Below are 576716 nucleotides of genomic sequence, written 5' to 3'. Positions count from 1 at the left end.
ACTTCATTCCAAAAGTGATACCACTCTTGATTCAACTACTGTGCAGCAGACTTCTCACGGCGTAGGAATAATTAGCTAACACAGATTAGATTAGATTAGATCAAACGTTTCAGCAGATCATCAATGTGTTTCTTCCAATTTAATCTCTCGTCAATGGACACACCTAAAAATTTGGAATATTCTACCTTAGCTATATGCTTCTGATTAAGGTCTATATTTATTAATGGCGTCATACCATTCCCTGTACGGAACTGTATGTACTGTGTCTTATCAAAATTCAGTGAGAGTCCGTTTACAAGGAACCACTTAGTAATTTTCTGAAAGACAGTATTGACAATTTCATCAGTTAATTCTTTGGGTGCCAGGAGAGTCTACCTTTCAGGAAGTCCACCGACATTGGTGTTTTGAGGCTGTTGTACAGTATGGTACATCCTTTCCAGCCGGGATGATGGAAGTTTTTGCTGTGCAGTCTCTGTCTCCTGTTTTGAAAGACGGGAGTTAAACATTCGTGAAACATGCTTCCTTTTCTCGTGCTGTTAGGTACTGCATCAGAGAAGCAACTCAATTAAAGTGGATAATGTTTGTTTATATTTTCCTTGTTGTTGCCTCTTGGCGCTTGGTTACTTTATTTGGGTTTATGTTCTGCAGTTTCATTCTTTATTCAGTTTTACATATTTGAGCTAGAAACGTCTCTGCAACTGATAAATGTGTTAAGTTTATGGTTAGAGATATTAAAAAAGAGAAAACTTAGAGTCTTCGACGAGAGATTGGAAATCCTACTGAGCAGAAGCCATGTCTGTCGTTGGACGAGATAATCACCTATTGGCAGTTCGGTATTCGTTGCTGAGCAGTCAGTGATGCCAGACAGCTATAGTCTGATTAAAATTAAATGATAGTTGACGTCTGTCATTTTCCGCTATGGTCTTGCTACATCGTCTGCCGGCTACCGCTCGGTTATAAGTGCCACAAACAAGGCCGATCACTTCTCAAATGCTGTTAATGTGTAACGAGGAGCAGCGTTGGAAGCGGCCGCAACGAGGTATGACAGAAGTTCTGTGGACAGCTGATTTTAAGTGTCCAATAACTGAACTGAAGCAACCGACGCGTTTTGTAGCTCTGAATTTAAACTCCTGTCCTGACCTAACCATATCCTCGTGACGTGCAATGTGTCCGAAGAAACAGCGACAGAATTAAAATCACGATAGCTTTGTTCACGGCGATTAAAGCTAACCTCTGAGAGCAAACTCAAGGCGAAAATTTCAGTTTTAGCGCTAAAAAACAAACTGCAATTTCTCGATATCATTCATTGGTTACCTGAAATTATCCTTACACTGGTTACACAAACTGCCGCTTTACCAACTGATGAGTAGTCCTAGTTGGTACTTTGTCATAGATTACAGACGATACTGGCAGATTCCAGATGAAAAAAGAACAAGAAGAAAATAAGAGCAAATAAAAAAGTCATTACCATAATTTAACAACAAAGTATTAGAAATTAAGAAATACATTTAAATCAATTAGTTGAATAAAAATAATGACTAGGGTTTTGAGCATATTTAGAAATAAACATTATTTTCGCTGTATTTCTTGATATTAGAAGCTCCTGCATGACAAGTTAACACGGTAACCACCACGCTACGACACTAAGTTACATAATAATGTTATTTATGCCCACGATATCGTGTGTGTGTGTGTGTGTGTGTGTGTGTGTGTGTGGGGGGGGGGGGGGGTTATCACGTGTGATGAAATACGAAATAAAAGCGCCTGATCCAGGATTGGGGCTCCAAACCCAACAAGAATGAACGCCAGACAAGGTGGACTGGCCAACTGTTGTGGCAGTTTCACAACGGAACGGTTCGGGGTGACATTGAGCGCTCTGCTTGTAGGAAACCAGCTTCAGCACGTTAAGTGCCAACTATCAAGTAATGATAATCTGGCATTAATAGTATGCTCTGACAGCAGATCGCAGGCTGCTGGTTCTGAAAATTTGTTTTTAAGTTGTGTATCGGATTGTTTTTAAGTTGTGTATCGGACTGACTTTGCAAAACCAGTTTCTTGGAAGTATCGACAGGTTAACCCATTGTCTGCATTTCTGATGATTTCCTAGGGATTTGGTTTGAACGAGAGGGTATCGCCTAAGGCGATGACTGCATATCTACGCTCCGCTAGCTACGTTATAGTGTGTGGCGGAGGATACTTTTTGTACTCTTCTCACTTCCCCATTCTTGTTTTAGCGACGAATGGACTGTGGGAAGTAAGATTGTTGGTGAGCCTCCGATTGAGCCCTAATCTCTCCAACTTTACCTTCGTGGTATCTTTACGAGATATACGTAGGAGTAAGTAGCGTATTGTTTGACCCTTATACGAATACACGACCTTTAAGTGAACAGTACCATGCTGCACAACGCCTCTACCTTGCAGCGTCTGCCAGTGCAGTTGGCCAATCATTTCCATGATACTTTCATGCTACTCTTCGTTGCATATTCTCTACTTCCTCTGCCAAACCCTTCTGGTACGGATCCCAAACTGGAAAGAACTCAAGGGTTTTCGTAAGATATCACATTCATAGATTGACTACGCTTCCTGAGGATTCTTCCAAAGAAACTCACAAGGAACTCGTTGAGTGCGAGGTAGCTAAAGGCCAAAGATGTTTACGGTATTCGACGCCCCACACATTGTCTATCACGCAACCACAATATTGGCAACAGGTGGCTGGACTGTAGATATTCAAAGGCGAACACAGCATGAAGCTACGGAGTGTAGTTGAACTGCTTAATCGACGAGTAACTCACAACAGCGCTACAGTGCTATAGGTATTGATACAAGGCAGAGAAATGGGAACGATAAACAAAAACATTGCATTATATGTAAAACAACAGTTGCCAAAGTTGACACCTCGTCAGAAAGAAACCCAAGGAATTTCGCAGTGTGAGAAACAAGTGGCAGGTAAAATAATAGCAATCATGCACGACGAGTCAGTGGAATTTGTAGTGCCGTATACGGTCGAACGTCCTGACAATGTACTTTAGGAGTGCAATAACGACGATAAATGCTTAACAAGTGAAAGTGATACTGAAACAGGTGGTGAGCCATGTAGTTCATCATCCTTGTTGGACAGGGAGCTAGAAATCCCATCTCCAGTGAAGTAGTAAAGGGCTGTCTTTGTCTAAGGAGCAGATGTTGTTTGTAGTGGTCTTCAGTCCAGAGACTGGTTTGATGCATCTCTCCATGCTACTCTATTCTCTGCAAGCTGCTTCATCTCCCAGTACCTACCGCAACCTACATCCGTCTGTATCTGTTTAGTGTGTTCATCTCTTGGTCTCCCTCTACGATTTTTACCTTCCACGCTGCCCTCCAATGCTAAATTTGTTATCCCTTGATGCCTCAGAACATGTCCTACCAACCGGTCCCTTCTTCTTGTCAAGTTGTGCCACAAACTCCTCTTCTCTCCAATTCTATTCAATACCTCATAATTAGTTATGTGTTCTACCCATCTAATCTTCAGCATTCTTCTGTAGCACCACACTTCGAAAGCTTCTATTCTCTTCTTGTCCAAACTCTCTATCGTCCATGTTTCACTTCCATACATGGCTACACTCCATACAAATACTTTCAGAAACGACTTCCTGACACTTAAATCTATACTCGATGTTAACAAATTTCTCTTCTTCAGAAACGCTTTCCTTGCCATTGCCAGTCTACATTTTATATCCTCTCTACTTCGACCATCATCAGTTACTTTGCTCCCCAAATAGCAAAACTCATTTACTACTTTAAGTGTCTTCTTTACTAATCTAATTCCCTCAGCATCAACCGATTTAATTCGACTACATTCCAGTATCCTCGTTTTTTTGCTTTTGTTGATGTTCATCTTATATCCTCCTTTCAAGACACTGTCCATTTCGTTCAACTGCTCTTCCAAGTCCTTTGCTGTCTCTGACAGAATTACAATGTCATCAGCGAACCTCAAAGTTTCTTCTCCATGGATTTTAATACCTACTCCGAATTTTTCTTTTGTTTCGGATACTAAACATAATCAGGTACATGGAAGATAATCCGCAGCATAGTGAAAAACACAATTATGAACGGATTTCGAATAAGTCCACAGCAATATGACCGTGTAGTGCCTAAGAAAAACTATGGGTATGCAAGGGCGGACAAGCCGCACTTGTCACAAAAACTGGAGTCAGCGACTTTCACGGATGCTCGATACACAGGATGTGCATGATAGTAATCTACTACGTTATGAACACCAAACTGCGCGAGACAGATTACCGTGATTTCACGAGATGCAGTGGATGGTTGCACAACTTCAAACAGTACTATAGAATTGGAACACGTGAGCTAAAGAACAAACAAAGCGCCAACTTGACGATGCACAGCAAACTGCGGAATCGGTGTGAAAATTTGTGGATAGGAGACAAACTTATCCCGTCGTTCAGCAAGGAATTTATTTTCAACTCCGACCATCCGGAATTTGAAGAGGAAATGCATATGAAAGGAAACCTGGAAATTGGAGGCACCAAGAGCATTGCATCAAGATCAACTAACATCAATGCCTTATCGCATTTGTATACAATTATGTCGACTGTTAAGCTTGATGGTAAGTTGGCTGGAAAGTTACAGCGCTGCGAGAAGTTGGAAACGCACTGCCCCCTACGATTCTTTCTTCTGTGCGTGATCTTGCAAGGGCAGTAGGGAATATTTACGTCACAACAAGCGGGAGTGGGGAAATGGGCGTGAGAGAACTACTGCTATGGTATGAGCACTGCTTTTGGCCAACAGCTGGTCAAAAAACTTCCTTTTGCTTGATTCCTGGTCTGCACACGACAATCACACTTCTTTAGAGCAAACTCACTCTCCCAAAAAGTGACATTGCAGTTCGTACCACCTGGAAGCCTCTGGATGTTCGTTTTCTCCGTGCCTATAAAGTGTATGATCGCACTATCTGCAGCAACGCCATGAAGGATACGCAATTTGACAATAAGTTCCAACACAAGACTATCGCATTCGGTTGCATGCATCATATTCCATTAGTTATCACCTCGTTACACATATACGCATCCCTTAACAATGCTGAACCTTCTGTAAGTTTCTTAACTCCCACTGAGTTCGCCTTTAATCTTGATGGTGTGAAACTTTGTCATGACTGTGGCGCCCCACTTTCATTCGGTGTTCATGGTGCAAGTTAATGGTTAGTTTTGAGCATTTCTTGAATGTCGACGATGTCCATTTTGTGAAGCGTAATACATAAATCACACAGAAGATTAATCTCTGCAACTCTCGGACACTCATTTTCTGTCGTCCTCCTGATACATATGGTGATTCATAAGCAGCTAATATTTTCTGCAGCAACGTCACTGAGACGTAGGTCCGCAGGTTCGATCCCAACCACTGCTCGGGTTTTGAATAAAAATTCTTAACTATGGTGGTCGAAGACCTCCATAATAAGTAATCCCCCTTATTATGTCAACCGATGAAAGTATAAAATTCTACGAGTTGAAGCGTGGACTGTTATAAGCCTAAATGTGGAAAAAGGGAAATGTGAAGACTGTATGTAGATGCGGTAAGAGTGAAGTGAAAGGAAGAAAATAAGTATATAGTCAGGGAATATATGGTAATATCAGTAACATCAGCAAACTGTATAACGTAAGTATGATCCGTTACTAATAAGATGGCGGGGGAAAAGATTGAGTTACTGTGAACAGTCCAGTGACAGGTTTATTCTCATCAGCATCAACTCCAAATAATACCAAAAACTATAGTTCTAGTAAACATGATGCCGTCACATCAGAAGATGACGAGACACATTAAATGAGGGAAATGAACGGGTAATCTTTATGCCACAAAAGGAGATGAAAATATCACTGGGGTATGGAACGCTGCACCACTGGAAGGAATAGAGTGTATAGTTACGGGAAGCTATGGCTTCTCTAGTAAGAAAAAGGAAGGAGACAAGACTCCTTGAGCTCTGGAATAAATTTCAACTACGAAATACGAACACGACATTCGAAAACCACAAGAGGAGTGAAAATGGATCAGAGACACGGGAAGATACCAGATGGGTTGCCCCATGGTGCGACAGATTTCCTACTTCCCAACCTGTACATTAGAGTGGTTCTTATTAGGTACGTTTCGTCTTTTAAGGGGAGGTTTACTATCTTTGGCCCGAAAAAAGCATGTTCTTTGAGAATTTTTTTCTCGGGATGTGTTATAGATATCAAAATCAAATTTGATCAAAATGTTTGATATTTCCTCTACAAACTGGAATTTTTTGGACCGGAAATGTCGACCAGCAAAGGCGGAAGTGCCGTCGGAACGAAACTACATTTCGATGTAGACCTCCACGCGCGATATGTCACAGGTCAGCCGGCTCGTCTGAAATCAAAACTGAGTTGACGTTAGCGAAGTATATAAGATTCTTTAGGAGTTGTACCTCGCGTAAGTTATTTGGACCATAGGAAACAAAATGACGGCCATTTCAAGAAAAATAGGTTTCTTTTTCAAAGATTTTTGGACTTCGTCGCCCAATTAAAAATATTTATTGTTCATGGATCGAAATAAAAGTGGTACAACTCCTAGGCAATGTAGTTAGCTTCGTAGGAAACAAAGATTCATGCCAGTCGGTTCAGTAGATTTGAAGTTACCATACCGCGCGATAAAAAAAAAAAAAAAAAAAAAAAAAACCATTTCGAGAAAAACGCGTTTGAAGTTTTGACTACATATAAATGCAATATTATGCAACGTACGTTCAATCTGCTATTCCGGATCCATAAAATAGCCCATCCTCTTCCTCAGAGGGCGTTCTGCTCGATATGGGCCATCCTGCGCTGCTCCAGAGCCGCTCGTACGGCCGGTGAAAAGCCGTTTTCGGTCGCTTTAATCCGGTGGTCGTCCAAATGCTTGGCGAACTGCGTCGAATGGAGTCCCAGAGTGACGTCCATCGTTGCCATGGTCTTCAGAATTGCTGAATACCCTTCGTTGGAGCTGCTCACTGCCAGGAAAGTGGCAATCTCCACAGTCTTCGTACCTGAATGCAAATGCTTGGGGGGCTAACTTCAAAACACACGCGTTCGAACGTTCATTTGAATTTTGTGTGTTTCCTACCACCCACCGGTACAATAACTCGTCCTCCGAAAGAAAAAAAACTGGTGCGTGAAAAAGGCTGGTTTCAGGCAGGTGCATTTTTTTTGTTCAACAGCGAATAACAAACATTTCAGTTCCGCATTCGGGAAACCCGTTTCAGGGGTTGATTATAAACAGTTATGGATCCAAAAATGCAATTTTTAAAAAATCGATTTTTTGCAGCAAAAGATAGTAAACCTCCCCTTAATGCTGGAAACCTCGTCGGAAACTATAACGATTTCCTAATGCCCTTAAAACAAATATCACTAAACAAGAAATACCATTATTGTCTGATTAAACTGCCATCTTTCTAACAAACAAAGGGTTTCTTCTAAAATTTTAGAGTGTGCAAATTGTGTGTCCAGGTGATATACCAGTTGTGCAAGAAATAACAGTTCATTGGGGAAAGAGCACGAATTCAGATACAGGAGCTGGAAATTGTGCACCAATATTAGAAGTTTCCTATCAACAATGGAGGCAACTAAAGAAACGTATTGGAATGTCATCTGACGTTGATTAGCGAAAATAAATGAATTTCGTTCGAAAACTGAATGACATTATTTACGTCCGAAAGAACAGACACCACCCATAAACAGAGGGATCTAGAAAAATGTAGATAGTCTTTGATAGTCAATATTAATGGAACAGCCTTATATACTGTTACAATTCTTGCACGGGGGGGGGGGGGGGTATTTTTGTACGTTCAAAATGGACCGTCATTAGCAACTAAACAGCGTCGATTCCGCTGAACTACGCCTGTCGGTGTGAGAGCTGCACAGGGCGCCTCGATGATTTCTCACATCTCGTTCAGTGTAGCTGGCTTCTTTTGATAACGTTCATTTTTCAAGATCCCAATAACTAGAAGTAAAGAGTTGTAAAGTCTGGAGACCGTAGTGGATTCTCAACAGCTCCTCTTTGGCTAATCCACCGTCCAGGTAGATTAAGATTTTCCTCCAAGTAGGCTCTGATATATCTCTGATAGTGAGGCGGAGCGCCATATTAAGATACATCTCACCAGTTACGGTACCTTCAAGAAGAATGGGGCAATCAAACCGCGCGATGAGAGATCACATCACACATTAAAACCCGGAGAGACCGGAATATATTTGACAAATATTTGAAGATACTGGATGGAAGTGCTATTTTGAGCTGAAGAGGTTGGCACAAGAGAGGAAGCTGTTGGTAGGTCGCATTAAATCAGCCAAAAGTTCGATAGGAAAAAGCAACCTTACGACGCCCCAAGAGGCCTGTACGTAAACAGCACACACAGTTTAGATTTAGAGGAGTTTCCCTTTGGATATGAACGACTCTATCATCGTGGGACGTTATTCTGCTGCGGTTCTGACAGAGCACATACTATGTAGCGTACGACGAGCTGTTCTTACGGACTGTGTGAGGTGAGTGTATGCTACGATCTAATATTCAGTGCAAATCGATGGATTGGTCTGGTTTTATTTTGCTTTGTTTTGTTTTAGGGGCATAAAGTGGTAAGGTGCGGGCGGAGGGAGAAAGGTGAAAACGAATGGTGGAAACAGAGGGCAAGGTTTCGTAAGTGGGTCTTCGTGCCACATCTACCCAAAGGTTTGTTATATTCTAAGAGCAGTACGATGGCGAAATCGCTTGTTGAAACTGTCACGTCACTGATCGACGGAATAGTGGGCTCCACAGAAGAGCATTTGGTGTGAAAATAGGGTTGTTCGTCTCATCATTCAATTTACGTATTGCATTATTCAAAGTACAACCACGAAGTCTTTCGGGACGGATCTGTTGCATAAAACTGAGAATAGTTTCGAGACGTTTCCATACTACAGGGAACACAGAGAAGGGACTGCAGCCAAGTGATTAGTTTCCCATGTTTGTGGATCACGTTGACTTGAGCTTCCGCTAACTAAAAGCCAACAGGCCGCACTTTGAACACTTAACTGAACCATAGCTCAACATTGTCACTACGTTATATGCAGCCCATCTTCCGAAAGACGGAAACCCGATTTCGGAAACTGGTTTACGCTGTAGTGTTTACATATTAACGTCTGAAGCGGATTTACTAGCCCAGTTAAACATTGTGTCTGTAATTCAGCTGTTCCCGTTTCTGAGTTACCAAAATTGCTACATCTGTTCACTTAAATGTTAGAGGTAGACGGCTTCATTCTGTCTAATGTTTCCACTGCTTCTTCATTGCACAATTAGTCACTCCATATCAGTCGAGTATTTTGAAAACAAGACGCAATCTGACGGCTGAAGCACGTTTCAGAAAGGCGTTCTGCCTTTGCGTGTCATTTAAAATCGATTGGCGAAGTGGGAAACCGGCAGCTAGAAGCGGATTTCCAGAAGCGACTTTGGAATGTTTACATTACCAACCAGAAGCGGTATTGGTGAATTTGTTTACGAAATCCGGTGTTGGGAGCGCACGTAAACATAGTGACTGAGGTACAGTCGCGACACTTCAGCTCATGTTTTGTTTTTATATACAGTGCACACAACTGTTTATAACTAATACAGTTCACGTCATATGATAACAGTTAAAATGCGGAGAGCATGTTTCCCTGCGCGAATTGCGTCACGGCATGCCTCAGTCCACCAAGGCACCGGGACACGGTTTGGTAAAGAAGTAGTGCGGGGTATGGAACATTATGCAGTGGTAAGGATAACGTTCATAAGGTACTCTGCCTGGTCATCACAACTAAGGAAACGATGTTCGTCGAAGGCTGCCAGGGAAAGCCTCCAGTCGGCCTTAGAAACCTGCCATTTGGGTTTATACATAGATGAGGTAGTAGTCAGCCATTGGATGGCACATGGGAAACGGACACTCGAGTATGTGTTGGAGAGAACAGACCACACTAGAGGTCGGGCAAGCTGGGCAGTGCAGAATGAGAGGTCCAAATGGAAACAGGTGTGTGTGGAGTCTGAAAGTAAGGTGAGTGCTCCAGTGTTAAGGCAGATGAGGTTTAGTCGCATGAGAAGGCCAGCCACGAAGCTACCTCTCTGACAGATTCTGGAAAAGCCCCGAAGGGGATTCTGTGCATTTATGTCACTGGGCAGCAAAGAGGGGTGAGAGTTGACAAATAAGCTGGAGGAAGCCTGTCCAAATGACACCAAATGATGTGGGGGATGTAGACATTACAAAGAGAAAAGTTTAAGTGAGGAAGGAAAATACGGACTGCAACAGCTTGCTGCTGTGTTTTCATGGAGATGGTTTGACTATAATCATCATCTTGGATTAGCAGCAGGACCCCGCATGAGATGGAATGCTGTCGTCAGGGGGAAGGTCAAAGCGGCCAGAAAGAAATGAGAGAGATTAAAGCAGTTATGAGAATGCAATTTTGTTCCCTGAAGGCAGAAAACAAGGACTCAGATTCCAAGAGCAGCCGCAATTTCTCCTTGTTGGACCAAATGCTACGAAATTCCACTGAAGGGGAGTCATGACGGGGAATAGGAAGGTGGGGAAAAAATGAAAAGTTGTCACCTCGGCAGCTGCCGACTGCCTGCCTTAAAAGACTCACTGCTATAGGGCACAGAGGCTGGAGGATCCTGATCCACGAGATCCACTAAGGCGTCAGCAGTCTCTCTGGGTCGTCTGCAGCTTGTAGGTCAGCAAAACTGTTGACGATATGCACCGGCGAAACAGAGGTCGGTCAGGTGAGGGTATCACGTGTGGACACCATGGAAGAGGATCTCCATGTTGGCGAAGGAAAAGACCGTTTATCTTTGATTAAGTTCTTAGAGCCTTTGCGGTTGGCGGATTAAGATTCTGATGTTGGCTGGAGGAGCATAAGAAGTCTTCACAAGCATATTCCTTCTGTCTTTTCCAGCCTGACTTGTGTAGCAGGTTATTTTGCTGCCAGAGGCGAAGATTTGGTAGCTTCTTGTACAGCTGGATGAGGAGGAGGAGGAGGCGGGGATGCTACCATGACAAAGGGCGATTTGAGAACTGCATTGCTGAATTTGATGTCACAAGGTTACATGACCATGTCCTCCATAGAGCGAGGAGTAGGAAGAATGGTACTGTAAGTGCCAGGTGGTAAACCACAGGGCTTCCGACTAGTCAACGACTTGTGAGCAACAGAGTAAGGCACTTTCTGCTTCACCCCCACCTCCTGGATGGTCTGCTCACCGAGATACACAGGACATTCTTAGGATGAGGCTGCATGATCGCCATTGTAACCGATACAGCAAGGAGAAGGAGGTGGGCAATCGCATTAGCATCCTTGCTAGAAGAAATACACCTGGCTGTGTTTCAACAGGACATTTGGAGGTAGTTGTAGCATTGACACTGGTAACGGCCCATTGGGTTTGGAATGTATGGTCACACCATGATGACAAGATAGCCAACTTTGATCTCTGACTGAAGCACTACTTTATCAAATGAGAGGAAGAGAGAGTGTGTAAGCACTAACGTTGCATCAACCTTTTTCTTTATCCAATAGACTGCAGTGACGCCCTGATCGGAAGGGTTAGTTAGAATTTCTCCCTCAGTTAGACCATCAAGCTGTGTAAATAACACCATACGAAGACTTCAGCATTCGATGTGCCTTGGCACTAAGAGAATGGCTGTGGAGGAGTAAAACTTCAAGCAGTTCTTGGGCATGAAAATCACAATTGGCCTCCAAAGCAAAGTGCCATTATGTAAATGTTTGCAGGCTTTTGCAGGGCCTGCAATTGCATCAACACCTTCCTGAATAATATATGGATTAACTGCAGCAAAGAACTGACCTTCAGTATGTAATACCATGAGGAGCCAAGGTGCAGCTGGGTGATGCTTGGAATCTTTAGCCTCATTCCGTTAACATTTAGTAGACATAGTCCAAGATGATGACTGGCTTATTGCAAGAAACCCGCCCCCCCCCCCCCCCACACACACACAATTGCCAGCATCTCCAGTGGCACACGCCTTCCACCTTAGGTGATTTGTCACACCTCCAGAACTCCTGACAGAGGGACCAACTAGCAATTGTTGAAGGTAACAGCTCTGGCAATCATCCCTCCCTGGATCAGGCCTGTAGCAGGGGTACGTGTGAACCAGGGACTTGGAATTATGCGCTGCCCAGTCACCTGTTATGTGCCAGATGCATGGGCTGGCCTTCAGGAGCACACACAGAGGAAGAAGAAAGAAAGGATAACCTCAAACACTGAAGTGGAGGCAGGATAGAACAAAGAAAGAGAAAACAGTGGAAGGATGTTCTTAATGTAAGGCTACTGGAACTTCAGAATACATTCCCAGAAACATTCGAGGCATGTTTTCCAAAAGGAGGGGAAAAAAGAATAGAAGGATAGACATGCAGCACAAAAAGGAAAAAGGTGCTGCAAGCACGAATTCACGAAAGAGTAGTGAGCTCGTGTGTGTGTGTGTGTGTGTGTGTGTGTGTGGGGGGGGGATTACTGATCCTGATACCCGCAATCGAAAAGAAAGGAAGTGGGACAGGGTCATAGCCTACCCCCCATGATACTAGATCTGTAATTAAGAATGGCAAAATATGAACAGTATCCAGGTTCAAGTGAATGTAGGTTGTATTATTTACACAGAGATGAAGGAACTTGCACATATGATAAACTAGCAGGTAGATCTGCATCAACACAAGTTTTCAGACTGAACAGTCACCACCATAACAAAGTGATGAAAGACAATGTCACTCTAACTACTATATTTCATATTTAAACTCTCCAAAAATATCCATAGTCTTCCTATGATTCCGTACATGATGTGGGCTAATACATGGTTTCACACACCTGGACAACAGCCTGTTATGTAGCCAACTTAACACTCTTATATAGAAAGCTTTAAAAGCATTTAATATTAGTTCCATCATAATTAAAGCAAATAAGAACCTTTATGGAAACACTATATCAATAATAAAAGTGAAAACTTAGCTCTCACCTGGATTTAAAGTTACAAAAGGATTATGTGAAGGATGCAGTCTGTCACCAACACTTTACAAAATATATACAGAAAAAGCATTGGTAAACTGGAAAAAATGTAAAAACATCGGGGTCCCAGTAAATGATATTACATTATATTCATTACAGTCTGCTGAAGAGCGACTAATGTTAGCACAAGATAAAGAAGACAGCACATTACAGTGAAATTAATAGGGAGTATAAAAAATGGGGTCTTCAGGTCCACACAAATGAAACAAAATATGTGGCAACAGGAGAGAGAAATCAAGATCTGACACTGGAAGAAGGGATGGGAACTATTAAGCACTCTGAAGAGTACAAATACGTAGGAGTCAATACCACACAAGATGGAAAACAAAACAAGGAAATTAATTCAAGAATAAATACTGGGATGTTTACTATTGGAACAGTAAATAGTATTTTATGGGACCAACAGATTAGAAAGGAAACAGAAAGAAAAATCTTCGTCACAATTATCAGAAGCTTTATGACATATGGATCAGAAGTATGGACAGTTACACCGCAAATAGTAGAAAGATTGATGGCAATGGATATGGACTTTTGGAGGAGGTCTGTAGGGATATCTAGGCAAAAAAGAATCAGAAATGAAGTCATCAGGAAGAAAATAGACGTTACAATTTCAATTGCAGATTTTATAGAAGAAAAACAACTGTTATGATATGGACGTACAAAAAGGTTGTTGAAGGAGAGATTATGGAATGGGAGCCACCAGAGAGAAAGAAAAGAGGGAGACCGCCGATCATATGAATTCAAGGAACTGAGGCCTCTATTAGAAGAACCTTGAAGAAAAATTATGGACAGATAGAAGTGGAGGATGAGAATCAAATTTGCTGTGTAATCTTGGGGTACTGGAAAATGTAAAATGCTACATTGTGAAACCAGATGATGGTGGTGATGATATAGAAATACAGCTCAGAATCTCAGGATCTCTGTGCCTCTACAGCTACACTCTGCAAACCACCGTGAGGTGCAAGGCAGAGGGTATGCCCCACTGTATCAATTATTACGTTTTCTTCGCATTCCATTCACATACAGAGTGTGGGACACACAACTAATTGAATCCCTCTGTGCATGCAGTAATAATTCTAATCTCATCCTCATGATCCTTTTGTGAGCAATACAGAGGAGGTTGTAGTATATTCCTAGCATTTGAAGCCAGTCCTTCAAACGCCGTTAGTAGACTTTCTCAGGATAGTTTATGCCTATCTACAAAAGTCTGCCAGTTCCTTCAGTATCTCCATGACACTTTCCCATAGATCAAACAAACCTGTGCCCATTTATGCTGCCCTTCTCTGCGTATGTTCCACACCCCCTGTCAGTCTTATCTGGTACATGTCACACATGCTTGACCAATACTCTAGAAGAGGTTGCATCAGTTATTTGTAAGCAATCTCTTTTGTAGACTGATTGCACTTCCCCAGTATTCTACCAATAAACTGAAGTCTACCACCTGCTTCACCCCACAACAGAAACTATGCGGTCATTCCATTTCCTTTGAGGGTATTTGACTGAATATTTCATACCTTCACAAAGAACTGAGTGCAAGTGACACAGAATTGGGACTGACTGCCTTACGATGAGATACTGAAACAGCTGCTCGGAACTTTCTGCATTTAGATTTAAGCCTGGGGATCTGAGTTTTGTGTTATTTCTATACACATGTGTTAATAATAGGAATGCGCATGCACTTGAATGGAGAGAAGGTGAGTGGAAATAATGCAGACCAGTTTGAGTCTTGTGACAGCTGCGGTTACCGCACACTGCTAGGATAAAATGGCTGCTCTGGTATTGTCTCCCGTCAATAGAGAGGTTCGTGCAACTACCTGATTTTTGCACTCAGAAACGATCTCCAGCAGAGTTCCATCCTCGTACCTCTACATAAATGAATGCAATAAGTATTAGTGTCAGTGGTGTTGAGAAATTGAGAAACAGCTGAAATCATTAAAATTGAACATAGGACCAGGCCCCGATGGTATCCCTATCAGATTCTGTACTGAATTTGCAGCTGAGTTACCCCATCTTCTGACTGTAACATATCTTAGATCCCTCAAACAAAAAACTGTGCCCAGTTCTTGGAAAAACTGGCACAGGTCTCATACGTCAACAAGAAGGGTAGTAGAAGTGATCCACGAAACTACCATCCAATATAACACTGATTTGTTGTATAATCTTAGAACATATTCTGAGCTGAAACATAGTGATATGTCTTGAACAGATGACCTTCTCAATGCCTACCAGCACATAATTTGAAAACATGCATTGTGTGAAACCCAACTCACTTTCTTCAAGTGACATACTGAAATCTCTGTATCGAGGCAACCCGGTAGATGCAGCATTTCTTCATTTTCGAACAGTATTTGACTCATTACCGCACCTACGTTTATCGTCAAAAGTACAATTGTATGGGGTCAGACGAAGTAATTTCGGGCGTGCCCAAGGGAAGTGTGTTGGGACCACTGCTGTTCATATTTTATATTAATGGCCTTAAGAGAATATTAATAGTAAAATTAGCCTTTCTGCAGATGGAGTTAAATATAATGAAGTACTATCTGAAAGTAGCTGCAAAAATATTCAGTCAGATCTTGATAAGATTTCCACATGGTGTAAAGGTTGGAAACTTGCTCTAAATGTTCAGAAATGTAAAATTGCACACTTCACAAAACGAAAAAATGTGGTATCCTATGACTATAATGTCAATGCTGACTGCTGGAATCGGCCAACTGAAATAAACACCTGGGTGTAACACTTTGTAGTGAAACGAAATGGTATGATCACATAGGTTTAATCGGGGGTAAAACAGGTGGTAGACTTCAGTTTATTGGTAGAATACTGGGGCGTGCAATAAGTCTACAAAGGAGATTGCTTACAAATCACTTGTGCGACCGGTACTGGAATATTGCCGAAGTGTGCGAGTGTGTGGGACCGTGCCAAATAGGGCTAACAGGGGATATTGACGGCATAAGAGAAGGGCAGCACAAATAGTCACAAGTTTGTTTAATCCGTGAGAGAGAGTCACAGAGATAACGACGGAACTGAATTGGAAGACTCTTGAAGATAGGTATAAACTATCCTGATAAGTCTTAATGTCTCGCGAACCGGCTTTAAATGATTACTCTAGAAATATACTGAAAGCCCCTGCGTATCGCTCACATCGGGATCGTGACTATAAGATTAGAATAATCACTGGACGCACAGAGGCATTTAAACAATCAGTTCTCCTGCGCTCCATACGTGAATGGAACAGGAAAAAACCCTAATAACTGGTAAAAAGGGACGTACCCTCTGCCATGCACCTCACTGAGTTGCAAAGTGTAGATGTAGCTGTAGAATTTTGCCACGAATATGTACACGAAAGTATTGTCAGACGACGGTGCAGCCAATTCTCTGGCGAATGAACCAATATTCACGACGAAAACCATAGTCCCTGGTGACACCAGTACTGATGGAAAGCGTGTTGCACACAATTTTGCAAAACCAGCGCTTCCGTTCCATAACACTCATCAATCCCCCTGCCGTCTCGTTCGCCGTTGCACGAAATTGTCTCCCGCTGGCTTGATTTTCATAAAATACGTGCATGGTGGGTGCCAAGGCAACTGACAGATGAGCACAAAACCAAATGTCTGCCAGCAGTATTGATAGAGAAAAGTCAAGAGTTTCTCGACCATGTCACTGGGCATGAAACATGCTAAACCAGAAACAAAACAACTATCCATGGATTGGCGGCATAGTGGTTCACCTGAAGGCAGTCTGTAAAATAAATCATGTGCGCAATCTTCTGGGATCGACGTGGTGTCCTGTGCGTATTTTTACCGCGGAGGGAGACGCTAGATACTGATCGGTATTGTCAGACATTGAAAACTCTGAGGAGGGCGATCCAGAACTAAATACGTGGGATGTTGCAAAGACATATTACGCTTGTGCACGACAATGCAACACGTCATACGAAATGGGTAATGGCTTCTTCTCCTCCAAGAGCACTGACAGTTTAACACAGACACCAGCCACAGTCAGTGTTTAGTACCAAACAAACTGAGAGATACGAGATTAATTGTTTAAATGGCTACTCAATTCTTGATGTTGCTAATCATAACTTACAGTTATTCATTACTTTCATCCATGACCATTCTTAATTTTAGTCGCTCACAGCCCTGCACCATTAACAAGACTTGTTTGTATTTCACAATGGAACATCATTCGCTAACATTTTATATGTCAAATATTTAAGCGGAACGAAGAAATTACGCAATGGATTTTTATCGTTTTCTGAGCATAACTTGAAGAAAAAAAACTACAGAAAATATCGGTTAAATGTTTTGTGAAATGATTGTCTGAAAGTAAGAAATAAAATATATCAGCGAAACATTTGAGGCGACTATACATGATTTCAGGACACACAAAAGCACACTGAACTTTATTTTCATAGTATTCCACACACATCTTTTTAATACCCTAAAATTGTACAAAGTTAAGCACTGAACTTAAAATTCTCAATCGGCACCTCACCTCATTGCTGTATTTTATTTCTAGCATCAATCAAAGGCCGCAAAAATGTTTATTTTAATTCTTACTTTTTGACAAATAATTTCACAAAATATTTGACGGAATTTTTTTCTTTAATACTTGCAGCACAACACAAATTGTTCATTCCCCCTTACCTCAGAGCTCTGCTGCCATTCACCGTATCATTGCTCGTATCTTTCTGTACATAACATCTCAGTAACAGAAGAAAATTTTTTAACACAGTGGCCAGTCTTCGAATAATACCCCACGGTGTGTTGAATTAACACACACACACCGTTTATCAGAAACATTTGTCTCATTAAAAACTTAATTTGTCACTTCAATAATTATGCCAACTTACAATCTACAAGCTAATAATCTGAAAACACACTTTTTGGTGTCACTTGATCGAAGAGAGTTGCTTGTCAACAGAGGGTGGAGGGGTGGGACTTGAAAAGCAGCTGAATGTGAGGATCAGCTGTATTCGCTTGTTATACAATATTACTAAACAAAGAGTTTCATAGCTTGCTGATACTGGAAGGTAAATATTGGCAGTTGTCAAGTCATTAAAATTACAACACACCTTTAGGTTTATGCAGTCAAGGACTTAGCATACCCGATTTATGCAGTCAAGGACTTAGCATACTGAACCATTTTTTCAATCATACAGTTTGCAAGTTCGATAACATACGGTAATGCGGGCTAACTGTCTCTTTCATTGTCTTCTACCGCACATATAGCTGATTATTTATAATTAAAAAGTCGCACTGGACCTGTCCATTAAGCAATGGGACAAATAAAAACAAAGTCAACTGTCGCGCTGCATTTTTTCTAGAACGTATGGCATTTGGGACAAAGGTGAGGCTTAAACCACTGGATAAATGTAAAAATGTCAGCTGTCAATAATTCTAAACAAGGCCAATATGGACTGAGGCAGAGAAGTTACCACAAAGTATATATCACGGTCATAGAACGGGAAGCATAAGCCAGCCGGGAATACAGTGGTCGGTAATGTTCCAAGTTTTCTACCATTTAATTATCAGAGGGCAAGATAGTCATGACAAGAAAATACCTTTGCTGACAATGGGGCAACCGAAATATGAATGACAAAGCAACAAAATTGCAATAATACCGACAATATGGGCTATTGTTTTTGTTTCAACTAATTTAAACTTAAGATAAAAACAAAGTAAATGTAAATGTCAGAACAAGCTCTGGCGGTCAGTACTGTTTGCTTCTATCTCCACCAAACGCATGCATTTACAAATAATCTCAGATATCCTTTCTTCTGGAAATATATGCCATCTGCAACACTTACATTTCCAAGTCGCCCATCGTAGTGTTGTCGAAGTTAATTGACTCCATCTTCTTCTCCAGTGCTAACCCATACTATCAAAACAAGCGTTCACCGTAACAGCGTTCAAAATAACTGCCAGAATTCAACGTCTGCGCATTGAGCATCCCCACTACGCAAAGCATTTCAGTTCGCAGACGTCAAACAACGAAAATATACTTGGTGTTCTATGACTATCTTTGTGAGCTTTAATGTGACGCTGTGGTTTGAAAAGTGGCGTGTCAGAAATTGTTAGTAAAACAGTTTGAAAGTGATACACGTTCGCATGTGTAGAGCACGGAGCTCAGTGATTAGTAAATAAATGTGTTCGTTTTTTTTTTTTAAAAAAAAGCAATGTGAAGAGGTGCAGATAGTGAAAGTGGGCTTGAAAAAGGAAGTGTAATATTCGTGTGTTCGATGTGGTTGAAAACATTTCACGTGAAGTTGTGTTCATTGAGTTTTTTTGAAAATGCCAGATATTAAAATTACCCCACTTGGTGCTGGTCAGGATGTTGGCCGTAGTTGCATTCTACTGTCAATGGGAGGCAAAAATATTATGCTTGATTGTGGCATGCACATGGGTTACAACGACGAAAGGAGATTTCCAGACTTCACTTACATAGCACAAGAAGGCCCTCTCACAAGCTATATAGATTGTGTTATAATTTCCCATTTTCATTTAGATCATTGCGGGGCTTTACCATATTTCACTGAAATGGTTGGGTATACAGGACCTATCTACATGACACATCCAACGAAAGCTATAGCTCCCATTCTTTTAGAAGATATGAGAAAAGTCGCTGTAGAACGTAAAGGAGAAAGTAATTTTTTTACGTCACAAAATATTAAAGACTGTATGAAGAAAGTAGTGGCTGTTACTTTACACCAGTCCTTAATGGTAGATTCTCAGCTGGAAATCAAAGCCTATTATGCTGGGCATGTCCTAGGTGCCGCAATGTTCTGGATACGCGTGGGTTCTCAATCTGTAGTGTACACAGGCGATTATAATATGACACCTGACCGACATCTGGGTGCTGCTTGGATTGATAAATGTAGACCTGACCTCTTAATAACAGAATCAACTTATGCAACAACCATAAGGGATTCAAAACGGTGCAGAGAGCGTGATTTTCTAAAAAAAGTACACGAGTGTGTAGACCGTGGTGGTAAAGTTCTTATACCAGTATTCGCCTTGGGTAGAGCTCAAGAGCTTTGTATTTTGCTGGAAACTTATTGGGAACGAATGAATCTTAAAGTGCCAGTGTATTTTGCAGTTGGACTTACAGAGAAAGCCAATAACTATTATAAAATGTTTATAACTTGGACAAATCAAAAGATACGCAAGACCTTTGTACAGAGGAACATGTTTGATTTTAAACATATAAAACCCTTTGATAAAGCTTATATTGACAATCCAGGAGCCATGGTAGTGTTTGCCACTCCTGGGATGTTACATGCTGGTTTATCCCTTCAAATATTCAAAAAATGGGCACCATGTGAAAATAACATGGTTATAATGCCTGGATTTTGTGTTGTGGGAACAGTTGGTCATAAAATACTAAATGGTGCTAAAAAAATCGAATTCGAAAATCGTCATATAGTTGAAGTGAAAATGGCAGTGGAGTACATGTCATTTTCCGCTCATGCTGATGCAAAAGGTATTATGCAACTTATACAGTACTGTGAACCAAAAAATGTGCTATTAGTGCATGGAGAGGCAACAAAGATGGAGTTTTTAAAGGAAAAAATTAAAAAAGAATTTGATATTGAGTGCTTTACACCAGCAAATGGAGAAACATGTGTCATAAACACTAATGTTAAAATACCAATTGACGTTTCTTTAAGCTTGCTCAAAGCTGAAGCCATCAAACACAATGCACAGCCTCCTGATCCAAAAAGACCTCGTGTAATGCATGGTGTTCTTGTAGTGAAAGACAATGCTATGTGCCTAATGGATGTTGAAGAAGCTTGCAAGGAAGCAGGAATAAATAGACACTTTGTGAGGTTTACTTCTACACTGAGAATGGAAGATCCTGGTCCAGCGAGCAAAACAGCAGAAAAATTACTGCAGTTAATTAAGTCCCGCTTAAAAGACTGGAATGTTCAGCTGACAGAAGCCTCCAACATTTCAGTTGAATCTGTACTAGTTAAGGTTGAAGGCTCTGATGATGAACAGAAGAGTGTTTATGTGTCATGGGACAATCAAGATGAGGAGCTTGGAAATTACATTTTAGGTCTACTACAAACAATGGGCCATCAGAATGTTGTGTGAAACACTATTTGATGCTTTACTGCTACACAACTTAGTGTTTGGCTGAAACTGATTAATTAAAATATTGTATTTATTTGACACTGTGAAAAAAAACTCTCAATTTTTGTGCATATCACACAAACATATTCATTCCAGTTAGGTGTGAATAGATTAAGAAGATAATAACTGAGACACCATTCATGTTTCTATGTATTTTATGCTGTTTTCCAAAGCTTTACATAATGAAGAAAATTTAATTTTTGTGTGTGATCTTTCTTTCAATTTCAAAGAAGCTACTTTTTACAGGTTTCTTCATTAATCGGTACATTTAAATTGTAATGCACCTGAAATTCCAAAATCATAATTTTTGTAAGGGCTCTGCATTACATGTCTGATCATTGATTCTGTAATATCACTTCTAGGCCTAATGATAAAAGGGAAGACTGAGTAACACGTATTGTAATGGGTGCCAGCAGTCATTCCTCCAATGGAAAATTGTGTAAAGACTGAGAGAAGAGTAAAATGGAAGTACTGTTCAGTCTGGAGGAAGCTAACTTTCTTTTGAAACTGCATTTCGTTTTTTGTGGTTGATATACTGATTCACCATACTTTTCTATTATTTTATTGCAAGCTGTTGCAGCATTCTTTTGATATTACCTATTCGATATTTATGAAACCTCTGTAAGTTGTGTCTTGGAATACATAATTCGTGAAGACTACAAGAAATGTTTTGGCCTAATGAGGGGGGAGAGAGTTTACCTTCCTTTCCAAGTGTTCAACATGTTAACATTCATAGCATTTTTATGTTCTTTTCTTTTACTGCATACTTTTATTCTATCTGAATGCCATTATGGTGATTTATTATGAAGCTGCAGTTTTATCTAACTTAAGGAAAATGCATATTGCACACATCTCCTGAAGGTAGTAAAGGTTACCTAATAAATGTATAGAAGTGCCTATATTATCCAAGGAGATCGTACCATTATAATCTACACTAGATAACACACAGAAACCCAGATTTTGTAATTACAGAGTAAAGGTGAGCAAACACAAAAAGTGGATGTGCACTAAGACAACTCAATAATCTTATAGCCTGAAGTACTGTGGATGTAATGATAGAAGTGCCATGGTGCTGACGTATTTGTTGTATGTATCACAATTTGTGTACAAAACAACAAAGTTTTGGTTTTCATCTTTTCTGCAACTATACCTTACCCTGTATACTTATGTTGACCTGAGCTGATAAAATAGGAGGGGGAAAATACTGGATATAGTTTGTGTTCATACTTGTAGCTGTCTTAGAATTTAAAGCTTTGTACTCTGCATATGGTACTTTATTTCTTAGGTTGTTTGGAACATTTGGTACAATGTATGCTCTTTGATCTGTATGTTTGAAATTGACTTATTCCACATAGAGTGTGTTTAACATATGAAGCAAGTGCTGTGTCCATCATTGCGAAAGAACTGACATGAAGGACTCTGGTAATGCTGTAGCTCATTTCTTGAGCTCTAGTAAGTGGTGTATCAATTTTAGCTGAACTAGACAAGTCAGGAGTAAGTGTCAGCAAATCATAACATTATGCCACTTAGAACTTCAGACTGGTGTGCAGTTAGTATTAGCTGACATAACTGTAGACAGACTCAAACTGATAACTTCTGATAGGTATGTGCACAATATACTGTAACCTTTTTTCAAAAGTTAGTTTCTGTTGTCAAAAACACCTTGTAATGCTATCACAAATACTATGGCGTGTGCTCTTGTGTTGTCCTGCATTAAGTAACCATAGGCCTTTTTATTAGTTGTTAGTTCTCAGAAAACAAGGTTGCAGTACATTGGTCATACAGGGGTCAGAAATTATGGTTGGTGGAAGAAGATTGGCACAGTTATTCACGTTTCAGTATTTGCACACTACACTTTCACTGTCACATCATGTAGTGATTCTTGATTTAACTAATGAGGATTTTCAAAACAATGTTAATTGCCTTTGATTTAATGTATCCTGATAAATGCAGCCATGCTGGGAAGAAAAATAATAAATAAATTTGAATCAACATTTCAAAAATGCACAAGCAGCAATAGCCACTTGCAGCACATATATGAGCGACAGTACCAGAGTTGGTTAGTCAGTGTATTGCTGCTACTTTGTAAGGTTTTATTTTACACACTGCTCTGTGAACAAATGTTACTGACATACCAGTCTAAAGTGTTAAAAAGTGAAACAATTTACTGGGACTTGCTCCCAAAGAAGCTGCCAACTCACCTTGTGTGGCCAAAATCAACATGCTACCTGCCAGAGGCTGATGTACAGAGCTGCCTGCCAGAAGAGGCCAAGGTACAGAGTCTGCACCCTTGGTATTGGTCCCTACTCTACATTCGACACATCATTTGCAGTTTGAAACACTGTATTGTGCTCTATCTGAAGGAGATGCTTCTCATTTTATTGTTGTTAGAAAACATTTTGAAATTACATTTCTGTCCCGTATATAATGCCCGTCTCCCAGAAGCATTTCAAATTCAAGTTTACTGGCATACTACGTGCTTTGCAGCCCAAGACGGGTCCTGGTACTGAGACTGCGAACAGTTCAATAATTTTCTCCTTATCTTTTTTTCTAAAGACAAAAAAGAGAAAAGCATTTCAGGTGAACTTTTAAATGAAGGAAGCGTGAATTTCCAGAGTTGGGTATTTTATTTAGCACGTCCATGTGTCCTAAATATGATTATAACTTCCCATTTATCTTTTGCTCCTTTGAACTCTTTTTGCTGCATTGTCTCCCATTAATTCATTATAGATACACCATATTTGCTCTTTGTTGTCTCACCCAAGAATAACACCCCAAGTCTTCTCCCCTGCATTCTTTTTAATACAAGCAATTACCAGCAGATGAATAACGAATACTGCATAGACATACTTAAAGATCCACAAATTCCACTAACTTTTCAGTGTTTGCTCTTTTTGTAGTTTTAATACAAACCCTCACACTTGTACCAAAACTAGAAAATAAGCTTGAAGCTTAGCTGTAAGCCACGCATTTGTTGGTTTTGCGTTTTCTATTCTGCAGTTCTCAGTATCTTAGCAAAAGTAATAAGATGGTGTTGTTCAATGGTAAATTTAGAGATAAGCTTTGTTGGTTTCATAATGTAAACACATTTGATTATTCTTGGGATTTTGAATAGAGATTGAATAGTTAATGTATCAGAGCATATGCTGCTGCGTACATGTAGTTAATTCTTTAGAGTGTGTGTGGTTTTCTTATTTCTTCACCTCCTTTCTTGGCTCTGAGGCAGCTGTCGTATTATTTAGTCTGCTTCTGAAGTGAGAAAAAGTAATTTGATATAAGGTATCTTTTGGTTACGACTGAAGCATTCAATCTTCACAACCATGTACTCATGGTAAAATGTGGCTTGATAATAAAGAAACAATAGTTTGGCGACTTCACGACTATTGCTTATGAGTTTTTACTTTATTATTTTTGTATCCAGGCCCATGTAAGGAAGAGGTGGGGCCGAAAATTATGGGAACCTATATTACTCACTCTTTGTGGCAGTCTCATGTGTTACTACAATCTACTTCAGCATCCATTTGTGTTAAAATTGCCTACTGACCTCTTCACAAATTTCTTCACTCTTTAAAGACTTCCCAGTGCCTTTCTACATTATTGGCTCATATATGCCCAATTTGTGCCTTATTTGTTCCACTATCCAGCTTCTGTCCTCCCATCCCCAAATACTCCATTCTTCATGTCACCTCCTCCTGCTTTCCAAGAAGCATAATCATAGATGAAACGAAGATACTAAGCTGATGCAGCTTTGTAAGTCTAAACTCCCTAAACTGTACAACATCCCTTTTATTCTCAGAGCTTGAAAGCTGTCTAAGGTTCTTAAAACAAAATAAACTTTGTTGTGATCCACACATTGTTTTCCTTTGAGGTGGCATTCACACTAGTGTAATACATATTTGACACAGAGATTAATAAACACATGTATATTACAATCCGATCACATTCAGCAAAGTTAAAAGTGAGAAAACTTGTTAGCAAGAAGATTTGACATGCAAGTAAAGCATTTATGTGATGTTCAAAATTTAGTAAATCGTCTTAACACAAATTGCCACAGTCAGTTGGAATATTGATTATGTGCATAAATTAGGAAGACAGATTCAAAAAATCTATCATGAGAATAGATTCAAAGAAACAGAGAAAACATAAAATATTTCCAGCTATTCTGTAGAGGCAAGTCCCCCAAATGTCTGCAAATTTGAAGCATCATAAAAGACATCTTATTGACGTGCTTAGGAAGGCTGTTGTAAGTATCTTAATCTTCAGTTTAATGGTTATTTTTATAAAAGTACATAAAGGCCGATTAGACCCGTATTAAGTTGCCTTGTAAAGGTAAAGATATATTCAAATTTGTTACAAACTAACCACATCATTGTTGGTTTAATGGTCATGTTATCTGTAACAGTGCAATAACAGTAGTTACAAGTTAAGAACATTCTATTTTCTGGATGAACTGCACCTTCACATATGGATAGCCACATATGCATGGTAAAAATTTAAGGATTTTGATATTATTTTTATTTAATAAAATTGCAGCCAAATAGCCATATACAGTTACTTTGCTTAACAATTTACATTTTTGCATATTTTATCGATTTCACTCTTTTTTACTGCACAGTTCTATGTGATATTGTAGACAGGGTTCGTTACACGGTTCACATACACATGTTGTGGTTGGGTTGTGATAAGTTTTGTTTTTGAAAATTAGATGATGAAAGCCGTGAATAGAAAGTCTAGTTACGACATGTCGCAGCTCGAAGTTTGGTGCTGTCCATGAGCGGTTCGTCATTGCTTCGGTGCCATATTTTTTTCTCATTTGTCCTCCATGATCTTCAGTTGCTTTCTGGAAGCCCTGGTGTGTGGCATCATATATCGAAGTTTGATGTCTTCAATTATGAATGTCTCTCTCGCTAGCAGGTACACTAGTCTAGACCTTGTTGTCTTTGAGAGACCCAGTGCTCTTTTTAGATAAGTCGATTTTACCTTATCTAGCGTTTCTAGATTTTTTTCTGTCAGGTGGCCCCATATAACCTCCATCCCATAGGCCAGGATTGACAAGATTTTTGCGTTGAATAATTTCATGTCTATCTCTAGACTGAGTAGGCGGATGTTTTTGATGTCCTGTATTGCTATTATTGCTTGGGCTGCAGATTCTGTTGTATGTTTTGTGAAGCATTTGGCTGTTGGTTGCAATGTCGTCCTTAGGTATTTAAAGACTGATGAGATTTTTATTTTTTGTCCTCTGATGTTAATTTCTGCATTCTTGGGTGTTCTGCCTCCTTTTCTGAAAATTACCATTTCTGTCTTTGTTATGTTTATGTGTAGTTTGTGCTCACTGCACCATTTGTCTATTTTCTCAGTGATCTTCTGCACTTTCTGTAAGTCTGTTGAACATACGGCTATGTCGTCAGTGTATGCATATACATATACATCATCTTCATTTTCTCCAATTCGGAGTACTTCTTCAGTGGCAAGAATGTACAGCAAAGGGTGGTCCCATATAACCTCCATCCCATAGGCCAGGATTGGCAAGATTTTTGCGTTGAATAATTTCATGTCTATCTCTAGACTGAGTAGGCGGATGTTTTTGATGTCCTGTATTGCCATTATTGCTTGGGCTGCAGATTCTGTTGTATGTTTTGTGAAGCATTTGGCTGTTGGTTGCAATGTCGTCCTTAGGTATTTAAAGACTGATGAGATTTTTATTTTTTGTCCTCTGATGTTAATTTCTGCATTCTTGGGTGTTCTGCCTCCTTTTCTGAAAATTACCATTTCTGTCTTTGTTATGTTTATGTGTAGTTTGTGCTCACTGCACCATTTGTCTATTTTCTCAGTGATTTTCTGCACTTTCTGTACGTCTGTTGAACATACGGCTATGTCGTCAGTGTATGCATATACATATACATCATCTTCATTTTCTCCAATTCGGAGTACTTCTTCAGTGGCAAGAATGTACAGCAAAGGGCTCATTGGGTCACCCTGTAAGACTCCGTTTGATTGCAGAATGAGGATTTGATATTATAAGACTTGCAATGCACACATGATTAAAAGATGTTCAGGTTGAACTAAAGGCCAGAAATTGCAACACCCTGCCCCCTTCCTCCTCCAGACGGCAAAAGTATTATTGTGGAGTTTTAGTTCACTGCAGTCACTTGGGATACTGAAACAGATACAGTTATTAGTACATGAAAGTATTCTAACAACAGCATGTGAAACAATGGTCCAAAGTAGATTGCCTCCAGGGGAAGAGAAATAAAGTATGTTTGATTAAATTAACCACATTACAGTACAGAGGGAATGCTTAAGAGAAAAGGTTATATGGTACAAATTTTATTTACAGTGCTTGTCCCACTTTGTTATCCAGTGTAGAAAGCAGTCTGTCCACTGGTGATGAAATGTTAGTTGCCAGTTGGGGCAGGACTGTGATACAAGATCTTCAGTAGAGGACTGCACAGCTTTTCTATTTGAGTATGATGGATTTGATGTGTAATTCGACAAAGTGGACTCGATGCATAATTCAACAAAGCATGGGAAATGTCACTGTAACAGCTCCTGAATTTCCTCAGTTGTTTTGCTTCAATAGCAGGTGTGATGGGGCTCATTAGGATTCTCTATGGAAATGTCAGAGATGAACTATGGAACAGTATGCCTGAATGGTAAAACATGTATTTTCTGGCAGAGCATATACAATGGTAGAACATTTAAGCTGTGTAACAACTCATGAGGTATGCAGCTTTCAGTATGTAAAACTCACTGCAGAGGAAAGTATTTAAACATGTTCTGCAAATGGGGAAACAAATTTTCACTTGTCTGTGGAATGTAGAAATATCCATGTCTTGCCCTAATTAACAGTAGGTCAAATAAAAATCTAAACATTTCCACTAACCGTTATTCTGAAGACAGTATCAGTACTGCCGAGAAATAATTACGTATCCCCTCCCCTATCACTATAACAACACTGCCCACTAATCTATGTAATTGGATAAGAAAGAAAATATGTGGTCAACACATTGACTGCTGCATACTTAGCGATGGATATTTCACACCAGGCACAAGGTATGAAGTTCCTGTTGTGGTCACAGGTGACCATACAGCAGTAAGTGTTTTAACCACTTTATTGTGACCTTGAAAAGAAGTACATTAGCATTACATCACCATCAGATGCTGGAGAGCCATAATACATACTTTCCTGTGCAGATACCACACAGCAAGTGTGTTCAACATTCTTAAGAATTCTATGCCATTTGGACTTCGGAAGTATTTAGCCAACAACAGTTCAGATCTGCACTGCTTGTGGAGTCATTTTTCTATGTTGTGGCCTTCAGTCCAGAGACTGGTTTGATGCAGCTCTCCATGCTACTCTCTCCTGTGCAAGCTTCTTCATCTCCCAGTACCTACTGCAACGTACATCCTTCTGAATCTGCTTAGTGTATTCATCTCTTGTTCTCCCTCTGCGGTTTTTACCCTCCACGCTGCCCTCCAATACTAAATTGGTCATCCCTTGATGCCTCAGAACATGTCCTACCAACCAATCCCTTCTTCTAGTCAAGTACCCCCTCATTAGTTATGTGATCTACCCATCTAATCTTCAGCATTCTTCTGTTGCACTACATTTTGAAAGCTTGTATTCTCTTCTTGTCTAAACTATTTATCGTACATGTTTCACTTCCACACATGGCTACACTCCATACAAATACTTTCAGAAACGACTTCCTGACACTTAAATCTATACTCACTATTAACAAATTTCTCTTCTTCAGAAGCTCTTTCCTTGCCACTGCCAGTCCACATTTTATATCCGCCCTACTTCGGCCATCATCAGTTATTTTGCTCCCCAAATAGCAAAACTCATGTACTACTTTCAGTGTCTCATTTCCTTAATCTAATTCCCTCAGCATCACCCCATTTAATTCAACTACATTCCATTATCATTGTTTTGCTTTTGTTAATGTTCATCTTATATCCTCCTTTCAAGACACTGTCCATTTCGTTCAACTGCTCTTCCAGGTCCTTTGCTGTCTCTGACAGAATTACAATATCATCAGCAAACCACAAAGTTTTTATTTCTTCTTTATGGACTTTAATTCTTACTCCAAATTTTACTTTTATTTCCTCTATATTAAGCTGATAACTACTTCCAAATCTATTCCTTTCCATGTTCAACACAAGTCAGAATAAAGTATGCAGTATTCCTTTTACCCGCGTTACAATACTATCTGATTCCAGGTAAGTTAGAATAACTACAAAATTGAGCTGCTTTACCTGGTTTTTATTTGCGGGTTAAAGGCGAGATTTCAAACTAGTTTCCTCTATAAAAAATTGCAGGACAACCGCATGACAGCATCTAAATTGTAGCTCAATGTATATGGCTTTAAGATATTTGCTTTGAACGCAGAAACATTTTCAAAGACTTATTGGCAATAGCCACACAAGTACACACACTGAGGCAACAAAAGTCGTGTGTGACTTCCTTGTGCCCAGTCTAGTGCAGTAACTTGACGTGGCACAGACTCAACAAGTCATTGGAAGTCCCTTGCAGAAATATTTTATTTGCAAAATTGTTGCCGGTGCAAGATGTTGTGCACAAACTGACTTCTCGATTACACCCCATAAATTTTTGATGGGAATCAATGTCGCGCAATCTAGATGGCCAAATCATTTGCTCAAATTGCCTAGTATGTTCTTCAAGCTAATTGTGGCCCAGCGGCAGGGCACACAGTCATCCATAAAAATGGCTGCAAATGGTCTGCAGTTAGCCTAACAACCATTTTCTTTCAGTCAATGTAAACATTGCCCACACGATTATGGAGCCAACATCAGCTTACACAGTGCCTTGTTGTCAACTTGGATTCGCAGTTTCTGTGCTGCACTCAGAACCCTACCATCAGTTCTTACCAACTGAAACTGGGACCCATCTGACCAGGCCAAAGTTGCCTAGGGTCCAACTGATATGGTCCCGACCCCTAGAGAGGTACTGCAGGCGATGTCACATGTCAGCTGCCATAGCCATTAATGCCAAATTTCACCACACTGTCTTAACAGATACATTTGTCGGACGTCCCACATTGATTTCTGCTTGTCCATTAGCACGGATAATTCTACACAAATGCCGCTGCTCTTGGTAGAAAAGTGGAGACTGCCACTGTGTTGTCCACAGTGAGAGGTACTGCCTTAAATTTGGTGGTCTCGGCACACTCTTTACACTTGGATCTCAGAATATTGAAGTCCCTAATGATTTCCAAAATGGAATGTCCCAAGCAGGTAGCTTCAACTTCTATTCCACATTCAAAGTCTGTTAATTCCTGTCGTGCAGCCATAATTAAATCGGAGACCTTTTCACATTATCACCCCGAGTACACGTGGCAGCTCTGCCAATGCAGTAGCCTTTTATACATAGTGTACACAATACTACCACCATCTGTATATGTGCATATTGCTATCCCACACCACGACTTTTGTCACCTCAGTGTAATATTTTCACATTGAGTTTACAGTGTGACAAATACAGAGTTTGTCATCACCTTGCTTGGCTGATGCACATTCCTTATATAAAATTGCGTTGGTAGTTTCCGTGGTTTTGAAAGATGGGTAAAGATACTTTCAGGATCATGATCAGCAGTGCTGCACCCCTTTTGGAACTACAAACTCCCCTCAATAGATATGTCTTTGCAATGTAGAAATGGGCAGTTTAGTTCATCTTTGGAAACTAGTTAACTGAGGAATGGTTCTTTTTGGGATGCTTTTATTTTTACTTGTTCATCAATTCTTCTTTTTACCTAATAATGTGATACAGTATGGATTTCAAAAAGTCAGAATATAAAACTAGAAGTCCTGTACTCAATAACATGAAAATACCAAGAATCTGCAGGGATAACTCACTTTAGTTTTTCTGTGAATGATGGGTAGTTTTCAGATTTTATAACAAATGGTTCTCAAGTACACTTATACATTTTGCCTTGCTTTCGGCCAAATGACCTGTTTTAGTTGCGTGCGTACGCACGCGCCCACACACACACTAACTCACGGCCACTGTTGCTTTAGAAGAAAGCCTTTTGTCAGAGAGCTCAGATGCATAGCTGTTTTTGTTGTACCTGTCTACAGCTCAGTGCCTCCTTAATATGGTGAATAGCATCTATCTTTTTCATGATATTAGATTGAAAGCTCTTTCTTTGAAGGCAGAATGTACAAGTGTTCCGAGTACGGTTTATTGTGAGATCTGAAAGCTCTCTACCATTCGCCCCAAAACTATGATGAGTTACCCTGCAGATTCCGGGTATGGTCATGTTATTGGGCTGTCCCTCTTTGATTTTCTTCACACTAATAGAATATGAAACTCAATATACAGGGTGTCTTACATAAGTTGTCAGGCACATTTTCTCTAGTGTTGCAACAAATATTTGGAACTTCATTTTTACATTATGAAGCTGGAGTCAGCCCAAATAAATAGTGCTCATCAAGTCTTTCATGTGATGCACAGTGTCTGTGGAAAGCAGAATTTTATGTGCCCATTCGAAAGAGTGGTCCTAGATTAGCCTAGTCTGATATTCATTTCATTGATATATAAGGGACAAGAACAACCAGTACCCCAGCAGACAGCACTGCCCTGGACCGCATTGTTTTACTGTCCCTGTTAATATATACTGATTTGTGCAGCTGATGAGTCATAGGAGATACACCTTTTTGTGTGTGTGTGTGTGTGTGTGTGTGTGTGTGTGTGTGTGTGTGTGTGAGAGAGAGAGAGAGAGAGAGAGAGAGAGAGAGAGAGAATCAATCATCTTTGAAGATTCCCTGTTAAATGCAATATATTTTCACCTCATCAACATAGCCGGAGGTAGATGATCACATGAAAACGTGAGTATTCACAATAAATTAAAATTTGGTACAAAAAAATAAAATTCTTAAACATAAAATACGGTTTTTTCAGTAATACTGATGTAACAATATAATTCAATACTTGTTAATAACTATAGAGTCTAAAATAGCGAATTAACTTTTACCAAAATTTCTGCACTACAATGTGTTAACTGTAGGACGGCAGAGTTGTGAGGGGAGAGGAGGAAGCAAGCACTGGTTGGCGAGGGGCGAGGAGCCGTTGGGGGGAACACGGCACGCCTACCAGTTGCAGTGCTGGCACTACAAATTGTGCGTCATGCTTACACGAAAGGAGACGAAAGGCTTGGAAGAAAAACTCACTTTAAATGTTGTTCATAAACGAAACTGAAATCGTCATGTACATTAAAATCTATATATATATGTTTGTCTGTATTTTGCGAGCATCGCTACGTAATACTGGTTTCCTTCTAACCGTAGGCCTACTGGTAGGGGTTGTTGGCGACTCCCGAGATGGGCCAGCAACTGCCTCTTCACTCATTTTGATAATGTTTTGCACAATAGAAACACGCAGAAGAGTACAGCGCAAAACAATAACGAAGTAGACGACAATGGCTACCTTGTACAACACAGTCAGCTACATAATGTTGGCAGCAGTCGAAACTGCGTGCCAACCGAAGCCTCCCGCCACCCGACTTCTACCGATTCAGGACTAGGGAGAGGTCTGCCATCTAAAAGTTTACGCACTTGGCTACCAGTGATGAAGTTGAAGTTGATGGAATGGAATTGTTTTATATAACACAGCTCCATAATCTTCAAATGAGAATTTTACAAGTTATAAAAGCCATGTACAGCATTCCAAAAGAACTAAAAAGGATTTCGGTGGGTGGGGTGGGGGGGGAAGTACGAACACAATAAATGAAAGGAACTACAACTGACTGAAGAACGGTGCAGCTGGAACAAGAGACTACCTGGGTGGCAGTGGTGGTTGTGGGGATGGGGAAGGGAGGTGACTGACCTAAGGAGACCAATGAAATGAGTCTGGGGTGGAAATTAGGAACGGCTGAACAGATACAAGACCAAACGGAAAGGAATAAAGAACTACTGTTCCTTAATCCTTCCTTTTGGTTTGCTGAACCATTCCTTCGTGATAGACCCACATATGTTGCTATGTTAGAGGACTGTGCATCTCTCTGTGGCCCTGATGTTCCATTACTATATACATTGTGTAATTCTAAGTGGCAAATCATGCCTTTGTTGTCATCGCCCCCCCCCCCCTCTCTCTCTCTGATAGCCTGTACCTTTTGTAGAATATTGCAACAGTCATCATCTCCCTATCCTGTGAAACATAACACACACCATTATTTTTGTATTCATATATCCACGGAATTACTTACGATGGGATAAATGGAACAGATGAAAGATCAGACCATTTAGAATAAAACAAGCAAAAACATCTTGAAACTACAAAATTCAGTTCAGCGGAAAAAGCTATTCAGTCCACAACAGTCAATCAAATTTAATTTAGTTGCACATGTGAGATATTAAGTGTCTCATACAAGGAAAATACCATTTTTATGTTAACCATATGTGCACTTTTTGAAACAATTTTGTTATTACATGAGTGCCTACACTTATAACTACATTGCAAGAATTTTCACAAACATTTAGTCACTTATTATAATGTACAACCAACATCTGAATGTCATTGTCATAAAAGTCTACTGCCTGATAAACTAAATGGCTGTTTACAGTAATAATCATAGTACTAACCACCTGAATACTTTTCAAGTGCAGATACATTTGGTTATTACTAGGTGGAGAGTTATATGGAGGGTAATCAAGATGTCCCCAGCCATATGAGGACCCCGCTAGTAAGGAAACCCCACCCAACACACAGTGCACATAATTTTTTACGCAACTTTCTGCAGTCATGTGGAATGCCTCTAACTTAAAGCACTGTTCGTTTGTATCTGGCACACCATAAGCTACCCATGTTTATTTCTAGTGACAATTTGGCTGAAAAATTAGTGACTGTATCATTAAAAACTCAAAACACTGATTATTTTATTGGTTTTAGTACTTCAGTCAGCATTTGCAGTATCCTGTCTCAGTACAACTTCTGCTAGTACTGTACAAGTTTTGTAAACATTTCTTCAAGCCAGAGGGAATTAATTAGATAAGGCCAAAATTGTTAAGTGTCTGTTTTCTTAAACTTTTTCATCAGCTTTCTTCAATGATGACAGACAATTGCCCAGTTCATTGACATTAGGACAACCATCTTTAATTGCACATAACCCATTTACTTACCATTTCATTGTTTGTAGTGTTTCCTCCATAAACTTCACCACCAAACTGCCAATGAACTTCAATTGCTTTTATACACCAAAAACAAATCACAGTGCATATTTCCAACAAAGCAGGATTTTCAGACTTTTTTAAATAAGCACAAACAAATGTAAACACAGTTGAATTCTTCCATTATGGCATATGTGGGTAGCCAATATATACAGTACTCAGTATGGATTGCTGATAGTACCTGCTGTATTTAAAAATTACATGCCTCATATTAGCTCCTTGCGCACTGATGAGCCAAAACATGATGACCACCTGCTTAATAGTTTATTTGTCCATCTTTGGAATGAAATACATCACTGATTCTGCATATAAGGGATTCAACAGTTTGTTGGTAGGTTTGAGAAGGTATGTGGCATTAGATGTCTACGCACAGGTAATGTAATTCATGTAAATAACAGGCAGCAGCCGACTTAGCATACATGGGGATGACACCCAATAGCAACCCAGATGGGTTCCATAGGATTTACATCAGGTGAACTTGGCCACCGAGACAGCAATGTCAGTTCACTAAAATGCTCTTCAAACCACTGAAGCACGATTCTGGTTCCAAGACATGGACAATTATACACAAAAGAAGAAGGAAGAGTGGTTTTAATCTCCCATCGACACCAAGGTCATTAAAGACGGGGCACAAGCTTGGATTGTGTCAAGGATGGGAAAGGAAAACAACTGTGCCCTATCAAAGGAACCATTTCAGCATTCACTTGAAGCAATTTTGGGAAATCATAGAATACCTAAATCTGGATGATCGGACATAGGTTTGAATCATCGTCCTCCTGAATGCGAGTCTAGTGCATCAGGGAAAACATCCAGTATGAAGGGAAACAAGTAGTTTGCAGCTGTCAGCATGTCTTTGATTACTAGCACAGGTCCCATACAAGCACAGAAGAATGTCTCTCACAGCATGATACTTTTCCCATCAGCCTGCATCCATGGTACACTGCACATTTCGAGCCGCCATTCACCTCAATGACCTCATTTGTGGAGATGACAATTGACCTTGTGTAGCAAAAATGAGAATCACCCAAGGAGACAATACTTTTCCACTGATTGACGGTTGAATCCCAATGGTTCTGTGCCCACTGCAATCTTACTGACAACGTTGTTGGGTCAACTGGTGAACACGTAGGGGTAATTTGCTGCAGATCTCCATGTCGAACACTGTACAATGAACAGTGTGCTCTGAAACACTTGTGTGTGCACCAGCATTTTACTCTTTCCGTAGAGATGCCACAAATCACCATCTATCCTACTTTACAGAGCAGACAAGCCTCCAAACCCCGTGTTCTGTGAAGAGTTTTGACGTCTAACCATTTAGCGCCTAGTGGTAGTTTCAACGCCCTCCTACCTCTTTCCATAGGTGCTCATAACAGTAGCACGTGAACATTTGACCAGTTTCGCCATTTTCGAGATACTCATTCACAGGCTCTGAGTAATAATCAATCTGCCCTTTGTCAAAGTTGCTTATGTCAATGGATTTCCCCATTTGCAGCCCATATCTTAGCTAGGGTGATCCCACATCTGTGTCTGCTCCACTTAAATACTTCTGCTACCATGTCACGTCCCCGCAATGCCACCAGGCAGCATCCAACGTCACGGTGGTCAGTGGTCATAATGTTTTGACTTATCAGTGTATCATGCAATACTGTCGTTTCCTGTATTTTCTCTGCACCCTCGTTCTCCAACCACCCGTTCAGCACACACAATACATTGTCAAATGGGGCATAATTGGTTAATACAGTGGAATGGAGGGAGCAGCATTTGAATCTGTCCAGTAATATGGATTTATTTGGCCATGGTTTACCTAAACTGATAAAGGTGATTACTGGGTTGGATCCTTTGGAAGAGGTACTGACAACATGCAGTCCTCATCCTTGCCCTAGCCAAGCTTTTGCTGTCTCAGGTTCTCATAACCACTTTCAAACCTAATCCTCCTTCCTTCTTACGATGAACTTATACAGAATGACACTTGTTTGGGGGGGAAAAACCATTTTGGCCAGAATAAACTTAAAAGATTAAAGAACATAAACAATAAAATAACTTCATCTTGGAACTTTTCTCCCACCATTCTTTTCTTAACAAAGATAGCAGTAACTAATTTATTTCAGCACCAAGTACAAAACAATGTACAAAAATATATCATCATTTGAACAGTCGCACTTCTGGTATGGATGTTCTTTAAAAGTAGAGAAAATGTTTAAAAAACTTCTATTACACAATACTCGGTTCCAGTGGTCACTGCATTTGATTAAGTACGTGATAAAATGGGTTTCTTCCACTGTTCACTACACATGAAATAAATACACAACAAATTTCATTAATTTAATATACAAAAACTTCAACAAGACATTTACTTAAAACTGCCACTTGGGCTATCACTTGAAAAATAACTGTAAAAAGTGTACAAAACAAAATGTCTGATTTTCTCCTCATGAGATGAATAAAAACACCTTCTAAATGGTGCTGTGTGCAGCACAGGTTTTTATGTGTAGCAGCACATTTTATCATCAATTTAGTTGCTGAACTTCATAAAATTCACTCCTGAAAATGAAAATACATTTGGATGAAAGTCAATTTTGTAAATATTAAATTATTGTGCAACATAACATTGATAATAAATGTGATGGACTGTAACTATGATAATACAATTACCTCATTCCGCCTTCGCTGGAACAATGTAATATTCTCACTTGTCACTGTTTTTATGTATTGGTCTTTAAGTTTAGTTAAACTTTCAAATGCTTCTTGAAGTCTTTGATTTCCATCCATTTCTAACAAAAGCACATCTATCAGATGAATAGGAACATATGTTGGAAATGGAGCATCACGAAGTGTGTGCTTCATGCCAAATCTGTGGTGGCTGACACCCATAGCTGTCTGCAAATATTTTTCAGCCAAAGCAGCAGCATTCTCAAACTGACCATAACGTAAAAGTAGTCGAAGGTATTCCGTGGGGTTATACTGACAGTAGTAATCCTGAATCCAGTGAGGTATTTGCATATCAAGTAGCAATAATCTTTCAGCAATAGCCTGAAAATAAAATTATCAACTTAAAAAGCACACAGAGAGAATAACATGGGGCAAGAAAGAGAAATGGAAAAATAATCACTCAGCTACTTAAAAATTACAGAGTTGGACGAATATTTCACAAAGAGAGCAAAGACATACAAGTTACTCAGTGATATAATTTCTTTATTAAATGGTTGTAATTACTAGATAAAATTGTCCCGTTCTTGGGGCCTGAGTAATCTCCCTTTTTATCGTCCACAATCCAATTCTTTTCCCTCCCTAACAAAGGGACTAAGGTTCAAAAGCCAAGATACTGTCAGACTTTTATGCATCAATCAGCAGTGCTACATATTTCACCTCCTGAAGGTAAGTACTAACCAGCCATTCCATCTCATTGTGACATATTGATTAATTAAGGGAAAATTATACTGCTCAATAATTTCATACAGTGGAAGAATTTTGAGTGTCAGTTGACACGATTTGTGTGGTAATACACCACTGTCGGTTTGTGTGACCAGCTCTGTCTTCAATAAATCTACCATCCAGAGATTTTAATCTCAACGCAAAGTATCAAAAAACAATCAGAGCCAACTTATAAGAAAGATGCCAGGGCTTGTTCAGTTGTTTTTCTTTTGGTGACCATGTCACAACAATGCTGGTTTCTAACTGTTAATTTAAGTTTCCCCTAATTTTAATTAAACTGCCACCAACTGAGTAAGGAAAATGATAACAGAAAAGAGTTGAAGCTGTTATATCTGTTTTAGCTGCAAAAATGAGCACCTACTTAATACATCATATGATTCTGGAGGTTAAAAACAGTACTCCAAACAGTAATAATTTAAAATGTCCCTTTGGTGTTTAGTACAGGTTATATCGCAATATGCCTAATTCTGGATCCTGGTCTTAACATTATTGTAATGGAAAACCTCAAAGAACATACACATACTTTTTCATCACAACTGCAAGTATTTTAAAAACTCAAGGAAGTACTCAGTTTGTTAATTAGACTAGTAAAATCATTATTTTCATATGTCGTAGGTCAATACATTTTGTCCATTTTTTCCACTGAGACGATCCAAACCTGTAATTTTTTTGTTGCGAAACATGAAGGAGCAGACTTACAAACAATCTTGACTAAACTCTAGAGGAATCCCTTTCAGCAATAAACTGCCCTAAACAAAGACTTATTTTTGCACTGATTATCAATTTGAAAGCAACACAACCCTTCTGTTACAAAAGGCCATACGACAGACTAAACTAATATTTACATTATGTGATTGCACAACATTAGTCAAACATAACTACAAAATTTCAATGCTATGGTGACCTGTGTTTTCACCATACCATCATATGTAGGTTGCTAAAAAAGTGTTCCATGTTTTGACAAGTGGTAGTATGGATCAAAAATTTTTTAAAAAAGTCTTAAAAAGTGGACTCTAAAATGCATACCTTAAGAGCTTTGAGCACTTCTTCATCTTCACTACTGTGAAACACATCTCTTCTACTGAACAAGCACTCATAGCTCTTACTATATGCATTTTGGGGCCCATGTTTACTGCACATACCATCTCTTCAAATACGGAATACTTTTTAACAGCCTGTTTTTTTTATATTAAAGGAAAGCGCTGTATGGAAAATTTACGATTCCCAAGATGCATCGCATAATGGAACTGATCAAAAGCAAACCTTTCACTATGCATAGTACTTGTCAATACATTAAAAGAAATGGCTTATTCAACACAAAGGAAATGGATTATTCAATCCACATCATAAATTTACTGTAGGACACAGACAAGTTCGAAATTATAATTTTGCATTCTTTACAGATTTAACGATACCAATAAAGTAATGTAGAACACTTATATAAATACTGTGTGAAAGGCTATTAATGTTGCTGTTTTTCAAAGAACTTAATTATTCCTCATTACTGGATTAACCTCCATTTGAAGTGATCATGATTAAAATTGTTAATTATGTACTTAAAAAACACAAAAATACATTATCAATAAGAAACTCATTATGATAAAGAACTTCAGTGATAGACACACTATCTCTTTTGTTCTCAGTTAGTTATGACAAGCTGCTGGTGTATGTAGTTGGCAGGAGTTCTGAGTTTCAGACATACCTGAATATTGGAATTGTGATGTCTCACAATGAAGAGAATTGAACAATGTGAGAAAAATAAAATGCCTGCATCAATTTGTTTCAAGGTGCACATTTCAGACCAAACCCTGAGTATAAACAGAAACATTTTTCTACTCGATCCAACAAGGACATCAAAGTACATTGAATAAAGACAATAAATTAGGTAATGAAAATTACTACATTAATTTCTATTATAATCTTCATTTTGCAAATAATTCAACCCCAAGCCATGTTTGTTTTCAGTGGCAGAACATATCATGCAAACAAATGCAAAGAAGTAATTTGCAAAGTTTGTTATAAAATTAAATGTTGTTGTTGTTGTTGTTGTTGTCTTCAGTCCTGAGACTGGTTTGATGCAGCTCTCCATGCTACTCTATCCTGTGCAAGCTGCTTCATCTCTCAGTATGTACTGCAGCCTACATCCTTCTGAATCTGCTTAGTGTATTCATCTCTAGGTCTCCCTCTACGATTTTTACCCTCCACACTGCCTTCCAATGCTAAATTTGTGATCCCTTGATGCCTCAGAACATGTCCTACCAACCGATCCCTTCTTCTAGTCAAGTTATGCCACAAACTCCTCCTCTCCCCAATTCTATTCAATACATCCTCATTATTTATGTGATCTACCCATCTAATCTTCAGCATTCTTCTGTAGCACCACATTTCGAAAGCTTCTATTCTCTTCTTGTCCAAACTATTTACCATCCATGTTTCACTTCCATACATGGCTACACTCCATACAAATACTTTCAAAAACGACTTCCTGACACTTAAATCTATACTCGATGTTAACAAATTTCTCTTCTTCAGAAATGCTTTTCTTGCCATTGCCAGTCTACATTTTATATCCTCTCTACTTCGACCATCATCAGTTAGTTTGCTCCCCAAATAGCAAAACTCCTTTACTACTTTAAGTGTCTCATTTCCTAATCGAATTCCCTCAGCATCACCTGATTTAATTCAACTACATCCCATTATCCTCGTTTTGCTTTTGTTGATGTTCATCTTATACCCTCCTTTCAAGGCACTGTCCATTCCGTTCAACTGCTCTTCCAAGTCCTTTGCTGCCTCTGACAGAATTACAATGTCATCGGCGAACCTCAAAGTTTTTATTTGTTCTCCATGGATTGTAATACCTACTCCGAATTTGTCTTTTGTTTCCTTTCCTGCTTGCTCAATATACAGATTGAATAACATTGGGGAGAGGCTACAACCCTGTCTCACTCCCTTCCCAACTACTGCTTCCCTTTCGTGGCCCTCGACTCTTATAACCGCCGTCTGGTTTCTGTACAAATTGTAAATAGCCTTTCCCTCCCTGTATTTTACCCCTGCCACCTTCAGAATTTGAAAGAGAGTATTCCAGTCAACATTGTCAAAAGCTTTCTCTAAGTTTGCAAATGCTATAAACATAGGTTTGCCTTTTCTTAATCTAGCCCCCCCCCCCCCCCCCCCCCAATGAACCATAGACCTTGCCGTTGGTGGGGAGGCTTGTGTGCCTCAGTGATACACATTGCCGTACTGTAGGTGCAACCACAACAGAGGTGGTATCTGTTGAGAGGCCAGACAAACGTGTGGTTCCTGAAGAGGGGCAGCAGCCTTTTCAGTAGTTGCAGGGGCAACAGTCTGGATGATTGACTGATCTGGCCTTGTAATACTAACCAAAAGGGCCTTGCTCTGCTGGTACTGCGAACGGCTGAAAGCAAGGGGAAACTACAGCCGTAATTTTTCCTGAGGGCATGCAGCTTTACTGTATGATTAAATGATGATGGCGTCCTCTTGGGTAAAATATTCCGGAGGTAAAATAGTCCCCCATTCGGATCTCCGGGCGGGGACTACTCAAGAGGATGTCGTTATCAGGAGAAAGAAAACTGGCATTCTACGGATCAGTGTGTGGAATGTCAGATCCCTTAATCGGGCAGGTAGGTTAGAAAATTTAAAAAGAGAAATGGATAGGATACAGTTAGATATAGTGGGAATTAGCAAAGTTCAGTGGCAGGAGGAACAAGGCTTTTGGTCAGGTGAATACAGGGTTATAAACACAAAATCAAATAGGGGTAATGCAGGAGTAGGTTTAATAATGAATAAAAAAAATAGGAGTGTGGGTAGCTACTACAAACAGCATAGTGAACGCATTATTGTGGCCAAGATAGACACGAAGCCCACGCCTACTACAGTAGTAAAAGTTTATATGCCAAATAGCTTTGCAGGTGACGAAGAAATGGAAGAAATGTATGATGAGATAAAAGAAATTATTCAGATAGTGAAGGGAGACGAAAATTTAATAGTCGTGGGTGACTGGAATTCGATAGTAGGAAAAGGAAGAGAAGGAAATGTAGTAGGCGAATATGAATTGGGGGTAAGAAATGAAAGAGGAAGCCGCCTGGTAGAATTTTGCAAAGAGCATAACATAGTCATAGCTAACACTTGGTTCAAGAATCATAAAAGAAGATTTTATACATGGAAGAAGCCTGGAGATACTGACAGGTTTCAGATAGATTATATAATTGTAAGACAGAGATTTATAAACCAGGTTTTAAATTGTAAGACATTTCCAGGGGCAGATGTGGACTCTGACCACAATCTATTGGTTATGAACTGTAGATTAAAACTGAAGAAACTGCAAGAAGGTGGGAATTTAAGGAGATGAGACCTGGATAAACTGACTAAACCAGAGGTTGTACAGAGTTTCAGGGAGAGCATAAGGGAACAATTGACAAGAATGGACAGTAGAAGAAGAATAGGTAGCTTTGAGGGATGAAGTAGTGAAGGCAGCAGAGGATCAAGTAGGTAAAAAGACGAGGGCTAGTAGAAATCCTTGGGTGACAGAAGAAATATTGAATTTAATTGATGAAAGAAGAAAATATAAAAATGCAGTAAATGAAGCAGGCAAAAAGGAATACAAACATAAAATTAAATACCACAATGAAAAATGCTCCTGCCATATCACACAAATATGTCCTTGTCAGAGTTAGGGATGTAAAAGAAGTATTTTGCTAACGTGGCTGCTTCAAAGACATTTAAATCAAAACATCTTGAGATATTCCCACTTTGTTACTTGTCAGTGTTACTACCCATGTCACACAATATACTGTATCATGTCAAGTAAAGTAACATGACATGTCGTATTATGTAACACATGCCATCACGTCATCCAACATGGTATTTGTCATGTCATGCATATGATACAATGTGTCAATAAAGTTTAGGATGCATGCATCACCACTCTAGGATATTTCCTATTGTAGATGCATCCCACTCTCTGAAAGCACATAATTTTTGTTTTGTTTGTTGTTACACTTCTCACCATACATGTAACAGTGGATGGGTTTGGGGGAGAAATGGTGCCCCACGGGGAAAAAAATCAAAACCCTCCCCCACCCAGAAATAAAAAAAAAAAGGTCTTTACATCTCCCCGGGAACAAATCCACCCCCACAAATATTTTTTTAGCTATTACATGTATGGTCTTCAGCCATATGATATTATATATTGTTTACTATGATTGGCAAATCATCTGATTTTTGACACAGGATCAGGGACTTCAAGCTTATAGACTGCCAGATGCTGGTGTGCCAAACCTTGCAGCTAAGAGAGCCCACTCTGCTGGGGAAGTAGAGTGTACAGGATGGCAGCCAGTTAAGTAATATTTTAGGGAACTAGTTTAAGAAATTTATTTCAAAGGCCCAGTGGAATCTTTACAAGTTTTCTCCCAGAGTAATTCATGCCGTGTCTACGTGACACAAGTCACTTGCCTTTCAAAACTGAAGCAGTTCTGTCCAGTTAAAGCTGCTGACAGGTGACGCCCTGAGCCCTCTGCTGAAACGGCTCGCGAATTCACGCCATTGGTTTTAGCCAACAGCGTGCGTGGGATACCGATCATGTGAGTGGACACTGGAGTGGTTTGCGGCACAGAACACAGTTGCCCCTCTCTCTTGTAATCCAGACCTCGAGCAGAACAGACGTATTTTTGGAAGGCAGAGCCTCTGGCATGCTTTTCACGACCGGCCACCAACGTGATTTAACATGAACCGCTTCCCCTTCTGTTGCCCATTTTAATTGTTCGACCTCCTAGACTGGCCCAAACCTGCTAACTTCCGACCCTAGGCGTGCCATTTGTACTCCGCATATTGAAATATATACTCTTTATTGTACTTAATTTCCTGTTTTGTCATTTAAAGGCAGCCCTGAATGCCCACTATCAAAGCCTGACCACTTGACCTCTGGCACACTGCTGTCACAAGGCAGATTTAACAACCTTCTTCCCCCTTCCCTGTCATTTTATACATTAACATTGGTGTCAGAAGTTTCTCTCCCCATCCCCAAACCATGTACTCTTCCACAATTTGTGTCAGAAGTGGGATGTAACAATTATATACCCCCCTTCCCGACACGAACTCTATTACAAGGGGTTAACTCATGAAAATGTGCAAATATGTCAATAAGTTTTGATTGAAATGTTTTTGAAGCTGGCAGATAAGTCGAAAAGCTAGTTCCATTCTTAACTCTGCCCAGGACGTATTCACCTTTTTTGTGATACGATAGGAGCATTTTTCATTTTGGTTCCCAACTTTTACTCTATCATAATGTTGAAATCAGACAGCCACAGCTTGGCAACTGATGTAGATATTGTTGTGGATTGGCAAGACAGCCAACCCACTATGAGAGGAAGCCGAAAGGCACGCGTTTTAGCTCACGCAGGCTGGTGTGAGGTCTGGAACAGGTCAAGGAAATGAGACTAACAAAAAACGTACGTAGCTGCTGGAATACTTAACTTTAATCCATAAGTGGTGAACATCGCTCTTGATGGTACATGTTTTACAGCATCAATAGTAACTGGTAATGGCGCTTTGCTAGGTCGTAGCAAATGACGTAGCTGAAGGCTATGCTAACTATAGTCTCGGCAAATGAGAGTGTAATTTGTCAGTGGACCATCGCTAGCAAAGTCGGCTGTACAACTGGGGCGAGTGCCAGGAAGTCTCTCTAGACCTGCCGTGTGGCGGCGCTCGGTCTGCAATCACTGACAGTGGCAACACGCGGGTCCGACGTATACTACCGGACCGCGGCCGATTTAAAGGCTACCATCTAGCAAGTGTGGTGTCTGGCGGTGACACCACAGATATTTGACGACTTGTGTTATGACTGATCCTGTATAGGTTTTTTTATGTCTAAATCAAACAATGGAAATATCAACAATGCAGGAAAAGACAGACTGTTACTTATCACAAAGAAAAGTTAAGTTGCAGACATGCACAATTATTGTCTTTCAAACCACGTCACTTATGACGTGGCAAGAGATAAAGCTTTCACAAAACAACAGGACACTTCTTGCACAAGTTTTAAATCCAAAGTGGCATGGGTATGTGATTTCTGCACATAAAATTTGAATGAAGCTAGATTTTTGGAAGCAAGTTTTCAATTTTTTACATATTTGGTTCAGTTTAAACTGCCTCCATGCATTCAATTCATGCAAGATTGAATTTTACATGTTTCATTTAGCTAGACTTTTAAAATTAATCAATTTGCACAATTTGTCGAGGTTCCAACTCTGGTTCGTCGTTCAAAAATTGTTTAATTCTCTGTAACATAGTTACAGTAAGACTGATGTTTGAATGGCTAAACAAATGGCCACTGGTCCAGGCTTAACCAAAAACTTTTTCTTCCTTGTTCCTAGCTTAAACGGAAACCAAGGACCCTTACCCCCCCCCCCCCCCCTTTCCAACTACGATTCTGTGCATGGCCTTTTCAGTCATATTTGTTACAGTACTTCTATGCAGTAATGACTGGATATGAGAAGTTTTATAGGGTTGTTTGGGGGAAGAGACCAAACAGTGAGGTCATCGGATTAGGGAAGGACGGGGAATGAAGTCGGCCGCACCCTTTCAAAGGAACCATCCCGGCGTATGCCTGGAGCGATTTAGGGAAATCACAGAAAACCTAAATCAGGGTGGCCGACGTGGGATTGAACCGTCATCCTCCTGAATGCAAGTCCAGTGTGCTAACCACGAGAAGTCTGAATCATCACTTGACTTTCATGAGAAGTCTCCTGTGTCAGGAAGGCACCTACAATGTTAAGGAGATTTGACTACAAAACTGTTCAGTAAATATTTTTCAGCAGAGGAAAAATTTGTCCTTTCTCTCTGTCTTTCTAATACAAACACATACTGAAGTTTTTCCATGGTACCTTACCGAAAGTGTAAATTTAATAGTGTGGCTCAGAACCTGGTGGAGTCGTTCCTCATTGACACAATTCAGGTGGCCTGAGTGCCAATTTTCTTAGCTGTAATTGTTCTTATATCTTAGGGGTGTGTGTGTGTGTGTGTGTGTGTGTGTGTGTGTATGTGTGTGTGTGTGTGTGTGTGTGTGTGTGTGCGCGCGCGCGCGTGTGTGTGGTGATTGTTCTTGATGAGAAAATGGAAAGGGTGAAACCCAGTTGTGCCACACAGCCAAATCTCTTTGAAGCACTAAGGTGGACCACTGAGCTTAATGTCACCATGAGACAAACAACTCTCCACTAACACGTGAAATACAGGAAGGCACCACTAACACGTGAAATACAGGAGAGGCAACTCCTCACCGAAGAAAACTGGTACATGGCATAAACATGTAACAGAAAACAGTTAACACTAGTTTTCAAGATCTTGCTCTTTATCTAGTGAGGGTACACACATTCAAACACGCAAATACTAACATGTACACACCCGTGGTAGAAGCAAAACTGATTACTGAATATAAATTATTGAAAGCAGCTGCCTGGTTAGATGGAGGTGGGAAGGACATAGAAAATGGTGTCTGAGGCAAGATGGGGGCAGCAGGGTAGTGAGACGCAAATCTTCTGCCAGATGACACAGCAGCTGCACAAGATGAAAGGAGTTCAGAGAGTAGAGCACAAAAGGGATTAAGAGAGAGGAGGAAAGGAGACAAAGGCAGTCATGAAAAGGGAGACAGAGAGGGGGAAGAGTAAGGGAGAGGGATGGAAAAAATGGGAAGGGGTAGGGGAGGAAGAGGGGGAGGGGGAAAGGTAAGGGAGAGAGCCCAGATTGACCCGTTTTGTTTTGCTTTAGGGTACAAAAACAACTAGGGTCATACACGTCCTTGTCAAAAGTACAGAACATAAAGACAGGAGTTAAAAACAATTACACGTTAATCTATATCAACAGAAGAGAAGACCACTAAAATGAGGGACATGGAGTTAGGTCTATAAATTACACCATGGAAAAACGGAGGTCCTAAACAAAAGATTAAAAGCCATTCGCCATATTGCTACCAGGGATAAAAAGTAAAACGCAGTCAACAGCCCCCGCGTCGTTCACTAATACGGCCAATAACTCAGATGGCAAACACAAATGAGAATGTAAGTTGTTAAAAAAAGGGCATACCATTAAAGGTTGAGGGCAATGAGCACAAAGTGGTGGGGGAGCAACATTTTAACAAATGGTGATTGCTAAGACAGTGCCCAATATGCAACCCATCTAAAATGATCTCCTCATGGGGAGAGCCTGAGACGAGGTTGACCAAGCCACTGGGAGAGGCTTGATCCCATGAAGGGAGGACCAATGGCGATGCCAAAGTGACATCACCTGCTGACAGACGGCAACACAGAGATCATCAGAGGCAATGTAAGAACTAGCAGGTTGCAGTATGAGGACTGCAGCCTTAGCAGCAGCGTCAGCGGCCTCATTTCCTGTCAGACCGACATGACCAGGAACCCGTATAAACATCACAGTGGCTCCATGAAGAGTGAGCAAGTGACACCTTTCCTGGACCCATTGCACTAAGGGAGTGACGGTGTACAGCACACAGAGGCTTTGGAGGGCACTGAGTCGGAGCAGATGACGCAATTGAAAAGCTTGCTTCGCTGGATGTACTGCATGGCCTGATACAGGGTGAAGAGGTCTGCTGCAAATACTGAGACGATACCGAACAATGATGGTGCCAATGACAAAGGCACACCCAACACCATGGTCAGTCAGAGAAGCATCAGTGAACATAAAGGGTACTATCACAAAGTTGCATACGAAGTTAGTCAAAATGAAGGCAATAGATCAAGATTGGAGAAATGTCCTTAGGAAGCAAATGGAGGCCAAGGTGAACACCAGCAGCTGCATGAAGCCAAGGTGGTGAAGGGTTCACACTCATTGGGAAAGTGGCATGTACTTACCACAGTCAAGAGCAGAAAGCGAATTCCAAGAGGTAACAGAGAAGAGGAATGCTCCCCTACTGGCAATCAGAGGAGTCAACAAAGAAGGAGACATAGGATGGGTGGCAATGCATGGCAGACAAATGGCATGTACACTACTGGCCATTAAAATTGCTACACCAAGAAGAAATGCAGGTGATAAACAGGTATTCATTGGACAAATATATTATACTTGAACTGACATGTGATTACATTTTCATGCAATTTGGATGCATAGATCCTGAGAAATCAGTACCCAGAACAATCACCTCTGGCTGTAATAACGGCCTTGATATGCCTGGGCACTGAGTCAAACAGAGCTTGGATGACGTGTACAGGTACAGCTGCCCATGCAGCTTCAACATGATACCACAGTTCATCAGTAGTGACTCGCGTATTGTGACGAGCCAGTTGCTTGGCCACCATTGACCAGACGTTTTCAATTGGTGAGAGATCTGGAGAATGTGCTGGCCAGGGCAGCAGTTGAACATTTTCTGTATCCAGAAAGGCCTGTACAGGACCTGCAACCTGCGATTGTGCATTATCCTGCTGAAATGTAGGATTTTGCAGGGATCGAATGAAGGGTAGAGCCACGGGTCGTAACACATCTGAAATGTAATGTCCACTGTTCAAAGTGCCGTCAATGCGGACAAGAGGTGACCGAGACGTGTAACCAATGGCACCCCATACCATCACACTGGGTGATACGCCAGTATGGCGATGACGAATACACGCTTCCAATGTGCGTTCACCGCGATGTTGCCAAACACAGATGCAAGCATGATGATGCTGTAAACAGAACCTGGATTCATCTGAAAAAATGATGTTTTGCCATTCATGCACCCAGGTTCATTGCCGAGTACACCATCGCAGGCGCTCCTGTCTGTGATGCAGCGTCAAGGGTAACCGCAGCCATGGTCTCCGAGCTGATAGTCCATACTGCTGCAAACGTCATCGAACTGTTCGTGCAGATGGATGTTGTCTTGCAAACATCCCCATGTGTTGACTCAGGGATCGAGACGTGGCTGCACGATCCGTTACATCCATGCGGATAAGATACCTGTCGTCTTGACTGCTAGTGATACGAGGCCGTTGGGATCCAGCATGGCGTACCCCCCTCAACCCACCGATTCCATATTCCGCTAACAGTCATTGAATCTCGACCAGCGCGAGCAGCAATGTCACAATAACGATAAACCACAATCGCGATAGGCTAAATCTGACCTTTATCATAGTCGGAAACATGATGGTACGCATTTCTCCTCCTTACATGAGGCATCACAACAACGTTTCACCAGGCAACGCTGGTCAACTGCTGTTTGTGTATGAGAAATCGGTTGGAAACTTTCCTCATGATAGCATGTTGTAGGTGTCGCCACCGGCGCCAACCTTGTGTGAATGCTCTGAAAAGCTAATCATTTGCATATCACAGCATCTTCTTCCTGTCGGTTAAATTTCGCACCTGTAGCATGTCATCTTCGTGGTGTAGCAATTTTAATGGTCAGTAGTGTATATCTGTTGAGGACAAAGTCATGGCGGTAGTTTTCCAGCTTTTGCATACAGATTCACAACCAGGCTAATGCAAAAGGTGCCAGCGGCCAAACAGATGCCTCGATGGTGGATACTATTTTGACGGCGTAAGAGGGATGGACATGCATATGTATAAATGAAACACCCACAGTCAAATTTTGAATGGACAAGAGACCGGTACAAACAGAGAAGGGTGGTCCAATCTGCTCCCCAGAAAGAACCACTGAGGACACTGAGGGACTACACATAGTGGGCCAGCAGATAAGAGACATGGGACGACCAAGGAAGTTTCGTATCCAGCATGGGCCCCAGGAACAATCCTAACAGCAACAGGTATAAGATGTAAAGGCAGTGGAAGAAACCAACTGCGCAACCAGAAATTCATACAAACGGCTTTGTCAGTAGAAAAACGAAAGCCATTGCCGATGCTCCATGAGTAAAGACGATTGATACATCGGTGAAGACACCTCTCAATGAGACCGATTCATGGAGGACTGCAATAGATGACAAAATCGCCAATGAAAGGGGCGCGAGAGATGCCCATTGGAGACAAGCTATCATAGGGTTAATGGCAATTCCAAAGAGGACGTTTTCCTGGATAAAGGTGTCCAACAATCAGAACTCACACATACCTTGAAAACTGTTTTTAAAAATTCCTGAAGGAAATGAGGCATGCGGCCACGAAAGCATCACCTATAGATAGTACGGAGGGTACCAGTCCTCCAGCAGGTGTTGTCGGCTTTCTCCACATCGAAAAAAACAGCCACAATCTGGGATTTCTACAGAAAACCATTCACAACGTGGGTGGACAAAGTGATGAGATGGTCCACTGCAGAACAGCGTGCTCGAAATCCACACTATGCAGTGGTTTCTAAATTGCGAGTCTCAAGCTCCCATACCAGCCGGGCACAAATCATATGTTCCATCACCTTGCAAACACAGCTGGTGAGAGAAATGGGGTGGTAGTTAGAAGGAAGGTGTTTGTCCTTACTGGGCTTAGGTATGGGTATGACAGCAGCTTCATGCCAGCATATGGGAAATGTGGCCTCTGCCCAGATGCAGTTGTACGTAGGACAGAGAAAGTGCTTGCCCACAAAAGAAACGTGCTGTAACATCTGGATGTGAACATCTGGGGCAGAGGATCGGGATGAAGTGAGAGCATGATTTAGCTCCCTCATGGTAAAGATGGCATTGTAGCACTAACAATTCGGGGAAGAGATGGGTATACCTGAGCCTCCTCCACATGTTTCAATGGGAGGAAGGCAGGATTATAGTGGGAGGATCTCGAAATCTTTGCAAAATGGAGGCCTAGGGTGTTGGAAATAGCAATAGGGTCCACTATGACATCATCTGCTACTGTCAGGCCGGAAATAGTGGAATAGACTTTGGTCCTAGTGAGTCATCAGAGGTTGGCCCACATTATGGAAGAGCGAGTGCAACTGTTAAAAGAACTAGTGAATGAAATACAGCTACCTTTTTTGATATCCTGAAGAACACAATGACACTGTGTATGCAACTGTTTATAATGTATGCAATATGCCATCATAGGGACAGTTAAAAATGTGGAGAGCAAGTTTCCGCATGCAAATGGCATTGCGGCATGCCTCAATCTACCACAGGACTGGAACACAACACTGTAAAACAGATGCGTGAAGATGGAACTTTTTGCAGCAGCAAGGATAACATTTGTAAGATATTCCACCTGGTCATCACAACTGGGGACATTTTCATCGTCAAAGTCCGCTAGGGAGGAGTAAAGCCTCCAGTCGATCTGAGAAAGCTGTCATTAAGGTGTGCACATAGGTGGGACATGAGTCAGCAATCTGATGGCACAAAGGAAATGGTCACTCGTGTACCTGTCAGCGGGAATGGACCTCTCGAGATGATGGGCAAGCTAGGCAGTGCAGAAGGAGATGTCCAAATGGAAATAGATGTGAGTGGAGTCTGAAAAGAATGTGGGGGCAGATGACGTTAAGGTGACTGAGAAGGTTAGCCAAGAGGGCACCTCTCTGACAGGTTACGGGTGAGCCCCAAAGGGGATGGTGCACATAAAAGTTGGTTGGTTGGATTAAAAGTGGGGGAAAGGGACCAAACTACAAGATCATCAGTTGTTCCAAATAAAACAATGCCACAAGTGTGAGAATAAAATAAATGAGACTGACAACTCAAAACGGAATGAAAAGCAAAATCACACGAACGATGAAGGGCAACAAACATGTAAATGGACAAAATTGGACAAGAAAACCACAGAAACGCAAGAAACGGGATGAAGAGATTGAAACAACAAAGCAGATTACCATGGCTGGCTGATCACGAAAATAAAAAAAGGAGAAATCAGCCACTTTTCAACACATTAAAACCTCCACCCTCGAAGCACTAGGGTGGAGGACACAAAGGGACAAAGGACATGCGATAAAACTTAGATCAAATGATAAAACCCACCCTCATGAATAAAATGTAAAACTAAATCAGCCGATGAGGTGTTGTCAGATAAAATTAGCGGCAACGAGTCCAGTAACCCAAGATTTCGTCGCTGGGCAGTCAAAGTGGGACAGAGCACCAGAATATGGGCCACTGTCAACTGGGCGCCGCACCGACACTCAGGCGGGTCTTCACGGCGCAAGAGGTAACTGTGGGTCGCCCAAACATGGCCGTTGCGGAGCCGGCAGAAGACAACTGATTCCCTGCGAGAGGCCCGCATGGAAGTCTTCCACACATTCGTAGTCTCCTTAATGACACGCAATTTGTTGTGTGTCCTGTTATGCCATTCCATCTCCCAAATCCGAAAAACCCTATGGCGTAAGTCAGAACGCAGGTCAGGTTCAGAGATGCCTATCACCAGAAGCGGTTTCCACATAGCTTGTTTGGCCAGCCTGTCAGCAAGTTCGTTGCCTGGGATGCTGACGTGTCCTGGGGTCCACACAAACACCACTGAATGATGAGACCAGTCCAGGGCATAGATGACCTACTGGATGGATACTACCAAAGGATGGCGAGGGTAGCACTGGTTGATAGCTTGTAGGCTTCTCACAGAGTCAGTACACAGAAGAAACAATTCCCGGGGCATGAACGGATATACTGAAGTGCTCCACCAGCTCTGCAGTGAATACACTGCAGCCATCGGGCAAGGAATGCTGTTCAAAATGGCCTCTGTGGATGTAGGCGAAGCCAACATGACCATCAGCCATCGGTATAAACCACTTCAGAGCCCCAGAACACGTCAAGAATCAAGAAGTGACAGCAGAGAGCGGCAGGAGTAACTGAGTCCTTACGGTCATGCGAAAGGTCCAGACGTATCTGTGGCCCAGGTGTACACCATGGAGGGTATGCAGATGGCACTGCATGGGAGGTGGTAAAGGGAAGGACTCCAGTTCAGACAAAAGGGATCGCACGCGAACTGCAATCATTAGCCCTGACCTGGGCTGTCGATATGGGAGATGAACTGCTGTGGGTGGAAAAAGGATACTGTAATTCAGATGCTCAGGAGAATTACGAATGTGTGCAACTTAACTAATGAGCAGTTGCACACGTCGGATCCGCAATGGAGGGACTCCAGCCTCCACCAGGCCACTGGTAACTGGACTCGTTCATTTGTAGAGCTGCAGCAGAGTAGAGCGATCTGCACCACAGTTGCTGTTTGGATGGCAGACTAGAGGGACACAAGATTATCAGTTGTAGAGCGCCCCTGGCAGAAGCTGCCCTCACATGGAGCCAGTAGGCCACTTGACTCCAGGACCCAACCCTACCGCCGACACACCATACGTTCCAGCAGCTTACAAACAACATTTGTGAGGCTGGTGGGCCAATAGCTATCCACAGCAAGCGTGTTTTTACCAGGTTTGAGTACTAGAACGATGGTGCTCTCCCGCCATTGCGATGGAAAGACACCATCACACCAGATCTGGTTGAAGATGATGATGAGATGGCGCTTGTAGTCAGACGAGAGATGTTTAATCATCTGACTGTGGATCCGATCTGGCCCAGGAGCTGTGTCGGGGCGATGTGCAAGAGCACGGAAGGGATCCCACTCCGTAAATGGGGCGTTATAGGGTTCACTGTGGTGTGTAGTAAACGAGCGGACTTCCCTTTCCATCCGCCATCTGAGGGTGCGGAAGGCCGGGGGGTATTTCTCCGATGCAGGGGCTCGAGCATAGTGCTCAGCAAAGTGCTCGGCAATTGCGCTTGCCTCAGTAAATAGTACACCATTGATGGTATCGCCAGGGACACCTGTTGGGGGTCTGGTACCCAAAACGACAACTGATCTTTGTTCAGACTTGGGAACGTAACATGTGGCACCCAATGGTCGACACATACCTCTCCCAACACTCCTGTTTCCGTCATTTTATAAGATGGCATACATGGGCACAGAGCCACTTAAAGGTTATCAGATGCTCTAGGGAAGGATGTCGCTGTAGAGCTCACCGACGCTCTGTAATTGCCTCAGCGACTTCCAGCAGCCACCATGGGACTGTCTATCGACGGGGGCACCCTAAAGAGCGAGGGATCGCGTTTTCTGCCCCCGAAATAACTGTGGTAGTCACCTGCCCAACGATCACACTGATGTTACCATGTGGGGGAGAGTCAATGGTGACATCAGAGGTGAAAGTTTCCCTGTCCACCTTGTTTAAAGCCCATCTGGACAGGCGTCCGTGGGCCTGATGCCAAGACAGTGACAGGCAGATGGGGAAATGGTCACTACCCACAGGTCGTCATGTGCTCTCCAGTGGATAGATGGGAGAAGTCCTCGGCTGCAAATCGATAAATCAATGGCTGAGCAACTACCTCGAGACACACTGAAATGTGCGTATTTAAGATACAGAGGTCAAACTGAGACAGTAAAGTTTTGACCTCTCTGCCTCGGCCATTAAGCACAGTGTCACCCCACAAGCGGTAATGGGTGTTAAAATCTCCCAGAAGTAGGAAAGAATTAGGGAGTTGATCAATCTGTGCAGCTAATACATTCAGGGGTACTGCACCATCTGGAGGAAGATATAGACTGCAGACAGTTATTTCCTATGTTGCCCGTATTCTGACAGCAACAGCTTAAAGAGGGGTTTGAAGGGGCACAGTTTCACTACAGACTGAGTTTAGGACATAAACGCAAACTCCACCTGACACTTGATTATAGTCGCTATGGTTCCTGTAATATCCCTAATAGCCGCGGAGGGCAGTGGTCCGCTTTGCCGGGAACCAGTATTCCTGGAGAGCAATGCAGAAAGCAGGTGTAAAGCTTAACAGTTGCAGTTGCTCAGCCAGGCGATGGAAAAAACTGCCGCAATTCCACTGAAGGGTGATGTCATCGTGAGACTGGGAAGGCATGAAACATTCAATGAGGAAGTTCACGCCTCAGGGTCACCTGCTGCCACCAACTTTTAGCCTTAGCAGTCTATATCCATTGTGTCTGAGAGTCCAGAGAGCAGCGGACGCCAGAATCTCCACCCAATCCTCAGACACAGAGCTTTTAGTTAGCGGTGGTGTGGGTGCCACCACAAGTTCCTTGTTCTTGGGGGGGTCTCTTTTTTCGATTTCTTGCGCTGTTCCTTGCGTTTCCCTGGCTGGGAGGACTTCACTGAATCAGTCTCCGGGACTGAGGATGAGCTTGAAGCCCTAAGACCAGCTGCTTTTGGGCTCTTCAGCCACTGGCAGATGTCATCTTTCCCACTAGCAGAAACCTGAGAAGAGAGTGACCCAAGGGATCCCTTCCTGGCGAGAGGAGCCGAAGAAGCCTTACGCTTCTCTGGCTCAGAAGTGAGGATTGAAATCCCCTACGGTTGGGGGATGTTGCTCCTGAAGTAGGTCGTGCGCGAGCAACGGGGAGGTAAGTGCCCCCCACCATCAACAGGGCAGATGTAGTCTCCCATTTCTGAGAGGCGACAGGAATTCGAGGAACTAATAGGGCAACAACTGTTCTCATAGCGGCGGCATATGAGGAGGTTATAGCCACACGATGTAGGCGCTCAAATTTCCTCTTTTAACCTCAGTGTAGGTCAGTCCATCCAGGGTTTTATATTCCATGATGCTCTCCGCAGTTGACACAGATGGGAGGCAGGGCACATGGAGTATTGGGATGCGATGGACGTTCACAATCTCGACTGGTGGGGCCGGAAGTAGAGCACTTAAAGCACCGCATTGGGGGAGGGATATATGGCTTGACATCACAGCGGAAGACCATCATCTTGACCTTCTCGGGCAATGTGTCATCCTCGAAGGCCAAGATGAAGGCACTGGCGGCAACCTGATTATCCCTCGGACCCCAATGGACGTGCCAGACAAAATAAACACCTCACAACTCTAAATTGGCGCGCAACTCGTCGTCGGACTGCAAAAGAAGGTCCCTGTGGAATATAATACCCTGGACCATATTTAAGCTCTTATGATGCGTGACGGTAACACAAACATCCCCCAACTTGCCACAAGAAAGTAATGCCCGTGACTGAGCAGAGGATGCTGTTTTTATCAAAACTGACATGGAGCGCATTTTGGACCATCCCTCCACCTCCCTAAACTTGTCCTCCAAACGCTCCACAAAAAACTGAGGCTTCATGGACATGAAAGATTCCCCATCAACTCTCATACATATGAGGTACCGAGACAAATAAGATTCACTGCCATCCCTAGCCTGGGTTTCCTCCCATGGTGTGGCCAGGGAGGGGAATGACTTGGGGTCATATTTCTTAGCACTGAAGTTAGACTTTGCCTGCTTAGAGACTGCTAGCGGCGGACCACCAGCAAAAGGTGACGTACTACGCTTCATGGCGTGTCATCCGCCCTGATGCCACCCGTTCCAACCAGGGGCCCTCCCCCCAGCAAAGGCCACCCGGCAGGATGGCCATTGCCAGGAGTCTCGATGCCTCAGGTTGATGGGCATCTACTCCTTGGCATACATGGGGAGTTAACGGCACAGGCATCTGCAGAGCGATCCCTGTGTTGTCAGAGGGCTGTAACCAACAGGGTACATGGCGGCCCCACCACAATGGACTGACTACCGTGCTGAATATCAGGTCCAAAGAAGTCCATGGTCATCGTCAGCACAGAAAGTGACACTGCATAGTGCGTGTGGAAAACACACCTAGGAAGGTGCCCTTGTGCAAGAGATGGAGAATGGGCGGGACTGCAATGTGACGACGTGAAAGTGGGCTAAAGATCTCAATGCACGATGGCCACGATGTACCACGTAAGGCACCCTTCCATAATTGGCTCGCTCTTCAGGCAAATTTTGAAAAATGGAGGTCAAACCCTACAGGGGACCATCACATAAAGGCCGAAACTTGTGAGACCTTTTAGTTGTATCTTACGACAGGCAGGAATACCTCGGGCATATTATAACCCCCGGACCCGCGTGCGGGGGAGAGGGGGGGGGGGGGGGAGGGGGTGTTTGCACATTAAAGTCATCAAGCAGCAGGTAGGGGTGAGAAGTTGCCCAATAAGCTGGAGAAAGTTTGCCGTAGCGACACCGAATGAAGGAGGGATGGTTGGTTGGTTTGTGGGATTAAAGGGACCAGACTGCAACGGTCTTCGGTCCCTTGTTCCAAAACTTAAAAACTACCACACAGAGTAAAAAACGGATAACAGAGACAACATACAACACAGGGCAAGAAAAACTCAGACAAAGAACAGACATAACAAATTAAAATCACACGGAGTGTGGCGGTGGTTGGCCGACCATAGAATAAAAATGGAAAAGCCAACCACCGACAACACATTAAAAACTCAGTTTAAAACCGTAGGCCAAAGGCCAGAATCGAACACAAAACAATAAAATAAAACATAAACACTCATATGATAAAAACCCCCTGCCCGAATAAAACGTAAAACTAAGCCAGCCATAGCAGGGTCATCAGTTAAAAGGGCAGGGAGCGTATCAGTCAGCGCAAATGTCTGCCTGACCACAGCTAAAAGGGGGCAGGCCAACAAAATGTGGGCCACTGTCAAAGCCGCCCCGCAGCGACACAGAGGAGGGTCCTCCCGACACAGTAAGTAACTTTGTGTCAGCCGGGAGTGGCCAATGTGGAGCCGACAAAGGACGACTGAGTCCCTGCGGTTGGCTCGCATGGATGACCGCCACACAGTCGTCGTCTCCTTAATGGCACGGAGGTTATTAGGCGTGATCCGATCGCGCCATTCAGCGTCCCAAAGTGCAAAAACTTGTCGGCGGAGGACCGCACGCAAATCAATCTCTGGGAGGCCAATGTCCATAGATGATTTACTGATGGCCTCTTTCGCCAGGCGGTCAACATGTTCATTGCCCGGGATACCGACATGACCGGGGGTCCACACAAAGACCACAGAGCGGCCGCAACAGGCAAGAGTATGCAGGGACTCATGGATAGCCATCACCAGACAAGAACGAGGGAAACACTGGTCGAGAGCTCGTAAACTGCTCAGGAAATCGCTACAGATAACGAAGGACTCACCTGAGCAGGAGCGGATATACTCTAGGGCACGAAAGATGGCGACCAGCTCAGCAGTGTAAACGCTGCAGCCATCCGGCAAGGAACGTTGTTCGGAATGGTCCCCTAGCGTTAGCGCATAACCGACACGACCAGCAACCATCGAACCGTTAGTGTATACAACGCCAGAGCCCTGATACGTGGCCAGTTTGGAATAAAAGCGGCGGCGGAAGGCCTCTGGAGGGACTGAGTCCTTCGGGCCCTGTGCCAAGTCGAGCCGAAGGCAAGGGCGAGGAACACACCATGGGGGTGTACGCAAAGTGGCCCAGAAAGGAGGTGGAACAATGAAAACCCTAAGCCCGGAGAGAAGTTCTTTGACGTGGACCGCGATCGTACAACCTGACCGGGGCCGATGTTCTGGCAGATGTACGACCGATTGCGGGAACAGGAGACGATAGTTTGGATGCCCGGGCAAGCTGAAAACATGGGGAGCATAAGCGGCCAGCAAAAGTTGGCGCACTAACCGCAGTGGAGGGACACCCGCCTCCACAAGTATGCTGTCCACTGGGCTGGTACGGAAAGCACTAGTGGCAAGGCGTATCCCGCTGTGGAGGATTGGGTCCAGCACCCGCAACGCAGATGGGGATGCTGAGCCATAAGCCAGGCTCCCATAATCCAGGCGGGACTGGATTAACACCTGGTAGAGCCGTAACAGGGTAGATCGATCGACGCCCCAGCGGGTGTGGCTCAAGCATCTCAGAGCATTTAGATGCCGCCAACACACCTGCTTAAGCTGCCGAAGATGAGGCAGCCAAGTCAACCAGGCATCAAAAACTACACCCAAAAACCTGTGGGTCTCCACCACAGCAAGGAGTTCGTCGGCAAGATAAAGCCGCGGCTCAGGATGGACTGTTCGGCACCGGCAGAAATGCATAATGCGGGTCTTGGCAGCCGAAAACTGAAAACCATGCGCTACAGCCCAAGACTGCGCCTTGTGGATAGCGCCCTGTAGCTGACGTTCAACAGCTGCAATGCCAGTAGAGCTGTAGTAAAGGCAGAAGTCGTCAGCATACAGGGAAGCGGAGACAGAATTTCCCACCGCTGCAGCGAGACCGTTTATTGCGATTAAAAAGAGGCAGACACTGAGGACAGATCCCTGTGGTACCCCGTTCTCCTAGACTCGGGAGGAACTATGAGAGGCCGCGACTTGCACACGGAAGGTGCGATACGACAGAAAATTTTGGATAAAGATCGGCAGAGAGCCCCGAAGACCCCCATCCATGAAGCATAGAAAGTATGTGATGACGACATGTCGTATCTTACGCCTTCCGCATGTCGAAAAAGACAGCGACCAGGTGCTGACGGCAGGCAAGGGCGAGGAACACACCATGGGGGTGTACGCAAAGTGGCCCAGAAAGGAGGTGGAACAATGAAAACCCTAAGCCCGGAGAGAAGTTCTTTGACGTGGACCGCGATCGTACAACCTGACCGGGGCCGATGTTCTGGCAGATGTACGACCGATTGCGGGAACAGGAGACGATAGTTTGGATGCCCGGGCAAGCTGAAAACATGGGGAGCATAAGCGGCCAGCAAAAGTTGGCGCACTAACCGCAGTGGAGGGACACCCGCCTCCACAAGTATGCTGTCCACTGGGCTGGTACGGAAAGCACTAGTGGCAAGGCGTATCCCGCTGTGGAGGATTGGGTCCAGCACCCGCAACGCAGATGGGGATGCTGAGCCATAAGCCAGGCTCCCATAATCCAGGCGGGACTGGATTAACACCTGGTAGAGCCGTAACAGGGTAGATCGATCGACGCCCCAGCGGGTGTGGCTCAAGCATCTCAGAGCATTTAGATGCCGCCAACACACCTGCTTAAGCTGCCGAAGATGAGGCAGCCAAGTCAACCAGGCATCAAAAACTACACCCAAAAACCTGTGGGTCTCCACCACAGCAAGGAGTTCGTCGGCAAGATAAAGCCGCGGCTCAGGATGGACTGTTCGGCACCGGCAGAAATGCATAATGCGGGTCTTGGCAGCCGAAAACTGAAAACCATGCGCTACAGCCCAAGACTGCGCCTTGTGGATAGCGCCCTGTAGCTGACGTTCAACAGCTGCAATGCCAGTAGAGCTGTAGTAAAGGCAGAAGTCGTCAGCATACAGGGAAGCGGAGACAGAATTTCCCACCGCTGCAGCGAGACCGTTTATTGCGATTAAAAAGAGGCAGACACTGAGGACAGATCCCTGTGGTACCCCGTTCTCCTAGACTCGGGAGGAACTATGAGAGGCCGCGACTTGCACACGGAAGGTGCGATACGACAGAAAATTTTGGATAAAGATCGGCAGAGAGCCCCGAAGACCCCCATCCATGAAGCATAGAAAGTATGTGATGACGACATGTCGTATCTTACGCCTTCCGCATGTCGAAAAAGACAGCGACCAGGTGCTGACGGCAGGCAAAGGCAGTACGGATGGCCGACTCCAGACTCACCAGATTGTCGGTGGCGGAGCGGCCTTTACGGAACCCACCCTGAGACGGAGCCAGAAGGCCCCGGAAGGAGGGATGTAAACGGTACAAAGGGAAAAGGGAAGAAAAATGAGCCAGGAAGATGGGTTGACTATGAACATCATCCCAGATGAGCCGCATGATTCCCCCACGAGGTCGAATGTCATTCTTCGCGGAAAAATCAAAGTGGACAGGAAAGAAATGCGAAAGCTCAAAGCGGTCATAAGAACACAATTTTGTTTCCTGGAGGAAACAAGTGTATGATGCGCTTCTAAGAGCAGCTGTAAGTCCTCTATGTTAGATCGAAGGCCGCGGACATTCCAGTGGAAGAGAGTCACAACGAGGAAAAAATGAAGGGGGTGCCAGCTTTCAAAGACTTGCTGCTACAGGAAACAGAGGCAGGGGGATCCTGCTCAGTGAGGTCTACAGAGGTGTAGGCATTCTCCTTCTGTCAGTCTGCAGAGTACAGGGCAGAAAATGGTTGGTGGTGTGCATCGACGACAAGGAGATCGGCTGGTGAGGGTATCACGTGGCGGCACCATCGAAGAGGATCTCTGAGTTGGTGACAGAAAAGATGGTTTCACTTTGTTTGACTACTTCGAGTCTTTGCAGTTCACAGAGGAAGACTCTGATGCTTGATGGCTGGATGGATGAAGGAAGTCTTCACGAGTGTATTCCTTCTGTCCTTTCCGGCCTGGCAGTTGTGTAGCAGGTGACTTCAGCCCGAGAGGCAAGAGGTTAGTGGCTTCTTGCACAACTGGACGATGATATGGGACACTACCACGAAGCTCCATGATTTCACGATCGCAGTACTAAATTTGAGGTCGTATGTCTGTGTGGCCACGACCTTAGTGGAGCAAGATGCAGCAAGAACAATACTGTAGGTGCCAGATGGTAGAACATGAGGTTTCTGATTAGCCAAAAACTTGCAAGTGAACCGGGTAAGGCATTTTTCCTTCACCTGGATTTCCTGGACAGTTCGTTCATCAAGATACATGGGAGAAGGCTGTATTGTTGCCATTGCAGTTGATACAGTGTGGAGGAGGAGGCAAACAATCGCCCTCATGAGCATCCCTACACTTTACACATTTGGCCGGGTGTCGACAGGACTCTCGAGTGAGTATGTAACGATGATACTGGTAGCGGCACATCAGGTTCAGAATACACGGTCATACTGTGATAACTTCATAGTCTGCTTGGATCTTTGATGGAAGCACCATTCTATCAAAAGTGAGAAAATATGTGTGTGTGGGCACTAGGGATGCATCTACTTTTTTCATCACCTAATGGACTTCAGTGACACCTTGATCAGAGAGGTATGTTTGGATTTCTGCCTCAGTCAGACCACTGAGCAGCCTATTGTAAATAACACCAAGGGAAGAATTCAGCGTTCAATGGGCCTCGATATGAGCAGGACAGCTGTGGAGGAGCAAAGCTGCAAGCAGTTGTTGTGTTTGAGAACCAGAAGTGGTCTCCGAAAGCAATGCGCCATTTCGTAAACGAGAACAGGATTTCACAGGGCTAGCAATTGCATCAACACCTTTCTGAATAACAAATGGATTTAATGTAGCAAAGGACTGACCGTCTTTAGTACATGATACCACAAGGAACCGTGGTGCAGTTGGGAGGGTCTTTGAAGAATTAGCCTTTTTCCGTTTATGTTTGGTAGATGTTGCAGGGTGTATACGTGGACGAGGAAAAGAAATTCCCAGATTTCCCGGCTAAAAATACACTTTTTCCGTGTTAAGTAACAGCATACTTTTCCTCGGAACTGTAAAACTTATCACTCCTTTCAATGGTTGTGGTTTTATACACCAGCATAGAATTTCTTGGCACTTTAGAAAACGAAACTCGGGGGAAAAAATATGTTTTTGGAAAGATGTCTGATGTGGAGCAACACGTACACTGCATATTTTCGTATTACCAAAATATAAATTCGAATTCCACCAAACACCGCATGTTACTTTCCAAAGAACTGAAATCGAGATCTCGCTAGCCGATGACAGCGGATATTCAGAGTGTAGGACACGTGATGTAGTCAGCCAATAGCAACATCAGTGTTAAGTAGTGCGAACACACAAATAGGAAAAGGTACAGTTTAAATTAATATACATAGTGTTGCTACAAGAAAAGAAAAGCTTTTACGTATAATATTGGTCTCTAAGATTAATAAGCTGCAGGAGAAGCTAAGCTTTTACACATAATGTTGATCTTTTTTGCACGTGTTACACTTTAAGATACATAACACAAATGTGCCAGTAAATTTTTTAACAACGACATAAATGTCTGATCTTCTGGGCTCGAAAATATTCTAAATGGTCGTCATCAAAGATTTGATTTTTGAATGGGAGTCAAACGCCCTGTGATTTAAAAAGTTCATCGGACATTCGCGCACAGAGTTCATCTTGCGTAAAAAGAAATTTACTTTGAAAGTAACGCTTCCCAACAACCATTCTGAATATTTTCTCGTGACCTGCTAGAAATAGATTAGTTTCAGCAGTTGCGAGAGAGCACCAGGCAGCACCGCGCTTGCACAGCTACGATTACGCACAAAGCCTGTACGTTCGTACGTGTAAAACATTCAAAGATCTTACATTATGTCATAAAAGAAACAAGACATTCGAGGACACTCCATGAGCATGGGAATTTTGTGGACCAAGGCGATTAATGCTTGACTGTCAGAAAGGTGGAAACAAAATCTGAAACTAATAATGTATTTTAGCCTTCCGCAATTATGTGAATGTATTTTAATTCACTTGATAGCTCCCGGCCACAGAAATCTGATTTGTTTTCATTTAACGTAAGAGAAATAAACGAAGAGGAAACAGCAAAATCACTTAATGTAAACACAGGTCACGTGTAAGACACGTTATTTGGTCTTAAGTGTGCCAATGTGCAGTGCCACGCCTCTTCACACAGCATTCTTCCATCGCACGTCTCTGTATTTCACTCTGTGGAATTCAAACATGCAATATTTTGTAATGGGTGCCATCAAACTATATTCATGCCAGTGTAAATTAAAATGTCCTGTGGTACCTCTCCTGCCCCCAATCGGCCGGTTTGACATCCTGCAGTCTTTACTGCCTATTAGCTAATAACTTCCTATTTTGTGCGACATAAAATTAAATATAAGATACATAAAACGAGTAAAGACAAGAGACAAGCAAGACAGTATAACACATTTCTTCAATCCTCGAGTCCTAGCTTTTTTTCTCTCTAATCTTGCCTCAGATTTATATGGCGTACTTTCCTTTCTGGGAAAGAATCTATTACCCCAACAAAGTTCGTCAACGTTTTGCTACATGAAAAAACGAAATGTCGTCGTCTAATACTAGAAAAGCTGTCGATACAAATAGTACCCAAGACTGGTGTGGTTTCTCGATCTGATTACATGTATTTTGTCACTGTCTGCTAGATAAAATGAAATACGCCTGCCTAATATTGCAGTAATTGTTACACACATCAAATAAATGAAACTGTTTTGGCACAAATGGTCATGTTTATAACACCACGGAATATAATTCACAAAGTACCAATATCAAATGCCTATTAGGTCTACTACAAGCAAAAAGTTTCATGTTAGGAAATAGTTTCACATTTCATTCATACACTCTAGCTTCTGAAGCATGAGATCGAAAAGTAGTAGTACGAAATTTTTATATGAATTTGGAATTGTCATTTTCTTCCGTGATTTGTTTCTAACAAACAATCTTGTCATCACTAATTCTGTAACTATTCCTGCCAGTGTCAAAAATTATTCTTCTGTTAACTTCACTAACCCTGCCACAATCACCGGTTTAGTTACTCGCATTTATTCTCCGGTTAGGTGTTATTACGTGTTCGTACAACGCGTTTTCCGCGCTACTCCCAGAATAGAACTTTAATGGCTGCAAGCCTGGGACTGTATTACTGGCCCTTAGTAATGTAGTGGTCTTACCAAAAATTTTCTGTCAAAATTAAATTTTCTTGGATACACGGAGGAGGCAATACGCAATATTTGTTGCCTGTTATTCCCGTTAGTAGTTTATTTCCACTCTGGAAGTCTGAATCTAGTTAGTAGTTATAACAACGCTGATCATTTGCAAACGCAGTTGACCACATAAAAAGCGATTGGCATTCGGTAGACCACCGTGCACTGGTTGTTAGGCGCTTTGTGAAATAAGGTCCTTTTCCTCAATAATATTAATTCCCCCCCCCCCCCTCCACGAAACTGCCACCTGGGGCAGGGTTTGTCCCCACCCCCTAGTTCCAGGCCTGTTGCGCATGCGTGAATCAGGCAGCGTAGGCGCACCAGTAAAATTTTTCCGGATTGCATCTGGCTGCCTGCTGCTATTGCTTATACAGCTAACTGCCACACTTTTGTAATCAGAAACAGGAGAAGGTACTACTCATACGCGACTCAACTGCACATGCGCATAAGCTCGCTCATAACTGCTCAAACGAATCTAATGTGAACAGTTGTGACGTCACACTCATCAGAGGCAATTTGTTGTTATGAAACATTGCATAGTCTTCCTAAAGCCTTTGACACATTTTGCTGTAGGCAGACGCTTGTATGAACACTGTGTTTTGTTATTGCGTATGGTGCATTTCCTTTGCGACTTCAGGTTTATTTTCGTTTTTTTTTTCTCTTGTTCGTTTTTTATTGCTGCAGTATTATTAAGCAATAGCGAGATACAGAATTATTCTATGTTAGAGTATTGGTTCTTACCAGTCAAAGTTACAAAAATTTAACCTGAAAACTAAAACAATGAAAAATTACTAGAATTCTAAAAAATTCCCGGGTTTTTCCCGGTTTTCTCCCGGATGAAAAAATTCCCGGGTTTTCCCTGGATCTTCCAGCTGTCCCGGGCCGTATACACCCTGTGTTGATGGTGAAAAAGATGACTGGCTCACTGTGAGATAATCCCCCATGACTATCAATGTCTCCGATGGCGCGCTCTTTCAAACTGGGGGCCCCCTCAGAAGGGGGCGCAACCGCCTTAGGTGACTGTTCACACCTCACGTCACTCCTCCCAAACACCTGACAGAGAGACCAATCGGCAATTTGGGATGGTAGCAGCTCCAGCAATCACCCCTCCATGGGCCTGACCTTTATCAGGGGTACATGCAAATCCTACCTGTCAACCTGGGGCTGGGTATTATGCGTTACCCAGTCACCTGTTACGCGTCATATGCATGGGTTGGCCTTTAGGAGTGCACAGGAAGCAAGAAGAAAAAGATGAACCTCAAACACCGAAGCAGAGGAAGGATAGAAGAAGGGGAACAAAAAAAAAAGAAATGAAAGAGAATGGAGAAACTGCTCTGATATCGGCGACTGAATATGCAGAACACATTTTCAAAAACATCCCAGACTTGTTCCCCAAGGGAGGGAGGAAAGAATGGCAAGAGGGTAGCCATGCAGCACGAAAGGGAAAAGATGCTGCACAGGCTTGGGCCTCATGGTAGCCAAGCATAAACCCATCAAAGAGCAGTGTGTGCCTTGCGGGGGGATTAACATAACCTGCGAACCCACTCCGCATGCTCATACCTTCGTTAACAGACAGCATTGGGGTACTGTGCCAAAACTTTTTTCCATACCTGGGAATATAGAATCTGCCTGTTGCCTATCATCCGTGGCTCGATAAAGATATCGTGTGAGAAAATGGCAAGCTGATTTTCACATGAGCAACGCTTTGTATATCAGTGCTCATTTGTGGGCAAAAGCTTTTCCGTCTCAAGGAAATTTATTATATTTGAACTGAGAATATGTTCACGGCTCCTGTAGCAGGAGAATGATCAATAGAGGATACTATCTGAAAGTTCAATGCCGTTTGCATGGAAGAAATAGTTATGATATCCCAGCCCCCGTATACAGCAGTAACCACTAAAGATTAAGTTACAGATTAAGTTACAGAAATAAACAGGTGTGAACCACGTTCAGGATTGGAAAATGCAAGTGACCAGTATCTAATTCTAATGGAGACTATTTTGAAGAATAACACTGATCTACATGAATAAAAAAAAATGAATTATTTCTTAATCACACCTTGCATATCTGAGGAGAATAAGAGCAGTATTGTGGTTTACGCTAGAAGTTAAACTGCAGTGGTTTATTATGCACTATGTTCTTCAGAGAACACAAGTTTCAAGCCTCACTGACTTGTAGGTGGCCTAAGATACTTCACGGCCACACTGCTGGAAGTAAAACGGTAAAAGATGTGAAAGTTCATCACTGATGAAGCTTAACATCCCCTCTCCTCCTTTTTGCCAAAGTGCTTGCCACTATTTCCATGTGGTCTGACACCACTTCAGCAACACCACCTACCAAAATGTCCTTTTAGAGGATAAACCACTCTGCTCCTGAAGACAGCAGCCCAGACATACACAGTTAACTTATGTCCAGTCAAGTTCTGCTTTCTTCAAGCCCAAACAGGTTCCTGAGGCTTGTAATGGCTCTGTCATTTGAATGAGCATCCATGCAGCTTCACTTGGGTTAGTATGTTACAGGACAGTTACATTGCTGATATTGTGTGATTCTTGACATGTCATGCTATTATGGATGTGACAATGGCATTCCACTCAGAAAACCACAGTTCCTTTAGAATGATACAAGGTAAACTCCTGATCGCAACCCCCTCAGATGTAGTGGTAAGATGGCTCAGTGGGCAACCTGTCAAAAACCGAACAAGGATCAAGCAGGGAAACAGGAAGAAAGTGTACTGAACTGTGAAAAGAAAGCAAAAAAGTGGTCACGGTGTTGGAATGCAAAGCAGACAAGCCATGTTCCAAACTCCCTTGTGCCATTTACTCCCCCCCCCTTCACAAAATTATGTTATGAAAAGTGAGAGCAGGCAAGATACCACATACACATGTCAAGGTAATGAAAAGAATAAATAAACAGGCGTGAACCATGTTACAACAAAGGAATTCAACAGCCGAACTTCCAAAACAGAATGCAACACAAAAAGTGTTAAAAACGTGTTCTGGTAGAGCACAGGGAAGTGTAATTGTGAAACTGTTGCTTTTATTTGTTGCAACTTATGTGATACACTACTGTGTTTTCATTATTTCCTTGGGAGTTATCACATTCATACAAACCACCTAAACCGGGCAAGGAGGCATCTCTCACTCATTCATCAGGTGCGCAAGTTAGATGCATCAATAAGAGATTCCTATCGTATGACACACATATTGTCACTAATGCTGTGTATGACACACCAGATGTGGTTTCCAGTGGAGGATTCGGTTTACTTGTCACCTTGTCATCAAAAATTTGCAATTCGCATTCGAAAGCCACTTCCTTTCGGCTGCTAATAGAGTAGATGTGCAAAATCAGCTTTCATTATACGTCCATTCCTTATCCCTCGATGTTGAAAATGGAGGTTACACCATGACACAAACACAAATTTGAATACAGTGAACAGCGTTGGTATTAGGGATCTTTGAACATGGCTCGCCTGCTTTGCAGATTAATACTGTGACCACTTAACCACGACGCCATAGTTGTTCCACACTGCTCTCAGTTGCTCTTGATGTGCTTGGACTGTCCACTGTTTCTATTGTCGTCCCCCCCCACCCCCACCCCCAACACACACACACACACACACACACACACACACACACACACAGACACAGAGGTCAAAACACCTTCCACCTGGTTTCATGCTTGATCTGTATTCAGTTTTTGACGGGCTGACCACTGAGCCCTTGTACCACTAAATCTGAGAGGGGTGCGATGGGAATTTCCTTGTCAGGTCCAAAGTCTATGGTTAAGTTCCTAGACTAAGTGGGGAGTGCTACAGGACTTACACAACTGCAACTGCACTGGTTGGGGAGTTTTTGAGTGTTATATACTTATCACAGATTTATTTCGTTTTCCCAACCTTTCGAATATTAAGATATAAATGACTGTTAACTAGGCTTGCTTCTGATATAGGTAGATGAACAATGGGTGGAATTGTTATACAGCTGATTTAATAATTGATCTGTCTGCAGAAATACCAGCAGGCCAACTTTTCAGCCTTTCACCATCTGGCCAAGGAACAGCAAAGAATTTCCCCCACTCCCCGCTTGGTAATGATACATTTGTTGGTTGGTTTAATGATTAAAAGGACCAGACTACAAGGTCTCAGTCCCTCCTACCTGAAACAGTCACGCCAACAAAACTACGCACCAAAGAAGAGCCTAGTGTGCCAAACCACATGAAAGAAAATCCTGAAATTTACTTACGCCCAACAAAAAGCCTAGAGAAATGAACACAGAAGAAGAAAAGGGAGGAAAGGAAGAAAGGCAGGCAAGGTGCCCCATCCAGGGAGCTGCCGAAAGCCCTCAAAAGCAGAAAGTGAACTGAGGGACCCCACACCACTTACCTGGGCGTATCCCACTCATCAATACCCAGGAAAGACTAGCAACATGGACAGGATGAATGAAGCACAGGGAAAGAAAGGAAGAACACCAAGTTAAACAGAACACACAAGAACAGAGAAGAAGAGCAAAAGAGAGGGTAGAACAAGCCGCTGTCCACTCAGGGCACTGGAGGCAACAGGACATCCTGCCAAACCCTCAATGGGCTGACGTGCCTTCCTTCAGAGAAAGTGGAAAAAACCCACTTCATGAATAAACTGTAGAACCAGGTCAGCTGCTAAGTCACTGTCTGCTTACACCAGGGGTAGCGAGTCATGAAGATTAAGTCCACAGCAGGGCACAGCAGGCCACAAGGAGGGGCCAGAAGTACTGAGCTTAGCATGGTTCAGGTGCAGAGCATCCACCTTGGTACCACCCACTTCGATTAAGGGCTCACCCCATGGGCGCCCCCAGCCGGGCCAAGGGCTGCATGGCACGGCCCCAAAAAAATGAGCAACCAGTAATAGGTATACACAAGGCAATGACAGCTCATATATCACAAGTGAGAGCCCTGTGTTGTCAGTGTGCTCAGCCAGATGGGCACATAACATCCCCACCAAATGGAGTGACTACATATGCTGGTGACCTAGCAGGAGATTGGGGAGGGGGGGGGGGGGGAGAGGAGGGAGGCAGCAGGGGGAGCTATGGTGGGGAAGGAAAGGGGGGGGGGGGAGAGGAACGTGTGCCAGAGATGCTAGGGAGGGAGTTTTTCACCAAATGCCTCACACTATGGAAACAGAATTTAGAAAGGGAGGTCATCCCCTATAGGGAAAAAAAAGGGGGGGGGGGTGAGTGAGTGGAAACATGGGATATGAGAACGAAAAGAAATATCAAAACCGAGAGAATAGCTGGGTCGTCATAAAGGGAAACACTGAGGGAGAAAGTGTGGAAGAGGGCAGGAGGAGGAGGAGTGATGATGGGAAGGAGTGAGCATGGGGAAGGGAAAACAGACCAAGAAAGAAAAAAGGCTGCAATAGCTTGGGGTCATGCATAAGAGCTGTGGGACCTCTGGGAGTTGGCCATGATAGAGAAATGAAGGTGGACAACTTGCTTCTGTTACATGTTGTGAATACTCCCACACCAGTACTGTATAGGAGGAACCAGTTCTTCACAGTGAATGATATGCATGTTCAATCTACAAGGTACGCAGCTTCAGTAGCTTATTCACAAACTACAACACTGAACTTCATGTGCTCTAGGATGTTACTTTCCCCAGCCTCCACAATTGCTTCACTGTCAATCATGCGATTGTGTCATCTGAAACGGGTAGCAGACCTTACAGATCTAGTCTCATCTTTTAAGAAATCTGTGATCGGCAGATGCTGCCTATGAGATGTCCACGGAAAACAGTAAATGTCACTGATGCTCCATCACCCTTACACCTCATGTGACCAACAACATGATAATTTTCATTCTGTATGATCTACTGCCTACTTTATGATTTGGATAATAAGTTTAAAAGTCATGGGCATGCAAATGTTTGCATGGTATTGTATTACTTTTTCCATTAGTGCACTGCTTTAGTATTTGATAACACATTAATGAACCAATCTACTGATGCAGGATACTTTGTGTAACCAGGAACACTCCATTCTAAACAAAACAAAACTTTTGACTTGGAAATTAGATATCATTACACATATACTATATTCTGCATTTACAGCTACTCACTCACTGTTATGTAAGTAACAAATTTCAGGTTGTCGCAATAAATCACAAAAAGAAAGAACATAAAATACTTTGAAATCAGTATTACAAAAAGAATGAACTATGAAATACAAAAGCCAGAATGATTACAATACCTTTCATCATGAAAAAAATATCTGATGTTTAGCTGCAGTGGGGCACTGAGTTAACTCAACGGCAACAGATGAAAATTTGTGCTGGACCAGGAGTCAAACCCAAACTTCTTGCTTTATGTGAGCGGTCAAACAGCCTCAGCTATCCAAGCGTGCCCAGTCCAACCAAAACCCCCAAAAGTCACTCACTACATAGCAGCACCTCCTATCGATTAATCCACTTGCTTGCAGCCTAACCACACTCTCTCAAGGGTTCACATACTGGTGTGCATCCACATTGAAATATTGTAATACCCCACTGCAGCTAAATGTTGGATATTTATTTCGGCATGTACTGAATACACCTGCTGACTGAGTCAATGGTGTTTATTCTTTTGGATTTGCATGTCTGAAAAAACAGACACCATCCGTACAGAACTCTACATCTGAGTTTACTGTTACAAAACACTACCAGCCTTAAGGAATAATTTCAATAGGAAGAATTAAAAAATAAAATAAAAGGAATGTGACAAACCTTGTGTAGCTGTGTGTCATCTTGTCCTTCATATTTTTCACACAAAGTTTCCAATAGGCCCCAAGCAAGATTTACTATATTGTGCTCACTGACCACAATGTTTGACACACCATTTTCATGTAACCACTGCCAAGCATAATCCAAGTCCTCAGTGGTGTAACGCCGCAATGTTGACAGTGAAATACAGGTCATGGTGAGTGCCTCAAATACTGACTGCATGGAGAGAGAAAAAGTATCACACAGTTCAAGTGCTAATTCATATAACCCAACACTAGTTAGCACTGCCACAAAGTCATTTACTCCCAAACCAGGCGCCATGTTGGAGTATTCTCTGGGACAGAATTTCATCAGTCTTATTTTTGCCATAACTACCTTATATTCCTTACGCACTTCATTAACAGTTAACAGCTGTACTTTATCTTTCCTTTCACATTTTAACATTTCCTCATCTTTCATCTCTTCCTCGACACCTTTTTCCAGTTCTTCTTCAAGTTCTCTCTCAAATTCCTCCATAACAGCTAGAGCTCTCCTGCACCTCTCCTCCTTGGTAAGCCTTTCTTTTACTTCTCCCACAATTTCCACATCTTTGTCATTTTCCTGTTCTTGTTGAGGCACCTCATTTACCTTCCTCTGCTGATCACACACATCTTCCTGCAGTTTCACCTCAATGGCATCATCTATAGTTTCTTCTTTCAATTCTTCATGTGACTCTTCGAGTTGTACTTCATGTTCCTGTTCTTCACCAAGTGCCTCTTCTAGTTCATCTAATTCTGTGTCCAATAATCCATTTCCCATTGGGACTTTTTCAATAGGCTTCACAACCCACGCCACATCTTCATCAAGAAGTGAGAGGATATTAATTGCAGCTAAATAGCAGTGACTTTGTGTTTCTATAGTTGAGAGAGTTCCATCTCCTTCACGTCCTAGGCGAAATCCTTGTTCATACATTACTTTGGCTGCATCCCATAGCTGTCCCCTTTTGATGAAGAAGGAATACATGAAGTTGTAGTATGGAGAATCCTGTAAATCCATAGTTCGTGCTCTTGATAAGAGAATACTCTCAAATTCTGAGTACATATCCTGGCAAGGAAACTCCAGAAGATAATCAAAATGATTTCTTTCTGTCAAAGTGACGATAGCTTGTCGCATACAATCATGACGACATACAGAAACTGGCATTTGTGGAAGTATATAAAATGCTTCAACATAATGTCCCAGTTTCATGTGTTGTAAAAATATTATAGACTGAAATGTACATATGTCTTCATTTGTTTTAGCTTTGCTAAGACCAATTGTAGCTAAGTTTATTACACTATCCCAATGCTTTTCCATCTCAAACTTCTTAATCAGATTTAAGTAGTACTGCACCTGTGGAAAAAAAGAACAGTAAGAAATTAGTATGTTCATTACAGAAAAAAGAAACTCCTAAACAAACCCTTCTCCCTACAGACACACTTTTGTGAGTCTACTCCTGCTAGTGTAAACAGAGTGTACAATCAAACAAAAGTATTACCATAGAGGCACAAGGTGCATATAATATGACATTATCAAGAAATAAAGGCAAAAGGAAGCATTTTACTTATCAGACAACGAACAGAATCAGAGGGCCCTTGCCAAGTGGATGTGATCATCTGATGTGTTATTAAGATCTGCAACCCATGTTGCTAATACGGAGTCTTATGATTGATTAAAAAATCTGTCTGTTCTTGTCACCCCAGGCTTAGGAGATCCCTCAATTTATTCAAGGACTTCCGGAATATAAAAGGGAGATAATTTGCCTTTTTTCCTTCTCCTTTGTGATAATAAGCATAAAAAATTTTTACACACTAATTATTACGTATTACTCGGTAGTTTCTGTGTAGACAAAACTTCAATGGTTTGTGTGTGAGTTTAAACCAGTGGTCCATTTTCGGAAAATTAAACTGGAATGCAGCTGGAGCTCCAGAGAGTGCAAGTTATTAACTGTTCTGCATCAACTGACAACCAACTCATCAGTACACTGCTCACTGTATAGTTAAGGCCAATTTTACAGAAGTTTTCACCATCCTTCAGATCCAGGTTTAGCAAGATGCATTCCCATTCTGCAAGATACAGCATATTCCACCATAGTAACCAACAGAGGTCACTAAGCTTATAGAAACAGACAAGCAGTGCGGACTAAATCCCTGTATAGGAAGCCTAACTTCAACAGATCTACTGCCCCTGTTGGCTAACTGAGCTCCTCAATAGACTCACCCATCAACATGTGTAGCTTACTGAAAAATACAACTTTCAGAACTAATCTTTCTTCCTCATGGAGGCAGTGGAATAGGCTGAGAAAGGTTACAAAGGAAGAGCAGGATGATAGGGACCTACACAATGAGAACATGACGTGAGACAAAGATCTTTGTCTCCTATCTTCCTAGGTCTGACAAGAGAACATTCTGAAGTGTCAATAAACAATCTTAATGAAACTTGGCATATGTGTGAAGAGGGATCAAAATAATCCAATACATATTTCTTTCTTTCTTTCTTTCTTGTGCCCAATATCACTTTTCAGAGTTAAAACACATCCTGAAAGGTAATATGGAATTTTAGGTTTGGAGGAAACATCTTCAAAACGATGAAATATAAAAAATGTTTCTCATATAAAATATGATACATAATTAACATTCTTAAAAATTGTATAATCAAATTTTGTAATAATTAGATGTTTTGCAAAATTTCCAACCACCATTAATTAATTCTGAAAAACGAACACTTTTGTTACAACATAAATTAAAGAATTTTTCAAGTTACATACACCCATATGCAATAAAGTTGGGTTTCTGAACTAGCATTTTTGGAAAATACACTGTACACAATGTGTTGTCAGTGTATTTTCAACATACATTGGAGACTCAATTATACGGACCTCAGCTTCGTGATTATCTGGATCATCACCCAAAAGCAAATATCTTTGGCACTATCCGCTCAAATAATCTCTGTCTCTATGTTTCACTATTGTTTGAGTTAGATGATGCAGGTTACATTATTGTTTGGGTTAGACAGTTGCCAATTGTTACACTGCTGCGCTGTTTCACATCTGTCCTTAAAAATGTCAAAGAGCAAGAGAGTGGTGTTACTGCTTAAAAATAAAATGGTATGAAAGGGTAGCTTAGTCATGGTGGTAAAGACGACAGTTTCAGATCATATTGAATGATGGTATTGTTGCAAATGTACTGCAGGCAAATGAACAGCAGGTAATGCAAAAAGATGAGACAGTAGAAAATGTAGATCCAGAAAATGATGTAGGACCATCTCATCATCTCATCTCATGTGGAAGCATTTCAAGCCCTGGAAACAGCTTTCAAATGCTTAAAAAAAAAAAAAAAAAAAAAAAAAAAAAAAAAAAAAAAAAAAAAAAAAAAAAAAAAAAAACCAGTGTGAATGTACTACAATTAACCTGAGTTTGTGGTGTAGCAGGAATGAATATAAAAAAATGTTTATGTCTACTAACAGTTGCCAAATATATTAAACAAAATTAAACTACAGAGACTGTCCTATGTGACTTCTGTTAAGTATTTCATTATTATATGGTTGCGGTATTTTAGTAATTTTAAGATGATACGTAAGTACATACGAAAATCTCTCTCTTAACTTATTGATGAACAATGATTTTTGATTGATTTTAATAAGTTTAATTTGTTTTTGTTGTTGCAAATAAACACCTGACATTATGTTCAAAAATGTGTTCAAATGTGTGAGAAATCTTATGGGACTTAACAGCTAAGGTCATCAGTCCCTAAGCTTACACACTACTTAACCTAAATTATCCTAAGGACAAACACACACACACCCATGCCCGAGGGAGGACTCGACCTCCACCGAGACCAGTCGCGCAGTCCATGACTGCAGCACCTAAGACTACTCGGCTAAATCCCTAACATTATGTATTAACCCTACAAGGATAACCATATGACAACACGCGCACCTAAAATATTGCCATACACAAGTGAAATCAAAACATTCATTACTATTCTAGTTATTTATTTTATTTCTGTTTGTTTCATGAGCTGCAGCCATTAGTGTACAATCAATTCTCTTTGTGAACACTAACTGATGTAGTGAAATATGCCTCATACAAATCATGACATTTTAAGGCTCACCAGTGGCAATTTGAAATCTTGCTGAATTTAGATTTATATTGTCTTCTCCATCATGTATATTACATGAAGAAATTTTGTTAATTTTATGCACATGGTGTTAAAAAACACTATGTTTTATGCAGCTCCTAACATGTTATCATTATTGCAATTATTTTATATCATAATAATGAGTTATTTATAATTTGCAATTATAAAATACACATATTTAAATGGTAAACAAAAAAAATCCATGAATGTAAAAAAAAAAAAAAAACATTTAAAATGTAAAACAAACATAGATAAAAGAAATAATTGGAATTATAATGACTCTTTCAATATTTTAATTTGGTATGTTGAAAATATTTTGGTAGCACATTGTGTATAGCATATTATCCAAAAATGGTATTTAAGAAATCGGCTTCAATACACAGGGATGTATGTGGCTTGAAAGCTTCATTAATTTATGTTGTAATAGAGTTTTTCATCTTTCAAAATTAATGAATGGTGGTGGGGTACTTTGCAAAATTGTAAATTTTTACACAGGCTGATTATACAGTTTTCAAGAATGTTAATTATATACCATCTTTTATAAGAGAAACATTTTTTATATAACATCGTTTTGAAGATATTCCCTCTAAACCTATAATGCCAAATTATCTTTCAGGATGTGTTTTACCCCTGAAAAGTGACACGGGGGTGGGGGAGGGGGGGGCGTGAGGGGGGTGGGGGGGCATTGCATTATTTTGGCCCATCTACGCACCTGCCAAGTTTCATCAAGATCGTTCATTGACACTTGGAAATGTTCCCTTGTAATTAATCATCAACGCAGTCATGTAGATGCAATATGTCTTTACTTCTGAAAAGCATTTGGCTCAGTACAACAACACTTTTTAATGGAAGTACGATCATATGGATATATAGCTAAATTTGGTATTGGACTGAGGATTTCCTGGTATGAAGGACACACCATGTTATCTTGGACGCAAAGTCATAGCAGATGTAGTAGTAACTTTGGGTGTGTCCTAGGGAAGTATGTTGGGACCCTCACTGTTTATGTTGAATATTAATGACCTTGCAGACAATATTAATACTAATGCTGAACTTTTGCAAATGAAGTAGCTATCTATAATGAAGCACTGTCTGGAAAAACAAATTGCACAAATATTCAGTCAAATTTTGATATGATTTCAAAAGTGGGGTAAATTGCATTAAATGTACAGTAATGTGAAACTGTATACTTGACTAAAAAAAAAGAGAAGAAGAAAAGCATAGTATATTATGACAACAACATTGGTCAACTCGCACAAACACTGCAGTATAACCATCCGTAGGGATATAAATTATTACACAGTCTCATGTCAAATGCAAAGCAAGTGGCAGATTTTGGTTCATTGGCAAGATGCTGTGGAAAATGCAGTAAAAGAAAAAAAAAAGTCCATCATGCGTCCAGCTTAATGTACTGGTGAAGTGCACAGGGCCTATACCAAATATAACAAACAGGGGATATCTAACATGTATAAAGAAGGGCAGCACATGTGAACACTGATTTGTTTGACCCATGGGAAATGAATCCAAAGACACAACAAAAACCCGTCAACTGACAACACTTAAAGTCATATCACTTATACTGTGAAAACCAACTTAGAGGGTTTCACAAACCATTATTAAGTGAGGACTCTAGAAACATATTACAGCCCCACCTGTACTGCTTTCATATAGACTACAAAGACAAGACTAATTAATGGGCCCACAAAGGCATTCTGGCAATCATTCTTACTGCACTTCATATGTGAATGGAATGGGAAAAAGCACTAATAACTAATGCCGTGGGAAGTACCCTTTGCTATGTGCTCCACAGTTGTTTGCTGAATAAAGATGAAGAAGTGATTAAAAGTACAGCATAATTTTGCATCTTCATAGTCCCTTTTATACACTGGTACAGGTTTATCGTGTGTCACCAGTTGAATAGCAGTAATATGCGAAAGAGGGAAAATTTTCATGACTCTTTACAGTAGATGTGTACACCTTCTGCGAGAAAGAGAGAGAGAGAGAGAGAGAGAGAGAGAGAGAGAGGGGGGGGGGGAGGGGGAGGGGGGGAGAGAGAGAGAGAGAGAGAGAGAGAGAGAGAGAGAGAGAGAGAGAGAGAGAGAGAGAGAGAGAGGGGGGGGGGGGGAGAGAGAGAGAGAGAGAGAGAGAGAGATGTGGTTATCCGTCAGTAAACAAAGTAATGCACACCCCTTTGCAACGCTTCAGCTACTTGGGCCATAGTTAGACTAAATACTTCAGAACAGATCCATACAGCATGGCAGATCATATTTGTAATGTCACTCTCACATTCCTGGATACTAATTCAACATTAAACAACAACCAGAAGGCTAATACAGCAACCAATTCATGTTAGTAAGTACCCACATTTACAGCTTTCTTTGGAGGCCAAATTTGTCATGGTTATTATGGTAAGTATAAATTGAAGGGAACAGTATGTTTCTGGGCTCTTTATTACAATGTGAGCCCTTGGAAGTTAGAGAGTAAGGCTACTCCTTTCCCCCGTACAATATCTCACAGCATATCTTTATGGAATGTACTGGGTGTTTTTGAGAAGCTTTTGCACTGATTAAACAAATATCCATGATTGACAGCTTGGCATTTCTTAAAATTCTCTCTCCCCCCTCCTGCCCCTCCCTTTATTCTTCTTCTTCTTCTTCCAACAAATATCAGTAAGACAACTGGCATGGCTGGTTGGTTGGTTGGTGAACAGGTACTCTGTCCAGCCAGGGACCAGGGAGGAGCTGGGGACCATCAAAGGCAGAAATTGTGATGAGCAGGACATCCCCCATCACTCACCAGAGGTTCCCCACCCGACAATATGCAGTAAACACTAGTAACATGGACAGGGCAAGAGAAGCACAGGAAAATAGAGGAAGAACACCAAGTCAGACAGGACACACAAGAAAGGGAAGAAGAGCAAAAGAACAGGTAGGGCAAGTACTGGGGCAGACTGCCAAGCCCCAATAGCCGCTGCTTGGTCAGGGCAGCAGAGGCAACAGGATGTCCTGCGAACTCTTAAATGGACCGACAAGATTGAGACACCCTCCCTTAGAGAGAGTGATAAAAACCTCTTTTACGAATAAACCGTAAAAACAGGTCAACTGCTGAGGCATCATCTGCTAACACGAGGGGTATCGAGTTAGGAAGTCCACTGCATGCTAATGGGCACCACAGTGACAATGGGGCAGATCCTCGTGACGGAGGAGATGAACATGACTCAGCCAAGTATGGCTGATATGGAGCAGGCAAAGGACAATGGAGCCCTTATGATAAGACTCACATGGAGGACCCCCACAAATTTGTGGTCTCCATTATCATCCGTAGTTTGTTCAGCAACATCAAACTACGCCATTTCGTACTCCAAATTCTTAGAACATGACAGCATAACACCGACTGAAGGTCCGGTGTCGGAATAACAATCTCAAGAGGCAGCTTGCTGGTAGCTAGCTTGGCCAACATGTCAGCGAATCATTCTCCAGGATCCCAACGTGACCTCGGGTCCAGACAAAAACTACCAAGCATCCACATCACTCGAGGGCAAAAAGGGAATTCTGGATAATCAGAAACAAGGGATGGCGAGGTTCATACAGGTCAAGACTCGTAAATTGCTCAAGCAGTCACTACGGATCACGGCAGACTCACTGATGTAGAAACGGATATGTTCAAGAGCACAAGAAGTGGCTACAAACTCTGCAGTGAAAACACTGCCAGCATTCAGGAAGGAGAGGGGTTCATTACATCCCGTACAAACATAAGAAAAGCCAGTGTGACCAGCAACCATTGAGCCATCAGTATGGACTACTTCTGAACACCCAAACACGCCAAGAATGGAGAATAATTGATGGCAGAGAGCCTCATGATAAGCAAAGTCTTTTGGACCTTGTAATAGGCAAAGACACAGCTGTGGACAGGGGATGCACCACAGAGGTGCAGGCCCAGAGAAGAGGTGGGAGAGGGGAAATCTGGAGTTCTGAAAAAAAGGGACTGTATGTGAATCTTAATCCCAGACCTGGGTCGTCATTTTGGGAAGCAGATCTCTGTATCTGGAAAGAGGAGATGGTGCTCCACAGAGCAGGGTATGCATAACACATAAGCAATCAGCTATTGTTGGTGCAGAACCTGCAGCGGTGGGACCCCTGACTCCACTAGGAGGCTGATCTCAGGGCTAGCCCAGAAGGTGTCAGATGCCCGCCATACCCCACAATGGGAAGATGATCCCGAGCCATATGTGAGACTCCCATAATCTAGATAGACTGGACCAATGCTTTGTAGAGCAGTAGCAGAGTAGAGCAGTCGGTGCACCTGTTGATATTGCTGAGGCACAGAAGAGCGTTGTGACTGAAAGGTCTGCTTTAGTCGATGAAGATGGGAAAGCCACGTCAACTGGGCATCAAAACACCAGTCCCAAAATAGCGATAGGAGTCCACCATATTGAGTGGTTTGCCATCAAGGTACAGATACGAATGTCGATGCACTGCACAGCAACAACAAAAATGAGCAACACAGGTATTGGCAGTCGAAAATTGGAAGCCACGACAGGGTGTATACGTGGACAAGGAAAAAAAATTCCCAGATTTCCTGGAAAAAATTAATTTTCTCCCATCTGAAAATACACCTTTTCCATGTTAAGTGGCAGTATACTTTCCCACGGAACTGTAAAAGTTATAAATCCTTTGAATGGCTATGGTTTTGTACACCGGCATTGAATTTCTCAGCACTATAGAAAACGAAACTCAGGAGGGGGCAAAAAAACCCGTTTTGGAAAGATCTTTGATGTGTACCAACATGTACACTGCATATTTTCGTACTACGAAAGTATAAATGCGCATTTCACCAAACACCACATGTTAATTTCCGAAGCATTGAAATCGAGATTGCGATGCACTTTTGTAAGCCAGTCACAGCTCATGTTACGTGATCTTGCCACCCGATGACAGCGGATATTCAGAGCATAGGACACGTGATGTAGTCAGCCAACAGGAACTTCGCTTTTAAGTGGCGCGAACACACAAATAGGAAAAGTTAATGGTTTAAATTAATATACACAGTGTTGCTACATGAAAAGCAAAGAAATGATAATTAAATCATGACCTTATGCTGTGGGAGGCATTGATATACAACATTGGGGACAATTGAAAATGTGTGCCCCGACCAGGACTCGAACCCAGGATCTCCTGCTTACATGGCAGATGCTCTATCCATATGAGCCACCGAAGGCACAGAGGACGCTCCCCGTGAGACCCACATTCCCAACATGTTCGAAATAACAGATACCATCTCCATATACATAGTCAGGGCTAACCAGCCACTGACCTCCTCCTCCTGTGCTGATGCACACACATTGCCCAAACTCTTACGGGACTCTGTCAGATTGTCTACCACGAGTAATGAGTGTAGTGGGAAGGGTCACTATGAATGTAGTGTGTGGACATCAAGTTCGGAATGTGGGTCTCACGACGAGCACGCAAGGCATAAATCCCTGCAGTCGTACTATCCTCTGTGCCATTGGTGGCTAAGATGGATAGAGCATCTGCCATGTAAGCAGGAGATCCAGGGTTTGAGTCCCGGTCGGGACACACATTTTCAACTGTCCCCGTTAATGTATATCAACGCCTGCTGACAGCGTAGGGTCTTGATTTACTTATCATTTCCTTCTATAGTGCTGCATGGTCACCAATGGTATCTGTTCTTTCGGACATGTCCGAAAGAACAGATACCATCTCCATTTATAATGAAAAGCAAAGTTTTCATGTATAATATTGGTCTCTTAAGATTTGTGGGGATGTAGAACCACTGGCTCATCCCACAATAATATTGCTACCCTACTGCAGTGAGAACAACTGTATCTTTACCAGATCAGTTCTCTGTAGTACATGCTCTATGCTACACGCATTGTGTATATGCTGCGAGGATAAAAGTATTCATAGTATGTGATGGGAGTGCGAGTTATTATTTATCATCGTAATTACTACACCGGCTCTCCACTGTCTGTAGATTAAGAAGCTCCAAGAGACGCTAAGCTTTCACACATAATGTTGATCTCTTTTGCAGGGCTCGAAATTCTTCTTAATAGCTTGTCCTCAAAGAGTTGATTTTTAAATGAGAGTCAAACGCTCTGTGATTTAAGAAATCAGTTTCAGTAGTTGCCAGAGAGAGCCGGATAACAGGCGTCATGGTTCTTGCACAGCTACGATGACGTAGGAAGCCCGTATGTTTGTACGTGTAAGACATTTAAAGATCTTACATTGTGCCATAAAAGAAACAAGACATCAGAGGATACTCCAAGAGCATTGGAATTTCGTGAACCATATTACAACGCATAATTCGGTTTATAGTGCACATTTGCATGTCCAGATTTCCAATGAAGTAAGCCTTGACCTGACATTAAGCTTTCAGTGCAAGTTTTCTTGGACTAATAGTACTGTATTATCTCATGTTTGTTCTTTATTATGGCATAATGCCATACATGCTAGAACACGAAAACGTGCACATGAAATGCAGCGAACAGTTGAAACTAGCCAGTAGCATGGAAATAAACACTTCGTTTCAAATAAATTGACTGCCTCATCAGAAAAGATTAATAAAAGCCAAATCTCCTTAGCAAACAGACAAAAATAACTTCATTGTTCTGAAAGACGATTAATGCTTGACTGTCAGGAATGTGCAAATAAAATAAGACCTGAAACTAATAATATTTTAGCCCTCCGTAATTATGTGAATGTATTTTAATTCACTCGAAACGGCAAAATCATGGGTCATGTGGAGACTACCCACCTCCCCACTACAACTCAGACTGCTCCGCGCATCTGCCCCGGATCTACGATATTTCTGAACCCCCGACCCAAGCGGTTGAGATAGAATGCCAAAAATTTTAAAAATCAACTTTTCAAAAATGTTCATATTGTAACGCACATCTTTCTGAACAAACTCATACATAAAACACACATGTTTGAGGAAATGTAAGACGTGATATTTGGCCTTCAGCATGCCAAAGTGCAGTGCCACGCCTCTTCACACAGCGTTCTTCTATTGCCTGTCACTGCATTTCGCTCTGTGGAATTCAAACATGTATATTTTGTAATGGATGTCATCAAACTATATTCATGACAATGGGAATTAAAATATCCTGTGGTGCCTCTCCTGCTCCCAGTCGGCCTGTCACTCTTAAAAAAGGAAAAGGAAATACAAATAGTACGCAAGACTGGTGTAATTTCTAGATCTGATTATGTCTATTTTGTCACTGTCTGCTAGATGAAACAAAATAAGCCTGTCTAATATTGCAACAGCTGTAACACACACCAAATAAATGAGACTATTTGGCACATTTTTATAGCCTGACAGAATGTAATTCACGAAGTACCAATATCAGATGCCTATTAGACATACTAATATCAAAAAGCTTTATGTTAGGAAATAGTTTCACATTTCATTCATAAGCTCCAGCTTCTCAGGCACAAGATTGAAAAACAGTAGTACAAAATTTTTGTGTAAATTTGGAATCGTCATATCCTTCCATAATTTGTGTGATGTCCCTGTTTCTTCTCTTTCCTCATTCCAATGAACAATTCTGTCACCACTAATTCTGTAACTATTCCTACCAGTGTTAAGACTCGTTCTCTGGTTAGCTTCACTCACCCTGCCACAATCAGCAGTTTAGTTATCCTGAATTTATTCTCTGCTTAGGCATTATTACATGTCCGTACAACATGTTTTACGCGCTACTCCCAGAATTGAACTTAAGTGGCTGCTAGCTGGGGACTGTACACTAGTTAAGTGTAGTGATCTGGCCAAAACTTTTCTGTCAAAATTTCATTTTCTTGGACACACCGAGTAGATAATGTGTAATCTTTCTTAACTGTTATTCCTGTTCGTCGTTTATTTGCACTCTGGTAGTCTTAAATCTACGGATTTCGCTAGTAATTATAACAAAGCTGATCATTCGTAAACCTCGTCAACCACATAACAAACAGTGATTGGCATTCGCCTGTTTGGCTTTATTCCACTCAGCTCGTATAGCCCTGTCCCGTTTTGCCTGCAGGAAAGTTTATTTCTAGATGCAACAGAGATTCCTCTGGCAGAAACATCACATACACTACGCATGCATTCAAAAATCCATTTATTATTCATTCAGAAATCAACTTGGAATACATTCAAAAATGTTAAGAAATCAACAGCGATACGTTTCAAAATCATATGAATAATCCATAGACCAACGCGCGCTGGATGCTACATGCTTTGTGAAACAAGGTTTTTTTCCCTTAAGAATGTGAATTTGTCCCCCCCCCCCCCCCCTTCCCCAAAATTGCCCCTTGGGGCAGACATCCCGGTTTGCCCCCGCCCCCCCCCCACCCCCACCCCAAGGCCCCTAGATCCGGGCTTGGTGCGCGTGAGTGAATCTGGCAGCTTGGGTGTGCCAGTAAAATTTTTACGGGTGGTATCTGGCTGCTTGCTGCTACTGCTTATACAGCTAACAGACACACTTCAGTAGTCAGAAGCGGGTGAAGGTACTACTCATACACGACTCGACTGCGCATGCGCATGAGCCCGCTCGCAACTGCTCAAACAAATGTAATGTAAACAATAATGCTGTTGTTATAAAGCATTGCATAGTCTTCCTAAAGCCTTTGACACATTTTGTTGGTGGCAGACGCTTGTATGAGCACTGTGTTTTGTTGTTGTATGTGGCGCATTTCCTTTGCAACTGAAGTTTTACTTTCGTAATTTCTCTCGTTCATGCTATATTGCCACAGTATTATTCTGTAGTAACGGGGTACAGTAATATCCTTTGTTAGAGTATTTAAGCGTTAGTTTCTTACTGTGATTAAGCGTTAGTTTATTTTCTACAAGCCATGAACTTAACTTTTGTCATGAGCTGCACTGTTTGAAACTGAGCCAGTGTTGCACTCAGCATCCTTTACTATCAAGCTAGTATCATCAGCAAACACAAATATTTTAGAATTACCCGTACTACTAGAGGGCATATCATTTATATAAATAAGGAACAGGAGTTGTCCCAATACTGGTCCTTGGGGCACCCTCCAATTTGACCGTACCCCACTCAGATCCCAAATCATAGCCGCTCTCAACACTGTGAATAATGACCTTTTGCTGTCTGTTGTTAAAGTAAAAGGTGAACCAATTGTGAGCTACTCCCCGTATTCCATAATGGCCCAACTTCCGGCGTAATATTTTGTGATCAACACAATCAAACGCCTTAGTTAAATAAAAAAAAAATATTCGTAGCCTTCAAAACTTTGTTTAATTCATCCAGTACCTCATACAGAAGAGAGAATATAACATTTTCAGTTGTTAAACGACTTCTAAAGCCGAGCTGTACTTTTGATAGCATATTGTGTGATATAAAATGATCAATTATCCTTTCATACACAGCCTTTTCAATCACTTTAGCAAATACTGATGGCATAAAAATTGTCTGCATTATTCCTTTCTCCCTTTTACAACTGAGTACTTCAGATGTTCAGGAAACTGACCTTTCTTAAAGGAAAAATTACAAATATGGCTAAGTACCACACTAACATGTGCAGCACAGTACTTTAATATTCTGCTAGGCACTCTATCATATCCATGAGAGTCCTTAGTCTTCAATGATTTAATTACTGACTCAGTCTCCACCTTGTCAGTATCACAGAGGAGTATGTCAGACATCAATATTGGAAAGGCATTTGCCAAGAGTGTTGTATGATTCCCTGTGGAAACTAAATTTTTATTTAATTTACCAGCAATTCTCAGAAAATAATTGTTAAATACTTTACATATATCTGACTTATCAGTAACAGAAATATTTTTACTACAAAGTGATTTTATAATGTCAGCTTTGTGCTGCTGACCAGACAATTCCTACACAACCGGCCATTATTGTTTTAGTTTTATCCTGTGAATTAGCTATTTTATTTGCATACCATATACTCTTTGCCTTCCTAATAAGCTACTGTAGCTTGATTGTCACTACTTGTAACATTTTCTACTTGTAACGTTTTGATACAATTCCCACTTTGTTCTACATGATATCCTTATCCTGCTAGGCAGCTACCCAGGCTGCCTTTTACTGTTAGTACCCTGTTTAGAAATTTCTATTGGAAGGCAACTCTCAAAGAGCATGAGAAATGTTTTAATTCTGTTCAATCCATGCTGATCTCTCTCCTCCCACTTTCATACAGGTCACACTTCCATGTTATATTTCCCTTTTTCTCCAAATAATCTGTTTTGCTACTCCTCTTTTCTCCAGGGCTTTCCACGCTTGGCTTCTACATACACTATCATACGCTTTTTCAATGTCCAGGAAGGTCATTAGTAGATCTATTCCATATTCATAGTGCTGTTCCTGCAGTTGTCTTAGAGCAAAAATTAGATCCACCACAGACCTTCCTGTTCTGAAGCCATGTTTCTCTTCTCTCATTCTTCCTTCTAATTTTGCCCGATTTCGTACTTCCATAATTTTGTCAAAAATCTTTGCACAATGACTCTGTCAATGTTATCCCCTGATAGTTCTTGTGCTCTTTTCTATTTCCCTTCTTAAAGATAGGGACAATTATTCCCTTCTTCCAGTCTTCTGGAATCATCTGTCTCCACACAATTTTCATTACTCAATATAACCACTGTATCCCCACCTCTCCTGCTGCTTTCACCATCTCTACTCTTAGCTCATCCAGACCTGGTGACTTCCCTCCGTTCATCTTGCCCAATGCCTCTTCCACTTCTCCCCATGTAAGGTTTTTTTCTATTTGCTGTTCCTCCTCTTTTTTCTTCTCGGCTTGTTCCTCCTCATACAGGTCTCCATTCGCGTTCAGGAGCTCTTGAAACTACTCCTTCCAAATTTTCTTGAGTACCTCCTTATTCTCTACATCTTGTACACTGTTGTTCAACATAGAGCATAATCTATGGTACCATTCTTCCTCTTACTTTTAATCATCCCATATAACACCTTTTCTGAACCTTCACTATCCTCCTCCATCATTCTGGTCCACTCTTCCACCCACTTTCTTCTTTCCTTTGTCACCACTCTTTTTGCTTCTTTTTTTCTTGCCGGATACTCTTCTCTTGTCTTGTCTCTACTGTTCTCTTCTGGAACCATACCCTAAAGGTTCTATTCTTCCCCTGTACTATATCCTTTGTTTTATCATTCCACCAGGGTGTTTCTTTCCATCTCTTTTTGTTGCTTGTCTTCCCATATATTGCTTCAGCCACACTAAGTAACATTCCCTTGAATCTACCCACTCCTCTTCTACCTTTTTTGGTTCATCCTTTGGGATGCTTTCCTTTACTACTTGTAGGTATTGTGGCCTGCTTTCTTCCTCCTTCAACTTCCATACCCTTGTATGTCTTTCCTGGTTTTCTGTTCCTTTATTATCCTTAGGCCCTCTCAGGTTCATGACCCGCAAACGGTGGTCGCTATCCAAGGCCTCTGATGGTATTACCTTAATATCAATGACGTTCCTATTAATCTCACAATCTTACAGGAAGTAGTCAACTATCGACTTTCTCTTTAAGTCTTGACTGCACCAGGTAATCTTGTGGCTCTCCCTTTTCCTGAACCAAGAGTTCCCAACCAGCAAGCCATTCCTTTGACAGAACTCCAACAGTCTTTCACCTTCCAGATTTTGGCAGCCCCAACCCTCTGGTCCAAGCACACTTTTGCAGCCTTGTATTTCTCTTCCAACATTGGAAGTAGATGTGTAAATAAATAAAATAAAAGCGAAGGCAAAAGTTAAAGGTAACAGGTGGAGGCAGTCGAATTTCTGTCGGGCCTCAGAGTAGGATAGATAGTCAAGAGTTTTGAATTTCTGAATTTTCCTTTCATTTTTATAGTTCAGCCAATCTGGTGAGTGAGGAGAATGTGGGCCAGAACAGTTCACATACTTGGGCAGTGTGGTGCAAGGGCTCCCCACATGGAGATGACGGCCGCAGTCACCAGAAATAGGAGTCATCTCACATCGCAAAGACATGTGACCAAAACAGAAACAGCACATGGGAGATGGGATATAGGGCTTCACATCACAAGGTAAACCATAACTTTTACTTTTTCCAGAAGGGTGTCGCCCTCAAAAGACAGGGTGAAAGTGCCAGTATTGACACAATCATCCTTTAAACTTCTATGGACTCACCAGATGAAATGAACACCATGGCATGCCAGATTAGTCCTGAGTTCCCCATTAAAGTGAAAAAGAAGGTCTATGTAGCAAATAATGCCCTGTGTCATATTTGAGGGCTGGTGAGGACCAATGATCACCAGAATGTCTCCTGGCATTCACAAGCACAAAGGGAAGCTGATTAACTGGCAGACGAGGTTTTAATCAGTAGCGAACCTGATCGCATCTTACTAAGGGAATCAGCTTCAGCAAAATTATCTTCAGTGTGTTCTCCAAAAAAAAAGAGAAGTTTGGTAAGTGGTGGAGGCTCCACGTCTATCCTGGAACAACCAATTAACAGAGAAAGGGTTTCGTCCCAAGGAGTTGGGCCTACCCCTCCTCCCAGGGAGGAAGCAAAATAGGAGCACAGAGAGAACTGTTCCTATCTGAAGAGACAGCTACAAAAGAGTGGCCAGAAGTGTGGAGCTTAGCACTGGTACCACCCATTCCGATCAGGGGCTCACCTTATGGGCACCACTCAGCTGCATCAAGAGCCACCTGTCATGGCATTCACTGCTGTAAGTCCCAATGTCTCAAAAAGATGAGCAACCATTCCCAGGCACACACAAGGCAGTGACAGGTACGAGAAATATGGTCTCTGTACTGCCATAGGGGCTAAGCCAATGAGTACACCACAAGGACTGGCTATTGTGCTGGTGAGCTTGTGGAGTATGTGCACACACACTCGTGTGTGTGTGTGTGTGTGTGTGTGTGTGTGTGTGTGTGTGTGTGTTTTTTTGTGGAGGCTATGGCAATGAAGGAATTGGGGGGGGGGGGGGGGGGACAAAAGAGGTGTGGGAGACCCATTCCCCAAGATACTAGAGAGGGAGCTATTGTCCAATGGCTCACACTACGGGAACAATTTAGAAAGGGGGGTCAACTCCCAACTCCAAGGAGGGCCAAACCATTTAATAACATAAAAAAAAAAGAAAAACAGAGTGGGAATGCGACACAAGACCACACAGGAATAGCAGAACCGAGGCAATAGCAGGGTTGTTGTACAGGGAAACACTGAGGGAGGCAAAAGGGGTAGGAGCTAGGATGGGAATGAGTGGATGTGATGAAGAGAATGGAGGCTAGGACAGAAGAGATGCTGCAATAGCTCGGGGCCCCATATGTGCCACACACACATCCCACAAAAGAGCTGTGGGCTTCCTGGAGGGCTGACAACAAATATACCTACAGCTAGATTTGTAGGATCATTTCACATTCAATTAGGCTGGAACATATTCTTAAACATATGACATTCTAACTGATTCTAGTGACTGATCACCAATCACAGTCAAACTATACTGAGTTTCCATCATCAATTTATGTGCATTACATTACTTTATGAACACCGAGTATTTTGTAGCTAATCCTCTTCAAGTCTTTCTTAAGATTGTTACAAAGTCATGAGAATGCGTTATCCCTGTACTTCACTGCATTGTCTGAAAACAGCCTCAATGAGCTAAAAACATTGTATGTCAAGTTGTTGTTGTAACAAGACTATCACACCTTTTTGAAGTATACAACAGGCAGCATTTGCTTTTGAGAATTCCTCCCCTGAAGAACAACACACTGTGTCTTGTTGTTATGAAGTTTTCAATTGCATGACAAACATGTCCTAATATTTAGTATGCTTTTGGAGAAGTGAATTTAATCCACAGACTAAGTTCATGTAGGACCAAAACTTCGTAGAGTTTTTGTGAACTTGACAGGTAAAAAATTTCTATCAAATTTAGAGCTACCTTTGTAATTGTAGTACCATTCTGACATTATTATTGATCCTTGGTGGGTCCTGCCTATTCCTCATTATACTGTACAGCAATATCTTACCTAGAAGAAAACCAACAATACTTCTGAATTTGATGTCATAGATAATTTACTTTCTCCTCCCCAGAGCTAATTTTCTTGTCTCCTTGCTAGACAGAAATACTGTGTTATTTTCATAATTTTTTGTTCCATCTGAGCATCCAGTGATGCTACAGTAGCCTTGCAGTTGCTGAATCTTATCGCTACATTCACTGAAGTGATATGTTCAAGCATTGTTGCCAGCTGTTTTAACACATTTTCCTGACTACTGGGATGTCTCACCAAATGCTCAAAAGGGTTTTTGGAAAGTACAGTGAATGTAATATCGACATCATCTTCCCTCCACATGGTTTTAAACAAGTTTGTCACCCAGGGATTGAAATCTTTCTTAATCACTTAAGCATGATCAGAGACTTTATGTACAACATTTTTCATGGTTTCTCTTTATGTGATCCTAGAACTTCAATACCAGAAGGTGTGGCCAGTAGAAACACCAATTATTATTTTTTGCATCATCTTTGATTCTTTCCTCAACCCAGATTATCTTGCATTCTGACAATACTTATCTCATTACACACTGTTGTGTGCCTCAGGGCAATAAATATGCCACTACCATTCATGTCCAGACAATCTTTTAGTACATATTCCATTCAGAGTTTTAAGATTTCATTTCCTTCAATTACGGTTTTCACACGGCTTTCTGTGTCAAATTCCAGGACCTAAACTAGAAATTTTCTGCAGCTCTTACACTGAGGTGAAAAAAGTCATGGGATACCTCCTAACATCCTGTGAGACCTCTTTTGCCCAACATAGTGCAGCAATTCAACGGGGCACAGATTCAACAAGTCGTTGGAAGTATCCTGCAGCAATGTTGAGCCATTCTGCTGCCAAAACCATCCGCAACTGTGAAAGTATAGCCAGTGCAGTATTTTGTGCACGGACTGACCCCTCGATTATGTCTCAAACGTTTGATGGGATCCATGCCGTGTGATATGGATGTTTCGGTTTTGTTTTGCTTTGCTTTAGGGTGCAAAAAACAACTGGGGGTCATATGCACCCAAGTCAAAACTGTAGAACACAAAGGCAGAGAAGAGTTAAAAAACGACTATACGTCAGTCCCAATGCTACTCGCCATGTGGCGGGGGTGCTGGGTCACAGATGGGCACAACGGGGAGACTGTCACAAATGAAGCTTTCAGTCAGTGTGGCCTTTGTCAAGGGTGGATGACTGACGGACGGATGCACGCACATGTATGCCCACTCACACTCACGCGCACACCCACTGGCGCGCTTGTGGGCACTCGCACAGGTGTGGCCCACACACACGACCGTGTGCGTGTGTGTGATGCATTTGTGTGTGTGTGTCACTGACAAAGGCCTTACTGGCCGAAAGCTTTATTTATTTGTCACAGTCTCTCCGCTATATGGGGAATGGAAACTTCCCTTTTCATAATGTTGAAGGACAATATATTATTGATGACGAGAGTCTCTCTTATGTGTATCTGTCATTAAACTTATGGAAAAATGCTACAAACTTCTGCCGCAACCTAATATTTTTCCAAGAATGACTTAAGCAGCCATTGGACGTTAGGCCATTCCAAGCAGTGATTCCCACATATCAATGGTTGTTATTTATTCCAGCTACTTATCATCATTCATTTAATCTAACAACAATAGTCACATCCCTGTACTATATTTTGATTCTCTGAATGACTACTTACATTTCATTATGTCTCTATATTGGGGGGTAAGAGTAATTTGTCTGTATGCAAGACATTCAGTGGCGTGCCCATTCACAGGAAGATAGCGACTAGCTCATTTATAGTCAAGTGAGCAACAATACAATTGGATAATGAGTGAGCGAGTGAATGAATGTTTTTCTCTCAGATTTACCACACTAAATTTCCAGAATTATACTTGCTGCACATATACCAGAAAGGAAAGCTGTACCGAGTAATATCATAGCGGCATTGTAAGATGTTGACAGTTTTGCGCTGTTAGGTTTGCAGTACAGGATGCTTTAATTTGGTTGGGCATACAAAAATTCAACATTTAGTTACTGGCTGCGGGAATTCCACAGGCAGATGGTAGATGTACTGCAACCACATGCACAGCTCTACCGAGGTGCAGTCTATCCATGCTTCATGAATGATAACTGTCCACTTTGAGCCAAACTGATGGATAATTTTCTCACAAGCAGCATATTCACCAATTGGATTGCCCAGTAGAGTCTGTAGGTGTGTATCCTGTAGGGTATACACATGATACATCAAGAAGCTATCAAGCTAGTTCACTGTGACGTAGGACTGTTACAGGCGGCACAGTTGTTTCTTCAGAATGAAATCTGTACCAAATAGAACTTTTGAACCATTCAGAGCATTTTTCCATCTGTAAGTTTTATTGTGGAAAATATTTTCTAATTGTTATCCTTTTTTCCTCTAACAAGAAGTTTCAATTACAGAACATTTATTGTTGGATATTTCGAACAGTGTTACATGGAAAATATCTTGTAATTAAGCTCTACTTCATTCCACAACTGTTCTGGTATCCCACTCACAAAATTTCTTCATCGTTGTTGTTGTTGTTGCGGTCTTCAGTCCTGAGACTGGTTTGATGCAGCTCTCCATGCTACTCTATCCTGTGCAAGTTTCTTCATCTCCCAGTACCTACTGCAACCTACATCCTTCTGAATCTGTTTAGTGTATTGATCTCTTGGTCTCCCTCTACGATTTTTACCCTCCACGCTGCCCTCCAATGCTAAATTTGTGATCCCTTGATGCCTCAAAACATGTCCTACCGATCCCTTCTTCTAGTCAAGTTGTGCCACAAACTTCTCTTCTCCCCAATCCTATTCAATACCTCCTCATTAGTTACGTGAGCTACCCACCTTATCTTCAGCATTATTCTGTAGCACCACATTTCGAAAGCTTCTATTCTCTTCTTGTCCAAACTGGTTATCGTCCATGTTTCACTTCCATACATGGCTACATTCCATACAAATACTTTCAGAAACGACTTCCTGACACTTAAATCTATACTCAATGTTAACAAATTTCTCTTCTTCAGAAACGATTTCCTTGCCATTGCCAGTCTACATTTTATATCCTCTCTACTTCGACCATCATCAGTTATTTTACTCCCTAAATAGCAAAACTCCTTTACTACTTTAAGTGTCTCATTTCCTAATCTAATCCCCTCAGCATCACCCGATTTAATTTGACTACATTCCATTATCCTCGTTTTGCTTTTGTTGATGTTCATCTTATATCCTCCTTTCAAGACACTGTCCATTCCATTCAACTGCTCTTCCAAGTCCTTTGCTGTCTCTGACAGAATAACAATGTCATCGGCGAACCTCAAAGTTTTTATTTGTTCTCCATGGATTTTAATACCTACTCCGACTTTTTCTTTTGTTTCCTTTACTGCTTGCTCAATATACAGATTGAATAACATCGGGGAGAGGCTACAACCCTGTCTCACTCCTTTCCCAACCACTGCTTCCCTTTCATGCCCCTCGACTCTTATAACTGCCATCTGGTTTCTGTACAAATTGTAAATAGCCTTTCGCTCCCTGTATTTTACCCCTGCCACCTTCAGAATTTCAAAGAGAGTATTCCAGTTAACGTTGTCAAAAGCTTTCTCTAAGTCTACAAATGCTAGAAACGTAGGTTTGCCTTTTCTTAATGTTTCTTCTAAGATAAGTCGTAAGGTTAGTATTGCCTCACGTGTTCCAACATTTCTACGGAATCCAAACTGATCTTCCCCGAGGTCGGCTTCTACCAGTTTTTCCATTCGTCTGTAAAGAATTCGCGTTAGTATTTTGCAGCTGTGACTTATTAAACTTATAGTTCGGTAATTTTTCACATCTGTCAACACCTGCTTTTTTTGGGATTGGAATTATTATATTCTTCTTGAAGTCTGTGGGTATTTCACCTGTCTCATACATCTTGCTCACCAGATGGTAGAGTTTTGTCATGACTGGCTCTCCCAAGGCCGTCAGTAGTTCTATTGGAATGTTGTCTACTCCTGGGGCCTCGTATCGACTCAGGTCTTTCAGTGCTCTGTCAAACTCTTCACACAGTATCGTATCTCCCATTTCATCTTCATCTACATTCTCTTCCCTTTCTATAACATTGCCCTCCAGTACATCACCCTTGTATAGTCCCTCTATATACTGCTTCCACCTTTCTGCCTTCCCTTCTTTGCTTAGAACTGGGTTTCCATCTGAGCTCTTGATATTCATACAAGTGGTTCTCTTTTCTCCAACGGTCTCTTTAATTTTCCTGTAGGCAGTATCTATCTTACCCCTAGTGAGATAAGCCTCTACATCCTTACATTTGTCCTCTAGCCATCCCTGCTTAGCCATTTTGCACTTCCTGTCAATCTCATTTTTGAGACGTTTGTATTCCTTTTTGCCTGCTTCATTTACCGCATTTTTATATTTTCTCCTTTCATCAATTAAATTCAATATTTCTTCTGTTACCCAAGGATTTCTATTAGCCCTCGTCTTTTTACCTACTTGATCCTCTGCTGCCTTTACTACTTCGTCCCTCAGAGCTACCCATTCTTCTTCTACTGTATTTCTTTCCCCCATTCCTGTCAATTGTTCCCTTATGCTCTCCCTGAAACTCTGTACAACCTCTGGTTCTTTCAGTTTATCCAGGTCCCATCTCCTTAAATTCCCGCCTTTTTGCAGTTTCTTCAGTTTCAATCTGCAGTTCATAACCAATAGATTGTGGTCAGAATCCACATCTGCCCCTGGAAATGTCTTACAATTTAAAACCTGGTTCCTAAATCTCTGTCTTACCATTATGTAATCTATCTGATACCTTTTAGTATCTCCAGGATTCTTCCAGGTATACAACCTTCTTTCATGATTCTTGAACCAAGTGTTAGCTATGATTAAGTTGTGCTCTGTGCAAAATTCTACAAGGCAGCTTCCTCTTTCATTTCTTCCCCCCAATCCATATTCACCTACTATGTTTCCTACTCTCCCGTTTCCTACTGACGAATTCCAGTCACCCATGACTATTAAATTTTCGTCTCCCTTCACTACCTGAATAATTTCTTTTATCTCGTCATACATTTCATCAATTTCTTCATCATCTGCAGAGCTAGTTGGCATATAAACTTGTACTACTGTAGTAGGCATGGGCTTTGTGTCTATCTTCATTATGCAGAAGTTATGGACAATGTTGCTGTAAATCAGTTATAGGAAGAAGCTAACATCAAGTTGAGGGCAGAGTGAAATGATTATTCCTTGTGAAAAAAATGGTGAAAACAATTTAATAAAGTCAGGGATCAACAAGACAAGTGATGCAAGCCTTCTGGAGCAACTGCAGAAAAAAATAATAATATGAGAATAGGGAAGGTTGCAAAATGGGAAAAATATAACCTTTCATCACAATACTGTGCTGGTTCTTTGCCAGGGTGTGTGTGTGTGTGTGTGTGTGTGTGGGGGGGGGGGGGGGGGGGATTTTAATTATAAGTTTTTAGACCATGCGTTCTGTTCACCAGGTCTGGTGATCGCTGATTTCCTTTTATTCTTTCACTGTGTTATGGCACTGTTGTTATTAGTTTTTACCCAACACTAGTATTATACACTGATTACCATTTGTCGACTTTGAACATCCCCAAGATGTTGATACAAATTTGTTGGAATGATGCTGCTGTAGGTGGAACTGGTAGCAGATGCTCCCAAGTTAATCACAGCATGTGCTTCTGTCCTTGGCATTTCTTACAGTGGCTCGTATAGTATCTAAAGGATCAGCAGACCTGGCCAATGATATCCGCGTCTGATTTGTTCTTTTTGAATTCCAGATGACCACATGTTGGAGCATCATGGAAATATTTCAGGATAGCTGGCTGCAGATGATCTGGCATGACAAGCTACCACTTTCGCCCCATTAGATCATAGTTCCTTTTATACGACTAACGAAAGTCATGCCAACCGAGAAATGTCACACCAAAAGCCACAAGAAATGATGCACATTGCACTGCTAAGCAAAATGTCACCCTGAAAAATGTCACCCTGTTCTGAGCAGTTCTGATATGGACTGAGCGGAGTTGAGATGTACTGTGACAGGCCGAACCTTTGACACACAATACGTTGCACAAATGTGTGGCTTTGCACGCTGTGCCTGACTTTGCTGTAGGGTATACGGGACTATTACAGTTGCATGTAACGCGACTCTTTTTGAGATGCAGCCAGCACTGAGTCGATCACAGATTCAGGAAGGATGGAAGCATACTAATGCAAATGGCATTACTTTGAACAAATTCTTTCAAAAGCTAATATGACTGCACATACAAAGATACCACTGATTTTTAATGTGCAATATTTAGTTTTATTTGTTTAATGTGAAACCCTAATATAAGGGGCAGTCAAAAAGTTGACGTTTGAAGGCACTGCTGCAGCATATATGCACCACAGCATTACTCCAGCATGGATATATAAATTACCGACATGAAGGAAAAGGACTGGTGTGGCCTTTGTGCCTATCCAACATGCATGTGGTAAATGCAGAAGCGTGAACTATGGCAACCTTATTACCAAATGCATCCAAACAGGACTGAGATGCTGTTATTCCTTTCCTTGCTGCCGAAGAGCAAACACTGGTAGACACCCAACGGCGAATGAATAATGTGTATCGGGCAACATGTCTGTCAAAAATCCACCATTGCAAAATGGTGTGCCAAGGGGTGCTACTGTTTCACAACACACATCCCCACATTGCAAATGTCTTAACGCAGTCAGTTCATGTTGGGACACTGGAGCACCCGCCCTACAGTCCTGATCTCTCCCCATAGAATTATCAACTCTTCAGTGTCTTGAAAAAGGTCTTGAAGGGTCGATGAGTACTGTTGCATGAGGATGTGCAGCAGGCAGTTATGGACTTTTTCACGCAGCAGAACATGGTGTTTTACCAAACAGGTACCTTTAATATGGTGCATTAGTGGAATGACTACCTCAATGCTAACGGTGATTTTCCCCGGTTGACATGCCGATTCTCGATTGTACGGCATTTGAGTGGAAACTTTTTGATCATGCCTTATAATTGTGTCTTAACATCATTTTTTCCATGGATACTTGATCGTAACATGAAACACTAAAAACAGTAAAGCTGTTGTCAATCAGAAGGTTGGTTTGAATGTCTCAATGCTTTACTAGACATGGTACACTGTTGCCTTCCTCCTACCTTTGAGGTGACTTAGCCAGTCAGTTATAGGGGGACCTACAGTTTACCAAAGACTTTGGAACCATGTAGTAACTCAGCATTTTTCACATCAACATACACTGTCAGAGATGAAAGACATGATAAATGACACACAAAAATCCTATTATTCACCCTGGATTGAACCCCCAGACCTTTGGATTCGTTGTCTAGCACTGTACCACTAAGCCACCCTATCTGTAACACTATAGGAAATAGAAAAGTTGACTGACACTCTGGATGGCTGTTCTTGACAGTACTACAATTTTCTTAAGTTCCACATTCCTTTGTTAGAAAAATTAATCAAAAACTTAGAAGAATAACACCCACACATAACTTCAAATCGTATGTGCAAGGATGCATATTTCTATCGATAGTGGCATAAGAATTTAAATCCCAATTCACTACAGGAACAGAAAAATTCCAATGATAAATGTGTTTATACTCAAAATTCTAATTAAATAATTATTTCACAACTTCTGTCAGCTGAGAACTGTGATTCTTGTGTTTCTCAAAAAAAGCATAGTTTACTTTTGAAAAACAAAACTGATACCCTGTGGTTAATAAAGCTGTGAAAAAAACGGGTTTTATGGGCTCCTTACGACTATTTATTTATATAAAAACAGTTTATCAGTCTCTTTAATGTGTGGACAAGGAACAATTTTCAAGCTTAATTTTTTTTTTTTAGTTATTGAAAATTACTGCCAATAAACTCTGAAATTGATATATAAAATTGCAATGTTTGTCCACAGTAAGTTTAATCTATTACTAGGCACAATTCTAAGCACAGTACAATGGGGACATATTAGGATTCGCTGGCACATACAGGGCCAATTTTGGAAAATCTGTCTTCATAATCTGTCTTACGGGAACATGTGCTGTAATTTTGTAATCAGTGAGATGGGACAGCGACACTGGTTATGATGAGGAGATCCAAAATTAATGAAAGATTCATCAGGATAAATACCAAAACCCAAAAAGGTACAAAAGACAGATACATTTAGCACTTTTTTCCCCATATGAAGGAAAGCCTCCAAGTAGAATACAATCTCTTTCCACAGGATATGCTACATTACTTTCAGGCACATGGATTTTACCTTCATACATCAACACAATAGGATTAATAACGAAAACTGCAGAGAACTTTGGACAGTGGCCTACACTATGCGGCACTCAACTCATTCAGACCAAAAGTGAAGTGCTTGGAATGAACATAAAAAACACTTATAACAGTAACTGGCAAGAACCAAGTTGAATAAATGGCCAGAAAGGAATGTCACAAGGACTGAAAGATTATAAACAAATGGGCAGAACCAATTTGAATCAATGGTCAGAAAGTTATATGAGAAGGACTGAAGGAACATAAACAAATGGACAGAACGGTGATGAGAGCCTCCAACTAGTGAGCTCACTGCTGCACTGATCTCCAATTCACAGCTATTTCCCCAGCATACTCCAAAAGGAACCTAATCAGTAAACAATCTACACAAAAGACTTCCACTTATTACATGGCCATATGTTGCTTCACTTCACTGAGGCTATCTACTTCCTAATTACTCATGTTGGCAGGTGTTCTTGTTTTGAATTTTGGAATATTTCTCACATCCTGTTTGGCGAAGAGATTTTGGAAAACTGTGCTTAGTAACTCCGCTTAGAGTGGCTGCCCAAACTTGGAAAAAATAAATTCCCTGAGAATTCCAGGTGTGAGGTAGAAGATGGTGTCAGAAGCTCCTGATAAATTAATAGTGAGCGAGGTGGAAGACGGGTGGGTGGGGTGGGGGTAGGGGAGGAGCAGTATACCACAATAATGACTTTTCTTTCCTCTCAGCTCAGCTATGTACCACCCATAGGTCATAATTTAATCACAGTTTTTAGATATGATAATTTATATGGAAAACATATGAAGCATTTTAAAATTTGTTATTTATAAAACTCTATAAAATTCAATTTCAATGCTAGATTAAAAATGCAGCATTCCCTGATATTTTATGAAATGCCTTCAGATTTCCCGATTTTTCCAGGTAAAATATAATTCCCTGAGAATTTCAGGTTTTCCACAAGTGTCACCACCCTGACGCTTTAATGGTGATGTCGTCAGTCACTTTAACATTACTATCACATAGTGGAGGTATGATGGTGTCTTGAAGCTGGTGTACTTTACACAAAATCATAATCTCTGTGGATTTTCTGCCTGATCTCGAGACATAATTTCACTGTGGAAACTATAAAAAGTATATGGCACTAAAGTCTGTATTACATTTTAAGCACCTGTATAAAGGAAAAAATGTAGTGAAGCAAAATAAGTATGGATCTAACAAACACAACAGAAATGTGACAAAAAGAGGTTGGGAATATATCAGATTTGGTCTCTTCAGCCTGGTCTGAGTCTTCTAGTTTTCAATAAATCTACCCTTGTTATCAAGGGTGAAAAATACAATCCTGTTATCAAATGTTGGACATTAATGATGCAGTTAGAAACTTTAAACACTATTTAATAAAATTAAGTACTACTTGATGGAAGTGTATACAGTTAATAATTTTTGAGGTATGTAATGAAGCATAAAATTTCAATTTAAATGAAACAGAAAGGAAACCTTGAAAGAACAATAATATGCACTAGTAGATAACTCAAAATGCAGCCCCCAATAACAATGAAAGTAAAGACAGTCACTATCATTGTTAAGCAGCTAATTACATGAGTGCACACAATATTTTACAGCAGGAGGTGAAAACGGAAGAAAATACTATTGATATACCTCTGACAACACACCACAACACACAAAAAATTAAAATAATAAACATTCATGTATAAACAATATACCATTTTTGTACTCAGCAGATATATCAACAACAGTACTGCAGCATAAATGAATAGTCCTTTTCGCATTTATGCAGACCTGGTGTCTCGAGTAGTGCCGTGTTTGTATTATTAAAGCTTCTTGAGAGAACTGAAAAATCTGTGAGACAGAATTGCTGGCAAATACATACCTTCATGAGTCTCACTTAAACTCCAGGACGAGAGGGCCCCACCCACTGTGAAGATAGAGTGAATGCAAACTTCTTTGCCTTCCCCCACCCTGGGGTCTCAGTGACTTGACCTCTCTCATCCCCAAGGAGGGAAATATAGTTCCAAAACGTAGGACAGTGAGTGTACTCTCATGTCTGTCTCTCAGCATTACTACACATTTCAACTCTTGAATGAACTATCTGCCAGCAATTCTTGGGCATAAACTACTTTATTATATCTCACATTACTGAGTGTTACTTGCTGCATTCTAAAAAGGTAGGTCCATATACCAGGTTTTAATATTCACTGATGGCATGGTCATGAGAGACAAAGCTCAAGTACAGAATGAACAATGACAGCAAAGAAAAATGGCATTCTTTTTTTGGAGGGGGGGGGGGGGGGGGGGGGAAGGAGGGGGAACATCCTAGCACTTGCTTCAGACACTTTAAAGGACATTACATTAAGTGTGGCATTGGGTTTGAGTCCACACTCCATTCAACTTTGTTACGTCTCTATGCCACATCTTGCATAATGATGTGATAACTAAAGTAAATAATGATAAGACAGTGTGATGACTAGTAATTTATACTCGATAATGTATGTGTACCTGACCATTTTCATACTGTACAATGAAGTGAAATAATGCACAGAAGAGTGTACTTGGGGTAAAAACATTGGGAGTCAGCATTGCAATGTTTCTTGCTAGAGAGGCATATGGATGAGGTCACTGACTGATGCAGGAAATGGCACTGGTAGCCCTATTTATTATGAAGGGTGGAGCACCAAATGCAGATCTTGTCCTCTCCTGAAGATTCTATAAAGTCAGCCCACAGATACTTCCAGTGAACTGTTATAATATGGCATAGTTTATATTGTAAAAAACCCTCTGGGTACAAGAATAGAACTGTCCATTTAGCCGAGTACAAAGAAGACACGAAAACACGTGTATGCACCTTGATGCATGTGGAAAACCCATATCTGCATCCTTGCTAATAAAACAGAAATCACCAAGCTCATAATTGCTGGTCATGAAAGCCTGCATTATCTATATAACTAGCAACTATCACAGAACCTGGCAGCAGTTGTAGGTTGCCTATCTAATGGCTTCCGTGGGCAACAAAAATTTAATTTTCAGTATTTCATGTAGTTACTGACTGAATTTAAAAACTGAAACTGCTGCCACAATCTACTAATTAAGAGGTACAATCTTATGTTAAAAGTTTAACAGACCAAAACATGTAATTAAGTTAGAAACTGTGCATTTTTCCCGTAGAAGTTTAACTAACGGCATGTAACTACACTGATTTCGTTATTCCAGTAATTGAGAATGCGAGTGCTTACAGAGTTTACGTTTAATTTTAAATCTTGAAGAAACTTTTATCACTGAAACCCTCCACAAAATAATGAGAGGAAAAAAGTTTACCACTTACTACATTTTCGCTGTTCATGCAGCAAAACAGCCAAATCAAGTTTGAAGTTTTAATTTATTACTTTTTTACTATCGACTCTCTTCACATCACAGTTTCCAGACAGTATTCACATATACTGAATATATCTGCAAAATTATATTGTTGTATGACCCACAGTTCAGAACATCATAAACATTTTAGATGCGTGAAACACTAGCTTCTGCTTAAAATGGTACGGAGTAAAACTTCTAACCATGTGTGATGCTTTAATCGATTACTAACTCTACCTGCAACACACTTTGCAGACAGTACCTACATATCTCACTGAAAATTCCTGCACAATTATATCACTGCACAACACAGTTCTGGAGACATGGCATCATACACTGAAATACCTGATAAACTAGCATTTGCTTGAAATGGAGCTTAAATCATCCACACTACATTCATCCAGTGTTTCACAATTAGAGCATAGGTTCCAACAAACTACAAGCATAGTTTCAAAAGCTTTTTCAAACTTTCTCTTGCTTACATGCATAACATCAAATATTTTAGCAAGATGTTTGAAGCTGTTTTGTACATGGGAGTTCGATTCTTTGAAGAATCGGGGCTAGTGGTATGATTTAAATACGGATGTCTGCTCTCCCCCCTCTCCAATGTGAGTATGTTGGTTTGAGGTACCTCATTTGAATGCTGCACTTAGGTTAATTTTCAGTTAATGTTATGTGTCTCATGGGGCAAGATCCTTGCTAAGTTTCCAATCCAGTTCTTTCAAGAATTTACTCATTCATCTCTCCCTCTCTTATCTTCAAACCTATCCTGAATTCTGCCTCTTCTAAAATAGTCTGAAACTGAAATTTTCACTACTTGGTGTGAAAAAACAAAATGTAGATGGAATACCAACTTTGTGACAATGAGTAAAAATGAAATGGTGACAAATGTTCAACAATCACTTATCCGAGACCTCAGCTACATTGATCACATATCAATTTAAATTAAAGAATGAGTACAAACTTGTCTGGAAAGACTCCTTAAGTAACCAGCTGAGGGGGGGAGGGGGGGGGACTCAAAATGGTATTCTGCTTACTCACATATTTGCATACTTTTGAAGTTTTTTATGGCATTATAAAAAAGACCTATAAGAAGTTTATTAAGAATCCTATCCTGAATAGCTCAGATTATGAATGACAGATACTCTTATCCGATGTAGTTATGAATTATCTTTTAACTCAACATCTATACTCTGCAAACAACTGGAGTGTAAGGTAAAGGGTACTTCCCATTGTACCATTAAGGATTCTTTCCATTTCACTCATGCATGGCTCATGGAAAGAATGACTATGTAACTGCAATTCAATTTTTTCAGCATCTCCATGATCCTCTCCAACTGTCAAACAAACCCGTGGCCGTTCATGCTGCCGTTTCTTTTCTGTGTACATGTTACACACTTCAGAAATATTTTAAGAGGGGTCACACAAGGGATTTGTATGCAGCCTCGTTTGTCAACTGACTACCAATAAACCTAAGTCTACGATCTGCTTTACCTACGACAGAGCCTATGCAATCATTCCACTTCATATGTCTACAAATTGTCAGACCAAGGTATCTGTACCAGTTGACCAACCCCAACTGTAATGAGTGATATTGTAGTCACAGGGTACTATCTTTTTTAGTGCACAATTTTAATTTCCTGAACATTTAAAGCAAGTTGCCAACCTTTCCATCACTTTGAAATCTTATTCAGATTTGACTGGATATTAGTGCAATTTTTTCAAGCAGTACTTCATTATACTTACGGGCATCTTGGGTTATGCAAGTCAAATCACTCACCATCTCATCTCAGATTTACGTGTAACTTTGTATAACATACCAACGTCCGGAAATTCTTTTCGATCTTAAATTTTTTTAATACCGAATTTTCTATATAATGATGTCCTGATAATTTGGCTCTGCAAGAAAGTCCATGGAAAATGTTACTTATCCACAGAATTACTCATAACTCCAGTGTATACGAAGTTTTTGATTTGGGATTTTTTTTTTTCCTTCAGAAGTTAAGAGAAGCATATAGTCAACAAGAAGACCTTTATTTAAGTCTTAATTTAATAAAAAGAAAGTTACAAAAAAATATTAGTGAAGTTCACTTACAAATTTCTAGAAAAATTCCAAGGATGTTGAAGAACACTCATACCACATTTCTCCAACCTGCTGGGAATCTAGTTTTGGTCTTAAATAATTGTAGGCTCTCTAATTACATAAAAACATTAATGGGTTTTCTGTGAGTGGACACCAGGGTTGTCACAAGTTTCCCCAAGTGATATTCCTTGATATTTCCCCGAGTTCCAGGCAAATTTAAGCATTTTTCCCTGACAAATTTAAGCATTTTTCCCTAACAAATTTTGAGATCTCAAAGGTAAGTGAAGACATAAATTGACAAAAAAATGTAAAGACTTCTGTATTATTTCCCCATGTGAGCAAAAATCTTAAGTACTAACATCAACATCTTTCGTAATGAACTGTTTTTACAGGCGAAATCAAGCTGAATGGTACGTGTTTTTCAGTAAGGCTACTATTATTATTTTATTTAAATAAAATGAAACCTATCTGGTGAGAAGAATATGCATTTCCTTTGAGTCGCAAGACGGATTTAAAATACCTTCACTAATTTCAGAAATAACCTCAGAAAAAAAGTAGGCTTCTTGAAAAAAGTGTATAAGGCAGGGAAGAGTTGTGTAGACCAACACTATAAGTGTCCGCCAATAAAATGTTGATCCTACAATGTTTGTTATTGTCAGTTATTACCCACTGCACCATATCTATTGTTTTACAGGTATTGTCTGCTTGTGTCTGTGTATGTGCAGATGGATATGGGTGTGTGTGCGAGTGTATACCTGTCCTTTTTTCCCCCTAAGCCAAGTCTTTCCGCTCCCGGGATTGGAATGACTCCTTACCCTCTCCCTTAAAACCCACATCCTTTCGTCTTTCCCTCTCCTTCCCTCTTTCCTGATGAAGCAACTGTTGGTTGCGAAAGCTTGAATTTTGTGTGTATGTGTGTGTCTATCGACCTGCTAGCGCTTTCGTTTGGTAAGTCACATCATCTTTGTTTTTAGATATGTTTTACAGGTATGATTTTTTTTTTCTTTCAAGAAATATATGAATATATAGTGTACAAACTGCCAACAACAGCCACAATTTCCTTCTTCTTGTTGTCCACATTTTGTAACATATAAACTACTTTCGAAATGCTCAAATGTACTACAATAAATAAAAGTCTATAAAACGGCACACTGTACAATGTACTTACGGTGAGACAGTCACAATTAAATCCATTGGCTACAGCCTCTGCCCTGCCGAGGAGCACCCGGTCCTAGGTCCAGATAAACCATGAAAATCCACTGCATTAAGCCACACACAAACAGACCTGGCCTGCGGGCAGATTGGTGAGACTAGATCCAACGGGCGTGGCCTGAACATTAGTGGGAAACGATGGGCTTCAGACTGTCACGTGCAATTCATTAGAGATACCTGCATAAACGGCCTGCAGTTTTGGCCTGTTGCGGGAATCCACTTGTGTGGCCAGCCATTCACGTGTCACAGACAGCATGTTGATAAAATGAGACAGCAATGATCAATCCATGCAACAAATAACTTGTGCAAATACTCTGAGAATCAATACTATTGAGGATAGGTAGCAACTCACCATAAAGATGATTGCCGAGCTGCAGACAGGCATGTAGAAAAGACAATCACACTCTCACAACTAATTTTTCGGCCATAGGCTTTCATACAATCCTTAGACACAACTCACGCACACATGACTGCCACCTCGGGCCATTCATGCCTCCCTGCTTCTTGTTGGCAGCTACTAGGATAGCAGCAAGAAGTCAAGGCAGCACTGACTCCAAACTGAGGGTAGTGGTAAGAAGGAGAGAAGCAACAAGAATGAGGGAGTAGGAAATGGCACATGGCCTGCTGCACGTTGCCAGTGACGATGCATGACATCTCAATAAACAAATCATTTCATCTACTGAGACAAATGAGAGATTTTTCTAGTGTTTTTCTCAAATTTCCTGACATTTCCCTGATTTCTCCAACACATTCGAAACTCCCTGATTTCCAGAACTTGTGGCAGTCCTGGGACATACATATAAATCGGAAATCAAAACACCTTTTACTGTGATGAAAAAAGGGTAATTCCTAGTAAGTTCATCTGGGCCTGACACCTACTTGTCTAATATTTTCATGAATTTTTTTACTTGTTCCGTTTGCAACAACAATAACTAGTTTAAATTCCTTCCACATACTTCACACAGTTTTTCAAGGAAAACATAGTGAAGTTTTCAAAATGCTTAAACTGTGTCTGAAACTTTGGCAGAGAGGGTAGGGCACACAGAACTTATCAACAAATCACCATCATCTTTTCCACATACCAGAAGAAGAATGTATCTTTATGGGAAAAGGTAATAAGTCCACGCAACTTCTGGTAATACAGAAAATCAACTTAAACTGTCATGACCAAAACAATGATTTCTTAAATATTGAAAATACTTTTAGACAAGAGTTGTTATCAGGCCAGTTTTTTTATTGAAACTAAGTATTATGTGATTTTTAAAAAGGAAAAAAAAAGTACGTGGTTTTGACAGACATAGGATGATTTTCATTTATATATTAAAATACTTGTAACAGTGTTCAGACGGTATTTTAAAGTACATTACATAGACTGCTAAGATTTTGTACATGTTTTGTTAAAATAATAAAAGTACAGAGTCAAAAGTTCTAATTTTAATTGAAATATTTTCATTATTAATATTAAATTTATTTAGAGGTATCAAATGAGCATATATCAATGAGAATTATTCAATGCAGAAAAATGTTTAAATTTAAAACTACATGTTCAGCAGTGAATATACTTATAATTCTCAAGTAAAAGTTTTCTGTCTTGAATCCACTGTGAGAAATCAGATTCTGTTACCTTAATATTGTTTTCATTAAAGTGATACATTCTTCCGAACATGCTTGCTTCAGGCACACCAACAGAACATAAAATATTTTCCAAAGGTACAAAACAAGTCTTCCTTCTCAGGCCAATTGAATAACACTGACAGTCCAGGTTGGTGGAGAAGAAGTAGGTGAGCATCTCAGTCTTCATCAGGTACATTCTTGATGTAAGCAAAGTACCACCTGTCATTGTATGTGGCCGCCACAAAAGAGTTTTGTTGAGGACGGGAATGTGTCCATTGCGGGGCACATTCACTGAATGAGAAAATCAAAGGAGGCTTTTCAGAACAAGTTACTTTTCTAACTTTTAATGAATGGAAGCGGTTTGTAATTGTGAAAAATACTGATACTAGATATTGTCCGGGTTGTCAAATCTCTTCTTGAGTTTCTACTGTAGGAAATCTACATTGATTTTCTCTAAGAAATGGAAAAATATATTTGCCTATATTAACCTTGCATGTGCAGTTGTTATTTGCACATCCTCTAGTAGAAGACTAGCTTTTCTCAACACGTTTTACAGTTCCTCTCAACCCATAACACACAATTTTGCTGTGGCTAGTAGCAAAAAAGGAATGTTCCACGTCAATTGAAAAATCACTTTTTTAAAGCTTTTTCTATTTTTATATTGAGCAGCATGTCCATCAGTGAAACAATGCAGTTGCTTGACGCATGTGCAGTGTTCAGCCAACCACTTAACAATTTCTTTCTGAACAGCATTTACAAATCCTATATCATGATCCATATCACTTATAAAGCAGTGCTTTGGCATTGTCGATTTATTTTCCTAATTTATCACATAAACAGAAATGGAGTGGATTGTACAGTGCTTCTTATCCAGTAGTAACTCTAGATTTCATTCTGAGTTACAAAGCTGCAGTTTTCTGCAAAATCCATTAACACAATTGCTTTTCTCAGGGTTAAATTTCCTTTCAAGTTTTTATAGGCCCTTGCCCGACACTTAGATATAAGTGAGTGTGGTTTTCAAGTGCCTGTACCTTTGTTGCCAACAAATCAGTGTATTCTCTAACAGTTGCAGATTGCTGTAGCAATTCAATACGATGGTGTGTGTTAATCCACTGACTGTACTCAATTTCATCGTCAATATTTTTGTAAGATAATTTTTGTTTCAAAAATTCTAACAATTTGTCATCACTGGGACAATCATCATAGTGATTAAGCATGTGGTCATAGTTCTCTCAGTTACTTATAAGAAGCTTTATAAGTTTTTTATATGTTTACAAAATGTGTTCCACATGCAAAAGCAGTTTTACATTTTGGTGGCTACCACAGACATGCAGTGAATGAGTGCCTGCAGCAGAAGCTAAGATACACCCCTTTGCTCTTGGTGAACAAATTTACAAAAACCAATATTAATGTTTGGGATCTGCCATTTAAAACAATAATTTAGTTCCCTTAGGTTGCAGAGGATAAGTCTTTTTTACATATAAACATTCTTTTGAATGCAAACTTTGTGTTCTGCTGCTGGTACCATTCAAATATATTCATTGTTTTGCTAAAAATCAGTGACAACCTTACAACTTCATCAGTGATCATTTTATCTCTTTTGGCTTACAAACTTATAAAAAAACTCACTTGTCTTTACAGGTGCCCTGCCCACTGAACTACGTATCCACTAACACTGAATCCCAACATTTGTTTCTTTTGAGCAAGAGGGAGGAGCTAAAATTAAAACGTGAATTCTTTCATATCTCCTTACACCAACCACTTCTCCTTTTATTAACAATATCATGGCAGCAAAATCTTTGGCTTTCTTCACAATTTCATCCTCCCTTTTACCTTGCCTATTGTCGGAAGTTTCAACACTGCAATCCAAAGCCTGGTACTCAATTTCTTCCAAGATGTGCTTCACTTTTTCTAGCTTCCGTTTGTCATATGATGCCTTGCTGTAATTTGGAATGGAATGAAGTTTTAAGGGAGAGCACTCCAAATCATCTAAAGTTTTATTTGCATCCTTGATACTTTCACTATTTAGTACTGACTCATGACATGTCGCCTCCGAGTCACTGGCATCATTTTCATTTCCATAACTGATTTCAGTTTTTTGTCCCCAAATGTGTCCACAAATCTCACACCATGTTGTACAAAGTTTTCTGCCTGGTTTGAAATCAATTCTCTAGGCACTTAATGATTTAGAAAACTTAAAAATGTTAAAGAGCTTTTACTGAGGTGGAGGTTGTCAAATGACATAGCATTGTTAAGTAACTTTCCAACACTAAATGAATTCATATTTTCCACTGTAAGTATCTGAACACTACTTCAGTTAAACACACACTACATTACGAATAGAATAATAAATGGCTGCTGCATAAACAAATATGACCTATCTCACAGAAAGGTAAAGAGCAACTGAGACCAAATGGACAGATTGTTGCATGTAAGTGTTGCTCAACAATACATGGCAGTGACTTTTGCAGTGTTTTCATTTATGTTCAGGTTTCAAGCAAGCTACTGCAGACACACAGAACACTATCACAGTGAGCTGGTAGTTAGCTGCACAGATAAATGCAATATATTGTAGTCTTTCAAAAATCACTTAATTAATAAAATCAAATAAATTTTTCACACTTAAAATTAACTTGTCTGCCTAGAATAACTGATATTTAAGTTGCTAATTTGGGACCCCTGGATCCGAGGCTGCGGGCATCAAACCTGGCTGAACTTACTTGGAATAACTCTTTTTTTTTTTTTTTTTTTTTTCATCACAGTAAAAATTTTTTTATTCTCAATTTAGTTGTGTCCATTCACACAAAACCCATTAATATTTTTATTTTACTAGAACGCTTACAATCTTAGGCATTTTTTAAGACCAAAACTAGGTTCCCAGCAAGCTGGCAAAATCTAGTATAAGTGTTTTTCAACATTTTAGTAATTTTTCCAAAAATTGTGATATACATTATACTTTTTTTGTAATTTTTATGTTAAGTACCACTTTGCACGGACATTCTCACAAAGCCAAATTAGTTATCACTATAATGAAAATTCAATATAAAAAAAGGTTTAGCCTGAGACTACAAAGAATTTGCAGAAGTTCCTTATAGGAATATGCAAATATACAAAGTTTCAAAAATTTGAAGTGGGGGGGGGGGGGGCCTCCAAGTCTTAGAATTATTGTCATTTCACATGGAATGACCCTCTTCCTTTCCTTGCAGCTTTTGTACTGCACTAACTAAATTTGTCCAACTCCTTTCTAAATTATCTACACTGAAGATACAAAGAAACCGGTATACCCGGCTAATATCGTGTAGGGGCCCCAAAAGCACACAGAAGTGCCACAACACGATGTGGCATGGACTTGACTAATGTTTAAAGTAATGCTGGAGGGAATTGACATCATAAATCGAGCAGTGCTGTCCATAAATCTGTAAGTGTATGAGGGGGTGGAGATCTCTTCTGAACAGCATGTTGCAAGGCACTCCAGATATGCTCAATAATGTTCATGTCTGGGGAATTTGGTGGCCAGCAGAAGTGTTTAAACTCAGGAGATTGTTCCTGCAGCCACTCTGTAGCTATTCTGGATGTGTGGGGTGTCACATTGTCCTGCTGGAATTGCCCAAATCCGTCGGAATCCACAATGCACATGAATATATGCAAGTGATCAGACAGGATGCTTACGTACGTGTCACCTGTCAGAGTCGTATCTAGGCGTAACAGTGGTCCCATATCACTCCACCTGTACATGCCCGACACCATTACAGAGCCTCCACCAGCAAGAACAGTCCCCTGCTCACATGCGTGGTCCATGGATTCATGAGGTTGTCTCCATACCCGTACAGGTACATCCACTTGATACAATTTGAAACGAGACTCATCCGACCAGGCAACATGTTTCCAGTCATCAACAGTCCAATGTCGGTGTTGATGGGCCCAGGGGAGAGACAAAGCTTTGTGCTGTGCAGTCATCAAGGGTACACAGGTGGGCCTTTGGATCCAAAAGCTGATATTGAAGATGTTTCGCTGAATGGTTCACACTCTGACACTTGTTGATGGCCCCGAATTGAAATCTGCTGCAATTTGCAGAAGGGTTGCACTTCTGTCACATTGAACAATTTTCTTCAGTTGTCATTGGTCCCATTCTTGCAGGATCTTTTTCTGGCCACAGCAATGTCAGAGATTTGATGTTTTACCAGATTCCTGATACTCACGTACACTCCTGGAATGGTCGTACGGAAAAATCCCCACTTCATCGCTACCTTGGAGATGCTGTGTCCCACCCCTCATGCGCCTTAACTATAATACTACATTCAAATTCACTTAAATCTTGATAACCTACCAACGTAGCAGCAGTAACCGATGCAACAACTGTGCCCAACACTTGTTGTCTTATATAGGCGTTGCCATCTGCAGTGCCATATTCTGCCCGTTTACATATCTTTGTATTTGAATACATGTCTTTATCAGTTTCTTTGGCACTTCAGTGTGTAACAGATCATAATGTGTACAGGACTTGGACAAAAATATGGATGAGCAAAAAAAACACATGAAGAATATGGCATAGGCAATCTGTCAGTCAAAACAGCTTCCAGTTAGTTTGGAATGGATAAATGCAGGTTCTACATGCTTTTAAAGTGAATCTTATACCATTTTTCCTGCAAAACAGTGGACGAGGATAGTGACCACGCACCCTTCTTTCCAAAGAAGACCACAAAGGCTCAATAATATTGAGATCTGGTGACTGTAGTTAGTGGAGATGCAACAATTTGTCCTTGTGCTCCCAAAACCAGTCCTGTGTGACCAGTGACACTGCCATCTAGGAAAACAGCATCACCACTGGGAAACAAACAATATACCACGGGATGGACCGAAGTGGTCACATAAACCTTGGTAGTAAAGCAACTTTACAGAGTACCATTAGCCCATGGAAAATCATCACATAACCACTAACACGTTTCACTCATGGGATATAAACTAACTCAGCCAGAAGTTGTAAACGACGCGAAACAAGGGTATCTGACCAAATAACTTTCATCAATTGCTCCATAGTCAAGGTTTTATGGATTTGGCATCTTTTTTTTCCTGTTACAGTTATTTGCATCACTGATGAGTAGTATCGGTAATTGAACAACTTTGCCATCTTAAGTGCATGTATCTGTTACATTAACATTTGCACTCCCATATGTGGCTGTGTTTCATTTACATGCCTACTCTACATTTATGAAATAAACTCAACAGCAATACGAACACTAGCTAACAACTGCCTAGTTCAATTGCTAGCCACTGCACATCATCACAACCGTTGCACAATTTTTTCCTTCAGCCTGTGAAAGGTAAGTGTTTAGTTTGTCAATATTTTCTTCTGCTGGGGAAATTATATTAGTCTCTGACAGACTCACCAAACACTGTACTGAAATACACATTAATCCAGGCTCAACACTTTCATATTAATTATGGTATGGACAGAGCAACATAATTCAAGGAAAAAATGATTATATTAATGCTGCACAGACATAAAAAACAATGTCATCCACAATTAAAGACTTACATGCTACGCAGTTTGAGGTTGGTGGCTTAGCTGCAGCCAAGTTCATTTTACAGTTGTTGACACAAGTAGCTGACAAGAAGTGTAGAACTCTTAATCACAACTCTGAAAAGTAAATGCTGCAAGGGCAAGGATGCACTGTCCATGTCTGATAATTAATAATAATTGTTGCTTGTAAGGTGGGAGAGACGGGGGAGAGGGAAGGGGAGGGATGAGAGATACAGAGGAAGAGGGGGCATGGGGAGGCGAGAGGGGGTGGGGGGGGAGGGTGGGGGGGTGGGGGGGGGGGGGAAGGGAGAAATATTTACCTGTAGTCGTTCTGGATCTGCATTCTGGCAGTCAATCAACTCCAAGAAGACAGCATCTTCCATGCCAGCAGATGCCTGCACGAGGCAATCAAGTGCCTTGTGATGATGACCAAGCTGTAATAATGCCAGTCCATGCAGATATTTCCGAGAACTTGCATAAGATTCACACCAGCTGTCCAGAAGTCGCATGTACTGTTGTACCAGTGTACACTGTCCCACTGATAACAGGAAGTTTGGAAGATCAAAGTTATTCCACACTGGCCATAACTGCTGACACAATAACGTTGTATATGCTAGCATTGAACTGTGCCACATGGAAAAGTCTTCAATTGCCCAGTAATCCAACCACGTTCTTGCTGGCACTGTATTGTTCCACTGCTGCAAATATGCTTCCAGCACCGTGACAGTTCTCTGGTACGAAGAGGAACGGGACAGAGAGGTGCTTGCTTCAGATGTAAAATAACTGTCATGAGCTGACGATGGAGGGCCTCCAAACATAATAGTCGTAGTACATGCCCACAGCAGAACAAAATATGACTGTGCAGCCAACACCACACTGGGGACCAAGGAATTATGCAAGACATCTGCATATTGTGAATCCACTATTTTGAACAGCAATTTCTTGTGGTAACACAGTAATAACTGCTGGAGCAAAAGAAGGCTCCTGCAAATTGAATACCTGACAGTAACAAATTGGTGCAAGCTCATTGCTATTGCAGGCACTGCCAGACTGCTGCTGTACACATATTTGAGAGATGGCCCCAAATCTCTAAATGCCTCCTTCGTATTCTCATATGCTTCCCCTCTCAAAGAACATTGTTTCAGTGTGAGAGTATCAATGAGCAACACAAGTGTGGAATACAAATTTTTTATCCCATTCAATTTCTTTCCAATATTTATTAAGAAGTCATTGTCATACACAGCTCGTTCTGCAGTGAGTTCGTGTAACATAGCTTCTGCCACCTGGTCTGGACTCTTTTGTTGCTGCATTTGCTCCATGAAATGCTCTTTCATATCTTCAGGTAGCCTCTCTTCTAATGCGATCAATACTGACATCAAAAGAATCAAGTCCTGCATGACATCATATTGTTTTCGCTCTGGAGGAAGAAGGTGAAACGTCTGTTTGGCTATTAATTCCGATCCTGCCAGTAACATGTATTCTAATGTTTCCATTGGTCTCAATAGGGAATATTCCTGTTTCTTGACTAGCACTATTCCAGAACTATGTAAAGGTAACAAACCAAGTGGACGAGTATGTGCCTCATATAGCTGAACACAGCAAGAATAAAAACGTAGCCACGTCTGGTACACCAAGTCCAATTTATCAATGTCATTGAGCTCCTTGTTCAGTGGATCTTTATCAATTTCAGCCTCAATTGCTAATATAACAATCTGTTTCAGCCGCCTCAGTGACAAAGAATAAGAAGCAGTAACTGTGCTACGGCGAAAAATGGTCACAGCTTTTGTAATGACAGACAGAGGAAATCTTCCCGGATAAAATATGTAATTCAGACACTCTTCCGCAATATCCATGCCAGCAGATACACACGCTTCAATACTCGGCAATTTTTCTAATAAAGAAAATTGCCAGCCATGATCTTTGTAGTTCAGTACGATGCTCGATACAAGTGTGTTACCTTCTGTTGTACGCCACAGAGCCCATATGCGCTGTGATCCTATGGAAAGATCAATTAAATCATGTGGCAGAGCATCAATAACAAATACATTTTCAAAGACAAATGTCCCTTCTCGGTTTACCAGCTTTATTAAATGCACTTCAGAGAACTGAGAAAAGTTAAGGTAAACACAAAGTGTACAGACACCTTCATCTATGCCAGAAGTCTTCTTCATAATATGAGGCTGCACACCTTCTGTGGGTCGCACACCATTAACTGTTTTATTAGAAGCAATATCAATTTCTGCAAGACAGTCCGAGCTGTTGCACGACCACATTCGGAGAACACCATCTCGATGAAGGCTAAATAGGCCATAGTCAACATCAAATGCGTGTAGTACCATACTCACAGCCATTTCGTAGGCAGTTTTACCACGCAGAATTCCCTTCAAAAATCGAGGAAAAATTGAAGTCTCTTTTATTTCTTTTAAATCTACTTCACCGTTTTTGTCCATATCAACCAGCGTGATAGTCCCCGTTGAATAAGCTAACGCAAATAAACATGATTTGTTCATTGTAAACAGAGACGCAGCACAGTGGGGCAATGGTGAATTTGTTGTTGTATGATCAATAACATAAAATGTACTGGGATCTTTTGCTGCACTCAGTGAGGCATCATGGAAAATGGACTTAAGTGATAAATCAGGATGATGTTTAGTAATATAATCCACACTATACATCTCATTTGGATGTGGGAAAGATAGCTTATGCACACTAGAGACTGTTGTCACTAATATAACAACACGTGATTTTGTCTCAAAAATGGAAATTCCTTCCAGTATTGGAGAATTTTGAAACTTGTAACGCACACTGTCGCCAGCTAAATTAAAATCCAAACTATTTTCTGCAATTTCAAGGACATCATGACAGATGCGCCAGTATATAAATCTATTTCTCGTAAATGTACCATTAACGTCTTTATATGAGTAGCCCCCCGACTTCTCTGGTACTTTTATGTCCCTCAAAGTGCTTTGTGAACTTCCTACATTTACTGTGATCTCTTTCCACTTTTCAGCTGTTGTTCTGTGGGGTAGCACTTCTCTGAAACTCAAGTTGTAGGTACCAACAGTGCTGAGGCTCTCCATGTTGAATATCCTGTCCAAATAAATCTGTGTAATGTGTGTCCTTTATGGCAGCTTCAGTAGCTGAAACAGACAGAACAGAATTCCTGTAGTTTTTGTACATGAAAGCCACTAGTAATAAAACTAAACAATACTTGTAAGTAATAATGGTGAATGGACTGAGTGAATAACTGTAAAAAATACATAAATAAATAAAAAATAAAATAAAAAAGTGCACTTATAGATTGAGAATCTGGCACAGAAATGATACAACAAATTATTACTTGTGTTTTCAGCGGCATACACTCACCAGATATTAATGTCTGATGAGTAGCAACTTACTTGTTAATGTTCAAAAGATTTCATGAGGAAAATAAGTTTCGGTAAAACAAAGATATCTGCAAGACTAGTTAATAATAATAATAATAATAATAATAATAATAATAATAACATTCCTTGTACATGCAAATGTGTACCCACCACTAATTTTCTACATTATTGCTATGGCAATAGTTCTTAGACACCTTTAATCAAAGAAACTTGTAATCTATGACAATAAGTTGATGACCTTATTTTTGCTCTCTTTGTTTCACCATTTGTCATCATTATGTAAACACTACTCAGCACAAAATCACTTGAGATGCTGAAAGACGTGATTAGCAATGACAGTTGAAGGAAGGAAACTGTTATTAGTCAGGAGCAGAGATATCACTGCCTGTGCCAAACAGATACACCTTAAACAAAATGTGTCCAAACTGCCGTTGTACCTGTTCTAAACTTTAGGCTTCAACTGGTGCCCAGAAATTGACGCCTAATGACTTGTTTTGCCTGATCCGTGCTTGAGAGTAGTACTCTCGTCAGGTCTTGGGCAGTTAAGCCAAGATCCCTGTGTCCTGCATCACATCCTGTCCCCCTATAATGCTTATGCTTAACAGGCACATTATGATTACAGAGGACTGGTGCCACAGGCCAGTCCACAGCTTGGGTACCATGAGCTCGTAGTGCCTGCACACCAAAGTGTTCCAGTATGATAATGCATAAGAATCCATTACAAATAAAAATCATAAGTGCGCAAAATAGAATTAAAGAAAATCATTTGCATGGATATGATTTCTGTGCACAAGAAACTTTGTCTGCAAGTTACAACTGCTCTATGCTGCTCCTGCTTTCCTCCTGACACAGTCTGACAGTGAAATGGGATTTTCTATATGGCTTCGGTTGGAGCTAAAGATGCTCTCTCCACACCTTCCTTTATGTGTCATATTAATAATGGTTGAATAACACTAACTACTCAATAAAAAAGAAATAAATAATGTGTATACTCAACAGATAGTTATGTAGTAAATCTGCATTATAAAACAACTCAGAATGCTGTGGTTCCTTTTGTATCAAATCAATTAGATTACACCTAGTTTTGACTGGAAGGATAGTCTGCAATGTTGTTAGCTCTCTCATATAGACTAATTGGGAAAGGATGATGAAGACATACTAATCATGAAATAATTCTGATGTGCTTGCAGCGGATAATTAAATGAAGGCAACAGGGAGTTATTCAGAAATAAATGCCACAGGTGTTCTCAGCTGTGTTCCATATCAGATTTATAAGGAGGCTACTAGATTTCAACCACAAATACTAATAGAATTAAAAAAAGGCCTTTTAGAAGAAACCATGCACTTGTAGGTCAGAAATCAAATCCACATACGCTTAGAGACATTTATTTTCCTTCGATTAACGTCGGAAATAAAACGCTAAACAAAAAACGAAAAACAAACAATAAACATCACATCAGAGAAATCAGTTACTCGTTCAAAGAACAAACAACACACTTCACTGGTCAATCTCTTTTCCCCACACAGCCCCCCCCCCCCCCCTTTAAAGTACGGAGCACCTGGAATGTAGGAGTACTTGAATTTGACTTGTCGTCCAGCTCTTTTACAGATGACCTGTTGATGTGAGCACAGGTGTGACTGGTTGCTCTATAGTCCTCTTGCATCTTGGTGTTGTCTCTTCAGTTCGAATGGGTGTAGGCTCGCCTGACCCTTGATAATCCTGAACTGGAAGAGTGTTTTAATGCATTGGCGATGGTAAGGTCCATGCTGGTTTCACTCTTTCAATGGAAAACGCGACCACTTTTTCAATTTTGCGAGATGTCTATAGTATGGGCATTATGTCACAGTATTTGAAAGGGCCCAGTATAAGGAGGTTGTAGGGTAGCCCGTAAGGCGTCTGTGAGCAATACGACGTGCGCACAATCCGTAGAGGCTTTGTGCATGAAAACCAGATGTTCACCATGGCGGGATGCTGGTGGCCCTCTCATTCTTGCTACAAGGTCGCGAATGCACTGTACCAGCAGTGGTAGCTCCATTTGTGGTTGTAGTGGTGCCACTGTGAGATAGTCTGCAAGAATTCTCAGTGGTTCTCCATAAACCATCTCCATCACTGATGCGCCTATATCACGCAGTCCATAAACCTAGAAGTACTAGTGGTAGTACCTCCGTCCAGCTTGAGGACCGCCTTCAGTGTTCTGTGCCACCTTTCCGCCATTCCATTGCTTGTTGGGTGATAACTGGTTGTGTGAATCCACACAGTCTTGCTAATTCATTGTACAGATTAGACCTGAATTGTCGGCAAGATGCGGCGGCACAATTCAGCATCAGCTCCACCAAAAACTGTGATGCATGTTTGTCACCTTCTGTTGTGTCACTCATATTAGTAGCTGCTACACATGTCATAGTGGTTGATTCCAATGAGGCATATGCTCTATCAGTTACTTGCAGGAATTTATTCAATAGTTGTCCTTCATATGCTATTAATGTCAACTGTAATTGAGTCGGAAACTATTGTCGCCAGATATGTAGCAGCAACTCAGATATTATGCTACAGTCCGCTATCGCTCACAAATGTCTCCAAAACTCCAAAGGGACTTCTGTCTCCACGTTTCTCCTGGTAAAGCACTTGTGAAAGCCTCTGCTCGGGTAGCTTCATGCGGTAGCGAAGTCTTCAGGGCGAGGTATGCTTGTTGATGGGGTGGGTATAGAAACACATTGGAAACTATTGTCGTCACTGTCTGGTGCAAACTGCTAATTACCAGTGTAAATTGTTCACGGTCCTCTGTGATCCATTGTTGTGCGAAAAAGCTTTCCAAAATCGCAAACCATACGTCTGGTTGTGATGGTGTAAATGGAGCTCCCTGCAATTGTAGGCATGGCGCAGTTGGCATGAACAAAAATGTATACAGAAAATTTTCGGCACGTGTGTGCACTCACGGCGCTGTCGTTATTGCCGAGTTTGTGATATCGTCGCGTCCGTCTTGCTGTCATCTCTCAGCGTCGACTGCTCTTAAACTTCAATCTCTTTTTGCAGCTGCAGGATCTCGTCATTGACGGTTTGCAAAAAATTATTTGTGCCTTCCATGTTTAACGGATGTAATCAAAAAATGTTGTTGCAACTTACACTGGTCTTGTTTTCAGGGTCACCAATTATGTAGATCAAAAATCAGATCCACATACACTTAGAGACATTTATTTTACTTGGATTAACATCAGAAGTAAAACTCTACACAAAGAACAAAGAATAAACTTCAAACCAGAGAAATCAGCTACTCGTCCAAAGAACAAACAATGCACTTCGCTGGTCAGTCTCTCTTTCCTATAAGCTATATGGTGGGGCAGTCAATGTGTAGATGCAGAAGGTAATGTCATTTCTCCCACCCATCACACAGCCATATTTTGTTACAACTCATGAGAAGGCTTCATCACAGCTGTGAACAAATGAATGCTGTTGTCACAAATCTACTCCTATTGTGGTCATCATACATGTAGAAGTATAAAAAACCAATGACTATTAAACATCAGTAAAAGTTAGCTATTGGATGCCCCTTGCATTTTTCAATATGGTGTGGATGTAAACATTAGGCTTCGCTACCAGTGAATTTGTTGTCACAACCAAATTTTCTGCCCATCACATTTGTTGATTTCCCAATTCACAACCAGTTTGTCACCTGCCAACCTAACTTACATCTAGAGCATGTAGATCAGTCTGGCACCACTACCAAGATTTTGGGAGGGGGGGGGGGGCAGGGGGGGGGGGGAGGATGAAATCCATAAGTTTAGGCATATGTGTCAATATTGTTCCAAGTTCACTATGAAATTGCATTCTACAAGGCTCACTCAGGGTCAACAACACAGCAGTGCTATATTACTGTTGTATCATATTTGAAATTGGAAACGATCTAAAATAAGAGATGTTTCAGAAGGAATAGTACATAAATATATAACATGCATCCTATTTTTATTGGTTACAGAGAAATAACAGTTAGAATGCAACCCAAACATTCACAGGAATAACTGAAGGCAAATCGTAATATTATAATTCGATTTTCATAAATTTCACCTTCGACTTCAATGCGATCCTGAATTCTCTTGACAACACCACATGAAGCTCTTCTAATGTCATCCTTTAATTCTTCTACATGAGCAGCACTATTAATTACCCAAACAATCTATTAGTCTCTTATGTTTACTTTTCCCATTTCAACCACCGCTACAGTCAAAAACCTAAAGGGGTAAGGTCCAGGGACCCTGGTTGACTATTTCTAGGAGTGCATAGTTTCACAGGGATATGACTATCTATACTGTCATACCATAAAGGCATTAGGGTTTTTGTCAGACCACTGATACGAGTTACAAGTGTTACTGATACTGTCACGAATTGCTTCCATCAGTAAACAATACTGATAGGATTACTTGGCGATTTGGAATTAGGCTGTCAAAAAATTTCAAGTGTCTGCCTTCATCTCTTTCTCAAAAGTGTAAGATGCACTGCAGATGATAAGGCTAGAGGGGCTGTTCAAGTATACATCCACAACATACTTGGTGTGGAAAACTGATACAGTGCCTGTAAAAATTCTGAAGGATTATGTTCTACCAATAACAGAGGGTGAGTCAAAAAGGACTTTGCTTCTTTGGATGAATGTAGAAATTTATTGAGATAACTTACAGAATCAGTAGAGGCTTCATTTTGTACAAAACAACATCAAGTTGCACATAATAGTGACAAGTGTCATTTCAGTTCACTATGACTAACACCTGTGATGTGGCAAGCATTCCACCAGCAACCAATTTCTTCCCACAATCATTGCAGGAAATCGGACGTAACTTGTGCAATCGTCTCAACAAAGTTCTTGTGCCAAGAGCAAATTTTACACCTACTTTGAGGCTCTTTAGCATATTTGGAAAATTGTGAAATTCATGCCAAACAGTTGTTTCAGAACTTGTTTAAAACACTTGAATCTGGTTTTAGGAAGTAGTTTACAGTATTCTATACTGGCAGCCGCAGTACTTCCATTACAAAATTCGCACACAAATATAACACCAGCACACTCAACATATGTAAATACATGCGGCACTTTTAAATAATGTAGTAGACTTGGTCAACAAATCACAATCACAGTTGAAAACTCAGTTGTGTAAACTCAAGCAATGCTCCATGTCTTGAACTTCAAAACAGAAATGACAATCAATAAATAAGTCCCTAGAGCGAAAACTTATCACTGTAACAACTAAAAATGTTTTATTCTAATTAATCTTTACACCCATCTCCTATAATACATACTATTCCTTCTGAAATACCCTGCATACTATTTGCCCAAGTGTTTCCAATTTCTGCTGACCAGGCACGTAACCGATATCCGTACTGAGGAGGAAGAAAGAAAAAAGCTAAGGGACATACAACTTTCACTTCTACTTTCGTTCACCAATTTTCCTGCTCCCAAGTACAGTGCTCCAATTATAAAATCAAAAGTGAATATGCAGTAGCATAGTTTGTCTGTTACAGGTATAATATGTATATAGGCTTTGCCCATGCAAAGAACTGCATTGACGTAATTGTTGTTTTCAGATTGTAAGTGGTTATTGATGACAAATTTCTTAAGGAAGTGGATCAATGCTGTACACACTTCCGAGTGAAACAAAAGGCCCACACTACCATTACAATTAAAATGCATGTTTTACATTGTAATAGACCCTATTGTTTACAGAGTTATCCATCTGCATGTGTAACTGATGAAGGAAGTGTCAAGAAGTTTTACTTCATTACAATTTTAGCTTAGAGATTTTCATCTAATTTCGTCAACAAAGCTCTAAAGAGAGCCTGTCAAAACAGACTGTTGCGTCTCTATTTATAAAAACAAACACCAAAATACACATAACAGCCATTAAAGGGACATCATCATTGCGTGTGCGTGTGTGTGTGTGTGTGTGTGAGAGAGAGAGGTATTAGGGATGGGGGTATTACAGAAGCGTCCAATTCCACCCATCTGCTTTGACCAGTGACGTCATCAATACGCGGGAAACGGACGTTCTAAGCATCTCCAATATGGTGACTATGTTGTCACTACATACACATGGCAACAATCACGAAAGGACATATAAAGAAGACAATAACATCTTCCTCTAAAAATAAAATCATACCAATGGGACAGCCACGGCAATTTGGAAGTTTTATGGTGGGGGGAAAAAAAAACAAAGATGATCTGACTTACCAAACAAAAGCGCTGGCACGTCGATAGACACACAAAAACAAACATACACACAAAATACTAGCTTTCGCAACCAACGGTTGCTTCGTCAGGAAAGATGAAGCAACCTGACGAAGCAACCGTTGGTTGCGAAAGCTAGTATTTTGTGTGTCTATCGACGTGCCAGTGCTTTCGTTTGGTAAGTCACATCATCTTTGTATATGTATATATAAATATAATAGAGGGAAACATTCCACGTGGGAAAAATATATTTAAAAACAAAGATGATGTGACTTACCACACGAAAGCGCTGCCAGGCCGATACAAACACATACATACACACAAAATTCTAGCTTTCGCAACCAACAGTTGCCTCGTCAGGAAAGAGGGAAGGAGAGGGAAAGACGAAAGGATTTGGGTTTTAAGGGAGAGGGTAAGGAGTCATTCCAATCCCGGGAGCGGAAAGACTTACCTTAGGGGGAAAAAAGGACGGGTATACACTCGCACACACACACATATCCATCCACACATATACAGACACAAGCAGACATATGCAGAGGCAAAGAGTTTGGGCAGAGATGTCAGTCGAGGCGGAAGTGCAGAGGCAAAGATGTTGTTGAATGACAGGTGAGGTATGAGTGGCGGCAACTTGAAATTAGCAGAGATTGAGGCCTGGTGGATAACGGGAAGAGAGGATATATTGAAGAGCAAGTTCCCATCTCCGGAGTTCGGATAGGTTGGTGTTAGTGGGAAGTATCCAGATAACCCGGACGGTGTAACACTGTGCCAAGATGTGGTGGCCGTGCACTAAGGCATGTTTAGCCACAGGGTGATCCTCATTACCAACAAACACTGTCTGCCTGTGTCCATTCATGCGAATAGACAGTTTGTTGCTGGTCATTCCCACATAGAATGCGTCACAGTGTTGGCAGGTCAGTTGGTAGATCACGTGGGTACTTTCACACGTTGCTCTGCCTTTGATCGTGTACACTTTCCGGGTTACAGGACTGGAGTAGGTGGTGGTGGGAGGGTGCATGGGACAGCTTTTACACCGGGGGCGGTTACAAGGGTAGGAGCCAGAGGGTAGGGAAGGTGGTTTGGGGATTTCATAGGGATGAATTAAGAGGTTACGAAGGTTAGGTGGACGGCGGAAAGACACTCTTGGTGGAGTGGGGAGGATTTCATGAAGGATGGCTCTCAATTCAGGGCAGGATTTGAGGAAGTCGTATCCCTGCTGGAGAGCCACATTCAGAGTCTGATCCTGTCCCAGAAAGTATCCTGTCACAAGTGGGGCACTTTTGGGGTTCTTCCGTGGGAGGTTCTGGGTTTGAGAGGATGAGGAAGTGGCTCTGGTTATTTGCTTCTATACCAGGTCGGGAGGGTAGTTGCGGGATGCGAAAGCTGTTGTCAGGTCGTTGGTGTAATGGTTCAGGGATTCCGGACTGGAGCAGATTCATTTGCCACAAAGACCTAGGCTGTAGGGAAGGGACCGTTTGATGTGGAATGGGTGGCAGCTGTCATAATGGAGGTACTGTTGCTTGTTGGTGGGTTTGATGTGGACGGACGTGTGAAGTGGCCATTGGACAGGTGGAGGTCAACATCAAGGAAAGTGGCATGGGATTTGGAGTAGGACCAGGTGAATCTGATGGAACCAAAGGAGTTGAGGTTGGAGAGGAAATTCTGGAGTTCTTCTTCACTGTGAGTCCAGATCATGAAGATGTCATCAATAAATCTGTACCAAACTTTGGGTTGTCAGGCCTGGGTAACCAAGAAGGCTTCCTCTAAGCGACCCATGAATAGGTTGGCTTACGAAGGGGCCATCCTGGTACCCATGGCTGTTCCCTTTAATTGTTGGTATGTCTGGTCTTCAAAAGTGAAGAAATTGTGGGTCAGGATGAAGCTGGCGGTCGCATATAACAATATCTTCTGTAAGTTATAAATTATCAATCATCAACATAAAACATAATATGGAAATAAACTTATTGGATAAATTATGAATGTAAAAAACGATGTGCAGGCAACACCAGATGTTGATGGATAACATGAGCAAAACTGTGGCGCATTCAGCCTATTAATGCCGGACATTGGCTCTGACCAATGATGAGAGAGTGGTGTGGCATGTGATCCATATGTGCGCAACAGAAATAGAAAACACCAATGACAATTTTGGAAATGCCACATATTTCACCCCCCTTGCATTTTTCAACCTGGCAAAAGCATAAACATTAGGTTTCACTAACAATCAATTTGTTACCACAACAAGACTTTTAGCTTTCACGTTGTTTGGCTTTGCTAATTCACAACTAGGCTAGGTTTTCATCTTCCAATCCAACATAGTTCATGGGTTGTAATGCAGATTAGTCTGCCGCCACAAGGAAGATTTTAGGGGGATCCAATACTTTCTATTATGTTTTGGGATAGTGACAGACTATTCATAGCATACCGAGGTCTAAGTTAAGGTGGAGCGTGGCTGTCTGTTCACAAAATCAATGAATTTGAACACAAAATCTGAATTGTGGTGATACATTTAATCTGTGTTGTAGACTGATGCCTAAATTAGCTTCAGAGGTGACACATTTATTGCGAACTGCCAATGTCAAGAGATGTGATGCCATGAGAATAACTAATTCTTGTTACGCATATAACATTTCAGTGAATGGTTTATGTCCACCAATTTGATGATGCCAAGGGTCGCAGCATAATGGCGGTATTGGCAGTTTCAGTATTTCCAGAAATAATTTAGGTACAGTGATGACAAAGTGAATTCTCATTTAAAAAGTAAGCTAGCCCGTATAATTTCATCATACATTCTATTTAGTAAAATATTCAAGACATGAGTAAAGTCTTAAACGACAATACGTTACTGGATAGTAAATAAAATGGCTTTTGAACAGCTGTAGCCTATGGATTGAAAAAAATTACTTAGGCCCACTCAGAAGAATTCAACTTTTGATACTTCAAGTTATGGAATTCTTTTTGTTTAACATGAGGCACGTTAAATTCATATATGAAGTAGACTATTGCACGATTATGTTTAAAAAATGAAAATACGTCCCGAAACCAACATTCGGATTGGTGTTTGATGCAAAAATGTTGAAGTGGATATGACTGTCAAATAAAGGCATTGGTAACAGACTGAACTGTTGCATAGCCAAATGTTTAGTTCACGCCATATCATAAAACACGATTTTTTATTTTTAAAGCTGTAAAAACTAACAGACATTACATTTGCTTCGAGTGTTACGAGTTGATGTTCACCCTGCCGACGTTTGAAATGACTTAAACCTACTTATCAATACAATCAACAGTAAGGATTCCATTTGAGCCCCGTGTAAACAATCTACTGATGGTGTTAAAACGTAAACTGTTAACATTTAAACGAACTATACAATGCAACTACTGAATTTAATCAAAATACATGCTCACAAAGCATCTGCCATGCTTGATTCATACTTACAAAGTTCACATGATTTTCAGTTGATGCTCAGACGGTCAATCCATGCACAAAATCCCCATCAATAACACAACAAGGCAGATAATCACACAGCATAACGTGTTGAGATCTCACACGAAAACTTATGGTTCCTGACAAAAACTTTTAAGACTGAAACGATGGACCTACACAGGTTAAAACAAATCACACACTCTACAGTTAGTGGTTCTTACAGTACCGCCAGTCCACATTACACAATACTCCTTATCGTATGGATATTTTATTGAATCGATAAAATGCATTCTACACATCCCAAAAATACAAAAGCAAAAATGTACATTCTAATTTTGTAACACACTCAACGTCGCGCCATAACCAAAGCTCTCCCACACACATCTTATCTTTGAGAAGCAACAGTGTAGTGGTGGGGGAGGTGTGCAGACAATAACAAGAATGTGAAGTCGAGTAAAGGAAGAATTTCATTTTTATTTGCACCTGGTGAACAACAAAGTGTGTAAAAAATTATTTCTACTTTACGATGTATCAAACTGTACATCTTATGTACATGCTTCTGCTGGTGTAACAGGGACTCCATAAAGATAATATATACTGCATGTGAAATTCAAAATTAACTACAATACTGTCAGTCCAGTCCCAGAAGCACCGTTGTATTTGGAGGTGATTTAGATTTAAAACAAAGTACATACGGTACTGAAAAAATAAAGTTATTTCTAATTTATTAGACTCTGAAATGTACAAGATGAGCCCTAAACCTAGCAACAAGGATCCATAAGATGATAAGCGTTCTACACATGTAGGCTAGTATCGTTGAAATTGTGTGGTAATATGATGTGATACAAAACCGTATGGTAAAACAGAAGCACAAACTTGGAAGATAAAGATGAAAGTCAGAGCATTTACTTGCAAGCAAAAGAAAGAAACGCAGCTTTTGCTTCAGATTGTATAGTGTGTTAATTGCAAGTTGGTAGATTTTCTGAAGGGAGTAGCGGGGAACTGAGGAAACAACCCGGACCACACACTGATCGCGACAGTGAGGCAGCGCTGACAAACGTAGAATCTGCAACGTACATGTACGATAATTTAAGACGGTGCACGAACATGCGATTCACCTTTCCGATCACACGTCTCTTGTATGATTTTTCGAAACGCGCGTTATTTTTAACATTTCACCTTTTTTATTATTTTAATTTTTGACAATTTATTTCACAAACACGTTTGGAGTAGCCTACATGTCTGTCCAGCTGTGGGATTCCCCAGTTTCATCACACAGCAGCTGCATAAGTAAACTTAGATTATTCCCTGGGATGAATACCCTGAGGAATTCACCATACTGACTGCTTTGCATCTTGCACAGTGCTCATACATAAGGCAAAATGATTACAGTTAACTTGTGATTCTTGAGTTTCTCCCGGCGTATTTGATAATCAAAATATCCATGGGTATGCTGCCGGTCTATAGTGTCCAACGGGCACAATATTTCGGCGATCATACATGTCGCCATCATCAGGTGAACTGACGGACTGAGCTCCTGCGAACGTGCCGGCGAGAGTCACTAGAATTAATTAGTCAGAAGTTTGACGAGAAGACCACTGAACTTTTTAGGCATGTCTTGACTTCCACGTATTTTCTTTTTAATGGAGAATACTACGAACAAACGGAGGGAGTCGCCATGGGTAGCCCACTCTCACTGGTGGTAGCGAATTTGTACATGGAGAACTTCGAGGAGGAAGCCCTGTCGTCATCCGTGTGGAAACCTACTTGCTTTTTCCGTTACGTGGACGACACGTTCGTCATCTGGCCACATGGTATGGATAAACTCCTTGACTTCCTTACACATCTAAACTCCATACACCCCAACATCAAATTCACTATGGAGACTGAATCGGAGGGTAAATTACCTTTCCTTGACGTCTTGGTAAAGAGAAGGGCTGACGGCACCCTAGGTCATGGGGTGCATCGGAAGACTACGCACACTGATCTGTATTTGCACGCAGACAGCTGCCACCACCCTTCACAGAGGAATGGGGTACTTAAAACTCTAGTACATAGGGCGCGCACTATCTCTGACGCAGAGAGTCTACCCCAGGAATTGGAACATCTGAGAACTGTATTTCGAAAAAATGGGTACTCAGAGTGGCAGATTAAACGTGCTCTCCGCCCAACCACTGCAGCACAACCTGTTGAGATGGATGAAGTCACGAGGGAGGAGGTAGGCACTGCATTTATTCCACACACAGGCGCACTCTCGGGGAAAATCGCCCGCATTCTGAAGAAACACCGGGTCGGAACTGTGTTTTGTCCTCCAAATAAAACTCGTGCACTGGTGGGGAGCGCCAAAGATGACCTCGGTTTGAAGAAGGCCGGCGTGTACCAGATTCCGTGTCAATGTGGCAAGTCGTATATTGGTCAGACGATGCGTACCGTCGAGGATCGATGCCGTGAACACCAGAGGCACACTCGACTGATGTATCCGAGCAAGTCGGCGGTCGCTGAACATTGTTTGTCGGAAAATCACGCCATGGAGTATGACCGCACGAGGATTCTGGTACAGACGTCGAGATACTGGGACAGCGTTGTTAGAGAGGCCATCGAAATTCGCACCAATGACGACCTCATAAACCGTGACTGTGGCTATAATCTTAGCAAGGCTTGGGAACCAGCGATCGGGTTAATCAAGAGTAAATCGAGCAAACATATAGTTGTGACGACCACGGCGGACAGAGCCATCACACCGACGTCATCTCAGACGCCGTCGCAATGTGTTCCACCGCGTGACCGTGGCGCGGGGCGTGGTCGGCGGAGGGTGCGCGCCGCGGGCGGAGGGTATTTAAATCGGCCGCCGCCGCGACCGAACCCAGTTCCCTCTGAGCAGCCATACCGTACGGATCTCCGTCCCGGCACGTTCACAGGAGCTCAGTCTGTCAGTTCACCTGATGATGGCGACATGTATGATCGCCGAAATATTGTGCTCGTTGGACACTATAGACTGGCAGCATACCCGTGGATATTTTGATTATTACAGTTAACTTGTTTGCTCAGGTGAGGACAATGAGCGATTTATAGAGTGTTACGTAGCGCAACATTGTGTCAATGAAAACAGAAGACATTGGTAGTGTTCTAGTGCTCCCAAGAAATCTACAACTGGGGTGTTTAAATGCAAGAGGCGAAAACAAAAACACGGAAAAGTCTGGGAAACTAATCCTGATATTAAAGGTTGGCTATGCACCGATGAACCGAACTCTGATACGGCAGGATGTAGAATCTATTACATAAATTTTGCGTCTGAGTTGGGATATGTTGAAAAACATTCGAAAAGTGATAATCGTGTCAAGAAAGTGAATGCAGTGTCATCTAAGCCCCAGACAATTTTGAGTACATTTGTGAAATCAGCTGAAACTGATGCATATTTAAATAATCAAGCTCACACTACTGCAATGAAATTGGTAGGATTCGTGGCCAAACACAATATTCCTTTCAGTGTTGTAGATCACCTGCAGGGTATACTTACAATTTCCTTTCCTGGTTGTAAAATCGCCAATACAATATATTTGATTCACAGTAAATGTTTTCAGATCGTAAAGAAATTGATAGGAGAGAGCCATAAGCACAAACTTGCAGAAAATCGAAACATACTAAATTCAGTGTTCGTACTGTTCAGTTGACAGATGTAAGATAAGGGCGTTTGCTATGGTTAGATATTTTGATAAACACACAAATATAATTGAAAGTAAATTCTGCAATCTTTGTGAAATTTTTAAGCCAGGTGAATTTGTTGTTGTTGTGGTCTTCAGTCCAGAGACTGGTTTGATGCAGCTCTCAATGCTACTCTACCCTGTGCAAGCATCTTCATCTTCCAGTATCTACTGCAACCTACATCCTTCTGAATCTGTTTAGTGTATTCATCTCTTGGTTTCCCTCTACTGTTTTACCCTGCACACTGCCCTCCAATACTAAACTGGTGATCCCTTGATGCCTCAGAACATGTCCTACCAATCGATCCCTTCTTCTACTCAATTTGTGCCACAAATTTATCTTCTCCCCGATTCTACTCAGTACATCCTCATTATTTATGTGATGTACCCATCTAATCTTCAGCATCCTTCTGTAGCACCACATTTCGGAAGCTCCTATTCTCTTTTTGTCTAAATTATTTATCGTCCATGTTTCACTTCCATACATGGCTACACTCCATACAAATACTTTCAGAAATGACTTCCTGACACTTAAATCTATACTCCATGTTAACAAATTTCTCTTCTTTAGAAATGCTTTCGTTGCCATTGCCAGTCTACATTTTATATCCTTTCTACTTCGACCATCACCAGTTATTTTGCTCCCCAAATAGCAAAACTCGTTTACTACTTTAAGCGTCTCATTTCCTAATCTAATACCCTCAGCATCACCCGATTTAATTCGACTTCATTCCATTATCCTCGTTTTGCTTTTGTTGATGTTCATCTAATATCCTCCTTTCAAGACACTGTCCATTCTGTTCAGGTGCTCTTCCAGGTCCTTTTCTGTATCTGACAGAATTACAATGTCATCAGTGAACCTCAAAGTTTTTATTTCTTCTCCATGAATTTTAATACCTACTCCGAATTTTTCTTTTGTTTCCTTTACTGCTTGCTCAATATACAGATTGAATAACATCGGGGTTAGGCTACAACACTGTCTCACTCCCTTCCCAACCACTGCTTCTCTTTCATGTCCCTCGACTCTTATAACTGCCATCTGGCTTCTGTACAAATTGTAAATGGCCTTTTGCTCTCTATATTTTACCCCTGCCACCTTCAGAATTTGAAAGGGAGTATTCCAGTCAACATTGTCAAAAGCTTTCTCTAAGTCTACAAATACTAGAAACGTAGGTTTGCCTCTCCTTAATCTATTTTCTAAGATAAGTCGTAGGGTCAGTATTGCCTCTTGTGTTCCAACATTTCTACGGAATCCAAATTGATCTTCCCCGAGATCAGCTTCTACCAGTTTTTCCATTCGCTTGTAAAGAATTCGTGTTAGTATTTTGCAGCTGTGGCTTATTAAACTGATTGTTCGGTAATTTTCACATCTGTCAACCCCTGCTTTCTTATGAATTGGAATTATTATATTCTTCTTGAAGTCTGAGAGTATTTCGCCTGTCTCATACATCTTACTCACCAGATGCTACAGTTTTGGCAGGGCTGGCTCTCACAAGGCTATCAGTAGTTCTAATGGAATGTTGTCTACTCCCAGGGCCTTGTTTCGACTTAGGTCTTTCAGTGCTCTGCTCTTACAAACGCTTCATGCAGTACCATATCTCCCATTTCATCTTCATCTACATTCTCCTCCATTTCCATAATAGAGTCCTCAAGAACATTGCCCTGTATAGACCCTCTATATACTCCTTCCAACTTTCTGCTTTCCCTTCTTTACTTAGAACTTTGTTTCCATCAGAGCTCTTGATATTCATGCAAGTGGTTCTCTTTTCTCCAAAGGTCTCTTTAATTTTCCTGTAGGCAGTATCTATCTTACCCCTCTTGAGATACGCCTCTACATCCTTACATTTGTCCTCTAGCCATCCCTGCTTAGCCATTTTGCACTTCCTGTCGATCTCATTTTTGAGACATTTCTGTTGCTTTTTGCCTGCTTCATTTGCTGCATTTTGGTATTTTTTCCTTTCATCAACTAAATTCAATATCTGTTCTGTTACCCAAGGATTTCTATTAGCCCTCGTCTTTTTGCCTACTTGATACTCTGCTGCCGTCACTATTTCATCTCTCAAAGCTACCCATCTTTTTCTACTGTATTTCTTTCCCCTATTCTTGTCAGTCGTTCCCTAATGCTCTCCCTGAAACTCTCTACAACCTCTGGTTCTGTTAGTTTATCCAGGTCCCATCTCCTTAAATTTCCACCTTTCTGCAGTTTCTTCAGTTTTAATCTACAGTTCATAACCAATAGATTGTGGTCAGAGTCCACATCTGCCCCTGGAAATGTCTTACAATATAAAACCTAGTTCCTAAATATCTGTCTTACCATTACATAATCTATCTGAAACCTGTCAGTATCTCCAGGCTTCTTCCATGTATACAACCTTCTTCCATGATTCTTGAACCTAGTGTTAGCTATGATTAAGTTATGCTCTGCGCAAAATTCTACCAGGTGGCTTCCGCTTTCAATTCTTAGCCCAATCCATATTCACCTACTATGTTTCCTTCTCTCCCTTTTCCTACTCTCGAATTCCAGTCACCCATGACTATTAAAGTAGTTTCCCCTTGCCTTCAGCTGTTTTCAGTACCAGCACAGCAAGGCCATTTTGGTTACTGTTACAAGGCCAGAACAGTCAATTATCCAGACTGTTGCCCCTGCAACTACTGAAAAGGCTGCTGCCCCTCTTCAGGAGAATATGATAAGGCAAACGAAGACGCAACAACTAAAAACCTTTATTCTGCAGGTGGCGACTATTGGGAGGCATGGCAGATGGAAGGTGTCAGGAGGCACTCTCCAGTTCGCCACTTGCCAGTTCCACAGGGAAGAGGTGTTGTGGCGTAACAAGACAGCTACGCCACACTGAAGTAGCCGAAAGGCACGCGTAATCTTAAGTAGGCTTGATAGAGGTCTGAAACAGGATACTTATTAATGTTATAAAGAAAAGTATGTAGCTACTAGAACACTTAACTTTTATATCTTCATTGGTTTACAACGTTCTTGGTGATACAAGTGAGACTCTATCTTGAGGTACATGCAATGTTACAAATGGCGCCTTGCTAGGTCGTAGCCATGGACTTAGCTGAAGGCTATTCTAACTGTCTGCTCGGCTAATGAGCGATGCATGCTAACTATCTGCTCGGCTAATGAGCGATGCATGCTAACTATCTGCTCGGCTAATGAGCGATGCATGCTAACTATCTGCTCGGCTAATGAGCGATGCTTCGTCCGTGTAGTCGCTAGCAATGTCGTCCGTACTACTGGGGCGAGTGCTATATCGTATCTCGAGACCTGCCTTGTGGTGGCGCTCGGTCTGCGATCACACAGTGGCGACACGCGGGTCCGACATGTACTAAATGGACCGCGGCCGATTTAAGCTACCACCTAGCAAGTGTGGTGTCTGGCGGTGACACCACAAGAGGAATTGGTTTAAACTGTGTACGCCGGTGGGTGCAGTAAAAGAAGAGTGACTTTCAACCATTTATTTCTGCAAATATGAGTGGCGTTCAAAAGGAAACGAACTGGAGGCATAATTATAGAAACCAGTACCTGTATGCTAGAAGTATTGACCCTGGCTATTGAGACACTTGTTCCACTGTGACACACGGCGGTGAATGGCTGTCTTATAAAATTTCCAGAGCTGCCATGTTAACCAATTCCGCACATCGTCGTCCAGCATGAATCGTTTGCCCCTCAGAGCCATTTTAAAGGGACCAAAAATGGCGCAATCACAGGGAGAGAGGTCCTGACTGTGTGGTGGGTGGCAGAGAACCTCCCATTTGAATTACTGGTCGTTTTGATTTGATCGCATGGTGAAGGGTGATTAAGGTTTGCAAGTAACGCTGGGCACTCACTGTTGTCCTGTGCTGCAGGAAGTGAATCAGAAGGGGGACATCTTGGTCAAAAAAGAACGTCAGCATAGCCTTTGCTGCACTCGTGTGGATGGCTGTGGCTTTTTTTGGTGGAGATGAGCCTGGATGCTTCCACTAGGGACTTAGTCGTTTTGATTCTGGTTCGAAGTGATGACATCATGACTTATCTCCAGCCACCACTCGCGCCAGGAACGCATTCCCTTCTCGAGCATAGAACTGCAGATGAGCAAGACAGTGGGCTATTGGACATGCTTTCTGGTGTGGTTGAAGACTGTGGGGCACCCATTGGGCACACACTTTGCACATGTGCCGTCGTTCATGATGGTGGGAACACTTCTGACATTCAATCCAACCACAGCAGCTATGGCTTTCACTGCCACTCGGCGGTTCCACCAACTGGACGATGTCATCAGTAATGCAGTGCAGCTCTCCAGACCATGCAACATCGGCTAAGAACACTCGTCCTTCCCTGAAACGCTTGTGCCACACCTTGACCCTTCTGAGGGACATCCAATGTTTGCTGTAAATTGTGACATTCGTCGATCAATGTCCATTCCTCCTACTCCTTCTGCTGTCACAAAACGAACAACACCTATCTGCTCTTCTGTTAATGCTTCCATGTCACTGTTTGCAATGCGACTGGCAGCGTTGGACGATTGATTGGTGCTGCTGCTAGCTCTGTGTAGTCATGTGACATGCACACATGCCCTCTAGCGAAGGGCTGTGAACTTCCAGGCTCTGGCTGGAACCACACCTTGTTACACACACCACGATATTACTCTTCTGTCACCGATTTGTGTATTGCAGACTCCGGCTCGTTTCTTTTTGAACGCCCCTTATACATCTCTCCTGTAGCGATGCTACAGCAGTCCTCAACCACTGCTTGTCCAGATGCACCACAAGCACGTAGCAGCTACTCAGGAAGTGGATGCTGTGCATCTACCCTTCACACTCGAAGAAGGTGGCGTGTGCATATGTGGTTTACACACGCTGGCCTAGGAGGTCCTCGATTTCCTCCTGTATCTGTGGCTCAGATCTGCTTTCTGAACCGCAATGACGGTCGTCGTGTGGTCAAGAAGTGCGCCGACCCTGACCTGCCGTGCAGGTTGGCCTCATGGCTCTGCTGAAGTGTCAGTGGCTCAAGTCGACATGGAAGATCCCCAGGTCTCCCCATCTGCATTGGAGGCTGTCAGCAGCTCCGAACTCGTGATTAGTGCTTTCGGAGAGAAGGACATCTCTTGGGTGGCTGATGGCGGTGTTGTGTACGAGCAGGAAATCTACAACAGACTTATACTCTGCGTTAATACCGTGCCAGGGAATCGAGTACGCGTGTCCTATACACCATCGACCCTTCTGACCAACCCCCTTCTGAACTCGAACGGTGGGGTATTTATAGTGCGAAATATCAGCTGGTCTTGACCTATCGTCACTCGTAATGACCGCATAGGCTTTCCTAACACGAATGTATCAGCGATTCATATCGCGCCCTATTTGTTTAACACATTTGTTGTACCAACAGACTGGTCCGTAGCAATATTCAGTATGCCTTCTTGCTATAGTGATGCAATTTCTTACTTCATGTAAGAAAGTGACGTGATACTTCTCCGTCGTATTGCTTTACTAAGTTCTTGCTGACGCTAGCTACCCAGTTCGCACAAAGCGTTGATATCCTGCTTTCCGCCTGACCTGCTAACATGATGAAACGCTATCGTTTTGTGTCGCGCTTGTTGACACTCCCACAAGGAACAAAAAGTGAACGAAGTCTCGCAATTATGAAACTCTGCGGCTAGCTGCCTAATATAGGCATTTAGAAAAATTCTACCCGAATTTTAAGAATCAAATGGCTCTGAGCACTATGGGACTTAACATCTTAGGTCATCAGTCCCCTAGAACGTAGAACTACTTAAACCTAACTAACCTAAGGACGTCACACACATCCATGCCCGAGGCAGGATTCGAACCTGCGACCGTAGCAGTCCCGCGGTTCCGGACTGCAGCGCCTAGAACCGCACGGCCACCGCGGCCGGCTTTTAAGAATTACACAAGAATTCTCACTCCTATGAACAATGGCACTATTTATAAAATCTTTACTAATTTTACCTTTATACCTCACAGTCTATCCTGTCTGGTGTAAACCATTCCAGAGGAATTTCGTGTGTAGGTTTACATTCTGCTTGCGTCATTCTATGCCTCAGGACAAGAAAAATTGCACAAATGATCGCTAGTATTGCGGTTATAATAGTGGCTGTTGCACTAATGGTAATTGTACTTTGCTTCCATTTACGATGAAACTGCTGTACATATCTTAACATCTGATCCATGGCAACTTGTTCATTCCCATCGTCAATCAATTCATCTAAACTGTACAAAACTGTAGTGTTAAGTGTATAATTTACGAAAGAAATATTCTGACTAGATAAAGCGCTAATTGAATTCTCCGGCCAATAAAACATTGGTTGATCACTATTGATTACTCTAGCACCTGCGGTGGTTGCTGCCAGATGAAAGTCTTCCCCTGCTATGTTGCAATTCATTCCATTAACCAATAATCCACTAAGATGTAATTTTATTTTCGTCATTCCCGGAAAAGCTTTGTTCTAATAACAGTTCATCACTATCGTTTGCGGTTTACACACAGAATAAATCCAATGATTGCCAACTAGCTGAAAATACGTTTGTGGCTTCATAATAACCTTTTTACAATCTGATGTATTCTGTTCCCCAAAAATAATTGTAATTCACATGACTGCTTGTCCGTCCATGCCACCCTTGTAGGACAAATTGTAATCGCCTCACTTATACATTCATAAAGATCTCTTACTGCCATAACCATCTGTCTCTCTCGCTGTTCCACTGCCAGTAACACTTCTGTTACAGAAAATTTAACCCATTTATCACTAAGACTCCTCCTAATAGGATATGCATGAACAGCATAACAATTAAATCATGACTTAAAACTAGTTACTGGAAATTGTACATTGATAAACACCCGTGTTTTGTCAGAATAAACTTTTACAATGGGAACATGATATTAAATGCTATGTTATTCTTTGTTACTGGAACAATATACTGAAGACCTACTGGAAATTCTTTTTCTGCTTGTCATAAGCCCAGCAAAAATGCTTCTGGTGTTAGTAGCGTAGTGCTTAATTGCCTATGAGTAGCATGGTGGATAGCTTCCTGAATCCTTTCTGCCTCTACCCTCGCGTCATTCAAGCTGTTTGCTAGCTCTCGCATTAACCTAGCTATATATATCCTACTCTCCAGTGTATTCAGATGATTTTGCATGATACCCAAATTCATGGTAATCATGGTATCACTAACATACTGCTGCAACTCAACTGTTACTCTACGCACAACCTTAGTTATATTTACCAACCCCTGTTCCATACCAGCAATTTGTGTTTTTGCCAATCCACTACTGTAGCTGTTTGTCTTTCCATCTCCTGCACTTGATTTATAGTGCTATTCAAACTCAAAATATCATCGCTACCTGCTGTGCCAAACACAATTTTCAACAATTTATCTCCTGCATTTAACCATCTTCTCTTCCTTATCATAATTTCATCCCCATTGACACGCAAGTCGCCGAAGTGGCGTCAACTCAAAAGACTTTCACCAGGCGAACCGTCTAGCCGACGGGAAGCCCTAGCCACATGGCATTTCCATTTACCCTTCAAATGCTTCACCTTCTCTCGCAACACAGACAAATCGACAGTTCGTTCTGTTTCATTCTGAAACCCATAATCCTCCATATCCTCATCATCATATTCTGACGTGGCTTCAAGCAACCCCTTTGAGAAAATAACTTCATATTTCCCAAAATTATCTGGGCTTATTCGCACCATAACTCGACCTCTAATGTCTTTTTTAATACACCTATGTACAAAACAATGTTGCTCGTCCAACACATCATTACTTGATAGTGGTTGTGGCAAACACACTACATCTTGCGGAATGCCAATATCAACTGGTATCCAGATTAGTTTTCCTGTACCTGCTGGTACTCTGTCATGCAAATCAATGTTTAATGCACTTATACACAGTTTATGTGACGCTACCTTTCCGATAGGAACATCTTGTGATACAGAAACATTTGCAACTTTAGTCCTCAAAGGAAATAGCTTACCACCGAGTTCAATCGTTCATTGCCAAAGATCGATTCTAGCACGATGCCTAACGAGAAAATCTAACACCAGCATCGCGGGAACACCTTTTCCCACAATCAGCAACACCTGCAATTGCTCATGAAACCTTACATTTCCTATCTTAAACCCGAGCCGTTTTGTCCCAATTGCATCTACTACATTGCCGCCCACTGCCTGCAATGTATAACGTGGTTCCCATAGTCTGCTCTTATACACGAGATCCAGACACAGAACTGATATATGTGCCCTGTGTCCACCAAAAATTCACTCTGTTTCCCATTTACGCGAGCCACTAATGAACAATCTGTCCCTATGTGCGGTTTACATGCACTTCTCTTTACTGATAATGCTTTCCGATTGTCAGAAGACTCCGTTGCCGTTTAACGGTTTCTTTTCCCCTTTATAGTCATTCCACTTCCTCGACCCACACTCACGTGCTCTATGCCCAAACCGGTGACAAAACATTACGGTTGACTACATTGAGTTTTTACATGACCCGTCCACCCACAGCGGTGGCATACTTCATTTTACGTAAACAGTCTCTGCTCATTCCTAGGCCTAGTAGTGCTATCTACCTCTAGCAGATGTGTAGCTATTACCAGTGCCCCAGCGACATCCTGTGGATTATCCACCCTTACCCTGTGTGAAAATTCTGGAGAAATCCCCCTTAGGAATATATCTAGTGCCCTGTCCTCCGCTTCTTTCAATAATACCGTGTCCGCATTCAGTTTTCTGTCAACTCATAAGTTTGCCCGTTCAACTTGGTATTCTATCCAAAAACGCTTCCACTGTCTCATTTGACATGTGCCTCAAATTACTCAATAATTCACGAAATAACCGCGCACTATTCTGTTTACTGTATCAATGTTTTAACTCATCTGCTAATTCTGTAAACGTAGTAACCTACCCGAAAACCTTGTGGTACATAACATACATCTTAGTCTCACCCAAGAAGCGAAATCTGGCCATCTGCAATGATGTCTGCTCAGACCTGTTGCACAAGGTAGCTGTGGATAACACAACACGTATAAAAATGGTGACATCTTCCGATGACGCTAGGTATCAAGTTTACCATTAAACTACGCAATTCTTGAGCCACCTGCTCATTCTGCTCCTGTAATAACTTAACCTGCTCCATTAGAGCGGAAAATGTATTTGCGGTAGAAGCTGCTCGCGTTTGCACCATGTTTGTGCAATTTCCTTCTAAAAATAAGCTCATGACCACACAAAACATACGAAAACTTACTTATTACTCCGTCTCATTGGCAACCAACGACACTTATTACAGTCTTCTTTGCATGACCATAATTCCCGCATGTGGAACACGTGACTGGAACGTATCTATCACAAGGCACATTATGGCCAGACAAGTTACACTATTGGCCATTAAAATTGCTACACCAAGAAGAAATGTAGACGATAAGCGGGTATTCATTGGACAATATATATTATACTAGAACTGACATGTGATTACATTTTCACGCAATTTGGGTGCATAGATCCTGAGAAATCAGTACCCAGAACAACCACGTCTGGCCGTAATAACGGCCTTGATACGCCTGGGCATTGAGTCAAACAGAGCTTGGATGGCGTGTACAGGTACAGCTGCCCATGCAGCTTCAACACGATACCACAATTCATCAAGAGTAGTGACTGGCGTATTGTGACGAGCCAGTTGCTCGGCCACCATTGACCAAACGTTTTCAATTGGTGAGAGATCTGGAGAATGTGCTGGCCAGGGCCCCAGTCGAACATTTTCTTTATCCAGAAAGGCCCATACAGGACCTGCAACGTGCGGTCGTGCATTATCCTGCTGAAATGTAGGGTTTCGCAGGGATCGAATGAAGGGTAGAGCCACGGGTCGTAACACGTCTGAAATGTAACGTCCACTGTTCAAAGTGCCGTCAATGCGGACAAGAGGTGACCGAGACGTGTAACCAATGGCACCCCATACTATCACACCGGGTGATACGCCAGTATGGCGATGACGAATACATGCTTCCAACGTGCGTCAACAGCGATGTCGCCAAACACAGATGCAACCATGATGATGCTGTAAACAGAACCTGGATTCATCCGAAAAAATGACGTTTTGCCATTCGTGCACCCAGGTTCGTCGTTGAGTACACCATCGCAGGCGCTCATGTCTGTGACGCAGTGTCAAGGGTAACTGCAGCCGTGGTCTCCGAGCTGATAGTCCATTCTGCTGCAAACGTCGTCGAACTGTTCGTGCAGATGGTTGTTGTCTTGCAAACGTCCCCATCTGTTGACTCAGGGATCTGTCGTTAACTGGCTGCACGATCCGTTACAGCGATGCGGAAAAGATGCCTGCCATCTCGACTGCTAGTGATACGAGGCCGTTGGGATCCAGCACGGCGTTCTGTATTAACCTCTTGAACCCACCGATTCCATATTTTGCTAACAGTCATTGGATCTTGACCAACGCGAGCAGCAATGTCGCGATACGATAAACCGCAATCACGATAAGCTAACTCCGACCTTTATCAAAGTCGGAAAGGTGATGGTAAGAATTTCTCCTCCTTACACGAGGCATCACAACAACGTTTCACCAGGCAACGCCGGTCAACTGCTGGTTGTGTATGAGAAATCGGTTGAAAACTTTCCTCATGTCAGCACGTTGTAGGTGTCGCCACCAGTGCCAACCTTGTCTGAATGCTCTGAAAAGGTAATCATTTGCATATCGCAGCATCTTCTTCCTGTAGGTTAAATTTCGCGCCTGTAGCACGTCATCTTCGTGGTGTAGCAATTTTAATGGCCAGCAATGTACACATTTTACACACCACTGATGCTAAATACACTTCCCTACAATTCCCCTTAAACTCAGACACGATAGCCTGTTCACTATGTTTCACCAAATTACTTTCAGATGACTGCGTCCTAATCCAGACATGATCACAACCAAAACAAATATTTGTGTAAGCAAGAAAGTTGTTCAGCAACTCACCCCAAGAAACACTTCTGACATCACTTTTGCAGGGGCGACTATTGGGAGACGTGGCAGATAGATGGTGAGTCAGAAGGCACTCTCCCAGTTCGCCACTTGCCGGTTCCTCGGGGAAGAAGGTGTGGTTGTAATCTGTGTACGCCGGTAGGTGCAGTAAAAGAAGAGTGATTTTTAACCATTTATTTCTGCAACCACATCTCTCCTGTAGGAATGCTATGGTGGTCCTCTGTCGCTGTCTTCTCAGGAAGTGGATGCTGGGCCTCCACCCTCCACACTCAAAGAAGGTGGCGCTTGGGTATGTGGATTACGCACACTGGCCTAGGAGGTCCTCGATTCTCTCCCGTAAGTGGGGAAGTTAAAGAGGTACTATGGTGCATAAAAGGGTAGGATTTCGAGAATGAGAAAATTAGGATGTATTTTTTGTTTAACCTATAACTATGTGCACAGCCAACTGAGTATACAATTTATAAGTTATAAGGTGTTTGGAATTTAACATGTGCTATCTGTCCATGAAGGAATAAGGTAAAAATGAGAAACTTGTGGTACTGCAAAAAAAAAAAAATAAATAAATAAATTATCGAGATGTGTTATATGTAAGTTTGTTATCCGATTGATGTGAAATGTATTAGCAGAGAATGTCAGCATTTTTAAAAGATTTTAGAGCTACTTCATGAAATAAGTGTCTATTTTCCATGTTTAGCAATGGGATCACAAATGAGTTGATTTGCTAGTAATGATTTGCGGCGACATGCAGGTGTGTCGTCCAGGTATGAATTGTCTTCATTCAGAGAAACGAGAGTTCACTAGGTGGCCTGCTCCATGTGGCTAAGCGAGAGCGCAACGTTATTTGAATATGGAAGTGTTGTATTTATGTCTGTTCAGAGAAATGGTTCAAATGGCTCTGAGCACTATGGGACTTAACTTCTGAGGTCAGCAGTCCCCTAGACTTAGAACTGCTTAAACCTAACTAACCTGAGGACATCACACACATCCATGCCCGAGGCAGGATTCGAACCTGCGTCCGTAGTGGTCGTGCGGTTCCAGACTGTAGCGCCTAGAACCGCTCGGCCATCCCAGCCGGCTTCTGTTCAGAGAGACAGAAGAATTGTGTACATGGTGGTCAGTTCCGTGGAATACCATATGAATGCACCAAAATGTTGTTTGAGTGCTATAGCATCATGAGATGGACTTGTAATAACGGATATCGACACGTAAAAATTAATATAAGCATGCACGAAATGCTACACGTTCAAAGCACATGACATTGTGGGTAACATATAAGGGCATGACAGTTGTGTTGATGAGCAGTGATTTTATATAATGTACAAAAATCTTTTTGTTTGTAGATACCACTAGTAAAATAAAATGTAACTTTAGTAACATAAAAGGAAGAGTTAACGACAGATAAAGGTAATAGCAGCAGCTCCGGAATAAGGACAGCGACAGAGAAGGTATTACTGTGTAAAAACATGAAAGAAGGTACATGACAGTGTGAGTAAAGAAGCTATCTGTAATTTTGTACTAAACTTGCTATGTAGTTTTTGATTGTCCACAGGAAGCAAGCCGAAGCATGAAATGAAGAAGAGACCCACAGCACGCCTATTCAAATGGGGCTACCTGAAGACCTCGGGCAGCAGGCGGCGACTGAGCAGGTAGTATGCAGCAATCTGCGGCAGATCTTCTGGGTCGGATCAAGATGGGTGTTTAAATGGCCACTAATGACTTGTCTCCACTGTTGTGCTACACGATAGAGACGAGATAAGTAAATTGCAGACATGATGCAGTCAGTTAATCCTACAGCGCAACTGCTAATAGCTGTACGGAACTGTGAACTCTATTTGCTAGTCCTTCTGCTGTTCTCTGTCAGACAGAGACTGATAAATATCATAATCTGTAGCAGTCAGCCGCCAGGCACTAACTTTTGAGGAATCTGAGTCACACACAGTAATTCAAGTTCCCTGTATAGTGTCACCAGACACATAACCTACATGTCCACAATTACTGATATCCTTATCCAAAATACGATATTGATATCAACAGTAAGAATCGGCATGAAGAACAGAAAAGTAGGAACACAAACATAGTAAAAAGAAGAAACATGAAGAACTGCAAACAAGATACCATTACACTTCTCTTAGCCGACACAGAAGAATTTTAGGTGACCTATAAAGATCCTACCTGACTATACCTCCCTCATACTGTGCGCAAATTCGACAAAAACTTGGCTGTTTCAAAACATACACCCACTTACCTTGTTGTATATTCCCAAGATCCTTCCACATCACCAGCTCTGCGAGAGACATGAAACCTGACAGGATCAACAATGGGCTAAGGGTCCAAACACTGACTTGCAAAGCCACCATGACCGATCTCAAACAAGTTGTTGAACCAATTCTCACTTTCTACACAAATGAAGGTGAAAGTGTGTTGTGAAATCCGAATCAGTGTGTGACTCTTGATAAAAAAGCATATAATTTGATGATTACTGGACAGTTACACCATCAAACTAACAGTTTACGATGTATTCATCGTTTTTGTAAACACCTTGTACTTATTTTCAGGGTAGTCTTAAGAAAATATTCGTGTATTTTTTCGTGTAAAATTATTGTTTGTCATTTTCGTGTTAATGATGCTATGTGTTCCAACGTTTTTAAATGATAGTGTATTTGTTTATGTAAAATTATTGTTTGTCATTTTCTTTGATAATGATGCTATGAGTTTTAACATTTTACTGTATTTAATTTTTATACACTGTAAGCAAGAAAATTAATTAAAATTGGTGGTCGATCCTAACTCTTATTACAAAAATTAGTTGTCACAGTAAATTTAAATGCCATCTGTCAAAGAACGCTTTAGAACATAAGATTTGTGAAATGTTTAAACAGTACACACGTTAGGGAAACACTAGACTCTGTGAAACGATTTTTTTAATGCAAGCCAAGAGCATAAATGTGACAATGTAAAATTTATGCAGGAGTTTTCACAACATTTTATATAATTGTATAATGACCAATAGATAACCTCTAGAATAATCGATGCAACTACTTGGTTTGCATATTAATGGGTAAGTGGAGCTCATGTAATTTATTGGATGACCACCTTGAAAAGATTAGGATACTTCAACATTTCTTGCCTCATCATATGTCTTACGGATGGATGAATGACAGCGAGCATGAACCTCAACTCTAAAGAAAGACGGGAACTGCCATTTTTGAAAGAGCATAAAAATTTATTTTGTAATATTAGTTAAATTCGTTTTGATAACATGGGTTAACACATGTGTTATTGTATATTCCAAACGTTATGTCTCGAAAAATTGTTCCAAACATAAGGAGCAGAAAGATTAAAATAAACATGTAGTAAATAAATTTATGCCAGTAAGCCCATGAACGCAGAATGACTGTAGAAGAACATATCATGATTCAATTGTTCCTCTACCCTCATATGCTTATTAGTTCGCTTGTACTGACACTCGATGGTTATATTATTTTGTACTGGATGAGATAATACTATACGAATTACCCCATCCTAGTACAAAATAGTTCATTAAGTGGAGGTATTGTAAGGCAGCTGTAATTTCCCGCCTTACAAGCACTCATCTACATACTTTGCCATGATTTACAACTGGATTTAGGTATCATTTGTACATTGTGTATATGAATATTTAAAGAAGACTGACATTGTCAAGTACACCTTGTAAGTAGTTGTTAATGCTTATTGCATGAAAGATGACAGAGTGTCTTTATTATCAAAATGGTGTAATGAATGATTGCCTATACTAGTAGAGGTTGGAATGCCAGTGAAAATGAAGTGCCAGGCGAAACTCAAGCCCTGGGTGGAAAACCCCACACAGGTGTGTTGGTCCTGCTTAACACAGGAAGTAGCTAAGATGGATGGTCGAGTCACCTGAGCACTGAAGCACAATACAGCGGTGGCTGGCCAGTGTTGTAGCGGGACCAGAAGGGTAACCGGATAATATTTCAGAAACTTTGAAAATCTTGGACGCAGCAGAGAGGAACCAGGAAACGTTACCTCTGAAATCACGCAGGCTGGGTTATTTCTGAAGATTTTTACTCTGAGAAGCGTAACATTGTATGTATTCCTAATTAATTTGGATAGGTATTTCCTCACAAACGTTCTGCGCTGGATGACAGAAGACTAAAATACGGTTGGTTGGCGTTCGGAAGAATCTGTAGAGAGAGTGAATATTCCGTGGTTTCGAGAATATATTCGCTTTCTGCAGTTACGAGGGAGGGGAGCCAAGCTTTGCTGGGAAGCCCGTGGTGGAGAGAATGAGGTCTTCCTTTTTTGGGCACCCGTGTTTGATGGTCGCTTAGTATCAGCTTTTGTTGGTACAGATCGACTTGCTGCTATTTGCTCTCAGAAGATTTTATAGTTACAACAGTTAGGCACTGTACTATTGCAAACTTGTATGATTCTGGACTTCGCCTCCGGGTAGGGAGTCGTCGTTGAGTATGCAACATTCAGTGATTGAGAGCACTTCCTCTGTCTATACTCTCTTAGATACGTTATCTGAATTCCGTCCTTGTGGCTGGGAGTTCGCGTTTCTTGTCTGAAGAAAACAGCGAGGAGAAGACAGTAATAGATCATACTAGTCAGAGGACCGCCTTCTACCATCCTAGTGTTTGAAAGAGTTTTTATTTTTGTGGCTGGAGTTCTTCCATCGTCGCAGATGTATACGAGAACCATCACTCCGATGCACTAGGCGCATTACATACGGTGATATTGCTAATTGCTTTGGCTTATTGGGGTTATAAAGCTAAACAGCTGTCATCATGTAGGTTTTATTTCCACTGAGGTTGCACACCACTATACATCATCTTTGAAAGTATTGTCTTCTAGTGTTTGGTATGTAGATGATGTCAGTCATCTCGCATTATTTATATATATTTATATATATATGTCACATAGACATAAAAAGGGGCAGATTTGGGCAATTGATCAGTAATATAAGTTAGGAAATTCGTTTGTGTCTCTTTATGTCCATTGGACATTGAGTTATAATCATTTCTAATATATAAAAGAGGTTTTAATCTACAATAAATGTATAAGCAGAATGAACATATATCATTTTGTAGTTACTAGTTCTGGTAATCATTCATTTTTGTAATTTATGTGTTATAGAGCAACAAGGAGGAAATAATATCACTATTAAGAGATCCTAAGATCCGCTTGAGAGGGTAGTCAGACATGTCCAAATCTTCATTTTCCCATTCAGTATTTTCCAATGCGCACATTCATTTTTACACCTGCCTTGAGCAGCATCTTGGATAGACCAGGAACTATGTATTGGGGAACACATCCTGGATGTACTTATGGCCTCCAGTATGTGTTGTCATTGTGAAGGAGAGGCAACTTGTCAGCGCTGGGTGGGCTGGTGCGTCTATATGAGCTCATGCTTCAGGTTTGGGTGTGAGCAGGGCTCTCAACAGTTGAGAGAAACATCGCTAAAACACGCAGAGTGCCAGCAGTGGGGACGTTGCAGGGCGACAGAGTCAGTGGTCCAGTGCTGTCAGGTTGGTGGCCGACCAGCATCTGTGTCCAGCATGCGCAGTACTGCCGCTGTGGAGCATATAAGGCCGTGCTTGGTATCTTGTCGTCAGTCTTGTGACTCACTCTGAGGATGGCTGGATGATTTGTGGACAAAATATCAGTCGAGGAAATTTTGTTTGCGTGGCTGTATGCCCGAAATTTAATGGACTGTTCATTACGCCGTGAGAAGTTGAAACTGCAAATGTAAGCAACTTAATTTGCATAAAACTGTGGATTATTATTTTCGTAGATTATCATATACACCAGCTGACTATTGTGTTTAAGCTTGTTGACACATCTGTGATTACTCAATTTATAAATATGCAAATTTTGTACATAAATTTTAAAAATTTCAGCTTCTTTTTTTGATATGGAAATTACAGAGTATAAAACAGAAACTTTGATAAATAGAGCACCAGTCCCTTTTGATATAATACAGGTTCATTCATAAAAGTGGCATTTTTTTCATTATAGACTAGACTGCTCAAACTGGACAGCCTTACATCTTGTAAAATTGTTTTATCATCTTCATCAATATGTTTGAAAGCCTTGTTACAGTTTCAGGTAGGATGAACATCCCATCTGAAATATTATAGACTGAACATAATTGTCTTTTACATTGCTGTAGGTATCTACATTTTTAGAAATCTCAAAATCTACAATATTTAAAGTGGCTAAATACTTAATCTGGTAAAAATCTACAACCTTATAGGAAAGTACATTTTAAATCTCATGTTAATTGTGGATGTAATAACTCTACTAAATAATTAACTGAAAAACTAGAATGTTTTACTATTATGTAAATTTATTTATTATCTCATTAAATTTTCTATTTAAACAGAAACAATTAAAACTGAAATGTGTAAAACTTTTGAAATTGAGAAATCAGTTGTTAACTTTCATTCACACAAATATGCAAAGGATAAGTATTTACATATGTGTAAAGAATGTGTTGTAACTGCCAAAAATAGGAATGATGTGAATAATAAAGTGCATTAGATATATGTGTATAATGTTTCAGTCCATATTACAAGAAACATTTAAAAGTAGTTTTGAATGTATAACACTTTAAACTATTGTTATCCATGAAAAATTAGGAACAAACTGAGCCTGATAAAAAACAAGAAGGTTATCAGTTGTCAAGAAATTAAAGATTTTGATTGTTTTCAATCAAATCTTTCATCTAAGGATAATCACTCGGGCAACTACATGACTTACCTTGAGAAATATTGGAAAAGTAGGAAATGTGTTAAAATGATGTGTAAATGTGAGAAATAAGTAATTAAAATTAATCTCAAAAGACATTTACCTTCAGCTAACCACAAAAAATTAGCAGAAAAACCAAGAAAGTGACGCTTAATTAATTTTTATTTGAGTAAGCGGTTAGTACATAACTACATTTTCAATTTCACCAAATTAAAGCTATATTCCTTTTCTATATATTAAATGCCATTTCTGTCAATTTCCTAGTTTTAAATATATTCTCCTATATTTTCATCAACTATATTATAATTTAACTATATTATAATTTAAATTTCTAAATCCAACAAATCGAAAGGAAAATGGAGCATTTTGTGATTGCTCAAGTTCATGAATATTGTATTTAAATTGAGGTGGAGATAGGAAGAATGGAAAGGAAAGAGGAGGAATTACTGATGATGGCTGCATTGCAACATTATGTGGAATCAGCAGCAATGAGTGAAAAAGTTTACCAAACCAGAATTCGAACCCAGGATCTTACTAGCCAAGTGTTTTAACCACTGCACCATTCAGGACACGTAGTTGTCACAACTGCATGGACTATCTTGGCATACCTCAATGCCAATCCACACTCCCATCGAGTGCAACCTATCTGCAGTCCCTGTTCATGTCCACCATGGTCAATACTCTGAGATATCAGTCAGACACATGTGTGCAGTTGCACCAAAGAATGTGAATCCATTGTCCATCTAGGCGTATTTCATGGTGTCTGTTCTTTTGGATATGTCACTAATCCCTTACCTTCACCACCAATTTACATATAATGTATCACAGCTGCAGATTCTGCATGTCCGAAAGAACAGACACCACAGGTTCATATAATTCAATTATATTGTGGAAGAAATAATTTAACTGGATATAGCAAATGAAGAACACAAAATCTAGTTGCATCTCACAGCTTGGGAAATGTGACACGAAAATAGCTGTTGAGCCATTCTAACATTTTGACGTGCATGTCCACTCACATTCATGTGAGCTTCCTGATATGTGATAGATGATCGAAAGATCACTTGTCTGCAGAAGATCTATTACAGTCTTTGTAAATACAGTACTGTCAGGCTAGGCGATTCTGTCATCAACAAAATGATTTCTTAATAATTTTAGCAAATGCAGTACATGGGAAAAAAGACCAGATTCTCCTTGTATTGTCCACAGTGTTCTTAGTTGTGGATAGACCAAGTTGCTTCAACACTTTTGAATTTTTCGTTCCAGTATCGCATGTAACTACTAAAACATGGACACTAACTCCTGTGAAGACCAGGATAAATTTGGTCCAAATGTATTCCTAAAAATTTAACACAATCTGATTCAGTCAGTTCCTGGTTTCTGCAGATAATATGAATTTCATTTATCTTAGAGGTTTTACTTTGAAACTGTACTAAATGTGTTTTCCCAATATTCAGTTTTAACCCATTTAGCTGGAACCAGTTTTCCAAACTATCTAGTAGATTTGTGACAGTTGAAGGAATTAGTTCTGAGTTATTGATTTCGATGAGGGCAGATGTATCATCAGGGAATAAAACTGAGTGTGAATTTATGTTTAGTGGCAAGTCATTTATGTAATGTAAGAATAAAATTGGACCCAGAATTGAGCCTTGTGGAATGCCGTGTGAAATAATCATCCATTTAGAGAAGAAATTTCCCTTGCTTGATGATGTAACTACTCTTTGTTTTCTCTTTGTGAAGTATGGCCTGAACTAGTCTAAAACACGACCTCCAATTCCGTATTTTTCCCTTTTATACAGGAGCAATTAATGGTTTATACAATCAAATGCTTAAGTGAGGTCACAGAACAATCCTGCGACTTTGCTAAACTTGTCTAAGGCAGAACAAATTTTTTTCACAAATTCATTTACGGCCTCTATTGTGTTTTTGCCTTTCTGAAAGCCGTATTGATTATCTGACAGAATGTTTGATTGTTTTATAATTTTTTTGATTTTCATTACTACCACCTTTTCAAATATTTTTTAGAGAATTGGGATTATAGAGATTGGGCAGTAGTTCCCCATATCTTCTATTGAGCCTTTATTGAACAAACGTTTTACCTCTGCAAGGTTCAGGACGTCTAAAAAGTGGCCTTCTTCGAGTGATTTACTAATTATTGACCAAAGGGGGTGAGCTATTATCCTGGAAGCTGATTTAACTTCTTTAGTAGGTATGCCATCCCACCCTGCGGAATTTTTCTTTTTGAGCTGTAATATAGAGTTCTCTACATCTTTGGTTGAAATTCTTCCGCCTTTTGACCTAATTGTACGTTTTTGGTATAACCTTCTACATCTGCAACTGATTTTTATACATTTATAAAAAAATTGTTAAAAGATTCTGAAATGACAGCTGGATTTGTTATAGTTTTATTTCCGACCTTAACTGTGAAGATAACTTTGCTGTTAGTTCTCATCCCCAGTTCTGATTTTACGACAGACCAGACTGCCTTTGATTTGTTTTCATGAGCCCAGATGTATTTATTATTTACCATTTCTTTTGCAGCTTTCACTACCCTTTTAAATAAGCCTTTATATCATTTGACATAATTTATAAAAGCAGGGTCTTTGTTGTATTTCAACTCCTTGTGCAGTTGTCTTTTCTTCCAACTGGATATTTTTATTCCAGTGGTGATTCAAGTTACCTTATTTGACACCTTTGTATGGAATACTCTAAATGCAAATATTTCATTAAAAACATGTAAGAAACTTTCTAGAAACCTGTTAAATTGTACAGAAATTGGAGTATCATCTTCAACTTGCCACTCCACCTACTTTAGAGCAAAACTGTTTTAAATTTTCAGCAGTAAAATGTCTTTTGCTATAAGTATTTTTAGTGCTTGGTTCATTTGCATTTTCTATTTCAATGAACAGAGCATAGTGGTCCGAGAATCCTAATTCCACACGTAACTTCTTTGCATCATCAAATCTATAATTTGTCAAAATGTTATCAATACAGTTTCCTGTAGTTTCGTTTTCTCTTTTGATTTCTATGAAGTTTACCTTGAAACCAAATTTTTGGATTAAGGTCATAAACTTTATTGAGTCATTTGTTTGATTTAACAAATTTATATTGAAATCAGCTGCTATTAATACCTTTTACTTTATCTCTTTGATGACTTTCTGTAAAAGATTTTTTAATTTTGGTAAAAGTAATTTTGTTATCTCTACACCTGGGATTGTGTATATAGAAACACTAATAATATTTTGTGTTTCTAATTGAATTGAGCAGCTTTCAAGTACTACTTCTTCAGTAAGGAAATTGAAATCGTCTTTTACTTTATACTCTACAGAGTTATTTGCAAGTATGCACAAGCGCTAATGAGTACTACTTGTTCTACAAAAACTAGAGGCTACATTGAAATTTTTTAAGTTATTTAAACTTATGATACTATCTTTTGTAAGCCAATGCTCGTTTAAACAAACAATTCTAATATTTTTACATTCTGAGAGCAAATTTATAGTTCATCAGTTTCATTCATTCCTTCATTTTGATGGGTTGTAACCATGCCATTTACGTTCAAGTGCATTAAAAAAGTGCTGTTTTTTGCCTATGGTTTCAAGCATAGCTTTTTTTATAGGATTTTTCTCTTCCTAGATTCTTTTTCCATGTTTACAGTTTTTGTTGGAAATGTTTGGGAACCAATACAATCATGAATAAAAACATTTCTTAGCTTTGTATTTGCCTTAGGCTCACTAGCGCTAAAAAAATCCTTTAAGTGCAATGGCTATTCGATTTTTCTATTTGGGAGTCGAGTGGTTGTTGCTGTCGTACTGGCTGTTGGTGGTGGATTGATTTCTGCTGCTGGGCTGGCTGTAGATGGTGGGATGGTTTCACCTGTGGTATCAGTACATAATATGTCTTCAAGTTGGTGAGAGTGATCTGCTTCTGCTAAAGAGATTATAGTTTTTTGTTTAAACCAATCCGTAATTCGTGTTTTTCTGGCGATTTTTAATCTTGGTGTATGTGTCCTCATGACACAGGTACTGGTAAATAGTTTTTTTTGATAAAAGTTATTTTCCTATGAGCTATGAAAAACCTTCGACCTAAGCCATGTATGTCAATAACTTCTACATTCTGAAAGTCAGAACATATTTCAGAGATTTGTTTGTTAGCAGCACAAATTTCACGTTTAACACACGACCAGATAGGCAAGTCAAAACGAATAGTGGTGTGTATTAATTTGTTTGAACAGTTCTTCGGTTCTTTTATTAACTTGTACGTTTCATTACGATAAACATCGTTTGAGCCACCTCAAATTACTACAAAATCATCTTTATGGACATCTGAGCAGAATTTGTTTGTTCTGTTATCTCACGAAACGGTGCTCTTGGTTTGACAAAGCCTGATACCTTTAAATTACATTTTTCTGTCAACAGTGCAGAAATTCAATGTCCATGGCTATCATCTAAAACACAAAGATATTTTTTTCTTTTTTTTTGCATTCGATGTTAGAGAAACATGAGTAGCTTATTATCAAAGATGGACATCTATCCTTTTCAAAGAACTGATATATATGTCATTTTTTACTATGAAATGTGGAACTGTTATATTTCCATGCTGCTTGGTGCACAATTAACTTTAATACTGCAGAAATCATTCTGCAAAGTACTCAACATCAATTTAATTAGATAAACCAGTTAAAATTAACTTTGAAAACACAGACGTCCATCCTTGAAACAAAAAAATATGGAGATGTCCAGTTTTGATGTGAACATACTTGCAGGTGTGTAGGAAATGGCTTCATAATGCTGTGAATCTTTTACAAGGGTATCTGCTGTGAAATTGTAGGAATTTGGGCATAATGAGAAAGAAATTAAGTTTTAAACCATACTATTTTATTGAATAAAATAAAAAAATACAATAATTGTAATAATCTTTTAAGTTAACACACAAAATAAGGTGTAACTTTTAGTGATGTTTTATTTGTTATGCTCATTTACAGGATTTTGAGTAGTAATGAACCATGTTTTATTTGCAAGTTCTTACATTAAGAGGAAATTGCCACAGAAAGTTAAAATTTTTAATTTACATTTAGGCATATAATTTCAAATAGGCTTGAATCTGATCTCAAATAGCCATCAAAACGAGGTCATTGCCAAAATCGTTCTGCCTTCTTAGATATTATTACACATCGTCCACTGTTGTTTACACTGGTAGGTTTTGGCCGTTATTTTCACTCTGAAGTGCGAGTGGTTTTTTTACGCACTTTTGACTATTATTTCCCACTGATCCATTGTAACCAGTTGTGCACATGATTTTTCGATCTACTTCAGTTTTCTGTATCCCGTTTATACCTGATAATTTGCTTCGGATGTTACTTGGAGCTGCTGCTTGTAGCTCGCGGTTTTCGTCTCGAAAATTACTGATATCTCGCTACAGAATATCAACGACTAGCTGAAGGCTTTGTAATTGTTCCTTCAGCGTCTCAATTTCACTATTACAGTTATTACAAACTCGGTTTTTTACAGTAAAACTATAACTTTTAGTCAAATTCACATCACTTGCTTCTTTACTTGACGCCATCTTGTCTACGTCTCCAGCACAGCACAACACGACGTGTTTTTGCTCATTTCACTCAGAAAATACCATGAACAACTCATAAGATCACGAAAGATATCATTTCGTACCGGAATCGCTACAGATCACAAACTTCACTCAAGGGAGTGAAAAAGCATCACTACCAACAATGGTGTAAGTATCGAGGACACTGCGCAATAGCTGCCAGGGTAGCTGCCCACTGACGTCACGCCAAGGGTCTGGCAAGCGGCAAACACGCGGAATGTAACACTGGTCGGGCCGACAGATCAATTCGTCTGTAGAGGATCAGCGGACATATGGTGCGAGGTGGCTATTAGTGGCCATTGAGTGTTGTATATAAAGTATAGATGTGGCTACCCGGTGGTAGTACTCGTCAAATTGTTAACCTTGTTACACAAAATACGTAGCATAGGCTACAAATTAAATTACAAGCAATAGGTTACAACTTGGTTTGTTCACTGTTATCTTTACAATGAAAAATCATATCTTTCTTATTGTTTAAAAAGGTATTTTTGTTATAGAATGCTTCACTGTCAACCACGACCCTACCACCGTTTCAAATGTATTTTCATGCAATTCCATAATGTTCAGCCTTTTACTTAATCCAAGGAACATGTAGCATTTTCCTTTTTCTGGTTACATATTAGGCTACTTCAGATTTAATTTCGTATGTGTGTACATTCTGTTTGGCATGCAGTCTTTCGAGAAGGACTACCCGGACGAACTGAGTGGTAACCAAATATTTTTTGTGCTCAACGAAATATTGTTTACAAGAAGTAAAGTTACTTACACTAAAAATAATCTTTCTTTTGCAAGAGGAGGACTTCCGTTTACTCGAGCAGAGTTTCCGCACAGAAGTATCACGTATTATATGTCCGAGGACGGGTGTGTAATAAGCAGGTACATCTTTAGTATAAACTTGTAAGGTACTAAGGCCTCGCTTCCTGTCAAGCGGGCTTGCAGGACCCCCACACACATCCTGACAAACAGGGAAACATGGTGATAAGTGATAAATGTGACAAATGATACCGGTAATATAAATGTTCAAAACATTGTGAAATCTAACCGACACTGTTTCTCCCAATTTAAACAATGTTTTTAAAATCTGATATAAATAAAAGTTGGTTTACAGCTGGTATAAAAATCGCCCTCGCAAGGAAAATATTTGTATAACCGAATAAAAAACAGAAACCTCACTAAATAGGCTACGCAAAACTACTATTCTATACGTCTAGTAGTAAGTAACAGTTCATTCGCACTGTTAACTCGGAAGCACATTCTAAACCGGAAACAATGCCCGGGAGAATCTTCACTAGTATACCTAAAAATATTTTCTTTATAATCTGTTATAGGGATCGTGTTGATAGAATTTAAAATGTTCACATTAACTTTTGCGCTGCAAGCTGTTGGCTTCTCACGAGGTCAGTAATCCTGGTTGCCCCGTTCTCTGTAAAATAAACTTGAAATCGCACGAAGGTTTTTTAGGCGAAAGAAGGATAGTCGTTGACGTAAAATAGATGCAACTTTGAAAACGTTGTTACTTGCTGCGCTTTTTAAATCTTTTTATACATGCGACCCATGTAAGATGTCAATTCCTTTGCAAGAATGAAATTATTCAAGTGCTTGTTTATGTTTACTCTTTTTCATAATAGTTGCAGTTTTAACACTTCTGTGCCCATCAGATGAGAATTTTCTTCTTCGGTGGTGTAATTTACTCTACATGGAAACTCGGCGTAATTTTGTTTACAGTTTTCGTTTCCCGCAAACTCAAAAGAGAGTTTAGCGCTGAAGGTAATCACTGGATCCCTTTGAATCACGTAAACTGCTGTAGTATAACGCGATTTAGTTACCCGATGTTTCCTTTTTCTTTATTTATGTATTATTCAACCTTAGAAAATGAGTATTATTGTACTGATGTCCTCAATGAATGCACATGTATTTCTTATAAAATGTACACAAGTAAGAACACAAATACCAATGCATACTATGTCGGGAAAGTTCAAAACAGCACAAATAACATTGTTCTCAGCAAATGTTACATGTTTGAATAACATAAACCTGTTTTTCCCTTCTGTTGTAAATGTTTCGACGATAGAAATGAAACATTCATAAAGAACATTTGTATCCACGTCCATACAGTGTAAACTATATGAATTACACAGCAAGGGCTACTTGCCATTGCCCAACATATTATGATTTCCTCCTATTCTGTTTGCATGTGAAGAGCATAAGTGCCTCTATGTGCACGTCGGTTTAACTGTTTTATGGTCTCTATGGGAACAATTTGTAGGAAGCTACAGTACATTCCTACATTTGTCATTTAATGAGGAACTAGGACGTAGCACAATTGCAGGATGGAGGCAGTAATTGCAGATGAGACCAATGCTTACTGCCCTTGGAGAGGGGAGGGGGGGGGGGGGGAAGGGCTCGTCTGGTGTTTACCAAGAGAGGTGGCACCGCATTCGGCCTTCCAGGTTTAGGTTTTCCATGATTTCCCAGAATCATTCCAACCACATGCTGGAATGGATTTTTTGAGAGGGCAAAAAGGATTTCATTCCCCACCCTGTGTTCCCCGTCCCATGCAACTGAAACAGGATACCATCTAATACTCTGAATCTGTGGTGCCGTGAGAAGTATGTTTTAAAGCTTGCCTCTGATCCTTACTGCAGGAGCTCCAGCTATCTATGCCAAACAGATAACCTTACTTGTTGAAGTACTGACTCCCAGTCCATAAATGTAGCCACTATGTGAACAGTGATAGTGTGTTATTATTCTTAAGTATCACGCATTTTGTTGTCAGTTTAAAAGCAAGTTTGCTGCATGTCTGTCAAACTTGTTGTCAAGTTTCATAGGTAGGCAGCAGAGGATATGGTTGGGACGTAGACTTCATCTTTGATGGAATGTTAAACCCTAATTTTCCTTCCTTTTTCTTACTTCATATAACTTTGAAAATCGGCTGTACACTTGATACCCCAAAAATCACATGAGTCATTATAAGTGAGATGGAAAGTGATAAAGGATCTCTTGTCAAAAATTATGGATTTTTTGCATTCAGCATTAAATTCTGAACAATTTGGAAAACAAGAAAAGGAAAAAAAGAAACAAAAAGATTTCTGTTGCTAAAATTGGGTGAGTTATGACAAGGTGAATATCTGTGATGGAAAAGAGATGTTTTGAGATAATTAATTTTAATCTTTCACTTTATTACCATGGTTTAATTGGACATATTTAAGAAACAAATTGTGCATATAATGTTCCTTGCTAAATGATGTAGTGTTTGTTTATGTTTAACACTATGTGTTATGTTGTTAGCCCACTTAAGATCTATAGCACATTGCAGTGTACATAAATTTAAAATCGACTGAATTGGCCCTAAGTTGAGAGAAATTAGTGAACTCCATGTTTTTTGCAAAGTATTGGTATTTTTAGTCAATGTTATGACCAACTGCAAATTGGCAACATCTGTAGCCATTTCTAACTATTATAAAAAGAGCCCACATATCTTGTTCATCATTTTTGTAATTACAGAATTTTCTTTTTTCATACAAAACTACTCTGAGCTCCTTAAAATGCCTCTCAAATGTAGTAAATGATATTTTGTGAAGCATTGCCTACAAAGTTGCAAAATTTTCTTGTAAGGTCTATGTTATTTCCACATAACAACAATAAGTCTGTTTCTAGAAGACTGACATTGATTGCTTTTAATGATATTATTGCCCCCTGCTGGTTTAAAACAATTTTCAGACCAAATCAGGTCTGTAAAGAAAGAAGTAAGTTATTATAATTTACAAAAAAATGAAAATGGTTCTTTTAGAGCATATCGAACATTTTTGTCTGTACTGAAAATTTTACTTCTGCAACAAAAGGTCCCTTTTTGCTTTCTGTCTCACATATGTGTTTGTTCCAAACTGCATATTTAGGATTACCATTTTTTTTCACTGGTTGCGGGAATTGTAAATATGCATTACTGAAATGAATTTTTAAGAAACACTGGCAACTTGGCTTGGCTAATTTGGTTTGTAATTCTCCTAGACAAGGCATCGGATATGCACCTGTACTGTAGGTGAAGTTTGTAGTGGCTTTTAAATCATCACAAATTCTTATTGCACTGCCTGAGATTTAAATTATAAACATAGACATTCCCCAACAGTCTGGATAGACAGGCTATGTAACCCCTACATCTCATAGTCTGTGCAACTCTGATTCAACTGCCTCCCATCACCTCACAGAATCCAGAACCTAAACAGACCCACAAAACAGTCATGAACCTTTCCTCCAGAAGCCTTAGCCCCACAGAAATGTCAGTCCTTTCCAAAGGCCTCAGCTTTTGCCCCACTCCCAAATTCAATCATACAGGACTTGTTAAAGACCTTCTCTCCTTTTCCCGGTCCCTACAGTGGAAACACTTTTTCGCAACCAACTCTTCCAATCAGACTCAACCAAAGACCAATATTGAACCTTGCCTAACTCAGTTCACACCTCCATCCAACTGTGATCCACCCCCACTGCCCCCAAACCACCCCCTGGTAACTTTCCAGAATTCTTAACCTCAAACCTTGTCACACCATCATTCCCTAAATCCCTCAACTTGCAAACTAAGCTTTATCTCCTCAGAAAGAACTGCAGTCCACCACTGACATGGTGGACCACAAGCTGCTGCTTATGAAGCTCCAGAAGTATGGGATTAGAGGTGTAGCCCACAATTGGTTCCATAGCTACCTTAGTCAAAGAAAGCAATATGTAGAAATAAGAAAATCAGAGACATTCAGGCACTGTAGGTCAGATATACTACATACAACAAATGGCGTCCCTCAGGGATCTGTCCTTGGCCCTATTCTTTTCATATTGTTCGTAAATGATCTCCCAGAACACATACCAAATGCCAGCTCCTTTCTGTATGCGGACGACACAAATATCCTGATAACCAGTAGAGGTGACACATTGCAAGATGCAGTTAATGAAACTACTTGTCATTTACAAATGTGGTTTGAAGCAAAGAGACTACTCATAAATACTAAAAAAACTATGAATTTCCATACTAGACAAAATCTAACCCTCTTCAATGCAGTTATAGTTATCGGCAAAGATGACATTACGAACAGGAAGGACACCGAATTTCTTGGACTTACCATCAGTAACACACTAAATTGGAAACCACATATTGAGGCATTGTCACAAAAGATTAGAAAAACCATCTATCTGTTACGACCATTAAAAGACATAGCTAGTGTAGATACCTTGAAGCTGGTGTACCTTGCCCTGTTTGAGTATGTCTTGAGCTATGGCCTAATCTTCTGGGGAAAGAGCTCTGATTCTCTCATAACTTTCATGTTACAAAAACAAGTAGTAGTAGTTGTTGTTGTGGTCTTCAGTCCTGAGACTGGTTTGATGCAGCTCTCCATCCTACTCTATCCTGTGCAAGCTTCTTCATCTCCCAGTACCTACTGCAACCTACATCCTTCTGAATCTGCTTGGTGTATTCATCTCTTGGTCTCCCTCTACGATTTTTTCCCTCCACGCTGCCCTCCAATGCTAAATTGGTGATCCCTTGATGCCTCAGAACATGTCCTACCAACCGATCCCTTCTTCTAGTCAAGTTGTGCCACAAACTCCTCTTCTCCTCAATCCTATTCAGTACCTCCTCATTAGTTATGTGATCTACCCATCTAATCTTCAGCATTCTTCTGTAGCACCACATTTCGAAAGCTTCTATTCTCTTCTTGTCCAAGCTATTTATCGTCCATGTTTCACTTCCATACATGGCTACACTCCATACAAATACTTTCAGAAACGACTTCCTGACACTTAAATCTATACTCGATGTTAAAAAATTTCTCTTCTTCAGAAACGCTTTCCTTCCCATTGCCAGTCTACATTTTATATCCTCTCTACTTCGACGATCATCAGTTATTTTGCTCCCCAAATAGCAAAACTCCTTTACTACTTTAAGTGCCTCATTTCCTAATCTAATTCCCTCAGCATCACCCGACTTAATTCTACTACATTCCATTATCCTCGTTTTGCTTTTGTTGATGTTCATCTTATATCCTCCTTTCAAGACACTATCCATTCCATTCAACTGCTCTTCCAAGTCCTTCACCGTCTCTGACAGAATCACAATGTCATCGGCGAACCTCAAAGTTTTTACTTCTTCTCCATGGATTTTAATACCTACTACGAATTTTTCTTTTGTTCCCTTCACTGCTTGCTCGATATACAGATTGAATAACATCGGGGAGAGGCTACAACCCTGTCACACTCCCTTCCCAACCACTGCTTCCCTTCCATGCCCCTCAACTCTTATAACTACCATTTGGTTTCTATACAAATTGTAAATAGCCTTTCGCTCCCTATATCTTACCCCTGCCACCTTCAGAATTTGAAAGAGAGTATTCCAGTCAACATTGTCAAAAGCTTTCTCTAGGTCAACAAATGCCAGAAACGTAGGTTTGCCTTTCCTTAATCTAGCTTCTAAGATAAGTCGTAGGGTCAGTATTGGCTCACGTGTTCCAGTATTTCTACGGAATCCAAACTGGTCCTCCCCTAGGTCGGCTTCTACTAGTTTTTCCATTCGTCTGTAAAGAATTTGCGTTAGTATTTTGCAGGCGTGACTAATTAAACTGATAGTTCGGTAATTTTCACATCTGTCAACACCTGCTTTCTTTGGGATTGGAATTATTATATTCTTCTTGAAGTCTGAGGGTATTTCGCCTGTCTCATACATCTTGCTCGCCAGATGGTAGAGTTTTGTGAGGACTGGCTCTCCCAAGGTCGTCAGTAGTTCTAATGGAATGTTGTCTACTCCCGGGGCCTTGTTTCGACTCAGGTCTTTCAGTGCTCTGTCAAACTCTTCACGCAGTATCATATCTCCCATTTCATCTTCATCTACATCCTCTTCCATTTCCATAATATTGTCCTCAACTACATCGCCCTTGTATAGATCCTCTATATACTCCTTCCACCTTTCTGCCTTCCCTTCTTTGCTTTGAACTGGGTTTCCATCTGTAAGTAGTATGAATAATGAAATGTAAAAAAAGAACTGAACACTGTAAACCACTATTTCAACAGCTAAAAATCCTGCCACTGCCATGCTTCTATATATTGGAACTAGCTTGTTTTACAGTACAGCACTTGGACGCCCTCAACAGAAATGCAGACCACCACACACATGACACCAGAAACAAAACACAGTTATAAATTAGAGCCCACAAAACAAAATTATATGCGAATGGGGTTAAATGTATGGGCATTAAAATATACAACCACCTCCCAATAGACATAGAAATAAGCAAAAGCCCAAAAATAATGAGAATTAAATTGAAGGAATTGCTACTAATTTCTTGAAACAAAATTGTAATTACTTGCAATAAGCTGTTTATTCAGTTGTAGATGTTTCTACTTAGTAAGATAATTTAATTATTGTTTGTTACTCATATTCTCTCTGTATCTCTTATGTGTATTCTGCTATGTGCAGTATGCACCACCGTCATCTCTCATCACACACCACCTTTTTTATATTTTGTCTATATAACCTATATGTATTCTGCTATGTGAGTTATGTGCCACTACTGTCATCACTCACCATATATCATCTGAACATAATTTTTCAAATTGACTTGTCCTATATCATGATGTGCTTGGCTGTACAAATTGTATGATCTACAGGACCAATAACAAATCAAATCAAATCTAAAAACTGATCCTGACCTTATAAACCTACCTGTGGACAAAGGATCCACCACTGTTGTTTTGAACTGCAAGGATTATGTGGCGGAAGGACTCTGCCAGCTGTCAGATACTTCCGCTTACAAACCTTGCCACAGTGACCCCATTCCAGTAATCCAGGAGGATTTCCAGTCACCACTCAAATTCTTAGACTCATCCCAGAACCTCTCCCCGGAGTCGATCTCTCTACTTACCCCTACTATCCCCTGCACTCCCACATTCAACATGCCTCCTAAAGTCCATAAACCTAACCACCCAGAATGCCCCCTTGTGGCCCGTTACTGTGCCCCCACTGAGAGAATCTTTGCTCTCGTAGACCAACACCTTCAACCTATTACCCGGAACCTACCCGCCTATATAAAAGATACCAACTATTTCCTCCACTGACTCTCCACAGTTCCTGTCCCTTTACCACATGGTGCCCTGCTCGTCACTATTGATGCCACTTCCCTTTACACTAAAGCTCCTAGTGTCCATGGTCTTACCACTACTGAACACTATCTTCTCCAATGCCTGACAGTTCCGAAACCAAAAATCTCCTTCCTAGTCGCCATAACCAACTATATCCTCACCCTCACTTACTTCTCCTTTGAAGACATTACCTACAAACAAAACTGGGGTACAACTATGGGCACCTGCATGGCACCATCCAATGCCAACCTATTCATGGGCCATCTGGAGGAATCCATCCTAAAACTCCAGAATCCTAAATCGCTCACCTGGTTCAGACTCATTGATGACATCTTTGCTATCTGGATCAAACCCTACCCATGTTTCTCCAGAACCTCAGGAACTTCCCCCCCATTTGCTTTACCCGGTCCTACTCTGCCCAACAAGTCACCTTCCTAGACATTGACCTCCACCCTGAAGATGGCTACATCAGTACCTCTGCCCATATCAAACCTACTAACCACCAGCAATACCTCCACTTTGACAGTTGCCACATCTTCCACACCAGGAAGTCCCTTCTGTACAACCTAGTCACCCACAGTCATTGCATCTGCAGTGATAAGCAGTCCCTCTCGAAATATACTGAGGGTCTCACTGAAGCCTTCACTGACTGTAGTTATCCTCCCAACTTTGTACAAAAACAAATCTTCCCTGCGTTATCTTTCCAGTCTCCCACCACCTCCCAGAGTCCCACCGTCCAGCCACAGAGGAGCATTCCCCTCATAACTCAGTACCACACACCACTGGAGCATCTGAATTATATTCTCCGTCAGGGTTTTGATTACCTCTCGTCATGCTCTGAAATGAGAAATGTCCTGCCCACCATCCTTCCCACCTGTCCCACAGTGGTATTCCGCTGTCCACCGAACCTATACAATATACTCATCCCTCCTTACACAACGCCTGCTCCCAATCCCTTGCATCATGGTTTATACCCTGTAATAGACCTAGATGCAAGACCTGTCCCATACATCCTCCCACCACCACCTACACCTGTCCGGTCACCAACATCACCTATCCTGTCAAAGGCAGGGCTACCTGTGAAACAAGTCATGTGGTCTACAAGCTAAGCTGCAACCACTATGCTGCATTCTATGTGCGCATGACAACCAACAAGCTGTCTGCCCACATGAATGACCACTGACAAACTGTGGCTAAGAAACAAGTGGACTACCCGGTTCCTGAACACATTGCCAAACATGATATCCTTCATTTCAATGACTGCTTCACAGGCTGTGCCATATGGATCCTTCCCACCAACACCAGCTTTTCTGAATTGTGCAGGTGGTAACTTTCCCTGCAATACCTCTTACATTCCCCTAACCCTACTGGCCTCAACCTACATTAGTCACTGTCCTCAACCATCCAGCTCCTTCCCTGTTCCCATTCCAGTGCTATGCAGCCATCATTCCACCACCACATCCAGTCTTTTTATTTCTCTCCTTTTCTGCTACTTACTCGCCCCTCCCCCTCCCCTTCTCTCCCCTGCCCTCTGTCTAACCTGCAGCACTTCACCGTCCACCAGCCTCACCATACTATCCCTCCCCCTCCCCACCCCAGCCTCCTTATCCCAACCCAGTCACCACTCCCATCATGCACTGGTGCTGCTGCTCGCAATGTGGTTTCACCTGGCTCAGACTGCTGTCGGGAGTGCGAGTTGCATTTTTGTGAGGGTGTGTGCATGTGCATATGTGTGTCTATTGTTGAGGAAGGCCTTACTGGCCGAAAGCTATAGCTGTGAGAGTCTTTTGGGTGTGCCTATCTGCGACTCAGCATCTCCGCTGAGGATATGGTGAGTAGCAGCTTTCCTTCTCATAATATTGTTACACTATAAGCAGTATTAGAGCACATGCAACAGTACCAAATTAGGGATTAACCATCTAAAACCTAGTGACTGAAGAGTGCCATTTTTTTCAAAATCCATTTGCCATGCTATTGTGTTCTTGCTACTCTGTTGCATGTCCCTAGAGTTGTTTCAAGTGTGAAATTGTGGAGAAAATGTTTCAAACATACATTAGTAGATGGCACATGGTCTTTGTGCTAGACAGTGCTTTCCTCTGGAGTTCCAAATGCCACGAGTCAAAGTCTCCTGCATTTAGTTGATGCACAGATTGGGTGGTAAGCAGAGTGAATGTAAGCCTTTGTTTTTTTATCAATAAAACCTTTGTCTAATGGAAGAAAATAATCTGGATTTCAAAAATAGCAAATAGTTGGAGAAGTGAACAGACAAAAACCTGTTGGGAAAATGTTATAAAAAACCATTTCTTTCTCAGCATCACAGGGAGTTATTTAATAAACTTTGCAACACCTGAGCTGAAGAATGGCATTGTGTTAGAAATATAAAATGGTTTTTGTTGCGATTGGTCCTATAGTTTATACATTACTGCTGTATTTTTGTACTTTTATTAAAACAAATAAAATGTAGTACCTCAGTTTTAATGGCATTTCAAACAAATCTTTCTGGTTGACACTTTAATAAATCACTTAGTTTCTAATTTGCAGTGATGAGATAAGCTGCATATTTTTGTGGTGTCGGCACATCTGCTAAATTTTTGGATACGAATAAATTTTGTACAAAAAGAGAGACACTGCCTCTTGGCTCTCCTGGAAAATGTGAGATTCGGCAGTTAAAAAGTTTGACATTTACATTCATCATTCGTGAATGAAGGTAACCAATAGGACTACTACCTTTCACCTACTCTTCTTAACATGTCTGTAGATGATACCGTTTGAAAATGGAAAACACTTGTTCAAACCCAAAGTAATAAAAATTGACAACAGCAGGACATTACACGCAAATTTGCTAAAGATCTGTTAGTTGTAGATGACACAGAAGACAAGCTACAACTCAGTAATCATAAATTGAATCAGATCTCCTGTGACTACAATTTACTGATTTCAAAGAATAAAACAAAAGCAATGGTATTCATAATAACATAGCCATGTAGATAAAAATAACATTGATGGTATGCCTGTTGAATAAGTTTCTCATTTCACTATCTAGGCTGTGAAGCTGGTTATAACTATGACAACAATAAACATATAAAACTCAACAGATTTTAAGCAATGTATGGTACAACAAAATGCTATCTGAAAGGAAAAAAGAATGGAAACACAACTCAGGTTTTATAAATTTATGGCTATTGCAGTGTTTTTATATATTCATTTGGAATATATTCATTTATCTTCAACAGCCATGCTGCAGTGGATATGCCAGTTCCCGTCATATCACCAGACTTAAGTACTGTCGCGCATAGTTGACACTTGGGTGGGTGAGCATCCAGGTCGCCCTGTTCTGTTGACCTATCAGAGTGCTCCCAGCCTCGTGTGAGACCCAGACTTATTTTACATTTGACTAATTTTAAGAAAGATAGTACACCAGATTTTACATTCCAATCTCAGTTTTTTAACATTTTAGATGCGCATCACGGTTTTACCGTCGTTTACACTGGTGGCTTCAAACAGGAGAATTTCCTTGGCTGTTCTCTAGTGTTCCCTGATCATGTTACCCGGATTCGCCTCCCTGATGAATATACCGTTTTTGCAGTGGAGCTCCACATCATCCTGAAGGCACTGGAGCGGATGGATTGTGTTCGGGGCAATTGATTTCTCCTCTGCTCCAATTCTCTTAGTGCTTTACAATCATTTCAGAATCTGTACCCAACTGAGGAGATGGTCCAGCTGATATATGACCAACTGTACTTGCTCCAACGGCGGGGTGAGGAGGTGTCGTGCTGGTTGCCTGGTCTTGTAGGAATATGGGGCAATGATCAGGCTGCCAAGGAGGCCTGCAGAGAGCAGGATGTGGTCCAGTGTCCTATTCCCTTGCAGTCTGTCATTTCTGCCCTCCACAAGAAGTGCATGGAGTTGTGGGAGGAAGAATGGCTGGCGGTGACGGCCAATAAACTGTGGTAGGTGAAGTCAACAACTCGGCTGTGGCGTTCCTCCTGCCGGTTGCTCAGGCGGGAAGAAGTGACCCTCACACGTCTTCAGATTGGGCACTGTCCTCTCACAAATAGCTTTCTATTACGGGTGAAGAATCCCCAATTTTGTGATGCTTGTGGTGTGCACATCTCTGTCTGCCACATTTTAACTGACTGCATTTTATACCGTGACGCAAGGGCAGAAGCACAAGTTGATGGGGATCTGCCCTGTGTTTTAGCTAATGATGAGACGTGTGTGTCTAGGGTTTTAAAGTTTTGTGATGTGTCTGGACCCTGGTCTAAACTTTTAGACTGGAGGTTTTAGTGTATTGCACAGTGGCTGGCTCCTCCCTTTTCCCTTGCGGTCAGCCAGCCACTTCCATCTGCTTTATTGTTTTAGCTCCCTCTACCACTTTCTTCCTGTGTTGTCCATGTTTTATCTGTTACTGAGCGGGCGCTGAAGACCTTGCCGTCGTGCGCCCATACAACCCTCTCCATCCATCCATCATCCAGCCTCGTGATACCAATTGCGGAGCTATGTGATGGTGTAATAGTGACTACAGATCACTAAAACTGACAAAGGGGGAAAGGGGGGAGGGATGGTGCCTGACCCCATGTGCCCTTCCATATCCATATCCAATGATGCCAGTTGGCTGAGGATGACACAGTGGTCAGTCGGTACCGAGAGGTCTTCCGAGGCCCGTTCAGAGTTTTACGTATTTTTTATGTGGCATTGTTATGAATCACATTAATGACCAAAACTAAAAGTAACATTATACGCTATCTATATAGTTAACTGAGCTATCAGTTGTAGTAGATTAGATTAGATTAGATTAATTATTCATTCCATAGACCCATAGAAGAGGTAATCCTCCTGGGTGTGGAACATGTCGGGAAGTCTTCAAATTGTTCTGTATATGCTCATAGATAATGTGCATGCCATGTGCTATATGCTGAATGTTCTCCCTTTCTGCTCCACTGTTTAGCTTCGGATACATGTGTAGTTTTTATTTATACAATGAGTCAAAACATTAGCCATGGTTCTAATTAATTTTAGAATTACCCAGGATTTTCTTAGGACGTCAGAGCCTGTTGATTTTTCAAAGCTACATTAGAATTTCTTGAGATCCACAATTACATTATCATCCCAGGCTTTCTCCCAGTGTAGCACAATATCAAAGTTGTTTTTCCCCTAAGCATATAGCTTCTGCAAATTGTGATTTTTTTAAAGTGGAGTTTTTGAATATTTATGTAATTAGAGGAGGAATGGAAAGGATGTTGTTGACTGTTTTGAATTTTTCAGAATGCTGCTAAAAGTGCTTGTTGTCTTCCCACTTGTGGTGGAGGTATATGACTTAGAACTGATAGCCACAAGATGGAAGTAACCTACTTGTAGTTGTGCCTGAAATAATTCACATTGTGTGATTTAATTTGATGTCTATTTTCTTGGTGTGGGGGCTATGAATCCAGATGGGGCAGTAGTATTCTGCTACTAAATAAACCAGTGTTAAAGCTTTTGTTTATAGCATAGATGCCAAAGAGACCCTTGTGATGCCACATGGCTTTTGTACAACATTATTCCTTGTATGGAGTTTTCTACATCTACATCTACATCCATACTCCGCAAGCCACCTGACGGTGTATGGCGGAGGGTACCTTGAGTACCTCTGTCAGTTCTCCCTTCTATTCCAGTCTCGTATTGCTTGTGGAAGGAAGGATTGTCGGTATGCTTCTGTGTGGGCTCTAATCTCTCTGATTTTATCCTCATGGTCTCTTCGCGAGATATACGTAGGAAGGAGCAATATACTGCTTGACTCTTCAGTGAAGGTATGTTCTCGAAACTTTAACAAAAGCCCGTACCGAGCTACTGAGCGTCTCTCCTGCAGTGTCTTTCACTGGAGTTTACCTATCATCTCCGTAATGCTTTCGCAATTACTAAATGATCCTGTAACAAAGCGCGCTGCTCTCCGTTGGATCTTCTCTATCTCTTCTATCAACCCTATCTGGTACGGATCCCACACTGCTGAGCAGTATTCAAGCAGTGGGCAAACAAGCATACTGTGACCTACTTCCTTTGTTTTCGGACTGCATTTCCTTAGGATTCTTCCAATGAATCTCAGTCTGGCATCTGCTTTACCGACAATCAACTTTATATAATCATTCCATTTTAAATCACTCCTAATGCGTACTCCCAGATAATTTATGGAATTAACTGCTTCCAGTTGCTGAGCAGCTATTTTGTAGCTAAATGATAAGGGATCTATCTTTCTATGTATTCACAGCACATTACACTTGTCTACATTGCGATTCAATTGCCATTTCCTGCACCGTGCGTCAATTCACTGCAGATCCTCCTGCATTTCACTACAATTTTCCATTGTTACAACCTCTCGATGTACCACAGCATCATCCGCAAAAAGCCTCAGTGAACTTCTGATGTCATCCACAAGGTCATTTATGTATATTGTGAATAGCAATGGTCCCACGACACTCCCCTGTGGCACACCTGAAATCACTCTTACTTCGGAAGACTTCTCTCCATTGAGAATGACATGCTGCGTTCTGTTATCTAGGAACTCTTCAATCCAATCACACAATTGGTCTGATAGTCCATATGCTCTTACTTTGTTCATTAAACGACTGTGGGGAACTGTATCGAACACCTTGGGGAAGTCAAGAAACATGGCATCTACCTGTGAACCCGTGTCTATGGCCCTCTGAGTCTCGTGGACGAATAGCGCGAGCTGGGTTTCACACGAGCGTCTTTTACGAAACCCATGCTGATTCCTACAGAGTAGATTTCCAGTCTCCAGAAAAGTCATTATACTCGAACATAATACGTGTTCCAAAATTATACAACTGATCGACGTTAGAGACATAGGTCTATAGTTCTGCACATCCGTTCGATGTCCCTTCTTGAAAACAGGGATGACCTGTGCCCTTTTCCAATCCTTTGGAACTCTACGCTCTTCTGGAGACCTACGGTACACCGCTGAAGAAGGGGGGCAAGTTCCTTCGCGTACTCTGTTTAAAATCGAACTGGTATCCTATCAGGTCCAGCGGCCTTTCCTCTTTTGAGCGATTTTAATTGTTTCTCTATCCCTCTGTCATCTATTTCGATATCTACCATTTTGTCATCTGTGCGACAATCTAGAGAAGGAACTATAGTGCAGTCTTCCTCTGTGAAACAGCTTTGGAAAAAGACATTTAGTATTTCGGCCTTTAGTCTGTTATCCTCTGTTTCAGTACCATTTTGGTCACAGAGTGTCTGGACATTTTGTTTTGATCCACCTACCTCCTTGACATAAGACCAAAATTTCTTAGGATTTTCTGCCAAGTCAGTACATAGAATTTTCCTTTCGAATTCATTGAATGCCTCTCGCATAGCCCTCCTCACACTACATTTCGCTTTGTGTAATTTTTGCTTGTCTGCAAGGCTTTGGTTATGTTTATGTTTGCTGTGAGTTCCCTTTGCTTCCGCAGCAGTTTTCTAACTCGGTTGTTGTACCACGGTGGCTCTTTTCCGTCTCTTACGATCTTTCTTGGCACATACTCATCTAACGCATATTGTATGATGGTTTTGAACTTTGTCCACTGATCTTCAACACTATCTGTACTTGAGACAAAACTTTTGTGTTGAGCCGTCAGGTACTCTGTAATCTGCTTTTTGTCACTTTTGCTAAACAGAAAAATCTTCCTACCTTTCTTAATATTTCTATTTACGGCTGAAATCATCGATGCAGTAACCGCTTTACGATCGCTGATTCCCTGTTCTGCATTAACTGTTTCAGATAGTTCGGGTCTGTTTGTCACCAGAAGGTCTAATATGTTATCGCCACGAGTTGGTTCTCTGTTTAACTGCTCAAGGTAGTTTTCAGATAAAGCACTTAAAAGAATTTCACTGGATTCTTTGTCCCTGCCACCTGTTATGAACGTTTAAGTCTCCCTGTCTACATCCGGCAAATTAAAATCTCCTCCCAGAACTATAACATGGTGGGGAAATCTACTCGAAATATTTTCCAAATTATCCTTCAGGTGCTCAGCCACAACAGCTGCTGAATGTGGGGGCCTATAGAGACATCCAATCACCATGTCTGAGCCTGCTTTAACCGTGACCTTCACCCAAATTATTTCACATTTCGGATCTCTATCAATTTCCTTCGATACTATTGCACTTCTTATCGCTATAAACACGCCTCCCCCTTCACTGTCCAGCTTGTCTCTGCGGTATACATTCCAATCTTAGTTTTGCAGCTGTTTTGTCAAGTGTTCCTTGTAGCTTAACATTCTGTCTAAAATAACTCCTACATAAATTTCACAAAATCAAGCAGAAAAGCTTGGACCATTGTGCAAAAACTTGGGGAAACTAGCAAGTTGCTTCAAGACAATGTACCCATCTCTCATAATGTGGCTGCTACCCACATAGTTAATACTGCAAGAGCCCCACGGGAAAAAAAAGGGTAATAACCAAAAAGGATGAAAGCTGTGTACATGTATCTATATCGACTTACATGCTGTACAAGCCACCATACAGTGTGTGGTGGTGGGTACCTTTACCACCACTAATCATTTCCCTTCCTCTCCCACTTGCAAATAGATTGAGGGAAAAATGACTGTCTATATGGCTCTGTACAAGCCCTAATTTCTTGTATCTTATGTTTGTCATCCTGATACAAAATTTATGTTGGTGTGTGTAGGATCATCTGCAGTCAGCTTGTTTCCAGTTCTCTAAATTTTCTCAATAGCGTTTCTCAAAAAGAATGTTGCATTCCATACAAGGATTCCCATTTGAGTTCCTGAAGCATCTCCAGAATACTTGGCGTGTTGATTGAATCTACCAGTAACAAATCTAGTAGCCTGCCTCGGAACTGCTTTGATGTCTTCCTTTAACCTGATCTTTTGGGGATACCAAACACCCGAGAAGTATTCAAGAGTGAACTGCACTAGTGTTCTATGTGCTGTATCCTGTACAGATGAACCACACTTTCCTAAAACTCTCCCAATAAAGAGAGATGGAATTCCTTAGCTCAACAAAGTGGTGTACATGACTGTGTAAGATAGGGAACAATGTAGTCAGAGAACGGCTTAAAGTTTTTAATGTCAATGAAAAAATAAAAGACATAGGAGGAAGTATGAGGAGCATTTAAGTGGAATGAGAAACAGTTGAAGATAAAAAACAGTTTACATTTACAAGCCAGTGGTTCAAAGAAGCACTGTAAGATCTAGAAAGAGGGGGGATTGACAGGAGTCGGAATGTACCATATGGCCTAATATTCTTTGAAAGGGAAGAAGAGAAGACTAAATAGTATTAGCATTACTATAAAACTGATGTTATTATGACACCCAGTGAGGTAACTTTTATCATAAAAATGCATGTTTATCTTAGTATACATGTCTTTCTGTATCAAAAATTAAGTGATATAAGTTTGAAATATGATGTACACTGAAACTTCCTGGCAGATTAAAACTGTGTGCCGGACCGAGACTCTAACTCAGGACCTTTCCCTTTCGCAAGCAAGTGCTCTACCATCTGAGCTACCCAAGCATGACTCATTCCCCATCCTCACAGCTTTACTTCTGCCAGTACCTTGTCTCCTACCTTCCAAATTTCACAGAAGCTCACCTGCGTGAGTCGTGCTTGGGTAGCTCAGATGGTAGAGCATTTGCCTGTGAAAGGCAAAGATCCCGAGTTCAAGTCTCGGTCCGGCACACAGTTTTAATCTGTCAGGAAGTTTCATATCAGTGCACACTCTGCTGCAAAGTGAAAATCTCATTATGATGTGCACTGTTTCCAGATGCAGTCAAAGTCAGCCTATACAGCAGCGAAAGCTCAGTCAAAGACCAACGACCCGTCAAGACAGTCTATCAAGCATGCACGCCAAGCAGATGCAGGAGAAGTGGTAAAAACTGTCTTTAATTTTGTACATCACTAGTTTAATCACAAAATGTTACTGTTATACTTTATATTTCATTAATGAATACTGAAAACCTGAGGCAGAAAATAATATTAAATGTTGTTAATTATGGAACGTGTGTAGTAAATTGAAAACATTTCACATTTAAACATAGTTTTCATTGGAATCTATGCAAGTATGCTGAGATTTTACTAATGCCTGGGTTTATATAAAAAAATTCAGCAGACTCACATAATTACCACTTGTGTGCAGCCTCTTTTGGTTTGACATTTCCTTGAATTTTCTTGTGGCAGATCGCCTCGTTGAGTGGTCAAAATGTATAATGCTTACTTACTGCTAGACAACACGAATATTCAGGTTACAGTAAACATTGAGTGAAAATAGTATCATGATTTTGTATTGTTAACAGGGCTGTATGAGCTGGCCATATGGCTGAGTGTTTCTAGGTGCTTCTGTCCAGAACTGCCTGCTGCTGTGGTCGCAGGTTCGAATCCGTCTGAGGCATGGATGTGTATGATGATGTCCTTAGGTTAGTTAGGTTTAAGTAGCTTTATGTCTGTGGGACTGATGACCTCAGATGTTAAGTTCCATAGTGCTTGGAGCCATTTGAGTCAGGATTGTATGAGACCTTGCACACTCCAACTGCAGTAATACACCTGTACTCTGTAGACTGCAATGTTTTGATCTGCCTGTAGGTTTTAAAAGTTGTCAAGTAGATTGTGGCATGACTTGTTGTTATGTTGCATTCTCTTTGCACATAATGTCCCAGAAATACACCTTATAATGCCAAAAGAGTGTTGTATCTATTTTTCAGCTGTTTAAAAATTTCTTGAGTTTAAACACAGATGAATGTGACTGCACTTTGCTTGTTCATTTAATTTTTGGTGCAGAGAAATGTCCTCAGCTTTCAGATGAATCTTTTATCAGCTAGAGAGAGTACTGCGCTCAAATGGGGGAGAAAGGAGACAGAGAACTCGTGGGAAGTTTGAGGAGGGGTGGCTGATGGTTGGTAGGTGAGGCAGCAGAACACAGGGTAGGATCATGGCGCTGATGAACTTATTCTCTCTGCAAGTGTGGCTAGTTGTGTGCAGCACACAGTAATGAATAAAGTTATGGGGCAGGAATCAAGGTGGGTGTAGGGAGAGTCTACTAGAGACTGAGAAGAGGAGGATTATAGAATGTCGTTAATGCAGCATTTCCCACAGCTTACAGTACCTGATGTTTCTGATCATAGCTCATTGTTCTGATTATTTTGCTCTTCTGCAATGGCCAAGGTATTTAAATTAGTAGTACAGTCTGCAAAGCACCAGCCCACAGTGCTGATGATGTGAGTGGGTGGAGTATGGGGTTTGGAATAATGACATGTTGTGGCAAAATTTTTTCCTGGTGTACCCGTTGGACTTCTTGAGATAGTGGGTTCTGACCAACAGCTCATCTGCTGCTGACATAGCTCAACTTCACATGGTTTTGCACGTTTCGCTGCCTTCATGCATAGTTTTATGATATAGAATTCTTGTCATTAACATTTTACCAAGTCTCTCTTGCTGTTAATGTTCATATTTTTCATGGAATCTCCATACTTCTCATTGATGCTACCAACCTGACACCCGAAGACTATGTCTACTGTAAATCATGTTCTGAGTTAATATTGACACTATCCACAGTCATTTGTAATTTATCTCAGCACAACTTTTGGCAATATATCTAATGCCCATAATATCTTATAATGCCACTAATCTTGTTTTCTTGCTCCATGTCTTTTAATTGTGAGTCAGATAACAAGTGGCAAAACAGACATTTTCAAGGGGGAGATGATCTATGAGAGCACATACTTTCATTGAAACCATATGTATCATTTCAAACAAGAATATTAAGTATGTATCCTTGGAGTCTTTCATAAAGCCAAGCTTCAATAAAATCTTCTCAGTTGACCAGCCAAGTCACTTCAATTAAAACACTCGAGATTTCAGTAACTGTCTCCACTATCACCATCATCAGGAGCTACAGTCGTTGATTGCCAGGGCTGGCACTATGTCCCACTTCCTATATTGGTGCAATAGCAGCATCTGGAACCTTCCAGAGAGGGCCAAAATGATGCATGCGTGGTAGGTGAACTTGACAGCTCATAGCAACTCTAGCATACCATTGGTCTGAGTGATATCAAGTAGCAAAGGAGGCTTGCGTCACAGTGAAGCTGTTGTTTTAGCCTCCCTACAATTGTCAAGCATCCATCTTTGCTTTTACTTGATATTGAAAACTCACCACCATACCCTACTAAGTGTGTATCTGCACTACTAAGTCTGTACCCACAGTCTTTGTTAAAATTGTTGCTGTTTATTCTAATTTTAGATGCCTACCTGCTTCATGATAGAATCCCTATATGATGATGTATGAGCCAAGACTCTCATCTTTTCAAATAGGATTTTATGTCCATTTCCTAGGCAGTGTTCATCTATGGTCTACTTCTCAATTTCTTTCTGCTAAAAACGTTGTGAGTGCAGAGCACATTGCTAAGCAACAGTGCAAATAGTTTGCCCTGTATAAATGCTAGTGCATTTGTGGTTGACACCATATGTGCCAGGAACTCAAAGGCAGGAATACAGCTGTGTTGCCCTCTTCTGCCGATTCATGAGGGGTCTTTCTTCGGTGGTGCCTGAGAGCTTTTGCAGTCTCTTTTTCTGTAATCGTTTTCCCTGAATTTGCATCTCCAATGCTGACCCAGACTGTAGATGATCGACATCAGTACTGTGTGCTAATGTGATCAGTAGTGCTTTCTTATGTGAAAAATATTGGTGTTGTAGTTATCAATGTTTGTAGATTTCCTGTACACTGAATTACCAAGCCGCATCCTGCCTTCTGGACAACTAAAGCATCCAAGAATGGAAGCTTGCCATCCCTCTCCAACTTTACAGTAAATTTAATTTTGGTATTGACACTGTTCATGGGGTCAGTGAATTGTTACAGTGCATTTTCACCATGGTGTCATATTAGGAAGGCATCATCAATGTACCAGGGAAGCAAGATGGATCCAACCTCACAGAGTTCAGATCTTTCTCCTCAAAGTGCTCCATGAAGACATTTGCAGTGGCCAGGGACAGTGGGGATCCCATCTGTGTGTCATTTGTCATCTTGTAAAATTCATTGCAGTGCAGGATGTATGTTCTCATTGAACAGCTCAATGATCCGAGGTGAAAACTGTTGGGCCAAAAGATACAGTGTGTCTTGTATTGGACTCTTGTGCCACCTGGTGTCACTCAATCCCACAGCAGGCCAGAGCTGTTATGAACTGCCCAACTCGCCTTTCACGCATAGTGTAATAAAACTAGTTATGGTGAGGTAAATGTACTAACTGATCTTGAAATGACCGATTCCCTTGTCCTTGGGCAGTTAGTAGTATGAGTTTGAAGTGCGAGGATGGAGTACAAATTATGTGTTTTGTGTGAGCACAGTAGTTGATGTTGACTGGTATTGTGAAGTGAAATGACTGAAAATATATCTGTTCGGCAACAGAAAGTCCATCAGTGTTCATATATATATAACAGATTGAAGCTGAGTATCCTCTAGACCAGTATACAAAGCTGCATTTCAGAATGGACTACGAGCTCACAACTTACAACAAAGAAGAAGAATAAAAGACGAGCATTATGAAAACTGTTTACTCAGATGCTACTGTTGCTACATCTTTCTGCAGTGTGTCAGTATCTCAGTGTGCCAAGTGCTGTGAAGAAGTGACCAGCCATCCAGATTATTAACTTACTTTAAAATTAATAATTCAACTTTGGGCTACAAGAGGGTGGGGAGAATCAGAATATCTCATTGCAGCCCCCTTTGGAATGTTCCAGCCACTACTATCACACCTATGCTAGTGGGGCACTGCCATTCCTGACAATTAGTGTTTATAACTTCTGAAGACAATGGCAGAGACAGCTATTGAAAGTTCAAGTGTTTTATTGGAAGTGAGGTGGCTTGTAAACCAAGGAGATACTGTCAGAAACTAATGATGATGTACTATGCATTATCAATTAGCTGTAACTAACCTACTAAATTCTATATATGTGATTGCTCAAGCTAAAGTGAAATTAACAAGGCAAGCTAAAAAAAAGAAAAAAATAGAGATGAAGGCTGCTTACTCAGTCACATCTGCCACCAGAGAGCTTCACAGATGCTGAACAAAACATGCAGGCTTATTACTGGGTGTTTTGTGGCCTATAACACTTGCCAAGGTATATGAGATGCTAACTGTTGCTGCCTCAGACATCCACCATCATGAGATTGCTGCCAGTTTTATTTTATTTGCTTACTTATTTGTCCACATAAATTTCTTTTTCACTACATATATCATATACAGGACATTGGACAGAAAACCTTTTTATCTATTGGTTTTTCAAACATCAAACATACATTATTTAATTTTTTTTAACAAATTGGATCTATATGGTCAATAATTACAATTTTTAAAATACTGTATATTTGTAATTTATTTCTACAATTAAAGATACAAAGTACATTCTTTCTTGCATGTGATAGTGTGAGATTGAATAGGAGCAGTTTTTCAGAAGGTAGGCTGTCACAGACTTTTTAAAGCCGTGTTAGTTCAGGAAGAGATTTGATATGTCTTGGCAATCTGTTGTATAATTTTGTTCCTGCATGATATACGCCTTTTTGGCATAGTGTGGTGTTACAATGATTAACATGTATGTCACTGTCTGACCTGGTACTGTAATCATGGACGCTTTTGTTTTGAGGAAAAAGGTTTCCTTTTCTCAGTATACTCTTTTGACATGCATGACTACTTCCAGTATATAAGTGCAGGGAAGGGGTAAGATCTTTAGATCTTTAAAGAAAGGTTTGCATGGTTTTCTGCTGCTCACTTGTTTCATTATTCTTATAGTTGCCTTTTGTTTCCTGAAAGCTATTATGGCCTGATGTTCATTTCCCAAGAAAATGATACCATACTTCAGTATTGAATGTATACGAGCAAAGTATACAGCCCTAATCATTTCTGCACTAGTATTGTTGCAAAGAATTCTTACTACATGGCTCATTTTTGGTAGTTTTGAATTTAGGGATGTGATATGAGTGCTCCATTTAAAATTTTCCTTGATATGAATATCAAGAAATTTAGTTTCATTGACAGCACTAATGATTTGGTTATCTATACATATTATGGGGTGTGCCACATTTTTATTCTTGATCTGTGTGGAAATTCATGAGTACTGTTTTTTGGGGATTAACTATTAGCCTGTTTCTGGTAAACCATTCAGTCACTTCTTTTGTAAGATCTTCTGCAGATGTAGTGAGATTTTCTCCTTTATTTCCTTCAACCAATAGATTAGTCTCATATTTGAACAGTACAGGTTCAGAATCCCTAACATGTGATGGGAAATCATTAATGTATACAAAAAAAAGGGGGGGACCTAAAATAGAGCCCTGTAATTTAGAGACTGAGGCCCACAAAAAACTTTAGGAAAACCAGCAACATCTTGGAAATGACTCCACCCAATGCAAGAGTCAAAAAGTGGAAAGTGCGAGCTGTAAACGGTCCTCATTGGCCTCAAACATCTGAAAACCTCACTGGATACCAAGGTGCAGTCACTAAGTGGTGTGCTCTCAACTGACTATGCTCTGGAGTCAGAAGATACAGATGTAATCTCCAAAACTTGGGATTTCAAGTTGTCTATGTAAATTATGGAGAAGCACAAACAGTGGCCCACTTGATGTGCTGCCAGGTCAGTCATGCATTGTACACTGAGCAAGATCTGCTTCAGACAGCCCCAAATGATTGTGAGGATGCCTGCATTTGGTGATCCATGGGGTAATCGTACATGCACTTACCATGGGTATGTTTACTGTATGTAGCTTACTTCATGTGTTCTGTAATAATGTTTGCTGCTTAGTATTTATGCTTGTCAGATAAATAATAAAAAAATCCAATCATGTCTTTTCCATGGTATAGAGACATTGTAGGATAAGCCCTTGCTGAACTCGCTTTTTAAAGGTTTCTCCAGTCAACATTTTTTATTCATTTTGTAGTGAATTATGAAACTTTGCTTCTCTGACATCATTTGTTGTCAATGCCAATCTACAGATGACTATGTGAAAATCTGATCTGTGCTGTACCAGATATATTGTGGTTATGAATTCAGAAATTGGTACTTGGTATTTCAGTATCTTCTTTCTCTGAAAACTTTACAAGGGGGAAAAATGGAAGTATTGTGCTTATCACACAAGTATCTACACAGCAATAGTGGGAAATAGTTTTCTGGTCAAAATATGGCTCACAGTTGTTGATTTATGGTGTAGTATGTTACACATAACATGCGTAAGCTTCTGAAACATTTACCTTTAATCATAGAAATATGCACGTGATATTAAGGGAGAACAGTTCTCTAAATGAGGATATTTATGTGAAAGTAAACAATTCATCTTGATATACACAGTGAGTCAGTGAAAGATAATGGGAAAATGACATGAACAGTAAAATATTAGAAATGAGAGTTTCAAAGCAGGCCTATCTAATAAACACACTTCCATAGAAAGGGAAATCCTGAAGTTGCCTTATATATGTAAGTAAATTGCAAAATGAACAGATTTTGTTGCTAGGTGAATTGGTGAAACCCTCTATAGCAGCGCACTAAATATGAACACTATAATATCAGTTTATCTCACTGAAAATAGTAAAAATCATGTAGCACCATGTCTTCATCTTGAGGCAGTTGTCAATACATTGCATCTATCTCCTCAGATGATGCTCAGATTGAAAAAAAAATGTGTGATGTAATAAAAGAAGTAATTTTTAGTGTATTAAGGATGATGTAAATTAAAGTAAGATAAGTGAATATAATTCAGTAGTAGGAGAAAGAAGGGGAGGACAAATAGTATGAGAACAAGGACTGAAGGAAATGAGTGAAAGGGGCAGTTGCTTGATAGATTTATGCACAGAGCACAGTTTCATCATTGCAGGCATAAAAGAAAGTTCTTTATGTGGAAGAGAGGCACAACAAAAAGACTGCTATACATGAGGCTTTGGCCAAATGGCCTTCTTGTAAAGTAGAAAACACACTCTGTCACACAAGCACAATTCACACCACATGACCACTGTCTGTGGCGACTATATTGGTAGGATTTAGAGACCAGGTTAATGTGAGCTCTGCAGGCACCTGAACTGCATCCAACCATTAGGAAGTTAACCCAGAGTCTAAGTTCAATCACAAGATTAAGAGGTTCTGACAGCATCTACAAATACAAGTCAAAGTGAGAGTGGTCACTGGTGAGCTGTGGAGGTACCTGGTGATGGATGAGCAGCTCGAAGAACGTAGGGTAGGCAGGATGTGGCAAGAACATGGTTGGCTGTGAGTAGCTGCACTCAATGACTGTGTAGCGGCTCGTAGAGTGTACATAGAAGCTGAATCTAACAAGGCTGTGGCGCATGGTAAGCAGTGACCACACGGGCATTGGTGGGGCGACTCTGGAAGTGTGCTCTAGGCAGAATTCTGTGAGGCTGTGATCAGTGGTGCTGGTTGTGTCCAGTGATGTCTTGACTGATCATGGAGATGGCCTGTGTCCAAGGCTGGAGCTCAGCCGTAACAGGCCAGTTATGGACCGGGTGGCTGGTTATGTAACTGTCTGGCAGAAGCTAACAGGATTGGATTCCATGCAGCACGTGACGAGTGTAGGACAATAGTTTTGTGCTTGTGGTGTCACCTGAGGTGACATTGGCACCTTAGTGTTGTGCGGAGCTCCCTCTGAGCTTGTTAGTAAACATGTTTATGTTTACTGGATGTGGACATGGAGTCTTACATTGATCCAGTGTTTTTCATTGGCTGCCAAATTTTGCAAGACCAGTGCTGACAATCTGATCATATTGGGATACAACCAAGTTTTCTGGGAATCTCTTAGTGGTTAATATCCTGCCAAATTTTTTAAGGGCATTGCTGCAGCATATGTGCAATCCCACATGACTCTGATACAGGTATACAAGCATCAACATGTATTCAAAGGATTAATGCGGCATTCGTGTCTTTCCGAAGCAAATGCGGAAACATGAACTATGGGGTGTTATAACCAAATGCTTCCAAACAGAACTAATGGGCTGTTATTCTTTTGTGGCTGCTGAAGGACAAGCATTGAAAAATGCATATATGAAAACAATTGCTACGGAATGGTGTGCCAAGTTACATGCTGGTTGTGATTTCACAAGATGCCAATTGATCTGGGAGGCCAGTCTCATCTATTACAGACGTCAAGTGTGTGGTTGATGATGCAACTGGGGCAGACCGGCTCATAACCATTCTTGCAGTATCAGAGGATTGGGACATCAGCTTCAGGTAGCATGCAACACGTTATCCGTCAGGATTTATGCCACCGTAAGGTCTGCAATGAGTGTATACCCTGGCTGATGGATGCCAAACAAGAAGCAAACCGAATAACTGTTTGCCTGAAGCAGCTATGTGTTTCAGTGTTTAAGGCAATACGTTTCTTGTGCGCACTGCTGCGGGCGATGAAAGCTGGTGCTGTCACAGGGAGCTGGAGTTGAAAGTGTTGATGATGCAGTGTGTCATCCATCAACCCCTCGTCCCAAGAAGTTCAGGAGCCTGTCATCTGTTGAAAAGGTGATGCTTACTCTGTTCTTTGATTACAGGTGCCCGTTGCATATTGATTTCAAGGAACCTCACTGGTTAGTGATACTGCACAACACTGGAGGAACTGTGGCATGCAATTAAGGCAAAACATCTGGGAAAACTGTGACAGTGGCTGCCGCCTGTTTATGATATCATACATCCCCAAATCACTACTGTCGTAATGCAGACGTTTGGCCAACTCAATGGGATACACTAGAGCACCCATCCTGTAGCCCTGATCTCTCGTTGCAGGATTATCACACCTTTTGTCCCTTAGAAAAGGCCTTGAAGGGTCAATGATTCCTGTGGGACAAGGGTGTGCTGCAGGCAGTTGTGGACTTCTTCATGCAGCTGGACATGATGTTGTACCGAATGATTAACCTGTTGTGTCAGTGGGATGATTGCCTCAATGCTCATTGTGATTTTGCTTAAAAGTTTTGATTAGGGGAACACACACATTCTTCTGTTCTCTGTTGGTGCCTTTAACATACTGCCAGTCACTGTTGGTCTATCATACAGCTGTAGTCTGGTAAAATCTCTCTGTTACTGATCACAACTACTCATGTTTTCACTTTCTAAACACTTGAGTGCACAAGGAATCTGCAGTGGTGATTGCCCCAACCATTTGGGATAGCTGTAGCATGTAACAGGAACTTGTTGAAATAATGATACTTGAAATATTTATTCGACTATTCCAGATTAACTTGAGCACTGAGTTTGACACCTTCAGCTATAACACTAAAAGATGACTCTCAGTATCTTGTATGAAGTTAAGCCCAACTGACATTAGAACAAGAGGCAGTAGATATTATGTTCGTAAATTACTAACTATTGTCCACTATAAAAAATTTCAAATAATTACTTGTGTCTCAGTATTAGTTTAGAAAGTTGAAGTGGCAGAGTTAATTAATCAAATAATAACCAAGGCAGTTAATAGTGAAGCACTAATTTAGTTATTCAGTCACTTTGCTGGTCACAATTCTGTTGTGGCATGATATTACTTTGACTGAAACAACATCTTAGCACCTTGTTGAGTGAGCCGACTACAGCACTTTGTGTACCTGTTCATTAGTTGCTTCCACCTCAGTTTTGAGGAAGAAAATTTGGAAAAGAATGGAATCAGTGATTTCAGCATTGATACTGCTGTACATTATAGTGCTATGTAGTTTGTGCAAAATCCAGTGTGTTTGGCGTAAATCCTAAGATACTGAAGTGAACAATAAAGCATTGCTACACAGCTATGAGCTATTAAAACTAGCATCCTGAAATTAAAGTTTTTGCATCCACATGTGCAGTTTTGATGATGGTGGCAGAGTCCTTCTTCTATACAGTTGTGCAAATGGCAGATATTACTACTCCAGAGTCTAACACCAGACCCAGATAATATGAGCTTGAAACACTTTTAGTTTTAGCTCGAGTCTCATGGAAGACAGCCTGTCATATCACTGCCTGCATTCTACTGGGATGTCCCACTGCTCCGTGTCTTGTGCTCTTACTGGCACCATACCACATCCTGACAACAGTTTCACTGTGGCCACACTAGGAAATGTTGTGATTGGTGGCTCTCCACTGTTACTTTTCCCTTGTTAAATGTTCTTACAAAAATTTATTATGTTACTTCTTCTTTATATAAATAAATCATTATGGGTTATCTGTTTCTGTTGAACAATAGTTCAGATGTTTAACATGAGATTGGAGGCCTCACAGTTATGAATTTGTCTTGTAACATTTCTGTCAATGTCCAGATTCACTGAGGCTTCAGCAACAATAATGTGATATTCATCCCCAGTAAGTATCAGTTATTTACTACGTAACAAGGAGAGCATGATTACACAACCTTAGATTTTAATACAGCTCATATTCATAAAGCACATTTATTAGCAAAGAAAATAGTGAAATATTATGTAAATTGAAGGTGGAGCTGGAGAAAGGAAAGGAAGAGGAAGGAACTGATGATATCAATGGCACTGGGATGTTATGCAGAAATAGTGAAATAACTAAGTACATAAATATATGGACAACTCACTGTATGGCAGTATGCAGTCTTACTTTATTGTGCAAAATGAGAACGAGGTTTTGGGCACAAAACATTTCGCAGAAACAACTTGTAGTACGCGCCTGTTACAGACATCCCCTGGGGCACCCTATTTGTTGCTATGACTATTCGTGTCATACACAAAAATAATAATGAGTTTCACCGTTGATTGTTGGTGGTGGAATTTTTTTGGGTGTGGAGAGTTGGGAATTTTTCCATTGCGACACCTGCGATGTCAGTTCTTACCCAAAATGTGATATCCAGCTTTCATCAAGTGCAACAATCCGTTTCAGAAACTGTTTTCCTTATATTTGCTAATGTTGAAGCAATTCTTCTGTGATTCTTTTGCAGCCTGCTTTCTTCTCTTCACTCAGATCATATGGAACTCATCTGGCTGTAGCTTACCCCAAATTTTATTTTCAATTATGATTCTGTATGCTGAAATGACAGACATTCTGGCCTCATATGCAATTTCCTCATTATTTTTCATCAGTCCTCTCTCAAAGTATCATTAACAATAACCTGAGAGGTGTGGTATGGTGCAGTCGAGATGGCTTTCCACTTCTTGGGTTGTCCTCAGTGCTTACCTGATGTTCACAGAAAGGAGCAGGCAACCGTGATACGCAATGCCTACACACCTCTCTAAAAGCATTGAAAATTGCCGTTGGGTTCTTTCCAGGTAGGGATCCAATTTTGATGTAGCTATTCTGGTCACTACATGTGATCTGATCTGACTCGGTTTCAGCTTCTATTTTAAAACTGAATTACTGACAACACTGCCATGTAAGCCAGCTAAACACAAATATGACCATCAAGTCTAAAGTCTCACTTGCAATTGATATGAATTGCAACTTGATCACACTGCCATAACGATTGCACATGTGCAGTGTACAAGACTTTTGAAACGACCTTCTTACATTGAATAATTAATCTGTAGTGCAAGTAGAGCAATTTTCAGGCAGTAACAAGTGCAGAAAGTGCAGACTAAATGCTTGAGCTGAGCAACAAAATCACAAAAAACATGCAGTGATAATCACAAAGATGAACAACTGCGCACAAATCTTTAAACTTTAACAAATTTTGCTTTGGTCAAAATTATCCAAATGCTGATAACCAGCATGTGATTCTGTTTTCACCAGCATTTAGAGTCCCTATATTATTCTAAGTCCTGAAATTGTGGTCACTGAAATATTTGTACAATACTTAAACCCAAATGGTTCTGTGGCTGCAAAGTTTCTTCTGAACACCTTAGCAGTTCAACCACACACCAGCAAAAGATCCCTAGGCTCTGTCTTGCATTTAATTTTAAAACTTTGGTCGCATGACCAATACTGAGTCAGCCTAGTGTCTTTCAGCCTGACCACTATTCATGAAATCAGATGTCTTATGGTATCATCACAACTTTAAATATTCACAGTAAGCACTCTTGAATGAACTTTATGATTTCATTTTATAATATTCTCTCTGTATTTGGCATTAACAATGAGCTTTATTTATTTTTCTCTGCCATACCTGGAGCTGCAGCTGACACTAGTCAATACAAATCTTTGGACACATTGACAACACAGTCCTACATTAGTCAAATGTCCATATTATACAGAGTGAGTTTTTTATCTTGAGACAGCAAAAAATCACAAAAACTACACATTGGCTTAAAAAATGGAAACATATGTATTCAATATTTTAAAAAATCCTATCTGGCGATACTCTCCCTGACCGCCCCATGGAAGGGTGGGGGTGGGGGGTGAAACATTGAAACCTTAAATAAGAACAAGGGAAAAAATTTATAACTTTTGTATATAAAACCTTTTTTGTTGAGTGAAATTCCCAAAAAACAAATCGTATGATCTCAAGAAAAATCCATTGAGTAAAAAAAAAAAAGCTTTTCAGTAATTTTGAAGAAAGTTTGAGGTGTGTCCTCTCACCTCTCACCAACAGAGTACTCATTTGAGGTATGTCCTTCGTCCCATGAACAGGGAGCTTGTTTGAGTTGGGTAAGAATTTCACAGTAAGTGCTAAAAAATGTTACCACCCCCTTTGATGCAGTTAATTATCTGCACATGGAATGATTCATCAGAACTGAGAAGTGTTTCTGATATAATCTTCTGATATGCATTCGCGATGCACTGAATCATGTTACTGTGTGTTGTTGGCATATCATTATAAACTTCACTCTTCGTGTAACTCCACAAACAAGTCAGGTGAAGCGAGATGATGGAAGAAAATATGAAACAGATGATATTTTCTACATTTCAAAATTTGACAAATGGGTGTCTGACAAACTGCCAAGTTATATTTGTGGGTTATGATTCACTGCAACTGATATTGCAATTTCATTATTCTCTCCAACAACTGGTCTTTCACTGCTTCTTTTCCATGGTTGCACAGTTCCATTGGTGAAGAATTGTTGAATAACCTGACAAAAAGAAGTGCATATTGCATCCTGTTTGAAATGCATACCTTAAGAGCCGTGGACACTTGTTCAGTAGAAGAAACGTGTTTCGCAGTGTCAGAGATGAACAAGTGCTCATAGCTCTTAAGATATCAATTATAGAACCCATGTTTACTAGACGTTTTTCCTTGTTTTGCTCCATACTACCATCTGAATGTTTCCTACCCTACAATCTTAGCATCAATATATGTATTCCACTGTATATCATACCAGTATATATATTTCACAGTCAGAGATATCAGAACGATTTTCAGTTGTAACTTGAGAGGCAATTGTTTCCAGACTAGGGTCTCTTAGATCAAATTGATACATTTACACTGTCTGTTTACTGCTTGCATAAGTTGGTGAAGAATGTGTATAGGAAAAATAATTTGTGCATCACGACAGTGCTTTTTTGCGAATAGCACTGCTAACAACTGAGTACCTGGATGCCCTAAAGATTGGCACCATGAATCCCCCACCATACAGTCCAGACCTAGCATCTTGTGATTTCTTTTTGTTTCAAAAATTAAAGATAAGATTTATGGAATCACTTTTTTGTCATCATATGAAGCACTGGAAAATTACAAAAACCTGTCTTCCAAAGTCCACAGGAGGAATGGCAGCATGGCTTTAAGGATTGGTTTTATTGAATGCAAAAATGTATTGATATCAAAGGGGAATATTTTGAAAAACAATAAAATTGTTTATAATTTTTTTTAAACTAATTCTGTTCGATTTTCTAAAGATTTTCAGTATCACCTTCAAAGTCTTATGACCATGCACATAGAGTCATTTAAGCAGTCATTCTTCCTATGGTTCATGTACTAGTGGAAAAGGAATATGTATATTTAAAAACAAAAATGATGTGACTTACCATACGAAAGCACTGGCAGGTCGATAGAAACACAAACAGACACATACATACACACAAAATTCAAGCTTTTGCAACAAACTGTTGCCTCATCAGGAAAGAGGGAAGGAGAGGGAAAGACGAAAGGAAGTGGGTTTTAAGGGAGAGGGTAAGGAGTCATTCCAATCCCGGGAGCGGAAAGACTTACCTTAGGGGGAAAAAAGGACGGGTATACACTCGCACACACACACATACCCATCCACACATATACAGACACAAGCAGACATATTTAAAGACAAAGAGTTTGGGCAGAGATGTCAGTCGAGGCGGAAGTGCAGAGGCAAAGATGATGTTGAATGACAGGTGAGATGTGAGTGGTGGCAACTTGAAATTAGCGGAGATTGAGGCCTGGTGGGTAACGGGAAGAGAGGATATATTGAAGAGCAAGTTCCCATCTCCGGAGTTCGGATAGGTTGGTGTTGGTGGGAAGTATCCAGATAACCCGGACGGTGTAACACTGTGCCAAGATGTGCTGGCCGTGGACCAAGGCATGTTTAGCCACAGGGTGATCCTCATTACCAACAAACACTGTCTGCCTGTGTCCATTCATGCAAATGGACAGTTTGTTGCTGGTCATTCCCACATAGAATGCATCACAGTGTAGGCAGGTCAGTTGGTAAATCACGTGGGTGCTTTCACATGTGGCTCTGCCTTTGATCGTGTACACCTTCCGGGTTACAGGACTGGAGTAGGTGGTGGTAGGAGGGTGCATGGGACAGGTTTTACACCGGGGGCGGTTACAAGGATAGGAGCTAGAGGGTAGGGAAGGTGGTTTGGGGATTTCATAGGGAAGAACTAACAGGTTACGAAGGTTAGGTGGACGGAGGAAAGACACTCTTGGTGGAGTGGGGAGGATTTCATGAAGGATGGATCTCATTTCAGGGCAGGATTTGAGGAAGTCGTATCCCTGCTGGAGAGCCACATTCAGAGTCTGATCCAGTCCCGGAAAGTATCCTGTCACAAGTGGGGCACTTTTGGGGTTCTTCTGTGGGAGGTTCTGGGTTTGAGGGGATGAGGAAGTGGCTCTGGTTATTTGCTTCTGTACCAGGTCGGAAGGGTAGTTGCAGGATGCGAAAGCTGTTGTTAGGTTGTTGTGTAATGGTTCAAGGATTCCGGACTGAAGCAGATTCGTTTGCCACGAAGACCTAGGCTGTAGGGAAGGGACCGTTTGATGTGGAATGGGTGGCAGCTGCCATAATGGAGGTACTGTTGCTTGTTGGTGGGTTTGATGTGGACAGACATGTGAAGCTGGCCATTGGACAGATAGAGGTCAACGTCAAGGAAAGTGGCATGGGATTTGGAGTAGGACCAGGTGAATCTGATGGAACCAAAGGAGTTGAGGTTGGAGAGGAAATTCTGGAGTTCTTCTTCACTGTGAGTCCAGATCATGAAGATGTCATCAATAAATCTGTACCAAACTTTGGGTTGGCAGGCCTGGGTAACCAAGAAGGCTTCCTCTAAGCGACCCATGAATAGGTTGGCGTACGAGGGGGCCATCCTGGTACCCATGGCTGTTCCCTTTAATTGTTGGTATGTCTGGCCTTCAAAAGTGAAGAAGTTGTGGGTCAGGATGAAGCTGGCCAAGGTGATGAGGAAAGAGGTTTTAGGTAGGGTGGCAGGTGATCGGCGTGAAAGGAAATGCTCCATCGCGGCGAGGCCCTGGACGTGCGGAAATTTGTGTATAAGGAAGTGGCATCAATGGTTACAAGGATGGTTTCCGGGGGTAACACATTGGGTAAGGATTCCAGGCGTTCGAGAAAGTGTCTTTGATGAAGGAAGGGAGACTGCATGTAATGGGTTGAAGGTGTTGATCTACGTAGGCAGAGATACGTTCTGTAGGGGCTTGGTAACCAGCTACAATGGGGCGGCCGGGATGATTGGGTTTGTGGATTTTAGGAAGAAGGTAGAATGTAGGGGTGCGGGGGTGTCGGTGGGGTCAGGAGGTTGATGGAGTCAGGTGAAAGGTTTTGCAGGGGGCCTAAGGTTCTGAGGATTCCTTGAAGCTCTGCCTGGACATCGGAAATGGGGTTACCTTGGCAAACTTTGTATGTGGTGTTGTCTGAAAGCTGACGCAGTCCCTCAGCCACATACTCCCGTCGATCAAGTACCACGGTCGTGGAACCCTTGTCTGCCGGAAGAATGACGATGGATCGGTCAGCCTTCAGATCACGGATAGCCTGGGCTTCAGCAGGTGTGATGTTGGGAGTAGGATTAAGGTTTTTTAAGAAGGATTGAGATGCAAGGCTGGAAGTCAGAAATTCCTGGAAGGTTTGGAGAGGGTGATTTTGAGGAAGAGGAGGTGGGTCCTGCTGCGACCGAGGACGGAACTGTTCCAGGCAGGGTTCAATTTGGATAGTGTCTTGGGGAGTTGGATCATTAGGAGTAGGATTAGGATCATTTTTCTTCGTGGCAAAGTGATATTTCCAGCAGAGAGTACGAGTGTAGGACAGTAAATCTTTGACGAGGGCTGTTTGGTTGAATCTGGGAGTGGGGCTGAAGGTGAGGCCTTTGGATAGGACAGAGGTTTCGGATTGGGAGAGAGGTTTGGAGGAAAGGTTAACTACTGAATTAGGGTGTTGTGGTTCCAGATTGTGTTGATTGGAATTTTGAGGTTTTGGAGGGAGTGGAGCTGGAAGTGGGAGATTGAGTAGATGGGAGAGACTGGGTTTGTGTGCAATGAGAGGAGGTTGAGGTTTGCTGGAAAGGTTGTGAAGGGTGAGTGAGTTGCCTTTCCGGAGGTGGAAAACCAGGAGATTGGATAGTTTTTTGAGGTGGAGGGTGGCATGCTGTTCTAATTTATGGTTGGCCTGTAGGAGGATGCTCTGAACAGCCGGTGTGGATGTGGGAGAGGAAAGATTAAGGACTTTTATTAAGGGTAGGAGTTGACGGGTGTGTTCATTGGCTGAGTTGATGTGTAGGTGAAGGATTAGGTGGGTGAGGGCAATGGATTGTTCAGTTTGGAACTGGTGTAGGAGCTGATGGAAAGAAGGGTTGCAGCCAGAGATGGGAACTTTAAGTGTGAGGCCTTTGGGGGTAATGCCAAATGTCAGACAAGCCTGAGAAAATAGAATATGGGAGCGTAATCTGGCTAGGGCGAAGGCATGTTTGCAGAGGGAATGTAAATAAAACTTAATGGGGTCGTTGTGGGGGTCTTTTTGATTCATCTCTTGAACTATACAAGCATTTAAAAAAGTCTTGGAATACTTGTACAATTTTCTCTACAGTGTCATCTGCAACTGGTAGTACATAGTGCCTATGCAACATTTATTTTTGTTTTCTTTCCTTCATAATTTTATTTTTTAATATTACTTAAACTTCTGCATTAGTAATATCAATCATTATAGCAAAGATCAATTGACAGAATGTGAAGGTGAATTTACACAACACAATGTTCTCTTAAATGTACTTTTTCTGTAATTGTGTATATTTTTGATTCCTATTTTCACCTGCATTTGCTTCAAGCATTAGAAGTTTTGACCTGCTGGGAACTTCATATTTCGTTCATTGCTGGTATTTCCCTCTGTTCTTTGGACTGACAAGTTTGTGGATGCCCCTAGGCTGAAACATATGTAGTGACCTTGTGAAACATGCATTTTATGTGCGCCCATTTTGTGCGATTATTATGTCTTCCTCTGTTTATGTATATATTCTGATACATGGCAAAAATTGGATTATGTCTAATACACTTGTATATTCTGCAGAGTGCACGTAAATCACGCCCAGCTATTGTACCTGGTGGGAGGCGTCATGGAAACTCAGGAGTGGCTGTTGGTGCAAAACTGCTGCTGAAACCTGATGATCAGCTGGAACTCACAGACGAGGTAATGTTAGATTTTGTTGAATTTGATACAGTATTAAGTAAAAGTAAGTAGGGGAAATGCAGTACCAGACATCATTGTTAAAGACATCTTTCACAACTGATGATAAAGTTATGGCATGTAAGAATTTATTGAAAACCTTCTCTTTGTTTAATGACAACTTGTGTACTTGAAGTTTTGTTTCCTATATATATTTTTGGTGTTGTAGTAATAAGAACACAGAGCATTGCTATAGTTTCCAGAACTGCTCCAGGGCAGAATGTTCGTCTAGGCTGGTTTCTGGCAGAAGGAATGCCAAATATTTAACATTTAGATGAAGAAAAATATAGGCTCATCTGATACTGACCACCATTCCATATCCACAATTTCTCTAACTGGCAGCAAAATAAGTGAAAAAAATGGAAAAATCCATCATGCGTTCCACCTGTCACTCAGTGGCAATAAAATAATTGGATGTCAATGCATCCAGGGAAGAGACACATTCAGAGATGCTGGCTATTGAGTATAACTGTTAAAAACAAGTATTTCAGTTTTGTGAAGTGGCTGTGTTGCAGACCTCCAGAGTGGCATGCGTTGGAAGCTTTGGGATGGGCCCTCCAGTACCATGGTGAATGCAGAGTCAAGAATGCTTATTCGACAACAAAACTATTTGACGCTTTTGTTATAACGTCAAGTTGAACACATTTATTTCAAAACGGCACAACACATATAAGTCACTGAGCAAATGGACAAAGCAAGACGTGAACACGGTAGCATTCGAAAGAGCACTGAGTCCAAGTCTAGTGGCCGCTGGTTGGCTGGCCGCTTAGGTGGCGCAGCTGCTGCATGGCTGGCAGACAGCGCTGCATTTAGAGGACGCGTGTAATTGCGCGGCGGGACTTTGAATGATCGGCGAGTCACAACAGCTTCCATCCAGGAGGTTGAGGTGCCAGCTACAGCAGTTAGTAGTAGTGAGTGGCATATGCTGAGGCAATGGAATGCTTTGGCATTTTATCAGCGGTTGACGACAATGGTGCCCTAGCAGATGCGTCGGGAGTAAGCTCCACAGTGCAGAGAGAGAGTTTGCTGCTGGTGTAGCATGCTACTGCAGGTGGCCTGAGCTGGCAGGCAGGCGTCTGCCCCAAGTTGAACCCAGGACACTCAGAAACTGGCTTGATTGTCAGGTGATGGCACCTACTGGGCAGGCGTGCCTCAGTGCAATCAGTTCAAAGCCCGGAAGTGGGGCCAGCTGACAGCTCATAGTTCGGGTGGCTTGCGGAGTATGGATGTAGATGTAGATGATGCTGATCTATGCAGCTGTAATAGCTTATCTGAACATTCAACTGATGGTTGGTGTGGAGACAGTGCCAGTTGAAAACACAAAGCTGATGGAATGATCCTAACGTTTGAGCTGGTAGCATGTATGAGGGAAAAGCTTCTGACCCACAGGAGGTTTGTCTAGAGAGTAATGCATTGCTGTTTTTTATTTGTTTTAATTATTGCTCAGATAGGTTCAACAACTTAAAATTCTGTGAAGTATGACACTTGTGCATCAATACATTTTTGCCAGTGTGATTTCCATGCATTGTAAGATTTCTGGAACTCCTCAGTCAGAAATGCTCTCCAGGGAAGCCGTTGAAGTATCTTCCACATTGTCCACTGACTTGAAATGCTTTCCTTTGATGTCTGTTTTCAGCTGAGGAAACAAGAAAAAGTCCATCAGGACCAGATCAGGACTGTGGGATGGCTGTGGCATTGTGTTCACACTGATATGGGGCAGGTAGCCATGAAGAAGAGGCAGTGTGAGCCAGTGCGTTGTCCTGGTGTAGTTACCATGATGCACGGAACTCCTTTTGGATGCGGATGACCCTGTGATTCAGTGCCTGGAGCACTGCCTTGTAAAATAGAGTTTACTAGAAGAGCTGATGCAGATGACGATTATTTTCACATGGGATTTCCTGACTAATGTCTTTCGGGAAAATTCAGCCACTATGTATTTAGAGGTCCTGATGATGAAGTGTATTGTCAAAACTGGTTCCCAGTAAGTTGATGGTAATGTTGAAAATTGTAATAAGTTGTGATGTCCAAGGGAAAATTTTTATAGAATTGTGACTAATAAAAAGGCAACGGACCACAGCCCACATAGAATGGGAGCAATTTTCTACAATGCACTATCCTGTAAACTCAAGAAAGCAATCTAAATATGCTAAATAGTAGACTGGAGCAATTATTAATAGAGAAGTGTTGTTACTCTATAGATGACTTCAAGTTGTAGTGCCATCTTGGAAAACAGTGCAGACATTTGTCTGACAAATGTCTGCATGTGTCTGTGTATGTGCGGATGGATATGTGTGTGTGTGTGCGAGTGTATACCTGTCCTTTTTTTCCCCTAAGGTAAGTCTTTCTGCTCCCGGGATTGGAATGACTCCTTACCCTCTCCCTTAAAACCCATATCCTTTCGTCTTTCCCTCTCCTTCCCTCTTTCCTGGCGAAGCAACCATTGGTTGCGAAAGCTAGAATTTTGTGTGTATGTATGTGTTTGTTTATGTTTCTATCGACTTGCCAGCGCTTTCGTATGGTAAGTCACATCATCATTGTTTTTAAATATATTTTTCCCGCGTGAAATGTTTCCCTCTATTATATTCATAATGTAAATATTTTACTGTATATGTGTAATGTAAGCTAAATTTTCCTGACAATGTCCAAAAACTTTTTGTTATATGGACAGAAAATAAATAATAAATGAATAAATAAAAGGATATTCTCTTACTCTCTGCTCCTTAGAAATAGTTCCATTTTGTATGTCCCCACAAGAGTTTGGATCACCCTGCAAGGGCATGCTATAACCTGTTCCCTCTTGCATTGGCACAGTTCTTTTTCAGCCATTGATGTATGAGTCTTCCTATCTAGCATAAATGGCAGATATTACTTTGTTCTGAAATTTAAAAATGTCCCCAAGTCTCCCATTTCATTGACTAGGAGTGCATTGCATAGCTTTCTCTCTTCTCTGTGTCTGTCTGTTGATATTAGCATGTATGGCAAAGTATGTGCAGACTGCACAGGAGTTATTTGCTCACTTTGGCTTGTAACTTTTCTGTTCTTACCCCTCTGCTGGTAATGGTGGTAAAGCCCTGGCACACTCTGGAAGGGTCGAATATGCGCAATGTGAACGACTGTTGTTTGATTAGGGTGCTGTAACTTCACACTTACTGGTGGGGTCATTGCAACCACTTAGTAATCATCTTGTACTTCGTGCCATACTGTCTATGAGGTTTATGCAAGATTCCCCACTGATACACGGTTTTCCCTCACTCTGTGTTTCGCCATTTCACCTCGTACTTTGATAGACTTATATACTCATGAATTTTTGAGTTGTATGCAGCCACTACATAAGGTAATGGCATATCCCAGTCATTGTGATGACTGTTGACATAGTGATTCAACATCTTCCCTATCATGATATGAACATGTTCTGCGCATCGGGCACAGTCCCTTAACGCATGGTTTTTTACTCTGGTGGGAGGACCCCCCAATCTGCAGTGCTTGTGGCACCCAGATTACTGTCTGCCACATTTTACTTGACTGTCCTTTATTCTCCGACCAGAGGGCGGTGGTTTCCTTGCCACCAGATTTGCCCTCTATTTTGCAAGATGACGCAACAACTGTGGTTAAGGTCTTCCGGTTTTGTGTCCTGTCCAATTTGTTGCCTCGGATTTTAGGGAGAGGATTTTAATGTGCTGCTGGGTGACTGGCTAACCCAGGTTTTAGGTAAGAGGTCCACCAGTCACGATTACCTACTTGTTTCACTTTGATTTCTGTTCTCTTTTCCTTGTGTTCCCTTTCCTTTTTTAGTGCGTTTCTTTTCCTCTTGTTTTGCCTCTGTATGTGAGGATTTGGAACTGCGTCAGGCCTGTGCCTTTTAGCCATTCTCCTTGTTCGCTGTCCGTCTTCGTCCCTTCACCACATGTGTTCCTGTTTCTATGTGTCTGGGCGCTGATGACCACGCTGTTTAGCGCCCGAAAACCTCAAACCACACACACACACAACATGTTCTGTTTTGCTATTTTTGTGTGGGTGTAATGTACTTGCTTTTATTTTATGAATTTGCAACAGATAACAAAGCTGCTTTACCAGTTCTGAGTTGAAGTTTATACCTTGATCTGTACTCAGTGCCTCTGGAGTGATAAACATTAATAGGCAATTTATTAACCACGACACATGCCACTGTGTCAGCTTGTTAATTAAAATAGCTATCATTTCTTGGAAGTACGAAAAGTGATCATTACTGTAAACACATAGAGGTTCCCAGCTGGTGTCTGTCTAAAAGGGCCTAAGATGTCCAGATTGAACATCACAAATGCTTTGCTGATGCTGATAATCTCTGCAGTAGAACACATTGAAGACTTAATTTGGTTCATTGTGTACTTGGTATTTAGTTCATTACAAAGTATTACATGTCCTGCTTACGTTATCACTGCTGATATTGTTCAGATACATATAGTTCTGTTGTTTTACAATTCCTATGCCGTGTTAATACCTAGTCATCTATCTGTTTTAACGTTTCATTTTGCAACACAGCTTTTATCACAATACAAGGTCTGGGTTTTGTTTGTTTGTGTAACACACTGTTGTGCACTTTGAGTTGTCAGTTTATTCAGTATATCAGTGAGCAGCCTTGCTGCTTCTGCAAATTTTGGTACAGACTTTCAGTAATAATTTGCCAGGCATGAAAGACTGCAACTCTTTTTCCATACACACTAGTAGAAAATCGTGTACTGCTTTTATTACCCTTGGGGTCCATTTGGACTCCCTTGTGACTAATTACATGTCATAAATACCGTACTTCTTCCAGATAACATACATTTTAAACTGATTGTTAAATGCACCTTTCTGCAACTGCTTGAACACTTTCCTTGGCCACAGTACATGCTGTTCCATGTTATTTGCAAAGGCTATTATGTAATCTAAATACACCATGCAATGTCTGGCTTTCAATCTTCACAACAGTCTATTAAGAGGCATTGAAATGTGACAAGTGCAAATGGCGTATGCCAGAACTATCCTAACAGGAATGTAAGCGCAGTCGTTGGCTGATCCTATTATCCATATTAGAAAAATATCTACAGTGCCCCAGATTATCCAAGGTTTCCATTACATTCAGGACTGATAAGCATCTCTAATCATACACTTGTTAAAATACCAATAGTCACAGCAAAAGTGTATGTCTTTGTTCCATCCATGGGCATCTGGAGATATTTTTCCAAGAGAAGACAAAATTCTGAATCTGCCCATTTCTTACCTGTTCTGCCTCCATAGCTTTGTGCCCTCTTGCGGGGCACCTGGACTAAGTTCCCAGTACTACCTTGGATTTTTCCTTGGTGTGAGGACTGGATTGGGGTGCACTCAATCTCATGATGCCAATTGAAGAGCTGCCACACAGAGATAGTGGCTTCAAGGTTGGAACATCGACAGGGGTCAGGTGTGCTGACCCCATGCCCCTCAATCGTGCATCCAATGATGCATGACTGAGCAGGACACTGTGGTTGGTTGACTACCGCATATTCCTTAGGGTCTGATTGCAGGTTTCCTTTCTTTTCCCCATTTTTTTTGTGTAAATGATTCGTTGAGTTTGAAAATGTATTGGCTCCCATGAACTAAATTTGACAAAAAGTACACAAAATTTGTTGCACTTAAAATGGTTGTTAGTGATCCAGTCACTATTTTTAACATGAATTACTTTGATATCCAGCCAGTAAGTCTATTCAACTGAATATGCAAAGTACATCTTTTTATGTTATAAATATGAGTGTTACCGTTTTGATTCACTGATCTAAAATTTTATCCTCATATTATTAAATCCAGTGTAATCAGTCAGCTATGAAATAAAGCGAGGAAATATTTATTTTATTTTTATTTATTTATTCCATGTGATCTGACGGTACACAGTGTGTTGCAGATGTCGGAAAATATCATTTAACATTGTTAACATATATTAACGTAGGCCTATAGTATCCTAATGTATTATATTGCTCAATGTTTTCAATTTAACACAAACAGCAAGATTACTGTTCTAAGTTCTCATTTACAGAGTAAAAACAGTGACACAACAAATATGACTTCACGGCTTTGCTAAATTTTATGTTGTCTCGATGGACTTAATACTAGTTGGAAGATTGTTGAGCTGTTGGAGGCCCATGTGGAAAACTCCCTTTTTATACAGTTGAGTGTTTGTACGTATAACATGCAGGTTTGCATTTTTCCTGGTGTTGTGTTCATGTATTTCATTATTTTTTACAACTCTGGGGTCAGTTGGCACTATGTGTTTTCTGAAAAATTTTAGAGTCTCAAGAATGTAAAGGCAAGGCAGTGTAAGGATTTCCAACTTTCTGAAGATGGGTTTGCAGGAGTCTCTGGATTTGCTCCCAGTAATAATCCTCATTGCTCTCTTCTGGATTCTGAATGTGCTCAGAGCAGTTGGAGAATTTCCCCAGAATATTACACCATATTTTAGGTGGGCTTGTATGTAAGAGTAGTATGCACAGGTTAATGTTTTCAGGTTAGCACATGTTTTCAGTACACTCAATGCATAACAGACAGTACAAATCCTGGCATTTACCTTTCCTGTATATGTGTATTCCATTTCAGGTTATCTTGAACCCACAGACTTAGGAACTTGAAAACAGTGTTGGTATCTATTGACTGGTTATTTATAGTGACAAATGGCTGAGAGGAATTTGCATTTTGTGTTGTGTGGAAGTTCATGGAAGCTGTCTTTTTGGTGTTGATAGTTAATCTGTCGATTTTTGCCCAGTTGCTGAGTTGATCAGTAGGCAGTTCACAGCTTTTTGCACAGTCTCTGTATTCTCCCCTTTGAGGAGTACAGTTGTGTCATCAGCAAATATTATTGTTTTGTGTGCATCAACATTCAGGCTCAAGTCATTAATATACAGGAGGAAAAGTAGGAGTCCCAATACTGAGCCCTGTGGAACACCTTGCTTTACAGTTTTATTACTTGATAGTATTTCGGTTATTGAGTTGCTTTGTCTATTAGTATATTTCATGCTGACTCTCTGCATCCGATTGGTTAGGAATGTAGCAATCCAGTTGTTTACAATTCCTCTGATACCGTAGTGTTCTAATTTTTCCAGTAATATTTTGTGGTCAAAAGCCTTTGACAGATCCAGAAATATGCCTGTTATGGGTTGTTTTCTGTCTAACAGTTCTAAAAGCGTGTTTATGCAATCATATACTGCAGTTTCAGTAGATTTGTTGCTTCTGAACCCATGTTGAGCTAAACTTAGTAAATATTTTTTTTCAATGAAGTCCATCATTTTTTTGGACATTATTTTTTCAAAACCTTTAGAAAACCAGGATGAGATTGAGATAGGCCTGTAGTTATTCATATCTTTATTATCACCTTTTTTGAAGACAGGAATTACTTTAGAAAGTTTCAGAGCTTCAGGGAAGATACCTGCCTGGAGAGAACAGTCACAGAGGTGAGTAAATGGTTCAGCAATTGTGTGTTCACAATTTTTGATTACAGCTGCTGGGATACCATCAATTCCAGCTGAATATGAATTTTTTAACTGTCTGAGGGCTTTTGCAACATCATTTTCAGTGACTTTGGTAATGAAAATTGACTCCGCACATGTGTGATATTTTTGGCTTGCTGGTTGGTAATTTGTGTTAGGATTATTTTGGACCAGTTTTTCAGCTATGCTTGTAAAGAAATTGTTGAAAGAGTTCACCACAACTTCGGGATTAGATATAGATTCATTGTTGAGTTTGATTTCTAAGTTCATGTGTGAAGCTTTCATTTCCCCTCTTTCCCTTTTTATGATATTCCACATTGCTTTTACTTTATTGCTGCATTTGTCAATGTACTCATCATTCTGCATCCTTTTTGCTTGTCTTATCACTCTTCTTAGGATACATGTGTAGTTTTTATAGTATTCTGTTAGTTGGGGGAGTCACTACTTTGTTTACATAACATGTGGAGTATTCTTTTATGTTTGCAAGAGATTTTTATAGCTGGTGTAATCCAACTCTTGTTTCTATTGTTATTATTTATTCTTACTGGTTTTTGCAGAAAGGCCTCTTCAAAGTGGTGGATCATTTTGTCAAGAAATATGTTGAATTTCATGTTGACATCATTGGCTGTGTACATCTCTGTCCACTTTTCTTTACTAAGGAGGGCATTTAGCTTGTTCAAGTTCTCTTGGGTGAAAAACCTTCGTAAAGTTTTTGGTGGGACTGGGTTTGAGGTATCTTTGCTAACATCGACCTTTAGAATGACAGCTTGGTGGTCGCTGAATCCTGCATTGTATACTTCTAGAGTTGTGTTAAGTTTATTTCTATTTGCAAAAATTTGACCTAGAGCTGTCTTGGATGTGGGTGTTATTCTAGTGGGCTCGTTTACAAGGCCATGCAGATTATAAGTTTTTGCAATGTTAATCAATGTTTCCCTGTTTCTGTTGTGGGTGAGAAAGTCTATATTAAAGTCACCACATATAATCACATCCTGTTTCCACTGACTTATTTTGGATAAAAACAAGGCCATTTGTAACAGAAAATCATTAATACTACTGGAGGGTGGATGGTAAATTGTAGCTAAAATTAGATTTAGATCAGTAAGCTTTATGGGTGCACATTCAAAAATCTTATCTGTTCCTATTTCCTTTAGGGTAGGAAGTGGGCTATATTCAATGTGTTGTTTGATGAAGATGGCAACCCCACCATGTCCATCATTTTATCTGGATTAGTGTTCACACAATTTCAAGTTGGGTAGTGAGATTAGTTTAACCACATCAGTGCAGAGCCAGTGCTCTGCTAGGCATACTACTGAGATATCACTGAGTTCACTGGTCAGCAAAATGCTTAAGTCATCAGTTTTGTTGCTCAAGGATTGGAAATTGTGATAATAGATTTTCAGGTCTGAGTGGGGTTTACTCAGGGGGCTCGAAGTCATATTTACTGTGTCACTGACCTTTAGTTTAAATTGTGCTGTATTCCAGGTATGTTGACTTCTGAGCAGTTGTGCTGGTTCTGTTGGTCGTCCTTGGCAGCCATCTCATCTTCCAGGTGGGCCTGAAAAGTATCCACATGCACTTCACATTGTTGAGGCATCACATTGACTTTTTGGAGGGATGTCTCGATAATGTTCACCATCACATTATTGATCCTTTCAGGGGACAGGGGGTTTGTGTTTCGTCTCTGTGACTTTGTGACCCATTTGTCTAGTGTAGTTTGCACAGTATGGCCACTATTACTCTTTTTTATTTCCCTTCTTATTTGTCTTTATCCAATTGCTTATTAGCGTATGTTTATGGTTTCTGACTTTTGGTTTCTTATTGTCTGCCATAGTTGTCAGGAAAGCCAGTCTATTGCAGATAATCTCCTTGCCACATTTGTTTAGGTGTAAGCCATGTGTTGTGAAGTGGTTTCTGGCTAGTCTCTCTATTTCAAAGTTCACAGCAATTCTTTCTTTGTATGCATGTTTAGCTAAATTCAGAGCCAGTATCAGGTGGAGGTTTGCAGTATTAATTTTACTATTTAAATTCTGAACATCATATCTCCTGGGTATAGGATGGATAATGATATTCATTTTGTGACTTAGAGTGTGTATTGGTTCCAATGGTTCTACCACATGCTTCAACATTAGATCGAGAGGTTTGTCTATGTCGTTAGAACCCCCTATTACAATCAAAGTATCACGTGTACTGAGGCTTCTTGTCAAATTTTCTGCATTTTTTATCACTTCTTTTAGTGGGGCGCCAGGTTTTACTGTGCATTTTACCTGGTAAGAGGGCCCTAGTTTGTCTTGCAGTATTTGAGCACAGTCTCTTCCATGACTGTCACTTAATATTAGTACTTTCATTTTTTCCGAGATTTTCTTGCTATGTAACGTTCTGGAATTTCTTTCGTTTTTGTCCTGCACATATATTGGTGCTTGAGAGATTATGTTCGTCGGCGGATTATTCATACACTTTGTGGCGGATTGTTCACTTTGGGTTAATTTTTGCGTAAGATATTGTGCAAAGTTAGGCTGTAAATTGACCTTGCTAGCATCTTGCACCCGGTGGTTATCAGTAGTTACACTTTTAAAATCACTTTCTGATCCATTTCACTTAGGCATACCCCCACATTAGCTTTGTTTTCCGTTGCAGTTTGTTTACATGCAGATTTTACAGGGCTACTATCACACGTGGCGCTAGACAGCACACGATTTCTGAGCATTGCATTCTGAGCACGATTTATGGCTTGACTATTTCTCGTAGTACGTTGTCCCGTCAAACGCCAGTTTTTGTTACCGATATTTACGTTCGGTGTGCGGATAACGAGTTCATTGTTCGTGGTTTTATTGGTTACTGCCAGTTCAAGTTCATTACACTTCACTAATAGTTCATGATACTTCACCAGTAGGCTTTCAAGCTTCAGGTTGAGGTCCATTATTTCTTGTTTCAATGACGTTATTATGTGATCCTGCGTTTTTAGAGTATTGTTTACTTTGGATTCAGTTGCTTGTATGATGCACTGGCGGCATGTCCACTGTTCTTCACTGTTAAAGTATTTCAGGTTAACTTTGACGCATTTTTCGTGGTACCAGTAATTACAGTTAATACACAGAATACCTCGTATAACTCTTTTTGAACATATTTTGCACTAAAATATATTTGTAGGTCCATGATGGAAATGAAAATTAAACACCTGAAACAGAAAAAAGCGAGAACAATAGAGAAAATCCTGTTGAATGTTAACAAAAATAGACAACATTAATACTTCTCAAAGTGGGGTAACAGGTGTAAACTTTGAAAGAAGACAGATTTTGTATCATCTACTTCATTCTCTCAGCTTACAAAACAAATCTCATCACACTGGGGGACTTATTTCATCACTGTCATGCTTCGCATTTTTTGTATTGACTGGCATAACTAAAATTGAACAAAAAGTGTGTATAAAACTACATTTTTTGGCTTGGTGAGGTAAAGTGTAGACTAGGGCCTATAACTGATTATTTCAACATGAGATATCTTCCAAAACCAAATCTCAAATTGGCCAGCAGAATTGACTTTTTTAACAGTCTAGGATTGAACCAAGTAAATCTTTACATCTCCAGGTTGTCAGACAATTGTGCAGTCATACCAATTGAATAGCACAATTGGTAGCTCTGTGACTGCAAATAGTGCTGTGTTATACCCTGTAGGATGAAGGAGGCTTCAGTTCCTCATGAGGATATCTTTTCAACCTTGAAATTGTACATTTTTTCTTTTTCTTCTAGTGTATAAATAGGATTTTCTGTTTTGATTGAAGCATTTGGACCTATATGTAAAGCACAAGCAACTGTGTTCTTCAGATCCTACTGCAGTAGTTCTGTGAAAAACTGAATATAGGATTTGCAAGCCCATCATGGGTCTTCTTTGTCCATTGATGAACAATAAACTATTACTGCGATTCCACTGGACAACCCGAGGAGAGGGGGTGTTCTTGAAGAAGCTGATGATGGATGATGGATCGGTTTGTGCTGCTGCTGTGTTTATGTTGTGCTAGGAACCTGCACAACAGGAGTTGGACTGGTCCCTTCTTGCTCCTCAGTATGGGCTGTGCAAGGGAGAGGCAAAGAGAAGATTGAAAACACTATTTAACCACTTTGCTGTAAAAAATTGCATCCATTGTGACTGCAAAATAGTGCCGAAACTGGTACCGCACCAGCAGAAATCCCATACATATAGTCATAGCTAAAGTCATGGTACTTCCCATTGTGCCAGGAAATGTTAATCTGCGAATTAGTAACATCGAAGATGATAGAAATTTTAGGGAATTTTGGAAAGAATAAAAAGCCCATGCCTAGATTCCAGGAGAGGGCAAGTGACTCCCCCCCCCCCCCCCCCCCCTCCCCTCCTCCTCTCCTGTGGTTCTGTTCCATCTACACTTGGGATGATTATCACTGGCACTCCCCAGGGACTGGTACTTTCCTCAATAATACCTGCTTGTGGGTGTTGTTTGATAAGTTGTTCTGTCACTGGTTCCAGGTGATGTGGTTTACTGTACAGTTTATTATACACAGTCAGTTCATTGCCAGTTGGAACTCTCTCACTGGGGTCACTGGCAATGACCCACGAGGATTAAAAAGATCCTCATCATCTAGCAATAACTGCTCTGTCACTATTTTCTGTGCTCCTTCCAAGTCCACTACCTTCTTCCATAAACTGACAGCTTACTTAAGCTTAGGACCTGAATTTGTTCTGTCTAAGTGATCCTCCTGAAAGATCTCAGAATTGGGGACCATGTCTATGGTCCAAAAATTATCTAACCTGACAGGAGCTACCTGTTCACCATCTGAGTGCTGTATGTGAACAACACTTCTGTATTTGAAACATCATGCTTAATGTATTTTTTTATTAATGTCTATGGTCCCAAAATTATCTAACCTGACAGGAGCTACCTGTTCACCATCTAAGTGCTGTATGTGAACAACACTTCTGTATTTGAAACATCATGCTTAATGTATTTTTTATTAATTTCTTCTACTGGATCCACTACATACATTCTGGGGACTCTAAATACATAACATGAAGGTGTTTAGAATGCAAAAAAGAGCTCTAAGAATAGTTTGTGGATTTAAAGAGATGGAGTCCTGTAAATCTCATTTTACTGAGTTTGGTGTTCTGAATGTTCCCAGCTTGTTCATCTATGAAACTATCTTGCTCACTAGAATCTACCTCTTGAAAACAGGCAAACTACTACAAAACAAAAATGTACACAACTGTTGTATCAGAGGGAAATCATTCACCAATAATATCACAGAACTACATCATAACAGAGAAGCATAATTAACATTGGTGTAATAATACACAATAAGATACCAGAGGAAATAAAAATCGCTATGTATCCAAAATTTAAAACTGAACTGAAGGCATTTCTAACAAAGCATTGTTCCTGTTCCATAAAAGAATTTCTGAATATATAACAAAAAAAGTTACTTAAAAGTTAAATTGTAAGAATATGTACCTAATTTTAATTTGCTACTATTTGCTAAGGGTATGTATTACTTCAACTTTTCATTGACTTGTCCAATATCAATTGTACAATTTGTGCTGTATGATATAACTGGACCAATAAAAAAATCAGTCAATACAATACTTTTACTGGCAGATTGGTTCCTACAGTGACCCACAGCAGTTTTCTGGTACATTGCAGTACATTAGCACACAAACATTGCGCCAGGGATGTATCTCGCGATGGCATGGCACTGTCAGTGGTTTACCCCAGATTGAGTGATGTCCCATTAAGTTCTACCATGTACTGATCAAGGTCAATTTTATATGGTGTTCAAGCAAGAAATGTAACCCTAAGATCGAGCAGTAACCATTGCCTACTTTAGGCATAACTTCCATTGAACCCCAGAATTTTTTTTGCCCAACTCAAAACCTCAGTACTGGTGAACCAGCAAACACACATCATTTTCACCCACTCCACTCAATCTATATTGTGGTGGGCCCAACTGTCTTTTCCCCATGGGGACCAAATTTGTCATGGATACCTGCGTTCTCTTGTCCAACAAAAATGTATGCTTCCTGCCATCCAGGAAGCTATCTAAACAACATTTTCCTGTGTTTATATTCACTGGGAGCACTGTGTGGCCTCTCTAGAGACCGCATTGCGAATGTGTGGGAAGCTGTGGGATGTGTTCTCTGGTACTGAAAATGGGTCCAGAATCGAGAATGCTTACTCAACAACACCATTCTTTTCTGCAGACTAGGTGCTGACCATAGCGGCTAGTAGCAGCTGTTGATATAGTGGGATGCTATGGCAGCATAATAATGGTTAACAATGGTGGTGCCATACCTGATGCAGTGAGGCTGTGCAGTTGAGCCAGTGTACACTGCACACAGCCCAAGATGATTGACCGAAAACTGCAGATGCGTGAAGTTAAAACCAGGACCCTCAGAGACTAGTCAGAATGTCAGGTGATGGCACCCTTTCGGTGAGCGCACCTCGTTGGATCCATTTCATAGCCCAGAACTGTGAGGGTCAGGTGATGGCTGATAGTCTAGAGGCCTCATGTAGCTGGTGATGCTGCTTGATCTAGCTGTAATAGCTTAGCTGCTCATTCAATTGATGACTGAAATGGAGACTGTGCCAGTTGAATTTACAGAGCTGATGGAATGGTGCTAATGGCTGAGCTGGTAGCATATCTACTCGTTTCAGTGAGGGATGTTGTGTTAGGAGCTAGGTTCCTGTCACATAGTTGGCTGTGGAAACTCTGCTTTGTGCTATAACATGCTAACGATAGAATGCCACATTGCAAAATTATGTCAGTGGCTGAACCCACAAATTCATTTGTCATTTGTGATGATCTGCCTGCAGTCAGTGCCTTCTCTGCATGATAATAATGGGAATATTATCGATGACATTGCTGTTACAGCAGAGTTGCTAAACACAGCCTTTCGAAATTCCTTCACCCAAAAGACGAAGCAAATATTCCACAATTTTAATCAAGAATGGCAGCCAACATCAGTAAGTTAGAAGTAGATATGCTCAGAGTGGCAAAGCAACTTAAATCATTTAATAAAAGCAAGTCTTCTAGTCCAGATGGTGTGCCAATTAGGTTCCTTTCATAGTATGCTGAAGCAATAGCTCTGTACTTAATAGTCATATACAAATGCTCACTCAATGAAAAATCCATACCCAAAGACTGGGAAGTTGCATATGTCACACCAATATTCAAGCAAGGCAATAGGAGTAATCCACCAGATTACTAGCCCTTATCATTAACTTTGATATGCAGGAGGATTTTAGAACATATATTGTGCCTGAACATTATGAATTACCTTGAAGAGGACGATCTATTGGCACATAGTCAACAGGGATTTAGAAAACATTGTTGTTGTGAAACACAACTGGCTCTTTGCTCACACAAAGTGTTGAGTGCTTTTTATAAAGGATTTCAAATTGGTTCCCTGTTTCTAGCTTTTCAGAAGGTTTTTGACTCCATACCTCACAAGCAGCTTCTAATCAAATTGTGTGCCTATGGAATACCATCTCAGTTATGCAACTGGATTCATGATTTCTTTCCAGAAAGGTCACAGTTCATAGCAATGGAAGGAAGGTCATCGAGTAACACAGAAGTGATTCCTGGTGTTCCCCAAGGTAGTGTTCTAGGCTCTCTGTTGTTCCTTACCTATATAAATGATTTAGGAGACAATATAAGCAGCTGTCTTATGTTGTTTGCAGATGATGCTCTCGTTTATCATCTGGTAAAGTTATCAGATGATCAAAACGAATTGCAAAATGATTTAGATAAGGTACCTGGATGGTGCAAAAATTGACAATTGACGCTAAATAACAAACAGTATGAGGTCATCCATATTAGTGCTAAAAGGAATCTGTTAAACTTTGGTTACATGTTAAATCAGTCAAATCTGAAGGCCATAAATTCAACTAAATACCTAGAAATTACAATTACGAACAACTTAAACTGGAAAGAGCACATAGAAAATGTTATGGGGAAGCCAAACCAAAGACTGCATTTTATTGGCAGAATACTTAGAAGATGCAACAGACCTGCTAAAGAGACTGCCTACACTATGCTTGTCCATCCTGTTTTGGAGTACTGTTGTGCATTGTGGAATACATACTATATAGGATTAATGGAGTACTTCAAGAAAATTCAAAGAAGGGCAGCTTATTTTGTATTATTGAGAAATGGGGAAAGAGTGTAATGGAGATGAGACAAGATTTTGGGTGGAATCAACTTTCTTCTCCAAATGCGAAAATATTTTGTTGATACCAACCTACATAGGGAGAAATGGTCATCATAATAAAGTACGGGAAATCAGTTCTTGCACTGAAAGACATAAGTATTCATTTTTGCCACACGTTGTTCAAGAGTGGAATACCAAAGAATTATTGTGAAGTCTGGCTGTTACAAAGTGCTCTGATATTTCACACTTGCCCATTCTGCAATACATTACGGTGTCTGATGGCATCACAGCTGAGTGCTATTCCAAACTGTCACATTGCTGTCTCTCCAAAATAGTAGATAGCTGAGATTCAATTGCACAGAGTGTATTGTGTTCCACCATGTCTGTTTCTCATTTATTGTATCAACTTATTTTTCTTACCAGGAACTCAAAGATGAGGTGACCCGTGTTCTAACATCAAATCATGCACAAATTGTGACAGACCTTGTGGAATACAGCTACAAAGAAGGCCGCTATGTTGTACTTCCTTCTACAGGAGCAACCTTCATTATATTCAGAACTGAAGGCACAATTTTACACAAAGATTCAGACGAAGCCCGCCAACAACTGTTTGGAGAAGGTGGTGGGTTTGGTAAGCTATCTTTGCTAAATTATATGTAATAAATGGAAAATGTTTTATAAAAAGCAAACAGTTAGTTATATGGTAGTGTAGATTCCACATCCTCTAACTGCATTGCCGTATGGTGTCAGAATATTTTCTTGTATCTGCCTTTGAAGAGGGTGACATTGTCAAACAGCATTAACTGGCTATAAAATCTATTTATTCCTGTCAATCTCTTCTGTGAGTATGTCATTTTTCTCATAGAATACAATCATATTTGTCCTTAAATTCAAGTTACCACATTCATGTTTTCTATTCATAGTACTGCTTTACTCATTACATGTAGAACTAAGTGAGCAGACATACAAATACCTGAGATAGAGATCAGCTATATACTAAATAAAACTCACTGTAAAATTTCTAGTCATCCAGATGAATAACAAACTGAGATGGCACCTCACTGTAGCTAAGTCCACACACACATGACCACCATCTCCGGCAGCACAAACTGCAACTGGACTGCCAACGGACACAGCAGGGCATCAGGAGGCTTTGGGGTAGGGAGATGGAGAGGGAAGAAGGGGGGTGGGATCACAGCACAAAAAAGGGGAGGAGCAGGGAAAGGTGTGTGGGTGCAGTGGCAGAGGTAGGCACATGAAGATGGTGGGAGACAAGGATAGGGAGAAGTTGACAGGACAGAGAGGGTGAAAACTGTTTTTTACAGTAAGTAGCAAGCTATCTTTTCCCTACATTGTTTGTATTCTAACCTGGATTTTCCGTTATTTGATTGTACTAGCAGTTCGTGACAGTATGACTCGAACCTATATTTCTTGCCTTTCATGAGCTGTTGCTTTAACCGTTAGGCTATCCACACATGCATCTCTGACTGACCCAAACTTCCATATGTCACAACTAGACCTTGGTCATCCACTCCCACACCAGTGAGAAAGAGACAATGAGGAATCGAGACCTATGATGTTATCATCTCTCGCCCACCCCAGTGTGTAGTATTTACTTGCATGTTTGGATGAACAGACATTGTTGATGCTAGTCAACCACCCAAAATTACTTTGAAATAAAGTTGCTGAAAGCAAATAACTTGGCTTCAGCTATTTTAGGTATTAATGTACTATCTATTGGTGGCATGAAAATTTGGGCCAGATTGCGACTTGGACCCATATTTCCCTCTTATTGTGAGTGGTCACCTTAACCTTTAGGCTATTCATTTACATTTCCAGGACCAACCCAAACTCCCATATGTCACACTGTTTACATTTTTATACCATAGTCTACATTTACCACTAAATGCTTGCAGCTGTTGCACCATTCCTCATTAGTCTCATCCTCAAGGTAAGTGTGGGAACACAAAGTAAAATTGCGAGTATTCAGTGATGAATGTAGGCAGCCATGGTCTAAGGATGTAGATGTGTGACATACAGAAGTTTGGTTCGTTGTGGGCAGCATGCATGGGTAGCCTAATGGTTAAGACGACTGCTCACTATAGGCGGGAAATCTGGGTTTGAGTTCTGATCCTGCACAAATTTTCATATATCATCAATAGGTAGTACATCTATATCTAATATAGATGGAGCAAAGTCAGTCACATATTCAGTGCATTTATTTTTAAGTAATTTTGGATGGCTATCATCAACAATGTCTGTTCATCCAGACATACAAGAAAGCAAGAAATGTTTGTTTTACACAAATGTGCACTGAAAGTATTATGTAACGTTGATAACTGCACATCTTACAAAAGCCTCTTCAGGAATCTTTGTATTTTTACACTTATTTGGCACTCCCTAGTGATGTGTGTTGTTAACAACAATAGGAATTTGAATGAAATATAAAATGAAGAACCAGAGTACTAGAAATAAAAAATAACTTTTGTAGAGACAGTGCATCCCTTTTTAAGGGAAATAGTAATTTTCCAAATATTCAGAACTAAAGTAAAAGAGTATTGTTATTAGGCAGTCACATAATGTGTCAAATATTTTGAATATGGAACATAAATACCACTTAAAACAATTTTCGTTGAAGTTCTGAAGCTTCAGCTCTACTGACATATGGATAACATATGGTTTTCCTTGTAAAATGTCATGAGTACTGGTACATAGTTTGAAGTATTAGACAGTCAGTGGTTCAGATAGTCAATGGCTGATCTGGACCTGATTGTAAAATGTTAATAAAATAAGCTAACCATTTATGTAAAGTTCGCAGAAAAAAAAGTATTATTTCATAGAATCATAAACACCCACTCGGTTTAGAGAGAAATTATGGGAAGAATGCTTGTGAAAAATTTATAAAGCAGATAAAATAGATGGAAAACTTAATTCTTCCTCAAACATTTCATTTAATCACTTTTAGTCACGTTTTCCTCTAAAATTGAACATAATCAAGGTGAAAAGCCAGATAACTCATGGGATTAAAAGTATCTCATGCTAGGAAAAGAAGATTCTACCTAATTCAGAGAACAAGCTGTAATCACAAACTCTATTGTTATAAGTATTGTAAGATCCTTCAATCAGTTATTAAAAAAGCACTATGCTTTAAACATAAAACACTCCAAGAATAAGGGAAAAGCAGTTAGGAACATTATTAAACAAAGAAAACAGCTATTCAAGTGAAACTGAGCTCCCTGAAAATAGGTGTGTCAGGAGTGGTGACACATTTAAATCATTGGATATCAAATTCAATGATTATTTCATCTGAATGGCAGCAAATGTTGCATCCACCAATAAACAAAAGCATTAGGTTTGCTTATATAGGAACTTAGTTTGCTCGCAACATAGGTGTACATTGGTGTGCGAAACTTAAGGACAAAAGTAGCTTTCGGATGGTGTGTCACTGCCAAATAACATAGCTCAATGAAACTTGGACCATACATGAAAGAACTGCTGCAGTACAGTACAGTACGGAAGGTAACTGAAAGAAATATGAGATGAACAGATTTGACACTTTTACTCAAACAGATTTGGCACTTTTACGCAAAGACAATAATTACTCTGAAGTCACCATGATTCGTGTGGTTGTATTGTATTGTATTTATTTATTTATTTATCCTGTGGATCACATATTGTACAAAGTACACATGATATAGGACAAGTCATTTTTCTTAACAAATATGTAGTTTGGAGAAAAAAAAAAGGCAATGGACTGCCATTTAAAAAAATGTACACAAAATTGTTCATTGATGAATATAGTAGCTTCACATACAGAGAATACAAACAATTTACATGGGGAACTAAGAAACATGTAGGCAATGTAGTGCTACTTTAAATTTACGCAAATAATCACTGAGATTACAGAATAGTGAAAATGACAACTGGAAACACAACAGAAACATGTAGGCAATGTAGTGCTACTTTGATTCGTGTGGTTCCCTGGACATTACGAAAGGCAGAATATGATTCTTAATATGGTGTGTGATTACCATGACAGCAAGACTGCTACATAATGTGCTTTCTTGTTGGCCAGAAAGTTGGTAAAGCATTCTTGTGGCAGAGTGTTTCATTCCTCCATCAATGAAATTGATAACTGCTGAATCATCGCTCGTGCATTTGGACGTGCTGCAGTATGTGCCTCCAACGCATCCCACATGTGATCAGAGGGATTTAAGTCAGGAAATAGGCACTCCATTTGCTGAACATTTTCTCATTCCAAGAGCTCTTCCACATGCACTGTTCGAATGTAGTTGCGCACTGTCATCTGGAAAAGTGGAGTAATTGCCAAAAGCACCTCTGAAAAGAGGCATACGAGGAAGAAGTACAGTGTCATAATAATATTGAACAGTGAGTGTTCTGTGTTCTTAGATTTGGGGGTCAGTACACCCTTGCAACATTGTGGCTCTCCACATCATAGCACTTTGGCTACCAAAATGATCATGTTCAACAATGTTCCTTGGTTCATTATGTGTTCACACTTCTCACCATATGGGGTACGTATGGCATTGTCGAACATGATTGTTTTGGTGTTTTGCGTATTATGGTGCGGGGAAGCATAATGTTGCTTTCAGAATTATTGTGACACTGTACTTCTTCCTGAAGTGCACCTTTTCAGGGGTGTGTTCGACCCTGACTTCTTTTTTATGGGTGAAACTGTGCCATTGCATTGAACAGCACAGATGGAGAAGCTCTTGGAATGAGTGGATATTCAGCAAATGGACTGACCTGCCCATTCCTCAGACTCGCACTGATCAGCCATAAAATTATGACCATCACCCTATTATTGATATAAACCCATCCAAGCGGCAGCAGCAGCACCTGGCGAGGATTGATTGCTAGTCAGACACACCCACATTACATGTAGTATCAGTGAGTGTGTTGTCCGTATGTAGATTGTGGGAGACATGCAATCTGTCTGAGTTTGACCGAGGACAGGTTTTGATGGCCCGGAAAATTGGCAGAGGCATTTCGGAAACTGCACGGCTTGTCAGGTGACAGGAGTGCTGTGGAAAATGTCGCCAACACATGGTGAAACCATTTTCAGATGTCATGGGGTTGGGCGGCCACCACTCATTGCAGATGTTGGATGTCGTAGGCTGGGCAGACCGGTAAAACAGGCGTAACAGGCGTAACTAACATCAGGCCTTAATGGCTGGGCAGAGTAAAAGTATGTCTGAACACACTGTGCACTAAATGCTCCTAACAGTGGGCCTCTGCAGCCAGTGACCCATGCATGTGACAATGTTAACACCATGAGATCGGCAACTACAACTGAAATGGGCACATGACCATGGGCACTGGATGTTGGCACTGTGGATGAATCCTGATAATTCCAATGGGAGGACATGGATCCATCATCTTCTAGGGGAACAGTCCCTTGACATGTGTACTGTAGGATGGAGACAAGCTAGTGGCAGCTCCATTATGCTCTGGGGAACATTTATGTGGGTATCCATGGATACATAAGAGCTCATGCAAGGCACCATGATGTCTAAAGATTATCGTATACTGGTTGCAGGCCAGGTACACCCCTTGATGATGATTCCTAAAAGGTAAATCAACTAGCACTGCAGCTGCTCAACTAATTGAAGAGGTGTTACGGGGTATCAAAAGCAAGGAATATGTGGCAGGTGTATACCTAGACCTGGAAGAAGCCGTTGTGTGAACGTTGACATCCTGTTAGACAAGCTATGGAACATGGGAATTAGAGGCGCTGCTTATGACGTAATAAAGTGTTATATGAGTAGTAGAAAACAGTTTGTTCTACTTAAAACGGAAAGTGGTGTCTACAAATCAGAGATCACTTGCGTAAAATATGGCGTGCCCCAGGGCTCGGTGTTGGCCCCCCTTCTGTTCTTGATCTATGTAAATGATATTAAATACTGTACTATAAATTCCAAAATTGTTCTGTATGCTGATGACACACCCATTGTATGTAAAAAGGAATCATGTATTGAACTAGAGGCCGAGTGTAATAATGTGACAAAAGAAGTTGTTCAGTTTTTTAATGAAAGCCACTTAAATGTAAGCACCAGTAAAACATGTTTGATGGAGTTTAACAAAAGTGGTTTGAATAATGAAATTAAATTATACATGGGCAACGAATTGGTAAAGAAAGAGTCTAGTGTAAAATTCCTTGGCTTAACAATCCAAAGCAACCTGAAATGGGACACACATATTGACTCTCTAGAAACTAAGTTGTCAAAAAATATATTTGCAATCAGTACTATTTGCAAGTTCTGTAGAGACACTGTAGTCCTAAAGACTGCATACCATGCTCTTTTCTCCTCTCACTTGAACTATGGTATTGAAATTTGGGGGCAACAACCAAAGATAATCTAGATAATCTACTCATTCTTCAAAAAAGGGGTGTGAGAATAATCTGTGGAACAAAATATAGGGAATCTTGTTACAACTTGTTTCCAAAAACAGAGGTGTTAACTGTTATAAACACATACATTCTAAAAGCCATATTGCTTGTGAAAATACTGCACCCAAACACTTATTCAGATTTCCACCAGTACAATACTAGAAATAAAGAAAGATTTTACATTCACAGCCACAGAACAGCACTTTACGAAAAGGGGCCTCAGTACGCAGGTATAAAATTAGCTAATGCACTGCCAAGTGCAGTCATGGCTCTTCCTACAATTAAACTGAAACATCAGCTTAAGAAATTTTTAGTAAAACACCCTTTCTACACATTAGAATAGTACCATACTTATATGAAAAACAACAAATGCTTTGTGAAATTATGTGAATAGAAATCAGTAAACATCTTATTGTAATTTTGTTGTAAATTAATGACGTATTCAGAAGAATGTGCCTTGTGTATTGTACAAATAACTTTAATCATTACTGTTTCTTTGTACACGTGCAGTGTACCATTCGATGTTGAATAAAGCTATTATTATTATTATTATTATTATTATTATTATTATCTTGTTTCCCATGGCAGTGACATCTTTCAGCAACATAACACGCCATGTTACAAGGCCAGGAGTGCGTTGGAGTGGTTAAATGAACATTGTGGCGAGTTCCAAATGATGTGCTGGTTCCCAACTTGCCAGATCTGAACCCCATTGAATGCATCCTGGATGTGGTTGGACATGGTGTCAGAGCTCATTGCCCCTCTTAACAGAATTTACCGGAATTAGGTGACTTGTGTGTGCAGATGTGGTGATAACTCCCTCCAGCAAGCTACCATGACCTCGTTCATTTCATGCCATGACGTGTCGCCACTGTTATCCATGCCAAAGGTGGACATTCCGGCTATTACCTAAGCGGTCATAAGGACCTGGCTGATCAGTGAAAATCATATCAAGTGTGTGTGTGTGTGTGTGTGTGTTGCAAATTGTGAAGATACCACTACAGAATGATGTACATTTTTTCCCCTTTTTACTGTCTTTTCTTTTACTTCTTTCCTGTTTTATGTGCATCATACTTTGAAAAGCTTATTTCAGAATGAGCTTTGTAAATTTAATTCTCGGTGTAATTATATTTCTGTTTACATACTGCAGTTGTTATGAATGTAGTTGCCATTTTCAATTATTCTGGCGGTGTATACTTTCTTATTTGTTAGCATGTTATTTGAATTCATTTTCTATGGGCAGAGAATATGAAATTGTGATTTTGTATAAATTAGACAATGATGTAATAAGAATTTTTGAAAGTGTTATGTGGAGTGAGGTATTTGAGTGATGTAGAATCATATTGAGAGGTCGAAAGAGAAGGCATCAACAAAGCATCGGGAATGAGAAGAAGAAGAGAGTGGAGGTGATAGTCGTGCTGTGCATATGTACTGCTACACATTTTGCTTGTGGCCAGTGAAAAATATCAGTGTTTGGTCAGTACTTCATTTATGATCTTGGTGTGTACTGTGATTAAAGACCTATTGACTTCATGCATCGTGTTGGCCATTTGCCGGAACTGTGTTTTCACTCATTAAACATAAAACTTTGATTTGCAGACCGGTAAGCTATGTGCACGCCATAAAGATACTGTTTTCAATTGTAGATAGCACTGTTAAGTGCATACTGTGGACTGTGGAACGAAACGGAAAACATTACAAATTTTTGTGTCATATATTGATATGGAGAACTTTACCTGTGAATGGATGACATGATGATTGCCACATAATTGAAGTGATTGCATAGACAATTACAGTATTTATTGTTCTGTTTAAACATCAGACTAATGATTTACAGAACAATTGACTTAATCTTTTCATAGTGTGGATGGATATACTGCAAAAAGCACTTCGCTACGACCATAAATTATAAATCTGAAAACTGTGGATTATGTTTGCAATAAACTATATGAGGTTAGGTTACATCATGCATTAATGGAAAGAACTGTGTGTTATGTTCATTGCTGCATGCAGATACACAAATTGGAATTAATTGTGCAGACGTTGAGTGTTCCTGTTAGATTTTTAACAGGCACCCCCAATCTAGGAGCTCAGCAAGACAATGCCAGTTACTGGATTACACGGTCAATGATCATGGACTAACAAGGTGGACGTCGACAACTTGTCGACAGCATCAGCTGTGTGGAAACTGTTTCCAAGGAACATTGACTCAGAGACACCACTAACTTTGTTGTTCTGATCAGTGATGTAGAAACTTAATATGCATAAGCAAGAGTAACTTGTCATGGTGACTAATTTTGCATAATTGTAAACTGTCATATTGCAGTGCTGTTTTGATTTCTGTTCAGTAATGATGTACAGAATAATAGTTAAAACTTGGCTTCAACCATTAAATTATTTCTTTCAATAATTATAATAATTTTGCAAACTCATTAACTTACGGCGTAATCTGTGTTATTGCAAACAATTGCTATTGATACTAATGATGTAAAAGTTATACGGTTTTATTCCCTTTCATTTGCTTTTAATTGCCAATGCTTCTTTGTTTATGTATTTTGTAGATTTTATCTGCATTTGCATGTTTTATTTTTTTGCATTTGATCTCATAGGAATTATTGTGCTCTGCCAAGGGATTTTGTGTGCCATACATTATCTACCATTGCATTATTAAAGAGAAACATGTCACAAGTTGTTCAGTTTATTTAGGAGAATATTTTATCAGTGGTAATCTGTATGATTTGGGCTAATGGGTGGCATTCATAATATTATAGTTGATGGGTAATTACTTGCATGTGTGAATGTAATGTTCAGCCTGAATGAAGAAAAGTAGAGTACTCTGGTTCGAGTTAAGTGAAAATTTCTGGGCACGGTAAATTTAAGGGAGGCGGATCAGTCCGAGTAATGGAACATGGTCAGTCCTAGCTCAGTCAAGGTCTGATAGGTGCTGTTTCGGAGAATACAGTTACATTTTGTGATACCCTTTGATCTGCTATTGCAACATATGTCGACTGTGTAGTGACAGGACAGTGTAATTTTAGTGCTGTCCTGACAGAACCTGTTAATTTTTCGATCGAAGTCTGAAATTTAGTAGAAAGAGTAATTTGTTTTGATCTGTCTGTATTCATTGAGTATACAAAATTATGATTATAGAGGCTGAAAGGGTAGCTAGTTTCCAAACATGGCGAAGTGAACGAAGGGTAGATATAGATCAGGAAGAGTTACAGAAAATGTAGAAAAAGGATTAGCGATTAAATTGGTGCCAAATGTCAAAAGAGAAGTAGATGAGAAGGGAGGAGTAGAAATTATGTTTGAATTGCTGATAGCAAAAATGAAAGAGGGGCAGGAAGGACTGAGTGGGCAGATAAGAAGATTACATGAGAAAATGGAAGAAAGGCAGATAGAATTGAAGGAACAGTGAAGTGGCAAATAGAAACTATCACCAGAATGATGAATAAGTTGAAAAAGGAGCTAGGTAAACCGATAGATCAGACACGTAAAGAAGTTAATGTTTACAAAACAAGATGAGTCAGAGAGTATCAGAAATGAAGAGGTAGAATGCTTGGATACAAGCAGTGAAGCCCAAACTGTTGGCGATGAACAAGAGAAAGCTTAAATAGAGTGTGACTGTGATCAGATTTTCAGGGAATATAGTAGGAAGAATGAAGCAGAAGTGGAAAAGATTAAAGAAACCATTTCTGAAAATGAGAATGAAGCAGGTGATTTAGAAGAGAGCATTGGGTATAAAAATATATTGGGGTCATCTTTAGTAATGCAGGTACAGAGTGGTAACAACACTGACAGCATAACTGTTGATCTCAGTGTAGAAGTAAATTCAACTTCTGTTATTGGGATGCAAGTTAGAGTTGACAGCTCAGAAAAGAATATGTTGAGAACAGGTTGTGTGAGCTTAAAAAGGAAAAGATTGAAATGTGGTGGTGGGGGGCATGTGCTCAAGAGAAGTACAAATATTTTAAGGAATGTACCACGGAATTCCTGGATGTGTAGTGGTCCAATGATAGGCAGACTGATGTAATGAAAGTTTGTGAGACATATCCAGACTATGATAGTTCCAAGGAAATTGTGAATGGATACGGTAAGAAATGATTAGTAAACTAAAACATTTAGACATTACATGGACAAGAAGTAATATTGTTGAAGTGTTGGTAGAGAATTTGCATTATCAAAATTTGCATTATCTTGCACAGAGTGATGGATATTGGTAAATAGCAATCTAACTGTTCTCTGAAGAGAAGGGAAACTCTGATAAAGACAATGGATAGCGGAGCACAGAAGGAATTGTAGAGAAGTTATCAATTGTACAAGCATCAAAAGAAGTTTTGTATCACCTTGGTTCCAAGAGTTCGGGAAGCTGTACAGAAAATTGGAATAGAGATCAACATAAACATCATTTCCACCCTTTTTATTGCTCATGAAAACCACACATTGTGTGTTGTACCACCATAAAGTGAGACCTTCAGAGGTGGTTGTCCAGATTGCTGTACACACCAGTACCTCTAATACCCAGAAGTGCGTCCTCTTGCATTGATGCATGCTTCTGTTCATCGTGGCATACTATCCACAAGTTAATCAAAGCACTGTTGGTCCAGATTGTCTCACTCTTCAACAGCGATTTGGCATAGATCCCTCAGAATGGTTGGTGGGTCACATTGTCCATGAACAGCCCTTTTCAATCTGTCCCAGGCATGTTTGACAGGATTTGTGTCTGGAGAACATGCTGGCCACTCTAGTTGTTATCATGAAGGAAGTCATTCACAAGATGTGCACAATGGGTGCACGAATTGTCGTCCATGAAGATGAATGCCTCGCCAGTATGCTGCCGATATGGTTGCATTATCAGTTGGAGGATGGTATTCATGTATTGTACAGCCGTTCTGGAACCTTCCATGACCACCAGTGGCATACGTCGGCCCCACAAAATGACACCCCAAAACAGCAGGGAACCTACGCCTTGCTGCACTCGCTGGACAGTGTGTCTAAGGCGTCCAGCCTGACTGGGTTGCTGATGATTGTCTGGTTGAAGGCACATGCGACACTCATTGGTGAAGAGAACGTGGTACCAATCCTGAGCAGTTCATTCGGCATGTTGTTGGGCTCATCTGTACCATGCTGCATGGTGTCGTGGTTGCAAAGATGGACCTTGCCGTGGACGTTGGGAGTGAATTTGTGCACCATGCAGCCCATTGTGCACAGTTTGAGCCATAACATGACATCCTGCAGCTTCACGAAAAGCATTATTCAACATGGTGGCATTGCTGACAGGGTTCCTCTGAACCATAATCCGTAGGTAGCGGTCATCAACTGCAGTAGTAGCCCTTGGGTGGCCTGAGCGAGGCATGTCATTGACAGTTTCTGTCTCTCTCTGTATCTCCTCCATGTCTGAACAACATTGCTTTGGTTCACTTCAAGACACCTGGATAGTTCCCTTGTTGAGAGCACTTTCTGGCACAAAGTATAAATGCAGACACTATTGAACTGTGGTACTGACTGGCAAGACATGGTTGAACTACAGACAACATGAGCCATGTACCTCCTTCCTGATGTAATGACTGGAAATAATCGGCTGTTGGACCCCCTCCGTGTAATAGGCACTGCTCATGCATGTTTGTTTACATCTTTGTGCAGGTTTAGTGACATCTCTGAACAGTCAAAGGGGCTGTGTCTGTGATACAATATCTGCAGTCAACATCTATCTTCAGGAGTTCTGGGAACCGGGGTGATGCAAAACTTTTTTTGATGTGTATATATGGAGTAAGGACTGAGTAGATATAACTGTTTATGATAATATTCCTCAAAATGAGATATAATCCCTGATGATGATGAATGGATAAATTATTGATGAGTTAAAACAATTAGAATAAATTAAATGCTTGTGAACAAAAATCAAACAATGGAAACTCCAGGTAGGAATATCAACAATGTAGGAAAAGATAGATTGCTATGTATCATAAAGAAGACATGCCAGGTTGCAGACAGGCACGATTAAAAGACACCTACATATAGCTTTCGGCCGCAGCCTTCATCAGTTAAAAAGAGATAAACACACAACATTCACACACACACACAAGCAAGCACACGTCACAAACACACGACCGCCAACTCCAGTATCTCGGGACGACTTTACTGCCCAGCATGCTGGAGTTGCCGGTTATATGTGCTTGTTTGTGAACAGCTTTGCACAGGAAATTTGAGAGTACTGGTAAAAGGCAAGACTGACATAATAGTGTGGAAATAATTGAACAGCTAAATTTGGTTTGTTATTTGTAATTTGAACAAGATAGTGACGAATTTTGAGTATTTTGTTGCTGTGTATTATAGGAAGAATTTATTGAGGTCTGATAGGTATGTGGAGGAGAGTAGTTGAGGAGAGTGATTCCTTTACTGGTAAATATGAATGAAAGAATAAGAAGTGATTGCTGGATGAAGTCATGAATTTTGATGGGCAATGATAAGGAAAAATGTTTAGATAATTAGTAAAAGGAATAAGGAGTAAATGAAAATAATAGTTAATGAGGAAATATGGAATGTAAGATGAGAAATAGTGGTGCTAGGAATGTGAGATAGAGAGAAAGAAAAAAAAAAAAAAGGAGATAAAATAAGAGGAAAAGTAAGGAACATCACAAGTGGAGTTGTTATTAGGGCCTTGCCATTATGTAGTCAGGAGAAATGTCTGAACTCAGTAAAAATCAAACAATGGAAACTCCAGATAAGAATATCACTAATGTAGAAAAAGATTGATTGATACTTACTATGCAGATGGGAGTTATCCTTACAACACATTCTCCGCTCCTGTAATTAGCCCAGTCTCAACCTATGGTAACATACTGTCTCCACAACCTCCCCCAAACAGTTTCCACGCCCTCTGTCCTGTCATCTTCTTCCCATTCTCATCTCCCATCCAGTTTATTTGCAGCCTTCTGCCAATGAATCTGCCCATCTTTCCCCACTCCTCTCCTTTTTTGTTCCTTTTTCTCCCACCACCCTGCCCCTCAAGCTCCTGACGCTGCACCTGCTGGCATTCTAGTCCTTGCACACTCCACTAGACAGCGACTGTCTCTCTCTCTCTCCACCTGTACACTACTATCCCTTCCCCTTCCCTTTCCTCACCCCCTCCAGATTGTTGTTTGCATCCCACATGATGTTGCATTCTGGCCTCAGATGCTGGAGTTGGTGGTAGTGTGTGCTTGTGGTGTGTTTGCTTATTTGTGTGTGTGTGTGTGTGTGTGTGTGTGTGTGTGTGTAAGTAGCAGTCTATCTTTTCCTACATTGTAATATTCAGTTAAAAAGTGGAATAAATGTGAAATATGTTTTGTGGGTTGAGCAAACAATGTGGAAAGTAATGATTAATGTAGTGCTGTGCATCATGAGAAACTGAAGAAGAAGTAATTAAGATGGAACATGGAAAGTATGCACAGCAAAAACAACAACAACAACAGCAATAATAATAGTAGTAGTAGTAGTAGTAGTAGTAGTAATAAAAAGCAACATAATAATAACCTGAGAATCTAAATAAGACAGTGTTTTGTAATGTTACCTATAAGTAAATTTGTCCACTATCTGTGTCCAGAGGGAATGAGGTGACACTGAGAGCGTTATTTTCCTTTTAAAGACAAAGAATGTGAATTTGGTGAATGTGGTAGTTAAAGAATGTAGTAGTAGTGATCCAGAAGGTGGAGCCATTTCCGATATTGGTGACTTAATTGAGGGAGCTGATGGAAAGGAAACTGGAGAAGAGAAAGAGAAGACACGATGAGAAGGTAAAGAAAGTTGACATTAAAATAGGAGATTGTTATTAGTTAAAATGTATGAAAAATCTAGAGAGATAAATAATGAGATATTAGTTTTTTTTATGTATGCGAAGGTCTGCTTGAGGTAATGAGTATGTCATACTCGAATGCATTCTATTTAGTTTACCCAAACTCAAAGTAGAAGTCTCATCTTAAGAACATAGTGTATTTGAAACTGTGTTAGATTAGAATAACACAAAAACAATGTATTGATGCAATAAATTGAGATCCAGGAGGAGAAATGAATGGAGGTAAAGGGAGAGCATAATTTTGTTTTTTGAAGTTTAAAAGTGAAAATTTTAATTTTCCTTTTAAGTTTGCAAGGCCAATTGAGAGAGAGAATATTTCATACCATGATGACTGTTAATTTAATAGTAGTTTAATGTTTCTAAATTTGTTTTACAACTTGCAAATGGAGAAATAATACTAGGAAAAGTAGCAATAGACAAGAGTTACATCAAATTATAAATAGAATTGGAGTTCGTAAAAGTACGTAATTTTTGGTAGATTACATAGGGCAGTAATAATAAATAGATTGAAAGACTACTTGTGTCATGAAACAAAGTAGCAACAGTGAGTTTCATAACCCTTGTAGCTAAAGGAATAAGTGTATAGAAATGATGACTTCATATGTGAGGAGTTAAGAAATGAAAACTTACATAAAAGGACTAAAAACAATAAAAACTAAGAAGGGCATTATTTGGGATTGCATGTAAATCATTAATTATATTATGTCTTGTTGTATGCCAATGAGGACAGATGAAGCTAGTTCTTTTTCAGACTGTGTCATATTACTTCTATTATTGGTAGGATAATTTAGGAGCAATGAAAAAGTTATTTTTAAGCTCAAAATATGACACTAGAATTTTACGTGAAATTGGCTTACATGAATACAAAAACACATACAACATAATGCATCTTTGTTGAATATATTTTATCATGAGAAGTTCAAAAGACCATCACATGATAAAATCGAGGGGCACATGTGAAGATACAGGCTGATCACATTTTTTCCTCTTTTTACTATACTTTCTTTTACTTCTTTTCTGCTTTATTTTTGTCGTACAATGAAAAGGTTAGTTCAAGATGAGATACATAAATTTAATTCTTGGCATCATTATGTTTCTGTTTACTTAAACCTTTATGATCTGAATTTTTTATGGAGGAAGGAAAATTTTTCTTAGGGTAATGCTGTGGTGCATTTGTAATGTTTTTAGATGCAAGATTGATCCAAAATATGTACCTGTTTTCAAAACATACTTTGTATACTTGGATTCATTTTATGGACTAAAATAACTAATAACAAAATATTATCTATTGTAATAAATTGTAAAATGATCATTCAATGATTACCATGCAAAATAATGATAATAATATTCAATTATACTGTAGAATATAGTGAACCAACCACATCCTTGTATTCTGGTGGTCATGAGCTGCTGCACAGTGCTACATTAACTAGCTGATATTTTCATAGTGATGTACAACAGTTGACAGCACTTGCACATAATGCAAATGTTGAATATTCACAAATACGTACCTCAGGTTTCCATTGGGGAAAATACGAGGTGCATTCAAGTTCTAAGGCCTCCGATTTTTTTTCTCCGGACTGGAAAGAGATAGAAACATGCGCATTGTTTTAAAATGTGGCTGCATTCATTGTCAATACGTCCCAGAGATGGCACCACCGTATGGCAGATGGAATTTTACCGCCAGCAGTGAGAATGAGAACTGTTTTAAATACTTAAAATGGCGACGTTTTCCTTACTTGAACAGCATGCAATCATTCGTTTTCTGACTTTGCGTGGTGTGAAACCAATTGAAATTCATCGACAGTTGAAGGAGACATGTGGTGATGGAGTTATGGATGTGTCGAAAGTGCGTTTGTGGGTGTGACAGTTTAATGAAGGCAGAACATTGTGTGACAACAAACCGAAACAACCTCGGGCTCGCACAAGCCGGTCTGATGACATGATTGAGAAAGTGGAGAGAATTGTTTTGGGGGATTGCCGAATGACTGTTGAACAGATCACCTCCAGAGTTGGCATTTCTGTGGGTTCTGTGCACACAATCCTGCATGACGACCTGAAAATGCGAAAAGTGTCATCCAGGTGGGTGCCACGAATGCTGACGGACGACCACATGGCTGCCCGTGTGGCATGTTGCCAAGCAATGTTGACGCGCAACGACAGCATGAATGGGACTTTCTTTTCGTCGGTTGTGACAATGGATGAGACGTGGATGCCATTTTTCAATCCAGAAACAAAGCGCCAGTCAGCTCAATGGAAGCACACAGATTCACCGCCACCAAAAAAATTTCGGGTAACCGCCAGTGCTAAAAAATGATGGTGTCCATGTTCTGGGACAGCGAGGGCGTAATCCTTACCCTTTGCATTCCAAAGGGCACTACGGTAAAAGGTGCATCCTACGAAAATGTTTTGATGAACAAATTCCTTCCTGCACTGCAACAAAAACGTCCGGGAAGGGCTGCGCGTGTGCTGTTTCACCAAGACAACGCACCCGCCCATCGAGCTAACGTTACGCAACAGTTTCTTCATGATAACAACTTTGAAGTGATTCCTCATGCTCCCTACTCACCTGACCTGGCTCCTAGTGACTTTTGGCTTTTTCCAACAATGAAAGACACTCTCCGTGACCGCACATTCACCAGCCGTGCTACTATTGTCTCAGCAATTTTCCAGTGGTCAAAACAGACTCCTAAAGAAGCCTTTGCCGCTGCCATGGAATCGTGGCATCAGTGTTGTGAAAAATGTGTACGTCTGCAGGGCGATTACGTCGAGAAGTAACGCCAGTTTCATCGATTTCGGGTGAGTAGTTAATTAGAAAAAAAATCAGAGGCCTTAGAACTTGAATGCACCTCGTACTTCTGCTGCAGCTAAGACACAGTAAAAATTAATGTACACAATTGTAGCCAGAGGGTCTGAAAGAGTTAATGTAATTGTTATGAACGTAGTTGTCATTTTCAATTATTCTGGTGTTTTATACCTTGTTATTTGTGAACAAATTTTTTGAATTCGTCTTCTATGGACAGAGTAATATGAAATTGTGTTTTTTTATAAATTAGAAAATGATGTATTCAGGTTTTGAAAGTGTTATGGGGAGTGAGGTTTTTGAGTGATGTAGAATCATATCAGTAGGTTGAGAGAGAATAATAATAATAATAATAATAATAATGTTTATTTGTCCATGATAACTTTACAGTCTTGGACATCGTCATTTTTTGTAGAATTATATCAATATCATGTCATTCCAGGAATGAATATATACATCAAGTAGCACGTTGTATATCATTCCATGCAATTATGTTATAAACACATTAGCACATTATATATCACTCCATACATATAATGATTATATACATCAATTAGCCAATTATGACAATACCACCACTAATATACTGCAGTTTGTAAAAGAAGAAATTAACAGTACTGCAGCTCAGAATTCTTTTAATGAGTATAAAAATCTTTCTATTAACCAATTTTTCAACTTGCTCTTGAAAAGATTGCCTTGGAGTTGCTTTATATTTTTTGGCAACTTATTATAGAATTGTCTCCCAGTTACATATGGACTGTGGTCTGCAGTTTTCTTGTTAGTCCATATCCTATGATAGTCACTTTTGGCTCGAGTATTGTAATTATGGATGTCACTGTTCTTTACACTATTTTCCTCATTATCTTTTACAAACATTATGGTCTTAAATACATGCAATGAGTAAACAGTCAGTAATTTATAATTTTTGAAATAGTCCCTACAGGACTGGCGTTTGCTTATATTAGCAATTATCCTAACTGCTCTCTTTTGAAGCCTGAAAATGCGATCCAAATAGACAGTGGGTGCCCCACCCTGGACCTCAATCCCATATTGCAGATGTGAGTGTATTAACCCACAATACACTTGTTTAAGGACAAGGGGAGCTACTATATTTGCAAGATGTTTTAGTAAGTAAGACATCAACAAAGCATCAGGAGTGAGAAAAAGAAGAGAGTGGAGGTGATTGTCGTGCTGCGCATATGTACTGCAACACGTTGTGTTTTTAGCCTGTGAAAAATATCAGTATTTGGTCAGTACTAAATTTATGATCTTGGTGTGTACTGTGATTAAAGACCTATTGACTTCATGCATCATGTTGCCCATTTGCTGGAACTGTGTTTTTACTCATTAAACATGAAACTTTGATTTGCTAACCTGTATGCTGTGTGCATGCCATAAAGGTACTGTTTTCAATTGTTGACAGCACAAACTGTTCAGTGCATACCATGGACTGTGGAACGAAATGGAAAACATTACAAATTTTCGTGTCATATATTGATATGGAGATCATTAACTGTGAATGTATGATTTGCTGATTGCCACATAATTGAAGTGATTGCATAGACAATTACAGTATTTATTGTTCTGTTTAAACATCAGACTAATGATATACAGAACAATTGGCTTGATTTATATTCGTAGTGTGGATGGATATACTGCAAAAAGCACTGAACCACGATCATGAACCATAAGTCTGAGAACTGTAGTGTATGTGTGCAATAAACTGTATGAAGTTAGCTTACGCCATGTGTTATGGAAAGAAGCGTGTTGTTTTATGTCCATTGCTGCATGCAGATACACAAGTTGGAATTAATTGTGTGTTCCTGTTAGATTTTTAACAGGCACCCACAATCAAGGAGCTCAGCAAGACAATGCCAGTTACTGGATTACACGGTCAAGGAAGATGGACTAACGAGGCAGACGTCGACAAGTTGTCAACAGCATCAGTTGTGTGGAAACTGTTTCCAAGGAACATTGACTAAGAGACACCACTAGTTATGTTCTTCTAATCAGTGATGTAGAAGCTTAATATGCATAAGCAAGAGTAATTTTTCATGGTTATTAACTGTACATAATTGTAAACTATCATATTGCAATGCTATTTTGATTTCATTTCAGTAATAAGGTACAGAATAATAGTTAAAACTTGGTTTCATCCATTAACTTATTTCTTTCAATAATTATAATAATTTTGCAAACTTATTGACTTATGACATAGTCTGTATTATTGCAAACAATTGCTATCAATACTAATGAGGTGAAAGTTATACAGTTTTATCCTGTTTCATTTGCTTTTAATTGCCAATGCTTCTTTGTTTATATATTTTGTAAGTGTTTGCACGTTTTATGGTTACACATTATTACTGTGCTGTGCTGAGGGATTTTGCATGTTACGCATTATCTGCCATTGCATTGTTAGATAAAAACACATCACGAGTTGTTCAGTTTGCGTGGGAGATTATTTTATCAGTGGTAATGTGTTTTATTTGGGCTGATGAGTGATCATTCATAATATTATAGTTGTTGGGTAATTATTTGAATGTAATGTTCAGCCACATTGAAGAAAAGTAGAGTATTCCTGGTTCCAGTTAAGTTAAAATTTCCAAATGTGTTAAATTTAGGGAAGACAGATTGGAGTACTGTAAGTCTGAGTAATGGAATATGGTCAGTTCCTAGTTCAGGAAAGATTCAAGAGGCACTGTTTTGAATGATACAGTTACATTTTTTCATGCCCTCTGATCTGTTATTGCCACAGTTCCAAAAGCAGCAATGACTATCCAGCAGTTGTCAACCATGCTGGCAGAGAAACTGATTGCTCTACGACAAGATTTCCTTACCAGCATTGTGGACAGCATGGGAGCATGTTGCAGAGCATGCACTGTGCCTGTAGTGCTCATGCAACCTATTAAGAACCAGGTCTCACTTTTGTAATATCCAGAGGATCATCATGAGTCATAATTACTTCATTGTCATTATTGTTTGTAAGTGAAAGTGTCATTTTTGTTTGTCACACTGCATATCTTTTACAGTTGTCTTCTGTACTATACTGTAGCACGTCTTACTATTTGTGGTCCAAGTTTTGTTGAGCTGTGTTACTTGGCAGTGACACGTTATGCAAAAGTTACTTTAGTCCTTAAGTTTAGAACACCACTGCACATCAGTTTCAAATATACAACCTTTAATGTCATGTCCACACAGAATGCATTGTGGACATGCATGGATGAGTGGTGCAAAACTGCTTAGAGTGGCACAGGTGAGGGCACACTTGCATACAGTGGAGCAAAGCATTTCTACATCTACATCTACATCCATACTCCGCAAGCCACCTGACGGTGTGTGGCGGAGGGTACCCTGAGTACCTCTATCGGTTCTCCCTTCTATTCCAGTCTTGTATTGTTCGTGGAAAGAAGGATTGTTGGTATGCTTCTGTGCGGGCTCTAATCTCTCTGATTTTATCCTCATGGTCTCTTCGCGAGATATACGTAGGAGGGAGCAATATACTGCTTGACTCTTCGGTGAAGGTATGTTCTTCAAACTTTAACAAAAGCCCGTACCGAGCTACTGATCATCTCTCCTGCAGAGTCTTCCACTGGAGTTTATCTATCATCTTCGTAACGCTTTCGCGATTACTAAATGATCCTGTAACGAAGCGCGCTGCTCTCCGTTGGATCTTCTCTATCTCTTCTATCAACCCTATCTGGTATGGATCCCACACTGCTGAGCAGTATTCAAGCAGTGGGCGAACAAGCGTACTGTAACCTACTTCCTTTGTTTTTGGATTGCATTTCCTTAGGATTCTTCCAATGAATCTCAGTCTGGCATCTGCTTTACCGACGATCAACTTTATATAATCATTCCATTTTAAATCACTCCTAATGCGTACTCTCAGATAATTTATGGAATTAACTGCTTCCAGTTGCTGAGCAGCTATTTTGTAGCTAAATGATAAGGGATCTATCTTTCTATGTATTCACAGCACATTACACTTGTCTACATTGCGATTCAATTGCCATTTCCTGCACCGTGCGTCAATTCACTGCAGATCCTCCTGCATTTCACTACAATTTTCCATTGTTACAACCTCTCGATGTACCACAGCATCATCCGCAAAAAGCCTCAGTGAACTTCTGATGTCATCCACAAGGTCATTTATGTATATTGTGAATAGCAATGGTCCCACGACACTCCCCTGTGGCACACCTGAAATCACTCTTACTTCGGAAGACTTCTCTCCATTGAGAATGACATGCTGCGTTCTGTTATCTAGGAACTCTTCAATCCAATCACACAATTGGTCTGATAGTCCATATGCTCTTACTTTGTTCATTAAACGACTGTGGGGAACTGTATCGAACACCTTGCGGAAGTCAAGAAACATGGCATCTACCTGTGAACCCGTGTCTATGGCCCTCTGAGTCTCGTGGACGAATAGCGCGAGCTGGGTTTCACACGAGCGTCTTTTACGAAACCCATGCTGATTCCTACAGAGTAGATTTCCAGTCTCCAGAAAAGTCATTATACTCGAACATAATACGTGTTCCAAAATTATACAACTGATCGACGTTAGAGACATAGGTCTATAGTTCTGCACATCCGTTCGATGTCCCTTCTTGAAAACAGGGATGACCTGTGCCCTTTTCCAATCCTTTGGAACTCTACGCTCTTCTGGAGACCTACGGTACACCGCTGAAGAAGGGGGGCAAGTTCCTTCGCGTACTCTGTTTAAAATCGAACTGGTATCCTATCAGGTCCAGCGGCCTTTCCTCTTTTGAGCGATTTTAATTGTTTCTCTATCCCTCTGTCATCTATTTCGATATCTACCATTTTGTCATCTGTGCGACAATCTAGAGAAGGAACTATAGTGCAGTCTTCCTCTGTGAAACAGCTTTGGAAAAAGACATTTAGTATTTCGGCCTTTAGTCTGTTATCCTCTGTTTCAGTACCATTTTGGTCACAGAGTGTCTGGACATTTTGTTTTGATCCACCTACCGCTTTGACATAAGACCAAAATTTCTCAGGATTTTCTGCCAAGTCAGTACACAAAACTTTACTTTCGAATTCATTGAACGCCTCTCGCATAGCCCTCCTCACACTATATTTCGCTTCGCGTAATTTTTGTTTGTCTGCAAGGCTTTGGCTATGTTTATGTTTGCTGTGAAGTTCCCTTTGCTTCTGCAGCAGTTTTCTAACTCGGTTGTTGTACCATGATGGCTCTTTTCCATCTCTTACGATCTTGCTTGGCACATACTCATCTAATGCATATTGTACGATGGTTTTGAACTTTGTCCACTGATCCTCAACACTATCTGTACTTGAGACAAAACTTTTGTGTTGAGCAGTCAGGTACTGCGTAATCTGCTTTTTGTCACTTTTGCTAATCAGAAAAATCTTCCTACCTTTTTTAATATTTCTATTTACGGCTGAAATCATCGATGCCGTAACCGCTTTATGATCGCTGATTCCCTGTTCTGCGTTAATTGTTTCAAATAGTTCGGGTCTGTTTGTCACCAGAAGGTCTAATATGTTATCGCCACAATTCGGTTCTCTGTTTAACTGCTCAAGGTAGTTTTCAGATAAAGCACTTAAAAAAATTTCACTGGATTCTTTGTCCCTGCCGCCCGTTATGAACGTTTGAGTCTCCCAGTCTATATCCGGCAAATTAAAATCTCCACCCAGAACTTTAACATGGTGGGGAAATCTAATCAAAATATTTTCTAAATTATCCTTCAGGTGCTCAGTCACAACAGCTGCTGAGCCAGGGGGCCTATAGAGACATCCAATTACCATGTCTGAGCCTGCTTTAACCATGACCTTCACCCAAATCATTGCACATTTAGGATCTCCGTCAATTTCCTTCGATACTATTGCACTTCTTATCGCTATAAACACGTCTCCCCCTTCACTGTCCAGCCTGTCTCTGCGGTATTCATTCCAATCTGAGTTTAGGATTTCATTACTGTTTACGTCTGGTTTCAGCCAACTTTCTGTCCCTAGTACTGTTGTGGTTGGCAGGAGAGCCAACACCGTGTTACTAGAGGAAGCCGAAAGGCACGCGTTTCAGCTCACGCAGGCTGGCGTGAGGTCTGGAACAGTACAAGGAAATTAGAATTTAGAAAAAACGGACGTAGCTGGTGGAATACTTAACTTTAATCCATTAATGGTGAACGTCGCTCTTGACGGTAAAGTATTCACAGTATCAATAGTAACTGGTAATGGCGCCTTGCTAGGTCGTAGCAAATGACGTAGCTGAAGGCTATGCTAACTATCGTCTCGGCAAATGAGAGCGTATTTTGTCAGTGAACCATTGCTGGCAAAGTCGGTTGCACAACTGGGGCGAGTGCTAGGAAGTCTCTCTAGATCTGCGCATGTGGCGGCGCTCGGTCTGCAATCACTGATAGTGGTGACACGCGGGTCCGACGTATACTAACGGACCGCAGCCGATTTAAAGGCTACCACCTAGCAAGTGTGGTGTCTGGCGGTGACACCACATTCCTCCCCCGCAAATCGGCGTACGGTTGTGGTATAAGGCTTCCGCCCGCCGTGGGGAGGACCCCATGTTGATGTATGCGACGAGGTGGGGAGCCTAACAACAGGCGAGGCTGAGCCACCCGCACCCTGCCATTCGGACTGCGGGGAGCTAGGAAATGCCTGAAAACCTGCTCCAGGGTGCATGCCAACATGCGGTGTATGCGCCTGCAGAGAGACAGGAGGGGCCGAAGGGTTGACCTCCATCGGGCCGGGGCACCCGTCGGGCGAAGACGACATATGGTCCAGAGCGGGCAAGAGTTCCATGTCGGAGGACAACTGGTCACGGGAGGCGATCGGTGGCGCGTGACCCAGGGAGGCGCCCGGTGGTTGCAGCATCGTGTTCACTGCGGGCGTCGCTGGCGGGAAAAGAGGCGGCGGCGGCAGCAGCGGCGGCGCCGCGTCGCCATGGGGCAAAATGGAAGGTAGCGTCGGTAACACCTGGGGCCGAGGCGAGCCAGTAGATGGGTCCCCAGGGAGCTGACTGGATGGCACCGTCGCTGAAAGCAGACGGGGAGCAGCAGATTCCATGCGATGACAGAGGCGCAGCTGATTGAGATGCCGACACACCTCACCAGAATCCCCCAAAACCAGATACATAGCGCAGCCAAGGCAGCGAAGAATGCGCCCTTCGAGCCAACGCCGTGAACCTCGGTAGTGGCGGTAGTAGACAACGTCGCCTGGGGCAAAAGCAGGTGTCTGCCGCTGCACAGGAACCTGATGCGGCGGATGAAGCAAAGACATCAAGGTTCGATGAGGGCGACTGTGGAGCAACTCAGCCGGTGAGCTACCATCTCGGGGCTGAGAGCGATACGGGGACAAAAAGAGCAATAACGCGTCCTCCTGAGAATGCGACTCTTTCAACTTCAACATCTGTGACTTGAAAGTCCTGACCAATCACTCAGCGGCACCGTTTGACTGTGGCGAAAACGGCGCAGACGTCAGATGTTGAACACCATTGGCCTTGCAGAATGACTGAAATTCTGCGGACATGAATTGTGGGCCATTGTTGGAAACAATAGTCTGTGGAAGACCTTCAATGCAAAAGATAGCAGATAACACTTGGATGGTGGCAGACGACATCGTGGAAGACATCCGGACAACAAAAGGAAAATTACTGAATGAATCTACCACAAGCAACCATCGAGCGTTCCAGAATGGACCAGCAAAATCGATGTGTAAGCATTGCCAAGGGGAAGTGGCTTTCGGCCATGCAAAGAATTTCTGCGGTGGTGCTGATTGTTGTTCGGCACACACCATGCAAGAAGAGCATATATTCGTAATCGCGGCATCGATTCCGAACCAAGTACAGTGCTGACGAGCAAGTTGTTCCGTTCTCACTATACCCCAATGTCCTTGGTGGAGAAGCTGTAAGACAGAGGACTGTAACGAACGTGGGACCACGACCGTGGACTGATCATTATCAGAACACAACAGCAAAACACCACGTCGTACAAAAAGTCTCTCCTGGTGAGCAAAAAATAGGCGAACCAACGGATCCCTGATCCGTGACTTTGACAAGGGCCATTGCATAGCAACAAAATGCAGAACGGTAGCAAGGACAGGGTCGGCAGCTGTGGCTGTAGCTACACAACGAAAATCAATTGGAAACGATTCGACCACGTCATCGGTTTCCGCACCAATGAACATGCAAGCAAGTTTGGAGGAATCGAATGCTCTATCCTGAGCAACAGGCAAACGGGACAATGCATCGGCGTTTCCATACTTAGCAGTGGACCAATACAAGATATCGTAGCGGTACTGTGAGAGGAAAATAGACCAGCGAATGAATTTCTGCGCTGTACGTGGAGGTACGGGCTTGGTCAGATGAAAAAGCGATGTCAAAGGTTTGTGGTCTGTGACGATGGTAAAGCGACGACCATACAAGAAATCATGAAACTTTGTAACACCGAATACGAGAGCCAATGCTTCTTTCTCGATCTGTGAATAATTTCTTTGCGCAGGCGAGAGCAATTTGGACGCAAAGGCAATAGGGCGATCGTGCGATCCATCTTTGTGCGCAAGTACAGCACCGATCCCGAAACCCGATGCATCCACCATCAACAAAAGGGGCTTCTGGGGCTCGAATGACGTAAGGCAAGTATTGGAAAGCAACGCCGATTTCAACTGGTGAAAGGCGCGTTCGCATGCCGCCGTCCAGACGAACGGAACACCTTTACGGCGTAAGCGATGAAGCAGAGCTGAAATGGAAGAGGCATGCGGCACGTATCGGTGATAATAGTTAATTTTTCCCAGCACACTCTGTAGCTGCTTCAAATTCTGCGGCAAAGGCAAGTCTTGTATGGCACGGAGGTACTCGGGACTGGGATGTATGCCTTGGGCATTGAGTACATGTCCCAGGTAGGGCAAGTCACAAGGAAAAAACACACATTTGTCCTTCCGCAAGTGAAGACCATTTTGTCGCAAGACCTGAAATAATGTTGTGAGATTGGCTAAATGTTCTTCTTCCGTCTTTCCAGAGATCACAATATCGTCCAGATAGTTTGCTGCAGTAGGGTCCGACACACAAACAGTTTGTAGATATTGCTGAAACAGTGCAGGGGCGGATGCACACCCGAATGGCAGTTGTTTGAATCGATACAAACCAAGATGCGTGTTAACCACCAAAATGCGCTGGGATTCTTCGTCCACCGGTATTTGCAAGTACGCATCCGCTAGGTCCAGCTTCAAAAAATATGTACCCGGGCACAGTTTGTCAAAAAGATCTTCCGGGCGGGGTAAAGGAAAAGTTGCAGTCACTAGTTGTGGATTCACTGTTGCTTTGAAGTCCACACAGAGTCTCAATTTTCCAAAAGGTTTTGGCAAAATTACTAAGGGTGATGTCCAGAGAGAAGCCTGCACACGTTCAATTACACCTTGTTATTCCAAATTGTGTAATGTTTTTGCGACCACATCACGCAATGCGTGGGGAACATTGCGCGCTCTGAAAAATTTCGGCTGCGCGTTTACTTTCAGTTCCAAATGTGTTTTATAGTTCTTAGCGCAACCGAGGCCCGGTGCAAAAATGTCTGCAAATTCTTCACATGGACGAGAAACACTGTCGGAAGGCACAGTCTGGTTCACTGATAGGACCTGATTTACTATAGACAAGTTAAACAACTGAAATAAATCAAAACCAAACAAGTTCACTGCAGAAGAAGAATGAAGGACGTAAAATGACAGAAGTTTTGTTTGTCCGTTGTATGTTGCAAGAAGGCTGCACTGTCCTAACACAGGGATCTTTTGACCTGAATAGCTAGTTAACTTAACAGTTGCGGCACGCAACGGAGGTGTGCCCAGCAGTTTGTAAGTGTATTGATTGATCAGTGAAACTGCAGCCCCGGTATTGAGCTGGAATGGTATCACTTTGCCGTTAATGTCAAAGTCCACAAAAAGTTTATTGCCCTGCTGACGACAAGAGCGACTGTCTCATGCAACGTGAACTGACACTGGTACAAAATCACTTGTGACTTGATGGGAGTTCCGGCGATGTCGACGCACACTATTTGTGGGACGAACACAGTCACTGTTAGAGAGAGTGGCACTGGGCGGAGTGGAATGGACTGTATGAATTTCCGTGGGTGAAGTTTCGCGAGCCTGAGTATCCTTGGTACGATTCCAATTCTGGTGCGAAGCAAAGGGCCTGGAATGATTTGGGTTTCCGATCTGAGCTTTTTCTGGCAAACACTTTGAACATGTCCTTTTTTATTACAGTAAAAGCAAATAGCTTGGCGTGACGGGCAATTCTCACACGAATGTCTAGTAGCACACTGCGGGCATGATTTTAGCACTGCATTTGCTTGCCTGCGTGGCACACGTGGCTGAGAGCCTGGTGGCAGCGGCGCGGCCGGGTGCGAGGGCTGTTTACTGCTCCGTGCAGCTCGCCCGGCGGGCCGGTTAACCTGACACACGGCTGGCGAAGTTTCAAATGATTCCTGAGCAAAGTCAAGTGTGTCCTGCTGATCCAATATGTCCATCACTTGTTGAAGGGAGGGATTGACTAGTTTCAAAATCTGTTCCCTTATACGAACATCAGAAACGTTCTGTGCAATTGCATCACGCACCATAGTATCTGAATAAGGGAGTCCACATTGACACTCAAAAGCACAATCCCTAGTAAGGCCTTGCAAGGTTGCAACCCACTCCCGATTAGTCTGACCTGCCGTATGTTTTGTACGAAAGAAGGTATACCGTTTGGCAACTACATTGACTGAGTCTTTGAAATATGCATATAATGCAGACAAAATTTCGTCGTAGGACAGAGTTGGTACATCGCGTCGGGGAAATAATATGGCTATCACACGGTACGTTTGTACGCCGACTGAAGACAACAAAAACGGCTGCCGCTCATTACCTTGAATTCTGTAGGCGGCGAGATGGAATCCAACTTGGCGTGACCACTGCGTCCAGCTTTCCAGTGCAGCATCGAAAGGACGAAAAGTTGGTGCAACTGCGTGTTGTGGCTGCATTAGTGGTGGAGCGGTGGCTGCCGCGTTGTTTTGCATTGCACATTGACCCTGGATGAGCTGTCCAAGGGCATACAGTAATGCCTGCGTCTGCTGAGTCTGGAAGCGATAAAATTCGGAAAGTACATCTGGAGATGGTGGCAAAGCCATTACACAAGTAATTCAGGGCAGTATAGTTAAGAACGCAGTATTGCCTCGTCGCCAATGTTGTGGTTGGCAGGAGAGCCAACACCGTGTTACTAGAGGAAGCCGAAAGGCACGCGTTTTAGCTCACGCAGGCTGGCGTGAGGTCTGGAACAGGACAAGGAAATTAGAATTTAGAAAAAACGGACGTAGCTGGTGGAATACTTAACTTTAATCCATTAATGGTGAACGTCGCTCTTGACGGTACAGGATTCACAGTATCAATAGTAACTGGTAATGGCGTCTTGCTAGGTCATAGCAAATGACGTAGCTGAAGGCTATGCTAACTATGGTCTCGGCAAATGAGAGCGTATTTTGTCAGTGAACCATTGCTAGCAAAGTCGGTTGTACAACTGGGGCGAGTGCTAGGAAGTCTCTCTAGACCTGTGCGTGTGGCGGTGCTTGGTCTGCAATCACTGATAGTGGTGACATGCAGGTCCGACGTATACTAACGGACTGCGGCCGATTTAAAGGCTACCACCTAGCAAGTGTGGTGTCTGGCGGTGACACCACAAGTACTATATGGGCGTTGTGACCGTTTATTAATGAGAGCAGTTCTGGGACCTTTCTATAGACGCTCCTGCAGTTTACTATTAGCACATTAATATTGTTATTACCTGTTGCATTTTGACTACTCCTACCTTGTCGCATCTCAGGAGGCATCTTGTCAGGCCTAGAGAGGGAATTCTCTAACCTAAAAAACCCCCATGTGCACTCCACACGTACTCCGGTACCCTTGTAGCCGCTTCCGGCATGTAGTGCACACCTGACCTATTCAGGGGGATCCTACATTTCTCCACCCGATAGCGGAGGTCGAGAAAGTTGCACCCCAGATCTCTGCAGAATCGTCTGAGCCTCTGGTTTAAGGCTTCCACTGGGCTTCAAACCAGAGGACCGCGATCGATTCTGGGAATGATACTACAAATAGTTCTGATTCCACCCCGCGAGCGAGGCTTTCCACCTTTACCAATTCCGCCAACCGCCTGTACGAACTGAGGATGACCTCTGAACCCAGACGGCAGGAGTCATTGGTGCCGACATGAGCAACAATTTGCAGTCGGGTGCACCCAGTGCTCTCTATCGCTGCCGGCAGGGCCGCCTCCACGTCTCGGATGAGACCCCCCAGCAAGCAGACAGAGTGAACACTGGCCTTCTTCCCCGACCTTTCCGCTATTTCCCTAAGGGGCTCCATCACCCGCCTAACGTTGGAACTCCCAATAACTAATAAACCCCTCCCCCCATGTACCTGCTCGGACCTTGCTGAAGGAGCAGCCACATGTCCACTCACAGGCAGAGCGGGCGATGCCACACGGCCAGCCTCCACATTTACCCTCCGCCTCGTGTGCCACGAACGCCGCTGAACCCGCCACTCCCCTTGGGGAGAGGGTGGCCCAACCGTGCCCGGTACCCCCGAAGATGTCTCGACAGCAGGGACAGTGGGTGAAGCATGTAACACCTGGGGTGTACCATGCGACGCACCAGACTCCCCACTGCCGCTACACTCCGAGGTAGCAGCCTGAACATGGCTGACCGTGGCCGTCAACACGCTCAGCTGTTCGCGAACAGGTGCCAGCTCCTCCTGCGTCTATACACAGCAGTCACACATCCTATCCATCCTAAGGAATCAATTTACTTTAGAGAGTTAATCAACTTTTAACTAGACTGCTAATTCACTAAAGGCGGCTGATTGTTGACTAAACTGTGATTGCTAGCCACTTCTTGTAGAAAACAATGAAAATAGCACTACCTGTTTCTGGACTGTATTGAAAACAAACACTAGCACTACTGGCACTATGGTTGACTAAAGGGACTCTCTCTAACTGTATTCAAAACAAACACGAAATCTATGGAACACTATTACTAGCACTCGACAATTAAAGCTTCCTAAAAGCAAAAACACATGGAAGAAGAAGTGACAAGTAAGAAAAATACAGTTAATACTTAAATTAAGGTAGCTCGCTGCACAGCAGACGTGAAGCAGACGGCAGTTACGACTTTGTTGGTCCACAGCAGTGTTCAAGTGTGCACATCAGTAAAGATGGAAAAAAAGAAATGCCATCCAGACGGAGCACACATGAGTGAACCATTCGCCTTGATGTACCAACACAGTGTAGAACTTGTTCATTGTTGTGCAGAACACAATGTTAATTTGGATTTGGCATTGTTAATGGTTGAGCCTGCCCAGATGCCCTTCCTATCGCCAGCCCTTTCTACCAGGTGCAGAATTTGTGTGCACCATCTGTCTGCGTCTAGAGTTAACACATGCCAGAGTGTGAGAACATTTTCAAAATGTTTAGCAATTGTGGAACTGAGGCAGGATGTGTGTACCAGCCTGGTTTTCACCTTCTGCCCAAAAATCACATTCAGGCTGAACAGCACAACGGCCCTAATCGTTAATCTACCTGGTGGATTCAATCCTGTGCCAGTGTGCCTCCTCAATTCCCACTAGTGGCTGTCCACAGGTTTTCGTTCACTCTTGCTATTGATCATGACTACCATCAGAGAATGAGGCCCCTGAAGAGGCTTCTGGAAGATGTTCAGTAGTCAACTTTACACAAGGTTTTTGTCATATCCTTCTCTGTCACAATTTTTTTTTTTTGTATTAACTATATTACCGAATAAGATTATGCCATAGGACAGTAATGAGTGAAAATGTGCAAAATATTTTAGCAATTCTGTTCATAGGTTAACACAATGAGACAGATTTCTAAGTGGAAAGCAGTCCGAGCTGAGATTTTTGGTTAATTACCTATGTGCTCACACTACCTCACTTTATTATCCATTTGGATGCCCAAGAACTTTGCTCATGGAGCCGCATTCAGCGTGTATCCATTGATCTCTTCAGCTAGCACTTGTAAGTCATTTTGATTTGTATGCAGTGCATGAAATTGGTTTTTGTAAGGTAAGGGTAAATTTGTTGCCTGTGAACTAGTTGTAAGCTAGCTCCACTGTTCTCTTGACTGTGTCTGACACTGATGTGTTTGGTCCCAATATCAATACACTTGTGTCACCAGGAGATCCTGACACGACCAGGGGCTTGGTGAGATTTGGTGGCTCACATGTTTCTACGATACAGACTGTAGATGAAACCACATCTGAGGTGTATCTTGTAGGATGAAAGGTGTATCTTGGAGGGGCCAGAGTAACATATGTTTCCTGAACAGGTGTCACACCCTTTCCAGTAGTGGATTTTATCTTATTTGATTTAACAGAGAGACAAAACAACAGTGATCTTAGCCTGATGTTACCTGCACCAAAACTGAATTATTGTTTGGTTTGTGTCCCCGTCACTCTAGTGAAGTCAGCTCACTCTACTAGGTCTTTGTCTGTGTCTTTTGGCCCCAACCACTTCTCATTTGAAGCTTAAATATGATGCAGTTTAGGCCTCCTCACCATGTAATCTACATTTAGAGGCTTCTTACTCTGTACTAATCTTGTGCAGGTGCCTCGTGAAGTTTCCTTTTTTTCCCAATCTTATCTTAGTCCAGTAGTCTACATGCTGCCTCCTTATCCAGCTATGTAGTTTTGATTTTACCATTGTTTCAGAGACTGTTAAGACAGGTTCTTGTCTGACAAATGGAATCATTGCTCTTGTCCTGGCTAATCTATCAGGTTGTAGTTTACCACTAATTCCTGAGTGACTAGGTATCCACAGAAGGTTTACCCTATTGTTTTCCCTGAGCCTCACAAGGAATTCATGGCATTCTGAAACAAATTTGATCTCGGTGCTGGGCGTTTCAGGGTGAAAGACTCAGATACCCTGGTGAGTTTTGACATCATTTCATTATTCACCAGGGTACCTCTACAAGAGTCACTAGGGCTTATTGGTCAGAAATTTGAGGAGAAGACCACCGACCTTTACATCCATGTCCTGACTTCTATGTATTTTCTGTTTAATGGAAAATACTACAGACAACTGGAAGGAGTTTCAGTGGGCAGCCCACTCTAACTTATGGTCACAAATTTGTATATGGAGTGCTTTGAGGAGGAAGCCCTGGCATCATCTGAAGGGAAACCCACATTTTTTTTTCCGATATGTGGATGACATGTTCATCATCTGGCCCCATGGAAGGGACAAACTCCTTGACTTCCTTATACATTTGAATTCCATACATCCCAACATCAAATTCACTATGGAGACCAAAGCAGAAGGAAGATAACCATTCCTGGACATCATGGTCAAGAGAATAGCTGATGGCACCCTGGCCAGCATCTGTATTGGAAGAAAATGCACACTGAATTGTATTTGCAAGCGGAGAGCTGCCACCACCCTTCGCAGATGAATGGTGTACTAAAAACATTAGTACACAAAGCATGCACCATTTCAGATGCAGAGAGCCTGCCCCAGGAAGTGGAACACATCAGAACTGTATTCTGAAAACTGGATACTCAGTATAGCAGATTAGATGCATGCTACATCTGCATCTACATCTACATCTACTCCACAAGACCACCATACAGCTCATGGCAGAGGGTACCCTGTACCACTACTAGTTATTTCCTTTTATGTTCCATTCACAAATAGAGTGATGGAAAAATAATTGCCTATATGCCCCATATGAACCCTGATTTCTTGTATCTTATCTTTATGGTCCTTGTGCACAATATATCATGGCAGCAGTAGAATCATTCAGCAGTCAGCTTCAAATGTCGGTTCTCTAAATTTTCTCAATAGAGTTTCTCAGAAAGAACATTGCCTTCTCCCCAGGGATTCCCATTTGAGTTCCTGAAGCATCTCCATAACACTTACGTATTGTTAGAACCTACCTCTGAATTGCTCCAATCTCTTCCTTCAATCTGACATGGTAAGTATCCCAAACACTCAAGCAGCACTCAACGACTTTGTGCTAGGTGAGAGATTCACGATAAATGCAAGCTAGGTAAGGGGCCAATGTCGTAGAGTACGCTTTGTAAAATCAAACAGGGATTCCATCCTGACCTGGTCATTTATTTGTTTTCAAATCTTTAAGTTGCTTCTCTACGCCAGGTATGTGTATTTCTATGTCGTCCATACTGGAGTCTGTCCTATGGTCAAATGACGATACATCTGTGCAGTTCTCCTGCGTGAACGATTTCTTGAACATCAAATTTAAAACTTAGGCTTTTGTTTTTTTATCTTCAACTGCCACACCAGACTATTCAACAAGGGACTGTATGAAATTGTGTTAAGGTGTAAGGTGGTAGTTGTGTGCTTCATGCATAGATATTTTCAGAGATGCACAAATCTCTACTAACCTTCACTTGTCATCATTTTGCACATTCCGTTTTGAACTGAGAGCCTCTGCTTCCTCAGCATCCTCCGAATTTCATTCTTAAACCATGGTGGGTCTTTTTCATCGTTTATCCACTTACTAGGCACATAACTCTCGAGACCACAATTTACAATCCGCTTAAGCTTTGACCATAATTCCTCTACATCCATCTTACTGGAACTAAGTGTTGCCAGTTTGCTTTCTAAGCGAGATACTAAAACTGCTTATCTGCTTTATCTAGCAGGAACACTCTCCCAGCCTTCTTGACTGATGTAGTAACTTTTGTAATTGTAGGTGCTATTGTTTTCTATGAGGAATTAGAAATGGTTTTAGATAATGTACCAAGTGAACATACCAAAATTATCCTTGGAGATTTTAATGTGAAAATAGGGAAAGAAGCAGCCTTCATTGGGACCATTGGAAAGCACAGTTTACATGATGTGAGCAGTGATAATGGCACTAGCCTGGTTTGATTTGTGACTGCGAAAGGCTTGTTTATAAGTAGTACTGATTTCGACAGGAAGCGGATATATAAAGGAACCTGGGTGTATCCGGATGGAAAGACAGTGAATCAAATTGACCACCTAATTGTAGAGATGAGAATAAAGAAGTGGATACAAAATGTCAAAACGGCAAGAGGTGCGGAATGTGGATCAGACCACTTCCTTGTCAGGGGAAGGATGAATGCAATATGGAGAGCCAGGAAGTACAAAAGAATGCAAAGAGTCACTCGATATGACCAGGAGACTCTTATTAAAGATAATATAAGAAGAACTTTCAAGATAGCACTGACAAACCATTTTGAGGCTTTGAATGAAGAGGGAGGAGATACTGTGGTAGATCAGGACTGGAAGGCGATCACAGAGATCATTAAAGAAACAGCCCTAAGAAATAATCCTAAAGCAAACTAAGGGAAAAAGAGGGTTCAATGAGGAGTGTGAGGAAGCTATCAGTGAGATACAATAGGCCAAACTACTGTGGGTACAAAGTAATATGCAGGAGGAAGAAAACTGAAAGTTCAAAGAAATACGATGGCAGACACAAGCCACATTGAGGAAAGCAGAGAGAAAATATGTAAAGAGCATCATGGAGGAAACTCACCAAGACTTTCATGGAAATAGATATAAAAAAACTTTATAGAAAAGTGAAAAGTTGTAAAGGAGGGACATACCATCAACACAAATTCATAAAAGATGCCAATGGTAGAATGTTAACAGAAGATCAAAAAATTGGGAGAAGATGGGTGGAGTACATCAGAGAATTACTAAACTCTGATGAACCAACTTAACTACTTGAGTTTGATGACCCAGTAACAGTAGACCCAGAATATCCTTCACCCACCATTGAAGAGATAAGGAACCAGATAAAAACCTTAAGAATGGTAAAAGTCCAGAAGAGGGCAGAATTCCCACTGAACTTCTCAAGGCTGGAGATGAAATCCTCTGTTTAAAAATCCATAAGCTAATTCAGCAAATTTGGGCAAAATATGAAATACTAGAGGAATGGAAGGTAGCTGTGATATGCCCCATATATAAAAAGAAAGACAAATCAGTATGTGACAACTATAGGGGCATAGCGCTACTCAACATCTATTATAAGATCTTCTCCAATTGCCTATTAGAACGAATAAAATCTCTAGCAACAGACATAATTGGAGAATACCAGGGAGGTTTTCAAGCAGGATGACCAAACACAGACCAAATTTTTGTCCTAAAACAGGTCTGTGAAAAAAATGTACGAATATGGCCGAGAGATACATCTACTGTTTTTAGACTTCAAGAAGGCTTATGACAGTATACATAGACCTAGCCTGATTGGACCTATGACAGAGTTTGGTATGCTAAAGAAATTGGTCAGACTGGTAGAGTTATGCCCAAATGACACAAAACTTAAGTTTAAGGTAGCCAATAAAATAACAGAACGCTTCCAAGTTGTAACAAAATTATGCCAAGGAGATGGGCTATCACCTGTCCTCTACAACCTGGCACTTGAGAAGGTAATGCTGGATTTCAACACAGAAAACTTCCAGGGCATTCAAATTGGCAGTGAACACATTACATATCTGGCCTATGCAGATGACATTGCTCCATTATCTTGTACACAAGATGATCTGAAAAGAAGTGTCCAGACCCTTGAGTTATTGGCAGATAAGATCGGTCTACAAATTAGTTCTGAGAAAACTGGGTATCTGAACATAGGATGAAAGATCCAAAACACTCAAGATTTAATTGTGAGCCACACCAGGTATATACATGTGAAAGAGTTCAATTATCTTGGATCAATTTTTACAGAAGTAACATCAACTGAAGCAGAGATAGAAGCATGATTTCAGGTGGGAAACAGATGCTATCACACTTTAGGCCCTATATTAAAATGTAGAAGTGTCTCTCAGCAACTAAAGCTATGATTGTATAAGACATTAATAATTCCAATAGTACTTCATGGTTCTCAAACCTGAAGCACTCGAAAACAAAACCTTAACTGACTATTTGCATTTGAAAGGAAGGTCCTCAGGAAAATATTTGGACCAGTCCAAGATCAGGCTACTGGATAATGGAGAAGACAACATAACACAGAATTATAAGAGCTGTACAAGGAGTGATGAGAAACAAAAGACTGCAATGGGCTGGACATATAGTTAGAATTGAGGGAACAAGGTGGCTCAAAATTGCAATGGACTGGATCCCGTCAGGCAGCAGAGCAGTAGGAATCCCTAGAAAGAGGGAGATCGATGGAGTGAGAGAAGACTTGTTGGAGCTGGGAGTCATGGAAAACTAGAGACAGGTAGAAGAAGACAGAGACAGATGGAGAGCTCTAACTGTGGTGGTGCACGGTCCACTGGGCCTGATCGCATGAATGAATGAATGAATGGATGAATCATAGGTGCTATAATGACATCATGATTGCTAATCCCCATTTCTATATTGATATCATCGATAAGATCCAGCCTATTTGTAGCTACAAAGTCTATGATATTTCCATTGCCTGTGGGCTGCTGAGCTAGCTGCTCAAGAAAATTCTCAGAAAATGCGTTCAAAAGCATTTTGCATGTCTGTCTGTCTGTATTCACCCGCAGTGAGTACATAGACATCCCAGTGTATACTTGGTAGGTTAAAGTCACCTCCAACTAGTATTGCGTGATCTGGATATTTATGTGCTATTGACCTTAGACTTTCTGTGAGTGACACTAGAACTGTCACAGCAGAATTGAGTGGCTGGTAAAAACATCCAACAATTAACTTGTTTTCACTTACACCTGGTATACATGACCAGATAACTTCAGTGACACACCCAACATTAACCTCACTAGAGAAAATGTTTTTATCAACTATAGTGAACATTCCCTCTCCTATGGTCTCTAATCTGTCTTTCCAATATACATTCCATGACTCACTTAACATCTCAGAGCTTTCCACTTTGGATTTCAGCCAGCTCTCATTCCCAAGAATAATCTGAGCGCCAGAACCCACCTGGAGGGCAGTAAATTTGTGAACTTTATTATCGATACTTTGACAGTTTACTGATCAAATTATGACTGTTGAAGTGTCTTTATTCTGAATGCTGTATGACTTCCCTTGCTACATATCGACTGGCAAGTGTTCATCAGAGCACTTCAAACTACTGCTTAGCCTGAAAAACCCTCATGTGCACTCCACAAGTACTCTGCTACCCGAATTGCTGCTTCCTTTGTCTAGTGCACCCCTGACCTATCAAGGGGAGTTATACAAATCCCCACCTAGGTCTAGAAATCTGCAACGAAGACCATCACAGTGTCAGCAAAGCCTTTGGTTCAGCCCCTCCACTCGATTCCAAACCAAAGGACCCTGATCATCTCCAGGAACAATGCTGCAAATTGCGAGCTCTGCTTTGCACCATGCATGGGAGGCCAGCAATCTTAACAACCTCCGCCAGCCACCTGCAAAAACTGAGGATTACCTCAGAACCCATGAAAAAGGCATCGTTGGTGCTGACGTGAGCCACAACTTACAGACAACTGCACCCTCAATGCTCGATAGGTGCAGGCAAGGCCACCTCCACCTCTTGGATGAGGTCCCCCGGCAGACGTATCGAGTGCACATTGACTTTTTTTCCACCCCTGAATGCTATCTGCCCAAGGGGCTCCATAATTCGCCTAACATTGGAGCTGCCAATAACTAGTAAAACCCTCTCCCTGTGTGCTTGCTCGCCTGCTGCTGAAGGACTGGCCACCTTTCCACTCACAGGGTGCATGGGTAAGGCCAGGTGACCAGTCTCTGCATTGGCCCTCCACCTCGAGTGATGGGAACACACTACCACCCACCACTCACCCTACTATGAGGGCGAATCCACTGTATCGGGTGTACTAGGAGGTGCCTTGGAAGCAGAGCCTGTGGGCAAAACACGTGACACCGGCAGTGTCCTTTGCGATGGGCCAGATTCTCCGCCACTGCTACTTCTTGAGGGAGCAACCTAGAACTTAACTACAAAAGCAGAAAGAATTGAAGCTATATAACTTGCTACTCTCTTGATGTGTCACCAATGGACGCTGATGCGTTAATGAGCTACATAGCTGGCTGTTCAGTGAGCAACTACTACACTACAGACTGAATGAATTTACACTTAGAAAAAGGTGAGATTAAATCCCTGAAACAGAAAAACACACACAAAAGTTGATAAATATATTACAATGAAAACAGAAAAAGATAGACACTTAACTTGCCACTCTCTGTCATATATCAGCTGAGAGCTGGCACCTGACTCTCAGCCCCACTACAACACTGCAGTCTGTGGAGACAGAAGAAGCCACAGCCATTAACCTATACACTGGCGCACTATCAGGAAATATTGGATGCATGTTAAAGAAGCATTGAGTAAAAACTGTCTTTTGCCCACCCAATAAAACATGAGCATTATTGGGAGGTGTCACAGATGATCTCAGTTTGCGGAAGGTCAGTGTATACCAGATTCCATGTCAATGTGGGTTGGGTTGGGTTGCTTTGGGGGAGGAGACCAGACAGCGAGGTCATCGGTCTCATCGGATTAGGGAAGGAAGGGGAAGGAAGTCGGCCGTGTCCTTTCAAAGGCACTATCCTGGCATTTACCTGGAGCGATTTAGGGAAATCACGGAAAACCTAAATCAGGATGGCCAGACGCGGGATTGAACTGTCGTCAATGTGGGAAGACATATATCGGACAGACAATGCTCACAACGGAAGATCATTATAAAAAAAACAAGAGGCACACTCGACTGATGTACCTCAACAAGTCAGTGGTTGCAGTGTATTGTTTGTCTGAGAATTACATGATGGAGTATGAACATATCAGGATCTCAGTGCAGACTTCCAAATACTGAAACAACATTGTTAGATGGGCCATAGAAATTCATACCAGGGATGATCTCATCAACTAAAATTGTGGCTATAATCTTAGCAAGTCTTGGGAACCAGCACTGAGTTTAATTAAGAATACTGTTAACAAACAAAACAATGTGTCAACCAGGGCAGACAGAGAACTTATATCAATGCCATCACAGATGCAGATGCTAGCATCTCTGCGACTGCCGATGTGTGGCCATGGAAACAGATCGAGATGGAGAAGCTCACGGGGACAGGCGATGTTAGTCAGCTATGCACCTTCAGGAGTTCAGTTCGTTAGTGCACCTGATGATGGCGACGTGTGATCACTGAAATATTGTGCCCATTGGACACTATGGACAAGCAGTACATCCACGGAGTGTTTGAAGAGCTGGAAGCTGTGTTGGTCATGGTCCACAGGCTTCAGGCTTGGTCTACAGGCTTCAGGCTTGCAGTGACATAGGGGCACCTTGAATGAATGCTTTAAAATCTCTAGAGCACATAGTGTCATGTGGGATCCTTGATGCCACTGTGCCTTCCAATTTACATGTCCTGGCTGGTCGACACTTACCTCATGGTCATCTCATGCTTCTGCTCCCAGAAGCACATCTGAGCCAGCGAAGGATGCCTCATCTGTTGGCACTGCTGCCAATCTTCCTCAGAGATCTGGACAAGTGCAGAGGATGAGATTGCTTGTCATTAACAGCTCCAGTGTTAGGCTGATGATGGAAACTGTAGTAACCAAGTAATACACCAAACTGATACAAGTAACACAAATATGGCTTTATTCATAAACCTCTGAACAATAACAGAAATAAACCTCCGTGACTCCACACCTAACAAGACAAAAGAGTCATACAGAAGGTGCAACAATGAGCGATACACAGAACAACTGACGTGAATGGTACAAACTGAAAGAACGTTTTGAGAGTGAGTCAGGACTGCTCTGCATGTATATAGATGTGAGTCCCCTGCAGGTGATGCAGTGGAGACTCTGTAGTGTGCACACCTCCTACAGGCAGCCTCTAGTGACCAGCCCATGCTCATACAGTTGGCGGTTGATTTAAGTACACACGTGGTGCCACTACTTTAGGCACACTCAAAATCACACGCACTACTAGCAGGATACATCACATCTCTCCCTCATGCAAAGAGGATGCCCAGGTGATGGAAGAGACACCAGCAGCATGACAAGAGACAATCCACCAGATCTGGAGTGATGGCAACTGGTACCAACGATGGGGGCGAGACAATGTGCTGAGTGGGCAGCGGAGCATTGGGCCGGAATGTTTGGAGATGCTTCTGCTCCTGGAAGCACATCTGAACCAGCATGGGCTGCCTCACTGTTGGGACTGTTGCCAATCTTCCTCAGAGATCTGTGCAAGTTCAGAGGGTGAGTTTGCTTGTCATTAACAGCTCTGGTGTTAGTTCGATGATGGAGACTGTAATAACCAAGTAATACATGAAGCTGATCCGGGCAACACAAATATGGCTCGTACCAAAGGGTGGCTGGGCTATGCAGCATCCAACAACAGCTCCAGGGAGAAGAATGCCATCACCATCTCTGCATCGTCATCAGCAGGTAGGTCCCAGTGCGGAGGAAATGGGGCTGGACCCATTGGCGATGATGGGTGAAGCAATGATGGTGAGGGGGCTGGTGGAGGTGGCTGGACCAGAACAGCAGGCTGTGGTAATGGACCCAAGGTTGCAGATGGACCAGTGCCTGGTGCTGGGAAGCTGGAACCCCGGGGTGCCACACTTACAGAAGGCACTCAGTGGGAGAGGGATGCCCTTACAGCAGGCGACAATGGGCTCAAGGCAGAGAGCGGTGGGGTGAGCTGCAGTGACAGGGACCACACCTACGAACTGGTAGCTTCTGGCAGTGAGTGGGGCCACTGATGAAAGTGGCGCACTACCAGCTCATTGGCTGTACAGAAGTCACAAAGATGGTGTTCCTGGCAGCGGCAACAGTGGCGGGTATCCACTTGGGCTGTCGACCAAACCCTCATGGTTACATGAAGCAGTTGGACGAACCTGACTGTGGCACATGTGGTACAGGCCGCAGATTGTGCAGGCACGTGCGTGGCTGCCAGCTGTGAAGCAACTCAGCCAGGCTCCGCTCCCTCATAGGCGTGAAGCAATAGGTGCTCCGAAAACAGAGAAAAGCATCATCTTGCAAAGAATCCACAACAAACTTTTTCATTTGGGTCTTGAATGTATGCACTAGTCGTTCCACCTCGCCATTTGATTGTAGGTGGAATGGCAGAGCTGAAACATGATGAATGCTGTAATGGGAACGAAACAGTCAAAAAGTGTGAGAAACAAACTGGGGCCTATTATTGGAAACGAAGGTACAAGACAACAGACAACCTCTCAATAGAAAAAAAAAAGCAAAAGAATATGAATTGTGGCCTCACTCAACATTGATGCACATCAGAGAATGTAAGGAAACTGGAAAAATGCACACACAACTAAGAGCCAATAGCAATTCAGGAAGGGATCTGCATAGTCTACATGAATGCATTCCATTGCTGGTGTGGAGCAGGCCAAGATACAGAGATGCTCAGGGAGCTGCCTGTTGCTGGGCGCATGCTTACATTCCATGACAAAAGTTAACAGTTTAGTACATGAAACTCCCCAATGGCCCTGATGGAGAATGCGTAGAACCTCACACCGTAACATGGCGGGATGACAACTCTGGAAGAGAGGTATTCTGTGCACAACAGCTAAATGCCATCAAAAACAGGGAGGCAATGCTGTAAGGAAAACTAGTTGTGCAGGAGGTCTGAGGCCTGACCCAGCTGTTTATCTGGTCAGCCCTGTTGAACAAACCGAACCAACTGGCGGAGAATTGGTTTGGCGGCAATGGCAGCTTCTATTTGCGAACTCATAATTGAGAAACCCTCAAGTGTGGCCTATGTTTCAGTATTAAGAGAGAAGCAAAGCAGTTCATCATGATCAAAGTCAGAACCAGGAGCCACAGGAAGGCAGGACAAGGTGTCCATATTGGCATGTTTACTTGTAGGTCGAGTATGCATTTTGTAATTGTAACAAGACCAGAACAGTGCCCAGCATTGTAGGAAATGTGCTGCTTTGGCAGGCAAGGAAGTATGAGGGTTCAACAAGGAAACCAAGGGTTTATAATCAGTAATGAGGTGAAAATTGGAACCATACAAAAAAGTATGAAATTTCTGGAGAGCATGGACTATGGCAAGAGCTTTATTTTCTACTTGAGAGCAACACTGCTGGGGCAGGGTGAGAGATTTAGAGGTGAAATCAACGGGTTGTTCAGAGCTGTCTGCATATCAATGTGTTATGACCACAGTCCATATCCTGTGCAACCTATGGGAAATGACACATGGAGGCGATGTGGCCTTTTTTCTGGCAAGCGTTACAAATAGCTCAGCTCTTGGGGCATGCAGAATGTTCATGCTGGACGAAACAGAAAGGATAAGATGGAAACAGAGAATGCTGGTGCTGGCACTGTGGTGGTCGCAGCTGCTTGGGCCAGCCTTGGTCTGCTCAACACTGGGCCTGCACATTTACTGCCACCACTGCCACTTCCTCGTGCAAGCTATCTGTTTTTGCAGTGAACACATCTTGTGACACTACTACCACATTGCTCCATGCTTCAGTTTGATCTCCTGCTGCCTGAGAAACTTCAAAAGATTGTTCTATTTGCAATACTTCCGCCAACAGGGGTTTTGACAGAGTAAATAAAGCCTTGTGGCTGGGGTGACCATACGTCCCGATTAATCGGGATTGTCCCGTTTTTTGAAGCTCAAAAATTTGTCCCAACTTTTTTTTAAAACAAGCAACTTGTCCCGATTTTCAACGATTATTTTCAGACATTTACAAAGTGGTTAAAATATTTTCTGAGTGTCGATTTTGTAAACTATAAATTGAAACTGACATTCCGTATGTTGGTACCCCCTGATAATGTACAGCTTAAGCACTATAACTGTTGCGTACTCTTATTTTCTTTGCTTTTGCTTGCTATTGTTGTCAGCACTCAGTATCAGTTTCATGAAGTGCTAGCATGTCATGGCGATGCCAAAACGAAAATCAAAGTTTTCGGAAGAGCTTCAGAGGAAATTTCCTTGCTTTACTGCTACAGACAATGACTGTTCAGCAAAATGTGACGTATGTAACTGTGCTGTATCCATGTCTCAAGGTGGTGCTGCAGATCTTAAGCATCATATGGAATCAGAGAAACACAGGAAGAATCTTCGATCGGCAGGTTCCTCGCAAAAAATGACGAGATATTTTGTAACTTCAGATACACAGGAACAGAAAAACGTAGCTGCAGCAGAAGGAACCCTGTCATTCCATGTTGTTAAACAACACCAAAGCTATCGTTCTAATGACTGCAGTGTTCAACTAAACAAAAAAAAAAATTCCTGGTTCTAAGATTGCAGAAAATGTTTCATGTGGAAGAACGAAGTGTGAAGCAATTATCAACAATGTTATAGCTCCGCGTTCCCAGAAACAGGTAATAGCTGCTGTAAACAGTGCAAAATACTTTTCAATATCTACTGATGCTAGCAACCTTGGGCATCAGAAAATTTTTCCTGTGATAGTTCAGTGTTTTTCTGTAAGTGAGGGTGGACTGCAGACGAAATTGCTTGATCTTGATGAATTGCAGAACGAAAAGTCCGAAACAATTTCCAATTATCTTTCTCATGTTATACAGTCATTCAGTATCATCTCAAAGTGTGTTGCATTTGGTGCAGACAATACTAACTGTAATTTTGGGGAGTTAATGAAGAAAGAGGGTAATAATGTTTTCACACATCTGAAAGAAAAATTAAAAAACTCTAACATTGTTGGCATAGGTTGTCCAGCACATGTTGTTCATAACACACTTCAAAGTGCTTGTGATGTTTTACCAGTTGACACTGGCTGCATTGTCATGAAGTTGTACAACCATTTTCATATTTTTTCTATTCGTGTTTTAGAACTCACTGAATTCTTTGAATTTGTTGGTGTCACTTACAAAAATTTACTTTCCTTTTCCAAAACAAGGTGGCTTTGATTGTTGCCGGCCATAGAAAGGATCTTGAAAATGTATGAACCTTTGAAATCTTACTTTTTGTCACAGTGTAACTCAAAGTGCCCTGCAATCTTAAAGAGTTTTTCAGTGATCCTATAAATGAATGTTATTTACTTTTTGTACATTCACAAATGAGTGTTTTCCAACAATCCATCCTCAGCATTGAGAAACAGAGTAATTCCATATGTGAAGTATTAGCAGTCTTAAATAAAGCTTTGACAAGTCTAAATTCAAGGAAACATGAACATTTTGTACCACTAAGTGTAGAAAAACTGCTGAATGATTGTGATGACCAGTCTGTTAAGAAATTTGATATAGCAGTATCAACATTTTATGATGCTTCAGTAGACTATTTATCCTCATGGTTACAGGGAATAGCTGAGTTTTCTGTATTCTCATGGATGATGCTCACAGAACCACCAGAATGGTCAGTAGTTGAAAATACTTTAATGTGGCTAAATGAAAAGGGCATTCTAGTAAATGACAGCCTCTTATGTGATAAAATAGTTCATATACAGTCATTTGTGAAACAACAAGTGGAAACAGACAGTGAACAATGGAATCAGTTGATGGCACATGAAAAATGATGTAGGTTTTTCAGATCTTGCCAGTTTAATGAACAGTTCAGAGAATCGCTTAATATAGTGCAGTACTTCTTTTCACTCCCTGCCCACAATGCAAATGTTGAAAGAGTTTTCAGCTTACTATCGTCACAGTGGACAGATGAGAGGAATAGATTTACGGTTAGGAGCGTTAAGTGTATTTTACTGACCTGTTTAAACTTCATTAAATACAGTTGCACCGACTTCTATTCATATCTATTAGGCAAACCTGAGTTGCTGAATGAAATTTCATCTTCAAAGAAATATGATTGCAGTGTGGAATCCACAAAGCCATAAAGGCTATATTTGCAGAGGAAGAAGAAATGTTAACATTAAAAGTGATATTTAACGAGAAATAAAAATTCTCCCACTTTTTGGCCAAGAAAATTTATGAAAGTCCCACTTTTGTCCGAAGAAAATATGGTCACCCTACGTGTGGCCCAATTCGTCATCTGGAGCTAAACAGATGATGGGTCATGCACCATAGAGTCTGCATAAGAGTTGTTATGAGCATCAGTTATGAACTGACACTTATGGCTAAGGCTGTGAATTTCGGCTGCCAGGCCCATATGATTGGTCTGGTTTCTTGCAACATCAGTAGAATCCAACTGATGCTACTGTGACGTGTTCATTTGCAATGGTAATTGCACAATAAACTGTACATGTGATCAAAAGTAAGAGCTGCCAGTTCTGGTAAAGGGGCAAGCTGACACAGTAAGTGATACACCTTAGGTGGAATCCAGTAGAGGAATAATGCTTCCCACAAATCTGAGTCTGCCACACCAAAAGTCAAAAAATGCTGTCTGAGTCTTTTTTTGTAAGCTTCCCAATCCTCAGCTGAATCATCATAGGGAGATTAAAGTAGGAGGACAGACAGTCTGTTAACGGAAGCTTGACAAACTGGTCACTGCTGAAGTAAGCTGTACAATCAGGAGCAGCAGCATGCCATCCATAATGACTAAACTTTGATGAAGCTGCTCTTAAAGACAGCACACACGGAAACCATTCCAACTTTTCACCAGTCATGTAATAACCAAGTAATACACAAAACTGATACAAGGAACAGAAATATGGCTTTATCCATTAACGTCTGAACAATGACAGAAATAAGCCTCTTGTGACTCCACACGTAACAAGACGAAAGAATCATACAGAAGGTGTAACGTAAGTGATACCCAGTACAACTGATGCGAGCGGTACAAACTAAAAGAACACAGTGATGGTGAGTCAGCACTGCTCCATGTGTATACAGGCATGAATCACCAGTAGACGGCATGGCAGAGACCTTGCTGTGTGCACGCTTCCTACAGGTGGCCTCTAGTGGCTGCCTCCCCCCCCCCTCCCCCCCTCGCCCCCTCCCCCTCTCCTTTCCCACCTCCACTGGTACAGTTGGTGGTCGATTTAAGTATGCAGACACGGTGACACTACATTTGATGCACTCACATTCACGTGCACTAGTAGTGGGATATAGCAGAGATCCTCAGGAAAGTAGCAGGTTTGTTGGGAAATAAGGCCAATGTCCTCTCTGATTGTTGTGGGGCTCATCCAAGATGTGGATCCATACTGCAAATGATGCCTGTTACCTGCGTTCAAAAGCCATCCTCTGTTGCTACAAGTGACTGGTTGATTTGGTGCAGACAGCTAGCCTCACTCATGGGGTGGAAGCGGAGCTATCATTTTGTAGTATCATTCCCAGAACTAATTACAGTCCCTTAGTTTGGAGCTGAGTGGAAGGCTTAAACGAGGGGCTCAGATAATTCTGTGGCAGTATTGGATGTGGACTTCTTGACCTCCATTATTAGGCGGAGAAACATAGGTCCCCTTGGAGGGCAGGTCATGCATTACACACAGGAATTGGCTATGAGGGTAGTGGAGTACATGTGGCATGCACATGTGAGATATTTTAGGATGGTAAAATCCTTCCATCCTGAAAAATGTGTTCTGAGTCCAGAAAGTGTATGATTCATCATAGGAAATCAGAGAAAGAAAATGTTAATATAGTATTAATTAACTAAAGAGCATCTGTGGAAAGGTCCCGGAACTAGTTTCGCTTGTAAGCAGTAACGATGCCCACATAGTACTACGGACAAAAAGTGGTTGAAATGTAATGTTGAAAGCAATGAAATTCTAAACTCCTGCTGCAGTGTATATTGCAAAGATAAGTTGAACACTGGTGACTGAGATGTGTTTGTAGGAATAAAACATAGAATAATATCTAATGAAATTAGCACAGATTCAGAATGTGAAATAATTTGGGTTGAATGTTAAATGTGGATCAAACATAGTCATCAGATGCTTTTATAGACTCCCTGCCTCAGCAGCAACAGGGGTGGAACAACTGACTGGAAACGCAGATAATATTTCACATAAATTTCCTGGTTGTGTTGTAGTTTAGATGCAGATTTCAACTTACCAGCTATAGACTGGAAGAAGAGATTAGGACAGGAAGTAGAGACAGAGAATTGTATGAAATTGTCCGAAGTGCATTCTTTGAAAACTATCTTGAGCATTTAACCAGAGAACCAGCTCATGAAGGTAACATCCTACACCTGCTGGCAACAAACAGACCTGAACTTTCTAACTCGGTGTAGGAGAGAGAATCAGTGACCATAAAGCCTTACAGCATCACAGAATATGGCTGTTTATGAAGCAAAAGAAGAAACAGATTTCAGATTATGTAACCGGTCAACATGAAAATCTCATCTCCAACACTGACACTGTCGAGTATCAATGGACGAAGTTCAAGACGATTGTACAATATGCTTTAGACTGGTATGTACTGAGCAAAGTTGTGAGGAATGGAAAACACCCACTGTGGTTTGACAACTGTGTCAGAAAGCTGCTACAGAAGCAAAGAGAACTGGACTGCAAATTTAAATATAGCCAAAGCTTCACAGAGAAACAAGAACGAACGAAGCCAAAATTAGCTAAGAAGACCATGCAAGATGCTTCAGTGAATTCAAAAATAAAATTCTATCTACCATATCAAGAGCTCAGATGGAAACCCAGTTCTAAGCAAAGAAGGTGGAAGGAGTATATAGAGGGTCTATACAAGGGCGATGTTCTTGAGGACAATATTATGTAAATGGGAGGGGATGTAGATGAAGATGAAATGGGAGATATGATACTGCGTGAAGAGTTTGACAGAGCACTGAAAGACCTGAGTCGCAACAAAGCTCTGGGAGTAGACAACATTCCATTAGAACTACTGACGGCCTTGGGAGAGCCAGTCCTCACAAAACTCTACCATATGGTGAGCAAGATGTATGAGACAGGTGAAATACCCTCAGACTTCAAGAAGAATATATTAATTCCAATCCCAAAGAAAGCAGGTGTTGACAGATGTGAAAATTACCGAACAATCAGTTTAATAAACCACAGCTGCAAAATACTAACATGAATTCTTTACAGACGAATGGAAAAACTAGTAGAAGCCGACATAGGGGAAGATCAGTTTGGATTCTGTAGAAATATTGGAACATATGAGGCAATACTGACCCTACGACTTATCTTAGAAGCTAGATTAAGGAAAGGCAAACCTACGTTCCTAGCATTTGTAGACTTAGAGAAAGCTTTTGACAATGTTGACTGGAATACTCTCTTTGAAATTCTGAAGGTGGCAGGGGTAAAATACAGGGAGCGAATGGCTATTTACAATTTGTACAGAAACCAGATGGCAGTTATAAGAGTCGAGGGACATCAAAGGGGAGCAGTGGTTGGGAAGGGAGTGAGACAGGGTTGTAGCCTCTCCCCGATGTTATTCAATCTGTATATTGAGCAAGCAGTAAAGGAAACAAAAGAAAAATTCGGAGTAGGTATTAAAATCCACGGAGAACAAATAAAAACTTTGAGGTTCGCCGATGACATTGTAATTCTGTCAGAGACAGCAAAGGACTTGGAAGAGCAGTTGAACGGAATGGACAGTGTCTTGAAAGGAGGATATAAGATGAACATCAACAAAAGCAAAATGAGGATAATGGAATGTAGTCAAATTAAATCAGGTGATGCTGAGGGAATTAGATTAGGAAATGAGACACTTAAAGTAGTAAAGGAGTTTTGCTATTTAGGAAGTAAAATAACTGATGATGGTCGAAGTAGAGAGGATATAAAATGTAGACTGTCAATGGCAAGGAAAGCATTTCTAAAGAAGAGAAATTTGTTAACATCGACTATAGGTTTAAGTGCCAGGAAGTCGTTTCTGAAAGTATTTGTATGGAGTGTAGCCATGTACGGAAGTGAAACATTGATGATAAATAGTTTGGACAAGAAGAGAATAGAATCTTTCGAAATGTGGTGCTACAGAAAAATGCTGAAGATTAGAAGGGTAGATCACATAACTAATGAGGAAGTATTGAATAGGGTTGGGGAGAAGAGAAGTTTGTGGCACAACTTGACTAGAGGAAGGGATCGGTTGGTAGGACATGTTCTGAGGCATCAAGGGATCACCAGTTTAGTATTGGAGGGCAGTGTGGAGGGTAAAAATCGTAGAGGGATACCAAGAGATGAATACACTAAGCAGATTCAGAAGGATGTAGGTTGCAGTAGGTACTGGGAGATGAAGAAGCTTGCACAGGATAGAGTAGCATGGAGAGCTGCATCAAACCAGTCTCAGGACTGAAGATCACAACAACATTTACCATGCTGTGTCACGAATGAGTGCAGGCATGGATTTGGGGAATTCTTGTAAATCTCATACAGCTATGGCTGGAAGGCAGTAATTAAGGGACTGATTGGCACATCAAATGGCAGACACAGGCCTTGTTGATATTTTGCAAATGATTATGCCAGGCAGGTTTACAACAATGCTCACAGGCTAGAAGGCGCGACCCGGTGGGCACTATATACAAATTTGAAGTAATCAGAGTAGAACAGGGCAACAATGTGCTGTGAAGAACACATACATTGCAGTTACAACAGCACCTAGTTACGTATGGGTAGAGGCCAAAGTAGGCTGAGGAGAGCTGATGGTGTAATTATCAAAGAGCACTCCACGTGTCCCATCCAGGGGAACTTCATCAGAGGCATAAGGAAAAGATGTATAAATAAGTGAGCCTGGAAGCTCAAAGCAGTTAGTCGTGTCGCCATGTGTCCACATCTAGAACCAGAGAGAATGACAATTATTTAAGTTATAGGCCAACCATGTCGACTTTTGGTGACAGATATCAGCAGTCAACCAGCCCACTGAAGCAACCCCCAACTTCCACTGCATGGACACGTCATTGCCAAGCATTGCACCTTGGAGCTACACCAGTGTGATGAGTGAGAGGGCTGTTAGCCTCTGCTCTCTAAGTGACATCATCCGGTGGACTGCAAGCTGCTGTCCACAGGGGCAGGGCCAGTTCATGAACTTGCTGCCTCCTGGGTGCAGAGCAGTCTGCAGACATTGAACAAGCAGCCCTGGCTGGATGACCAGAGCTGCGAAGGCTCACTACAATGATGGCAGCTGGCTGCTTCCCTTTGACGCTCTACTAGGAGTCTGTGAGTTGCACTTGAGGAGCAGAAAGTCATGTTCCAAGCCATGGGCACAGTTAATACACACAGCTGCCACTTAGTCATGGCACAAGTAGAATTGCTATGTCTGCAAGGCTGGGTAACCAGATGCCGTTGCTGAAGATTCCACAATTGGCATTGGCGCTGACCCAGGCATGCTGCGTGGTGCCATTGCTGAGTTCAGTGCAGGGCTGGCTGTGTACCTTCGATGTAATAAAGTCAATGATACACTTGCCTGAGTTTCTCTGCACCCTTCAGAGTGAGTCATCCTTCTCTCTCAAACCATACCTCTCGATCCTTCTGACACATTTCAACCCCTGAGTTTGGGGAGTTGTAACGGTAAGCTGCTACAAAAACAAAGAGCATTGCACTGCAAATTTAAATGTAGCCGAAGCCTCACAGAGAAACAAGAACTCAACAAAGTCAAAATTAGCTAAGGAAAACCATGTATCATGCTTTCAGTGAATTCAAAAGTAAAATTGTATCTACCGACATGACTGAAAATCCTAAGTTTTGGTCTTATGTTAAGTCAGTAAAGTAAGTCTGTTCAGTTGCCAGAGTAGGTGGTCACGTGCGCTTGCTTGTGTGTATGAGTGGTGTGTGTTTCTCTAATGCTGATGAAGGCTGTACCTGGAAGCTTTATGTAAGTTTCTTTTAATTGTGCCTGTCTGCAACTTAACATGTCTTCTTTATGGTAAGTAGCAATCCGTTGTTTCCTACATTGTTATAGTTCAGATACTGTGTAACAATAATGGATTTCAAATGGAGGATGATACAGAAAAGGCTGAGATACTAAATGCCTTTTCCCAAAACTTTTTCACAGAGGAAGACTGAACTGTAGGTCCTCCTTTAAATTGTCACACAAATGACAAAATGACAAATATTGAAATAAATGGTCAAGGGACAGAAAAGCAACTGAAATTGCTCAATAGAGGAAATGTCACTGGACCTGATTGGATACCAGTTCAATTTTATATAGAGTATACAAAAGAACTTTTCCCTCTTTTAGCAGCCAGTAAGTCTCCAGCGGAGGAAAGTGTTCCTTGGAAAAAAGCGCAGGTCATTACTGTTTTCGAGAAAGGTCATCAAACAAATGCAAAAAACTCTGTTGTCATTCTGTTGTAGAATTTTGGAACAAGTTTTATGCTTGTGTACTATGACATTTTTGGAGACCGAAAATCTCTGTATAAATAAACATGGGTTTGAAAAACTCATGTGAAGCCCATCTTGCTCTATTTATCCACAAGACCCAGAAAGCATTAGATACTGACACCAGTGGATGCCAGGCTCATTGACTTATGGAAGGCTTTTGACACACTGCTGCCAAATGAAGAGTACACAATATCAGGCCAATTGTGTGATTGGACTGAAGAGATTCTAGCAAATAGAATATTGCATGCCATTCTCAATGCAAATAAGTCTTCAGATGTAAAAGTAACTTTGGGTGTGCCCCAAGGAATTTTGGGTGTGACCCAAGAGGATGTTATATGACTATTACTTTCCACAGTGTATGTAAATGACCGTGTAGATAACTCTGGAAATTCCATGAGGGCTTTTGGAGATGATGCTGTTGTATAGAGAGAAGTTGCAATGTTAGAAAATTGTAGCAAAATGCAGTAAGACCTGCAGGAGATCAACGCTCAGTATAGGGTGTGGCAGTTGACTCTCAAAAGAAATGGATTGCAAATATCTAGATGCAAAGATCCTTTATTGTGTGATCCACGATTGCAAAACAATCCCTGGAAATAGGTACTCCCATAAAATATCTAGTAGTATGTGCATAGATTGATTATAAGTGGAACAATCGCTTAACATTAATATCCAGTAAGGCAGATGCCAGACTGAGATTCCTTGGAAGAAACCTTAGGAAATGTAAACTACTCATCTACATATTATTTCAAAAGTTTTAGGCCTAATTCAGTGAGATACAATTTTCTGGTGTTTGCTTTCCCTTCATTCGACTTAGACACATTCGTCGTGCACAGTGTGTATGAGTTTATTGTAGCTCAGTAGGTTATAGAACATTGACAATGCCCATCTCCTCATACCTCTTTTTGTGGAGTATGTCCTAGCCTTTTAATCTGTGGCACCGACTAGTCCCTTAGTGCAATTATGTTACAGGTTTATATTGGTTTTCTTTTTTGAAGTAGCAACTTCTACTCCTGCATCATGATGTTGTGTAGACATCATCAACAGATTTTTCTTTGGTTTTCCTTCATGATGTAAGAGACAACTGTTTCTAGAGGCTACTTAGTATATGGATCTGTGAATGCAAATGTTGGGAATACAGCTCTCTGTCTGCTGTCATCATAAGTTTTTGTGGTATGTGTTCTCTGTTGGATTTGAGTCTCCCAACCAAGGGAAGATTGTTATCTTCATAGAGCATTTCCGCCAATTCCACACAAGTGTAGAAAAGGTCAGGTAATACTTCATTCACAGGCATGTCTACTGCCTTGTCATCATATGCTTCCATTTTATCAACTGCACTACGAGAATTCTAAGTATATCATATATCCCCCGCTTGTCTTTGAGGAAAACTTCAAATGGACAATCACCTCTGAAAAGACATAGCATTTCCCCACTTATACTGTGAGTTCAACTTCTGAACTGCTTTGGGAATATTCCATTTAATTCTTCAAATACTTCGCTATGGTCACAGGTTCGAATCCTGCCTCGGGCATGGATGTGTGTGATGTCCTTAGGTTAGTTAGGTTTAAGTAGTTCTAAGTTCTAGTGGACTGATGACCACAGATGTTAAGTCCCATAGTGCTCAGAGCCATTTGAACCATTTTTTTCTTCAAATACTTCATGTAGCAGTGCAGATTTGTCACTTACACTTCTATCTGTCATGGTAAACTCCTGTTAGAATTAAGAATTCCCATCTAAGCATATACTTCAGAATCACTAGTAGGAGATGTCTTTTTCTTTCAGCTTCTTTGTTTGCATGATCAACAATTTTCCTTACTATATCAGGAGTGAAAAACTTCATGAATGATTCACATATATTTATTACGGTCCCAACAATAGTTATTCCCTGAGGTTTGTCGACTGTGTTGGCAAAATCCCTTTTACAATACCATGGAGCTTCTGCAAGATACACTCTACCAGAACTTGTAATGTTTTTATTTGAAGTGTTACCTGTGAGGTTTATTTCTTCATTGCAATGAACTCTGATAATTCGTCATGTATGGAAAGTTTAGCAAGAATTTCTACCTCGTTGAAGCTTCTGTAACTCACTTTAGAAAATCTTCCTTACAAGAAAGATATTCACTCTGCTGCAACCAACTGCTAATAATAATGATTAGTCTATAAATTAACAATGAAATGTAACTCAATAAAAAGACTCACAAGAAGGCCCTGTAAAATAAAATGCATGGGCAATTTTTGTCAGTGCTTGGTGATTTTGGGGAAGACAATAAGTATTATGTTCGCCTGTAGTACCAACACAGGGCAAAATAAGCCCTTGAGCATAAAAACTATGGTTTTTATTAAAAATTTTTAAAATTTTCACTGTAGAAATAGCCAGTATAGTACTTTATTAGGTGAAAAACAAACAGAAGAAAGCGAATAAATATAGAAGGGTATTTGCTTGATTTTTTAATAAAATGAAAATGTAAGGGCGATTTTCGTCCTTGTGTAGTGGATGTATAGTTAATAAGCACATGCAGCTCGACATCAGTGTCTTGTGACTTAGCCAGTTGCATGAAGTCAATGCCCACTGAAACCAAATTTATTGTAGAGAAATAATCAGCCACAACACTACCTGCCCCTTATAAATGATAGTCAATGCCCACAGAATCCAAGTTTATTGTAGAGAAATAATCAGCCACAACACTACCTGCCCCTTATAAATGATATATATCAGTAATAAACTGCCCAATAAATTCCAACTGGCAGAATGATCTTGGTGAGAAAGAGTCATGGGAGGTGCTCAAAGCTATTGAAACTGGTTTGTGATAGGTAAAAACTGTGAAATGACATGCTGTACATTCAGTCTAAAATGTTTAATGGCTCCATAGACTGCCAAAAGTTGTCTGTTGTAGATGCTCCATTTTGTTTGCAAGTCCAGTTGTTTTCTGGGGGAAAAAAAAAAAAAAAAAAAAAAAAAAAAAAAAAAAAAAAAAAAAAAAAAAAAAACCAGCAGCTGCCACATACCACTCACTTGCTATTGCAGGGCCACTCGTATCACTGTATGGCTAGCATTAACTACAATAGCTAGAAGCACAGAGGGAACACTGTGTCCCTTCTACATCTACATGTATATCCTACAAACCACCGTGAAGTCCATGGCAGAAGGTATGTCCCATTGTACCTGTTTTCAGGGTTTCTTCCCATTCCATTCATGTATGAAGCATGGGAAGAATGATTGGTTGAATGCCTCTGCGCATGCTAAAACTATTCTAATCTTATCTTCATGATCTATATGTGAGCGATATGTACGGGGTTATAATATATTTCTAGAGTCATCATTTATACCCAGTTCTTGAAACTTTATTAGTAGACTTTCTCAGTATAGTTTGAGTTTATCTTAAAGAGTCGGCCAATTCAGTTTCTCTGTGACACTCTCCCACAGGGCAAGCAAACCTGTGACAATTCATGCTGCCCTTCTCTGTATACTTTCAATATCCCCTATTAATCCTATTTGGTACGAGTTTCACACACTTGAGCAATATTCTAGAACTGGTCACACAAGTGATCTGTAAGCAATCTCCTTTGGAGACTGATTGCACTTCTACAGTATTCTACCAATAAACTGAAGTCTACCACCTGTGTTATTCATGACTGAGCCTATGTGATCATTCCATTTCATATCCCTACAAAGTGTTACACACAGGTATTCATATGATTTGTCCGATTATAGTAGTGACTCATTGATGTTATAGTCATAAGATACTGCATTTTCTTGTTTTGTGAAGTGTACAGTTTAACATTAGTGAACATTTAAAGAAATTGCCAATCTTTGCAATATTTTGAAATCTTGTCAAGAGCTGACTGAATATAGCTAACTGCATCATCTGCAAAAACTCTGAGGTTACTATTAATATTAACTACAATGTCATTAATATGCAACATGAACAGCAGCACATTACCTTGGAACACACCCAAAGTTACTACTACATCTGATGGTTACTCTCTGTCCAAGGTAACATGCCCCATTCTCCCTACCAAAAATCCTCAATCCCATGTGATTATACTTTTGACAGGAAGCATAGATGTAGTATTGGGTTTTACATGATCTGTGTTTTTGGAATCCATGCTGGTTGGCATGGATTCATTCTGTTCAAGATACCTCATTATGTATCAGCTCAGAATATGTCCTGAGATTCCGTAGCAAATCAGTGTCAACGATATTGGACAGTAGTTTTGTAGATCACTTCCACTGCCCTTATAGAGAGATGTGACCTGTTCTTTTTTCCAAGACCTGGACACAGTTTTTTGTTCGAGGATTCTACAGTAGATTATAGTTAGAAGGGGACCCAACTCAGCTGCAGATTCATTATAGAATCTGATAGGGAGTCCATCAGGCCCTGGAGCCTTGTTCAATTTTAAGAATTTCAACTGTTTATTGACACCATTGACACTAATATTTACTTCACTCATCTCTTCAGTGGTATGAGTATTAAACTGGAGCATTTATCCTGGTTTTTCCTTTGTAAAGGAACATTTGGAAATGGAGTTAAGCATTTCAGCTTTTGCTTTGTTACCCTCAGTTTCAGTTCCTGTGCATTTGCTGGGGCTAGACACTAGCATTGTTATCACTAACAGCCTTTACATACGATCAAAATTTCTTTGGGTTTTGCTAAAGATCGTTTGACAATATTCTACTACAGTAGTCACTGAAGGCTACTTGCAATGATCTCTTGACAGGCAAACATACTTCATTCAGCATATATCTACCTATAGCCCTAAACTTTGTTTTACACCTGTTATGCAGTAGTCTCTGTTTCTTTAGAAGTTTCTTTACAGTGACTGTACCACAAGGAGGTTCCCTTCTGTTATGAACTGTTCTACCAGGTTCATCTCTATCCAATGCATGGTCAAATGATCAAGTATTCTTTTAAACTTGAGCCATAGTTTGTCTGATGCTCCCTTAAACTGGACTTGACATTTTCTGAATGCTGCTAATATCTCTGGTGTCTATGTGGCAGAGTATTGTTCTCTTGAAGTTGGGCTTTATCATGTGGTAGTGTGGTGTGCTTATAGGATTGCAGCATGGTGAAGATGGTACCTGCAGAAATTTGCAAAACAGAGAAACTGGCATAAATGTTGGGAGTTATTTCGGAGAGGCTTAGGCTGCACCAGGTCAACCTTATTTTGTAAAGGTCAAATGCTGGAGGGGATTATGAAGCGTTCCAAAAAGACCGCATCCTTCTGCCTGAGCACACATTTGTCTTTTTTGATTTACAACCTGTAATTTGAAAGTCTGTTTTGTTACCATAGGTTGAGGCCAGGATAACAATGAGAGAGGAGAGTGTGTTATAAGGATAACTCCCATCTAAGCAGTTCAGAAATGGTAAATGGTAATGGTGCAGAAAAGGTCCAGATGGCTTGGGTAGTGAAGCCACCCTTGAAATCAAATGTGTTATGTTCAGCTGCAAGTTGTGCCACAGGGTGGTCTACTTTTGAACTTGGCCACAGTTTTTCATCGTGGTGGACAGCTGGTTGGTTGTCATACCAATATAAAAAGCTGTGCAATGATTGCAGCAGAGCTGATAAATGACAAGGCTGCTTTCACAGGTGGCCCAGCCCCTGATGGGGAGGATAAACCTATAACACGACTGGAATAGAAGTGCTGGATCGGTGGACTGGCCAGGTTTTTCACCTGTGTCTTCCACATGGATATGATCCTTGTGGCAAGGGGTTGGGATTGGGAGTGGCATAGGGATGGCCTAGGATGTTGTGGAGGTTGGGTGAGTGATGAAAAACCACTTTAGAATGGGTGTGAAGTACCTCAGCTAGGCTGTCTTATCGTTTCAGGGCATGATGTTAGGTAAGCCCTTGTGAAGAATGTGGCTCATATATTCCAGTCTGGGGTGGTACTTGGTGATGAAGGGAACTCTCCTTTGTGTCTCATTTTTCAGGATGGAGCATAAGGGTTGTGAGCAGAAATGGCACAGAAGATCTGTTTGCAGACTAGGTCTGTGGGATAGTGCCTGTCTGTGAATGCATGGTGAGACCCTCAGCATACTGAGCAAGGGAGTTTCTGTCACTGCAGATATGCTGTTCCTGGGTGGCCACACTGTATAGGAGAAATTTTCTGGTGTGAAAAGGATTACAGCTGTCAAAATGCAGGTACTGTTGGTGGTTGGTGGGTTTAATGTGGACAGAGGTGTGAATGGAATCATCAGAGAGGAGGAGGTCAACATCTTGGAAGGTGGCATGCTGGGGTGAGGAGGACCACGTAAAGCAGATGGGAGAGAAGGTGTTGAGGTTGTGAAGGAATGAAGATAGGGTGTCTTGGCCCTGTCTTCAGATCATGAAGATAACATCAGTGAACCTGAATCAGACTAGGGGTTTGGCGTTTTGGGAGGCTAGGAAGGTCTCTTCCAGATGGCCCATGGAAAGATCAGCATAGGAGGGCGTCATATGGGTACACATGGCTGTGTCACAGTTTTGTTTATATACCTTCCCTTCAAATGAGAAGTAATAATGGGTAGGGATAAAGTTAGTAAGGTGTATGGGGAATGAGGTAGTGAGTTTGGAATCTGAAGGACGTTGGGAAAGGTAGTCTTCAGTAGTGGTAAGGCCATGGGCATGAGGGATGTTGTTGTATAGGGAGGTGGTGTCAATAGTGACGAACAGGGATCCAGGAGGTAAAGTGGTGGGAATGGTGGAGAGTTGGTGAAGGAAGTGGTTGGTGTTTTTGACGTGGGATGCTAGATTATGGGCAATTGGCTGGAGGTATTGGTCAACTAGGGAGTTAAATTCTTTCAGTGGGGACACAATAACCAGCCGGAATGGGGTGTACAGGATTGTTGTGTTTGTGGATTTTGGGGAGCTTGTAGAAGGTGGAAGTGCAGGGTGTCATAAGGGTGAGAAGGGAAATGGATTCAGGGGAGATGTTCTGAGGAGGGCCTAAGGCTTTAAGCAGGGATTGGAGTTTGTGTTGGACTTCTTGAATGGGGTCACTCTGGCAGAGATTTTAGGTGGAGAAGTCAGATAATTGGCAGAGGCCTTCTGCCAGGCAGTCACTACAGTTCAAAACAACAGTGGTGGAACCTTTGTCTGCAGGTAGGATGATTAGGTCAGGATTTGTTTTGGGGATGTGTATGGCTGTTCTTTCTTCTACTGAAAGGTTGGTGTTCTGATGAAGGGACCCGGGGAAGGGTGGCGAGGCTTAGTTGGAGGTAAGGAATTTCTGGAAGGTGACCTGCGAGTGGTTAGGTGTTGGGATCACAATTGGATGGTGGTATGGACTGGAAGAGATGGGTCCAGTGTTAGAATTAGGGTCGTTTTGGTTTCAGAGAAGTGCAATTGGTGGCAAAGAAGTGCTTCCATTGCAGGGATCGGGAGAAGGAGAGTAGGTCTTTGACAAGTCCAGCTTGGTTAAATTTGGGTGTAGGGTTAAAGATGAGACCTTTGGATAGGACTGAAACTTCTGTGGAGCTGAGGGTTTTGGTAGAAAGGTTAACAACAGCGTTGTGGGAATGTTTTAACTCTAGGTTTGGTGGAGAGTTGGTAGGTAGTTTTGGGGGATGTGGCAAGTTGAAAAGCTCAGCTAGGCAGGGTTAGCCAGTATTAGGGGTCAACAAGGAGGAACTCTGTGGGTACGATAGGGTTTGGATAGTGGTGCCCCATGGTGGCAGTAAGATGTCAGCAGTTTGGGTTTATTTATGGAGGTGGTCCTCCTCAATCCAGCAAGCCGCCTTCCTAGATATTAACCTTTCACTTTCTGATGGCTCCATACGTACATCTGTCCACCCTAAACTCACCAATCACCAATGGTACCTGCATTTTGGCAGTTGTCATCCATTTCACATAAAGAAAATCCCTCCCATACAGCCTGGCCACCCAGGGATGGCTTACGTATGATAAATGATGAAAACTCCCTTGCCCAGTATGGTGAGGGTCCCACCAAGGCCTTCACAGACTGTCCCACAGACCTAATCTGGAAACAGATCTTCCATGCCATTCCCCCCCTCCCCCCCCCCTGTGTCCCCCCCCCCCCAAAATCCTCTCACCACCCACAGAACCAGCCACAAAGGAGTGTCCTCTTCATCATTCAGTACCACCTTGGACTGAAACTACTGAACAACATCCCTCACCAGAGCTTTGATTACCTTTTGTTATGCCCTGAAATCAGGGACATCCTAAGTGAGATACTTCCCACCCTTCCTAAAGTGGTGTCGGTCGCCCACTGAATCTCTACAACATCTTAGTCCATCCCTATGCCATCCCAATCCCAACCCCTTGCCACAATGATCACATCGCTGTCCAATCCACCCACCCAGCACTTCTATTCCAGTCAGGTTTATCCTACCGCATCTGGGGCCCAGCCACCAGTGAAAGGAGCCACGCCATACAGCTTTTTATATTGGAATGACTACCAATCAACTGTCCACCAGGATGACAGGCCACCACCACACTGTGGTCAAGAGCAATATAGACCACCTTTCCCTCCACCACCAGCTTTTCTGAACTGTGCAGATGGGGGTTATCCTTGCAACGCATTGTCTGCTCACATAACTATCCTGGCCTCAACCTACAGTAAAATACTGTCCCCATACCCCAAACCCAACAGGTTCTGCCCCATCTGTCCATCTTCTCCCCATTCTCATCTCTGACCCTGTTTATTTGCAGTCCTCTGATAATGCATCTGCTTCTTTCCCCACTCTTTCTTTTTGCTCCTTTTTTCCCCACCTCACTGCCCCACAACCTTCTGATGCTGAGCTTGTTGGCAGTCTATCCCTGCACACTCTGCCATACATTGTTTGCCTCTCTCCCCACCCATACACTACTGTCCCTTCCCCTTCCCTGCCGACCCCCCCTCCCCACCTCAGATTGCGGCCTGAGATGCTGGAGCTGGCGGTCATGTGTTACTGATGAAGGCTGTGGCCGAAAGCTTTATGTAAATGTCTTTCAATTGCGCCTGTCTGCAACTTGATGTTGTTTCTTTTCTTACTGTGTTGTTGAAGATAATCTATGGATGTTTATCATGTCCTGCCACAGAATTTGAGAAATCCAACACATTGTCTAGATATGTGAAACCAAAGGGCAGACTGTGAAGCACTTTGTCAATGAAACGCTGCCATGTTTGAATTGTGGTCTTTCTTAAGACCAAATTGTATTCTGATGTATTTGAGAGGGATAATGTGTGAACAGTGTTGCCTTCAGTATATGTGAACACTGCTGTCTTCAGTATATCTGTCAGTGACACTGAAATCTGATGAAATGCATTTGGGAAACTAATAATGCTGAATAGCTGAGTTCCAGTTCAGTATATCTGTCAGTGCCACTGAAATCTGATGAAATGCATTTGGGAAACTAATAATGCTGAATAGCTGAGTTCCAGGTATAAAATCCTGGAAGTGTAGAACTGGGGAACAGTTGGGAAGCTGAACGCCTTTTAGCATAGTTATAAAATCCTGGAAGTGTGGAACTGGGAAACACTCAGGAGTCATCTGTGTGTTTAAAGCATGATAGTCCCTGTGTGGATGGCATAAACCATATTTCTTCTTTACTGAAGGAGGCATGACACCCATGGGCTGCTTTAACATTGAATAATCCCTGTGGCTGATGAGTCTTCAAATTCTTTCTTTACTGCAGCATACTTTTCAGACACCAACCTGTGGGTTTTGCAAGCAATTGGTGCTCTTGGCATAGTAGGAATGTGAATAGTCACTGTTGTGCAGCATTGTTGGAAGGGTGTAGTATCACAGGAAGGGGGATCAGATAGTTGTATTGTGTCGATCAAGGTCACCCAGGAGTGACATCATCTTGTAACATTTGTAATTTAACCTGAGCCATCCAGACGGCTGCAGTGCGTTAGTTAATTCGAGCACACAACACACCATTATCAACAAAAATGCATGTTTTCTCTTCCTCCAAGGTCGCTACTTTCCATTTAAGTCACTGCTAATATTTGCTATAGAAACAAGTTCTTTTAACAGTGATGCTTCTGTGTTGATAGGTGAATATATGGGCTTCCCCTTGTGTGCTGCTGTACCTGAAATTGCCATGTTTTTTAGTTTGTGAGTAATATGTGAACAGCTAGTATGCTTGTAAACTGTCTCAGCATTCATATGGGGTTGGGCACTCGGTATGGACATGTCATAGTGTAAATGGTCCAGAAAATCAGCTCCAAGAATAGGTTCAGTGACATCAGCAGTCAGAAATGTCGATCTTTAAGTTATGCCTTTAGAACAATGACATCCAATTCCGTGTCAGTTAAATAATTTTGTGCATAACAGGTGTTTTGGGCGTACAGGCAGTGTTATGTGATAAAACAATTAATAGTGGAATGTCAGCTATACATGCCTGGTAGAGTCACTTTCCCTACAGTAGGGAGAAATCTGCCTTCTTGGGACTGAGTGTTCTAGCTGACATTGGCCCAAAGGAAATGAAAATTCTTGTAGTCGTGGGATGTAGACACTTGACATTAGAACATTTGGTCATGCCTATACCCAGTCACTGTTCTCCTTTGGATAGCTGCATGGAGGGATGCATTTTCTAGTCATCTGCACAAATCAGGAATGATACCAACACTGTTGTAAGTGCTTGCTGACGTCACGGTGAGAACAGCATCATCTGGCAGGCTGAGGGCTGTTGGGGCTCACTGGAGCTTTCTGGAATTGCTGTTGGAGGGCATTGTAGTGATGCTGAAAAGAACTAAATAATTATGCTAGTGGAAGCTGCTCCTCACTTGTGGCATCCCCTGTAACTGCACTTATAACAGTTTTTGGGGCACCTGTTGAGATATTACTCGAAACCATACCACTTTTGACCACAAAAGGCAACTGATTAACTTACACTTTTTTCAGAGATGCTTCCAACAGATTCAGACACTTCTGGCTGGAGGTCACATCAGGATACAGAAGGTTCCTTAAGGTAGCTTATTTGCACACCTTTAGTGTGTCATGCATGATATCAGACATTGTCAACAAGATTTGAGAGTCTAATGCTCCGGCTCTCAAAATGAATTCAAGGTTATCATCAGTGATGCTATACACACCAAATGAAAGTTCTAGGAGCTGAAACCAAAGATCTGGTTGTTACAGCAATTATGGTTGGGCACCAAATTTTCCTCATGGTATGCAATTCATGATGCAGCTTATCAGTGAACTGTACTAGAGCTGCAAGTCACTTGATGTGCCCAGCACTTGTCTCAAATTTATCACTGTAGTTACTTCCTGTGAGGTATGCAACAGCTGTCTTCATGAGGCAGTATTGGTCTTAATGTTCAACTACTCGTGTCACCACATGGCTATGAAATGCAGAATAAAACTGAAGAAACAGGAGCAAGATAGGAAGTTAATTAGATGGTATCTGGATAAACTGAAAGAACCAGAGGTGCTTGAGAGTTTCAAAGGGGGCAGAAGGCAAAAATTGATGGAAACAGTGGAAAGGAATATAACAGAAGCAGGCAGTTTTGAGAGATGGAATAGTGAAGACAGCAGAGGATGAAAGAGGCAAAAGACAAGGCCCAATCAAAATCCATGGATAACAAGATACTGAATTTAAATGACAAAAGGAGAAGGTATAGAAATGTAGCAATTGAATCAGACAAAAGTGAATAAAGAAGTCTGAAAAAGGAGAGTATCAGGAAGTGTAAAATCGCAAAGCAGGAAGGGGTAGAGGACACTAGCAAGATTGTAGAAGCTTGGATCAATGTGGGAAAGATACGAGTGTGTGGTGAAAATTGATGCCTCTGAATTTTTTGTGTGAGAGCTCTTAAAACTTTTTAAATAAAATGAACTATATTAACACTCTACATCTTTATTCTTCATGTCTACATGTTTTTTTCCCAACTGTCACCTTGTGATGAATGTATCTGCTCCAGTGAGAGACCAGTTTGTTGATACTGTCACTGTGGAATGTTTGACTTTGTTGATGGAGCCACAACTCACCTCTGCTTGCACCACCTCATCACTATCAAAGTGCAGTCCTCGAAGGTAGAAGGAGTAGAAGTAGAAGTTTATTGTCTCGTAACATACAATTTCAAGCCATTGACTTAAAGTACAGGAGACTCGTCAAAACACAGAAACTGGTTTACAATTTTCCTTATAATACCAGTAACATAATATACAGCACTGAATAATTATTTAATTAAGCAATTAATAATTTTCCTTCAGAAGTAACTAACTTTTAAGATTAACATTTGTAAGTACTTGCTCTCTCCTGGTCAAATTTTCAGGTTGTCATTTATGAAATATTCCACTGAATAGTAACATTTCTGCACTAGTTTCTCACATATGAATTTTTTCAGTGTTTCTAAATTTATGTTGAGCAATTCTCTTCCTTTCACTTTTTCTTACCCATGTAATGTGGAGTTTGACCATAAAGTTTTAAATGGTGGGTGGGCAGCATAAAATTGTTTTGATTTCTGGTGTTGTAATCATGTTGAAAATGATTTGCTACAAATAAATCAGGGTTACTGTGTACAAAGATAATCAGCTCATATATGTATAGTGAGGGAACACTTCGTATACTTAGATTTTTTAGGAGTGGGTGACATGATTTTCTTCTCCCTAAATTGTGCATATTTTTAATGATGGTTTTCTGAAGTTTTAGTATTCGACACAAATGGTTTGAGTTACCCCAAAATACAATTCCATTCCTTATTACTGACTCAAAGTAGCTGTGATATATTGTTTTTCTTATGCCATACTGGTAGCATTGTACAATATTCTCATTGCCAATGCTAGGCTATTTAATTTATTTGCAAGGTACTGTATACATGATCCCCGTGACAGATTTTTATCCAGTTGCATTCCTGGGAATTTCACACAGCTAGCTTCCTGCAAATCCTGGTTTCTGTGACTGACCTGAATATCATTTAATTTTGCTTGTTTTGTTTTAAACTGCATTAACTGAGTCTTCTCCATGTTTAATTTTAACCCATTTAAATCAAAACAGATACCTAATTTTTCTAAAGTATTTAATACAGTTTTGGAATTTGATCTGTACTGTTACTCTCAATGATTAAAGATATGTCATCTTCTAATAAAACTGAGTGACACTCAATATTAAGTAGCAGATCATTTATGTAAAACAAAAACAGTATGGGACCTAAGACAAAACCTTGGGTCACTCCATGTGAAATGGTTTTCCATTTTGAAGTATAAGTTCCTCTCTCTGATGTTATATCCACTCTTTGTCTTGGGTTGGTTAGATAGGATTTAAACCATTCTAATACCGTGCCCCTAATTCCATACTTTTCCAGTTTACAGAGTAGCAAGGAGTGATTCACACTATCGAAGGCCTTTAGTAGGTCACAAAAAATTCCTGTGGTATGCAGTGAGTTGTCTAGAGATGAGCTAATTTTACCAACAAAATTATTTATAGCAGATATTGTGGTTTTGTCTTTTTGAAATCGTTACTGATTTTTTGAGATTATTTTAAATTTTTCTATGAAATTTTGAATTTGTATGGTGACTACCTTTTCAAATATTTTTGATAGTGATGGAAGCAGAGAGACTGGACGATAGTTTCCCATATATTCTTTTGAATAGTGGCTGAACTACTACATACTTCAGTGTGTCTGTTAAATAGCCTTCTTGAAGGGACTGTTTAACTGTTGTAGTTAGTGGCTGCACAATTATTTTAGAGACTGTTTTTATCGCTTTTGTTGGTATCCCACACTATTCTGCTGATGTTTTACCTTTTAGTGACAATATCACATTTTCTATATCTTTTACAGTAGTTTTGGTAAAGGTACTGAAAAATTCACCGTCAAGTTGCGCACTGTTGAAGAAATATACCTTGTCTGCGTACTCTGCTACATTGACATTTGTTTACATTTATAAAGAATTCACTAAGCAATTCAGAGATTTGAGGAGGATTTACAATAGTTTTATCCTCTATCTTGATTTCAGAAATATCATGGCACCTGTTTCAGCTTTGATCACTGACCATAATGCCTTTGGCTGCCTTTATAACATTTTTAAAAATATTTTTGTAATCTTTTACATAGGTAACAAAACCAGGACTTTTGTTATGTGTTAGTTCCCTATGTAGCTGTCTTTTTCTTGCACTCAAGATTTTTATTCCTTCAGTAATCCACTTTACTTTATTTCCTACTTTTTTATGATGTACAGTAAGGGGGAAAGTTTCATTAAAAACTTGCAGGAATTTTTCTAAGAAAGTAGCAAATTTTCAGAGCATGAAATACTATGATCTATAGCCCATTCCACCTTATTTAATCTATGATAGAATAAATTCATATTTTCTTTGCCCTTTAAGGTTTGGATACAGATGAAAATCGGATGGGGCAAGTCGGGTGTGTATGGAGGATGACTGACGACAGTGAACCAAAGGCATTGGATCATTGTAAATATTGCAGCAGTCATGTGTGATCTGGCATTGTCATGCTGTATGAGAGGATGTTCCATGGGTGGACAAACTCTTCAAATTTGTGTTTTCAATTTTCAGAGGATCTCACAGTACCTTGCAGGGTTTAAGGAGGTGCCTTTAGGCATGACTTTGCCTGCTGATTGGTGATTCTTTGTGGTGGAACCCCAGTGACACTCTCTTGTTTTCAGGATCAAAATTGTGAATGCAGCTTTCATCATCTGTCACAATGTTGTTAAGGGTCCCATCACCCTCATGCTCAAAACACAAAAGAAGTCATTGACAGATGTCCAGTCTCCTCTGTTTCATGTCAAGAGTGAGTAGTTGAGGTGCCCACCGTGCACACAATTTTCTATATTGCAGTTCTGCAATCATGGCCTGTAAATGCTCTTAGGATATGCCACACTTACCTGAGAGCTGTGTCTAGTGTTGCCCAACGTTTTTCTGTGATGAGTTCATCAACCCAGTTCCGATGGGTCTCATCAGATGCCGTATGTGGTTGTCCTCTCCGAGCACTGTTATACACTTTGAGGTTAGCATCTCCATTTCCTTCATTACGAGCATGAACAATTTGACACTGCACATTACTGATGTCAGTACAGTCATCACTGTACACAACATTCATACTTCTATGGCTATCAGTGGGAGGCGTGTTTTCTGCAGTTAGAAACTCAGTTCAGAACACTATTTCTCATGCTCCAACATAGTTAGATTACACATTGCCATGTTGCACGATACAATTCGTAGCCCTATAGCAGTAAAAGATTCCAACTTGCATCAGCAAAGTGGGAAAGTTGACTGAATAATATGCATGACATGGTATACATCAACCGGTATTGAGAACAGAATAAAAAATTTGGAGGCATTACTTTTCAGCACACCCTTATATATGCCACCTACAAGAAAAGTAAAGCACAGTGGTGATCATTTGCTAATGTGTTACAGCACTTAAATTATACTACTTCTCTTCAAATGCAAGCCAGAAATTGGATTAAAAGCGTGCCATTTCTCTTTGAATGCATGTGGTATGCAAATATACAGATGAAAACATGTTTTGTAGCTCTCTCTCCTTGATAACAAGAAATGAGTGTCAAGTGATGAAATGATGGTCAGCTGTGCTATAAGTCATAGAAGGGACGAAGCTGACTGTTTTCAACTGTGCAACTCTGATCTGACCTCATCCCTCTGGACTTAAGAATACTATGTTGTTCACAGTACCAGGTCCGTATTATTCTTTGAAAGTGCATGTAAGGTATTGTGCAAGTATCGAGTGTGAGGGATTTTGGAGGAGCAGTCGACATGTTGGTGCCATGACCCAGTGGTCAAGCACACCAAACACCAAGCCATCCACTTCCATCGACCTGCCAGTGGTCTTCGCTGCGCCACCCGTAGTTGCATCAGCCATAGTATCCAATGTTTGGTGAGTTACACCACAAAAATGACAATGTTCAACTATCATAGAACCCTAGAGAATTTACAAGGCCTACAACCTACAAAGTCTACAAGTGGTTTCTTGATAACCTCAGAGTTGATGAAAGTGAAATCAGCGGTTACATTTCTCTGTGACAGTCTCTTTCTGAAACTGACTACTGACATTTGCACCAAAACCCTGGTCACCAAACGTGGCAGAAACAGGAAATTTAAACACAAGGGCAGTTGAGAAAGCAAAATAAAATTTACCTTCACTGGGTAGTGTGTGAGGAACATCAAAGTGCGTAATTTGCCTGTTGAGATCCCTAACAAGGAAGTGGTATGCTGCTTGAAACTCCACAGAGAAGTAATATCCTCTGAGAGAGATTTCTCGAGTTCCAGATACATTTACAAAGTGGATTCTGAAGTCAGAAATGTAAGAATCATCTTAAAAAAGCATGTTCCCTCATTCCTGACTATAAGGGATCACAGAGGCACCATTTCGTAAGTGGGCAGCCCCAAAGTTGTCCAAAAAATAAATGCCCAAATGACTCTTGCCTGCCGTACAGCCGACAACCAGGAGTGGTAGTTTGGGTTGCCATTTATTTTCATAGCAGGACCCCTTTGGTTGTCCTCTGTGGCACCCATATGACACAGTGGTAAGGCAGTGATATTCTATGACCCCTTTTGTTGCCCTTGAAGGCAAGCCATCCTGGGCTTACATTTCAGCAAGAAAATATCTGTCTGCAGATGGCAAGAGTTTTTATTGCTTGTCTTCATGCTTGCCAAACCCTGCCTGAGCCAGTACGGTCGTCGGATCTCTCCCCAGTGGAGAACGTTTGTGTCATTATGAGCATAGCCCTCCAACCAGCGTGGGATTTTGATGATCTAACACACTAATTGGACAAATTTGCCACAATATCCTTCAGGAGAACATCCAACAACTCTGTCGAACAAGCCAAACAACTTCTTGCATAAGGGATAGATATGAACCAACACATTATTGACTTGCTCAGTTTGTGAAGCTCTTTCTCATAGATCATCCAGTTTTTCTAAAACTGTAATTATTTGTTTGTCTGTATATGTTCATCACACCTACTGTCTGTCCCATCTGGGTAATTCCTTCATGCTTTTTTCTTCGTGAAGGGGAGCCCAGAGGAAAAAAGTCTGAGAACCATTGATTTGTATGGACTGTTAGCTCTTCCTTGGGAAGCTATAACTTCTGTTTTATGCAATATCTTTCCTTCAGTTACTATGAACTGTGACCTTTCTGACAGGGAATCGTGAATCCAGTCGCACAACTATGATGACATGCCATGAACAGACAGCTTGATTAAATGTTTGAAATGTATCTTACCTGTGATTTTGTGTTTGCACTTGGTAGGTTGTCATCTGATGTCCATTGTATTACTGAAATTTAGTTTTAAGGTGAATTCTCAAATCATATACTCAACACAGTATTTACTTAATACTCCTTATGATAACGTACAGCAACATGATGATCAGCGTCATATCTCACATAGAATGTTAATCACAGCAGACACTTTCAATAAATTACGTTATACAACAAAAAAACTTTTTTTCATGTACAGAGTTAAAACATGGTGGGCCTAACTAATTTGGACCTGCTGAGTTTGAAAATGCAGTTAGATTTTCGCCATCACCCTCCAGTTTTTTGTACTGGAGGTTTTTAAATACCTATATCTAAAAACAGAGACTAAGGTGGTCTACACTAAGTTTAGACAATATACTAGGGTCATCCACAAAGTAAGTTCCGTTTCTATTTCTATCCGTGGCAGCGCTATGATCGCAGTTCTGAGCATGCATCGCAGTTACTCTGACTCAAGGAGAAGACATGTACGCCATTTTCAGATTGCTGCTGCCGACGAGTGCTTTGTAGTGTGCTTTGTAGTGTAGTCAGCCATAATTGAAAATGTTGCTGCATGTGAAATCAGATCTGTGATTCGTTTTCTAAATTCAAAGAAAGTTAAACTGAAGGAAATTCATTAGCAAATCTGCGATGTTTACGGACAAAATGCTATGAGTGATTCAGTGGTTAGAAGATGGGTCAGACTGTTCAATGAAGGACGTGATCAAGTGCATAATGAAGAATGAAGTGGATGCCTATGTGTGGTTACTGATGAACTGGTTCACACATTTGCAGAGAAGATTGAGCACAACTGTAAGTTAAAACTTAGTGCCCATGCTATGGGAGTTCCACAAATCTCACAATCACTAATACATGAAATTGTTACTGAAAAACTGAAATTTAGAAAACTTTGCTCATGTTGGATACCCAAATTTCTTACTGAGCAACACAAAAAACAATGGATGGGCAGTGCACTTCAGTTTTTGACACGCTACAATGAAGAAGGCAATGGTTTTCTTTCTCAGATAGTCACGGAGGATGAAACTTGGGTATCGTACGACACCCGTGAAACAAAACGGCAATTAATGGAATGAAGGCACAATTCATCCCCGACAAAGGTTAAGCCTAAGCAAATCTTGACACCTCGAAAAGTCATGTGCACTGTTTTGGGACAGAAAAGGCATTTTACTGATTGATTTCTTACCACGAGACCAAACAATCAATGCATATGGTTACTCCAAGACCATTAAGAAATTGCGCCGTGCAATACAGAACAAGCACCGATGCTTACTGTCAAAAGGTGTTGTTTTTTTCCACGATAATGCCCGATCTCATATGGTGAATGTGACCAAACAACTCTTACGGGAATATCACTGGGACGCGTTTGATCATCTTCCGTACAGCCCGGACCTTGCTCCTAGTGACTTTCATCTCTTCTTACACCTAAAATCTGTCCTTGCGGTCAACACTTCAACGATGATGATGAGCTGAAAGAACATCTTACCACATGGTTGAATACACAGGAGCTAACCTTCTATGAAGAAGGTATACAAAAACTTGTGCCATGCTATGACAAGTGCCTACAAAATTTCAGAAGCTATGTAGGAAAGTAGTTTCACAGTTGTAGATTTTTGTATAATAAATATTTTTTCTGTATGTGTACATGTTTGTTTTATATAACCAAATGGAACTTACTTTGTGGACATACATCATATAACATACTAACTGTCATAAAACTATCTTACTCTAGTGTACTGGGCCTAATATACATTTTTACAAGAAAAATTGCAACATTCATTTGCTTGATGTTGATGTTGATGGTGGAGGGTTGAGTCTTTTTGATGCCAACTTCCTTCTGTGGCATATATATTCTTCACGCTTCAAAAACCAACAGTAGTCTCTTAACATTGAAGGGTTCCATCTACCTTTATAGTGGCTTTCCATTCACAAAAAGTCCTGATGGAACCTTTCTCCGTGTTCATCACTAACTGCTCCCAAATTGGTAGGGAAGAAATCTAAATAAGAATGAAGGAAGTGCCTTTTTAGTGACATTCTACATCCAAGATTTTTGTACTTCTCTAAAAATAATTCCCACTAATATGTCACTGTTTTCTGCTCTTTTATTCCCTAGGAAACCTTTAACGACATCCTTAAAAGAACGCCAGGCTGCAAGTTCTAACTGACTTAATTTTTCTTTGAAGTTCTTATCATGCATTAATTTCCTAATTTGTGCCCCAATAAAAATTCCCTCTTTGTTTGGTGTCACTTAATACAGGGAACACTTCACGTCGATACATGAAACCATTAGCATTTGCGTCCATTCCCTTGACAAAATTCTTCATAAGGCCAAGCTTAATATGCAGTGGGGGAAAGAAAACATTTTGAGAATCCACCAAAGGTACATATTTTACATTTTCTCTCCCTGGAGCCAATTTCTCTCGTGGTGGCTGCTGTTTAACTGTATAATGTTTATCTGTTGCACGGCTGTTCCAAAGACAAAGGGAACAGCAATACTTTGTGAAACCACTTTGGAGACTAGTTTGTAAACCAATCACCTTAAGATCACCACATATTTTCCAATTTTCTTCCTTATACTTAATAGCTTCAAGTATCTCTGACAAATTTACATAGTTCTCTTTCATAATCATAGAGTAGATGGAAATGTATGACCATTATGCAGTAGTACAGCCTTCAGTCTTGTCTTGGAAGCGTCGATAAACAAGCATCACTCAGCATCATTGTATGGTATTTTTAACTGTTTCATTAATCCTACTACATCACTACAAGCACAAACGTTGCTCACCATATGGTAATATGTCATCAGATATTTATTATGTTGCCTAAAGTGAGTAATTATTGTTTCTTAATGAAGTAAGTTCCATTCCTTAAGGTGCGAAGATAAAATTTCTACATGCTCTTGGGATAAGTGTAAATCATGAACTAGGTCATTCAAGTCTGCTTGTGTAATTAAATGTGGTCCTTGTTCTGGAAAGTGCTCCTCTTCACTTGATTGACATTGTGCTTCCTCAGTGTTTGTAGATTCATGATCAGCATTAGGAACTTCTTCCCACACTAGTGGAGGAGTTGGAACTGGCAGGTCTTCACCGTGGGGAACAGGTCTAATTGCTGAAGACATGTTAGGGTACTTAATATTCTTCTTATTCTTTGATGAAAAGCCAGTTACATTACTAAAACAGAAGTAGCAATCATCAACATGATTTTGAGGCAGTCGCCAGATCATTGATATGCCAAATGGTAAGTGCTCTTTTTTTTCCTTTCAGCCATTGTGTTAGTTTAGAATTGCACCTAGTGCAAGTTATGTGACATGCCCAATCTTTATCGTGATCTCCCAGTTGGCATTTGAAGTATAAATGATACGACGTCTCCAGTAAGTTAGAAATTAGTTGTCTTTGTTTCCTTGTCGTGAATTCACCACATATATAACAAAATGAATCGGGATAGTTTGTACATCCACGTTTTGATTTCTTCACGTTGTATTTTCAACGCCTACAAAACACTTTTCTGTTGAATGAACTTAGCGAGATCAATTCCTGAAAAAGAAAAGAAAAATTCAAAGAGTTGAGATAATATAGAAGAAAGAGTAAGCAAATGTGTGTGACTGGAGGGTTTAAATACACAATATAAAATACACTAATGTTACATATTACATTTAAAAAGTAATTCACATTAAAGTTATGAACAAAAAAGGTCACTGCACTAACTTTTATCACACTCCTTTCAAACACAAAGCACTTAAAAATTATACAGTTAATCCAGGTATGTTTTATAACTTGCAGGTCATAACTTTTAATCCTGACATGATGGACACTTTCTGATTTCACATTTTATGTCACATTTCAGTATAGAATTAAGTTTTGTATGTACCTTGTCTATACCAAAACCATTGTTGACTAGTGTTATGAAACAATACGACAGTGGCAAAATATTTACAGTGTACTTTTACATACTAATTCTAATGGCCAAGTATCACAAGGTTGAATTTTGCTTCCACAGTCAATGAATACGATAAACTTTCTCATAACTGATAGAAATACACGTATGTCCATGTTGTTAATATGAAAATACAGCAATAATGGGCGTTTCTCACAGACTGATTTTTACCATAGTTCTCAAAGATACATGTGCTTTAATCAATAAGTGACACAGAGATGTTAGTGTGGTGTTTGCTATACTTGGACTTCTTACATAGACCTTACTCGTGTGGTGACCAAGTTAGACTCCACAAAGAAATATCAAATAACAACACGAGTTGCTGTGAGGTGTTATGATGTTAACAGCCAAGCCCAGACTGAGAATTTTTGGAAGGGATGGTAGTATTAATTAGAGACTGGCATACTGATATTTTTGCAACCTCGGATATTATTTACTAGTTTATAAAAGTGCAAGGTGAAATTGCACTGGTATAGATGATCTGTAAGCTCCAACAGTGGTTTACATTATCTAAACAATAGCTGACTTGCAGATAGTACTTCATTATAGAGAACTGCATCTTCAGCAAAAAGTCTGAGGTTACGATTAATATTGTTTACAAGTCCTTAATATACAGCATAAATAGCAAGGGTCCCGACACACTTCCCTGGGGCCAACTGAAGTTCGTTCTACATCTGACAATGAGTCTCCATCCAAGGTAACGCTGTGCCCTCCCTACCTAAAAGTCATCAATCCAGTCACAAATTCTACTTAATATCCTGTAGGATCATACTTTCGGCAAGTGCTGAGTCAAATGCTTTTTGGAAATCAAGAAATACTGCAACTATCTGACTGCCTTGATCCAAAGCTTCCAGTATGCCATGTGAGAAAAGTGTGAGTTGGGTTTCAGATGGTTGATGTTTCGGAATTCATGCTGGTTGACACTGAGGAGGTCATTCTGTACAAGATACCTCATTATGTTTGAGCTCAAAAATAGTTCTAAGATTATACAACAAAGCAGTGTTAAAGATATTGGATGGTAGTTTATGGATTTGTTATACTACCCTTCATGTTTGAGTGATCTATGATAGATTATAGTTAGAAGAGGAGCTAACTCAGCCGCAAACTCAATATAGAATTTGACAGGGATTCCATTGGATCCTGAAGCTTTGTTCGATTTTAATGATTTCAGCTGTTTCTCAGCACCACTGACACTAATACTTATTTCATTCATCTATTCAGTGGTACAGGGATTAAATTGTGGCCATTCTCCTGGGTTTCACTTTGTCAAGGAACATTTGAAAATGGAGTCAAGCATTTCAGATTTTGTTTTGCTGCCCTCAATTTCAATTCCTATCTCATTTGCTAGGGACTGGACACTGGCATTGGTACCACTAACAGCCGTTAGAAGAAATTCTGGTCGTCCAGAATTTCTTTGGGTTTTATAATTACAGTAGTCATTGAAGGCATCACACATTGCTCTCTTGACAGCCAAATGCATTTCATTCATTATCTCTCTATCTATAGTGTATGCTTTGTTTTACAACTATTATGCAGTAATCTCTGTTTGTTTAGAAGTTTTTTTACGGTGACTGTGTACCATGGAGGTTCCCTCCCATTATGAATTGTTCTACTGGTTATGTATCTATCCAGTGTATGGTCAACTATTCTTTTAAACTTGAGCCATAGTTCCTCTACACGTCCTGCAAATTCCTCACTGAGATATGACAAAACTGATTTTTTATCTAGTTTACTTAACATATATATCTTTCTGCTTGTTTTAGTTGTCCTTTGTATTTTGATAATCACTGTTGCCACAACCATGTCATGGTCACTGATACCAGTTTTAATGTGGATATCCTCAAAGAGGTCAGGTCTATTTGTTGCCATTAGATCCAATATATTTACATCATGAGTGGTGTTCCTATCTGTTCTAGGCAGTTTTCAGAGAAGGCATTTATTAATGTTTCGCAGGATGTCTTATCATGTCCACCACTAACAAAACTATAATTTTCCTAATTAACTGTTGGATGATTAAAGTCTTCACTGATGATTACAGCATGATTGGGGAACTTACATACAAGTGAACTGAGGTATTCTCTAAAGTTTTCGGGGCATGAGTCTGGTGGGTGATAGAGGGAGCCAGTTATCATTTTTTGCCCACCCCTGATGTTGAGTCTTGCTCAAGCAATCTCACATGCTACTTTAATTTCTGCCTCAGTGAATTGAGTTTCTTGTCTGCTGTGACAAATAGACCACCTCCATTTCCCATTTGCCTACACATAAATTTTCCCCAAAAATCTCACTGCTATCAATTTTGGGTTGCAACCAGCTTTCTGCACCTAGTATTACCTGAGCTCCACTGCTTTTTGTGAGCACTTCAAGCTCTGGTATTTTGTTGCAAATGCTTCAGCAGTTTATCATTAGCATTTTAATACTATCACCTATCATTTCTTTTGGTCTTACACTGATAATTTTGGGTTTCCTACAGCTGTCGTTATCTGGATTGGACAGAGTCGTCTAATCTAAAAATCCCTTGTGTGCACCTCACACACATTTAGCTACCTGAGTAGCAATGTCTGATGTATAGTGCACACCTAACCCATATAGGAGGACCCTATAGTTCCAACCCTGTGTTGCAAGTCCAGGAAGTCCTAGTCTAGCTTGTCATTGAACCTTTGAAGTCTCTGATTCAGTCCTTCCACTCGACTCAGAACCAAAAGGCCACGATCAGTTCTGGGGACAATGCTGCAAATTGTGAGCTTCGTTGAAACTCTATGAGCAAGGTTTGTCTTCTCAACCTTCTCTGCATGTTGCTGGAATGACCCAAGTATGACCTCATAGCCCAGATGACAGGCATCATTTGTTCCAATATGCACCACAATCTACAGTTGTATGCATCTTGTTCTCTCAATGGTTGCTGGAATAGTATCTTCACCGTGTTGAATAAGGCCCTCAGGCATACACACTGAGTCCACCTGGTGTCCTTTCCTGTCCCTTGTTGCCATTTCCCTAAGGAGTACCATCATTCACCATACATTTGAATTGCTGACAATTAATAGACTCCTACCTTTCGTGTTTGCCTCCTCTTGACACCGGGAAAAACAGGTTTCCCCAGAACAGTTGAAGTGAGTTCCTCTGGCTCAGCTTCAGCTTCAGTGAAAGACAGCACCTCGAACTTGTTGGTTAGAGGGGTGGGTATAACACCCTGAGTCCTGCCTGGTCCCCGTCATCCTTGGATGGGACACCTTGACCTACCTTTGACCACCCAAAGTGAAATGGGTGAGTACTGTTGGGAGCTCTTCCAGCACACCAATTCGCAGTAGCTGCCAATCATTCGACTGTAATCAGGGTGATTTCCACCTGCTTACAAACGTCAACCAACTCATCCTATGTTTGAGAACAGTGTTCACAGAAGGGCTGAATTTTGGCTGGTGCAATGTATTACAAGGCAGTCAACAAACAACTTTATGTCTGCTGATTATCTTTTAATCTGTTGAGCTGAAAAATTGCTAATTCCTTATATGAATTGAAGCGAATATGCAGAATAATATTTCCATTAAGGCAACACAAAAACCTGTGGTAAAAATAACTAATTTTGTAAAACATTTTGAGGCCATTTGCAGTTGTTAACAAACTCAAAAACAGAGTTAATTTACGATAAATTCAGATAACGTATAGGGCCTCTCCTCTTTTAGAAAAAAAACTGGATGTAACACAATATATTAGTTAGAATATCTGCTATGGTAACTAAATGACAAATGCTGATTTACTACAAATTGTTTAAAGGTTTTGCAAAGGACAAAGGTAGCTTCCAAAAATTCTCAAAAACACATGTTTATTTGTATTCTTTCACAGAACCACAAACACTGATTTGCTGCTAAATAAGTTACATATCCAAACACCCGTACCATAAACTTATGAAAATATGGTTTGTAAGTGTCCAGAAATTCTCAAAAATAACCTATTCCTCATGTAATTGTACAATGAAATTAGAGAACAATTGCTTTGAATGAGAATAAGCCTCCTTTTCTCAAAAACTTTAAAAGAGAACCGTTAAGTTTAAGTCTAAAATTGAGAATAACAGTACAAGTTTATCTTGGATTCGCAAATGTTCAGAATTTCACAATACATCACAGTACAAACAGGTATTGATAAAATCAATGAAAGATTATGCCGAAGGAACCGAACAGTAAAATATGTTAATCTAGAACTTCAAATAGACACACGAATACACTTAGTCTCACATAAAGGAAAGTCACAAAGTTGGCTTTTATTCATAAATAAACGTCCATATTGCATGGATTTTTCACTTAGCTGTTGCTGTGCATATTCTACATCTGTGTTTATTGCAGGGATATGAGCCATGAGACAGGTGGGAAATCTCCCTACAAAATAGTCTTCATTCCTGCAAGCACCCTGGCCTCAACCTTTGCCAGTTCCTGTCTTCCTCCTTCCTGTCCTCTTCTCAGCTCCCACTCCAGTACAAACACACTTCGTATCCTGCCAATGTACCTACAAGTCCCTCCCTCTCAACTGCTTGTCTCCTCTCTTTACCCCCTCCCCATATAGTGTCATCACCGCATCCCTGCATCCATTCCCACAGGCAGCACTAGCAGCTTCCGCCATCCCTAGCTTGCTTTCCTTCCCCCTACTTGCCTCATGTTGTCTCCTTACCTCACATCCCACTCCAGCTAGATTGCTGCATTCATCTCACTCTGTCTCAGGCAGACCTTAGTGCCTGGTGATAGTGGCCATGTGTGTGTGAGTTCTTGTTGTTGTTGTTGTTGTGTGAATGTGTGAGAGTTCTATTTCTGAAGAAAGACTTTGTCGAAAAGGTGAAAATGTTTCTAGTGTTTTTCTTATTGTGCCTGTAGACGACTTAATGCCTTCATCCTTTTCAGATTGTTGTTATTCCATCTTGGCCTTTCCATAGTCTGATTTTACATACAATTGACATCGTCATATAAAGTTTATGTATGTCTATTAAACTGTCTGCACCTGATAAAAAGCCAATGTTGTCATGAGCGCAGCACTGTACAGACAGCAAGAATGTAAGCCAGAGAGTCAATGTCCAAACCAGGGTTGAAAGCTGAATAGCATCTAGGTGATACTTAACAGACTCAAGTGGCGTACTATACTAGACTGGGCCTTCACTGTTCATCTACAACTGAGCTGCTATTGATGAGACTGTGTGATCTGGCTGTCATACCTCTAATGGCAGCTGATTGAGTCTAACTGTAGTGCCATCACTCCACTATCACTCACGTCCACTGATGGGGCTACTAAATCCCTCTTCTGTCAAATTGGCACGTAGTGTCAGCTGGTGGTGGGGGCAGGCGAGTGTACATGTAGCACACTCGGCCAGCAGGCCTAAGACTATTAGCTTGGCCCCGATCACAGTAGGCACACGACCAATGGCTGTGGGGATGTGGTAGCATCAGTGCATCCGCAGCTCAAGATTGTTCCCGTGCGACCAGGTTGAAGGATGGTTGGGATGGAGATAGTGGTTATGTCTTCATAGATTTCCAAACTGTGATCCCCTCACCCACCTGATGTGGCACGGTATGTGTAGGGAAAGCATAAGAGACTCAGCCGGAGGAGACTTCGTGTCTGGTCCACGGGTCAGAGTCAGAGGCAACGGCAGGGCCATTGTGACTGTGGTCATGGCCAGAGCTGGTTTCAATGGTGGATCAGGCCAATGTACACAGCCTTGAAACTCAACAACTGATGGTCCCTGTGGCCCAGAACGATACCTTCGGTCCACTCCAGATGCAGGTCGAATGTTGGAGCTCAGACACAGGCATCCACGCAAGTGCGCACAGGATGTGTGTGCTGCACAGAACACTGTTGGTCAAACAGGGTGCAATGCCTGTGTGCCCGTGCAGGATTTCCACTGGACTAACCACTCTGATGTGGGAGGAGCGATATGTCTTGAGGAAGCAGTGCAAGGCATTGTTGATCGACATTTGTAAGGCCATATGCATTGATCAGATAGTCGATGTCACTGCAGTGACAGAAGGCATTCATGCGTTCAATTGAGTTGATGTAAATTGTAGCCCATTATCTGACAATGGGTTGCAAGGTGCCCCTGCAATAGTGAAAATCCTCCCAAGGTGACGGATGATAGCAGGAGTGGTAGTGGATAGTGTGCACACCACAAAATGAAAGTTGGAGATGGTGTTCACCACTGGCAGTCACATAGCACTCTGAAATAGCACCCACGAAATTTACGTGTACCCTCTCCCAAGGGTGTCAGTGGCTGCGGGTAGGCCACAGTGAAAAACATTGAGTTGGGGACATTTAACTGAGAGAGAAGGAATGGTAGGAGCAGAATGTGTGTTCAGTGTTGGCACTGATGCCATCCCAGTAAACTTGCTGCCTGGTGAACACCTTCGTGTATGTCATCCTCAAATGGGATGCGTGAAGAGATGGAGGAGGTGGGGCCAGCGAGGGTTTTGGAATGATGATCCAGCAGTCAGAGTCTTCTGTGGCCATTGCTAAGATGTGAGGCATTGGGCCTGTAGTACAATGTGAAATAATTGTGAAAAACTGGATTGGTCTGGTGGGAAACATGCTTGGACTACCACTTCTGGATTGTGAAAAAATGTTGCACACAACTGGGTCACAAGACATTACAAGGCAAACCAAGCACTTTCATTGGGAATCTGACTAAGATTGTTTGCAGCTGTTTATCCAGGGCAAAACAAACAGTTTCCTGGCATACAAATTCAACAAAAAAGGTGGCGGGACATGATCTCTGTGTTGGCGATGTTGTGGATGGCTGTCAGGTGGTGCTGTATTACAACTCGGCGAGAACGTTCCAAATGATTTATTTGCTTCCACTGAAGTGCTCCGTTCACCTTGGTCTGTGTCACAGGCCCCACAATGCAGAGGAAGCACCCCAGCAGCCTGTGCAATGCAACACTGTGTCGTGCCGGTCTTGTACGCCAGCTGCAGAGTTAGGATTACGTCAGGATGGCTGCGCCAACAGCCGACTCAGCATTGCTCGGTGTGAGCCATGCTGCTCTGCTGGGAGCTGTAGGCTGGCCCCGCTGCTGCTTCTTCCTTGCTGGCATAACTGTTAACGCGGCAGCAACGACCGCCTGCGATCCAGTGTCCGAATGTGTGGCCCTCGCCTTGGAAGTCTCCGGTGTGTGTCAGGAGCCGATATGACAGTCCGTGGTAGCGAGCTGAAGAGTAGCCTGCCGCTGGCTGGCTGCGGACCCTGCGTCGACCTGAGAGTGTCCACTGCCATGGACTGGAACACTGTCGTCCCCTCTGTTGCTGTGTGTAGCCCAGCGATATGACACAGCCCGCCGTCCAGGAGATCTGCCACACTGGGAAGAATCTCGTTAGAAAATAGCACCTATTTATACTCAACTGTGTGCGTCTATTTTGCCAAGCGTGCCAGTTCGTGTCACGTACATGTAACACTTAGGTTGGCCAGTGGCCCTCTTCTGCCTGTGACTTGCACTATGGAAACTGCTGTGTGTGCCCTCTCCAGCAGTTCTACACCCCTGTAGCCTCTACTTGCCTTTGCAACTGCTGGTATGCGTAACTTACTGCAATCTGGCCTGCACCTGGCTGCACTTGTGCTCTGAATATCACACAAAACTAACCCTCCCTATTCTTAACAGTGGTGCCACTACATTATTCCCCTCTTCGGAAAGACCCGGTCCCCAGGTCACCCTTTAACTAATTCTTAAACTTGTTTGGATTGACACTTATGACATACTTACTTACTCTACTGGGACTTGGACTACCCTCTGATCCCTCTGGGAATTGGCTCTCTGCTTGATCAGAAAGAAAACAACACATAATTTAGTGAAGGCTGCAATGACACTTGGCACAGAGGTGCTCAAAATGATCGTTATTTGCCGTTGCCTTTCCCTATACTGAGCGACATTCTGAACAAGCTGTTTGGCTGATGTGTGCCCCTCCTGCTGTAAAATGAACTGGTTTACAGATCTCAACAGACCTGGTTCCAGAGTTTGATTTAACAAGGTCAGATTCTGCCTTGGCAAAACTCTAAAGTGGTTTCTGGCCAGTACAGCTGTGGCTGTGTAACATTCAATTGCATGACTTCTGAAATTGACGCTGGCAAATGGAAGATTGGTTCTAGTATGTTACACTTAGTTCCATTGATTAACATTCTGCTTCCTTCGAGCTCTATACATTTCACATCTGCAAATACTCCTTGATCAAAACAACTTGCTACTACTACCAAATTCTTGTAGGTGGAGAAGATCCAATGTATCTCAACCCGTTGCAAGCTCAATTTTGGCTCCATGATGTCGCTTGGACAGTCTATTGCTTTCCCCGAGCTAAAAATATCTGCACCGTGCATGTGTCCCATCTTTGTAGCTTCACAGATTTTCCTCCAACATTCACTATTTTTGATCCAAACTCATCCTTAAATTTACATCATATGAACTCATGCAATAAACACGACTTTCCTGACCCAGCTCTGTCGACAACTAAAAATTTAAAGAAGAAATCGTATGACTCTGACATCGTTCACACATATTTATTATGGCTTTGCTGCAAAATTTACTCCGGCGCATTTACTTCTTCAGAACTGCGTTTGATTTCTCCTCCAACAACACTCCACATACGTCAGACGCTACACTTCCCTTTTCAGTGACCTGAGGACAGGGATCACCATTACCCTTCCTCCCTCTTCAAAAAGACTGCTGCCCCTAGCAGGCTCATAATACTCGAAAATACATATAAAATACAATGCCTAATTACTCTATGCAAACCCAATGATACGTCACATGAAAAGAAAAAAAAACTACAAATACTCTACTACTTTGTAGATTGCAAAGCATATTGTACTTCATGCTGTACTCTATCTTCCTGGTTTTCTCCGTGCTTAGCATCTCTCTTCACTCTTTCTTTCTTTCTCTTTCCTTCCTGTGACACGCCTGGAATCACATCCGGGCAATGGTTAAATAGCTGTAACTGCCCAATGTGTACTATCGTCGTTCTAGTTGACAGCTGAAGCTTAACATTAACAGGAGATTTGGTTTCAATAACTTGATATGGCCCTTGATATCTCGTAAGGAATTTCTTCATTTTCCCTTTTTGCATATAGGGGCCAGACAGCATTACCCATTGCCACACTTTATACTGTGGTAAACTTCCTTTCCGCTTTACTGTGTCTTCCTGCCTTTCCAAAGCCTTTGTATTTGCCTTTTGTACCAGTTTCCAAACATCCCGAATTGTCTTTGCAAACTGTCGTACAGATTCACCAGTCCTTCCTTTCTGTAGCTTGACTAAATCAAATGGTGATGGCATTTTTTGCCCGTACATTACCTCATATGAAGACAAACCGGTGTTTGTATGGACTTTGCATTGTATGCGCATACAATACACCTCAAATACTCGTCACCACTGATGGTGATGAGAATCCCGTTCTGTCCTTCCATTGGCCTGTGGATGCAACACGCTTGGCCTCAACTTCTTTACGTTCAACAATTTACACAGCTCCTTCATTAAATCCAACACGAAGTTGCTTCCTTGGTCCGTAATTACTGTCTCTGGTACACCAAACTTCAAAATCCAGTTATTTACTAACGCTTCTGTGACTATTGATGCCTGTTGATTTGGCATAGCCACCATCTCCACATACTTCAAAAAATGGTCTATTATTGTCAGAAAAAATCTGTTCCCTGGTGGTGTTCACCTAAAAGGTCCTAAGACATCAATCACCAGAAAAGAAAATGGACATGTTGCTTCTGGTAATTGTTGTAGTTGTATCTGTTTCTGACTCAAATCTGCTCTCTGTGCTCATGGTATGCAATTCTTGACATACTGATCCACATCTCCTTTCCTACCTCTCCACCAATACCTCTCCACCATTCTCCTGTTCATCGCCCTATCCCCTCCATGACCAGATAACACGTGATCATGAGCTTCCTTTAAAACCTCATCTCTGAGCTTCGCTGACACTACTGCCCTTGGCCCTAACTTCATTTCCTTGCACAGAGGACCATCGTACATATTAAATTGTGGCTGTGTCTGATACAATTTACAATTGTTGTCAGTATCCTGTAATTTTTGCCATACTGCTAGGTCATAACCTATGACGTCTACTTTTGCCACCTTTCTACTTAGTGCATCCGCATTACCGTGCTTCTTCCCAGGCTTGTGCACCACCTCGTAGTCGAAATCACTAAGCTTCACAGCCCATCTAGTGAGTGTAGTGGATGGATCCTTCAACCCCAACAACCACTTCAATGCAGCATGATCTGTCACTACCCAAAATCTTCTCCCATATAAATAATATTTAAAATATGTGATTCCATAGACCACACTGAGCATCTCCCTCTCAGTTGTTGAGTAATTCTTCTCTGCTGCATTCAACTGCCTTGACTCATAGGCTACAGGATGTTCTTTCCCATCAGTTTCCTGACTAAGAACACATCCTAATGCTTGATTTGATGCATCACATGCTAGTATAAACTCCTTTTCAAAATCTAGAAACACAAGAACCGGACTTGATTTTAACACTTCTTTCAGTTTGTCAAACACTTTTTGACACTCTTCTGTCCATTCAAATTTCACACCCTTCCATAAAAATTGCGTCAATGGTTGTGCTAAATCTGAAAAACCCTTCATGAACTTTCAATAGACATTGCAAATTCCGATAAATGACTACACTTCCTTAACTGTTTTCGGTTCCCAAAAATCCCTTACAGCCTGTACCAACCTCGGATCTGTTTGCACTCCGTCCTTACTGATAATATGACCCAAATATTTTACTTCTTCTAATGCAAAATGACACTTCTCCAGGCTCAACATCAAACGAGCTGCTCTTAACCTCATAAAGACTTCCCTTAACCACTGTCTATGTTGCTCCATACTACCTGAAAACACTATAATGTCATCCAAATAGACAAGACACTGCCATGGTTTCAAACCCCTCAAGACACTGTCTAGCAACCTCTGAAACATTGTTGGAGTGTTTTTCAAACCGAATGGGATTCCAATGTACTGGTAATAGCCTCCAGGTGTAGAGAAAACAGTTTCTGGATGATCCTTTGGAGCCACCTCTGGCTGATGATAACCACTTGTCAAATCCATCGTAGAAAAGTACTGGCACTGTCCTAAATGATCCAAAGTCTCTGAGATGTTTGGAATGGGGTATGCATCCATTACTGTCTTATTATTGAGGTATAGGTAGTCACAACAGAACCTGTATTTCTTAGTTCCATCTGCAGAATTTTTAGGCACAATGACTATGCCCACTCCCCAGCAACTATTGCTATGCTCTATAATACTGTCCGCAAGCTGCTGATCAATGAAATCCTCCACAATTGGCTGCAAATACCTCAGTATTCTGTATGTTTTATGGTAAACAGGTGCTTCATTCCCTGTTGGTATCCTATGTTGAACTAATGGAGTTGCAGGTAACGGCCCTTGTGGACAAAACAAATCCTTAAATTCCCCCAATAATTCTTCCATATGCTCTCTTTCTTCTCATTTCAAATGCTTAATTTTGTCATGCAATGCAGTTCTATCGGCAGTTAGTGGTTGATCGCTTCGCCTACCTCTCGAACACCAGTCTTCGTCATCTGGCACATCCAAATTTGCTACTAAAACTCCTTTCCTCAAATTCGCATCTACAGCGCTAAAATTATCCATGTTCACAGGAACTACTTGCCATCGTTCCCTTCCTGTATGTGTACAACAATATGTTTCACAAAACAACCCAGCGAACCCAATGCTTCATTATCCTCCAATGGTTCAATAACACATACTGTGCAGACTGGTAGATTAGACTCCACTCTTACCCAAAGCAACTTCCAGGTGCCACTAGACACACACTCATGCAAAATAAGCCTTAATGCTAATGTAGGCAGTTCAATTAGTTTGTTCATTATGTTGAACATCCCTCGCGACAGCTCTGCATTGACAACAGTTTCCCCTAGCAGAAATAACATTCTACCAAGTTCCACAGTTCGTTGTCCAAGGTCAATTTTGGCATGATGTTGATTCAAGAAATCTACTCCTAGGATCATGTTGTAGCCCTCTCTCACCCACGGTACTACCTCCATGCATGCATTAAATCAGACTTTCCCTATGCGAAAGTCAACTGTCACCAACCCCAAAGGCACGACCTCCACGCAACCTACAACATGGCGTGTCTAACTTCCTTCATCCCATAATATTCTTAGTAGCCACTGACACTTGCGCCTCTGTGTCCAACAAAATTTAAACTTTTTAGTTCCTACGGATCCTACCACTGAACATTCCATCTCTGCATACATATTCATTGCATTGAAATTAAACTGAAACTCCCTTAGACGGGTCTTGGGCTCCCTCTGCCATTTAACGATTGTCCACCTCTCCTATCTCCACTTCTCCATCCTCCACGCTGCTGATTTCCACCCCTTCCTCTATTCCTTGGTGACTGGGTACATTGACTCCGCACATGTCCCGTATGACCACACTTATAACATTTTATACCCGCTGCAAGTACTGTTTGGCTCTCACGTATTCCGGTTGCCACAGCTATTTCCTCACATTGAACTGCCAGCTGAATGACCGAATACAAATCTTTCGGATTTCCTTCACACACTTCCCGTGACATGCGCGCCAGTAACCCTCTCAAAAATCCATCAAGTGCCCTTTGCTCGGCCCCCTGCAACAGAACACTATTCGCTTCTTCACTCTGACCCAACTCGTAAGTATACTCATTAATTTCCCTTATCCTGTTTGCAAATTTCTCCATCGACTCCCCCTGTCTATTTGTCATTGTACTTAACCTCTCCATAAAGTACCGAGTGCTATTCTGTTTCTTGTACCTTTGTAAAAGCCCTTCCTTTAACTGCTTAGACTGTCCTGCCTTCCTTAAGGCCTCAGAACACCTTACACATGTTTTTGCTTCACTCGTTAATCTAATCTTGGCTACACGTAACAACTGTTCATCAGATCAACCACTCACTGCAGCTGAAATTTCCAAGTCCTACACAAACGAATGCACATCCTCTGATGCCTTGCCAGAAAACAGAATAATCAGACTCACGGCAGTTGGACCAATCTCCTGCACCCTAGGCAACAATGACTGATCAGATGCGGCTTCCTACTCACTTCTAGATGTTAATTCATTTCTCTACTATGTATTGTCCGCTGTCAATTGTACTATCTTTTCCATCAATATCTGCACCGCTTCTGGTTCCGACACACCTTGCGTCCTTGTCTTTGCCATTGTGTTGCTTTCATTCTCAGTTAGTCTTTTTGTTTCGGGATTAAGTACAAGAATAATCTGACTTCCTACAGCTCCGTATCGGCATACTCAGTATCATCATAAACCAATACAAAAGTAATAAAATGCCACGGAAAAAAAAATATAAATCTTACTCCCCAAATACATTGACATTCACTCTGACAACAAAAAATACTATGCCTATGCAAAACATCTACAATGTGGCTTTTGACACTTCATACTCAAAACACAAACAAAAAAGAAAGAAAATGACCAACACTCAAAAGAACAATTTTGACAGCACTCACTATATCTTGTGACTGTACTGCAGGCGGTGGGCTAGAACGTCATACTGGACAGGTGATGTCCGCTATTCTGACACCAAATGTTGTGGTATCAGACGCCAAATGTGGTGTATTGAAACTTGGCGAGAACTTTCCAAATGATTTATTTGCTTTCACTACAGTGTTCCATTCACATTGGTCTGCATCACAGGCCCTGCAATGCTGAGGAAGCACCCCAGTTGCCTGCGTAAAGCAACACTGTGTCGTGCCAGCCTTGTACGCCATCTGCAGAGTTCTGATTACGTCAGGATGACTGTGCCAGCAGCTGACACAGCGCTGCTTGGTGTGAGCTGCGTTTCTCTGCTGGGAGCTGTAGGCTGGCCCCGCTGCTGCTTCTTCCTTGCTGGCATAGCTGTGAAAGCGGCGGCAACGACCGCCCGCGATCCGGCGTCCGAATGTGCGGCCCTTGCTTCGGAAGTCTCCTGCGTGTGTCAGGAACCGAGACGACTACCCGTGGTAGCGAGTTGAAGAGTGGCCTGCCACTGGCTATCTGTGAACCCCACGACGGCCTCAGAGGGTCGAACCAACGACCCGCCGCGGACTGGGACGCTGTCGCCCCATCTGTTGCTGCGTGTAGCCCAAGCATGTGACATGTCCTGCCATCCAGGAGAGCTGCCACACTTGAATGAATCTTGTTAGAAAATGGCACCTATTTATACTCAGTTGTGCGTCTCTATTTTGGCAAGCGCGCCGGTTCGCGTCACATACGTGTGACACTTAGGTTGGCCAGTGGCCTTCTTCTGCCTGTGACTTGCACTATGGACACTGCTGTGTGCGCCCTCTGGTAGTTCTACGCCCCTGTGGCCTCTATTTGCCTTTGCAACTGCTGATATGCATAACTTACTGCAATCCAACCCACACCTGGCTGTAACTCATGCTCCGAATATCGCACAAAACTAACTCTCCCTATCCTAAATGGTGGTGCCGATATAGCATATTGAGTGGTAGAGCGAAAATGTATTCCATAATGATACTCATTTACAAGCAATGCACAGCACTGCAGATATTGCACAGTCTTATGTGGGAGCTTAGACTGATGCCTGAACAAGGAAATTCAGGATTTGTGGTTAGTCAGAATATGAAATTTGCTGCTGTTCAAATATACAATACACAAAACGTTTGGATTACAAATGATTGCCAAAACGTTCTTCTCAGTTTGAGAGTAAATGGGCTGCACAGCTTTTAACTTTTTGCAGGGGAAGACAGTAGGGCACCTTTAACCATCTGTGGTAACTTGTGGAGAAGACCGCTTTGATACCGTACTCTGACAGATCTGTCACCAGTGTTAATGGCAGACCAAACACATATGGCATCAAACACAGAGTGGTCTTGAGACAGTGCATAAGGCACTGAAATACCTGTTTATGAGCAGCTTGTCTCACAAATTTGACGCTCTTTTTGTGTAGCCATTGAAAGGGTGCACATCTGCCCCACTTGAGAAATAAACGTGGCATACTACGTGATTTTCCCCAGAAAGGATTGTAACTGTTTAAGGTTAGTGGAAGCAGGCATGTCAATAAATAGTGTCAACATGGCTGCATGTGTGCATGATACACTTGTGATTAAGAATGTAACCCAGGTATTTGATGACTGGCAAACTGAGTGCATTTTTCCAAATGACAGTGCAAACAATTCTTCTGGAGGCTTTGAAGAAGGAATTCAAGATTCTTGTAATGTTGTCCATGTGCTGGCTCCGTACTGATAATATAATCAAAATAAATACTTTTGGAAAATGGTGGGTGCACTCGCAACTCCAAATGAAAATGGTGGGTGCACTTGCAACCCCAAATTATGAGCAATTGTACATGAATAAGCCAAATGGCATATTTAAAATTATCAACTAACTGGAAGCATCATAAAAAGGCAGTTGGAGATACACATCCTTTAAATCTATCTTTGCATAATACTTGTCCCTAGCTGGTTTATACAACAATTCCTGAGACTGTTGCAGAGGCTAAAGATCAGTGTTAGGGTGTGAATTAATAGTAGACTTAAAATCCCCACAAAGACACAACAACCTGTTTCATTTTAAAGAGCGGCTTAGGCAATGCGCATTGATTGGTGGGAACTTCGGGAATAACGCCTTGATCCCAGAGCCATGTAAGTTCTGCTTGAACCGCTTCGTGAACCGCAAATGGATGTGGTGGAGCTTGGCAAAATTTAGGCATCCCAGTAGACTTCAGAGAAATATTAGTTGCAAGTGCACCAGGGTGATGATCTGCACAGTACATCAAGATCAGAAGAAGGCACTTTGGTTGACACTAAGTTAACTTGGTTCTCTAGTGTGAACCCAAAACTGGTAAATGCATCTAAACTGAAAATGTTAACAGCAATTGCGAAGTGGACCATTAAGAAGGTTAGTACATGGTCAACATTTTTTTACATAGCCTCCCTGACAGTTCTCTGAGGAGATGAATGACTCACCAGCAAAAAAAAGACATGGTTCCGATACCACTCCAGTGGAGTGAATCGAGTTATATGTGTCCCATTCATAGAAGATACTGCATTGACAGCATCCAGGTGGAACTCTGTAGACTTGATAAGCAGCACCAATTTGAAAGTGAACTTTCGTGAATGCTTTGGAAGTGCCTGAGCTGCAGCGTTGAAGATGTGGACCTCCATGTGTAGTTCTCATGTTGTGGCCAAACACGCTGTTGGAGAGCCACTTCTTGACACGACAGGAAAATGACCATGCTTTCTGTAGGCCCAGCAGTCAGCTGCATGATGAGAGCATTGGCTTCTGTTATGTCCACTGCCCCAATCAGGACAGAACAGGAGTTTCTTTGACATGTGTGGCTGATGACACAATGCCGAGGAGGGAGAGCATTTCTGACCCACTCAGTTAACAAACAAAAGAGGGTACTTGACAAGGGGGGGAGGAGGGGGGAGGCAGAACGATATCCCTCACGAGATACTGGTAGTCCCGATGCCCATGAACTTGGTGAAGCATAGAGGCATAATTAGAGGACAGTGAGTCAGAATCATCAGGTGACTGCTATTTGTGATAGCGACTAACTCCCTGAAAACTTGAATTTCATTTGTAAAAGCATGCTGAACTGCTGGAGCAACTTTGGAAGATTTAGCAAGATTAGGATCAGATATGGCCAAGGCTTCAGTTTTGCCCTCCCTGTCAGGGGCAAGGCACACAGCCACATCTAAAATCAATGATTTCATGTATAAAGCTTTACAGTTCTGGCATGTGAAACTGGACTTGTTTCATATTGCTTATGATACTGATTAAACTGGAGCCTAAAAAGAAACAAGGAGACTTTGCTGACAATGGTATTTGGTTTATAGAGAACAGAGATCAGTGAAAGACAGTTCACAAGGGTCTGAGAGTAGCAGTTTCTGCACCACTTCATATAAGTGACTGATAGAAGACTGCCTACCAGAAAAGTTACAAACAAAACAGTATAGTTCAGAATGATGGGCGAGTAGACTTCCCAGCTCTCTGACAATTTGTTGAATGCAGCAAACAGCAGTGGGGGCAAGGTCGTGATTACGGATGGATTTGTTTGTTGCTGCCATGACACAAGCTGCAGGAGAATGACCTTTTTTCCTTTTTGCTGTTGCTTTTGAGCTGTAAACTGTTGCTGTTGGAATGATAGCTGTTGCTGCCAAAATTCCATAAACGTGTGGTGCATGACATAGGAGCCATAGGTGAACGTGTCACCATACACATGGTACAATAAGAACACGTTGCCATGAAACTGTCTGCACCTGATACGAATGCATGCTCCATTAAAAAAGCCTAGGTTGTCAGGAATGGATCACTGTACAAACACCAAGAGCATAAGTCAGAAAGTCAATGTCCAAAGCAGGGCTGAAATCCAAGTAGGAGCTAGGCAAGCCCTATAGAGATTATTCAGTATACTATAACAGACTAGGATGTGGCCACTCGCATAGATTGCTAGTGTCCGAGGCCGTGTGTGCAGGTGGTCATGCCTCTTGTGGCACTTGTCCAAGTCTTAACTTTCATGCTTCTGCTCTGCTAACTCTCATGTCCACTGGCAGGGATATTAAATCTGCAGTTACAAAATTGCAGTATTTTTATATGGAATTAGGTTATAATTATGTTACATGGAGGCATTAATCTAGGTTTCTATTTTAGTTAATCACATTCTCATATAAGCTGACCTTTGTATGCAAATCTCATACACTATGCCACAATGAACCCATGTATTACATTAACAACTTTATAAAACATTATAATATCTTATCTTTTACACCCTTGTTTCAAAACCCCGAGACATGTATTACAAGTTCTTGAAATTCTTTCATTGTATAAAATGCTTTACATTTCACTCATATTATTATTATTTTTTTGACCTTCTTCAAAGGCATTGAGTTGACATTTCTAGTTAGTTTGTTAAAATATGTGATATTAATATACTTATAACTGCTATGGATGTTTACAGTGATATTATAAAAAGAATTGATTGCCACTCACCATATAGAGGGAGTGCTGAGTCACAGAGAGGCACAGTGAAAAAACTGCTAAATATTGAAGCTTGTGGCCAAAAGGCCTTCTTTGGAAACAGGGAACACACACACACACACACACACACACACACACACACACACACACAAAACCACTGTCTCTAGCTGCTATGGCCGGACTGTTGACTGCAACTGCATCAGATGGGAGCAGCAATGTGGGTGGGTGTTGGTGGTAAAGAGGAGGAATGGTGCAGGAAGGGGGAGGCATAGCAAGGTAGGAGTGGGGCGAGGTTTTGTGGTGCTTTTAGGAGTATGCTGAGACATAGTGGGGATATAGTAGGGAAAGGATAGGGCTGTTAAGTGCTGAGCTGGAGGCTGTAGAGGGGGAGGGGGGAGGGGGGGGGGGGAGGAGCTAGGAAAGGAGAGAAGGAGAAAAGACTAGTCAGTACATTGGCGAGGTAGAAGGCATGTATGAATTGGATTGGAAGCAGGTAAGGGGGTAGCCTCAGTTTTCACTAACAGCCCTATCCTGTCCCCACCACAACCCCACCACATCCGTGGATGCTTCTACAAGCAGCACAACACCTCCCTACATCCATATCCTACACCCTACTATCCCTCCCTTTCCTATGCCATGCCTCCTCTTAACCCTTGATGTGACTTACCAAACGAAAGCGCTGGCAGGTCGATAGACACACAAACAAACACACAAAATTCAAGCTTTCGCATCCAACAGTTGCTTCATCAGGAAAGAGGGAAGGAGAGGGAAAGACGAAAGGATGTGGGCTCCAAGGGAGAGGGCAAGGAGCCACTCCAGACTTACCTTAGGGGGAAAAAAGGACAGGTATACACTCGCACACACACACATATCCATCCGCACATACACAGACACAAGCAGACATTTTCTGCAACAAACAGCAACAAACTGTCCACTCACATGAATGGACACAGGCAGACAGTGTTTGTTGGTAATGAGGATCACCCTGTGGCTAAACATGCCTTGGTGCATGGCCAGCACATCCTGGCACAGTGTTACACCGTCCGGGTTATCTGGATACTTCCCACTAACACCAACCTGTCAGAACTCCAGAGATGGGAGCTTGCCCTTCAGTATATCCTCTCTTCTCATTATCCGCCAGGCCTCAACCTCCGCTAATTTCAAGTTGCTGCCGCTCATACCTCACCTGTCTTTCAACAACATCTTTGCCTCTGTACTTCTGCCTCGACTGACATCTCTGCTGAACCTCTTTGCCTTTACAAATAATTGCTTGTGTCTGTGTATGTGCGGTTGGATATGGGTGTGTGTGCGAGTGTATACCTGTCCTTTTTTCCCCCTAAGGTAAGTCTTTCCGCTCCCGGGATTCGAATGACACCTTACCCTCTCCCTTAAAACCCACATCCTTTCGTCTTTCCCTCTCCTTCCCTCTTTCCTGGCGGAGCAACCATTGGTTGCGAAAGCTTGAATTTTGTGTGTATGTTTGTGTTTGTTTGTGTGTCTATCAACCTGCCAGCACTTTCGTTTGGTAAGTCACATCTTCTATGTTTTTAGATATATTTTTCCCACGTAGAATGTTTCCCTCTATTATATTCATATCATTAATTTGAACCCAACAATCATGTTTGTTATTGTCACTGTTGTATTTCGAAATCTTTTCTGTCATCTTATTTTCTCTTTCTGTTTTTGCAAGTAGTTTCACTTTGTATTCACCTTCTCCTTTTTACCGTAATGTACCATACAATTTTATCCCGCCTATAAATACTCAATAATACGTAACCCACTTCCAAACCATAACCAAAAAATATTATTTTCCCCGTTCGACACTACTGCTGCTATAGAATCCACCGTTTCTAGTTCACAAACGGTTCCTTTCACCTATTAAACAACCATTTCGGCTAGTTCTAATAACTTTCGCTTTATTTCCATTTCCCACATCACTGATCATTTTTAGCCGCTTCCCACAGATTTTAACGTCATTATTTCTTCGTCAGACAATTGTTAACCTCATTTTCATAATCTGCCACTGCAAAACCACTCCTTTTAATACATTTGAACGCAGTGTTTTTGAAATTTTCCCGAATTTCTCCACCCTTTAACGTGTTTTGGCGGCAACATAACCACCTAACCTTTGTGCACATCGTTGTTTACCAACCCAAGGTCACCACAGAATCAACATAGTTCAGCTTTTACCAACACTTCTTCGCCTTTTTTCACACCAGATCTCCAGTTGCTTTCTAGTTTACCTTTATCTCTCCCCATGTATTTTTATTTTCATTTTCATTTCAACCTCATGTCACACTTTCCACCTTTTAATACCATGTCACCCTCACAACAACCCCACAACGACCCCATTAAGCTTTATTTACATACTCTCCGCAAATATGCCTTCGCCCTAGCCAGATTACGCTCCCATATTTTATTTTCCCAGGCTTGTCTCACATTTGGCATTACCCCCAAAGGCTTCACACTTAAAGTTCCCATCTCTGGCTGTAACCCTTCTTTCCATCAGTCCCTATACCAATTCCAAACTGAACAATCCATTGCCCTCACCCACCTAATCCTTCACCTACACATCAACTCAGCCAATGAACACACCCGTCAACTCCTATCCTTAATAAAAGTCCTCAAACTTTCCTCTCCAGCATCCACACCGGCTGTTCAGAGCATCCTCCTACAGGCCAACCGCAAATTAGAACAGCATGCCACCCTCCACCTCAAAAAACTATCCAATCTCTTGGTTTCCCTCCTCCAGAAAGGCAACTCACTCACCCTTCACAACCTTTCCAGCAAACCTCAACCTCCTCTCATTGCACACAGACCCAGTCTCTCCCATCTACTCAATCTCCCACTTCCAGCTCCACTCCCCCCCAAAGCCTCAAAATTTGAATCAACACAATCTGGAACCACAACACCCTAAATCAGTAGTTAACCTTTCCTCCAAACCTCTCTCCCAATCCGAAACCTCTGTCCTATCCAAAGGCCTCACCTTCAGCCCCACTCCCAGATTCAACCAAACAGCCCTTGTCAAAGATTTACTGTCCTACACTCGTACTCTCTGCTGGAAATGTCACTTTGCCACAAAGAAAAATGATCCTAATCCTACTCCTAATGATCCAATTCCCCAAGACACTATCCAAATTGAACCCTGCTTGGAACAGTTCCGTCCTCCGTCACAGCGGGACCCACCTCCTCTTCCTCAAAATCACCCTCTCCAAACCTTCCAGGAATTTCTGACTTCCAGCCTTGGCTCTCAATCCTTCTTAAAAAACCTACTCCCAACATCACCACTGCTGAAGCCCAGGCTATCCGTGATCTGAAGGCTGACCGATCCATCATCATTCTTCCGGTGGACAAGGGTTCCATGACCGTGGTACTTGATCGTCGGGAGTGTGTGGCTGAGGGACTGCGTCAGCTTTCAGACGACACTACATACAAAGTTTGCCAAGGTAATCCCATTCCTGATGTCCAGGTGGAGCTTCAAGGAATCCTCAGAACCTTAGGCCCCCTACAAAACCTTTCACCTGACTCCATCAACCTCCTGACCCCACCAACACCCCGCACCCCTACCTTCTACCTTCTTCCTAAAATTCACAAACCCAATCATCCCGGCCGCCCCATTGTAGCTGGTTACCAAGCCCCCACAGATCGTATCTCTGCCTACGTAGATCAACACCTTCAACCCATTACATGCAGTCTCCCATCCTTCATCAAAGACACCAACCACTTTCTCGAACGCCTGGAATCCTTACCCAGTCTGTTACCCCCGGACACCATCCTTGTAACCATTGATGCCACTTCCTTATACACAAATATTCCGCACGTCCAGGGCCTCGCTGCGATGGAGCACTTCCTTTCACGCCGATCACCTGCCACCCTACCTAAAACCTCTTTCCTCATTACCTTAGCCAGCTTCATCCTGACCCACAACTTCTTCACTTTCGAAGGCCAGACATTCCAACAATTAAAGGGAACAGCCATGGGTACCAGGATGGCCCCCTCGTACACCAACCTATTCATGGGTCGCGTAGAGGAAGCCTTCTTGGTTACCCAGGCCTACCAACCCAAAGTTTGGTACAGACTTATTGATGACATCTTCATGATCTGGACTCACAGTGAAGAAGAACTCCAGAATTTCCTCTCCAACCTCAACTCCTTTGGTTCCATCAGATTCACCTGGTCCTACTCCAAATCCCATGCCACTTTCCTTGATGTTGACCTCCATCTGTCCAATGGCCAGCTTCACATGTCTGTCCACATCAAACCCACCAACAAGCAACAGTACCTCCATTATGACAGCTGCCACCCATTCCACATCAAACGGTCCCTTCCCTACAGCCTAGGTCTTCGTGGCAAACGAATCTGCTCCAGTCCAGAATCCCTGAACCATTACACCAACAACCTGACAACAGCTTTCGCATCCCGCAACTACCCTCCCGACCTGGTACAGAAGCAAATAACCAGAACCACTTCCTCATCCCCTCAAACCCAGAACCTCCCACAGAAGAACCCCAAAAGTGCCCCACTTGTGACAGGATACTTTCCGGGACTGGATCAGACTCTGAATGTGGCTCTCCAGCAGGGATACGACTTCCTCAAATCCTGCCCTGAAATGAGATCCATCCTTCATGAAATTCTCCCCACTCCACCAAGAGTGTCTTTCTACCGTCCACCTAACCTTCGTAACCTCTTAGTTCATCCCTATGAAATCCCCAAACCGCCTCCCCTACCCTCTGACTCCTACCCTTGTAACCGTCCCCGGTGTAAAACCTGTCCCATGCACCCTCCCACCACCACCTACTCCAGTCCTGTATCCCGGAAGGTGTACACGATCAAAGGCAGAGCCACGTGGGAAAGCACCCACGTGATCTACCAACTGACCTGCCTACACTGTGAAGCTTTCTATGTGGGAATGACCAGCGACAAACTGTCCATTGGCATGAATGGACACAGGCAGACAGTGTTTGTTGGTAATGAGGATCACCCTATGGCTAAACATGCCTTGGTGCACAGCCAGCACATCTTGGCACAGTGTTACACCGTCCGGGTTATCTGGATACTTCCCACTAACACCAACCTGTCAGAACTGCGGAGATGGTAACTTGCCCTTCAGTATATCCTCTCTTCTCGTTACCCACCAGGCCTCAACCTCCGCTAATTTCAAGTCCTTTTTTCCTCCTAAGGTAAGTCTTTCCGCTCCCGGGATTGGAATGACTCCTTACTCTCTCCCTTGAAACCCACATCCTTTCGTCTTTCCCTCTCCTTCCCTCTTTCCTGGCGGAGCAACCATTGGTTGCGAAAGCTTGAATTTTGTATGTATGTTTGTGTTTGTTTGTGTGTCTATCAACCTGCCAGCACTTTCGTTTGGTAAGTCACATCTTCTTTGTTTTTATATATATATATATATATATATATATATATATATATATATATATATATATATCTGTGTGTGTGTGTGTGTGTGTGTGTGTGTGTGTGTGTGTATGTAGGTCATGCATTTGTGAATGCATGTGTGTTCTATGTTTCTGAAGAAGGCCTTTTGGCTGAAAGCTTAAATGTTTAGCAATATCTTGATTGTGCCTCTCTGTGACTCAACTCCTCCTCTGTATGATGAGTAGCAATCTGTACTTTTCACGTTATTGTTATTATTTCAGCTTGGTCTTTCCAGTGTATGCTGTGGACATTTGCTAGTCTGGCATACGGATTGTCAACTGCATGCCAGTTTTTTGTATTGTGTTGATATATTTACATTCCAAGGTCAATACTGTTCAGATTTTCTATAGTTCACACCAGGCAACTATTGACTTACAAACTAAAGATTATAACTATATTCAGTTCCTTGAAGTAGTTTCTACATGGTCCTCTTGGTGTGATTCCCACTTTTTTTGCTGTATTTGATGCATGTGGGTTTCTGTAAGGCAGACTTCTGTATTTGAAATGATAACTGAACAAATTAAAATGATTATACTGCAAAAGCATTTTGCATTTCGCCGACACAGTCTCTCAGCTTATGCAGCAGATAAATCACATTGAGAATCTGCTGCATAATTTATCTGTGTGTACACCCCAGCTAAGAATTTGGTCACTCTGGAAGCCAAGAACTTTCACTGATGTAGTTTCCTGTTCGGGGCATTTAAATTAAATACTGTGTTTCCTGTCTTGCTATTATTCCAGCACAATACATTAGCCTAAAATCAGGAGGTACACTTATCTTTTGCTGCTGGTATGTTCTATTGTAGCTCATCCAAATTGGTATTCTTAGTAATTAGAGTGGTGTACACAGTTGGAGTTGCGCATGCGCTGCTTGAGAACATGCAGTTGTGCTGCAAGTCTGTTTATTGTGCTGTGTGCCCTCCATAGTGAAAGCTCGTCTCATCAATCTCAAATTGATTTTATTTGAATGATAAAATCATACAACAATCCTGGCTACACAGAGCATTAAGTTTCTCTGTGAGAGAATTTAACTCGGAGCCACTGTCTCAATTGATAAAAGACTTGCACAGTTGTATTTCCACTAATTGTCAAACCCCAAAAGTTTGATGTATGGGTCACAAGTTTTTTTTTCATTGGATTTAATCAAATGCTCAGTAGAATTCAGTATTTGGTGATAGTGTACTTATTGGCTTGAAGGAGGTTAGTATGGTGCTGATGTTTTACATTGCGATCCTGCACGGCACACATCATTTGCTCTGTGATTTGATGCATTTGCATGGAATCCTATACCTACATTTCTTGCATAGCTTGTAAGTCAGTTTTGACAGATCTCAAAAGTGACGAGGAAGATGAAAACTTTGTGTCTTCTTAATATTCTGCGTATATTCCCTGAAACATTTCCAATATCTGGTAGGTAAGTAGCCATTTTGCAAGTCTTACCCTTGAGAAGTACTTGGACTCTTTCCTTAAACTCATTGTAGGCAAGTTCCCACACTGTATAAGAAATTCTAGAGATTTTTTATCAGCCGACATCTGTCGCTTAAGCTCGTCGGTGAGTATCGATGTGGTGCTTCTCACAAGTGTGCCGCACATCTCTTCTGCAATAGGTTTGAGGCTGATGTTGCAGCAGTGTTCGTGCTCATTCTTTCCTCAATCTACATGTCTATTTAACAATGAATTTTTTGCACAATCTAATGGTGTCACGATGGCGAGTCCTTTGTCTTCTAGAGCAGCCGACCCTTTTATGGAAGACTTTGAGGAGCGACCATTCCCCTCAGCTGTTTTAAAACCAATAGTATTTTGGTTGTACACTGCTAACATTTTTATAGTCTGCGAGAGTTCCTTCAACATCTGAACTCCATACATGAAAACAAAATTTGCTATGGAGATGGAAAAAGATGGTTGTTTGCCATTTTCAGACACCTTGGTGCTACATAAGAGCAGTCACACACTTGGGCAATTGGTCATACCGGGTGATCAAAAAGTCAGTGTAAATTTCAAAACAGAATAAATCACGGAATAATGTAGATAGAGAGGTACAAATTGACACAAATGCTTGGAATGACGTGGGGTTTTGTTAGAACCAAAAAAATACAAAAGTTCAAAAAATGTCCGACAGATGGCGCTTCATCTGATCAGAATAGCAATAATCAGCATAACAAAGTAAGACAAAGAAAAGATGGATGTTCTTTGCAGGAAATGCTCAATATGTCCACCATCATTCCTCAACAAAAGCTGTAGTTGAGGAATAATATTGTGAACAACACTGTAAAGCATGTCCGGAGTTACGGTGAGGCATTGGCGTCGGATGTTGTCTTTCAGCATCCCTAGAGATGTCGGTCGATCATGATACACTTGCGACTTCAGGTAACCCCCAAAGCCAATAATCACACGGACTGAGGTCTGGGGACCTGGGAGGCCAATCATGACGAAAGTGGCGGCTGAGCACACAATCATCACCAAACGACATGCGCAAGAGATCTTTCATGCTTCTAGCAACATGAGGTGGAGCACCATCCTGCATAAACATCGTACATTCCAGCAGGTGTTTATCAGCCAGGCTGCGGATGATGAGATTCTGTAACATATTGGCATACCTCTCACCCGTCATGGTAGCAGTTACAAAACCAGAATCACGCATTTCCTCAAAGAAAAAAGGCCCGATAACGGCAGATGCGTTAAATCCAACACATAGCGTGACTTTCTCGTCGTGGAGTGAAGTTTCCACGACAGTTCTAGGATTTTCAGTAGCCCAAATTCTGCAGTTGCGGGCATTGACAGACCCTCGGAGTGTGAAATGAGCTTTGTTGGTCCACAACACATTACTCAACCAATCGTCATCTTCCGCCATCTTTTGAAACGCCTACGCCGCAAACGCCCTCCACTTCACTAAATCACCAGGTAATAGTTCATGATGCCAATGGATTTTGTATGGATAGCATCGGAGTGTACACCTAAGTGCCAACCAAACAGTAGTGTATGGAATGCTAGTGCGACGTGTGACTGCACGATTGCTGACTTCCCCATGCAAAGACGAGCCTGCTACAGTCTCCATTTCTTCCTGAACTGTCTCGCAGCATTACGCCTTGTGCTCAGTCAGCCACTACGGGGTCTATCGTCTAAACAACCTGTGGCTTCGAAGTTCGAAATCATTCTCGCCACAGCTGCATTTGTCAATGGACCTCTACCCCGTTCGAATCCCCTTCCTATGGTGATAGGATCGTAACGCTGAACTAGCACATTCCCCATTCTGATAATACACCTTCACTAAAAGTGCCTTTTCAGATAATGGCAACATGCTGGCACATCTGATTCTCTCTCTCATTACAGCTCCTTTTATACAAGATGGTCATGCGCAGTCACTGACATTTTGTTGTCCAGTGCCATCTGTCGGACATTTTGTGAACTTTGTTTTTTTTTGGTTCTAATAAAACCCCATGTCATTTCAAGCATGTGTGTCAACTTTTACCTCTCTATCTACATTATTCTGTGGTTTATTAAGTTTTCAAATTTATACTGACTTTTTGATCACCCGGTACAATGTAGGCTTTCATCATACAATCAGTGTTTCGAAAGCCCACCCATACAGACCTGTACTTACAGGCTGATTGTTGCCACCATCCATTAAAAATGATGAGCATTTTGAAGACCTTAATCAACTGAGCTCAAACCATCTCAGATGCTGATAATCTGCAAAACGGAACTGGAACACCTGCAAACTGTGTTCCTGAATAGTGGGTATTTATCCAAGCAAATATGGAGAGTAGTACAGATGTACAAGCCATTGAACAAGGGAGAGGGTGAAGTTTTCAAAAAGACTGCAGGGAGAGGGTGAAGTTTTCAAAAAGACTGCTTATCAAACACAAATTGAAAATTTTTCAACAAAAGTGGCCATAATATTAAGCAGATGCAAATTTAAATTAATCTTTTGTCCTCCCAAAATTACAGTGCTTTTGAGATCTGTCAAAGACAACTTAAGGGCTGTGCAAAACAGATATTTACAGGATTTTGTGCGAATGCAGCAAATCCTGTATAGGGCAAATGATGCGCTCTGTGCAGGATCACATTACATACTCACCTCCTCCTAGCCTATAATCCCACTATCACCAAATACTGTAATCTACTGGAAATGTGATGAAATAGCTGTTAGGCCTGGCTAGCACTTGGATGGGTGACTGTCAAGGTATGCCAAATGCTGTTGGTAAGTGGGGAGTACTCAGCTGCTTTTGAGGCCAGTTGAGGAGCTACTTGTGTGAAAAGTATCAGCTCCAGTCACAAAAACAGACAATGGCCACAAGAGCGGTGTGCTGACGACATGCTCCTCCATATCTGCTTTCAGTGACACCTATTGGCTGAGGATGATGTGGCAGTTGGTCAGTACTGTTGGGTCTTCCAGGGCCTCTTTGAATAGAGCATTTGATGAAATAAAAATTGTAGCCCATACATCAAGTGTTTGGAGTTCCATCGGTAAGGAATCTGTGGAAATATAACTGTCTGAGTCCCTTATCAGTCAAGACAGTGGCTTCTAATTAAATTCTGCATGGAATCCTGTCATAGAGAAACTTCATACTCTGTGTATCCAGTGTTGTTGCATGACTTTACCATGCAAAGACAGTCAGTTTGATGTCAATGAGGCGAGCTTCCACCTTGGAGGGTGCATGGTGCAATGCACAGACTTGCAGTAGAAGTGCATGTGCTCAAGCAGTGCACACGTAATGTCAACTGTGTACACCATGCATGCAGCAGTGGGATCTAAAATATGGGAGCTCAGTGCTTTTCATCAGAGTTCACATGGGGATGGCAAAAGACTTTGCACCAAAGCGTCATGGCAGAAAGTTGGATACATCCAGCAGTTTGCCCAAAGTGTTATGGAACAGTCTATTCCTCTAGTCACAGTAAATGTCATTGCAATCTGCCACAAGTACAATGTAGTTTTGAGCACTCATTCCCATTGTTTGTTGTTCGGTATTGTTTGTAAACACATCAAGTAGAGCACTAGGATGAAACTCACCTTTATCAGAGAAATTGTCACACCGATTTTCATTAATAACACTGGGATTCCTCTTCCATAGCTGTCAGCGTACACAGGTATTTTGTTCCTTTTCTGGGAGTTATTCTTGTTGATTTTCTCTGCATGCATTGTCCTTTTATGCTGAAGTATCTCAGAGGAAGGTGAGTAATTGAGAGCAGGTGTGTACAAAGTTTGATGTAGCATACATCCAACAGCACTGACACTGCAGTAGCGGTACTTACAAAGTGGTATGTGGATTTATGCAAAAATTACTCTGGTTTGAGCAGAATGATTGAAAGATGTTGATTCACAAAGGGCAGTATAAAGGAAAACAATAGAGGAAAGACTGATCAATTTTTTGTGACAAATATTGTACATTGTATGACTTAACAGGAAATTCAATGTGGCAGTTGGATCTCCAAATCTAGTCTGGTCCACCAGCCAATGGGGACCTCCACTCAGTATTGTTATTTAGCTGACATTTTTGTCACATAAATTACATTTAGTCAAGAGCGTGTCAGACTTCCAGTCACTACATTGTCTGCAACGTGGGTTGGTGAGCAACTCACAAATATTTTTTCTCTGTTGAATGATTAATCAAGATTGTTATCTTATTGATAATGAAATCTGCCTACTGTTAACATATGGATTGGACATTGGGACCTACCCTGGCAGGTCTTAATTCTTACTAATTCAAAAACCTGTCATCCATCCTGGTTTGAATTTTTCTGTGATTTCCCTAAATAGCTTAAGGCAAATGCTGGGTTTGTTTCCTCTGAAAGGACATTGCCAGTTTCCCTTTCTTCAATCTATTGGTAATATCCCACTGCTGATGGGACTTAGGGAAAACTGAGGAGTCCCCCTCTTAAAAGAAGCTGTCTGTGCGTTGTATGTGCATGTCTGTTAGGTACAATGTTTGAGGAAAGAAGCAGGTGACCCACAGACTCTTTTTTTTCTTTTTTCAAACATTTTATTGTTTTCTGTGGTAAAACAGCTTTCTCCTATCGGTTAATGAGCCTCTCAGACAGTTCTAATTACTATTTGTTTTACAGAGTTTTCTGAAATCATCATAGCGTATGTTTCAACTCAATGAATATGCTAAGTATTTATAATTTGACTATAATATGTAAATGAGGATAATCACTGTGCAGGGTGCCACTGAGCAGTGGACAGGCATGGAGGGAAGAGGAAAAACTGCCTCACACACACACACACACACACACACACACACACACACACAGGCACAGCGTATATAATAGTAGTGAAGGAGGAATTTGTTTGAAAACAAATTAACTTTCCATCTTCCCTACTTGCCTGTTCATTCCTCAGCATCTTATCTATGCAGTGAGTAGTGGATACATCCTCATTTATATATTATAGTGCCTCCTAGACTCTGCTTTTTATTTGAACTGCAAATTCATAATACTTTTTGAATATTTTGATTTCTGTTTTCCTAATATTATCTGTTTGGTCATTACAATATCAGTAATTATACCAGTCCTAGATTTTGTCCATAGAACTGTAACTCGTCTGTTGTAGTCAGATGTTTTGTCAGTTAGCACTGGTTGATCCCAATTCAGTAGATGATATTTTGTTTACATAGCAGGAGGACAAGTATATTTATAATATAATGTATCATTTCCCAATAATCTGTGGTTAATATTCAACTTTGGTATGTTAAATCTGTAATGTGTTATGTCGGCCCGGTACATGGCTTCTGAAAGTTTGCACAAGATGGTCATTGTGCAGTGTTGGGATAGCTGACTGTTTTATTCACTGAGTTTTTTCAACCGAATGAAACAGCTGCATAAAACTAGTCTCTGTTGCTGAGTCAGCTGTATGAGGTCAGAATGGTTTGACTTGTGTGAGACAATTCAATGACAAAAGTCTTTGAGGGTTAAGTTTCACATGTGAATGTTTTTACTCAGTCTCTGGGTTTGAATGATTTCACCTACATATTTTCTCAGCCGTTTTCCACCTGGGGGTGGGGTGTCCTTGGATCCAGGCACATCTAAATCTACATCTACATATATATTCTACAAATCACTGTGAAATGCATAGCAGAGGGTATTTCCCATTGTGCCATTTCATAGTGTTTCTTCTTGTTCCATTGATGTGTGAAGTGTGGGAAGAATGATTGTTTAAATGCTTTTGTGTATGCTGTAATTAACCAAATCTTGTCCTCACAATCCCTTTGTGAGTGATAGGTTGGGGGTTGTAGTATATTCCTGTAGTCATCATTTAAAGCCAGTTAGTGAAACTTTGTAAGTAGGTTTTCTCAGGATTGTTTACATCTTATCTTCAAGAGTCTGCCAATTCAGTTTCTTCAGTATCTCTGTGACACTCTTCCTTGGGTCAAACAAACCTGTGACCATTCATGCTGCCCTTATTGTTGTATGTTCAATATCATCTGTTAGTCTTATTTTGGTACAGGTCCCACACATTTGATCAGTCTTCTAAACTAGGTCACGCAAGTGATTTTTAAGCAATCTCCTTTGTAGAATGATTGTATTTCTCTAGTATTCTACCAATAAACCAAAGTCTGTGACATGCCTTATCCACAACTGACCTATGTGATCATCCCATTTCATATCCCAACAAAGTGTTACACCCAAGTATATGTGTGAGTTTGCTGATGCCAGCTCTTGCACATTGATATTATAGTCATAGAATACTGTGTTTTCTTGCTTTGTGAAGTGGAGAGTTTTACTTTTCTGTGCATTTAAAGCAAGTTGCCAACCTTTGCACCACTTTGAAGTCTTATCAAGATCTGACTGAATATTTATGCAACTTCTTTCAGTCAGTGCCTCATTATAGGTAACTGTATCATCTGTGAACAGTCTGAGGTTACTATAATGGTGTCACCACCAGCAGTCTCTGGCAGGCAGGACTGCAATTTATGTGAGGAAGGAGTTTGGCTGCTGGCGCAGTAGCAGGCCAATTCCTTGCACTGGCTGTGTGTCAGTCACCAGCAGGAGGCTGACGTGGATCATGTGGCATGTATGTGCAGTATGAGAGGGCTTTATATTCAAATGATCCTTAATTAATTAGTGGACATTGTCACACATTTTCAGTAAGATGGAACATTTGCTAAAATTTGACACTGTTCTTTTCTTCTTCATGACCCATAAGGGAACTTTTATCTAAACTTTTTGACTGAATTTTCTCATTTTTAGAAGACAGCTGGAGTGATCTGTTTTATTTACTAAAAACGCTCTAAAGCCAAGATCGCATTATATGATCTTGGCTTAAGATTGTTTTTAGCAAGCTAAACCTTTTCTATCCTCAACAATAATCAGCTGCATTAGTTATGTGTTAATTGCATCTGGGACAAATTAATATGCAGCAATATATTGATCAGTTTTAAATGATGAAATGAAGAATTAGGCTATTGAATACATTATCAAATGAATTTATATATTATGACTTTGGCATTCCCACTGACGTGTCTTCACTCAACCCTGGTGGTAGGTCTAGCATCTGAGGACATTTGTACTTCAGTTCCACAAATTAAAGTTTAAAAGACTGATTTCACATAGATGTATAAAGGGATGGCTCAGTCAACTAAAGCACTAAAGAGTGGTTTTAGCTGTTGGATCGAATACATGGTTCGACTGACAAAAAAAAGATCTACAAACTGGCTTCACTTGAAAATGAAGACTGAATAATCAGTCAGTATGTAAAACTGTGTTTACCTTTTTCATTTGGTTACTCCCATGAACTGGTTTCACTTGAAAGAAATGAATTAATAATAATCCAGTGATACGTAAAATTATAAAACTCATACAATCTACTGAATTAATTTTTTTCCATTTGGTTGCTCCTCAGACTGGTTTCTCTCAAAATAATGAATGAAGAATTCACCCAATACATGAAACTACATCCAAATGCCAAATAAGTATACTGTTTTCCAACAGCTGACTGGATCAATTGTTTTCATTTGGTTGCACCTGACCATCACTACTATTATGTGTTCAGCTGAGTGACCTGCTCACTTCAATTTCCTGTACCTGTCAGTATTTGGCCTCTTCAGAATGTGCTTCTGTCAGCTATTTGCCCTCAGTCACTCTGTCTTGATAGCCATGATGAATGCCTGATTCTCAGGATACAAAATACCATCCAGCAGCCAATACAAGCGAGCTCTTCAGTCATGGTTGTTCTAGGAAGTGGGGGTGAGAATGACTTTAGGGTTTCCTGCAGAATCTTTTCTGCGTTGTTTCTTTCTCTAATTATTATTATTATTAATATTATTATTATATGAATGAATAATTCACCCAATACATGCAACTACATCCAAATACCAAATAAGTATACTGTTTTCCAACAGCTGACTGGATCAATTGTTCTCATTAGGTTGCACCCGACCATCACTAGTATTATGTGTTCAGCTGATTGACCTGCTCACTTCGATTTCCTGTACCTATCAGTATTTGGGCTCTTCAGAGTGTGCTTCTGTCAGCTATTTGCCCTCAATCACTCTGTCTTGATAGCCATGATGAATTCCTGATTCTCAAGATACAAAATACCATCCAGCAGCCAATACAAGCGAGCTCTTCAGTCCTGGTTGTTCTAGGAAGTTGGGGTGAAAATGACTTTAGAGTTTCCTGCAGAATCTTTTCTGTGTTGTTTCTTTCTCTAATTATTATTATTATTATTATTATTATTATTATTATTATTATTATTATTATATGAATGAATAATTCACCCAATACATGAAACTACAACCAAATGCCAAATAAGTTTATTGTTTTCCAACAGCTGACTGGATCAGTTGTTTTCATTTGCTTGCACCCATCGCTAGTATTATGTGTTCAGCTGATTGACCTGTTCACTTCGATTTCCTGTACCTGTCAGTATTTGGGCTCTTCAGAATGTGCTTCTGACTGCTATTTGCTCTGAATCACTCCATCTTGATGGCCATGATGAATTCCTGATTCTCAGGATACAAATTACCATCCAGCAGCGAATACAAACAAGCACTTCAGTTGTTATTGTTCTAGAAAGTGGGGGTGAGAATGACTTTAGTGATTCATGCGGAATGTTTTCTGTGTTGTTTCTTTCTCTAATTATTATTATGATTATTACTGTATTATTATTATTATTATTATTATTAATATTATTATTACTGTTATTGTTACTTGTACCAAAATTAGTGTTATTGTCACTCTGCCTGAGTTGAAGCATAGTTAAATGTTTCAGAGGGCACACCATCACAGGCTGTATTGGAGGGGGAAGCACCAGAAGAAGAGGCTGCTGAAAAAGTCCCAGAAGAGGAAGCCCCTGTTGAACCAGAAGAAGGGGCTGAGGAGGAAAAAGCTGAAGGAGAAGAAAAGGAAGGTGAAGCTGAAGCTGAGCCGAAGGCAGAAGCAGAGGCAGAAGGGGAAGGGGAGGAGGAAGGAGAGAAAAAAGAAGGCGATGAAGGAGGAGGCCCTAAGAAAAATACTAATCAATTTAACTTTTGTGAGCGTTCTGCACTCACATATGATAACCCTTCTAGAGTGAGTATAATGACCAAATATGTACATAAAACATAGTGTTACTGTACCTAAATTTGTTTCTGAATATGTTAAGCACCAGGAAGTATATGTGGACAATGTTCTTACTGTAAGAAATTTTTATTCTGGGCAACAAATATAACTGAGAAAGCTGTAGCTACTATCACAAACTTAACAGGAATGTTGATACAATGCTTATGAATTCAGTATGACACTCTGACCTCTGGTTGACAAGATAACCTGAGTCTAAGCACATTGAGATGAAATAGTGTATAAGCACATGCCACTTTTGGAAAAAAAAGACATGTAACTCTAATAAACTACTTTAAAAACTATTTATGTGCAGAGCTATTATTAATGCTTACAGAGATATTTAAACCTGTGTTTGCTTGGATTACTGCTAAATTCAGATTTTTCACTTGGTAAACAATGCTGGTATTTTTGTTTTAAGTTTCGTAAAGTTGGTCACTAGTATGAGGATGCGCAGAACCACAGTCTCTAGTTGCACACTTAGATAGACATGTATTTACTTTCTAGCATAGAATGCGAGCTCCAAACAGTAGTTTCTCAAGTCCACAACCCTATGAATATACTTATCGTGTTGTTATTGTTGTGTTCAGCATCGCAAATCCATGGCTTTACATAATGTAGCCCCCATACTGCAACCAGCACTTTAGCATGTGCTGGCTGCCTCCAGCTACTGTGGCTGAACTGGTAGTTTCTGCAGTACTACGCAAAAAATAGTGGCGGCTTTACATAAAATAGCATTTTTTACTTTCTTCATGGAAGCTTTTGACAATTTTATAAGATATTCATAATTTCCAAGGCCAAAGGGATTTATTTTGTGGTTTTAATGTATTATTTTGACATCAGACTTTGCTACACTTGTAAATAATACATTGAAGTACTATGATATTTGAAGTGGACTTACAATAGTGTTTCCTTCAAAGTTAATTTGAAATTTCTTAGTTACAGTCTGTATCCCTTAATTATGATTTAGTGACTGATCACGTGACCTTTGCTTTAATTTATGGTTTATAATTATCCTGTTCTTTGCTGCTAGGTCTTCTGTCTTGACAACTCTTTTAAACATAATTTTATATAGTCAATAATATAAGTATTTCTATTATATGTTAGTTCTCAGTGCAGCCTGCTTTTCCTCATACTGGAAGTTTTTGTGGGTGATGAACTTTGATTTATTTGTCACTTTATTACCCTGGCTCTAGGTGGAAATGTTTAATTAAAAACATCGAAAAACCTATTAAGGAATTTTTCAAAATCTGCGTTGGTTGGGATACAGTGACAGTGATCAAAAGGTCATTTTGTTTCTTTTAGTTTATTACCACATATGAACAAGTTTTTTTCTCAAGTCCCTTCTCATTTGAATTTTCATACCTGAAATATTCCTCTCTCTCTACGGCAGCCCACTGAACAATGCACAATGATTTGAGATACCTAAATCTACATGACATTTATACACATCTTCATATACCTAATTGATTAAAACATTATCCAAGTACATTGCTGACTGGCTGTTTTCTCTGGCAGATTCAGAGAAATACACTTTTAAACCATGTTTCTTTTCTAAGCCAGTGAATGTTGAAGCATAATTGCTTTCATTTGTGATACTAATCTAAAAATCAACAAATATTACAAACTTTTCTTTCTTATCTTCATAGCTCTTTACTGGATAATGCATCATTTTTACACAAAGTATTCATTTACATAATTAAAATAATTTTTAATAATTAATTAAAGAAAGTTCACCTTTTTGCAGGTACACAAATTATTGTGTTGCTTGAGGCTTTCCCGACGTACATGTTGTATATAGGTTCTCGGGCGAGACGTCGGATGTCATAGTGAAAACTCCACAATATTTCATCAGCGCAACTGGCCGACATCTTCAGGTGTGATGAACACACTGCTAAGGCAAGACTAGAGCCCCCTATTTATGCCAGTCTTAGGCAGGAAGTGTGCATGCATGGAGGCACCAAATTCGATGGTCAATAGCGACAATATCAACCGATAGCTGGAAGGACAGCAACACCACCTGCAAGATGAAGAACCAAAGACTTTGGCGCTTGCGCGGAGGTTGCCGCTGCTGCTCTGCGCGGCCATCGGATGCCCCAGCAACCTCTGTCGGAAGCCGCAAGCAAAGATGCGCATCCGCGTAGGCGCGTGACTATCCTCCTGTTGTCAACAGAATATTTATTTTGCTGGTGAATTGTCGTCCGTCGTATGACCAATAGTACTCCTCTCTGCTCGATGTGACTTCAATGTGACCACTGCTGGATCCCAAGCTGTACTGAGCTGAAAGCCAGTGTCTCTGTTTAGAAGATTCGTCGAGCTACCTATTTCCACTGCTTCCTTAATAACACTGTCCCAGTACAAACTCATCGCCGTGAGAATTTTGGTGTGTTGATAATTCATAGAAAGGCCTGTACTGAGACAATTCTCGGCCACAGCAGACTTCTCTGGTTGCTCCAGACGAGCGTAGTGTCATTGTTCAGCACGAGAAGTTTGTCCAATCTACGACATGCCGCAGCTACAAGGAATCTCGTAAACACTGGGTCTTCTTAGGCCAAGGCTGTCCTTAGATGAGCCCAAGAGAGCTCTGAGTTTTGCCAGTGGACGAAAGACACATTTAACTTTATGCCTCTTCAATAATCCTCCTATTTTTGAAGAGACACCGCCGATGTATGGCAAGATGACCATTCCCCTTTGTTCTTTGCCTTCTTCCAGTTCCTCATGTTGGGTAACCCGCTTTAGGTGTAAGGCACAGCAAATCTCCCATTCGCAATATCCATTTTGTTGGAAAGTGGTACGCAGATGGAATAGATCATTGGATAAGCTGTCTGAGTCTGATACGGCTCGTGCTCTGTGAACCAACGTCCTAAGTATGCCACTTTGTTGCAAAGGATGGTGACAGCTGGTGGCCTGTAAGTATAAATCCATGTGTGTTGGTTTACAGTACACTGCGTGATCTAATGTGCCATCTTCTTTTCTCCGTACCAACACATCCAGGAATGGAAGTTCCCCGTTTTTCTCCATCTCCATAGTGAACTTGATGTTGGGATGAAACGAGTTAAGATGCTCAAGAAATACATTCAGCTATGCAGTGCTGTGAGGTCAGATAACAAAGGTGTCATCCATATATTGCCAAAAACACATAGGTTTCAAATCCGATGACTGGAGTGCTCTCTCCTCGAAGTCTTCCATTAAAAAGATTAGCCACAGTGGGCGACAAGGGACTACCCATTGCGACGCCGTCAGTCTGTTCAAAATATTGTCCATTGAATAAAAAATACATCAAGGTGAGCACGTGTTGGAATAAGTCTAAAAGTTCCCCATCCAGCTTCTCACTAATGTGCAACAACGATTCTTGCAATGGTACTCAAGTGAAGAGCGAGACTACGTCAAAATTTATGAGTATATCTGATGGTGCGAGTCGTAAGTTCTTGAGCCGACGAATAAAGTCTTGTGAGTTACAGATATGGTGCTCACAGTTTCCTACTAAAGGGCTCATCTGCACTGCCAGATGTTTTGCGAGATTATATGTTGGTGCCCCAATGTTACTCACAATAGGCCGCAGTGGCACATTATCCTTGTGAATTTTGGGCAATCCATATAGCCTGTGGGTACGGGCGCCTGTGTACATAGTCTCTTAGCAACCAGATCAGAGATCGTGCTGTTCTTGAGGAGCTCCAAAGTTTTTCGCTGAATTTTGGCTGTGGGGTCCTTGTTTAGTATGCGATATGCAGAGTCGTCCAAAAGCTGGTGCATCTTGCTCAGATACATTGACGTGGAGAGAATAACAGTTGAATTTCCCCTATCTGCTGGTAATACCACAATATCAGCATTTCTCATAGGGATCGAACCACTGACCTCTCTGCAGATGCGGAGGGAAAACTCTTCTTCATCAACATAACCATTGCTTCTGATTCTGTGCTTTCAATGTTTTCAGAATCTATTTTAAAGTGTCACTCAGATCACTTCCTTCAAGAATTTCGTTTTGGGTTTTATATGGGTTACCATGTTGCGCTACTGATGATATTAAATAGTGACAAACTTTTGTTGTAATATTTAGATGCAGTAGAGAATCTCTGGTCAATTTAAAGGTGGGTATAGCTGCTGCCATATGTTAATATGCTGCCTGAACTAAAAATAGAACCATCAGAAATGTAGTACTTGCCGAAGCACTACTCAACAAAGCAACTGCATGGTGATGGCTGTCCCCATCATTGTACATCAGTGCAAGCGAGTGTGATGACCAGTGCTCATTTAGACTCTTAATATTTGCACATTGTGGCAGAATTATTTCCAATTTGCCCATTTTAGAGCTGTTGTTATTTGATGCAGCAGTACTTAAGCCATTTATATACCAATGCATAACATAAATACTCTGACTCTTACTTATGGGCTTTGGCATTTTTATTTCTGGGTAATGGTTTGGCTTTGTCTTTCTTATTGGCCCACATGTTGTATCACACCCATTATTACTGATCAGTTTCCCTCATTTTTTTATAACTTGACAGCTATCTGCACACATCTTGCTAAGTATTTTTGAGCCTATAATGTCTTTGGCAAGACACTCTGTACATGTAAATTTGTTGGGATCAATGAATACCACTCATAGTTTATTGTGTTGTTGTTTAAAAGTGCCTTTTATTCTCTGCACAAAGCTGTCACTCGCTATTCACTTGTATACAGTGCCATTGATTACTAGTCTGGAACTTAAGTAGAGGCATCTAGTGTATGGAATTAGGTTTCTTGTGTGACTGAAAATTTCCTCTTTCGTGCTGCCTGAAAGGGAATTCTGTACTGTTCCCATGAGGATAAAAACACTGGTGAGATTCCTCCTACCCTTATACGTTGCACTTATGTAAAATGTAGAAATGTTTATGTAATTTTTGTGTCCTTTTTCATGGTTAAATATCAATATTGGAGTTAGGCACAATTATGTTTTTAACAAGGAGTCACCTACAATGAAAAATCCACTTTCTATCTTACTACAACACTTCTTTTCATCTTCAGCATAGGTTACCCTGATCTACTTACATTTGTTTTGTACCTTTGTACAGCGACCTTTCCTTCCATAATGGTGACTTGAGTTGTTTCATGATTGATCATTTATATCTCTTTGTGTATTTATTGGTTTACGTTCAATGAAACTGGAGATTTCTTACAAGCACAGTGTTTTCATTATTTCATTGCAGTACCCCTCAGAAGCTCAAAAAATGCTTGGTGACCCTAGGGTTCCTGAGCTGATGACTGGTAAGCACCATCAGTCCTCTGTCACTGTAAACTCTGGGCATACTTCAGCGATAAACTCTGGGCATACTTCAGCGAGCACTGTACGGTGTGGCAGTGGAACGTTGTGTGCCCTGGGGAATGAGGATCGTGGCCTGACTGCCCCTGATCACGAGGTTGATAAAAACCTCTAGAAAAAAACCCTCCATCTCAAGGTGTGCTGTGTGCTGATGAGATGCATGGATGCTGAGGTGGAACAGATGTTAGCGGACAACATCTGGGGAAGTTGCCTCACTTCAGTTGTATAAGGCTTAGCTCGGCATGCAAGGCTCTGTCTGAGTGGACTCTTACTTCTCTAGATGCTCATGAGACTGAGATGGAACCCTCAAAATTCACTCCCCCGTCCCTCCCCCCTTCTAGTGGATTAGGTGGGCCGCTGGTCGGTACCAACACACAATCTAACAAGATACCTTGTGTAGCCAGTCCTCCTGACTCAAGAATTTTTCAGAAGTTTTGTGTTTATAGTAACAGAACCCATGCTGCAAGTCAGACTGTGTTTCTAATAGTTGAAAGGACAGAGGGCAGCTTTGAGAAAGTTTTGGCAGTCTATCTTCAAAAAGGTTTAGAGGGCATAGCTAGCACTTTAAAATCTGTCAAGTGATTGCACAGTGGGACACTCTTGGTAGAAACCTCCGGTTCCCAACAAGTAAAGAACCTCCAGAAAGCTAAATGCCTCAGGGAATGTGCAATCAAAATAGAGTTACACAACACATTGAACTACAGTAAAAATGTTGCATCATGTAGAGATCTTGTCAAAATTACAAAAGGAGAATTGAGAGATGGGTGGGCTCTGGAAGGTATTGCGGATGTGCAAAATATCATGAAGAGAGTGTATGGTTATCTGGTAAAATCCAACTCCTTTATCATTACCTTCAATGGCATGAAACTCCCGGAACATGTTAAGGCAGGCCAACACACCGTTTTAAATGCCAGCACTTTGGGCACAGCGCTCTTGGATGTGAGGGAGAAACAACTTGTGTCAAATGTGATAAGGCCGCTGCAGTGTTACGTGGCTTTATGCTTAATTACAGACTTACTATTTTATCAGTTGATTTGTTCTCATCATGTAACGCCGCTGTTTACGTCCTTCTTTGTTGCTGAGCAATGTATCACTTTTCATTCTGACACCACAACTCTTCCTTTCCTGTATCTTTACTACTTTTTATCTATATAAATGATGAACTATTGGTTTTGCCATTTAACAACTTTTTAATAACTGTGGAAGTATTACAGGCATTGGGTCCCACCTAGTGTGTCACCTGCCTATACATTTTACATGAACCTTTCAAGACTCGATTGATCTGTTTGCAAAGAGAAAGCAGAATATCTCTTCCTTTGACGTTGTCCAACAATGACCTAGGAAGCTCGACGCCTGCGCAGGCCAGGCTCTTCCATGGCTCGCGGTAGTTTGCAGCATTCGTTTTATTCCTTGCCCACTTGCCGCTACGTCGAACTTTCGTGGTGATTGTTGGGCAACGTCTTCCACGTTATCTGCAACATAAATAAACTTTCTTCCACAGTATTTCTGAAAACCCAAAAACAAACTTAAAGAACGTAATAATAATAACTGTTCTTACAATTATTCGTATAAGTCTTGGTCGATTTACTGAGCGGTGGGACAGGCCTAAGCCTTGTGGCACCATACCACCCACGAAGAAATCTGTTGTTCATCTGATCTGCTCTGACGTGTGTAAATTGCTCTGGGGATCACCCTGCCTGTAGCAGAGACTGCAGTATCTTCCTTGAGGAAAGGAAGATACGGGAGATTAAAATAACAAATCACATCACATATGGTTAGGCCAAGAAGGTCTATAAGGCCATGTAGCTCCCTCCCTCTCCCCCTCCTCCTGCCCCCCCCCCTCCACATTTGTAACCTTTGTTTCAGTTCTTAAAAAGCCAATTTAGAAACCAGTGCTGCTGCACAAACAGAGCTTGCCAGCATCAGCACTAGTGCTTCTGCGGTTTTTTTGAAGCCCATACCTGTTTCCAGAACAACAGAAAAAGCCATGGTTGCTGACATTGTGAAGCTCCCTGGCCTTCCAAAGGTTCAGTCTGATCCACTGTCCAGCACTGCCACTACCACTGCCATGGTTGTGGGTCTGAATCCTCCACAGGCCAAAACCTCAAATGCAAAGCATCAACCACTGACAAAGATGGTTACTAAGCCATCCAATGATGTTGACGACACTCTCTGACATCTCTCATGATTCATCTTCAGAGCCAATGGACCTCGATGCTATCTCGTGGCCCCAAGACCGAGCCTCCACCCATTGTTGGCTCCCCTTCCTGGTGAAGAGACAGGATGAAAGTGCTACCCCCGTGATAAATGGCTCACATACCACATTGGAATATTATGGGTTCAGGACACATGTGCTGGAACTGAAGCTCCTAGCACAAGGAAGCCCCCTGTGCTTGTGTTTCAAGCAAATGTATTTTAAAGCATCTAGTGCCCCTGTACCATGGGGCTGTACTTTCCATTGCAAAGATGACCTTACTGGGGAAAGAATCAAGGGAGGAGTTGCTGTATTTGCCACTAGTGCACACCCTTCCTGTGCTCTCCCCCTGGCTACTGACATGCAAGCACTTGCAGTTGAAATTCTTGTGTGTCAGAGAATCACTTTTTGTTCTGTGTATTTACCTCTGCATGATGCAATAGACTCTGAGGCTCTCACAGATCTTATAGAACAACTCCCCCAACCATTTCTCCTACTGGTAGACTTCAATGCCCATTATGTATTGTGAGGCTCCATTCTACTTGCCCTTGGAGGTCAGGTTCTTGGAGCCTCATTAAGTATCATGAGCTATGTGCCCTCAACATAGGCAATCCCATTCATCCTCAGCGATTGACCCCTCTTTCTGCTCTCCAGTCCTTGTGGACTCAGTTTAGTGGGAAGTCATTCTGGTGACAACTTCCCGCTTCAGATACATCTACTGGATGGAGCTCTCACAGAAAGGATGCAGTCACAATGAATAATCAGCATAGCCAACTGGATGCTGTTCAGCCAACTGGCTGTGTTGAAGTGCCGCGGCAGTGTCCAGCAGTGGGTGGACCACATTGCACGAGTGATACACCATGCTGCTGACTTCTCCATCCCATAGTCCTCAGGTCATCTTTGGAGGCATCTGACCCTTGGTGGAATGATGAGTGCTGTTTAGTAATTCAGATCAGGCATGTTGCTGTGTGGTTTAAGGCTGCAAAATGGGGAAAACTTCACAGCCTTTCAAATGGTAAGGGCAGAGGCTTGGCGCATCATTCAGGGGAACAAGAAAAGGTCATGGCAAGCGTTTCTGGACTCTATCAAGTATTCAACTTGTTCCACAACCATATGGGAAGCTATCAGGAAGATTTCTGATGAAGGCAGTCAGTTACCTGTAGAAGTGTTGTTAAAACAGAGGTGTCTCTAAACAATACCTGGAGACATCATGCAGACAATGCCAGAGCATTTTTCACTGACTTGTGCCACTGTCAATTAGTATTCAGTGTTTTGTCATTACTGTGGCACCTTGGCGAAGATAGAGTTGGACTTCGGGTCCACCAATTCTGAGTCCTCCAGCCACCCATTCTCCATGTGGGAGCTGGATTCAGCACTATCTGACACTCATGATACAGCTCTTGGTCATGACCAAATCTGGTACAACACACTGCAGCCCTTGCAAATGGTATCAAAGGAAATCCTCTTATGATACTTTAATTTGGTGTGGTTGACAGGCCCATTTCCAAGCTTGTGGCACGAGGCAATTTTGATACTTCTCCTCAAACCAAGAAAGGGCTGCATGTGTTCCAGTAGTTACCAGAGCATGGCCTTAACCCTAGAGTGCTTTGTCACCCATCATCTGTTTTGGATTTAGAGACCAGGTAGGTCCTTAACCACTCTCATTGTGCATTCAGGAGATGTCAGTCAACTGTTGACAATCTGACCTGCTAGAGACAGGAATCCAGCAGGCTCTTCTATGTAAAAGATGTTGTCTGGAGGTATTTTCTGACATCAGTACACCATATGGCACTACTTTGAGACAAAATATTCTCCATCAGCTACACCAGTAGGGGTTTTGTGGCCACCATCCCATCTTCATTCAGTCATTCCTCTCAAGACACCTTCTTAGGTACAGACTCAATGATTTGCTATCAAATAGTTTTGTGCAGGAGAATGGTGTTCCCCAGGGCAGTATTTTAAGACACACCCTTTTTTTCTCCAGCCATTATCAGTATAACATCCACAGTAAGGAGTCCTGTCCAATGCTTCTTATTTGTGGACGATTTTGCAATCTTCTGCTCTTCCTCCAATACTGTAGCAGCAAGTCATCAGTTGAAACTCACAGTGAAGAGGTTGAAGGAATGGGCTACAAAGATGTGTTTTACATTTTCTGCAGAGAAGTGTGTGTGTGTGTTCATTTTAATTGTTTTTGTCATATTTTTAATTTATCTGAACCGCCTATGGGGGTCACTAGTCTCCCATTTGAAGACTTTGTGAGGTTCCTATTGTGGTTACCACATCTAAAGGACCTGCAGGTGAAGGCCCAAAAGGCACCAGACATCTTGAAGTGTCTTAGCCACAGGTATTGGGGAGTGGACAGGGCACATCTGCTCCTGTTTTATGTGGCCTCAATGTGGCCACTATTGGCCTATGGGTGCACAGTATACAGGTCAGCAAAGTCTTCTTACCTGAAGAACATGATGCTCTATACCATGAGGAGATCATGCTGGCTATGGGCACTTACAGGACAAGGCCCATACCCAGTCTCTCTGCTGCAGCTGGTGAACTGCCACTTACTAACTGGCAGCAACTCCTCATGCCACATCAGCCGTTTATGTTCCTTGCTACACCCACTTCTTCAGTATACCATACCATTGCTCGTTTTGCTATGGAATGCCTCTTTACCAATCCTCCATGGACAAGGAAGCTGTTTGGGATCTGCATGAAGTGTGTGCTGGAGTCCATTGGTGGGGCACATACACACTCATATTCAGGGTTTTAACTGACTGCCACCCTGGTTATTGCAGAGGCCCAAGCTAATTTTAGATTTACAGGAGAGATTGCACTTCTGTTTATGTTTTTAACATGATATTTTAAATGATTACTGCAATTAACATGGATGGGTGTAAAAAGGGAGAGTCTGTTGGCTGCTCTGGTGTTTTCCCTGTTAATGTTCTCAAGATTCAGTTGCCTCCAGACTTCAGTGTCTACAATGCTGAATTATCTGTGATCTAGAGGGCACTGGTGCAGATGAACTGTGATGTGCCTGCTCAGTGCTTCATTTGTTTTGACTCCCTGAGTGTCCTTTAGTCTCTGCAATACTTATATCTTGCTGATAAAATAGTCCAGGACATCCATGACACTCTTCTCCACTTACAAAGGTTGGGGAAGGAGGTGGCTTTCTGCTTGGTTCCAGGGAAGATGGGTATTGTGGGGAATGAAAGGCCAAATATAGTGGTGTAGGAGGCATGTAGTGACACTCAGTTAGTTGGGGGTACCATCCCTGTGTTTGCTATCACTTTGCTGTTGAGGTACAGTGTCATTCGTCAATAGGAAGAAAAGTGGTAGGAAGTGACAGATTACAAGCTGCGTCCACTCAAGTCCACAACGTGGCTGTGGCATACCTACTTCCAGCCATGCAGTTGGGATGAGATCCTCCTTAATCATCTTCAGATAGGTCACATCCTAATGGTCCATGGCTTCTTGCTCTGACAAGAGGGCCCTCTAATGGGTGGTGCTGGTGGCATACTGCTCACTGTGCACCACATTTTACTAGACTGTGTTTTGTTTTCAGACTAGACGGGATTAGCAGATCTGCCAACAGATCTGATCTCTGCTTTAAGTTGCATTGAGATGAATGTGATTACAGTTTTAAGGTTTTTGATATATTCAACATGTCTCCTAAAATTTTAGGGAGTTCTTCTTAACGTGTTAATGGGGTGACTGGATTACCCATAATTTTTTTTGTAGTGGTCAGCCAGTCACATCTCTATGCCTCTACTTTAGCACATCTCTCATATTTCTTGTTTTACGTTCAGTTGTAGCAGCTTCAAGGTATTTTACGGACTGGCTTACCCTGGTTTTTGTAAGTGATCTGCCAGTCACATTTCCCTGTGTTGTTCTTTTAGCTCCTCCATCATTTTCTTTATGTTTTAATCCCATGTATAGCGCCTTTCGCCTAATTTTCCATTGTCTTATGGCAGCTGAGATAGAGTAATTGTATGAGTCAATGTGAGTGAGTGTCATTTTATAAGTTTACTTGTCATGGCATGACAACATTTTTAGCCCTTTTATCCACATTCATTTCTTTTAATATCTGTAAGGGTACTGGTAACCTTACTGTTAAGCGTCTCTAAACTAAATGTGCACACACATACACACCCTGACACCCCCCCCCCCCTCCTCTCACACACAAAACGCAATATTTTTGTAAAAACTTCCTGGCAGATTAAAACTGTGTTGTGCCGGACTGAGACTCGAACTCGGGACCTTTGCCTTTCGCAGGCAAGTGCTCTACCATCTGAGCTACCCAAGCATGACTCACGTCCCATCCTCACAGCTTCACTTCAGCCAGTATCTCGTCTCCTACCTTCCAAACTTTACAGAAGCTCTTCTCCGGCACACAGTTTTAATCTGCCAGGAAGTTTCATAACAGCGCACACTCTGCTGCAGAGTGAAAATCTCATCCTGGAAACATCCCCCAGGCTGTGGCTAAGCCATGTCTCCGCAATATCCTTTCTTTCAGGAGTGCTAGTTCTGCAAGGTTTGCAGGAGAGCTTCTGTAAATTTTGGAAGGTAGGAGACGAGATACTGGCAGAAGTGAAGCTGTGAGGACGGGGCTTAATTTGTGCTTGGGTAGCTCAGATGGTAGAGCACTTACCCGCGAAAGGTAAAGATCCCGAGTTCGAGTCTCGGTCTGGCACACAGTTTTAATCTGCCACGAAGTTTCATATCAGTGCACACTCCGCTGCAGAGTGAAAATTTCATTCTGCAATATTTTTGTACTTTAACAACAACAGTTCTGCTTTAAGAGTGTTAGTATGACTTCGAAAGATATGAATAATTTTGCCTTTAGGTCTCAATGTAGGAGTCAATCACACATTTTTCTCAATTATACAGTCAAGGCATGACTGCCAAATATTGTATTCAAGAAAACTATAAAATTTTGCAGAAAGTATTCAGTTGTCTCTTTACTTCATATTCTGTAAAACAAAATGACAATAACATTTAGATGCACTTACTCTACACTGTAGCCTTCAAATTTCTTCATGTAAATAGTCAAAATTATTTCTTACTTTATAATTTATAAAGGAATGAACAAGCGTGCTCCTATGATTTGCATTTTCTGCAGTAACTGATAGTTGCCTTGAAAAATGTTGTATATCAACCTTATAACTGCTGTTATTTGAGAAGTCAGCATTTAGACCATGAACATTATAGTGCACAGTATACAGGGTATCCCAGTAGGAATGGCCAGTATTCAGGGATATGACAGGAATGATCATTTGAAGCAAAGAAGTCTAGTAAACATGGGCTATAGAATGCATACCATAACAGATTTTTTCCCAGAAATAAAAACTGTGAAAATATACAGTATTTTGTCATCAGTTTCAGTTTAAAATAATTGAAATAGTATTATAAGTACTAAAAACTATTACTATGTATTTGATTTGCACTACACATAATGTTGCAATGGGTCAATGTTGGGAGTTTCCTGGTTAAAAGTGACATTTAGTAGTAAGTATGTGTCAGGACACCCCACTGTGGGAGATATTATTAGGATGTATGCAGATGGGAGAGCAGCTTGAACCCATCACTTATATAATACGAGATGGTGAGTGAGCATCTCCACGTGCTGTGTGGGACTGCTTGTTCCTTGGCATCAGGCTTGGAAGATATTTAGAAGACAAGGCAAAAAAGAGGGAGGGTCATGGCTACAATGGCTGCTGTGACAAATGCCTGTCAAAATGGCTTATGTGAAACTTACTTCTTGTCTTGCTGTTGCACAAGTACACCAGACTGTGTTGCTGTAAAAGAAAATGTGAATACCAGTAACAGCACTATTTAAATAAATAAATAAATGACCTTTTAAAAAGTGGCTGGTTGCTGTTGTCTTCTCTATAAGACACAATCTATATTGTCAAGTAGTTATCAGAAATATGATAAGATTTTCAGGATCATGAACAACTTCCAACAAGTTTGTTACAAACTTTCACATAAACTCAGGTTTTCATTAGTCTTTCCTGAAGCTTCACCACTAGGGTCAAACTGATGCACATAGCCTCCAGCTGAGACTATACACCACAGCTTGAGTCCAGACCTTACTTGTTATGTTTGTTTATTATATTTTAAATCTGAGACTTTACACCACAGCTTGAATCCAGACCTTACTGGTTTTGTTTGTTTATTTTATTTTAAATGTCATGTTCTGTAGGACCAAATTGAGGAGCAAAGTTCTATGGTCATGAAGTGGGTTAGTACACATGAAATTATAACAGAAGAATAAGAATAGATAAAATGAAACATATATGATTCCTATTCAGATGACAAGCCATAAGTTTAAATGAGCATAATCAACAATGTAACACAGGAATAGCTAATTTTTTTTAATTTTCCGTAGTTCCTCAACAGAATAAAAGCAGTGAACCATAAGAAAACTCTTCAGTTTAGACTTGGGAGTGTATGGATTACTGCTAAAATTTTTGAATTCTTGTGGCAGATTATTGAAAATGAATGCAGCGGAATACTCCACACCTTTCTGCACAAGAGTGAAGGAGGCATGTTTCAAATGCAGATTAGATTTCTGCTCAGTATTAACTGAACGAAAGCTGCAAAGTCTTGGGAATAAGCTGATATTATTGACAACAAATAACAATAAAGAAAATATGTATTGAGAGGCTGATGTCAGAGTTCTCAGACTGCTGTACAAGGGTCGACAAGAGGTTTGCAAACATACACCACATATTGCTTGAATCGCTCATTTCTGAGCCAAAAATACCCTTTTTGAATCAGAAGAGCTACCCCATAAAGTAATGCCATATGCCATAAGCAAATGAAAATAAGCAAAATAGATTACTTTTCATGTTGAAGTGTAACTTATTTCAGATAATGTTCTAATGGTAAATAAAGCAGTATTTAGTTTTTGAACAAGATCCTGAATATGGGCTTTCCAAGGCAGCTTACTATCTATGTGAATGCTTAGGAATTTGAACTGTGCAGTCTCAGTATTCATATGCCCACTCTGTGTAATCAGAATGTCACATTTTGTTTAATTGCATGTTAGAAACTGTGAAAACTGAATCGTACCGTGATTTAACATCAATTTATTTTCTACACTCTGTGAACTTATGTCTTGATCTGCATCATTTGGTACTGCATCAGTATTGCACACAACATCCTTCACTACCAAGCTGGTATCATCAGCAAAGACAAATATTTTAGAATCATCTGTAACACTAGAAGACACGTTGTTTATATAAATAAGAAACAGTATCATGTCAACCACTGTCCCCTGGGGCACCCCCACTTAATTGTGCCCCAGTTGGACTTTCATGTTGTAGCCCTTCTTAATACTCTGGATGATGATCTTTTGCTGTCTGTTCAAGTAAGAAGTGAACCAGTTGTGAGCTACTCCCCTTATCCCATAATGATCAACTTCTGCAGTAATATTTTGTGATCAACACATGCCTAGCATTCACAACCTTTTATTTAATCCAACCAGAGCCTCAAGCACAAAATAGAACATAGTATTTTCAGTTGTAAAACAATTTCAATAACCAAACTGTACATTTGACAGCAAATTATGTGAATTGAAATGATCAATTACTCTTGTATATACAGCCTTTTCAATAACAACGATAGCATAGAAATAGGTCTAATACTGTATACATTATCCCTTTCTTATTATACATTATCCCTTTTCCTTTTTTATGAAGTGGCTTCACTATTGAGTACTTTAATTGGTCAGGAAATTTACCATTCAAAAGGAAAAGCTACTGGTATGGCTAAGAACTGGGCTAACATATGCAGAACAGTAGTATCCTGCTAGATACCCCATCATATCCAAGTGAGTTTTTAGTCTTTAATGATTTAATTATTGATTCAATCTCTCCCTTTTCAGTATCGTGGAAGAGTATTTTAGATAACAGTGTTAGAAAGCTAATTTGTAAGCTAGTTATATGAATCACTGTAGAAACTGAGCTACTATTTAGCTCACCTGGTATATTCATAAAGTGATTGTTAAATACTGTACATATATCTGACTTATCAATAACTGAAACATTTCTACTCTGTACTGACTTTCCCCCATATGAACATCTTAGCAGAATGATGTCTAAAATGTGGCCCCATCTCTTCATCAATCAGTATCTGATGAGAAAATACACCTAACTGCATGTACCATTTATTTGGCATCAAACATTCAAGTTCTAATTTTTGATTGCACTGGTCATGACTTGTCACAGAATAAACTTGAACTAGGCAACTCCCAATGTTGCATCAGAGCAATGGTTATTTAAATCATTCACTGCTGTGTCATAGGTCTAATATTTTCAAGGGAAGAGATCCATGTGTATCCCACATACATAGCACTCAGGAATATGCATGTAAAAGTTGAACTAAATATGTTTTAGCACTTGAACTATTATTGAAAAATATTGAAGAAAAGTTGTCAGTAATTTGTTTTTATTCTGAAGTTTAGACCAATTTTGATATATAAACATATGAACAGAGAGCTTGTGAATGCCTCATGCATGATGAGTTTTGTATTATAAGTTCATTTTGACTGCATTTTGTGAAGTTAAACTTCATGTTGCATGTATACAACACTGGTAATTAATTGGTTAATAGCTATGAGCACTTGTTCAGCAGAAGAGATTAACAGAGATGTGTTCCACAATAGCGAAGATGAGTAAGTGCTCATTGCTCTTAATGCATGCGCTTTATCTCCCATGTTGACTGGACATTTTTTTCTTGTTTTGATCTGTACTACCACATCTTAAAATATGGAAAACAAGAAGCTTGCAGTAGAAGAGATTTGTTTCACAACATCAAAGATGAAGAAGTACTTACAGCTCTTAATGATAAGCATTTTAGAGGCCGTGTTTACTAGACTTTCTTCTTTCGAATGATCATTCCTGTCATATCTGTGAATATTGACCATTTCTTTTGAGACACGCTTTGTATACCAGGTTTAAATTTTCATTATAATTCGAAGCACACTTCGTTTGACAGATGTTTTAGTCTTATATTTTTTTTTTCATTTATTGTTTTGCTAAACATTTTCAATGCTAATCTGTTTAGATGGAAACCATCTTTACCTACACATTTTTTATGTGAAAACTTACTAGGATCTATGAATACTGCTCCTAACTTACTACAATTCTCTCTAATATTAGAAGTTAACCTCTCTATATACATGGCATTTACTGATAATCTCTATATTATTCTAGTAATTACAAGTCTAGAAGCTATGTTTAAGTTTAGTTTTTGGCAGTTTGAATAATATTTCTTGTTTCACTGACAAGTTATTTTTCACTGTTGCTATAGAGAGCACTGTCCCTGTATGTGGGATTTATCTCAAGGTCCTTCATTTGAGCTTAGAATAATTTTTAAATGTTTATTCATTTAATGTGACCTAACTCCAGTATGAATGTCAATTTTTTGCATTAGTAAATCAAGATCCACTTATGATATGAAATTACTGTTTCTCATTATCAGTTTTGCTACTTTGTCATCAATTTTCACTTACGTTGTATGTTAGCCTTGTCCATTGGTATTTATTTCCGGGCTTAGAATTCCAGCTTATTCTTGTTTGGTAATTGCTGCAGATGCACTGAAGACCTGAGTTTCAATATATCATGGGTTCTTGAGGGTATGTTCATTAGTATCAGTGCACAGGGCATTGAGGTTACATTTGCCTACTTGAATCTTTCCACAAAAATATCTTTTACAACCCTTCAGTTCATTATTTTCTTCCCTTGACAATGATAGTTCATATTTCAGTATTTCAACATCACTTTGCAACACAATAATTCCATCTTTTATGTTCACTCCTGATTTGGAGGTTCCTGATTTGGAGGTACACTTTTATCATATAAACAATCACTGAAAACTGTCACTGATAAATTGTAGATGTGTTTTGGTGCACTTCTCATGCAAGAAAAAGTTGCAGAGGGTATTGTGCCACTGCATTGTTCTAAAGGGATCATTAAAACTGTAAAAACTTGTTTATCATCATTCTAAACAACTTTGTCTTTTCTCATAACTACTTTGCGTTTGAGGAGCTGATCTACAATGCAGAATCCTATGAGAATGAGGACAGTTTCTTCCTGTGGCATTTTTCCAAGAGCTGACTGCAAGAGGCATTCCTTGAGATTCAGAACCTAAACCACCTGGCAAGGTACAGATGACATCTTCATTGTCTGGATGCACGGTGGAGAACTTCGCCATTTGTAGTAATAAATTAACTCGTTTTTCCTAGTCAAATTCACTTGATCTTTTCCGAGATCTAAAGTCATCTTCCTTGAAGTTGACCTCTGTCTCACCGAAGCTCACTTTTAATCTGCAGTCTATACATAACCGTCCAGTAAGCAGCAATACCTCCACTTTGACAGCTGCCACCCTTCCACATCAGACACTCACTTCCCAACTGAGGCATCTGTGATAAATATTTTCTTCATCACTGATTCTCCCAATATGCATACCAACAAATTTTCACAGCAGCTCTCCCACAACTATGCAATTTTCCACAAGATCTCTTCCAAAAATGAATATCCCATCTAGATGCATTCTCCTGCACCTACTTCCATAAAACTGAGAAACCCCCCCCCCCCTTTCCCTTTGTCACCAATCAGTACCCAGTTCTTGAATGCCTGAATACATTAGTCTGTCAAGGCTGTGACTTTCTCAAATCAAGCCCTGAAATGAGATGAACTCTCCATTATACTCATCCCATGTGACTCATTGTCATTTTCTGTTGCCCTCCTATCCTCCTTGTCAAGTTATATGACATTCCCAGATCATTATCCACACACAAAGGTTCCTACCTCTGCAATTGTTTCTAATATAAAACTTGCCTGATGCACCCACCCACTGCAATTTACTCTCCCGGGCTTGGTGGTCTAATGTTAAAGCACATGCCTGGAAACTGTAAGTTCACGGGATCAAATCCTAGTCATATCATGGAATTTTCTCTCTATTTTGAAGCTAGCTTTCAGCTCTCAGTGATGTAAAGATTTGCCAGGAAAGACAAGTGGTTTGGATTTTACATTAAAATGTAGATCCCCTTCCCCAGTACGATTAATGGAGTTGGTTGGGGCTGGTTAGGAACACACAAATTGCCAAATTGCTATACAATTGAAGGACTTGCATGATGCCTTTGAGCCATGTGAAATTATTATTCTTTCCTTTCTCAGATGTTATGACTGGTTAAAAATGGAAAGTGACGCAGACCTTGATCAAGCCTGACTTCCTTTTAACTGTATGGTATATGTTACATTGCATTTAGGAACTTTCGGCTAATTGAACATGCATCAATAATTACGGATTTCTGTAGTTGTATATATACGTTTGGATGTAGCTGTATTGCGTTGATGTACTGGTGGATATTGTGTGGTATGACTCCTGTAGTTGATAGTATAATTGGTATAATGTCAACTTTCTCCTGATGCCACATGTCCTTGACTTCCTCAGCCAGTTGGATGTATTTTTCAATTTTTTCTCCTGTGTTATTCTGTACATTTGTTGTATTGGGTATGGATATTTCGATTAGTTGTGTTAATTTATTCTTTTTATTGGTGAGTATGATGTCAGGTTTGTTATGTGGTGTTGTTTTATCTGTTATACTGGAACAGTTCCAGTATAATTTGTATTCATCATTCTCCAGTACATTTTGTGGTGCATACTTGTATGTGGGAACGTGTTGTTTTATTAATTTATGTTGTATGGCAAGTTGTTGATGTATTATTTTTGCTACATTGTCATGTCTTCTGGTGTATTCTGTATTTGCTAGTATTGTACATTCACTTGTGATGTGATCTACTGTTTCTATTTGTTGCTTGCAAAGTCTGCATTTATCTGTTGTGGTATTGGGATCTTTAATAATGTGCTTGCTGTAATATCTGGTGTTTATTGTTTGATCATGTATTGCAATCATGAATTCTTCTGTCTCACTGTATATATTGCCTTTTCTTATCCATGTGTTGGATGCATCTTGATCGATGTGTGGCTGTGTTAGATGATACGGGTGCTTGCCATGTAGTGTTTTCTTTTCCCAATTTACTTTCTTCATATCTGTTGATGTTATGTAATCTAAAGGGTTGTAGAAGTGGTTATGAAATTGCAGTGGTGTAGCCGATGTATTTATATGAGTGATTGCTTTGTATATTTTGCTAGTTTCTGCTCGTTCTATAAAGAATTTTCTTAAATTGTCTACCTGTCCATAATGTAGTCAATATAATGGAAGGAAACATTCCACGTGGGAAAAATTATATATAAAAACAAAGATGAGGTGACTTACCGAACAAAAGCGCTGGCAGGTCGATAGACACACAAACAAACACAAACATACACACAAAATTCAAGCTTTCGCAACAAACTGTTGCCTCATCAGGAAAGAGGGAAGGAGAGGGGAAGACGAAAGGAAGTGGGTTTTAAGGGAGAGGGTAAGGAGTCATTCCAATCCCGGGAGCGGAAAGACTTACCGTATAAAAACAAAGATGAGGTGACTTACCGAACAAAAGCGCTGGCAGGTCGATAGACACACAAACAAACACAAACATACACACAAAATTCAAGCTTTTGCAACAAACTGTTGCCTCATCAGGAAAGAGGGAAGGAGAGGGGAAGACGAAAGGAAGTGGGTTTTAAGGGAGAGGGTAAGGAGTCATTCCAATCCCGGAATGACTCCTTACCCTCTCCCTTAAAACCCACTTCCTTTCGTCTTCCCCTCTCCTTCCCTCTTTCCTGATGAGGCAACAGTTTGTTGCGAAAGCTTGAATTTTGTGTGTATGTTTGTGTTTGTTTGTGTGTCTATCGACCTGCCAGCGCTTTTGTTCGGTAAGTCACCTCATCTTTGTTTTTATATGGTCTTTAAATATGTCTGCTTGTGTCTGTATGTGTGGATGGATATGTGCGTGTGTGCGAGTGTATACCTGTCCTTTTTCCCCCTAAGGTAAGTCTTTCCGCACCCGGGATTGGAATGACTCCTTACCCTCTCCCTTAAAACCCACTTCCTTTCGTCTTCCCCTCTCCTTCCCTCTTTCCTGATGAGGCAACAGTTTGTTGCGAAAGCTTGAATTTTGTGTGTATTTTTGTGTTTGTTTGTGTGTCTATCGACCTGCCAGCGCTTTTGTTCGGTAAGTCACCTCATCTTTGTTTTTATATATAATTTGTCCATAATGTAGGTTTTTTATGTCGATAAATCCCCTTCCTCCTTCCTTTCTGCTTAATGTGAAACTTTCTGTTGCTGAATGTATGTGATGTATTTGTGGCATTGTGATCGTGTAAGTGTATTGAGTGATTCTAGGTCTGTGTTACTCCATTTCACTACTCCAAATGAGTAGGTCAATATTGGTATAGCATAAGTATTTATAGCTTTTGTCTTGTTTCTTGCTGTCAATTCCGTTTTCAGTGTTTTTGTTAGTTTTTGTCTATATTTTTCTTTTAGTTCTTCTTTAATATTTATATTATGTATTCCTATTTTTTGTCTGTATCCTAGATATTTATAGGCATATGCTTTTTCCATCGCTTCTATGCAGTCGCTGTGGTTATCCAATATGTAATCTTCTTGTTTATTATTTGTTATTATTACTATTATTATTACATTGTTACCATTTATTCCAGCATTACAACTGGTAAATTTTGCTACACAAAGACAATCAGTATGTGGTAGGATACATGTTGTTTACTGACTACCATTTGTTCACACTGTGACATTTTATATGGGAATGACTATCAGTAAACTGGCTGAGCTCATGAATGGGCATATTAAACTATAGAACTTGAGGACACCCAGTACCCAGGTGCTGAGCATGCTCTACAGCATGATTTAAGAGAAATGAGTGCTCACAATACCCAATCAGCCATTTGGACCCTCTCAGCTGAACCCTGGAGGAAGGATCTTGCTGTCCAGTATACCCTCTTTATCCTGTCTGCTAGCAAAATAAAATTCTGTTAACATTCTTTGCCCACTTTTCTCCTGTTTTCCTTTTTCATTTTTTTGGTAGTACATTTTTAATTAATTTACTCAGTAATTTAATGTATCACTTTTTATTTTTTCTTCTTCATGTTTCCCTCTCTCTGACACTTTCATATTTCCTGTGCTCCTTTTCCACTTCCCTCCTGGTTCTTAATTGCACTATTAATTTTATTTCTTGTTTCTCTTCGCCCTTACTTTCATTGCGTTCATTTATCATCTATGGACTGGCTTTTAGTGTACTATCTTCGACCTCCTACTGTTCCTCATGTCTGCCACTTCATTTTTGTCTCCCTTCATCACAACAACAGATGGGTCCCTCTCAACCTGTGATCTCAACAACTTGCCTCCCATTTTTAACATTTCCCAACTTATCCTACTTTAATCCCTGAAGAGAGAACTTATGCTACTAACAAATAAGAAAGCTGTTTTAAATTTCTTCCAAAATTTTTATCTATTGGCAGTATTGTATCAAAATTGGACTAATAATCTAGATCCAAAAATTTTACCTAAAATTTAAACATGCTTTTCATGCTGATGGTATGGAACCTCATGCATGTGACATGATATATTTACATATCTTTGACTGAAAAGTGCCACAGGAGTGTATCTCAGACAGTTGCATCAGTTGTAACCTACATTCTGCTACGTACAATTTTGCCATTAGTATCTGATAGCCTTGGGACAGCCACTCATGACAAAACTCCTCCATTTGGCGTGCAAGATGTTTGAGACACAATTTGGATTCTGGAGAAATGTAGTAACATGCGAAGCAGTACTGACCCTACACCTTATTTTAGAAGATAGATTAAGAAAAAGCAAAGCTGCATTTATAGCATTTGTAGACTTAGAGAAAGCTTTTGACAGAGTTGACTGGAATACTTTCTTTGAAATTCTGATAATAGCAAGAGCAAAATGCAGTGAGTGAAAGGCTATTTACAACTTTTACAGAAACCAGACAACAATTATAAGAGTTTAGGGGTCTGAAAGTGAAGTGGTGGTTGAGAAGGAAGTGAGACAAAGGAAGTGAGACAGGATAGTAGCCTATCTATGATGTTATTGAAACTGTACATTGAGAAATCAGTACGGGAAACAAAAGAAAAATTGGGAGTTTAATTAAAGTTCAGGGTGAACAGCAACAAAACAAAAACAAGGAAATAGAATGTAATCTAATTAGATCAGGCAATTCAGATGGAATTAGATTAGGAAATGAGACTCTTAAAGTATGAGCTGAGTTTTGTTACTTGGACAGAAAAATAACTGATGATGGCTGAAGTAGAGAGGACATAAAATGTAGACTGGTGGTAGCTAGAAATGTGTTTCTAAATAAGAAAAATTTGTTAACATTGAATACAGATTTAAGTGTTAGGAAGTCTTTCTTGAAAGTATTTTTATGGAGTGTTGTCATGTATGGAAGTGAGATATGGATGGTAAACAGTTTAGACAAGAAGAGAATAGAAGCTTTTAAAATGTATTGCTACAGAAGAATGATAAAGATTAGATGGGTAGACCATGTAACTAATGATGAGGTACTGAATAGAATTGGGAAGAAGAGAAATTTGTGGCACAATCTGACTACTGGAAGAGACTGGTTGCTAGGACACATTCTGAGACATCAAAGGATCACCAGTTCATTGTTGGAATGAAGCATGGGGAAAAAATTGTAGTGGGAGATGAAGAGGTGAGTAGGCCTACAGTAAGCAGATTTAGAAGGTTGCAAGTTGCTGTAGTTAGCTGGAGATGAAGAGGCATAGCTGGAGATGAAGAGGCATGCACAGGATAGAGTAGCATGGAGAGCTACATCAAGCCAGTCTTAGGACTGAAGATTACAACATTTCTGTTCAGTCATTCTCCCTAGTTTCATTGTATATCTACATGAATAAACAAATCTTCTTGTGAATCTTTGAAAGTAAGTTTACAGGTGTCATCCATAACTTATTTTGTAGTAATATAATAGAGGGAAACATTCCACGTGGGAAAAATATATATGCTGTGACTTACCAAACAAGAAAGCACTGGTAGATAGACACAATAAAAAACACACAAACATTGAAATTTGTTTGTGTGTGTTCGTGTGGTTTTTATTGTGTCTATCTACCAGCGCTTTCTCGTTTAGTAAGTCACAGCATATTTATTTTGTAGTAAGGTTGATTGTTGCAAATCACAGTTGTTCCTTCAACAAATCTTAGAAGCAGTATCTGGTTTGCATAAAAACTTCTTAGTTCACACAAATTTGGATAAAATCTCAGCCATTTGTGTGACTGCCTCCATTGTAATCATCACATGCTAAATGTGACAGTCATGAAACTGGCGACGTTCCCACTTCTGTGTCCAGAGGATGGCATTTAGTGGGCTATATTGTGTCATGATCATAATTTAGCGATGATGCATGCTGATGTGACATCCTCTTTGACCACAGATGTGCTCACTGTCCAGTCTCAACTTGCTGTGCCACCATTCGTATTAGGCAGTAAACTTAGTGAAGTATTCCTCTCTGACCTTTGCAGACTTCCATGCCTTGCTAGGTGCACAGCCAATGTTTCTATTGAAGTTGTTATTACATGCTCTAATTTCCACAGCTTCCCTAATCACAGACTCCCAACAGTTCAGTGTGCAAGTCACAGTCTTCATCTGTTCAAACAGCTCTTCTGTTTTTTTATTAGAATTGCTTGGTCACTTCTGATTTCTCAAAATTTATGTTCTTCATGGGATGCTGATGTTCATCACAGTGACTGGCAATAGTCCATAAATAGAGTCCCATGTAACTGCCGCCACACTCCCAAGGAATATTAAAAATACCGGTCCAAGACTATAAGCATGTATCAACATTTCTTTAGCTGTTAGAGTGCTTGGGTATGAAAGGTAAAGGTCTCAGGTTTGAGTCCCAGTCTGCATATAGTTTTAATCTCTTGGGAAGTTTCATGTGAATGCACACTTCACTGGAGAGTGAAAATTCATTCTGGAAGCTACTTTCAGGCTCTGGCTGGTCCATATCTCCGCAATATCCTTTCCTCCAGAGTGCTAGTCCCACAAGTTTCATGGAAGAACTTCTGTGAAGTTTGGAATTTAGGAGATGAGATACTGGTGGAAGTGGAGCTGTGAGCATGGGTCATGATTCATGCTCAGGTATCTCAGTTGATAGAGCACTTACTTGGGAAAGGCGAAGGTCCTGGTGTTGAGTCCCATTCCAGCTCACAGTTTTAACATGCCAGGAGCAAAATTCGTTCAGGAAACATTTCTTTAGTATTCATGGGTGGCCACTGTGATTCCTTGTCTATTTAAGACTACCTACCCTACTCATCGTTGGATTGCAGAATATAAGCTGTGGTATGTGGTGGTCCTCATAGCTTCTTTGAACAACATCATGTCTTGGTTTCCTCCACAGAGTTGAACTAATATCATCGATAGCATATCCTTTCCCTCTGAACACTGTCATCAGATAATTGATCTCAGAGATCTCTTTATCTGAAATAGTTCCTTGCTCATTATATTAGGATGTTAAGCATAACTCTCTTCTGAGCTGGATGAGGAAAGCTGTGATCATTGAGGTACAGGTCTGTATGTGTTGGTTTTCAGTATACAGAATGGCTGCTTTCAGTTTGACAAACACATCTAAGAAATTTAACATCTCATCTTTCTCCACCTCCACTGTAAATTTTATGTTTGGATGTATGCTGTTCATACGGTCAGTGAGCTGCTGCGATGCATCACTAGCGACTAGCATGTGGACAGTTTAAAAATGTATTGTCAATGTATCTAAAGAAGCAGGATGGATAGAGGGGGGGAGGCAGTGTTCAATGCTTGTTCTTTGGAAATCCTCCATTAAAAGGTTGGTTGCAGCTGGTGAGAGTGGCAAACACATGGCTATTCAGTCAGTCATTTCATAACATTTCTCACCACGCACATAATAGTGCACCACACAGAACTCAACTGCCTGTGGCCGAATGAGCTCACTGGTGCCATATTTTTGTTCTGTACACTTGCTGCCTCTCCTTCCAAGCTTTCAAAAGCTCATCCCTCCAACACTACCCCATACTCCCTTCTTCCTTTTCTTCCTTTTCCCCCTCACCTACTCCACCCAACGTAACTTGCCACAGACAAGCTACAGTGCTGGTACTATGTAGTTGGGTGGAAAAACTCGTGTGTGTGTGTGTGTGTGTGTGTGTGTGTGTGTGTGTGTGTGTGTGTTGCCTATGAAGAAAGATTTGTTTGAAAGCTTTGGAATATTCTATAAGTCTCGTTTATGTGCCTATCAATGACTCAAAACGTCAGACGTGTGGTGAGTTGTTACCTCCAGTCTTTCTGTTATCAACCTAAACATATGTTGTTATCAGGATATTCATGCAATGTTTTAATCATGGACGTTAAGGCAAAGAAAAGCAGTCACAATCTTCTGTAGCTGATATGAGTGTGGCAGCAATTTATTTAACAAAGATATTTACTTATTTTTCTTCATTATTTGTATGTATTAAGTCAATCAATATCTGTTTTACTAATTCTTTGTCTATGGTTATGGGACTCAGGACACAGGTGTTTTCTGTTCTACTGTAGTGTGGGGTATGTTGTCAGCAACATGTAGTCAATTATGAGACAACTTAAGGTCCAAATCCTTGAAATTGAGATCAGTTGCAGATGACAAAGTGCAAGTTTTATAGGTGCTTTAAAGTATCTTATATTTCCCTTTTTCAATGAAATAGTGCTAAAACCAACACTCATTTTGTTATCAGGATGCGACAACACAAACGATTCCTCCTCCTCGTAGTCGATACTCCGCACTGGTATCACCATCTATGATCTTTGACATATATCAAGAGGATTATGCTCTGCAGCAGCAAAGCAAGGAAATTCCAGAGGAAATAGTTTCTGTAAGTTTATTCAAGAAACCTGAACCTAAGCAAAGTGATGTACGTGCGGCAAAACTCATCAGTCGACAACAGATATGTGCTAAGAAGCTTGAAAGGCTGGTCAATCAGAATGAAAATGATGAAATAGCTCAAGGTAAAACTAATTACTTAATTATAAAATCTGTAACATAATGTCATACAGCTTTATTTATTAGTTTACATGCAGAATCCTACATTAAGGAAGATCTCTTGAAATAAAGAACATTACCTTCTCTATCTTGGGACATATTTTAGATATTCAATTGTTCTAACCCTATCAAAGAAAATAAGTTTTAAGAGCTGACGTCTTTTTATTTTTCAACACATACCTTGTAAATCAAGAAAGTCGAAAGACTTTTAACAACCACAGCAAAATAATAACTTTTACAGCTACAGGTATGTGGAGGTAAGTATCTGCCTCATCTTCCACTTCAGTATGGTACATTAATATTCTTTCACTCGTCATTTCTTTAAGCCACTGGGGCCAAAATCCAATTAATTTGTTGAATGTGAAAGGATTTCAGTATGAAGGTGAGATTATTTTGTAAGATTGCTGTGATATGTTTGAGGGTACACAATTGATATGTAAGGGAGCTTTCTTCTTTACAAGATCTTGATATTTAGCCTGAATAACGTTTTTCATTTTGTGCACAAATGAAGTGTTACACTCCTTATTATTCATTCTTCCTTTTTGAAGGTAATTTTTCAGCACAACACTATAAGAATCTTGTAATTAACTAAACTAACTAACCACAACAGTTGTCATGAATTTTCCTGCAGTGGATCCCAGAAGATTTCTTGGTGATCAACTCCTTCTACTCCACTGATCAGTTTCATTGTAGAACCAACTGATGTTTATGTTTATTATGATTTCCAGTGACATGAATGTTAATGTGAAATCTGACATTAGCCAATCTTCTGTGAAGTAATGTGATCATTGTAAATAAATGTAGACTACTTTCAGTTTGATGATTCATTGATACAATAGCCTGGAACTTACACTGACAGCTATTAAAATTGCAAAACATGCAGGCAGCATGCTACAAATGTCAAATTGGCATGAAGCATACTATTCGCTTGCATGTTCAAATATAGGAGTAATTCCAGCTACATTCTGTATGTGCGGTAAGACTACTTAGCAGGTTTCTCCTTCAGAACTTGTATTTGAATATGGGTTGTTTGTGGGAAGATCATGTTATGCCTCGTGTAAGGAGGAGAAGCGTCTACCAGTATGTGTCGGGGTTTGGCAGCAGCAGGACTGTGCCATATTGAGCTTATCATTCAGCAATATTGGTGCTTGTATTGGTCAGGATCCCATGATTCCCATGTGAATATTGAAGCATTGGGTTTCAGAGAACCATACTCAATGCCGTACAGGTTTTCAGCTCTTAACTGGCATTTGAGAGGATAGATACATTATGTGATCAAAAGTATCCGGACACTTGGTTGAAAATGACTTACAAGTTTGTGGCACCCTCCATCGGTATTGCTGGAATTCAATATGGTGTTGGCCCATTCTTAGCCTTGATGATGGCTTCCACTCTCACAGGCATATGTTCAATCAGGTGCTGGAAGGTTTCTTGGGGAATGGCAGCCCATTCTTCATGGAGTGCTGCACTGAGGAGAGGTATCGATGTCGGTCAGTGACGCCTGGCATGAAGTCGGCATTCCAAAACATCCCAAAGGTGTTCTATAGGATTCAGATCAGTACTCTTTGCAGGCCAGTCCATTACAGGGATATTATTGTCATGTAACCACTCCACCACAGGCCGTGCGTTATGAACAGGTGCTCGATCGTGTTAAAAGATGCAATCGCCATCCCCAAATTGTTCTTCAACAGTGGGAAGCAAGAAGGTGTTTACAACATCAATGTAGGCATGTGCTGTGATAGTTCAATGCAAAACAACAAGGGGTGCAAGCTCCCTCCATGAAAAATGCGACCACACCATAACACCACCGCCTCCAAGTTGTACTGTTGGCACTACACACACTTGTGGATGACGTTCACCAGGCATTCGCCATACCCACACCCTGCCATCAGATTGCCACATTGTGTACTGTGATTCGTCACTACACACAACATTTTTTCACTGTTCAGTTATCCAATATTTAGGCTCCTTACACCAAGCGAGGCATCGTTTGTCATTTACTGGTGTGATGTGTGGCTTATGAGCAGCCACTTGACCATGAGATCCAAATTTTCTCACCTCCCACCTAACTGTCATGGTACTTGCTGTGGGTTATGATGCAGTTTGGAATTCTTGTGTGATAGTATGGATAGATGTCTGCCTATTACACATTACGACCCTCTTCATCTGTTGGTGGTCTCTGTCAGTCAACAGATGAGGTCGACGTGCACGCTTTTGTGCTGTACATGACCCTTCACATTTCCATTTCACTATCACATCAGAAACAGTGGACCTAGGGATGTTTAGGAGTGTGGAAATCTTGTGTACAGACGTATGACACAAGTGACACCCAATCATCTGACCACATTCGAAGTCTGTGAGTTCAATGGAGCACCACATTCTGCTCACTCAAGATGTTTAATGACTACTGAGGTCACTGATATGGAGAACTTGGCAGTAGGTGGCACCACAATGAACCTAATTTGAAAAACATATGTTTTTGGGGGTGTCCAAATACTTTTGATCACATAGTGTGTATTGTTTACATGGTTGTAAGGAATGTACAGTTGTCATATACCTTGAGTCAAGAACTGGGCTCATTTGCAGCTAGGCAGGTGTCCACACGTGATGACACTGGGAGTACCATAGACTGTCAGCACAATGACTATTGTTTTGTCTTCTCTCAATGTGGCAGCAGAGACGTGCCAACAGTGGTGCACCCAACTAAGCCTTGGATGGAGGAGTGTCACAATGTCACCTTTTCAAATGAGTCCTGGTTTCTCATACATTTACGTCTGTGTCCAGAGGCTCCAAGTACAATGAATGTTGCCACATTGTATTCATTATCATCATATGGCATCAGCATCTCGTGTGATAGTACAGAGTGCCGTTGCACATGTAACACTACCAACACTGTTCACATAGCAGGTAATTTGGAGAGCAGGTGTTACATTTCTGATGTGTAAAATCTGGTGGTAGTGCTCTATCTTTGAGGTCTCTCTGACATTATCTATCAACAACAACAGTGCAAGACTGCATGTTGTCCATGCTGTCAATGACTGTGTCAATACCAAGGTTGTTCGGCTGTTGCTGTAACAGTCACATTCACCAAATCTATCACCCATTGGAAACAACTGATTACAGATTGCCAAGAGACTTGTGTCACCACTCACCAGCCACTGTGATTGGTAGCCTCTGATACAGGGTTGAAGCAGCATGGAAAGATTACCCACATGTCTCATTCAAGCTCAGTGAGACTCAGTGCCCAGATGGAATAGAAATGTGATGCTGTCATAGGTGGGCAGCTCTGCCCACTAAATTTAGTCCCCCATATATACTCAAGTCACCTAAAACTTTAAGAATTGTGTATTCTTTCCAGTGCATTGTCCACATGCAATTAGAAAATTATGTGATTTGCTATATTTCCTGATTTGCAATTTTAATGGTTGGCAATGCATCTCAATGTATATGCTGTGTAACTGGATAGATAAAAAAATCTATTCATTAAGTGGTAACAGGAGAATACACACATCTAAAAGTTAAGAAAATTTGCAAGCTCTCTGAGCCAGTGGCTCCTTTTTTTGGTTAAGGGGAAAGAAGAGGAGTGAAGAGAAAGGACTGGCAAGATTTAGGAAATAGGGAGACCTTGGAAAAGTTGCCCAGAACCTCTAATTAGGGGAGGATGATTAAGAATGAGAAGGAAAGACTGTTTGTTGGAGACTGCACTAGATGAGTTGCTTGAAAACCTGAGAGCTTAGAGATGGAAGGCAGGGTAATAAGCAAGATATAGACCACTGATAAAACATCATGCAAGAGTTAATAAGAGTGGAAAGCTAAGTGCATTTTATGTGGTAGAAGTGGAGGGGCAGGGAAAAATAGACAGATCAGAAAATAAAATATATGGAAAACTAAAAGGATCTGAGTGAAGGAATAGTTACTGCAAAGAAATGATGAGACTGAAGAAATTAACATAAATTAAGGAAGGTCAGTGGCAAGAGCCAAGGACATGTTTTAATGCCTGTTCCCACCTGCAGTGTTCTGAGAAGCCAGTGTCTGGGGGAAGAATTCCATCTCTGGAGGAAGAATCCAGATGGCACATGTGGTGAAACAGACATTAAGGTTACAACTGTCATGTTGTGTAGCATGTTCTGCAACAGAATATTGTTTGTTGCCAGTGTACACCCTCTGTCTGTGCCCATTCATTCCAACCGATAACTTGGTGGTAGTCATACCAGTGTAAATGACTGACATGTACCATTTCACAAGTGGCTCTCCCCTCAATAGTGTATGTTTTGCCAGTTACAGGGCTGGTATAAGTGTTGGTAGGAGGGTGCATTGGGCAAGTCTTACAGTGGGGATGATCACAAGGGTAAGGAAACAGGTGCAGATGGAGCATAGAATCTGGCCAGGATATTGTGGATGCTGGGCAAGGGGGAGGTGTGTGTGTGTGTGTGTGTGTGTGTGTGTGTGTGTGTGTGTGTTTGTTTGCGTGTGTGTGTGTGTGTGTGTGTGTGTGTGTGAGAGAGTGTGTGTGAGGTGGATAGAAAGCCATAGAAGGCATATAGGGCTTCATACCCCACCCAAACCGTGCACCACAATCATTTACCTTCCCCCTAAGATCCACAAACCCAATAACCCTGGCTGTCCTATAGCTGCTGTCTTCAAAGCACCCACTGAACGTATATCTGTCTTAGTTGAATAATACCTGCAACCTAGGTTTACCATCTTGTGGAACCTGAAAATGAACACACTCTCAACAGGACTGATCTGCACACTTTTATGATGGTTCTAGTACAGATCTTGATAAGAGGATAGACTAAGGTTATCATTGCTCTCATATCATATGTAGCTGTGCTGTAATGTTTGTTTTTTGTTTTAAGTAAAAAGTTTGATTACCATACTCCTTATCTGCAATGTAGCCCATGTAGTCAGAACTAGGTTGGGATGTCTTTTGGTTTCAAATAGGAAAGTACAATTGCTGTAAAACGGGGACTGTCATGATCTGGAATACTCCCCTTGGGACCACCAAATGAAACACTATTATTTCAATTTTATGTTGTCAGATGGCTATATTACAAATGAAACAAACAAAATAAAAAATATTACATACGTAACTGCATTACCTTAGAGCCTAGTTTCCATATGTATTTCTCACTGAGCTGATTCTCTCTTAATAATTACTTTTGTTGACACAAATATTTAAAAAGGGTTTAGCAGTTCAAGTGTCTGAAATTAAATCTTACCATTGCAATCCCTTTTACAATTTCAACTGCCAGTCTGTTTCTCATCTTTGTCCAACGTTCCTGTGTTAAGGATGTTTTATGGGATAAGAAATATGTGATTTAAAGAAGATACAGCTGGTAGAGTACACTAGTTCTTAAAAAAAAAATGTGTTCCACAAAACAAAAATGTTAAGTGAAAACTGGAGGGAAGAGGCAGTGTCATAGCCGAGGAATGTAGATGTCACACCTATATCTAAGCTAAAAAGATTGACACATCAATTTTAAGTAATATAAATCAATATTTCAGTTTTACTGGCATAACAGTTCAATTGTAAGTGAATAACAGGTGGTATAATTCAATAAATGTAGTAAAACATATGTAAATTGTAGATGATACAAGATGAAAATGGAAATCAGAAGATCTTAATTCCTCGAACTAAGAAATGTGAACATCAGTGGAAACTGCAAAAATGTGTGTGCATGCTATATTAAACACCAAAAATGCAGACTTGTCCACATAAATGCAGACATATGGTAACCATATTGCAATCTATTGTACAAAAGACTTCCCTCCTACATTAGAGACACCATCAGTTTCACAGACCGTCTAAAATCTATGCCTGTCCAACTTCCATCACACATCTTGCTTGTGACCATTGGTGCCAGCTCCCTCCATACCAACATCCCCCCAAGTACATAGTCTGTCTGGTGCTGACATTACCTCAACCAGCTCCCACCTGATTCTGAATGTCTGATATTCTTCCTGCTCACTGTAATCAACTTTGTGCTTACCAATAATTACTTTTCTTCTGAGGGGCAGACAAAAAAACGCGGCCATGGGAACAAAGGTGGCTCCTCCCTATGCCAACCTTTTCATGGTTCACTTGGAGGGGGCGCTTCTGGGATCTGTAAGCACAGCCCCTGGTTTAGTTTATATAGATTGATGACATATTTGTCATATGGATTCATGGTGAGTTAAATCAGTTAAAATTTTTGGAATCTCTAAATACATTCTAACAATTAAATCTGACATGATCCTATTCCAAAGCCCATGCCACTTTCCTTAATGTTGATCTGATCCTCACTGACGGTCACCTACACACATCCGTTCACATTAAACCAACTAACAAACAACAGTACATACATTTTGACAGTCTCCATCCATTCTTACATTCCCTCCTATACCCCCTTGGCATTCAAGGCAAAATTACTTGTTCAGACACATATTCTGTACAGCATTCTCACCTCAACCTTTACTAGTCATAATTACCTCACCAGCCTAGTTCAAAAGCTGATTTCCTAGGCAATCACATCCAATCATGGTACTGATGATCCTCACAAAAACGACTTAGGAAAATACTTCTTGTCACTCAGTATTATCCTGGTCTTGAATGTATTAAACAGCTACTTTGACAAGGCAATGACTTCCTAAAGTCAGGCCCTGAAATTTGCTCCATTTTGCTTGACTTGCCCACTACACCTACAATAACTTTTCATCCCCCCCCCCCCCCCTCTCCACTAAACCTGCACAATATCGGCCATATCCTATGCTCCTTCTGCACCCATTTCCTTCCTTACCCTGTGGTTCCTGCCCTTGTGATCATCCCCACTGTAAGAATTTCCCTATGCACCCTCCTACCATCACTTATACCAACCCTGTAACAGGCAGAATATACACTATCAAAGAGAGAGCCACCTGTGAAATGCACATGTCATGTACCAGCTTTTATGTAAACACTGTTCAGCCATTTACATTGGTATGACTACCAACAAGTTTTCGGTTGGGATGAATGAGCATAGACAGAGTGTATACATTGGTAACAACAATATCCTGTTGCAGAGCATGCTTTACAAGATGACAGTCATGACCTTCAAGCCTGTTTCACCACACCTGCCATCTCAATTTTTCCCCCAGACACTTGTTTCTTCCCATAGACACTAGCTTCTCAGAACTCTGCCGGTGGAAACTGGCATTATAACAAGTCCTTGGTTCTTGCCACTGTCCTGCCCTTAATTTTCATTAATTTCTTCAGTCTCATTATTTATTCTAGTTTTCTATATCTTTTATTATCTGAATTGTCTATTTTTCGCCAGATGGTGTGGTTGAGCGGTTCTAGGTGCTTCAGTCTGGAACTGCGCAACCACTATGGTTGCAGGTTCGAATCCTGCTCGGGCATGGATGTGTGTGATGTCCTTAGGTTAGTTAGGTTTAAGTAGTTCTAAGTTGTAGGGGACTAATGACTTCAGATGTTGAGTCCGATAGTGCTCAGAGCCATTTGAACCATTTTGTCTATTTTTCCCTGCCCATCCACCTCTACCACATAAAATGCATGTAGCTTTCTGCTCTTATTAACTCTTTCATGATGTTTTGTCAACAATCTCTGCCTTGATTATTACCCTATGTTCCACCTCTAAGCTCTCTGGTTTTCAAATCTTTTCTGGTGCAGTTCCCAACAAACAGTCTTTCCTTCTCATTCTGTCCAGACAGTCTCTCCTGACCCATGGTTCTGATTAACTTTTCCAAGCTCTCCCCGTTTTTCCATTTTTCTAAACCTCACCATTCCTTTTTCTTTATCCCTCTTCCTTCCCCTTCTTTTAGAAGAAGGAGCCACTGGCTCTGTAAGTCTGCAGATTTTCTTAACCTTTATATGTCTCTGTCCTCCTGCTGCTTGGTGAGTTGTTTTTTTAATGCATCTAGTTACATTACATTTTCAGAACTTCATTATTTCAGTGTGCATATATATTTACATGGGTGTGATGAATTTGGTATTACCTCTTAACTGAAAAATGTTTTAGATCTTTTACTATTTTCTCATCTGTGAGGGCCATTCCACTAAGAATCTATGGAAAGAAACATAAGATATCTCCTTTTTTGTCAAATGTGCAGTATATATTCTTGTTTTGTAATGTGCTCTACATCTTTGAGGACCTTTTCACTAAAGAAGGATTTTGAACTGCCTGCAATAAAAGTTACCAGGTCAAATCTCATAACTGTCACTGTCTTTCATTTCCCAATGGACAACTTCAAGCTGTCCAAGAACAGATCTATGCTCTTCCTGAACAAAATACCTAAATGTAAACATGACATAATAAGCTGTGGAGCTTTCAACATTGGTTACTTAACTTTTAAAAATCATAAAACCGTGTTGCATATGTAACCAGGTAAACACTCCCGCTAGAATAACATCTAATTCAGGACTAGCCTTGGACAAGATAATTGTTAATGAGATTAAATGTAACCCATGATTGCAGTTGTTTGAGCAAGATGTCCAACTAGGAAAAGTGCTCATAGATTCTTCAGTGAGGAAAATATTAACTCATACTGTATTACTGAGTGGAGACAAACTGACACAGATCTGTGAAAAAGATGATGTAAATGAAAAATGTAGCATTGTCATAGAGACTTCATCTCACCACATCCAGAATGTGTTTCCATTGAAAACTGTTGGGTTGGGTTGTTTGGGGGAGGAGACCAGACAGTGAGGTCATCGGTCTCATCAGATTAGGGAAGGACCGGGAAGGAAGTGTGCCCTTTCAAAGGAACCATCCCAGCATTTGCCTGTAGGGATTTAGGGAAATCACAGAAAACCTAAATCAGGATGGCCAGACGTGGGATTGAACTGTTTTCCTCCCGAATGCGAGTCCAGTGTGCTAGCCACTGTGCCACCTCGCTTGCTGTTGAAAACTGTGACTAGGAAAATGGTGCCAGCATAAAAGGACCACTGCAGTGCCAGCATAAAGGGATCACTGCAGGTATAAGACCCTTCTACCAGAAAAAACACTGCTCTTCAAAATGTTTAAACAATCTACAGCATCATCTGAGCTACATACTTATTTCAAAACATGCACTAACGTTCTGTATGAAGTAATATGGAAATGGAAATGAAGTCCCATGCTTCTTTACAGAGCGTAGGTGAACGATGCGGGAGACCCGCACCGCCTTACTAGGCAAGGTCCTAATGGAGGTGGTTTGCCATTGCCTTCCTCCGACCGTAATGGGGATGAATGATGATGATGAAGACGACACAACAACGCCCAGTCATCTCGAGGCAGGAAAAATCCCTGACCTTGCCGGGAATCGAACCCGGGACCCAGTGCTCGGGAAGCGAGAACGCTACCGCGAGACCACGAGGGGCGGACATGAAGTAATAAGACTTTCTAAAAGAATGCACAAAAGTGATACATGAATAATTCAACAATTAAAGTAAAAGCCATGGCCAATGGGGTAAATAGTAACACTTGTACAGATGTTACATTAATTTGTAACAATAGTAAGATAACAATATGAATTAAGATAGCTTGCTACTCATGACATAGAGAAGGCATTGAGTAGCAGATAGGTACATTTAAGAATAGGCTGAAGGATAAGCTATTGGACTAAGTTGTTTGTCACACACACACAGAGAGAGAGAAAGAGAGAGCCACTGTTGCCTCTGGGCAGTGAGGTCCAGCTAAGGTGAGCAGCGAGCTTAGTTAGGGTGTGTTGTTGGTGTACAGAAGAGGCATGGGTCATGAGTTGGAAAGGGGGAAGGATAGCTGGGTTTATGTGTGTGGTGTTAAAACTGTAGTCCTCTTTGTGAGGGTGTACAGGGATGGGATGATGGTGGGCTGTTAGGTGCAGCATTGAAAGTTAAGAGGCTGTGCTTGGGGGGGAGATGGGTGGGAGGAGCCAACAATAGAGAAGGAGGAACGACTATGCAGCTGTGAGAGGGAGCAGGGGAGGGAAAAAATAAGATAAACAAGTCTTCAACAGCCGTGTCCCTATTTAATAACCTCTTTATCAGAATTGTAGAAAATATGGTTGAACAGAACCTGCATTATCACATCTAAAACAAATTTGTGTTTATTAGAATGCTTATTAATACTGTCACCACAAGAATTGAGATTACAAAAGCAGAAAAAGTGTTAATAAGCTCATACTCAGCAAGTACATTAAGTATACTCTTTTCTTTTTTTAAATAGTCCAAAAGGGGTGGAAATTTGTTGACGTGTTGTACATGTACAGAAAAACAAATGATTACAATTTCAGAAAAACTTGATGATGTGTTCAAGAGAAAGAGCTTCACAAATTAAGGAAGTCAATAATGCATTGGTCCACTTCTGGCTCTTATGCAAGCAGTTATTCAGCTTGGCTTTGACCGACAGAGTTGTTGAATGTCCTCCTGAGGGATATCGTGCCAAATTCCATCCAGTAGATGCATTAGATCAACAAACTTCCAAGCTGGTTGGACGTCCTTGCTCTAATGCTCCAAATGTTCTCAATTGGGGAAAGATCTGGTGATCTTGCTGGCCAATGTAGGATTTTACAAGTACAAAGACAAGCAGTACAAATTCTTGCCATGTGCTAGTGGACATTATCTTGCTGAAATTTAAACCCAGGGTGGCTTGTGATCAAGAGAAATAAAATGGGGCATAGAATACTGTCAACATATTTTTTTTTGCTGTAAGGGTGCCGTGGAAGGCAAGCAGAAGCGTCCTGCTATGGAAACAAATGTTGTTGGTTGTCGGGCCATATGGGGGGCGACTGTCAGGTTGGTATCCCATCAAAGTTCAGAGTGTCTCCAGACATGTCTTCAGCCTGGAGTAGAAATGTCTTCTGTGATGATGTCCACTTTGAAATGAGCACTGATGACCAGCAAAGTCTTCTTTGGAGACACCCAGGACACCAGTATGACACCCCCCCTCCCCCTTACGGCCCGACCACCAGAAATGATGGTCTGGGTGCCATTTCTTTTCATAACCAGACCTCTTTTGTTGTTATCCACAGCACTCTTATAGTAAAGCGGTAGGTTGAAGGTGTTCTATGCACTGTTTTGTTGCAATTTATGCCAAGCCATTCTAGGCTTCTATATTCATTTGTTAGTCTGTACATGTCCATCACATCTACCAATTTCTGCTCCATTCAGATAATTCCTTGTTATGTGTAGTGTTGTGTTGTCTTTTTTTTGTCTTACAGTGTATTAGTGACATTCCTGCAATAACTTTAAAGAAGTGTGCCCAGAGTGTAATAACATCTCTAGCACGCTTGTACAACTCACATCAACAATCTGTCACTTTTATTGATTGTTTGAAAACAGCTGAAGTTATCCTAGTGTTCAAAAAGCGTTCAAAAGATGTCATGAATGGCTGTGTATTGAAGTTATAGAGAAAAAAATGCATGAAATAAATCTGATATCTAGAAGCGCTGTGGCCCAAATAAGACCCGAGGACAGCTGTGCCTGTGTGTGTGTGTGCCTGTGTGTGTGTGTGAGTGTGTGTGTGTGTGTGTGTGTGTGTGTGTGTGTGTGTGTGTGTGTGTGTGTGTGATTTATCTGTGAATGAATGAATGTCTGTGTATGTTTCCTACATCTGGGGAATGGACATAGTGTAATTGTTCAGCTTAGTTTTAAATGTATCCTGTCTGCCATTCAGTGCCTCCTCTATGTAGTAAGTTGCACTCTTTTACTTGGCCACTGAGTGGTGAATGCTGGGAGCAGAAGCTTGCTATCAACTCACAGTGCATTGGCTGCTGTAGTGCATTGGCTGCTGAGACAATCCCTGTCCCTTCCTCCCAGAGCAGTGAGCTTGTTGTTGTTGTGGTCTTCATTCCAAAGACGGGTGTGATGCAGCTACTCTACACTCTATACCCCCCCTCCCCCCCCTCCCCCGCACTTCCCTCCAGTACTAAATTGGTGATCCCTTGATGCCACAGAACATGTTCTACCAACTAATTCCTTCTTCTAGTTAGGTTGTACCAGAAATTTCTCTTCTCCCCAATTTTATTCAGCAACTCCTCATTAATTACGTGATGCACCCATCTAATCTTCAACATTCTTCTGTAGCACCATATCTCGAAAGCTTCTTGTCTAAACTGTTTATCGTCTATGTTTCACTTCCATACATGGCTGCATTCCATAAAAATACTCTCAAAAGTACTTCCTGACACTTAAATCTATACTCAATGTTAACAAATCTCTCTTCTTCATAAATGCTTTCCTTGTCATTGCCAGTCTACATTTTGTATCCTCCCATCATCAGTTATTTTGCTTCACAAATAGCAAAACTCATGTACTACTTTGAGTGTCTCATTTCCAATCTAATTCCCTCAACACCACCTGATTTAATTCGACTACATTTCATTGTCCTCACTTTGCTTTGTTGATGTTCATTTTGTATACTCCTTTCAAGACACTGTCCATTCCATTCAACTGCTCTTCCAAGTCCTTTGTTGTCTCTGACAGAATTTCAGTGTCATCGGCAAACCTCAAAGTTTTTATTTCTTATCCTTGGACTTTAATTCCTACTTCAAATTTTTCTTTTGTTTTCTTCACTGCTTGCTCAATATACAGATTGAATAACATCAGGGATCGGCTACAACCTTGTCTAACTCACTTCTCAACCACTGCTTCCCTTTCGTGCCTCTCAACTCTTATAACTGCTATCTGGTGCCTGTTCAAGTTGTAAATAGCCTTTCACTTCCTGTATTTTGCCCCTGCCATTTTCAGAATTTGGAAAAGTATTACCGTCAACATTGTTGAAAGCTGTCTCTAAGTCTACAAATGCTATAATCATAGGTTTATCTATCCTCTATGAGAAGTAGGGTCGGTATTGCCTTGCATGGTCCTACATTTCTCCAGAATCCAAATTGATCTTCCCTGAGGTTGACTTCTATCAGTTTTTCCTTTCTTCTATAAAGGATTTGTGTTTGTATTTTTCAGCCGTTACTTATTAAATTGATAGTTCGGTAATTTTCACACCTGTCAGCACCTGCTTTCTTTGGAATTGGAATTACTATTTTCTTCTTGATGTCTGCGGGTATTTCAACCTGTCTTATACATCTTAATCGCCAGATGGAAGAGTCTTGTCATGGCTGGCTCTCCCAAGACTGTCTACTCCCGTGGCCTTGTTTCAACTTAAGTCTTTCAGTGATTTGTCAAATTCTTCACACAGTATCGTATCCCCCTTCTCATCTTCATCTATCTATGTCCTCTTCCAGTTGTATAATATTGCCCTCAAGTACATCTCCCTTTTATGGACCCTCTACATACTCCTTCCACCTTTCCGCTTTCCCTTCTTTGCTTACGACTGATATTCATGCAAGTGGTCTCTTTTCTCCAAAGGTTTCTTTAATTTTTCTGTATGCAGTATCTATTTTATGAATAGTGATACATGTTTCTACATCCTCAAACTTGTCCTCTAGACATTCCTGCTTAGCCATTTTGCACTTCCTGTTGATCTCATTTTTTAGACGTTTGTATTCTCTTTCACCTCCTCATTTATTGCATTTTTATATTTTCTCCTTTCATAGATTATTTCAGTACCTCTTGTTACTCAAGGATTTCTTGTAGCCTTCGCCTCTGCTGCTTCACTATGTCATATCTCATATTACCCATTCTTCTTCTACTGTATTCCTTTCCCCTGTGCTTGTCAGTTGTTCCATAATGCTCTCTCTGAAACTCCTAAAACCTCTGATTCTTTCAGTTTATTTAGGTCCCATCTCCTTAAATTCCCACCTTTTTGCAGTTTCTTCAGTTTTAATCTGCAGTTCATAATCAATAAATTGTGGTCAGAGTCCACATCTGGACCTGGAAATGTCTTACAATTTAAAACCTGGTTCACAGTGAGCTTATAAAAGAAAAGAAGATGTAATGGTTTACTGCATCACAGAAGTGACACAAAAGTTGATGGTGAGTCGCTGGAAGGGCATCTACAGCTAGATCGCTCATTTTTCTAATAGGGTTTATATGCCCCAGGACAACCAGGAAATCCAGGGAAAACATGTGAATTTTTTCATATGCAAAAAATTGGGGAGAAACATGGGTATCTATTAGAATTCCAGAATTTTTCTTTGTTTTAGTATACAGTTAAATTTTTGTAATTGTGGCTGGCGAGAACTGGTACTCTCACAAAGAATTTTACTGTAGACTGCTACTGCAGAATAGCACTGCAGCAATAAGATGTAAATGAGAGAATAACGCCAAAATAAAACTTTACTCCTGTAGAAAATGCACCATTTACATCGGAAGAAAGTGCACACAAGTGACTGCCGACAGCAAAATGTGTCAAAGGCTTTAGGATGAAGACCATGTAGTACTTCATAACAACAAAGTGCATTTGGTGAGCATAACGTCACAAGTGTTTACATTGAGTCTCATGGGCTTCATGTTTGTGTTTCTAAAGTCACCCTCACAGTGAAGCGAATAAGAGTGAATCCAAGTGAATGCACACTCGCAAGCAATGTGCAGGAGGCTTGCTTGCACACACCATCATTGACTTGTACCTGTGAATAAGCATTTGCACTAGAGCAAACAGAAGGATAAAGTATATGATGTGGTTTGCTTTTTGTTGCTAAAAATTGTAATGGTAAAGCTGTTTAACCTGTATTAGTACATTGTGGTGGAGAAAAGAATCATGCAACTTGATTTATTTTGTGTAGCAACCACCCGGTTGGTTATGAAAGCAAAAAGGCATGAATGCAGAAAAATGTATAATGTATGTGTGTGAATGAGGAGGGGGGGAGGAGGGGGGGGAATCTGAATTTTTGTGTGGGTGAGAAATAGTGATGGTTTGTGGTTTGGCTCTGATTAGTGATTCGCAGCTGCAGCCATCGTTTCATCGTTTGCTTGATTCCAAAACTACATCCGCATGTCGATGGACAATCTTTGCCTTCTTCTAGCTACTATTGAATGGACGATTTCAAAGCGAGACACTAATTATTAACAGTTCATAAAAGCAGAAGAGAGCCTAGCACTAGTGCTGCAATTCTTAGCAACAAATGAGGCAAAGTTTAACACAGAAAAAATGTACTTTCACTTGGGATGTAGTGCACATTCAATCAGGATAAAGCGTCTTTTCACCTGGGAGAAAATGTATTTTCACCCAAGAAAAAGCGTATTTTCACCTGGAGAAACTTTTTTTTTTTAAATCTGAGAAAAATGTATTTTTGACTGGGAAATCCAGTAAAAACCCAGGAACTTTTTTTTCTGGTCCATATATACACCCTGTGTAAATAGTATTAACAATCACTATGCACAACTCCGACCATGGCTCAGCACTGTAATATTCACAGTGGCCAGTTTTTATTACAGCACACAATACTGTTACGTAGATAAAGTTGAAAACGAGTGTAAGTATTCAGGAGTTGCACGAATTCCACCAACCTCCTAGCCACAGAGTGCCCAAGATACGGGTGCAACCAGTAGTATTCTGTCATATTTCATTGGAAGTGACATTGAGGAATACAAATCAGAATTTGAAAGTAGCCTGTGAAATACTATCAAGTGAGGTTATGAGGAACATTCTGCAATTAAATTTCATCATTGCATTTCACACAAAAACTTTGTTGCCAAAAATAAATACACCGTGGCACCATGAAGTATACGTCTTGCACTGAGATTGAGACATTTGTTGTAGCTTGCAGTCAGTTTGAAGAAACCACTCTGGTAAACCTTGGTGCTCTGTGATGCAAGGAATTGTTGCACAGCCTGCTCCACCTCAGCACTGCTTTGGAAGTGACACCCTGAGAGTGCGGCTTTCAGTGCAGGGCACAGATGAAAGTCTGATAGGGCAAGATCGAGGCTATAGGCCAGGTGATCCAATCTCTCCCATCCAAAGTAACAAATCTGTTCTTGAGTGAGCTTGCTGTCCAGTTTTCTGTCATTGTCCAAGAGCACAATATCTTCACTCGAGAGCCCTGGTCTCTTTTGTCAAATGGTTGACCCGAGTTTCATGAGGATGTTGCTGTAGCGTGCTGTATTGATAGTTCTTTGATGGAGAAAATTAAGGAGAGTCACATCTTTCTTGTCCCAGAGCCCTGTTGATGTAACACAAGGACAACACTTCAAATTTTTTTCTTCACTGGTGAATTAGGATGCTTCCGCGTCACTCATGTAGCCTTGGATTCTGAGGTAAAGTGCTGCACCCATGTCTCATCACCTGTGGTTCTGAACAGGAACTTACTTCCCTCTCACACATACTGCATCAAGTGATTGAGGCTGATTCCCATTCTTGCACTTTGTGATCTGGGGTTTTGCTGACACTTTGCAGTAACCCAATACATTACGAAGCATGTGATGGGCCTGAGCACATGAAATACATAATGTGGATGCCACATCTCACACAGTTACATGCCTGTCTCCTAGCATCGTGTCCAATACTCAAGCAGTGTCCTTTCCATTTGTGGATGTGGAGGAACACCTACTTCAACCTTCATTCTTCACACTATGCTTTTCTTCTCTGAACTTGCAACACCAGTGCCAGTCTTCTGACAAGACATGACCTCTTCACCATACATGGTCTGTAGGTATTCATAGATAATGGACACACTACTCCCATGTGTCCAGCCATACCAGACAACAGCAAAAAGTTCCATTGGTGACTACCATTTCTCTTCTGCTGACATCCCTTCCATCATTGAATGAGTAACGGGTGTGGGCTCATGTGGTGTTTGTTTGTATCACTTGTGAACCATCTTCTCTTTCAAAAACAGTGATGAAACTTATTTTTGGAACATCCGTTGGACATTTAAATGTGTGGTGTGCTGGGGTTGGTTGTGGGAGTCCTAAAAAAAATTATTCCATATTTTGAGAGGTAGTAGTATGGCTCAGAACAAGACAAATGTGTCTAGTAAACATGGGGTTTAAAATGCTTGCCTTAAGAACTATGAGCACTTGCTTATCTTCCCTACTGTGAAACCTATGTCTTCTACTGCAAGCTCTTTAGTATTATGAAGAACCTTCAGAATGCAGTTAACAAATGAGGACACATTCCTCTGTTATTGTCCATGGATAAAGTTGCAGTAAACATGTTTTAGTGTTGTCACTGGAGACCTATTCACAGTTATGGGCAACTGCAGCATATACTTTAGTTCTAATGGAACCATTGTGTGTTTGATAAGTTTGTGAAATGCTTGTATGTTGTAGTCTTAGCTTTGCACTTACCAACATAATGAAAGCCTATTATTCCACACATGGTATTCTGTTATAATCTGTCAAATGGAAGCAACCATGCAGCATTGTATGTAACATCAAGTAGATTGCATTAGAAGCACATAACAGAACAATATGTTCTCATTTGTTTATTCATTTGCTTGCTGTATTCTGGAGATTGTCCATAATAGGAAGAGCTTGCAGTAGACAAGATGTGTCTGACAGTAGTGTAGATGAACTAGTATTATGACTAGTATCCAGTTTCAGTAAGTAACAGTCTTACGAGTATAAAGTTAACAAACCCAGTAATGTTGGGCACTGAGAGCGGGAGGAGCTGCATGTTGGTGAACCGTGACCGCAGGTATGCCAGCGGGTGCAGCAGACAGTGCGGCTTGCAGTGCATCAGGGCAGAGTAGCAGAGGAAGCGGCAGTGATGGAGGCAGGAACACCACAGCCTGGCATGGCACCAGTCTTTGCTATGTACTTTTCTGTGTTCTTTAGGGATTGAATCATTGATGAGTGTGGTAAGGACCTTTGCATTTTATCAAATAGCCAAAAGATACAGCAGATAAATTCTTGTTGATTTCAAAAGGGTCCCATGTCCAGGAATTAGGACACTTTTGCTGAATATCAGTTTGAGAATATTGTTAAAATGATGGTGATTGTACATGTGCAACAGGTTGACATGTTATCTACTCATATTACTTACTATTTTTCTTGTAGAATAACTTTTTCTTTGAACAAGCCTTCAAAACACATTGGGCAGATGTGCCCACTTCTGCCCTTCTCTTTCTCTCCTTCAATACCTTGCAAATAGCTGGGCTCTGGTTGTCACTCTGCAGCACAGTGCTTCGCGCTTGCCATTAGACAGCTGCAGTGGGGCGGAGCGAGTGGCAAACAACAGGTGTGTGCAGAATTTAAAAGCTGTACTATACACTTTATGATCCACATTTTCACACTAAATGGACTGTGGGGCTGACATCTTGTTCCATTTTCTCCTTAAAATATGAAATCAAGTTGGTAATGTTTCCTTGTCAGAATTTTTAGAATGCAGAGGAGAACAATTGGAATAATGAATGGAAATCAAATCAAGGAATTTTTTGGATTGTGAATTTTGGTTTATTAGTCTCATAATGTACGTAATCCAAACCATTTGATTCAGGTACAGGAGACATGTCAACACTCTGATAAAATTTCACACAGCTGATGTTAAACAATAATAAAATCTGACTCTTAATTACCCCTTGCTCAAATTATCATTTCATTTTCTGTTGATTCTTTGACTGAATAGTGGAATTTCTTCCACAGAATCTGCTGTAGCCTTGTTTTTAGAATCTCTGACTTCATATTAAATATGCTTTTGCCCATTAACTTGTTATATATTGTCATACTGTGGAGTCCATATGTATAATTTAAGTTGGTCATTGGCAGCATAAACTTACTTTTTTTTCTAGGTTATATGTGTGGTTAAAATGATTTTCCTCAAATAATTTTTGTGCATTGTGTAGGGAGATTATAATTTCATGAATGTATATGGAGGGACAGTTAGGATTCACATTTTCCAAAATAACGGGTGGCAAGGAATCACATAAATCCACTTTCACGCCTCTGAATATACTTTCTCTTCCATGTCTATATATCAGAGAAGCATTCCTATTCTTTAAAGTACATTTAATTAACACAAAGACAAAAAGACTGCAAAAAATGTGATATTCACAAACAATATACCAGGCTAAACAGAGGTCACCTCATAACTGACACCAATACTGTACCTTGCCAGATGGACACATTTCATGTGGTTTTGATGCAATGAGAACATAAATAACGTCAAGGATGTAAAACTCTGTATAAAATAACTTACAGTCACGTTTAGTGCCATTTCTTTTACTCAAACTGTGAATATATGGACTCATAAAGTACTGTAACACATTCAATTTCCTACTCACGTATATGTCAGTTAAATGAATAAGTTAAGTTTGAATAGTAGCTTTACAATTGTAATTGTTCAGTTCATTGTCCATGAAACATTGGTGCATTGTACACTCACCAGTGAAGGTATATAAATTACTATGACCATTTTAAAATAGGTAGCACATGAATCATTGCAACAATGAAACTTTGATGAATCATGTGCTGCATGCCCAGGAAGGCTTCTGAATTAGTACACCAAGTTTATAATAGGGGGCATGCAAATCACTTCAACAAATGTGTGTATTTCACATAGTTTAGCAGCATGTGTTCTGGTGTAGGAATGTTCACACGCAACATACCTGGTTTGAATCAAATGCAAACAGCAACATTTCTACATACATTATAGTATTATCCAATGTTAGCACTGCAACTTTAATGGTTTTAATATACATTTGGCACAAGAAGCACCAATAGACCATGAAGACGACTGATATAGTGGCCATGTTGTATTATACTGCAATTAACAAAGTCCATTATGCAACTTCCTGCAGAACTGTGACTACAAACCTAAATATTTTTTAACTGTGCAGTTTCAAATTGTATGAAATCATTAAGAATCAAGCTTATTATATTGTGCTCCTTCATTTTTCGGGACAGAAACAGAACTTCTAGTGCTGATTTCATGACAGGCGTAATGCTACATGCGAATACCTGCTGAGAGTTCTAGAGAGGCCACGGACAGTATGTATTTTTTCAGGTTTCTGCAAAGGTATACTGGCAAAAGCTATTGATCTGTATTCAATATTCCCATCACTTGCCATTTCTTGAAATAAATAGGCTCCCAAGTCTGTGTCACTGCTGTCTGTCATAAGGCAGAAAGTACTGATGAATCCGGTTTGTGGAAAATTATACTCTCACAAAGTTGTGTTTTATTCTCTGCAATGGTCTCTTGCTAACTGTTTTTCCAAATCCAGATAGTCTTTTTTTAACAAAAGACTTAAACTGTTTTTTTTTGTTTTTGGAAAATAAATTTTGTAGTGGTCCCAAGTTAAATTTTGTCAGACAAACTTCCACCCTCTGAATTGCTGTACTCCCGAAATTTAAGCTGCTTCACAGCAAATTTATATTTTTCTCATTTTAAAGACATGCCGCCATCACTTAGCTCATCACATACTTCCCTTCTTAATTCAAAATGGTCATCCCAGTTTTACCAGTTGTTAAAATATCATCAATATAAAGAATTAGTTCTCTTATCAAGTATTTCTCCAGAACCAAGTGCAAAGCATATATGAATTATTCAGCAACAGAAATGTTAAGTCTAAAAGACACAACACAATTTTAGTAACATGCACCACCAATACAAAAGCATTGTATTTTAAGAACTGTGTGCAAATGGAATTTGTTGAAACTCAGAGGTAAACTAGTCTTGAATTTAATATGTTCATATTTATGAAACAATTCATCAATATTTTCAGGATGATTAGTTTCTCTCTCTCTTAAAAATATATTCACGTGTCTAGGATCAAGAACAAGTCTTACTCCTCTATCTTCTTATGAGATAACAACAAGAGTGTTGTATTCACCACTGCTCCTCTCTATTATCCCCAAGGTTTCTGTCTTTTGTATGTCTTTTTTTACTGCTTCTCCCTTTGAAAAATGAACATTCATGGTTTGACAAAAATTACTGGAATGGTGTTCTGTGTCCACAGTGATTTCGGTCCACAGTGGTGTTCTGGGTCCACTGTGGTTTCGGTACACAGTACCATCCTTGGGCCATCCCTTGGCCTACAGTCATCATGTTTGTTTCCCAAGTGGGTGTGTATTTGACATACCTACCTGGGAGCAAACATGACAACTGCGTGCAAGGGAATGGCACCAAGATGATACAGTGCACCAAAACCTGTAGCTAGTTGGCAAAGTAAATAAATTGTGACTGAAGACACAAACATATATTTTTTCAGTTGTGTATTGGGCACTCTTCTTCCAATAGTATGTCAGACATATGGTGACAAAAAGTGGTTGATGTGACTTCAGCTTCAATCTACTAAACATTTCTAACCTTTCCTCTCTTTTTTCTGAATAAATCATAATATTCTCATAATTACTCCCTCAGTTTTACCCTCTGCTTGAACTTAAACTTTTAGCCTCATCTAACTTTAGACTCCACTATGTTATAATGATGTTAATCAAATATCTATTCCCAATCAACGATCCCCATTGATTAACGTACATCCAGCCCCCCCCCTCCCCCCCCCCCCCCCCCAATCTGAATGTTGCTGTTTGCGCAATTTTAAATGATTATCTTTGCTTTTGAGGAAATTTTGTTTATAGGATAAGTAAACATGAATCTTCATTAAACAAATAAAAGCCTACCCCAGTCTTCACAATCCAATCAATCCCCAAGACAATGGGATGGATGGAATATCCGCAAAAGTAATCAAACACTGTTCACAGTATCTAGTTAAGCCTCCAACATTCCTATTGAACTTGGTAATGGAGAAGGGAATGTTCCTCATTTATATGAAAAAAAGAGTAAAATAGTGCCAGTTTACAAATGTGGTGACAAAGGGAGATTCTGGAAACTACAGACCTATTACAATTACATCCACTTTATCAAAAATTGTAGAAATAGCTATTAAAACAGAGTTATAAAATTCATAGAAAAACAAAATAGCCTTCAATTGTGTATGCCGTAGTACTCTGTTAGATGAACTGCATAGATATTTTATCAGGGGGAATGCAGCCAATCTAGTAAAACAATTTTTAGAAAACAGAGAACAAAGTTTATTATTAAGATCCAATGTAAACAACAAGATGGAACCTTTTACTCTGATTTTCAAGTGGTAAAGTGTGGGAGAATGCAATCCTTGGTCCACTAATATTTATATTGTATACAAATGACATTATCAGAAGAAAGAAAACTGGCGTTCTACGGATCGGAGCGTGGAATGTCAGATCCCTTAATCGGGCAGGTAGGTTAGAAAATTTAAAAAGGGAAATGGATAGATTGAAGTTAGATATAGTGGGAATTAGTGAAGTTCAGTGGCAGGAGAAACAAGACTTCTGGTCAGGTGACTACAGGGTTATAAACACAAAATCAAATAGGGGTAATGCAGGAGTAGGTTTAATAATGAATAGGAAAATAGGAATGCGGGTAAGCTACTACAAACAGCATAGTGAATGCATTATTGTGGCCAAGATAGATATGAAGCCCACACCTACTACAGTAGTACAAGTTTATATGCCAACTAGCTCTGCAGATGATGAACAAATTGAAGAAATGTATGATGAAATAAAAGAAATTATTCAGATTGTGAAGGGAGACGAAAATTTAATAGTCATGGGTGACTGGAATTCGAGTGTAGGAAAAGGGAGAGAAGGAAACATAGTAGGTGAATATGGATTGGGGCTAAGATATGAAAGAGGTAGCCGCCTGGTAGAATTTAGCACAGAGCACAACATAATCATAGGTAACACTTGGTTTAAGAATCATGAAAGAAGGTTGTATACATGGAAGAACCCTGGAGATACTAAAAGGTATCAGATAGATTATATAATGGTAAGACAGAGATTTAGGAACCAGGTTTTAAATTTTAAGACATTTCCAGGGGCAGATGTGGACTCTGACCACAATCTATTAATTATGAACTGTAGATTAAAACTGAGAAAACTGCAAAAAGGTGGGAATTTAAGGAGATGGTACCTGGATAAACTGAAAGAACCAGAGGTTGTACAGAGTTTCAGGGAGAGCATAAGGGAACAATTGACAGGAATGGGGGAAAGAAATACAGTAGAAGAAGAATGGGCAGCTTTGAGGGATGAAGTAGCAAAGGCAGCAGAGGATCAAGTAGGTAAAAAGACGAGGGCTAGTAGAAATCCTTGGGTAACACAAGAAATATTGAATTTAATTGATGAAAGGAAAAAATATAAAAATCCAGTAAATGAAGCAGCCAAAAAATACAAATGTCTCAAAAATGAGATCGACAGGAAGTGCAAAATGGCTAAGCAGGGATGGCTAGAGGCCAAATGTAAGGATGTAGAGGCCTATCTCACTAGGGGTAAGATAGATACTGCCTACAGGAAAATTAAAGAGACCTTTGGAGAGAAGAGAATGACTTGTATGAATATCAAGAGCTCAGATGGAAACCCAGTTCTAAGCAAAGAAGGGAAAGCAGAAAGGTGGAAGGAGTATATAGAGGGTCTATACAAGGGTGATGTACTTGAGGACAATATTATGGAAATGGAAGAGGATGTAGATGAAGATGAAATGGGAGATATGATACTGCGTGAAGAGTTTGACAGAGCACTGAAAGACCTGATTCGAAACAAGGCCCCCAGAGTAGACAACATTCCATTGGAATTACTGACGGCCTTGGGAGAGCCAGTCCTGACAAAACTGTACCATCTGGTGAGCAAGATGTATGAAACAGGCAAAATGCCCTCAGGCTTCAAGAAGAATATAATAATTCCAATCCCAAAGAAAGCAGGTGTTGACAGATGTGAAAATTACCGAACTATCAGTTTAAGAAGTCACAGCTGCAAAATACTAACACGAATTCTTTACAGACGAATGGAAAAACTAGTAGATGCCAACCTCGGGGAAGATAAGTTTGGATTCCGTAGAAACACTGGAACACGTGAGGCAATACTGATCTTACGACTTATCTTAGAAGAAAGATTAAGGAAAGGCAAACCTACGTTTCTAGCATTTGTAGACTTAGAGAAAGCTTTTGACAATGTTGACTGGAATACTCTCTTTCAAATTCTAAAGGTGGCAGGGGTAAAATACAGGGAGCAAAAGGCTATTTACAATTTGTACAGAAACCAGATGGCAGTTATAAGAGTCGAGGGACATGAAAGGGAAGCAGTGGTTGGGAAGGGAGTAAGACAGGGTTGTAGCCTCTCCCCGATGTTGTTCAATCTGTATATTGAGCAAGCAGTAAAGGAAACAAAAGAAAAATTCGGAGTAGGTATTAAAATTCATGGAGAAGAAATAAAAACTTTCAGGTTTGCCGATGACATTGTCATTCTGTCAGAGACAGCAAAGGACTTGGAAGAGCAGTTGAATGGAATGGACAGTGTCTTGAAAGGAGGATATAAGATGAACATCAACAAAAGCAAAACAAGGATAATGGAATGTAGTCTAATTAAGTCGGGTGATGCTGAGGGAATTAGATTAGGAAATGAGACACTTAAAGTAGTAAAGGAGTTTTGCTATTTGGGGAGCAAAATAACTGATGATGGTCGAAGTAGAGAGGATATAAAATGTAGGCTGGCAATGGCAAGGAAAGCGTTTCTGAAGAAGAGAAATTTGTTAACATCCAGTATTGATTTAAGTGTCAGGAAGTCATTTCTGAAAGTATTCGTATGGAGTGTAGCCATGTATGGAAGTGAAACATGGATGATAAATAGTTTGGACAAGAAGAGAATAGAAGCTTTCGAAATGTGGTGCTACAGAAGAATGCTGAAGATTAGATGGGTAGATCACATAACTAATGAGGAAGTATTGAATAGGATTGGGGAGAAGAGAAGTTTGTGGCACAACTTGACCAGACGAAGGAATCGGTTGGTAGGACATGTTCTGAGGCATCAAGGGATCACCAATTTAGTATTGGAGGGCAGCGTGGAGGGTAAAAATCATAGAGGGAGACCAAGAGATGAATACACTAAGCAGATTCAGAAGGATGTAGGTTGCAGTAGGTACTGGGAGATGAAAAAGCTTGCATGGAGAGCTGCATCAAACCAGTCTCAGGACTGAAGACCACAACAACAACAACAAATGACATGACAGCATCAGTAAAAGAAAATATAATCATGTTTGCAGATGATACATTCCTCATTGTAAGTAGTAGCCCAATAAATGATTCAGAAACAAGAACTGTCAAGGTCATAGACAAGGCAAATGAATATTTGAGTGAAAACAATATACACTCCTGGAAATTGAAATAAGAACACCGTGAATTCATTGTGCCAGGAAGGGGAAACTTTATTGACACATTCCTGGGGTCAGATACATCACATGATCACACTGACAGAACCACAGGCACATAGACACAGGCAACAGAGCATGCACAATGTCGGCACTAGTACAGTGTATATCCACCTTTCGCAGCAATGCAGGCTGCTATTCTCCCATGGAGACGATCGTAGAGATGCTGGATGTAGTCCTGTGGAACGGCTTGCCATGCCATTTCCACCTGGCGCCTCAGTTGGACCAGCGTTCGTGCTGGACGTGCAGACCGCGTGAGACGACGCTTCATCCAGTCCCAAACATGCACAATGGGGGACAGATCCGGAGATCTTGCTGGCCAGGGTAGTTGACTTACACCTTCTAGAGCACGTTGGGTGGCACGAGATACATGCGGACGTGCATTGTCCTGTTGGAACAGCAAGTTCCCTTGCCGGTCTAGGAATGGTAGAACGATGGGTTCGATGACGGTTTGGATGTACCGTGCACTATTCAGTGTCCCCTCGACGATCACCAGTGGTGTACGGCCAGTGGAGGAGATCGCTCCCCACACCATGATGCCGGGTGTTGGCCCTGTGTGCCTCGGTCGTATGCAGTCCTGATTGTGGCGCTCACCTGCACGGCGCCAAACACGCATACGACCATCATTGGCACCAAGGCAGAAGCGACTCTCATCGCTGAAGACGACACGTCTCCATTCGTCCCTCCATTCACGCCTGTCGCGACACCACTCGAGCCGGGCTGCACGATGTTGGGGCGTGAGCGGAAGACGGCCTAACGGTGTGCGGGACCGTAGCCCAGCTTCATGGAGACAGCTGCGAATGGTCCTCGCCGATACCCCAAGAGCAACAGTGTCCCTAATTTGCTGGGAAGTGGCGGTGCGGTCCCCTACGGCACTGCGTAGGCTCCTACGGTCTTGGCGTGCATCCGTGCGTCGCTGCGGTCCGGTCCCATGTCAACGGGCACGTGCACCTTCCGCCGACCACTGGCGACAACATCGATGTACTGTGGAGACCTCACGCCCCACGTGTTGAGCAATTCGGCGGTACGTCCACCCGGCCTCCCGCATGCCCACTATACGCCCTCGCTCAAAGTCCGTCAACTGCACATACGGTTCACGTCCACGCTGTCGCGGCATGCTACCAGTGTTAAAGACTGCGATGGAGCTCCGTATGCCACGACAAACTGGCTGACACTGACGGCGGCGGTGCACAAATGCTCCGCAGCTAGCGCCATTCGACGGCCAACACCGCGGTTCCTGGTGTGTCCGCTGTGCCGTGCGTGTGATCATTGCTTGTACAGCCCTCTCGCAGTGTCTGGAGCAAGTATGGTGGGTCTGACACACCGGTGTCAATGTGTTCTTTTTTCCATTTCCAGGAGTGTATTTGTAAATGAAAAAATTACGACTTACATGGAAATACTTGCAAAGAGAACAACAAATGAAAAGAAACTAAATATAAGACTTAGGGGCACATTGCTAACAGAAGTTGACAGTGCAAGTTCATGGGATTGACAATAGACAGACTTATGACTTAGAAAATGGTGTAGAGAAGATCAGCTCAAAAATAAGTAGCAGTGTATTTTTAATGAAGAAAATGTTCCAGACAGTTGATATACGTACACTGTTAAATATGTACAATGGACTATTTCATCACCATTTATCATACTGTTTAATAATATGGGGTAGGGCAGCAAAAGTCTGTATTAACATACTGCTGGGAAAAGAAGGGGAGGAGGGGGGATCAAATGTGTTGGGAAGCTGTCACCAACTCAGTTGCATTTGCACGAATATGTGTGTGTATGTGGTCTATTTCTGACGAAGACCTTGTTGGCTGAAAGCTCACTGTCTGACAGTCTTTTCATTGTGCCTATCTGTGACTCAGCATCTCCACTATATAGAGAGTAGCAACAATCCTTTTTGTAATATTTTTACAATTTATAATCTTTGTTTTTCCCACAATTTTCATTTCAACACACAACATTTCTCTCTTCACCACCTGCTAATTTGTACTGGCAGAATGTGATCTTCATGTAAATTCCTCCCAGTGACTTGACTTTTCCTATCTTCTTTATCACCACATTCTAAATCACTGTCTTCTATTGCTTCTTCTTTAATATCCACGTAAATCATCCCATTTTTTTCATCATCACCAACCCCATCAGTACCATCATTATTCTCATTAAAGTCAGAATGATCTGAAATATTACCACTACATGCAAAAATTCTTCACCTCCACCCCTCTCTCTCCCACCACATGTGGCTGCCACATCCATCTGTTACCAGTTAAGACTCAGCAGGGCTACATCGTGCCTCTATTTCATCAGCACTCAAATTTATTAATCCCAAATTTATGATAACTACTACAGGGCTATTACAAATGATTGAAGCGATTTCATAAATTCACTGTAGCTCCATTCATTGACATATGGTCACGACACACTACAGATACATAGAAAAACTCATAAAGTTTTGTTCGGCTGAAGCCGCACTTCAGGTTTCTGCCGCCAGAGCGCTCGAGAGCGCAGTGAGACAAAATGGCGACAGGAGCCGAGAAAGCGTATGTCGTGCTTGAAATGCACTCACATCAGTCAGTCATAACAGTGCAACGACACTTCAGGACGAAGTTCAACAAAGATCCACCAACTGCTAACTCCATTCGGCGATGGTATGCGCAGTTTAAAGCTTCTGGATGCCTCTGTAAGGGGAAATCAACGGGTCGGCCTGCAGTGAGCGAAGAAACGGTTGAACGCGTGCGGGCAAGTTTCACGCGTAGCCCGCGGTAGTCGACGAATAAAGCAAGCAGGGAGCTAAACGTACCATAGGATGGTGCTCCACCGCACTTCCATCATGATGTTCGGCATTTCTTAAACAGGAGATTGGAAAACCGATGGATCGGTTGTGGTGGAGATCATGATCAGCAATTCATGTCATGGCCTCCACGCTCTCCCGACTTAACCCATGGGATTTCTTTCTGTGGGGTTATGTGAAAGATTCAGTGTTTAAACCTCCTCTACCAAGAAACGTGCCATAACTGCGAGCTCGCATCAACGATGCTTTCGAACTCATTGATGGGGACATGCTGCGCCGAGTGTGGGAGGAACTTGATTATCGGCTTGATGTCTGCCGAATCACTAAAGGGGCACATATCGAACATTTGTGAATGCCTAAAAAAACTTTTTGAGTTTTTGTATGTGTGTGCAAAGCATTGTGAAAATATCTCAAATAATAAAGTTATTGTAGAGCTGTGAAATCGCTTCAATCATTTGTAATAACCCTGTACTTGTCATCACTCCTCCCCTTAAGGTCTAATTTTCTGCATAACTATTAAAATTTGTAAATACCTCAGTATCCATCCCAAATTTTTTATTATATGCCTAATTATTGTTGTCTTTCATACTATCATTCATTGCTTTCCAAAATTCTTTATCAAAATACAGTCTGTTCAACTGATATATCTCCCTTTTACTCTACCCGTAAAATCTTTTTTTTTCTTCTCCCTTTAAATCTTTTTCCAAACTTATTAGCTTGTTTTTGGTTTTCACTCCTTGTCCCAAACTGACAAGCTTCCATCACTTACCTTGAATATTCCCTAACTGTCTAATCTCCTACTGTCTTGTAATCTATTATTTTCCTCTCATGACTTGCATATGCTTTCAATTTCTATGTTTATGTTCCTATTATTTTTGTTCTAATTAAGATTTCCTATATTTACAGCCCCTTAGTAGTCACTACTATAATTGCCAGCATACCATCCCTCCTAATTTCCCCCATTATGATTCTGGTTCCATACCCCGTACTGATAACCAATATGATTAAAATTTTGTCTATCATTCTTCTCTAAAGCTCAGCCCAGCTTTTGAACATATTTTAAAAATGGTTCAGTCAAGTCATCCTGACCACATACCAAACCCCATGGTACTTTCCCTGGTAATCTTTTCAGTAAGGTCATCAAAAGGTTCACATAAGTGAACTAGTCTCTGTGCTGTTTTTCGCAATATTGTTTCATGCTGCCACTTCCCTTTGTGATTTCTCCCATTTAAAAATCCCCTTTGATCCATTTTTGTTGTGACTAAAATGAAAATTTACTTAAAAATTCCTTCCCAAATCCACTATATGACAATTCTGAACTTGGATGTTGATTAGCCCATGGTAGTGCTTCACCACCCAAAAAATGTTTACAAATTTAATATTAAGCCTGAAGTGGGCATGCTGTTTTTATAACACAAGTTAGCATAGGGTGTACTTGTACACATCTAAAGAACAGCTGTATTTATGTTACCAAGGTAAACATGTATGAAAAAAATCACAGTGTAAGCTTACTTTAATTAAACAACAATAAAATAAACTTACATTATATGAACTAAATCACTGTTTAATTAAACAATAATAAAATAAACTTTTATTAGATCACTTTATTGCCATGTACAAGTGTTACCCCACAGTAATGACTCTCTTGAAGCATTAAACAGTGCAGGTACATTAGATCTCAGCCAACTTCTTATTTGATTGCTAATTATCTCATAGACAAATGCCTCATTATGGGATTGTTGCCACTAGCTTGTAATATCATTGTTTTCTTGCAGGTACTGTAAATTTTTCCTCACCTAGCTCTTTGTTTATTGTATATTATTAAAGCTCAGTTGGGTGTATGAGAGCACAAGTTAGCACAATGTTGGCTGAAGCAGTAATGAAGGAATCGGTATGGGCTAGCAACTGTAAGACAATAATGGAGTGGTACAAAACAATGTTATTTGTGGGTGGTGCAGTTTATATGTAGGCCTGCCCACTTGAGGGTTAAGCATGTCAGTCATTTCAAGAACAAAATTATCGTGGCAGTGTTGTATAAAATCTGCAGGAAGTAGCTAATTTTCACCAGGAAAATTTCTTATGGGAATATTTGCCCCCGTGCCATCACAGTTGTTAACGAGACTTTTTGTAGCTAACTCTTTTTGTAATTCTACAAGGTTGTTGTGCATGTTAACAGAGATGGACAACTAGCAAGTGTAAAACTAGGAGAGCACCAATTAGAGTGTGTGGACAGTTTTCCTTACCTTGGAAGTGTACTCTCCAATGATAATTTTGTCAGAAATCAAATCACCAACAGAGCCCAAAAAGGATCTGAATTCTACCAACAAGTAAGATCACTTTTATGGGATGAGTTGATTCCAAAGCCGGCCAAACTGATGATGTTTAATAGCTATTTCATACCAGTATTGACCTATAGTATTCAAACATGTACCCTCACAAAAAGAGAATCATCAAGGCTGCAAGCACAAGAGATAAATTTCTTAAATCTACCATCCAGAAGACCAAGATGGACAAGTTAAGGAATGAGGAGATGAGAAAAGAAGCTGGAATAAAGATATCCCTATTAGATCGAACTGACGCATTTAGACTTTGATAGTACGGGCAAATGATGAGAATGGAGCCAACTAGAACAGCCAAAATAAATTTGGAAAGACAGGTAGATAGGAAAAGACCTCAAGGAAGACCTCGAACCCGATGGATGGATTTGATTAAGGCTGAAGTGACCAGAGGATGGACAGTGAATTATGTTCTCCGTGAACAGTTGTATTTGGACAGGACAAACTGGAAGAGGCTCATTACCAGTACCCAGGAAACAGGAACTGTTAAATGATGAAGATGCTGATGATGATGTTGTGCATGTTAAGTAGATTTCCTTCCAATGTAAGGACATTGCTTTTACACTTTACAGTATTCTACATTGCGTGCGATTTATTTCTGTAGTATCACAACCTTCACATTGATTACAGAAATTTTATCATCAGTATAACATTCAATCAATTCTACCTTATTTTCTAAATTTTCTGTTACATCAACAATTTTTTATTTTAATTTACTATTTTCTCTTTTAATTGCATTATTAACAATCTGAAAATTCTTTGAGGTCTTTTCTATTTCTTTAGACAAGTTTAACTCTAGATTTTGAATTTTAGATTCAACTACATATCTCGTCATCACCACATTGTTATTTTGTAGCTTGTTTTTAATTAACTCATCATTTGTGAAATTCATGTGTTTCACCTACCTGACGTATTGATTCACTTTTTCATTTGTCAGTTTTGAAATGTTTGACTACTCAGTTCATTTCTCAGTTCACTCATTTTTTATCTGAGTTCTCAATGTTAATATTTATGTCCCTCAGTATTTATTCAAACATTGAATACCGTTCCAAAATTTTGATCAAAACCTGAATCTTACCCTCCTATCATTTCTATGTCTGGCTAAAAAACTGGACATGAAATATCTCTTAACAGTTTGAGTTTCATATAGTCCAAAATAAAATAAAATTTAATTACCTTTTGGCTTCACATAGAGCAGGATACAAACAGGCCTACATGCTTTGACAGTGACACATTAATTCAAACTACTGTTTCTCAGGTATTTTCGTAATTAATTTATTTACATTTCCTCTTGCTGTCTGAATATCAAAACAACTGCATTACAACCACCAGCTCCAAATTTATGATCACAGCTCCAAACAGCATTTGTAACACCACTTTGCCTTTAATTCAAATTAAATATGCATTTAAATTGCATGAAATTCAACATAATCATGAAACAAGGTGCAATTTCAGTGAGTTGTGAAAGGAAAATGTCACAGTTCTAGTATTGATACTTAGCTTGAATATAATTATATATAATACGGTACCTATGGTCTAGGACGGTACTGAAGATGAACAGATAGAGAAAGTGTATGAGGATATTGAAAGGGTAATGCAGTATGTATAGGGGGACGAAAATCTAATAGTCATGGGCGACTGGAATGCAGTTGTAGGGGAAGGAGTAGAAGAAAAGGTTACAGGAGAATATGGGCTTGGGACAAGGAATGAAAGAGGAGAAAGACTAATTGAGTTCTGTAACAAGTTTCAGCTAGTAATAGCGAATACCCTGTTCAAGAATCACAAGAGGAGGAGGTATACTTGGAAAAGGCTGGGAGATACGGAAAGATTTCAATTAGATTACATCATGGTCAGACAGAGATTCCGAAATCAGATACTGGATTGTAAGGCATACCCAGGAGCAGATATAGACTCAGATCACAATATAGTAGTGATGAAGAGTAGGCTGAAGTTCAAGACATTAGTCAGGAAGAATCAATACGCAAAGAAGTGGGATACGGAAGTACTAAGGAATGACGAGATACGTTTGAAGTTCTCTAACGCTATAGATACAGCAATAAGGAATAGCGCAGTAGGCAGTACAGTTGAAGAGGAATGGACATCTCTAAAAAGGGCCATCACAGAAGTTGGGAAGGAAAACATAGGTACAAAGAAGGTAGCTGCTAAGAAACCATGGGTAACAGAAGAAATACTTCAGTTGATTGATGAAAGGAGGAAGTTCAAACATGTTCCGGGAAAATCAGGAATACAGAAATACGAGTCGCTGAGAAATGAAATAAATAGGAAGTGCAGGGAAGCTAAGACGAAATGGCTGCAGGAAAAATGTGAAGACATCAAAAAAGATATGATTGTCGGAAGGACACACTCAGCATACAGGAAAGTCAAAACAACCTTTGGTGACACTAAAAGCAACGGTGGTAACATTAAGAGTGCAATGGGAATTCCACTGTTAAATGCAGAGGAGGGAGCAGATAGGTGGAAAAAATACATTGAAAGCCTCTATGAGGGTGAAGATTTGTCTGATGTGATAGAAGAAGAAACAGGAGTAGATTTAGAGGAGATATGGGATCCAGTATTAGGATCGGAATTTAAAAGAGCTTTGGAGGACTTACGGTCAAATAAGGCAGAAGGGATAGATAACATTCCATCAGAATTTCTAAAATCATTGGGGGAAGTGGCAACAAAACGACTATTCATGTTGGTGTGTAGAATATATGAGTCTGGTGATATACCATCTGACTTTCGAAAAAGCATCATCCACACAATTCCGAAGACGGCAAGAGCTGACAAGTGCGAGAATTATCGCACAATGAGCTTAACAGCTCATGCATCGAAGCTGCTTACAAGAATAATATACAGAAGAATGGAAAAGAAAATTGAGAATGCGCTAGGTGACGATCAGTTTGGCTTTAGGAAAAGTAAAGGGACGAGAGAGGCAATTCTGACGTTACGGCTAATAATGGAAGCAAGGCTAAAGAAAAATCAAGACACTTTCATAGGAATTGTCGACTTGGAAAAAGTGTTCGACAATATAAAATGGTGCAAGCTGTTCGAGATTCTGAAAAAAGTAGGGGTAAGCTATAGGGAGAGACGGGTCATATACAATATGTACAACAACCAAGAGGGAATAATAAGAGTGGACGATCAAGAACAAAGTGCTCGTATTAAGAAGGGTGTAAGACAAGGCTGTAGCCTTTCGCCCCTACTCTTCAATCTGTACATTGAGGAGGCAATGATGGAAATAAAAGAAAGGTTCAGGAGTGGAATTGAAATTCGAGGTGAAAGGATATCAATGATACGATTCGCTGATGACATTGCTATCCTGAGTGAAAGTGAAGAAGAATTAAATGATCTGCTGAACGGAATGAACAGTCTAATGAGTACACAGTATGGTTTGAGAGTAAATCGGAGAAAGACGAAGGTAATGAGAAGTAGTAGAAATGAGAACAGCGAGAAACTTAACATCAGGATTGATGGTCACGAAGTCAATGAATTTAAGGAATTCTGCTACCTAGGCAGTAAAATAACCAATGACGGACGGAGCAAGGAGGACATCAAAAGCAGACTAGCTATGGCAATAAAGGCATTTCTGGCCAAGAGAAGTCTACTAATATCAAATACTGGCCTTAATTTGAGGAATAAATTTCTGAGGATGTACGTCTGGAGTACAGCATTGTATGGTAGTGAAACATGGACTGTGGGAAAACTGGAACAGAAGAGAATCAAAGCATTTGAGATGTGGTGCTATAGCCGAATGTTGAAAATTAGGTGGACTGATAAGGTAAGGAATGAGGAGGTTCTACGCAGAAACGGAGAGGAAAGGAATATGTGGAAAACACTGATAAGGAGAAGGGACAGGATGATAGGACATCTGCTAAGACATGAGGGAATGACTTCCATGGTACTAGAGGTAGCTGTAGAGGGCAAAAACTGTAGAGGAAGACAGAGATTGGAATACGTCAAGCAAATAATTGAGGACGTAGGTTGCAAGTGCTACTCTGAGATGAAGAGGTTAGCACAGGAAAGGAATTCGTGGCGGGCCGCATCAAACCAGTCAGTAGACTGATGATCAAAAAAAATAACCCCATCGCTAAAATAGTGTATAACATAGTCATGTTATTTGGTAAGGTTGGCATTAGAAACAAAACATGTATGCATTAAATACATACACATGCTCCATTAATGAGTTTTAAAACCTTTTTTGGCTGAATTTTCACAAAACAAGACCAAGTCTGACGTCACAAGAGCATATTAAATGGATCTCAGGCATACATATGAAGTAAACTCATACTGGTTGGGGGGTGCCAGTGTTGTTAGGAAGTCAATGCAAGTGATTCATACAACCCACTACAATATTATCAATCTACCACTGAAAATATCATACATCTTCATTTTTCAATCTCTCCCACCTACTACCATCTCAGGCTATGCTTCCAGTATCAATTGGCCTATGACCCACAGTTACAAAAAAACATTAAAACTGTTGTAGTTGTGGTCTTCAGTCCTGAGACTGGTTTGATGCAGCTCTCCATGCTACTCTATCCTGTGCCAGCTTCTTCATCTCCCAGTACTTACTGCAACCTACGTCCTTCTGAATCTGCTTAGTGTATCTGTCTCTTGGTCTCCCTCTATGATTTTTACCCTCCACACTACCCTCCAATGCTAAATTTGTGACCCCTTGATGCCTCAGAACATGTCCTACCAACCGGTCCCTTCTTCTTGTCAAGTAATGCCACAAACTCCTCCTCTCCCCAATTCTATTCAATACCTCCTCATTAGTTATGTGATCTACCCATCTAATCTTCAGCATTCTTCTGTAGCACCACATTTCGAAAGCTTCTATTCTCTTCTTGTCCAAACTATTTATCGTCCATGTTTCACTTCCATACATGGCTACACTCCATACAAATACTTTCAGAAACGACTTCCTGACACTTAAAACTATACTCGATGTTAACAAATTTCTCTTCTTCAGAAATGCTTTTCTTGCCATTGCCAGTCTACATTTTATATCCTCTCTACTTCGACCATCATCAGTTATTTTGCTCCCCAAATAGCAAAACTCCTTTACTACTTTAAGTGTCTCATTTCCTAATCTAATTCCCTCAGCATCACCCCACTTAAGTCGACTACATTCCATTATCCTTGTTTTACTTTTGTTGATGTTCATCTTATATCCTCCTTTCAAGACACTGTCCATTCCATTCAACTGCTCTTCCAAGTCCTTTGCTGTCTCTGACAGAATTACAATGTCATAGGTGAACCTCAAAGTTTTTATTTCTTCTCCATGGATTTTAATACCTACTACGAATTTTTCTTTTGTTTCCTTTCCTGCTTGCTCAATATACAGATTGAATAACATCGGGGAGAGGCTACAACCCTGTCTCACTCCCTTCCCAACCACTGCTTCCCTTTCATGTCCCTCAACTCTTATAACTGCCATCTGGTTTCTGTACAAATTGTAAATAGCCTTTCACTCGCTGTATTTTACCCCTGCCACCTTTAGAATTTGAAAGAGAGTATTCCAGTCAACATTGCCAAAAGCTTTCTCTGAGTCTACAAATGCTAGAAATGTAGGTTTGCCTTTCCTTAATCTTTCTTCTAAGATAAGTCGTAAGGTCAGTATTGCCTCACGTGTTCCAATATTTCTACAGAATCCAAATTGATCTTCCCCAAGGTTGGCTTCTACTAGTTTTTCCATTCATCTGTAAAGAATTCACGTTAGTATTTTGCAGCTGTGGCTTATTAAACTGGTTGTTCGGTAATTTTCACATCTGTCAACACCTGCTTTCTTTGGGATTGGAATTATTATATTCTTCTTGAAGTCTGAGGGTATTTCGCCTGTCTCATACATCTTGCTCACCAGATGGTAGAGTTTTGTCAGGACTGGCTCTCCCAAGGCCGTCAGTAGTTCTAATGGAATGTTGCCTACTCCCGGGCCTTGTTTCGACTCAGGTCTTTCAGTGCTCTGTCAAACTCTTCACGCAGTATTGTATCTCCCATTTCGTCTTCATCTACATTCTCTTCCATTTCCATAATATTGTCCTCAAGTACATCACCCTTGTATAGACCCTCTATATACTCCTTCCATCTTTCTGCTTTCCCTTCTTTGCTTAGAACTGGGTTTCCATCTGAGCTCTTGATATTCATACAAGTGATTCTCTTTTCTCCAAAGGTCTCTTTAATTTTCCTGTAGGCAGTATCTATCTTACCCCTAGTGAGATAAGCCTCTACATCCTTACATATGTCCTCTAGCCATCCCTGCTTAGCCATTTTGCACTTCCTGTCGATCTCATTTTTGAGACATTTGTATTTTTTGGCTGCTTCATTTACTGCATTTTTATATTTTCTCCTTTCATCAATTAAATTCAATATTTCTTCTGTTACACAAGGATTTCTTCTATCCCTCATTTTTTTACCTACTTGATCCTCTGCTGCCTTCACTACTTCATCCCTCAGAGCTACCCATTCTTCTTCTACTGTATTTCTTTCCCCCATTTGTGACAATTGTTCCCTTATGCTCTCGCTGAAACTCTGTACAACCTCTGGTTTAGTCAGTTTGCTCAGATCCCATCTCCTTAAATTGCCACCTTTTTGCAGTTTCTTCAGTTTTAATCTACAGCTCATAACCAATAGATTATGGTCAGAGTCCACATCTGCCCCTGGAAATGTCTTACAATTTAATACCTGGTTCCTAAATCTCTGTCTTACCATTATATAATCTATCTGATACCTTCTAGTATTTCTAGGATTCTTCCATGTGTACAACCTTCTTTTATTATTCTTGAACCAAGTGTTAGCTATGATTAAGTTATGCTCTGTGCAAAATTCTACCAGACGGCTTCCTCTTTCATTTCTTTCCCCCAATTCATATTCACCTACTATGTTTCCTTCCCTCCCTTTTCCTACTCTCGAATTCCAGTCACCCATGACTATTAAATTTTCGTCTCCCTTCACTACCTGAATAATTTCTTTTATCTCATCATAAATTTCATCAAATTCTTCATCATCTGCAGAGCTTGTTGGCATACAAACTTGTACTATTGTAGTAGGTGTGGTCTTCGTGTCTATCTTGGCCACAATAATGCGTTCACTATGCTGTTTGTAGTGGCTTACCCACACTCCTATTTTTTTATTCATTATTAAACCTACTCCTGCATTATCCCTATTTGATTTTGTATTTATAACCCTGTATTCACCTGACCAAAAGTCTTGTTCCTCCTGCCACCGAACTTCACTAATTCCCACTATATCTAACTTTAACCTATCCATTTCCCTTTTTAAGTTTTCTAACCTACCTGCCTGATTAAGGGCTCTGACATTCCATTCTCCGATCTGCAGAATGCCAGTTTTCTTTCTCCTGATAACAACGTCCTCTTGAGTAGTCCCCACCTGGAGATCCGAATGGGGGACTATTTTACCTCCGGAATATTCTACCCAAGAGGACGCCATCATCATTTAACCATACAGTAAAGCTGCATGCCCTCGGGAAAAATTACGGCTGTAGTTTCCCCTTGCTTTCATCCGTTCGCAGTACCAGCACAGCAAGGCCATTTTGGTTAGGGTTACAAGGCGAGATCAGTCAATCATCCAGACTGTTGCCCCTGCAACTACTGAAAAGGCTACTACCCCTCTTCAGGAACCACACGTTTGTCTGGCCTCTCAACAGATACCCCTCCGTTGTGGTTGCACCTACGGTACGGCCATCTGTATCGCTGAGGCACGCAAGCCTCCCCACCATCGGCAAGGTCCTTGGTTCATGGGGGGGACATTAAAACTATCTAACAAAATAAAAAAAATAAAAAATAAACAGTAAAACTATCTAACAAAATAAAAAAAAAAAATAAACAGTCACTGCTAGAACTGTATACTCTTGTCTTTTCATGGTTACTGACTTCAATATAATCGCCTGATATATGTGGAAACGTATCAACTTCTTCCACATCCTACAATGGGAAATGATGACCAGTGGTCATTCCTTCAATCATAGAATTGCCGACTTTGTTTGGAAGGCAGTGCAGCAGCTGCCAGACCATTTGACACCCTGTGATACAAGGAGAGTTCCACTCACCATAGATATAGACAGCCAGTTTCTCAACTTGGTTTTCATTCTGAATATCTTGCTGAAGACAAAAATTTAAAAGAAAAGTAATTCAAAAAAGTTATATTGGAAATTTGAAATTGGAATGTCTCATCACTTTTCCTCATTCATTAACTAATCTCACTAGCTGCCAATAAGGATGGTAGCAGTAACAACCAAACAGCTTACAGTCTTGTGGCAGTAATGATTTTTGTCTTACCTGAATACTCACTTGCATTCTGCTGTGGAATGCAGAAGTGGTAATAGTTCCATGGTGACAGCTTATAGTCTTGTAGCAGTAATGATTTTTGTCTTACCTGAGTACTCACTCGCATTCTGCTGTGGCACGCAGAAGTGGAAATATGCCATGGCAAAGTTTGCTGAAGCACCATACAATGCACACTGTCATCAAACGAGATTTGTCCAACATGAAAACATATATGCGTTGTCCTTTGATTAAGCCTGTATTTATATACATTTAAAGCTTGGCGTAACATTTTTCCCTTCATACATGAATTTAAAATAAAATTATTTTAAAAGTTCATATGCAGCATATTATAATGAAAAGCTCAATGTACTTTGTGCCAAAATTTATCAGGTTCAGAGTGTGAGGAAATATCTGCTTGAAGCACATCCAAGGGAAAAGAATACCATTTATCATCTGCTTTTGCAGTTCAGGTGATTTGACTCATCATACAAGATCTGCTTGTGTTGTTAAAGCAGGTGTCCTTCTTTCTCTGTACAAGACCAAGGCTCTTATTGGAGGTAATACAGATAAATGTTCCAGCAGAGGTTCATTAAATTTGATCCACAGTTGAATTCCTTTAATCCCTAAATTCCCTTATGAGGTGAAGCCTGGCAAAAAACTTCATTGCTTCCAGAAGTTCTACACCTCAATACAAGTTGTTAATGTCCAAAAACTGTCTCTTTTCTGCATCTCTACAATGATTGTATCCAGAGATTCTTTTTGAACATATCCTGTTTCATGTAGGATAGCAAAATGTATTTAAAATGTTTTTACATTTGTTTCTTTAAGTTAAGCACTAAAACATTTGAAGAATGGAAGTAAGCATTAATTATATTAAATTTGTCCAAAATCCACCTTAGAAACTGGAAATACAGTTTAATAAATGGATCACACAGTAATTTTAGGATCTCTTTGGACTTATTAACCTTTTCTGTAATCTACTGATCAGCAAAAAGGAAAATTAATGCATCCCACTGCCCCAACATTTGAAAGCCAACTTGTCTGCACTTTAAGCTGCATACATTTTTGGAACTGAGCTAGCTGACATCGCCATTTTCAACTTATTTTTAGTAATTATGTACATCTCTTGCAAGTTCTTCACAATGACTAGCAAGTGCCTTGCAACCATCATTAGCACACAATGGAAGTGAATGACAAGCGGATTTTGTTAATATGATTACAGGAACAAGCATTTTTAGCCAACTGGATACAGAATTGTGCTCTCCAATCATATCATTTGCCCTATCGGAGCCAAGATCAATGACATTTTCTAATGGAATATTATGTTGTTCAAATACTTGAGTGAGTTTCTCATACAAGTTAACCCCAGTTGCCCCAATTACAGACACTGTCATTATTAAAGTCAAACTGTAGAGTTTGCTAAATATTTCATTCCATCATAATACACACACAACAATGCAAGCAGAACTGACTGAAGCAATTTTGTTACTTTCATCTGCCAAAATGGAGAATTTTATGTTTGAAGCATGAAAATATGATCCGTTTTATGAGAACATGCAATAGCATTTCTTATCATAGCTGTGCTTTTGTTCCATTTCATAACAACATTTTGTGCTGTCTTAGAAACAGGGAACACACTTTTAAAATAGCTTTCGAATGACTAGTTGTATTAAAATGAATGTCTTGAGCTGCTAGGAACGTGGCAATTTTAAGCTCTGCTTCCACAGTTTGTTTGTCGAGCATTTTTGTACCTTTAGACAAAGACTTTAAAAAGTTGTGTATGATTTTTCAGTGATACCACTCATTTTATTAATATACTTGTTTGATTGCACGTGTTTCTTTAGCACAGTTAGGGCAGCTACTGTAGAATTATTACAGTGTTTGCATTTTGCCCTATAGCAATTATTAGGACTCTTTGCTATCAATGAACAAAATACTGAATCATTCTCCCATACATTTCAATATTTTGAAACCTCTGCTGCACTTTTTTGCAGCTGACTTCTTTTCATCTGCTTTATCTTAGGCATATAAACACTGCACATCTCTTCATCACTACTTTACATTACACCTGCTTAATATCTTACACAAATTATCGCTAACTGTTAAAGTTACTTATTGTTTAATAACGCTTCAATGTACTGAACTAGAGAATGAAGAGCTGAAAATAATTGTTAAACAGCTCACAGCACAGCTGCCAGTATAACCACTTGTAATGAGGAACCAGACTCTGCAGGAAGCACCTAGCCAAAATCCATTGTTAGTGAAGTATTTAAGTATTAAGCCAAACTGTAATGAAACTCAGCACTAAAATGGATCTTACTGCACAACAAGGTTTCTGCAAGGTGCATATATTGGAAGACGTTTGTACATGCTACCATAGAATCTTAACATGAGTGTAGTTCATTGTTTTGCATGTGCTTTGTAATCACTTGATAATAAGCTAATACTGTATGGAAAATTGATTTGTTTTGCAATGATTTCGCTCCCAAAAAGTAAAAACCTCAAAATTATCATATTTTCGCATATAATCCTTCACTTAGTATCATGCATCATATAGACTTAAAATTATGGTATGCATTTGATCTTTGTCACACGCCTAACAACCCTGGGGGCATGCAGTCACTCAGTGTCCTAGGCCATGGAGATGAACCCTACCCCCCCCCCCCCCCTCTCTCTCTCCCCCTCTGTGTGGTGTGTGTATGTGTGTGTGTGTGTGTGTGTGTGTGTGTGTGTGTGTGTGTGTGTGTGTGTGTTTATGAGAGAGAAAGAGAGAAAGAGAGAGAGAGAGAGAGAGAGAGAGAGATCCTTATGTTGAAGATGATTGCCATAAATATTTGTATATTGTTTTATTACAAGATACTTGCATTCTCACGACATGTGGGCTGCTCTCATACTAGAGTCTGAATGGCCTGGCCTGTCCTTCCTTTTCAATCTTCACCAACCTATCCCTTTTTTCTCTGCAAGGAGAGATCTAACAGTTCCTGAAGCTAAGATAGTACTGGACATTCCATAATGTGAAATGAAGTGAAATGATCATATGGCATTAATGGCTGGGAGTCCCCACCTGGGGAAGTTTGGCCACTGAGTTGCAATTCTTTTTAGTTGGTACTACATTGTGTGACTTGCATGTCAATGATGATGAGACAACGCAACCCACAGACCCTCAACCCGGATGAGAATCGAACCTGAGACCACTGTATGGCAGTCAGATGCACTACCCACTCAGCTAATAACAACAAACACAGAAAAACTAAGGACAGCCATCTTCAACATGTAAATCCTGGGTGCCACATGGGCATACATAAGGATCAATTAAAGCTAGGGTAATGTATGTACTTTCATATATGTTTATCAACAATACAAAAAATCTTGTCTTCTGAAGGCGATTGAGTGTTACCAATGTCTAAAATATAAATCCTATAAATATAACTTAGTCTTTCTTAATTCTATCTTCTAATATAATTCATAGGATTAGAATTGCCTTATGTGCTTCTAGATATCTCCAGAAAACGAAACTGATTTTCCCCGAGGCTGCCTTTTCAGTTCTTCTGTAAATAATTTGTGTTAGTATTTTGCAACCATGACTTATTGAACAATTGGTTTCATACTATTCACACCCGCCTGTTTTGGAATTGGGATTAGTATGCTCTTATTGAAGTATGTGGGTATTGTGCACATATCATACATTTTGTACAAGAAATGGAATTGTTTTTTCCCGGCTAGCTTTCCCAAGGAGCTTTTGAGGGAATTCTGTCTACTTCAGTTTCCTTATTTTGACTTGTGCCTTACAGTGCTCTGTCAAATGCTCCTTGCAATACCACATTTCCCATCTCATCTTCATCTGCTTTCTCTTCCCTTTCCAAAATACTATTTTTGTGTCTCATTCCTTGTATCCCCATCTACATATTTCTTCAACCTTTCATTGTTCTCTTCTTTGTTTAATACTGGCTTGGCATCTGAGTTTTTGATACTCATATAGCTGCATTCAAATACCCATGCATGCTTCTGCAACTTTATGTTGATCCTCAAACCATTACTGCTTTGTCATTTAACACTTCCATCAATCTCATTTTTTATGTGTTTGTATGGCTTTTTGTTCAATTCATTTTAGGCAATTGTATATTCATTTCCTTCTATTAATTAAATTCAACATTGTTTGTGCTATCCAAAGATTTCTACTGGGTGCTCTATTTTTGTCTATTTGATCCTCTGCTGTGTACACAATTTCATCTCTCAGAGTTACCAAATTAATTTGTAACATAATTTTTCGCACATATCAGCTAGTCACTTGCAGATGGTCCCTTGCTCTGGTTCCTTCAGCTTGTCAGATTCCATCTCCTTAATGTCCTTATTTTCTGCTATTTCTTCAGTTTCGTAATGCAGTTCATAACCAATAAATTTTGGATGGAGTCCATTGATGCTCCTAGAAATGTTATGCCATTTAATTTTTTATTGTTTTCTAAAGCTATATCTTGTTATTATATAATCTATCTGAAACATTCCAATGTCTCCAAGTCTCTTTCACTTACACAACTTCTCATCATAATTCTTAAACCAAGTGTTTGCAATGATTGAACTGTACTCTGTAAAAAATTCTACCTGGCAGCTTCTTCTTTCATTCCTTTCCGCAGCCAGTATTCACGTATACAACTATTATTTTTCCTTCCATTCCTTTTTCTACTACTGAATTCCAGTCACCCATCACAATCAAGTTTTTATCTCCCTCAATTAATGGAATAATTTCTTTTATCTCATCAGACATTCTTTCAATTTCTTCATCTGTGGAGCTAGTATGCACATACACTTGTACAACTGTGATGGTTCTTGGCTTTTTGTATCTTCACTACAACAGTGTGTTCACTATGCTGTTCATTGTTACAGCTGCATTCATATTTTCTTATTCATTATTGGAACTACTCCTGCATTGATGTCATTTGATTTTGTATAGATAATCCTTTTCTTATCCGATCATAAATACTGTTCATCCTGCCGCAGCTCTTCACTGATTTTCATTATATGTAACGTCAACCTATCCATTACTCATTTCAAGTCCTCTTCATTACCAACATGATTTACGGATCGAACAATACATGCTACATGCCCGAGGGTGCTAGATTGTTTTTTTTTTCTGTTCACAACATCCTCCTGAGTAGCCCCACCAAAAGGTCTAAACAGGGGACTATTCTACCTCCAAAATATTATAGACAAAAAGATGCTATCATCATTACACTGTACAGTAGAACTACATGTCCCTAGGATATATAATGGCTATAGTTCTCATTTTATTCAGCCACTTGCAAAATCATCATAGAAGACTGTGTTGGCTATTATTTCAGGGCAAATCATTCTGACTGTTGTCACTAGAACTACTGAAATGATTGCAGCTCTTCATCAGGAACCATATGCTAGTGTGGCTTTTTAACAGATATGTATCTAATGTGATCGCACCTATGGTATGCTTATCTGTATCACAGACACACACAAGATACCTCACTGCATGATTACATAAAATATACATTTATATTGTGTCTTTTGGCAAAGTAATAGTTTGTCGAATTGATTTCTATTTTTTATATTATAAGCATGCTGTATAAATTTGTGATAAAATTATGTAAGATTTTGACATGTTCTGTAAGAAGAAATTCTACATTACATTCGTAAAATATATTCCGTGTGCATCAGATTTCAGGTATTGGGAGGACCCATCAGATCAGTATAAAGAAGTGGAAGGAAATTTACTGCCACTGTGGAAATTTGTTTATGAAAATACAAAGAAAAATCATGTAACAGGTGTCTGTTGGAACCCACAGTACTATGATTTCTTTGCGGTGTCCTTTGGTTATTGTGAGTTATCAGTGATACTATTGTATAAATTCTGTTATGATATTCTGCTTGGAAGTTGAAAAGCATAAGATAAAAATCTATGGTATGTAGCTGATAACATAGTGTAATAGCGTGATAGTATTTACAAACATGTCTCATTTTCCAAATAGCATTTGTTATGCTACCACCAAAATACATATTCATGTACCTGTGCCTTCAGCAGTGGACAAACACTTAGATTTTTTCCTAGAAACTGAAAAATAACGACGTGAGGCATGAATAAAATGAACACTAAGCTAAGTCAGTTTCAGGTCATGCATGTAGTCAGAGCATAATTTTACCCAGGTATGGCTTACTGTTAAAAATGTTGTTTTGTGATGAGTAAATTTAATACCACCCAGATTACATTTAATCTGTAAGCTTTTTTCTCAGCATTCTGCTCTCTAGTTTTGTTTTACTAGAAACTAGAAGGCTGTAGTTGACTATGTATTACCATTGACCACTGGCGATGTTAGCAATAAAACAATACTATATGAAAAAACATAGATTGCTACTCACCATGCAGAGGAGGTGTTGAGTAGCAGGCAGCCACAATGAAAAATGACTGCTAACTGTCAGACTAAGGTGTTGATGGCCTGGAGGAATGTGGATAGGCTGTCCTCACACTCAGTCCAGATCATAAAGAAGTCATTCATGAAAGTGAACCAGGTGAGAAATGTGGTGTCACCGCCAGACACCACACTTGCTAGGTGGTAGCTTTAAATCGGCTGCGGTCCATTAGTACATGTCGGACCCGCGTGTCGCCACTGTCAGGGATCGCAGACCGAGCGCCACCACAAGGCAGGTCTCGAGAGACTGACTAGCACTTGCCCCAGTTGTACGGACGACTTTGCTAGCGACTACATGGACGAAGCATTGCTCATTAGCCGAGCCAATAGTTAGAATAGCCTTCAGCTAAGTCAATGGCTACGACCTAGCAAGGCGCCACTAGTAGTTTATTGCCTGAATCTAAAGAGTCTCACTTGTATCGCCACAATCTCCAGATGTACCAAAAGGATGGATTAAAGTTAAGTATTCCAGAAGCTACGTACTTTTCTTTATAGCATTCATTACGTATCCTGTTTCAGACCTCACGCCATCCTGCTTTAGCTTAGCGCGTGCCTTTCGGCTTCCTCTCATTGTGTCTAGGCTGTCTTGTCTAGACACAACAAGAAGTATGGTATTTTGGGTAGCTAGGTAGGATTACTGTAGATGGCTCATGAATAGGTTGGAGTAGGATGATGCTGTGGAGATGCTCATTGCTTTAACACAGATTTGTTTGTAGGTGATGCCTTCAAAAGAGGAGTGGCATACATTTGTTTTACATTTACTCTCAGCACTAGTGGAAACAATTATAATTTTATTGACACACAATATCAAATACATAATATATACACACACACACACACACACACACACACACACACACAAAAAAAAAAAAAAAAAAAAAAAAAAAAAAACAGTCAACTAACACACAGAAGGCCGTTATCATCTTCAGATTCTCCAGGTATGATAGAATACAGTTAATAACAGAAAAGTTGAACAGGTCATCTATTGATTTTACATACAACTTTATACCATAGCATGTGGGCAACTAACCAGACATATAATGTTTCTTTGAATGCTTGTTCAGTAAGATCTTGTACAGCTTGTGAGTGTTTATTAAATGATTAATGTCCTATGACCTTGGAGCTGTTAACTGATTTTGAAGATCTGTGCTATGATCTATAAATGTGTCTTTTGCTTCTTCCATTGCAGCAGTGTGTGTTGCTGTTGTGGTCTTCGGTCCAGAGACTGGTTTGATGCAGCTCTCCGTGCTACTCTATCCTGTGCAAGTCTCTTCATCTCCGAATAAATACTGCAACCTACATCCTTCTGAATCTGCTTATTCATCTCTTGGTCTCCCTCTACGATTTTTACCCTCCATGCTGCCCCCTACTACTAAACTGGTGATCCTGTGATGCCTCAGAATGTGTGATACCAATCGATACCTCCTGGCTCCTCATTAGTTACATGATCTACCAATCTAGTCTTCAGCATTCTTCTGTAACACCACATTTCGAAAGCTTCTTTTCTCTTCTTGTCTAAACTAGTTATCATCCATGTTTCACTTCCGTACTTGGCTACACTCCATGCAAATACTTTCAGAAAAGACTTCCTGATGTTTAAATCTGTACTTGATGTTAATAAATTTATCTTCTTCGGAAATGCTTTCCTTGCCATCATCAGTCTACATTTCATATCCTCCTACACGTAGACGTAGATGTACTTCGACAATCATCAGCTATTTTGCTTCCCAGATAGCAAAAGTCATTTTCTACTTTAAGTGTCTCATTTCCTAATCTAATTACCACAGCATCATCTGATTTAATATGTCTGTATTCCATTATCCTCATTTTTCTTTTGTTGATGGTCATCTTACATCCTCCTTTCAAGACACTGTCCATTTCATTCAGCTGCTCTTCCAGGTCCTTTGCTGTCTCTGACAGAATTACAATGTCATACCCATTTCACTACTGACATCATTTTCTAAAATTTTTGGAGAAGATTTTATATTCTAGAATAGTATCCCACCTAAGCAGCAGTAATGTCATCAGTAAATGGGAGTTTTGATTTCATAAGAGTTACTCAACTGACAATGTCATTTACACATTTACTCACCAAGTTTTAAAAGCATTAAATAACACAATAAAAAAGTTGGTATTTTTGGTGACCAAGAGTTACTGTGTGAATCGCAGTATTTTCCTGTATAAACTGAAGTTTTACAGAATTGAGATACAGGCAAGTAGTGGAGATGCCATATCTAACCAAAAGATGCAGAAAGCTGTACCTGACAATTTAGTGAATGTAAGCAGCAGGGGAGATATATTTGAATGGGGGGGGGGGGGGGGGGGGGGTATTGTTTCACTCATATGTGCATGCTGTTCTATCTAATATATAACAAACAGATTCTTTTGCAAATGACATGAGGACTGTAATCAATCCAAACATACATACATATTTAAAAACAAAGATGATGTGACTTACCAAATGAAAGTGCTGGCAGATCGACAGACACACAAACGAACACAAACATACACACAAAATTCAAGCTTTTGCAACAAACTGTTGCCTCATCAGGAAAGAGGGAAGGAGAGGGAAAGACGAAAGGATGTGGGTTTTAAGGGAGAGGGTAAGGAGTCATTCCAATCCCGGGAGCGGAAAGACTTACCTTGGGGGAAAAAAGGACGGGTATACACTCGCACACACACACATATCCATCCACACATATACAGACACAAGCAGACATTCTTTAAATCTATTAACCACAACCTACCCTCTTATATAAAAGATACCACCCATTTCTTCCATCGACTCTCCACAGTTCCTGTCCCTTTACCACACGGTGCCCTGCTCGTCACTATATGCCACCTCCCTAAACACTAATATTAGTTACTGTGCCCCCACTGAGAGAATCTCTGCTCTCATAGACCTACACCCTCAATCTATTAACCACAACCTACCCTCTTATATAAAAGATACCACCCATTTCTTCCATCGACTCTCCACAGTTCCTGTCCCTTTACCACACGGTGCCCTGCTCGTCACTATATGCCACCTCCCTAAACACTAATATCCCTAATTCCCATGGCCTTACCACTGTTGAACACTACATTTCCCAACACCTGACATACTCCAAACCGACAACCTCATTCCTAGTCACCATAACCAACTATATCCTTACCCACAATTACTTCTCCTTTGAAGGCATTACCTACAAACAAATTTGGGGTATGGCTATGGGCACATGCATGGCACCATCCTACGCCAACCTATTCATGAGCCATCTAGAGGCCTTTCTGAACATCCAGAATCCTAAAACCCTCATCTGGTTAAGATTCATCGATGACATCTTTGTGATCTGGATTGAGGGTGAGGACACCTTATTCACATTCCTCCAGAACTTCAACTTCCCCATTTGCTTCACCTGGTCCTACTCAACTAACAAGCCACCTTCCTAGATGTTGACTTCCACATCAAAGATGGCTACATCAGTACCTCCATCCATATCAAACCTACTAACCACCAGCAATACCTTCACTTCGACAGCTGCCACTCGTTCCATAGCAAGAAGTCCCTTCCATACAGCCTAGCCATCTGTGGTCATCGCATCTGCAGTGACAAGTGGTCCCTCTCGAAATATACCAGAGGTCTCACTGAAGCCTTCACTGACCCCAGTTATCCTCCCAACCTTGAACAAAAACAAATCTCCTGTGCCTCCTCTTTCCAGTCTCCCACCATCTCCCAAAGTCCCACCATCTGGCCACAGTGGAGCATTCCCCTGTTAACTCATTACCACCCAGGACTGAAGGAACTGAATTACATTCTCTGCCTGGGTTTCGACTACCTCTTGTCGTGCCCTGAAATGAGAAGTGTCCTGCCCACTATCCTTCCACACCCCTCCCACAGTGGTATTCCACTGTCCACCGAACCTACACAATATGCTTGTCCATCGCTGCACAACCCCTTATCTCATGGCTCATAACCCCATAATAGACATAGATGCAAGATCTGTCCCATATATCCTCCCACCACCACCTACCCCAGTCCAGTGGCAAACATCACCTATCCCATCAAAGGCAAGACTACCTGTGAAACCAGTCATGTGATCTACAAGCTAAACTGCAACTACTGTGCTGTATTCCTTGTGGACATGTTGACCAACAAGTTGTCTGTCCACATGAATGGCCACCGACAAACTGGAGCCAAGAAACAAGTGGCCCACCCTGTTGCTGAGCATTGTGCCAAACATGACATTCTTTGTTTCAGTGACTGCTTCACAGCCTGTGCCATATGTATTCTTTCCACCAACACCAACTTTTCTGGATTGCGCAGGCGGGAACTTTCCCTGCAATACTTCCTACATTCCCTTAACCCTCCTGGCCTCAACCTTCATTAGTCACTGTCCTCACCCATCCAGCCCCTTCCCTGTTCACATTCCAGCACTACACAACCCTCATTCCATCATCACACCCAGTCTGTTTACTTCTCTCCTTTTCCACTAATCCCCACCCTCTCCCTCCACACCTCTCCCCTGCCCTCTGTCGAACCTGCAGCACTTTACTGTCTGCCACCCCTACCCTACTATCCCTCCCCCTCCCCGCCCCAGCCTCCTCCGTACCCCTACCAAGTTGCCTCTCCCATCATGCACTGGTGCTGCCGCTTGCGGTGTGGCTCCAGTTGCCTGAGACTGCAGTCATGTGTGAGTTGTGTTTGTGTGAGTGTGTGTATGTCTGTCATCTGTTTTTGACGAACGCCTTACTGGTCAAAAGGTTTATTTGTGACAGTCTTTTTGTTGTGCCTATCTGCCACTCACCATCTCTGCTATACGGTGATTAACAACTTTCCTTTTCATAATATTGATACTCTAAAAGGAAGCACTTGTTTAAGTCAAATGTGTAAACATTTTATGCAGCATCAAAATGACCCCTTTCCTCTGTTTTAGGAAGTCAGAAACTCTGTCAGTCTAGCATTAAATGGCAGAAGGCTCATTTAAAATTAGACTGTTGAAAAATATCAGCTTTCTGACAAAGTCCTTCATCATATGAGACGTGAAATGCACACACACACACACACACACACACACACACACACACACACACACAAAACTAACAGACATACATGGCCATGTGTTTGAGAGCTGTATGTGTGTTTGTCTTTCATCTGATGAAGACCTTTGAACACTGACGCTTGTCTGCCACTCAATGCAGCCGCTATGCAGTGAGTAGCAATCTATCCAATTCCTATCGATATTCTGTTCCGGATAGTTCACTGTTCATATACTTAGTATGTGCTTTGTATTTATTACATAACTACATACAGACTGCTAGTGCTGTCACTGATCAATGTTTAGAAAGTCAGTCGTGAAAAATCGGCATCAAGACTTGAGTATGGACAATTTAATACTGCCACTTGTTGATGGAAGTTAGACATATTGAAGGCCATGTGGTTTATTGATCTGTCTTATTACAAGTGTGAACTATAATATCTTATGATCATCATTAAGATAATAAACACACATAAATTTTAAAATCTAATTTGATGGTTTTGTGAAAAGTCATTTAAAATTTACTCATAGCACCGAGCAATAAATAACTGGATACAAAAGAAGAAGACAACTTTGGAGGCACCATTCTGATAGGTCAGTAAAGTTACAAGATACACACACCATCAGTGTATTGTAGTGCTTCAAACGTTTTAAGGAATATACTACATATGTTTGTTATGTAAGTGTTAAAAAGGAGGAATTTAAAAGCTGAACCTTGGATCAACCCCTTACTCCCAGATCAGATAAAGATAAACTGACATCTGGGAATGAAAACATGAAGTGTATACAATTTTAATTAAACCAGTGACTATGTTTCATCTAAATTTCAAGGGCAAAATTTCTTCAAAAAAGGGAAGAAATGTAGTGGGATAGGGCTGTGGGGGAATTTGGAGCAGAAGTCAGAGCCCATAACTATTATAAGGCCACTGCGGGTGCTGATCATTGAACTGCACAATCGGTGCTCATGTCATCACACAATCAGCCCACTGGACAGTGCTCCTGCTGACACTGTAATTCAGCAGATGCTGTCACTTCTGCATCACAGTGCCCATGCGCTAATAACCTGAGAGAGGAACTGCGTTCAGGAAGCTTTAGCACTTTGACTGGCTGCAGCAGTAACAACAGCTGGTCCCCCATCATTGGTATCTGATCCAGAAGTTTCCTGGCAAACAGAAATGTTGCCTCTTGCACAATCTCAGTGCTGGGCCACAGAAAACCATCCCCCGATCCATGGACAGCTGTTCCCTACTATGATGTGCAGGCCTTGCCAGTCATCAATGTACTTAGGACACTGCTACATTTGCTGTCTCTGGGCCATGAAGCAGTGACCATCAGCACCACTACATGAGCCTGTGGCTGCCAACACCTGCCATTATCTTTGTGATTTAGGCCAACCTGTGAGTTCCAGACAGCCCAGCAATGACACTGCCAGATGCCACCCTCCACTCATCAGCTCTATGTTCATTGGTCAGGAAGTCCTGATAGGCTCACTTCCCTAGCACTGGCTACCATCTGGCTTGTCATTGCTTGCTGTCTAGTGTCTGCCTGCTGTCTTCTCGCTGCCTGCTGCAGATACACTGATCTACATTCATGTATGATTGTACACCCCTGCAGAGGTGTAACCAGGATTGGAAGTAGTTTGTTCTTGTAATTAATACATGGTGCTTAGGTTTATAAAAAGAAACCATATTGATTTATTTGCTGATGAGGATTACAGGCCAAGGATTGCCAGCAGGATGAGACAAGATTTCTCAGGTTTAGAAAAAGAAATCGTATAGGTTTATTTGCTCATGAGGATAACATGTCAAGGATTGCCAGGAGGATAAGAGAAGATAACTACGGTAGCCCCAAACCCATCTCAAGGGAGAAGTAAAAATTCAAAGATTAAGGGGCTAAGCCATTTAGCATCTGCTTGAGGCAGCAGCTTGGAACAGAAAGGAGAGTTATTTTTCCATCATGTCTCCGAGAGCTCTCAATCTCACCAGTCAGGTGATTTGGTGAATGATTTAATTGGCATGGTGGCTTTGAAAGGTGGAAGTCTATGATTCTGCTGTGTGCGTATACAAGCTCAGAGTCTGAGATATTATTATAATTATAATTATTATTATTATCATTGCATGAAATAGCGAGTGAACAGTTGTCGAGGGGAATTGGAAGTGGTCAGATGCAGCTTGCGGTGGAGAGATGCTGCGTGACATGAGAGGTGACAGCTTGCCATGATCGTGCTAGTAGCACCAGAGGGTACTTTGGTATTAACTGAGGATTTTTGGTAATTTGCCTTTTCACTGCACGTAGTTGTTGGTTGGTTGTGCACTGGAGGCGTTTTGTCAGATTTGTGTATGCATACATTGAGAGTAATATTTGTATCTTTGTTGTGGCCAGAAACATGTTTATTGAGTATGGACATTGTGGAAGAATTAAAAGTCTGTGTAAAGTTTGCAGTGTTTAAATAATATATTGCAAATATAATAGACTATAGAGTTTATTGGCTTCTTTCATATGTTACTCTGTTTAAGGCTAGTTGACCAAACCCCTCCTGATAATTCAGTTTCTATGTATGAAAATATGGCAGTAGTTGTTGCAATTAGTCCATGCATTGCACTTTGCATGAATCACAGTATTGCTTTTGGAATGTCTTAGCATGCTGCTGATCACGCAGAGGTAAGTTGTCTGTTGCATACAGGTGCATTGCAGAGCAGTTGTAAGGAGACGTTAGAGGATATTGTAAACCTCCCAGTCAGATTGCTGAAGACTGATTTCCTTACAATTTGTTGGAGGAGTAATTAATTTTCTGTTCCTATTTTTGTTTCTTTTTGTTCTCATTCAGAATTCCATTATTGTCAGAGATGGAAAACGCAAGTTTCCATTTGTTGTACAAATAATTACCAATTAGGGTATCAACTTTACTGATCATGATCTGTCCTATTCCAGCATGAACAGATTGACTGTTGTCACATCAGCTGAGAGATGATGGATGAAACAGGTGGACTCTTTGTAAAATTTAAGTAATAAAAATTACATTCAGGGCCTGGGGGCACATTGTACATCTTCTCCCCTAAATTTAACAGTTCAAATCTTGGAATGTGAGTAATTGTTACATCACCGTGTGACAACTACAGATGTCGATACAGGACTGTGATGGTGGCAGTGTTACAAAGATAGCTGAGCTGGTTTCAGAGACATCTTTGAGGAGTACAAGCAATTTAAATACTCACGTGAGGAGGATTAGGATATAAAATAAAAATAATCAGTACATATTTATAAGTCAGGGATTCTTTATTTATTTATTTACACACAGAGAAACTGAATGATTTTTTTCTAGTGTTATTAGAGGTGGCAATGGACCCAGTGTAGTTTGTAATAAAATAGGAGCTGCATGATGTTGAAAGGCCTCCTCATCACACTGCAGTCCGTGTGTTTTAGAATGATGTGAGTACACAGTGCCCAACATTCTTATGGTGACTGGGTAACCACCAGGGTGGCACAGGCAGATTGAAATCACAGAACAGAATTTTGAAACATAACAGTTTGTTTCAACTGTTATCAGGAAGGGTGGAAGCATTTTAAGTAAAATTTATTTTGAGCTCATTATCACCAACAATTGCATGCTCTAAGTAATGTTAACATGAGGAAGGCACCAAGTCAATTACCTGACTAAATCCTTATGATGATCAATCATAATGATATAAGAAATTAAACAGGTTTGACAAAAAAAAAAGAAGAACGTATTAAATGCCAGCTGCATAACATGGGGGTTCTCATTGTATTGAAGCATCTTATAAGTCACCATACATTTTGCACTGGAACTTGGCCATGGCATTTCATCAGCTGGAGTAGCTGGAGTGTTCTGCTGCATAAATTGCATGTGAAACATTAGCATATAGTGATGCTCAATATTAGAATAGCAAGCAGGGTCAGAGTCACTGTGGGAACAGTTTCAGCAAAGAAAATATGGGAAAATGCTGTAATATGGGTGGCAGCTTGATCTATGAAGTTTATTGGTGCTCCTGTGCCATCAACTAATTCAAGGAGTTCCACAATTCAGTGCTGTTAGCATGTGGAAGAATTACTAAGGTAGGTCGAGCACTGAAAGAGAAGTTAAATTCTGGGCTAAGTAACAGGAATGGTTTGATAGTGGCAGTCAAAGTTGCTTCCAACTGTGCATAAAACCAAGATATAACAATGGAATGCTCTGGATAGAAGTCCACTAATATGCAGCATTACTTCCTATATGTGGGAAGCGAAATTCTGATTGGAACTCACAGGTGCAACCACAATGGGATATGGGACAGCGTTGCAACTAGCTGATTCTGATGCCATGGAACAGAGGTTGTGTTAATTCGACCATCAGGCATGGACCGGTTGAATTTCTGACATATTAGACAAATTGTCTTCAGCATTATCCAAGAAAGAGTAGAGTCCACAAAAGATGTTGAATTCCATTGCCAGTGGCTGCTCAGAGACCAGGCACATGGAGTGGTTCTGGGCTGTGCTTATTAATTGGTGGTTGAAGAATAGGCATTTTGCTTCAGTGGAGAGTGGGATCTTATTTCTGCTGATTTCTTGAAAACAACATTCCAGCCTTCATCACAATGATGGCTTGTGGGCTGCACATTTGTAAACAAAATTTTCAAATTCCATTAACTTTGAACATAACTTCACCATACTAGACAACCATTAAAATTATGTAGCAGCAATGTCTGTGCATAGTGAAATAACACATACATATGACAAAATCGTTAAATAATAGAGGCAAATAATATACAGAGGGATAAGTAAAAGAGCAAAACAAGGTTGTAAAGGGCATACCAATTAATTTTGGGATAACAGAGAGTGTGTAACATACAAATGTAACAGTAGTGACACATTAGTAGCACAGGGCCTGCTAGTCATGTGGAATCTAGGAACAACCACCTTAGAACTCACAGTGGTGCACAGCAGACAGAAGGCATCAACTATGTGGCTGGCATTGTTTGATAAAGTCCAGATGTCCATTAAGGCCAGGCTGTTGTGGGAAAGAAGTGTTGTACAGGCTATAGTGATAACAAAGTAACATGTTTAAAAAATTATAAGTCACAGAGGCAACTCTGTAAGAACAGAAAAAAAATCTAGCAATCATCACCTGATAGAGGCAAAAACACAACAGAATCATCAACATGGCTAAACAATATATTGACACAGAAAGTACTAACCATACTCCCACCTAAGGGGGACAGTAAAATTCATTCTGTATCCCCAGACTGTAAATTGTATGGAGGGGCAAAACATAAATAATAGCAATGTGAACTTATTGGTTGCTGTGTGACAGTGTCAGTGTGCACTGGCATTTGTGCCAAACAATTCTTTCTGAGTTTTGATGAACCCTCTAGAGCTGACAGTATGTTGCTACCTTTATACCTGGTAAAGCGATCAAAATGTAGTACAAATTTCCAATCAGGCAATTATAATTTGATATTGACAGGCAACATGAAATGCAATATCTGATATGGTCCAGCCCAGGGACATGTAAATTCCTTAGTTCTGCCTAGTTTCATGACAGTTTGTCATAACATTACATAATCTCCTACTTGGTGTAGTGTTGTTTTGACTACAGAGCTGTTACCTCCATGTCATGGCTGCAGTGTTCTGGTGAACTCTCTTGCAAATAAACTGTCTTTTAACCAGGTGCTTCACTTTGTTGGAATTTATTCCAGGTGGCAACTTCTCTATCTCAAACAGAGCATTAATTTTGTGGCTGTAAACCAACTCAAAGGGACTTCAACTTCCCTGTTGTTTCATATATCCTGATGGTGTATGATGAAATTACATTTGACAATATCCTATCAAAATCTGAGAGTGAGCTGTTCACATAATAAGATAATATTTTTACAACTGTTTAATAATTCGTTCAACTCTGTCATTACTTTTAGGATTCTTTATCAGCACACCTGTACCATAAGATTGGACATAAAGTTTGCTCCTTTGTCTTTTATAATAGCCTCTGGATTTCCAAATCATAGTACTAAATGACTGACAAATGCTTTCACGACTGTTTCGGCAGATATGTCTTTAATTGGTATCATAGTAAGATATTGAGAGATAGATAAAACATCTCTGTTGTTTTGAGCCACAATGGGAATAGTCTGACTAAGTCAAGAGACAGGATATGAAAATGCCCTACTGCATCAGGCAAAGTATGAAGAGGTATTTTTTGTCTTCATGTTTGTGTTCTCCTACCACACAGGAGACTATTTTGAACATATTTTTTGAAATCTTTCTTTCACTGTGGCTACTAATAATGACCTGCAACAAACACTTGCACAGAGATCTTCCCATTATGACATGCCTGTATGCTATCATGACATTGTAGCAGTATGGATTTACAGGTAGCCTTTGACTCTCTACCTGTTCTCCAAGTGGTATTTTCTTATGTAAAATGTTGTCTCTTGTAACAAAAATCTAGTGAGGTAGCCAACTTCTTACACTTAAAATCAATTATTTTGACCTTTCTAATTCCTCAATAAGCACCTCGCCAACCTAATTTTTCTACTCAAGGCATCTGCATTTTGATTTAACTTGCCAAACCAGTGTTTGACAATCTAGTCATACCCACTAAATTTTAAGGCCCATCTATCTGGTCTGTTACTGGGATCATTTAAACTTAAAATCCCTTGTAAAGCTGCATGATCTATAATTACTATTAACTGTCACCCATAGAAATCATGCTAAAAGCAATTGGTGCCAAAAACAAGTGCGAAAGTTTTTTTTTTTTTTCTTTTCAGTGGTACTGGAGTTTTGTTCAGCTTGATTCAGCTGGTGTGATGCATTACCATTTGGTTTCTCTTCATCATCCAGTATTTGACTAAAAATGCAGCCAACAGCATTGCTAACATCACACAACTAGATAAAAGTTTACACAAAATCTGGATAAGCCAAAATAGGTGAACTTGTAAGAATTAACATGACGTTTTCACAGTCTGATGTCCAAACAAAAGGAGTTCCCCTGTCTAGTAATTGTGTGAGTGGTTCTATGGTGGCTGCATAGTTTTCTATGAAACGATGATAGTATTTTGTTAATGTGAAAAATGTTTGCAATTCCTTATTACTCAGCACTGGGAAATCATTCACTTTATCCATTAAGGGAAGTTGGAACACCCTATTCCGCCAATGTTAAATTTGGTGACTTGGCTACCCTGTATTTCAGGAGCCACTGTAGACATTGACATGAAACTTTTATTGGACATTAAACTGTATGTTTTGAGTCTACTGAAGGAAAATAATTGCATTTCAGCCACTACTTTTGGAAATAAAATTTTTCTATTACATGGTTAAATTTTTGTGCACTTTTTTTGTACATTATCCCAAATAATTTTAATTATACTAAACATTATATTCTTCTTTTAGTTCAGTAGACTCAGGATATGTATGTTATTACTCCCTGAAAATTTGAATACTCCACTCAAAGTGGTTTCTGAGATTTAGGAGAAAATGCATACAGAAAATTTAAATTTTGAGAAATGGCTTCTAAAGCTTCAAAAGACTTAATATATGCTTAATTTTTTTTAATTTTTGGTTGCTCTGAAGCACTCTGCAGTATCCTCTTGATCGTTTTCCAAGTTTTTTCTTCTTTCTGGACTCCTTAGTGGCCAACTGTGCTGCATACTCTGCTTTATCAATGTGAACCTTGTTCATCCGTTCAAGTTCTCTGATGCAGTTTGCTCTAGGATTAATTCCCATATGCTGTACCACTTTCACTCTACCAATGTTGCCATCATTAAAAGCAATAGCAGCGTCACTGACCCCCCTCCCCCCCCCCCCTGCCCACTGCACTGTAGTGTCTTCATTCCAACAAAAACATTTTTTGGTAAGTAGGTCCATATAAAATTACTGAACAACTAATTGGGATTTTGAATCTGACCATACAGACACTTCTTCAGTATTTCAGGATTTACCAGGTCTCTATAAATAGGTTTTATGATATCCATGACTGCTGCTGTAGTTCATCAATCTTTTTGTCTGTCAGCCTGCTTCTTATGGTTTTACCATCAGAAAGATTCTTGTCTCTCAAACTTTATTTCAACTTCCTCAATCCACAGCCTCCTATATAAAAAATTACAGATTTTATTAGATCTAGAAGTAATGCATATAAAAATTTTAACATTTTCAACTGGTGTAGATAATATTAAAAAAAAAAATACTTCCCATGTGAATTTATAAGTGATATATCATTTTATTCAGAAAATTGTAAATTTTATAATGAGATAAAAATCCGAAAATATGAGAAAAAAAGTTCCATTATAACTCCCCTTAACTGCAGATCTAGTCACATACCATCTGCCGTGATTATGTGGCCTAGGTAGCGCACTTGTGACTGCATGAAACTGCACTTTTCGATTTTCAAATTTACATTAGTGTCACTAATGTGAGTTAGCACATTTCTCAATCATTTTGTATGTTCTCTCATTGTACTTGAAAAGGCAGTTATGTCATTGAGGTATATTAAGACACATGGGTTGCTTTAAATCACATAAACATTGAAGTGTAGCAAAAGTGTTTCAGCCACCAAAGGGCATCCATAGGTTCCCATAATGCCTGGAGGGCACAGCAAAAGCTGGCTTTTCCTGATCTTTCACAGCTATAGGAATTTGATAGTAGCCAGGATGCATATCTAAGATGGTGAAGAATTTGCATTTGCCAAGGTCATCAACAGTGTCATAAATCCTTGCAAGGGGATATGTATCTGGTCTTGTGACTTTCTTGGTCACTCACAAAAAGACTGTCGGAGAGTTAGCTTTTGGCCAACAAAGCCTTTGTCAAAAATAGATGTTAAATGGAATGGCTAGTGAGTTTACGCAGATAGAATACATTTTATAACCCCATTTGTTTCCGACAGTGTGAAATGATGTAGCTGATAATGGAACTCAGAAAGTGAGTTGAGGTTAAGAGTGTGGAAATGAAGACATGGAGACTCAGGTGTGAGCCAAGTGCATGCATGGTCAGTAAGAAAAAGAATTTTAAATAGTGATAAAGATTAACAGACACCAAGGATGGAAACATGAAGTATATATAATTATAATTAAATCAGTGTCTGTGTTTCAGCCTGAATTTGAGGATAAATTTTCTTTGATGAAGGGAAGAAATGTAACAGGATACAACTATAGGAGAACTTGGAGCAAGAGTCAAAGCCTGGAGCTGTAAAGAGGTCACAGCCAGACAAAAGGCTCTGGTCATTGAAGTGCAAGATCAACCCTTGTGTCATCAGGCTACATGTGTGGGAAACAGCTGCAGTCAGCCCGCTGGACAATGCCCGTGCTGGTACTGCGATTCAGCTGGCACTGACAGTTTTGTTCCTCCACTCCTGCATGCCAATGACTTGGTCCCAATGACTTGGGAGTAAAACAGCCAGGAAGCTTTGTCAGTTTGACTGACTACCACATTAACAACAGCTGGTTGGCCTCCACTCCAAAAGTTTTCCAAGGACATAGAAACATTGGCTCTTGTGCAAATTCAGTTCTGGGCCATGGTAATCAGCAAAGGTGGGATCTGCAATGACTTACAGCCTGTGCCAGTTGCCAACATACTTATGATGCCACTATGTTTGCCATCTCCAGACTGTGAAGCAACAACTGCTACTGCCAACTGAGCCCAGGGCAGGCCGCACCTGCCAATGTCTCCATGGTTCAGACCCAGCTGAGAGTTCTGTACAGTACAGCAATAATGTCTCCTCCCTCCACCAACTGAGGTGGCGCAATGGTTAGCACAATGGACTTGCATTTGGGAGGATAACTGTTCAAACCCATGTCCTGATTTAGTAGGTTTTCCTTAAATCGCCGAAGCCATGTGCTCAGATGGTTCCTTTCAAAGAGCATGGCCCATTTCCTTCCCCATCCTTGGATCTACCCAAGCTTCTGCTCCATCACTAATGACCCCTGTGTCAACAGGATGTTAAATCTCAGTCTTCCTTCCTTCTTCCCTCCTCTCCCATGCCCCTCCCTGCCCTTTCCCTTCCCACTTTCTGCTACTGCCCACTGGCCAGGCTAACCTGCCTAGCCCTGACTACGAGCTGGAATGTCACTGCCTATGATCTACTCTCTGCTTGCTGTAAATGCACTGAGCTGCATTCATACATGATTGTAAATCAAGGAGTTTGACAACAGTTTGGCTGCCTACATCATTGGCACCTCCATCTACCTCCAGCAGGGAACTGCTCACCCACATCTTCCCAATAATAACAATCCTTTACAATATTGTGCTTCCATTCATGACAGGAGTAAAGGAGGTCACTCACTAGAAAGATGAAATCCTTTCTCGGGATAGGGCACACACACACACACACACACTCACACACACACACGTCTGTGCCCCAACATAGTGCCATCTGGATGCACAATGCCAGGACTGCAGTTCAGCAGATGGGTGAGGAGAGGTGGGGTTTGTGTCAGGTGAGGTGGGTAAGGGGGGGGGGCAGAGGCTGGAGGCAGGAAGAGGGCTTGGAGGTGGGTAGTTAGCAGCACAAAGGGAGGCAACTCGTTTGTTGGGCATGTGGGGACAGGTGTCAGAACCAGTGGGATGTGAGCACAATAAAGATGTAGTGGAGACATGAACTGGGAGAAGGAGATAGGACAGAGGAAGAGGAAACTGTTGGGTAGAGGGTGTGGTGACAGTGATTTAACAGAGACTGAGGGCAGGAGGGATTTACGAGTGAAGGTATGTGTGCGCACATGCAATTGTGTGTGTGCGTATTGTGTGTGTAACTCGAGAAAGGATTTATTCTGAAAGATAGCAAGATTTCTTTTTTTTGTGTGTCCCTGTCAATGACTGAATGCTTCTGCTTTCCAGTGAGTGGCTTCCTTTACTCTTAAAGCATTTACCTTCTACTAGAACATTCATACTACTGTTATGGGAAGAAGTAGTCAATCAAAAACTAGGCAACAAGCATTCCAGAAAAATTTGATGTTCTTAATGTTAGTTTATTTTCATGATGACCATTGGAAGCTCAATGTTATCATATGCATAGCCTGTATCCAGAATCACTGTTAGATTGCAAGTGTTTCTGCTGAAGTTTTGATCTATGTAGCTCACTATATGGATGAGGACATCTTCAGTAACTGCTGATATTACGAAAATGCATCTGATTACTAGGGGAAAGGTCATGATAGTCAAACTAAAATCACAAAAAGTACTTGAGAAATTGCTTCATGACCTTGTAAGAGTGTTGTAACAGTGTTTCCGCTGAGTATGAAGCCATTGAATCAGGTTTCTTTTCTACCTCTTCTCAGAAGCTTATAATGTTCAGTTCATATTCTATTATAAATACACACTACATATTGTCTGTGACGTGACAAAAATGAAAACATAGATTTTTCTGGGCCAGAAACAGTACCTTTACGAAAGTTTCATCTCTAACATCAAGAGTAGCTTAAAAGTGGAAGACTGTTGTCTGTGCTTGCTGGAGCTATGACTTTATGTTGTGTAAGTTCAAAATTCCCGGACGGTGATCGGTAAACTGTAGCAATAACCAGGTACAGTTTACTGATCACCGTCCGGGAATTTTGAACTTTTCTTAAACAAAATGGAGTCATTGCTAAATAAAGTAAATAAAATGGATTGCGAATTGATAATCTGTGGTGACTTCAATATTGACTTCCTCACGAATAGTGGAAATAGGGAGACCATTTTGAACCTTGCAACGTCCTACAATTTAAAGGCTGAAGTAAAAGAAATTGTCCTATAGTGACCAGTCTTTCTGTATAGCAAGAAACCACTTTAATATATGTGTATCATGATCCAATTTAAATAAACTTCTTCAAATTACTTATGGTTTTTATATTTATTTATTTCTGTATATAACAATGCATTGCCTTCAAGCCAGTATACTTGAGAGTTTTTTGTTTACTTCTTGTATATCTACATAGTTTCTTAGCTTTTACTCTTTCTCACATTATCGGCTGAGGAGATGCTTGTCAGATATACACCTACTATTCACTCTCTAGAGTCAAATCTCAGTACAGGCCCTAATCAACAAGTGTGGAACATTCCTGCCCTGACCATTTTCACCTCTAGTAGCAGGTAAGTCTATTCGATTATAGAACTTTCATATCATGACAATCAGTCATTATACAGCTTCATACTTATGTATTCACTGCAAGGGCAGTCACTGTGTCAGTCCTCCATACCATGATAGATGTGGATGTACCTCCCACGGATTCACCTGACCAATGTATAGACCATTCCTCCCATGGATCCACCTAGCCTTTTCCTCTCTACACTCATCTGCTATTTGGGTATGGCCCATCTTAACTTCATCATAAACACAGTTACTAGGTCCCTTTTTCTGTCTTTGATCACTCTAAACAATAAGTTTCTCCCATAATTGCCTTCTGTGACATTACCTGACTGCTCTCTATCTAAATAAATTAACTCCTCTCTTTTAAGATCTTCCTTTTTTTTTTGACACATACATCACTATGTACACATACTTCTCACACTTATGTATCTTGCATCTACTTATTGATACATATAGCTTATCCTTTACTTTCTTATAATTGCTAATTCAGAAAATACAAAAGACTCCATTCCAGATATTTCTTGTGAATACACTAAAATAATGTTAGCACTTCATCCCCTTTACTAAAATTTGTTCCTCATGGGCCTACTCCTTGTTCAATACTAATTATCAAACCTTCTTGTTCTCTTGTTAGCTTTTAAGAAGATCTTGATTCTTATTCAGCTACACATGTTAGCAAGGCATCAGTTCATCTTTCCTTCCATCCCCTGCCTGGATTCTTCTTCCCTGCAATGTGTGGCACGACTATCATGTGTCACTTACTTAACCCTAAAAAAAAATACTATTGTCACTGTCATATGTGAAATACCAGCCAGTGCAATCCTACTGTTGTATGTTCTAAATTCTACTTATAGACTGTAAAAAAAAGAAATCCTGCAATAGGAACTTTGCATGTGGACAGAGGGAAGATAGATTTGGCACTCCTAATGGAGAAATGAGAAAAGGAAACAGAGAGACAGATATGTTAGGATCAGAGAATAAAAGAAGACAGTACTTCATAGATGGATTCCCTTGCCATCCCCAACCCGGTGACCCCATTGCTGACATACTTCACCATGGCACCACAGGGAGAAGTTGTTCGGCATTCCCTACAGAACATACTTGCCATGGCTTCATGATTGAAGACACCCTGAAAACTGATCCTAATGAGCCCCTGTGAAATTTAATGGAATATGCAAGTATATTCACATAAGTCATTGTCAATGGTCAGTATAATTTCTGTGGTCGGTCTATTCATCGGTCAGTACTCGATAGATGTGATATCACTACCCATCGTTAAACTTCCCTAACAAAAGTTCTAATACAAGCCCAAACATTTTATTCTTCTTCCTCTATGTTAAAAAAATGTATGAAACCAATAATTTCTTATTTTAAATTCCAGGATGTTCAGTTTACAACTGTCATAGCTTATGCAAAGACCTTGTGAATTAAAGCATTTCTCTGCAAGTGTATTAGTGCTATAGCACTGTACATCTTCAAAATTGTCCTTGAAATGTGAACTTGTAGTTTAATTGTGGGCAATTATCAGTTAATAAACATCATGGTTTAGTCACATCTTGAAAATACTGCTGCAAACAATGCATTACTGTATCATTATTTGCTTGTTAAGTGGGATAAAGTTAACATACTTTGACCAACACGAATATGTAATTTACTCCTCCCCTACCTGGGGGTATGGCCAAAGAAATCTGCTGCTGTTAAATCAGGCAAACCAATCATCAGATAGTGCACTTGACTATTATCCTCTTTAACGAGTTGACAGGTCGTACACAATCTCAACACAGTAACTCATATTCTTCAAATAAGATAACCCTCTGTTATTTACACCTGCCTTCTCAGAGATTTCCTGCTTAGTACTCTCAATAGCCTCCCATAGTCTCATTAATTCTTTTTTCAGCAACTTCCTTAGAGAGAGTGCTAGTATTAAGCGATTTTCTTTTCTTTTGTATGGTAGAATTTACAAATGCATGTAATCGTTCGTCCAAATGAGATAGCGTTTAGGTGTGTTAATTATTTCTTTAAATTCTTTGCATTGTTCTAAAACAGTTACATGCTCATTCACCTCTCCTCTTTAACCTGGTTGAACTCTTAAAGCAGATTGACCTGTTGTTGTTGTTGTTGTTGTTGTTGTTGTTGTCTTCAGTCCTTAGACTGGTTTGATGCAGCTCTCCATGCTACTCTATCCTGTGCAAGTTTCTTCATCTCCCAGTACTTACTGCAACCACATCCTTCTGAATCTGCTTAGTGTATTCATCTCCTAGTCTCCGTCTACGATTTTTACCCTCCACGCTGCCCTCCAATGCTAAATTTCTGATCCCCTGATGCCTCAGAACATGTCCTACCAACCGGTCCCTTCTTCTTGTCAAGTTGTGTCACAAACTTGTCTTCTCCCCAATTCTATTCAATACCTCCTCATTAGTTATGTGGTCTACCCATCTAATCTTCAGTGTCCTTCTGTAGCACCATATTTTGAAAGCTTCTATTCTCTTCTTGTCCAAACTATTTATCGTCCATGTTTCACTTTCATACATGGCTACACTCCATACAAATATTTTCAGAAACAACTTCCTGACACATAAATCCTTACTCGATGTTAACAAATTTCTCTTCTTCAGAAACACTTTCTTAGCCATTGCCAATCTACATTTTATGTCCTCTCTACTTTGACAATCATCAGTTATTTTGCTCCCCAAATAGCAAAACTACTTTACTACTTTAAGCGTCTCATTTCCTAATCTAACTCCCTCAGCATCACCCGACTTAATTCGACTACATTCCATTATCCTCGTTTTGCTTTGGTTGATGTTCATCTTATATCCTCCTTTCAAGACACTGTCCATTCCATTCAACTGCTCTTCCAAGTCCTTTGCTGCCTCTGACAGAATTACAATGTCATCGGCGAACCTCAAAGTTTTTATTTCTTCTCCATGGATTTAATTCCTACTCCGAATTTTTCTTTTGTTTCCTTCACTGCTTGCTCAATATACAGATTGAATAGCATCAGGGAGAGGCTACAACCCTGTCCCACTCCCTTCCCAACCACTGCTTCCCTTTCATGTCCCTCGACTCTTATAACTGCCATCTGGCTTCTGTACAAATTGTAAATAGCCTTTTGCTCCCTGTATTTTACCCCTGTCACCTTTAGAATTTGAAAGAGAGTATTCCAGTCAACATTGTCAAAATCTTTCTCTAAGTCTACAAATGCTAGAAATGTAGGTTTGCCTTTCCTTAATCTTACTTCCAAGATAAGTCGAAAGGTCAGTATTGCCTCACGTGTTCCAACATTTCTACGGAATGCAAATTGATCTTCCCCGAGGTCGGCCTCTACCAGTTTTTCCATTCGTCTGTAAAGAATTTGCATTACTATTTTGCAGCTGTGACTTATTAAACTGATAGTTCAGTAATTTTCACATCTATCAACATCTGCTTTCTTTGGGATTAGAATTATTATATTCTTCTTGACGTCTGAGGGTATTTCGCCTGTCTCATACATCTTGCTCACCAGATGGTAGAGTTTTGTCAGGACTGGCTCTCCCAAGGCCGTCAGTAGTTCTAATGGAATGTTGTCTACTCCCGGGCCTTGTTTCGACTCAGGTCTTTCAGTGCTCAGACAAACTCTTCACGCAGTATCATATCTCCCATTTCATCTTCATCTACATCCTCTTCCATTTCCATAATAATGTCCTCAAGAACATCACCCCTGTATAGACCCTCTGTATACTCCTTCCACCTTTCTGCTTTCCCTTCTTTACTTAGAACTGGGTTTCCATCTGAGCTCTTGATATTCATACAAGTGCTTCTCTTTTCTCCAAAGGTCTCTTTAATTTTCCTGTAGGCAGTATCTATCTTACCTCTCATGAGATAAACCTCTACATCCTTACATTTGTCCTCTAGCCATCCCTGCTTAGCTATTTTGCACTTCCTGTCGATCTCATTTTTGAGATGTTTGTATTCCTTTTTGCCTGCTTCATTTACTGCATTTTTGTATTTTCTCCTTTCATCAATTAAATTCAGTATCTCTTCTGTTACCCAAGGATTTCTACTAGCCCTCGTCTTTTTACCTACTTGATCCTCTGCTGCCTTCACTATCTCAGCCCTCAAAGCTACCCATTCTTCTTCTATTGTATTTCTTTCCCCCATTCCTGTCAACTGTTCCCTTATACTCTCCCTGAAACTCTGTACAACCTCTGGTTTAGTCAGTTTATCCAGGTCCCATCTCCTTAAATTCCCACCTTTTTGCAGTTTCTTCAGTTTTAATCTACAGTTCATAACCAATAGATTGTGGTCAGAGTCCACATCTGCCCCTGGAATTGTCTTACAAGTTAAAACCTGGTTCCTAAATCTCTGTCTTACCGTTATATAATCTATCTGATACCTTCTAGTATCTCCAGGATTCTTCCATGTATACAGCCTTCTTTTATGATTCTTGAACAAAGTGTTAGCTACGATTAAGTTATGCTCTGTACAAAATTCTACCAGATGACCAAAAGTCTTGCTCCTCCTGTCACCGAACTTTACTAATTCCCGCTATATCTAACTTTAACCTCTCTATTTCCCTTTTTAAATGCCGATTAAGGGATCTGACATTCCACGCTCCGATCCGTAGAATGCTAGTTTTCTTTCTCCTGATAACGACGTCCTCTTGAGTAGTCCCCGCCCGGAGATCTGAATGGGGGACTATTTTACCCCCAGAATATTTTACCCAAGAGGACGCCATCACCATTTAACCATACAGTAAAGCTGCATGCCCTCGGGAAAAATTACAGCTGTAGTTTCCCCTTGCTTTCAGCCGTTCGCAGTACCAGCACAGCAAGGCCATTTTGGTTAGTGTTACAAGGCCAGATCAGTCAATCATCCAGACTGTTGCCCCTGCAACTACTGAAAAGGCTGCTGCCCCTCTTCAGGAACCACATGTTTGTCCGGCCTCTCAACAGATACCCCTCCGTTGCGGGTGCACCTACGGTACGGCAATCTGTATCACTGAGGCACGCAAGCCTCCCCGCCAACGGCAAGGTCTATGGTTCAAGGGGGGAATGGGGGGTAGAGATTGACCTACTTTGTTAATTTTACCGTCAAGTTCTTCAAATCCCTCACAAGCTAAATCGTATTGGTTATTGATCTCATCCTTCAACTGCTTAGGCAACTGGGTCAAAGTACTCGCAATGTTTGTTAATTTGGCTTCTAGTTTCTGTTTGATGTGTTTTGTTATCTTTAATTTTAGTTCTTCTTTCATATTTTCTACCTTGACAGACAGGCTACTGTGTCACATAGTTCCTTAATATTAGAATGTACTTTGCCAGATAATTCCTTATTATTAGAGTTCATTTCATCAGACGTTTGTTATAATAAGCCTTTAAACCATTCGGGAGCTTCTGCAACCATTTTTCTAGTATTAATGGGTATACAATGCAGATATTCTCTATTATGTACCCACTATTACTGTAATGAATGGTTTGTGCACAGTTTCCTTAAACATGATAACACTGAAACACTGTGTCATTGTCTTGACAAAAAAATTATTTCTAAGAGAATTTCTGTATTTTGTGAACAGTGCACCCTTTCCAATGAACTGTACTCTCTTGTCATGTAGCCAATGCAGCTGCGTCTATATGACAATGCACTGCAATGGTTTGCACCATCCGGTGCAGCTGATGTCTCAAACAGCGATAGGTGGACTTCTCTGTGTCGTACAGCAGGAGCCCTGCAGCACTGCTTAGCTACTATTGCATCCCTGCCAATGTCAGGATTCAAAATCTTCTTCTTTGATCATGCTGAAAAATTCTTCTCCTCCAAGCCTGCTAAGAAAATACTCTGTCATACTTAAAACATTCTTTTATTCACATGTCAAAGTTGTTTACTTGACATGTAAATTTAATTGAAGCTGCCATAATACTTATACCACAATGGTATACATAGGGTTCGTCTTCAGATTTCGTGAATTGTTCTGGTATTTCCTTTTGCTTCCTTCTTAACAGATCGTTACTGAGTTTTGACAATATAGTTACATCAGTTCACTTATAGCTTCTCCTTTTGTGTAATCCTTGTTGCTCTTAGCAATGCCGTGATTTATCACTCGTTGGATTTCAAAATTTTGTAAATTTATCATACTCCATTTTCTTCCTTTTGTTCAAATGCACTGTATGCTGTCTCAGACACCAAATGAAGTGTTTTTCTTGTTGGTTTAGCATTTTGTGTAGTTGCTGGATCACTTGTTGTTGTTGAAACTGAATCAGAAGACTTCATGAGATCTGTCACATGACATAATATCTGGCATATTCAAATTTAAAAAAAAAAAATCTTGTCACCATAGTTGATTCTCCTGAAGTAGAGGTCCTGCTAATCAGTGCTTCTGAAATCCCTTGTGTAGCCGAGGAAAGGCTTGACTTCTTCATGTTCTGCAGCTGTTATTCAAGCAGAAGAAGAAAACTTCTACACATACCACAACAAAGCATGTCCACTACTTCCCTTTTATGAACATTTATTTCCTTGAATGGGTTTCCAGATCATTAGAGTGACTCATGAATTAGAGTATAATGCAACTTCACATACGACATACATCTCAAATGCTCAACATGATCTCCAAGATTACCATGTATTTTATTTTTCATAAAACCATCTTATCATTTGATTTCATTATTTGAGAGTGTGGGTACCACTATCCAACCCCTATGTACCCACAGTGGTTCTCCTCGTCCACCCATCATAGCAGCTGAACCTTGCCTAGCTGAAATATTGAACTTGCCACATTCCCTAAAACTCCCTACCGACTCTTCCCCCAGTCCAGAGCCAAAACATTTCCATATCACTGTTGTTAACCTTTCCACCAAAACCTTCAGCTCCACAGAAGTTTCAGTCCTATCCAAAGGCCTCACCATTAGCCCTAAGCCTAAACTTAACCATGCTGGACTTGTCAAAGACCCACTCTCCTTCTCCCGATCCCTGCGATAGAGGCATTTCTTTGCCACCAATTCGTCCAAACAAAACCACCCTAATTCCATCAATGAATACTGCCTCTTCCAGTTCATACCACCATCCAATTGTGATCCTCCCCCCTGCCACCTAACCACCTGCTGGTCACCTTCCAGGAATTCCTTACCTCCAGCTTAGCCTCATCATCCTTCCCCAGGTCCTGTCCTCAGAACACTAACCTTTCAGTAGAAGAAAGAACAGCCATATGCAACCTCAAAACAAACCCTGACCTAATCATTATGCCTGTAGATGAAGGTTTCACCACTGTTGTTGTGAGTCACAGTGACTATCCGGCAGGAGGCCTCTGTCAATTATCTGACTCGTCTACCTATAAACTCTGCCACAGTGATGCCATCCCAGAACTCCAATATAAATTCCAATCCCTGCTTAAAGCATTAGGCTTTTCCCAGAACATCTCCGCTGAATCCATTTCCATCCTCACACCTATGACACTCCCCACACCCACCTTCTATATGCTCCCCAAAGTCCACAAATTCAACAGTCCCGGATGCCCATTGTGGCTGGTTATTGTGCCCCCACTGAAAGAATTTCGGCCCTCATTGACTGACACCTCCAACCAATTTCCCATAATATAGCCTCCCACGTCAAACACACCAAGCACTTCCTTCACTGAGACTCTACCATCCCCACCCCTTTACCTCCTGGATCCCTACTCATCACTGTTAACACCACCTCTCTATACACCAACATCTCTCATGCCCATGATCTTACTGCTAGTGAACACTACCTTTCTCAACGTCCTTCAGACTCCAAACCCACTACCTTATTCCTCATACACCTTACTAACTTCATCCTAACGCACAACTACTTCTTCTTTGAAGGGAACATATATAAACAAATCCAGGGCACAGCCATGGGCACCCGCATGGCACGCTCCTATGCCAACCTTTTTATGGGCCATCTAGGGGAAGCCTTCCTAGTCTCCCAAAACACCAAACCCCTAGTCTGGTTCAGGTTCACTGATAACATCTTCATGATCTGGACTCAGGACCAAGACACACAATCTTTGTTTCTTCACAATCTCAGCACCTTCTCTCCCATACACTTCATGTGGTCCTCCACCACCCAGTGTCCTACCTTCCTAGATGTTGACGTCCTGCTCTCTGATGGCTCCATCTGCACCTCTCTCCACATTAAACCCAGCAGCCACCAATAGTCCCTTCATTTTGACAGCTGTCATCCTTTTCACACCAAAAAATTTCTCCCATATAGCCTGGCCACCCAGGGACAGTGTATCTGCAGTGACAAAAATTCCCTTGCTCAATATGCTGAGGGTCACACCATGCCTTCACAGACAGGCACTACCCCAGACCTAGTCTGCAAACAGATCCCCATGCCATTTTTCTTCACATCCCAAATCCTTCCACCACTCCCAAGAACCAGCCACAAAGGCTTGTCCCTTTCACACCCAGTACCACCCTAGACTGGAACAACTGAACCACATTCTTCACCAGGGCTTTGATTACCTATCATCATTCCCTGAAACAAGGAACATCCTATCTGAGATACTTCCCACCCCTCCTAAATTGGTGTTCTATTGCCCGCTCATCTCCACAATATCCTAGTCCATTCCTATGGCACTTCCAATCCCAACCCCTTGCCACAGGGATGTGATCCCAGGTGCAAAACTTGCCCAATCTACCCACCCAGCACTCCTTATTCCGGTTCTGTCACAGGTTTATCATAGCCCATCAGGGGTCTGGCCACCTGTGAAAGTAGCCATGTCATTTCCCAGCTTTGCTGGAATCATTGCATAGCTTGTTATATTGGTATGATTATCAACCAGCTCTCCACCAGGATAAATGGCCACCACCAAACAGTGGCCAAGAGCAAAGTAGACCACCCTGTGGCACAACATGCATCTGAATGTAACACACTTGATTTCAATGGCTGGACCCTTTCCTCCACCACCAGCTTTTCTGAACTGTGCAGATGGGAGTTATTCTTCCATCACATTTTCTGCTCCCATAATTATCCCGGCCTCAACCTATGCTACATCTTCCTCACAAGAGTTTCCACCATCTCTGTCCTATCCTCTCCTCACCCTTCCCATCTCACTCCCTGTTTATTTGCAGCCCTCTGCCAACGCATCCACCTGTCTTTCCCTGCTCCTTTCCTTTTTTGCTCCTTTTTTCCCCACCTCCCTGCCCCACAACCTCCCAAAGCTATGCCTGTTGGCAGTGTAGTCCATGCACATTATATCAGACAGCGTTCATCACTCTCTCCCCACCCATACACTACTATCCCTTCCCTTTTCCCAGCCCCTACAGATTGCTGCTTGCATCCCACGTGATAGTTGCATTCCAGTCTGAGATGCTGGAGCTGGCAGTTGTGTGTGGATGAGGTGTGCTTGCTTGTGTGTGTTTGGATGGTGTGTATGTGTGTGTGTTTTCTCTTGTACTAACAAAGACTGTGGCCAAAAGCTTTATGTTTATTTTAATTGTGCCTGTCTGAAACTTGAAGTGTCTTCTTTATGGTAAATAGTGATCTGTCTTTTCCTATATTGTTGACATTCGTACCTGGAGGTTCCATTGTTTCATTTAATGCTTTGTTTGGTATTGTGATTATGTTTGCTCTTATTTTGCACACTGTATTGGGTATTTACGGCAATTTTTTATATCTTTGCATATACCATCTTTTACATACATAAATAAAATGTGTGTAGCTATAAAAACAAAAAATAAAAAAATCAGTAAAAAAGAATACAAAACAATAAAAAATGTGAAAAAATTTAAAAATAAAACAAAATTTCCTGTGGGCATCTGACCTAGACTTGGTGGTGAGTCTTGTGTACTATGAGAACACAGGAGGCTCTATGGGACATGTTCAACTATACCAGCCAGGTAACCATAGAGGAGCCAGACTAATGATGCCCAACTCAAGCAACATGGTTTGAAAGACAATACAGAACTTATACTTGACCAGTATTCACCCTAGTCGATGAAGACTACTATGGTTCCCAAGCTGCGACAATCTAAAGTCAAAATTATGATAAGTTATAGTTCGTAATCAGACTGGATAATCCTCCTATCATAGCACACGTAAATGCAAATTGTCCTGGGCAGAGTTAGGGATGTAAAAGAAGCGAACTAGCTTTTCATCTTATCTGGCAGCTTCAGAGACATTTCAATCAAAACATCTTGACATACTCGCACTTTTTATGAACATCCCTGCTGCTGCAGAGCAGTGAGCACTCTTAGCTGTAAAGTGTGGTACACCTACATCTTGCAATTAGAAAAGCTCTGAGGATGGTCATTATGGACTGAAACTGGTCATCGTCAAAAGAATTGATATTGTGATCAATTCAACTAAGTACCTGGGTGTTAAAATCACAAACAACTTCAGTTGGAAAGACCACATAGATAATATTATGGGGAAGGCGAGCCAAAGGTTGCGTTTCATTGGCACGACACTTAGAAGATGCAACAAGTCCACTAAAGGGACAGCTTACACTACACTCGTTCATCTCCTGTTAGAATATTGCTGCGCGGTGTGGGATCCTTACCAGATGGGATTGACGGAGGACATCGAAAGGGTGCAAGAAAGGGCAGCTCGTTTTGTATTATCACGTAATAGGGGAGAGAGTGTGGCAGATATGATACGCGAGTTGGGATGGAAGTCATTAAAGCAAAGACGTTTTTCGTCACGGCGAGATCTATTTACGAAATTTCAGTCACCAACTTTCTCTTCCGAATGCGAAAATATTTTGTTGAGCCCAACCTACATAGGTAGGAATGATCATCAAAATAAAATAAGAGCAATCAGAGCTTGAACAGAAAGATTTAGGTGTTCGTTTCTCCTGCGCGCTGTTCGGGTGTGGAATGGTAGAGAGATAGTATGATTGTGGTTCGATGAACCCTCTGCCAAGCACTTAAATGTGAATTGCAGAGTAGTCATGTAGATGTAGATGTAGATGTAGATGTAGATGTAGAAGACTGGAATAAAAAACATTTGCAATTAATAGGCTAAAGTTCCCAATTCTGTGCCCAAAATTCAGAAGATTTGCCAGCCATAGTAAACAGAATATAATATCATATAGCTGAAGAGCATACAAACAACAGATAAAGTTTTTCTGGGGCAGTAAAATTTTTGGAGATGATTTGTTCCTGGATGGGTGTAAAATAATTTTTTGATTTCTCAGTGGGTGGGAATCGACCTTTTCCCAAGTGGAATGTTTCTCCTCCAAATTCACCCTATGTTAAATGTATAGTGAGGGCTGTAAGAACAAATAAACACAAATTTATGTGATTCTAGACAGTGGGAATGCATCTACAATAGGAAATATCCAAGGATGGGGTAGATTTATGATAGGAAGTATCCCAGAGTGTGGATGCATTCATCCTAAACTCTAATGACACACTGTTTCACACTGCACGACATGACATATGACATGTTGGATGACATGATGGCATGTGTCATGTTACTAAAAAGTTACCAAGTGAGGTGGTGCAGTGGTTAGCACACTGGAATCACATTTGGGAGGACTACAGTTCAAACCCACATCCAACCATCTTGATTTAGGTTTCCTGTGATTTCCCTACACCACTTGAGGCAAATGTTGGGATGTCTCCATTCAAAGGGCATGGCTGACATCCTTCCCTAATCCGATGTGACTTGTGACATCGTTGTTTGGTCCCCTCCACCAAATCAACCAACCACTCAACTAAAAATTTAAGAAAAGTGTGAATATGTCAAGATATTTTGATTTAAATGACTTTGAAGCAGCCAGATAAGTTCCCTTCTTTTACATCCCTATCTCCGCCGAGGACATATTCACCTTTGTGTGAAATGATAGGACCATTTTTCATTCTGGTTACCATTGCTATCAGAGGGCACTTTCTCAAACACTTTTAAAAAGTCTTTCAGGAGTGAAATAAATCTGTAATTAGAAATAGTTACTTCATCCAGTTTCATAGAGAGTGATATCACAGAATATTTAACCTTGAGCAAGTGTGCAATTTTTTGTAACATGAGTGGGTGCATGGGGTACTTTCTACACATGCAAAGAATAGCTGTCTTTGTTACTGAGGTACATCTACATCTACATGGATACTCTGCAAATCACATTTAAGTACCTGGCAGAGGATTCATCAAACCACCTTCACAATTCTTTATTATTCCAATCTCGTATAGCGCGCGGAAAGAATGAACACCTGTATCTTTCCGTACGAGCTCTGATTTCCCTTATTTTATCTTGGTGATTGTTCCTCCCTATGTAGGTCGGTGTCAACAAAATATTTTCGCATTTGGAGGAGAAAGTTGGTGATTGGAATTTCGTGAGAAGATTCCATCACAACAAAAAATGCCTTTCTTTTAATGATGTCTAGCCCAAATCCTGTATCATTTCTGTGACAGGTAAGAGCAAAACCATGGTTTAATCTCAGTTTGATTAAACAACAATTCAAAAACTGGTTCAAATGGCTATGAGCACTATGGGACTTAACGTCTATGGTCATCAGTCCCCTAGAACTTAGAACTACTTAAACCTAACTAACCTAAGGACAGCACACAACACCCAGTCATCACGAGGCAGAGAAAATCCCTGACCCCGCTGGGAACCGAACCCAGGAACGCGGGCGAAACAACAAATCAAGAAACTTACATAATATGAGCCAAAGCACTGTCTAATGAAACAATAATAAAATAAATGTTCATTGTATCACACTGTTGCCTCAAAAAAGTGTTATCATACATTAATGATCCACTTGAAGCATTTAACAGTGCAGAACTCAAACAACTGCTTCTTTGATTACTAATTATCTGTAGACAACTGCCTTTTTGTGGGACTGTGCTGCTAGTTCATAATCTGGATCATTTTCTTGCAAAGGATCATAACTCCTTTCTCACCTAGCTCGTTGTTTATTTTATACTGGTGCTGCTCACTTGCATGTATGACAACACAATTTATCATTGTGTTTGTGTTAGCTGAAGCAATAGTGAAGGAATAGGTATTAGCTTGCTATTTTAAAACAAAAATGGAATGGTACAAGACAATGTTATTTGTGATTGCCATTTGAGGATTAAGCCATTCAGGAAATATGCCCAAGTCATTAGTTGATTATATAGCTACCTTAAAATTACTCCTAGTGAGTTAGCATAAGATTTTATTGTTCTACTGGAAACTGTATCATTGCTAGAAGAATTACTAATTTTTAATGACTTGATTAATTTGTAACCAGCTGAAAAATGCTCCCATTGAAGCACAAAAAAGGCAAATATATTCCTGTTTAAAAGTGGGGTACCAGCTGCCTGATTCTACTTTCTTCAGCACCTTTAAAATTTTTCCCAAAAATTTGGCATGCAAACATATTCGTGCTCTTTTTAACAAGCAACTTACCTCTCATACTCACAATCTCCCCTAATTGTAACTTGGTCACAACCCACTAGTTTGTATCTGTAAGTCACTTATACCACCACCACCTCTTTAGGTGGTGGTGCTCATACCCATCCACTCCCTGTTGCCCATTCTTGCTAATTCATTGAGCCAGACTCATCATATGAGGCTGGTTTGAAAATTGCTTGGAATCACCAGGAGAGGTCAGTGCAGCGCAATGAGTTGTTCGCATGATATTCATGGACTGTTGCCAGTCAACACGTGCCATGTCAGTGCTCTTGGAAGAGAGCTGCATGATGATGTGGCTCTGTTGTTGTTGTTGCTTAGTGATTTGCAAAGATGGAAAAATCGAGAGTCGAGCGGAGTACTTCGTAAAGAAGGGTATGAAAGCAAAGGACATTCGTGCCGATTTACATAATACACTGGGGGACTCTGCACCTTCACATTCAACTGTTGCCAAGTGCACAAATGAATTTAAAATTTGGTTGGGGGAGCTTAGATTATGATCCACACAGTGGTTGGCCAAGATGTGTCACTACTCCAGAAATTGCAAAAGTGCACAAAATGGTCATGGAGGAGTGCCGATTGAAATTGCCTATGCTTGCCAGAGGTCATCTGAAAGGGTATATCACATTTTAACTGAAGAATTAGAAATGAAAAAATTATCTGCCAGATGGGTGCCACGACTCTTGGCGATGGATCAAAAATGCAAGAAAATGGACATATCAGAACAATATTTGGCCCATTTTACAAGAAACGAACAAGATCTTTTGTGCTGGTTTGTCACCAAAGATGAAACTTGTGTGGACATCTATACGCCAGGGACAAAACAACAGTCAAAGCAGTGGAAACATGCTGATTCTCCACCACCAAAGAAATCAAAGACAATTCCTTTGGCGGGAAAGGACATGGCATCAGTGTTCCGGGATGCGAAGAGGATTCTGTTTGTAGATGATTTCCCCACTTGGCAAACAATTACTGGAGAATGCTGTGCTAGCATCCTGGACAAATTGCAACAAAAGATTTGCAAAAAAGGCCAGGTTTAGCAAGGAAGAAAGTCATCTTCCATCAAGACAATGCACACCTGCACACATGTGCCATGGCCATGGCAAAATTACATGAACTAAGGTATGAATTGTTACCACACCAGCCTTATTCAACTGATGTGGCTCTGTCAGACTTCCTTCTCTTCCCAAAATTGAAAATTTTACTTGGTGGATGAAGATTCACTTCAAATGAAGAATTCATAGCCACGGTTAACAACTATTTTGCATGCCTGGAGGAAACTCATTTTCGAGATGGGATGACGGCACTGGAACATTGTTGGACCAAGTGAATTACTCTACAAGGAGACTACATTGAAAAATAAAAGAAGTTTCAGTGATGTAAATACTTTTTTTCTATTCTATTCTGAGAACTATTCAAACCACCCTTGTATTATCACTCTGTGTATATATGTTGTTGTCTCCAGTCTTAGCCACAGTCTCCTTCATTTTGTGCTCCTACTACTGTCCCACTGCCACTTTCTTCATTATGCTCTCTCTCACTGGTCCTGTCTCATTCATTTATTCCCGCGGGTACTGTCTCTTCTCACCGACACTATCTCTCTCTTCCTTGTTGTTACTGTCATAGACTCTGTCACTCATTGTCATTGGCTCTTACCCACTTCCACTTTATCCTCCTCTTTATTTCTCTCCGAGTGCCACTATCTCCTCCACTCTTTTCCCAGCACTGTTCTTTCACAGTCAACTGTGTTCCACAGCCACTGTGTTCTCCTCTTTCTCTTATGCTGCCATTGTCTGCTTTGATCTTTCTATAACACAACCACTGTCTACTATCTTCTAGTATTTATTACTTTTCTGTTTCTTTCACACTACAATTTCTCCTTCTCTTTCAGCTTAAAAAAGCATGAATATGTTTGCATACCAGAATTATTGAGAACATTTTTAAAAGTGCTGAAGAGGGTAGAATGAGGTAGCTGGCACCTCAGTTTTTAGTCTTTTAAACAGGCACGAAGTCCATGCCACAATGGTAACACTGCTTCACTTCAGATCACTGAAACTAAGCACTGTCGGGTGTGGATGGGTGACTGCAGGTCTGCCGAACACTGTTGGCAGGCAGAGTGCACTCAGCTCTTGTGAGGCCAATCAAGGAGCTACTTGACTGCGATGTAGCGGCTCTGAACACAAAAACTGACAATAGTGAGGACAGCAGTGAGCTGACCAGGTGGCTATTCATACTGCATCCATCAATGCTTGTGGGCTGAGGATGACCCAATGGTCAGTTGGTACTATTGTGCCTTCAAGTCCTATCCAGACAGGGGATTTTTAAACAGGAGCATATTCATCTTTTCCGCTGGTTCCCTCCTTATATCGCCCATATGAAAAGAACTTTATAGGTCAGTAAAATTTCGATAATTTACCAATTTTGCACCTGAGCCCAGATTTTGTGTACACAAAAAGTTTGCATTTGCTTCAGCACTACAAGATGGGATTCCAGAACTCTTCTGATGATAATGGAGACACTTTACAGCCTATTTCTCCAAGCTAAGTCACTTTATAAACTACATCTTCACCTCACGCCAGATTTTACGTGTACGGGGGAATAGCTTTGAACCTCTGTATCTCGCAAACAGATAAAGATATCAAGAAAAGTTTCAAGATTGTTCGAGATCAGGATCTTAGGAATATATCATAAAAATTGCAGTCATTTGCTGTTCAATGCTGTCATGGTATCCATGGCTTGGTTTTGATACCCAAAAACCATGTTTTCATGGTGTGTCTTGATACTGGATAAAGATATTTGAAAATGGAAAAATGGCACTGTTAGATACATGCCTTGAGAACATGCCATTAAAATTTGTGCAGTTTGCTACACTTATTTATCATTTAGATTTCAACTCACATGGGATTTTATGTGCATAACTTGAATAAGGAAAGGCTAAAGATATCAAGAAAATTCTCAAGATTGGGATCTCAGGAATACATTGTAAAAATTACAGCCATTTGGTGTGCATAGACATCTTGGAATTTGTGGATTGGTTTTGATAGCCAAAAACCATATTTTCTGAGTGTTTCTTGATAATGGATAAGGATATTTGAAAATGGGACAATGGCACCTCTACATAAATGCCTAGAAAATATACCATTAAAATTTGAGCAATTTGCTGCAGTTAGTTATTTAGATATCCACTGCTGATGGTGAATAATGCTTTTTTGAGTTTTCTCAGGAACCACTCATGAACTAAATGACGACTCCATAAGCCTATTAAGGTGCACTGTAGGCCACATCTATTGCAAAAAGAACCAACCAATTTGCTCCATTTGCCTAAGCTGGAAGAAGTGTGTAATATTCAAAATTTGACCATGTGCTGTAGAATAATTATAGTAAGACTATCCTACTGTTGGATATATGAATGGTCCCAAGCCAAAGTGCTATCCAAAATACTTGATCTTACCTTTCTGTGGCTAATAGAATCTGAAGTACAAACCTTGGAAAAATCTCATTTTCATGCACACTGTTTTGGAACATTTTAGGTAGTGCATGCTGTTGCATGAGCACTGATATCCATAAAGGTTGTACATTTGAAACTAATGTCTGTTGACAGTGCATCCATTGCCTGCACAAGTAAATTAATGCATCTGTATTTGATTATTTATTACTGGGTGCAGTAGTTGCAATCACTGTGTGGAAGTAGTCATTGAATTTGGTGGCCAGTAATTTGTAAAGTCATCATTGCTGCACCAGAGCTATTTTTTGGGTTCAGTCTCTCTCCAGTTGTTATTTTTTGTTTAATAATCTTTCGTATTCTTTTTTCTGATTCTTGTAGCACATCTTTTGAGCATAGTGCTTGAGCTTTGCTTTTCTTTAGTAACAGACAGAAGAATTTTAGAATGCTGGTGGTAATGGTGTCTCTACTCATGATTATGGCTACTCCTCTGAAGTAGGTGAGATGTATCTTAGAAGTACAAAATTCTTTATCCCAGTAGCTATTAACAAGTTTCTTTGATCCTGTTTGATTTTCCCCTTATTTGTTTCAGTGGAAGATAAGTTTCAAAGTGCTGTAGAAATATGTTTAAGAAAGAGTTAAATTTCCCAGCTACTTTGTTTGATTTATAAATCTCTCTGCAGTTTACTTCCCTTAATTTCTCTGAACACTATTGTGGTTCATTTTTATGTGTCTGCAGTAGAACACTTTTCTTCTACAGTCAGTACCTACTTAGTAAGTATATTTTGTTGCTAATCTGACCATCATTATCAGATAAACCATTGACTATTGGTTTTACAGCTACGTCACTGCAGGCTGTTGCACTGTGTTCTTAAATCCTCAGTTTATATTTTACAGTAGCAAACAATCCAAAGCTTGGCATCAACAACTCTACGTGCCCTCAGTGAATACTTTTTTCTACAAAATCAACATTAAAGTCTCCACAAACAACGAGTCTCCAGATAAGTCTAAATAATGCTGTTATAACTGTCTCTGTCTGCTCTATGAAGCTTAAGAAACTTTCTGCTGGTGGCATGTAAACAGGTACTACTGCAACATATGCTTTTCCTGTTCTATTATTGTGCCACAACATTCAAAGAACTGCTTGAACAATGTTCGTTAACTTGAAGCTGCTCAGAGTTGACCTCATTTTTTGCATATACAGCCACTCCCACTATGTCTTCATTGGCTACAGCAGTATGATATTAGCTTGTAGCCACCAAGAAGAATGTGCTCAATTTTAATGATTTCCATGTTCTGGAATGTACATCAGATCTGCTGAAATTTCATCTGTTCTTTCATTTTCCCATATGGCTATGAGAAGTTCATCTCTTTTATTAATGAGGCTTTTGACGGATGATACAAGATGCATTTCTTTTAAAAGAATGGCTTTTTCTGAATCGCAGTACTTTGTTTTCTAGTAGCTGTTCAACTATAACTATATTTATTCTGCAGATCTGTCATTTGGATGAGTTTACCCTAAGAAAAGGTCTAGAAAACACATTAGAAATTTCTGAGATTGATCAGACTGGATGATTCACATCTTTAGCCATGCAAATATCACTGATGTTATTCAATTTGTACATGGACAAGCTGTGTAAGAAACCAAAGAAAAATGTAGAAATGGAATTAAAGATCATGGAGAAGAAATAACAAGTTTGAGGTTTGTTGATGATGTCGTAATTCCTTCACTGATGGCAAAGAACTGGAAGAGCAGTTGAATTGAATGGCCAGCAACTGGAAAATAGGTGATGTGATGAAAATCAACAAAAGTAAAACAAAGATAATGAAATGTAGTTCAGTTAAATCAGGCTATAACGAGGAAATTGTATTAAAAATGATACATAGTAATAGATTTTTGCTGTTTGGGCAGCAAAATAACAGATGGGTTTAAAAGTACAGAACATGTAAAATGTAGATTGACAATAGCAAAAAAACTGCTTTTGAAAAAGAGAAATTTGTCAACATTGGATATTAATTTAAATGTTAGGAAGTTCTTCTTCAGGTATTTATGTGGACTGCAACCTTGTGTTGGTGTTAGACATGGACAATAAACTGTGTTCAGATCACAAGAGAATAGAAGCTTTTGAAATTTGATTCTACAGACGATGCTGAAGATCAGATGGGTAGATTAAGTAAGTGAACTTAATTGGGGAAAAAAATATGACACAACCTGACTAAACGAAAGAACACATCGTGAAGTTTCAGGATGTCATCAACTTGGTAATGGTAGAATGTGTTCAGTACAAACAGTAAAGGGAGACCAAGGCTCAGATAAGTTCAGATAGATGTAGATCACAGTAGTTATGCAGAGATGAATAAACTTGGTCAGGATACATGAGCAGACCAGTCTGGAAAGATGCATCAAACCATTTTTTTAAACTAAAGACCAGAACAACAATGACATTCAATTGGTTTAAGACTGAAGTTAATACAGTGACACCTGTGAGCACTTGAATAAATCATTTCTGGTGTAAAACCACCCATGATGAAATCAATATCAGTCTAAGGTTACCCTTAGTAATGTATAAAGGAAACATTAATTATCATTTTTTACAATGTTTTATTTTGTCCTTTGAAGTCAGCTTTTAACCTGGTTTGCCTTTCATCAGTGGTCAGTGGCAATACTTCTTCCTGTATGTTAAGTATTTCCATTAGCAATTTCCAATTTGATATCTAACTGGCCTTTCACTCTTTGGATTTGCCTATGTATGCATAAATTACATATATTGCACACATATATGTGTCCCCCCTCTCTCTGGCGATATCATCATCACTCTCTCTCTCTCTCTCTCTCTCTGTGTTCTCCTCTCCACACTCTCTGTTCACCTCCTCCTCCCTCATCTCTATCTCCACCCCACCCCCCTGTCTCCTCCTCCCCCTTGCTCTTTCCAGCTCTTCCTCCTTTTTCTTTTTGTCCACCCTCTCCTCCTTCCTCAATCTGTCCATCATCCCTCCCCCTCTCTCTATGTCCCTCATCTCCTCTGCCCCTTCTCTGTCTATTCCACCTCCTCCCCTCTCTCTGACCATTTCGTCCTCCTCCTCTGTTTTTATATCCATCTCCATCTCCCACCTCTCTCTGTCCATCTCCTCTCTCCCTCTATCTGTCCACCTTGAACTCCTTTCTTTCCCCTTCTTTCCGTTCATCTCCTCCTACCCCTTCTCCCTGTCTACCTTTTGCCCCCCCCCCCCTTTATGTCCATCACCTCTTCTGAGTCTCCATGTCTGTGTCCTCTTCCCCATCTTTTTCTCTACTCCCTCTCTCTCTTCATATCTTCCTATCTGCCTACCCCCTCTGTGTCATTTCCTCCTACACCTTCTCTCGGTCCACTTCCTGTCTCACTCCCCCCCCCCCCTCCCTATTTCCATCATCTCTTCCACTTTCCCTGCCTGTTTCCTCTTCCTCCTCCTTTCTGTTCATATCCACCTAGCCCCCTCTCTGTCCATATCCTCGTACCAACTCTGTGTCATTTCCTCTGACACCTCTCTTCATCCACCTCCTTTTCTACCTCTTTGGGTCCATCACCACTTTCTGTCTGTATCCATTTCCTCAGGACTTTGCCTGCATACATATTTGACACCTATATTGCATCTCTCTCCTCCTCTCCTCCCCCCCCCCCCCTCTTGGTCTATCTGCCCCTCCCCCTCTGCCCATCTCCTCCATCTTTGATCATCACATTCTTCTGCCATGTCTCTGTCCATACCTCTCTCCCCCTCTGTCCATCCCCACCTCACCCCCTCTTTGTCCATCTCTGCCTCAACCTTCTGCTTGCCCACATAACATGCTCCCCCCTCTGTGTGTCCAACTCATCCTCTCTGTCCACCTACCATTTCCAACTCTCTATCTTTCCATCTCCTTCTCCTCCTTCTCCCCCCTGTGTTGGCCCATTTTCCCCTTCTCCCCTCTGCCCACCTCGTCCTCCCCCACTCTCTGTCTATCTCCTCCTTGCACCTCTCTCTGCCAATATTTTCCTCCCCACCTATCTGCTCATCTCCACCTCCCTCATTCATCATCTTCTCCAACCACCCAATTTGCCCATCTCCTCCTCTTCCATCTCTCTTTCCCTCTCCTCCTTCTCCCCCTCTCACTATATATCCATATCCTCCTCCCCCATCTCTCTGTTCATCTCTTCCTGCCCTGTATCTCTGTCTGTCTCCTCTTGCTCCTTCTCTCTGTCCATATTCTCATCCTCTTTCTCTGTCTCTGTCCATCCTCTCCTAAATCTATCGTTACATCCCCCTCAGCCACCCTGTCAAAATGTGTGGACACTCCATAACAGTTTGATAAAGCAGGTTGATACTACTCCAGTCCACACACCTCTTGTACAGGGCAGCCTGCACACCAAAAGCTGGACAACTGACCTGTAGGCTGCCCTGCACAGCAGGTCGATAAAGCAGACTGTTAATATTCCCACACAACAGGGGGATGCAGGGCATCCTACATGGCAGCGGCTGTAAAACCACAATTGCTCATATCCCCACTTCCGTTGGAGCTAGGAGGTTGTAAACCACACAGTGCTGATACTTGTGAAGTTTTGTGTGTGTGTGTGCCAAATTTTTTTGAACTCAATTCATGCATTTCAAGCAGGAGATCCTGGACATATATACATACGTAAGTACAAACATTTACACAATCTGCTTTACATATTAGGTCTATAACTTTGGTTACACTGTCTTGCAATAGAGGGCAGTAGTGCCTAGTGGTGCTGCAGGTGGTTGGTTGTGTCATACGTAAACTTAGGCTTTTGTAAACATAAAGCCATCAAAATATTAGTTGATTTGTTATTTCATCATAAAGTTATTTCAATTGCATCTTTCAGCTTACAAGCTCAGTTCTCATCATTTACACCAACTTTCAATTTTCTGCTTTAACATGAAGAAATCTGGAGCTGAGGCTCATAAAATACTGGGTAAGACCTCCTCTATCTTGCCTTCTATGTGCCATTTCCTTCTACCCCTCTCCCTCCCCACCTACTCCTCCATCCCCTTTCCCTGTCCATCTCCCCTTCTTCCTCTCTCAGTCCATGTCCTCCTCCCCTACTCTCTGCCTTTCTCCTGCTCCTCTCTCTGTCCATGTCCCCTCCCCTTCACTCTGCCTGTTCATCTCTTCCTGTCCCCCTCTTCTCCACTGTCTATTCATCACTTCCCCTATTCATCTTATCTTCCCCTAGCCATGCCCATCTGTACAAGTAGCACCTGCAAAACAGGTTGATAAAGCAGGTTAATACTTCTCCAACACAACATGCCTGTTGTACACATTAGCCTACAAGTCAGCAGCTGGGAACTGATTCTTGCTCCTGACATGTAGGCTTACCTTCAAAGCATGTCAATAAGGCTGGCCAATATTATGCATCCACAGCATGCATGTCATGCACGTTAACCTATATGTCAGGGGCTGAAAAAACATGTTTTGCTCGTATCTCCGCTGATATTGGAAATAGGAGGTTATCAACACCACAGTGCTGAAACTTGTGAATTTTGCTATTGGTGTGCCAAATTTGGTTGAAATCAATCTATTGGTTTTGGAGGAAATCCTGACATACATTCATACATACATACGTCCTTGTTTATATTTATAGATAGATAAATAACTAGATATAAATACAGATTTCTAAATTCAGATTATCACTTTCATATATATTTTGAAAGAAGTAACCAATCAACAATATCTGGTTTCAGTTGACTCCACTAAACCACAGCCTGAGGGAGCTATGTGTCTCTTCACACTGAAAAATCATTCCTATCCTGAATATATTTGCCTTACTGATACTGGAGTGGTGTGTGTTGATGTTCACCCAGACTATCCTAGTATGATTGTAGTTGGACTATATGATGGAAATGTTGCTGTTTACAATGCTAGTGTGTCAGACAAGGAACCAGCAAGGAAGAGTCACTTCAAAGACAAGCATGGAGGTATTGTATGGCAGGCAAGTAATATTTTACATCTGCATTAAACAGAAACTGTAATACCAGTCTATAGGAAACACTGGGGATTTTGGACACATTATTGTGTTCAAAGATATCAAACTTATAACATTCTGTCATCAAATACTCCATTGAAGTTGAAATTATTAGTTACACGGAATCTCACAACGGTGATTCATTGTACGACTGCAGTAGATTCTGGAAGTCTGCACTCCATCTGTTTATGTGTGTGTGTGTGTGTGTGTGTGTGTGTGTGTGTGTGGGTGTGTGTGTGTGTGCGTGTGTGTGTGTGCACAAGCGCCCACGCATGCACTCTTATGTTTGTGTTTGTTTTCATTTTATGCTCCACAGCTGTTATGTATTGCGGAGACTGATAGTTCTGTCACATATCAGCAAATTCTATGTTATTTACCATTGGTATCCAATGATCATATGCTAATATGCTGCAGTGCACTGAAACTATTTCACTTAAATTATGACATTTTGTTTCAAATGTGATCCACGAATTGCATTAAAAGCACACCATTTTTCTTCAAATGAATGCTGGTATGCAAATAGAACAGGCAGAAACATCTTTCATAGCACTCTCACTGCGATACGTAGAAGCCAGTGTTGAGTGCTGAACTGATGATCAGCCGTACTACAATCAACTCAAAAAAGGGATACAACTGTCTGTTTTTGACTGCATGTGCTCTGATTTGACATCATCTTCTAAGGCTATTTTGCTCATAGCACTATGTCAGTATTTTTCTTTGAAAATGTGTGTATAGTATTGTGAAAATGTGGAGTATAAGCAATTTTTGAGGGGCAGTTGATGTATAGGTGACATGACCTAGTGGTGAAGTGCACCAACTGGCAACTAACGTCTACATAGATACTCTGCAAGCCATCGTATGATGTGTGGGGGAAGGTACCCTGCACCTGTACTTCTCATTTCCTTTCCTGTTCCACCCGCAAATAGAGCAAGGGAAAATGACTGTCTTTATGCCTCCATATGAGTCCTATTTCTTGTATCTTATCTTTGTGGTTCTTATGTGAAATGTATGTTGGTGGTGGTAGAATTGTTTGGCAGTCAGCTTCAAATGCCAGTACTCTCAATTTTCTCAATAGTGTTTCTCAAAAAGAATGTCGCCTTCCCTCCAGGGATTCCCATTTGAGTTCCCAAAGCATCTCTGCAAAATTTACGTGTTGTTTCTGACCTACCGGTAACAAATTTAGCAGCTGGCCTCTGAATTGCTGTGATGTCTTCCTTCAATCCAATCTGGTACCAGTTCCAAACATTCGAGCAGTTCTCATTCATGGGTGAGGAAAGTGCATTGTCATGCTTCTGGAAAAATGCAGTCAGACTACAAAATGAAATATTCACTCTGCAGTGGAGTGTGCATTGATGTGAAAGTTTCTGGCAGACCGAGAATCGTACTCAGGACGTTTGCCTTTCATGGGCAAGAGATCTACCAACTGAGGTACCCAACCACAACTCAGGACCAATCCCCACAGCCTTACTTCCACCTGTATCTTGTCTCCTACCTTCCAAACTTCACAGAAGTTCTCCTGTGAAATTTGCAGACTTCCTGGAAGAGAGAATACTTTGGAGACATGGCTTAGCCACAGCCTGGAGTGTGTTTCTAGAATGATATTTTCACTCTGCATCAGAGTACTAGTCCTGCAAGTTTCACAGGAGAACTTCTCTGAAGCTTGGAAGGTAGGAGACAAGTTACTGGCAGAAGTAAGGCTGTGAGGACGGGTCCTGAGTCGTTCTTGGCTTACTCAGCTGGTAGAGCAGTTGCCCATGAAAGGCAAGGTCCCGAGTTTGAGTCTTGGTCCAGCACACAGTTTTAATCTGCTTAAAAAATGATTGGGCGTCCCATCTTAAAATATTGGTTAAGTGTGATGGACCCATACCAAATAAGACTAACAGGGTATACTGAATGTATAAAAAGAAGAGTGATGCAGATGGTCACAGTTTGTTTGACTCATGGGAAAGTGTCACAGAAATGTCGAAAAATCTGAATTGGCAGGCCCTTGAAGACAGACATAAATTACCCCACAAAGTTTTGTGAACTTGTATGAAGAGAAGAATCCACAGATATTCTCTAGCCCACTACTGGTCACTCCTGTAGGGACCATGAAGACATGATTACACTCATTGCAGTAAATGCAGTGGATTTTAACCAGTCATTCTTCCTGCATGCCATATGCAATTGTAACCAGCAGAAGCCCTAACATATGATACTATGCTAAATACCCCCTTCCATGCATGTCACAGCAGTTTGTAGAGTATGTATGTAGATGTAGATTACTGGTTCTGACTTCTGAACAAGTCATCATCAGATGATTTAAATAGGGTATAAGAATACAACTTGGGTTGACCAGACTGAGTCCATACATGCGTTAAGATTACCAGGTAGTACTAAGTAACACTTTATTACAAAAAACAGAAAACAAAGTTATTCACAAACACTGTCATTGAGTATGTAATTCCATTAAATTTGAACACACAAAATTTTAATCTTCTTGATTTTGCACTGGAGCAGTTCTCAAGAATAAGTCGCACCAGCATCTCGTATGCGGTCTCCTTTACAGGCGTACCACTCTTTCCTAAAAGTCTCCCAATGAACTCAAGTCAACCATTTGCCTTTCCTATCACAGTTCTCCCACGCTTGTTCCATTTATATTGCTTTGTAACATTATGCCCAGATATTTAAATGACTTGACTGTGTCAAGCAGGACGCTAGCAATACTGCATCTGAACAGGTTTGTTCTTCTTACTCATCCACACTAACTTACATTTTTCCACATTCAGAGCTAGCTGCCATTCATCACACCAACTAGAAATTTTGCTGCTCACCCTGTCTGCCAAATCATTTATGCATATAAAGCACAACAGTGGTCTTATCACACTCCCCTGGGGCACTTCTGATGATGCCCTCATCTCTGATGAATGCTTGCTGTTGAGGACAACATACTGGGTTGTATTACTTAAGAAGTCTTCAAGCCACTCACATATCTGTGAACTTACACATACTTGTACCTTCATTAACAGCTTGCAGTGGAGCAGCATGTGAAATGCTTTCCAGAAATCTAGCAATATGGAATCTGCCTGTTGCCATTCACTCATAGTTTGCATTATATCATATGAGAAAAGTGCAAGCTGAGTTTCGCATGAGTTATGCTTTCTAGAACCATGCTAATTCATGGACATAAGCTTCTTGGTCTCACGAAAATTTATCATTTTCAAACTGAGGATAGGTTCAAGAATTCTGCAGCAAACCGAACTTATAGGGATATTGGTCTGTAATTTTGAGGGTCTGTGCTTTTAACCTTCTTATATACTGGAGTCACCTGCACTTTTTTCCAGTTACTTGGGACTTTGTGCTGGGTGAGAGATTCATGATAAATGGAGGCTAGGTAAGGGGTCAATGCCATAGAGTATTCTTTGTAAACCAAATTGGGATTCCATTGAGACCTGGGATTTATTTGGTTTCATATCTTTCAGTTGTTTCTCTTTGCGAGGTATGCTTATTACTATGTTGTCCGTACGAGAGTCTGTCCGACAGTCAAATGATGGTATGTTTGTATGATGCTCCTTTGTGAACAATTTCTTGAATGTGAAATTCAAACCTTTGGCTTTCGTTTTGTTATATTCAATTGCCACACCTGACTGGTCGACAAGGGACTGAGTCGAAACTGAGCAATTTTACATAGGACCAGTATTTTTTCATGTTCTCTGCCAGACATTATAATAAGGTGTGCATACTTCATGCATAGATATTTTCACAGAAATCTCTATTAATCTTTGCTTGTTGTCATGTGTGCATTCTCTTTTGAACTGTGAGTGCAACAGCCTCTGCTTCCTCAGCATCTTCTGCATTTCTTTATTAAACCATGGTGGATCTTATCCATCCTTTATCCACTAATTAGGCACATAAATCTCCAGACAACGATTTACAATCTGTTTAAACTTTGCCTATAATTCCTCATCATCCATCTAACTGATACTAAGTAACATTAGTTTACAGTGCCCCGTCGTATCTTCTCTAAAACTTAGAGCCGTGCTCCTTGGACTGTTAGCGTGAACTTACTTGTATGCTGGATACAGGCTCAGCTTCCCCACAGCTCTGGTGTCTTCTGCTTGCATCAAACTCTTCAACGAAGATTCTATATTTTGAAGAAGGTGAATATTCATCTACTATTCCAAAATCCTATTATCTAGTCCAAATAAAGACTCTCTCAAAATTCAGTTGCTGTTAACATATTCTATATTCAAAATTCAATACACCATTTCACTGCCACATTAAACAGTAAGCCCACACTTTCTTAGGGCATTCACACACGACTGAATTCAACCCAATTAAATAACATTTTTTCTCAACGATATAATACTAATATACATGTCCGTCTGCTCAAGACCAAGTCACTATTAATAATAATCTTTTTTTTTCTTCCGTTGTCTCTACACAACACACAACAATCACCAATGTTTTTCATGCATGGAATTCGTCCACGGAATTCTGGGCCAGAAGTTTTTATCTTCTCTTTGCTGCAACTGAGTGTGTCACTTGTTGGCCCGGTTTTGCTCTTCTTTCTCGGTCAACCTGCACAAATAACATTCTGCGGCAGTGTGTATCTGTTTATGCTACAACCCACTACAAAATAATGTGTGTCCGAAGCGGCTGGAACACAAGTGACGACAGACTTTCATAAAATTCTGAGGGCACTACATATCTCCCCTCCCCCCTTAGCTAGAACACTCGTTATTTTAGATATAACATATAATATCTTTTGCACTTATCATTCACACAAAACCTTTAGCACAGAAATAAAAAAATACATTTGTCTCATTGCTATCATTCCTTCAGATGGTCAATCATTTTACCAATAGACTTAGTAGTACAAGCAATTTAAGATACAACAAGTGTTTTTCTTCTCTGCCTTAACTTTTATCTTCCCTTTGTTCTACTTATTCTACAAGGTACTACCACATCTAGGAACAGTTTATTTTAATTTACTCTAAACGCATCATAGAAACAGTTTATTTTAACTTACTCTAAATGCATCATTCCCTCTGAGAAGTGCAACCGTCATCCTCATAACCAAGTGCTCTAGTCCTTGACTAGCACTTCTTCCCCCTCTTACATGTGATGGTTGTCACTTCTTATCTGGTGTTTCTTGTCTGCGTGTTGTCTTCAATTGTCTGAGTGATAAAATGTGATCGTGTGTCCTGGTTCTTTGCCCAGCTAAGGTTCTTAGTTGAAGATTTATAGAAATCACGGAAAAGAGAAGGACTTCAGCGATAGAAGTATATGAATGTGGATAGAGGGAAAGATAGATTGGTACTCTAAAGAGAAGTAAGAAAGGAAATAAAAGAGTTGGTTGCTAAGATCGAAGAAAGAAAGAATATGACAGGAAACCCTTCCCTCCCCCCTTCCCCACGATCCACACTTCGTCAGTACTTAGGTGAGAAGCCGGAGGAGGTATTATGTTCGGCATCTCCTACAGAACGGACATTCTCACCGTCACCGTAGAAGTCCCCGAAGAAAAGATCTTCGCAACTCCTATGGAACGGCAAATGATGAAGAACCAGTCACACTTGTTTGCGAGGGCTGTGTGGAGGGTGTGGTGTTTGTGTAGTGTTGGTCGTGTCTATGCCTACACTACCCACCCCTTATACAAAATTGAGTACAAACCCTCCCCCATCACATCATATTTTACAAAAGGTACAAAACATTTTATAAAAATTTAAACATCATGTAACACCGAATTATGCCATTTCTCTCAACACTGGCGTTTTATTATGTTCTATCTAGAAGTACAGAGACCACCAGATAACACTCTCGGGAACACACTCCCCGGGTTTTACCCTTGCGAAACTCACATATGAGAGTTTTTGGCATGCTTCCTCAGCGGAATATATCCAGATCCAAATGCAGTTTCAAAGTTGACAAATTTATGTCAAGCCTGTGTGGGACCTAGCCTTCGTAGATTACATCTATGGGTTTTACCTTTTCAGAACTCGAAAATGAGATAAACCTGAACCCAGTTGTCAGTACAGTCATTTCAGGCTGACATGAAAATGACCGTTTATAAATTTATAGTATGAGAATAGATTACCGAATAGTTGAAAAAGTGAAGGGAATCCGGTGCAGGAAAACTAAAGTAGAAGCAACACCGAATCGAACTCGCGAACCAGTAGACGTCACTCCGCCCTTTAACACAGAATGTCAACATCCCTAGGGGTTTTGTACATATCTCTTTATGTCTTTAACATTATACATTCCTTTCTCCTCTATTGGTTTGTCCAAATACTTGGCCCTCGTGAAGTGCAAGTCGAAATACTTACGCATCAAACTCCAAGCGTTGCTGTAGTATTTTGGGTCCCATAAATCTGAAATTAACTTCTCTTTTGCACTGGAAGACCAATATTTTTCTTTAAATTTTCTTTGAAAGTCTTCCCAGGATGTGAAGTTCTCTATGTTGAATGTGCCCCATTCTGAAGCTTCACCCTCCAAATAACCTATCGCAAATTCTATTTTCTTAGCCTCTTCCCAACTTTTAGGCATGGCCTGATTAAATCATTTTAGGAAATGGGTGGGGTGTACCTCCCCATCTGGTTTAAACCTAGGGAACTGTCGGGAAAAGCCTGCATTTGATCCCCATTGCAAATCGTTAATTATTTCTTTATTTAGAACAAGATTTTGAGACACTGTACTCTTTTCAAGTTTTTCCTGAATAATTTTGAATTCCCTTCTTAGGTTATCTAAGTCTTTTTTAGTTTGATCTAATTCGGAGGTCATTATAGGCGCTTAATTTTTCTTCCACTTTTCGTTTTATTAGCTCATCCACCTGTTGCTCTATACCGGTTAGATTGATTAGCTCAGTTGTAGTTCACTTTTCTTTGAGATTTCGTTCTACAGTTTCTAAACGTGAGCTAACTCCTGAAATTTGCACCTGAACTAATGGGAGCAATTTATCTTGTTTATGTACATTTGTTTTAATGTTACTTAATTCTTGTTTAACCACATCAAATGTGACCTTACAGACCTCTTTCAAGGAATCAAAATTTTCATTGACTCTGGTTTCTAGGGTACTACATTTACAGTCGACATCATACTCTAATATCTGGGCTATTTCCCGTAAATTTTTCTCCTGTCTCTCCTCAAAGTCTTTAATCAAAATATTTACTCTTTCAATATAATGGAAGGAAACATTCCACGTGGGAAAAATTATATATAAAAACAAAGATGGGTGACTTACCGAACAAAAGCGCTGGCAGGTCGATAGACACACAAACAAACACAAACATACACACAAAATTCAAGCTTTCGCAACAAACTGTTGCCTCATCAGGAAAGAGGGAGGAGAGGGGAAGACGAAAGGAAGTGGGTTTTAAGGGAGAGGGTAAGGAGTCATTCCAATCCCGGGAGCGGAAAGACTTACCTTAGGGGGAAAAAAGGACAGGCAACAGTTTGTTGCGAAAGCTTGAATTTTGTGTGTATGTTTGTGTTTGTTTGTGTGTCTATCGACCTGCCAGCATCTTTGTTTTTATATATAATATTTACTCTTTCACTTAGAGAGTCAGACAATTCTTTCTTCAAGTCTAACTTGCGGTGTTGCATTTGAATGTTCTGTGAATCTAATTTAGACTTTAATTCTGAGTTCTGTAAATCTAGTTTAGAATTTAATTCTGCCTTCAGTTCTTCTTGTCTTGTGTTCTGTGACTCAAACTGAGTTTTGATAAACTTCATTAATTCACTCAAATCAGGGCCTGGGTTTCCTATCCCCATAGCCCCAACATCCTCTTCTGTTTGTTGATTATCCCCTTCCATCTTAATCTTCTTAGCCTTAAGTCGAGTCAACATTCACAGTACCCCCTACTCACAAGTCTTACACTGCAGAATTGAACAAAAGTCAAAGTTCACTCACCTGGTGTGACTTGACGATCTGCCACCGGCGGCGTTGGTGTTGGTGTAGATAGCAGCATCGGCGTTTGTAGATGGCGGCGTCAGAGTTGTAGATGGTGGCGTTTGCGTTGTTGATGGCAGCAGCAGCATTGTAGATGGCAGCGTCGGCATTCGTGAACAGCGGTGTCAGCATTTGTGAATTAATGGATTGACTGTGGTGTTCGTTCTACTCGATTTCCATGCTTCTATCACCATTAACCAACAGGACAATTTTTGATAAATATCTTTGAATCTTGTTTGCTGTTACTTGTTGCTATGGCAACGCTTGTCAACATTTTCTACTTGATTTTGTTAATCTTCCACCTTCTTCACAGGTCCTTTCTTTACCGGTCACCACATTATGCGGTGCCCCATTGTATCTTCTCTAAAACATAGAGCCACACTCCTTGGATTATCAGTGTGAACTTACTTGAATGCCGGATACAGGCTCAGCTTCCCTGCAGCTTTGGTGTCTTCTGCTTGCATCAAACTCTTCTCCAAAGATTCTATATTTTGAAGAAGGTGAATATTCATCTACTATTCCAAAATCCTATTATCTAGTCCAAATAAAGACTCTCTCAAAATTCAGTTGCTGTTAACATATTCTATATTCAAAATTCAATACACCATTTCACTGCCACATTAAACAGTAAGCCCACACTTTCTTAGGGCATTCACACACGACTGAATTAAACCAAATTAAAGAACATTTTTTCTCAACGATACAGTACGATTTACAGTACTTTTTTTTATTTGTGCATTAATATGTGCCAGGTCTTTCACTATCCCTGTACTCCATGCACCACTGTCAGAGACTGACATCAGCTTCCCATAGTGCACAATGCATGTGTTTTGCACATGCATTATTATCATAACTGCAAGATCAGTCACAGTGCCAGCAGCCAGCACCCTCAATAGCACCCACACATGTCCATCTGCTCGAGATCAAGTCACTATTAATAATAATCATTTTTTTTCTTCTGTTGTCTCTCCACAACACACAACAATCACCAATGTTTTTCGTGCATGAAATTTGTCCACGGAATTCTGGGCCAGAAGTTTTTCTTTTCTCTTTGCTACAACCGAGCGCATCACTTGTTGGCCCGGTTTTGCTCTTCTTTCTCAGTTAGCCTGCACAAATAACATTCTGCGGCATTGTATATCTGTTTATGCTACAACCCACTACAAAATAATGTGTGTTCAAAGAAGCTGGAACACAAGTAACTCCAGACTTTCGTAAAATTCTGTGGGCACTACAAGTTCACTGTCTGAGTGAGATGATAACAACTGCTATCTACTCTGTCTAGCAGAAACACACTCCTAGCCTTCTTGACTCATTTACCAACTTTTGATTACCATTGTTGCATCATGATTGCTAGTCCCTGTTTCTATAGTGATGTTGTCAATAAGGTCCAGCCTACTTGCAGCTATAAGGTCTAAGATATTTCCATTGCATGTGGGATGCCCATCCAGCTGCTGAAGACAGTTTTCAGAAAATATGTTCAAAAGTGTTTCGCATAACTGTTTTCTGTACTTTCCACAATGAGTATGTAGACATCCTAGTCTATAGTCAGTAGATTAAAGTTGCCTCCAACTAGTATTGCATCATCTGGATATTTATGAGGTACTGACAGTAGACTTCTCTGAATGACTAGAACTGTCACAGCAGAATCGGGTGGCCAGTAAAACCATGCAACAATTATCTTGATTTCACCTACACCTGTTATACGCAACCAGATAACTTTACTGTCATGCTCAATTTTGACCTCAGTACAGACAATGCACACTCCCCCTCCTGTTGGGGGGCTTCTTTCCAGTATATGTTCCATTTTCAATATATGTTCCACGACTTGCTAAATTTCTCAGAGCTTTCCACTTCGGGTTTCAGCGAGCTCTTGGTCCCAAGAATAATTTAAGCGAGAGAACTTTCCTGGTGCACATTAAGTTTGGAAACTTTATTACGAATGTTTTGACAGTTTACTGATAAAATTTTGACAGTTGAAGTATCTTTACTCTGAATGTAGTGTGACTTCCCTTGTGGCACATCAACTGGGAAGTGTTCATCAAAGCACCTAAAACTATCCTCTAGCATAAAAAACCCCTCATGTGCACTCCACAAGTACTCTGCTACCCGAATAGGTTGTGTCTGATTTTTGCTGCTTCCATCATATTTTTCACATTTTTGTTTTATTTTATTTCTCACAGTGATGTCCTTTTCAAGTTCCAAGAATATTTTGCCTGAGTGGGTCACATGAAAAGGTAAAACGCTCTCTAACGATTTACAAATAGAGTATGAGGAATTTTTGAACAACAATTCACATATCAGTGCCTTGGCCCAGTTCATTGGCTCGGCTTTGAATCCCACTGCTACCTTAACTTTTTAATTTTATTTTATTCCTTGCATTGTTAAATGATTGATTATAAAATTTAAATATATTTAAATGGTTCAATTTGTATATGTAAAATTAATATATTCCATTTAATTATTCATGTTAACTGAATGTTCCATCGGTTTTGGTAAAACAACAATTACAATTACTACCATTGCATGTCAAAAGACTATAGATGGTGTTAAAAAAAGTAACTGTATGAGAAAATTTAGTATGAAATTGTATGAAAAGAGTTGGTTCTGTGGGTACGATTTTCACAATGTACTGTTTTGCTTTCTTTGCTTTCCATGTTTGTTATTCGGAAACAGTGGTGCATGGAGTACAGGGATAGTGAAAGACCTGGCACATATTAATGCACAAATAAAAAAAAAGTATTGTAAATCATAAACATATGAACTACATACTTGAGCTTTGTGTATTAGGTAAAACTAATATTGCAACAATATTGTCACATTTGCCATGGTGACATAGTGAAATACAATCGGTTTATTTTTGTAATATTGTAGTACATTGGTAAAATTTTGCATGAGCCACAACTGTAATTTATAGACATTGACTTACGTGACTGATGTGCTTATCATTTTCATCCAAGCATTTTAGTTTACTATCTACTTAAAGACAATAGAGGTTGACTTCACAGCATGTCTTTCAAGAAAAGTTCAGTAACAAAAATATAATGGTACAGTATAACAAAAAGATGGATTTAAAATATCTGTGAGGTTATAACAAGGTGAAAATTTGCTATAAGTGACACTAGCATTGAACACAACACTATAAAATGAGTGAGGAAAACGGTATATGTACTTAAGCCCCCACACATCAGTTCAGTTCATTAGCAGCTCTGAGGATGACAACTCAGTCTGTTGTTGAAATTTTTTGCACACTTGCTATGACAGTCTGATTGTTCACTGAGGCATTTTGATATGTCCACCTTATGAGCTACTGCAGAAGTTTAGGCAGTGTACTCAAATTTAGGAGAAGAAGAATAAAAACCTCCATTTGGCCAAGCATGTTTAAGTTATATAAAGTTGCAATCTTCCCATCACACTGAAAATTTGACAGATGGTTGTTATTTTCCACCAAGCACAACATTTCATGTGGGTACTTGCCAGACATCTTCAGGTGAGTCATCAAAGACTGACATCACCTTCCCATAGTGCACAATGCATGTGTTTTGCACATGCATTATTATCATAACTGCAAGATCAGTCACAGTGCCAGCAGCCAGCACTCTCAATAGCACCAACATGATACTCTGATTTCCAACAGGTGCTCACCGTAGGTCTTTGCATTCTCTGTTATCTTTGCTGAGAGAAAATCATGGAAATATTTGGCTTCCATGTTTTACCCAGTTGACAGCTGCTATCCCAGATAATGAGGTTTTCTACCATCAGTATCTCTACAGACTCTTTAATAATGAAATCCATAAGTGAATTATCAAGGGCTTAAATTATTGTTTTATCATATTCCATTGTATGCTTGGTAGATATACAGTTTTAGCAATGGCACACTTGACAATTGGCAAAATGTGAGTGCAGTATTGATGGTCTATGCAGCATTCTTCCACAGTGCATGTGCTATGAACTATATAAGCCACACCACATTAGCAAGATGTCACCCAATTTTTTCTTTGGTTTTGTTTCTGGGCACAAAAACAACTGGGTTCATACGTGCCCATGTCAGGACCATAGAACGTAAAGAAAGAAAAAAACGGAGTTAAAAATGACTACACATTAAACCCAATTGATGGAAGGAAAAACAGCTAAAAATGGAGACTTAGAGAAAGGTCCACAAAATATGCCATAGAGAAACGGAGGTCCTGAACTAAAGATTAAATGTCTTTCAGCATACTGCTGTGTCAGATAAAAAGTGGAACGTGGTTGACAGCCCGCACGTTGTTCGCTAAGATGGCCGATAACTCAGATGGCAAGCACAAACGAGAATGTAAGTGGTTAAAAGAAGGACATTCTGTCAGGAAATGGCAGACCCTCAAAAGTTGATTGCGATGTGCACAAAGTGGTGGGGAGCACCACTTAATTAATGGCAATGGCTAAAAAGACAGTGCCCAATATGCAACCTAGCTAAAATGATATCGTCACTGCGAGAGGGCCAAGAGGAATTGTACGAGACTGCAGCCTTGGTAGCAGCATCAGTGGTCTCATTTCCCATCAGACCAACATGACCAGGAACCCACATAAGCATTGTAGTGCCTCCATCAGGAATGAGCAAGTGATAACTTTCCTGGACCCGTTGTAGTAAGAGATGGAGGGTGCACAGCATACAGAGGCTCTGAAGGTCATTGAGAGAGTCAGAGCACATGACACAATTGAAAAACCTGTGTCTCCGGATGTACTGCATGGCCTGATACAGGGCAAAGAGTCCTGCTGTAAATATTGAGCAGTGTTCTGGAAGCCGATACTGAAAATCATCAGTGCCAGTGATGAAGGCACATCCGACACCACAGTCCAAGAGCCATGGCGTCCACAAAGATACGCAAAGTTACAGCGATAGAGTGAGGCTGGAGTAGTGTCCTTAGGAAGCAAATGCAGGCCGAGGTGAATACGGGTTGCTTGCACAAAGCCAAGGTTGAGAAAGGTTCACATTCATTAGGAAAGTGGCAGGTAGTGTGAAGTTAAGCTGCCAGAGCAGGAGCCAAAAACAAACTACAGTAGGTACCAGAGAAGAGAGACGCACCCCATACTGGCGATCAAATGAGTCATTGAAGAAGGAGGCAAAGGATGGGTGGCCAAGCATGGCAGACAAATGGCATGTGTATCTGCTGAGGAGAAAGTCATGGCGTGTATGACAGCAGTAGTTCGATTGCTGCTGCGTACAGTCTCTCAACCAGCCTAGTGTAAAAGGCACCAGTGGCCAAACGGGTGCCACAATGATGGATAGCATAAGAGGGATGGATGTGCATATGAATAAACGAAACACGCATAGTATAGTTTCAAACGGACAAGGGACTAGTACAGACAGAGGAGGCTGATCCAATCCATTCTCCAGGAAGTAACAATGGGGACATGTAGGATACTGAGGGACCGTGTACAGATGGTATCAAGGTAAGATGCGGGAGGACCAAGAAAGTTTCCTATCAAGCATGAGCCCCAGGAATGTTTCGATGAATGGAAGAGCAACAGGCCCAAGATGTAAAGACACTGGAAGAAAACAATTGCGTCACCAGAAATTCAGACAAATGGTTTTGTCAGTGGAAAAGCAAAAGCCACTGTTGATGGTACATGAGTAAAGATGATCAAGGTATCGCTGAAGATGATGCTCAAGGAGAAGAGGCCATGGAGAACTGCAATAGATCACAAAATTGTCAATGAAAAGAGAGCCCGAGATGCCTGGCAGGAGAAAGGCCGTAACAGGGTTAGTGACAATAGCAAAGAGGATGATGCTCGGGGCAGAACACTGAGACACATCATTTTCCTGCATAAAGTTGTCCGATGAGGCAGAATCCACACCTGACTTAGAAACTTGGTGTTTTAAAAATTCCTGAAGGAAGTGGGGCATTTAGCTACAGAAGCCCCATTGTAGAGTGTACAAAGGATACCAGTCCTCCCGCAGGTGTCGTAGGCTTTCTGGTATTTCTGCAGAAAACCATCCATTACATGGATTGGCAGTGATGAGATAGTCAACTGTAGAATGGTGTTCTCAAAATCCATACTATTCAGTGGTCAGTAAATTGCAAGACTGGCTCACCATACCAGCCAGGCATGAATCATATGTTTCATCACCTTGCAAACACAGCTGATGAAAGAAATGGAGCAATAACTAGAAGGAAGGTGTTTGTCTTAACGGGCTTAGGTATGTGTGTGACAGTGGTTTCATGCCAGTGTTTGGTAAACATGCCCTCTGCCCAGATGCGATTGTACGTATGAAGGAGAAAGTGCTTGCCCACAAGAGAAAGGTTCTGCAACATCTGATTGCGAACATTGTCCGACCCTCAAGTGGAGGATTGGGATGAAGTGAGAGCATGATCTACCTCCCTCGTAGTAAAGGCACCATTGTAGCACTCATGATTCTGAGAAGCGAAGGGTATGGCTTGAGCCTCCTTCACTCGTTTCCAGTGGAGGGAGGCAGGGTGATAGTGGGTGGAGCTCAAAATCTCTACAAAAAAGCACCCTAAGGTGTTGGAGAAAAGCAATAGGGTCCACTATGACATCAGCTGCTACAGTCATGGCAGAAATTGGGGAATGGACTAAGGTCCCAGAGAGCCATCACAGGTTAGCCCACAAGACGGAAGAGGGAGTGGAACTGTTAACAAATTTCAGGGGCTTCTGTGAAATCTGAATTCCAGTAGGATGATACAGATGGACATTCTCCGTACAAAATTAGCAGCTAAGTTTGCTGTCATTTTAACCATAATATACCATAAATCCCTCGAACAAAAAACTGCACACAGTGGTTGGAAAAAACACAGGCCACATCCTTCTACAAGAAGGATGACAAAAGCAATTGACAAAACTACCATCCAGTCTCATTGACATCCAACTTTTGTGGAATTCTAGGATATATTCTGAGTTAAAAATAATGAGGCATCTCAAAGAGAATGACCTGCTCCACAGAGACCAGCATGGGTTCTGAAAAAAAAGAAAAAGAAAGAAAGAAAGATTGTGCATTGGCCAACTTGCACTTTTATCACATGACATCCTAAAAGCCATGGGTCCAAATGGTTGGGTATTTTTTGACTCTAAAATGTATTTGACTCAGTACCACATCGACCTTTATTAGCTAGTTCAATTATATTTGACATAGCAGCATGAACACAAGCCAGGACACAATGCTAAAATCCAAATCCTTGGCACAAATCTGGGACTTATGCCATGCCAGCAGATTCACAGTCATGATCCAGGTACTGGAGCAATATCTACTGTTTTAAGACAATTTGACTGCACTTGGTGGCTCACATTCTTGACCTTAACCTGAGAAAGACCTGTCTGTCTCCTATAAAAGTAGGCAATCCATGTCATCACAGCCCGTGTGTTATCGTCTTCTGCCATGAGGCCATAACATCCATCTGTCATCTCTTCGGGACCTCCGGCCAGATCCAGCCACAGCCTGGATGGGCCATGGGTTTAGTTAATGTCATCACATTTCCTGTCACTGGAGCCCATCAGCATCTGCTGCTTCCTCTGAGTCACTGGTCTCTAGGTAACCACTTTCCATTGCTGGGGCCGCAAGACAGCCCATTCCAACTGAAGCTGCGACAGCAGAATCATGCTTCCTGACATTGAACTTGGCTGAATGATGCACAACCAGCAAGGACACTGCTGTGCCGCATTGATGGAAGTGCTGAATCTGATGCGTCCCCACTTCTGCTCTAATCTGGGTCACTGACCTCCATCACTGCACACTCCTGTGGACACTGTATCTACTCCTGTGCAACGTAGGTCTCAATAAATTGATTTTCACCAGCGGTTGCTTATATCTTCTGTACCTACCCACTTCTTCCACCGGAGAACCATTTGCCCACGTCAAGTCTACACCTTTACAAGGGTACCAAACAAAATTTGCAACTGAGTTGAGGATTAAGGCAGGAAGCAGCATGTTATGTTTCATGGAAAGTCATTAGAAGAAGTAGAAGTAACTTAAGAGGTGCTGTAAGAAAGTGCATTGTTCTTCATGTTGTGTGTTAATGACATAGCAGACAATATTAACAGCAATCTCATATTTTTTGCAAATGATGTAAGTATCTGGAAAAATTTAATCAGATCTTGATAAGATTTCTTATTGGTACAAAGATTGGCAAAATGCTTTACATGGTCTGAAACATAAAGCTGTACACTGCATTAAAAAAATAGTACTATCCTGTTACTACAATATCAATGTTTCATGGTTAGAATTACTCAACTCATATAAATACCTGGGTGTAATAATTTGTATGGGTGTGAAATTATTTCTTACTGGTACAAAGATTGGCAAAACTAGTTATATGTTTGGAAATGTAAAGTTGTACACTTCATTGAACAAAAAAAGTGCTAGCCTATGACTGCAATATCAATATTTCACATTTAGAGTCAGTCAACTCATACAAATACCAGGGTGTAATAATTTGAATGGATGTGAAATAGAACAATTACAAAGGCTCATTCATGGGTGAGGAAAGTGCATTGTCATGCTTCTGGAAAAATGCAGTCAGACTACAAAATGAAATATTCACTCTGCAGTGGAGTGTGCATTGATATGAAACTTTCTGGCAGATCGAGAATCGTACTCAGGACGTTTGCCTTTCATGGGCAAGAGATCTACCAACTGAGGTACCCAACCACAACTCAGGACCAATCCCCACAGCCTTACTTCCACCTGTATCTTGTCTCCTACCTTCCAAACTTCACAGAAGTTCTCCTGTGAAATTTGCAGACTTCCTGGAAGATACAATACTTTGGAGACATGGCTTAGCCACAGCCTGGAGAGTGTTTCTAGAATGATATTTTCACTCTGCATCAGAGTACTAGTCCTGCAAGTTTCACAGGAGAACTTCTCTGAAGCTTGGAAGGTAGGAGACAAGTTACTGGCAGAAGTAAGGCTGTGAGGATGGGTCCTGAGTCGTTCTTGGCTTACTCAGCTGGTAGAGCAGTTGCCCATGAAAGGCAAGGTCCCGAGTTTGAGTCTTGGTCCAGCACACAGTTTTAATCTGCTTAAAAAATGATTCGGCGTCCCATCTTAAAATATCGGTTAAGTGTGATGGACCCATACCAAATAAGACTAATAGGGTATACTGAATGTATAAAAATAAGGGTGATGCAGATGGTCACAGTTTGTTTGACTCATGGGAAAGTGTCACAGAAATGTCGAAAAATCTGAATTGGCAGGCCCTTGAAGACAGACATAAATTAGCCCACAAAGTTTTGTGAACTTGTATTAAGAGAAGAATCCACAGATATTCTCTAGCCCACTACTAGTCACTCCTGTAGGGACCATGAAGACATGATTACACTCATTGCAGTAAATGCAGTGGATTTTAACCAGTCATTCTTCCTGCATGCCATATGCAATTGTAACCAGCAGAAGCCCTAACATATGATACTATGCTAAATACCCCCTTCCATGCATGTCACAGCAGTTTGTAGAGTATGTATGTAGATGTAGATGTAGATTACTGATTCTGACTTCTGAACAAGTCATCATCAGATGATTTAAATAGGGTATAAGAACAACAACTTGGGTTGACCAGACTGAGTCCATACATGTGTTAAGATTACCAGGTAGTACTAAGTAACACTTTATTACAAAAAACAGAAAACAAAGTTATTCACAAACACTGTCATTGGGTATGTAATTCCATTAAATTTGAACACACAAAATTTTAATCTTCTTGATTTTGCAAAAGGAAATTTTGCCTCTGAGATTACTAGTTCACTGATGATAACTGACAACACGGTAATTATTCTAAGTCTTGTCAGACGTATATCACTGATAGCAGTTATTAGGTGCTGTGACAAAATCAAAGATCCAGTGGCATACACCATCCCAGGAACACTATGCCCAATTTAGGCATTGGTTGATGCAATGGCTCAAGCTCCAGCTGCTGGTGGCTCATTTCAGTGCTTGTGGTGATACACCTTGATTTGTGCTGGGGTTGGAACTGGCTACTCTGTGATTGTATGGTCTTGTAAATACAGGCTTGAGTGATTGATATTTGCACAGTTGTAGGGAAGCAGCCTACTCATGCTGTATAAAATTCACATCAGTCTTTCCATTGTGTGCCAGCCTAGCCCGCTGTAACTAGCTCTGACGTCATAAATGTTGCACAATACTTTAAAAATCAAGTAAATAACCTGAAACGTTTCTAGCGTGTCAGGAGTAATACTAAATTAATATGTGTTGAATGTTAAAGTTCAATAACTTTAACCATTTTTGAAATTTGGACATTTTTCTGTAAAAATCATTGGCGCAACAGAAAGGAGTTAGAAACTTAAAAATTTATATTTAGACTCCTTTTTCATAATAATTTAGTAGAAACAGTATTCTGGATCTCACAAATTAAAATTTTTGTTGAAATTCATGATTTTCCGGTTTTTGTCTTAGAATTTAAGGAAACAAGATAGATTAAGTAGGCGAATAAATAAGGCTAGGATGTTTAAATTTAAGTATAAGGGAGATCCGCTATAATCATAAAGATGTGAGAAGTTTCAATTGAATAATTATAAAACTATAGCGATAGCATATCTCCAAAGGGCGAGTTCAGAGCTCGTCTACTGCGTGTAGTGTAATTAAATTAATTATATCACCCAAAATATTTGACTTAGCCATGTCAGACTTTTATTATGATTACTTACCTGTGTGCTGATTGCACATTTAAATTGAGAGCTTCATCGGCCATCAGCAAAGGAAGCAATGATTTATTCGATAACTTTAAGTGGTGCATTACTAGCCCAGCAGCTAGTCGGGAGAGCCGATTTGATCAGGCGTTCCCTTAGCCGTCCGCACCTCGGCTTTATATATAAGAACGCTGCGTGAGAAGAAAGGCCCCAGTTCTGTCCAGACGCTGATTAGCGCACCATCGGTGCCGGGAGTTGCGTCGCATCGGTATCATTGCTATAAACAGCCTCGGATGCCGTAATAAGTTACTTGGGATACGCGTAACCATGAAATCGTTTTCGAGTGAAGTGTTAATTCTGCGATGACTTTAATGATCTATCTTCAGTTTGCATATGTCATATTTTCACGTGCCGTTGCGGGACAGACATTCTACCATTATTTAGCGTGGCGTTTGATGAACATTATCATCAAATTATGGCGAGCATTCACTTAAACATTTAATTTGAACAGTTATAGTTGCATCAGTGCATTAGACTCTGAACTGCTGTGGTAGTTGGATTGTGTGGATTTTTTTTTTTTTTTTTTTTTTTTTTTTGTCTGTGACTTTCAGAATATAGTGAATATTTTAGACAGAATCGTTTTTGATTATTAATCCCAGACAATCTCCTAATTCCTCAGAGCTATAAGCTGTAGCTATAAGTGTATTTCTCAGATGAAGTGGGCACTAGGAATTCTAATTACAGGCTTCACGTTTTGCTAATCACTTTCTGGTTGCCAATATTGTAGTTAGAGAGCCAGTGTTGAGAACGGCAAACAACAACACAGCATTAAATAAATAATAGGAACATTTTAAATAAACAATTAATTCCACCTGCCGCCCCACATATGGTGCATCGGCCAGGAAATGCATCTTTTCTACATTACATTCTACATTTTTATATAAACAATTAATTCCACCCACTGCCCCACATATGGTGCATCGGCCGGGAAAAACAAACAAAACATTATTATTAACAATTAATTCCACCCGTCGCCCCACAGTGTTCCCACAGAAACATGATTGGTGGAGGAAAGTAGTCATGCACATGTAGTGCCACCTTTGGTAACACAAGTACCATGGGAGGTGAAGCTGACTCACACATTTCTGTGATGTCCACCAGAATCCAACTTGAAAACAGACTGGCACATTCTGATTGGCCACTGTTGATCCAGCTTGTGTTGCCAGGCTGATGAGGAATCTGAGCAACAGAGACCTGATGGTCGTATCTGTATGTGGTTAGATGGAGTTGCATGATACAAGCCCCACCACCAAAAGAATGGAGAGCATTACAAGGTTGTACAGTCATGTTGTGATGGCTATCTCCTCTGACGGTAGTGTTGTGGGTCTCTGAATGTCAGTGTACACTGAATTGTGGCCTCCATCATGGCTGTGTCCCTGTCTTTGGGGCTGAGGTCACTCTTCAATGAGGTTCTCACTGTTGCAGTGTTGAAAGAAAATGTGACAGAATCATTGATTGTGATTCTTGAGTCCCTACAGGGATGGAGCTGGAGCTGGTTAATGCATTTTTGTTTTATAGTCTCGTTCTGTAGCTGGAACTCTACCATGGATCGGCCTTGCAGGCTCACAATCTGTGTGTAGGGACCTACCAGTGTTTTCCCCTGCTTAACACTGTCATTCAAATGTCCTTATGGAGGCTAAAATGATGAGATTGGTCTATGGCAGTTGGTCATTATGGGTGACGGGCTTTACTATCAATTGCTTGGTCCACTGAGGGTCATCTGAGAAGCTTCTCAGCTGGACTGACCCAAAATTGAGGTTTGGTTTTATATTAAGTGAGGGAAAGTGTGACAGCATCTTCCATATTGCTCTCCTGCTGTAGCTTGGCCATTTGTGTCTTAACAGTTTGCACAAACCCTTCTCCCATACCATTAGAAACAGGATGAAAGGGCACTGTCCACACAAGTTGAATTGCGTTTGTTTCACATGACTATTCAAAGTCCATGGAAGAAAATTTGGAGCCAATGTCCAAAACCTTAATGGAGAAGATTTGGGCTAGAGCTTGAGTAGTTTTTGTCATGGTTGTGGACCACATGCTTGAGACATATGTAAATTTTGTATATGCTGTTTGCTATGAGGATGAGCCATTGTGTAGACATGAGTAAGTCTTACAAAGTCCAAATGCATTTGTGACCATGGCCCCATAATACACGTCCACTTGATGTACTTTTTTCTTGAGCCACCTGGTTTTACTGGCAAGGGTGGCATTTGTGAGAGTGCACTGTAATATGTTTATTGATATCTTGCCAATATACAGGGTGATCCATTGATTGTGACCAATATCTCACAAAATAAGCATCAAACAAAAAAACTACAAAGAACGAAATTTGTCTAGCTTGAAGGGGGAAACCAGATGGGACTGTGGTTGGCCCACTAGATGATGCTGCCGTAGGTGAAACGGATATCAACTGCGTTTTTAAAAATAGGAACCCCCATTTTTTATTACATATTCATGTAGTACGTAAAGAAATATGAATGTTTTAGTTGGACCACTTTTGTCACTTTGCGGTAGATGGCTCACAATTTTAGATGAACAGTTGGTAACAGGTAGGTTTTTAAAATTAAAATACAGAATGTAGGTATGTTTGAACATTTTATTTCAGTTGTTCCAATGTGATACATGTACCTTTGTGAACTTATCATTTCTGAGAATGCATGCCTTTACAGTGTAATTACCTGTAAATACCACATGAGTGCAATAAATGCTCAAAATGATGTCCGTCTACCTCAATGCATTTGGCAATATGTGCAACGACATTCCTCTCAACAGCGAGTAGTTCGCCTTCCGTAATGTTCGTACATGCATTGACAATGCGCTGATGCATGTTGTCAGGCATTGTCAGTGGATCACGATAGCAAATATCCTTCAACTTTCCCCCCAGAAAGAAATCCGGGGTCGTCAGATCCAGTGAACGTGTGGGTCATGGTGTGGTGCTTCGATGACCAATCCACCTGTCATGAAACATGCTATTCAATACCGCTTCAACTGCACGCGAGCTATGCGCCGGACGTCCATCATGTTGGAAGTACATCGGCATTCTGTCATGCAGTGAAACATCTTGTAGTAACATCAGTAGAACATTACGTAGGAAATCAGCATACATTGCACCATTTAGATTGCCATCGATAAAATGGGGGCCAATTATCCTTCCTCCCATAATGCCGCATCATACATTAACCGACCAAGGTCACTGATGTTCCACTTGTCGCAGCCATCGTGGATTTTCCGTTGCCCAGTAGTGCATATTATGCCGCTTTACATTACCGCTGTTGGTGAATGATGCTTTGTCGCTAAATAGAATGCTTGCAAAAAATCTGTCACCATCCCATAATTTCTCTTGTGCCCAGTGGCAGCACTGTACATGATGTTCAAAGTCATTGCCATGCAATTCTTGGTGCATAGAAATATGGTACGGGTGCAATTGATGTTGATGTAGCCTTCTCAACACCGACGTTTTTGAGATTCCCGGTTCTCGCGCAATTTGTCTGCTACTGATGTTTGTAGTTGATGTTTCATATGTGGCTGATCACTTCCTGTTTCCGTAAATAACGTAGCTATCTAGCGAATGGTATGGACACTTTGATGATGTCGTCCAGGATACAGAGCAGCATACATAGCACATGCCCATTGGGCATTTTGATCACAATAGCCATACATCAACATAATATCGACCTTTCCTGCAATTGGTAAACGGTCCATTTTAACACAGGTAATGTATCACAAAGTAAATACCGTCCACACTGGCGGAATGTTACGTGATACCATGTACTTATACCTTGGTGACTATTACAGTGCCATATATCACAAAGTGAAAAAAGTGGTCCAACTAAAACATTCATATTTCTTTACGTACTACAAGAATATGTAATAAAAAAGGGGGGTTCCTATTTTTTAAAAATGCAGTTGATATCCACTTGACCTATGGCAGCACCATCTAGCGGGCCAACCATAGCGTCATCTGGTTTCCCTCTTCAAGCTAGACGAGTTTCGTTCTTTGTAGATTTTTTGTTTGGTGCTTATTTCGTGATATATTTGGCCCGGTCACTATCAATGGACCACTCTGTATATGCCTAGGCCATCAATTTTGTCAGGAGAGTGTCCCAGTGTTCTTGATGGAGCATGTCCAGTATATGTTGCTGCATAATGCTTGTTTTGCCATTTACCCCTGGTGGAGGTTTTTGATTTGATTTATTGCTCATTTAGAGACCTGTTGCCTTACATTTTATGACAGGTCTTCATTTTTACAGCTTTTCATATAGATTACAAAACATATTCCATATTGCAAACAACAATTATTGTTTTCATTAATTTCAATGAAAGTAATAATAAATTAAAAATACATTAGAAATTGAAAGAAAAAAAAACAACAAATCAAATTCAAATTTTAAGAAGATTTGATGATGTATGATAGGAAAGACTTGGATAGTAAGAGAGAGAGAGAGAGAGCTGTCACTCTGTCTGAGCCAACGTGGTTTGAAAGCCTCAGAACTACTTCCAGTCTTGCAGCCCCAGATCACTACAGTTTAATTTAAATATTAATATTTCTAACTCTATTTACAAAAACACTAACTATTAAATGGTTCAAATGGCTCTGAGCACCATGGGACTTAACATCTGAGGTCATCAGTCCCCTAGAACTTAGAACTACTTAAACCTAACTAACCTAAGGACGTCACACACATCCATGCCCGCGGCAGGATTCGAACCTACGACCATAGCAGTCGCACGGTTCCGGACTGAAGTGCCTAGAACCACATGGCCACTGCGGCCGGCCACTAACTATTATGTACACTGTGGAAAGCACAGTAGTGTGTGAGTGTAAAGTATGTTATTTCTTCACTTCCTAAAATATATGTCTTGAATTTTACCTGTTACGTTCCTTGTGCACTAAGGTTTCATTACAGATGTTTCATCCAAACAGCGGTGTAATGACCACAGCATGGATATGCCTGCTGTTTATACTTAAACTAGAACAGGTTTACAGGGTTGATTGCATTTAACAGTTTATTCTGATACAGTTTAATTATTTTAGATGTTGTGTAAGGTTGTCTGTGGTACATGTTGGTGAAAATGTTTGCTGTTTGAGTGTGTGTGTGTGTGTGTGTGTGTGTGTGTGTGTGTGTGTGTGTGTGTGTGTGTGTGTCTTTCGGTACTGCTGTCCGTGTCAGTCCATGAATTGGGAGTGCTGTATTACATGCTTCGTATGTGTTGCATAACAGCCACATCTGTCTGTATTCGTTATGTGATGTCCTTGAGACAACATCAGTGATTTTATTTACTTTTTCCCACTGTCTCCTATTGCCTGTATCATGTTATTTTTGTACTGCGTTGGTGTCTGGTGTACTGCTCTGTATCGGTGACAGCGAAAAAGTATGTGTTCTGGGGATCCACATGTATAAGCAGCACTCTAGCTGCGACCTGTGCGGTATAAGTGCACAGGGTAAGGGCCGTGACCTGTCAGAAAGTGAACCATACCCCAGCTGGGATTTATGTGGCTCAGTCTCAGTCATTCCCTAATGTCTGGGAAGAACTGATACACCCTACGGCCCTTACCGCTTGATTCCCATTCCCTTTGTCAGGTATCCACCTGCCATTTAACGAGTTGGCACTTCTCAGTAATGTCATATCAAGTAATCTCGATTACTTTCTCCTGTCTTCCAGTCCTTGGCCCAAAACCGAATGGTTATGGTGATAGGGAAGGTTCCAAGCACCATGCAGAGTGATTTTACTGATGTGTCATGAAAGCTCCTGACAGCCTTATCAGGGCACATCTCTGCCCTCACCATACGATGTTCCGATTCATCACCAGACATATTCAGTGGGTCCTTGCACTGGCTGAAAAACAGACTACAGACTCAAAGAGCACACTATGGTAAGTTGTCAGTGTGTGTAATGGTACCCTGAAGTGTATTATGTCAAGTGTGGCTAACTTGTGCATGATATTGGCAGCCCTGTCAGTTGTTGTTCTGATGTGTTCATCAAATGACAGTCATTTGTCGAGTTGTACACCAAGATATCATGTTTTCCATTGTCTGTGTATGACAATGTTGTGTAATTTACGGTAGGATTACTTTGTAGTCTTCCTTTGAGCAGTACATAGACTGTTTTGTGTTGGGCCATCTGAAGTTTATTGCTGGAGGAGGACACCCTTAAAACAGAGCTCATGCTGGTGAAGCCAATATGCTACAGCAGCATGATTGCATTTTAACTTTGTCAGATTTCCACCCATGTGTGACATAACACACCACATAGCATAGAATGGGTTTTGGGTGAATGGGACACTAATTGACTGCTTCAGTAGGTTCCTAGTCTGTGTGGAAACATGCCTCTGGTTCCATGTTCTGACATGCCAGAAGGTGAGAGAGTACATCCCCTTCACATGTTTTGTCATGGAGCATCTACAAAATTGTGGCCCACTGTTGGAGGTACTGTGCCATTTTCTGTGGAATACTGGCTCCTGTATTGAATAGGGGGCAAAAGTAGCTTTTGGTCAGTCAAGAGGATGAATCGTTTGGCTGTAGATATAACCATGGAAATTTTAGAAAGCAAAAACAATTACTAGGATCTCTTTCTCTAACTCGCTATAGGTGCATCGTACCATCATCAGAGCCTTTGAAATGCAGGCAAAAGGGTGTTCCATGCCATTTACCTTTTGGCAGAGAATTGTTCCTAGCCTGTAATCTGATGTGTCTGCAGCCACTATTACCAGTTTCTGAGGATCGTAAGCTGTCAGGCAGGTCAGCTGGAGGAAAGCTTGCTTGAGATCTTTGAAGGCGTTTTGGCAGGTGAACGACCAATGCCATATTCCACCTTTTTGTTGAAGCTGGTGTAAGAACTCTGCAATGGCTGTGCCGTGTGGAATAAATTTCTGTTACTAGTTTAGCTGTCTGAGAATTGACTTAGATTGTTTGGTATCAGTGGGTACCAGTAATTTTTTCTATGACCTCCACATATCAAGATCTTGGGTGGATCCCTGAGGTGCTAAATATGTGTCTCAAGTATTCTGTCAGACAAAAAAACGTGTATTTATCTTTTTTGCATTTGAGGCTGGCTATTTCCAGAACTGAGAGCAGTATCTACAGATTGCATGATAGATACCTTGAGTTTTTCCCATGACAACAATGTCATCTAAATAGTTCATTGTTCCTGAGATATCATGTGTCACCGTTTCCAGTTAATGATGGAAAATGTCAGCTCCACCTGAAATCTCAAGTGGCAACTGGTTGTACTGGAAAACCCAAGTGGAGTATTCATCACTAGGATGTGTCTGGCCTCTTCATCTAATGGTAGTTAGAGGTACACTTCTTGGAGGTTTATTTTTGCAATAATGGCACTGCTTGCCAGGTTTCACTTGATGTCTTCCACTTTCCATTAGGATGTGTGTCCACAACTGTCAGGGCATTCACTGTGGACTGAAAGTCACAGTAGATATGAAGGAACCTGCTTGGTTTTTCAACCAGTATTAATGGGTGTGTTAACAGACTGTTTGATATTGGCATGAGGACACCTTCATCCTTCAGCCATTGTAGCTGTATTCTTAATTTGTCCTGTAAGGCAAATGGAGTACCACACTATTCTGAACATATGCTGTCTGTTGATTGAAAATGGTGACATATTTTGTAAGGAGGTACTGGAGGTGCAAAAGTAGGCAAAGAGGTCCATATCTGATTGATGGAGTCATGCAAGTTGAGACCTGAGTTGGTGAAAAGGTCTAGCCCAAATGTTGTGGCTCCTAGCTTCCAGATTTCCAATAATTTAGCAGTGAGGGCTGCCCCTAAACAGTGAATGGCAGAACTGAAGTGACCCAGCACTACAATAATGTTATTGCTGCAGCTTTATAGTTGCTTTTGAAACTGCTGAGGTGTCAGTGATCCTTTTTGCTGAAACACTGGCATATTGATGTAGTCACTGAGGAGCCCATGTCTGTTTGGAATTTTATGGGTAGAAGAAGGCAATATTGTGTGAACTTGAAACACATCCAACCCTGCCCCTGGGACATTGGACTTGCTGTTGGAGTCTATGTCCATGACCTGCATGTTGTCTACATTCAATTTATGAGCAGAGATGCAGAACTCGGCATTGTGTTCTTACTTATAACACAGCATACACCTTGCTTTCTGCTGGGGAACTGTTAACATTGATGGGTGATGAAGCAATTATCACATGAATATAACTTCCTAGAGGGCTACCTACCTGAAGTTTCCAAAGGAAGGATGATAGTGTAGAGGAACCAATGTTCTTAGAACAGCAGGAGTGAGCCTGGCTTTGGGAAGGTTGACAGGTGGAAGAAACATGAATTGGGTCAAGTAGGGCCATGGATGACCTACTTGTTTGTTTGAGCGCCAAATGAGTGATAGATATGCTGGCAAAGAGGGCTCATTAAGTTTCAGTAAGTCATTTTTATAGCCCTCATCTCACAAATGAATAAAGATCATACCATGCATCAATGAGTGTGCATATGACTGTTTACATTTAGGATTTAACATTGAGATCTGCATTTCCTAGACAGGCCTTGTATCTGGGTGATCTGCTCAAGATGTATTTGGCTGTTCGTTATACAACAATTAAAAAATTATGGTGAGCTACAGGCACATGAATCAGTTCGTCAAAATAGTCTATTAATTTGATTTTAAATTGCTCATAAATCAAATCATGTGGTTCCACTTTTGGGTTTAACTATTGCAGCAGTCTGTACACTTCTGCACAGGGGAAAACTGATAAAAAGAACACTTTGTTGGGTGTCACCTGTTACACCATGGGAAATGAAGTACTACTTAAGCTGTGTTATGCATTTTATCAAAGCTGGGTAACAGCAGCAGCACCAGCTGAAATCCTAAGACCATGTAGTCAATCTGTGAGTGACATAGTGATGCTGACCATCTTCTCCAAGTGTAATTCCTCTGCCTGCTCCATGTTTTGTAACAACAAAAGTGTGTGAGTGGTCACATCCCCATTGATTGCAGCCATACTGAAACGACAAATGTAGCATTAGTACAACAGCCAATTACACTGAGAATATTTGTAAACCTCAGAGTCCTTAAACCTCATCACTGGGAACTGTAGTGACCAGAATGGCTCCATACACACAGTAAGATTCCCAGGTAGTACTAATAAAATAGCACTTTATTACAAGAAATATAAAATGAAGTCATTCACAAATAATGCCATTGAGAACTATACTGCAATTATCCAGTGTAGATAATGATATAATATTGTGACTGACCCTGCACAGTTAAATGTATCTTAAAAACCATCACCGTTGATTCCTAAGTTAGTTTTGGAACAGGCATATTTCATTAAAGTTGTGTAAAATTTCTTGTGTTCTCTTACTAAGCTCTTGTGCAGTAATTTTACTTTCTTGCATGAAGAAAATTCTTCCAGTGTATTTTTTATATCCACGATGTTGTATCTCTTTCCTCTTGACCGTATCATCTAGAATCACATGAAGATCCCAGAACAAGACAGTCTCGAGAAACCAATTGGTTGTGTGTCCTGACAGCTTAACAAAGCGGAAATTAACTAGAGTACTACCGAGTAGGAGCTGCTAGCTCTGGTATTCGATGTAAATTATTTCAAGTGTTATCTTTATGTTAGATGTTTTACACTAGTCACTGACCATGTAGCACTACCACAGCTTCTAAACTTAAAAGTTTCGCGTACTCAATTGACACAATGGGCCCTGAAACTTAGCAATTACTGTTATGAGGTCCAACACGAGCTTAACAAGCTTCAGTCAAATTCCAGCACAGTAAGCACGAAAGTCTGTGTGTTCCAAATACACAAAGTACTCATAGCTGAATTGAAGAAGCAGGAGAAGAAATGAGGAATGCTAGAAACTTGTCATCTTGACAGAATTTGCATCCATGTATGGTGTTTGCACCATGAAAATTCACAAGTAAGCAGATTAGTAATACTAAAAGCGTTTCAGCAAGATATTATAGCACAGCATCATAACAGTATTTGAGCTTAAAAAAAAAAACAGGAAGTGGGCAACGAACACTTATGTGGACCCAACATAGGTAGAAAGGTTGAAGGCATGGCATTGAAAATTATATCTGCTCCTGTGCTTTGAGACACTGCAAGTTAAATTAACCTTTTACTGGATTACCTTAATGAATTGATGTGTAGAATTTCTTCATGCCTGTTTCCTGTGAATCATGCATGTTGCCCTCAAAGCAGTTCTTGTAGTACATTGTATTCTTTAGATGATGCTAGTAGGTGACCTCTGATTACAAGTGGGAGTGCCAATAGCTAATCTACTTGAAATAAGTCTTGGGATGCCATTATGGTACACTTATTAGTGAACACCATAAAACAGTTACAATTAAATTGTCTGAAACAATTCATATCAAAAAGATAATGCATATTGAGAGCATGGCAGAATTGACAACCACAGAAGAACAGACTTGGACTCCCTCCCTGACTGACAAAATTGGCATACAGCCAAAATTTCATGCATGTTTAATAAAACTTGGCAGCTATCAGTAAAATCTTCTTGGGCTTCCAGTTGCATCAGATTGTTCACATCCCATGAGCATTCCACCGACCTCTCCTTGACCATTGTCAAGTGGCAAATGACTGCTGTGTCGCTGTGGCCTAACCATTATAAAACTCCAATGCTGGCTTTGATGCCACTGCTGCTCTTTTCATGCCAAATATGGCAATGTTTTCATCTGGCATCCATAGTGTCAGCCATCAACATCATGATGGCCAGGACCCAGGCTGTGCTGAGCTGTAAACTGCTATTCTTATTGATGGTGCTCTCAAATATTTTTATTTTTATAGCTTCTTTCCTAACTCTGTTCTCACAAAGACAGATGTTTCATTGAACTGTTGTTGATTTTTAAAGTGTGTTCTGCCATGGTTAATTTTTCAGGATAGCATAGGTGTAAGCACGTCCATGTTCTGTCCAGCATTGCTCCACAGTGCATACTGTTTGGCCAATGTAGTACTGACATGGTATCTTGTTCAATTTGTTCGTGGTTAGACACTGGACTCGCATTCGGGAGGATGACGGTTCAATCCCGCATCCGGCCATCCTGATTTAGGTTTTCAGTGATTTCCCTCAATCACTCCAGGCAAATGCCGGCATGGTTCCTCTGAAAGGGCACGGCCGACTTCCTTCCCTAATCTGATGAGACCAATGACCATGCTGTCTGGTCTCCTTCCCCAAACCAACCAATTTGTTCAATCCAGGCAGTCTAAGCCCTAGGTTGTCCTTCACAATCTCATGAGCCGTTGTATTTCTGCTGGGGGCATGAACACTTATGAAATGTTCTGTCTCTTCAGCAGCCATCTCATCTTTCTGACACTACATCTACATCGATACTCTGCAATCCACTTTACAGTGCATGGAGGAGGGTACCCCACACCACTACAAGTCATTTCTTTTCCTGTTCCACATGCAAATAGAATGAGGGAAAAAAACTTCAAATACAGGTCTTCTAAATTTTCTCAATAGTGTTCCTTGAAAAGTACATCGCCTTCCCTCCATGGATTCCTATTTGAGTTCCCGAAGCATTTCCATAACACTTAAGTGTTGTTTGAACCTACCAGTAACAAATCTAGCAGCCATCTCCTGAATAGCTTTGATGTCTTCCTTTAATACAACCTGGTGCAGATCCCAAACACTCAAGAATTTTTCAAGAATAGGTTGCACTGGCATCCTATATGCAGTCCCCTTTACGAAAGAACCATTCTTTCCTAGAATTCTCTCAATAAATTGGTCGACCATTTGCCTTTCCTACCACAATCTTCACATTCTCATTCCATGTCATATTGCTTTGCAATGTTATGCCCAGATATTTAAACAATGTGTGATAGGACCACCGTTGTTCTCTATATAGATAAATGAATTGGCAAACAAGGTGCACAGCAACCTGTGGTTGTTTGCTGATGATGCCATGGTATACAATAAGATGTTGAAGTTGAGTGACTGTAAGAAGATATTAAGTGACTTAGACAAAATTTCCAGTTGGTGTGATGAATGGCAGCTAGTTCTAAATGTGGAAAAATGTAAGGTAATGTGGGTGAGTAGGAAGATCAATCATGTAATGTTCAGATACAGTAGTATTACTAGTTCCCTGCTTCACCCAGTCAATTCGTTTAAATATTGCAAAGCGATATTAGTGGAACGAGCTTGTGAGAACTGTGGTAGGGAAGGGAAATTGTCAACTTTGATTTATTGGGAGAATTTTAGGAAATAATGGTTCACCTGTAAAGGAGAACACATATATACACTGGTGTGACCTATTCTTGAGTACTGGTCAAGTGTTTGAGATCCGTACCAGGTCAGATTGAAGGAAGACATCAAAGTAATTCAGAGTTGGGCTGCTAAATTTGTTACAGACAGGTTCAAACAATGTGTAAGTGTTATGGAGATCCATTGGAAACTCAATTGGTATCTCTGGAGGGAAAGTGACGTTCTTTTCGAGTAACACTATTGAGAAAGCCGGCATTTGAAGCTGACTGATGAATGATTCTTCTGCCACCAACGTACGTTTCATCTAAGGACCATGAAGAAATTAGGGCTCATACAGAAGTATATAGATAGATGTTTTTCAGTTACTCTATTTACGAGTTGAACAGGAATGGAAATGACAAGTAGTGGTACAGGGTACACTCTGCAATGCACCGTATGGCTTGCATTGTATCTATGTAGATGTAGATGTAGAAGTAGAATGTGACAGTGTCAAGCAGGACATTACTAGTACTGTATCCAAACTTTAATGGTTTGTTTTTCTTACTCATGTGCATTAACTTACACTATTCCACAGCAATGCAAGAATGCAAGTTTCTTGCTCTCTTCCTTGGCAGTATTTTTCCTGTGTATCTCACCAGAAATAGCCAGTGATGCCTGTTGATGATTGTGGCCTTTTTCCTCGAAGAATTTTTGGAGATGGCAAATTTTTAATGCCTGATACTACTTTAGCACAATGAGTGAGGGTGTTCAGAGTGCCATTTTTTTGTGCCAGATGATGGTGGCTAAGAGCATCCAGATACCGATCTGTGTGCATAGGGTTCCTGTGGCTGAGGCCCATTGGTTTTCTGGCAAATGAGGACCTCATGGAAAGGCAATGCACTATCTGTCACTGCTTCCATCATAAACCTAATGTAATCCTGAATGCTTTTCATGTGTTCTAAGACTTGTCCACATACTTCATTGATTCACAGGTGTCATTTTGGCTAATGTTGTGAAAGCTGCACAATGTTTCAATGAGACAGCTGGTCATCATCTTCAAGTGACAGAGTCTCATTCGTGAGGCTAGAGTTATCTCAGATGCAGGGAGCTTATCAGCAGAGCTTAGCCATCTTCTCTCAGTGTTTGCATCAAATGGGTATTCTGACAAATAGATCCACAATGCATTTCAATCTGGCATGCACTGAAGCTCAAGAACAACCAGAAGAAATGGAGAGCTCCATGAGGATGGTTTTTTTTATCCTGTGTTGGTGGCATTCCATTTAAGATCGGCAGGCTGTTCAAGAAACATCAAATAAAATTTGTCTTCCACATTCCATCATGAGTGAAAACTGTGCTGGGTTCTGTTAAAGACTGAGGATATACAAAATCCCGTGCCAGTGTGAGAAATCATACATTGGCCACACGTGTTGCACTGTTAAGGGTGAATGCATCAAACATTAATGTCACACCAAATTTGGTCAGCCAGAAAAGTCTGCTGTGGCTTAGCACTGTATTGACATGAGACACAGCATGAATTACCGAGAGACAAAGATCCCTTCATCCACTTCAATTTACTGGTGCTCCACCATTAAAGAAGCAGTTGAAATATCTATGAGTAATGATCTGATTAATAGAGACATAGGATTTCAACTCAGCAAGATATGGGACCAGCATTGGTGGTACTACGGCATCATCAGCCGCAGATGAATGAATCTGAGTCAACACATATGGAGAATCAGAGTCTGCACACTCAAACTGGGCACCACACTCTGCCGACACTCATGCTGGGCTGCATTTTGCACAATATGAGGAAATCCCCAGCATCACATGTGTGAAGACCATAAGTCATTTCTCTGGCATGCATTGCTGTGCTCTATGATTCATCTATGATGATGATGTAGCCCCACCTGTTGGTGCCTGTACTTTTCTACTGAGTCAGCATATGTATGATGCGCCACTACAGTGACACATCACTAAGCACCTGAAGATGACAAGCGGCTGTCTCATTGAAGTATTGTGTAGCTTCTGCAGCATTATCCACTGTGATGCCCATGAACCAATGAAGCAGGTATTACATGAGGAAAATCTCAATTCTCAAAGTTTTTCACATCCATGGAGCCAGGTGATGTAACAATAAAAGAAATTGGCTTAGCACGGGCCATGTCCAAAGGAATGCCTTCAAACTTCTCTTTCAAACGTCTCCATAAAAAGATTGGCTACAGATGAAGCTAACAGGCATCACATCACTGCACCATCCAACTGGTCAAAATACTGACCACCACATAGAAAATACGACAATGTCAGCATGTGTTTAAACAGTCCCTCAGTTGTGCTATCAACTAAGTGGGAGAGGAGGTCTATACAGTCTTTGACAGGAACATGCATAAACAGGGAGACTACATCAAAACTGACTACTATATCACCTTGCCGAAGACGAAGATGTTAAGTTTGAATGATAAAATTGTCAGTGTTCATGATGTGATGCACACAGTGGCCAACATGCAGTGTAAGGAGGCTGACCAGGTCTCCTGGCAGTCAATAAATTGGTGACCGAATAGTGTTCACAAGGGGGCAATGAGGAGAATCTATTTTGTGGATCTTCTGTAGCCCACAAAACACTGGTGGTCTCGGCACTTCAGGAAGGAGATTCATAATAACGTCCTGTTCCAACAATGAGCATTGATGTCTTCCTAGTTATTCTTCACACTGGGTCCTGTGGCAGTGTCCAGTAGGTTTCCTCCTTGAGAATCAACTGAATTTTAGTGTCATTTATCAGCGTTAATCAGAATGATGGATGTATTGCCCTTGTAAGCTGTCAGAACTACGATGAGGGAGTTGTGAAGTGTGTTGCATTCAGCCCTAGGCAATTTAGATAATAGCGGTTTAGATTTTGATATAATCTGGCATATTTTGTGATGAATTTCATCTGCACTCTCACCAGGCATCTTGTGGACTGTTTGTTCAACCCAACTTGTGATATCACAGATAGGAATACTCTGAGGCACTGGTGTGAAATTGAGATCTTTTATAAGTGCTGAAATGACACTAGCATCAATCTCCATCATACTGATGACAGTTTATTCTGTTGATTTTCATTCTGCACTGTGTTGTTGTTGAGAGAGCTGGATGAATTGTCCTTTCTGTTTCTCAGTGATCTTCTTCTGGCGTAACACCTATTGTGCTGTAGTGACATGTTGATCCATTCCCAGTCTAATTCCAACAGTACCTTTGTCAATTGCAGGTGGATAGCCACTAGCTGATGACTGTGTGAATCCAGCTGGCTCCTACTGAAATGTGACCTTTCCCACAATAGGGCAGAGCTGACACAATGGTAGATTCTTCTGGCTGCTGAGGTGCTTATGTGATGCTCACCATGGCAAATCTCGGAATCATGTTTTCATCTCAGCAGCATAGCAGGAAGGCTAGAGAGCTTAACAGGTTAGCCCTCTTAACATGCAACCTCCACAGGCATTTGATGCTGCCACATGTTCACTCTCCACAGAGATACATAAAATATGTATGGATGGTCTTGTGGCTATATGAATTAATAAAATCCTCTTGCATTTCCAGCAACATCAGGTAATTAAAATCACAAGAGATATCTACCAAGCTTTCCTTGGCCACTGTCATGTGGTAAGTGAGTGCTGTGTTGCTGTGGTCTTGCCATTATACAACTGTGGTGCTGGCTGTGATGTCACTGGTACTATTTCCCTTGCCAAATATGGTAATGTTTTCATCCTGCATCCATTGCATCTGCTTCAACTTGACGATGGCCAGGACCCAGGCTATCCTGAGCCACAAACTACCATCCTTATTGATGGTGTTTTCAGATATTTTTATTTCTATAGCTTTTTTTATAACATTATATCAAAATCCCTTCATTCTCAAATGACAGATGTTTTGTCAAATAGCATTCAATGTTGATTTACTAAGCATGTTCTACCATGGCTGATTTTTCAAGATAGTGTAGGCATAAGCACCTCTGATGTTCAGTCCAGCATTGCTCAACAGTGTGTACTCTTTGGCCAATGTAGAAGCAGCCACTCTCAGACACTGAGACCACCTATGCTTTACGGGCTACCAAAGATTTCCTCTTTGAACCATTGTGAATACTACAGGGTCACCAACTTATAGTCCACCCCTGGTAGCTGGGTGGTCAGCACAATGGAATGTCATGCCTAACGGCCTGGGTTCGATTCCCGGCTGGGTCGGAGATTTTATCCATTCAGGGACTGGGTGTTGTGTTGTCCTTATCATCATCATTTCATCCCCATTGACACACAAGCCGCTGAAGTGGCGTCAACTCGAAAGACTTGCAGTCTACCCGACGGGCGGCCCTAGCCACATGGCATTTCCATTACCAACTTATAAACTGGCCGAACATGTGGCCAGCCTCCATACACTGCATGTGGGTCACTGTGTATATCAAATCAAGATCACCAATGACTCATCAGCTGAGTTAAACATCTGTGTCATGTACAAGGTGATATAATAGTCACTTCTGATGTGGCCTTCCAATTTATGCATATTCCTGTCAAAGACTATATACATCTCCTCTCCCAGTTATTTGATAGTACATTGTGGGATTATTTAAGCACCGGTTGGCATCGACGTATTTTCTTTATAGCTATCTGTATTTTGACCAGTTACATGGTGTGGCAATGGAAGTCCTTTAGCTGTATTCATAGCCAACTTTGTACAGAGGAATTTTAAGACATCTCTTTGCCAAGATGCCTTTATCATTATGTCAACAACATTTTTATTATGTACCCCCATGGATGTGAAAACCTGTGCAAATTCTTAGAATGCCTGAACAGAATCCGTGACCACATTAGGTTTATGATTGAAGTAGAGACTGATGGTGCATTGCTGTTCCTTGATGTTCTCATTTGCCAAAAACCTCAGCCGCAGTGTCTACAGGAAACCTACATACACAGATCAGTATCTGCATGGTCTCAGCCACCACCATCTGGCACAAAAATTATGAACACCCTCATCCATTGTGCTAAAGTTGTGTCAGATGCAGAAAATCTGCCACTAAAACTAAGCCATCTCTTTAAAGTCTTCTGGGAAAATGGCTAGAATTATTGCCAGTTATTGCTGGCTATTTGTGGTGAGATGTGCAGGAAAAGCACCACCAAAGAAGAGAGCACAAAACTTGTGTTTTACCTTTCTGTGGCACAGTGTCAGGAATCAGTAGCCACCTCCTGTAGAGATACAGTATTTTATCAGGCCCAGCAAAAATAAGACAGCTCATGAGGCCTGTAAAAGATGATCTGGGGCTTACAACACTAGAGTGTACAAGATATCATGTCGATGTGGCTGCTACTATGTCCGCCAAACAGTATGCACTATGGAGCAACACCAGACAGAGCATGAGATGGGCATGTGCTTACACCTATGCTAGCATGAAAAACAGTCATGGCATAACACACTTTAGAGATTCGACACCGAATTCTATTCAATGAAACATCTGTCATTATGAGAACAAAGAGATTCTGGGATAGTGTTATAAAAGAAACTGTAGAAATAAAAATATCTGAAAATATCATCAGTGAGAACAATGGTATGGAGCTCTGTACAGCGTGAAACCTGGCCATCATGAGGTTAAAACAGGCATGTCAGGCACAGGATGAAAACAAGCAACATCTGATGAGGAAGAGAGCACCAGTGCATCACAGCCAGCAGTGTGGCTATATGATGGTGAGGCCATAACAATGCTGCAGTCATTTACCACTTGAAAGTTGGTGAGGATAGCTCAGAAGAAGCTCTTGGGATGTGAACCACCTGATGCAACTGGAAGTCTGAGAAGATTTTATTAATTCATGTCACCGTGAGACTATGTCTTCATCCATTCATAGCTATTCTTAACAATATTCATTTGTTTACTGATTTAACTGGTTACTTCATAGTAGTACTGTCATATTAAAACTCTGACAACATGTAAGCTCCTACTATTTGCTATGCTAGAAGTGGATTTTGATAACCAATATTTAATAACAAAAATCCCAAGTTCCCTGCATGTATGGATGTGTTTCCCCTACATATTAATTTCCAAGCAAGATTCATTGTTATGGGATGCTACCTCTTCTTACTCCAATGACTCACTACAGTGCCAAATGGTCCATCCGCTTATCAGGGCCTGCATAGAAACAAGGTTCACACTCAGTGCTATCATATTCTGCAATGCTACTTATGTGAGCGAATAGCTTCTGCCAACTCCTGCATACCAACAAAATGGAAAACAAAATGCTGACAAAAATAAGTGGAATCTCACATTTCCCTCAGGATGATTTCTTTCAAACTTAGAGTGTTTATGAAACAAAATTCCAGTTTTGAAAATAAGAGTGTTATGAATTACAGTTTGTAGCAGCATACATCAACACACACCATCAACAAGCTGTCAGCTGATAATTCTCTCTCTGGTGCAGTGTGACACTCTGTGACTGTTGGTTCTCGATATAGTACTTCAGTTAGTTACTGTCTGAGCTTAGACAATCAAATTTAGAGCTGTAGTAATTGTATCTGCCCTTGATTCACCTCATATTCAGATTTCAGCTCGATATGGGTTGAAAATAAATAAATCGCCAGGTCCTGATGGGATTCCAATTTGGTTTTACAGAGAGTACTCTACTGCATTGGCTCCTTACTTAGCTTGCATTTATCGTGAATCTCTTGCCCAACGTAAAGTCCCGAACGACTGGAAAAAAGCGCAGGTGACGCCTGTATATAAAAAGGGTAGGAGGACAGATCCTCAAAATTACAGACCAATATCCTTAACATCAGTTTGTTCCAGGAGTCTCGAACATATTCTCAGTTTGAATATAATGAATTTCCTTGAGACAGAGAAGTTGCTGTCCATGCATCAGCACTGCTTTAGAAAGCATCGTTCCTGTGAAACGCAACCCGCCCTTTTCTCGCATGATATCTTGTGAACCATGGATGAAGGGTATCAGACGGAAGCCATATTCCTTGACTTCCGGAAAGCGTTTGACTCGATGCCCCACGGCAGACTCCTAACTAATGTACGAGCATATGGGATTGGTTCCCAAATATGTGAGTGGCTCGAAGACTTCTTAAGTAATGGAACCCAGTACGTCGTCCTCGATGGTGAGTGTTCATCGGAGGTGAGGGTATCATCTGGAGTGCCCCAGGGAATTGTGGTAGGTCTGCTGTTGTTTTCGATCTACATAAATGATCTTTTGGATAGGGTGGATAGCAATATGCGGCTATTTGCTGATGATGCTGTGGTGTACGGGAAGGTGTCATCGTTGAGTGACTGTAGGAGGATACAAGATGACTTGGACAGGATTTGTGATTGGTGTAAAGAATGGCAGCTAACTCTAAATATACATAAATGTAAATTAATGCAGATGAATAGGAAAAAGAATCCTGTGATGTTTGAATACTCCATTAGTAGTGTAGCGCTTGACACAGTCATGTCGATTAAATATTTGGGCATAACATTGCAGAGCAATATGAAGTGGGACAAGCATGTAATGGCAGTTGTGGGGAAGGCAGATAGTCGTCTTCGGTTCATTGGTAGAATTTTGGGAAGATGTGGTTCATCTGCAAAGGAGACCGCTTATAAAACACTAATACGACCTATTCTTGAGTACTGCTTGAGCGTTTGGGATCCCTATCAGGTCAGATTGAGGGAGGACATAGAAGCAATTCAGAGGCGGACTGCTAGATTTGTTACTGGTAGGTTTGATTATCACGCGAGTGTTACGGAAATTCTTCAGGAACTCGGGTGGGAGTCTCTAGAGGAAAGAAGGCGTTCTTTTCATGAATTGCTACTGAGGAAATTTAGAGACCCTGCATTTGAGGCTGACTGCAGTACAATTTTACTGCTGCCAACTTACATTTCGCAGAAAGACCACAAAGATAAGATAAGAGAGATTAGGGCTCGTACAGAGGCATATAGGTAGTCATTTTTCCCTCGTTCTGTTTGGGAGTGGGACAGGGAGAGAAGATGCTAGTTGTGGTACGAGGTACACTCCGCCACGCACCGTATGGTGGATTGCGGAGTATGTATGTAGATGTAGATGTAGATGTAGATATTTGCTAGTTAGCGGTCTGCATAAGCTTTTCTATGGTTTGTTCTAAATAAATGTTTTGATCATAGTATGACAGAAGTGATATTTTGTGCCCTTGCCTGGCTGAGTATGTGAACACTTATAACAGTCAGTTCAGAAGACCATCAGCTAGTCTTGCAACAGTGGTAACCATGATGTGATCCAGCCAAAGTGAATAAACCAGTGATAGCAGAAGAATTATGAATGACTTCTCAAGAGTAAAAATTTTCCAAGATGGTAGACACACCTGCCATATCAAGATTCGAAGTGCAACTACCCCCATTTTGGACACACAGTCCCACACTATGGTATACTCAAGTAAAGGTAAGTTTTCTCTGTGCTGGAGCAACACAAACTCCACAATGTTTGTCCTAATGATCAGACAACTAAACCATCATTACACTGCAGTAGTTTTGGATATAATAAATACACCTCCTGCAACAGAGTCATTCGAGAAGCTCAAGGCAGAGTTGATACAGAGGGTGTCCACCTCACAGGAAAAGCATGTGAGGCATGTAATTATACAGCAAGACTTCGGGGGCAGAAAGCTGTCTCAGTATAACTGACAGCTGTGCAACCAGGTCGACGTGTGCACGGTACCGGACATACTGCTGCACACACTGTGGAGCAGCCGACTGCCAGCCCAACTAAAGGCCACTGTAGCATCCCAGACAATAATGCCATTGGACACCATAGCAGACTTGGCAGATAGGATGCAGAACACGATCATGCAATCTCCAGGTAGTACAGCAGCAGCAGCATGCAACAATGCATTGACAGTCACAGTAATGCACGTGGATTATGACTGCCGTGTGAACACGGCTAATACCCTGGGCAAACGAATCAGTGAGCTACTCAATTGCCAGAATACTAGAGAGCACTTTCATAAACGGTCAAGAACTCATTCCTCCATGAACTCATCATGAGGGAGTGGACAGTACAGCCTTTGCCTGACATTTGTTGGCGTCATTGGAAATTCAGAGACCAGGCATACAAATGCACTTCACTCTGTGCTTTTTCAAACAGCAACAGCAATCAGATGTAGGTGCAACCAATTGCCAGTCGCTGTACCTGGCCTCTTCATAATGGACTGGAAGACAGGGTGATAGTTTCTGATGACTACAGTGTCTGATTTATGTGTTTGCCTGTGAACTCTGTTGCTTAAGCATTGGCTACTAACATTATTCTGCAGCTCTGCAGCCAACAACATGACACATTGACCTACAGCATGCAACACATGGAATTTGATTTGGGATTATGCCTAATTTTGCTTGGAACTGTACCATAGCGGACGTGACTGAACTCATCATCAGAACTTCTGGCACATTACTGTCTGCTGCCAGACATTGGCAATGTCTCTCGTTGATAGCATCATCAGCATAGCTGCTGTGGTTTCAATACATAGCAGTGATGCAAAGCACCAAGCTTATCCACTCGGTAAATGGCAGATATGCCGAGCCATTGAATTTCATGTAGGTCAAGACACTGTGGCCATGACTTTTATGCTATTGCCAAGGCAGAATTAAATGTCATGTTGAAGGAAGGCATTATTCGCCCTTTAGTAGTCCATGGCCATTGCCTCTACACTTTCCACCCAAAAGGTGTGGCATGTCATGCCCATGCAGAGATTACTGTTTACTTAATGCTGGAATGGTTCCAGACTGTTTTCCTGTACCCCTGTTGAGAGACTATAATTAAGCTTTAAGTGATGCTACTATATTTAGTGTGCTAGTCTATGCTGAGGCCTACATAAAAATTCCTGTGGCTGATGAAGACATAGCAAAGATGGTCATAATTACCACAGTTGGGCTCTTCAATAGTCTTTCCATGACATTCGGTCTGCGCAATGGTGCAGAGACTCGGCAGCAGGGTGCGATTTGTGCTTTTACCAGTGGGGGGGATGTCTTAGGGGGTTAGTAGAATTATATATGTTACTAGCTTGGACCGTGGCATTAAGCATGGTTAAACAGCTATTTATAAATTGATGTTAATGCCGAAACTCACTATTCACGCGTATGCACTATCAGAAAAGCCATCCCTTGTTATATCTTTAAAAGTACATTATAGGTAAAGCTTATTTACAAAATCATCTATATACAGGTATACGAGGGGAATTCAAAAAGTAGAGGCACATTTGTGAAAATCTGTACTTATTCTGATGATAGAAAACTGAAACATATTAATAATATTAATAGTAAGACTTATTAAAAACTTTCAGTGTTCGGCTCCACAAATTTAAATTGTATGTAAAGTTTTACTCCAGTGTGTGGGAAATAAGCATCCCAGGTTGGGATGCATAAACTAAAACCAGAGGAGGGGATGGTCTGATGCAGAGGGGGGGAAATCCCCCCCTGCAAATCGCACACTGCTCGGCAGAGATTTATAGACTCAGTACTGCAAGGTTGCTTGTTTTGCTTCATGAACCTTGATGACATCCTTGTCTTTCCAGATACGGCAGAACAACACCTGAATTAATATAGGGTTATGCTAAATACTACCAACTGTGTTTTTGGCCAACTTGAGATTCTGTCTTTAGGCCATCTGATCTTGCCAGCAGTGTCGCTACCATTTCCTGAAAAGGTAGAGGCATTACTGAGGATTTCATGGCCAGAAACGCCAAAAGAACTGTGCTGCTTTCTAGAAATATTGAATTTTTATCAGTGTCATCTACCCCAATCATCTGAGCTTCAAAAACAGTTAACCATAGCATTTTCTGATCCCAAAATCAAAGGGAAAGTGTCAGTAAAGTGGACAGATACCATAAGCTCTGCTTTTGAGCCAGCTTAACAAAGATTACGAATGCAGCACTCCTTGCATACCCAACATTAAAAGGAACTCTTGCTCTGATGGTGGATGCGAGCCAAACCACAATTGGTGCAGCATTACAATAGCGCAAGGATGGTACATGGCATCCACTTTTGCACAAGCTCTCTCCATCACAATAAAAATGGAGCACTTATGACAGCGAACTTTTTGCTGTGTACGAAGCTATTGAATACTTTTGCACATAGTTGGAGGCAATAGAGTTTATGATTTTCACTATCCCCAAACCACTCTGTGACTTCTGACAGACTAATGATAAATGCTTACCATGGCAATACAATCAGCTGGATTAAAATAATAATCAGTGTTGACCACAAATATTTATTAAAAAATAACAATCACCCATCAAAATGGTAGCCTGTTTTGATATTATCAAAAATCATCTCCGTACCTCTGAAACACACTTCCCCACATAATAAATATGGATAGACAGGCTTAAGAAAATAAACAGTTTGTATACAATCAAGTGGTGAGCAGAGATGATGGCGGAGCATTGGTAAGTGTTGGAGAATGTCACAGGTAACTGCTAAATAGTAATAAAACACTATGCATTATGAAGAAGAAGTTCTGCCCTTCGCCTGCTGCATGACATCATTGAGACCCAGTAGGGCTTAACATACAATGGCAACATTATGTAAAATATAAAATATCAATCTAGATGTAGATAAAACATAATACTGAGGATTACATAAAGTAAGTGGGATGCAGTAGTAATTATGTTACATTACCAAAAATATCTACGAACATACATACACGACCAACAGGAATGGAGGTAAGAATGCTTAACTGGCATCTACGAGTGTTGTGTGGAAATTCAAACTCACATATTCAAGCAAAGATAAGGATAGCGACACCAACCGTTGCCATGGAGATGGTAGTTCGTAATGTCTCGAAGCGTAGTGTTGATGCCGACGAATACGGCACACTGCAGATGCAATGGCAGAATGGTGCCATCGGTCATTTGGGGACAAGAATCAGTGAATGACAATCAAAATTGAATCTTAAGAAGTATAAATCCTAAAACTCAGTAGTAAAACAGTATAAGTGGTGAAGGAATGTCTGGACACATGTCAGAATGATTAAACTTAAAAATGGTGAAAGAAAATGCACTCACAATTAGTCAAATAGTACCATATATGCAATGACAGGCTTATGACTTAATTTCATGGCAGAAAAAATAGTATAATTACCACCTTTATAGATTACAATCAGTCACATAAAAATACAAAACCAAAGAAAAGAAATGTATATTTTATAAAAAGATAGGTAGGTAGGAATATATCTAAAAACAAAGATGATGTGACTTACCAAACGAAAGCGCTGGCAGGTTGATAGACACACAAACAAACACAAACATACACACAAAATTCAAGCTTTTGCAACCAACGGTTGCTTCATCAGGAAAGAGGAAAGGAGAGGGAAAGATGAAAGGATGTGGGTTTTAAGGGAGAGGGTAAGGAGTCATTCCAATCCTGGGAGCGGAAAGACTTACCTTAGGGGGAAAAAAGGACAGGTATACACTCACACACACACACATATCCATCCGCACATACACAGACACAAGCAGACAAAAATGTTGATGATGATACCTGTTGCTGTAAGTTTTTTATAAATGATAATGTGGTGTTAACCATTGTCATTGGAGATAATAAGGTTGAGAAAATTGATGCTTTTGTTCTTTTCGTCATCTACAATAAAAGTTAATTTTGGATGAGTGCTGCCTAGAACTGTAGCAAGATGATCAATTTCTTCTTCTGAACTTCTATAAGTAGTAATGTATCATCCAAATTTCTTTTGTACAATGACTGATATTATAAGTAATTTCTGGATTCTCTCTGTAAAATTTTATCTTAATATAACTAACAAATATTTCTGCTATTGTTCCTACTAGCAAATTTTCCATTGCCAACCCATCTATTTGCTGGTAAATTGTACTATTAAAAGAAAAACAGTTAAAAGAGAGGGTATTTTCTAACAGCTCATTGAGTTACTAGATGTTACCATTTTGACCTGTGACTTTTAGTTTTTAAAAAATCATTCCAATGAAGATTATTACTATTTTAATTATCTATCAGACCAGTAAATTTTTCAAAAGTTAACAATTAGCTGGAATTTACCACTCACCGAATGAGGTGGCGCAGTGGTTAGCATACTGGACTCACATTCGGGAGGACGACAGTTCAAACCGATATCCAGCAATCCTGATATAGATTTTAAATGATTAATGGAAAATCTCATATAAGATGTGAGACAAATACTAACAAAGAGATAGAGGGGCTGGCCAGTACTTACCTCAGCTCAGTACAGCCGATAGATACACATAAAACAGAACTGAAAATTTACATTCCTAGCTTTCGGAACTTTGTTCCTTCATCAGGGAGGAGAGAGGGGAAAAAAGGGAAGAAGGGAAAGTGGATTCAGTTACTCACAACCCAGGTTATGAAGCAACAGGGAAAGGTAAACAGGGAGGGTAACAAGGATGGAGGCATGGTTGTCAGAGGGAAGCCAAAGATATTCTAGAAACTTTGTTCCTTCATCAGGGAGGAGAGAGGGGAAAAAAGGGAAGAAGGGAAAGTGGATTCAGTTACTCACAACCCAGGTTATGAAGCAACAGGGAAAGGTAAACAGGGAGGGTGGCAAGGATGGAGGCATGGTTGTCAGAGGGAAGCCAAAGATATTCTAGAAACTTTGTTCCTTCATCAGGGAGGAGAGAGGGGAAAAAAGGGAAGAAGGGAAAGTGGATTCAGTTACTCACAACCCGGGTTATGAAGCAACAGGGAAAGGTAAACAGGGAGGGTAGCAAGGATGGAGGCATGGTTGTCAGAGGGAAGCCAAAGACATTCTAGAATATCTTTGGCTTCCCTTTGATATTCTAGAATATCTTTGGCTTCCCTCTGACAACCATGCCTCCATCCTTGCTACCCTCCCTGTTTACCTTTCCCTGTTGCTTCATAACCTGGGTTGTGAGTAACTGAATCCACTTTCCCTTCTTCCCTTTTTTCCCCTCTCTCCTCCCTGATGAAGGAACAAAGTTTCTAGAATATCTTTGGCTTCCCTCTGACAACCATGCCTCCATCCTTGCTACCCTCCCTGTTTACCTTTCCCTGTTGCTTCATAACCTGGGTTGTGAGTAACTGAATCCACTTTCCCTTCTTCCCTTTTTTCCCCTCTCTCCTCCCTGATGAAGGAACAAAGTTCCGAAAGCTAGGAATGTAAATTTTCAGTTCTGTTTTATGTGTATCTATCGGCTTTACTGAGCTGAGGTAAGTACTGGCCAGCCCCTCAATCTCTTTGCTGATATAGATTTTCCGTGAGTTCCCTAAATCATTCCAGGCAAATGCCAGGATGTTTCATGGTTCCTTTGAAAGATCATGGCTGACTTCCTTATCCCTCCTTCCCTAATCCAATGGGACCAATCACATTGCTGTTTGGTCCCCCACCCCCCTCTACCCCACCCCCTCCCCGTATCAACTAACCAACCAATTTATCGCTCAGTTCAACACTGACACACATCAGTACTCCTCCCTTGAATCAACCAATCAACCAATTTATCACTCTGTTCAGCATTGACACATACTATACATAAGGAACTGATAGCGTAGTAGCCTACTGCCCATCCAGCAGAAAACAGGGTAGCACAAGAGTCAGACGAGGAGCTACAGGACCTTCTGAAAGATTCTTCCTCCAGCATTCATCTGAAACTGGCGTTCGATACAGTTCCGCACTGTCGCCTGATAAACAAAGTAAGAGCCTACGGAATATCAGACCAGCTGTGTGGCTGGATTGAAGAGTTTTTAGCAAACAGAACACAGCATGTTGTTATCAATGGAGAGACGTCTACAGACGTTAAAGTAACCTCTGGTGTGCCACAGGGGAGTGTTATGGGACCATTGCTTTTCACAATATATATAAATGACCTAGTAGATAGTGTCGGAAGTTCCATGCGGCTTTTCACGGATCATGCTGTAGTATACAGAGAAGTTGCAGCATTAGAAAATTGTAGCGAAATGCAGGAAGATCTGCAGCGGATAGGCACTTGGTGCGGGGAGTGGCAACTGACCCTTAACATAGACAAATGTAATGTATTGCGAATACATAGAAAGAAGGATCCTTTATTGTATGATTACATGATAGTGGAACAAACACTGGTAGCAGTTACTTCTGTAAAATATCTGGGAGTATGTGTGCAGAACGATTTGAAATGGAATGATCATATAAAATTAATTGTTGGTAAGGAGGGTACCAGGTTGAGATTCATTGGGAGAGTGCTTAGAAAATGTAGTCCATCAACAAAGGAGGTGGCTTACAAAACACTCGTTCGACCTATACTTGAGTATTGCTCATCAGTGTGGGATCCATACCAGATCGGTCTGACGGAGGAGATAGAGAAGATCCAAAGAAGAGCGGCGCGTTTCGTCACAGGGTTATTTGGTAACCGTGATAGCGTTAAGGAGATGTTTAATAAACTCAAGTGGCAGACTCTGCAAGAGAGGCGCTCTGCATCGCGGTGTAGCTTGCTCGCCAGGTTTCGAGAGGGTGCGTTTCTGGATGAGGTATCGAATATATTGCTTCCCCCTACTTATACCTCCTGAGGAGATCACGAATGTAAAATTAGAGAGATTAGAGCGCGCACGGAGGCTTTCAGACAGTCGTTCTTCTCGCGAACCATACGTGACTGGAACAGGAAAGGGAGGTAATGACAGTGGCACGTAAAGTGCCCTCCGCCACACACCGTTGGGTGGCTTGCGGAGTATAAATGTAGATTTAGATGTAGATGTTCCAGCAACAAATGTAAAGTTTTATTGTAAGTCTTGAATAGAAGATCTCATCCATTCATACTTTCCTCATTCCACAGACACACTTTTGAGAGTCTTCACAACTTATGCCACCCTGGTGTCAGATCTACATGCTAACCATTTCTTGTGGCCTGGCAAGCAGAAAGATTGTCGAATGTGGACTCATGCATATGTTCAATCTCAATATAGTAGGGTATTTCCTCCCATACATGTACCTGTGGGAAATTTCCCTGACACAAGAGCAAGGTTTGCACATGTCCATATTAGCATAGTGGGACTACTGCCTCCATCCACTGGTCAAAAAAACCTATTAACAGCAATCAACTGTTTTACCTGCTGGCCAGAAACCATACCAGACAACAGTATTTCAGTGGAAACACTAGCCTCTGTCTTCATTTCACACTGGATTTCATGCGTCTCTTTTGAACATTGCTATCACAACAGACTGTGGCCAACAGTTTGAATTTGAACTTTTTGCCAAGTTGAGAAAATCCTGTGGTGCTTTATATCACAAGACCAAGCTATCATCCAGCAAGTAATGGAGTGATAGAATGGTGGTACCATTCATTAAAAGCCACACTCATGTGTGTCAATTAAAATTGGACAACAGTGTTATTATTGGTCTTTCTCGGTCTGTAAAGCACTTACAAGCCCAACCTGGACTCTCTGTCAGCTGACCTTATTTATGGCAAAGTGCTGCGACTCCCTGGTGAGTTTATTGACTCAAGTTCAATAATGATGGATGAAACCAGTCAAGCAGAGGTCATTTCTCACCAGAGGATGACACAAATCTGGCATCACCAAGCACTGAGGCATGGAAATTCACACAGTTGTGTGAACTCTTGAGTTACAGCTGTGCACCACATCATGCTATGCAGAAACAGAATGAAGTTGGCATTGACACCTCCTTACATGGGCCTTCGCCATGTCATTGGTTATAGTTGGTAGGGACTTCAACCTTCCCTCGATATGTTGGCAAAAATACTTGTTCAAAACCGGTGGTAGGCGGAAAACATCTTCCGAGATTGTCCTAAATGCTTTCTCCAAAAATTATTTCGAGCAGTTAGTCCATGAACCCACGCGAATTGTAAATGTTTGCGAAAAAAACACTTGACCTCTTAGCCACAAACAATCCAGAGCCAATAGAGAGCATCATGACTGATACAGGGATTAGTGATCACAAGGTCATTGTAGCTAGACTCAATACCGTTTCTTCCAAATCCATCAGAAACAAACGCAAAATAATTTTATTTAAAATAGCGGATAAAGTGTCACTAGAAGCCTTCCTAAGAGACAATCTCCATTCCCTCCAAACTGACTATGCAAATGTAGATGAGATGTTGCTCAAATTCAAAGATATAGTAGCAACAGCAATTGAGAGATTCATACCTCATAAATTGGTAAGTGATGGAACTGATCCCCCATGGTACACAAAACAGGTCCAAACGCTGTTGCAGAGGCAATGGAAAAAGCATGCGAAGTTCAGAAGAACGCGAAATCCCGAAGATTGGCTAAAATTTACAGACGCGCGAAATTTGCCTTTAATAGGTTCCACAACGAAACATTGTCTCGAAATTCGGTAGAAAATCCGAAGAAATTCTGCTCGTATGTAAAGTACACAAGCGGCAAGACGCAGTCAATACCTTCGCTGCGCAGTGCCGATGGTACTGTTACCGATGACTGTGCCGCTAAAGCGGAGTTATTGAACGCAGTTTTCTGAAATTCCTTCACCAGGGAAGACGAATGGGATATTCCAGAATTTGAAACACGAACAGCTGCTAGCATGAGTTTCTTAGAAGTAGATACCTTAGGGGTTGCGAAGCAACTCAAATCGCTTGATACGGGCAAGTGTTCAGGTCCAGATTGTATATTGATTAGGTTCCTTTCAGATTACGCTGATACAATAGCTCCCTACTTAGCACCCATATACAACCACTCGCTCACTGATAGATCTGTACCTACAGATTGGAAAATTGTGCAGGTCGCACCAGTGTTTAAGAAGGGTAGTAGGAGTAATCCATCGAACTACAGACCTATATCACTGATGTTGGTTTGCAGAAGGGTTTTGGAGCATATACTGTATTCAAACATTATGAATCACCTCGAAGGGAATGATCTGTTGATACGTAATCAGCATGGTTTCAGAAAACATCGTTCCTGTGCAATGCAGCTAGCTCTTTATTTGCACGAAGTAATGGCCACTATGGACAGTGGATCTCAAGTTGATTCCATATTTCTAGATTTCCGGAAAGCTTTTGGCACTGTTCCTCACAAGCGACTTCTAATCAAGCTGCAGGCGTATGGGGTATCATCTCAGTTGTGCAATTGGATTCGTGATTTCCTGTCAGGAAGGTTGCAGTTCATAGTAATAGATGGCAAACCATCGAGTAAAACTGAAGTGATATCAGGTGTTCCCCAGGGAAGCGTCCTGGGACCTCTGCTGTTCCTAATCTATATAAATGACCTGGGTGACAATCTGAGCAGTTCTCGTAGGTTGTGCGCAGATGATGCTGTAATTTACCGTCTAGTAAGGTCATACAAAGACCAGTATCAGTTGCAAAGCGATTTCGAAAAGATTGCTGTATGGTGTGGCAGGTGGCAGTTGACGCTAAATAACGAAAAGTGTGAGGTGACCCACATGAGTTCCAAAAGAAATCCGTTGGAATTCGATTACTTGATAAATAGTACAATTCTAAAGGCTGTCAATTCAACTAAGTACCTGGGTGTTAAAATTACGAACAACTTCAGTTGGAAAGACCACATAGATAATATTGAGGGGAAGGCGAGTCAAAGGTTGCGTTTCATTGGCACGACACTTAGAAGATGCAACAAGTCCACTAAAGAGACAGCTTACACTACACTCGTTCGTCCTCTGCTAGAATATTGCTGCGAGGTGTGAGATCCTTACCAGGTGGGTTTGACGGAGGACGTTGAAAGGGTGCAAAAAAGGGCATCTCGTTTTGTATTATCATGTAATAGGGGAGAGAGTGTGCCAGATATGATACGCGATTTGGGATGGAAGTCATTAAAGCAAAGACATTTTTCGTCGCGGTGAGATCTATTTACGAAATTTCAGTTACCAACTTTCTCTTTTGAATGCGAAAATATTTTGTTGAGCCCAACCTACATAGGTAGGAATGATCATCAAAATAAAATAAGAGAAATCAGAGCTCAAACAGAAAGGTTTAGGTGTTCGTTTTTCCCCTCGCGCTGTTCGGGAGTGGAATGGTAGAGAGATAGTATGATTGTGGTTCGATGAACCCTCTGCCAAGCACTTAAATGTGAATTGCAGAGTAATCATGTAGATGTAGATGTAGACAGTGCAATCCTATGTCCACTATTGTTCCTCATCTAAGTAAATGGTCCTCTGTCTAATATACAAGTAGAACTACTTTTTTTGTGGATGTCACTAGAATTATAGTCAATCCATGCATACATACAGCAACAGAAGAAGTGTTAATCAATGTTCTTAAAAGTATCACTCACTGGTTTTCAGCAAATGTCATCACTGTCTGTTCCAAAAAGCTATTCCAAAAAGGTACAACATATTCAGTTCTGCACATGCAGAGGTACTACATCAGTGATAAATGTAACATATGGTGAGGAAATAATAAATAGGGTGAAAACTTCAAAATTTTTGAGATGTCCATATTGATGAGAATCTGAACTGGAAAAAGCACATTTTGGAACATTGATAACAACGTAGTTCAACTACATTTTCACTTAGGATCATTGCAAATCTTGGGGAGAGGCAAATCAGTAAGTTAACATATTTTGCATATATTTATTCAGTAATGTCATGTGGAATAGTGTTCTGGGGTAACAAATCTTTAAGAAATGAAGTCTTCATTGCTCAAAACCATACTGTAAAAATATTATGTGCTGCTCACCAATGATCATCTTGAAGACATCTGTTTAAGGGGTTGGGCATCTACAGTTCAAAAGGAATGTAGTGACTTGTTCTGACATGTCCTCGCAAATGTACAGTGGCAGATAAATGTTCCATGCAGTGGCACTTTTAAGCTGTATTGAAACAGTTGCTCTTTGATTTATGTTTCTCTTAGTTCTCACATGTTTTACATTGTGCATGCATTCATATTTGTACAACTGTAAGCTGTTATTGAGTATATGTGGGTATGAATATCTTGTTTTCTCCATTGCCCACATATTTGGTGACCCTGACAAACTATGACACGTCCATGCCGGCTTCAACATTTCATGTAGTTTCGCAACATTGACACTTCTGACTTTGGACAACTCACCAGTCACAACTGAACCAGCAGCCAGCAGTGCAATTAGTAGGGTGATGATAAATCCCCCACAATTCTGGCAACATAATACTCTATTATGATTTGCCCAGCTAGAAAATCAGTTCTTCCTCACACAAGTATTGGTGGATGAGACTAAATACGGCTATGTGGTTTGAGCACTCATGGAGGACCTAGCAGCAGAAGTCCAGGATATTCTAGCCGTGCCACAGGATACCAAACAGTATGCATCAATTAAAAATTGATCACATGCTTGTCATAGTTAGAAGCAAAACGGCTAGAGATCGCACTCCATCACAACTTCTAAGATATTTACGCACATTAGCAAGTAACACTGTAAGTGATGACATGCTATGGAATATATGGTTGTCTCAATTGCCAACAGACACCCAAAAAATTCTTACAGTGCGTGCAGGCAATTTAACTGCACTGGCGCAAATGGCTGTGAAAAGTATCCTTTATCAGGTGTCTCAACATTGACACTGGGACAAGAAAATATGCCCACAGGGACACTAGCTTCCTTGCAATTGCAGATGGCAGAACTGACCAAAAAGGTAGCTGCGTTAGAAAAAACACACAACTGTGTACAGCCACACTGGCGACAGTCAAGGTTGTAATCAATCGCCTCTACATAGAATCTATGCTGGTACCACAAGAAGTTTGGTAATGATGCTTGAAAATGTATGCAACCTTGCAAGCAGAAACGTGAATCAGACACCATAGCAGTGACAACAACTTTTATTTCCAGAATGAGAGTTTCACTCTGCAGCAGAGTGTGCGCTGATATAAAACTATCTGTGCCAGACCGAGACTCAAACTCGGGACCTTTGCCTTTCACGGGCAAGTGCTCTACCATCTGAGCTACCCAAGCACGACTCACTCCTCATTTTTACAGCTTCAATTCTGCCAGTACCTTGTCTCCTACCTTCCAAACATCACAGAAGCTCTTCTGCAGACCTTGCAGAACTAGCACTCCTCAAAAAAGGATATTATGAAGACTTGGCTTAGCCGTAGCCTGGGGATGTTTCCAGAATGGTAGAGCACTTTCCCGCAAAGGTCTCGAGTTCGAGTCTTGGTCCGTCACACAGTTTTAATCTGCCAGAAAGTTTAACAACTTCTATTGCGAACACACACCGACTTTCTGTGACAGACTGTGATACAAAACTACAATACCTGGTCGATACAGGGGCAGAAGAGTTTGTATACCTAGCAAACTGCCTACCATGCCAGAGCTGTGATGATTGCTGTCTATTTGCCACTAATGATTCCAAGATTAGAACATATGATTGAATAACATTATTCCTTGACATTGGGATATGCCATGTGTTTGAATGGCAATTTACATTGGCAGATATATCTCAGACTATTATCAGAGCTATTTTTTGTCCTTCTATGACTTTCTGCCAGATCTGCGATGTCAGAAATTAATAGATTTGACTACTAATCTGCATACACCAGGGAAAATCTGTTGTGTCATTCACCAGTGTTACACACAATCACAAGTGATACACCATATGTATGGCTATTGATAGGACATCCTGAGATCACTCAGCAGCCACATACTCCCTCACCAGTCAAGCACACAATTGTTCACCACATTTTGACCATGCCAGGGCCACCAACTCACACTTAGCCTAGACGTTTGATGCCTGAAAAGCTAAAGGTAGTAAAACAGGAATTTCACAGCATGCTATCGCAAGGTATCTGCAGAGTTTCTAGCAGCAGCTGTGCAGCCCTGATTACAATGTGCTTAAAAAGAAGAATGGATGGCATCCCTTTGGTGACTATCACCAATACAATTCAAGGACCATCCCGGACCGGTACCCAGTCCCACACAGATGACTTTTCTGCAAATGTTCACAGTTAAAGAATATTTTCTACCATTGACCTAGTCCAAGCATACTATCAGGTCACTGTAACTACAGAAGACATTCCCGAAACAGCAGTGATGACACCATTTGGCCTGTTCAGGATGCCATTTTGACTGCGTAATGCAGCTCAGACCTTCCAGCCCTTTATGGTCGAGGTGACAAGAGATTTAGATTTATGGTATGTGTACATAGATGATTTGTTGGTGATGTCTTCATCAGAAGAGGAGCACTTATGCTGTTTGGCACAAGTATTTGACTGCCTACACACACAGGGAGTAGTAATTAACCATGCCAAGTGTTTTTGGTGAGGGAGAGGTGCACTTTTGAGGATATTTGGTGAACACAGAGGGTATTCGACCACCACACAAAAACGTAGAGGCCATAAGTAAATACTCCCAGCCTTTCACAGTCAGAGAACTATGACAGTTCCTAAGAGTAGTAAATTTTTCTACCAATTGTTCATTCACAATCACATACTGATAACCACACCATTGAATGAACTATTTAAGAGCACACCAAAGCCTAACCACAGAGTAGACTAGCGAGGCAGACAGTGTGTTTAAGGCATTCTATAGTCATAAGTTGTTGCCATCCCAGCAACATTTAGCAACATATGACCATGAGCTGTACTCTGCTTGTGCTGCTGTCAAAAGAGTCAAACACACATTAGAAGGGTGACAGTTCACCATCTACACGGATCATAAAGCACTTTCCCATGCCTTGAAGTACCGGAGAAAGCGTTACCGAGGCACCTGCGACACTTATATTACATCAGCCAGTTCACGACCAGTGTTGTGTATGAGGAATGGAAGCCGAATTTTGTAGCTTACACACTCTTGCATGTAGAAACATTGAGAGCAGTGGCAGATGACACTGTACATGTGGAAGCAGTCACAGATGCCACTGATTACGACACCCTCGCACTTGTGGAAGAAAGTGATAGTAAGTTGCGTGACTTATTGCAACAATCAAAAGGTCTGAGGTTACAGATCATGACATTGCCTGAATCAAATGTAGAATTATATTGTGACATAGCAGGAGGAAAGATACACCCATACATGCCACAGGAATTCAGAGCACAAGCAATAGCATCAAAACACAATCTGGCACACCCTGGAGTAAGGGGCGCAATCAGATTAGTCAAAGAGAACTTTGTTGGCCAGGTATGCACACAAATTGTGGAACATCTGTAAAGCGAGGCATTATGAGCCAGAGGAATAAAATCATGCTGCATGTCAGAGCACTGTTTGACACATTTCTTCTGCCAAATCATCATTTCAGACATTTGCATGCTGACTTCATAGGCCCACTCACAGCTTCAGAAGGCTGCAGTTATTGCCTCACAGTGGTAGACAGGTTCAGCAGGTGGCCTGAGGCATTTCCAATGAATGACATTATGGCAGAAACTGTGGCACAAACATTTTTTCGTGACTGGATTTCCCGATTTGGAGTCCCACTGCAAATTACTGCTGATAAGGGATGGCAATTTGAAGCCCACATCTTCAGAGCATTGACCACATTATTATGGACAAAGCGCTTACACACCATGGCATACCACCCTGTATCAAATGATATAGTTGAGCATTTTCATAGGCAGCTAAAATCAGCAGCGAGATGTCACACAACACAGAAATGGACACAGATACTGCCTGTTGTGCTATTAGGTCTACGAACATCATTTAAGAGTGGTACGAAGAGTCCAGCAGCAGAATTGGTATATGGACAAATGTTACGCCTACCTGAAGAGTTTTTGCACAGCATGGCAGATGACAGGATTACTGCCTCAGATTTCACCACCCAGTGAACAGACCATATACACCAGATGAGATGGACATTGGTCAGAAACCAATTGGAAAGACACTTGTTCAGTTTTGGGGGTTAGACAAGTGCACAGATGTGTTCTTACACAATGATACAGTGTGTAAGCCATTGCAGCTATCGTATGGAGATCATACCTGATACTCAGTAGGGCCAGCAACACTTTTCACATAGTGGTCAATGATGCACCCACCACAGTCCCATTGGAGTAGATCAAGCCAGAATTTCTGGATGCAAGAGACATTACAACTACTATGGAATGCAAACCAGAGAAGACAGAAGAAACAGCAACAAGAGGTGTTTCTGTGCCCCATGAGTACCTCAGAAAATAGACAGATTACTATCCTGCTCCCCATTAGAAGCACTGACTCATGATGCACCACCAAGTTTCAAGAAAAAAGTAGTTATGAGGGTTGGACGGTGTGTCAAATTCAGTATGCACTATTGTTGGCACTAAAGGGCAGAGTCATGCAGTGAACTGTTCTGACGTTTTGTCCTTGCAAATGTACAGTGGTGCATAAATGTTCCATGCAGTGGCAATTTTAAGCTGTATTGATATAGTTGCTCTTTGATTCACATTTCTGTTAGTTATTACCATGTTTTACATTGTGCATGCATTCATGTTTGTACAACTGTCATCTATTATTGAGTATATGTGGGAATAAATATCTTGTTTTCTCCGCTATGCACAGGAACAATGATGTACATAATTACAATACCAGAAGAACAAATAACATTCATTACTCCACATGAAGGTTGTCCTTAGCACAAAAATATAAAACATACAAGATTATTCAACTGCCCACTGTATGTGAGGTAAAGCCTACACTACATTTTTTGAGTGCTTCAGACATTCAGCATCAGATTTGTGAGGTGATTGGTGATAATGCAGTTTGTGAACATAAAGTGTGGAAATCAATAAGAGGGTTCAAAAACAGCCATGAAAAATGTTCATGTTGGAGAATGCTCAGCTCGCCCATCTGTGATCACAAAGTCTTTGGTGACTGCAATTGATACAAAAATTCATGAGGAAAGAAGATTCATAATAGCCACACTCTCAGTGGATTTTCCTCAAGTGTCTAGAGCTGCACTGTGTAAAATTTTGTCCGAAAACCTAAACTTCAGGAACTGACACTCTCAACATGTACCAAAATGCCTCACAGAAGCCACAAATGAAAGAGATTGACTAGTTTCCTCACCTTTTTGACTTGTTATGTCAAAGGAGAGAATGAAATTTTGAATTGAATTATCACAGAAGGTGAACCATGGGTCATTTCACCTCTGAATCCAAGCAGCAGTCAATGGAATGATGGCACGCAAACTCTCCTGAATCCAAACAAACCCTGCCACAGAGCAAGATCATGGCAACTGTGGTTTGGGACAGGCATGGTGTCCTGCTGGAGAACTTTATGCCATGAAGAATGACATCAGTATAGAAGCCTACTGTACAATCTAGACCAGACTGCAAAGTGCACTTCAGAACAAAAGATGTGGCATGCTGATGAAGTGAATTTTGCTCTTTCATGATAGTGCAAGGCCTCATGCTGTCCAGATTCGGGAACTGACTGACATTCTCAGTTGGGAAGTTTTGTACACACACCGTATAGCCCTGACCATGATGTGAGCAATTTCCACCTTTTTTGGCAGCTGAAACATCATCTTGGTGGGAAGCACTTCAATGATGATGAAGAACTAAAAACAGCTGTGATCTCTTGTCTTCAGAGCATGCAGCACACATCTTTGAAGAGGGATTTCAAAACTTAGTTTGAAGGTAAGACAAGTACCTAAATAAACAAGGTGGTAATTATATAGAAAAATAAAGAAATGTATGTCTAACCCCAAAATAAATGTGGTTTGAAAATAAAATATTTGACATCTTACTTAAAAAAAACTCATATTTTGTTATTTGAATGTAAAATAAGTTGTTCCACATCATTATGATTTATCAAGTAAATGATTCATGAAACTTGATACCAACCAACTAACTTCAAAAAATACAGAAACCCAACCACCCAGGATCCCCTTTGTGAGTTTATGGTTGCCTCCACAGAGAGAATCTCTGCCTTCTGAATCAACACCTGCAGCATATTGGCCATAACCTACCTTCCTATATAAGACACTAACTATTCCGTTGGACAGTCCACAGTCTCTGACCCTTAACCACCTGGTTCCCTGCCCCTCACTGTCAATGACACCTCCCTCTACACTAACATTCTCAATACCCAGCGCCATGCTGCCTTTGAACACTACCTTCCGAGACTATCTCCAAACATATAACCAGTTTCCTGGCCACCATGACTGCTATATCCTTGTCCACAATTACTTGTATGAAGGCATCACCCACAAAAAAATCCATAATACAGCTGTCGGCACTCATATGGCACCATGCTATGCCAACCTATTCAAGTGGCCATTTAGAGGAATCCTTTCTAGCCAACCAGAATCCTAAACCTCTCACTTGATTAAGATTCATGTGTAACATCTTCATGATCTGAACTGAGGGCAAGGATACAACTATCCACGTTCTTCCAATACCTCAGCACTTTCTTCCCCATTCAATTCACCTAGTTCCCCTCAGCCCATCAAGCTACCTTTCTTGACGTTGACTGCCTCACAGATGGCTCCATCAGTACCTCCAGCAACATCAAACCTACCAATCACGACAATACCTCTGCTTTAATAGATACTGCCCATTCCATACCAAAATGTCTCTCCCATACAGCCTAGCCACCAATGGTCATCACTTCTTCAGTGACAAGCAGTTTTTCTCAACATATGCCAACAATCTCAGAGACTGAAAGTACCCTTACTACCTCATCCAGAAACAAATCTCCTTCACTTTGCCTCCAAAGTCACCTAACATACCTCACATACCCACTGACTGGTCCAAAGGAGTGACACCTCATGACTCAGTACCATACATGACTGGACATCATCATGCCAAATGAAACTAATACCCCCCAGTGAAATGGGGTGAAGACAGTGATAATTTAAAATCATTGACTACCAACTTCAATTATTACTTCCTTACAGTGGCAGCAAACAGTGCACCCATTTATAAAGAACCAAAGGGACAAGCAGTAGATTTGCTTGTGCAGATTCTCATGCACCACCATCAGAAATTATTTTCAAAAGTAGAACTCATAAGGAGATTACAAAATTCATCATGTCACTAAAAGGTAATAGTTCTGCTGGCTACAATTGTGTTTCTAGTAGAATATTAAAATCCTATGCTAACTTGATAGGATTACCCTTAAGCCAACTTTGCCAGCAAACAGTGATTTGGGGCATATTTCCTGATATCTTGAATTTGCTGCAGTAACAACCACCTACAGAACTGGAGATAAGTAAACCACTTCTAATTTCAGACCTATATCAGTGCTTCCAATCTTCTAAAAAGCATTTGAAAAAATAAAGCCTGTGATAGAATACTGACTCATTTAACTAAGCAGAATTTGTTAGCTACTTCTGTTTGGCTTTCATGAAGAACTATGAACAGAGAAAGTAATATGAGACCCCATAAATGATGTGCTAGCAGAGCTAAACAAGAGGACTTTGCCAAAGCGTCTGATTGGGTGCCTCAAAAATTCTACTTAGCAAACTAAATAATGAATGAATGAGAAAAATTATATGTATTACTTGTCCACTTTGTTATATTTTATATTTTTGTAAAGATTGTCATAGGCCTTTCCATAGTTATTTGGGCATTCCTTAGGTGAGTCCGTTCAATGTAAGCGTCTGAAGACTTACAGGTCAAATTTACTTGCGTATTGGATCTGAGCTCCCCGCAAGGCCAGTTTCTCACACAAACAGCATATCATTTGGTGCTGTCGCCCCTCCTCCAGCCCCTCTTCTCCATCCCCTTCTTGCTCATTCACACATTAGTTACCTTTCCTTCCTTGAGCCTTTACTGTGACTTTTACAAATTTTGCATGTGGACACCCCTGGTGTCCCTCTCAGAGGCCACTTGTTTACCTTGAGACCACAGAATGTTTCCCAAGTGTTTGACACCCTATTTTGATGAGACATTGTTGCTTTTATCTAGATTATTGAGCTTCACGATATGTAAAGTCTGTGCTGTGAAGTATTCCTTGGAAAAACAAAATGCTGTGAACATTGCACTCTTTGCTGTTGTGTAGCTTACATTCTGTCACATTTTAAGATATGTAATATTGTGTTAAATAAAGTCATTAGCTACCACAATATCTGATGATCCTAATGTTTGTTGAGGTTCTTCACTACATGTATTTAACTGTATGATTCACTTATTGGTAAACTGAATAAATGCAGATTAGTCCTCACACTGGAGATTGCACACCTGGGGTCAGATGAGTGAAATATATAAACCAGAAGATTAAAACAAAAGAGCTAATTGGGGCCCACTGGGCTTTGTTGTTTATTCATTCATTGTGGTCTGCACAAGGAGGAGAGCCTCCAGGGAACGAGGATGAGTCAAGGTATACATTAACATGAGATAAAGACATCAGAGAAACTTAATCTATTACTGTATGAATGCATGAATTAATAAAATTTTCTTGGGATTCCAGCCATGTCAGATGGTTAAAATCCCACCCCATGAGCTTTCGACTGAGCTCTCCTCAGTCATTGTCAAGTGGTAAGAATGACTGTTGTGTTGCCATGGCCATGTCATTATATAGCCACACTGCTGGCAGTGACATAACTAGTACTCTCTTCATTGCCATATATGGTAATGTTTTCATCCCACATCTGTTGCGACCACTTTAACCTCGCAATGGCTGGGTCCCAGGCTGTGCTGAACTGCCGTTCTTGTTGATGGTGTTTTCAGATGTTTTTATTTCAATAGCTTCTTTTATGATGCTACCACAAAATCCCTTCGTCCTCATAACGACGGGTGTTTTGTCGAATAGAATTCGGTGTCCATTTCCTAAGGCGTTTTCTGCAATGGCTGATTTTTCTGGATAGAGTAGGCGTAAGCACCTCTCGTGTTCCGTCCGGCGTTGCTCCACAGTGCGTACTGTTTGGCCAATGTAGTAACAGCCACATTGACATGGTATCTTGTACACTCCAGGTGTTCTAAGCCATAGATCATCCTTCATAGGCCTCATGAGCTGTCGAATTTATGCTGGGGACCTGAACACCAATGAAATGTTATATCTCTTCAGGAGCCGGCTAATCTTTCCTGACACAGTACCACAGAAAAACACAAGTTTCTTGCTTTCTTCTTCGGTGGTGTTCTCTTCTCTGTTGGTGTGTTTCTTGCATGTCACACCAGATATAGAATGTGACACCTATCCGTGGCTGTACCTGTTTTCCCAGAAGACCTTTCGGAGGTGGCTCAGTTCTGGTGGCAGACTTTCAGCATCTGAGATGACTTTAGCACGATGGACGAGGGTATTCAGAACGCCACATCTTTGTGCCGGATGGTGGTGGCTGAGAGCGTGCAGACCAATCTGTTTGTGCCAGTTTCCTGTAGACACTGTGGCTGAGGTGCCCATTGGTTTTCCATTGAATGAGGACGTCAAGGAAGGACAATGCACCATCTGTCTCAACTTCCATCGTAAACTTGATGTGGCCATGAATGTTGTCCAGGTGTTCTAAGAATTTTTGCAGTTTTTCACAACCATGGGGCTAGATGATAAAGTGTCATCGGCGTAATGATAAAAGCAACTTGGCTCAGTTGGAGCCGTGTCCAAGGCGATGTCTTCAAATTTTTCCATAAAAAGGTTGGCTATGGATGGAGCTAATGGGCTTTCCATACCCACGCCATCCAACTGACCAAAATACTGGCCGCCATGTAGGAAATATGATAATGTCAATGTGTGCTTAAACAGTCCCACAATTGTGCTATCAAATAACTGGGAGAGGAGATCTATACAGTCTTTGACCGGAACATGTGTAAACAGGGAGACCACAACCAAACTAACCATTATATCTCCTTAACTAAGACCCAGTTGTTTAATTCTGTTGATAAAGTCGTCGGTGTTCTTGATGTGATGCACACTATGACCCACATGCGGTGCAAGGAGGCTGGCCAGGTGTTTTGCCAATCTGAAAGTGGTTACCCAATGGTGTTCACAATGGGACAAAGAGGAGAATCTGGTTGTGGTTCTTAGGTGATACAGTTCTGCTGACTAACTCACAAATGTTGATAGTGACTGAGAAATGTTATCAAGTTGGTTACTTGGTGCTAACTTATAACATGACATGTCCTTTTTGATTACTAACCCAGAACTGACTGAGTATTGCCCTGTGCATCTATCAATAGATGCACATTTGAACAAAATTCTAAATATATTAGTATGTTTTTAATATTACCAGAAAATAGAACAAAATCAAAGGACATGAAAATATATGAAGCAAAACAGAAAATCTGTTTAACTATGACCTGGATGATTAGAAAAAAGACAAAATTATAAGGACTGCTTTATGCATATTAGTTATACTTCTGCAGGGATGCACAGAGCCCTCCAAAAATGGCTAAAATGAAATTATCCAGATCAACTAATTAAGAAATTAACAAGTTCTTCTAGTAAAAAGTGGGCCTTTTTGAAACAAGAAAAATTATGTTTGCGAAACTATAGCTTTGAACTTGAAATAATCACTGCTTTGGGTTCAAACATTCTGGAACATGAAAACTTTAATAATGAATACTTTTTGAAAAAAAATATTTTTTGGAAAAAGTAAGCTGTTTACAGTGAAGAGGAGAATAAGGGCTTTAAGATGACGTATATCACTGTAGCATGAAACAGCAATTTCCTCACTAAAAATGTGAACACCATGTGTTTCTTATGACTGTTAAATCATGAATTCCTTTTTATAAGAATTGCTTCCAATTAATCTAACTAGCTTGCTGTCATCAATAACCAGGAAACAGATATGTAAGTTAAAAAATTTTATGAGTCCCAATTTGAATAAGAAAGTAGTTTGTGTAACAGTTGTATTGGTGTCATTCATAAAATGAGATCAAATAAAGAAAAAAATACATATATTTCTATCAGGAGCAGTACAAGAACAGTACAATGGTTCCACACTGCTCTGCTACACTAACTTTTGAAACATGTACTTTATCAGATGCCATCTACACGAAAACTGTAAAGACAGTATATCACAGTTATTTGATAATAAATACCTTAGGAGTAAAGGAGACCACTCAGTGAGAATCAGAAGCATTGAATTGTTGACAGGCACAAACAGAAAGACAGAAAACTTCTAAACTTTCAGATTAATTCTTTCTTGATCTAGTGTACAAATACACACACAAAATAGACACATACCTGTGCCCTTACATTGTTTCAGCTGAACGTACAATGATGGGAGTGCAGTTCAGCAGGTGGACTAGTGTGGGGTGGAATTTATGTTGGGTGGAGTGGGTAGGGGAAGAGAAAGGTGAAAGGCAGGAAGAGGGGTTGGGGGTGGTAGCTAGTGGCTTGGAGGGAGCTAGCCAGTTTTCTGACTAGGAATGTGGGAGGGGCAGTGGCAGGTCATGTGATACAGTGGTGTCAGAGCTGGATGGGAGCAGCGGACAATGAAGGTGATGTGGAGAGGTGAATTGGGAAAGAGTTATGGACAGAGGAAGGGAAAGCTGTTGGATGAGGGTATGGAGACAGTAGGTTAACAAATACAGGCCAAGGTGGTTCCGAATGTCCCCATACCAACTACACAATACCTTCCCATTCCTCTGTCCAACACCCCCTCCCAGTTCAGCTCTCCAATGTTACTTCCATCGTGCTCCGCTCACCACCAGCTCCAACCCCGATGTATCACATGTTTTGCCCATGAACCAGCCACCTCTGCAGAGCACGATGGAAGTAACATTGGAGAGCTGAACTGGGAGGGGGTGTTGGACAGAGGAATGGGAAGGTATTGTGTAATGGGTATGGGGACATTCAGAACCACCTTGGCCTGTATTTGTTAACCTACTGTCTCCATACCTTCATCCAACAGCTTTCCCTTCCTCTGTCCATCACTCCTTCCCAATTCACCTCTCCACATCACCTTCATTGTCTGCTGCTCCCATCCAGCTGACACCACTGCATCACATGACCTGCCACTGCCCCTCCTATATTCCTAGTCAGAAAACTGGCTAGCTCCCTCCAAGCCACTAGCTACCACCCTCAACCCCTCTTCCTGCCTTTCACCTGTGTGTTTATTCTAGCTTGCAAAAGGATTTCTCTGAAGCTAGTAAGTTTTCTTTTTCTCTGTGCCTGTCAATGACTTGATGCTTCTACTTTTTGGTGGTTAGTCTCCTCTACTCCTAAAGTATTTACATTCTAGCACAACTTTCCTACCCTCTCGTTGAACACTGTCTTATCGAATACACCTTCATTGTCGAGTGGGAAATTTTATGTGGTTCAAAGAAGTTGGGGGTGATCAGACAGTAGCTTAACTACTGGCACAGCATCCCAAGTCAGATAAGCCTCAGCAGAGGAGCCAGACAAACTGTATCCCACATTATAGTGATGGGAGGGCTCAAAAGACATTGGGAAGCGAACCTTCCTAAGGGAGTAAACCCTAAAAAAATCCATGTCTGTCAGGGTGGTGGTTGGGTGTAGGGCCAATAACCCCACACTGTGAAAATTTCATGTTATATAACCACAACAAGGGCCTTTGATAATGGTTAGTATGTACAGAGCATGATTTCAGCAAAGAAAAAGGACAAATTATTTGGCAGTAGTGACTTGAAATATATGAACAATGCTGAAACCTGGAAAAATTAAAGAAACAGCTGAAAAGATTATGAAATTTAAGTACAATTTTGTGGCATTACAAGAAGTGAGAGGGCAAGAGCAAGAGCAGATAGATATGCCTCAGTATTCTCTGCTATACAGTGGACCAGAAAAAAGAACAGGTCAATTTTGAACAGAATTTATAATAACAATAGAAGTTAGAAAAAGGCTTTTGGATTTTGAACCTATGAATGAAAGATTCAGCAGACTGAGAATAAAAGGGAAATTCAGAAATATATAACAATAATAACAGCATAAACACCAGCAGAGGAAGCAGAAGAAGGATTAAAAGAACAGTTTGATGAAGTACATGTAGTAAAGTACAAAACTACGGCCTGCTGATAGTTTTGGGAGACTTCAATGTAGTTGGATGAAATGAAGTGGAACAGTATCAGAGAGATACATCTTACATGAAGAAAGTAGTGAGAATGGAAATATGCTATGTCAGTTTGTTGCTAGAAATAATTTACTCATCAAGAACAACTTTTTCCACACAAAAGAGTACATCTTGGAACATGGAAATCAAGTGTAAGTGGTGTAGTTAACCAAATAGACCAAGTGTTGGTAAAAGCACGACATGCCACATCAGTCATAGATGTACAGAGCTGCAGTGATCCAAACTGTAATTCAGACCACTATGCTGCAAAAGCTGTAATGAGAGAACAGTTAGCAGTGATAGACCAGAACGTAAAAAAAGCAAATTGGAATATAGAAGAACTGAATGACCCTGGAGTCGTAAAAGCATATGAAATAAAAATTAAAGATGTCCTATGTCCTGGCAGCCAGTGAGGAAGCAATAGGAAACCAAGATAGATGGAACAGGATCCAGAAAGTGGTGAAATAGGTCACAGGAAAAATAATTGGGATAAGACAAAGGGAAAAGAATCAATGATTTGACAATGAATGTAGATTAGCAATAGACCATAAAAATGCAACAAAACTGAGAGTGCTACAGAGAGAGAGAGAGAGAGAGAGAGAGAGAGAGAGAGAGAGAGAGAGAAGAAGAAGAAGAAGAAGAAGAAGAAATGTGAAGGTGTATAAAGAATAGATGTGTAATGCTCATAGAATGTGCAAGAAAAAGAAAAAGGAATGGCAAGAATAAAAATTTCAAGAGAACTAAAGGAACAGAATGAAACAAGAAAATCCTATCATGCAATAACAAAGATGAGAAAAAAATTTCAACCAGTGCAAATTAAATATAAAAATAGAAATGGCAGCATAATCAGAAATGAACAAAAAATGTTGCAGAGATGGGCAGAATATTTGGAACATAGTCTCAACTCAGATCAGGTATCAAGAGATCCACTAAAACAGGAGGAGATTATGATTATGGAGGCTTGAGAAGATGAAAGGGAAGAAATAAAAAGACCACCAATGTGGGAGGTGGAGTCAGAGATAATTAAAACTGAAAACCTGGTGAAGATGGGATAGTGTCAGAACTTATAAAATTTGGAGGTAATCTTGTAATATATGAAATACATGCTCTAATAAATGACGTATGGGAAAATGAAAGTATGCCTATATATGCATATAAGAAAGGAAAAAAGTGAGTCTGTGAAAATTATAAAGGCATAACTTTACTGAACACACCCTACTAGATATTTTCTGTTGTGATGAATGAAAGATAAAAGCAGTGCACTGAAAATCTCCTTGGAGGTTACCAATGTGGTTTCAGCCAAATAGAGGCACTTCTGACCAGTTGTCTGTTATTAGACAAATAATAGAGAAATTTTATGAATACGATATAGAATTTCACTTCCTGTTTCTTGATTTTAAACAAGCTTTTGATAGTGTCATAGGCCAGTGTTGCATAAATCACTTAAACAATTGGGCATCTGAGACAACTTAGGACGGTTAGCTGAATTAAAAATGAGGGACACAAAGGCAAAAGTGAAAGTGATCACCAAAATGATCAAGAGCTTTAACTTTACTGATAGAATGAAACACAGTGACGGTCTCTCGGTGCTACTGTTCAGCTTAGCACTGCATGGTCTGATACAAAGGACAGACAGGAGAGGATCAATAATGACGAAATCAAGTGAAATATATGCATATGCAGATGTTATTGCAATTGTGGCAAGAGATGTACAAATCTCTAAAGAAATGTGTGAAATAATGGAAGCTGAAGAAGCAAAAATTGGTAAATGAAAATAAGACCAAATACGTAGTAATGCCCAATTCTCAGGCAAGAAGAATACTATATGACCTGAAGGCCTTTAATAATGTTTTAGATCTGTTACCTGCTTCCATTATTTAGGCATCCTCCTAACCAGTGATAATAATATGAGAGAATGTATGAGAAAGGATACAAGCGGGAAACTTAACATGTTATGCAAACTTACAAGTATTCAAGAGTTCTCTAATTACAAGAACAACCAAGTGAAGATTGTACTATTACATTGTCAACATGTTGTTACATATAGGTCAGAAATGTGGACAGTGACAGAAGCAGATATGAACAACCTAAGGTCATTCAAAATGAAAATCCTGTGAAAAATATAATGGGCCCATGAGAGAAGCAGAGGGTTGGAGAGTAAGGTAGAACCATGAAATACAAGGGCTAATACAAGAGGAAGATAAGGTGAATTTTTTTTAAATCTCAATGAATATGCTGGGTAGGACAAATGGAGGTGATGACAGTTGACAAGATGCCCAAATGAATTTTATTTCACCAGAAGGAAGGGCTGACCAAGAGCTAGATAGTTGGACAATGCCTTTACTGACCTTACCAAAACTGAGATCTGAAGATGGAAGGAAAAAGCAGAGAGTGGAGCTGTATGGAGGAAAATTGTTGAGGAGGCAAAGGCCCATCAAGGGCCTTAGTGCCAAAAGAAGAAGAACTTTCCAATAGTTATTTGATCCAATTTTTTTCTGGGAAAAAAACAACTTTGATTGCCATATACAGTAACCACTGAATCATTCCTTCATTCACCCATTGTGTATGCTAAATTTGTTGATGAAGGAAAGCCTTCAGAGATTTGGAACAAGTCAAATTATGCATTAATAGGCAGAAGCTACCACTGCTGGCTATAGTTGTGAAATATTCTAACAACAAATCATGAGTAGCGCTAATCTTCTCAAAATGATAAGTGTGGTAGTTACATCTACATTATACAATGAAAAAAACAACTACTTTGGAAAAATGCAACTGCCCGTCATCCTACTCTACTCAGCTACTGTTTTTGTCCAATATTTAAAACAGAGCATTTATTTTACTTTATGCAGACCATTATCAGCTGTCTATATACATGCAAAAATGCATTTATTTAATGTAAATAATAGAGTTACATGCAGTTTATGGTCTTGATTCCAAGTATGCTGATAAATTTCTGAAAGAGTGGCTAATGAGGTATTTTTTTACCTTGTTTTTAAATATTTGGGGATTTTCAATTTTCTGCCAAACATCCACTGGTAACTGGTATAGGCTTTGCAACAGAATATAAAATTTCATTTTGAACCCTAGTGGTGGGATGCATGTTCTATTTGGAAATTATTTCTACTTTTAATGTTGTGGTTGTGAATTGATGAGTTCATCCTATACTCACTCTAGTTACTAACTACAAATACCATTAGGAAATATATGTCAGATGTAAGTGTAAGTCAGAGAAAAGGCTTTTGGAACTCATTTGGTTACCAACTTTTGACAATATTCTTATTACACACTTCTGCAGAGTAAATACTTTTTTCAGCTGCAGTGTTCCAGATGATTATGCCATAGGACAGAACTTGGTCAAATACACTATCAATCTTGTACGCAGGTGAAAAAAATGAGAGAGATTTCCAAGGGCAAAGAAAGCAGAACTGAGCTGTTTATTTTATTAAACACAGACTGACGCCTGTTGTGTAGGAATTTCACTTACCAAGCCTTAGCCAGTGTATGCATAGTGGTCTCTACCACTGTACCTATAAATTGATTTTATTTGTTTTTGGAAGGCCCTTATACAAGATTTTGAAGGCTTAAGGGTTAAGTTTTGGTTGTGAACCATTTGTAAGCCCATTCCATTATTCTCCTGGTTATGTCTGATGTTTATGTGTTTGAGCCCTTTATCAATATATTTCCATCTTCAGCGAACATCACAGTTTTTGCAGAATCCTACAGTGTTTCAGGTGAATTATGTATGCAGGCCAAGAACAGAAGTGGCATAAAGATGAACCTTGTGGCACACCGTATTAGATGTTTTCTGACTCTGAATTTAATCTTATTTCTGTTGTATCACTTGGTAATGTGATACTTTGTTTTCTATTGGATTCCATACAAGTGGCAAAACAACATGCTGCAGGATATAAAATTAAAAATTACCAGTACAAGGCATGAACAATCTGGAGCATTATGAGACATGATATGAATATGTGACTGTAGGCTTTCCCGGCGTACACTATTGATGAAGGTTTCTCGGGTCTCCAGCCGGGTGGTAGCGTTGATATCTCGCAACATTTCGGGAAGTGTCATACCACCCATCTTCTGGCGAGATATCAACGCTACCTCCCGGCTGGAGACCCGAGAAACTTTCATCAATGATATGAATAAACTCTATACTTCGTTTTCCATTTTTATCACTGTTGAAGCACTTGTCATAGAGAATGTGTAAAAAAAAGTCTAAACATTTATCTGTGATTAATATTTCATTATTGTGCATGAAGTAATACAAAAATCTGCAGTGTGCTTACTTTTAACTAGTATTTATGTTTTATGTGAAATATCTCATGTCTCCAATAAAGCAATAAAATAATTTTCAAATTGCTCATTATGGTATGACCAAATCATATTTAACATGAGCACAGTGAAAATTATTTTGAGAAAAAGAAATTGTAAAACTTTACAAGCATTCTTTGCAACAGCCTCAAATGATAAAACTTCCCTTTTTCTGTCACACTACAACACAAACTTTTCCTCCTGCAACAAACTAGGTTCTGTGGGTCCCAGATTTGCCAGATGGAGAAATGAGCTTCTTCTCAGTTTCTGAAGATGGTACCGTACGAAAGTGGATTATTGGACTGGAAGGATTGGCCAAGGCTATTGTACTCACACTGACCCTCGCCAGAGATCCAGTTCCAGGACCATATGGTACTACAGTCAGTTTAGTAGGTGAGTGGCAAAGAGTTATAGATTCTGTAGCAAAGACTTTTTGTGCATACTACATTTACATATTAATAAAGTAATGGATAATTGTGAGTAGAAACTGTGTGCAGTGGAACTGCATAATTTAGTACCATCAGTAGGTATTAGTTATAATCTGTTTATGAGTGGAAGACAGGAAGAACTTGTGTGCTGCACAATATGCTTATGGAAGGAACTAATGCATGCTTGGATTTGCTCATTAAGTGTAAAATGATCTTTTTTTGTCACTTGTCAGTACTTTCACCTCTGACAACAATTTTTCAATTGAGAAAATTTCAAGATTGACCATGGTTTGAGATACGTGTTGAACTGCAGCCCCCCCCCCCCCCCCCCCCAATAATTGGCTGGGTATGTACATTCATAGGTCCGAGGGTGGCAAAGATATACCATCTCCAATGAGATCATGTCAAGTAAAGTTCAGGTGCCTGCCCAGTTGGCCATGCGGTCTAACGCACGGCTTTCCGGGCGGGAAGGAGCGCCTGTGTCAAGGTCTGGTGAACTGGCCAGTTTGTGGATGGTTTTTAGGCAGTTTTCTATCTGCCTTGGTGAATGTGGGCTGGTTCCCCTTATTCTGCCTTGGTTACACTATGTCGGCAATTGCTGTGCAAACAAGTTCTCCATGTATGCGTACACCACCATTACTCTACGACGCAAACATAGGGGTTAACACTTGTGTCTGGTGTGAGACGTTCCCTGGAGGGGGGGGGGGGTGTCCGCCGGGGGCTGAACCACACAATAACCCTGGGTTCAGTGTGGGGCGGTGGAGGGGTGAAGTGGAGTGCGGTAGTCGTTGTGGGGTTGTGGACCACTGCAGCTGCGGTGCCTCTCCGTCGTTTCTAGGTGCCTAGTTAACATACAATACAAAGTTCAGGTTATAACTATGAGGTCTTTTGCAATGGATTTCTTATATATACTGTTCTTTGTGTACTTGTTGAGTTAATTCTTACAAAAATCTAAGCTTGCAAAAATAATCACCATTTTCCTCATTGGGAAAACAGCTTATCGTTGAAGAAGTAGCAGAATCACACAGATCAAACAATGGAAAATTTCTGTGTGATGAGAGATTATATTACGGCTCATGATGAAACTTCATTCAAAGCATCTTTCTTTACATCATGATGTATAATATGAAACATACTGATATGCAGCCATTCAATGTAAAGTACCTGCTTACATGCATTACTCATTGTGATTCTCATTTATCTGTTGAAATTGTTGACATAAGGCTGCGTTAAGCAGTAGCAGGTTTTTCTAAATTCCTGTACTTCATGTGCTGTTGTTGGGTACAGCACTGGAAAATGGTTTCAATAGACTGTCCCACAAAGCTTCTGACACATTCACATAGAATATTATAATATATGAGACATGAGAGACATGATGCAATATCTCTTTAATTTGTGTAGGCGGCCTAAAAAATCCCATATTTGTATATCAAACAATGGAAAATCCAGGGTGGAATTTAACAGTCCAGAGAAGGAAAGTTGCTACTCACCATATAGCAGAGATGCTGAGTCACGATAGGCACAACAAAAAGATTCACACAATTATAGCTTTCGGCCATTAAGGCCTTTCAGCAGTAGATACACACACACACACACACACACACACACACACACACACTCATGCAAATGCAACTTGCACACATGTCTGCAGTCTCAGGGAGCTGAAACCACACTGCAAGCAGCAGCACTAGTGCATGATGGGAGTGGCGACTGGGTGGGGGTAAGGAGGAGGCTGGGGCAGGGAGGGGGAGGGATAGTGTGGTGGGAGTGGCGGTCAGTGAAGTGAAGTGTTGCAGTTTAGATGGAGGGCAGGAGAGAAGGTATGGAGCGGGTGAGGGGGTAAGTAGTGGAAAGGAGAGAAATAAAAAGAATAAATTAAAAGACTGGGTGTGGTGGTGAAATGACGGCTGTGTAGTGCTGGAATGGGAACAGGGAGGGGGCTGGAAGGGTGAGGACAGTGACTAACGAAGGTTGAGGCCAGGAGGGTTATGGGAATGTAGGATGTATTGCAGGGAAAGTCCCCACCTGCGTAATTCAGAAAAGCTGTTGGTGGGAAGGATCCATATGGCACAGGTTGTGAAGCAGTCATTGAGATGAGGGGATATCATTTTCGGCAGTGTGTTCAGCACTTGTTTTTTGGCCACAGTTTGTTTTTGGCTTTTCATGTGAACAGACAGCTTGTTGGTTGTCTTGACAACCAGGCTGCAATGGGGCACCATATCAAATGCTTTCTGGAAATCTAAAAATGTGGAGGCTGCCAGTTGCCCGTCATCCATAGTTCTCCGTATATCATGTGAGAAAAGGGCAAACTGAGTTTCACACGAGCTGTGCTTTCTAAAACCATGTTGATTCATGCATATAAGCTTCTTGGTCTCAAGAGAGTTTGTTATACTCAAACTGAGAATGTGTTCAAGGATTCTGCATTCTGCAACAAACAGAAGTTAGGGATATTGGTCGGTAATTTTGTGATTCCATTCTTTTCTTCTTCTTGTATACTCGAAAATCATCAAATAAAACTGACTGAATCTTAAACATACATGGATTAAAACAATCTTCTAGCTATGAAATGTGATGTTGCTATTGTGCCTCTGAATATTTGATTTTGTTTTTATGATTGAACTTGGAACAATAACTTCCTCCAGAATGTAGACCACAATAATTTACTTAGTTTGAAACACTAAAAACATTGTACCAAACAATGTAAAATCTGGGATGGTATAACAACAAAATATAGTATACTGTCTGTATTTGTAGTTTTGTTAAAACATTATTCAAGGATAACTCTTTGCCATTTAGCAGACATTTAAATGTCTTATACATTTGTGCATATGAGTATTTTTTAATAAATTTTCATTCAGTATAAAATTTATTCAGTACTTTTTAGGCCTGTATCATTATGTGGTATTGTGGCAGCCATGCCACAAAAATGTGAACTGACCAGAGCTGCACATTGCCGGCTCAAGTTAGATGTGTCAGGTGTCCATAGATGTGCTTACTTACTGATAGGCAAAATTCTGGCAACATGTGGCATACACAGGTGCAGGTCAGCAAAAGTGACAGCAGTGCAAACTGAACAGCCATACAGTACAAACACATATTTCCAGAGTTACAACTGCAGTCCATGGACCATGTGGGTCGAAATTAACATGATCCCCCCACCAACACGTACAGAAGTTTGATGCTCTTTGTTGAGGAAGAATGAAGTCTTGCAGCATCTTTAGGTATCAGTCACTAGTGACAGTTACAGCCACACCGCTGTCATCCTCAAATAAGTAGTGGCCATTAATCCCAAAGGTCTGATGATGTAATTTTACAGGTGCATTCAGTGTTATATGTGAATAGTGTGTGCAGATAGTGTAGTGAATGGAGTCATTAGTAAAGAAGTAATAAATTAAAATATCATGTTTTATGCTGAAGTTTTACTGAGTGAATAGTGAAAATGTTGTAAGAGATAAACTTTTATCATATCATCATTCTATGTAAATATCAGTGAGAGGTGTAAGCAAGAGTTTCATAAGCTTTGAAAATATGTGTAAAGTTTGTTGGAAGTTGCTAAAGTGCTCCGTCTCAAATACTGGATGAGTATAATTTGTGTGTGATAAGTGACACTGCCTGAGACATACACACAGTTTCTAATGGTAAAACATGTCTTACTCTGTTAAATCTTTAGTGTTAGTGCCACTTAATGAGTAGGTTGTGACAACATTTTAAAAGCTGGTAGTAAAAATCAAATTTGTATTGCCCCTGCAATCCATTCAATAGACAACCTGCTACAGAGGCATGCACCATGTGTTGCATTACTCATTTAGTAATATAGATGCACTTTTTGTTTTAGGATCTGGCACTACAATGGTTTTTCACCCAAAAGAAAAAGAAGTATTTTTAGTTGGAACTGAAGAAGGACATATATACAAGTGCAGCACTATGTATACTGCTTCATACTTGATGACATACAATGCACATAACATGGCAGTGTACAGAATTCATTACAACAAATACAACTCTGACATATTTGTTTCTTGTAGTGCTGACTGGACAGTTAAGATATGGGAAGACAAAAGAAGGTAGGATACCACTATTCTGGCTATGCAAGATTACTTTCTTTTCTTTCTTTTTATTATAATTCAGTTGTTTCCATTTTCTCTTAAGCTGCATACATATACCAAAAAGATATACAGACTGTTTATAATTAAAGTTCCAGCTCCAAAACACTGTAAAAACAAGAGCCGCTGCACAGAATGACATCACATTTGAACAGAATATATTTTAAGAAAGAGGAAGCTTTGTGGGGAAAAAACTTAATGAAAATTTTCCCACTAGATGGCATTGCAAGCATCATAATACAAATGGTTTCAGCTACAAATGACAGATGAATTGCAATATGACTGATATGATGCAGGTTGCACATTAAACCAACTGTACTGTGTAATGTACATGACTGCACAAGTTTGGCATTCAATGGTTGTTGCACTATTAGTTAGGTAAGCCCACCTGCCTTGGCAAGGTCCTGCCACATCAGATGGGAAAAATTAGTTTTTAACTGTCCTGAGGCCAAAAATCACATATAAAGCTACACTGGCATTAGTTTTGTAAGTGGCCTGAAGCCAAAACCACATAAAAAGCAGCAAATAAATTGGTTTTTAATTGTCATGAGACTGGCACAAGACATGTTCAGTATGCTGTCCACTGTTTTCTGCCACAAGTTGAAATCGAGAAACAGCATGTTCCACAACAGATTGGAATATCCCAAGGGGTCATGTTCAGAATTTGTTGCACAATGCATACCTTCAGTTCAGCTATGTTTGAAATCAAAGCTTTGAACATACTGTCTTTCAGAAAATCTCACAGCCAGGAGTCACATTGATTAAGATCAAGTGATCAGGATGGCCAGCTGTAAGGAAATGATGGCTGACAATTCTAGAATTTTCAAAAAGCCTCTGCAGCAGCTGCCTCACTAGTTGTGCAATGCTGCAAGATATGTCATCTTGCATAAAAATGATCCTACCCACACATCGACACTGTTGAGTTGGAATGACTTTGGTATGCAAAAGACTCTCATAGTCTTTACCAGTGATGGTACAGTTAATAGGACCCACAGGATCCATCTTCTTGAAAAAATATGGCCCTACAATTAGTGATGCTGTAAAGCACACACTTACCTTCGCAGAATGAAGCAGTACCAACTGATGTGTAAGCGGACTTTCTGTTGCCCGTATTCTGCAGTTCTGTGTCTTCACATGTCCAAAGAATTTTCCATGGTCGTTTATTGCCCACTTCCATGCAAGCTATAAAGTCTTGAGCAAACATTTGTCTTATTGACAGGTCAGCAGGAAGCGACTCCTGAACAAGAGTAATTTTGTATGGATAGCGATGGAGGATGTTCTATAGAATTTTATGCACCATGCTCAGAGACATCACACACTGCAGGTTTTCACACCGATGCTTGACCCCTCCTTCACGTCATCTACTGACACTGGATCAATTGTTTTTCTCCCTCTGCCACATGGCATTTCAAAAGAACCTATCTTTTTGAATTTCATAATCATTTTCTCTAGGCCATTGGCAGACGTTGCCTTTTTTTCATACCTGTGAGTGTCCAGAACTTCTCCAGAGGTGCTGAAACACAGTTACCTATCTCATAAAAGAGCATTACCAGCAGCACGTGATACTGCATTGAGACAGTCATGCCAAGCATCTCAGATGCAAACTGAGGAATATCTGCTGCTCACAGTGTGGTTTCAGTTGGCTGAGACTGCAGTCGTGTGTGTGAGTTGCGTTTGTGTGTGTGTGTGTGTGTGTGTGTGTGTGTGTGTGTGTGTGTGTGGTTGACGAAGGCCTTAATGGCAGAAAGCTTTAATTGTGAGAGTATTTTTGTTGTGCCTAGCTGCGATTCAGCATCTCCGCTATGTGGTGAGTAACAACTTTCCTTCTCATAATATTGTTACATTCCATCCTGGATTTTCCATTAATAGACAATAATTTAGCATCTTCCTTAAATGTATCAAAAGCCTGATTCATAAAACTGATGAACTTCAATAACATTCACAGAGAAAAACAAAAGAGCATATAGAACTTCAGCAGACTTGTGTTTATCGGAGCACAACATGGAAATTTGACATTACCTGGAGACATCTTGATAGAAACAAGCTAATGTTCTACTACTCTACAACCAGTAACAATAGTGTGTGTGTGTGGGGGGGGGGGGGATGGCTACATATGTAAAAATGGGGTTACGTTCCAAGATTTTCAGGTTACTGAATGTTATGTTGAATAAGTCTTTGAACTCCTTGCTACAGTAGTGGATCAGGAAAGACAAGTTAAGCGTATTGAAAATTTGCAGATTACCAATGGGTAATATCTTACACTACGTAAAACAGTCAGAGACAGTTGTCATAAGTTTATCCAGACTTAACTGGAGTCACTCTTTCTGAAGACTGTAATCTTATTTTCTATCAGATACTACTGATCATGGACATCTAGAATTGTTGATGTCCAGTTTTTCATTATTTGTGTCACTGAAATTCCCTGTTAAGATCAAGAGACAAACAGCCTTTGACATACTGTTTTCGGACAAAACTACCATCTGTAATACAGATGGCCATGTTGGGCAAATCATATTATTAAATTATTCTGATCAGATGACTTAAGAATTACTTGAACAGTCTTCATTCCAACATTAAGTTTACTGTCAGAGGTTAATTGGTTTTAGGGGACTAAACAGTAAAGTCATCAGCCCCTTGGCCAAGGGTTCATTCACCTGGAGGTAGTACCTCCACCGAGAATGTTCTCAGATGAGGAAAATAGTAGGAGTCGTAAAATCAAGGTACTGAAGGCAGTATTGATGGTTCAAATGGTTTAAATGGCTCTGAGCACTATGGGGCTTAACATCTGAGGTCATCAGTCCCCTAGAACTTAGAACTACTTAAACCTAACTAACCTAAGGACATCACACACATCCATGCCCGAGGCAGGATTTGAACCTACGACCGTGGCGGTCACGTGGTTCCAGACTGAAGCACCTAGAACTGCTCGGCCACTCCAGCCAGCTGCGGTATTGATGACAGCACTGAAAAACCAATTTATGGAGGAGTAAAATTATATGGATTTGATTGGGGTATGTAGGTTAGAGCAGACCAGGACACAGACTAACTCCCATCTGACGCCACCAACCTCACTAAGGATAAAGACAGCTACAGTGTAAAGAATGCCTTCTAGTCAAGGGATCAAGAAAAATAAAACAAGTAAGGCTAAAAATGTAATGGGCAACACTTGGACCATCAATAATATGACAAGATGAGAGAAATAGTGAAGTCTCCACATGGGTGTTCCCTGTAGCTCTGCATTCGAAGGTGGCAGGCCTTCCCAGAGCTGTCCCATCCCTGATTTACCTCAGGAAATGCATTAAAGAGGAAGATCTTCTTCTTCTGCTGCTGCTTATCCATTAATGGATGTTGGTGACCACATGTTGCATCTTTCTTCTGTGAACCGCTGTATGTAATAGCTGGTCTACACTTCGTAGTCCTGTCCATTGCTTTATTTTGTCCAACCAGGATGTTCTTCTTCACCCTTGTCTTCTTTTTCTTTCAATCTTTCCTTCTGTTATTAACTGCAGAAGCAAATATTTGGTGTTCCGTACTATACAGGTATGTCCTAGGGATGTAGTTTTTCTTCTTTTAAGCACTGTCAACATTTCTCGCTCTTTGTTCATTTGTTCCAGTACTTTGGTGTTGGTTATTCTTGCAGTCCACAGTATTTAAAGCATTCTGTGATAAATCCACATTTAAAAGGCCTATAACTCCCTAATCAACAGAATATTACTCCAAAAACATAAAGTAGGGTGCAGTATAAACCCCCAAAAAGCAATGGAAACAAAAAGCAGGAGGGATGACAGAGGCAGCAGGCAAAGGAGGCAGGGTTGAGGGCCATCCTGACCCAGTATGTGGCAAGAGACATCTCCGCAACTCAAACCACCCTGCCTCACTCTTGCCCACACCGTGCAGATAGTTTGAAATGTTATATCTGAGAATAAAAACTATTGCCATAGAGAAAACAGCAAAGCAGTGGAGAGCCAGGAGGGGGCATTCCACCAGGATTATGAGCAACTGTCAGCAAGGGTCCACAACCACAAGTGGGAGTGACATGTTATGTAAAATAAAACTATGGGTCAGTCTGATACGACCAGTGTGGATGCAACATACACTGATACATTCCTTTTGGGAAGAACAGAAGAAAGAATGCGATGCAGCTGTAGCCTCCTTGATAGTTGCAGAGTTTATTAGAAGGGGTAGTAATCCAACAGATGATGATCCATCTCTAATTGAGCAGAGGTCTTAGTTGCACATGCAAATCCACACCTGGGATAATTAGAGCAAATAGCACATGATTAATCACATTTTTATCCAAATTATCAGCCCTAGGATACCAACATGACTTGAGACCCAGAGAAAGACAACTGAGAAGGCAGTATTATTAAGTTCAGGGAGAAGAGCATGAATAGCAGATATCATAATGTGACCATTGTAACATCATTCAGTGGCCTGGAGACTGCTCATTGAGTCATACATATTAAAACATGGTCAAGGGAGGGCTGTTTAATAAAATGAAGGGCTCTGTTATTGGCTATAAGCTCCTGCATAAAAACACTGCTTATTTCCAGCAACAAATGGTGTTTCAGATGGATAGGAAATGTAAACGTATAACATGGCTTTAGAGCTGTCAGTGCTGAACATGGTAGTATTCTGATACACCTGAAGAACAGAAAGGAACATATCCTGAAAGGTTATGGGGGTGTCTGAGACTGTAGGTCCTTGAGATAGATCAGTCTTAATTTGTGGCCTGGGTACCAAGCATTGTGGGCTATATGAGAAAGCTTTGGAAGTACGTTCTAAGGAGGAGAGGCAGAGGTCCTGGGAGGGCACATTCCAACTGGTAATCCCACTGATGGGTGAGAGTCAGGGGTCAAGCTTCTTGTATGCAAAAAGAATAGGATATGCTGGATGATCAGGAAATTGTTGAATGGTGATTGCATAAGTGAGCAAGAGTTGGTACTGCCAAAACAAAAGAGGAAAGATCCCTGCTTTGGCAAGGGGACTATCCACAGGGACTGGTCCAGAAGGCAACATGGCTAGTCAAACTCTATGATGATGGACTGTATCCTACAGTTTCAAAACCAAAGGAGACAGCAAGTCATGAACCTGGCAACCACAGTCTAAGTGGGTCTGAATACAGATGCAGATGAGGAGGCAGGTAGGGTAACTGTGGTTGCCGGTGTCTCCCTGCCCACATCTCTGTATACATCAGCCTGGGAACATCAGCCAAAAAACTAGATGCAGGGTGCACATCCGCATCCAGAGACACAGATGCTGTGGTGAGTTGGATAACAAGGGATCTTCTGGAGTGGGCTATTGGACTTCTGGGGACAGTTCACCATGGATATCGGTTTGGGCAGCTGGGCAGGTGCAGATGCCAGTGACATCAGTGGCAGAAAGGCATCAATCTCTGTGGGCATCACAGGGGAAGGTGGCAGCCATGATAGGCAGAGCGACAGCTACAACTGCAGATGAGGTCTCCGGTGACATTCTGGGCCTGCAGACAAACATTCTTTGTCAGAAACATTGACATACTCATACATGTGCAACATGACTCCTCAATGAACCAAACACTAGTGTTGGTACCGACCAGTAAATGAGACAATATGTCAGCTGTTGAATGTTGGGAAGTGGGCCTGTACAACAACTCATACTGATAATTGCGATTCTTGTGCTGTCTGAGGTGGGACAGGTTTGGCAAGATTGAACAAGACCATCAAAGGCTGATGATCTTTTAGAAAATGTAACTTCTGACCATAGAAATACTGGTGGAATTTTGTAACACCATAGATAATGATGAGCACCTCTTTTTCACGCTGACTATAGTTAAGATTTAAGAGTTTTTGAGGTGAAAGCAATAGGTCTGTCAGAAAGAGTACTGTTATGGGAGAGCACTGCTTCAATCCCATAAGAAGATGCATCTACAGCTAACATGACAGGTGTAGCTGGGTCAAAGTTAATCAGACATCTATGACTCAACAATGCATCTTTCCATTGCAGAAATATATTGTGGCATTTTTAGGACCACAAGAAGGAACATTTTAGTAGCACGGCCTGTTACATGGAGCAGCAATTTGTGCAGCATTAGGAATACATTTTATATAATAGGTGAGCTTCCCCATGACCAGTTGAAGCTTCTTAATGTTCCAGGGCGCTGGAATATCCCTAACCACAGCCAAGTGCGATGTAGTTGTAAGTATACTCTGTGCATTGATTATGTGACCTAAATAGTTCAGTTTTTCATGGAAGAAGGAGCACTTGCTCTAGCTGCACTTTAAGCCAGTTGTAGAAAGTACATGAAACAAGTGATCTAAATTTTCTAAATGTTCTTCAGGCATACAACCACAACCATAATATTGTCTAGCTTTTGCTGTTAACTGTTCCGGGAATGACTGAAAAATTACAAGAGGTGAACTACTTCCAACCAATTGTCTTTGAAACTGAAAAAACCTAAATGACTGTGTATCACAAAGTATGGCTTGGACTGTTTGCCAGTGGTAACTATAAATATGCCTCTTGCAAATCTATCTTTGAAAAGTATTTGCCGTGTCCCAGTCTGGCCATCAATTCCTCTAGACGTGGAAGAGGAAAAGAATCCACTACTGTTATGGGTTTACTGTTGCCTTAAAGTCTGTTCACAAATGTAAACCACCTGAAGACTTCGTTGGAATGAACAAGGGTGATGCCTATTGGCTTGCAGAAATGGGCTGCATATCCCTGCTGTCTGGGCATCTTTGTAATTCCTGAGCAACTTGCTTATGTAATGCACAGGGGACAGGCCATGCACAAAAAAATCGTGTTGTTCTTCACAATGATTTGTGCTTCAGAGTCTTTTGTTTTTCGTACACCTGTTTCGGATAGTTCTTTATACTTATTACATACCAGAAATGTTAGTATGAGGCACACGAATGTCGATTTGTAACTCATTGTTCTGAATGCACAAACTAATAGCATCGAAACCAAACATGTTTGCACTGTTTTTAGGATTGAGTACAAGAAAAGAAAGGCACTTTGTCATTCCCTGAAAAGTTGCTGGAAAACTAAACACATCAAGGGCTGGAATTTCTTACCCATGTTGGCAGACAAAATAGAAGTAGATGACGTAGCGGTGGGCTACCAATTCGGGCAGAATTGTCTTTTTTATCAGGAAAACAGAAGTATTAGTGTCCAATAGTAACTTAATTCTCTTTCATTCCACTTGTAAACGAGCATAAAGTTTACTCACCTACCAGCATATTGCAGCAGAAGATTTCCACAGTGTGGAAGTACTTGGTTCAGCTCGTACCTGAGCAAATGGCATAGTCCGTACTGCATACACCTGTTGACAACATAGTTGCGGTCTCAATGTGCTCCCCTGAAGCAGCTGTTGCCCCTGCTTGGCTTGTGACATGAACGTACTGTTTGAATGTAACCTTCATGTCCACATTAAAAGCGACTACCATTACAGCACAGATAATTTTTCTGACCATGCCTCGAAAAACACTGAGTACATAGTTTTCTCCCAGAGTTTTGTAACACACTCTGTGTTCTACAAGTCTCAAAATTTTTACTTTTACTGTTCTTGTTATTTGTCTGAGCACTATTCTTTATTACTTGAACACTATTCTGTACATGAAACTGAGTGTCCGGAGCCCTGTAAACAGAAGAAATACATGATCCTCAAAATCAACCTTTGCTGAGTCCACAACTGTTTGAGATTCTGCAATAGATGGTACTGTTTTTAAATCAGGGTCAGGCATTTTTAGAATTGCAGGAAGATAGCATGTGCCAGATACATTCTGCATAATGAAATCATGCAAAATTACATCGCTTTAACCAGAATGAGATTTCCACTCTGCAGCGGAGTGTGCACCCTGAGGTTGGATCATTCTTCATCTGGCTATTATATGGGGCAAAATTTTGGAGCAGCTTCCAGTGGCAGTGCTGCTTGTTTACTGAATAGTGAGGTTGCTTGGCTGAGAGTGAGCAGCAGATTTCTATCTGCTGTGCCTAAACCAGTGGAAGTTCAATTAGAAACATTTCCTGTGGCAGCTTAGACATGTTGAAATGTAGTTAGATACACAATTATGTCTGACACAAAGCAGAGGAAGAAAATTTTTAAGGATATGCACAACAGGCAGGTAGCTGGTGTGGATTATGAGCAAGTTAAACACTGATCGTCATCACCATTTTTGTGATCTGGAGAAACTATTTTTTTTAAAAGGTACTTTTCACATGGGAGTTAAGCTTTATAACAAACTTCCTGAAAACATAAAAGCTATCACTGAGGTCAATACATTTGGAAAATCTCTAAAGTCATATTTACAGCATCACTGCTTTTATTCCATTGATGAATATTTAAATTTATGAAATGTGTTATATAAATACTTGTGTGTAAAGTATATTATTGTAAGCTTATCAATATAATGGAAGGAAACATTCCACGTGGGAAAAATTATATATAAAAACAAAGATGAGGTGACTTACCGAACAAAAGCGCTGGCAGGTCGATAGACACACAAACAAACACAAACATACACACAAAATTCAAGCTTTCGCAACAAACTGTTGCCTCATCAGGAAAGAGGGAAGGAGAGGGGAAGACGAAAGGAAGTGGGTTTTAAGGGAGAGGGTAAGGAGTCATTCCAATCCCGGGAGCGGAAAGACTTACCTTAGGGGGAAAAAAGGACAGGTATACACTCGCACACACGCACATATCCATCCACACATACACAGACACAAGCAGACATATTTAAAGATATTTAAATATGTCTGCTTGTGTCTGTGTATGTGTGGATGGATATGTGCGTGTGTGCGAGTGTATACCTGTCCTTTTTTCCCCCTAAGGTAAGTCTTTCCGCTCCCGGGATTGGAATGACTCCTTACCCTCTCCCTTAAAACCCACTTCCTTTCGTCTTCCCCTCTCCTTCCCTCTTTCCTGATGAGGCAACAGTTTGTTGCGAAAGCTTGAATTTTGTGTGTATGTTTGTGTTTGTTTGTGTGTCTATCGACCTGCCAGCGCTTTTGTTCGGTAAGTCACCTCATCTTTGTTTTTATATATAATTATTGTAAGCTTAAATATGTATGCCTTGAAATTACTTTCAGCCTGTATATTTATAACTTGACTTGTCCAATGTCTTATGCATAAGCTGCTATGTAGACAACAGGACCAATAAAATACAATCTACAAAACCTGGCACAGTTGTAGGTTCTTTGATTGCTCAGTGAGATGGAAAACCAATCTAGAAGGCATTAGTTCACTTTATTACATAAATGAATAAAAAAATTTCTTAACTTTGACACACTTCTTTGCCACAGGAGTACTGGATAATTACAACTGTCATGGATTAGCCAAGTATCACCTGACGCACTAGATAATTACTAATGTCATGGATTAGCAAAGTATCACCTAATGCTCTAATTAACAAACTGTTCTCTTGTGGTAAAAAGTTCAACATTAACAATACTACAAGTTGATTTGAAACTTTAACTACTCGTTGGTCCTAGCCAATGATGTTTGCTGTAGCTGAGCTCTCAACCTGGGGCTGAGCTCTTGCATGCTCAAAACTATATTAACCTCAGTGTGAGGCTGATGCTGTTCCTGAGAGGGAGGCATGGTCTTTTGGATTGCCTCCCATATGTCATCATGGATTGCAGAAAGCCCTTGCTAATGTCTGTGGTATTAATTTGCATTGCCAACTTTGATGTGGTATCATGATCTCTGGATGATACCATGGTAACTGTCAATAATGGATTTGGGTTTTTGCCCAGCTTAAGGGTTGGAATGATGATACTATATTGCCATTGTGAACGCAAGACACTATAGAAGCAAATACACTTGAAGACTCTGAGGAGAGGTAGCCATTGAGTGTAAGTCAGGTGTTGTATAATCTAACTATGAATGGAATCAGGGCCAGGGACCATTTTGCAAAATGAGGCTAGAGCCTGAAGCAATTCCCAATCAGTGAATGGTTCTTTATATAATTCAGCATGCTGAGAAACTAAGGAGAGGGGGTGCCTTCAAGTCAGTCATGTAAGAAGAGAACACCAATGCCATTGCAGAGTGGGTTACATGGTGCGCAGCAAGAGCCGCCACGTTGGTACAGAGACCATTCTGAAGGATGAATGGTACAGTTGTGGATCTTTGGTGGGCCAGAAGAATATGGAACTTGGTCCACACCTAGGATGAAGGAGCATACATTCCCAGGCAAGAGATGTAGTGCTCCCAGCATTCCTTCTCACTGCATTTAATTAAACAGTGAGCCTCAACATCAAGTCACTTCAAAGTGATAGGCTGGTTTGCGAAATATCTCACTTGATACACTGCAAGGCTCTTTGGTAATCCTGAATGACTTTTGCAATGTCTTTGGTCCACTGTGACATGCCTTGTCATGGAAGGGATATATAGAAACAGGAATAGCAGTTCTAGTAGAGTGCATCTTGCAAAACTTCATTGATTCAATCTGACACAAAGGGGGTGCCAGTAACAGCAGAGGCATACAAGTAACCAGTTTACCGGATTAGACATGTTAATGGTCTAATAACTTTTAGCATTGTACTCCCATGTTAATGACCTAATAACTTTTAGCATTGTACTCAGTAATGGCATAAAAGCCGAAATCTAGGCATTACAGAAGAATAACAGTAATATACAATCAGATGGCAGTGTATTCTTTCATGCCAAATCTGAAATAGCATGCCGACCCCATGGTAAGCAATAAAGCATGAAGTAAGCAATAAGGCGAGGAAGAAGAAGAAAAAGAAGAGCAGCAAATACCCTGTTCATAAATCACAGGAGAAGGATGTATGCTTGGAAAAAGCACAGAGAAAGATTCCAGCTGGATTATTACATCACCATGTTCAGGCAGAGATTCCAAAATCAGATATTGAATTGTAAGGTATACCTAGGAGCAGATGTAGTCCCAGATCACAATTTATTATTTATGAAATAATGGATGAAAGGATTTTTGAAAAATGTCACTATTAAGGCAGTTTTGAAGCTATATCTACAAAAATTCGTATTTGATTTCTGAGTCAGAAATTAAAAATTAAGTGTTTCAGCATTTTTGGGGATTCAACCACTAAGGTGATAAAAGAGTGGGTGAAAGTTTTCTTTGGTAGACTTCTCAGTTTGAAATTAAAAAAAAATGTATTTCACTGTTTCTGGAAATTCAACTCCCTAAGGGAGTAAAATGCTGATGAAAAGTTTTATGGGATTATTTCACTATGAAAGCATTTTCAAAGCTAAATCTATGAAAATTTGTATTTGCCTCCCCTGTTAGAAATAAAAATATGCATTTCATTGTTTTTAGAAATTCAACCACTAAGAGGGTGAGATAGGGGATGAAACTTTTTAAGAAAATATTTCATTATATTAAAAAAAATTTTAAGCTAAATCTATGAAAATTGAGAATTAGTATTTCACTTCTCATTAAAAAAGTGTCATGTAGCACCATGACCTGGTGCAAGGACCGAGTGAGGTGGCGCAGTGGTTAGCACACTGGACTCGCATTCAGGAGGACGATGGTTCAATCCTGCGTCCGGCCATCCTGATTTAGGTTTTCCGTGATTTCCCTAAATCGCTCCAGGCAAATGCTGGGATGGTTCATTTGAAAGGGCACGGCCGACTTCCTTCCCCGTCCTTCCCTAATCCGATGACCTCGCTGTTTGGTCTCTTCCCCCAAACAATCCAACCAAACCTGGTGCAAGACTTTCAATTAGACACCACTTCAGTGACTTGTATGTCCTGAAGACCAACAGCACCTGGTTTTCCCCAGATGGTCACCCATCAAAGTACTAGCCATTGTTTGATTTTGGTGTTCTGCTGGGAATCGGTATTACCAACATGGCTAGACCACTGGCTACTTCTCAGTTACATAAAAAGAAATAGATGTTAGGGAATGAAATACTGTGGAAATACCACAAGTACACAAAACGCATGATTAACAAAAACTTTGGACCCTAGCTACCAGAATCGATTTTTGGTCAGAAGTACATTTGAAAAAGCCCCTTGCCACAATTAGCTTGAAAAATTTAGAAAGTGTTGCAATTTGTGAACAACATAAAATTCAATTAAAGAAAAAAAAAGTCTGTGCAGACCATACAGTGTACACGAGCAAAGCAATGGGTGCTAAACAAGTTTAATACACTCCTGGAAATTGAAATAAGAACACCGTGAATTCATTGTCCCAGGAAGGGGAAACTTTATTGACACATTCCTGGGGTCAGATACATCACATGATCACACTGACAGAACCACAGGCACATAGACACAGGCAACAGAGCATGCACAATGTCGGCACTAGTACAGTGTATATCCACCTTTCGCAGCAATGCAGGCTGCTATTCTCCCATGGAGACGACCGTAGAGATGCTGGATGTAGTCCTGTGGAATGGCTTGCCATGCCATTTCCACCTGGCGCCTCAGTTGGACCAGCGTTCGTGCTGGACGTGCAGACCGCGTGAGACGACACTTCATCCAGTCCCAAACATGCTCAATGGGGGACAGATCCGGAGATCTTGCTGGCCAGGGTAGTTGACTTACACCTTCTAGAGCACGTTGGGTGGCACGGGATACATGCAGATGTGCATTGCCCTGTTGGAACAGCAAGTTCCCTTGCCGGTCTAGGAATGGTAGAACGATGGGTTCGATGACGGTTTGGATGTACCGTGCACTATTCAGTGTCCCCTCGACGATCACCAGTGGTGTACGGCCTGTGTAGGAGATCGCTCCCCACACCATGATGCCGGGTGTTGGCCCTGTGTGCCTCGGTCGTATGCAGTCCTGATTGTGGCGCTCACCTGCATGGCGCCAAACACGCATACGACCATCATTGGCACCAAGGCAGAAGCGACTCTCATCGCTGAAGACGACACGTCTCCATTCGTCCCTCCATTCACGCCTGTCGCGACACCACTGGAGGCGGGCTGCACGATGTTGGGGCGTGAGCGGAAGACGGCCTAACGGTGTGCGGGACCGTAGCCCAGCTTCATGGAGACGGTTGCGAATGGTCCTCGCCGATACCCCAGGAGCAACAGTGTCCCTAATTTGCTGGGAAGTGGCGGTGCGGTCCCCTACGGCACTGCGTAGGATCCTACGGTCTTGGCGTGCATCCGTGCGTCGCTGCGGTCCGGTCCCAGGTCGACGGGCACGTGCACCTTCCGCCGACCACTGGCGACAACATCTATGTACTGTGGAGACCTCACGCCCCACGTGTTGAGCAATTCGGCGGTACGTCCACCCGGCCTCCCGCATGCCCACTATACGCCCTCGCTCAAAGTCCGTCAACTGCACATACGGTTCACGTCCACGCTGTCGCGGCATGCTACCAGTGTTAAAGACTGCGATGGAGCTCTGTATGCCACGGCAAACTGGCTGACACTGACGGCGGCGGTGCACAAATGCTGTGCAGCTAGCGCCATTCGACGGCCAACACCACGGTTCCTGGTGTGTCCGCTGTGCCGTGCGTGTGATCATTGCTTGTACAGCCCTCTCGCAGTGTCCGGAGCAAGTATGGTGGGTCTGACACACCGGTGTCAATGTGTTCTTTTTTCCATTTCCAGGAGTGTATAAAGGAATAGTTTTGTATGAGATTTAAACTCTGTTAAAAGTGGTACTGAAAAAATTCTTCAGTCTGGCATTAAAAGGCTAAAACCATGTTCTATGCACAAAAATTAAAAGTTTAAAGAACAAGGCATGGGTAACTTGGAGCATTATTAGGTCTGAACTGAATAAATTCAACACCTAAAGTATTCAAATATTGTTCTGAATTGATGGCACCTCCCTGTGCATTCAGTCAAGTCAAGGTGTATTTTCTAGCAATACTAACACCAATATACAAAAGTGGAGATATGCAACTGACCTCTAATTATAGATGCTTCTTCCAGTATACTCAAAAATGTTTGAGAAGTCGTTTACAACAGAATACTGAGCCACCATACTGATAATAACCCCGTAACAACAACTCAGTTTGATTTCTGTAAATGCTTACTTAGAAGGCAATGCACAATCTCATGAACTTGACTTTAGGAGAACTAAGCAATGAAAACTATGCTGTTGGCATTTTCTGTAATCTTACCAACACCTTTGATGGTATAGGGCATAGAATTCTGCTAGGAAAACTAAAATGGTATGGCTTAGGATCCATTTATAGTGGAGCAGTGCTGAACAACCAGAGCAGCGCAGTGCACCGAGTAGAGAAACGCTGGCAAAACAAACCAGTGCCACTCAATGTGTGTGACCATATTGGCACTGCAAGCCAAGTGATGTGGAGCAGAGTGGCACAGATCAGCACTGAGTGAATCACACATGTTTGTATCTGAGAATAGCAACCAGGGCATTTGAGTGTCTCCAGCAGCATTCAGGAAATACCAGCAGCATACGACTGTTTCTGTGGGCAGCAGAGGCAATACTATTGCTGGTGCTTGTGTTTCTTTTGTTGTACTGATGAGCAAATGGCACCAGTGGATATCTTGTTAGCAGGTGGGTTTACTTATGGTCCTTTATGGGACCAATGAGACAACAATCACCACAGCTGATTCATTTTGGACAAGTTATGTTATGAGATGGCAGCAGAATTAAAGACTACAAGAACAGAATACATTTCCTTAACTTCTTATTTCTTTCACTGTCTTAAAACAAGAGGTAATAATAAGAAACAGCATAGCTGGAAAACACATAAAAATCACGTATTGCTATGTGAGAATAAGTTTGAAAAACAGTCCCTCATTTGCACAGCTTTATTTGAAGCTCTGTTACAGTTTTGCCCTGTCTGATAAGTGACTTGCACAGAGTGCTCTGTTTCAGCCCTGTGTTACTCATTGATGCTTGGGGATCCTTCTATGTCATTGACAGAACATATGTACATTTCACAACATTGTCAGAAAATTGTGGTGAAGTTTCTGTTGGCTTCCAGATTATGTTCCACTTAGCACTCATTATTCCAAAACCACATTAAATTAATCATCATGGCTTGCAAAGGCGTTTCCTGAAATATTCATTCCCTGGATGAAAAGCCAGTCAGCTGTAAGATTTGATAAAGTGCCTTAACATTGGACAAGACTCATCTACAAAGAATGCAAAAGGTAATGGAAATGGTGTCATTAGTAGTGGAGAGTCTGGCAATATATTAAACTCCCTTCTTGTGTCAAGCAAAATGCAGTAGAACTATCACAATTGTTTCACTTCCCATACCCTTCAAATTGATTATAATGAATTTTCTGTGAGAAACTGCAACTGCTTGAGTAAGACTGAATGAAAGAAGCTACAAAACATTGTACCAGAATTTTCTGGGCATTTTAGACAAATGTGTTTTTTGTCAATATCGACTGCATTTGGAAAGTTCTGTATGTTATATAAATCATTTATAATATTGAGAATGGAGTGACTGAGATAATCCAACCATATTTTGGTAGTTGACTCCTCATTTCTTGGAATGGTTGTGAACACTACTGTGAATGTCAGAGCTGAGTCTCAAAAACTCCTGCTTCTAGAAATCTGTAACAATTCTTGTTTCACCAGCTGTTGATGACCCTTAAAAATTATATTATTTCATTGGAAAAATCTGTAATTACTTGTATATCACACAGATAAGGAAGTTGTAACAATACCAGAGGAGGAAAGTTGCTACTCACCATATAGCGGAGAACTGAGTTGCGATAGGCACAACAAAAAGATTCACACAATTATAGCTTCAATGCACAGAATTGCAAATCAGTTGTTACAGGAGAATCTCTCTTGCCCCAGAAGCCGGCCAGCAAACACTGATGAAGCCAGTCCCACTTTATCTGTACTGCTGGAGTTCCGTGCATCACAATAAGTATCCACAGCTCTCTCACCCAATGGATGAGAACCATGCCACACCATCTTCTGTGGCCATGCAAAATCAGTGAGAATGTTTTTACCACTGAAACTATATATTCGTGGCTGTTGTGAGAAAAGAGGATCATCACCATTAAACATTTCCTTCCACGAACTGAACAACACATCACCTGTAGTGTGAACACCAAAAGAGTTATGGATATTTTATTCTCATTTTATGATTTGGCCATACGAGTGGAATAGTGTGTGCTATATAGAATCCATTTTCTCAAGAATGGAGTGAGTCATGGATGCCCTGTCAAGTTTAAAGAATACTTCAATATGTTAGCTACATATGATATGCAGCAGCATATGATCTAACATGCACCAGATGAAAATTCATTGTGGCCTCTGCTTTTAAAGCTACTGTTCCCTTGCTCCACTGTATGCAGACACGTAGTGGAGCTTTAGCAACTGCCCAATGCACAGCTCTGCTCTGTTCTGTTGTGCTGCTCCACTATAATCTGGAGCTTAAAAGTCTTCTGCTTCCATGGATAGAGTCATATTTTAGAAGTTGAAAGCCAAGTGTCTAATCTTTGTAGTATAGCAGCAGGAGGTTAGCATTGCTCATAATTTTATTATTTATATACTTAAAGGAATAACCATTGTAGTTGTTTGTGTCTGTTAATGTGAAACTTGGCCGATACCATGTTCCTGAAGGTATTATGTTTATATATATCCTGTCTAGAATGAATGAAAACATAGCAGAAGAATCTACATCTACATCTACATTTATACTCCGCAAGCCACCCAACGGTGTGTGGTGGAGGGCACTTTACGTGCCACTGTCATTACCTCCCTTTCCTGTTCCAGTCGCGTATGGTCCGTGGGAAGAACGACTGTCTGAAAGCCTCCATGCGCACTCTAATCTCTCTAATTTTACATTTACATTTTACAATGATGTTTAATTGTTGAAATAGGCCATTCTGAAACTTCCTGGCAGATTAAAACTGTGCGCCCGACCGAGACTCGAACTCGGGATCTTTGCCTTTCGTGGGCAAGTGCTGTACCATCTGAGCTACCGAAGCACGACTCACGCCCGGTACTCACAGCTTTACTTCTGCCAGTACCTCGTCTCCTACCTTCCTTCCTTCCTTCTCATTCTAGGCCATTCTGCATCACTGAATGCTGTCTGCAACAAAAGCTACAACAGAAGTGATGAATGAATTATGAAGAAAGAGCATTAGAAATATCTCAGTTGTGTTTCCTGGTTTCCACACACATAAACTATAAATTAGCAATGTTAATTCACTGAATTCTACAATTACTAACAACAATTATGGGATGATACACACACACACACACACACACACACACACACACACACACAAAGAGAGCGAGAGAGAGACAGAGACAGAGACAGAGAGAGAGAGAGAGAGAGAGAGAGAGAGAGAGAGAGAGAGAGGGAGAGGGAGAGAGGGAGGGAGGGAGACCATTACTGTCCAAATAATTTATGCCATGTATAAAAATGTTATTGATTTGTCACAGACAGTGGCAAGAGCCTGTTACTCACCTTTGATAAATATGTAAATGATTTTTTTTTCAGTGACCCCCTCTATATATTTGATCTGGGAAATCCTGTTCAAGATGTGGAATGGGCACCATATTCAAGTACAGTTTTTGCTGCTATTACTGATGGAAGAGTTCATGTGTTTGACTTAAATATTGACAAATATAGGCCAATATGTGTCCAGTTTGTTGTCTCGGCAAGAAGGAATAGACTTTCAAAAATCACTTTCAATTACAAAATACCAGCATTATTGGTTGGAGATGAACGGTAAGACAAACTAACTAACTATAACATACTAAACAGGGACTGTGAGTGAAGTAGTGTATTACTAACTGTTTTGAAAAGAAAATTCACATGTGGGAACTGTCACAAAGAGACAGAATGGCTGGCCAGTACTTACTATCTTACTTTTTGCTTTTACATATATTCATTGTTAATATATCATTATTTGTTAACTAAAAAAACAGAGGAAAGAATTAGAATTAAGATTAAGTAAGTGAATTTTGTTATTTATTAATTATTTATCATATAGCATACTAAGAGTTTTGAATCACAAGAACAGCTACACATGTACAAAGAAAAGTGAATATTGACATCTTTTTTCATTTATTACACAACTTTTCATTGTCAGGAAGTCTCCAAAAGAACTCTTATATGCACATAGTGGACAAGTTGGTAAACATGAGCAATTGTCTGTCTTTTTGCACAACAGTTACAAGATGGTGATGAAGATTTGCCAACTTATGGAGAGAATCTGCACATATTCCATGGCCTATTTGGATGTGGTTCGAGATAGTCCAAATTGCCTGAGGCATTTCGAATCCAGACAGTTTCCCCTGGATGCAGGGCAGTTTCAGGCATTGTGGAGAACAGCTTTTTTGCCAGCAGGTTTTCCATTCACTGATTGCGTTGAAGTCATTTTCAGTGAGAATTCTGGATCATCTCTTTTGCTGTGCAGGAAATACATCATTCAGTATTGGAATGTTGGGGTATCAACTGTCTTCTAATATTCACTTAGTAGTTACTCATCCATTTGATATCAGGAGGTAGCATATAATGCAAGACAAATAATCAATATGTGGGAATAGATCGTATTGACTTGTCAACAATAGCCAAGAAACAGAGGCAGGCAGATAATCTCACAGTTCTCCTTGCTAAACTCAGTTTCTCACAAGACACAGATTCCACAGTTGTTTTCAATACATTCCACCTATAGACCTTTGGATATATTATCAAGCTCTGTCAAATCAGTATTGAAGATATGGGTTAACATTGTTACATGAATCATAGTATTTATAACCAGTCTATACCATGTGAAAATTTAATTTGCTTTCTGCTTCTCATGTGCTGCAGTATTCATTCCACTAATTGTAGTTGAGTGGTTTTGGATATATTCTAATTGGATCCGGTTGTCCAGTTCTCCATCTAGCTTGCAATGAATTTTTAATGTGGTCACAGTACATAGTGCACTGTTGATTTAGCTTTATAACTGTATTCTCCACCGTTCCATGGATTGTGAAATTTCTTATGCTTGATAACATATTAGAAACTTCTTATCATAGGCAGGACTTGCAACAACATATTTCCTCTCTGCTCTATGTATCACAGTTTTGTTTAATTTGTTATTTCTTGCTATTCATTTGGTCTCACTTGCAGATACCCCTGTTGTATTATTTTTCATTGTGCCATATCCAATAGTTCAACTCCATATTCAACTATTCCCTAAGTGCATAAATCAGCTAACTCTGTTCTCAGTTTTTTAATTAATAACTGACAACAGAACATGTATTTTATAAAGAAGAGCTTTGTTCTCTTATGCCTGCCTGCTTTTTACATGTCCTTTACTTCAACTTCCTAAATAGCCAATTTTCTTCTTTTCTGTAAGTGAATTTTTCTCTGTGACTGGTTTTTAGTACATTTTCTTTTTCTTGGGTTTCCTGAAGTTTTTCATTTTATTTTTTCTTATCATATTAATTTTAATTGGCCTGTCCATCCCATTTAATAGTTGTTATTGCAGAATGGTGATTTCATCTTAAAATCTCATTATTGCTATTCTTTCGTCTTGTATTCTGATACTGTTCTGAATTTCTATTTCATTTCCTTCATTATTTATTTGATAAACTAATCAAACAGTCCACATTATATTGAGTCTGACTATCATATTATGTTCATTTAACTGTGACATTACTGAGGAGATTATGTATTGCAAAGTAATGTGGTTTTATGTATTGTGTATGAAAGTCAAACTGGACTACCAAATTATTGAGCCTCTGCTGTCACTGAGTTTATAGAAAATGTCCAAAAGCTGCTGTTATGAACACATGATTGATTTGAGTCTGACTGTAGTATTATGTTAACATAACTGTGACTTTATTGAGATCATGTACTGCCAACTAATTTTTTTTTTTCAATAAATTGTATGTGAAAATTATACTGGACTACTAAATTGATGAGCCTTTACTGTCACTGAGTTTATAGGAAACATTCAAAAGTTGCTATCATGAACATGTGATTGATAAGAAGGATGTTGAAATAAATCCATGATTCCCTATATAATTATACAATGACAAAATGACTGGCCTTTACTTTGCTGTGGCTGTAGTGCAAGCATGTTTCCCTAAATTGGATCAAAAATCCCATACCATTACAGAAATCAGCCAATTGTAGGTAATAAAAAAAGAAAACAAAACACTGAAAAACATAGACAAAAAACTAGAGAAAGTAAGAAACAAAATCAATCAGAGGGAATGTACAATCATCTAGAAGACAGTAAGAAACTAACTTGACTGGATAACCCCAGCATACTCCTTGTCCTATGACATACATTCAGGATTGCACGCCTCTCCTGTTCCATACACAGCTGACAGAATTGTCCTTTGAGTAAGTAATATTCCTAACAATGTGAATGGTCTCTCTGAGCTATTGTGGAAATTTTCATGCAAAGACAAGAAACACTGAGTCTGGAAGAAGTTTACTGTGACATGGCAAGATCTCATGAGAGAATACTTTTCCCTAGTGCCCAGCTGTTTCTGATGGATCACATTCATCTAGACTATCTACTAAGCATCAGAGAACTGCAGAAAAAAAGTAACACAAATTAATGTTCCGCTGGGATGAAAGACATCATGAAAATAGCTGAAGATTTATGATATCAATATAATAGAGGGAAACATTCCACGTGGGAAAAATTATATATAAAAACAAAGATGAAGTGACTTACCGAACGAAAGCGCTGGCAGGTCGATAGACACACAAACAAACACAAACATACACACAAAATTCAAGCTTTCGCAACAAACTGTTGTCTCATCAGGAAAGAGGGAAGGAGAGGGGAAGACGAAAGGAAGTGGGTTTTAAGGGAGAGGGTAAGGAGTCATTCCAATCCCGGGAGCGGAAAGACTTACCTTAGGGGGAAAAAAGGACGGGTATACACTCGCACACACACACATATCCATCCACACATACAGACACAAGCAGACATATGGTCTTTAAATATGTCTGCTTGTGTCTGTATGTGTGGATGGATATGTGTGTGTGTGTGCGAGTGTATACCCGTCCTTTTTTCCCCCTAAGGTAAGTCTTTCCGCTCCCGGGATTGGAATGACTCCTTACCCTCTCCCTTAAGACCCACTTCCTTTCGTCTTCCCCTCTCCTTCCCTCTTTCCTGATGAGGCAACAGTTTGTTGCGAAAGCTTGAATTTTGTGTGTATGTTTGTGTTTGTTTGTGTGTCTATCGACCTGCCAGCGCTTTCGTTCGGTAAGTCACTTCATCTTTGTTTTTATATATAATTTTTCCCACGCTGAAGATTTATGGGTAGATATACTGTGCATACAGGAATTATAGACAAAGTACCACAAAATATTATGGTTCCCATCCACATCTCACGCAGTATTCACAAGCAAGGCCCCAATGACAAACACAGTTGTGCTACACATTGACAATGTTATGACAAAAATCATGCAACTGACGTTCCTAATTTAAACTAGACGTATGTGATGCTGTAAATATGATTCCCAATTACCAAATCGTGAATACGTCCGAACTAAAAATTTCTCACCATAATGTGCAATCCCTCCGTAATATGATCGATGAAATTAACGTACTGTTAACACATGAACTTAATGATATCTCAGTGTTGTGCAGTTCTGAGCACTGGCTTAACCCAGAATTAATCCAGAATATGAAAATAAACAAATTTGTTTTGGCTGCTTACTACTGCAGGAAAAACAGCAAGCAGGGTGGGTTAGCAATTTACACAAAGGATATTGTAGATTTTATTACACTACCTGATTTAACTAGGGCAAATGTCGAAAAGGATTATGAAACTGCAGCTATAAAAATTACTCAGTTCAACCTGGTTATTGCTACAGTTTACTGATCACCATCTGGGAATTTTGAACTTTTATTAAACAAAATGGAGTCATTGTTAAATAAAGCAAATAAAATGGATTGTGAATTGATAATCTGTGGTGACTTCAATACTGATTTCCTCATGAATTGTGGCAATAGGGAGACCATTTTGAACCTTGCAACTTCGTAGAATTTAAAGGCTGAAGTAAAAGCAGCTACCCGAGCAACAGAAACTTGCCACACAGCTCTTGATCAGTTTCTAGTCAAGAAGAGTTTACACAACACCTCACTAAAAATTTTCAATGCAGGTTTTAGTGACCATCTTGCTCAAATATGAAGCATAAAAGTACAAGGCAGTATTATTAACAACATGTCTTTCAGAACAGCATATCAAAGTTGTAATCAGCATAATGTAAACTACTTCAACAACTTATTACAAAAAGAAAAATGGCCAGGAGTGTACAAAATGAATGATATAAATGAAAAATTCAACACTTTCATTGATACATTAACCCATTTCTTTGAACTTGCATTCCCACTGAAAACATTAACCATACGGGGAAACTCTAGAACAAACAGCTGGATCACAAAGGGCATAAGGGTTTCATGCTAGAAGAAAAGACTACACCATGAAATATGTAACTCAAAAAATTCCTCACCCGTAGTATGCGCATACTATAAAAAATACTCCAGAATATTAAGAAAAGTAATAAAAGCAGCAAAAATAATGCATAATGATGAAATCATTTATAATTCAGCTAATAAATCAAAGGCTATGTGGAGTGTTATAAAAAAAAAGAATGTGGAGAATATAGACAATCTTGCAAAAATATAACACTATCACATAAAAATAAAAAAGTAACAAACCCCTTAGAAGTAGCCAACACATTTAACAACTTTTTCACAGGTGTTGCTGATAATATGTTACAATCAAACTTTAAGAGCACCCAGGCAAATGAATATAAAATAAGTGCATGTAGAGGATCAATGTACATCAGTTATGTTTCACAAGATGAAGTAGCTAAAGCAATAAAAGGACTAAAAAATTCCAAATCAGCAGATATTGATGGTATACCTGCAACAATGTTAAAGAAGAGCGCATCAAACCTAATTGAAGTATTCACACACTTATGTGACTGCTCACTTCAGGCAGGCAGGATGTGTTGAAAACATCAAAAGTTATCCCTGTATATAAAAAATAGGATAAAGACAATGTAAATAACTATAGACCCATCACAATTTCCTCCTGCATCTCTAAAGTACTGGAAAAAGTTATGTGTGAGAAACTTATGAAATTTATAAATAAAAACAGCATTCTATGTAATGAACAACATGGATTCAAAAATAAGAGGTCAACGACAACTGCTGTCTATGAGTGCATCAATTCCATCCTAAACCTGATGGACAAAAAACAGGAAACAATAGGAGTATTTATTGACTTGTCAAAAGCTTTTGACATGGTGGACCATAAAATTCTGCTATCAAAGCTTGAAAGTTACAGTATTAGAGGTCTGTCCAACAAGTGGATCAGTTCCTTCCTGACTAATTGTAAGCAGCCAGTGTGCATCAAGCACACAAATATTGAACTAAAAACTGTATCTAATCACTTATCTGACTATAAACAAATTAAATGTGGTGTACCCCAAGGATCCGTATTGGGACCCCTTCTGTTTCTTCTGTACATAAATGATCTAAGCTTAAATGTTGATGCACACAAAACAATCATATTTGCAGATGACACCACGATTCTACTAAAAGGAGATGACAATGAACAGTTACAGCAGACAGTAAACATGGTCACGAAAAAACTTAGCAGCTGGGCACAGAGTAGTCAGCTTGTAATAAACAGTAAGAAAACCATTGCTCTAAAATTCCACAATGTTCCTAACAAGGACATGTTTATCCCATCAGTCTCTATCAATGACGAACCAGTTGGTGACAATACTGAAACCAAATTCTTAGGACTTTGGCTGCAGAGTAACATCAGATGGAATAAGCATATTGAATATCTCAATGCAGAACTGAGCAAAACATGTTACCTTCTTTGTTCATTAAAATCATGCTGTAGTGGTAAAACAGTATTGAATGCATATCTTGCATACTTTCATTTTCGTCTTAGATATGGGGTCACCTTCTGGGGAAACTCAACAGCTAATAGCACTTTTAAACTACAAAAAAGGGCCATTAGAATCTTGTTTGGGTGCAAGCCTAGAGACTCTTGTTAACCCCTGTTCAAGAAATCTGGTATTCCTCCATTACCATGTGTATACATTATGGAAACCCTTTTGTTCTTTAAATTAAATGTAATAGGCAAGGACTGGAGACTGCGAAAAAACTGTGATATACATGATCACTTTACCAGACAAAACAGAAACTTACATATGACTCAAATCAGCACAGCACTGTGCCAAAAAGGTGCTTTTCACATGGGAGTTAAGCTTTATAACAAACTTCCTGAAAACATAAAAGCTACCACTGAGGTCAATACATTTGGAAAATCTCTAAAGTCATATTTACAGCATCACTGCTTTTATTCCATTGAAGAATATTTAAATTTATGAAATATGTTATATAAATACTTATGTGTAAAGTGTATTATTGTAGCCTTAAATATGTATCCCTTGAAATGACTTTCAGCCTGTATATTTATAACTTGACTTGTCCAATGTCTTATGCATAAGCTGCTATGTAGACAACAGGACCAATAAAAAATACAATACAATACAACAGTTCAATGAGCATGTAGTAGCTCTGAAGGTCATAATGGCATCAGGCAAATCTTTGCTAACAAACCTATATTTTCAGTGTGGGCATAAGTTCCTTCCTACTTGGAGGGATTATTGGTTGCTGCTATGTGGGATGAAACTGAAAGCACCTTATTATGCTAAATGATAATCCCAAATCTGTGGTCTAGCATAGCCATGCAGTGGATGAGAGAAGTGTGGAACCGGTAAATGCAATAGCTGAGTTGGATCCACAAGTGCTGAACAATCCAGATCAGATGTCAACATACCAAACCAGAGTAGGAACAGAGATAAACAAACATGTAATTGTGACAAATTGTCATGTTGTCAACAATGTGTCTTCATGGGCTGTTACAGATAATATGACAAGCAACCACAACTCAAAACTCTTCCTCCTGAAAACCAAAAGTTAAGAAGTGAGTGAATCCTGTTCACAGACGCTGATTTAAGACATCATAAAAATAAACTGGACCCCATACAATAGCAAACTGAAATAAACAGTTACTTGTAACCCATTACCTAAAGGTTTAATTCAAATAAAAAAGTGTTTGATTTATGGAAAGCAACTAAAGTCACTCAAGAAAAATCTGTGCTCATTAAAGTTTACATTTCAAGATATGAGATTCTACAAAACAAGTAGCACACAACATTAAGACAAAAGCTTCAGGCAGCATGTAGAATGTGTCTGTATGCTCGTGGTATGGTGGAATGATCCGGACACATGCATACCTACAGAGATTTGAAAAATGTATATAAATAAAAAATACTGCAGATTAGATTTGAACACTCAGAATATGTATAGATGAATCAGCAAATAAATAGAAATGCTCAGAGAGTACTGGGTAAGAATCTGAGGGAAAAGATCAGGTCATCTACCAAACTCACAGTTACGAGAAGAAAGCATGGAACCATGACAGCAGGTTGGGTGGATTTGATAAAATACCTGATGGGCTCTTTACTATCAGGAGACAATAAGGAGAAAGATAACTGTTTACAGGAACAATTAAAAAGAGAGCCGAATGGGCCATACTGAAACAGTGGAATAGTTTTTCCATTTTAACAAGAGGAAGTTTGCCTATGCAACTAAGGAAAACAAAAGTTTCTGGTTCTGATGGCTTTCAATAAGAACTGCTTGAAGACCAAATAATAACAATATAATGAAACTCACAAACACATGACCGCAGTCTCTGGCAGCTGAAGCCAGACTGCAAGCAGCAGTGCATTATGGGAAAGGCAACCAGGTGGGGGTAAGGAGGAGGCAGTGGGAGGAAGGCAGAGGGATAGCAGGGTAGGGATTGGGAATGGTAAAGTGTTGCTGGGAATGTGCAGAGACAAGATGGAGAGAGGGTACGCCAGGTAGGTGCAGGCAGATTATACAGATGGCGGTGTGGGATGGTGTTGGTGCATTAGTGGAATGAGGGCTGTGTAGTGTTAGAATGGGACAGGGAAGGGTGGGATGGTGTTGGTGCATTGGTGGAATGAGGGCTGTGTAGTGTTAGAATGGGACAGGGAAGGGGCTATATGGGTGAGGACCATGACTAATGAAGGTTGAGGCCAGGAGGGTTACAGGAGCATAGGATATACTGTAGAGAGTTTCCACCTGTGCAGTTCAGAAAAGCTAGTGTTGCTGGGAAGGATCCAGATGCACAAGCTGTGAAGCAGTCATTGAAATGAAGGACGTTGTGTTAGTTGGTGTGCTCATCAACAGGGTGATCCAGTTGATTGTTGGCCACAGTTTGTCGGATGCTATTCATGGGGATAGACAGCTTGTTGGTAGTCATGCCTACATAGAATGCGGCACACTGGTTGCAGCTTAGCTTGTAGGTCACATGACTGCTTTCACAGGTATCCCTGCCTTTGCTAGGATAGGTTATGTTTGTGACCGGACTGGAGTAGGTGGCGGTGGGAGGATGTGTGGGACAGGTCTTGCATCTATGTCTATTACAGGGGTATGAGCCATGAGGTAAGGAGTTGGGAGCAGGTGTCATGTAGGGATGAATGAGGCTACTGTGAAGGTTTGGTGGGTGGTGGAATACCACTGTGGTGAGGGTGGGAAAGATAGTGGATATGATATTTCTCATTTCAGAAGCTGTCAAGACACTGTAGTTCAGTTGCTCCAGTCCGGGGTGGTGCTGAGTCACAAGGTGAACACTCCTCTGTTGCCACACAGTGGGACGTAGGGAGGTGTTGGTGATTGTAAAGATAAGACACGGTCATCTGTTTTTGTACAAGATTGGGAGGGTAATTACGATCTATAAAGGCCTCAGTGAAACCCTTGATATATTTCAAGAGGGACAGCTTGTCACTACAGATGTGATGGCCATGGTGGCTAGGCTGCGTGGAAGGAACTTCTTGGTGTGGAATGGGTGGCAGCTGTCAAAGTGGAGGTATTGCTGGTGGTTGGTAAGTTTGATATGAGCAGAGGTACTGATATAGCTGCCTTTGAAGTTGAGGTCAACATCAAGGAAAGCGGCTTGATGGGTTGAGTAGGACCAGGTGAAGTGAATGAGAGAGAAGGTGTAGAGGCACTGGAGGAATGTCGATAGGGTGTCTTCACCATCGATCCAGATCACAAAGATATCATCAATGAATCTCAACCAGATGAGAGGTTTGTGATTAGGAAGGATTCTCTAGATGGCCCATGAATAGGTTGGCATAGGATGGTGCCATGCGGATGCCCACAGCTGTTTCCACGATTTGTTTGTAGGTAATGTTTTCAAAGGAGAAGTAATTGTGATTGAGGATATAGTTAGTCATGATAACTGGGAAGGAGGTGGTTGGTTTGGAATCTGTTGCGCAGGGGAAAGGTAGTGTTCAATAGTGATAAGGCCATAGGAATTATAGATATTAGTGTAAAGTGAGGTGCAGTAGTAGTGATGAGCAGGACACCATGTGGTAAAGGAACAGGAACTGTGGAGAGTTGATGGAGGAAATGATTGGTATCTTTTGCATAGGAGGGTATGTTGCAAGTAATAGGCAGAAGGTGTAGGTCTATGAGAGCAAAGATTCTCTCAGTGGGGGCACAGTAAGTGGCCACAATGGGGAATGTTGGGTGGTTGGGTTTATGGACTTTAGGAACCATGTAGAAGGTAGGAATGTAGGGAGTAGTAGGGGTGGGGAGGAAGGTTGACTCCTAGAAGAGGCTTCAGATAGGCCTAACAATTTGAGGAAAGACTGGAAATCTTGTTGGACTTCTAGATGGAGTCTCTATGGCAGAGTTTGTAGGTGGATGAATCTGACAGCTGGTGGAGTCCTTCTGCCAGGTAATCCTTGAGGTTCAAAACAACAGCATTGTGCCTTTGTCAGCAGGTAGGATTATAAGGTTGGGATCAATTTTTTGGTTGTAAATTGTGGATATTTTTGCAGATGTAAGGTTAGTTTGCATGTTGAGGAATTTGAGGAATGATGGTGAGGCACTGTTTGAGATTAAGAAATTCTGGAAAGTTAACAGGGAGTTATTTTGGGGCTTTAGGGTGGATCACGATTGGATGGTGGAGTGAACTGAGTTAGGCAGGGCTACCTGTGAAACCAGTCATGTGATTTACAAGCTAAGCTGTAACCACTGTGCTACTTTCTTCATGACCATGAACAGCCACTGACAAACTGTGGCCATCAAACTACTGGACCAAACTGTTGCTGAGCATGCCACACAACATGACATCCTCGATTTTGATGACTGCTTCACAGCCTGTGCTATCTGGATCCTTCCCATCAACACCAGCTTTTCTGAACTGCACATGTAGGAACTGTACCTGCAATATATTGTATGTTCCTGTAATCCTCCTGGCCTCAACCTTCTTTAGTCATTGTCTTTACCCATCTAGTCCCTTCCCTGTTTCCATTCCAGCCCTCATTCTACCAATGCACCTGTCTTTATACTTCTCTACTTTTCCGCTATCCCCCACTTCCCTCTGCCTTCTGCCTAGCTTCCCGACTGCACCTAGCTGCCCTACTCTCTCCACCTCATTTCTGCACACTCCCAGTAGTGCTTTACCATCCTCTACCCCTACCATGCTATACCTGACCTCCCCACCCCAGCCTTCTCCTTAGGCTGCTGTCACATTGGCACCAATATCAATAGATTCTGCTGATGACTGACATCAGTCAGAGACGGCCGATCTTTTCAATCAGTACGCCATTACATGTGTGGTCACACTGTAGCTGATCCTATCCCCCGAACTTACAGATTTCAGACGACAATCACTGAAATTAAAATCAGTTTGTTTTCTTTGGTCAAATCGACTAGCATTGTTGCACACAAAGTATGGAGCGTGAGAAACTGATAAGTTTAGTCTAAGAAAAAGTGAGTTTGTGGCACCCTGAGGATGAAAATATCATTATCAGGATATAGTTCAGAATCTATGGACAGAAATTGTAGGTTTATTCAAAAGCTTAAATAAGAAAAATCTTTATTGGAAAATTTAGACATAGATTATAACTTCAAAAATTAATTTGTTCAAGTGAAAAGGGTGTCATATCTTATACGCTTTTAGCTGCTGTACTGTAGGTTGTCATTAGTTGTCTATATATTACTGGCATTTTATGCCAGTAGGGTAGTGATACTTTTAATGTGAAGTGTATAATAGGTCATATTATTATTATTCTTTCTTCATATAAAACCAATGGCAAGTAACATGTTATTTTGTGCCAGAGATAATGTTCTGATACAAAAAAGACAAAGAGATATGCTCTCCAATTAATTAATTTCTGTATCTTCAGTTGTTTGTTTATACAAGTGGTAGCAGGCGGATGTATGACTCACTCCGCCGTGCCAGTATTGTTTAAAAATGTGCATTCCAACCGTGTATTAAAAGGTGTTACAAAAGTTATTAGGAGGACAAGTTTATTTGTACGTATAATTACATCAATAACACCTGTCTGTTCATCATTTCACCCAAGGCGAGAATTCTGCATCGTGAGGTTCAAAGCAGACAAGAGGAATTTGGGCGCACAGCAGAGGTGCGGTCCTGTATCAGCATTGTCATAAGCAGCACTACGCACAGTGGAATTAATGTGAAGAAGTACATAACTTTTAAATGATGAATATTGATTTTAAATGTATTGACATTGAAGGTCTGTTGATATTAGTACCAGTTAAAGGTCACCCAGGATATGTGTACCTTGCAATTTCTTATAGTTATTCTTTCCAATTAACTTTTTTTAATTATTCAAGCAGCAATTATTAATTAGTTTCCATTATTTTGTCCACCACCCCTATATATGTTGCTATTCAATGGCATCCATTTAAAGGACGGCATCAAGTGGAACATGAACAGACCTTTCAATGGTTGAGATAAATTTTTTTTTGAGAGACGTGATTCATTTTATTGTCACAAGAAACTGATGAGATTTTTGTTGTATTTGTTACCTGCCCGTGAGATTGGAAATAAGAAAATCATTGAAGGAGCAAATTAAAATTAAATTCTGCCTACAAACAAGACACAACAGGATTGCTGATTTCAGCAGTAAAGGTAGGAGGTAGCTATGTTGTAAAGCGTATATGGCCGCACTTGGTGCCATCTCTCTGGCAGTAGATAGTCTCTTTTCCTTCCAATTAATATCCTTTACGGAAACGTGCATTTCTATAGAAAAGATGAAAATTTGTATAAAGTCATCATTAAAATGCAAGGTAAGTCATTGAATTCTGTAAGACTGTGTCAGGTAATAGTCAGGTTTATTAGTGAATACACAGCTAAATCCCCCCCCCCCCCCCCCCCCCCTATGAACCTTGGACCTTGCCGTTGGTGGGGAGGCTTGCGTGAATCAGCGATACAGATAGCCGTACCGTAGGTGCAACCACAACGGAGGGGTATCTGTTGAGAGGGCAGACAAACGTGTGGTTCCTGAAGAGGGGCAGCAGCCTTTTCAGTAGTTGCAGGCGCAACAGTCTGGGTGACTGACTGATCTGGCCTTGTAACACTAACCAAAACGGCCTTGCTGTGCTGGTACTGTGAATGGCTGAAAGCAAGAGGAAACTACAGCCGTAATTTTTCCCGAGGGCATGCAGCTTTACTGTATGATTAAATGATGATGGCGTCCTCTTGGGTAAAATATTCTGGAGGTAAAATAGGCCCCCATTTGGATCTTTGGGTGGGGACTACTCAAGAGAACGTCATTATCAGGAGAAAGAAAACTGGCGTTCTACGGATCGGAGCATGGAATGTCAGATCCCTTAATTGGGCAGGTAGGTTAGAAAATTTAAAAAGGGAAATGGATAGGTCAAACTTAGATATAATGGGAATTAATGAAGTTCGGTGGTGGGAGGAACAAGACTTTTGGTCAGGTGAATACAGGGTTATAAATACAAAATCAAATAGGGGTAATGCAGGAGTTGGTTTAATAATCAATAAAAAAATTGGAGTGTGGGTAAGTTACTACAAACGGCATAGTGAACACATTATTGTGGCCAAGATAGACACGAAGCCCATGCCTACTACAGTAGTACAAATTTATATGCCAACTGGCTTTTGCTGATGACAAAAAAATTGAGGAAATGTATGATGAAATAAAAGAAATTATTCAGATAGTGTAGGGAGACGAAAATTTAATAGTCATTGGTGACTGGAATTCGGTAGTAGGAAAAGGGAGAGAAGGAAACATAGTAGGTGACTATGGATTGGGGGTAAGAAATGAAAGAGGAAGCCACCTGGTAGAATTTTGCACAGAGCACAAGTTAATCATAGCTTACACTTGGTTCAAGAATCATAAAAGAAGGTTGTATACATGGAAGAAGCCTGGAGATACTGACAGGTTTCAGATAGATTATATATTGGTAAGAAAGAGATTTAGGAATCCGGTTTTAAATTGTAAAACATTTCCAGGGGCAGATGTGGACTCTGACCACAATCTATTAATTATGAACTGTAGATTAAAACTGAGAAAACTGCAAAAAGGTGGGAATTTAAGGAGATGGTACCTGGATAAACTGAAAGAACCAGAGGTTGCACAGAGTTTCAGGGAGAGCATAAGGGAACAATTGACAGGAATGGGGGAAAGAAATACACTAGAAGAAGAATGGGTAGCTTTGAGGGATGAAGTAGTGAAGGCAGAGGAAGATCAAGTAGGTAAAAAGACGAGGGCTAGTAGAAATCCTTGGGTAACAGAAGAAATATTGAATTTAATTGATGAAAGAAGAAAATATAAAAATGCAGTAAATGAAGCAGGCAAAAAGGAATACAAACGTCTCAAAAATGAGATCGACAAGAAGTGCAAAATGGGTACGCAGGTATGGCTAGAGGACAAATGTAAGGATGTAGTGGCTGATCTCACTGGGGGTAAGATAGATACTGCCTACAGGAAAATTAAAGAGACCTTTGAAGAAAAGAGAACCACTTGTGTGAACATCAAGAGCTCAGATGGAAACCCAGTTCTAAGCAAAGAAGGGAAAGCAGAAAGGTGGAAGGAGTATATAGAGGGTCTATACAAGGGCGATGTACTTGAGGACAATATTATGGAAATGGAAGAGGATGTAGATGAAGATGAAATGGGAGATATGATTCTGCGTGAAGAGTTTGACAGAGCACTAAAAGACCTGAATCGAAACAAGGCCCCATGAGTAGACAACATTCCCTTAGAACTACTGACAGCCTTGGGAGAGCCACTCCTGACAAAACTCTACCATCTGGTGAGCAAGATGTATGAGAGAGGTGAAATACCCTCAGACTTCAAGAAGAATGTAATAATTCCAATCTCAAAGAAAGCAGGTGTTGACAGATGTGAAAATTACCGAACTATCAGTTTAATAAGTCACTGCTGCAAAATACTAACGCGAAATCTTTACAGATGAATGGAAAAACTAGTAGAAGCCGACCTCAGGGAATATCAGTTTGGGCTCCATAAAAATATTGGAACACGTGAGGCAGTACTGACCCTACAACTTATCTTAGGAGCTATATTAAGGAAAGGCAAACCTACATGTCTAGCATTTGTAAACTTAGAGAAAGCTTTTGACAATGTTGATTGGAATACTCTCTTTCAAATTCTGAAGGTGGCAGGGGTAAAATACAGGGAGCAAAAGGCTATTTACAATTTGTACAGAAACCAGATGGCAGTCATAAGAGTCGAGGGAATGAAAGGGAAGCAGTGGTTGGGAAGGGAGTGGGACAGGGTTGTAGCCTCTCCCTGATGCTATTCAATCTGTATATTGAGCAAGCAGTGAAGGAAACACAAGAAAAATTTGGAGTAGGAATTAAATCCATGGAGAAGGAATAAAAACTTTGAGGTTCGCCGATGACATTGTAATTCTGTCAGAGACAGCAAAGGACTTGGAAGAGCAGTTGAATGGAATGGACAGTGTCTTGAAAGAAGGATATAAGATGAACATCAACAAAAGCAAAACAAGGCTAATGGAATGTAGTCAAATCAAGATGAACATCAACAAAAGCAAAACAAGGGTAATGGAATGTAGTCAAATCAAGTCAGGTGATGCTGAGGGAATTAGATTAGGAAATGAGACACTTGAAGTAGTTAAGGAGTTTTGCTATTTGGGGAGCAAAATAACTGATGATGGTCGAAGTAGAGAGGATATAAAATGTAGACTGGCAATGGCAAGGAAAGCGTTTCTGAAGAAGAGAAATTTGTTAACATCGAGTATAGATTTAAGTGTCAGGAAGTCGTTTCTGAAAGTATTTGTATGGAGTGTAGCCATGTATGGAAGTGAATCATGGGTGATAAATAGTTTAGACAAGAAGAGAATAGAAGCTTTCGAAATGTGGTGCTACAGAAGAATGCTGAAGATTAGATGGGTAGGTCACATAACTAATGAGGAGGTATTGAATAGGATTGGGGAGAAGAGAAGTTTGTGGCACAACTTGACTAGAAGAAGGGATCGGTTGGTAGGGCATGTTCTGAGGCATCAAGGGATCACCAATTTAGTATTGGAGGGCAGCGTGGAGGGTAAAAATCGTAGAGGGAGACCAAGAGATGAATACGCCAATCAGATTCAGAAGGATGTAGGTTGCAGTAGGTACTGGGAGATGAAGAAGCTTGCACAGGATAGAGTAGCATGGAGAGCTGCGTCAAACCAGTCTCAGGACTGAAGACCACAACAACAACAGGTAAATCTACTTTAATTGAAAAGTACCAATACAGACAAAATTTCATTTTTTATTTTTTTAAGTAAGTGCTAGCAAAACAATGAGGTTGGCATCCCACCGTCAAAAAATGATAACACTTGTAGTATAGCTAATCATGATGTCACTTCTATGATGCTAGATAAGACAGTTTCTCAGTGCTCAGCAGGAAACATTTTTTCAAATTGTGAACTGAAATGCACAATAGCAAGACTTCCTTTGATTATTTGCTCACAACATTGCAGATGCAAGAACGGGAAACAGTCCATAAAAGCAATGTAAATACTAGTGAGACACACAATTTGACACAAGTCATGCAACTAATAACACAACAGTTTACACAGTAGTTCACAAAACATCAGGAAAATGTAGGATAAAAGTTTACACAGCAGTTTACAAAACATCAGGAAAGTATAGGACAACAGCTCACAGAGCAAGATAAGTCATTTAATGATTTCAAGAATAGGATTAGTCAACAGTTCAGTGAGGTGAGCTAAACTATACGCACTGAATTATCTGACAAACTATCTGGGAAGTTGACAGAACTAGGTAAACAAACTAAAAAAAAAAAAAATTACCAGTATCTCCTGCAATATAAATACATTAACAGAAAAATATGATCAGTAGACAGCAAACAGGAACAAATTGCAGGTGAGTTACAATACCTTAGTGAAGCATATTCTCAATTTCAGGAGGCGCAATCCCAAGCATATGTGTTGGTAAAAAATGTGATGAATGCAGTCAGTGAGCTGCAAGACGTATGCAAAAACTTACCTACAGAAGTTTAAAGAGTAGACCAGTTGAGTTTAGAGTCAAAATTTGCCAAAAAACAGAGAAATAAGACATGTGCAGATGTAAAGGAAATAACTGAAAAAGCTGAAGCCAGGATGCTAGATAAGGGCAGCACCCTTGCTGAAAAGGTAGTGCCAGAGTGCAAAATTTATGTAAATACTGTAGAAGAAGCTCTAAAGGAGAAAGAAAGTCAACTTCTAGCTAAAACAGATTCAGGTTTAAAGGAAGCACAGGAAAGGTTATGATGCAGTATTGCAAAAACTATTGATATTCCAAAACAATATTTGACAGAAAACAAACCCATCCTTTTAGAGAGGTTAGATACTTTCACTGGTTACCTACATTATGGGTCTAGCCCATCAAAGAAAAATGTGAAGGCTATAGAATACAACAACACTTGCCAGCAGCTGTACCTGTCGAGCAAGCGCAATTGCCATGCGCTATGCCACAAGCGAACGCAACATGCCTGTCACTGACAGATGAGGGAGTACTTATGCATAGATAATTTCCAGTATTTACCTCTGAAGGGATAAGAATGAACCCTTTGGTTTTATCGGAGCATTTTGAAGTATTTTACCTCATACCTGGACCAAAGCCCACAAAATTAGATTTGTTGTCGGATACACACAGGGTGACATTCTGCTATGGGCTACAGACATGGCAGAATGTTTCCACTACATAGAAAATTAAGGGAGAGTCTATGCTACTACTATGACTACCTGCACAACACACACATACAAAGCTAAGCTAAGGGATAATATATGGAAAGGCACCCTAAACTATGAGATATTTACTGAAGTTACGCTACTATATACATTATATCTATATATGTATAATATTTACAAAATTAAGTAGTGAAAGTACATGCTTTAATTATATTTGAGGGACCAGGAAACTCTTGCTGCAGGTAAACAAGTGAGTACAGTATAAGTGGCAAACCGAATAAGAGGTTGCACCACGCCTATAATACACCTTATCTTTCAGTTTTATAAGGTTATTAGGGACACACACATGACATTTAGTTTTTGAGATAGCATGGCTGCACTCTGAAGTGAATGAATACATTGTTGAATATATGAAAAAGGTATTAGTAGCCATCGAGCCACTATACACTTATCTATGAAGATTTAGTTTTAATTTTGTATTAAGTTTTTCTTCCAGGGAACGATGCATCGACACGTCCTAAAGTGAAGAAAGGTAAATGCTTGTATAGTGTTAGGCACCATATAAAAATAAGAAAGGACTGCACTGCAAGTAAATATGATACGTATGAATGTGATACTGTGAAAGTATTGGAAGAATAAAACAGTTGCAGTACATCACATATCACGATGTTAAACTAAGGTTGAGCACTACCAAATAATCAAGGGGTCAAAATCAAATTACTGTGAGCATTGACTACTCATGAAAGCATCAAACACCTGATATACATTGAAATTTTTATGCATGTTTGTTGCTTATGTAAACACTGTTTGACGCTCACTGTATGTAACATGTCATACTGATGATACAACTCTGTGTACCTCAGTATATGAAATGGTCATCCTTTATACAATGAACATAACCAGTAAATATTGAGCTGCACTTTTAAACACTGAATAAGTATTTGATATGATTGGTATTGTCAGATCTGAGTTGTGTTTATAAACAGCAAACTATTTTGTTCTTGGGATCACAGTTACATCTAGTAACGAGATGTAGGTAACTGAGCACATAAATGCCTTTCCATGGAATTTCCTCAACCCTGTAGTGTGTAGATCCTCCCTGGAGAATGGTAGAGAGGTGAGGAAGTGCATAGTTATCTGAGCGGTGCGAAGTATCTATTGTAGCGACTATTGTTTACTTCCTTAATTCTTTGGAATTGATAAATATGCTCCGACTGTAAATTGAAATGAAATGTATATTAATTTATGCCATATAGGAAAACAGAACCTATTATTGTATGAATGTTACATGAAGAATGTATAACCAAACGAGAATAAAATGTGTACTCATATAATTGGAATCGAGCCATGTAATGAAATTGTAATTTAACAAGATATACCAAAATAAAACGATGAGCAATGGAAAGGGAAGAGAATATGTTACAGACTATAAGGTATATAAGTGATGATAATGCATGTTAGCAAATGAACAGGATAAGTGTATTTTATAATTGTATTTTTTTTTTTTTTTTTTTTTTTTTTTTTTTTGTTATGTGTGTAGTATGTGGAAAGAACACAACAGAAAGTTTACGTAATGCAGCAGTATGAAAGATGCTCAAAAACAAAGTGCAAAAACATAAGAAACGTGGCTCCAAAATGTTAAGTGCGCATGTGATAGATGTGGGTGTGTATGTGAAAAACTAAGCATGGCAATACTTCATGTAACATGAATTTTCTGTGCTCAGCAACATCTTAAAAACATGAATTTTCTTTGCTTGACAGCGTCGTAAAACAGCAAGAAACTTACCTCGTCAATGGATGTTGGATGTACGGCTCATGTCCCCACTGATACCAGCCAGGGTTATCAACTGTTAAAAAGGGAAATAAGCTCAGACACTGTCCACCTCCATATGATGTCAGTGTACAGTGGACGGCAATTCCAATGGATCGTATTATTTTTCTTTCTTCGTCTTTTCCTTTTATTTATATATAAAACCAACGGTAAAGTAACAAGTTATTTTGTGTCAGATATAATGTTTTGATACAAAAAAAGAGAAGACAGACGCTCTTTAATTGATTAATTTCTGTATCTTCACCTGTTTGTTTCTATAAATGGTAGCAGACAGGTGTATGACTCACTCTGATATGCCAGTATTGTTTAAAACTGTGCAATTCCAAACATTTATTAAATAGTGTTACAATAGATATTAGGAAGGCAAGTTTAGTTATATATATAATTAGATCAATTACACCCATCTGTTCATCATTTTGCCTGCGGCGAGAATTCTGCATCATGAGGTTCGAAGCACACAAGAGGAATTTGCGTGAGCAGTAGAGGGGCAATCCTGTATCAGCATTGTCATAAGCAGCACTATGCACAACGGAATTAATGTGAAGAAGTACTTTACTTTTAAATGATGAGTATTGATATTAAATGTATTTACATTGAAGGTCTGTTGATATTAATACCAGTTAAAATTCACCCAGGATATGCATACCTTCCAATTTCTTTCAGTTATTCTTTCCAATTAATTTTTTTAATTACTTAAGGAGCAATTATTAATCAGTTTCCATTATTTGCCCGCCCACCTATATGCCACTATTCAAGTAGTTTGCAAATGTAGTGTACAGTATGTATTTCTATGTTTAAGTGCTGTAGGTTTTCAGAGTACCTTATGCTACACTTCATGCTTCTCTTTCAGTTGTGTATTAAATGACAGTCACTGAAGGTTAATTGATGTACATCACCACAACTGTAAATACATAAGTGAAGCTGAGTGTTTATAACTTGTATTTGAAGGTCACCATGAATTGCCTCAAGTTGTAAATGTGTGAACCATGGACCTTGCCGTTGGTGGAGAGCCTTGCGTGCCTCACTGATACAGATAGCCGCTAGGTGCTGCCAGGGTATGGAGGGGTATCTGTTGAGAGGCCAGCCAAACATGTGGTTCCTGAAGAGGGGCTGCAGGCTTTTTAGTAGTTCCAATCTGGATGGTTGACTGATCTGGCCTTGTAAAATTAACCAAAACGGCCTTGCTGTGCTGGTACTGTGAACACCTGAAACCAAAGGGACACTACAGCTGTAATTTTTCCCACGGGCTTGCAGCTTTGCCGTTAAATGATGATGGCATCCTCATGGGTAAAATATTTTGGAGGCAAAATAGTCCCCCATTTGGATCTCCAGACAGAGACTACTCAGGAGGACGTCGTCATCAGGAGAAACAAAACTGGCATTCTACGGATCGGAGCGTGGAGCATCAGGTCCCTTAATCATGCAGGCAGGTTAGAAAATTTAAAAAGGGAATTGCATAGGTTAAAGTTAGATATAGTGGGAATTAGTGAAGTTTGGTTGCAGGAGGAACAAGACTTTAGGTCAGGTGAATACAGGGTTATAAATACAAAATCAAATACGGGTAATGCAGGAGTAGGTTTAATAATGAATAAAAAAATAGAAGCACAGGTCAGCTACTATAAACAGCATAGTGAACACATTATTGTAGCCAAGATAGACATGAAGCCCACACTTACCACAGTACAAGTTTATATGACAACTAGCTCCACAGATGATGAAGAGATTGAAGTAATGTATGATGAGATAAAAGAGATTATTCAGATAGTGAAGAGAGACGAATATTTATTAGTCATGAGGGACTGGAATTTGATAATAGGAAAAGGAAGAGAAAGGAAAAGAGCAGGTGAATATGGAATGGGGGTAAGGAATGAAAGACGGAGCCGCTTGATAGAATTTTGCACAGAGCATAACTTAATCATAGCTAACACTTGGTTTAAGACTCATGAGAGAAGGTTGTATATGTGGAAGAGGCCTGGAGACACTGGTAGGTTTCAGATAGATTATATAATGTTAAGACAGAGATTTAGGAATCAGGTTTTAAATTGTATGACGTTTCCAGGGGCAGATGTGGACTCTGACCACAATCTGTTGGTTAAGGACTGTAGATTAATACTGATGAAACTGCAAAAAGGTGGGAATTTAAGGAGATGGGACCTGAATAAACTGAAAGAACCAGAGGTTGTAGAGAGTTTCGGAAAGAGCTTAGGGAATGATTGACAGGAGCAGGAAAAGAAATACAGTAGAAGAAGACCAGGTAGCTTTGAAAGATGAAAGAGTGAAGGCAGCAGAGGATCAAGTCAGTAAAAAGATGAGGACTAGTAGAAATTGTTAGGTAACAGAAGAGATATTGAATTTAATTGATGAAAGGATAAAATATAAAAATGTAGTAAATGAAGGAGGCAAAAGGGAATACAAACGTCTCAAAAATGAGATTGACGGGAAGTGCAGAATGCCTAAGCAGGGATGGCTACAGGACAAATGTAATGATGCAGAGGCATGTATCACTAGGAGTAAGATAGATACTGCCTACAGGCAAATTAAAGAGACCTGTGCAGAAAAGAGAACTACTTGTATGAATATCAAGAGCTCAGATGGAAAATCAGTTCTAAGCAAAGAAGGGAAAGCAGAAAGATGGAAGGAGTAGATAGAGAGTCTATACAAGGGCAATGTGCTTGAGGGCAATATTATGGAAATGGAAGAGGATGTAAGTGAAGATGAAATGGGAGATATGATACTGCATGAAGAATTTGACAGAGCACTGAAAGACCTAAGTCGAAACAAGGCTCCGAGAGTGGACAACATTTCATTTGAACTACTTATTGCCTTGGGAGATCCAGTCCTGACAAAACTCTACCACCTGGTGGGCAAGAAATAACCTCAGACTTCAAGAAGGATATAATAATTCCAATCCCAAAGAAAGCAGGTGTTGACAGGTGTGAAAATTACTGGACTATCAGCTTAATAAGTCACAGGTGCAAAATACCAATATGAATTATTCACAGATGAATGGAAAAACTGGTAGAAGCTGACCCTGGGGAACATCAGTTTGGATTCCATATAAATGTTGGAACACTAGAGGCAATACTGACCCTACGACTTATCTTAGAAGATAGCTTAAGGAAAGGCAAACTTACGTTTCTAGCATTTGTAGACATAGAGAAAGCTTTCAACAATGTCGACTGGAATACACTCTTTCAAATTCTGAAGGTGGCAGGGTCAAATACAGGGTGCAAAAGGCTATTTACAATTTCTTTCAGAAACCAGATGGCAGTTATAAGAGTTGAGGGACATGAAAGGGAAGCAGTGGTTGAGAAGGGAGTGAGACAGGGTTGTGGTCCATCCCCGATGTTATTCAGTCTGTATACTGAGCAAGCAGTAAGGGAATCAAAACAAAAATTTGGAGTAGGAATTAAAATCCATAGAGAAGAAATAAAAACTTTGAGGTTTGCCAATGACTTTGTAATTCTGTCAGAGACAGCAAAGGACCTGGCGGTAAAAAAAGGTACGCGAAATTCGAGTTCCGTGAAAATCATGAAACAAAATGAGTTTCTATGCAATCAGTGCAGAAAAACTAGTTTAATCCAACCAGGGAAATGTTATTGCTGTAAGTTAAAAGTAAAAAACGTACATGAAATCATCACAAGATCGAAAGCAAGTGAAAAGATGGAAGCAAGTTCAGTGCACAACGAGTGTAAACATTGTGACAACTTTCCTATTGTGATATCCACAAGAAATAGTGAAATAGAAGAACTAAAAAGGACTGTAATCCAACTAGAGAAACAGTTGGAAAATCGGGACTGTAATAATCAAGAAGAACATTATCAACACAAGCTCCAAACAACATCGGACACCAGTGAAGTAAACGAAAAAAGTACAGCAGCCACAAGCACAAAACTTGGACATATCAAAGTAACTGCTTCAAACAAAACTCCAAACGAGTCTGTAAACAGTGTAGCTGAAAAACAAGTGAGTCCAGAAACTATTAAAAAAAGCAGGAGTCACGTTCCGTAAAATCTACTAGTGTTTCAAAACATGACCAACGCAAAAAAGACAAAAAAGTACTAATTTTTGCTGATAGTCACAGTCGTCAACTGGTGGAAAAAGTGACAGACACACAGTCAAGGAAAAAGTGACAGACACACAGTCAAACCTAAGCGTACAAGCCTTTATAAAGCCAGGGGCAGGAATGGAAGAAGTTACGAAGTCTCTTGCAAAATCATGTGAAAACCTTGACTTTAATGACTGTGTCGTAATTTGTGCAGGCGCAAACGACGTTGGCAGAGGTAAAGGTAAAATACTCATCACAGTTCTCAACAGTGTGCAGCCCAAATTTAACAAAACAAACGTAACTGTGGTAAATCAACCCCATAGGTATGACTTACCGCCCTGGTCATGTGTAAACAAACTGATAGAAAGAGTGAACATTGAGATAAATGAACTGTGCAAAAAATATCCTTATGTGAATCTAATAGATGTCAGTAAGTTAAACAGAGACATGCATACCAGTCACGGCCTACATTTGAATTACTACGGTAAACAGTTCTTGGCTGAAGAAATCTGTCGTCTTGTAAACAAGAGTGACAAGAAGCACAAAAAGATTGCAGGTCAGAGTACCTTGGAGAAATGGATCACTAGGGAAGACTCATCTCACCCAACTAGAAGAAATATCAAGCAGCCTCCTCATCTGAATGATTTTTTACTGCCAAAAGCAGTAGCTACAAATTACACAAATAAGAAACATTTAAACTGAAGGTAGGTGGTACTGTAGATTTTCCCACAAATTCTGTAATAAAGATCTTTCACCAAAATGTTCAGTCCCTAAGCAATAAAGTAGAAGAACTAAATATTTTATTAATGCATGAACTAGAGGATATTTCTGTAATGTGTCTTTCAGAACAGTGGCTTGACGAGAACTTAATTAAATCTGTCTGCCTACACAATTTCACTCTGGCTGAGTACTATTGTAGACCTAGTGGTCACTATGGAGGTTAGCCATATATGTAAAAGATAATATAGAGGTTACTAAAATTGATAATGTCACCTCCCTAAGTTGTGAAAAAGACTTTGAGATGACAGTGATAAAAATTCCAAAATTAGGTTTGCTAATAGCTACAGCATACCGCTCTCCAATGGGAAAGTTTGAGGTATTTTTAGAAAAAAATGGAAATTTTCTTAAATAAGCTGCATAAAAAAATGTATGATGTTGTAGTATGTGGTGACTTTAATATAGATTTTCTTAGTAAATATAAACAGAAAACCGCCCTTGGCAATCTCATTAAAACACGTAACCTTACAGCCACAGTTAAAGCTGCAACGAGAATAACACCAACCAGTCAGTCAGGCTTAGATCAAATCCTGATTGATAAAGAGAAATTGGAGTGGTCAGTAAAAGTGTTTAACACAGGATACAGTGACCACAAAGCTCAAATACTTACCACCACAAAGGAAGGAAGACCGGTTAAGAATCACTTACTAAAGGTCAAGAGAAGGATCTACAGGCAGAAAAGCATTGACCACTTTAACTCACTATTGCATACTGAAGACTGGTCTGATGTCTATGAAAAGCAAAATCTGAATTCGAAATTCAATATTTTTCTAGAAAAAATGGTAAAGCATTTTGATACAGCCTTCCCTCAAAAAATGGTAAATATAAGAGAGAAAACAAGAGGAAAGGGTTGGATTACTAAGGGAATCAGAACTTCTTGACACAAAAAAAGGGAGCTCCACAGAATCTGCAAAGAAAATAATGCCACTGAGGAAATGCATACTCACTACAAAACATACACTAAAATCTTACAAAAGGTCATTAAACAGGCAAAAAGAATGTACAATGATTACTACATAAATAATTCTACAAATAAAGTGAAAGCTGTGTGGGACATCATTAAAAAAGAAACTGGCAAAAATAAGAGAACTGAAAAGAACATTGTCTTGATACACAACAATAAAAAGATTTTACAGCCTACAGAAACAGCAAACATATTCAACAAATACTTCACTGGGATAGCTGAAAATTTAATAAAAACTAATTTTAGTTCAATTCAGCATCAAGTGGTAAACAAGTGCAACAGTAATAAATTTTCAAGGTTTGTGGACCAAGTAAGCAGGGAGGAGACATTGAAAGCTGTCAGAGAACTAAAGACAACATACTCAGCAGGAATTGATGGTATACCGAACAGAATCCTAAAACTCTGTATCCAAAATATAATTGACCCCTTACTCACTTATGCAACTGTTCCCTAGAGTCAGGCATCTTTCCAGATCAACTAAAAACATCAAAAGTCATCCCTATTTTCAAAGCTGGTGACAAAGAAGAAGTAATAAACTATCGTCCCATTACATTAACATCCTGTTTCTCAAAAGTAATAGAAAAAATTATGTGTAGTAAGTTGTTAAAGTTTATAAACAAAAATAGTGTGCTGTCTAATACTCAACATGGCTTTAGAAGCAAGAAATCAACGGAGACAGCAATCTATGAAAGCATATCTACTGTATTAAAAACAATAAATGGAAAACAACAAACAACAGGTATATTTTTGGACCTAACCAAAGCCTTTGATATGGTAAACCACAAAACCCTATTGAAGAAGCTAGAGCACTATGGAATTAGGGGGTTGGCAAATGATTGGATTCGTTCATTTCTCAGCAACCATAAACAAAAAGTATCCATCAGACATATAGATGATAAAGCACAAATAATCACAGAATATGTATCATCAGAAAGCCCAATCACTTACGGGGTACCGCAAGGCTCGGTAATGGGACCCCTACTTTTCTTGTTATATATCAATGATTTGGATATACACATTGATTCCCACAAAGTAATACTGTTTGCTGACGACACAACAATATTGGTAAAAGCAGCAACAAATGAAGATATACAAGAAGAAGTAAACACAGTTACAAAACATCTAAGTAATTGGACAGCAGAAAATCAGTTGATAATAAACTACAACAAAACAGTAGCCTTAAATTTCCATAACCACCAAAACACCACATTGATATATCCAGAAATAAAAATCAATCAACACCCTATTGCAAATGATGAGGCTACAAAATTTCTCGGCATCTGGATACAAAGAGACTTAAAATGGGACAAACACATAGAACAAATTAATGCCAAGCTGAGCACGGGCTATTATCTTCTTAGCGTTCTCAAACGATGCATAAATGAACAGGCACTATTGTGTGTCTATTATGCGTACTTCAGTGCCCATCTCAAGTATGGACTCATATTCTGGGGAAATTCCCCAGCAGCTCAATGGACTTTCAGAATACAAAAAAGAGCCATTAGGATTATGACAGGGAGTGGTGCTCGGCAGTCCTGCAAACCAATATTTAATGCACTAAATATACTACCTCTACCGTGTGTGTTTATTGTTGACACACTAATGTACGTAAAAAAGTATATGATTGGAAATGATGATAATACTTTAAAAAACAAAGATATGCATGATTATAATACTCGAATAAAATATAACTTGCATGTACATCCGGCCAGTACCAGTTTGTATCAGAAAGGTACATGCTATCTGGGTATTAAACTCTATAATAGACTATCAAATAGTATAAAATGCTTACAAAATATTAGTGCTTTTGAAAGATCTGTCAGAGAATATCTACAGTACCACTGTTTCTACTCAGTAAAGGAATACTTGGAGCAGAATAACTGTTAAGAACTAAAGCTATTGTAATTTGTATCATTGTAAGAACTACAACTATTGAGATTGGTAGCATGTTGAAAAATGATTATTTAAATATGTATCATTTTGAACTTAGTAATAAGTCCAATATCATCCCGTACACTGTACTACATATGATCAAAGGACTCAATAAATAAATAAAAATAAAAAGAGCAATTGAACAGAATGGATAATGTCTTGAAGGGAGGATATAAGATAAACACAAAAAAAGTAAAACAAGGATTATGGAATGTCATCTAATTAAATCAGGCGATGCTAAGGGAATTAGATTACTCACTAGTAGCAGATAAGTTTTGCTATTTGGGGAGCAAAATAACTGATGATGGTCGAAGTAGGGAGGATATAAAATGTAGACTGGCAATGGCAAGAAAAGTGTTTCTGAAGAAGAGAAATTTGTTAACATTGAGTATAGATTTAAGTGTCAGGAAGTATTTTTTTAAAGTATGGATGTGAAACATGGATGATAGATAGTATAGACAAGAAGAGAATAGAAGCTTTTGAAATGTAGTGCTACAGGAGAATGCTTAAGATTAGATGGGCAGCTCACATAACTACTGAAGAGGTACTGAATAGAATTGGGGAGAAGAGGAATTTGTGGCACAACTTGACTAGAAGAAGGGATCAGTTGGTAGGACATTTTCTGAGACATCAAGGGATCACCAACTTAGGTTTGAAGAGCAGTGCACAGGGAAAAAATTGTAGAGGGAGACCAAGAGATGAATACACTAAGCAGATTCAGAAGGATGTAGGGTGCAGTAGTTACTTGAAGAGATTGCAGAAACTTGCACAGGATAGAGTAGCATGGAGAGTTGCATCAAACCAGTCTCTGGACTGAAGACCACAACAACATGTAACAGTATGTTTCTCCCATCATCTCATATATTAGTAAAACTTGTCCGGTTATTCCGAAAACTGAGAACAGAGCATATGGTAATCACCGTCTTCTTTACGAAATAGGAATGCGTTTTTAGGTTTGAGATTATAACCTGGAAAAAAAATTTGTTCAAGGGACAAGGATGGATTATCTTTTGCTAAAATTACTGTAGAGGATCTTTTTGGGTTGTGGTAGATGGACATCAGCTTCTTACAAATTATTATTACCGCTTACTGCCGTTGTTTTTATGGCAGTAGGGTGGTGATTCTGTCACATGAAATGGTGTGCAAATTTTGTGTATGCATGTGTTTCAACTTTTCAGTGCTTTGAGTTTTCAGAATATCTTACTCTATTTTATGTTTGCCTTTCACACATATACTGAATGACAGTCATTGAAGTTTATTTTACGTATGCCTGCACAATGTTAAACACATTCAGCATAACAAATTTTGAGTAGGCTTCTACTTGTAGAGGTGTGATTTGAGATCTATTAAAAAATCTAATTCTTACATTAGAGTTCTGGTTCAAGTAAAACCAGAAGTGATACTTTGATATTTGACAACTGCTGATTACATCTTTCTAATGATTAGGCATATACCACACTCTGAGAAGTACAGTTTCAAAGTTTTTGTGTGATATGTTAGATGTTATTTACAATGTTCTAAATACTAATTTAAAATCTAATATTATCTGATCACTCAGCTGAAATCTTTAATATAAAAGTGGCTCCAGAAGAAACAAAGAAAATGCATATTTACATACAAATTTTTTCTAAAAATATAGACATGAGTTTGCCAAACAGATAGCAGGACAAACATGGGACTCAGTATACTCAGAAGTAGGTGCAAATGAAAAATTCAAAAATTTCATGACATTGTTTAAATTAAATTTTGAAGAAACATTTCCTAAAGTATTATGTCCATTATCAACAGGAGGAAAAAGCAAGTGGGTCACAAAAGGAATCAAAAAATCATTTGAAACACTAAAGTACCTGAGCTCCATTAAACATAGCCAAACTAATCCTGCTTTCTCACTCTTTTATAAAAGATATAGGAAAACATATAGGAAAATATTGCTTGCAGCGAAGAGAGCTCATAACTCCAAAATAGTGCACTCTGCTGAAAACAAAAGTAAGGCAGTATGGAAGATTGTGAAGCAGGAAACTGGTACCAGGAAAATGAATCTGTCAAACTTGAAAATCAAAGAGGAAGGGACTCTAATAAAAGACCCAATATATTTGGCAAACTATATAAATGGTTATTTTAGTAGCATAGGAATAAAATTACAGGAAAATTTTCTAACAGCCCCTCAGGTCAAAAAGCCAAATAATGGTGTACCACACTCAATGGTGTTATTCCCTACAACACAGGAAGAAGTCTATAAAGTAGTCAGCAAACTGAGAAACAAAAACTCAGCTGGTCTGGATGAAGTCCCCATTTTTATAATTAAGGACTGTATCAAGAGCCTACTTCCACCTTTAGTTGATATTATAAATCACTCTTTCAAGCAGGGCTACTTTCCAGACTATTTAAAATATGCGAAATTACTACCTCTCTTCAAAAAGGGTGATGCAGGAATAATTGAAAATTATAGGCCAATTTCTCTACTATCATGCTATGCAAAAATATTAGAAACTATTATGAAAGATAGGCTAATGAATTATTTAAATAAATACAACTTACTGTCTGTTGACCAGCTTGGATTTCGATCAGGGAAAAGCACAGAATCAGCAACAGCACACCTCACAAAACGCATTCTAGAAGCATTAGATAAAGGGAACTACACAACAGGTATATTTCTTGATCTAACTAAAGCGCTTGATACAGTAGACCACAACATATTGTTAAATAAGTTAGATCAACTTGGAATAAGGGGACTTGTGAACAAATGGTGCCAGTCATATCTAAAAAATAGAAGACAGATAACTGAAATCTCACATATTTCAAGTTGCTCAAACTATATTGTAAAGTATACTTCAGACCCAAATTATGTAAATATAGGTGTCCCACAGGGTAGTGTCCTTGGCCCAGTACTATTCCTCATTTACATAAACGACTTCCCACAGAGCATCAAGCATGGACAAACAATATTGTTTGCAGATGACTCAAATGTTCTAATCAGTGACAAATCACCAGATGCACTAAAAGAAAAAGCCAAACAAACACTAAACAGTGTACGTGAGTGGGCATCCAATAATAAACTAACACTAAATCATAAAAAAAACAAATGCTGTTAACTTCTGTGTCTGCAAAAAACCACACTATAACAACTTTAAGTTAAACAATGAAACTATAGAATGTGTAGACTACACAAAATTTCTTGGTATGCATGTTGACAGTCAGTTAAAGTGGGAAGAACATATTAAAATACTTAGTAACAGAATCGCTACAGCATGCTATGCTCTGAGAATTCTGACTGCAGTTTGTGATACTACATGTGTCAGATCTGTATATTTTTCTTATATCCACTCTGTTATTACCTATGGAATAATATTTTGGGGAGTCAACAGTAAAAATATTCAAATAGTTTTCAAATTACAGAAAAGAGCAATTCGTATAATAATGAAGAGTGGCAGTAGGACTCACTGCCTTGAACATTTCCAAAAGCTGGAAATCCTAACTGTCCCCTGTGAATACATTTTTCAAAGTGTTATGTATGTAAAAAAAAATATTGACTGCTATATGAAAAATTCTTTAGTACACAGCTATGAAACTAGAAACCAATACAATCTGCATCTAGAGAGGAAAAATAAAGTTAAAACTCAGCAGAGCTTGTTGTACAATGCTGTTAAATTATATAATAAATTACCCCAAAAAATAAAAGATATTGACACAATCGGACAGTTCAAAACAAAACTAAAATTTTTTTTATTAAATAAAAGTTATTACGCAGTAATGGACTATCTGAATTAAAACATGTAGTGTAATTAAAGTAGCCTGCATTGTAATACATGAGGAAATCAAAAATTGTACAGTACTATAAGAAAATTACAAATTACACAAGGATATAAAACTAATTTAAGATACCTCAAAAATGTGTGTAAATACAAATTTTATGTGTATAATTGTAGGTATATTGTATTGTATATGATTTTGCTGATGAAATCCACACAATGTATATTGTTACATGGATTAATAAAGAAATCAATCAATCAATCAAACACTCTTGTGACTCAAATACCTGTTCTACGAAATTTATAAGTTTTTATAAAATGAATTTTGAAGCTGTGCAAGGGCACTAAAAGAGACTGTAATATAGATTTTCTTTATTAAAAACAACACTCTATCTGAAGTAATACTGCCACCAGGAATATTGTTACTTCCTTTCTCAAATCCACTGGGTAAATATTTAGAGAGCAGTGAAGTGTACTAGAATTTGATTATCTGTATATCCAGCCAGTACTGCATTAATTTTCACCATTTTTGGAATAATGTGAGCTGCTGTGAAACAACAAATTTGCCTTTTATTAATTAGATAATTTTTGCTTCCTTCCATACAAATTTTATCCATGCATCATATAATAGAAACGTGTTCTTTCGCCACATAAATTCACCATTGTTTGCTCCTAACCTCATTGACAAAAGCTTTACATCCTGCTACTGTAGTATAATAAACCACACTCTAAAAAATGTGTTTTGGAGAGCCCATCAGTGCAGTATATCACTGAAACTACATATTTTTGTAATACATATGTATAAATATGAAAAACATCAATGAAAGCCTGTTAGTTTCTAAGGCAGTGGCCCCTTGTGACGCTAACTGCTGGTGACAGAAGGAAAGTGGCATGACAATGTTGAAGCGCTTCTAACTTTTGTGGAAAGGTGTTTTTCCCTTCACCTCATATATTCATAAAACTTGGCTGGTTATTCCAGTAACTGAGGACAGAGAGTACTGTATTCACTACGTTTGTTTCGAGATAGATACAGCTCATTTACATGCATCTTATAATAGCAAAAGCCACACTGCAGCACTCATCTCCAAGCACAGAGGTGTTGTGGTATCATCCCATTCTTGAAGGTTAAAATATAATTTGCTTTACACATAAAATAGATTCTAACTTAACCTAGCCTTCTTGATGCCGTCAAAAACTGACAAATGAGATCTGACGCACTGTGATGAAGCTCTCGGCCAATGTTATCATGTGACCTCTGGCAATGGCATCTGACGAACATTGTGGGAGCCACTCAGACTGCAGGCTTACCACCACCAGGTTGCCTTTCCCATAATGTGCTACTGTTCACAGTCTGGCTTCAGCTGCCAGAGACATTGGTCATGTGTGTGTGAGTTGCATTTGCATGAAAGAGTATGTGTATGTGTGTGTGTTTTTGTGAGTGTGTGTGTGTGTGTGTGTGTGTGTGTGTGTGTGTGTGTGTGTGTGTGAGTTGTCTAGTTTTAACAAAGACCTTGTTGGCCAAAAGCTGAGTTTCCAACAGTCTCTTTGTTGTGCCTTTCTGCTACTCAGCATCTCCACTATGTGGTGAGTAGCAACTATCCACTTCATTGTATTGTTACATTCCAGCCTGGATTTTCCATTGTTAGACCAAATAATAACCTCATTAACCCAGTTGTTGAATGAGTGAGAGAGAATAACAACCATCTGGAAGAAGGCTGAGGCGAATGGTGTTGTTAGCCAGTCCAAGCGGAAGATGTGTTGTGTGGGTGCTCCATGATTTTTCTTATTTTAAGTGTGATAAACAGACACTACAGTTATCACTGTTATTTGATTTATAGGCGTAAGTCAATGGTTCAGGGCACAAGTCTCTGCCCAACATTGGAGACATCATCAGACTTAGAACTGAGCTTGTTTGAGTGTGTAACAGCTTTCTAAGTCATTAAAGCCTCTTATGATGTCTCCAGCATTGGAATATGAAATGATAAGTAGAGAATTATTTATTTGTTTTCTTTAATTATTTGTTTTACCTGATATGATTAATGCCATCAGCCCCCCCCCCCCCTCCCCTATTACATTGAACCAGAATTTCATACATACAGTCCTTTTCCGCATCATAGTTACCTAAGAAATAACAGTTTTAATATGACAAACAGTATTAAAATGGTTCGAGTGACTGAAGTAGCATTGCAAGCAAATAATACTGACTACGAAGTAACAAAGTTAATTCTGTAAGAACTTGTACTACTGCAGCTGCTGCCACTAATAGTGCTAATGGTAATAATAATACTGATAGTGTCAGATACAAAAAGAATTTATGGGTGTACATAATAACTGTTTTTGGGTATAGTAAGTTCTGTGGAAAGAAAATTTAAGGAGACTGCAACAGCTAAATATGCTGGGAAATGAGGAAGACCAGGTTGGAAAGAAGGATGCACAATGGTAAAAAGTGCTTACGGGGACAGTAGTGATCCTTATTGTTGCTTTAGTAGATATCTTATTGTCTTCTGAAGCTGGAGATGTTATTCAGTTGTTTGATATAATGTGGAAGGTTTTTCCAGAGTTGGGTTGCTGTTACTGAGAAGGACTTCAAGAAATTGGCTGAATGATGGAGTGGAACAGAAAGGATTTTGCTCTGACAGGAATGAATGTTTTTGCCATGTTATTGATCCAATAGCATTAGGATTGAGCAGAGATATGAGGCACACTGTCTGTTGAGAAGACAGTAGAGAAGAAAGGGGGTATGGAAATCGCAGTAATTGGCTGCAAACACCCAGAATAGCTGTTCATATGATGGTGAAATATGAGCAAAGAGTTGAACATCACAGATTAAATGAAAAAACAGTATTACGAAAAGGATAGTTGCTACTCACCAAGTATAAGAGAGAGGCACAAGAGAGAGTGTTGGAAACACAGCTTGCAGCCAACAAGACATTTATCAAAAACAGACAATAGACACACACACACACACACACACACACACACACATATGACCACAGTCTCTGGCAGCTGAGCCAGACTATAAGCAGCAGTGCATGATGGAAGAGGCAACCATGTGGCTGTAAGAAGGAGGCTAGGTCGGAGAGGGGTTTGGATAGCAGGCATAGGTGGAGCATGGTAAAGTGCTGTTAGTAGGAGCATGCAGGACAAGGTGAAAAGATGTTAGGGCAGCTAAGTGCAGTCAGGAGGTTAGATTTAGATAGAGGGTGGGGGATGGGGGGAATATAGAGGAAAAGGAGAGAAGTAAGAAGACTTTGTGCAGGGTGTATTGGTGGAATAGAGCACTGTGAAGTGGTGAAATGGCAACAGGGAAGGGGCCAGATGGGTGAGGACAATGACAAATGAAGGATGAGGCCAGGAGGGTTATTGGAATGTAGGATATATTGCAGAGAGAGTTCCAAGCTGTGCAATTCAGAAAGGCTGGTGTTGGTGTGAAGTATCCATATGACTGCTCCACAGCCTGTGACATCTGGATCCTTCCCACCAACACCAGCTTTTTCTGAATTGTGCTAGTGGGAACTCTCCCTGCAATGTGTCCTACATTCCCCTAAACCTCCTGGCCTCAACCTTCATGACTCATTGCCCATATCCATCTAGCCCATTCCCTGTTCCCATTCCATCACTACACAGTACCTCTATTCCATCTGCTTGCTTAGCTGGGTGGTAACGTGCTCACCTCCCATGCAAGCGGGCATGGGTTCAATTCCCAGTCGCGTTGGAGATTTTCTCTCCTCAGGGACTGGGTGTTGTGTTGTCCTCATCATCATTTCATCTTCATCACTAGTGCACAAGTCACCCAATGTGGCGTCAACTGAAATAAGACTTGCCCTTGGCGGCCGAACTTTCCCACATTGGGCCTCCCGGCCAACAATGCCATACGCTCATTTAATTTTTACCTCTATTCCATCAATGCACCCCTCACCCAGTCTTTTTACTTCTCTCTCCCCCACCCTCCCTCCAACCTCATGACTGCCCTAGCTGCTCTACCCTCTCCCCACCTTGTCCCCGCGTGCTCCCACTAGCAGCACTTTACCCCTCCCTGCCTTGCCCTGCCTCCTCCTTATCACCACCCAGTTGCTTCTCCCATCATGCGCTGCTGCTCATTGTCTGGCTTCTGCTGCCAGAGGCTGTGGTCATGTGTGTGTGAGTTGCGTTTGCATGAGTATGTGTGTCTGTTGCCTATTTTCGACAAAGGCCTTGTTGGCCAAAAGCTCATTTTGTTACAGTCTTTTTGTTGTGCCTATCTGCGACTCAGCATCTCTGCTATATGGTGAGTAATAACTATCCTTTTCATAATTTTGTTACATTCCATCTGTATTTTCCATTGTTTGACACAATGAACATAGGTATTCCTAAACACTTCCAGGCACTGTGATCTCTCCTAAGAAAAGTCTTGCTGTAATCAATAATTGGAAGTATAAGTGTTTGTACACATTTCTTTGCAGGTCAAGAGTGAATAGCTTTTTATACTTTTGTTGTGCATCTTGCACATTACAGTTACATTCTCAGCTGAATTTAGATTTTCATTGGTACTTGTGCGATAACATGTGCTACCTAATATGTTACAAAACACCACACATAAAAACAAGATTCTTCTGGAGTTCATGCCTTGGGCTCCACTGGTGATAGAAAGGTAAGGTAAAGTGTTCTGCATATGTCTTATGCTAGGGACCATTTGTGTACCCAACAGAAGGATCATTTTTGTGTCACTCTCCTACAGTACATAGTCAAAGTATGAGTGTTATACGCTTCCTCCTGCTTAGGCAAATGGAGCAAATAGTTTGGTTCATATTGCATTTGAATGTGGTCTATGTTTAGTCTTAAAGGACTTATGGAGGCACCATTAGTTCATAGTTGGTTCCTTAGAAGAACCTCAAAAACTGTTTTAATCACTTTTTCCTGCCAAAATCAAGTGGCAAATTCTAATACAGCCATGTATAGCAAATGGTGAAAGTTTCTTGATATATTCCTAAGATCCTGATCTCAAACAACATGGAAAATATTATTGATATCTTTATCCGTTTTTGAGATATAGTAGTTCAAATTTACCTTGCTTCTACACATATGTATGTAAATTCTGGTATGAGGCAAAATCTAACCACACTAAATTGCTCAAATTTTAATGGTACATTCTCTAAACATTTATCTACAAGTGCCATCTACCCATTTTCAAAAATTTTTATTTGTTCATGAGTGGTTCCTTAGAAAAAAACCCAAAAAGTGTTTTTTTGCCATTTTTTCGTACCAAAACTGAACTGTGGCCTCCAAGACAACTATGCACAGCAAATGGCTGAAATTTTTACAATATATTCCTAAAATCCCAATCTCAAATGACCTCAAAAAGTTTATAGACACCTACATTTATTTCCAAGAGAGAGGTGTTGAAATTTACCCTACATGTACACATAAAATAGGCACGTAAAATCTGGTGTGATGTGGAATCTAAATAATAAATTACTGCAGCAAATTGCTCAAATTTTAACATTGTATTCCCTAAGCATTTATCTAGATGGGCCATCTACCCATTTAATGAGAAATGCCTCAAAAAACATGGATTTTGGCTACCAAAACCGAGCTGCAGATTCCAAGATGGCTATGCACAGCAAATGAGGTAATTTTTATGATGCAGTCCTAAGATACAGTACAAGTCTTGAACAACCTTGAAAATTTTCTTGATATCTTCATCTATTTCTGCAATACAAAGGTTCAGAGTTACCCAACCTGTATGCATAAAATACAAACACAAAATCCAGTGTGAAGCAAAAACGCAGTTTGTTGAGTGATGCAATACAGAGAAATATACTTTATAGTGCCTCCGTTATCATCAGAAGCTATAGTACTGAAGCACATGCAAAAATTTTGTGCACATAAAATCCAGTCTGAGGTGTGAAATTAGTTCTACATGATTTCAATTTCACATAAATAAACAATTAAAATTTTGCTGACCTCTTCAGTTCTTTTCATATGAGTGACATGCCCTGTTGTGGCAGAGAAAAGAAGGAAACCAGAGAAAAAATGCTATCAGAGCACATAAAAAGGCAAATATGCCCATGTTTAAAAGACTGACTGAAAAGTGGGGTACCAACTGCCTCATTCTACCTCCCTCAGCACCATTAATAGTTTTCCCAAAAATTTTGGCATGTAGACAGACATATTCATGCTCTTTTATGTTGGGAAAGAAGGAGACAGTGCCAGTGGGAAAGAAACGGAAAATTTATAAACACTGGAGGATATTAGACCACGGTTGCAGTGTAGAAGGAGTGAGGAGACAATGGCAGTGTGAGAGAAAGAGAGGTACACAGTGGCAGTGGAATATAGTTGATAGTGCGAGAACAGTGCTGTGAAAAGAGTGAAGGAAACAGTGACAGTGGAAGAGGACTAAAGAGAAGGAGAAAGTGGAAGTGGATGAGAGGCAGTGATAATAAGAGACAGAGTTGTTACAGTGACAATGAGGAAGATAGTGACAGTATGAAGAGACAGCAGCAGCTGAAGGAATGAGTATGGTAGTAGCAGTAAGAGACAGCAAGAGGACAGTGAGAGGAGGCAGTAGCTGTAGGACAGAAGAGAGGAGACTGTGGCTGTGAGACAGTGTTAGCATGAGTGTGTATTAGTGTGTTTGTTGCCTAATTTTGACAAAGGCCTTACTGACTGAAAGCTATATTTGTGACAGTCTTTTTATTGTGCCCGTCTGTGACTCAGCATCTCTGCTATATGGCGAGTAACAACTATCCTTTTCACAATATTGTTTCATTCCATCCTGGATTTTCCATTGTTTGAAAGTCCTCATAATGTTTTACTTTGTGCACTTTGAATCTACAATGTCATTTCGAACAGAACTATGCGTAAGCTCAGTACATATGAAGAAGGTACTCATCATACAAAAAAAGACTATATGCATAGTGACCAACACAAAACAATGAACAAGCTGCAGATCTAAATTTAAACTGCTAAACATTTAACAGTAGCAAGTGTTTATATATACAGAATACTAGCACACACTAAGAAAAACATTAGTAATATTAAGAAAAATGAAGAGTTTAATCAACATGACACATGACACTGCTGTAAACAGAGAGCAGTACAACACCAGACAAGTTGCTATGACAGAAGTGCAACATATGTGGGTGTGTATGTATTCAACTGCCTTTGAAACAGTATCAGCCAAATAAAGGACATTAATACCTTTAAGCAGACAGTCGGAGAAATACTATTTTATTTCTTAAATGAATTTTAAAGGAGTTTAGGGCAAGGAAAACCCAAAAATGTGTTGAAAGTGCGGTGATGCACTACAGTGCATGCGAGCCTTCCACCCGTCTGCTTCAGCAGCTGGAAACAGCAGGCATCATGCAAACTGGCTGTGAGCATAGTGGACCTACGTAGTGGAATCTCTCTCTGCCATGCACTGCCTTGCTGCAGCTCCATGGTTTTTCAGGAGAGAAGCATGCAATGGAAAGTGCTCCCTGACCACTTCCCACACCGATGCTGAATGACCGACATGTTATCCTGAGTGAGACAGGTTTTATAGTCAGTGTCAATTTTGTTGTGTGAACCTGAAGAAGAGACTTGCCATGAGGTGAAGTAACAATATTCTGAACTTGTATTGGTGCAGGGAAGACAACACTGGTGAGTCTGTACCGCAAGCTTCGACTGAACAATGATTGCTGGCATCTGCAAACCTTACTGGGCACCAGTGACGGAGCTTTAAATTTTTGTTCATATGGACTAATTTGATACTGATGTCTTCACACCACCTCCTCCAGCAGTTTCACAAGATCAATAGGCTAGTTCCGCATCAAGAAATTCCTGGTAACAATTTATCCTAGCGGATAGTGTGTTACATGTCATCTGATTGCTGAAGACTACCACATGCAACTCTGCAGATTTTTTTCCTTTTTTCTGCATTGTCACCATGATCATACAAGGCATGCAAACCTCAACTGTGAGACCCAACACTGTTACTATCGCAGTTTATGCTCAGCGTCTCAAGTGTAGTGACATGATGCACCCTTCGACTAAACAGTTCAATGCAAGGCATACTTGTGAACCCTTAGTTTTTATTCCTTGTACTTGCTTATGTGTAGTATCACTGTATATAATTTTTGACATTTACAATTTGTTACTTTCCACTCACTGCAGCCTTGAGTTCAGTAAGACTACTGTGTTCTACAGGAATTATTCCCCTGTGTCCCCTTTTATTACTATATAATATTGCTGTGTAATTGTTCTCCAGCTGATTTTTATGTAATTTTTTATTCTGTTCCATCAAAGGAACTGGAAAACCAGAAAAGCAATTCCTGTGTCCTGTTCACGTTTTGCCCACTAATACCCATATGTACTAGTGCACCATAGGTAGCTTATGTCTTCAAGGTTAGTAATGAACGTCTTTCCCATGTTGGTGATCCTCGACTGAATCGCCCCCACCACCTGCTTACCGCTCACCACACCGGGTCATCTAAGCTGCTCACACAGCTCACAGATGCCACCACTGCGCAGGTGCACATACCCTCTCCCACCCCTCGATCTGCCTGTGCCACCCTACAGTTGCCTCCTTTCAATGCGCATGACCCGTGCCTGCGGCTTGCTTTTGCAGAGGGATATTTGCAGGCTCTTCCATCACGAATGACACAACACAATTTGCACTTCCTATCATGCAACTGGAACCATCAGTCACCAAGGAGGCATGTGATATTTTTCCAAATCTGCCACAGTGCAGCAAATTTGATGTCCTATGTGCTCAACTCGCAAAGTTACTTGCCGTATCAGAATTGCAGCACATGCATGCACTATTTTCACTGGAGGAGTGTGCAAACAAGCAGCTCTTGCAGCTCCTCCTGTACCTCTGCATGCTGGCAATGCTTCCCTGCAGGCTGCTAATAGCAACTTGGCGTGTGCCTTTGCCCACTGCAATGCATTAGCTGCGCATGAGTTTCAGAGTACTGATCCAGTGGCCACCACTGTAGACAGGGTTTTTAAAGGCCTTGACCCTCAAATTGTCATCGGTGCCTTGCACAATCACAACACCCATGCAACTGACTGCACACTCATGCAACCAACAGCATCCCATGCTCCCCCAGCCCGTGGACCGTCTGCAGACATGGCACAGCTAACTGCCAAGATGGTTAGCCAGATGGACAAGCTCACTATTGCTCTGGAGTGCATGCACCTGCCCCACACCATGTATTGCCTGCCTCCACCTAGCGGTGCTTATGATTGCCAGCGCAGATGCACCCAACTCCCCCTCCTGATCAGTTGATGATGGCCATGGTGCGTGTGGGGTCAGTGAATATTGCTGCTACTATGAGCATTTCTACAAAGACACTGCAAACTGCCATGCAGCATGTGTGTGGGCTCCAAACGCCAGCTGCAACTGTCAATAGGCACACCTGGCTGCTCCAGGATTTCACAGTACCTATTTGGTCATGATCGTAGTAATATCCGTTGCTCAACACCCTACCTCCTCGAGAAAGGTCCGGACTTTTCTGTTTATCCCTACTGGTTACTACCCTCTGCTGACCACTGTTCACCTCCCCCCCCCTCCCCTACTCCTCACTGTAGCTAACGGCTCGGTCATCAACCTAGGCCTCAGTAGGGTTTTCCCATGGATATTTACCATGGCCAGTGTTATGGACCCCATCCTTGGCATCAATTTTATTTTTCATTAGAGCCACCTCCTTGACCTGGCAAAACCCCGTATTCTCAAAGCCACCTCTCAATGATCTACACTGTGTCAATCTCGCCCCACCACCATTTTCTCCATCAAACAGCTCTCCTACTCCCGCCTTTCCGCCAACCTCCTTGCTACATTCCTTCCTCCTCACCCCTCCAGTTCTCCCCATGATGTTCACCATGACTCTTGGCTCTACTTTCCCATGATGCCCGGGCCACTAGGCAGGCCGAGATTAAGGCATCGCTCACTGCAGGTCTGCTCTGCTCCTCCAACAGCCGGTGGGCTTCTGCGCTACACCTCACTAAAGTGCGCGTGTATCCCCCACCTGTCTGCTTCAGCAGACGATCATTTGTAGTGAGAAAACAAACCTAAGTAGTGGAATCACTACATGCCGTGCCTGCCTTGCAGAAACTGTAGAGTTTTTCCAGAGAGAAACATGTGACTGGAAGTTCTCCCTGAGAATCCACTGACCATTGTAAGCATGATCTAATACTTCTCATGCTTGAAATTGAGTAATGCGCTGGCCAAACATCATGCTGAAACCACATACTTTGTTGAATTTCCAAGGTAACAGCACCAAGTAGTATTGGAAGTTCCTGGTTCAAAAAATTTCAATATTTGATTATATTCAAAGTGTCTTCAATAAAATAACAACCAGTGAGTTTGTTCCCTATGATTCTACACCAAACATTAACTGACCAAGGATGTTTATGTTTAGCTTGTCATCATCTGTATATTGAGGGGATTAGATTAGAAAATGAGACACTTAAGGGAGTAAAGGAGTTTTCCTATTTAGGGAGTAAAATAACTGATGATGGTCGAAGTAGAGAGGATATAAAATGTAGACTGGCAATGGCAAGGAAATCGTTTCTGAAGAAGAGAAATTTGTTAACATCGAGTATAGATTTAAGTGTCAGGAAGTCGTTTCTGAAAGTATTTGTATGGAGTGTAGCCATGTATGGAAGTGAAACATGGACGATAACCAGTTTAGACAAGAAGAGAATAGAAGCTTTCGAAATGTGGTGCTACAGAAGAATGCTGAAGATAAGGTGGGTAGATCATGTAACTAATGAGGAGGTATTGAATAGGATTGGGGAGAAGAGAAGTTTGTGGCACAACTTGACTAGAAGAAGGGATCGGTTGGTAGGACATGTTTTGAGGCATCAAGGGATCACAAATTTAGCATTGGAGGGCAGCGTGGAGGGTAAAAATCGTAGAGGGAGACCAAGAGATGAATACACTAAGCAGATTCAGAAGGATGCAGGTTGCAGTAGGTACTGGGAGATGAAGAAGCTTGCACAGAATAGAGTAGCATGGAGCGCTGCATCAAACCAGTCTCAGGACTGAAGACCACAACAACAACAACAACACCATACATCAAAATCATTTCAACTTCTTCTTCTGTTGTTGCAACGGCCATTGTCCACTTGCATTTCTGTTGTAGAAAGGAAGGGTAGATGCTTTCAGTTCTTCTTCTGAAAGAAAAGTGGGCTCTGACCGAACTGCACTGCCTGTTACGGTAAGTCATAGTTCACTACGCAGCAACAGTGGCATGTCAAGCATTCCCCTGCTCAACATATTGGAGGAATAAGAAGTTGAGAATGGGGTTTCCCATGCAGTGTAGAGAAGGGGGGTTGATTGAAGTGTCATTGGGCAGCATTTTGAAATATATGATTCTCCCCCCCCCCCCCCCTCCCATGTTAATTTTTCCTATTATAGCACCATCAATTGTAAAATGGAAAAAAGTTTCAGACAAAACTTATGTGTTTTTTCTGTAGAAACTGAACTTGCAATAAAAAATGGGGGTTCCCATTTAAGATTCAAAGTTGCCCTCACCCCCCAAACACACACACACACACACACACACACACACACACACACACACACACACACACACAAACAATGAGGCTGGGGGAGGGGGGGACAAATCTGGTATCATTTGATGTATGCCTCTGATACAAACAAATTTTAATTGAAATTGTTTATATCTGATGTGTAGTTTTTGAAATATTCCAGTGTCTTCAGATAAACTGAACACCCTGTATAAACATACAAGCAAAAGGAAATATGCAGTTTGTCACAACTGAATGCTTAAATGCTTTGGCTATGACTTTGAAACTTGATAAAGTACCTCAAGATTTAATTCATGGGGCAACCTGTTGCAAATCTATTTACCTATCTGGCTATGGCTAGTTCTCACTTATTCATAATGGAAATTGGTTTTCTGCTGTGTGTTATCATTATGAATATCTTTACTAGTGAAAAAATGCTCTTGTTGGAGCACAAAAATGCAAATATGTCCCTCTTTAAAAGATTCTGACAAAAAAGTGGGAAACCAGCTGCTTTATTTTGAGATGCAAACATACATGTTCTCTTTAACACATAACATTCTAAATTATTTAACCCAGTCTCTCTTTGTAGTTAAGCCTTCATACACAACATTTACATATCACTGCCATTGTCTGTATGCACTGGCAGAAAAAAATTACAACACCAAAAAGTAATTGACATAGAGTAATGAAATTTGGGACTATATTTGTCTGGGAAATATACTGAAGTGATTAACATTGCAAGATCACAGGTTAATGTAAGGATGAGATAAGTCATTACAAATGTAAACTGCTGGTATATTAATAACCAATGTAACCACAAGATTGTTGAGTGTGAGCTTGCAAATGTGCATGCATTGTGTTGTACAGGTGCTGGATGTCAGTTTGTGGGATGGAATTTCATGCCTGTTGCACTTTGTTAGTCAGTGCAGGGATTGGTTAATGCTATTTGTGTATGATGCTGAGTTGTCATCCGATGATGTTCCATATGTGCTCAATTGGAGACAGATCTGATGATACAGCAGGCTAAGGCAACACCTCAGCACTCTGTAGAGCATGTTGGGTTACAACAGCAGTATGTGAGCAAGTGTTATCTTAATGGACAACATCCCCTGGAATGCTGTTCATGAATGGCAACATCACAAGTCAAATCACCAGACTGACACACAAGTTTGTAGTCAGGATGTGGAGGATAAACATATGAAAGTGTTCCTGCTGTCATACGAAATTGCACCCCAGAAGACAATTCCAGGTGTAGGTCAGGTGTGTCTAGCATGTAGACAGGATGGCTACAGGCCCTCAACTGGCCTCCTTCTAACCAACACATGGCCATCACTGGCACCGGGGCAGAACCAGCTTTCATCAGAAAACACAACAGACCTCCACCCTGTCCCCCAATGAGCTCTCACTTTATGCCACTGTGGTCACAAATGGTAGTGGTTGGGGTCAGTTGAATGCACACTACAGGACATCTGGCTTGGAGCTGTCCTTGAAGTAATGTTTGTAACAGTTTGTTCTGTCACTGTGATGTCAACTGTTGCTCAAACTGCTGCTGCAGATGCAGTACAATGCTCCAGAGCCACACACCAAACACGATGGTCTTCCCTCTCGGTAGGGCCACTTGGCCATCCAGAGCTTGGTCTTCTGGTGACCATACATTCTTGTGTCCACTGCTCTCAACAATAACATACACTGGCCACATTCCTACCAAAGCTTTCTGTAGTATCACAGAAAGAGCATCCAGCTTCTCATAGCCCAATTACAAGACCTTGTTCAAACCCAGTGAGGTGTTGATATCTCATTGTTGTCCAATTACAGGCATTCTTAACTAACATCAGCTCACTATTGCAGTCTCAAAGCTCAATACCATTACAATGTGTATTTCGAGCAAACCTGATTTGCATCCTCATAGTGGCACTGCTAGTGCCTCTCTTATGCAACTGGTGTAAAATCTGAACAGACATCATCTTTCAAATATGGAAACACACCTACTAACTTTCTTTTATGTTCCACAACTCCTTCTCAGTGTTGCCTTTTTTCAGTAGTGTTTGTCTCTCTCTCTCACTGTCTCCTTTTTCTCCCATTGATTTACTGTATGTCCAATTGCCACTGTCTCCTTTTGTCTTTTTTTTACCATTGGCACTGTCTCTGCCATACCTCAGCAGGTCAAAAATTCTTTGGGGGGTCAACTTTTTTCCACTATAGCCACATGTTTAAAAATTCAGGCCAACATCTGCCCTCCCCTATACCTACATGTTAAAATTTTCCAGTCAGGGAATGTTCAGACCCCATGCAAACCTATGTATGATCTTCATTCATCTGTATTTTTCATTTCCACTGTCTCGTCTCTCTTTCTCTGCCACTGCCACTGCCTCCTCACTCTTCCACTGTCATTGTGTATCTGCTACTATCTGTCAGCACAAAATAGTCAGAATATGTTCACATGCTAAAATTATAGGTGAATGTCAGACTTTTTTTTAAAGAGGAACATATTCACCTTCTTTGTTTTCTGACACATTTTACTTTCATACATAAAACAACAAATAAGTACACATAGTATAAAATTAATACAAAATCTTTTGCTTTACATTTTTTTGTATACTTTACCCATCAATTGCAATTACCAAAAATACATGGCTCATGATTTGTATCTTGAAAGAGTAAAAATCTTAATAGAAATATTTTACTGAATTTGCAGTGTTTCCAGTTTTGGATAATTTTTGACAGTCATTTTAAGTTCTTTTCATGCATTTTAAGACTCTTCCCAGCCCATTTTTTTTTTGTCACTGTCGCACCACTTTGGCCATATTTGTATAAGTGTGAAGTGTCCATTATACAGAGACAGAGCATCAAAGTTTTATTGGTGAAAAAATTCTGACTAAAAACATAGTTTGGTGACCTCAGAACCCTTGTGATGGCCCTTGAACCTTTGCCATGTGGTCATTACATCAGTTGAAATTACATTTATGCCTCAGATCAGAAATTATGTGCATATTTTACATGCATAAGCACAATAATTTTAACCTCTGGATGTCGGTAACTAATAATAATATCCAAAAAAGTCACAAGGTTCCCTCAAAATACCACTTTAAGGACATATGGCAAAAATTTTGATTTTTTTTGTGTAAATAGAAATTATAGAAATGACCATCCTCGCAGTTAGCACTTTTTGCACCCAAAAATCATGGTTTTACAGTTGTATCTTGATAATGGATACAGACTTTCAAAAATAGAAAAATAGCATTTCTAAATGAATGTGTAAAGAATGTGCAGTTAAAATTTGAGCAATTTGCTATTGTTATTTATTTAGATAATTGTGGCCCATGGTGCAAAAACAGCAAAAAATCGGTTTTTGCTGTTTTATGTGTAAGTATGGTAACTTTGAACCTCTGGATCTCAGTAATGGATAAAGACATCAAAAAAAGTTTTGAAGATCTCCAAGAATAATGTCTTAAGAGATACAGTAAATATTTCATGGACCTACCATGAATGGAAATTACTGAAGTGGCCATCCCCATAATTTGTACTTTTAGTCCCCAAAACCCATAGTTTATTGGGGTTTTCTCAGGAGCCACCCAAGTTTCATCCTAGACCACACCTAATCCATTAGAACCAACCATTTTGCTCAATTTTTCTGGGCTGGAGGAAGTATGTAATGTTTAAATTTTGACCCAGTATAATTTTGACCCAGTACTGTAGGATAGCTACAGTACGCCCATTCTTCCAATAGGTGTACAAATGGTCACTAGGCCAAGGGCTATCCAAAACACTTGACCTGTGTGACCAATAGAACCTGAGCCATGACCTCTGAAAAACTGCATTTTCACATGCAGCTTTTTGGAACATGCCAGTACTGTGCACTGGAGTGTATGGACTGATTTCTGTGGCACAGAATTGTGAAAATGAATTTAGATGTTTTTAATCAATGAGTAGTCATTCCATATCCTCATTAAATTTTTATCACTTTCTGAATTATGGGACTTCTAGTTCTACGTGCCACTTTCTAGTGGGTTTTTCACATTTCTTTGGCTGTAGTTCCACTCTCCAAAGTTTTTTTGAAGAGTTCAAAATGGCTAAAGTGTTATAAATTGTAAGTGGTGTGCTTTATGTGTAACAAAGTATATAATAATGAACATAATCAGTGTATGAATGTATAATACGGGTAGATATAAGATCTACTCATGAAGTGGCGGTAGGAGGAAAAACATAAAAGGTGTGGCAACGCCCAAACTTTTGGAGTCAATGGCTCACTCTTCTGGCAGAAGTATTAGAGGGAAAGGATGAAGAATGAAGGACAAAGATTAGTGATGTTTAAAAAATGGGAAGTGATAAGTCGCCCAGAACACTGGGGTCAGGACTAATGGACAGGATGAGAAAGAATGACTGATTTTTGATACCAGAAAACCTAAGGACTTAAAGGTGGAAATAAGATAATAAGCAAGACAGAGATTACTGAAAAAAACACAGTGAAATAATCCATAAGAGCAGAAAGCTAAGTGCGTTTTAGGTGACAGACAGATGGGTGAGGGAGAGGGAGATGATTATTACTCTACCTTCCACCTTTAAGTTCTCAGGTTTTGAAATGTTGTCAAGTGCAGTACCAACAATTAGTCTTTCCATCTCATCCCATCTGGTAAATCTCCCCAGACCCAGGATTCTGGGTGACTTTTCCATAACTCTTCCCATTTCCTAAGCTTCACAAGTACTTTTCATTCATTCTTCTTCCCTACTTTCAAACTGTTCTGTGAGAAGACGGAATCACTGGTTCCAAAAGCTCATACATTTTCACATATTTTATTTGTTTTCTCCTGTTGCCCATTGATGATCAGCTTTTTTTATGTATACGTATTATAACATTGGTAATAAGGCATTCAAGCACAGGAAGCATTCCAAGTTCTGTTTCAGTGCATTTTCTTCCTAATTTTATGAAAATATTTGCTAAAAGCACTGTGCTCCTCATTTCACTCTGATGGTTCCATTAATAAAGTATGTAGTTCCATCAGTACCTCATTAGGTAAAAAAGTTAACAAATTAGCAGTATGGTAAACTGCTTGTTGAAAACATCAGTCTGATGTCTTGAACTGTTTTTGAAACATCTCTGGTACTCATGTTACGTGGAACATCCTGTTTATTTTTACTTCCCTGTAACCACTACTTTCGGAAACTCAGGTACATATTATGTAAAATGCAAGAACAAGTTTTACTTCATCAGAAGTAAGCATTAACAGCTATTTTTTGATTGCAGAAAGAGAGTTTATAAGAATCTAATAATGTTTTTCAATAACTCTTTTGACAGTGGCTGCGTTACTAGCCTAAAGATTTCACCAAATCTACGCAAGAGAATGAAACCACCAAAGAAAGGACCACAGATTGAGCCAAGAGAACTTGAAATAATGAAACTGGATAAACTGCTGTCATTTGTACGGGAGCCTGACAAATTAGTGCCACCACCAGATGTTCCAGATATAGACTATTAAAGGCAAGCTTGCTAAAATTCCATTCAATTTATGATGAAAAAAGAAATTGTGACAAAAACAAAGTACTCTACCTATAATATTTCTTTCTAAGGCATATGTGTGTACTGTGATTATTTTACTTAAGTAATTCAGGCACAACAGAAAATTGAAAGACGCATGTAGTTGATAGTTGCCTATTATTGCGAGATTCCAACTTCATCCATGTTTCTACTTGTCTTGCAGATAAGTATAGCTTGTTTTCATGTATCCACTTGACTACTTTACAACTAATAATTTGGGGCATCAAAGATGTCTACTGCACTAGTGAAAATATGTGTGCCTGTGTGCATGACATGGATAAGTTCACTCTTGCAACATTTACTTTCTTTTTTCGTCACTCACTAAAATCTGCAAAAATATTATTGGTGGGAGGAAGAGTGTGTAAGAGAATATTTAGCCATTGTCTCTTATTGTTTCGTCACTTGTATACTAAAATCATCTTTTTCAGGGCAGATTAAAAACGTCAGTGCTACTGAGACCTGTGACAGTACCATTTCCTTTTGCATAAAGCATTCAGCGCAACTCAGTACCTAAGTGCACTTTAAAAAATGAGTCTGGCATTCAACCAACCACTACTTTCTTTAGTTTTTGCATCAAAATTTACCCAAAATGGAAAGTGAATCAAGTGGACAGAAAACATTATGACATTTTTAAACAGGGAGATTCATGCAAAAATAACTAGATTAGCAACCAGACAAAAAGGTGATTGTTGTTCATTTTCCTTTGTCCTGCATCAGTGAAGTGTCAGTATGGTTATAAACATATTTGGCATGGTTAACATAATGGGTGGCCAGATATCCTTCCTGTCACCACCCAGTTACTCACTGGGATGGAATGTGTGCACCACAACTGTCTGTGTGTAGTGTTATTGATGTAAAGGTGAGCAAAAGTTTTCTGAGTGTTTGCAAATCATGTAACTGATGTGGGACTTGGGTACCAGCTTGGTTTTCATCTAGTGGGATGTGGGAAACCACGTAAATACCACATCCAGGCTGGGTGACACACTGACCCTCATTGTTAATTCATTAGGTGGATTCATTCTGCAGGTGCACACCTTCCATCCCGGAGGCTATGCTTCAACACACACAGTTATCTGGGAGGGTCAGACAACAGAAAGTGTATGACTGAAAGTAAGCTGCTACACTCCTTAATTAAAAATATTTTTTTTCCATTTCACCTTGTGTGGAATGTTCTGGATAACCAGAGATACAATTAGGTTGTATGGGGACAGTTGCATTTTAATTTACAGTGGAACCTTGCATAGTGAACATAATTCATTCCAGAATCTTACTCATAGTGTGAAACAGTCTTTAAGTGAAACAATTCATCCCATATAAATTAATGTAAAGCACGATAGTGCATTCCACGCAGAAAAAGTACGAAAAGTTTTATCTTATTCATGCCATTTATTCAAAGAAAATTATACATTCAGTATTATTATTATTCACGTCACATAACTAGTTCTTTTTTACTAGGAAGCTATCTATACTCATTTGTTTCTGCCAATGCTTGAATACTTGGTGAAAATTTGATGCAGCATTATTATCAAACATATTTGTAGTGTGCATCGCCACTGCTTTATTGGGGTGATGATTTTCAATGTACAATGCAACTGATTACACTGCTTTCAGCATTTCTCTTATTCCACCAGAAGATTGCTATTTTGCCATTACCTCCTCCTCCTCTGAACTCATCTCCACAACTTACTGCTTGTGAAACACACTGCAACTCCATAAACTCTTTGGTGGTCATTTCTTGGCTGCGACCTTCCACAAGTTCATCGATGTCATTGTTATTCACTTCTAGTCCCATGCTCGAGGCCAAAGATACATTCTCATTGACTACAGGCTCCACAGGTACTGACTCAAATGCCTCAGAGTCAAATTCAACAATGCACTCCAGCCAAAGCTTCTTCCAAGCAGAAGTGAGAGTTCTCTTGGTAACCCCTTCACACACCTCTTCAATCATCTTGACATAGGCAACACGCTGTGGATGCTGGTTCTTCCATTAAACTTCTCAAACCATCTACGGCTTCCCTAAAACACTTCTTTGACTGCTGATGATCCTGCCGTCTTCTTAATAAGGTCGGAAAAATCATTCTCACCTTCTCATAAATGATGTTCTCGTTAATAGTGTCATTTTGCAATTGATTTACATTTATCCATATAAGTAGCAATCTTCTGACATCATCCAGAATATGGAACCATTGTTTAGACACTCTTGTCACTCCCTGTGAAGCATCTGTTACCTTAATCTTGTCCTTGTTCTTGAGGATAGTGCAAATAACTGACATAGACCGATTGTATGTGCATGCTAAATCAGCAGCACTCACACCATGTTCATGTTTTTCAGTTATTTTATGTGTCATTTCTAATGTCATTTTCTTTCTCTTATGGTCATCTTCTTGGGGACATTTCTATGAAGATTATTAAAATTTGCATTAAAAAAAACTGTGTGAACGCAAGTTGAAAACAATGTGTGGTGGTGGTGATTAGTGTTTAACGTCCCGTTGACAACGAGGTCATTAGAGACGGAGCGCAAGCTCGGGTTAGGGAAGGATTGGGAAGGAAATCGGCCATGCCCTTTCAAAGGAACCATCCCGGCATTTGCCTGAAACGATTTAGGAAAATCACGGAAAACCTAAATCAGGATGGCCGGAGACGGGATTGAACCGTCGTCCTCCCGAATGCGAGTCCAGTGTGAAAACAATGTGTGATCACAGCCTGCATTAAGATGGTAGCAGAAAGAGCACTAAACCCAGACTGCAGTACATACTAAAGACATTGTTCATATGTCATGCTGACAATGAAAGGTGTTCATATTGTTGATTGCATGCAAACAGCTGGTGAAGTCACACTAAATTGTCATCACTTGTTATGCAAAACATCGTTTGTTAAGTCAGTGATTATTTTTACAACTTGATTTGCTTGTTATGTGAATTGCGCATTATGGGAGATGCTCATTAAGCAAGGTTCCACTGTATTTTTGAGAAAAAAGTGTAAATCAGATGGTAGCTAAAAAGCCACACACCTGATTCACAGCAAACAGTTTAGGCTTTAATATCAAAAAGACTCATATCTCAGATAAGTAAAAATGAACTGCTACCAATAGATCATCCACTAACTGAAACACTGTCCAGCTGAACAAGTCAGGTGTAATGACACTGTTCACGTTTACGTCGCACTTCACTTAGCGTAGACCGGGACTGTGTCCTAGGCATGCCCGATGTTAACTGACTGGGCACGGCCCGTGCTGCCGGAGTTGTTGTTGTTGTTGTTGTCATGCCGGCAGAGGTCGCGTCCGAATTCTCGCGTTCCCTCTGGTGGACGGGACTCTACTTGCGGCAACTACTGTCCATGACGCGCCGTGCCAATGTGTGCCTCCCGCGATCTTTCTGGTGGCTACTACACTCCTCCTCCTTCGGGGGGTGAAGCCACTGTGTCGGAAGGTGGAGCGGCGGGCAGGAGCGATGACCTCAACATCCATTGGATGGCCGGAGTCGAGGGGATCTGCCAACCCTCGAGCCGGAACCTTTGAATACGGCTGGAAGTGACCCACACGAAGAGGCCCCCGTCATCCCACAACCGGAGCCCGGGACAGAACGGGCGACAAGCTGTCGAACTCCGGACCCTGTTCCACCCCGGGATGGGCAAGACCCAGTGGCGGGGACGAAGGGGAAGGGACGACCACAGGTGAACCAACCTCCTGAGAAACCGGGCCTGCTATGGGGGCCGGCTCTCGCTGGGGCATCTCGAACGATGGCGATGCCGGTGCTGGAGCTACTGGAGGCTGCCAAGGCTGAGAACCATCGCAGTGCGGCAGAGGCAAAGCGGGGAGAAGAGGCAACATCCCCTGTGAAACCAACACAGGTGCTGGCAATGGGGAAACCAGTGTCCTAGAGGGCGGAGGGTGGGTGCCCGAACGTGGACGTAGCTGATTTTGGTGACGACGTACCACCCGGTCCCCCGCCTGCAAGGTATAGAGCCAGCGGCTATTTCGGCGCAGGACCACCACTGGTATCCAACGTGGATTGTGACCAAACCCACGGGCCCAGACCAACATACCCTGTGGAAAGCCAGGTACTCCGTTTTGTGAAGACTGGCGAGGACCAGGCCGGAGGAGGCGCAGCATAGTCCTAGGCTGACGCCCATGGAGGAGCTCTGCGGGGCTGCGTTCTCCCATTGGTGTGGTCCGGTATGCTGTCAAGAAAAACGTCAATGCTTCCTCCGCAGGAAATTCGTGCACATACTTTTTCATCTGCGTCTTAAATGTGCGCACCATGCGCTCGGCTTCCCCATTCGATTGTGGATCAAAGGGGGGAGAGCAAACGTGCCGAATACCGAAGCGCCTACAAAAATCCTGGAAGGTCTGCGAAATAAACTGCGGTCCATTGTCTGAGACCAGGGTGATTGGCAGACTTTCCACAGAAAAGATTTTTGCTAGTGCCTGGATTGCAACTTCTGAAGTGGTTGAGGAGCAGCAAACCACATATGGGAATCGGGAATAAGCATCAATGACAATGAGCCAAAAACCGTTGAGAAACGGGCCCGCAAAATCGATGTGAACACGTTCCCATGCTTGGGTTGCCGGCCATGAAGAGAACGCTGCCCTGGGAGATGCTTGTTGGCTCGCACACTGGGAACAGGCGGCCACCAAGTGCTCAATTTCTCTGTCAATATCGGGCCAGTACACATGTCTGCGAGCCAAGGTTTTAGTACGGGAAACACCCCAGTGCCCCGCATGTAATAACGTGAGGACCTCCCGTTGTAAACTTGCAGGAACAACCACGCCAGGAGCTGTATCATCGGTAGCCAGAAGGAGAACGCCTTCCAAGACCGAGAGGCGGTCCCGTAGAAGAAAATAATTACGAAGAGGGTCCGAGGCCTGGTCCGGAGGGCGGGATGACCACCCCTGGTGAATGAGGCGAACTACTTGCCGGAGAACCGGGTCAGCTGCCGTTTCCCTGGCGACTCGAGAACTAGTGATCGGGAAGCCATCAACCGCTTGGCGGGACGCCTCATCCAAATGAAAACACATAATCTCCTCTCGATCGAACATAGGATCCGGGCCCACCGGAAGACGGGAAAGAGCGTCGGCGTTGGCATGCTGTCTGGTAGGGCGAAAATGAATGTCATAATGGTACTTAGAGAGGAGCAAGGCCCAGTGCTGTAGTCTGTGGGCCGCCCTATCCGGAATCTGAGAGGCGGGGCCAAATACCGATATTAACGGCTTATGGTCAGTGATTAACTGAAACTTCGTGCCATACAAGAAAGGGTGAAACTTGGTAACAGCGTAGACAATGGCCAAAGCCTCTTTTTCCACCTGGGAGTAATGGGCCTGCGCGAAACTAAGCGTTTTAGACACAAACGCCAGTGGCTGCTCGGAACCATCTGCGTTGCGATGGGCCAGGACCGCCCCCACCCCATACTGCGAAGCATCTGTAGCCAGGACCAACGGCTTATGGGGATCAAAAGTACGGGCTGACGTGAGGAGGCCCTTCAACGAGGTGAACGCTCGCTCGCATGCAGGCGACCAATCAAAAGGAACACCCTTGTGCAGAAGGCAGTACAGGGGGTGGGCTATAGTGGAAGCCCTGGGAATGAACCGGTGGTAATAGGCTATCTTGCCTAAAAAAGCTTGTAACTCTTTCAGCGAAGCGGGCCGAGGAAAGTTGACGATACCTTGGACCAAACTGCCTAGTGGCTGGATACCGTGCCGAGAGATGGTGTAGCCCACATACTCAATGGATGCTTGAAAGAAGGTTGACTTATGCAGGTTGCAACGCAAGCCCACAGACCTGAATTTGAGAAAGAGGGTGTGAAGGTTGTGCAAGTGTTCCTTCGTGCTGCGGCCTGTGACAATTATGTCATCCAGGTAATTAATACAATGAGGAATTGTCGACGTGACATGCTCAAGATAACGCTGGAATATCGCCGGGGCACTGGGTATTCCAAAGGCCAACCGCTGGTATTGGTAAAGGGCAAATGGGGTGTTGACGACCGCCAACTGTTTGGAGTCCTCATCAAGTGGTATCTGATGATAAGCCTCCGACAGATCGATTTTCGAAAAATATTGGCCTCCCACCATGGAGGAGAACAATTCATCAGCACGAGGCAAAGGATAGGTGTCCACCACCAATTGGGAATTAATGGTGGCCTTGAAATCGCCACAAAGACGTAATTTTCCCGAGGGCTTCCTTACAATAACGAGGGGGGAAGCCCACTCACTGGAAGAAATGGGAAGAATGACCCCTAGGGCTGTCAGCCGGTCGAGCTCTTCCTTTACCTGAGGGCGGAGAGCCAAGGGGATCTGCCTCACGCGTAGAAAACGCGGGCGAGCCGACGCCTTCAGCGTTAAGTGAGCTTCAAAATCTGAAACACGCCCCAGGCCCTCCTCAAAAATATCTGGAAAGTCGGAGATCAAAGATTCCAATGATTGATAGGGAACGACTTCGGAGACCAACTATATGGTGTCAGCGATAGAAAAACTGAAAGCTGGAAAGGCATCCAGGCCAAAAAGGTTAGCTGAGCTCGCATCACTGACAACAATAAAAGTAATAGGCCGAGTGACTGATTTGTAAGTCACGTCGGTAGTGAATTGACCCAGTAGGGGAATGAACTGTTTACCATAATCGCGTAGACGCCGGTAAACTGGCGCCAACGGGGGCGATCCAAGGTCGGAATTAGTTTGTGCATTCAATAACGAAACTGCCGCGCCCGTATCGACTTGCAGTTGTAACCGGCGCGACCGAACCGACACCTCGATAAAGAGTTTGCGTGCCGATGCGTCGGGAGCCTGGCCCGATGAAACTTCCCGAATGTCAACGTCCATGTCCTCTGTACTGGCTTCCTTTGATTCTTTTGAGGCTGAGCGGCGAACTTTAGCAATGTGACCTTTTCTATTACATTTGCGACAGACGGCCCAATGCTGGGGGCACTCTGACCGATCATGATGTATATACCACGACGCACAGGACGGCAACAGGGGCGGGCGGCCTGAATTCTGTTTACGCGCCGTGCGGGAGCGGCCGTAACGGCCGGATTGTACCGCTCGCAAGTCGTCCACCCCTGACACAGTGGACGCGGACGCGCCGCCCTGAACCTCCGCGACATCGCACCATGCTTCCAGCTGTTGATCTGCTGCGTGAGAGACTTCATATGATTGAGCAATGGACAGGACTCCCTCGAGGGAAGGGTTTTCTAACTGCAGGCGCTAGCTGCCGCAAAACTTGATACAGCGAGGGAGATATCCAAGACAAGAAGAGAGCATGACATACCTCCGCATCGGCAACATGAAACGCCTGGAAATGCTGCCGAAGGCGATGTTCATATGCTTCCCAATCCTCCGCCGTCTCGTCATACGGGGGAAAGGGAGGAGGGAACGGCGCCGGAGCAGACCGCGTGGAGAGCAATGCCAGAAGCACTTGTTTCATGGTGGCCATGAGTTCCGTCTGCTGCGCAACCGAAACTCGCACCAAATCCTCCATGCCGTGGAGAAGCTGCGAAACCGGAACAACGACGCAACACGCGAAAGAACGACCCTACTCGTCGCCAATTGTGTAATAATACTGTTCACGTTTACGTCGCACTTCACTTAGCGTAGACCGGGACTGTGTCCTAGGCATGCCCGATGTTAACTGACTGGGCACGGCCCGTGCTGCCGGAGTTATTGTTGTTGTTGTTGTCATGCTGGCAGAGGTCGCGTACGAATTCTCGCGTGCCCTCTGGTGGACGGGACTCTACTTGCGGCAACTACCGTCCGTGACGCGCCGTGCCAATGTGCGCCTCCCGAGATCTTTCTGGTGGCTACTACATCAGGGTTGAGTCAACATGTGTTGTTGTTGTGATCTTCAACCCAAAGACAGGTTTCATGGTAGCCTGCCCTAAGCACCTTTTTCATCATTGCCTTAACTACTGCAACCTACCTGCACCTGAACCTGTTTATTTCATTCAAGCCTTGGTCTCCATCTACACTTTTTACCCTCCCACACTTTGCTCCATTACCAAATAAACTATTCCTTGATGCCTAAAGGTGTGTTTACATCTGCGCACCTTGTGGCTGGTTGCTGTGTGACTGCAGCTTGTCCAACGTGGAAGTAGAAGTGCCCAGTGTGAACAAAAGTGTGAATGGAAATGCTCGCATGCACATTGCTGAGGAAGATGCATGTGGTGCCCCCACTTGTGTGTAGGGCAAGCATAGTCACAAAGTGAGTAGGCACAAGGTGCACAGATGTAAATGAATGTTAAGGATGTGTCCTCTCAACCTAGTCCTTCTTGTAGTGAATTTGTGCCATGAAGCTCTTTTTTCCCAGTTATATTCAGTACCTCTTATAATGTAACATATCACCTTGGTTAAGCAATGTGTTGCATAGCATTTATAAACTGATGAATGATTATCACAACCATAAAAGTTTTATGTAAGTCATGAGTGTGCTGTTCAGAAGTTTGTTTTCTTTCTGTGCATATAATCTGTAAGAGATCTTTTCATCTTCCAGCAAAGGAGAAGTTGCAGGACGAGACAAAGTCTACATCAGTTAAGACATACACAGTTATTCTGACTTTGCAGTTCAAACATAGAAAGTCAGACTTATTAATTAATTGTGACCAAACATTTATTCAAGAATATAGTACATCACATAACATAATGTATGAAACACTTCATCTTGGTGAGGCAGAGCAGAACCAGAAGAAATACGATAAGAATTTGATGAGAGGTGGAAATTAATTGTTTTTATCAGAAAAATTCTCAATAAACAGATAGCTATTGTCATTAGCAATGGAGGTCAACAGCCATGATTATGCAGCAGTGCAAAAGCAACTGATAGCACTGCAACTTTGAGATTTGAATAGTCAAAGAACAATCATTAAATCTACATCAAAGAAAAAATTAATTAGTCCAAGAGTCAGAAGATCTTCATTCATAACATCAGAGGGCTTCAATTGTATCACGAGTCCCATGATGACTTCACAACTTCTGTCACAGACCACATCTGTGGCTCAACAACTGACAGCAACTGCTTCAGCTGTGTCAGCATCACAGACTGATGAGTGCTGCAAGAAATTCAGTGATCTGTTTCAGTCCCTGCTGAAGTATCTTTGAGTTTGATTGTAGTGAGGTTGATATTTGTGTTTTGACAAACAAAGTTTGTGGACATAATACAGTGTCATGGCGGGCACTATTACAATAGTGAGCTAAGTTTGACTATAAATGTATTACTGCGTTTGTTACATGTCCATGATTATGAGAGGCAGGGAGACAAATGGAGACAAATGAGAGTGGTTTAAACTTGTTAGTGTGGAGTTAAGTCCTGATACAAAGGAATGAAATGCAGATCTGAAAATGAGTTAACTACTAGTATGAAAACTCAAGGTATGAACTTGCAGCTGCAACAAAGATTAGAAATTAGAATTAAAAAAGGAAATACAAACAATCAATACCATAATCAAAATATCCACGGGTGTGCTGCCGGTCTATAGTGTCCAACGGGCACAATATTTCGGCGATCAAACATGTCGCCATCATCAGGTGAACTGACGGACTGAGCTCCTGTGAACGTGCCGGCACGGAGATCCGTACGCTATGGCTGCTCAGAGGGAACTGGGTTCGGTCGCGGCGGCGGCCGATTTAAATACCCTCCGCCCGCGGCGCGCTCCCTCCGCCATCCGCGCCCCGAGCCACGGTCGCGCGGTGGAACAGATTGCGACGACGTCTGAGATGATGTCGGTGTGATGGATATTTTGATTATCAAATACGCCGGGAGAAACTCAAGAATCAAATCAATACCATGTTTGAGTGACACATCAAAGAGTCACATAAGATGAAGCAGGAAATACACAATAAAATGTTTCAGTCATAAACAATATTTTCCAATTTAACAGAGGGGTTAAATGCTGAGGTAACTAAACAGAGTTATTTAATCCATAATGTAGTGAGTGAGCAATTTAGAAATGTGGACAAGGACTTGAAGCAATCAAAAGTTTAGTACACAAACAAATAACAGACATACTAGCAAGGTTACAAGTGTCAAAAGAAAGCAAAGTTTTTTGATGTGTCTGCTATTTCAGGCTCTATTTTTGCTAGTTCAGAGGAGGAGGTAAGTGATATCAAACATACAGTACAAGAAAAGATTGAATCACACATTGACACTTCACTCTATCTTAGAGACAAATGAAATAGAGAGCAAAAACTCTGGGATGAATTATCCAAAACTAAGGAGTTAAAAAAAAAATCTTTGGAAAAGATGGAATATCTGTAGAACTGACAGTAGAAATGCATCTTGGGAGTGGTACTAATTTGTCCAAACAGTTCAAGCCAGATGGGGAGGTACACCCTACATACATCTTAAGAATATTTACTAAATCTTTACCAAAGCTATGAGATGATTCAAAGAGGATAGGTTTTGCACTAATTAATTTAGAAGGGGACATGTCTGGTTTAAATTTAAAAAGAAGTACTGGTCACCCAGTACTCAAGAATAATTTGTGCTTGAGTTATTTGACCCAGGGTATTATAATAATAGTTGGGGAGCTCGTGAGAAATATGCTGAGTGGAACTTGACAAGGGATAAATACATGGACAATCCAATAGAGGAGAGTCACTCGGTTAAAGTATTAGTACATAGATTACCTTATAATGTAAGGAAAGGTATTTGGTATCAAGGTTGGTTAATAGTTAATGACCTGTTAATGATTGTTGAAGATCTGCATACATTAACTAAAGAATACGTGGATTATACACCAAGTGGCAACCGTCAATCAGATAATGACCCTAAAGAAAAACTGAAAGTAATTATTGCAAAATAAAGAAGAACAATAATGACAGACAAAAAAAATCCAGTGAGTAACCAGTCCTTCACATTTCCCACAAATAATATAGATAATGCAGGTATTTGTACACCAACAGACCATTTGATCATGAGCCAAATCGTTGGTAAACAATTAACCTTCGGGAGCCAGGGCCAGGAGGAAGAATATCAAGAGGAAGAGGAACAAATCTATTATAAAGGGAAAAAGTTTTGATAGGGAAGTAGACATTCATTTAGTTTCAGGGACTGAGGTACCTTTAATAAGACAAGAGTTAATGTTAAATATACATCACGAATGTAACTGTCCAACACTCCCAGTAAATGGACTTTATGTGGTTGCAATAGCAACTAGTAAAGGGAGACTTTTAAAGGAAGAAACTCAGTTACCAATAACCATTAGAAATTTCCATTTTCAGCAGACTTTGTTGATTGTACAAAATCTTAATGTGCAGGTACTACTTGGTTTAGACTGCCTGTTTGAAAATAAAGTCTCGCTCAATTTTAATGCAAATAAAGTTATATGGCAACAGATTAATTAAATGTATTTATTGAGGATCTTTTAAAAATAAGTCTGTAGATTTTAAGCAAAAATTACAAATGATGAAGTATGTTAACTTAGTAGTTACAGCCAATATACCATATATTCATGCCCAGAAGTTGAGGGCCATTTTCCTTTCATAGGATATGATGTGGAGTTTTTCTTTTCTACACCAAGTAGAACCTTGAGCTTTCATTAGGCTCTAATTCTACTCTCTGCCTTGCATACCACTTTAACATTGGATGCACTCATATGTTTTGAGCATTGTCATACAATAGAAGAAAGTGTCTATTGTGGAATTTTTTTTAAAGTTATTGTTTGACTTTGGAGATCATTCTTCTAAACTCCACAATAAAGTGTGTAATGGTTTGTGGTGTAAAGTAACGTGGTTCAACATCAAATTCTTCAACAAGATGCAGGTATTATTATTGTTTGGCATGCAGAAGCAACAAACAATAATGTGGCTTCAGGGAAGTATGAAGCCACAGAAGCCAATGTTCAGAGGGGCGAAAGGTCAAAGGATGTCTGAAATATGTGAAGTTGACTAGGAAAGCTTCCACTGGCTCGCAGAGTGGATATTTCACAAATATTGAAATGGAAGTAGTGACATTTGTGCACAAGAACCTTAAAGAAGGAATGGCAGTTTCTCATGAATTGTCACAGAAATACAGTGTTCAATTTAAAGACAGCTCTGTAGGATAACAATGATGAGGCAATGCAATGGACTTGTGCTGTGACATCGAACATCCCTTGCTCAGAGTCTATGAGCATTGTATGTGGAGCAGTTGGTCATGTGTTAGTGACATGTTACAAGACTGAGAAATGAATATGCTTACCTCTTGGGGAAAATCAGAAATGCTGACAAGACTCCTATTAACTTTGACATACCATCCAGTAGCAATGAGAAATCACAGGTCATCCTGGAGTTGTATGTGCTTGCTGAAGGAACACAGATGTGACCCTACGTTATCCTTAATTGCAAAACTATGCCAAAGGGAAAGCTGCTGCCTAGTGTCATATTTCATTGCTACAGAAAAGGATGGATGACCAATGAGCTGATTCTAGAAAGGATCCATACATGCTCTTCTAAAGAATCTTGGGATGTTGATCCATGGTGCTTTCAGTGGGACCCTGACACCAGCAGTGAATGCAAAACTCCTGAAATTAAACACAGATCTTGTCATCATTCCAGAAGTCATGACTTTGAAACCACAAGTGTTAGATGTGGTGATGAATAAGCCATTTGAGGATCAACTGAAGCAGCTGTACAGCAGATGGTGACTTTGTCCCTTTGGGAAGTTGATGAAGCCATCAGTATCTCTTACTGCAGAATGGATCCAGACTGCTCAGACACACATGACCATTGCAGCAATTGTGAGTGGCTTTAAGAAGTGCTGTGCAACAAACACATTAGATGGGAGTGAAGATGATCTACCATGAGAAGAAATGCAAGATAACCATGATAGTGGCAGTGGCACTGCAGATTCTGTGCACTATTCCAGTGAGGAGGACTAATAGGCCTCTGTATGTGACAAAGGGGGTCTTTATCTGATATTATTTTCTGTGTACTGGCACCTGTGTTGTCTCCTTCAGTTACCCATGATAAAATGTACATCTGTAAGTATACAAAATAAACCCAATATATTTGTTTTGTAAATAAAAACCACCCTTTCTTGCTACACTGTACTTTATTTCTGCGAGATGTGTTTCACCTTTTCACTTTAAGGCCTTGTCAGTGGGATCTAAAATGATAAAGTTTTGTTTTCTATGTGTTATTTGTAGATTATAAAACAGTTCACATCTCATTTTTTATGTCAAGAAGTGATTACTTAGAGTTCTACGTGTTTTTGGTTGGCATCTTTGTTTCCTCACAGCCATCAAATGCTGGATGTCACTCGACAGATCTGTTTACGAAACATAAGCATTATTTTTATGTCCTGAGGTTTCTTCTTCCCACTTTTCATCTTGTTTGCTCTTATTGTTGTGATGCTCTATCAGTATTCTGTCACTAGTTATAAATATTTGATAGAAAACCATGATTTCAAGATGTGAGTTCATTATGAGTCTCATCCTGTTTGCTTTGTATATGTACGTGTTTCCAACCTAATGAGGTATACGCTGTTTTTATGTTTATGTGTGTGTGTGTGTGTGTGTGTGTGTGTGTGTGTGTGTCTTGTGCTACTCATCAAAGAAAACTACCAAAAAGGACCTGACATAATAATGCAGATAGCCCAAAACAATGGTTACAGCAGTAACGTATTCGCAAAGCTAAACAACAAAATTACACAAGTATAATAAAAGCACAAAACCCTTGACAACATTGCAGCAGAACCAAACCCAATCACAAACACTCAGTACCATAACAACTACACAGAATAATCAAGACAATATAAGGGAGAACAGAAGATGGTACACAATGACATAAAAATTCAAACTCACACATAAAATCACCAAGTTTCAGAAGGCACGGAATAAATACAGCATACACAACAGACAATTCTATCCAAACATGCACTCCAAAACTGACAAAAAACAGAGGCATATACCAGAAATCGATGTAGGCTGCAGTAAGTACTGGGAGATGAAGAAGCTTGCACAGGATAGAGTAGCATGGAGAGTTGCATCAAACCAGTCTCAGGACTTAAGACCACAACAACAATACCAGAAATCGGGTGTATCTCAATTACAGTGCAACACTTGTGATGGCAAAGACATCGGACAAACAGGCAGAACATTTGATGTCAGATACAAAGGACACATGAGAGCCTGGAAGTGTGGGGTAAACCACTCCACATTTGCAGAGCACCTAAGAGAATGCAATAACAAACCAACCACTAAAGAAGGAGACATCCTAACCCTGCAAGAAAATTACCATGTAACAGAAAATCAAAGCTGAAAAGAAAACCCCACTGAATGATCAAGTACACATGCCAAACAATTCATTGTCTATACTAATAGATTGTAATAATAAAACCACTCAACCCCTTTCCACACACTTGTCCATGAACCACTCCACAAAACATTAAAACATTTAAACCAAAACTCAAATCCACTGAACACCAAAACATTCAGTCATTCTCTGACAGTGGTTACATTCATACGCAACGTTCTACAATTCAACACTGAATAACCACCAGCACAATCACCCTACATAAAAAAGAAAGGAAGAATAAAAGAAATCCATGCATATATACTCTCTCTCTCTCACTCACACACATTAACACACATGCACCCACAAACATGTAAACAAACCAAACAGAGTGAGACAAACATTGAACTTTCATTATCTGCAACTTAAATCGCAGTTTTCAATGAAATATTTGTAACTAGTGACAGGAGACTGATAGCGCTTCACAACAATAAGAGCAAATAAGATGATAAGTGGGAAAAATAAAGTTCACAACATAAAAATATTCTTGTAGGAATTGCATAACAAATATGATGTTCATGATGTGTAATGACTGTCAATGTTACTGATTCACATACACAATATTTATTTATACACATTGTATGGACAGATACAACTTAAACACTTGGCATCTCAGAACACACTGCTCAAGTCTCAGAGATACTGTTTTTGCAGCGATTTTCTTGGGGACAGTAGTCCATAGAGCTTGTGTTCCCACCGGGCTCTCTCCCCCAAAAGCATGGAGTTTGTGTTGCAGTGTGGTGCAGGTCATCTCTAGAGATGCTGTTTAGCTCATACTTGGCCAGATGTCTTGGTTGGTGCAGCAGTTTGCCTGTTTGTGACATTGGTTCTGGCTGAGTAGGTGGTACTGTAGGTGCCGTCAGTAGGTCGTCCGACAGTGGTTGTGCGTGATCCTGTGACGGAGGTGTAGGCCAATCCTGCATTCAGTTTTTGGTGTTGTGGTCTGGGGCTGACACGCATAGGATGCTGCCCATGGATAGCATAGATAACAGTGCACCCAGAATTCCAAACCCCTCACCTGGTTCAGATTCATCTATGACACCTTCATAAATAGACCAAGGGTGAGGACACCCTATCCACATTCCACCAGAACCTCAATGCCTTCTCCCCAGTTTCCTTCACCTGGTCCTAATCCACCCAGCAAGCAACCCTCATTGACATTGACCTCCACCTCAGAGATAGCTACATCAGTACTTCTGCCCAATCAAACCTACCAACCACCTGCAATACCTCCAATTTGACAACTGCTACCCATTCCATACCAAGAAGTCCCATCCATACAGCCTAGTCACTCATGACTGTCACATCTGTAGTGACGAGTGGTCCCTCCCAAAATATACCTAGGATCTCACTGAGGTCTTCATAGACTGTAAGTATCCTCCAAACCTTGTACAAAAAAAAGTCTCCTCTGCTTTATCTGCCCAATCACCCACCACTTCCCAAAGTCACACCATCCGGCCGCAGAGGAGCAATCCCCTTGTGACTTTGTATCACCCAAGACTCAAGCAACTGAATCACATTCTCCACTAGCATTTCAACTATGTCTCATCATGCCCTGAAATGAGGAATGTTCTACCCACTACCCTTCCCAACCATCCCACAGGGGTATTCTGCCACTCACCAAATCTACACAATATCCTCATCCATCCCCACCCACACATCTCCTGCTTCCAACACCTTCCCTCATGGCCCTTATCCCTATAATAGGCCTAGATGCAAGACCTGCCCCATACATCCTCCCACCACCACTTACTCCAGTCTAGTCACGAGCATCACTTATCCCATCAAAGGCTGGGATATCTGTGAAAAACCTGTATCCAAGAAACAGCTGCACCACCCTGTTGCTGAGCACGCTGCCCAATACAATGTTCTTCATTTCAATGACTGCTTCACGGCCCATACTATCTGGATCCTTTCCACCAACACCAGCTATTCTGAATTGCACAAGTGGGAACTCCATCTGCAATATGTCCTACGTTCCCATAGCCGTCCTGACCTCAACCTTTGTTAGTCTTTGTCCTTACCAAATGGTTCACATGGCTAGCACTATGGGACTTAACTTCTGAGGTCATCAGTCCCCTAGAACTTAGAACTACTTAAACCTAACTAACCTGCAACCATAGCAGTCACGCGGTTCCAGACTGTAGCGCCTAGAACCGCTCACCCACTCAGGCCGGCTTTGTTCTTACCCTCTAGTCCCTTCCCTGTTCACATTCCAGCACCACACAGTCCTCTATTCCACCAATGCACCCATTGTCTTTTTACCTCTCTTCTTTTCTGCTAATCTGCCCCCTCCCCCCCCCCCCCCTCACCATTTGTCTAACCTCCTGACTGCATCTAGCTGCCCTACCCTCTCATCACTTTACCATCTCCCACCCCTACCTTGCTATCGCCCCCTTCCCCCTCTCACCCCCGGCCTCTTTCTCTCTTTCTTACCCCCACCACACAGTTGCATCTCCCATGATGTGCAGCTGCTCACAGTGTGGCCTCAACAGCCAGACACAGCAGTCATGTGTGTGTGAGTTTGGTTTGTTTGAGTGTGCATCTGTATGTTCTATCTCTGAAGAAGGCCTTGTTGGCCGAAAGCTCTTTTTGTTACAGCCTTTTTGTTGTGCCTATCTGCAACTCAGCATCTCCAAAAGATGGAATAGTTTTGCTATGGCTGGCTTTCCCAAGGATATAAATAGTTCTGATGGAATGTTGTCTATTCTGGAGGACTTGTTTTGCCTTTGGTCTTTCAGTGCTCTTTCAAATTCTTCTTGTGATATGTGATTTATTCATCTCATTACGTACAATTTTCAAATAATTTTTTTAAGAGAAATACAAAAGTTTACATTGTATTTTACATTTCTGAGTTACAGCAAGCAACACAAATACATAAAATAATACATGTAATACAATCCCTGTGTTCAGATTGTGAAGCTGTCCTCAATGAATTCTTTGACGGAATAGTAACACTTTTCCGCCAGAAGAGTAAAGAGCAATCTTTTCAGTGAACCAAGCTCCATCTTAAATATATTACTGCCTTTTATTTTATTGAAAATTTTTAACCCCATATACTCTGGCATTTGGGCATAAAGTTTTAAATGATGTATTGGATGTTTTAAATTATCTCTGTGGCGAGTGCTGTAGTTGTGGTCAAAACGGAAAGTGTCAAGTGTATGTTGATTTTTATGTAAGAACACCACAACCTCATATATGTAAAGTGAGGGGACAGATAGAATTTTTAAATTTTTTAACAGTGGTTGACAGGATTCCTGTTTTTTTGCAACACACGTTTCTAATTACTTTCTTTTGTAATATTAGGAGCCTAGTGACATTTGCTGAATTTCCTGAGAAGATTATGCCATAATGAATAACTGACTCAAAATAGCAGTGATAAATTATCTTTCTGGTATCCATGTTTGTCGCACCACTTGATAAAATACACATTGCAAATGTCAAGCTGTTCAGTTTATTTGATAAGCAATCTATGTCTACCTTCCAATTAAATTTTTATCAAGATTTAGGCCTAAAAACTTCACGTGGTTTGCTCTGTGATATCCTGATCATTGCAAGTTATCTTTATTTCAGTCCTTTTTACTGATTTAGCGTCAAATTGTATCATTTTGGTTTTAGTTACATATAGTTTTAGTCCGTTTTGATGGAACCAAGATTCAAGTTTTTCTAAAGCATTTTTGGGTTTTTCAATTATAACTGATGTATCATCAGCAAATAAGACTGAATAAACATTAAATGCAAGTGGCAGGTCATTTACGTAAAAAAGAAACAGATAGGGAGCCAACATTGAACATTGTGGGACTCCTCAGGGAAGTGTTTTCCAGTCTGAGGAATAATTGTTTCCATTTGAAGTTAAAACTACTCTTTGTCTCCTATCTGACAGGTAAGAGCTAAACCATGTTAAAGCAGTGTCCCTGATTCAATACCTCTGTAATTTGTGGAGGAGTAATGCATGGTTCACTGAATCGAAAGCTTTAGCTAGATCACAGAATATTCCTGTGACCTTTCTACCTTTATCTAGCATGGATCATATTTTTTGGATAAAATCATTTATAGCATTCACAGTGCTTTTACCTGGTTGGAATCCAAAGTGGTTTTTAAAAATTATATCATTTACAGTAAGAAATTTATTAATTTGTTTTGCTGCAATCTTTTCAAACACTTTAGAGAAGACTGGCAAAAGAGAGATAGGGCAGTAATTCCCCATATCTTCTGTCAATCCTTTTTTGAATAGAGGTTTGATCTCAGCATGTTTCAATACATTTGGAAAACATCGTTGTTCAAAGATTGATTTATAATAATTGACAGTGGTTGAGAAATAATATCGTACACACATTTGATTACAGATGTGGTTATTTCATCCCACCCATGCGAGGTTTTGTTTTTTTAGAGGCAATATTTCCTTTTCCACATCCATTTGGGTCATTTTTTCACATTGTTTAAAAGATGTGTTCTGGCCATTTTCCAAATTTGTGATGCCTTGATAGAATGTCATATCCACATCTGATCTTACTGCATTTAGGAAGAATTCACTGAAACATCTGAAGAGGGTTTACTATAATTTCATTTTCATGTCTAATTTTCAAAATCTCATGAATTTTTACTCTGGCTAGTTCATACTGAACAACTGACCACACTGCTTTTCTCTTATTTCTGTGTTCTCCTATGAATTTATTTTTTGCCATTTTTTTAGTTGCCACTACAACTTTCCTAGATACAGCTTTATACTGTTTAACATAAGTAACAAAATCCGGATTTCTGTTTGATTTTAACTCATTGTGGAGCTCTCCCTTTGTGGCACTAGAAATTTTTATTCCTGTTGTAGTCCATTTGGGTTTACCATTTACTTTCTTTTGCTTATATCAACAAGGAAATGATTCAGTAAATACCTCTAAGAAACAATTTAAGAATTTGTCATAGTTTATTG

General features: G+C 40.6%; 4 protein-coding genes across 5 annotated transcripts in view; 2 read left to right on the top strand and 2 right to left on the bottom strand.

Annotated features, from left to right (window-relative positions):
* Positions 1–18970, bottom strand: part of LOC124615566 (centrosomin) — a 406915-nt gene extending 387945 nt beyond the window's left edge. The window contains exon 1 of the mRNA XM_047143545.1: positions 18857–18970. Coding sequence (XP_046999501.1) covers positions 18857–18903 — 47 coding nt within the window. The 5' untranslated portion in view covers positions 18904–18970. The remainder of the gene's footprint in view (positions 1–18856) is intronic.
* Positions 18971–19066: 96 nt separating this feature from the next.
* LOC124615568 (integrator complex subunit 11) lies at positions 19067–21392 on the top strand. The gene has a single exon (XM_047143549.1). The coding sequence runs from the start codon at positions 19341–19343 to the stop codon at positions 21141–21143; it is 1803 nt and encodes a 600-aa protein (XP_046999505.1). The 5' UTR covers positions 19067–19340; the 3' UTR covers positions 21144–21392.
* A 15047-nt stretch (positions 21393–36439) lies between these two features.
* LOC124615489 (nuclear pore complex protein Nup160 homolog) lies at positions 36440–124412 on the bottom strand. 2 transcript variants are annotated; one of them, XM_047143430.1, is made up of 5 exons: positions 124051–124412; positions 111340–114159; positions 70817–72184; positions 37020–37397; positions 36440–36908 (listed from the first exon to the last, which is right to left on the bottom strand). In XM_047143430.1, exons 2-5 carry the CDS (start codon positions 114097–114099, stop codon positions 36903–36905), a joined length of 4512 nt encoding a protein of 1503 aa, XP_046999386.1. In that variant the 5' UTR covers positions 114100–114159; positions 124051–124412; the 3' UTR covers positions 36440–36902. The 2 variants fall into 2 exon arrangements, 1 of the variants encoding a protein (XP_046999386.1); XR_006979793.1 differs by lacking the exon at positions 36440–36908 and adding an exon at positions 39502–39607 and having other exon boundaries at positions 37268–37397.
* Positions 124413–151880: 27468 nt separating this feature from the next.
* On the top strand, positions 151881–557479 carry LOC124616581 (dynein intermediate chain 2, ciliary-like). Its single transcript, XM_047144902.1, has 13 exons — positions 151881–151946; positions 168940–169044; positions 186761–186880; positions 202984–203191; positions 308371–308486; positions 308532–308669; positions 334874–335144; positions 379280–379441; positions 419583–419830; positions 487937–488114; positions 491985–492213; positions 509622–509852; positions 557299–557479. Exons 2-13 carry the CDS (start codon positions 168940–168942, stop codon positions 557477–557479), a joined length of 2187 nt encoding a protein of 728 aa, XP_047000858.1. The 5' UTR covers positions 151881–151946.
* Positions 557480–576716: the final 19237 nt, after the last annotated feature.

The sequence above is a fragment of the Schistocerca americana genome, chromosome 5 (genome assembly GCF_021461395.2).
Source record: "Schistocerca americana isolate TAMUIC-IGC-003095 chromosome 5, iqSchAmer2.1, whole genome shotgun sequence".
Lineage (NCBI taxonomy): Eukaryota > Metazoa > Arthropoda > Insecta > Orthoptera > Acrididae > Schistocerca > Schistocerca americana.
The sequence above is the reverse complement of the archived record's forward strand: the minus strand, read 5'-3'. Positions and strand labels throughout refer to the sequence as shown.

Coding starts and splice junctions, on each gene's coding strand:
- LOC124615568 (XM_047143549.1), top strand. CDS start 19,341: ATGCCAGATATTAAAATTACCCCACTTGGTGCTGGTCAGGATGTTGGC.
- LOC124615489 (XM_047143430.1), bottom strand. CDS start 114,099: ATGGAGAGCCTCAGCACTGTTGGTACCTACAACTTGAGTTTCAGAGAA. Junction 72,185..111,339: donor CAGATCCAGAACGACTACAG/GTAAATATTTCT, acceptor TTTTTTCCACAG/GTGCAGTACTACTTAAATCT. Junction 37,398..70,816: donor ATGACACACAGCTACACAAG/GTTTGTCACATT, acceptor TTTTATTTTCAG/GCTATTGCTGAAAGATTATT.
- LOC124616581 (XM_047144902.1), top strand. CDS start 168,940: ATGCAGTCAAAGTCAGCCTATACAGCAGCGAAAGCTCAGTCAAAGACC. Junction 335,145..379,279: donor AAATGATGAAATAGCTCAAG/GTAAAACTAATT, acceptor CGTGTGCATCAG/ATTTCAGGTATTGGGAGGAC. Junction 492,214..509,621: donor ATATGGGAAGACAAAAGAAG/GTAGGATACCAC, acceptor TTTTTTTTTCAG/TGACCCCCTCTATATATTTG.